General features: G+C 41.3%; 3 protein-coding genes and 1 pseudogene across 6 annotated transcripts in view; 3 read left to right on the top strand and 1 right to left on the bottom strand.

The window, feature by feature from the left end:
- Window positions 1-21,916: 21,916 nt before the first annotated feature.
- Window positions 21,917-34,105, top strand: LOC122564363 (RNA-binding protein 24). Its single transcript, XM_043719120.2, has 4 exons — window positions 21,917-22,339; window positions 22,494-22,617; window positions 22,878-22,932; window positions 32,002-34,105. The coding sequence occupies exons 1-4, from the start codon at window positions 22,172-22,174 to the stop codon at window positions 32,339-32,341; spliced, it is 687 nt and encodes a 228-aa protein (XP_043575055.1). The 5' UTR covers window positions 21,917-22,171; the 3' UTR covers window positions 32,342-34,105.
- A 2,967-nt stretch (window positions 34,106-37,072) lies between these two features.
- On the bottom strand, window positions 37,073-49,499 carry LOC148141148 (uncharacterized; annotated as a pseudogene).
- A 105,242-nt stretch (window positions 49,500-154,741) lies between these two features.
- On the top strand, window positions 154,742-397,984 carry cap2 (cyclase associated actin cytoskeleton regulatory protein 2). Of its 2 annotated transcripts, XM_087978631.1 has the most exons (14): window positions 154,752-154,882; window positions 171,814-172,070; window positions 198,570-198,703; window positions 211,614-211,720; window positions 275,822-275,899; window positions 330,093-330,236; window positions 332,852-332,937; window positions 341,380-341,485; window positions 366,621-366,786; window positions 370,802-370,977; window positions 379,707-379,830; window positions 380,159-380,241; window positions 389,745-389,885; window positions 396,676-397,984. In XM_087978631.1, the coding sequence occupies exons 3-14, from the start codon at window positions 198,580-198,582 to the stop codon at window positions 396,757-396,759; spliced, it is 1,419 nt and encodes a 472-aa protein (XP_087834757.1). In that variant the 5' UTR covers window positions 154,752-154,882; window positions 171,814-172,070; window positions 198,570-198,579; the 3' UTR covers window positions 396,760-397,984. The 2 variants fall into 2 exon arrangements, with proteins under 2 accessions (XP_043575057.2, XP_087834757.1); XM_043719122.2 differs by lacking the exon at window positions 171,814-172,070 and having other exon boundaries at window positions 154,742-154,882.
- A 13,493-nt stretch (window positions 397,985-411,477) lies between these two features.
- LOC122564366 (protein FAM8A1) overlaps window positions 411,478-418,657 on the top strand; it is a 35,490-nt gene continuing 28,310 nt past the window's right edge. The window contains exon 1 of one of the 3 annotated variants that reach the window (XM_043719125.2): window positions 411,478-412,193. In XM_043719125.2, coding sequence (XP_043575060.1) covers window positions 411,761-412,193 — 433 coding nt within the window. In that variant the 5' untranslated portion in view covers window positions 411,478-411,760. The remainder of the gene's footprint in view (window positions 412,194-418,657) is intronic. The other 2 variants (XM_087978630.1, XM_043719124.2) reach the window with 2 other exon arrangements.

Raw genomic sequence — 418,657 nt, 5'->3', positions numbered from 1 at the left:
GATGCAGTAAACCAGGTTGGAAGAGAGGCAGGTGAATCCTTGTCTCACCTGGAATAGCTGTTTGTGGCCCTGGATGGAGGGGAGGGGGCTGGTGTGTTGGCATGGTTGGTGTGCATCATTTCCAGTTGAAGGGAAGGAACCTGGGGTTTGGGGGGGGTGGTGGTTGGGAAGGGTTGGTGGCGCAAACCAAGGACTGTCAGAGATAACAGTCCTTGTGGAAGGCAGAGAGGGGTGGGGAGGGGAAGATGTTCTTGGTAGTGGGGTCTAGTTGGAGTTGGCGGATGATGTGTTAGAAGCAGAGATTGGTGGGGTGGTAGGTGAGGACAAGGGGGGTGTTTAGAGCAGTGGAACGGGGAATGAACATGGTCTATTGGAGGGCTATCTATATGACAGGGGGAGGAAAAGCACATTGTTTGAAAAGGAGCATTCACTTGTCTTCTCTTCTAGCAGTGCAAGTCTTCCCTTTTGGGATAATCATGTAATCTTCTTCAGAGTCAGTTGAATCTGACTCCATCCCTCTTCTCAGGTCTTGAACCTGCCTCCACCATACACTCAGCCGCTAGCTTTCCCCCGCAGAGTCATACAGGATGGAAACAGATCCTTCAGTTCAACTCTTCTATGACAACCAAGTTTCCCATACTGAAAGTCCTACTTGCCTGTATTTGGTCCATATCCCTCTAAACCTTTTCTAATCATGTACTTGTCCAAGTGTCTTTTAAATGTTCTCTCTGAACCTGCATCCACCACTTCCTCCGGCAGTTCAGTCCACATTCGAACAACCTCTGTGTGAAAAAGTTTTTCCTTTTAAATCTTTCTCCTCTCACCTTATAAATATATTCCCTAGTTTTGAACTCACCCACCCACCGTAGGGGAAAAGACCTTTGTTATTCGCCTTATCAATGTCCCTCATGATTGTATAAACTCTATTAGGTCTTCAGGTTTTCCATCAATGGGGACAGCTTCTCCCTATCTGCTCTGCCCTGACCCTTTATGATTTGGAATATTTATGTCAAATCCCCTTTCAGTCTTCAATCATCCAAACAAAACAGTTCCAACATCTCCAATCTTTTGATGTAATTGAAGTTCCTTATCCCTGGATCCATTCTTCTGAGTGGTTTCTGCACCTTCTGGAGTGTGTTTATACTTTTCTAAAAGTGTTTGCCCAGGATATTCCAGTTGAAGCCAGGTTTATGCAGGTTTAACATAAATTTCTTGCTTTTAATTCTGTATTCTTGTTGATAAAGCCAGGATGCCATCTGCTTTACTAATAGCTCTCTCAACCTTTCCTGCCACCTTCAATGATTTGTGCACATATACTTCCTGACCCAGTTAAATGCTTCCACTTGTGTTTTTGACAGCTGTGAAGCATCAGTGTTCTGTGTGTATACACATTGCTCAAGCCCACAGCCCCTCCCCACCTTTCACTCTTTAAGAGGCTGCTATTTAATTTCTGGTTGCACTTCAACTACATGCTTCTAATCTTTAGTACAGAGTGGGAGTGGGTAGTTCAGAGGACTTCCTCATGGATCCTCTCTGGCCCAGGTAGTTATCAACAGGCCTAGGCAGTGGGTGGTGGAGGGGAATGTTATACCTGACCACTTGCTCAAACATTGTTCCATCCACTCCCGGATGGAATTGGAATGGTAGCATTGGACGTCCACTGCCACATTTGAGGCATTCTGTGCAGTGAGCACTGAGGAGTCTGGAGTCCAACATCTTTGCCAAAATGATATTTTACCTTAAAATTAACTTTTCCTCAAATTTTTGATTTTTGTTATGGTGCCCCTTTAAGGAGTTGACAAATTTTAATTTGGTTTTTTAGATTAATTGGATATTTCAAAAGATTAAACTCCCTGGTCCCTCTGTTCCTGCATCATCTTTAGAATTGTGGTCTTTATTTTACATTGGCTGTTTGCACTCTTCATACCAAAAATTAATCACCTCTTACGTCTCTGCATCAAATTTCATCTACCACTTCTTCACCTTTTCTACAAGTCATTTGTGTCCCTTTGACATTCCATACTATAATCCTGACAGCTCACAATACTTTAAGTTTGATATCATCTGCAGATTTTGAAATTGTGCCCATCATACTGAGATGTCAGTCATTAATATATATCGAGAAAAGCATGGATCTTAACACCAATCTTAACACTGTAAATCTTTATCCAGTCTGGAAAACAACTGGTCTTTACTATTCTATTTCTATCACTCAGCAAATTTTATCCTAATGTCCCTTTAATTCAATAAATTCTAATCTTGATCATGTCAAACTGTATTAAATGCCATTTTGAAGTCCATGAGCACCACATTAACATCAATACCCTTATTAAAAGCAAGTTTGTTGACACAATTGTCCCTTAAGAAATTCATGCTGACTTTCCTTAATTAACCCATATTTGCCAAGTGATTATTAATTTTGCTCTGAATTGTCATTTCTAACATCTTACCCACTACCAAGTTTAAACTGATTGATCTGCATTTGTTGGTGTTATCTTTGCACTTTTTTGAACAAGTGTGTCTCCAATCCTCTGGCACCACCCTTGAGTCTCAGAAACATTGGAAAATGATGGCTCATGCTGTTATAGTTTCTTCTCTCACTTTTTTTCAGTATCATTGAATGTTGTCATCATACTGAAAGTATAAAGATGGCACTGTTGGTTTACAGTGGCTGCTGCACATGACTGTCTGATCAAGAAAAAACAATATTCTGCATGTCTACTTAAATGATCAGTGCTGTGTTAAATGCTGATAGAAATTTTAGAGGCTGTCTTTTCTCTTCTATAGGAAATAATAATATTAAAAGATATTTTCATTGATATTCCTCATCACCTATGTCAAAATCACTCCAAGATATCAAGACTAGTGATCTCCCATTTTGTTTTCTGCATCACTGACAGCCTTGCTTTTAGTCATGTGCCCAAGAGCTCCCACTTTGAACATTTCTCTATCCTGCAAGATGCGTCTGAAAGCTGACCACTTAGCCAAACATTGGTAATCTGCCCTAATGTTCTTTGGGTCAAAATTAATGCTGTTTTGAAACTCATTGTAATGTTGTACTTTGTTAAAGGTTCTGTATAAATTCAGGGTTTTTTTATATTTCGAAGAAGTAGATTTTGCCATTTGCGTGATTAAAGTACAAATAGCTTTTTTAGTTGAATGAGTACAAAAGGAAGAGCCCATTAAGAGAATTGTACCATTCTAAAGAGAATGTGACACTTAGATGGCAGTTATTATTTCAGAAGTGATTAAAGAAATGCAACATTCAAATCAGCAACCTCGATACATGAGCTCTGTAAACCGATCCGTGGTATTTTTAAGCTGGAGTGAAATATAGCACCTGCCCAATGTAACCTTTATCACTGCGAGGCCAATATTGCTTAATGCAGTAATCAAATAAACAAGACTGGCCTAAGAAAATGCTTTGTGCTATTTATCTAAATGGTAAATAAGGTGGAAGATGGCAGCGTTGCTGTGATTTTCATTTGCATTCAGCTCAAGAAAGATGCCAATGTTAGAAAATGTTACATCCATTCTGAAAGCAAAAGTTGTTGCTAGGAGATAAGCTTACAATCAGCCAACTGCAATAAGTTTGCCAATTAAAACCTATTTTCTTTTGAGTTTAAATCATTATATATCAATGAAGATTCCCAATAGTTGAAAAAAGTACATTCAGCAGGAACTTTTAGATTGCTACTGGATATGGTAATAAAGGAGTGTCTCACAGTTATTACCACAGATGGAAGACAAGTCCATGGTGTTTGTAAAACTAGTGGAAATTAATGTGTTACTATAAACTGCTGGTTTTTTTTGCCATCTGTAGACTTACAAAAATTTGGACTTTGGATTAACTCCAAATTAGTTGTGTATACCTGAATGGATTCTTGGAATCTGTCAATGATCTTCGCAAGCAAAATGGTCAAACTTGTAGGATATCTGTCCAGGTTACAGTTGTCTCTAAATGTAAGATGTAAGGGTGGTAGCTCAGTGGTTAGCAGTGCAGCCAGGGACCTGGTTTTGATTCCAGCCTCGGGCAACTGTCTGTGTGGAGTTTGCACATTCTCCCCGTGTCTGCGTGGGCTTCCTCCGGGTGCATCGGTTTCCTCCCACTGTCCAAAGATGTGTAGGTTAGGTGATTCGGCCATGCTAAATTGCTCATATCATTAGCTGCATTAGTCAGAAGAAATGTAGAGAAATAAGAGAATGGGTTACTCTTCGGACTTGGTGTGGATTTGCTGGGTTGAAGGGCTTGTTTCCACACTGTAGGGATTCCAAGTTCTATTATAGTTCAAAAAGAAAACTTTTAATCGCTCCAAAAATATACTTAGATTGAGATTATTCCTCAGTTGCATAACCACTATCCTTCATGAATCCACTGAGGATTTGTGAAATATGTGAGGAGGAGATATCATAATCCAATGGTTGGCACATTTTTGATTTAGAATTTTTTCTCCTTCGCCCACTGTATTTTAAATTAATGGCCTTCTATTACCAATTTCATCTTCAGCTATGATACATATTGCAAGCAGAGATATGCAGATGTATGTTAGTAAATAAATTACAGAGGCTGCTCCACATAATTAGAAAAAAGTACTCTGCATATGTACTTAACTGACCAGTACCGTGTTAAATAAAATGGAAATTTTAGAGACTGTTTTCTGTTTTACAGGAAATAATAAAAATATATTTTCATTGATATTTTTAATTCTGTGACTTTCTTACCCAGCCAAAAACTCTCCAAGATCAGGTACTTCCTGGATAGTAATTTTCTTCTTCTAGCCCTCTTGATTGGAGGTACTTTTGGGGTGTGGGGGTGCTATGGGGTGTGAGGGAGATAATAAGTGCAGCCAATATTTATTCACGGGAACAAGCATTCTTTGTTGTTGAGTCTTAATTAAATATTGCCGAAAATGACATATTTTGTCTAAGCTTTTCATCTCACATTCATCAGGACATTCACAAGAATACCAAAACAAAGAGATATTTTGAGAAGAAGTGCTGATTCTTTGGCAGGTAGACTCTGATTGTTGGAAGCATTGTTGCCAAAAATAAATTAGATGATGTCTGACAGCTTTGATTAAATTTAAATCAGGCAAATTGACTCTGATCGGTCCAAGCATCACTTGAGAAATGAACCAGAAAATGGCTCTTACCAATTTTGTTAAGTTGAAACAGGCAATGTGTGTGTATATGTTCTTTCTGTGTCTTCAAGCAAGAAGACTTTGTATAAGCTTCTAGTGTGTGCAAGGCCTTTGCACCATGAGCCTAACTGATATCATAAATTGCATGTCAGTGTAATTCTTGATGCATTTAGGATTATTTTGCATTGTATACCAAATCATGGAATCCCATTTAATGTTAGATACTGTCTTTTGTGTTTTGCAAGCAATGGCTGGTCGGACACAGGGACTTGTTACGACCAGCCAAATGAGTATGCTGTTTGATAGAATCCACCAATCTTTGGGATGTGCAACCTTTATATCTAGCATTACATCAGCATTGCACTTCATATGGAATATTATTTATTTGTTTAATAGGTAGAACATCTTTTTCACTTGACAGCAGCAATCTGACAGCAGCATATCTGTTGCTCAACTTTTTGTAATGCCTTGTCCTTCCAAGGTAATGTTATAGACAGGGCACTTTTCAGGACCACAAGTAGCAGGCTTAGGCCTGTTCTTAAGTTTACATAATATATAGTAAGAAAAGATTTAATTAGGGTAGTAATTACCTTGTAGGATGGCTCTTATGTGCCCTAATTCAACATCAAGCTTACACAGTAAGCAATTATTCAGACATTATTTGCAAGGTTGTGGATAACGCTAATCTTAATGTAAGGAGGAGGCAATGGCCTAGTTGAATTATCACTGGGTTGTTAATCTAGAGACCCAGATAATATTCTGGGATCCAGGTTTCAATCCTGCCATGGTAGAATTTGAATGCAATAAAAAAATCTGAAATTAAGAGTCTAATAATGACCATGATTCCATTGATTGTTGGATCTGGCTCACTAATGTCATTTAGGGAAGGAAACTGACATCCTTACCTGATCTGGCCTTCGTGTGACTCCAGACCCACAGCAATCTGGTTGACCCTTAATTGCCCAATAGGCAATAAATGCTGGTCTAGCCAGGCAAGGCACTCATCCCATGAATGAATTTTTAAAAATGGAACTGTGGCAATCTCAAGGTGTGGATTGATGGTGAAGATAAGCTTGCAGTAGAAATCATAAAGAATGCCTCTACCAGTCAGAGTCCACTTGTCAGACTGTGTCCCTTCTACATTGATATTCATGCATATGTCCTGATGAGTTCAAACAGCTTTGGTTGAATGTGTCTCCTTTAGCAGTACTTAAGTTTTGTACTATCAGGCATCTATCTTAATTATATACGGAATTAGATTTTACTATGGTCAAGGAATTTGCTCCTCAATGTCGTATCATTGAACAATGAGAGAAGCTAAGTATTGATTTGTTAGAAGATGAGTGTCGAGCTAATGTATTAAAAATCAACAAAAAATCATTGAGATATAACACAATGGCAATATCTGTAACTTAACAGTTGTAAGATTACAGTGAATCAATATGCATTACAAAAGCTGTTTGATTTGTCACAGTATTCTTCATATTTGTTTATACATATAATAGAGAAATAAACTCATTAACTTTTGATTTTGTGGCAAATTGTGTTAACCATTGGTCTTTATCTCAGAATCCTGTTTTCAAGTCCCGCCCAAACAGATATGATAAAAGTTTTTTCTGCCTCCAAGGTATCTAAAATACAGTTTACAAAATCCATGTGTCCAACAGCACAAAATAATCCTACAATATGTAGCTACTCAGCAGTTGGGAGTTCTGTTGGGATAGGAAGGATACACAATGGTAGAATAGAATCTGCATTAGCAGATCATCTGGACATGGGGCTTCACAATACTAATATTCCTCAATTTGATGAACACAAAATTCACAAAAATGTTAAAGGGAAAAGATTACCACCTTTCATAATGTTAGGTCTGTTTATACTACACAATTGTGACAAGAGATAGCTTTAGTGACACTTAATAATCTATAGCTGTTACAAGTATTTATTATGAGTGAATATGACTGAGAAAAGTCACAAATCACTAAACCACTCTTAGGTTATAACATTGGATCTCCCAAAAGCATGACATAACACCAACATTCATAATAATTTATACAATTAAAATGGTAGGTGTAATTTATTATATTTAAGAGAGTTGGTCTCTATTATATATAATCCTGTTGATTTCCATGGTATATCTTGAGTCAAAGAATACGTCGCTCTTCCTTTTCTCTGAAGACTGTCTTCTTGTTCATCTCGCCTCTTCTGCTTTTCTGTTTTCCTCTTCTTTGCTTCTCCCTTTCCACAAAAGCCTAGTTTTCAGTTTCCCTCTGCCACTTCTCTTTTTTCTTCTTTCCTCTCAATTGAGACATACTGTAGTATATGGCTTGGCATGAAAGGAACCACAGCATTGGAGTAGAACCTGCAAAAAAAAAATTGCCTCTCAGCAGCTCCCTTCCCATCCCTCCCTCAATTGCTCATGTATTCCCACATTCCTTTGTTCCAAATCCATCCCCTATCTTTGCAACTTGCCTGTGCCCATTCTCTTTCATTGCCACATAACCCTACTACATCCCAATTTAAGCAGATGTTGAACTTCCCTTTGCTCCATTCTCACTCAATTCACCGTTAATCCTCCATCCTCTTTCACTGCTCCCTGCCCCATCCCTATGAAGAAAGGTTAAGACCTGGCACTCTCAACTTTTCACTCCTCCCACTATGCTTATATAAGCTTTATTTGTTTATAAAATGCAATCTAGGGCAAAATAAGCTGTTTGCCTGCCTTTCTTCTGATGTTTTTCCCTCTCCCTCAGTCACATATTGTCAGTCTCAAGGGTGTAAATGTTTGTATTAAGATTTTCCAACTGCTAACAAGCCATTGGTGAGGTATTTTGTTAGTCTGAAGTTGAATCTTCTTTTGGAAAATTGAAATGAAGAATGACATTTGCTGTCTGATTTCCTCTCTCACCCATCTCCTCATGGATTAGTCTTGCTTAAATATACTTTCTAATGTTTCAGGAACCCAAGATAAAAAGAACAAGGGGCAGCAGACACATGTGAACAGCACTATCGGCAATCTTTCCTCAAAGCCACACACCATCCTGATTTGGAACTTTATTGCCTTTCCTTCACTGTTACTGGGTCAAAATCCAGAAATGTCCTCCCTAAGAGCATTGTGGGTGTACCTATTTCCCAAAGACAGCAGGCGTCCAAAATGGCAGCTCCAGACCTCCTTCTCAAGGACAGTTATGGCAAAAATTCTGGCCTAGCCAGCTAGCAACATCCACATCCTGGATAAAATAATTAAATAATTTCATTATTTGATATTCACGTATTACTGTCTCAATTTTAAAAGAATGTACAATATAAATTTTACCTCAAGTGAAGTGTCTCTATCCTGATCAGGTTGACGAGACTTTCTTGAGAAAGTGCAGCCCAAGAAAGATATTTGCCCAATATATTCGAACTGAGCCAGTTGTGAAGAACAGTACTGTAGAAAATCCTTAGGAGAAAGTGAGGACTGCAGATGCTGGAGATGAGTCGAGAGTGTAGTGCTGGAAAAGCACAGCAGGTCAGGCAGCATCCAAGGAGCAGGAGAATCTACATTTCAGGCATAAGCCCTTCATCAGGAATGAGGCTTGTAGGCCAGGGGGGCTGAGAGATAAATGGGAAGGGGGTGAGGCTGGGGGGAAGGTAGCTGGGAATGTGATAGGTAGATGAAGCTGTGGGTGGAAGTGGGGAGGGTGGTGCGGATGGGTTGGAAAGAAGGAAGATGGATGGATAGGACCGGTTAAGGGGACGGTGCTGAGTTGGAGGCTTGAGTCTGGGATCAGGTGGGGAGGGGGGGAAATGAAGAAACTTGTAAAATCCATATTGATCCTGTGTGGTTGCAGAGTCCCAAGGTGGAAGATGAGGCGTTTTTCCTTCAGGTGTCGGGTGGTAAGGGTTTGGCAATAGAGGAGGCCCATGACCTGCATGTCCTTTGTGGAGTGTGAGAGGGAGTTAAGATATTCAGCCACGTGGGGTTGGTTGGTGCAAATGTCCTAGAGATGTTATCTGAAACAATCCACAAGTTGGCGTCCTGCCTCCCCGATATAGAGGGGACCACATTGGGTGCAACAGATACAGTAGATACTGTGCAGGTAAATTTTTGTCGGATGTGGAAAGATCCTTTGGGGCCTTGGACAGAGGTGAAGGGGGATGTGTGGGCACAGGTTTTGCACTTCCTGCAGTTACAGGGGAAGGTACCGGCGTGGAGTGGGGTGGTGGGGTGGGGGGCTGGTGGGTGGCGTGGATCTGATGAGGGAGTTCACAGAGAGAATGGTCTCCCTGGAATGTTTATCCTTATCCAGTTGTAAGTTCACATGGGATATATGGCAGAGTATTTGGCAAACCAGAACATACTGATGTTTATAAGGGTTTCCAGCCTCGCATTATCAGTCTTATCTAAATATATTAGCATAACGCTTGGCATGACGTAACTGGGAAGAGTACAATGATAATTGAGCCCCACTGTTCCCCAAGTAGTTAAGAAATATCTAAAATTCCATCCAAACCGCCAAGATAATCAATTTTTCTGACTGACTGCTATTCAGTATAAAAGCAACTTACACCAGGTTTTAACATTACCAAAGAATAACTTTATTATAAACATATTTAATTTTAACCATTGACAGACATAAAAAAGGATTACCAATCTAACACTATAGAACTTAAACTATAGCCCTTTAAAACCCCAATTACATACATCTTCAATCATGAATGAAACAGACAAAGGTCAGATGGTTTGACACAAATATTATGGGTGGAAAATATAGACAGAGAAAACAAAATTCAGAAGATCAAATGTCCAAATCTCAAGGGTGGGTTACAATGTCTCTCAAAGTGTCTTTTGCTTTTAGCAATGTTGACTCACTGTTGTCTGTAAAGCAGTTGTTATTCTTCACTTTGATAATTGTTGTGTTTGAATTTCTTTCTTTAAGGTTTCTTGGTTTATCTGCCTTTTCACTCATATTGAAAGGTTGTAGAGAGAGGGATGTTTTGAGTTTGCTGGCTCTGGAGTCTCTGGCTGCTCTGCACTTACAAATCCATAACAAACTTCAGCTCAGAGATCAGAGTTAATGTTTCAGATCCACTGACCCTTCCTCAGACCTGCTGAGCTTTTCCAGCAATTTCCGTTTTTGCTTCTGATTTGCAGCATCCACAGTTCTTTCGGTTTTTCCAGACTGTAAGTAATCTAATCTAATCTAATCTAACTTCAGCTCGGCCAATCTGATAGCTGTTGTCAAGCAGATTTTCCTTATCCCAAAGACTCCTAGAGCCACTTGGTCTCAAAATAACGATTTCACTTCTTTGAAAAGCAATATTATTTAGACTTTTCCGAGTTGTAAAACTCCCTTGGTATTTCAGGTACATAGCTTTCTGATCTCCATTCCAGTTTATACATGTTTCTCCCTCACACGTCCTCTTGACTACTTCTGCACTATTAACTTCACTCATACCTTGTGCTGGTGAGTTCCACATTATCACCATTTTCTGTGGAAAGATGTTTCTTTTAAATTCTCTATTAGATTTTTGAACTATCTTATATAGATGGTCTCTAAATATGCTCTTCCAGGGAAATGAACACATTCACTTTCCATGCACTTATTAACAGGTTAAAATACAGTTTTCAAGACCTTCTATGAGTTCACCCCAAAGCCTGTTTTCAAGAGAAAAGAGACAGGGCTGTTCATTCTTTTCTTAGTCTAGATTAGAGTAGTGCTGGAAAAGCACAGCAGGTCAGGCAGCATCCGAGGAGCAGGAAAATCGATGTTTCGGGCAAAAGCCCTTCATCAGGAATAGAGGCAGGATGCCTGCAGAGTGGAGAGATAAATGAGAGGGGGGTGGGGGTGGGGAGAAAGTAGCATAGAGTACAATAGGTGAATGGGAGTGGGGATGGAGGTGATAGGTCAGAGAGGAGGGTGGGGAAAGGAAGCAAAGAGTACAATGGGTGAATGGAGGTGGGGATGAAGGTGATATGAAGATAGGCAGGTAGGACAGGTCATGAGGGCATTGCTGAGCTGGAAGGCTGGAGCTGGGGTGAGGTGGGGGAAGGGGAAATGAGGAAACTGGTGAAATCTACATTGATGCCATGGGGTTGAAGTGTTTCTTATGTCACATCACGACATGTGTGCCCTATTCAAAGGCATGACCTTGACTTAATGTCTTCTGATGCTTCATCCTCAGAAATTCCTGGAAGTTTTTCTAATTGGTGGTTTAACATTATCTTTACATTCTACCTTAGCTGAATCATACACATGCTTTTGGCTTTAATCTGAACCTCATGCTAACCGTTTAAGACAATCTGACCTCTCTGGTATACATTTCTGGTACTGACCTTGTGAATGTTCCCTGCACTATTTCCAATGCCTTTTTTTATATAATATGATGACTAAAATTGCATTTGGTACTTTAAATTGGTAATATTTCACTCTGTAAAAAATTGTTAGATCTCATTTAATCAAACTCATTCAACCACACTGAAGTTTTAATAATTGTCTCTTTATAGGGTTCAAGTGAAACCCCAATTATTGCCCATAATCTGTATATAATCAATATAGAAGTAACAAATATACCTTACTGAATAGCACTAATGCATCCTAAGAAATTAGGTTAATTGTACATGTTTAACGTGCTTATTTAGCTCACAGTTAAAAATCGTATTAGTTAGTCTATGTCCATGCTTTGAGGGAAAGCTGAAATTCTGAGATTAAAATTTTAATTAAGGCATTAAGAGATACAAAAAGAATTCAGTTGATAAATTAATTTTGCTACTGTCAAATATGCAAATATTTAACATATTAAAGTTTAGTTTATAATTTTTTTTCAACTTAAAAGTTCTAGTTGCTGGGAAAAGAACGACAGATAAACAACAACTTGCTCAAGATGCTTCATTTGGTGGCTAGAGTATAATGTTAGAAAAGTTGTGAAGTTGTCAACTTTGGTGGGAAACAAAGGAAAGTTGAGTACTATTTAATTGAGGTGCTGTTATAAGCAGCCAACATAGATTCGGCCAGTAATTGAGAAGGCAAATGCAATGTTGGCTTTTATTGCAGGAGGATAGAATATGGCAGTTTTAATCTTTCATGGGTTTTAGCAAGGTCAGGATTTGTTATCCATTCTTAACTGCCTTTGAACTGAGTAGCTGACTCGAACATTTCAGAGGTCAGATAAGAGTTAACCAGATTGCTATGGATCTGGACTCACAACCAAGTAGGCCAGGCCAATTGTAGGAGTAGGGGGAGCAGATTTCCATCCCTTAAGGGCATTAGTGAATGTCCTTTTAACAACAATCAATTATGATTTCATAATCACCATTCCTAAAACTAGCTTTGTACTTCAAATTTATTAATTGGTCCAAAGTTCCACTCACTGTCATAGTGGGACTTGAACTCCTAATTCCAAAGCAATAACCTGGGCCAACAGATTACTTGTCCAGTGATATAACACTACACTGCCATTTACCCAAAGTCTAACTGTAGCTGTACAGGAAGATGGCGAGACCACACCTAGAGAATCCCACACAGTTTAGGTTTGTCTGTCTAAAACAAGGATATATTTCTATACATCTCAGTTAAAAAAAAACCTTGATTGTCTCAAAATTCATGAGAAGAACTTTGGGCAGACTTTTCCAGGCCTAACTAATACTTTTAGAAGGGCAAACATGCATCTTATTTGGGGTGGTGGAGGGTAGACAAAAAGGTCAGTTTCCAACAGCGAATTCAACTTTTGCTATTAAGTGCTAAAGGTTTTCAGGTCACTTGGGTCCCCAATCTTCAATCAAGATGTGGTGCTGAAAAAGCACAGCAGGTCAGCAGCATCCAAGGAGCAGGAAAATCGACATCTCGGGCAAAAGCACTCATCAGCCCGAAATATCAATTTTCATGCTCCTCAGATGATGCCCGAACTGCTGTGCTTTTCCAGCACCACACTCTTGACCCTAATCTCCAGCATCTGCAGTATCCCCAATCTTCAGGTCAGTGCCTATTTTGCATTAATTGACATGTCATGAATACTCATTCATGCCTTAGTCTGCTGGAATTATGTTCAGGGCATAACTTTGTTAGTCAAAAATGGAAATTACATCTACTCAGAAAACCAACTATATATATGAGATGTGAACCTTATGGGAAAGACTTATCCCTCTAAGCTCTGGTGAGTAAGGTGCCTCATAGCATCAGGGACCTAGGTTTCATTTCAGCTTTGGGTGACTGTGTGGAGTTTGCATTTTTTTTCCCTTGGTCTGCATGGGTTTACACTGGATGTTCTGGTTTCTTTCCGTTGTCCAAAGGTGGGAAGGTCAGATGGACTGTATGTGTTAAGTTGGCCTGTGGTGTCCAAGGAAGTGCAGGCTAGGTGGTTTAGCCATGGGGAATTTGAGGAAAGGATGAGTCTGGGTGGGATGGTCTTCAGACTCTAAGGGCCAAATGTCCTCTTTCTGCACTAAAGGGGTTCTAAATATTTGTTACTTGGCTACTTCACAACCAAGGAGTTTCTTTTCTCAAAAGCTTAGAGTGTTAAGTGTGAATCCTCTCAAAGTTGATCAGCTCATGAAAATTCTCAGTCAAATGCAGTGGTACTACCTCTCACATGTCTGCCAGAGTTGAAACTTAATACATTAAAGGAACTGAAACATTTAGCAGCTTGTCATTGCTAAAAGCACTTACTGCTGGAAGTGAAGCCTGACTGAGCCAACAAGCCTGCCCAAGTGAGGCAGTTACTGGCTGACATCACTATGCCTGAACTCAAAAGGTCACATTTTGTGCTTGTGTCCTTGAAACGTGGTCAGGTTTGTACGTTCTCCAGTTTTGATGAAAGGTCATGATAGTATGTGAGCTGCTAAGTTTTTTTAAGCTTCTTTAATGTGTTAAGTGTGAACTTTGGCAGATGTGTGAAAGGTAGTGCACTGGGGTGCCAATACTACTAAATCTTTAGCTTACAGAGCTTACTCACATTCATAAGGACATAAACTATTAATTAGTCAGTGGTACATACCCTGGCTAACTGCAACAGATCATTCGGCCTCCTGCAGCACTGGAGCCAGGTTCTTTGGGGTTCCCATGAGTACTGACCTCCTCAGCTTCCTCTGTCCAGGTTGCCTTCATCAGTTGAAATGGTACCTTGCTGCTGTGATTAGGGAAAATATCGTCCCTTTTCTCCACGCTAACTTTCTGGAGAGCCTCTGGACAGGTGTTGCTAAAATGTGGTGTACTACGTTTTGCGTGGTTGCTGAACTCTCCAGCAGTTGAGTGATGATCCTGGGTTAGAGAGAATGAATTTCTGTCTGTGTTTTAAATGTTAATCCCCAAGGAAGGTCCCCATGGGCTTCTGAACTTCCTGACCTTAAAATGTGGTGTTTTATACATGCCTGTACATGTAATGAGCTGCGAAGAACATGATTGTGTGGAAAATCGTACCCTGTCCCCACTGAGAGTTCTGACTGGCTTACTGGGCCCACCATGCCACTTAGCCTCAGATAAGTCAATCCTGCCTATCACTTATAAACTTTATCCCATATTTTATAGTAGCTATGTGCAATGGGACCTGTTGAACTTAGTATCCTTCCACTTTACAATGAGCAATGGCACAGGTTATTTCTATTTGCATATGAACTGCTTATTTCTACAGAGGTCAGTTGGTAATATGTGTGTTGCCTTGAAGTGGTCCAAAATAAGTATTATAATGGTATGTTGTTAAGTTTCTCCTTTGTCCATGGAGCATGGTGCTACGTTGATGGAATAACCTCTATCACAGGACTGCTTTACATGTGTAAAATTATTGAGCTTATAAATACCTCTGCAACATTATTTACACCACGAATGTACTCACAAGTGTAATAATTTTTATGGTATTTATATAATTAAATGAAAGTGTATTTCTGAATGTCTCAGTCTGCTACTTATGCCATATCAACTGTAACTTAATAATTTGCCACGTGATATTGATTTACAGAGGCCACTAATATGATACTGTTTACCTATAATGGTTCATGCAGCATTACATAAAGTCTTTTAACAGGAAAATTATTTTGGATTTGATTTATGGACTGAGTACCTGAACTTACTGTATAATCATACCTATGTATGCTTAAACTGTAGTTAGACACAGATCTTTACGAAGGGAACAAGATTAAAATGGAGTAGGCTTAATTACTATGTTGTATTCTGATTTGTTTCTCTATGCTTTTTGATATTATTCTGTCAAATTTTGAAATAACATTGTAGAAAAAGTAGTTTTAAGACTGAACATATATGTTTAAAAGGTTTAATAGCAGTGGTCTAATTGTGCCCCAAGGGAATTCAGTAACAAAAAAGACATGTATGTCAAACTCACTAATCCAAAATTTATGGCTGTCAGTACACTCATGTGCTTATGATGATTAACCAGCCAATCTTGTTTCTAAATGGATTACATTCTTTGAGCCTGCAAATCAATGTCTCAGTACTTGGAATCAGCCTATCCTGGATGAGTATCAAGAAGTACCTTCAGAATGTTGCATGTTTATTTTCAGCGAGTTAAATTTCAGCAATAACCAAGTGCTTGGGGGTTCCTAACTCTTGGTTCTGCTGATTTAGAGCCCTGGGTTAGTGGGATATATTTCTACATTGGAGAGAGTGTTGGCTGCTTAATGAAACCATTACAGGAGATGCAAATTTCTTTCTTACTTGTTTTTGAGTTCTTAAGCAAGGGAATGAATGGGCTTTCACTTGTTAGATATCTGGCTGACCATAACAAATTAATTTAGTGTCAATAACTGTTCTAATTATTATTAACTACATGCTCTTTCAGCCATTGTGTTGCAGCAGTTCCACTGTTACTCTAGCAACAACATAATATTGCATTGCCTTATTTCTTCTTTTATGACAATACAGCTGTTTACACAAGATCAAAACACCATTAATCAAATTGTAAATTACCACATGGGTAATGGGCCAGTTTTCATCTTCATATTTTTTTTTCTATTCCCTTTCTGAAGGCATCAGTTGTTCATTTTGGCAGTCTCAACATGTTCAAGTGAGGACTACATCAAAGTCCTAACATATCCCCATCCGAAACTAATTCTGTATACCAGGTAGTGGATCATAATTTGAATTGTAAATCATGGCTGAACTTAGCAACAAAAACAGAAGTTACTGGAAAACCTCAGCAGGTCTGTCAGCATCTGTGAAGAGAAATTGGAGTTCATGTTTTGGGTCCTGTGACCCTGGTGATGACACCAAAATTGGAAGTGTAGTGGACAGTAAAGAAAGTTACCTCAGAGTACAACTGGATCTTGATCAGATGGACCAATAGGCTAAGGAATGCAGGTGGAGTTTAATTTAGATAAATGTGAGGTGCTACATTTTGGAAAGGCAAATCAGAGCAGGACTTATACACTTAATGGTAAAGTCCTGGGGAGTATTGCTGAAAAAAGAGATCTTGGGGTGCAGGTTCATAGCTCCTTGAAATTGGAGTCACAGGTAGATAGGATAGTGAAGAACGCATTTGGTATGCTTTCTTTTATTGGTCAGAGCATCGAGTATAGGAATTGGGAGGTCTTGTGGCGGCTGTACAGGCCATTGGTTAGGCCGATTTTGGAATATTGCTTCCAATTCTGGTCTCCTTCCTATCAGAAGGATGTTGAAACTTTAAAGGGTTCAGAAAAGATTTACAAGGTTGTTGCCACGGTTGGAGGATTTGAGCTACAGGGAGAGGCTGCATAGGCTGGGGCTGTTTTCCATGGAGCGTTGGAGGCTGAGGGGTAATCTTTTTGTGGTTTATAAAATCATGAGAGGCATGGATAGTGTAAATAGACAAAGTCTTTTCCATGGGGTGGGGAGTCCATAACTAGAGGGCATAGGTTTCGGGTGATAGGGGAAAAATTTTAAAGGGATCAAAGGGTCAACTTTTTCACGCAGAGGGTGGTACATGTATGGAATGTGCTGCCAGAGGAAGTGGTGGAGGCTAGTACAGTTTCAAACGGCATCTGGATGGGTATATGAATAGGAAGAGTTGACAGGGATATGGGCCAAGTGCTGAAAAATGGGACTAAATTAGGTTAGAATATCTGGTTGGCATGAACGAGTTGGACTGAAGGGTCTGTTTCTGTGCTGTACATCTTTACAACTGTATGGCTCTGTGACCTTTCCTCAGTTGACACTGATTTTCCTTCACAGGTCTGGTGCTTTTCCAGCAACTTATGTTTTTGTTTCTAATATGCAGCGTCTGCCGTTCTTTCCATTTTATTGCTGAACTTAGCAACCTTAACTTACAATTCTAGCCCCTCTCTCCACAGTTTAGTGGCTATTCCTGTTGAGCCACGGGGAATCATATGTCTGAGTCAAAAAAGTGGCGCTAGAAAATGACAGCCGGTCAAGTAGCATCTGAGGAGCAGGAGAGTTGATGTTTCGGTCATAAGCCCATCATCAAGAATGTGATGGGGGGAAGGGGATGAGAAATAAATAGAGGGATGGGGATGAGTCTGGGGGGAACATAGCTGGGAAGGCAGGTGGGGGGTAATTCTGATAGTTGGTGTGGAGGGTGGAGCAGATAGGTGGGAAGGAAGATAGACGGGTAGGACAGGTCAAGAGGGCGGTGCCAAGTTGGAGGGTTGATTCTAGGATGAGGCAAGGGAGAAGAGAGATGTGGCAATGAGTGAAGTCGATGTTGATGCTGTGTGGTTGAAGGGTCCCAAGGCAGAGGATGAGGTGTTCTTCCTCCAGTTGGTGGGTGGCTTTGATTTGGCAGTGTAGGATGCCCAGGACTTGCATGTCCTTGGGGAAGTAGGAGGGGGATTTGAATTGGTCAGCCAGAGAGCGATAGGGTTGTTTGGTGCATGTGTCCCAGGATGTTCCCTAAAACACTCCGCAAGTTGGCGTCCTGTCTCCTCGATATAGAGGAGACCATGTAAGAGCTTCGGATGCAGTAGATAAGTAGATGAGGTGGGTGGATATGCATGAAAATCTCTGCCAGATGTGAAAAGATCCTTTGAGTGGACAGAGATGACAGGGGAAGTGTGAGTGCAGGGCTTACACCTCATGTGGCAGCAAGGGAAGGTGCCGGGTGTGGAGGGTGAATTGGTGGGGGCCATGGGCCTAACAAGGGAGTCCCAGAGGGAATGGAGTGGGGATAGGAGTGGGGAGGGAGATATATTTTTGGTGGTGGGGTCTGACTTTAGTTGGTGGAAATAGCAGAGGATGATGCACTATATCCAGAGATTAATGGGGTTGTAGAAAGTGAGGACGAGGGGTGTTCTATCCTGGTTGCAGTTGGAGGGGTGGAGTTTGACAGCGGAGGTGCAGGAAGTAGTGGAGATGTGCTGGAGGGCATTGTTGATAAAATGGGAGGGGAATTTGTGGTCGCTGAAATAGGAGGATACCTGGGATGTCCTGGAATGGAATTGCACCTCCTGGCACCAGATACGGCAGAGGCAGAGGCAGAGGAATTGGGAGTAAGGGATCGTGCATTTTATAGGGGGGAGGGAAGGAGGTGTAGTCAAGGTAGCTGTGGGAGTCATTGGGTTTGAAATAGATGTCCATGGCTGTTTTGATCATTTCTATTTCTCTTGATCAAATTATTCATGCCGGGTCTTTTTTCTCAACGACTATACTTTGAATCAGGAATATCTTGAATGTATAAAGTGGAGGATGCTATATATTCTGCCCTCCCTCTCTAATTACTTTGTCGATCTCTGTTAAATAATACACTATAGGGTCTTAAATATGATACAAGCCTGTCAACAGGGAAGAATACTGGGGCTAGTTGTCTCCTTGGATGCAGAGAAGGCATTTGATCAGGTAGAATGATCATATCTTTTTTACACACTGGAAAGGTTTGGTGTCGGAGAGGTATTTTCTAAATGTGTCTCAATATTATACAATGACCCCAAAGCACTGTGATCACCAATGGTTTAGGTTCAGATAGCTTCAGTGTTGGTAGGGGCTGTCACCAGGGATGTCCTCTCTCACTGTTACTATTCACGCTAGTAATCAAACCACTAGCAGAAGCTTTACGAACGGACTCTAACATAGTGGCTCCGAGGGTTGGTTTGGGTAAACCTAAAATCACTCTTTATGAAGATGATGTCCTCCTTTTCTTAAGTTATCCTTTGATATCCGTGCCCTGCCTAATTCAAGTAATCAATCTATTTAGTATGTTCTCAGGCTATAAAATCAATTTTATAAAATCAGAGGCCATGCCGTTGGGTGGTCTCGCCAATATGTCCAATTTATCAGACAGATCTTGCTTTCCCTTTCAGTGGTCACTGGAGGGTTTTCTATACTTAGGTATTTTTGTCAACCCAGTATTTGGTCAGCTGTACAAAACCAATTTGTGCACCTACTAGAGAAAATAAGGCAGGGCCTTCAACGCTGGGGAGATCTCCCAATATCCTGGTTATGTGGAGTAGCTCTAGTTAAAATGAATATTCTGCCTCGTCCCCCATATCCTATGAGAATGCTCCCTCTGATGTTGCCGAGACTGGCATTGCGTAAACTACACGGCTGGCTTGGTTCCTTTATTTGGAATCATAGGCGGCCTCTTATCAAATTAGAGAAGCTGCAGCCACAAGCAAGTGGAGGGCTGGACTTTCCAAACTTTAGGAGGTATCAATTGAGCTCTTCATTATGCTATGTAGCTGATTGGGTCTCTTGTGACCCACAATCAATTTGGTTAGACATTGAGACCTCCCAAGCAAAGTGTCCCCTCATCAATCTATTATTTGAGATGAGATGAGAGCTATTATGGACTATTGCAAAAACCTTATTGTATTCAATACAATGAAAGCCTGGAGGATAATGCGGCAAGATGAGGGTAACCTACAAAAAAACTCTCCTTATACTCTTATAGTGGGAGCATTGGGTTTTCAGCCAGGGCTGAAGGCTGGAGGTCCAGAGGTATCTCCTGCTTGGGGGACCTGTTTAATGGGGAAGTTATGATGTCTTTTGAGCAGTTGAACCAGAAGTTTGGACTGCCTAATGGAGACATTTTTCGGTATTTCTAAATACGAGATTATATACAGAAGAAGACCACATTATGAGACAGTCCCTACAAATCGGATAGGGAGAGAACAGTGCTATGGCCAATGGGTCCACCCTCGATCAGTACTCTTTATCACTCATTATATAATGAGGTATCAAAAGACATGGAATGACAGTTTAAAACATGGAACCAAGAATTGAGGTTAGAATTCTCTTTAGAAATGTGGGAGGACATCTGGGCAAATGTCAGAAAGATCTCTATTTGTAATAGAACTCAAGCTATTCAATTAAAGATACTCCATAGGGCTCATATAGCACCTGAACAAATCGCAGTGTGTCCCAAATGCAAAATTGAAGTGGGCACTGTCTATGGACATGTCACAAGATCTGTAGGTACTGGGAAAGAGGCGCAAATGCTTTGACAGAGATCTTGGGAACGGAGATTAGATTGGATCCAGTGTCTCTTCTGGGTTTTTCAGATTTTCCCTCCCTGGATGTGCATGGGAGGAAACTATTTTCCATTCTCTCCTTTTGTGCAAGGAAAAATATCTTAGTGAATTGGATAGCTGAAGGCCCTCCAGGACTTTCGAATTAGCACAGGTTAATCATGGAATGTATTCCCCTTGACTTGCTTACAAGTATGGTGCACCAAAAAACTGAATTATTCTATAAAATATGGCAGCCCTTTCTGAACTATATCGACACAGATATTTCGGCCATACTGTCGAGGGCTTTTGTCTGGCTGTGGTAGTGGTTCTGGCTGGTCCGGGGGCCGTGGGAGGGGGAACCCCGTATAAATACGGGTTTTATTATGACTTGATGTTAATTCATTTTGAGTATGTACTTAATTATTTAATTATTCCGTTATTTTTTGCTAGTAATGTATGATATCCTATTTTATATATTGGTTGTAGGATAGATTAGTAGTTAGTTGGGTTTTTTTTCCCTTGTTTTGTGTTTTGGTTATTATTTATTTCTTTTTGATATATATTTAATTGTATATTAGTGTTTATATTTGTTTATATTACTTTGTAATTTTGTAAAAAAAGTTTAAAAATTTCCTTTTTATTCAATAAAAATACCTATACAAAATAATACACTATAAAACTTGACCACTACCTGATCTAAGTTTGAAGTCGTTTTCAGTTCTCACTTTTGACATTCAGTCCTGATTTGGAGGTGCCGCTGTTGGACTGGGTTGTGCAAAGTTAAAAATCACGCAACACCAGGTTATAGTCCAACTCCTTAGTGATGGAAACAGGCGATGTTTTCCTGCTCTGGTGTGCCGCTGCCCTAGTTAGTTACTGGGTGATAAATGTCCCGGGCTAACGTCGTTCATTCACAATTGTCAAGTGCAATGTCTCAGGGTTCCTCTCCCCGAGGAAACCCAGACCCTGCGCCAACTAATGCACTAGCCCATGAAACTCTTCAGTGGTATTTGGACTACAGCGGGGTTGGAGGTGGGGGAGAGAGGAAAGGGCTTGATGACCGATGCGGACAATTGGCTGTGACGGGTGTGGTCTTGATTGCAGCGGGCGGAACATGCAGACCATGAGAGGACAGAGGAGGGGGCGGGACTGGGGGGGGCGGGGACAGAGGAGGGGGCGGGGCCAGAGGGGGCGAGGCCGACGCAAGGGGAATGCATTGTTGTGGGCGGGGTCCTGGGACGGCACGTGAAAAGGGGGCAGGCGGAGGCGGGGCGACGAGGGTGGGGGGCGTGGCCTCGGGTTGTTGGGCGGGGTTTGTGATGGGTGGGCGTGGTCATGGGGAGGTGGGCGCTTTGTGCAGCCGGCGGGCCCACAGCGGCATTTAAAGAGCCCGGACAGCGGGCAGTGCTGGAAACAAGCGGGTTGTGAGCGTGGCTGGTGCGTGAGCGAGTTTGCTGCCCTCAGTATTTAGTTTAGTTTAAACTACCTCAGAGGAGCAGCTGACTTGTTGCTGTGTTAATGTATTAGAGGGGGTGGTGGTGGGGGAAGGTGATCAGTCAGCCCGGGGGCCCTGCAACAACCTGGTGTTTATTTTTGGTCAAGTGTTGTAGCAGACGGAGTGAGGGAGCTGCTGCAGCCTGAGCCCCCCCACCCCGGAGCCAAGATGCACACCACCCAGAAGGACACCACCTTCACCAAGATCTTCGTCGGCGGGCTGCCCTACCACACCACGGACGCGTCGCTCCGCAAGTACTTCGAGGTGTTCGGCGATATCGAGGAGGCGGTGGTGATCACGGACCGGCAAACCGGCAAATCCCGCGGATACGGCTTTGTAAGTACCCGAGGGGAGGGCACAGAGCCCGGTCACCTTAAACACGAATGGGTCCGGTCCGGTCCGGTCCGGTCCGCTGGCTGTTTTACTGATGCCGGGGTGTGCCCCGGGTTTTCTTCGCCGTCTTTTTCTGTATTTTCTCTTGTGTGTCCAGGTGACCATGGCTGACCGGGCGGCGGCGGAGAGGGCATGCAAAGATCCCAACCCCATCATCGACGGCAGGAAAGCCAATGTCAACCTGGCCTACCTCGGGGCGAAACCACGCATCATGCAGCCGGGTGAGTGTGGGAGCCTGACTCAGGGGACAACACAACCAAGCCCCAGCATCACACTGTACGCACCGCCTCCCTCAGAATTTAAAACATTCACAACCCATTCAACAGAAATCTCACAAGAAAGAGCGTTAGGATATGAATGTGGGCGCTGCGATGTATATTCCCAGTAGCTGGCCAAAGCATTTGACCTGTAGTGGGGGGCGATGTCTGCCTGTCATTTTCTATTTCTATTTGTAACGTTGTCTCTGGTTTGTCTTTGACAGGTTTCGCTTTCGGAGTACAGCAGATTCACCCCGCTTTCGTCCCCAGGCCCTATGGGTAAGTACTTTCGCTGTCCTGCCGCAATTCATAACCGGCTTCCGCTTCAATTAAAGGCAGCTATGTTTCGACTGTTAACGCCTTCCGACCTCATCGAACTGCACCTCAACAATATTCTGTAAAACAGCAGGAGCCTGAAAGCGAGTCTGTGTCTATTTAACTAACCACGAAAGGGCGAATTAGTTTTAACACCCATTGTCAATGACTAACAAACTTTTGGAGAATAAATATATCTTCTCTTATGCTGTGCAATCTCTCACTGAGTCAAGTTCTGAAAGCGATTCTGTTCATCCAACCCACCATCCGGATAAATACTTGTGGTGCCGTGTAATGGTGTTATTTATTTATTTTAACAAATCGACTTTGTGCCCCCTTTTGGCTTGACTCAATTCTATGTATTTCTTTCTGATCTGACAGGGGTCGTTTACAGTTAAGATAACATGATGATGAGAGAAGCATTTGATGATATGAGGTGGAATAGTTACCGAATGAGCAGATCTTAAACTGTAACCAGTAGACTCAAACACACAAACAAGCTAAAATGGTGATTAACTGTTGCATGTATGTTATTTCTTAGAGTGCAATAGAGCTGCGTGTGCTTTTTACTTTTAATGAAGTGGTGTTTAGAGCTAAACAAGCAAACTGCGTGCTTTGTAATGAAGAGAGCTATAGTGAGGACTTTTCTGGAATTTTCTTTGTTCAAGAATGTTAATTTGTTTTGCCACTTGGGAGCAAGGGGTCCCACTTTATTTTGCTTTGTTGCTGTAGCCTGATTTCCAGTTTAACAATTCAGTTTCTGGGTTGTAGTGAGTGCTAAATTCTGTGTGATTTTATTTTTTGATTACCAAATCAACCCATCGCGTGCATGTTGCGATGTTTATTTATTTTGGTTTGGTTGTTTATTTTTAAATTTTGTTAACACAAGTGCAATCTTCTACAAATTCACGGATACAGTCATTAAGTATCCAGAACATCATAATTCAAGGTGGTTTCGGAAGAACACATTTCCTTAAAGACGTTCCTTGTACTTAGTGACCATCTAGTTATAGACTGGCTACCAGATCGGAGTAGACGAGATTATCTAAACATCAGTACATTTAGCCACTTTATAAGCTTTGTGCTGTAGATGAGTTCATTTTCAAATTTACATTCTAAAATGATTCATTCAGAATCTTTAAACGCTATTGCAATTTTGCCTGTACATTGTTTTTTAGATGTGTAAAGTTAAAGCTGAAGGCAAGATATAGGGAGGAACAACACGTTATAATATCTTTCATAGAATCCCTGTAGCATGGAAGCAGGCTTTTGCCCATCGAGACCACACTGACTATAGGTATGCAGTTTCCCACCCTATCCCTACATATTTTTCCTTTCATAAATTTATGTTGACTCATCTCCTATCACATTAATGAATTCTACATAGTAGTTTAGAAATTGGAGAAAATGTAACGAAACAACAATTCCCAAAAGCAAAAGGGGTGCCAAAAGCGTAGCATAGGTTTGCACACAATTTCAATCTGCTAATCTGTTTTCTCCTATGAATAAATGATGATCCATAACAATAAACTTCATAAGTAATAAATGAGTCATGGAATATGCAGGTGGAAAAGACCAAGTCATTCTAAGCTTTGAAAAGCAACATCATTATTTCATTGTACTGGGTACTGAAGACCTCATCCAAATTTTATGACTGCTGACCTAGGTTAACAGTTATGCACTTTGTCAGCTTACCTTTTCACATCAATCCTATTTGCAACAATTACTTTACTAAAGCACATGACAAAGAATTATCTAGCATACTTTAAAAAAAAAACCTATTATTTCACCAAATTATGATTATATGCAGCATTTGAAGGGAATAAATCCAAAGGGATCATTTTCACTGATAGTAAATTGAGGCTATAAAATTTTAAACTATTGCATGAAGGTATAGATTACAAATCAGACACATTTTTAAAAAGCAGGATTCTTGTGGATTGCACAAGGAAAGTTGCTTGTTTTGCCTTATACAGACATTTCCTCTGTTTAATAGATCCCTTTTAGTAGAAGATTAAAAATAGAGTCGGGAGTCATACTACAGCCTGTCTTGTCACTCATCCGGTGTGAAATGGCACGGGCTGGGGAGTGTGCTAAGAGTTCCCATGAGTTTAAAAGAGAATGACCCTTGTGAGCTCAGTTTCACATTCCAGCACCTGTTCAGTTTTCTATGGATTACAACCAAAAGCCAAGCCCAGCACTCCCCCCAGCTCCATCTCCTCCACCCTCAAACACATGTTAGAGATTCTGATACAGGAGACATTTTATCAACCAGTATCAGAACACAGTAACAATCATTTTCAAAATTTCTATCCAACTTTAGTTTGTCTATAGGATATAAGTATGTGGAAAAAATCCAAAATAAAATTTACAAGGATGACATTCAATCAGAGAGGTTGTAAGTGTCAAGGAGGGCTGAACATGCAGGTGCAGCTGGTTATGTACACTAGGGAGAAAGGAATATGAGCATATATTAGCAGGGTGGGAGGAAATAAATGAGTGGGAGGAGGTTTGCGTGGAACATACAGTGGCTGGGTTGAATGGCCTGTTTCTGTGCTCTTAAGTCTCTGTCTACACACAAAAAGTAACATGTCCTAATCAATATGTCTTAACCTACCATAGGTGATGTGTAGATTTGGCATAATTTGAAGCAGTACACTTACATATTTCTCTCAAATTCTGAAATATAGATGTTATTAACTTTAATTATATAACTTTTCAAAATTTACTATAACTGCTGGATTCTAGGGCATTTCTGTATGTACAAGTCACAATAACAAAAAAGTTTGAAGTCAGTTTTGATAGAATTTTCTTCACATTTCACAAAAGTATGCTTCCTAACTTGTTTCAAAGCACTCACTGATATTTGTTTTGCAGTTTTTTCACATGGTATCTGATAGAATGTTTGCCAATGTGGTCAGTTGAAAATTTAGCTGGGTGATTACTTTCAATGAATCTTTTCCTTGAAGTGATGACAATAATATGGAGAAGACATGGGGGAAATTGAATTCTTTATCTCACAAGCAACACGCCTAATCTTAACATATTTAACTTGCCTACTTTTGTGGATTCTGAGAGGATGAATGAGCATCTGCTTCCCAGGAGAATGAACAATATGGATACATCAAACTGGGAAAGCTTCATACAAGTATATTGTGTGAAAATAATAGTAGCATGCCATTTGGCACAATCATGGTTTAAAATCAATGCAAGTCTCATGATTAAGATCAGAACATGAAGGCATGGGAGCAAGTGATATCATTATCACATAGCAAGCCGGCTACAGAACAGAATAGTAATTAACTGCAAGAGCAAAAACTACTGGAAAAATTCAGCAGGTCAAGCAGAGAAATCAGGTTGATGAGCTGTCATTAGTTTGGGAGATCAGAGCTAGCACCACCATTGTTCATCTTGATAGAAACAATTCAGATTTAGGAATCAGGAATTCATTTACAACATGTATGGATGCCACCAAGTTGAAGGACATAGCTAATGCAGAGGAAGACCGTACCGTAATAAAGAGGATATTAATAAACATGCCAAATGGATATTTATTTGGCAAATGAGCATCACTATTGATAAGTATGAAGTGGTGCATTGTAGGAGGAAAAGTAAGGAGAGCATATGCTGCTTGGAAAATTGTTTCTAAACAGGGTAGAGGAGGAGAGGACTCTAGGCTACAGGAAATGTAATCACTAAAAGTAATTAAGTCAGAAGTCACACGACACCAGGTTATCATCCAACAGGTTTATTTAAAATCACAAGCTTTCGAAGCGCTGCTCTTTCATCAGCTGAAGTGGAGGGAGATGCGCAGGCATAGAATATATAGGCGGGTAAAAGTAATTACATTGATGAAATGGTAAATAAAGCTGAAAGCTCTTGACTTCCTTTCTAGAAGAATAGAATCGTACAGCATATTGGTTAGACCATACTTTGGAGTACTATGAACAGTTTTGGTCATGTTACAGTAAAGCTATAGAAACATTGAAGAATATGCAAAAACAAATTTAGAATTATTCCAGATCAGGGAGGTTGTGTTTTGGAAAAGCTTGACGGGCTGGAGCATTTTTCCCATAAACTGAGTCTAAGGGGTAATATGATTGAGGTATTTAAGATTACTACATTTTTCGCTGTCATGTTTTTTCATAAAAGATGTTTCAACTTGCATGGGAGAAGAACATGAGGGGGGCTGGTCATAAATATAAGGTAGTCACTAATAAATCCAATAATGAATGTAGGAGGAGTTCCTTTGCTAAAAAAGTGGTTAGAATGTGGAATTTCTTTTACCACAAAGAGTATTTAAATAACATGGATGTATTTAAGGTGAAGCTGGATAAATAGGTGAAAGAGAAAATAATAGAAGAATATGTTGATAGGAAGATGGGTAGGATCAGGCTTGCTTGTAGCATCAACACTCATTGATTATTTGGGCCAATTACCCAGATTCTGTGCTGTAAATATTAAACACTTACTCATTAAAAAGTACTTGATTAAATTTTGAGCTGCTTGCTGGTGTTTCCATTGCAATGTTAGGTGTGACTCTGTGCTGGAAGGAAGATCCCAAACAGCTGGTTTCAAGGTCAGGGGAAAAAATACCCAAATGAACAACTTCAGATGAAATAGTTCAGTTCCATTGTTGCTGCTAGGATTGATGGGAATTTAGCAGTATGCAAAATAAGGTATCTTATTTCACTTCAATAAATTGTATATGGGCAGTATTTTTACTAAACATACAAGTTGCATTTACATAGCACTAACAAAAGGTACTTACCAGGAAAGAAAAGTGAGAAAGATGAGGCTCCGAGTCTCAGCAAGTGTTTAGGACACAGACAGCTGAAGACCAGCTTGGAGCAAAATAAATCTGGGATACACAAATGACCATACTCGAGAGCAGAGAGATTTGGAGGTTACAGAGTTATGGGGCTTGAGACCTGAAAGATGCAGAGATGAGACTTTTAAAATCAAAGGATCACAGCACTGAAAACAAATAGTGATGGTGGATAATGATTCTTGGCATGTTTTATGGGCAGTAGATTTTTTTTCAACAAGTTCAAGCCTACAGATGGAGTTTGTTTTTCTCTTCTACCATGCATACTCTAAATGTAACATCGTCATTTTATAAAATCCATGTACCTTGAGTGAAAGGTTTCCAGTGGTTTCCATTGTGTCAAGTAGAAGAAATTAACAATGTTGATGATTGAAATCGAACATCGCTTTTATTTTGACAATTTTTTTGGCATTAGTTTATTTCTCTTTTGACAGCATGAAATGTGAAGTCTGACTGGGAATGAAGGACTTTAAAAGGGGGAGATAACTTCTTAAGATTGATTCCATTGATGTCTGTAATATTGTGCATGAAGCAGGTTTCTTCCATCTTTTAGAAATGTAGATATGGTCATTCTAACTCAGAACGAATACAATGAGATTTGTAACTTGTTACTTGTTCCTATTAAGGACATTGGACTTGCCCTCGGGCAGGAGGAGGATGTCATTGGCAGGCAAATAAGAGTGAGTGCCTTAAAATGAAGGCACTTTCTCACCAACATATTTAAATTTAAATTAAAAATTGGCCTTTATATATTAAAAAATGCATCACTGGTTGCAGAGAGAGATGGCTATTAAACAGCTAGTCTGTCCCCTCTTGTCAACAGAGACCATGAGGCCACTGGGAAAACACCAATTGGCCTCCTTTGATATCATTAACAAACTTAAAACAACCAAATCCCAGGTGTCTAATTTCTAAACCCTCTAATCATACCTCAAGGAAAAATGGCCATGGACAGAATGGAGCCATCTATTTTTAGCACCATCCTCTTGTCATTCTGGGCATGGACGAGCCTAAAAATTAATCTCTAACTGTGCATCACATGATTCCATCTGTTCAAATGCACCTCTGAGCTGTGGGACTTGAACCTGGGTCTTCTGACCCAGAAGCAGTGTCATTACCACTGTGCCACTTACAACATGCAGCTTCTTATATATGGCTGCTAAATTGTATCTGGGTTATTAGATATTTTAATCAACCAATGACACACGTCTGGAGCAAATGGCACGAGCCTTCTGGCCCAGATGTAGGGACGAGCCTTTTCAGCCCTAAAAGAATAATGGTCGTCCTTTGTAATGCTAGGATATTATTTAAAGATGGGCAGATTAGTTTCTCTAACACCAACTATGGGAAAGGTCTTTTTGAATCCCAGACTTGACATTTTCATATTAATTAATGAGATGATGATATTGCTGACAGGGCTAGCATTTGTTGCCCATCCCTTTTTGCCATTGAGAAGGTGGTGGTGTGCTATCTTTTCTTGTAGCAACTGAGTGGCTTACTGGGCACTTTCAGAAGGCCGTTATCAGTCAAGCACATTGAGCTCAAACTGCCGTGAAACACAGAGCAGGCCAGACAAGAGCAGCATATTTCTTTTCTTTATTAGAGAACCAGATGGGTTTTTCTGATAGTTTGCAGTCACCATTACTAATACTTACTTTCTCATTTCATATTTTATCTAACAAATGGACTAACAAATGGAATTTCAACTGCTGTGGTTGGATTTGTGTCTCAATTAGTAATCCATGCCTTGGGATTACTTGGCATTGACATACAATGCAATGCTATATCCCCAATTTGAAAACTGCTGCTATCATTCAATATCAAGTAGATTCTGCATGATATCTGAAGAAGAGGGAAGTAAACATTTGCTCACAACCTGTCGCATATACCATTGACACAACTTGAGACAATCTTCAGTTCAGACTGTGTATTTCCTGCTTTTTTTTTTAAATCAATGTTTGTAAAAGGTGGCAGCGAACAGTTTTGAAAAGAATGTTGGTTTCCATCTAATACACACAGTTGTATTTAAAAGATTTTTTTTATTTACCTATACAGTGACTACCTTTTAAACACAGTTTTGTTATTCAAGCTGTGTTTTTCTTTATATTGAGCAGATTATAAGCCATATTTTAACAAGGTGGTATTCTGTGTGCTTATTTGTATACACTTCATATTAAGTGGAAAGTTCAAATGTCTGACTTAATGTCTGACTAGATGTTGGACACAGTTCATCAGACTTTGCTTCTAACTGTACCCGTGAACTATTTAGAACTTGTATTACAGCTGCTCAATTGTTCTAATTGTGAACAAGATCAAAGATCAATTAAAATTCAGGAAAATTTTGCTAAACTGGATTGAGGTTGTAGTACTTCAGAAGACAATGATAATATCATTGTTATCAGGAATTACTGTTACAGAATTAGTCAAAAATGGATTTTGTTTATAATTTTCAATACTCTTTATCCTTCCTGGCATAGTCGTGATATCTCTAAGTTGGAAATGGCATAATAAAACTTTGTCAAAAAATGATGTACTTTAAAAATTCCACAATACCTTTATTCACAAAGTTTTGGGTATTCATCTGTTCCTCCTGTAGCCAACGTTTTATACATTTTTTTTTTTCCCCTCGGCTTTTTGTTGTGTATGGAATGACTTTTTTTTTTAAGTCAAAGTTTCCTAAAATTTGTAAAACCAAATGCTGTTGTGCTTCTGACAAAAGTGGATAAGTGAAATTGGACTCGTCAGCCTAGAGATCTTTTTAGCATGTTCATGTTTAGAAAGAAGATGGAAGTGTCTTTCGAAAGTTAAACCTGACAGTTTGTTTCATTAACTCCTACCTCCTGCCAGACATTAGGACAAAACAGAATTATAATTAGTTGTAACATGCCATCTAGTATAAGATGGGTTTCCAGCAGTTTCCATCTAATTGCTTGGTGACCAAGCCTGCACGTCTTAATGCTTAATTCACAACAATAACTAATAAACTGAGAAAAGGAAATCCTAGTTACCACTGAACTAATGTGATCATCTTCTACTAACTGACCTAAAATTTATATAGTCACTATGTTGTACAAGAACATACAGAATCACTGGGCACTGATTTAAGAGTGAAATCCCATAGATTGAAGAACAACTCAAAATATTTTATTTAAAGCTGTATATGCCATTTTATCTTATTAAATATATATAATTTCTTCAGCCTCACCAGTCATCTTTATCCCCTCTCGCTGTGACATGTTTTTCTTTCATGCCATCTTTGTCTTTTAGTGTCTTTTTTTTCTTTTGCATGTCATTAGGCGGATCGTTGCAAGCCAGATGATGGGGTCAAGGTTTATGTTTTCATTTGCTCTAGGACTTCTTCCTATGACCTTTTCTTAGAATGTAATGCACATGTACTGGACTTCAGTGCTGTGATTTTAATAATGTCTGTTGGATCTCTATTGGAGTCTCATTGAGTGATGAATCGGAGCCTCACTAGATTTCACGTGTAGAGTGATCTTGCCGTGTGACCATTTGTTTATCACCATGTGGCCTTTGTTTGGTATTTTTAATTTTTTTTTCTTTTTGTTTTTTGCCTGTGTTTTACTTTAATTAGGTGATGGGGTTGTGGATCTGTGATATGATATTAATGAGTGCCGAGACTGCATAGCAACACATAGGGTTGCCATGATATGTTTGCAACGACTACCGGCCAAAATATCAATAGAAACTGCCCTGCAAAATGTCAGTGAAATACTGTCCAAAACAAATTTGTTTAAAGTTCTGAATTTTTAGAAACCAAGACTAAAAACCTGAAACCTAATGAGACCTGACAAATTGTTTTCAGTTTTCTATGTATTATCTCTTGGTTTTAACTGTGCTACAACCATATTGCTTTTCATTAACCACTTTATTTAGTTATAAATGTAAAATTTCAGGATGTCAGAACTTGTCTTTTTTTGATATCTATTGTTATTATTTAACACACACTAGTTTGCTCTCTCTAAATCTAGTCACACATCCTGTTGTACCTAGTTGGCCAAAATCTTTTGTAAAATTTATTGCACATATAAAGGCCCTTGGGCATTCCACTGGTTCTATAATGGATTCATTAAGACTTCCTGTATTGTGGCAACCCTATATGCACAATAACAACTAGAACTTTAAAAACAGATCAAGCCCAAAATTGTTTCTTTACTGCTATTTTATTCTTGCTTATTCCACAGGATCCCCACTCATTATGTCTACCCACAAGCCTTTATGCAACCTGGAGTCGTCATCCCGCATGTGCAACCTGCAGCTGCTGCGACCCCTTACATTGACTACACGGGGACTGCCTACGCGCAGTATTCCGCAGCCACAGCTGCTGCTGCCGCTGCCGCCTATGAGCAATATCCATTCGCCGCAAGCCCTGCTGCTGCAGCAGCAGCTGCTGGTTATGTCACTGCCGCCGGGTACAGCTACGCAGTGCAGCAGCCCATGCCCAATGCAGCTCCTGGGGCAACTGCTGCTGCAGCCTTCAGCCAGTACCAGCCACAGCAGCTGCAAACTGACCGCCTGCAATAACAGTGGTACTTTTTTTAAAAAACCTAAAAGTACACCATACTTTTAGAATCAGGAGAGCAACCATATATTCCAGCACTCCTCAACTATTACAACTACAGGACATAAATAAATGGACATGGGGTGGGAGACAAAAGTATACTACTTTCTGATTGCGAGGAAAAATATTTTTGCAGCTTTGATTACTACAAACAATTGTGCTCTATACTGTCATAGCACAAGAAGATGGGATAGCAGAATATGCTTTTTTGTTTACGATCAAGAAATCTTTTAAAATGCAAGTCCAAAGCCTTCAACCAGCCTGCAACATTCATGTATTAACAATGGGACATAATGTAGTATAACTGTGTTCCAACCATTTCATCAGGGAAAATGCTGCGATTCTTTCAGTGTGTAACAACTGCAGGAGCTGTATGCAATAATGTGCGATATGCAATAATAATTTAAATAATAAATGAGATGTGCTCGTCAAGGGGTCCGTGAGATACTGAAACAATTCTACATTATAGTAATGACTACCAATTCAATTTAAAAGCACTGAATGTCATTTTTTTTAAACTCTGACCTATGCAAAGTATTTGAGATATTTGAAGTGTCTCTTGGGCATCGAACAATCAAAGCACATGACCATGTGGCATGATGGACAGGCACCAACACTATTTATTTTTTAAAATATATTCTTCGCTTCTATGCACGAATAGAACTCTGAGCAAGTGATCTGGATTTAATGGACAGAACAGCTGTGCGGACAATTAATAAGGTAGACAGTTCTGGAAATACACATCACTTGTGCATGTTTGATGACTTGTCACATTTTAATCCCCCCTGTCCTGTTTCACTTTTCGGGAAACTTTAACTGCTGCTGTCAGCACTTTGGATTCTGAAATCAGATCAGTCCCTAACAATAACAGTCTCCTCTTTCTGTTTTACTGCATCTGTCCATGGTCATTGATTGAAAGCAAAAAGGAGAAAAAAAAAGTGAATTTTATTAATCATTGATTGAAACTGTGCCTTATAAAAATACTGTATTGTAATACTATTTTAAAATTATTTATTGTGAATGTTATTACAGTACGCACACCACAGGGGACATAAGTGCGAAACTGTATATGTATTCAGCTCATTGCAATAAATTATTAAATAGGTATTAGTTTATAATGTTAGAGCATAGCAATCTTCAAAATGTTGACTCCAGTTTATTTAAAATATTTCTATGACGCACTGTTCAGTGGTATTGTTATCTTGACATTTGTCAGTTTTAGGATATTAAATTAATATTTACTCAGTTTTTTTCATAATGTTTTAAACTGTACATAGAAAGGTTTCTGACTTTAGGATTTTAGAAATGTCAAACTTTTAGATTTATGTTGGAATAGTTAAAACAATTATTCTGCCTGGTAGAAAGCTGTAACTGCTGCTCCGTAGCCTGTTTCTAAATCTCAATTGCTTACTATCTTAAATGTTTTTATTATATGTACTTCAAACAGGTGAATATTCTAAATATAGATTTTTTTTTTATACTTGATGAAAAAATCTAAGATTTTCTTACAAGGGAAAGACCACCAAGCATTTTGAAAACCTTTTTCATGTTGCTGGACAAATTTAATTAATCAAGCAATGGTAGCTAGCATTCTACAAAATTTCATCTTTAATATAAAAGTACTGTTGCTATCATGTTTCTATAACTGTACAAACTTCTTTATAATATATCAACATTCACCTCTACTACATACATTCAAAATAAAAAAAATTAAAAAATAAATGTCATTGCTATTTGTTTTGCTGGTAGTTTTTATTTCACTGGAAAGTCAGTTCACTGGCTTTTGCATTTTAAAAAAAAAAGTAAGTCTTTCTATTATCAGTAAGCTGTGGACATTTTTAAAAAAAAAAGTCAAAACCAGTTCACAACATATAAAAGAGGACTAGAGGGATATATTTTTGATTTTGGATGATTGAGTAAAATAGTTCATATTGATTGAACCACTACCAGAAGTCAACAGAAATTTAAAAAGACTACATAAACAGGTACCTGAATTAAAATCATAAATCTTACACTATCAACTAAAGTCAAATTTCCACAAAGATATTTAAGGGGTTCTTTGGCCGAAGGCTCAAAAACCAGCATGGAATAGTTGCCATGGAAATAAGTCTAATCTGTTTTAAATGTTCAGATTTAAAAACATACAAGCAGGAGTAGGTCCTTCAGTCACTGAGCCTTCACTGTCATTAGTGATGTCGGCTGATCAGACTAGGACAGACTAGGTTTCTGTCCTAAATAAGAACTGTTCTTTATTATCCGTACGACTAACTACAGGTAAACAGATATAAACTATTGACATTTATTACTTCTAACTAAAACACTGATCCTATTTAAAAACATGCCTTAGACACACACAGAAGGGGAAAATACCAAGAGGGAAATAGATCAATGGCAGAGGTAGAACAAAAAACTGGAAAGTCAGTTCAGTGGCCTTTGCTTTCCAAGCCTGATGTTGAGATAATCCTTCTTTGGCTAACCAGGCCCTTGGTGTTTAGTTGTCCTTCTCTGAAAGTTTCCACTGATTCATTGTCTCTGATTTATCAGTTCAAAAGCTAGATCTTGCAGCAATTGCTGCAGGAAATGTAACTGGTTTTCTTCAAGTTTAAACTGAATTTTTCTTTTAACTGCAGAGAACATGCAGCTTCTGTTGGGGAAAACAACTACACTCATTTCGGAGTTCTTTTTCTCTCTGTGTGTCTATGTCTTCAGTTTGTTTCCAGTTCCAACCTGATCAGTCAGCTGAGAAACAATTAGCTTTATTTATAAACAAGCCCTTGGCTCCTGGTTGTCTGCATAGTGCTAGAATCCACAGCCACACAAAAAAAGTTCACAATTGATATAAAATTACTTGCTGTGAAATTATGCAATCATTCCAGTAAATCTGTTTTTAAAAATAGTTCTTTCTCATTGCAGCCCACACTTTTAAACACATGGTCCTTTCACTACACACACGTTCGGATGCAAACAAAAAGAAAAAGGGTATGTTGGTTAGAGACAAAGACTGGAAAGGCAATTCGATGCTCACTGTTCACAAGGTTGACTGAGCTGGTCTTTCTCTTTCACTTGCTTGTAGAAGGTACAGGGAGGCTGGTTCACACTCATAAGTTCACTGGCTAAGAGCCACAGCCTACAGCAACTATTGAGGGAGCATAAACTAAGTTTCTTCAGGCTTCAAGTGGTTTTTATTGCAGAGAAAATAGACAATTCTTGCCTTTGCAGAGATCTGATGGCTTCTCCCAAACATTCACAGCCCCAAGCTTTGAGCTACCTGGCAGCCAAACTCAATTATTGGAAGGCAGGAGTCACTTTTCATCAGTAGCTGGTCTGTAATCCATAGACCAGTCAACTACTTATTGACAGCTAAATCTTCATACGAAGCCACCACTCCAGCTCATCTGTAATGGGATTTTCACTACTGATTAAACAAGGGTATTTGCTTTTAAATTGCAGCAATCCTTCAATCCTTGGTTTTTAGTAGCTTTTCCCATTTCAATCCACAATGAAACAATATAGAAAACTAACAAAAAACATATAGTTCTTCCTACCAAAGTAGATAACATCACACTTATCCACATTATATTCTACTTGCTGAGATCTTGTCCACTTACCCAAACCATCTAAATCCCCTGAAGCCTCTGCACATCCTCCTGACAACTCATATTCAAACCAAACTTTGTATCATCTGCAAATGTAGAAATATTACAATTTGCTCCCTCATCTATAACGTTGATAAACATTATGAACAAAAGGGACACCATCACTGATCCTTGAATAACCTCAGCCTCACAAAATGCCAACTTGAGAATGGACCATTTATTTCTATTCACCTCTTTCTGTTAACCAATCCCCAATTCATGGCAATATGTTATACCACATCCTATGTGTTTTAATTTTGTTTACTAACCTGTGTGGGACCTTATGGAAAGCCTTCTGAAAATCCAATTATACCATATCCATTGGTATTCCCTTATCAATGCTGACAACCTAGAAAAAACACATTAAACATTCCTAATTCTGTGTTGGTTTTGCCTATTCAGATAGTTTTCTATTGCTCAATTATTGCATCCCTCAAAATAGATTCTAGTATTTGCTTTGTAAGGCTGCCATAAGGCTAACAGGTTTATAATTGCTCATTTTCTATTTTCCTCACTTCTGAAATTATGTTTGCAACCTTCCTGTCTGCAGGCACCAATCTAGTATCAGTAATAACCAACAATGCTTTGACTATCTTTATAGCCACCTGATAAGACCATAAGATAAGAGTAGAAATAGTCCATTCAACCTTTCACGTCTGTTCTGCTATTTAATGATATGGCTGATATGGTTCTCACCCTCATTTTACCTCCTTCTCCCTGTAGCCATTTCTTTCTATTACTATTCAAGAATCTATCATAGCAGATTTTAAGAAGATTTGTGGCTCAGGTTGAGGTTCTGGATGTAGGTTTACTCACTAAGCTGGAAGGTTCGTTTTCAGACATTTCATCACTATGCTAGGTAACATCAGTGAGCCTCCAGATGAAACACTAGTGGTATGGCCTGCTTTCTATTTATGTGTTTAGGTTTCCTTGGTTTGGTGATGCCATTTCCTGTGGTGATTTCATTTCTTGTTCTTTTTTTCAGGAGATGGTAAATGGGATCCAAGTCAATGTGTTTGTTGATAGAGTTCTGGTTAGAATGCAATACTTTTGGAATTCTCATGCGTGCCTCTGTTTGGCATGTCCTAGGATGGATGTGTTGTCCGAGTCATAGAGTCATAGAGATATATAGCATGGAAATAGACCCTTCAGTCCAACCCATCCATGCCGACCAGATATTCCAACCCAATCTAGTCCCACCTGCCAGCACCTGGCCCATATCCCTCCAAACCCTTCCTATTCATAAACCCATCGAAATGCCTCTTAAATGTTGCAATTGTACCAGCCTCCACCACTTCCTCTAGCAGCTCATTCCATACATGCACCACCCTCTGCGTGAAAAGGTTGCTCCGTAGGTCTCTTTAATACCTTTCCCCTCTCACCCGAAACCTATGCCCTCTAATTCTGGACACCCCGACCCCAGGGAATAGACTTTGCCTATTTACCCTATCCATGCCCCCTCATAATTTTGTAAACCTCTATAAGGTCATCCCTCAGCCTCCGATGCTCCATGGAAAACAGCCGCAGCCTGTTCAGCCTCTCCCAAAGCTCAAATCCTCCAACCCTAGCAACATCCTTGTAAATCTTTTCTGAATCCTTTCAAGTTTCACAACATCTTTCCGATAGGAAGGAGACCAGAATTGCATGCAATATTCCAACAGTGGCCTAAACAATGTCCTGTCCATCGCAACATGACGTCCCAATTCCTGTACTCAATACTCTGACAATAAAAGAAAGCATACCAAACTCCTTCTTCACTATCCTAGCTACCTGCAACTCTACTTTCAAGGAGTTATGAACCTGCACTCCAAGGTCTCTTTGTTCATCAACACTCTCTAGGAACTTACCATTAAGTGTATAAGTCCTGCTAAGATTTGCTTTCCCAAAATGCAGCACCTCGCAGTTATCTAAATTAAACTCCATCTGCCACTTCTCAATTCATTGGCCCACCTGGTCAAGATCCTGTTGTAATCGGAGGTAACCCTCTTCACTGAAAATGTGTTGCTGGAAAGGCGCAGCAGGTCAGGCAGTATCCAAGGAACAGGAGAATCGACGTTTCGGGCATGAGCCCTTCTTCAGGAAGTGCAGTCCTCACTTTCTCCTAACCCTCTTCACTGTCCACTACACCTCCAATTTTGGTGTCATCTGCATACTTACTAACTGTACCTCTTATGCTCGCATCCAAATCATTTATGTAAATGACAAAAAATAGGGGACCCAGCACCAATCCTTGTGGCATTCCACTGGTCACAGGCCTCCATTCTGAAAAACAACTCTCCACCACCACCCTCTGTCTTCTACCTTTGAGCCAGTTCTGCATCCAAATGGCTAGTTCTCCCCATATTCCATGAGATCTAATCTTGCTGATCAGTCTCCCATGGGGAACCTTGTCGAACGCCTTACTGAAGTCCATAAAGATCACATCTGCCCTCATCAATCCTCTTTGTTACTTCCTCAAAAAACTCAATCAAGTTTGTGAGACATGATTTCCCATGCACAAAGCCTTGTTGACTATCCCTAATCAGACCTTGCCTTTCCAAATATTTGTACATCCTGTCCCTCAGGATTCTCTCCAACAACTTGCCCACCACTGATGTCAGGCTCACTGGTCTATAGTTCCCTGGCTTGTCTTTATCACCCTTCTTAAACAGTGGCACCATGTTAACCAACCTCCAGTCTTCCGGCACCTCACATGTGACTATCAATGATACAAATATCTCAGCAAGAGGCCCAGCAATCACTTCTCTAGCTTCCCACAGAGTTCTCGGGTACACCTGATCAGGTCTGAGGATTTGTCCACCTTTACACGTTTCAAGACATCCATCACTTCATCCTCTGTAATATAGACATTTTTAAAGATGTCACCCTCCATATCCCTACAATCTTCCATATCCTTTTCCACAGTAAATACTGATGCAAAATACTTATTTAGTATCTCCCCCATTTTCTCCGCTCCACACAAAGGCCGCCTTGCTGATCTTTGAGGGGCCCTATTCTCTCCCTAGTTACCCTTTTGTCCTTAATGTATTTGTAAAAACTCTTTGGATTCTCCTTAATTCTATTTGCCAAAGCTATCTCATGTCCCCTTTTTGCCCTCCTGGTTTCTTTCTTAAGTATACTCCTACTTCCTTTTATACTCTTCTTGAGGATTCACTCGATCTATCCTGTCTATACCTTACAGATGCTTCCTTCTTTTTCCTAACCAAATGCTCAATTTCTTTAATCATCCAGCATTCTCTATACCTACCAGCCTTTCCTTTCACCCTAACAGGCATATACTTTCTCTGGATTCTCATTATCTCATTTCTGAAGGCTTCCCATTTTCCAGCCGTCCGTTAACCTGCAAACATCTGCCCCCAATCAAGTTTCGAAGGTTCTTGCCTAAAACCGTCAAAATTGGCCTCTCTCCAATTTAGAACTTCAACTTTTTGATCTGGTCTATCCTTTTCCATCATTATTTTAAATCTAATAGAATTATGGTTGCTGGCCCCAAAGTGCTCCCCCACTGACACCTCAGTCACCTGTCCTGCCTTGTTTCCCAAGAGTAGGTCAAGTTTTGCACCTTCTGTAGTAGGTACATCCACACCGAAGTGATGTCCTTCCTCATCTGTATGTAAAGATACTAGTGAGAGTGGGTCATGTCTTTTTGTGGCTTGTTGGTGTTCATGCATCATGGTGGCTAGTTTTCTGCCTGTTTGTCCAATGTAGTGTTTGTTACAGTTCTTGCAAGGTATTTTGTAAATGACATTAGTTTTGTTTGTTGTCTGTATAGGGTCTTTCAAGTTCATTAGCTGCTGTTTTAGTGTGTTGGTGGGTTTGTGGGCTACCATGACACCAAGAGATCTGAGTAGTCTGGCAGTCATTTCCGAGATGTATTTGATGTCGGGAAGTGTGGCGAGTGTGTCTGGATGTGTTTTGTCTACTTGTTTGGGTTTGTTGCTGAGAAATTGGTGGACTGTGTTCATTGGGTACCCGTTCTTTTTGAATACACTGTATAGGTGATTTTCCTTTGCTCTGCATAATTCCCCTATGCTGCAGTGTGTGGCGGCTGATTGAAATAATGTTCTAATGCAGCTTCATTTGTGGGTGTTGAGATGATTGCTTCTGTAGTTCAATATTTGGTCTGTATGTGTTATTTTCCTGTAGATGCTGGTTTGAAGTTCCCCGTTAGCTGTTTGCGCTACTGTGATATCTAGGAATGGCAGTTTGTTGTTGTTTTCCTCCTCTTTAGTGAATTGTATGCCAGTAAGGGTATTCTTGATGGTCTTGAAGGTTTCCTCTAGTTTGTTTTGTTTAGAGATGACAAAGGTGTTATTCATGCAGCGGACCCAAAGTTTGGGTTGGATGTTTGGCAGAGCTGTTTGTTCAAGTCTCTGCATTACTGCTTCTGCTAAGAACTCTGATATCGGAGATCCAATGGGTGTTTCGTTGGTTTGTCTATAAGTTTTGTTGTTGAAGGTGAAGTGGGTAGTAAGGCATAGGTCCACAAGCTTGATGATGTTGTCCTTGCTGATGAAGTTGGTGGTGTTTGGTGTATATGTCTTTGGCTCTTCTAATAGTGTAGTCATTGTTTCCTTGGCCAGGTTGATGTTGATGGATGTGAACAGGGCTGTTACATCAAAGGAGACCATTATTTCATCCTCTTCTATTTTGATGTCTTTGGTCTTCAGGAATTCTTAGGTGGAGTGGATGGAATGGCGTGAGTCTTCTGCAAAGTGTTTTAGTCTTTGATGTAGCTCCTCGGCCAATCTGTAAGTTGGTCTTCCAGGTAGTGAGACAATGGGTCTGGGGGGTGGGGGGGGGCCTCCTGGCTTGTGAATTTTGGGTAATCCGTAGAAGCATAGACACCAAATGGATCCATTTGGTATCATTCTTGGAAGTTGGTTTTATTTATTTCTCCAGATTTCTGAAGTTTTTTGAGCAGGGCTGTGATTTGGTTCTCGAGTTATGGGTGTAGATAGAAGTAGCTATCTCTCACTGTTTTAAATACACTCAATGACTTGGCCCCACACCTTTTGTGTAGCAAAATCCTTGCTACTTCAGTCTGCCAGTTGAAATAAACTTGAAAGTTATCATTATAATATTAGTGTTGATTAACTAATATCATAACATATCATTTACAGAGTGTTACCCATCAGTTCATGGTTTGATTGATGAGTCCAAGTGCATATTTGAACTCCCATGGGTCTTTATATCCCCAGGGCCAACTCAGGCCTCCTAACCCATCATCCTTTGCCCCTGCACCTTCCATGCCAATCACCCATTATCCGCCATGGGCAATCCTCATGCTCACCTTGACCTATGCTGAAATTAAATAAAGTTCTTGTGTAAATTGATGAAGTCACCATTTCAAAAAAAAACTCTCATTGTTAAAAACCCATTCACTAGATTTATCTTCTTTAAAATGCTTAATTCCTTATAAAATGAATATTTAGGAATTAGGGAAGTCATGGACAATTCCACAACCTAGATGAATACATGTTCAGGAGAAGTTACCAGCTGCAGAAAGTTGAGCTATGTATTTCAGAACTCAAGTAGTGGCTGGAATCACTGTGATGCATCCGTGAAGTTGAAGGCTACATGGATAGCATGTTTAAGGAGATGGCAACACTGCCAGTTAGGAGCATGCAGGCAAAAAGGGAATGCTGACTGGCAGACATATTAAGAGATTCTTCTTATTCATTTATGGGATTTGAGTGTCACTAGCTGGGTACCAGACAGGTAGTACAGTAAACTCCCAAGTCTATCTTGCTCACTAAACCAGTTCTCCATTTTGGTGAGAGCAACGATTCCTTAGAGAAATGCCAAATTCCCATGAATGGCTCAGTGGGGGAAGGTGGGAGTAGGGAAGAAGGGTGGAAGGGCAACAAAAGTAGGAGATTTGATCGTTAGTGCAACTGACAGGCATTTCTGCATCCATAGATGTGATTGCAGGATAATTTGTTGCCTTCATGGTACAAGGTTCAAGGACCTGCAGGACACTGCTTGAACATTGGTACCACAACCCCCTTGACTGATGGGTGCATCTATTGACTTCACTGCAGACTATTCCCCTAAGAATTTCAGACAAGTTGCACTGTTTCTTGCAGTAACCCATATGTTAACACTGAGGGCAAGTGGTACAGGTGCTTGAGTGATATGACACTCTGGCTCACAACAAGATGTACATGCCCTTGACTTAGGACTGCTGCAAAGCATTGGCACCTGCCTGGTTATCTGACTATGCCAGTTGCCAATGCAAGGCAAGGCCCAACAGGCCAGTGCAAGAAATGCATGCTGAGGGCAAGGAAGCAGTTCTGGTAGATGCCCTGATAAAATTGATATAATGGATTCTTTTCCCTGTGTGGTACCTGTATTCAATGCAGTGATACACTGCTCATTGCCAATGTTCCCTCCTAGACCAGTCTGTCCTTGCAGCGCACTGTACCAGTGTGGATACCAGGATAGTAGCAATGCCTCCTTGAAAGTGGAATGCTGGTGTCTGTAGTGGAAGGGTTCACATGACTGATCCTTGATTATGCCTTGCTCTGCAGTCTGTCCATGGCTAACAAGGGTTTCCTGGAACAAATGCTGAGTTAAACCCACCAAGAATATTCTCTGATTTCCAAGTCAAGTTATCCCGAAAGCTAGTTTGTCAGATGAGTTTGGTGAAATTGCAACCTGTGTTGGGCTGTTAACAAGCCGTTCAGCACGCAATGATGAACATCAATTGGGAAGTCACTACTGGTTCACAAGAATCAGCCCTCAAAACAGCAAAAATAAAACACAAAAACGCAGCCCTCTTGATTCATATCCAGAAGCATCCATTCCTTCCACCACTGAAGCTCAATAGCAGCAGTATGTCCAATCTACAAAATGCACTGCATCAATTCACCAAAATCCTTAGTCAGTAAATTCCAAATAGTTTTATGCTGGGTGCTTTGGTTTCCTTCCACAACCCCATAGTGTCCAGAAATGTGCATGTTAGGTGGATTAGCTGTGATAAAATGAAGGGTTAAAAGTATTGGGTGGGTGTCTGGGTCTGGATGGGATGTTCTGTAGGGATTTTATGATTCTATTGTACACCTCTCTGATAAGCCCAACTCTTCCCTGAGTCATTCTTTTGTTCTTAATATATAGAGAAAATACCATTTGATTTTCTCTAACTTTACCAGCCCACATTTCTCCATGTCATCTCTTTGCTTTTCTAATTTCCTTTCTCACTTCACATTTGTACTTTCTATCTCCCCCTAAACTTCGTAAATAATTAACTTTTTGGAGGTTGCCATAAGTTTTATTTTTTCTGCTTTATCTTGCCCTGTATGCTTCAGGATAACCAGAGAACTCCAGACTTGTTAGTATCACATGTCTTCTTTGTGGGAACATGTCCACATTATGCTTGTGGAGTCTTATTTTTGAATACCTCCTACTGATTTGTCAATGACTTTCCTTCAAGTTGTTGTAATCAGTCCACTGCAGCTGGATCATCTTTTTGCAAATTCTGAAATTTAAAACTCTTACTCCCACTCTATTTATGTCCTTTTCCATAATGATGCTAAATCTAGCTAATTATGATCGTTATTTTCAAAGTGGTCACCCATTGCGACTGCAATCACCTGCCCAGCTTAATTTCCTAAGACTAAATCTAGAAGCTTGGGGCAGCATGGTGGCTCAGTGATCAGCACTGCTGCCTCACAGCCCCAGGGTCAACTCCAGCCTTGGGTGATTGTCTGTGTGGAGTTTGCATATTCTCCCTGTGTCTGCGTGGGTTTCCTCGCACAATCCAAAGATGTGCAAGGCAGGTGAATTGGCCATGCTAAATTGCCCATAATGTTAGGTGCATTAGTCAGAGGGAAATGGGTCTATTTGAGTTACTCTTCGGAGGGTCAGTGTGGACTGGTTGGGCTGAAGGGCCTGTTTCTGCACTGTAGGGAATCTAGAATAGTGCCCTCTCTTGGGTTTTTTACATGCTGCATAAAAAAGTTCTTTTGAACGTAGTTTGTGTCCTCTGTGTACCTCACACTGTTTGTATCCCAAATTCGATTGATTGATTGATTGATTGTTGTCATGTTTACTGAGATACAGTGAAAAGTGTTGTTTTGCATGATATACAGGCAGATCGTATTGTACAAAGTACATCAGGGTCACAGAGTAGAGTGCAGAATACAGTGTTACAGCCACAGAGAAAGTAGTGAGACAGAGAGAGATCAGAATAAACATTTGAGAGTCTGTTCAAATTCTGATAACAGTGGGAAAGAAATAATTCACGAATATGTTCATACGTATGTTCAAACTTTGATATCTTCTAACCAACAAAAGAGGGTTGAAGAGAGTATAACTGGGGTGCGAGAGGTCTTTGATTAAGTTGGTTGTTTTTGTAAGGCAGTGGGAAGTATAGATGTAATCAATGGAAGGCTGCTTTGCGTGATGGACTGGGCTGTGTTCACGGCTCTCTGGAGTTTCTTGCAGTCTTGGGAAGATCAGTTGACATACCGTGCTGTGATGCATCCATTAGGATGCTTTTAATGGTGAATCTATAAAAACTGGTAAGGGTCCTTGTGGACAAGTGTAATTTCCTTAGCCTCCTGAGGAAGGAGAGACATTGGTGTGTTTTCTTGACCTCGCGTTCATGCGGTAGAGCAAGTCAGATTGTTAGTGATCGTCACTTCTAGGAGCTTGATGCTCTTGACCATCTGTACCTCAGCACCATTGATGCAGACAGGAGCGTGTCCTCCATTCCACATTCTGAAGTCAATGACCAGCTCTTTCATTCTGCTGCCATTGATGGAGAGATTGTTGTATTTACACCATGCCACTAAGCATTCAATCTCTTTCCTGTATTCTGTGTCATAGTTTGAGATCTGACCTATGATGGTTGTGTCATCAGCAAACTTGTAAATGGAATTGGGTGGAATTTGGCCATACAGTCATGAGTATACTAGGGTTTGAGTACGCAATCTTATGAGGCACCAGTGTTGAGGATTATGGTGGAAGGGGTGTTGTCATATATCCTTAATGATGGCTGTCTAGGAGTTAGGATGTTGAGGGTCCACTTACAGAAGGGGAAGCCAAGACTCAGGTCTCAGAGTATAGAGATAAGTTTGTTTGGAATTATGGGTATTGAAGGTGGAACTGTAGTCAATAAGTAGGAGCCTGATGTAGGTATCCTTGTTATACCGATATCTGATACTGGGATCGATGAACTCTCCAACTATTAATGCCTTATTGTATTGACACGCCCCAGAAATTAGCCTGCATATTTGCTCCTCTAACTCTTTCCCCGTATCTGGGAGTGTAGCTGTCTCTTTTTTTATTCTGACCTCAACTCATATGGCCTCATACAGTACTTACATACAATACCTAATTTAGTACCATCCTTCCTCACAACTGTGATTGAACTTTTAAAAAAGAATGTTACACCCCGACGTTCCTCATCTCCTTCTCTATCTTGCCTGAAAACTTCATATTCAGGTGCTACCCTTGTCCCTACAGCAATAACATCACGTTGCCATGTGTATATGTGTGACCTCAGCTCATCAATTTTATTCACTATAACTCCTCGTGTTTACACATATATTTTTAGTACTACCAGTTTTCTCTGCTATATGTGTTTTTAACCTCTGTTCCTTGGTGTTTCAGAATTCCTTGTTAAGTTTCTGCCTCCTGTTTCCTTCTGAATTTGCCTTTAGGTTCTCATCCTTCATCAATCTAGTTTCAATCCTACCCAAACAACATCAGTAAATCTGCCTACAAGGATATTTATCCCCATCTTGTTCAGGTGCACACCATCTAGCTTGTATAGGTCCCATCTTTCCCAGAACTAGTCTCAATCCACCAGAATTCTGATCCTGCGACACCAGCTTTCCAGCCATGTATTCAATCACTCAATTCTTCTAGTTACAGGTATATATTCTCTAGTAGGTGGGTCTGGCAGTAAATCCTAAGACTACTCTTTGGAGGTTCTTATTTCAATCTCCAACCTAGCTCCCTGAAATCTACTTTCCAGATGTTATTTCCATTTCTACCTACGTCATTGGTATAAATGTTGACCATAACCTCTGGTTAATTATCTTCCCTCAGAAGAATGTCCCGCAGCTGCCCCACAACATTATTTACCCTTACACCAGCGAGGTAAGACGGCATCCCAGAGTTATGTTAACTGCCCTGCTGCCTTCAGAGATTTGTGGACATCACTCCAAAGTCCCTCAGTTAATCTACACTCCGTATTCTTCCATTTATTGTATATTCCTTTGCCTGGTTTGCCCTCCCAATATATCACCAAATTTCTCCAAGCTGAATTCCATTTACCATTTGTATGCCTACTTGCCATTGATATCTTCCTGCAGTTAACAGTTTTCTACCTCACTATTAATCATGTGGCCAATTTTGATGAAATCTGCAAACTTCTACATATGCCCCCTACATTTACATCCAAATTAATAACATATAACAAAAACCAAAAGGATCTATGGTCGAGCTGGAAACAGCCTTCTCGTTGCAAAAACATCAGTCAGCCATTACTCTGAGTTTCCTGTCATTTAGCCAATTTTCCAAGCAGCTTGCTACATTCTCCTGAATCCCATGGGCTTTCATCTTGAACCAGTGAGCCATGTGGGATCTTTTCAAAATCTTTGTAGATCAGATTAACCATATTACCCTGATCAAGACTCCTTGTTACCGCCTCAAAATATTCATTCAAGTTAGACATAATCTTCCCAGAACAAATCCATACTGACTGCCCTTTATTACTCTGCGCCTTTCTGAGTTACATTCAGCCTGCCTGAATTATCTGAGCATACTAATGTTTGAATTAGCAGCAGAAATAAGCCATTCAGCGCTTGAAGTTTGCTCCACCATTCAATAGCACCATGACTGATCCTTTTGTGTTTTGAATTCCGAATTTCTCTCGTATTCCCAATAATCTGATTCTCTTGCTTAATAAGAATCTATTCAACAATCCTGCTTCCCTCACCTCCTGAGGCAGAGTTCAAAAATCATACAACCTTTAAGAGATAAAATTTCCCTTCATCTGACTTTGAAGGGCAAACCCTAATCAGAAAAAAGGTGTCCTCTAGTTCTGGACTCACCCAAAAGAATAAACATTCTTTCCATTTCCATCTTATCAAGACCATTTAGGATCTAATACAGTTAATGAATTCACCCTTATTTTCACTAGAATTCAGAAAAGTAACTTCAGCCTGTCCAATCTTTTCTCATAAGACAACCTGCTCATTCTAGATATCAATCTAGTAAACCTCCTCTGAATTGCCTCCAAAGCATTCACATCCTTCCTTGAAAATGGAGACCAAGACTGCACACAGCATTTAAGTTATGGTATCACCAATGCCCCATATAGCTGAAACATACCATCCTCGGCTTTTATGTTTAATTCCTCTCATAACACAGGCTAGCATCCTATTAGACTTCCTGATTATGTGTTGTACCTGCATGTTATTTTTTTGTGACTTATGCACTAGAACACCATACTTTTAGTTACTGTGCCTTCAATCCCCTCATCTATGTCATTGAATTAATTGAAAAAAGTGAGGGCCCATACCTGAAAATGAGCCATTTATGCAGACTGTCTGATTTCAATTAATTCTGACAATTTGCCTATTTCCAAGGATGCTATATCAATTAAAATTCCCCCCTCCCTATGCCTATCATATCCAGTATGTCACACCCTTCATCCTTAACTATAATGCCTGCATAAACACCCTCTTTTGTGAAGATAAATACAACTAAGAGCCTAACTCACGTCTTCCACTTTAACACATAGGTTATCTTTTTGGTCTTTCATGAACCCTATTCTTTTTACTCTAAATGCATTGATGAAACATCCTTGGGTTTAAGTTGATTTCACTTGCCAATTTTTTTTATGCCATCTCTTTAATTTTCTAATTGCCTTTTGAATTCACTCCTGCCCTTTCTGTATTCCTCTCAGCTTTCTGCTGCATGAGTATTTGGTGCCTCCTCACATAAGCTTTCCTTTTTAAAATAAGAACCAAAAGTGCTGGAGAAACTCAGCATGTCTGGCAGCATCTGTAGAGTGAAAACAGATTAAATGTTTCAAGTCTAGTATGACTCTTCTTTGAAATTGTGGGTAAAATGTCAGCAGAAAATTGACGGTGGCAAACCAGCACTCCAGCTGACACCAAAAAAACTATGAGCTCACACTCTGTTCTTGCCCCAAGATGGGGGTGATAATCCCTTAATATTTGATGGCGAAGAATATGAATCTTGGCTAGAAACCAAAATTATTGCAATGACTTCCATGATTTAGAGAATTATATTACAGAAACTGATTAGTAAGTATCTGATATTGGTTGCACATGGGCCAGCAAGGTTGCATTTATTACAGCGATTTTTCATAATATTAATGTATGTAGAAAATTTTCAGACTATAAATGGGATGTGCCTACAGACTGGTGAGGTGTGTGGCCTGGCACTTAAATGACAGTTAGTTAGGATGGGCTGTTGCACATCTGAGCCTCTGTGTTGTTGGAGATGCTAGTTTGTGGCTGCAATGCCACTACGTTGACTGTGAAGGGCAATTCCACACCACCAGTGGTTGTCTGGGTGCACAATGACCATTTAAATATTATTAAGAATGGCAGTCGGTCCCTGGAATTCTGAGCAGTGGAGAGTTCTTCTGAATACAGTGATTGGTAGAATCGGGTTTGCATTGGATGAGAGGTGTGTAGTCAGGCGAGCTTGGAATGAAAATGCAAGAGGACTTGCTAGGCCTCACAGAGACAACTCTCCATGAAACTCAACAAAAATGACACTTATCCAAAAGTAAAATTCAGCCCATTGTCCTAACCTTGATGCCTTGTGGATGGTGGACAGGAATTGGAGATTCAGGAGGTTAGTTCCCACAAAATTCCCAAATTGTGATCTCCTCTTAAATAAAAACCAAAAAGAACTGGAAATCAGAAGTGAAAACAGATACTGCTGGAAAAGCTCAGCAGTTTGGTAACATCTGTGGAAAAAAATCAGAGTTAACATTTCTGTTCTGAGGAAGGGAGTCACCTGACCTGAAACATTAACTCTGATTTCTCTCCACAGATGCTGCTAGACCTGCTGAGCTTTTCCAGCACTTTTTGTTTTTGTTCCTGATGTACTCTTGTTGTCATAGTATTTATGTAGCTAGTCTAGCTTATTTTCTGATGAATGGTAATCACCAAGAGATTACTGGGGTATTTCAGCAACAGTAATGCCAGTCAATGTCAGGGGAGATGGTTTGGCTCTTTGTTGCAGTCTCCACCTCCATTCCTAATGCCAGCTCTACACCAGGCCCAAGCCCTGCAGTTTTTACTATCCCCTCAGACCTCCCCCTCACTGAGGATGCATGATCAGTCCTCCGTAAAGTTCTCACCGTCAACGCACTACGCTCCCGGGTGGGTGTACTGGGGGGAGTGCAGTGGTAGTTTGGTGCGCTGACCTCGATATCACTGAAGCCAGGCACCAACTCACAGATACCTCCTCCAACCTTCCCCTCAATCATGACCTCACATCCCATCACCAAACTGTCATCTCATCACCTCAGGCGATCTCCCATCCACAGCCTCAAAGCTAATAGTTCCACAAACCCACATTACCCGCTTCTACTCTTACCCAAAATCCACAAATCTGACTGCCCCAGTCAACCTATTGTCTCTGCCTGCTCCTGCCCCCCTGAACTTATCTCCTCATATCTCGACACTGTCCTGTCCCCCTTGGTCCAGGACCTCCCCACGTATATTCGGGGCACACCTACACCTTCTAGCTCCTCCATGTCTTTTGTTTCCTTGGCTGCCCAATGCCTCATCTTCACCATGGATATCCAGTCTCTTTATACATTCATCTGCCATAGGAAGGCCTCCTGTTCTGCCAACGCAAATAGTACCCCTCCACTGACACACACATTTGATTGGCGGAACTGGTCCTGACTCTCAACTTCTCCTTTGAATCATCCCACTTCCTTCAGATGAAAGGTGTAACCTTGGGCTCCCATGCTCCAGCTATGCCTGCCTCTTCATAGAATACGTGGAACAGTCCATCTTCCACAGTTACACTGGAACTATCTTGCTCTGCCACATTGATGACCCACAAGGAGGTTGAACAGTTTATCAACTTCTCTAATACCTTCCATCTTGACCTTAAGTTCACCTGGACCATCTTGGACACCTCCCTCCCCTTCCTGGATCTCTCCAGCAACTGACTCAACATGGAGATCTCGTTCAAACCCACAGACTCCCACAGCTACGTGGACTACACCTCCACCCACTTCCCTCTCCCCAGCGTGCCCCCACTGTAGAAAAATGATCTCTTATTCTGAATTCCTTCGCCTCTGCCATATCTCGTCCCAGAGGGAACAGTTCCACTCCAAGACATCCCAGATGGACTCCTATTTCAACGACCCCAATTTCCTCTCCCACGTGATCAACAATACCCTCCAGCGCATCTCCTCCACTTCTCATACGTCTGCATTGAACCCCACTCCTCCAACCACAATAAGGATAGAATCTCTAGTCCTCACCTTCCACCCCACTAATCTCCGGATATAGCGCATTATCCTCCGCCATTTCCACCACCTACAATCAAACTCCACCACCAGAGACATATTTCCCTCCAAATCCCTATCTTCAATCCACAGACACCATTCCCTCCATGACTCCCTCGGTAGGTCCACACCCGTCATCAACACACCTCCACACCTAGCACCTTCCCTTGCCTTCGCAACAGGTGTAAAACCTGCACCCACACCTCCCTCCTCACCTCCATCCAAGATCCCAAAAGGATATTTTCACATCTAGCAGAGATTTTCCTGCACATTCGCTCACCTCATCTACCATGTCTGTTACTCTCGACATGGTCTCCTCTACGTCGGGGAGACAGGACACCAACTCGGTAGTATTTCAGAGAACATTTCTGGGATACATGTACCAAACAACCCCACTGCCCTGTGGCTGATCATCAACTCCCCCTCCCACTCCACCGAGGACATGCAAGTCCTGGGTCACCTCCACTGCCAAATCCAGCTACAGGATGACTGGAGGAAGAATGCCTCATCTTCCGCCTTGGGACCCTCCAACAACACAGCATCAACATCAACTTCATTAGTTTCTAAATTTCCCTCCCCCCTACCTCATTCCAGTTCCAACCCTCCAACTTGGCACCACCCTCTTGAACTGTCCTATCTGTCCATCTTCCTTCCCATCTATCCACTCCACCCTCCCCACCGCACTATCACAATCACCCCCACTTGCATTTACCTATCGCCTTCCCAGCCACCTTCCCCTAGCCCCATCCCCACCTTTATGTCTCGGCCCTCTTGCCTCCTCACATTCCTGATGAAGGGCTTATGTTGACTCTCCTGCTCCTCAAATGCTGACTGACCTGCTATACCTTTCCAGCACCACACTTTGATTCTGTTTGTCGCAGTTGCTCATTGCCTGACACTTTTTTGGTGCAAATGTTGCTTCCCTTTTATCAAAAAAAAAGCCTGAATGTGTGTGCTGGCATAGACTATATTGCCTGAATAGAACTGAATCCTGTACAAACATCAGTTAGCATTCCCACTTCTTATGATATTGTGGAAAAAAGCTAATTTAAGAGGCAGACGATGATTGGACCTAGGCTACTAACTAGAGAACATCCTGCAGTGATATCCTGGGAGTGTGATGTCTGGCCATCAACAATTGTTTTATATGGGCCTGAAAAGGCTGGAAAGGATTGATACTGAGGACTACCATAGTCAGCACCACTGTGATGGTGTTATGTGGACTTATGTGCAGACTAGCTAGAATCTCAGAGGAGTAAAATCAAACATCCAGGTCAAAGTTTCAGTAACAGTGTCTATCATGTCAACATAACATGTAACATGCAACAAGCTATACCTTGATTGGGTTGGGATATCTGGTCGGCATGGACGGGTTGGACCAAAGGGTCTGTTTCCATGCTGTACATCTCTATGACTCTATGACTATAAGTAATATCCCCACACAATTGACTGAACAGATTCTGTAGTTTCTGACATTTAAAGGGGATGGCAGAAGCAGGCTTCCTCAGGAGCAGTAGCTCATACAGTATAGTGAGCTGGTATGCCCATACTACATGCTAGGCACTGCAGATTTGATTTGAGTATGAATATAACAGATAGGGAGTAGTGGTGAGAGATCTTCAGACTCATTTTTATGTCAGCTGGGCATTCAACACAGTCAACAGCAGACAGAATGGGGGACCCTACAGAAGAAAGCTTTGTGGCAATCTTCAACAAGGAAGAATATCCAGTGAGTGATAAATGCATTTTGGATATGTTGTGAGACATGTACAACAGAGAATGAGACACCAAAACAGGTGCAAATTACATAATGATATCATGGTCTGTGGATGGGTCTTGGAACATAGTTCAAAGTTGGGCAAATAGACGTATTGGAGTATCTATAAGTAAAGCTTGAAATCTCTCTTAGGCCAGGGGGAATTCGTAAATGGTATAGTTTTGCAACTTGTATAAGTAAGAAGTTAAAAATTACTTATAGCTTGAATCGAGCATTACCTCCAAAGTGAGTGTACATAGCAAGACATGACTATGGAAATATAAGTAGAAGCAAAAGACTGTGAAAGGAGCAACATTCCTAAATTGCAGACCTGGGAAAAATAACTCAAGTAATAATATTGGGCAGATTAAAACCATAAGCATACCTGGTCTAAAGTGGACAGAACATCTGTGAGACTTCATTCAGGCTATGGATATGGAGGGAAATCCTTCTTAAGAGCTATGATAAAGATAGAAATAATTTATTTGAACAGCAAGGAGTGAGGATTATTCAGTAAAGTAGTGGTTAAGGCGAACCATTTATTAAAGCCATAAACATGGAGATTCATATTATGATCCCACGGGAAAAATAGGAATCCTCAAATTTATTTCAGAAAGACAGAAAACCTCTATTCTACTACATTTTAGGCCCAAAACATGGGAAAACCTTTCAGAAATAAAAGTGATAGGAGGACATATTTCAGTAATGGGTTGAAAGGAACACAGAATTAGAGGTCTTTAAGAACACAGTTTGAGGTACAAAATTGCTTCCAACCTAGACATTAAATCAGAAGCTGAACAGGTACAACTGTTGCGCAATTAGAAGTATAGCTGATAATGCTAACATATCATCATGGGATTTTAAAAAATAACAAATTTCTTGAAGATCTCTAAAATGCTTTTTACAATTACTTCAACCTCAGAACTAAGATTTTTTGAAAGAGCAAAATTTCACAGGTGAGTTCAGAATCCAAGGGAATCCATAGATAGTTTATTGAATGGTTTTTATAGATTAGTAGAGAAATGCATATATGATGACTTTGAGTCAGAATTCATACGAAAGAATTGTGATAAGAATTGCTGATGAGTCTTCATCAGATTTATTACAGCCCAAAGGAGACCTGACTCTAAAGAAAGCCACTCAGATGGAGTGAAACTGATATGTGGAAGTAACACAGTTCAATCTTAAGAAGTGAAAAGTAACCTATCAAAAGGAAATCAGCAGTGTCTATTAAGGTACAAATTGACAAACAATACACTTGATGAACCAATATTGCAAATAGGACTAGCATCATGCCCTAAAGCTCTTTGCCAGGGCACTAAAGCAAAGAAACCCCACAGGTGTGTATAGTGACTAGCAATGAAAAGTGAATGCTTTTTCTGTAACAAAGCAGCTCATTTTCAGAAAATGTGCAGAAGAAGAACACAGTTTCATAAAAGCAAGAAACAAAATAGCTATTGACACAAAAAAGTTAATTAGGTAGAACAGTCTACAACAGAAGGAAACCATAAGCTGTTCTTTGGGGAAATAGGTGATTTAGACCCGACATCTTTATTTGATATTTATTTCAATGGGCATACTAGTGAACATCATTATTTCTCAGACAGGAAGCCATGGTTAGGAATATACTATCTACAGCTAACAACTATGCAACTATAGTGTTCGAGACACACAATATTTAAGATTTAAGGTATGCGACCACCAAATCTCCAACATGGGGACATCAATTAATAGAAAATACGTACATACTTCACAACGTGGAATTCCCATTCTCGAATAAGAAGGTATGTCATGATCACAATCTTCTTCAAATAGTTGAAGGAGTTAAACTATACCAAGTTAAGGGATAGTTAGTCAAGGAACAGTAAGTCAAAGAATAGTGAGTTGAGGAGAATCCAATCAAAGGACAGCAGGTGGAATAGGGCTCCCTAGATTTGAGGTAGAACCTAAACAAAAACAAGCAATCCATTGAGATTAGGCATGTGATGGAAGATCTTTTTTTCTTCGTTCTGTCAATGAAATGGGAATCTGTGATCATACTGGACTAGCAGAAACGTTTTCCACTGCTATCAGTACTGATGAGTGCTCAGATTACAACAGTCAGAAAGGTTTGGGAGGAAAAACAAGTAGTGAGATAGCTGTGTCCATTTGAACATCAGACTGTAACACAGCTTGGTGAACAAATAAATATGACAAATTCAAGTCAAATGTTTAGTGCTGAGGTGACTTTGAAAGACAGAATATTTGAGTTTCTTATCTTGCCAGGAGGAATCCTCAGTAAAAGCCAAGCCAGAAGAAATTCATGTAATAATACTCTGGCTTTATGAGGTGTGTTTTGACCTGGTTTCTTTTAGAGAGACAGACTAGAGGACAAGTGCCCAGCAGTGTATCAAAAGATAAACAACTTGTGAAGTTTTGGGGTTTTTTAAAAAGTTGAAACAATATCAGCAGCGTGAAGAGGTGTGGTCGAACTCCCACAGAATCAGGATCTTTAGTTTAGCTTTCAGCAGAAGCTGCTGGGGTTGTGAAAAGCTGCCAAATCTCTTTGCATAGTTGAAAACTGGAGTCCTCTCTCTCACAATTGTCTTTTGATATTCTTTCTTCCTGAATTAGAGAACTACAAGTAAGACAATTTTATTTTCTGAATTTGCCTTTTTATAGATGTTGCCATATTAGAGCAGTTAATTATTAATAGTTACTGCATCTATTAGAGTCATAGAGTCATAGAGATGTACAGCATGGAAACAGACCCTTCGGTCCAACCTGTCCATGCCGACCAGATATCCCAACCCAATCGAGTCCCACCTGCCAGCATCTGGCCCATATCCCTCCAAACCCTTCCTATTCATATACTCATCCAAACGCCTCTTGAATGTTGCAATTGTACCAGCTTCCACCACTTCCTCCGGCAGCTCATTCCATACATATACCACCCTCTGCATGAAAAAGTTGCCCCTTAGGTCTCTTTTATATCTTTCCCCTCTCACCCTAAATCTATGCCCTATAGTTCTGGACTCCTCGACACCAGGGAAAAGACTTTGCCTAATTACCCTATCCATGCCCCCTCATAATTTTGTATACCTCTATAAGGTCACCCCTCAGCCTCCAACGCTCTAGGGAAAACAGCCCCAACCTGATCAGCCTCTCCCTATAGCTCAAATCCTCCAACCCAGCCAACATCTTTGTAAATCTTTTCGGAACCCTTTCAAGTTTCACAACATCTTTCCGACAGGAAGGAGACCAGAATTGCACACAATATTCCAACAGTGGCCTAACCAATGTCCTGTACAGCCGCAACATGACCTCCCAACTCCTGTACTCAATACTCTGATCAATAAAGGAAAGCATACCAAACGCCTTCTTTACTAGCCTATCTACCTGTGACTCCACTTTCAAGGAGCTATGAACCTGCACTCCAAGGTCTCTTTGTTCAGCAACACTCCCTAGGACCTTACCATTAAGTGTATAAGTCCTGCTAAGATTTGCTTTCCCAAAATGCAGCACCTCGCATTTATCTGAATTAAACTCCATTTGCCACTTCTCAGCCCATTGGCCCATCTGGTCAAGATCCTGTTGTAATCTGAGGTAACCCTCTTCGCTGTCCACTACACCTCCAATTTTGGTGTCATCTGCAAACTTATTAAGTGTACCTCTTATGCTCGAATCCAAATCATTTATGAAAATGACAAAAAGTAGAGGGCCCAGCACCGATCCTTCTGGCACTCTACTGGTCACAGACCTCCAGTCTGAAAAACAACCTCCACCACCACCCTCTGTCTTCAACCTTTGAGCCAGTTCTGTATCCAAATGGCTAGTTCTCCCTGTATTTCATGAGATCTAACCTTGCTAATCAGTCTCCCATAGGGAACCTTGTCGAACGCCATACTGAAGTCCATATAGATCAAATCTACTGCTCTAGCCTCATAAATTCTCTTTGTTACTTCTTCAAAAAAATTCAAATCAAGTTTGTGAGACATGATTTCCCATGCACAACACCATGTTGACTATCCCTAATCAGTCCTTGCCTTTCCAAATACACATCCTGTCCCTCTGGATTCCCTCCAACAACTTGCCCACCACCGAGGTCAGGCTCACTGGTCTATAGTTCCCTGGCTTGTCTTTACCGCCCTTCTTAAACAGTGGCATCGTGTTTGCCAACCTCCAGCCTTCTGGCACCTCACCTGTGACTATCGATGATACAAATATCTCAGCAAGAGGCCCAGCAATCACTTCTCTTGCTTCCCATAGAGTTCTCGGGTACACCTGATCAGGTCCTGGGGATTTGTCCACCTTTAACCATTTCAAGAGATCCAGCACTTCCTTCTCTGTAATCTGGACATTTTTCCAGATGTCACCATCTATTTCCCTACAGTATATATCTTCCATATCCTTTTCCACAGTAAATACTGATGCAAAATATTCATTTAGTATCTCCTCCATTTTCTGCGGTTCCACACAAAGGCCGGCTTGCTGATCTTTGAGGGGCCTATTCTCTCCCTAGTTACCCTTTTGTCCTTAATATATTTGTAAAAACCCTTTGGATTCTCCTTAATTCTATTTGCCAAAGCTATCCCATGTCCCCTTTTTGCCCTCCTCATTTCCCTCTTAGGTATACTCCTACTTCCTTTATACTCTAAGGATTCACTCGATCTATCCTGTCTATACCTTACATATGCTTCCTTCTTTTTCTTAACCAAACCCTCAATTTCTTTAGTCATCCAGCATTCCCTATACCTACCAGCCTTTCCTTTCACCCTGGCAGGAATATACTTTCTCTAGATTCTCGTTATCTCATTTCTGAAGGCTTCCCATTTTCCAGCCGTCCCTTTACCTGTGAACATCTGCCCCCCATCAGCTTTCAAAAGTTCTTGCCTAATACCATCAAAATTAGCCTTTCTCCAGTTTAGAACTTCAACTTTTAGATCTGGTCTATCTTTTTCCATCATTATTTTAAATTTAATAGAATTATGGTTGCTGGCCCCAAAGTGCTCCCCCACTGACACATCAGTCACCTGCCCTGCCTTATTTCCCAAGAGTAGGTCAAGTTTTGCACCTTCTCTAGGTAGGTACATCCACATACTGAATCAGAAAATTTTCTTGTACACACTTAACAAATTCCTCTCCATCTAAAACCTTAACACTATGGTAGTCCCGGTCTATGTTTGGAAAGTTAAAATCTCCTACCATAACTACCCTATTATTCTTACAGATAGCTGAGATCTCCTTACAAGTTTTTTTCTCAATTTCCCTCTGACTATTAGGGGGTCTATAATACGATCCCAATAAGGTTATCATCCCTTTCTTATTTCTCAGTTCCATCCAAATAACGTCCCTGGATATATTTCTGGGAATATTCTCCCTCAGCGCAGCTGTAATTCTATCCCTTATCAAAAATGCCACTCCCCCTCCTCTCTTGCCTCCCTTTCTATCCTTCTTTGTTCTGTTAAGTTTTCCAATAGAGTTAAATTATTCAAATTCCTTCTTTCTTTTGTTGTATTTTAACCACCGTGGATAAATAAAGTGTGTTTTGCTTTAAATCTGGTACTTTATCCAATTGAATTGCATCTGGAATGCAACACCTAACATTTACCTTTAAAATAAAAAAAAAGGTCTAGACTATCTTCTAAGTAGTTTGAGGGGGTTTTGTCTGGTCCATAACATTCACAAATAGCAGAACTGAGGAGTGAACACATTGGTTTCATCAATAATGTAATCACCGAGGGCGAATGAGAGATATAAAAATGTTCAATATTTTGAAGTACAAATTTGACATACTTCAGCACAAAACTGTGGGTGGAATTAGAATAAAAATCTACTGGCACAGATTGAAGATATGGTGTATACAACTCCATGAAGGCATCCCTGAGAATGGAAGACCGGTAATCAACATATCATAATGCTACAAGAATGAACGGGGAAAACCTAATCTGCAAAGGAAATGTAACATCCCTGTTTAAGAAGGGAGGGTGGCTGAAGACATGAAACTATAGGCCAGTTAACCTGACCTCTGCTGGTAAGATTTTACAGTCCATTATTAAAGAGATTGCAAGGTACTTGGAAGTGCATCGTAAAATAGAACTGAGTCAACATGGCTTTGTCAAGGGAGGTCTTACCTGAGAAATCTTTTGGAATTCTTTGAGGAGGTAAAGAGAATGTTAGACAAAGGAAAGCCAGTGGATGCGATCTATTTGGATTTCCAAAAGACATTTGACAAGGAGCTACATGGGAACCTGTGAAAAAAGACAACAGCCCATGATGTCAGAGGTGAGGTACAAACATGGAAAGAGGATTGTCTGACTGGCAAAGGCAGAGACTGGGGATAAAAGGGTCTTTTTCAGGATGGCAGATGGTGGCGAGTTCTGCAGGTGTCAGTGTTGGGATCACAACATTATACATTAACGATCCGGTTGTAGAAACTGAGGGCATGGTTGCTACGTTTGCAGATGACACAAAGATAGGTGGAAGGATAGGTGTTGAGGAAGTAGAGGCACTGCAGAATGATTTGGACAAGTAGGGAGAGTAGGCAAAGAGTGGCAGATGTAATACAATGTGGGAAACTGTGATGTTACATACAATGCTAGGAAAAATTGAGGCATAGTTTATTTTCTAAATGGGGAAAGGCTTCGGAAATCTGAAGCACAAAGGGACTGGGGGGGGGTCCTAGTTCAGGATTCTGTTATGGTTAATATGCAGGTTCAGTTGGCAGTTAGAAGGCAAATACAATTTTGGCAATATAGCAAGATGGCAGCAGAGTAGCAGCACACTATGCTGGGTCCTCAGCTATGGCGCCTAGGCTCAGCTATTCTGTCTGCTTTACCTTCTGTTATTTTTAGGCTTTTTTGCAAATGTTTCCATTTATTATGGTATCTTGCCTTCTTTTAACAACTCTGATAGAAGGAATAAATTGATATTCTATTTAACACTCATTTAAAAGGGGCTAGAATGCAAGGGCAGAGGCTATTTAAAGGTTGTAATCTGGAAGATTGTGAGCAGTTTAGGGCCCCATACTTAAGGAATGATGTGATGTCATTGGAGGGGGCCCAGAGGAGGTTTACAAGGATGACCGAGAGGATGAAGGGCTTGTCATATGTAAACTCTGGGTCTGTACTCAATGACATTTTGAAAGATAAGGAGGGGGACCTCATTGAAACTTACAGAATAAAGTGGAAATGGAGAAGATGTTTCCACTTGTAGGAAAACTAGGACACAAAGGAACAACCTCAGAATGAGGGGATGACCCTTTAGAACTGAGAAGTGGAGGAATCTCTTCAGCCAAAAGGTGGTGAATCTGTAGAATTCATTGCCAAAGAAAGCTATGGAGGTCGTCATTGAGTGTATTTAAGACAGAGATAGATAGGTTCTTGCTTAGCAAGGCGATCAAGGGTTAAGGGAATAAGGCAGGAGAATGGGGTTGAGAAACGTATCAGTTATAATCGAATGGTGGAGTAGACTTAGTGGGCAAAATGGGCTAATTCTGCTCCTATATCTTAGAACATAGAAAAGTACAGCAGCAGTACAGGCCTTTCAGCTCACGGTGTTGTGCTGAGCATTTTTCTTTATCTAAGATCAACCTAACCGACACACCCCTCGATTTACTACCATCCGTGTGCTTGTCCAGCAGTTGCTTACATGTCCCTAATGTCTCTGACTCTACTACCACCACTGGCAGTGCATTCCATGTCCCCACCACTCTCTGCGTAAAGAACCCACCTCTGACATCTCCTCTATACCTTCCTCGAATCACCTAAAATTATGGCACCTTGTGACAACCATTTCTGCCCTGGGGAAAAGTCTCTGGCTGTCTACTTGACTTATGCCTTTCATTACCTTGTACACCTCGATCAAGTCACCTCTCTTTCTTCTTCTCTCCAGTGTGAAAAGCCCTAACTCACTCAAACTCTTCATAAGACAAGCCCTCCAATCCCAGCAACATCCTGGTAAATCTCCTCTGTACCCTCTCTATAGCATCTACATCCTTGTTATAATGAGGTGACCAGAACTGGTCACAATATTCCAAATGTGTACTAACCAGGATTTTATAGAGCTGCAGCAAAACCTCACAGCTCTTAAACTCAGTCACGCTGTTAACGAAAGCCAAAACACCATACATCTTAAAAACCCTATTAACTTGGGTGGTGACTTCGAGAGATCTATGTACATGAACCCCAAGATCCTGCTGTTCCTCCACACTGCCAAGTATCCTATCTTTATACTTGTATTCAGCATTCAAATTCAACTTCCAAAATGAGTAATTTCGCATATATCGAGGTTGAACTCCATCTACCACTTCTCAGCCCAACTCTCCATCTTGTCAATGTCTTGTTGTAGCCTGCAACAGCCCTTGACACTATCTACAACATCACTGACCTTTGTGTCATCTGCAAACTTACTAACCCATCCTTTCACTTCTTCATCCAAGTCATTTATAAAACCTACAAAAAGCAGTGAGGCCCAAGAACAGATCCCCGCCGGACACCACTGGTCAGTGACCTCTAGACAGAATACTTTCCACCCACTACCACTCAGTTTCTTACCTTGGCCAGCCAATACTATATCCAGACAGCCAAATCCCCCTGTATCTAATACCTCCTAACTTTTTGAATGAGCCTACCATGGGGAACTTTATCAAAGGCCTTACTGAAATCCATATACACCACATCCACTGCTTGACTTCCTTCAACTTGTCTTGTCACATCCTCAAAGAACTCATAAGGCTTGTGAGGCCTGACCTGCTGTCTAAAATCCTATCTCTCAGAATCCTTTCCAGTACCTTGCTTAGCACAGATGTAAGACTGACTGGTCTGTAATTCCCAGGGATTTCCCCTTTCTTGAACAGAGGAACAATATTTGCCTCCCTCCAATCATCCAGTATAACTCCCATGGACAGTGAGGATGCAAACAACATCACCAGAGGCATGGCAAGGTCATTTTTCACTTCCCACAGTAACCTTGGATATATATGGTTCAGCCCAGGGGACTCATCTATCTTGATGCTTCCCAGAATTTCCAGCACCTCCACTTTCTTAATATCAATCTGTTCAAGCCTTTTAACCTGGTTCACTGTGTTCTCACTATCAACAAGGTCCCCTCTCTCTCGGGAACACTGAAACAAAAAAACTCATTTAGGGCCTCCCCTAACTCTTCAGACTCCAGGCACAAATTCCCTCCACTATCCATGATGGCTTAGTCCGCTTTCTGATCATTCTTGTTCTGCACGCAAGTGTAGAACACCTTTGGGTTTTCCCTAATTCTTACCATCTTGTGGTCTTAAATCCTAGAGTTTAATCATCTCTCGATTTAAAGGGACCTAAGATTGACAGGGAGAGAGTCAAGGATACCATGCACTGCCCCAGCAAACCTCTGACCTTCTAAGTCCAAAGCGAATGTAATCCAGAAGAATAATGAAAATTCCACATGTTTGTAAAGTCAGAGCTAGGTGGAGATGGGATAGTGGTAAGTGCTTTTATATTACTCCTGTGTTGCCAATTCATCAATTTCGCACCTGATTTTTAGTTATGCCCAGTGCCTCTCCTGCCATGCATTTGAGGCTTCTCATTGATCCAAGGGATGAATCCTGGTTTGACGGTCATCATATTGTGCCTGATGTGCAGAGCCAGGAAGTTACATATTGGATAGGAATTTCCAGCCCCTGAAGGAGGGAAGAAAACATAATGGGCACACGATATTTATCAGCAGAGAAAAACAAAATCAGATTTTCACCATTGGAATAAACTTTAGTGATGTCGTATTCCCTCCACAGGTCAATGTTCCAGACAACTGTGGCTGAGAAACTTACCTTCATGCATTAGCATTTCATTAAAACCCAAAACTCAAGAGTTAAGTTCACTTTCCCAATTAATGTACCCCTAATCAAGAAACTTGACATAACAGATACCAACCTATGTACAGTAGGCATGAACCTGGCAACTGGCACTTTTTCCCTGACTTCAGGTTAAGTACTTGCTGCTTTGCTCTTACAATAACATGGCATCTAAATGATCTTCTATTCAATTGTGCTCTAAGTACTCTCAGTGTAGTTGTTGGAGGAAACAGGCTGTTTCCCTGAGCTGTCTTAAAGCTCAACTTATTGCTGAAACAAAAGGTATTGTGCAGTGGCAAAATAGAGCAGCTAGTGGCTGAAGGGCATGAAAACAAATTGGCGGTCAACAGGGAGTGGCAGTGGCTTAAGGGCATGAAACAATGAAATCGATAGAGGGGAGGAAGGGTAATTGGGGAAAGGGTGTTCTACAGTTTGGGGGATTGGGTGATCCAGTCAGTTTAAATGGGCTTAATATCGTCCAGTCAGTCCCATGGGGAGGTGACCACTGTCAGTCTGGAGGTGGGGAGTGTTCTCAAGTCAGCCAGGGAGGAGTGCTCTAGTCAATCTGGGGCTTGGCCGAAATAAGACAAGTCTGTAAATTAAACATGCTACCTGAACTGCTGCTAACTTTCAGTGAGTGAAGGGTTATGCAAATGATTTTTAAATATGGCTTCAGAACCTTGAACCAGAACATCATGGCAAGGGTGAGAACTATCTGCCCACTCCATTTAATTTATGCAACAATTCACTTCCATGAAAAATAATCACACAGAAAACTTGCCTTTGGCCATGGTGAAATTGATAACCTCTAAAATACTAAACGCTACATTTTAATTCCAATTGGAAAATATGTTTAATTGTGTTGTAAGTTATGCTAGACAGTACTTAATAAACCCAATTGCTAGATCTGTTCTGAATCTATTACATTTAACACTTAGTGTCACACAACATAATGAAGCATTTCCTCACAGGAAAGGATTTTGTCACCTGCAGTGGTTACTTCCTTTAATATTGTGATCAACAAACACATCTGCAAAATGTAGACCGACAAGGACAAAGTCATATAGGTTTTCCCCTGTGCTACTTCCCTGCCACCTGCTGTTGCCCATCTGGCAGATATTTCTATCAGGAATTTGCTGGCACGATCAATAGTAGTGCTACTGAATTATCCTGTGATGGACATTGAAGTATTCAGTTGAGAGTAACCTTAAACATTCTGCCAAGTGGTGTTAAATATGGAGGAGTCAAGAGTGTGGTGCTGGAAAAGGACAGCAGTTCAGGCAGCATCCAAGAAGCAGGAGAATCGATGTTTCGGTCATAAGCCACTTCATGACTCTTGACTCTGATCTCTATCATCTGCAGTCCTCACTTTCTCCTCTTTAAATATGGAGGAGTACTCAGGGAAGTTGGTAGGTTCTATATCAGTATGAGGCTTCTTTGACTGGGTTTAATCTGATGTCATTATTCTTAATTTGGTCTGGAGTCAATGTTGAGAATTTTCTGGGATATTTCCTTCTGACTGGATACTACTGTATCTCTGTCTCTGCTTAGTCAGTTCTGTCAATGGATCAAGACATAGCCATTGATGGAGACAATGCCTTATGAAGGCACCCTAACCCTTTTTGATAACATCTTCAGCCCTAAGCTAATGCTCTAGATAGCTGGAGTGGAACTCTAGCTAGGGTGCAACTGGCACCCTTCAAACATCTTTCTGTCACCAGTACCAATGATTGGTACAGGTTACACAGTGCATACAAACTGGGTGCCAGTGCACAGTTCTGCATGCAGTCCAAGTGCTACCATGTATGGGTTCTCTTGAGGCTGGCCACTCTCTCAACTGTTACAACCAGCCCTGGGCAAGATTCCCCAACTTGTTCCAGTTCCAGACGGAATACCCACAAGCTGTAATCTCCCAAGTGAGGAGGGGTGAACTGGCTCCCTTCATTCACCTATGTCCTCAGGTGGTTATAACAAAGTTAATTATTAAAAGGATCCCTTCCCATGTGTAAAAGGATACCTTCCTTCCAGACTCAAATGAAATCATGTTTTAAAAGGAGTCAATTCAACCGGGCTTTCTTAAATTAACAAAAAAGAGAGTAAGTTTATTAATTACTACATACAAGGCAAAATGGTATCGCAACTCAAATATACATAGGTTAGAAATCAAAAAGATAAAAGTTTTAAAATATATATTGATCAGTCTGAGTGGTTTATGAAGAACAGATAGTTAAACATTTACAAGCATTGCAGTGAAGGTTACCAGCAGTGTAATGTTGGTAGTTGAACAGTCAATTTTATGATCCTTAGTTTTGCAGATCAGTTAGGATTCTGTAATGCTGACTACCTTTGACTGAATTCTAGCATTCAGGGTAAGACGCAGAGTTCTTTTGTTGGCTGTTAGCTAATTAACTTCTAGCACATAGTAAGAGAAGATCTTTATCTGCAACAGAGATAACTGGGGGATAGACCTTCAACAAAGACCTTCACCTAGTACACTCCAGTAGACTTACAATTGGCGTTTTACTCCTTCTCCTTGTTTATTCTTCAAAGGGAAAAACACAAAGTGTCAGTAGTTTGGGACACAAACTGCAGAGGGTAACTCACTCCTGAGCAACAGATTGTCACCCTTTTGTTATCGTTCATAAGAGATCAATATTCATTGTGTTTTGACTTGCCTCCTTCTCCCCTTTGAAGGACTATTATTTGACATTCCCTTCACATCTGCAGGTGTTTGCCTTTTCATGGATTGCTCTCTACATCTAGGATCATATTTGGCTGTATTTGCCTTCTATTAAAAACAGTTTGGAATTACAAGTTTAAAAAAATCTACAGTACTTCAAGCCTCTGACTCATGGTTGTGACATTATCCTGCATGACGATTGAAATGAGATTTGTTCTTATTTCATTACAAAGTGTGAAGAAGTATTTAATAAATGAAACATCAAACTCACTCATTCTTTCACTTAGCCTTGGTCGATGTCATTTTTACAGGTCCAAATGGCTCTTCCTAAGCTCTTGATGAAGCATTTATAATTGCAATGGATTTCCCAGCAGTGTGGGTAATTTTAAGGTGAAGTTTCCTGATAAAGAGCTTATGCTTGAAATTTCAACTCTCCTGCTCCTTAGATGCTGCCTGACTGGCTGTGCTTTTCCAGGATTACATTCTTTGACTCTGATCTCCAGCATCTGCAGTCTTCACTTTCTCTAGCTTTCAGGTGGTACAGTTGAAGTAATAAATATAAACACAATAAATTGGTATTCATGATCTTAAATTTTAAATAGTCTATAACTTTTTAAAAGCAATTTGACATTTCTCAATCTATGCTATCATACTATTTGTAATAGGTCTGTCTGTGGCACTAATTCAGTAATGAAGTTTGGGACAAACTTTCAGTAGACCTCAGACATTCCTAAGAACTTCATAATTTTTCTTTTTATTGTGGGAATGGGGCACTGTAGTATTGCTTCTAAATTTGCAGTCTTTGGCAGTTCTCATCTTTGACCCACTATTCATCCTACATAGTCATTTGGGTCTTACCAAACACGTCCTTTGTGATATTGACCACTAATATAGCTGGCTATATTTTCTGTAACAGGGCTTCCAGTTGCTCTAAATGCTCCAGGTGTCTCAGTTACACTAAAAGGGGTCTAGGTACATAGTGGCAAACTTATTTAATCATGCAATCTGCTGCATCAGGCTTTGAAAGGTTTCTGGGTCATTTCAGAGTCTGAATGGCATAACTGAACATTGAAATAACACATCTGGAGTCGTGAAGGTGGAGACTATCTTCATGCAGCTAGTCAAGGCAACATGCCAGTACCCCTTGCCAACTCCATCTATGTAGTCTTCTAGCTGAACTGTTGGGTAGAAGTCACTGCATTAGCTTTTCGGTAGTTAGTGCAAAGAGCCTTGTGGAACTATCCAGATTGTAGACAAGCACAACCAGGACACTCCAATTATTACTGTTAGGCTCTTTTTGTTGCTGGTCCAGTATGCAGTTAATCTTCTCCCAAACCTGATTCAGCATTTCTGGGCCTCATCAATGGGGACTCTCCCACTTCCGCATCTTGCAGAACTAGGGTGGTGCAGCCTGGCTTATCTCTGATATGCCACTGAATGCAATGACCAGCTTTGTTAAGTCTGCTCTACACTTAGGTAAGTGAATAAAGAATGTATGCTTACTTGTGTTTTGATAGTAGAATCCCTAGAATCATAAAATCCCTACAGCCCAACAAGTCACACCGACCCTCCAAAGAGTAACCCACCCAGGCCCATTCCCTATCCCACTATGCTATATTTACCCCTGACTAATGCACCTAAACTACACATCACTGAACACTATGGGCAATTTAGCACAGACAATTCATCTAACCAGCACATCTTTGGATTGTGGGAGGAAACTAGACCACCCGTAGGAAACCCACGCAGACATGGGGAGAATGTGCAAAGTCCACACAGACAGTCGCCCGAGGCTGGAATCGAACCCAGGTCCTTGATGTTGTGAAGCAGCAGTGCTAACCACCGTGCCACCTATTAGTTAGCTGGGTACCAAAGTAAGAGCCTGATTCACATCTTCTTCCAATTCATCACTACTGATATCCTCATCCTTCAAGTTGGTAGCAGTGGGATCGAGTGTTACCTGTTTGTTTGCTTCTTGGAGGTGTTTATTATTTCTTTATCATGTTGATGATACAGATTTTGCTTATTTTCCTGATCTGGGGTCTTAATCAGATAATTTTCCCGAGCTTTGTTACTACTCTATACGGGCCACTGAACCAAGCCTTTCACCATTGGAATGTTTGTATTTTTGGCTTCATCACTATCAGTGATATTGTGCACTTCACAGGCTCTCAGATTTTGCTCTCCAAACCCTGCTATGTGGAATAACGAGAGACTTCCTCCTTATGTTCTAAAAACATTCCCTTGATTGGTTTCAGAGGCCTTCACACTTGGTGTTTGTAAACTAATTCAAATGGAGCAAAACCAATGGACTCCTTGAATGAATCCCTGGTAGCAAACAGAAAATCTAGTATTTTATCCCAGTCACGGGGGTACAAATGGCAGTATTCCTGATCATTGTTTCTAGGGTATGGTGTTACCATTCTTGCACCCCGTGACTATGGGTGATATGCTGGATCACTCCCAACTTAACCATAACTTCTGAGAATAGTTTGGATCTGAACTTTGAGCTCTGATCCAACTGGGTCTTGAAAGACAAATCATACCAGCATAAGAACTGAGTCAATTCCCTCACCACTGTTTGGATGGATATTGCTCTTAAGAGGACAGCCTCTTGAAAAATTGGTAGACACATCCACAATGGCAAAGATATACTGATAGCCCTTATTGGGCACAATGGCTTTGAGTTATTCTGAGGGGCTCATCAGAATCCTTGCTTTCTGTTCTTCCATTTAAGATGCTCATGGGCCGGGTGCTGGCAGGTGGGGGTAGATTGGGTTGGGATATCTGGGTTGGCATGGACAGGTTGGACTGAATGGTCTGTTTCCATGCTGTACATTTCTATGACTCTATAACTTGGATCAGATAATTTTCTCACAGGCTGGTTATGAGAGCTATTTCAGGCATTTTGTCTTTGTGCCCATTAGGAAAACAAAATGAAGAGACAAAGCTTTGAAATGGAAAATTTTCCTTCTTCCCGTTGTTAGGAGGCATTCCAACTATTTAATTATAGAATGTATTTGTTTTAATGTTGAAGAATACATACTTGTTGAGTTTTGTCATTTTGCAGGAACTCATTTATTTGGTGTTTGTTGTATTAGTTGGCATGAAATTAAATGCAGATCAACTCAAACTCTGACTGTACCTCAAAGCTCCAATTGTCAAAATCAAGCTTCTTAAAACACATTGGATCACTATATTTGAGTTAAATATTACACTTTCTTGAAGATTTGACAACTGCAAAGTAATCAAATTTATCTTGCCCAACAACTTTACAAGACTGTCACTAGTCTCATGGGTTCTCATAAATCAGTCTGAATTACTAAGAGATGAGCTGGTGGGTTTCAGTGAATTATTGAGCTCTTCTCTCACATCAACAACAGAAACAATTTCTCAGAGACATTATTAAACAAAATTAGTCACATATTCTAACATAGAACCAAAAGCTTGGTCAAAAAATGTTTTAATGAACTCGAGATCTTAGAGTGCCAATATTTTTTCTTGTTAAAATAAACATTTGCATTGCATAACATCTTTTGCAATCACACAACATCACACAGTGCTGGAGAAACTCAACAGGTCTGGTAGCATCATATAAAGAAAAACAGTGTTAACTCAAGGAGTCCAATGATCCTTCTTCAGAACTGAAAGCAGCTGGGAAAAGGTGGTATTTCTGCTGATGATGTAGGGTGAGGGGGAGGGCAGAGAAGGAGTGAGTTGAATAGATGGTGATGGTGGCCAAAAAGAGAGAAAAAGCAAACTGGAGAAGCAAAGGGATTGTTGATAATAAACTGACAGAGATAAATATTGAATGGGTACTAGCAGGAAATATGAATGGTTGAAAATGGATTGGTGGTCCTGGAGCAAAGTGTACAGAACAGGCCCAAGTTGTGTGGATGTGGGTAATGAACATGGAGGAAGGTATTCACACTCTGAAATTATAAAACTCAATGTTGAATCCTGAGGGCTGTAATATTCCCAAGCAGAAGATGAAGTGTTGTTCCTCCAGCTTGCATGGAGCTTCGTTGGAGTACTGCAATAGGCCTAAAATGCTGGTGTGTTGAAGTGGCAGGGCACTGGAAGATTGGTATAATTTTTATAGACAGAGTGAAGTGTTCTGCAAAACAATCACCCAATTTGCATTTCATCTCACTAGTTCATAGGAAACCACTTTATGAGTAATGAATACATTAGACTAGATTGAATGGAGTGCAGGCAAATCATTATTTCACTTATAACTTGTATGTGGGGGTCTTTGATATCGAGGAGGAAGGATTTAAACAGGCAAGAATTGCCCTTTCTGCAATTGCTTGGAAAGGTGCTGTGGGGGTATGCAGAGGTGTTCGGTGTAGAGAAAGAGTGAACCAGGGTGTCCTGTAGGGAATGGTCCTCGCTGAATGCTGACAAAATGGTTGAAGGGGAATATATGGTTGGTGGTAGCATCCCACTAGAGATGGTGGAATTGCAGCTTTTGATCCTTTGGATGTAAAGGCTGGTAGGGTAGAAAGTGAGAGGACGGGGAAGGCCCTATTATTTTTGTGGGAGGGAAGAGTAAAAGTGAGGATCGAAGTGTGAGAAATGGGTCAGAAATGGCTGAGATTCCAGTCAATTCTAGTGGCAGGGAACTGTCAGCTGAGGAAAAGGGGGGACATTTTTGAGGTCTCCCCTCCCCCCTGAAGGTGGAATCATCAGAACAGATCCGATTGAGATAGAAACTGAGAGTGTGGAATACAGTCCTATAGAAAGCAAGGTGTGAGATGTTTAGTCAAGATAATGTGGGAGTTGGTGAGTTCGTAGTGGATATTGGTGGTTCCACGTCCCGACAAAAATGGAAAGAGAACATCAATGAAAGGAAGTTAGAAGTCAGTGCTATTGGCTCCCATCACAGCCAACCCATTTTCTACTATTCACATTTTTGTCAGCATCTATTCAGCATTAATAAAAACCTAAAGAACTGCAGATGCTGTAAATCAGAAACAAAAACAGATATTGCTGGAAAAGCTCAGCAGGTGTGTAGAGAGAAATCAGAGTTAACGTTCAAGGTTGAGTGATCCTTCCTCAGAACTAGAGAGGTTCTGAGGAAAGGCCACTCAATCCAAAATGTTAACTGATTTCTCTTGTTATGGACCAGGCCAGACACCCTCAAAATATTTTAAAAAGGTGGCCTAGACCTTAACCTTTTTCTATTTTGAAGGCAGATGTGAACTAGATATTCTAGGTGTGATGCAGCTGGTCAAACCACACGACTTTAAGCAAAACAGAATTTATTTGAACACTGTGACCAGTGGAGTGCCACAAGGATCGGTGCTGGGTTCCCTATTTTTCGTCATTTATATAAATAATTTGGATGTGAACATACGAGGTATCATTAGGAAGTTTGTAGATGACACCAAAATTGGAGGTGTAGTGGACAGCCAAGAAGATTACCTCAGATTACAACAGCTCTTGATCAGATGGGCTAATGGGCTGATGAGTGGCAGATGGAGTTTAGTTTAGATAAATGCAAGGTGCTGCATTTTGGGAAAGTAAATCTAAGCAGGACTTATACACTTAATGGTATGGTCCTAGGGATTGTTGCTGAACAAAAAGACCTTGGAGTGCAGGTTCATAACTCCTTGAAAGTAGAGTCGCATGTAGATAGGATACTGAAGGCGGTGTTTAGGATACTTTCTTTTATTGGTCAGAGTATTGAGTACAGGAGTTGGGAGGTCATGTTATGGCTGTAGAAGTCGTTGGTTAGGTCACTTTTGGAATATTGTGTGCAATTCTGGTCTCCTTCCTATCAGAAAGATGTTGTGAAACTTGAAAGCGTTCAGGAAAGATTTACAAGGATGTTGCCAGGGTTGGAGGATTTGGGCTATAGGGAGAGGCTGAATAGGCTGGGGCAGTTTTCCCTGGACCATCGGAGGTTGAGGGGTGAGCTTATAGAGATTTATAAAATCATGAGTGGCAAGGATAGGATAAATAGACAAAGTCTTTTCACTGGGGTGGGGATTCCATAACTAGAGTGCATAGGTTTAGAGTGAGAGGGAAAAGATATAGAAGGGACCCAAGGGGCAACTTGTTCACACAGAAGGTGGTGCGTGTGTGGAATGAATGAGCTGCCAGAGGAAGTGGAGGCTGGTACAATTGCAACATGTAAAAGGCATCTGGATGGGTATATGAATAGGAAGGGTTTAGAGGGATATGGGACAAGTGCTGGCAAATGGGACGAGATTAGGTTGTGATATCTAGTCGGCATGGACGAGTTTGACCAGTTTCCGTGCTGTACATCTCTATGACTCTACAGTTGAAGTACGAACAAAGGAAAACGGAATTTAGAATACTTAACTATTGGAAACTTAACTGTCCTAACACAGCAACTTAACTAAGGAGCTGTTCCAATTCCCATAACATCCCATAAACACACCTCTTGGCAAAAGGTAACTTCTTACAGGTAGGAGAGATTTCAGAGAGACAAGTCACTGAAGAAGCGTCTGCTGAAGCATGAAACGTTTTTGCATTACAGCAGCTTCTGCTACAGCTAAACCAGCAACTTCTCACTGTTACACCTAAACCAAACTAGAAAAAAAAACGGAGTCACATAACTGGCCACTCCCCTACCATTGTTAAAGCAGACATTTCGGCACCTCCTCCTTTATGACCTCTCATGAAACAAAACCAAGGACAAAATAACCTTGTTAAAGTGAAAGCATCACCACACATTCCACAGATGATGCTAGACCTGCTGAGCTTTTCCAGCAATTTCTATTTTTGCTTCCATTTAGCATTTATCTCTCTCTCTCCTGGCTTATCATCAGCAATCCCTTTTTCTGCTTCTCCTTTTTCTTTCTCTACCTGTCTCTTTGGGTTCCATCTCCATCTATTCAATTCACTCTTCTCACCCATCACCCCCAACCCCACCATCAGCTTAAATATCACCATTTCCCAGTTTCTTTTGTTCTGACAAAGGGGATTTGAAACATTAAGTCTGTTTTTCTCTTCACAGATGTTGCCAGAACTGCTGAGGCTCTCTAGCACTTTCTGCTTTTGTATTTTGAAGCACTTTGCAGTCAATGAAGTGCATTTTGAAGTGTCGTGATAGTTGTAACTAAACAAAAGTAGCTAATTTGCATGCAGCAAACTCACACAAAGAGCAGTGAGATAATTACCAGTTAATCAACTTTTTGTTTGAGGGTTATATACTAGCCAGAACACCAGGTTAACACTCCTGCCCCTCTTTGGAATAGTATTATGGGATCTTTTATTTTCAACTAAATAGGCCTTGGTCCATTGTTCCACCAAAGATAACCGAGAATCTGTGCAAATAATTTGTTTCAAATCCTCTATCTCTTCTGCATTGAATCCATCTGATCTAATACTGATTTACCAATGGGCAGCTCAGTGGCTACGTGGTTAGCACTGCTACCTCAGTGCCAGGGACCCAGGATCAATTCCACCCTCTGTGTGGAGATTTCACATTTTCCCTGTGTCTGCATGCGTTTCCTCTGGGTGCTCCAGTTTCCTCCCACAGTCCAAAGATATTAAGTGGATTGACCCTGCTAAATTGCCCATAATGTGCAGGCTAAGTGGATTAGCCATAGGAAATGCAGGGTTACAGGGAAAGGGTGGGGGTGTGGGACTGAGTGTCAGCTCCATGGGCCAAATGCCCTGCTTCCACACTTTAGTGATTCTATGATAAAATGTTCCTATCCACTTTTGCCAAGTTATATCTGAGCTCAATCAAATTGGCCTTTCCCTAATTTTAAACTTTTAATCTATCATTTTCCTTTTCCCTAACCAGGCTAAATCTGAATGAATTATGATCACTCTGGTGCTGTCTGGAATTGGCTGATTGGGCCAGGTTCAAACAGTCTGCAGGTACCTTGGATGAGTACACCACCGTCACAGACTTTAACAATTGTGTGGAGGACTGCATACCGAGGAAGTCAATCTAGCTGTTGCCCAACAGGAAACCTTGGATGAATCAGGATGTACAGAACCTGCTAAAAATCAGACATGAGGCTTAGAACATAGAACAATACAGCGCAGAACAGGCCCTTCGGCCCTCAATGTTGCGCCGACCTGTGAACTATTCTCAGCTCGTCTCCCTATACTGTCCCAAAATCATTCATGTGCTTATCTAGGGATTGTTTAAATCTCCCTAATGTGGCTGAGTTGACTACATTAGCAGCTAGGGCATTCCACGCCCTTACCACTCTCTGCATAAAGAACTTGCCTCTGACATCTGTCTTAAATATATCACTCCTCAATTTGTGATGATGCCCTCTCGTACAAGCTGACGTCATCATCCTAGGAAAAAGTCTTTCACTGTCTACCCTATCTAATCCTCTATCAAATCCCCCTTTAGCCTTCTTCTTGCCAATGAGAACAGACCAAAGTCTCTCAGCCTTTCATCATAAGACCTTCCCTCCAGACCAGGCAACATCCTGGTAAATCTCCTCTGCACCTTTTCCAATGCTTCCACCTCCTTTTTGAAATATGGGGACCAAAACGCTTCACAATATTCCAAGTGTGGCCGCACCAGTGTTTTGTATAGTTGCAGCATGATATTGTGGTTCCGGAACTCAATCCCTCTACCAATGAAACCTAACACACCGTATGCCTTCTTAACAGCACTATCCACCTGGGTGGCAACTTTCAGGAATTTATGCACATGGACTCCAAGATCCCTCTGCACATCCACACTACTAAGAATCTTTCCATTGACCCAGTACTTTACCTTCCTGTTATTCTTCCCAAAGTGTAGCACCTCACATTTAGCTGCATTGAACTCCATTTGCCACCTCTCAGCCCAATTCTGCAGTTTATCCAAGTCCCCCTGCAACCTGTAACATTCTTCCAAACTGTCTACTACTCCACCGACTTTAGTGTCATCTGCAAATTTACTAATCCATCCACTTATGCCTGCGTCTAAGTCATTTATCAAAATGACAAACAGCAGTGGTCCCAAAACAGATCCTTGTGGCACTAGTAACTGGATTCCAGACTGAATATTTTCCATTAACCACTCCTCGCTGCCTTCTTCCAGAAAGCCAGTTTCTAATCCAAACTGCTAAATCACCCTCAATTCCATGCCTCTGTATTTTCTCCTTCAGCCTATCATGTGGAACCTTATCAAAGGCTTTACTGAAATCCATGTATACCACATCAACTGCCCTACCCTCATCTACATGCTTGGTTACCTTTTCAAAAAACTCAATGAGGTTTGTGAGACACGACCTGCCCTTGATGAAACCATGTTGACTATCTGAAATCAAATTGTTGCTTGCTAGATGATTATAAATCTTATCTCTCATAATCCTTTCCAAAACCTTTCCTACAACAGACGTAAGGCTGAGTGGTCTATAATTACCTCGGTCATCTCTGCTGCCCTTCTTGAACAAGGGCACAACATTTGCAATCCTCCAGTCCTCAGGTACTAAACCTGTAGATAATGACGACTCAAATACCAAAGCCAAAGGCTCTGCTATCTCCTCCCCAGCTTGATAACACCTGTGCAAAACTAACCTCAATCCTTTCTCGTCTAGTATCTCGTACCTCATTCTTCTCCTCTACAATATTCTCCTTTTCCTGAGTGAACACCAATGAGAAATGTTCATTTAGCACCTCTCCGATCTCTATGGGTCCACACTCAACTTCCCACCTCTGTCTTTGACTGGCCCTATTCCTACCCTAATCATCCTTTTATTCCTCACATACCTATAGAAAACTTTAGGGTTCTCCTTTATTCTATTTGCTAAAGACGATCAGGAGACCCATTCAAGTATAAGGAATCCAAGTATGACCTTCGCAGAGCCATTAAGAGAGACAAGGACCGATACTGATCCAAACTAGAGAACCAAACAGAAACCTGGCAACCATAAGGATTGAATGACATCACAGTTTCTAAAAACAGACAATGCAAGATAGCAGACAATGACACATCCCTCCCAAATCGTCTCAAATTCACTTTCAGCAGAATTTCGGCAGAGAGGTAACACCTATTCTGAGAAGTCCTGACGGACCTATCCCAACAGTCACTGTGTTAGAGGTCAGATCAGTTTTCCTTCATGTGAATCCAAGGAAAGCAATGGGACCAGACAGAGTACCAGGCCGTGCACTCAGATCATGCGCAGATTAACTGGCAGAAGTCTTCTCAGACATCTTCAAACTCTCCCTACAACAGGCCACTGTCCCTGCCTGTTCAAGAGGGCCAACATCATCCCTGTGCCTAAGAAGGCTCATGCAGTATGTCTCAATGATTACTGCCGAGTGGCCCTAACTTCAGTGGTCATGAGTGCTTTGAAAGACTGGTCATGGCATTAATCAACTCCAGCCTCCCCACCCACTCGAATTTGCCTATAGGACCAAAAGATCCACATCAGATGCCAAATCACTTGCCCTTCACTCCTCCCTAGAGCATCTTGACACCAAGAACAGCTACATAAGAATTCTATTTATTGACCACAGTTCACCTTGAGATTGTTTACTAAACTTAGTGATTTAGGACTAAGCCCCTGCAATTGGATCCACAGTTTCCTGACCCACAGGCCACATTCAGTGAAGACTGGGGACAATGTTTCATCCTCACTAACACTCAACACTGGAGCCCCCCAGGGGTGCGTACTCAGCCTCCGACTGTACTCACTGTATACCCATGACTGCGTCACCAAATACTAGACTAATTCCATTTACAAGTTCGCTGATGACACCACCATAGTCGGTTGAATGTCAAATGGTGACGAAACAGACTTCAGACAGGAGGTGGAAGAACTGGAAAAATGTTGCACTAAGAACAACCTGCCTCACAGCGCCAGAGACCCGGGTTCAATTCCCGCCTCGGGCAACTGTGTGTGGAGTTTGCACATTCTCCCCATGTCTGCGTGGGTTTCCTCCTGGTACTCCGGTTTCCTCCCACAGTCCAAAGATGTGCAGGTTAGGTGAATTGGCCATGCTAAATTGCCCGTAGTGTTAGGTGAAGGGGTAAATGTAGGGGAATGGGTCTGGGTGGGTCGCTCTTTGGAGGGTTGGTGTGGACTTGTTGGGCCGACGGGCCTGTTTCCACACTAAGTAATCTAATCTAATCAATGCCAGCAAAATGAAAGAACTTATTATTGACTTTCAGCAGGATGTTACTCGTGCCCCCCTAACAGCACAGAGGTGGAACAAGTGGAGATGTCAAGCTCCTGGGAGTGGTCATCCACAACGAGTTTTCTTGGACTCTTCATGTGGGCTCACTGATTACAAAGGGACAAGTGGGTACTGCAGATGCTGGAGATTAGAGTGGTCTGGAAAAGCACAGCAGGTCAGGCAGCATCGGGCTTTTGCCCGAAACATCGATTTTCCTGCTCGTTGGATGCTGCCTGACCTGCTGTGTTTTTCCAGCATCACTGTAATCTTGGCACTGGTTACAAACGCCCAACAACGTCTCTTCTTCCTCAGGCAGCTGAGGAAATTTGGCATGACGGCAAATACCCTTGCCAACTTTTATAGGTGCACCACCAAGAGCATTCTGTCTGGATGTATCACTACCTGGTATCGGCAAAAGTGAAGACTGCAGATGTTGGAAACCAGAGTTTAGATCAGAGTGGTGCTGGAAAAAGCACAGCAGGTCAGGCAGCAACTGAGAAGCAGGAAAATCGACGTTTTGGGCAAAAGCCCTTCACTACCTTCGGGCGGTACGGTGGCACAGTGGTTAGCACTGCTGCCTCACAGTGCCAGAGACCTGGGTTCAATTCCCGCCTCAGGCGACTGACTGTGTGGAGTTTGCACGTTCTCCCCGTGTCTGCGTGGGTTTCCTCCGGGTGCTCCGGTTTCCTCCCACAGTCCAAAGATGTGCAGGTCAGGTGAATTGGCCATGCTAAATCGCCCGTAGTGTTAGGTAAGGGGTTAATGTAGGGGTATGGGTGGGTTGCGCTTCGGCGGATCAGTGTGGACTTGTTGGGCCGAAGGGCCTGTTTCCACACTGTAAAGTAATCTAATCTAATCTAATCTAATCTAAATCTAATCTAATCTAATCTACCTAGTATGGGAACTGTACCATTCAAGATTGGAGATGGTTACACAGAGTAGTGAACTTGGCCCGGACAATCACAATGGCCAACCTCCCATCTATAGAATCTATAGACACACTGTCAAGGAAAGGCCACCAGCATTTATTCTCAAAGATCCATCCCACCAGGGCAATGTTTTTCTATAACCTCCACTATCGGGGAGAAGGTACAGAAGCCTGAACACACGCACCAGCCGTGTGTTCAGGCTTCAAAACAGTTTCTACCCTCCTGTTGTTACAATACTGAGTGTACTCACAAACTCTTAACATTCGCCTATATCCATGTTTTTGTTTTTGCCGCTGTTTACCTATTATTTACTTATCTATGCTACTTAACTATGTGATCTGCCTGAATTGCTCGCAAGGCAAAGCTTTTCACAGTGTCTCGGTACATGTGACAATAAAAAAATTCAATTTAATTCAATTCACTAGCACCAAGGGATGTTATCCAAAGTAGATTGGAGAGAGTGAATACTTTAGTGGATGATACCCAGACCTAAAATACCACACACCTGTTCTCAGCAAAATTTTAAACCCAGTTTACGATTTGACCTATCCAGAACCCACTGGACGTAAAGAGGATTTGAAACAAATATGTTAGCACAGATTCTAGGTTCAAGTCCCATTCGAGGGTGTGAGCATAATGCTACATGCAGTTCTGAGGGTATGCTGCATTTTTGGAGATATTGTCTTTGATAGAGTTATTCTTTTTTTATTAATCTAATCAACATATCTATGTAGACATATGTTGCAAAAATTAAAGAATATATTATTAATATGATACGTACAAGTTGCACTTCACATTTGCCTGCACACTTCAGGCTTATGCCTTCAAATGTCTCCAATTAACAGAACAAGTCCGATCTGTTTTGCTGTTAAATATTTTCTCCTGAGAGGCTGTGTCACCTGTTGCAGTCCTCACCTTCCTGTTTTGTGCCACTTCTGTCTTTATCAAAAGCAGGATGATTACAGTGAAATGAATTGACAGTTTGAAATTCAAACATTTTCAATGCCAGTGAAAGTAAATACTTTAAAATCTCTCTTGATTCTGCATTTATACAAGATGTGTTAATGTGACTATGTGAAGGAACATGTTTGAAAAATATCAACATAATGGAGATGAGCTGAAAATATGTTGCTGAAAACACGCAGCAGGTCAGGCAGCAGGAGCATCGACGTTTCGGGCATGAGCCCTTCTTCAGGAATGATCCTGAATATCTCCGCTCCTTGGATGCTGCCTGACCTGCTGCGCTTTTCCAGCAACACATTTTCAGCTCTGATTTCCAGTATCTGCAGTCCTCACTTTCTCAATAATGGAGATGAGCAAACATAAGATAAAAATAAACTTACCATCACAGAATTTTTGAATTTTAATTGCTGCACATTTAAATGAACTTCCATAACCTATTTATTTTTGAAAAATCATTTAAGGATATACAATTGCAAATTTGACATCTGTTCTCTTACAACTTACCCACATGCTTAGCTATTCCGCCAAGGTTTTATAATGGTTTAATTGGAAAATTAGAGGCAATAGCAGTAGTGGTGTAATTGATTAATCAAAGTGAGGGAAGAACAGACAACGAATGAGAGCTATGGACCAATTGAGGACACTAAAAGCAGCAACAAAGGATAAGGAGTTGGGAATGAGGTAACAACACAAACTGAATCAGAGACACCAGCACTAGTGGCAGAGGATAAAAGTGAGGGGAAGCACTACAAAACTGAAAAACATGACATTGGCAGCAGATAGATGAATGATTAAGTTTTATTTCAAAGCTAGAGTGGTGGTTCCAACTAGAACCTGTAATCTATAAATTACTATATATAATTTAGACTCTAAATTGTTAAACTAATAATATTTTAATCATAATCAGTATAATACTAAGGTAATTATTGTTAATAGTTGTTCGGTAGTTTGGAACTTGGATATTGCTGAAAGAAACCCATTTTATTGAAGCTTTTTAGTTTTGAATCATCAGGACAATTCACAAGTATTTTAATAAAGGGGTAACCAAATTTTGTACTGTTTAAGAGGAGATAGTGACTGGTAAAGACCTTGAATGAAGAATGCAGCAGTTAATGATGAATGACTGTTAACTGCCAGTCTCGATTAGATTTTAAATAGGCAGGTTGTCTCTGTTTGGTTCAGGAAATGACTTGAGAAATTAACCAGTGAATGGCTGTCACAAATTTTGTTAACTTGAAACAGATGCAGTGTGTACACATGTTCTTTCATAGAATCCCTACAGTGTGGAAACACCCCCTTCAGCCCAAAAAGTCCACACCAACCCTCCGAAGAGTAACCCACCCAGACCCATTCCCCTACATTTACCCCTGACCTACAAATTACCTAACCTACATATCCCTGAACACTATGGGACAATTTAGCATCACCAATTTGTTTAACTTGCACATCTTTGGATTGTGGGAGGAAACCAGAGAACCCAGAGGAAACCCACACAGACACGGGGAGAATGTGCAAACTCCACACAATCGCCCGAGGCTGGAATTGAGCCCGGGTCCCTGGCGCTGTGAGGCAGCAATGCTAATCACTGAGCCATCATGTCACCCCTTTCTGTTTACAAAGAACAGAGCCTGTATATATTAACATGTGTAGCTTTCCACACAAGCAAGTGAGACACATTATGTGTCTGAATGATAATTCTAAACTGGTTGTCAGTGTAAATCTTCAAACACTCAGGATGCCCAATTGCAGGAACACAGCGAATGTTGGACAATGTATTGTATGATTTGCAAGCTCTGACTAATTGGTTACAGTCAGTAACTTGCTTGTTGCAAACAACCAAAGGGATATGTTATTTGATATGTTCTGTTAGTCTCTGGGGTAACAGCTTGCATTTCTAGCATTATACTGGCACTGAAACTCATTTGAGTATTAGGAGAATGTCTTTTTGGCTTGATTGCAGCAAACTCTTCGTGGCAAATAAACTTGTGTTGCTATTACATTACAGCAGAGTGAAACTGACAGTTTCACCTGTTGCTCAAAGCTTTGACCTATTGTTTCCTTCCAGGGTAATCAAAGATAGACAGGGCACTTTACAGGTCCAAGAGTTACTGCCTTGGGCTTTCCATGAGTATGCAGGATATATAGTGAAACAATAAATCGAGGTAGTCTTGATCTTGCAGGATAGCTTTGATGCATCAAGCTTGCATGTTGGACAAATCACTTGAAGCTTATTTACAAGGCTGCCAATAAGGCCAATAGTTTTGCAGGAGACAGGAATAGAGAACCATCTAGCTGATTAGGACTTTTAGGAATGGAGTTCAGTTGACTATTCCTTTTCAAATTTTAATTTGAGTGCAAATGGAGCCCATTAAGATATGTAAGGAAATTTTAACTTGCAGCTCCGAATTAAAGTTTCGCAAATGTGTCATCTCCAATTCGGAAATATACAAGGGGTAGGAAGTTAGGCACAATTCCATTGAAGACATATTTCTCATAGAATCCAACAGAGATGTTTGCAGGACCTGGGCCTGGGGGATCCCATGGCAACACTATTTATTTGGGCACACCTGGTGTCATATGAACATGATTGCATGAGTTGCTCAGTTCATAACTTTAATTAATCATGATTCTTGTGATGGGGTCTGGTCAATAGTGCTGTAATGTGATGCCTTCGAGCTTCTTTAAGTGATACAATGATGAATAGCAATGTTAAATGAACACATGAAAATCACATTGCTTGTCATTTCTCCTCATCTGAGTCCACAATCAGATACAAGATTTAATGTTCTTGGGCAAGAGATGCAAGGGGCACATAAGAAGAACTTACTTACACAATAAATACCAATGACCTGGAACTTGCTACTTTGAAGGGCTTGAACAATGAAGCTAATCAATGGTTCCAAAACAGAGCTGGATGGACAATAGTAGAAAATAAGCTTGCAGGGTTATGGATAGAATGGAAGAAAGCGGCTGAAGTCATAGAGTCATAGAGATGTACAGCACAGAATCAGACCAGTCGGGTCAACTTGTCCATGTTGACCAGATATCCAACCTAGTCCCGCCTACCGGCACCCGGCCCATATCCCGCCAAACCCTTCCTATTCATATACCCATCCAGATGCCTTTTAAATTATCATAATGAATGGTGGTGCAGGCTCAAAGGGCAGAATGGCCTACTCCTGCACCTATTGTCTATTAAATGTTGCAATTGTACCAGCCTCCACCACTTCCTCTGGCAGCTCATTCCATACACGTACCATCCTCGGTGTGAAAAAGTTGCCCCTTAGGTCTCTTTTATATCTTTCCCCTCTCACCAAAAACCTATGCCCTCTAGCTCTGGAATCCCCAACCCCAGGGAAAAGACTTTGTCTATTTATCCTATCCATGCCCCTCATGATTTTATAAACCTCTATAAGGTCACCCCACAGCCTCAGACGGTCCAGGGAAAACACTCCAGCCTATTCAACCTCTCCCTATAGCCCAAATCCTCCAATCCTGGTGACATGCTTGTAAATATTTTCTGAACCCTTTCAAGTTTCACAACATCCTTTCAATAGGAAGGAGACCAGAATTGCATTCAATATTCCAAAAGTGGCCTAACCAATGTCCTGTACAGCCTCAACATGACCTCCCAACTCCTGTACTTAATACTCTGACCAATAAAGGAAAGTATACCAAACGCCTTCTTCACTATCCTATCTACCTTTGATTCTACTTTTAAGGAGCTATGAACCTGTACTCCAAGGTCTCTTTGTTCAGTAACACTCCCTAGGACTGTACCATTAAGTGTATAAGTCCTGCTCTGATTTGCTTTCCCAAAATGATGTCATTGCTCAAAGAAATAAGTAAACTCAATAGCCAAATTGCCTCTTTCTACCTCATAATGACTTTATGATTCTATAACTCTATACATCTTTATATGTGGAATACTTCTTCTCACAACGTGCTCGTGGGATGTGGACTTCACAGTCTGGGCTGACATTTATTTCCTACCTGAAAATTTAGTGATGCGCTGCCTCTTGAATTCCTGCACTCTATGTATTGTTGGTACACCCACATTGCTGGTAAGGAAGGAGTCCAGGATTTTCACATAACAACCCATGAAGGAACAGTGATATCCTTGAATGCCTACAGTGTGGAAACAGGCCCTTAGGCCCAACAAGTCCACATGGACCCTCCAAAGAATAACACACCCAGACATCTTCCCCCTACCCTATATTTACCACTCACGAATGCACTTAACCTACACATCCCTGAACATCATTGTCAATTTAGCATGGCTAATTCATCTATCCTGCACATCTTTGGATTATGGGAGGAAACCGGAGCACCCGGAGGAAACCCACACAGACACAGGGAGAATGTGCAAACACCACACAGACAGTCACCCGAAGCTGGATTTGAACCCGTGTCCCTGGTGCTGTGAGGCAGCAGTGCTAACCACTGAGCCACTGTGCTGTCCGTGCTGATATATTTCAAAGGATGGTGTGTGGCTTGGAGGGGTCTTGCAAATAGTTGCATTCCTATACATCTGCTGTCTTTATCTTTCTGGATTATAGAATTGGAAGGTTCTGCAGTTGGTGATTAACAATTTGCTACCGTTTCATCTTATAGATGATCCACACAGTTGGCATATGCATTAATGGTAGAGGGAATGAACGTTTAGCATAGTGAATCAAATGCAAATCAATTGGGTTGCTTTACCCCGGATAGTTTTAAGCATCTGGAGTATTGTTCAATCTTTGGAAAGTGAAAAATATTCCATCACAACCATAACTTGTAAGCTTGATAATCATGGACACACTCTGGCTTGCTCCAGTAACCATAGCAATTATATGGCTGGTCCATTTCAGTTTCTGGTCAACGGTAACCTTTAGAATGCTGTGGGAGGACCAACAAAGTAACGGTCTTTGAATATCAGGAGATTAATTCAATTTTTTTGGTTTTGAAATAGGGATTGCTTCACATTTGCTTAACATGATTTTTATCATTCACTGATCAGCCTGAGCTTGAATCTTATCAACAGGTTGGATTTTGCTATCACCTGCTGGCTTTTTAGAAGGTGGGTGAGAATTTTAAAAATTCAGCACATGGCCTGGATTGGATTTGGATATTACCTGAGCCTGAAGGGAGCCACATAGGATTGAAAGTTACCACTTATATTTCTATTAATATTCGTTTTAGGTAGCCTGACAACTCCTTTGGGCAAGCTGCTGTCAGACAGTGGGAGAACAACCTCCTTCAGAGGAACCCCAAAATTCATACCGCCCCATTAACCCTTCCATTTTTAGGACTCAAAAATAACATGCCTATCAAGCCTCATCCCGTCCTGCTAAATAGGTCAGATATAGTGGTTTTAATAATATTCCCTTCTTCAATTACTGCGGTCCCAACAGTGGCCATCAGTTGAACCTAGTACTATTGGAACTACAGAGCTGCCAACAGCTTTTTATCATTTCATAAGTGAGGACAGTTTCTATTTCCTGTATGCAGAACCCTCGTGAATTTGAATGCATCTATCAAATCTCTTCTTAGTGTTCTCTTCTCCAAAGAAAACAGTCCTAACTTCTGTAATTTATCTTCATAACTAATGTGCTTTATTGCTGGAACCATGCTTGTCAATCTGTTCTGCAATTTCTCCAATGTCTTCACATCCTTCCCAAAGCATAGTTTCCAGCACTGGACATGATACTCCAGTTGAGGCTGTACTAGTGTTTTATACAAGTTCAACATAACCTTCTTGGTTTTGTGTTGTACTCACCTAATTAAGTCTAGGAAATTAGTTTTATTATTAATCTGTCCCATCACCTTCAATAAGTTATGTATATTTACAACTGTTCCTATCCCTCTTTAGAACTGTACCCTTTGTTTTACATAGTCTTTCCTGAATCTTCCAACAAAAATAAATCACTTCACATTTCTCTTCATTGGTTTTCATCTGATACTTGCTCGCTCATTCCTGTGAACTCACTTCACATTTCTCTTCATTGGTTTTCATCTGATCCTTGCTCGCTCATTCCTGTGAACTCACTTCCAAAATTTGGGTGTAACATTCATATTTGGACCAAGCTATAATGCAGTTTGTACCTGAACGTCCCTTGAAAAATAAAGACTGAGTAAAAGTGCTTGGCTATTACTTAGAAGGGTCTCAAAGTACTGTCAATGACACATTCCTTTGCTTTGTTGGTCATTAACAGGAAATTGATGAGGCAGTAATTTGTCAGATTGAGTTTGTCCTCTGTTTACACATCTGGATTTATTTTTTACATTTTCAGATAGATGTCAATTTTATAGTTGTGTCATATCTGTCCCGGATTGGCTTAGAGAGAGTCAGATATATCAGCAGCGTAAATCTACAATTACTATGGCTAGGACATTGTCTAACACAAAGCCCGTAATGTGTCCAATGCATTTAGTCATTTCTCAATCTTATGTGGAGTGAATTGAATGGAGTGAAGACTGACGCCTACCATGATGGTGACCTCAAAAGAAGGCCAAGATGGATCAGCCACTTTACACCAGTCTGAAGATGGTAAAAAGTACTTCAGCCTTGACTTTTGCACTGATGGACTGAACTTCCCATCATTGAGGATGGGGAAATTGTGGAACCTCCTCCTGCTAATTGTTTAATTGTCCACCACTACTGACAACTGGATGTAGCAGGATTGCAAAGTTTAGCTTTGATCCATTTATTATTGAAATGCTTAGCGCTGCCATTTGACAGACATTTAGTCCTGTTTTTAGCTTCACTAAAATTGATACATAATTCTCAGGGATGCCTGCTGCTGCTCTTGGCATACTCTCATAAACTCCTTATTGAATCACGGTTTGATGGTAATGGTACAGTGATGGATTTGTCATGCCATGAGGTTGCAGATTGTTTTTGAATACAGTTTTGCTGCTGCTGCTAATGGCCCACAGCAGCTCAAGGACGCCCAATATTGAGCTTCTAGATCTGTTCTTATCTATCATACTTAGCACAGTGGTAGTGCCACAGAACATCCTCAGCATGAAGATAGGACTTTAACTCCATGAGGGCTCATGGTCACTCCTATCAATACTGTCATGGACAGATGTATCTATGAAAGCTAGGTCACTGAGGGTGAGGTTTATCTCTCATTGTTAGCTTCCTCTTCATTGGTAGACTCAGTCTAACAGAATTTGGCCAGCTCAGTCAGCAGTGTTGCTTTGGAGCTACTCCTAGTGAAGCCCCTCAATCAGAATACATTCTATCGATTGCAATGTGTTCAACACAGTACAGATTCATCAGCTGACACAAGGCAGGGGTGCAATCAGTAGGGGGTTTCCTTGTCCTCATTTGGCTTGATGCTGTAAACTTCATACAATCTGGAATGAATGTTGAAAGCTTGCACAACCACTGCCTCATGTGAGATATTGCTGTTCCATCACCTTGGTGGATCTGACCTACCTGTTAGGTATGCTTTGGTGAGTATGACTCTGACAAGCTATTACTCGATTAATTTGACTAGTTTGGAGGATAGTTCTCCTAATTTTGGCATAAGATATAGTTGTTAGTCAGGATAGCTTTGCCTTTCCAGACCAAAGTTGATACTTGTTTAGGTGCTCTGTCTTGTTTCATTCTTACTGAACTTTTGGCTGTTTGATACGACTGAATAATTTTCTAAGCCATCTCAGCAGGCAGTTAAGAGACAAATACGTTATTGTGGGTTTGACTTTACATGTAGGCCAGACTAAGCCAGGACAACATAGTTTGTTCTGTAGTAGGGGAGTCTTAGACCCCCAGCTTCTGAACTCCAATTTTGGAGTGTGGTATTGCCAATTGTTACCGACAAGTTCTGATGGCTTATAAATTCCCCATAGTGAGCAATGGTTGAGGAGAGCACCTTACATTGTCTGTAGTGGGATGGTGGTTTGGTCATAGTGGAGTCAGAGACTATGAGGAGAATACTGGAGCTGCAGTAGAATGTGGAGCAAGAGAAATCAATCTGATGTCTAAATCAGGCCTGGCAATTTGGTGAAGGGAACTGGAGCAAGCAACCACCTGTGATAGTCCAAGGTGCAAAGTCAATACAGTGCAAAATATCTTCAGGAGCTGAAGATCGCGTTTTCGGCCTGGATGGTCAGGTAATCAGGCTCATGTGTTCAATCAGAGCCAGTGGAAGCATGACAACAAGTGCACCAGCCCTCGACTTTGTTCCTCTGCCGCACAGTTTACAAAATTTGGAAATGGGGATAAAGGAAAAATGTTTGGAATCACAACCCAGCATTCCTGCTGAACTCAAGACTAAATCACCCATTGCTGGAAGTGAGGTTTTCCCTGTCCAGCCATGGCCTTCTCAAATTTTGGCCTAACTTTTTATTTTATCATGTGGCTATTGCATAGGAACCCAGAAACCTTAAGAACAACATTAAGCCATATAACCTCTCAAGTATACCCATCATTGATTAGATCCTTTTTGATCTGTACCTCAACTCTATCGGCCCACTTTTGCTCCTTACCTATTCATTCCCTTACCTATCACTCAATCTGATATATAGATATTAATTGACTCCAAGACCCATTTCCTTCGGGGAAGAGAGTTTTAGATTACTTCTTCCATTTTTTATTCAAACTTCCTCATGTAACACAGTAAAAGCGTGCCCCAATTTTACAATATTCCACCTTCTTGATTATTCCACCCAAAGGAAATAGTTTTTGTGTATTTAAATTATTGAGTCCATTTATTGTTTTAACTCTAATTTTCTAAACGCAACACAAGTAATGTTTATGTTAACAGTCCAATGTATTTTATTTTGCAATTTTTCATTTATTTGTGACACGTTCCTACTTTATACTGAATATAAAGTCAGTTAGAACCACATCTAATGTTAGACACCACGTGAGTTTTGAGAGTGTGGGCTGGTTAGGTACAGGCAGTACCTTGCTAGTTGTTGAATTTCCATGCTGGTGTAATGTAGGCCACATATCCTAAAGACTGATGGCTCATTTTCAACAGCATATCCTTTCAGTTGTTCTCATCAAGCAAGGTTCAAAACTAGCAGCCAGTGCTTGCAAAACTGTATTCAACATTAGATGTGATCTGCAATTGGACAACATTTGCTTAATAATAGGTAGGAACAAATTACTGCAGATGCTGGAATCTGTACTGAAAACAACAAATGCTGGAGATCTCAACGTGTCAGGCAGCATTCATGGAGAGAGAAGGTAACATTGAGTCTAGATGACTCTTCAGACCTGAAGTGAAGTGTACAGGGACAGCATTTATGCTATAGTTTAGGAGGGGTGATGGTGGGGTGTTGTGGGTATAGGGTGCTGGTGAAGAAAAGATGTTAGTAGTTTACATTAAGTGTGGATTTCAACAGTTTCCTCATTCCTTCCCCCCCTCCTGCACATTATCCCAGTTCCAAGTCACCAACTCGGCACTGCCCTCCTGACCTGTCCATCACCTTTCCCACCTGTCCACCCCACCCTCCTCTGCGACCTATCACCTTCTCCCTCAGCTTCATCTACCTATCGCTTTCTCAACTATTCCCCCCCCAACCCCACACCCCCCTCCCATTATCTCTCAGCCCTCCCCTTGGCCCACAAGCCTCATTCCTGATGAAGGGCTTATGCTCTAAATGTTGATTCTCCTGCTCCTCAGATGCTGCCTAACCTGTTGTGCTTTTCCAGCACCACACTCTCAACTCTGATCTCCAGCATGTGCAGTCCTCACTTTCTCCCAGCATATTCAGATGAGCCAAACAGGTTTAAAAGAAACACAGAGAGCACCTGACAAAGGTGTTTGATTTTCATCTCACTGAGTGAAAAGTAACTAGGGAGAGAGTAGGGCCCCTAAGCAAGATGGCCTATGTATGGGACTGCAGGAAATGGAGGAGATACTAAACAAGTATTTTGCATCATTGTTTATTATGGAAACAGATATGGAAGATAGCGAACTTGGGGAAATAAATAGCAATATTTTGAAAAATATCCATATTACAGAGGAGGTAGTGCTGGATGGCTTAAAACTCATAAAGGTCGATAAATCCCTAGGACCTGATCAAGTATACCCTAGAACTGTGGGAAGCTAGGGAAGAGATTGCTGAGCCCCTTGCTGAGATATTTGTACTACCGGTAGTCACAGCTAAGGTGCTGGAAGTCTTGAAGTTGGCAAATGTGGTCTGACTAAGAAAGGTGGTATGGAAAAGCTAAGGCACTATAGACCAGTGAGTCTGACATCAGTAGTGGGCATGTTCTTGGCAAGGATCCTGAGGGACAGGATTTACATGTATTTGGAAAGGCAAGGACTGACTGGCTTTGTGCATGGGAAATAATGTCTCACAAACTTGATTGAGGGCTTTGAAGAAGCAACAAAGAGGATCGATCAAGGCAGAATGATGAATGTGATCTATATGAACTTCAGTAAGGCATTTAACAAGGTTCCACCAATAGACTGGTTAGTAAGGTTAGATCATATGAAATACAGGAAGAACTAGCAATTTGAATACAGAACTGGTTTGAAGGTAATAGACAGAGAGTGGTGGTGGAGGGTTGCTTTTGAGACTGGAGGCTTGTGGTGGTTTGCCACAAGGATCGGTACTGGATCCATTGCACCTGTCATTTATATAAATGATTTAGATGTTAACATAAGAGATATAGTTAGTAAGTTTGCAGATGACACCAAAATTGGATGTGTAGTAGACAGTGAAGAAGGTTACCTTAGAGTACAATGGGACCTTGATCAGGTGGGCTAAAGGGCCGAGGAGTGGCAGATGGAGGTTAATTTAGATAAATGTGAGATACTGCATTTTGGAAAGGCAAATCAGGGCAGAATGTATATACTTAATGATAAGGTCCTTGGGAATGTTGGTGAACAGAGAGACCTTGGAGTGCAGGTTCATTGTTCTTTGAAAGTGGAGTTGCAGGTAGAGAGAATAGTGAAGGAGGCATTTGGTATGCTTGCCTATATTGGTCAGTGCATTAACTATAGTATTTGGGAGGTCATGTTGTGGCTGTACAGGACATTGGTTAGCCCACTTTTGGAATACTGTGTTTAATTCTGGTCTCCCTGCTTTGGAAGAATGTTGTGAAATTTGCAAGGGTTCAAAAAAGATTTGCAAGAATGTTGCCTGGATCGGAAGGTTTGAACTATAGAGAAAGGTTGAATGTGCTGGGGCTCTTTTCCCTGGAGCATCAGAGGTTGAGAGATGACCTCATAGAGGTTTATAAAATCATGAGAGTGGATAGGCTGAATAGCCAGGGTCTTTTCCCTGGGGTGGGGGAGTCCAAAACTAGAGGGCATAGGTTTAAGGTGAGAGGGGAAAGATTTAAAATGGACCAAAGGGCCAGATTTATCAGGCAGAGGGTGGTACATGTATGGCATGAGCTGCCAGAGGAAGTGGTGGAGGCTGGTACTATTACATTTAAAAGGCATTTAGATGGGTATATGAATGGATAGGTTTAGAAGAATATGCGCCAAATGCTGGCAAATGTGACTACATTAAATTTAGGATAGTACAGCATGGATGAATTGGACTGAAGGGTCTATTTCCATGCTGTACAGCTCTATGTCTCTATGACTCTGTGATTATCAAGAACTGAAATAGAAATCTTATACAGGTAGTTCTTCTATAATGTGATGTTTGCTTTCTTGTGCAACCCTGCATTATAGAAAAATCGCACTTTAGAAACAGTGCTTAAAGTATTGATAATGTAATCAGGTTACAGACATCACATGTTTTAAAAGCTCACGCTTTTGAAACAGTGTTCACAATTCATCAGTCATATTACAGCAAATTCAAGTTAACAAAATGTACGTTATAGCAGTACGACCTGTATACAACATATTTAAATTACAAAATACATATAAGTACCAAGACATTTGTAATTGTGTTGTGTAGACTTGTGAACCCTTCATCTATTCTGCTTCCATTATACTAGTGTTTGCTGCATTGCCTGTTGAGATAACTGCACAGATGCCGGTATCCCGTCACCAAGTCACCCTTCATTTACTTGTGCACAGTACACTGATTGTGGCCAGCTGGCTCAGAATCAATTGCCTGAACTGAGGAGATTCTATTCTCCTAGTTTCTTTTCCTAATTTTATCAAACTGTACAAAACATAAACCGTCAACAGTGAACAATAAACAGCAATTTACAAGAAACAGCAATTTACAGGAGAAAGGGGCAGCAAGGTCAAACCCCAAACCCTAACGTTCAACCAGTTTTCAGGGAGATGAGGACAAACCTCAAATCCCACCTGCATTCATCACAAAGATAACAGTAACAGACACAGGCAAGACAGTAGAATCAAATCAGAAACAGTACATAGAACACAGACCCAATGTAGCTATAAGTAAGACACCTGATACCCGTCCGCACCACATACTGATCAGACCATCCTTTCCACACCACACACATGGATATTCAGTCTTCAGAGGCCTGGTCCATTCAAAGGATGGACCAGGCAATTGCTCACTTCCCAGCACACACACAGGTGTTCAGTCTTTACAGAGTTCTAGTCACCCACAAAGGGCCAGGCCTACCCATATTGGACCAGCTTGGCTGGAAAGATGTATTTTCTCACAAGGGCTCAGTTCATATGTCAAAAACTGTCCACAGTCCAATATTTTCAGCGGTGACTCGATGGTGTCCAAGAAGTTCAAAACCAAAGTGGACTTTTTCAGGGGAAGCACCACTGGTGGAGTACCTGCCAGTGGGAGGCGGCTCAAGGCATCTAGGATAGTCACTTGGGTTCCTGGACGGTGTTCTAACTTGTACGTGTACATGCTGAGAATAAGAGCCCAATGCTTAATTCTGCCAGAAGCCATGGGCAACAGCACCTTGTCTTCCTTTAGTAGCCCAAGCAGGGGTTTGTAATCCGTTACTATGACAAATTCCTACCCGTAAAAGTACTGGTGAAACTTCCTCACACTAAAGATGACCACCAAACCTTCCTTCTCTATCTGGGCATATTAGCGTTCGGCATCAGCCAAAGTCCAGGAAGCAATTGGGCACACATCTCCATTTGGCCACTGGTGAGCCAACACTATCCTAATACCACACGGGGAGGCATCGCATGTCAGCACTACCTCTCGCTTCGGATCACAATGGGCCAACAACTTCCTAAAGGTTACTTCTTGGCAACTATTTCTCAGGCTGATCCTTTTTCAATTGCAGGTGTAAGAGTGCCAAGATGGAGGCCAGATTATATATGAATTTTCCATAATAATTCACTAACCCAAGGAAAGACTTAAGCTCCGGTATAGACAAGGGAACTGGGACTCCATGATCACCCTCACTTTCTCCTCCAACGGGTGTAAACCAGTTTCATTGACTGTAACCTGATTAGGTCACTTGGGATGCCTGGAACAGACATTCTTCCCTTCTAAGGTATACGCCCACCTGGAAGAAATGTTTAAGCACTATATCCAAGTTCTCCAAGTGTTCTTTATTGGTCTTCCCCATTATTAATATGGCATCCAGATAAATGGCAACCTGGGGTAGCCCTTGTAAAATCTTCTCCAACGTCCACTGGAAAGGGCACAGGCTGATGATACCCCAAATGACAGTCTTGTATATTGATATAAACCCTTATGGGTATTAGTAATAGTAGTGTATGTCTGAGACTCCTCATCCAGTCGCAATTGCAGGTCCATATGGCTCACATCCAGCTTTGTAAAGGATAGCTCCCCTGCCCCACCTTGCCAACTTTGTGTACAAGTCCTCGACATGACGGATCAGGTATTTATCAGTAAGAAGTAGTTTATTGTTTACTTAAAATCCCCACAAAGGTGAACTGAACCGTTAGGCTTCACAATCTGTACAGTCGCTGCTGCCCATTCTGCAAATTGCACTGGTTTGATTATTCCTTCGCTTCCAGCCTCCTGATTTCTGCCTCTACTTCTGCCCGCAAGGCAAATGGCACTGGGCAGGTCTTGCAAAATCTCGGATTTGCTTCCTGGTCAATATGTAAAGTGGCTTTGTCCCTTTTGATAATCCCAAGCTCTTCCTGAAATACTCCTGGGTATTTCACTCGGACTTCACTGAGGCAGCCATTTTCTGATTGAAAAGTGTTGAGCCAATCCAGATGAATTTTTCTCAACCAATTCTGCCCCAATAGGCTTGGGCCCGAGCATTTTACTACCATCAATGGCAACTGCACCAACTGCTTCCAATAGAAGACCGGAGCTGTAGTTGCATACTTAATCTGCAAACGTAAGGATTCAAGTCCCAAGCAAATCTTGTTAAAGGCTGATTCTGCAACCACAGATACAGCTGTGCTGGTATCGACTTTCAGAGGAACTGGGTGACTACTTAACCAAACATTAAAATTTAATCAGTTTTGATGTGGATGTCACGAAGCAATTTAATTGTTCCACCCCACATGTAGGGTGACTTTCCAGGGTGTGCACTCTCCTAGGTACCAGCCTACGAGTGTTCTTACTCAAGTCAGGTCTTGTAGGACTTCTTTGCTTTCTCGAGTCCACATACTGACAGCAACTACAATGGCTTACTGGCTCAGAGCCTGAAGAACTGTTTAGTCACTTGGCTAAGGCTCAGCTTTGTTGTGGGGTTCTGCTGTGAGCTGGCCTAGGGTCCCTCTGCTCAGGTTGTGCCCAGGATGAGGCTCTGCAATTGTTTACACTCAAATGGTGTTCTCCAAGCTCAGTCGGAGAGGTGAGGGAATCGACTTGCATTAGAATGCCCTGTAGCTCCCATACTCCACTTGCCCCATTTTCTAATGACAAAGCTGTTTGAAGTGCAGTTGGGCTTCAGCTTGCAGGCACTTCTGCATAGTTACATCATTAATCCCACATATCAAATGGTCTCTCACCATCTCATTCAGTGTTAACCCAAAAACACATGCTTCTGCCAGTCGTCTCAACCTCATCAAAAATCCCGATATGGATTTCCCCAGTTTTCTAACTGCCGAATAGAACCAATAGCATTTCAGAATTAGAGGAACTTTGGGGTTGTACTATTCCTTAACCAACTTTGTCAACTCATGGAAGGTTTTAGTGTCTGGTGCTTCTGGGAAAATCAAGTGCCTTATAACCAAGAATGCTGTAGGTCCACAAGCAGTCAGAAGGGTTATTTGTTGCTTCTCATCTGCCCCAATGTCAGTTGTCCAGAAAAAATATCGCATTCTTTCCACGTACTGGGCCCAGTCTTCAACAGCAGGATCAAATCAGTCAAGCTTCCCAAATAAAGGCATGATGCCAGAAATGCTTGCCTCAATTCCAAGTTGACTGTCACAAGTGAATGTTCTTCAGGCACATCCTGTTTTCTCTCATCGCCACTGAAATACCTGCAGAGAGGCTGGGATCTCATCAACACATCACCCTATATTTACTTGTGCACAGTACACTGGCTTTGCCGGCCAGCTTGGAGTCGGTCATCTGAACTGAGGAGATTCTAATCTCTCGGGTTTTATTCCACAAAATCATAATTCTGTTTAAAAATACAAGGATTTATCATGTTATTGACAGTTGCGTCACTAATTGAATGGAGTTTGCTTTTATTTCCTATATAGGAACTTCAGCCCAGGGTCTACATGCAAAGCTTTTGACCTCCACATACAGACCCGGTCCACACACAAAAGCTCAGTTTGGAGCCTACACACAAAGTCTCAGCGCAGGGCCTACACACAAAAATAAGTGCACAAAGGCCAGGTACCATCACCAAGTCAACCTTTATTTATTCGTGCATCAGTACACTGGCTTTGGCCAGCCAGCTTGGAGCCAGTTTCCTGAACTGAGGAGATTCTAATCTCCTGGTTATATTGGTCAGACAGGGTTTTCCTGATTGGGCATTCAAGCACCACACTTCTCGACTTTTCCTGATTGCCCAGGTTAATAACCTAAGTAATGACCTTGTAGTGAATGAGGGCAACCTGGTTCCAATCGTTATACTCGTTTACAGCCAGTCATCAATAGATTCCTACCACTGGAACTGTTAACTCCTAATTCTTATGATGATAAATCTTTCTTGTTTCACTTAACTATATGAAACGCTTTCCTTCAAAATCAAAATCATGCAGCTGCTGCAAACTTGAGGAAACAGACCAGGCACTGTAAACTCAGACGCAGTGCTGAGTTCAACAGTTTAAGATCATAACCGCTATCCTCATAGCAGTGAGCAGTTTTTAATAATGCTATTGCCATAAACATTTACATTTCCTTTATACCCATCTTTTGGTTCCTTTTGTTTGATCTTCCCCCACCCTTATCCTTCCTGTCTCTGCTCTTGCTTTAAATCTCTTAAAAGTACCAGTTTGAATTGAATTGAATTTATTGTCACATGTACCGAGGCACAGTGAAAAGCTTTGTCTTGTGAGCAATACAGGCAGATCACATAGTTAAGTAGCATAGATAAGTAAATAACAGGTAAACAGCGGCAAAAACAAAAACACAGGTACAGTTGAATGTTAAAAGTTTGTGAGTCCATTCAGTATTCTAAAAACAGTAGGGTAGAAACGCTTACGAAACTGGCCGGTGCATGTGTTCAGGTTTCTGTACACTGTTATGTGTTTTGATAATAATTCATTGCTCAGAAATGTTTCTTGATGCTTCCCAACCTGCTGAGTGCTTCTAGCATTTTTGGCTTACCTTAAGGATCACTCAAACTAACTTTAATTCACATGTGGACTATGGTATCTAAAATGCAATCTCTAACGTTGTAGATGATTATAATTTCCAGACATGGGAAGATAGTCAATGCTGCTGAGAACGGCAAAAAAAATTCCTGGAGTACATTAATAAATGACATAATGGACAGATAATTGGCAAATGATGGTTTAAAGGTAAAAAAATGAGGTAGTAAATTTTATTTGAAGAGTAGAGATGTCACTTATTACATGAAAGTTGCCAGTCTGGCTGGGATAGAGGAATAAATGGATATTGTGTACAAATCTAAAAGTCACACCAAGTCAGTAGGGCTACAAAAAGTAAGGAAACCAGTACTGGAATTTACTTCTAGAGTCATATATTAATATAGCATGGATCATACTCTTCAGTCCGACTTGTCCATGCTGATCAGGTTTCCTAAACTGAACTAGTTTCATATGCCTGCATTTGGTCCATATCCATCTAAACCTTTCTAATCCGTGTACCTGTCCAAATGTCTTTTAAATGTTGTAATTGTACTCACCTCTACCAATTCCTCTGGCAGCTTGTTTCATATAGGCACCATCCTCTGTGTGAAAAAGTTGCCTCTCAGGTCCGTATTAAATCTTTCCCCTCTCACCTTAAACCTATGCCCTGTAGGTTTGGACTCCCCTATTCTGGGGAAAAGACCTTGGCTATTCAACCTATCCATGACCCTCATGATTTTATAAACCTCTATAAGGTTACCCCTCAACCTTTGATGCTCCAGGGAAAATAGTCCCAGCCTATTAGGCCTCTCCCTGCAGTTCAAATGCTCCAACCCTGGCAACATCCTTGTAAATCCTTTCTGGACCCTTTCAAAATTAACAACATCTTTCCGATACCGGGAGACTAGAACTGAATGCAGTATTCCAAAAGTAACCCAACCAATATCCCATACAGCTGTAACATGACATCCCAACTTCTCTTCTATACTCAATGCATTTACCAATAAAGTCAAAACACTTTTTCCACTCCCCTGTCTACCTGCGACTCCACCTTCAAGGAAGTATGAACCTGCACTCCAAGGTCTCTTCACTTAACAATACTCCCCAGGACCTTATCATTAAGTGTATAAGTCCTAACCTGATTTGCCTTACCAAATTGCAACACCTCACATTTATCTAAATTAAACTCCATCTGCTACTCCTCAGCCTGCCCATCTGGCCTAGGTCTCGTTGTACTCTGTGGTAACCTACTTCACTGGTCTCTACACCTTTAAAAAGTTGATTATTATTTTAATACAGTGGGTTATTCTTATATGGAATGAACTGCCTGAACAACTGGTGAAAATTGATTCAATTGTAACTTTCCAACGAGGATTGGATGTAAAGGTGAATAGCGAATATTTTCAGGGCTATAAGCGATGAGTGTGAAGCAGGACTAAATGGATGGCACATACACTGAGGTGCCAGTGGTGTGATGGTTGATTTGCCTCCTGTGTTGCAAGAATAAATTGAAATGTTGAATTACTGTCCAGATCAGGCTGAAGGAGAAATGACTGACTTTTATTAGATGGATAGAACTTTTGAAAACAGTTTTTTTAGTTAAGTGTCTATTCTGTTGAATTTCCCAGAGGGTTTCTCTCTGCAAAGCCCAACACGATTTCTTGCCAAGCACCAAATATGCTTCGTTAACTACCAAACCTGCCATATAGCACCTCTGTCATGGGATTCTCACCCCATCCTCACCATTCCTAACACAACTCGCCGCTATCAGGCTATTCTGGAATTGACTGATGACCCTAGTGCCCACACCAATTTTACAAAGCTGTTTTTGACCCAGACAAGCACTGCTAGCCTGGAACTGCCCTGCATTGTTCTTTACATTTATCTTGGACATGGCAAACAAAAGAAAAAAGTGCCTCATTTTTTAGACAGGGCACTGGATGCCCTGTAGATGAAGATGTCCTTCTCCCCCAAGACCATCACAACACCAGACCATGCCAGCCTGATCTGAAGTTGCCATCTTGGACAGTGCAATTTCACTCTCCTGGAGAAATGTCAATGACCTTCTCAAATTCACTAGAGTAGGTGCCACCATCATCTCTCTGACACCTTGCATGAACTCTATCTCTTCTACTGTACCCACTTCAAGGCTCATGCTCTGCCAAACTCAGTATTGCCAGTAACACCTTCCCTCACTCACAATCGTCAACCCCAATTCCTGAAACCACTAACCCTGCACGTCCACTGGTGCTCCCTATCCACTCAGAGCACCTCCCACCTGTACTAAAAGTAACACTCATTTCACCCACTTTCATCCCCCTCAATACCTGTCTTACTCCTGTTCCAGGAAAAATAGCCCATCAAGAGTAGAAGAGGTCAAGATGGTTGGGGTAGACAAGCATTGAGGCTGGAAGAACACATGCATGCCAGGCAGCATCAGGAGGTGGAAAAGAGAGTGTTTTCGGTGTAACCCTTCTCCAGGACTCTGAAATTCAGTTATTTTCCTCTTATGAGGGAAGGATCCTGGCTCTTAGTGCTCTGATAGGCTTCCTGATGGTCAGAAAGTAAATAGTATCAGAGGTCCACCTTTGATTTACTATGTCAGGACCCCTTGAGTAAAGACTATTTCCCTCCTTGACTTGACTGAGAACTGCTGACAATCATGATAAGCTTTCTGACTTTGTCTCTGCCCTAACTGGCATGACAAGATAGTCCTGTGAGCCTATTATCTCTGGCTGAGAGGCAAGGTGCAAAGATGCATGACAAGGTAGGGATGCTCTGACCATCCAAGTAGGTCAGAGAATGAGTGAGCACAAAATGAGTAAGCAAAGAGTGCAGGGATGCAGCCCTGTCTAGTCCATGAGCTGGGTACATGCCCTGACTGTACAGTGTCCTTTCTGCAGCATTATAAACTATTTCTGGTACAGCCTGAGGTGCAGCATTGAAATGCAGGAACGTCCTGTAAGTTTGGAGACATACCATGAGGGTTCATAGAGGCTTGCACATGTTGGGTACCAGTATCCATGGACATGGGATGTACGTGGCCAGTGGTCATTGAGCTCGCCCTGAGAGATTGGCACCCATTGTCCAACATGATGGTCCTTTGGAGCAAATGGAGAGTTGAAGTTTCCAGGCACATGTTCTGACTTCCATGTTGAGCATTCTCATCACATAGCTTGTTTGGAGTGCTATGTGAGATAGGAAACTGAATATTAAGGAGGCAAGTTGGCCTGTTAGTAAGGCATTTAATTTTAGTGAATTACACCAACTTTTGCATACACTTTCTTGCATCATATATAATTATTTTGATTGCTCTATGAACAATGTTCATTAATGCACTCGTTTCTTTTATTTTGTTCAGTCAGCACTCAGAATACATTGGCCCCCTGCAAAAGTCATTACAGTTAAAGTCTTGCTGGGAATATAATTAGAGAGAGCTGGAATAACCAAATACATAAACACAATGATTTATCTCCAGATAATACATCAGATGATGTTCACACCATGCATTCAAAACGATGTGTGAATCTGAAAGCAGTTCCACACTGTTAAAACTGTTAAGCATGCCTTTCCAATTCAAATAGATGCAAGTCAAGCAAACACTTGCTTTATTTAGCTTTGCTTTGTTAGTACAGAGATGACTGAGCATGATGCCCCAGAATGCCATGTATTGCATGTTTCTCATTGTCATTGGACCACATCACTGGGTGGATATTACCTGGGTAGGATGTTAACAATTGCAGTATGAACTCCAACCTGGTTCCAGTTTTAATGGAGGCAGGATGACATGGAGGAGTGATGTTGGGGTGGAGATGACTAAGTCAGAAGGCAGTTCACGCATTAAGATATTTTAGTGAGGCTGCATGCATTACATTTTAACACTAACTGACTGGCAGTGGGAAAAACAGTAACTTAAAGAGAAGGCAGGACAACCATTTGGAAGAGTTAAGTGCTTATCCAGTTCTATTAGTGAGCTAGGATTTCTTCTCTTGGTCTCTCAAGTAAGCATATTTTCTAATCCACATGATAAACCCTACTCCACATTAAATCAGATATCCCTCCTTCAATAGTCACCAAACAAGCAGTCATCTCTGCCTCTGCCTTTTTTCCTACCTCTATTATTATTCTTTGCCCTTCCAAATCACACTATAGCCACGCCACAATACAATCCTATCTTAAACAGTAGGAAACCCATCATCTCCTAGACTGCAGCCTCTTTTGGAGCCTTCCTTGATCCACAATTTGTCAATCAGGCTAACTTCCAGTCAGGAATTTTTGCATTTCCAAAATAAAATTCCTCCTCCTTTTGGAAATCACTGCCTAGCAAAAATCAGTTCCAAGTTATCAGCTCAGTGGCAATCTTATCTCTTAGTCTCTTAACTGAGACTTGCACCTTCTACTTGATTGAATGAAACAATCAGGATTGATCCAGGCCTCCAGCACTAAGCTGTTGAGGGAGAAATTTGTTTGCATGTTGCGTACAACTATACTGATTCACAAGCATAGGAATATCACTGACCTGTGTGCGTCATATCGCAATCTTCAATGATATGAGTGTAAAGGAATTGGATTGAAGCATGAAAGAAACATATTTTTAAAGCTACGATTAAATTGTAGGGAAATGAGATTAATTGGACCTGTTTTATTCTTTTACAAGTTATGGACATCTCTGGTATGGATAGCATTTGTTGTCCACCCCTAACTGTGATGAACTTACTTCTTAAACTGTGGTCACCCAGCTGGTGCAGATACATCCACAATGCTGTTAGGAAGGGAGTTCCAGGATTTGATCCCACAACAGTGAAGGAATCATTATGTAGTCCCAAGTCAGGATGGTGTGTGGCTTGGAGGGGAACTTGTTGATGATAGTGTTCTCATGTGTTTGTTGTTCTTGCCCAATTCATGGTGATCAAAGTTATGAGTATGGAAAATGCTGTCAAAGGAGGCTTGGGGAGTTGCTGTTGTGTATCTTATCGATAGTATACACTGCTGCCAATGTACGTTAGTCATGAAGGGAGTGAATGTTGAAAGTAATAAATGCAGAGACAATCAGGCAAGTTGTTTTGTCTTTACTCATGCCATGCATCTTGAATGTAGCTGCAGACAAGTAGAGAGTATTCCATCATACTCTTTACTTGTGTCTTGTAGATGGTGATCTGGCTTTAGGGAATGAGAAGGTGTATTATTCACCACAGAATTCCCTAACCTGATCTGCTCTTGTTGCCACAGGCTGGTCAATTTCAATTTCTGGTCAATAATAACCTCAGGATATTGTTATTCCACACTGGTAACACTACTGAATGTAGACAGATGGATAGATTGTCTCTTGTTGGTTATGATCATAACCTAGTACTTGTGCGGTTTGAATGCTACTTGGTAATTATCAGCCCAATCCTAGATGTTAGTTTTGCTGCATGTGTACATGGATCAATGATCTTGAATCAATATACAAGGAGTTGTGAATGGCCCTAAACATTGTACAATCATCAAAAATGTCAGCTGTAGCATAGAACCAACAAAAACACAACGGGCCAAATCATCTCCTTTTGTACTGTACAATTCTATGATGGTTGGTTGGCTCATTTGGCTAGTTTGCCATACAACACAACAACAGCGCAAGTTCAAATCTTGTGGCTGCAGTTACCATGAAGATCCCACCTTCTCAACCTTGGCATGGTGAGCCTCAGGTTGAACTCACCATTGATTGTCTCTATCTATCTATCTCTCTCTCTCTCTCTCTCTAATGAGAGAGTCAGACTATAGTTACTTTACCTTTACGATTCGAGGTAACTAGATAAACACAGTGTAAAGAAATGGGCAAGTTACAGGCAGTGTGTCAGCATGGCTTACTTGTTCTCTATCAGAGTTAGGCCCCTTTCAGGACCCTTGTTAAGACAGCAGTAGTCAAAATGTCAGTACAAGTGAGGTAGTAAGAGACCCTCTGTCATTTTTGCACCACTACCATCATATTTATCTGTGGCTGTGACAGTGGCAGCTAAAATCAATCATATATTTAATGCAATAAAATGGGTCAAGAAAGCCATTGATGTGTTTGAACACCAGTGGATGCTTAATGCACTTAATTCAAAACTGCTTGATTGTGCCTTTCACCATTACACTTTACCAGTAGTAAAGATTAGAGTACATACAGTGCTATATTTGTAATCAGATAGAGTAACAATTGACAGGTGGATTCTTTCTCGCTCTGGGATTAGTGAATGCAGAGATCAAAAATTTCAAAGTCAAGCAATCTCAGCAAGTCTAGACTGAAACCATATTCTTCCTCCTTGCACTTTTCTTATCATTAGTATGACTCAGAGTCATATATTTTGCATCACTATGGCTAGAGCTTAGGTGAACATTGCAGATAGAATAAAACAAAGAACTGCGAATGCTGAAGATCTGAAATAAAAACAGAAATTGCTGGAGAAACTCAGCATCTGTGGAGAGAAAGCACAGTCAACATTTTGAGACCAGTGACCCTGCTTCAAAGCTGAGCATTTCTGAAAAAGAGTCACTGGACCCGCACTATTAACACTGCTTCTTTCCACCGATGCTGTCAGACCTGCTGAGTTTCTCCAATAATTTCTTTTTTTATTGCAGAAAGGAATTCTATTATCAGAGTACAAGAATTTCTCAGGAGAACAATTTAAGGACAGCCTGTCTCCCTTTCATTCATTGCCTCTTCCAAATGGAAACCATGCAGTTGGACTGTTGCTCAAAGTTTCCAACATCATTATGGAATTGGCTGCCTATGTCAACGAAAGTTCAAGGCCTGTCCAATGTATAGTGAGAGCAGAGGCTCTGGGCCCTCTTTTCATTATTCCCCACATCGAGGTTTTCCATGTTCAGTATTCCAAGAGGTTGGTGTTCCTATTGCATTATTAGCCACTATATGATGTCTAGGACATTGAAGATGAAAGTCCAGGCTGCTGTGTCTGCTGTCTGTGTGATTCTGGATGTTCTTATGTGGGATTGAGTGAGAAATAGTAAGAAAAGGATGGGAATCAAGTTAGCAGGCAACATATGCTGCATGCTGTTCCTACCTAATGCATAATACTGTTGAATAGTCTGAGTTTGACTCATTCCTCAGTGCATGCTGTCTTTTTCCAATCGATTCCTGCAGGCTATGTTAAGCCTGGCTGCCACTTCCTGCATCATCAGAATGCTGCCATCCTCTGACCTTCCAGTTTCTTCTGCCCATGTTGCCCATTTCAGCGATACCATCTTCCTCCAAGAAATACCCAACAACTGATACTGAATCACCCCAACAATCTAACCCTAAATACTTCAAAAAAGGCTAACTTTTCAGTTTAATCATTCACAGTCTGCATGAAAGTCATGATTTGTCTTAATCAAAAGAATCTAATTACTTATTGCTATTTTGTTTGAGCCTGTTTTCAAATGTGATCGTTACACAGGAGTGAAAGTACATATGGATGAATGATGAATTTACATCTCCTATTCATAATCCTTTACCCACATCTACACTTTTTATGGAAATTAATGCAGAGAAGAGAATTTGATCATCAACAGTGTGAGGTCCCTGCAATGGGAAAATTAATTAGTAACTAATGAACCATTATGATAAACAATTAATAACCTTGCATGCACTGAGTTCTGTGAAATGAATAACCTGCTTTGCATTTCTTGTACATATTTTGGGATATTTCATAGAGATTAAATTTCTTGCCTCCTGTTGTAATATTGATGGTTTATTTCAGTCAATTTTATAAATGCACTTTGCTGGTAATGAAACTTCACTTGACCAAATCATTTCAGAAAGTTGAAGGAACATTCATAATGAATTTTAATGTACAATCAAAGCCAAACTGTGGACAGCAAAGCAGCTATTTCATGGCATGTATTCTGGAATGGAAAGGATAACAGTATGACAAAGGAGGAAAAGAAGCCAGGGTGATAGTGCCCATTAATGGTACCCCAATCTGCAGTAACCCATGCCATATGTGACCCTGTCACAATTACTTTCCCTCTGCATTCCAGCATACTGCCTCCAAACCCCATAATCAACTTCTCTAATGTGCCCACTTCAGCATTAGTTCCCTGGTAAGCCGTATTGACTTTCAGTGAACAGACTCCCAGGACGAAATACACCCACACCCCTGACTGTTTTGGAAGGACAGGCCAAAATGATGAGTGAACAGACCTCTGACTGATCTCAATGCAGTTGCCAGACTGACTTACCACTAATTCCCTGATTGGCTACACTGGACCTGCAGGACTGATTGTGCCTGACTTGCTGCACTGTAAGGATATAGAAACCTTGATCGTGAACCCCCCCCCCCCAGTGGCCGATTGGCTGTGACCAAGCCCTTGCACTGAGATTGCATACTGTCCATGACTTACAGCTGTGGGGCTCCCTTGACTGATGATAGTCCTCTTTCATTTGACCGAGGACTTTGACATGGTCATTCACTTATGGAATTTTCAATTTGCTTGTCACTAATTTATTGATTAGATTAGATTACTTACAGTGTGGAAACAGGCCCTTAGGCCCAACAAGTCCACACCGCCCCGCCGAAGCGCAACCCACCCATACGTTTACCCCTTACCTAACACTACAGGCAATTTTGCATGGCCAATTCACCTGACCTGTACATCTTTGGACTGTGAGAGGAAACCGGAGCACCCGGAGGAAACCCACGCAGACACGGGGAGAACGTGCAAACTCCACACAGTTAATCGCCTGAGGCGGGAATTGAACCCGGGTCTTTGGCGCTGTGAGGCAGCAGTGCTAACCACTGTGCCACCGTGCCACCCATAACGGCACATGCTGCAATTGTGAAATTGATGTAGCATGGTGCCACACAGTCTATAGAAGACCTTTCGATTTCCTTCTGTTTTAGCTGTTGTCTCTTTTATTCTCTCTCTTCTCATATTCTCTTTTCACTTCTCTTCGTTGCTTTTTCAATTTCTCTGAAATTTCTATTTTAAACCTGGGGGCTCTCAGTTGTATTGTCTATGCACCTGACATTTGTCATAAGCACAACTTTTTTCAACTTTGTTCAAATTGCTAATTCATTTGTCACTGGATTTGTTTTTACTACAATACCTCTTCATGATAACATACCTTAAATCTACCCGAAGCACAGTCACAGTTAGCCTGCCAATCTCTAGTGCCAGTTAATGTGCACCAGATCCATTCTTATCGTACTGAATTGGCTTTCCCCCACTTATTCTTCTTCTTATTGTTCCTTCACCTTTTCATAACCCAACCTAAACATTATGATACAATGGTAACTGAACTTAAATGTTCCCCTACTGAAACCTGACCCACTAGCCTGTCCTCATTTCCAAAAATCCAATCTAGCAATATTCTTTCAGGATGTAAGTTTTCTTGCTGAGCTGGAAGTTCATTTTCAGATGCTTTGTCACCATACTAGGTAAGATCATCAGTGAGCCTCCAGTGAAGCACTGGAGTTACTGACCCACTTTCTATTTATGCATTTAGGTTTCCTTCAATTGGCGATGTCATTTCCTGTGGTGATGTCAGTTCCTGTGATGTCAGTTCCTGTTCTTTTTCTTAAACACAAACTTCCATTTAACAGCCCACTAGCCAAAAGAATAGCAGAGCAAAACACACATGTACACACACTCTCATGCACATGCACTCACATACACACACTCTATCTCTCCTGTATGCACACACATATAAGTTTATGGGTTGAATCTGTATTTGCAGAATTAAATTTTAGTTTGCTCAAAAAATGCATAACCTACAGTCAATCATGTAAGATTCTGTAAATCCCACAGTAGAAATAAAACCAGCTTGACTCAAGATGGGGACAAAGACAAACTTTATATAGATATTTTTATTAGAAATTTAACATTTTTACAAGTTTACAAAAATAAACAAAACTCTCAGATATAAACATTGATATACAATTAGCTCAAATATACAATAGCCAAAATTTGACAAAAAAAAACAAAACAACAAAAAAAAAACCCGAAAAAAAAAACAACAAAAAAGAACAAACAGACAAAACTCAACTATCTACTAATCTAAACTACAACTAACCAGGGTGTATATTTAAGTCTCTTACATGCTCGGGATGTGTTAACATCAGATATGATAAAACCCGTATTCGTGCGGGATTCCTCCCCCGAGGGGCCGCGGACCAGCCAGGTCTGTAGTCTCAATTAAATAAAAGCCCTTGTTAGGATAGCCGAAATATCTGTATTTATGTAATTCAAAAAGGGCTGCCATATTTTATAAAATAATTCGGTCTTTCGGTGCACCATGTTTGTAAGGAAGTCAAGGGGAATACATTCCATAATTAGTCTGTGCCAATTCGAAAGTCCAGGGGGGCCCTCCGCCACCCAGTTCATCAAAATATTTTTCCTTGCACAGAAAGAAAGAATAGAAAATAGTCTCTTCCCGTACGTGTCCAGGGAGGGAAAGTTCGAAAAACCCAATAGGAGAGATACGGGGTCCACTTTTATTTCCGTTCCTAAAATTTCTGTCAGGGTACTTGCTACTTTAGTCCAATATCCACGGATCTTATGACAGGTCCATAAGCAATGTACAAGAGTGCCCACCTCTATTTTGCATTTAGGACACATTGGAGATGCTCCTGCCTTAAATTTTGCCAATCGAACCGGTGCTATATGGGCCCTATGAAGTATCTTCAGCTGGATAGCCTGGGTTCTGTTACAAATAGTAATTCTTCTAGCATTTTCCCAGATATCATTCCACGTTTCTGTGGAGATTTCTAGTCCCAGATCCTGATCCCATGTTTTAAGCAGATTATCCATATCTCCCGATACTTCATCATGTAGCAAATGATAAATATTATTGACGGAAGATACCCCCACTGGTCGTAGGACACTACATTCTCTATCGGATTTATAAAGACTATCTAATAACGTAGTCTTCTTCTGTATAAAATCTCGAATTTGGAAGTATCGAAAGAGGTCTCCATTGGGTAATCCGAATTTCTGACGCAGCTGTCCGAAAGACATCAGGACCCCATCTTTAAATAAATCCCCGAGACATGAGATACCCCTGGCTCTCCAGAGTTTAAAAGTGGCATCTGTTAACCCCGGTTGGAATCCCCATGCTCCCACTATCGGTGCATAGGGGGATGTTTTATGTGAATTACCCTCATTTTGCCGCATTATATTCCAAGCCTTGATTGTATTCAGTATTATAGGGTTTTTACAGTGATCTGTAATGATTTTCCTCTTGTCTGAGAATAAAAGGTTAATAAGTGGGTATTTTACTTGAGAAGCCTCGATGTCCAACCAGATTGATTGTGGATCAGACAAGACCCAATCAGCTATATAACTTAATAGGGAACTTAATTGATATTTCCTAAAATCTGGGAAGTCCAATCCACCCCTTGCCTGTGGAAGCTGTAGCTTCTTCAGCTTAATGAGGGGCCGCCTATGGTTCCAGATAAAGGAACTCAGCCAGCCGTATAATTTACATAAAGCTGTCCTCGGCAGCATCACCGGAAGCATTCTCATAGGATATAGGAGACGGGGCAGGATATTCATTTTGATTAATGCTATTCTACCCAGCCAGGAAATTGGCAGGTCTCCCCATCGCTGGAGGTCCTGCCTTATCCTTTCCAATAAATTCACAAAATTAGTCTTATACAACTGACCAAATACTGGAGTAATAAAAATGCCTAAATATAAGAAACCCTCCAGGGACCAGCGAAAGGGAAAAAGGGAACCGTCCGCTAAGCGGGGTATCACAGCAAGGCCACCCATTGGCATAGCCTCCGATTGTGAAAAATTAATTTTATAGCCTGAGAATGCACTAAATGTATTAATAACTTGAATTAAGCGGGGTATGGACATCAAAGGGTTACTGAGGAATAGAAGAACATCATCTGCATAAAGGGTAATTTTATGTTTACCTGTACCAATCCTTGGGGCCACTATATTAGGATCAGCTCGTATAGCTTCTGCTAGTGGTTCAATTATTAGCGTGAATAACAATGGTGAGAGGGGACATCCCTGACGGCAGCCCCTACCCACACTGAAGCTATCCGAGCCTAATCCATTGGTAACCACAACTGCTTTGGGATCACTATACAATGTTGAGATCCATTTGGTAAACACCTGTCCAACACCAAACCTCTCCAACGTGTAAAACAAATATGACCATTCGACCCTATCAAATGCCTTTTCCGCGTCTAATGAAACCACTACTCCTGGTATCTTTCCCTGATGACAAGCTTGAATCATATTCAGAGCCCTTCTAACATTATTGGATGATCTACGGCCCTTAATAAACCCCGTCTGATCCTCCTTTATAATATGTGGCAGTATCCTTTCTAATCTCAGTGCTAATGTTTTAGAGAGGATTTTAAAATCTACATTTAGCAAGGATATTGGTCTGTATGATGTACAATCTTCTGGGTCCTTTCCTTTTTTGAGGATAAGAGAGATATTTGCCTCTTTCAGCGAAGGCGGGAGACAGCCCTGACTATATGCATAGTTATACATGTCCATAAGTGGACCAACCAGTATTTCTGTAAATTCTTTATAGAATTCAGCTTGAAAGCCATCTGGGCCCGGCGTCTTACCATTTTGAAGGTGCCTAATTGCATCAACTATTTCTTGGGGTGTAAGAGGAGCATTTAGGACCGATACTTGTTCCGGAGTTAGGTCTGGAAAAGTCAAATTTTTAAAAAATGACTGCATCCTCTTCGCCCTATCTTCACAATCCTGTGATTTATATAACTCAGAATAGAATTTTCTAAAGGTCGCATTAATCTTTTTATGATCATGAGTCAAAATACCCGTACTTTCCTTGATAGACATAATAGTCTGAGGGGCCTTTTTTTTCTTTGCAAGAAATGCTAAGTATCTACCCGGTTTGTCGCCATATTCATATAATCTTTGCTTTGCAAATAATATTTCCCTCTTAGCCGTTTGAGTAAGTGTAGTATTTAGAGCTGTCCTAAGAGCTGTAATCCTTTGCAATTTAATAATAGAGGGTCTATCAATGTATGCTGTTTCAGCCGCTTTTAAGCGGGTTTCAAGCAAACGCTGTTGTTCTCCTTTTAATTTCTTCTGGGTCGCTGAGTAGGAGATGATCAAGCCTCGCGTGTAAGCTTTGATGGTCTCCCACATCATTGACGGGTTGCTAGCTGTACCTGAATTAATTTCTAAAAAAGTTTTAAATTCTTGAGAGAAGTACTTTACAAATTTACTATCTTTCATTAAGAAGGGGTCCATACGCCAATGCCGAGGGGATGTCCCACTGTTCTTCGCCTTAGTTTCCATATATACAGCAGCGTGGTCAGAAATTGCTATATTACCTATTTTACAGGATGATATGGAGTTTAAAAAAATTGAGGGGGCAAAAAACATATCAATTCTGGTATGACATTTATGTGGGTTAGAGTAGAAAGAAAAATCTCTACCCTGTGGATGAAGACATCTCCATACATCTACTAATCCTAATTCTTTGTTCAGATCCATCAATTGTCTAGATCTGGGAGATACTCCTGCAGTACTCTTGGGAATCCTGTCTATTTCCGGATCCATAATACAATTAAAGTCTCCCCCTATAATTATATGATGGGCATCAAAAGCCATCAATTTTGAGAAGGCTTCCGTTATAAATTTAAAGCGGTGTGCCGGGGGGCAGTACAAATTTAAAATCCCATATTCCTCTCCATTTATGAGAGCTTTAATCAAGATATATCGTCCAGATTCGTCTTTTATCTGCTTTAGGATTTTGAAAGGGAAATTCTTCCGAACAAGAATAACAACTCCCCTGCTTTTTGAGCTAAAAGAAGAAAAAAAGGCCTGATCAAATCCGCCCTGTCGTAATTTCAAGTGTTCTTTATCTGACAGATGCGTCTCCTGTAGGAGAGCTATATCAACTCTTTCCTTCTTAAGATTTGATAATATTTTCTTCCTTTTAAGTGGCGAATTACTCCCTTTGACATTCCAGGTGCACCACTTAACCGATTGATCAACCATAATCCTCTGGGCCAATCCGAGACCCCTCGGGAGGGGGAACCCCATCCAGAACATCCCGGGCATGGAACATGTAAGATTTACAAAAATAAACCCTCTTTAATACACCCACAACAATACAGTAAAAAACTATTTCTAAATAAAAAAAATATAAAACGTATCTAAGTGGAGACTTTCCCCCTTGTTCCCAGGGGGCATCACTTCCTCTCCAAAAATCCCTCATATCCTCTCCCAACCAATGCCCCACCCTTGACCCAGGCACTCCTCAATAAAGTGAGGAAAATTCAAATATAATACAAAGCTAGAGTTAACAGTGAGCACCCCACCCCCACCCCTACCAACACCTGGGTATATTTGGTAATGTTAATACCACATATAAACATATAACTATAAAATTACCAGTTCAACAAATAATAATTAAATATGATAATACAAATAACGAAGGGAAAAACAACCCCGCTCCTAAAGACAGAGGTAAAATCGAATAAGGTAACCACCTCCCCCCACCCACATTAACCAAATCCCCCAGCTTATATATACATATATATACATACACATACATATATATATATATATATATACATACACACACACACATATACATACACCCCTCATATATACATAAAATAATAACAGAAAACAACTCCAAGGGGGGGGGGAGAAAATCAAATCCCTCTCCCCACCCCCCATAATAATATTAAGCAATAAGGTAAGAAAAGAAAAAAAAGGGAGGGGATATAAACCAAAACGGGGGGGGAAGGCAGACCAACATCCATTATGTCCTACAGTTTATCTAAGAGAGTCCAAGAATTCCTTAGCCTTTTCTGGTGATCCAAAGTTATATATAGATCCTTCATGGTTAAAGCGTAACATCGCTGGGTAGCGTAAGGAGTACTGTACATTTAAGTCCCTTAAACGCTTCTTCGCCTCGTCGAATGCCTTCCTCTTTCGAACCAGAGCCGGGGAAAAGTCCTGAAATAGCATGATCTTGGATCCTTTGTAGATCATAGCTTGGGGGTCTTTTCCGAGATTTCTAGAGGCTTCTAGGAGTATCTGCCTCTCCCTGTAGCTCTGCAGCCGGAACAGGACCGGGCGTGGGCGCTGGTTCGAGCCGGGCCCGCGTATTGCTACCCGGTAGGCCCATTCCACCCTTACCTGGCCTGATCCAGCTTGCAGATTTAAAAGTTGTGGCAGCCACTGCTCCAGGAATGCTGTAAGCTGGCCTTCCTCTTCCTGCTCGGGAAGGCCCAGCAAACGAATATTTTTTCGACGACCTCGATTATCGAGGTCGTCAATATGATTTTCCAAGGTCCGGACTCGCTGCTCGAGAGTCCGGACCTGATCCACGGCCGATTGAGCGGTTGTCTCCGAGGTCGCGGCCTTTAGCTCCGCCCCTCCGACTCGGCGTTGAATTTCATCAATTTCACGGTCGTGCTTCTGCAGCGCGGCCGAGAGCGACTCCCAACGATTCCTGGATTCGACGATGAAGGCATCAATCTTCGAGTCAAGCTTGGAAAGCATTTCTGTAAGGCTTGCTACTGTAGGTAAGTCCCCCGGGGCGGCTGTGGACGCCTCTGCTGCAGCTGGAGAGTGTGGGGGAGGGGTTCCTGCTTGCTGAGAGCTGCGGGCTCCCTTCCCTTTAGTCATTTTAACTTAGGATAAAGTTGCTTAAATATAATATTACACCACTAATTCAGTTACTAAACTATTATAAATGATTTATAAATGATTTGGTGAGCTTGGTAGGGGGTAGGTGACCCACTGTGCCCAAGTCTTGGGAGGAGCACTATAGACTCAGTCTTACTGGGTCGCCGCCATCTTGGATCCCCCAAAGACAAACTTTAACCGCACACCTTCAATGCATTGTCTGAACTGAGATGATACATTTTGTTAGAAAACCTGAAGTTATCTTGAGAATGTGACTTACAAGGAGTTCTGAGTTTTACATATTAACAAACTGAAATTAGCAAAACCATTGTAAAAGATGAAAGACATAATCAAAGTTGTTTAATATATTTCAGCTGTAAAGGTGGTTCAATGGTGGTTCAATGCCAGGGACCCGGGTTTGATTCCACCCACAGGCGACTGTCTCTGTGCAGTTTGCACATTCTCCCTGTGTCTGTCAGGGTTTCCTCCAGGTGCTCCAGTTTCCTCCCACAATCCAAATATGTGGAGGTTAGTTGAATTGGCCATGCTAAATTGCATATTGGTTCAGGGATGCCTAGGTCAGGTGCATTAGTCAGGAGTAAATATAGGGGAATGGGTCTGGGTGGGTTACTCTTCAGAGGGTTGGTATGGACTTGTTGGGCTGAAGGGCCTGTTTCTGTACTGTAGGAATTCTATTTTAAAAATGACACTGTAACCTTTTGCTATAAATTCTGTGTCTTATGGTCCTGCTTCATAACCACCTGAAGAAGAAGCAGTGCATCAAAAGCTTACCTCCAAATAAACCTGTTGGACTATAACCCGTCATTGTGTGATTCTTAACTTTAATAATTTGTGAATTTATTAAATGCAGAAGACTTGATGAGAGAACATCTTGGTCAATGGCACCTTGAATTTTACCTCATGCAAAGTTATTACTGATCAGAGACAAGACCCTCCCTGCTGTGTACGTCAATTGCAAGCTTATCCCTGTATTGCTACCTTCATCAACTGGCAACATTTGAGATTCTTCAAGATCACTTTTCTGTTCCAAAGATGTGATTCTGGCAGGTTGTGCAATATATAGCTGGAAACAATAATACAGGATACCCAGATCTATCAAGGTATCTAAACATCATTTTCAAAAAGCTGTTTAATGGCAGCATATTTGTGTAACATTGTATGCGGCCTCTGCCTGTGTGTTGGGGTTGCAGAGAGATTGGAAATCTAGGCTTCAGCTGTTCCCCTTTGTCAACATGCCCAGCATCAAGGTTATAATTACTCAAAATCAGCTCTGTTGGCAGGATATGTTTTTTGTGTTCCTGACATCGGACTCCCAAAGCAATTGATCTACAAGTTCACAGTCATGGAAAGGAACTTTCAGCAGGCCATTGGAAATGCTTAAAGGATGTATCTCTAAGAGATCAAATATCCCTGCCACCTTGTGTGAGACCCTGGCTTAAGACTGACAAAAGTAGAGAAAGTTCATTCAAAAAGAGACCAAATATTTTGAAAGACCTCAGGTTCATGCAGAGATAAAGTTAATGTGTTGGAGAGAAGGCACAAACCTCTGAGCACCCTATCTGCTGACCTTTCAAATATCACCTATCCCCATGTGTCAGAGACTTCAGATCAAATGTTGAACTTAGCAGCTATTTCAGAATCCAGAATTCAGAACACTGGAATAGCTTCAATCATCCTTGATCCCAAGAGACTGGATGAGAAGACTATCTCTTGGTCCCATGGAGCTGAGGCAACTGCGACTGTCTATGGATAGAAAAGTTATGGCAGTTTCCAGGAAACCTCACCCGCTTATTCATTTAGGATGGTTGCAGAACATCCATGGAGTGAAACTCCTTCCTGTTCACAAAGGCACTTCGCATCAGATGGAGCTTTGATAGTACAGTCAATTACACTCTGTACCTGTGAAAATCCAATCGTGGTCCGTGACTGCCCTCTTGACCTACTGACCTGATCAATTATGAACTTACATGTTGAATAGATCACCAATACTTGGCATATGTTCCTTCCTTTCTGCATCAATAAGCCACTGACTGAGAAATGCCATAGAGATCTCCTGACAATACCCATGATGCTGGGGCAAAACAGTTGGGTACCAATGTCACCAATAAGGCTGCAGACACTGGGTGTGTGCCAATTTCCATTGGCATCAACTATTACTCCAGATTTCCTCTAGTCTTCATTGACATTGGTGCCCATATAGGCTCAGTTTCATGGAGCTATGTCAGGATATCCTGAACTGATTAGTGCCATCTGTGACCATGAGGCTGCCTTTTTAGTCCTATGAGCCTTTGCCATCTATATCTAATGACCTCCTCAGCTCACTGGAGCTCCCCAGTCACTGCACAGATACTCCACTGAAGAAACCAAACTCTGAAAGCATTGACTCTATAGCAAGATGATGCAAATACCCTCTTAAAACGTTTTCCCATCTCCAGCAGCTGCTGTGAGCACAGGAGGTATCTTTCCAGCACTTTAATTTGACCCCATCTTCTGCAGTGGTTCCAAATTTGATTGCATAATTTTTGAAGGCAGTCAACAATCAGTATATGTGTGATTTCCAGTTGACTTCACAATCCAGCTGCTGCTCTGGTCTCAGTTGAGGAGGTAAGAATCTAAACTTGCGTGCATCTGTTGAAACAAATTGCAAAATGTTGGAAAATACCTTACTTTTAATTCCCCTAATTCCCTGTCCATCACCAGAATGCATAAGACTGATCCATCCCATCTGCATCTGGTAAAATTGGTTGGCAGCAAGAGCACCTGAATTTAAGGAAGTCTGCCTATACCTCAGTTGCCATGATATTGCGTTTGAGGTCCAGGCCAGGGCTGCAAGTGATGCGCTCCAGAGATTAAAGATCACACAGTTGAATGCAGTGAAAATCTCTAGAGAAAGGAAATGATGCATCAGGATGATCAAACTGGTTAATTCCAACTTTGTTTTCAAAAGCTGTTGTGTTTTGGGTTTTTTTAACTGTGAGGTGACTGGTCTGTACTTAGCCAGCTTGGTATGGGCCCACACCTATTACTATGCCCCACTTCATCTAATCCTGCCACAGTGAACCAGTAAATTTCTACTGAAAGCATCTGTAAAAGTGATATAAAAAGAATGTGAGTGGGAAATTTAACAGATGGAATATGTGGTAACATGAAAGATTCTTCACTTTGATGGGAAAAATTGAAAAGCAGAATATTATTTAAATGATGAGAGTCATTTTTAAGTTAGTCATGGGATGTGGGCATTTTTGACTAGGTCAGCATTTATTGCCCATCCCTAATTGCCCAGAGGCAGTTAAGAGTAACCACACTGTTGTGGGTCTGAAGTCACATTTAGACCAGGCAGGTAAGGATGGCAGATTTCCTTCCATCAAGGACATTAGTGACCCAGATGGGTTTTTCCAACAATCAACAGTGATTACAAGGTTACCATTAGATTAGTTTATTTTCTTACAAATTTTTATTAAATTCAAATTTCACCAGCTACCATGATGGAAACTGAACTCAGGTCCCTAAAACATTAACCAAAAGAGAAAATGCTGGAAAATCTCAGCAGGTCTGGCAGCATCTGTAAGGAGAGAAAAGAGCCAACATTTCAACTCGAACTGACCCTTTTGGTTTCAGATTCCAGCATCCTCAGTAAGTTGCTTTTATCCCTAAAACATTAGTCCGGTGGAAGATAGCCTTGTGATATGGAAGGAGCAACAGGGACATCTCCAATTGTCAAGGTGTCTTTGCCACTGGAACTAGATCTACATTCTGTCAAGGACCTTGTGTTCTGCCAATGAGTGACAGCATTCCCCCATTAAAAGATGTTCCACACAAGGCATCCACTGAGAGGAATTCAGTACCGCCACACACAAAACATCATCTATTACTCCAGATTTCCTCTAGTCTCCATTGACATTGGTGCCCAGATAGCTCCACAAAGCTGAGCCTATTTCAGGATATCCTGAGCTAAGTAGTACCATCTGTGACCATGAGGCTGCCCTTTTACTCCTTTGAGCCTTTCCCATCTATGTTCAAATTTCCCAGATGGACAATCATACTCAGAATGAACATGTTGTTTTACAAGGAAAGGTTAGACACATTAGGCTTCTACCTACTGGAATTTGGAAGAATAAGAGCCAACTTGATTGAAACATACAAGATCTGGAGAGATCTTGATAGTGGAGATGTGGAGAGAATGTTTCCTCTTCAAAGAGAATCTTGAATTACGGGTCACTATTTAAAAATAAGGTAGCACTAATTAAAAGATAAAGTGTAACTTTTTCTCACACAGGGTCATGAGTCTTTGGAACTCACTTCCTGAAATAGCATTAGAAACAGAGGGCTAAATCTTACCAGAAATAGGCGGTGCCATTTTTGGTAAGTTTCAAGAGGGTGTTTCTCCACAAGGTCTTGCAAGTGTTCTCATGCTATCTTTGCAAAGTTGCCTCATTACCTATGCCTTATACTCTGATGGTATCCCACTCATCATATTCTCCCATTAGGCCACTTCTGGGATTTCCTATGATTCCTGGCACCATTTTTAAAGCCCAGCCATACTCCTGGTCAACTGCTGGCAGGCTGGAGCTGTCATGAAGAGTTATGTCAATTGTGCAAGATATGTCAGACAGAGGGCAATTGGCATTCTGTTTTGTCAGTAGGGACCAGGAGGCAATACTCCCTCTCATTTCTTTTTTAATCCAGATCTGGCAGTGCCTTCCAAAACCGAAAGTGAATGTGTAGGCAAGTCAATTATGTTGTGATTTGGAGACGCCGGTGTTGGACTGGGGTGTACAAAGTTAAAAATCAAACATCACAAGGTTATAGTCCAACAGATTTATTTGGAAGCACTAGCTTTCGGACACTGCTTCTTCATCAGGTGATTGTGGAGAATAAGATTGTAAGACACAGAATTTATAGCAAATGTTTACAGTGTGATGTATATAATTTCAGTTACATCACACTGTAAATTTTTGCTATAAATTCTGTGTCTTACAATCTTATTCTCCACAATCACCTGATGAAGGAACAACACTCTGAAAGCTAGTGCTTCCAAATAAATCTGTTAGACTATAACCTGGTGTTGTGTCATTTTTAAATCATTTATGTTGATCAGTGTGTGCCAAACTTTAAAGGAACCTTGAAGCAGCAATGGGGTCATGCAGCTTAGAAGAAACATTGATTTGAGGTCCTGGTGGATAGGAGTCCATGTAGTCACTGCCCATGGATCTTGAGCTATTGACGACTGATGGAAGACCAAAGGAGCAAGCAGCAAACTAGAGTCACTCTTTCATGTTGGGAATTGTTGCTGTCCAATTTCTATCCAGTGACTGGGAGAATGGAAAATTGCTTATCAATAATACAAGGTGATGCAACAATGAGAATATAAATGCATGCTAATGCAAGAAATTAGATCTCTCACTGCTCATTAGTGAGAACTGCGTCTCAAACTTCAACAGTTGGTTGGAGAGTCAGTCTTTTTACTCTCAACATCTAGAATCTCCTCACTGCTGACCTCACAGAATTCTGACATTTATCTCGCTAAAGCCCAGGTTATTCAGTGCCTGGGAGGATTCTGTTCAGAGTCTATGAAGATTTTTAAGGTAAAAGTGAAAAAAAAAAGATTAAACACAAAGATCCTTGTTAAGAAAGGGGATGAAATGTTATTGATGGCAAGTGGGAATGAGGATTTGTGGGAAAAACCAGATCAGCTGTGATCTTATTGAATGGTTGAGCAGGCTTGAGGGGCCAAATGGCCTATTCCTTGTCAATAAGTGTCCCTATAAAAGTAGGGAAGTTTTGCTTGAATTCTATAGCATATTGATGAGACCTTTAGTAAACTCGGTTATGTTATTTAAGGAAGGGTATATTTGCATTGGAAGGAATTCAGAAAAGTTTCAATAATTTTATTCTTGGAATTAAGGGATTATCTTGTTTCGTATCTCCTCATTGGAGTTTAGAAGAGTTTAGTTGAGAGCTGGTCTTAATGAACTATAAGATTCTGAGGAAACTTAATTGGGTAATTGCTATGAGGGCAATTCCTCATAGAGGAATTTTGAATGAGGGGGTATAGTTTAAAAATATTCGGGCTGAATCTTATGTTTTTTTCATCAATTGCAAGTTCCGTCAAATTTTTGAGGGTTTCTTTGCATGAGGCCCACAGGATTTCTTGCTAAACTCACCTCATCAACCTCCTATCCAGGCCCTAAGGTATCCCTAATGATTCTAACCCCATTCTACCATACGCCATTTCTGGAATAACTCGCTACTGCTTGGACATTCCAGAATTGACCAGCATCCCCAGTGCCATGCTATCTTTAAAAGGTCATTGTGAACCTGGATAAACACAGAGTCTGATGCTACTCTGTATAGATCCGGACATTTACCTTTATTCTGAAATTGCGCTGTGTCCTAGATATTCCCACAAAGGGAAACAACTTCTCTGCATTTAACCCTTACAGCCTCCTAAGAATCGTATATGTTTGAATAAAGTCACCCCTCATTCCTTTAAACTCCAATAAGTACAAATAAAAGCCCCACAACCTCTCATAAGTAAATCACTCTATACCCGGTATCATCCTAGTGAACCTTCTCTGGAGTATCTCCAATGCTGATATATGTGTCCGTAGATAAGGGTATCAAAACTGTCCTCAATATTCCAGGTAGGTCTGATTATTGTTCCTTGTATAGTTTTAGCAAGACATCCCTATTGTTTATACTTCATTCCCTTTGGAATTACAGCCAACAGTCCATTTATCTTCCCTATTACCCATTGAGTTTGTATGCTAGATTTTTTGGAATTCATGCATGAAAACCCAAAAATCGCTCTGTGCTGTAGTTTTCTGCAGTCTTTCTTCATTTAAATAGCATCCAGCTTTTGTATTTTTCCTGTCAAAGTCCATAGCCTTACAGTTTCCCACATTATTTTCCATTTGCCAAATTTTTGTCCACTCATGTAGCTTGTCTACATCACTCTGTTTACTCCTTGTGTCACTCTTCACTGCTTGCCTTCCCACCTACTTTTGCATCAATCACAATCTTGGCGACAGTATATTTACTATCTTCATCCAAAACATTAATCTAAATTGATCGCTGTGGCACCTAACTAATTACAGTTTGCCATCCTAAAAATGCCCCCTTTATCTCAACTTCTACTAGTCAGTCAATCCTCTATCCATGCTCATGTATTACCCACAAGACTGTGAGATTTTACCTTATTAAATAGCCCAATGTATGGTGCCTTATTGAATGTCTTTTGGAAATGCAAATATATAACATCTCTTTCTTTCCCTTTATCTATCATGCTTGCCACCTCCTCAAAGAAATGTCACAAATTTGACAGGCATGCTCACTCTACTTGATAATATTGCATATTTCTAAACATTGTACCATTTCATCCATTATAATAGACTAATATTTTCCCAACAATAGATGTTAAGCTAACTGGCTTACAACTATCCGGTTTTTGTTTATCTCCTTTCCTTTTTGAATAAGGGTGTTACATTGGCAGTCTCCAATACTTTGGGACTTTGAGAATCTAAGGATTCTTAAAAGATTGCTACCAGTGCTTCCATTATGTCTGTAGATACTTCTTTTAAAATCCTGGGATACTGCCCATTAGGTCCAGGGAGCTATATCAGCCTTTCATCTCATTTCCATAGTGGTTTTTCTCCAGTGGCAGCTGTTGCATTTATTTCATTACCCCTTTTATCGCCTTGATTATATTTTTGGCGTTTAAATTGTGTCATCTACCACAAAGACTGAAGTAAAACATTTATTCAACTCCTTTGCCATTTCCTGTTTCCTAAATATTACTTCCCCAGCCTAGTTCTCTAAGGAATCTATGTTCACTGTGATATCTCTTTTCCATTTGATATATTTAATGAAACTGTTACTGTCTGTTTTCATGTTACTCATAAGGTTGCTCTCATAATTTAGTTTCTCCCTTTTTTGGTCTTTGATTAGCCTTTAAAACTTTCCCAATCTGTTTTACCATTAATTGTTGACACACTATGCTTTCTCTTTTAATTTGTTACCATTCTCAAATTCCCTAGTTAACCATTTATCCACTTCCTAGAATCCTTCTTCCTCCTATTTATTGAACTGTATTCCTAAACATCGGCCATTGTTCCTAAAATGTATTTTCTGCTAAATTCCTTCCCCAGTCCATGTCAACCAACTCCCACCCCAGTCCTTTGTAATTACCTTTATTTAAGTTTAGCACAGTTGTTTCTAACCCAAGTTTCTCCCTCTCAAACTCAATGCCCCATCTTATGGCTACTGCTCCTTAAGGGACAACTTACCTGAGTTAATTTATTAAACTAGCCTCATTACACATCACCAGATCCAAAATAGGCTGATACCTGGTTGAGTCCACAAAATATTGTTCTAGATAATTGACTCCTACACATTCTATGAATTCTTCCTCGAGGCTACCTTAGCCAATTTGATTTTCCCAATATACATGAAAATTAAAGTCATTACATAATGTACTTTTTTTACATTCCCTCATACCTTCATTTATACAGATTTTACATAATCTGACCAAAGATCATTTCTTGAAAATGTACTCATCCCATCTCAAACAAAACTACCCCACCACCATCCTTCCCTTTCTGCCAAATCTTTTGAAATGTTATAAACCACTTAACATTTAGTTCAGAGGTTCAATCTCCTTGTAACCATATCTCTGTAATGACTAAGATTGTATCCATTAACCTTTAATTGTGCAGTTAATTCATTTATTTTGTTTTGAATACTATGTGCACTTAAGTACAGTTGTCAATATTGCCTTTTTAAACTTTTGTTTCTCCTTTGACCCTATTAGCTTTTTTAAAAATATATGTTTGTACGCCCTGTCCCTTCCTGTCCCACTTTGAGTATCATCACAAAAACAGTTGCCCTGCAATTCCACTATATCCTTTTGTTTTGCAAGCCTACATAAACCCCTTTTTGAACTCTTCCCACCCTCCCCCACTCCAGTTAGTTTAAAACTCTCTCTAAAGTCATAGCTGTTCAATGCATCAGGATATTGGTCCCAGCACTGTTCAAATGAATCTCATCAAGTGAGTCTGAAACAGTCAGACTCTGTGTACCCTTTTACACCAGTACTGGTGCCAATGCCTTATAAACTGAAACCCATTCCTCCAACACCATCTTTAGCTATGCATTTAACTCCTTGAATTTATTTACCCTATGCTAATTTTCCCATTGCTCAGGTAACAACCTTGAGATTATCACTGTGGAGGTTCTGATTTTTAATTTAGTTCCTGATTGCTCAAGAGCTTTCAGCATGGCCTCCTTTCTAGTTCTATCAATATTGTTAGTACCAACGAGAGGGACAGCAACTACATTTCTCCACTCCCAAGTTCCTCTCCAGCCTTGAGCAGATTTCTTAACCCTGACTCCAGACAGGCATCACAGCTTTCTGGGGCTGACACTCAAATTTTATCTATTACTCTAATTATACTACTACATTCCTATTTACTCCCTATACTAAGGTCCCATGGTCAGGTCATTCATCCTCCCTGCTGTCCCAAATCTCATCCTTACAGCTTGCAAGAACGTCATAACTGTTGGACAATTGCAGGGACAAAGGCTCCTTGACAGCTGCCCCTTGGATCCCTATACCTGTCTCATCTACAATCACACCCTAGTGTCCTTGATCACAGATCAAGTTGAGCTACCTAATCTAAGGGGTATTCCTCAAGTTAGTAAAAGAGAATATTCAAAGAGTATATTTACTTCAAGGGAACCAACATGCTATACGTATCATATATAAAAAAATGTGAAGAACATATGCACAATATTGGTCATCTTATTTCAGGAAGGATGTAAATGCATTAGAAGTATTTTGGAGATGTTTTATTAGACTAATATCTGGAATGGAGGAGTTGAGTTAAAGAGGAAAGATTGGAGAGGCTAAGCTGGAGTTTAAATATGGAGAGAATGTTTCCTCTTGTAGGAAAATGCAGAACTATGTGTCATTGTTTAAAAATCAGGAGTTGTTCATTTAAAACAGAGATGAGATTAAGTACTTTCTTTCTGAGGATCATGAGTCTTCAGAACTCTCTTCCTGAAAGAATGGTGGAAGCAGAGTCCTTGAATTTTGAAGGCAGAGTTGGATAGAGTATGTTTAAGGAAGCAGTAAATGATTATTGGGGGAGGGAGGAATACAGATTTGAGGTTGTAATCAGATCAGCCATGACCTTATTGAATGGCAGAGCAGGGTCATGGGACTAAATGGCCTATTCATGATCCTAATTCTCATGTTTCCATGAAGACTGAGTGTTGGAAATGGATTAACAGTACTATAACATTTCAACAATGGCAACACAGAAAATACTGTTCTGGGAGGTAAAGTTTATGATAAGCTGGTAGGGTCTCCCAAATTTGTTGATGGTGTGAATCAGAGTACAGGAAATTATTAGTGTTTTACATTTGAGGGTAAAGCACCCCCACTTTTGCATGGTAAATGAGACAAGTCAATTGTCAGCCTTCGAGATACAGGATTAGTATAGTCACTAATGTTGACAGGTGACATGCGTTTCTCTTCAGAATGTTATCTGAATAAAGAAATATTGATCCAGGGTATTAATGGTATTGCATACTCATTCCTTTATATAAGGTTAATTTTAAAATGTGACCTAGTCATCAGTCCTGTTTTTGTGGATGTCATTCCTAAGTTGTCCATTTAAAGATAAGTTTCATGTTAGCAAAGGACCTGGTCGGGGATAAGGTATTGTCACCTCCAATGGTTTTGGGGAAACTTGCTGAAAATTAAGTTTTCCAGCAAAAGCCAGGTGACTGGAAAGAACCAAGTAGCTTTGTAAATCTGCTGCTAAAATTGATGTTCCTACTTAAGATGTGCCAAAACTGGCAGACACTCAGTGTGTTTGTTTAAAATGGCTTTAGAACATCAGGCTATGGAGGAAGCGGTAATAGTAATTGAGAAATTTGATCTCCAACCAACATTGTACACCAGGTACATTTATAACATTTTCTTCCTCTGGACCCATGGCGAGGAGTCACTGATAAAACTACACAGTGACATCAACAAGTTTCATCCCACCATCAAACTCACCATGGACTACTCTCGACTGTCTGTCTCATTCTTGGACACGTGCGTCTCCATCAAGGACGGACACCTCAGCACCACACTCTACCGCAGACCCACAGACAACCTCACAATGCTACACTTCTCCAGCTTCCACCCAAAATATATTAAAACAGTCATTCCCTATGGACAAGCCCTACGCATACACCGGATCTGCTCAGATGAGGAGGAACGTGATGGATACCTGGAAGTACTCAAGAATGCCCTTACAAGAACAGGGTATGATGTTCAACTCATCGACCGCCAGTTCCGACGTGCAAGGAACCGTAATGACCTCCTCAGGAGACAGACACGTGCTGCAACTGACAGGGTACCCTTCGTTGTTCAGTACTTCCCAGGGGCTGAAAAATTACGCCATGTTCTTAATGACCTGCAACACATTATCAATGAGGATGAGCACCTCACCAAGACCTTCCCCACACCTCCACTACTTGCCTTTAAACAACTGCCAAGCCTCAAACAGATCATTGTTCGTAGCAAACTGCCCGGCTCTCAGGACAACTCCATACAATTCTGTCACGGTGGACGCTGCAAGATGTGTCAGATTGTGGACATAGATAGCACTATTACGCGTGGGAACACCTCCCACTTGTACATGGCAGGTACTCATGTGACTCAGCCAACGTTGTCTATCTTATACGTTGCAGGCAAGGATGCCCGGAGGCATGGTACATTAGGGAAACCGAGCAAAGGCTATGACAATGGATGAATGGGCACTGCACAACAATCAACAGACATGAGGGTTCCCTCCCAGTTGGGGAACACTTCAGTGGTCCAGGACATTCAGCCTCAGACCTTCGGGTGACCATCCTCCAAGGTGGACTTCGGGACAGGCAGCAGAGAAAAGTGGCTGAGCAGAGGCTGATAGCTAAGTTCGGTACCCACAGGGAGGGCCTCAACCGGGACCTCGGGTTCATGTCACATTACAGGTGATCACCATTGCACTACACACACACACAGATATTCTACACACACACACACTCTCACATACACATGGACACAGGTACACACAGACGCGCACACAGACACCCACACACACCCTTATAGACACACACACTCCCACACTCACACATGCACCTCCTCACAGACTTAAGACACTCTGCACTCACTACACACACACACACACTTTCTCACACTCACAACCCCCACCCCAGACAGACACACACACACAGACAGACAAAGACCCACATGCACACATATATTTTGTGGGGTGAATTTGTACTTGCAGAGTTACATTGCACTTTGCTCAAAAACTGCATACATTCATGTAGAACTCTGAGCTCAAAAACTGCATGAATTTATGTAAAACTCTGTTATCTCACTTTTTAGATTAGAATCAATCTAAACATCAGGTCATAGACAGAGAACACAGGGGGCTAACACCTTCAACATATTGTCTAGCTATCACCATTGTTAACAGCTAACCCAAGAATGCAACTTTTAAAAAAAAGGTTTTGTGATTTACACATGAAAGAAGTGAAACTATCACAGTATTCTAACAGATGAAAGGCTTAACAGACAATCAATTCTTCAATGTATAATTTCAGTTACATCACACTGCAAATTTTTGCTATAAATTCTGTGTTATGATCGACCCCTCCACTATCACCTGATGAAGGAGCGTCGCTCCGAAAGCTAGTGTGCTTCCAATTAAACCTGTTGGACTATAACCTGGTGTTGTGTGATTTTTAACTTTGAGAAATTTGAAAACAGCCTTCACTAAATCTACAGGAATAGCTAATGTGGCAAAGCAAAGGTCCCGCAAAACTAATGATGAAACAGGGTAAAGGTATGGTTTAAACATAGTAGGATAGAACTGAGTCCAGTGTTGATGGTACAGAGCCATAGGGAAGGATACATGTTATCGGATGTAAATTAAAACTTCAGAAGGAAGAAACGATAGCACTTGTCAAGAATAAAAAAGGATTATTAAATATTCTTCACTGCATATCATGGTAGTGTTTGGCGTCAAAGAAAAACTGTGGACAATATTGAATCCAAGGGGTAAGAAATTATATGACCTTTGATTTCAGTTCATAGCAGCCAGTACCCAGATGCCAGAGGGGTTGCCATTCAACTCCATTGCTGTTCTTGTTAGGACTAACCAGACCAAACGAATTGGAAAAATCCTTGGATCCCTCATCAATAATGTTCCAGCGCCCATACTTTACATCATCCTATCCCAATATTGAAAGACAATGTGAACAATACTGATGTGAAATACAACATTTTAATGAAGAAAATGAAAAACTATGAGAAATTAAAATGGTAACTTTTCAGGAGAATTAGAGAAAGTGAAACAATGAGAAGTAAAATGCACTCTTGTTGGCAAGGAATCTGACACTCCGAGAATTTGCGCAAGTTGAGTTCCAAATCTGACTCGTAACATTTGTTTAGTTTTGGTAAAAGTTAAGCCCTTATAATTTCTTACAAGTGATGGTGGTCTAATGTCAAATGTTACCTCTGTAGAATGTAATAAACAATTCGTTAAATACTTTATATGTTAAGAACTCATTGTGGTTTGAAAATGTAGAGAAACACTTACTATTAAGGTCTTCTTCACCACCACTCACCACCTTTCAAACACACCCCCAAGTGATAAGCCTGTTGTGATAGTGATAAAATTATATTTTACTAGCTGTTGCTGCACTGACTTCAGTTTAAAAATTTGCATTTTTGTTTAACAGACTCTAAATGGAACTAAATCAGAAACATCACTGAAAGGGAAACTATCTTTAGGTTTTAAAAAAAACTAAACCAGAAAAAGAAATGAAAATGGAAATTTGAGAAATCTATAAGATCAGTTTTCTTGTATCAGGTTTTAAAGGGTAATTTACAGTTTCTGAGGAGTGCCATTTATTTGTTAGTTCCTTTTCAATTTATATTGGTTTTGGTTTGATCATCACAGTAAAAGTTTTAAGATGTTACACTTTATCCATCATCTGTTGAGGTCAGTTGAGAAGATTAGTTCTTCCATAATAATGCTGTCCCTGAGTACCATAACATGGGATCCTTAGGCATACATGATGGATGGCTTTTATTGCATGTACATCAGTCTGAATGCTAGCTGATTCTGGATGCTCATGTTTGGAAGACAAAATCTTTTGACCATTCTACAGTTTCACCCAGGTCATCCACAAGAACAGAGAGCTGCAATTGCCAGGGTGCAGCCATCCATCTCAGGCAGTACAAAGTCACATCATTTTCCCACAGCCTCCACCAGAGCAGATTCTCACTGGATATGTATTTGTGCTTAGATTCAGGGTCACAACATGATCAGAAACCATAATTCACCTGACCAGCTGCTGGAAGCTGCAGCAACTGTGGCCACTGACAGTCAGCAGACAATTGTGGGTGGCCAGGCCGATACTAACCATTATGATGGCACGCCTTTCGAGTCAGCAAGTAAGGCAGTTAATGATGAGCCTGACATGAGGTTTATGAAGATCTGGTGGAGATTCCAGAAGATACATGTATTTGAGCTCCATACAAGCCATAAGTGCTGTAATTTTATTTCTTGTCTGCGAGCAAAGCGGTCTCCATTGAGGGATTGGCTACTCAATTTGTTTAACAATAACCAGCGCACCAGTGCTCAATTTGGGTTCTGCCAGTCACTCGGTTCCAGATACCAATATAACTTTGGTTGAAAAATGGGCAAAATAAATTCATTCCAGAGATAAGGGGAGTGTGACCAACCTCAAGATCAAGGCAGCATTTGAGCAACTATGCTCAAGAAACCTTACTAAAATTGAAGTCAATAGAAATTTGGGAAATTTCTCCAGGTGTTGAAGTTACACCTAGGACAAAGGAAGATCATTGTGGTTATTGGTGGTCAATCATCTCAGTTCCCATAACACCATTGCCTTAGTGTCCTAGGCCTAACCAGTTTCATCAATGACCTTCCCACTGTCAAAATATCAGAAGTGGATTGTTCACTGATTATTTTGCACTGTGTTTAGTTCCATTCACAATTTCTCAGATACTGGAGCAGTCCTTATCTGCATACAGCAAGACTTGGTCAACATATAGTCTTAGGCTGCTGAGTGGCAATAACATTTGTGCCAGGCATTTACAATCTCCAGCAAGACACAATCTAACCATCACCTCTTGAAATGCTCTGATGTTCTCTGCCTAATCCCCCATTATCCTATGATGTAAAATATATAACAAGGCATCATAAAATATGCAATTGCCTGAGGACCGATTGGGTCAACTCGCTCTCTATTCACTAGGATTTAGAAGAATGAGAAGAATTTCATCAAAAAGTATAAGATTCTGACAGATTAGATGAAGGGATGATGTTTCCCCTGTTTGAAGAGCATAACCAAGAGGCTATGGTCTCAGGACTTAGAGACATGGAGCACAGAAACAGACTCTTTGGTCCAACCAGTCCATGCTGACCATAATCCCAAACTAAAATAGTTCCTCCTGTCTGCACTTAGCCCATTTCCTATTCATGTATTTACCAAAATTCTTTTACCAAGTGTAACTGTACCTGCATCCATTACTTCCTGTGGAAGTTCATTCCATGCTTGAACTACTGTATTTAAAAAAAATGCCCCTTTTAAAATCTTTCTCTTCTCACCTTAAAAATATGCTCCTAGTTTTGAAATCCCCAAAAGGGAAAAGACACTTGTCATTCACCTTATCTACACTCCTCTTGATTTTATAAGCCTCTTTAAAGTCATCCCTCAACCTTCTACACTCCAGTGAAAAATGTCACAGCCTATCCAGTCTCTCCTAAACACTCTATTATGGGCAACATCCTGGTAAATCTCTTCTGAACCCTCTCCAGCTTAAAAATATCCTTCCAATAACAGGGAGACAGAACTGGTTACATTATTCCAGAAGAGGCCTCTCTAACGTCTTCTACAACTTCAACATAATGTCCCAACTCCTATTCTCAAAGGTCTGAGCAATGAAGGCAAGCGTGCCAAATACCTTCTTGAACACCCTATTTGTATGTGATGCAAACTTCAAAAAATTATGTACCTGAACCCCTAGATCTCTCTGTTCTACAACACCACCCAAGGTCTTATTTTTAATTGTATAAGTCCTATCATTGTTTGTTTTACATCGCATTTATCCAAATTAAACTCCATCTGCTATTGATTGCAACATTTAAAAGGCATCTGGATGGGTATATGAATAGGAAGGGTTTGAGGGGATATGGGCCAGGTGCTGGCAGGTGGGACTAGCTTGGGTTGGGATATCTGGTTGGCATGGACAAATTGGACCAAAGGGTCTGTTTCCACGCTGTACATCTCTATGACTCTATGATCCAAGTGATCAAGATCTCTTTGTAATCTTAGATGACCTTCTTCACTGTCCACTATACCACCAATCATGATATCACCTGCAAATCTGCTAACCATGTCTTCTACATTCTCATCAAAATCATTATATAAATGACAAATAGAAGTGGACCCAACATCAATCCCTGTGGAACACTATTGGTTACAGGCCCCCAGTCTAAAAAAAACCCTTCACCATCACACTGACTCCTGCCATTAAGCCAATTTTGGATCCAATTGGCAAGCTCACTCTGAATTCCATGTGATCTAACCTTAGTAATTCGTCTACCATATGGATCCTTGTCAACAGCTTTACTAAAGTCCAAATAAACAACGCCTACCACTATACCCTCTGTCTTCTTGGTCACTTCCTCAAAAACTCTATCAAGTTTGTCAGACATGATTTCCCTTGCACAATATCATGCTGACTATCATTCCTTGCCTCTCCAAATGCATATAAATCCTATCTTTCAGAATCACTTCCAACAACCTATGCACCACCAAAATCAGACTCACAGGTCTGTAGTTTCCAGGTTTCTCCTTATATCTCTTCTAAAGCAAAGGCATAAAACTAGCCACTCTCCAGTCATTCAACATCTCACCTGTATTTATAAATAATAACAATATTTCTGTAAAGGACAACTACTTAGGATGGAGATGAGGAGCAATTCCTTAACAGAGCTTTCAAAGGGTGGTGAACCAGTGGGAATCTTTACCATGTAAGGCGAGGGGGTTAAGTAATTGAATATATTTAAGGAAGAAATGGATAGATTTCAAACAAGTATGCTGTTTTAGAAAACGTAGTGGATGATGGATTCTCAGGGGAACATAGCATAAACAGCCAAGTTTCTGGTATTGAGACTGGCTCTATGGCTCTAATGCAATGAGGGGTACGTTGGGTTCCAAGAGATCGATTGTGTTCGGGGATCTCTAGTCCGAGGTACAGACAGACATTTCTGTGGCCAGTAGCAAAAAATCAGAATGGTGTGTTGCTTTCCTGGTGCCAGGATCAAGGATGTCTCAGAGAGGGTGCAGAATGTTCTCAAGAGGGAGAGGGGCCAGCAGTAGGTCATTGTACACATTGGAACCAACGACATAGGAAGGGAAAAGGTTGAAATTCTGAAAAGAAATTACAGAGAGTTAGGCAGGAATTTAAAAAGGAGGTCCTCGAGAGTAGTAATATCTGGATTACACCCGGTGCTTCGAGCTGGTGAGGGCAGGAATAGGGGAATCGAGCAGATGAATGCATGGCTGAGGAGCTGGTGTATGGGAGAAGGATTCACATTTTTGGATCATTGGAATCTCCTTTGGGGTAGAGGTGAACTGTACAAGAAGGACGGATTGCACCTAAATTGGAAGGGGACTAATATACTGGCAGGGATATTTGCTAGAGCTTCTCGGGAGGATTTAAACGAGTAAGGTGGGGGGTGGGACCCAGGGAGATAGTGAGGAAAGAGATCAATTTGAGACTGGTACAGTTCAGAACAGAAGGGAGTCACACAGTCAGGGCAAGCAAGGACAAAGCAGAGAATAAGGTAGGACCGATAAATTAAACTGCATTTATTTCAATGCAAGGGGCCTAACAGGGAAGGCAGATGAACTCAGGGCATGGTTAGGAACATGGGACTGGGATATCATAGCAATTACAGAAAAATGGTTCAGGGATGGACAGGACTGGCAGCTTAATGTTCCAGGACACAATTGCTTCATGAAGGACAGAGAGGGAGGCAAGAAAGAGGGGAAATGGTGTTTTTGATAAGGGATAGCATCACAGCTGTACTGAGGGAGGATATTCCCAGAAATACATCGAGGGACGTCATTTGGGTGGAACTGAGAAATAAGAAAGGAATAATCACCTTATTGGGATGGTATTATAGACCCCCAAATAGTCAGAGGAAAATTGAGAGACAAATTTTTAAGGAGATTTCAGTTATCTGTAAGAATAATAGGGGGTTATGGTAGGGGATTTTAACTTTCCAAACATAGACTGGGGCTGCCATAGTGTTAAAGGTTTAGATGGAGAGAAATTTGTTAGTGTCTACAGGAAAATTTTCTGATTCAGTATGTGGATGTACCTACTAGAGAAGGTGCAAAACTTGACATACTCTTGGGAAATAAGGCAGGGCAAATGACTGAGTTGTCAGTGGGGGTAAACTTTTGGGCCAGCAACCATAATTCTATTAGTTTTAAAATAGTGATGGAAAATCTTAGACTGTATCTAAAAGTTGAAGTTCTAACTTGGAGAAAGGCCAATTTTGACGGAATCAGGCAACTTTCAAAAGTGAATTGGGGGCAGATGTTCGCAGGTAAAGGGACGGCTGAAAATGGGAAGCCTTCAAAAATGAGGTAATGAGAGTTTAGAGAAAGTATATTCCACTTAGGGTGAAAGGAAAGGCTAAGACAATAGGGAATGCTGGATGACTAAAGAAATTGAGGGTTTGGTTAAGAAAAAGAAGGAAGCATATGTCAGGTATAGACAGGATAGATTGAATTAATGCTTAGAAGAGTATAAAGGCAGTAGGAGTGTACTTAAGAGGGAAATCAGGAGAGCAAAAAGGGGACATGAGATAGTTTTGGCAAATAGAGTGAAGGAGAATCCAAAGGTTTTTACAAATACATTAAGGACAAAAGGGTAATTAGGGAGAAAATAGGACACCTCAAAGATCAGCAAGGCAGCCTTTGTGTGGAGCCGCAGGAGAAGGGGGAGATACGAAATGAGTATTTTGCATAAGTATTTACTGTGGAAAAGGACATGGAACATATAGAATGTGGAGAAATAGATGGTGGCATCTTGAAAAATGTCCATATTACAGAGATGGTGGTGCTGGATGTCTTGAAACACATAAAAGTGGATAAATCCCCAGGACCTGATCAGGTGTACCCTAGAACTCTGTGGGAAGCTAGGGAAGTGATTGCTGAGCCTCTTGCTGAGATATTTTTATCATCGATAGTCACACGTGAGGTACCGGAAGACTGGAGGTTGGCTAATGTGATGCCACTGTTTAAGAAAGGTGGTAAGAATAAGCCAGGGAACTATAGACAGTGAGCCTGACCTCGGTGGTGGGCAAGTTGTTGGAGGGAATCCTGAGAGACAGGATGTACAAGTGTTTGGAAAGGCAAGGACTGATTAGTGATAGTCAACATGGCTTTGGAAATGTGCATAGTAAATCATGTCTCACAAACTTGATTGAGTTTTTTGAAGAAGTAACAAAGAGGATTGATGAGGGCAGAGCAATAGACATGATCTATATGGACTTTAGTAAGGCATTTGACAACGGTCCCCATGGGACACTAGTTAGCAAGGTTAGATCTCACAGAGTACAGAGAGAACTAGCCATTTGGATACAGAACTGGCTCAAAGGTAGAAGACAGAGGATGGCGGTGGGGGGTTGTTTTTCAGACTGGAGGCCTGTGCCCAGTGGAGTGCCACAAGGATCGGTGTTGGGTCCACTACTTTTCATCATTTATATAAATGATTTGGATGTGAGCATAAGAGATTTAATTAGTAAGTTTGCAGATGACACCAAAATTGGAGGTGTAGTGGACAGTGAAGAAGGTTACCTCAGATTACAATGGCACCTTGATCAGATAGGCTAATGGGCTGAGGAGTGGCAGATGGAGTTTAATTTTGATAAAAGCAAGGTGCTGCATTTTGGGAAAGCAAATCTTAGCAGGACTTATACACTTAATGGTAAGGTCCTAGGGAGTGTTGCTGAACAAAGAGACCTTGGAGTGCAGGTTCATTGCTCCTTGAAAGTAGAGTCACAGGTAGATAGGCTAGTGAAGAAGGCGTTTGGTATGCTTTCCTTTATTGGTCATTGTATTGAGTACAGGAGTTGGGAGGTCATGGTGCGGCTGTACAGGACATTGGTTTAGGCCACTTTTGGAATATTGCGTGCAATTCTGGTCTCCTTCCTATCGAAACGATGTTGTGAAACTTGAAAGGGTTCAGAATAGATTTACAAGGATGTTGCCAGGGTTGAAAGATTTGGGCTATAGAGAGAGGTTGAATAGATTGGGGCTGTTTTCCCTGGAGCATTGGAGACTGAGGGGTGACCTTATAGAGGTTTATAAAGTGATGAGGGGCATGAATAGGGTGGGGGAGTCCAGAACTAGAGGGCATAGGTTTACGGTGAGAGGGGAAAGATATAAAAGACACCTAAGGGGCAACTTTTTCACGGCGAGGATGGTACGTGTATGGAATGAGCTGCCAGAGGAAGTAGTGGAGGCTGGTACAATTTTGACATATAAAAGGCATCTAGATAGGTATATGAATAGGAAGGGTTTGGAAGGATATGGGCCGGGTGCGGCTAGGCAGGAATAGATTGGATATCTGGTCGGCATGGACAAGTTGGACTGAAGGGTCTGATTCCGTGCCGTACATCTCTATGACTCCACATGGGGATATAGAAGGAGTAGAGCTTCGAGAAAGAGGATTGGCCATCATTATACTGAATGGTGAAGCAGGCTTGGTGAGCCAGATTGCCTACCATATCAATTGTAACAGTTCAAGGAGGTATTTCACCTCTGCAAGAGTAGTTAGGAATAAACGTATGAAAGAAATACTGTCTACATCAGTATTGAAAATTATCAGCTTAATTTTCAGGTCTCAGCCAGGGCGACAAGTACCATCCTTAGCTAACAGACAGAAGGTCACGGGTTCAAGTCGCACTCCATTCTTGTTGAATTTATTTAAGATCGGGTTCAATGGATTTTGGTCTCATAGGGAATCAAGGACTTTGGGGAGTGGTAGGGAAAGTGGTGCTGAAGCTGGAGATCACCCATGATCAATGAACATTAAAACAGTTTCAAGGAGCCATGTGGTTTACTCCTGCCATTTCTTATGTGTCAGGATGTGAATGTAAGAATTTTGGCTCATGTTCTGCTGTGGAGAGTGCTGCACTGTTGAAAGTTCTATCATTCACATGAGATGTTAAATCAAGGCACTGTCTACCCTCTTAGGGTCATTCAAAATTTCTCATGGAATTAGTTCTGAAGAACAGCAGAGCTATCTCTGAACCATAACTACTTGAACAAAATATTTGAACACCTTCACCTTATTTCATGTGGGAGCATGCTTTGTGCAAATTGACTGCTGCATTTCCTATACAACAGTGCCTGCATTTTAGAAATACATCACTCAGGGTAAAATGCTCTGCCATATCCTGAGGACACAAAAGGCGTCAGATAACTTAAAGTCTTTTTTTTCAAGGAACTGGGACAGCAGATATAATGGAATGTTTGTACCTATAATCTCTCCTTCAAATCACCCACTATCCTGATTTGGAAAATATTGCTATTCTTTCTTCATCACTGGTTTAAATTCTAGAATTCCTACATAACAGCACTGGAGAGTTACCTTCACCACATGGACTGGTTTGGTGCAGGAGAGCAGCTTAGTACAAAATCATTGTAGGATTGGGCAAAGAATGCTGGCCTTGCCAGGAGTGCACACATGTTGACTTCTAGAACCAGCCTTTCTGGAGGAAAGAGTTCAGATTTTAGTTATCCATGGCGTGAACAAATATGTTCTTACTTTATTCATCGTTATGGCGTTAAAGGCATGTACTGTGCCTTTAAAAGAGTGTGAATGCTGTTCTGAACTGAGAGATTACATGCACCTGTGTATGTGACTAGATGGCAGTCCCAGAGTGTACTGGAAAATTGAAATTATGTAACTTTTGGCTGTGAAATGGATACCTGAGTTTTGGTTGCTGTTTTGACAACAATTCAATTCTGCCCCTGGATATTAAAGTCCAACCGAGTTTGAAGTTATTGTTTCACCAACATCGAACCAATGAGACAATTCAATGTTGGGGATATAAAAATGAGTAAATCTTTTTGAAAATTAGACAGAGAGCAACTGCCATCGAGATAGGTTGAAGAAATTAGGAAACACTCTCTATCAAAGGTACCTTTTCATATGAAACATACTCACAGTAAAAAAAAAGGACAACCCAGGGAATTCAGCAGCCAGAGTAGTTAAGTCACAGAAGTTGACAACAGCTGTGTGCTTTTGAAATTAAGTTGATATAATTTTAATAACTGTCTTATTGGAACAGCATATTGTTGTAGAGTTGGAGGGAGATAATAAGCAGTTAAGGGGGAGGGTGGCTTAGAGTTGTGAATAGTTGTTTAACATTCACTTTTAGAGTTAAAAAATAAATTGATGTTATTTTCTTTAAATAGGGGTATTTGGGAGTTCTCTGTCACTTATATTTTAACAGATTATGAGATGAGGTGAGGTATTCTGGGTGAAAGTGAGTACTGCAGATGCTGGAGTCAAGAATGTGGTGTTGTAAAAGTACAGCAGGTCAGGCAGCATCTGAGGAGCAGGAAAGTCGACAACGTCAGGCTGTTCTGTGTATATGGTTTAATTAACAGAGGGGTTCATCTTCGTGTTGTAACAGTTTGGAGGCTTGTCCAGGATTTGGACAGGTTTAGACAGATCCAATCTGAGATTTGGACAGATTTGAACAGATTTGGGGAACAAAAAATCCTAGCAGATTTAAACACTTGCCGATTAGTGTCCTAGACCTTTAAATAAAACTCGGTGAAAAAATTTGGTTACTTGTGATTGGTTAAATTAAAAGTGAGAGAAATGGCTCTTAAAATTCCTAAAGAGGTTCTGGGGTTTGAAGGTTTGCTAAGAAAGTTTACAAAGACTGGGGAATGGCATACTTTTAGAATTAGCAAATAGATTAGACAAAAGGAAAGGTGAAATTTTAATACACTTAGGTGTATCATAAAAACAGATAAGTGCAGCAGAGTTAGAAAAACTTAAACTGCAATTGAGGCAAATGGAGTTAGAAGATAGAGAGAGAGAGAGAGAGAGGAAAAAGAAAAGGAGAGAAGGTTCTTAGCTGAGCAAAGAGAGAGAGAGCAAAGAGAAAGAGAAAGAGAATTTGAACTTCAGAAGTTGCAAATTCTTTAGGAATGTTAACAGGATGGAGATGAAGAGAGAAGGTAGTTATGTATAAAAATACGTTAAAATATTGCCACATTTTGATGAGAAAGATGTCAAAGCCTTTTTTATTTCATTTGACAAATTAGCTAGGCTGACGGAGTGGTCAGAGAACTTGTGGGTAATGCTAGTTCAGACTATGCTGGTAGGCAGAGCTAGTGAGGTCTTTGCTGCACTGTCAGATGAGGGATCAAGAGATTATACAGATGTCAAAAAGAACACTTTGAGTGCATATGAATTGGTACCAGAACCATATAGACAGCAGTTCAGAAACATAAAGAAGGAACCAGCTAAGACTTATGTTGAGTTCGGAAGAATTAAATAGTCATTTTGATAGATGGTGTGGGCCTTAAAAATAGATAAGACCTATACGGCTCAAAGAGAGATTATTCTGCTGGAGGTGTTTAAAAACTCACTTCCAGAGATAAGAATTCATGTGGATGAACAAAAAGTTTAAGAAGTGAGAACAGTAGCAGAGATGGTGGATGAATGTGCATTGGTGCATAAGGCAAGATTTAGCTTCCGGCAGGAATTTCATCCTGTGAAGGGGAGATCCTACACTACGAGACAAAGAGTAGAGCACACTACAGGTGAAAAAGGAAGCCCAAGAGGGTGGACAGGAGGTGAAAGGCCTCAGTTGTTTTCACTGTAATGGAGTGGGACACAAAATTACAGTGCCGATGGTTTAAGGCGGCACTGGGAAAGGGTGTTTTCACTACCAGAAGCTGGGACACATACGATCACAGAGCTAGTTGTTGAAGAAAAGAATTGGGGGAAAATATGTGGTAAAAGAGGCTAAGCCAGTAGGATTAGTGAAAGTTGTAAAGGAAACCCCAAGAAAAGTTGAAGAGCTGCAGGAGAGTGCACAGCCAAGGCAGGGGCTGGGTATTGAGTTAGTGCCTGATCTCCAAAAAGACGTCACCTCTGTGAGTAAAGTTTACTCAGACAGAACAGGGAGAGAAGGGAAAAGAAGTTATAATTTTGAGAGAAACAGGATCTAATCAGTATCTAATACAGGTTCACAATCCTTTATCTGAAATCCTGAAATCTGAAAACCTCCAAAATCTGAAGACTTTTCGTGAATATTTTCTCCATAACAAGGCTTAGAGTTGTGAATAGTTGTTCAATGTTCACTTTTAGAGTTATAAAAAATTATGTTATTTTCTTTAAATAGTGGAATATGGGAGTTCTCTGTCACTCATATTTTAACAGATTATGTGGCGAGGTGAGCATTTCTGGACGTTTGGTTTAATTAACAGAGGGGTTCACCGCTGTATCATAACATCATGGAAGACCTGACATCAATTTAAAGATTATGCCCCTTTGGATCATCTACCCCTACCAGAGAGACAGTTCTTATATATCTCGTCAAAGTTCTTTTATAACTTTTAACACTCAATTAGGTTACCAAACAATTGTCTATACTTAATGGGAATACAAGTCATTATTATGTATTTTACCTGCATTATTTGCCTTTTTAAGTGCTAATATTATTCTGATATAAATGCTTCACACTGCTATCAAAATCAATATATCCTTTCTGAGGTGCAAAAACTGAGTGCAGTATTGCCAATACGGTCTGACCAAGTTTCTAAGCAACTGAGGCATAATAGTTCAAAAATGACATGCCCTTGCATATAATGAACAACTTGCCTTGAAAAATATTTCCATGCAAAATAATGCACATAATTTGCTAAAATGATAGCAGATTCACACTAAGTATGCTCACTGAACTTTTAAAAACATGTCAAGACTAGCTTAATCCCTTCACAGTTTTCATTCAGCATTTGTTTTTTTCTTTCAGCAATGATAATTTCCTATCTCCATTCTTCACTTGTTGCCTCATCTGGAATTTTGTATGTTTGCTGTGATGTGCAGAACCTAATGTATATTCATTTTCAGCCACAATTGAACCAATTGTATAGGATATTTTCATTCATTTTTTCTAAATTTCTAACATTTTTTGTTAAATCATATCAACAGTTTTAATTGGGCAGTAGGGCAATTGTGAAGCCTTGGACATTAGTCAATAGTATAAGATCAATTCTAATATATAAAATAATGATTGAGATTAAAGCCTGTTTAAAACAACAGGGGTAGGATGTGCAAATCAAGTAATGGCAATCCTTATCATACAAAAATGTAAAAAAAAAGCACAGAAGACTACGTCATCTGAAAAATAGCTATCCAGCCTGATCCAAATTTCCAGCTCTTGTTCCATAACCCCATATATATGTACTTGAAATGATATAGTTTAAGTTTGTTTTTAACGGAATGCAGGTTTCATCCATTACTACCTTCTCAGATACTGAAGTCCTGATCCTCACCACCCTTTGGATGAAAAATATACTCAACTCCCTTCACATCCATCTTTATATAAAATCTATGCCCCTAGTTATTGACTAATCTCCTAAGAAATGTGGGTCCTTCCTATCCACCTGAACTAGAGTCTTCATAATTTTGTATGTCTTGATTAAGATTCCAGTCAGCCTCCCTTCTTAAAAAAACTCCAGTTTGTCCAATCTGCCCTTATAGGTAAAATTCTCCATTCCTGGCAACATACTGATAATGTTCCTCTGTACTCCCTTTACGGTGAACATAGTTATCGGAAATATATTATTAAGCTAGAGGGTTCAGATGGGATTTTACCAGGATATTGCTGGGTATTATTACGAAGTTGAAAGCATGTATGGCCACTTTAAGATAAAAAGTGCTTTTCTGAATTTAAAGTACAGCAACAGTTGCCAGCTAAAGGGTGTGCTGTTCCGAGTGTAACATTTGGCTGTGAAATGGATATCTGAGTTTTGGTTGCTGTTCTGACAATAATTTGAATTTAACCGGTTTAAATTATGTTCAGGATACTAAATCCCAATCAAGTTTAAATAATTGTTTGACCAACATCAAACCAATGAAATGATCCAAGGTTTGTGGGTGGGGTGGGGGGGGGGGGGGGGGTGCTGTAAGAATGCAAACATTTTGAAAATTGGTCACAGCGCAACTGCAATAGAGAGAGAAACTGCCAGAGCGCTAACTGCCCATCTTAGATTGTGCTCTTAAAGAAACCAGAAAAAATCCCTCTCTAACAAAGATATCCTTTAACGTAAAGCCTATCTGCAGTGAAAAGAAAGAAGACAACCCCAGGGAGATCATCAGGAAAACTGAAGACAGTTGATATTAAGTTAATGAAATTTTAATAAGTGTCTTATTAGAACAGCATATTTTTATAGAATTAGGGTCACATAGTAAGTAGTTAAGAGAAAGGCAGGCTTGGATTTGTGAATAGTTTTGCTTTGTTTAATGTTCACTAATAGAGTTAGCAAAATAAATTGATATTTTTTCTTTAGTAATGGAATTTGGGAATCCTCTGTCACTCACATTTTAACAGATTACGAGGTAAGGCAAACTTTTCTGGGTGTTTGGTTTAATTAAGAGAGGGGTTCGACGCCCATAGTGTAATTGCATGGAAGGATTGAGTTGTAAAGAAATGCTGGATAGGTTGGGACCTTTTTCACTGCAGCCTAAGAGGTTGAGAGGTGATCTTACAGCGGTTCATAAAACCATGAGTGAGAGAGATAGGGTTAATGGTAAGTGTCTTTTCCCTAGGATGGGGAATTTCAAGACCGGGGACATATTTTTAAGGTGAGAGGAGAGAAATTTTAAAAAGATATGAGGGTCAAAGTTTTTACACAGAGGTTGCTTCGCATGTGGAATGAACTACCTGAAGATGTGGTGGATGCTGGCAAAGTTACAACATTTTTAAGACACTTGAGTAAGTACATGAATAGGAAAGCTTTGGAGGGATATGGGCCAGGAGCAGACAGGTATACTAGTTCAGTTTGGGTTTATGTTTGGCATGAACTGGTAGGATTGAAGGGTCTGTTTCCATACTGTATGACTGTATGACTCCACCACTCTTGTGATGCAATGATCAAAACTAGACAAGCACTCTAGCTAGTGTAACAGATGTTTTGTGCAGTTCCAGTATAACCTGCATATTCTATGCCCCAACCAATAAAGGAAACCATCTTGCATGCTTTTGTTCCTACATATTGTCTGATTTGCTACCTTCAGGGATCTATGGGTATGCACTCCAAGATCCCTCTGTCCCTCTACACATTTGATCATTTTCGGTGTATCTCCTTTCCTTGTTTGCCTCCTCCAAATGCATCACCTCTCACTTGTTAAATTGAATCCTATTTTCCACTTTTATGCCCACCTGAGCAGCTCATTGCTATCTTCCTGCAGTTTACAGCTTTCCTTCTCACTGTCAATAACATTATCTTAATCATGCACCCTTATATTTAAAGTTTAACTCATTGATATAAATCAGCATAGCTTTCAAGTCACAAAAACAATCATTGCACATTTCTCTTTGCTTTCTGCCACTAAATCAATTTTGGAACCTCAACTCAATCCATTCAGTTTCATTTGATATTTCTTCAAGTATATTATCCCTTCTCACAGCCGTGATTCTTTAATCAATCAGTGCTTTCTTTTATCCCTTTTTCTATCCCGCTTGAAAACCCTGTATCCGGGAAAATGGAGCTGTGATTTATATGCCTTTTTGCAAGCCACTTTTCAGTAACAGCTGTTACGTCATACTTTGTGTCTATCTGTGCCTTTAGCTGATCCACTTTACTCTCCTTGCATTGACTGTAAAATGTTAATTGCTGCAAACTTTTGTTCTCTTCCATTGACATTTATTCCTGAGATAAAATTGGCAAGCAATTTAATATCATTGTTCTCACATTAGTCCCAATACCTATTTTACCCCTTAACTGCTTATTTCACAGGATGTATTTCCAAAGACATGATTAGAAAGAATAACTTTGCATTGAAATAGCACCATATATTGTGGCTCAGTGGGAGCACTCTTGCCTCTGAGACAGAAGATTGTGGGTTCAAGGCCAATTCCAGAGAACTTCAGCTTATAACTTCAATATTGCACTGTCTTTCAAATGTGATGTAATTGAGTTTCCTGTCTGCTACCTCAGGTGTATTTAAAAGATGCAACTCAATTTAGGAAGTTATGATGATGTGAAATGTGCTATATAAATTCAAGTCTTCATTTTTATTGTCCTCAAAACATCACAAAGTACTTTATAGCTGATTTAGTACTTATGGTAACTGTTGCAATGAATGAAACTTGGCAGCCAATACGCATGTAGCAAATTCTCATAAACAGCAATGTCATAATGGCCAGATAGTCTGTTTGTGTGATGTCAGTGAAGAGTAAATGTTGCCCAGTACACCAGGATTAACTTTTGAGAGGGACTAGAACTTAGTCCTTTGTGACTAAAAGCAAGAGTGTTATCAACTGAGCCACAATAGACACTTTGGCCTGAATTTGCAGGGATAAAAAGGATCTCTGAATTAATTAAAATGACACTGGAGCTCTGACTCTAGAAGTCAAGCTCCCAAACCTGGCACCCACCGCTTTCACCAAAGTGGAGAATGAATGCATTTTGTAGTTTAACTGTGGTTCATGGAGGATGCTGCACATTTCAAAGTGTAGCTGTCTTCAAGTGGATATAATTATCATTAATAGCATGTTCAGAAAATGATTGGTGGGCTTCAGAAAGTTCTAAAGCTGTTAGAGTTATTTAGAAAGAATAACTCTAACAGCTTTAGAACTTTCTGAAAGAAGTGCCTTTTAGGTGATCTTAGATGCCCTTTGTAGACATGAAAGTGGGTAAAAATGCTTTTGGAATTATTAAGCTTTCAAAACATTTAAAACTACTGATCTTTAAATTTAAAATAAAACCTACAGTTTTAAAAAATGCAATGCCTTCAGTTTTACTCTGTTGACGTATGCTTGTAATCACTTCAGGATTCGGACTGCTTGACTGGTTTCATAAACCTAACAATATCATGGTTGGGTGCTTAGCCTATCAGTTCACAGTTTGATCAAAAGCCTTAAGAGATTAAAAAGTCTTTGTCTGGGGCTAAGGACACAAACGTACGTACAGAATTAAGTACTTGAATGAAATCGTTATGTAAGGCATTAAGTGGTTGATTGAATTTAAAATGTATCAGTTTTTTCAGCAAAGACTGGAAATAACACTTGAAGCTTTACTTGATTTCATCTCCATGAGACTCCTGAAAAATGACAATGATAGATAATGTGTGAGTTTCCACGGATTGTAAAGAGCAAAAAGTGGTGAATGGGGCATGGATTGGCATGAGTTGGAACTAAGCATACAGACGATTAAAAAAAAAACCACGGAGAGAAGTTGGGCAGGCATAAGTTGACAAGGGAGAATGAGAATCTATGGCCATGGGGGCACGAGGTGACATTAAGGTTATGAGGCACTGTGGGAGGAAGATGGGAAGCATGATGTGGCATAAATTGTCATGGATGGAGCATGGGGAGTGTGTGGGGGTGATGGCTAAAGATTAGAGAGCTGTTTCTTGTTTAATTCTTTTTTCAGGAAGTAGTGGAGCACCAAGACTGGCCTTTCAGACAGGTTGTGTGCACCCATTCCAGGGGCAGTGGGCCTGAGTCATGTTTACACTCACCTTCAGAATGAAAATTAGTGTATTCAGGACACTTGGTTCTTTCTGCCTTGGGCTTATGGAGTAGGGATTCTCCTTGTAAGAACTTTTACCTTGAGAGCCAAGGTCCAAGCCTCTATTAGTCTGAAACCTAATGATGAGTAATAATTCTGAAAACATAAATCTTTGTCAAAACTGTGCTGACGCCTGAGAAATAGGAGGAAATATTTAGCAATTCAATGATTGACAAATAAACGCTCCAATATCAAGTGACAAGCTCAATTTTCTATATTAATTGGTTCAACTGCAGCAATGCAAGTACCTTTACTCAGTGCCTCTCACATACAAAATGACAGAGGAAATTAACATTAATGACTCAAAACACAGTTCACCAAAGAGGTTATACAAGGAACAACTAACAACTAGGCAGAAAGATTAATTTTGAGAAATCTTCACAAAGAAAGGAGTTATAAGAAGAGAATATCAGAGAGAAGAATTAAGGTTGATTTATAAAAATGAAATATAAAAGCTTAGAAGACAAGCGAATATTAAATTAAGGAAGATGGAAAATTGCAAAATATGCAAATGCAACAGTTCAAATTTAATCTCTAGGTAAAGTTCAGTTATTGAGGCTGCTACTTATATTTATGCTCATTTGGTGAAACAATTCTCATGCACTCTCTTTGCTAATTATCTTAAAGCTGTGCCTTGGGTTCTGATTCTGTTGCCAATGGGAAAAAAATGTATCCTGTTTACTCTATCAAAACCCTTGATAATTTTGAGCATTTTTATTAAATGTTCCATGAACCTTTTCTACTTTAAGAATAATAGTCATAACATTTCTGCTCACTCTCCAAGAAATTAAAATTCTTCTTCCTTGATACAATTCTAGCGAATTTCCTCTATCCATCTCCAAGACATGCTTCCTAAAATATAGTGTCCAGTAATAAAACTCATGACTTCAAGACCTAATCAATGAATTTATCTTGAACCCTATACCTTTGTTTAATAATCCTATAAATATTTTCTAAAAAAACCTGTTCAGAGATGTTAATACACACCTCTGGAGCAGGTAGGACTTCTGGGTTGGAGGAAGGGACACTATGTGCTGTAAGAGCCCAAATTTCTGTGAGCCTTCTTTTAACGGTCTTCTCAAGTACTATTTTCATGTTGAAAGTCCTGGGGTATGTAAACATTTAGATTCTTTTTTTGCTGTTTTAAAATTGTATCATTTTGTTTACATAATTTCTCTCAATTCTTTCTGCCAAAATGCATCACCTTAAACCTTTTTGTGGTGAAATTATATTTGCTTGGTAATAGTTCATTTTCTAGTCTATTTATGTCCTCCTGTATTCTATTTTTATTCTCCCCATTGATTACCTCATTTCTGAGTTTGGTACAATTTCCAACACTAATCCTTGGGGAACCTTACTACATATTTTCCTACAATTCTGAAAACAGTTTATTGCTACTCCAAGGTTCTCGTTGCTCAACCAATTCTGCATCCACACAGCAATTGCTTCTTTAATCCAATAGCATTTAATCTTGCCAGCAAATACAAGTGGTACTTCATCAAATGAGTTTTGAAACTCAAGACACACAAGGTCAATTGAATGACTGCCATCACCCCTCAATTGAGCGTTCAAATGCAACTTCCTCTTAAAATTGTTGACTTTGGTTCAATAACTGCTATTTTTCTAAGTATCAAATGGGCTTAAATTCTGCTAACACAAATATTTTAATAAACAGCAGGAAATGTTTAACCAGAACAATGAGGAACATATTAATGGTCTTCACTGTAACTTATCTTGCTCCAAACCAAATTAAAACAACGGGCAGAATCTTCCCAGGTTCTGAATGACATAGACAATGGCGAGTCAGTTGGGAAGATATGGCTAGCCCATTAGGAGTGAGATCCATAATGTGAGAAAATAAAAGACCAGTTCTGCAACTAAAGTCTGTTCTGCTATAACATGGTAGTTGCGTTCTTATGCGAGCTTGTGTTATAGAAAATCATGCAATAGAAATAATGGGGCCTACGGGAAAAACAGGGTTGGGGTGAACCACCAAACATATCAGTAAAAATCGAAACAAAAATAATAGTTAGCCTAACACAAACAATAGCACAGTCTAAGCAAATGTTAAAATCATATATTTAATGAAACAACACAATAAAGTTTACACTTTAGGGGTTTATGAGTTTGCTAAGTTAGCTATGTTACAGTACTGTATTAAGATAGGGCTGAGAGTCATCATCAGCATCATCATTACTTTCAGGTGCAGTTCTGGGTGCAGGGTTACAACGAAAGAAAATATTTAGTCCAGAAGTGGATGGCTGTGATTTATTGTCTTCTGACTATTGCTTGGGGCTTGGCATAAATAAGGCATCTAATTTTTGCTGCTTGGCCATCTTTCTTCTTTCATGAAGAAGCTGTTCATAGGGTGCCACATAACACTTCATGCCCCAAGCTGCTATCCTGCTGCATCCCCGCTGCATTCTGCATTGTAGTCATTGTCTTCTAAGAGCTGCAACTGATTCTCAGCTTCCCTCTGGATAGAAGACAAAGGAGAAGTAGAGAGTTCTCGTGGAGACTTCATTGCCTTCATCTCAAGTTTTAATTTCCCCCACAGCAATAAGTTGTTTAAATCAGTTTCCACTTCTTCAAATCCAACTTGCTTTGCAAGAGCGACACAATGTTCTTTGATTGCTGGAAGCTTGCCTGATGGTTCAATGCCTTTAAAATCACAAAGAAAATCTGGAAGAAGCTTCCACCAAACTGCATGCAAGTAGTCTTTACTGATATTATCCCAAACCTCCATAATGATGTCAATGGCATTCTTAATGCTAAAACTCTTCTAAAATTGAAGACCACTGTCCTCATTATCCCCCTCAGTAGCTGCAATCAGCTTCCTAAATAATAAGCTTTAAAAGCTGCTATTGTACCCTGGTACATACGGTAACTCAAAAACCCCTCATAACACTTGATGTTTTCAGAAAGCTCACTAATGGTAGGAGGATGGCTTGGTGTATTGTCCAGAATGAGAAGAATCTTGAAATCTAAATCTTTTTTCCTGCAATAATTTCTAAAAACATACTCGTGATCCAACCTCTTTTGCTTGACCTGAAGTAAACACCTAGAGTGGACTGAAGGTAAACCGGATGGAGTCGTGTAATAGCCAACGGGAGTTCGGGTTTTCAAGAAACAGTTCCCGAATTCACGAATCACATTACAGCCAAATCGCATTTACAAACTGTGCGTTATAGGACCTGTATGTGTTGAATGGAGAAATAAGAGACACACCAGAGAGCAGACGGGCCCATTTAGGTGCACTAGGACACCATTCGTATCTAATCTAGTCTCATCTATGTGATATCCTATTTTTCCCTATGTAGCAGAGAAACCGGACAGCAACAATTCCAAAATGAAAATCAGAGTGGATACCTGGTGACTCCAGCTTGCCACTTTTTCCTCTTTCCCTCCATCCTGGATAACATCACCAACATCTCGGGGCACACTCTTTAGGAAGTGACTGCCTACACCCCTTGTCCGCAGAAATTGGCATTGAACATGTACCAAACACACCACCACATTTCTGACCAACTTACAATATAGCTCTGCACTTCGGAGCACCCACTTTGGATTCAACCAGGGATCATCTCAGGGCTTTTCACTTCTTTTTAGTGCTCACTCACCTGCACTTATTTGGATGCTTTCAGTATCTCTGCCTTGCCTTTTTTGCACTTTACCTCTTCACCTAGAGCCTAAAGGCTCACAGTACTTCTGTCTTGGCCTTGCCTTTGAGCCAGGTAAAAAAAAAACAGACAGATTGTCATGATTTTCAGTAACTATCATTCATGGAGGTGGACACATTGCTATATGGAACTGTGCTACATCAATATTGCACATGCACCATCTGCCAGCTGCAAACACAGCAAATGAAATGCATGTATTTCAACCAAATGGCATGTCTCTAAATCTAGGGGAGTTCTCTAAGGTAGACAGCCTTCTCTCAGGGATCCCTGGTACAATAAATCAAGAACATTGCCTGATATCAGTCCTGCTCATCCAGTGCAACCAGTCTGGGAATCACAGTAGCTAATCAGGGAGCTGCTTAAATATCAGATTGTTTATCATTCAGACTCTTGGAATCAGTAAGGGAGGTAGGTCATGGTCAGTCCTGGGAGTCTGTCTGCTGAAAGTCAATGAGAGTTATCAGGGGCCACTGATGTGGTAAGGAAGCTGGGTTACTCAATTGTACAGATTGGAAGAAGTACACTGGGATGCAAAGGGTATTGTAAGTGTGATGTGAGGCAGGGAGGAAACAACTCACCACTACCACTTGGATTTCAATGATGTGGGGTTTGGGGGTAAGTGGTTGGGAGCAGAGAGTGTACTAAGTGCTATGTCTGGCATGACCATGCAGTATACCTGGAGCTCAGGGTAAAGATGGTGGCACTTAGTTGACCTTTGCATTGATTTGGACAACGGACCCTGCAATTACTCAAATGACAACTTGGACCACGCTGGCAAGATCTGGTGGAGTAGTCTTTTCTAGTGGTCCTAAGGAAAGAGAACAGCACACCGCTGCATTACTTCATCCATGCAAAAGGCAGACATTTCAAACAAACTTAATTTCATTAACTGGCCAATTTTCTGATAATGATGGCTTTTCTCCACATAAAATCCTCAAAGAGAAAAGCTTCCACTGAATAGCCTCTGAGCACTATCAGGATAACAACTGAACTGAGAGAATTAATCACATCTTTCACTTTAAAAAAATCTTGCAACATTTATTACAATGTTAAAGTACTAGATGATTCAGGTTTTTCAGCCTGATGATACTAGACATCAGGAGTAACGTAGAAAGCCTTCTATTATAAACAGAGCATCTCTCTTCCAATTTCTGCTATATTTACTGATGTATACATTCACTTACGCATTGACAAGTGTTTTGTAACATAACATCAATATGGCTCGAACTCTCTTCCTGAAGCTCTCCTACCCCTATAGTCAGCAATCCAATTCAATTGAATGTCAATTTTCTGAAATCTGTCAGCATTCATTTAAAAAGTACCAATGGAAATGTGACAATGATCACAAAATTAATCAGAATTCCTGAAATAGTTTTTTTTCCCATCTATTCTAAATGTTTATGACATTTCTCCAACACTCCGTACAACCCTAAAAGTAAATGCTTAGATTTTCTACAGGATTCGCCTGAGCGATCATGAGAAAACTATTCTTAAAACTATCTCAACCAGCTGCATCAAAATTATACTCCAATAATACAAAATGATAAAGACAAAAATCCAATAATTGTGACATAATTATGATATAAATAACAAGACATATTCATAAAACCCATCATTTCAATTTTCAGAGAACTCTACTGCACACATGCATCCCCTCCTTTAGAAGTCATAAACATACCTTCTGTTCTATTCCTAGTTTCTGGGCTTGAGCTGTACCATGTATCAAGTTACTCCCTGTCCTTGCTTTATGGATAACCTGAAAGGTCAGTGCTTTTATATGGACAAGCCAGTTGACTGCTCAGTATGAGGTGCTACTCATAAAGAAGGTTGCTGGCACAATCATTTGAAGTGTAGGAAACTACAGGACCTACTCCATCTAATATGCAAGAGGAAAATCCACTTTCTGGTCTAACTAGACGAGGCTCTTGTATTTAACAAAAATTTGTTTAATCTATGTGGCAAAGAGTTGCAAGTTACATTGCTATGATGGGACATTATTACTGAGACTTTAGTGGAGACTGGATGTCCAGTCTCAATCTTTTGAGATCTTATGCTGTTCTGACCATAAGTCCCCATGACATTACAATTGTGGATGGTGCTTATGACACTCCTCATTCTTTCAGTCCCATATATAATGTGCAAATTTGGGGCTTGTTGTGGCACAATGGTACTGTCACTAGCTGAGTCAGAAGGCCTGAGTTCAATTTTCAATTGTTCCAAAGATCAAAACATGTTTGAACATGTGCACATCCATAAAGGGACCTAGAACCACACAACCATTCCCCACCATTTCTTATTCTCTCCTAATCTAACACCCTCCTTTGCCCAATCTCATCCAAGGTTGCATACCAGATGTGAGTTGTCCACTTCATCTCAATTCTGTCATGTTTTTTCTGCTCAAATACACCATTCTCTTCACCCTGTTGAGTCAGTACCAGATATGGGTTCACATTTTGAACACCAATACTAGGAGTACGATCTAAAGTCCAATTACATAATCACTTCCAGAATCAAATTCCCCCTAAAGCCTGGAACATTTCTCTTCCTTCAAATTCAGGCAGTCACAATGACCTTGCCTCAGACACTGGATTATTATACTCTTACAGAGCTGTTTAATACTCACTGGCAATTTCCCAAACTGCAGGCAACACGACAAACAATAAAAACAAAGTACTGAAGAAAGTCAGTAAGACTGGCAATTTTTTTGGAGAGAGAGCCAAAGTTAACATTGCAAGTCCAATATCACTCTTTTTCAGAGAAGCAGAGATTTGTGAGCAAAGCCATAGAAGTTAAGCTAAAACTTACAATGATTTTAAAGTTGTGTTAAAAGTAGAATATCCAAATTGGAAATAAGAAAATAAGTTTTTGGAGGAATGGGGTTGAATTCTGGCTTAATGATGAATAAATAAAGCCATGTTAATGGGCAACACCAGTGCTAGATGGAGCAACAACTGCACAAGTGCAGAAACATAGTGCTGAAATGCAGCATAGTTTGACAATCAATTTCATTCAGTCATAATTCAAACTAAAACTTCCTACAGAATAGCACACAATATATTAATCCTAAAACCAAGGACATAGCAACAGAAGTGGGCGGCACGGTCGCTCAGCGGTTAGCACTGTTGCCTCACAGCGCCAGAGATCCGGGTTCAATTCCCGCCTCATGCGATTGACTGTGTGGAGTTTGCACATTCTCCCCGTGTCTGCGTGGGTTTCCTCCGGGTGCTCCGGTTTCCTCCTACAGTCCAAAGGTGTGCAGGTTAGGTGAATTGACCGTGCTAAATTGCCCGTAGTGTTAGGTAAGGGATAAATGTAGGGGTATGGGTGGGTTGCGCTTCGGCGGGGCGGTGTGGACTTGTTGGGCCGAATGGCCTGTTTCCACACTGTAAGTAATCTAATCTAATCTAAAAGTGAGAATGACTACCAAATCTGTTCCGCCATGTCTAATCTGATAATCCTCAACTCCACTTTTCATGCCTTTTTCCCAGAACCCCTGATTCTCTTAAAAATCTATTTTAATCTGGAATATACTTAATGACCCAACCTCAACAGCCCTCTGCTCTAAAGAATCCCACAGATTCAATGCCCACTGAGAGAAGAAACTTCTCATCTCTGTAATAATGTGCAATTGCTTATTCTGATATTATGCTATCTGGTCCTAGACTCTCCCACAAGGGGAAACAATCTTTCTGTATCTAGACTGTCAAGTTTTCTGATAATCCTTATGTTTCAAAAAGATTGGCTGTTATTCTTCTATATTCCACAGCCTGACCTACTCGACATCTCAAAGATAGTTCCTTCATACTTGGTATCAGCATAATGAACCTTCTCTGGACTGCTTCCAATACCAGTCCATATTTTCTTAGACAAGGAATGCAAAACTGTTCTCAATATCCCAGCTGTGGTGTGTATACTGTCTTGTTCAGTTTTAGCAGAACCTCCCCACTATTATATTCCTAACCCTAACACCACTTATAATCTTCTTCCTCTTGATTGGGAGATTGTTTATTTCAGCAGTAAAACCAGGAGGAATTGTGTATTTGTGTATGTTCAAGTCATCATCTGTACATTTGCAGATGGATCATGCTGGCCATTTTTAAATAGTGGCACCCTATCACCTGAGTTGGATACACACTATGTTTCTACCTTCCTATACATTCTCCATATCTAAAACTTAATATCTAAGTAACGTGAGGTGATACAAACTGACATACAGGTATATGATTGCAAAATAAAGTATATACCATATGACACATTACAAGAAAGGTATGTGAAATTATTAAATACAGAAAGAGTCAGTGTAAAACAATTTAAAATAATAATTTATATGAAGTGACATTGATACTTCATTAAGCATGAGTGAAATTAGTTGAAAAGTGTGAATGTAATGCAAAGAATTCAGATGGTTTGAAGCTTTAAATCAGTGAGTTATGTAGAGAAGTTGTTGTCATTACATAGTATATTCACAATTGCATGATCCAAGTTTTAGAATAATGAAGGGTCTCACTGATGTTGATAAAGGTATCTGTGGAAAATCAAAGTGGCAAGTGCATAACTGGAAAGTAAATCTGAATTCAAATTAACAGCCATTTCACATTCAGAATTGTTAATCTGGGGAATGGTCTATAACAAAATCTAACATACGCCAACTTGATTGAATATTCAGGGGGCCAGGATAGACTCCTGTTTTAGTTTGAGAAGCAGAATAAAATTTTAGACTGAGGAACAATGAAAATGATTGGTTGGCCTAGATCTGAAATAGGCAACAGAGCAGTCTAAATTGGCTGAGTTATACCTTTTTGTCCATCTGTGTTCTTTAAGGTCCTTAATAGTTCCGGATTGAAAGGAAAATAAAATGAATTAACTCGGGTGTGGAATGGGTATCAATTTATCCAATAGTCTAACTTTCAAATAGGTATCTGGAATTTAAATAAAAATTGTTAAATGATAACAAAATGTCTTTGAATATAGTAGTTGAAAATCAGGTACATACTCAGACTTAAGACTGGAACAGGGTCAGATAATGTACTTATCATACAACCAGGGTACATGAACCCAACGTATAATTCACATGACAAAGACACAAATAGAGAATTTTTTTTTTAGATTAGATTCCCTACAGTGTGGAAACAGGCCCTTTGGCCCAAGAAGTCCACACCGACCCGCGGAAGAGCAACCCACCCAGACCCATTCCCCTATATTCACCCTGACTAATGCACCTAACACTACGGGCAATTTGGCATGGCCAATTCATCTAACCTGCACATCTTTGTGACTGTGGGAGGAAACTGGAGCACCCGGAGGAAACCCACGCAGACACTGGGAGAATATGCAAACTCCACACAGACAATTGCCCGAGGCGGGAATTGAACCGGCGCTGTGAGGCAACAGTGCTAACCACTGAGCCACCATGCCTCCCCTGAGTTATATGGGAAATGTATTGAAAGCATCAAGTACATTATTAGATCATAAAACCACAATACATGGGAGTAGAAATAGGCCATTCAATCTACCAAATCTATTCAATGACTCAACTCTATTTTCCAGTCTTTTCCCCATAACCCTCGATTTCTGCATTTTCCATTTGTATAGTATCATCAGCTGAGGCTTTGAGGTAGCTTGATAATATTTAATGCAGCAGTTTCCAAACAGTGTGTCACAATCTCCAAAGGGATCAGCAGAAAAAGCATGCAGAGTTGCAAGCTCATTCTCCTCTGACACAGCAAAAGTGAGTCTGGAGTGGAGAACTCTGAAAGGACAAACACTGGATACACAAGATTCAGCCCAAAGCACCCTTTAGAAAACACTCCTACATTGCAGGCCCCAGAAGTTTGTGATTTGGCAGGCAAGGCCACTCAGTTACTGAGTGCAGGAAAACTAGGAGGTCATACAGTTCAATCAGAAATATGGTGGCTTCAAACTATATTTCTATTCTTGTCTACCTGTTGTACAGATTTCTTATGCTGGGTTGGCGATTCTGCTTTGTAGGCACTCTGAACTGAAGCAAAAGAGGTCTGCAGCAGCAAAGTGGATGTTATAGTGTACTGAGGCTCGAAGAGTGCACTGTTGCTATAGCCCCACAATGCATGATCACAACATAAAATAAAAATATATTTTCCAGTTATCAAGATGTCAAATTAGATACCTTAGCTGGATCAGGTTTTAAATAAAACCATGTTTCTGAGTAAATTCAAATTATTGGTTTATTATTGAAACAAAACTTGTGTGATAAAGATTTAATAAATGGTCATCATACACAGTAATATAAAAGCATAAATGTTTATCTCTTCACATAACCGCAAAATACACACATAAACACAGACTTACAGACATGCTTCAGGAAAAAAGAGCTTAAAATGGATTTCTCTGCAGAATTAAACACTTTAGCCAAAGGGTTGAAGGCAAAAGGATAAAGTATAGTGTATTCCAAAGTTTGTCATTCTAATGTTCTAGTGTATAGGATTGGGTCACCAAACATGCATGGTTGTTTTTGGAACACCGCAAACACAGTTTGCTCAGGAAATACAATACTGCATTGTGAAGTTCCTTCAATCACTCTTCCAGCACAAAAAATATACTTCACTCTGAATTCAACAAAAAGATTTTCTTTTCAGAAATGGGAGAAATCAGTTTGACACCCCTTCCTTGCAAACTCCATGTTCTCAAACAGATTTCACATACCAGTCCAGTCAATGTTCAAAACAGCCCTCCAGCAGGAATCTATGGCAAAGCAATAGATGTCACCAATAAAATGATTTCTAAGAAGCCTTACTAAACAACATTTTCAATGTCCACAGTGACATTTTAATGATCTCTTTTAAAGAAACCATACTAAGTATTTCTAAAAATTTGAAAAATTAAAAAAAATATTTTTCCACAACATTCAGAACTTAAGAGCTCCAAGAAATATTAACCATGAAGCATTGGTAACACTGAAAATTAGGCTGAACACTACATGTCTACACTGGGTTCAAGGAAAGACAGGAGAGGAAAAGGCTGATTACTGCACGTGACTCTAAATGCACAATGTGGTTAACTCTCAACTGCTCTCTGGACAATCGATACTGGCCTGGCCAACAATACCCACGTCCTGTGAATGAATAATAATCATATATGTGTCTGGGGAAACGTGGCTAATTAATGAATATATTAAGAAAGAGGCTGCGTTTATGGAGGTGCTGATGTTGATTCACATGAGGTGGACTTTTGAAATTAACACAAGCTGGGCAAGCTGCTTAGACTAGCAACCACTGAAATCTTTGTACCAGCTTAATATTCTCAGTTTAAAATGCTGCATTGGGGCAAAAAGAAAATTGATACAACTTGCCCCCACATTTGCACCAGTCTACCAAGCCACAGCATAAAGGCTGGATTTCTACAAAGACTACTTCTTCTTACCCAGAGACAACAAATCAAATGGCACCGGCTGCAGGAAAGGATACTTGCCCCTTGGCATCTTGCCCACTTCCACAGGAAATCTGCAATTCTACCCAGCCCTCATTTCGGTTGGTTAACAGCCACCAGTACTGTTCACTGATTGGCTTCTATGCACACCTTCTGTGCACACCACAGGTATAGGCACGAACTTAAAGCCAATTCTACTTGATTTTGGGACATAGCTCTATTACACTTCAATTGAGAGAACATTATAAACCTGGAGTTTAGACCATTTTGATTGGAATAGATGGTCAGTACAGCGATATAATTCTCCTATTTTCACCTCTTTCATCCATGCTGACCAGATGTAATGGTCACAGTTGCAAAGCTAGGGTATCTAGGATTGTGTCCATTTAGAAAAACATTTTAAATTTAAGCTTCAGTCCCACAGTCCTGGCACAATGTTTGGTTCATTGGATTACCAAGGATACATGGATTAAAGGAGACATGTGAAACCCTGATGATCTACAAAGCACAAATCACGTTGCTTGCAGGTATGCTTGATCATTCAATGTAGCAGTGTGTGTCATTCCAAGACCATTGATTATGACATCTTAACTCCAGAGCCAACCGAAGAGATAAGGATAGAAAGGGCAAAGTACAGGCTGCTAAACTGTCCCATTTGGAATAGCTGTGTGGAACTGGAGAACACTGATAGTACTCTTGGTCTGAACAGCACCATGCAGGTGAATAGCGCGTTCGAGGTCACTAGTGCAACCAGGGTAGGTGCTCATGCCACTCATTTGGTTTGTTGAAGGTATTACAAAGTTGAGATTTTATTACTAACTACAGATAATAATCTGTGCAAAGAGCATTTGATGTACTATACTACATATCTCATCATGGTACGAAAAACATAGCCTTTAATTTCTCTTTTATTAGCAGGTGAACAAGACGGGCTGCACAGATAGCACTTGGCAGAAACAGTTGCAGAATCTGATGGATAGATTGAGTTAAAGAAGGAAGTCTTCTTGCAGAAGATGGAGACCTGAACTCTGATCTTCAGAAGGCCACAAGCATGAACCATCCATGATCCTTCAGTTCAGAATGCACTAGCTGCAGAATCTCTATTAGCACCTCCAGCAGCAACTCCAGAGCTCCATACAGTGTTTTTTATTGCATGAATCATTGATTGCTACTTTGATTTCTTGCTTCAGACCAGAATGCAGCATTTGGGTGGGAGGAGAATAAACGTTTTGTTTGTCTCCTGCTCAAGCACAACCTCCACAGTCCATATTCGACAACCACTGACCAATTTGGTGCAGACAGCCATGGACAATATGTCCCCAATGATTGGCACAAGCAGAGACTCCAACACCTGAGCCAGGACCCTTATAATCCAATTGGTGAGATGGTAATAATTCTCACTCACATTACACTAAGTATTGATTCATAAAGCATCTTTAGGATGAAATAGGTGAGCTAAGAATAGTATTCTCTCTGTGGTCGTTCAGCTCCAAAGCATATCATCTGTGTGCATGTGCTCTTTATGAACAAAGTCTGCATCAATTCCAGACTTCTGAACTGGAAAACTAATTTGCCTTTTTCCCTCAATAGGTGATCTGCAGAGTGACATGCAGATAGCAGAATGGTAAGGGGAGACTGCTTGGAGACAACTCAATATGTGCAAAGAACCTGGCTGCTGCTTTATGAGCTGCAAGATATTAAAGGACAAAAATCTTTCTCAATCAATATGTAGATGGCCCTACTAGGTAGACAGGTGGTGAAGAAGATATTTGGAAGGCTTGCCTTCATCAATCAGACTACTGAGTACAGGAGTTGGGACGTCATGTTAAGGCTGTATAAGACATTGGTAAAGCCACATTTGAAATGCTGCATACAATTCTGGTTGCGAATATTGTAGGACGGATGTTATTGAACTGTAGAGGACGCAAAAAAAGATTTATAAGCATGTTACTGGGACTGGAGGGTTTGAGTTATAAGGAGAGTTAACTTACTAAGAAACTGACCATGCACATTGATAAAATTAAGTAGTTCAATGGCCTAATGATTTAAATAAGGTAACTCACTGATGGTGATATTTGGTTATAAACCTGTTTTCAGGAAAATGATTAAAACTATTCTTAAATGTATTAAAACATATATTTTCATGAGGGTAAAGAAACGTAATTATCTTTTATTATGCTGCAGATTCCCAAACATGACTTAGTTGTTTTGCTTGCCACACCATTAGGATAGCAAAGCATGTTATGTGAATTTAAATAAACTGTATTTGTCAAGGGTACACAGCTATGTCATATCCCAATCCCCTCTGGAATGGAACTATTGAGTTTCACAATTATCTTAAATGATTCATTCAAACAGAAAACTTATTTTAGAACTCCATCTACATTGACGACGGTCTTCTAAAAGGGCGAATGTGAAATCTTTTACATCGCTTTCAAATCTCCAAATGACATCTCGCAACCCTCATTTGCAAGTTCTTTAAGTATTGTATCTTTTCCTTTGGCCCCACGTAAGACTTTTTTTTGTTTTACATGCCCTCTTTCCTTTCGCTCCACGAGTAGTGGCAAAATCTATCACTTCTCTTGTCATGGTTTGTAACTATTACCTTCAACCATCCCACTCCAGCACTCCTCTATCCTCTACGTTTTCGAAGCCTATCATTGCGAGCAAGGTTTTGGTTACCTTCCTTTTTTATTTAATCATATCTCCGTATAAATTTCTCTATCTATTTTACTTATTTCTCCTCCCCTCAGCAATGTTTCTTTGAACTCAAAAGGTGGGAAGGAATGGGAAGCGAGGATCATTGTTATTAATTAGCCCGGGCAAGGGTACTGAGTGAATGAGCTAAGATATGTGCCGAAAACGTTTGGGAATTAAGAATTTGAAAGTCAATATGCATTCTTACCTAACAGGGCAACTCCTCCGAGGTACGGATGGAGTGAGGTGACAAGTCATGTTTTTCGTTCTGGTTTCTGCCTTAATTGGCACTCCGGTTTTCAACTGCTTGCACTGGAGACCGCAACATTACAGCTTGGTGGTTGCCTGAGCTACTGTGGGTCGGAGGTTAAAGCATAATAACAATATTTAATCAAAAACAACACTGTTTTAATGACAAGTATTGGACAATGAATGGCCCTGGTGGAATATTCCAATACAAATGTTTATTTGAAATAACAAATATTTAATGCTTTCTCGGTTAATATGCATAATGCTTAAGCACATGGTGTAAAGGGATCATATTTACTGATGGGGGATTAATTTAGCAATCTGGCTAAAGCAAACCACAATTTAAGTCAGAGCCAAAAATTGTCGCCATGGTACAGGGATGACTCACGAGGAGTTTACAGCTCGCTCCCGAGCTCAATTCCGTTAAGTAAACCATGATATCCATTTCCCACGCCTCCTGCATTATAAATATCGGACTGTGGTTGAGGCAAATTCCATTTGCAACCATGAGCGGTGTGAGGGAGAAAAGGTGAAGAGAAATGCAATTAACGCAGTGCATGGCCTGGAATATGAAAGGAATTGAAGTGGTCCACTACACAGCAGCATCTTACCAGGCTCGACTAACTACCTTCCCCTTATTTAGACGCTACGCGCGCGTAACTCTAACCGGATGCTGCAGCGGGCGCGAGAGAGCGCGTGCCTTTATTTGGAATAAAGCGGGAGGACGAGTGGTGGTTCGCGCGCCCTCAAGCTGTCAATCGTTTGGACGGTTACGGAGCGCGAGGACGAGCAGGGCTGCGGCTGCTTGCGAGCCCACGACCTGGAGGAAGGCAGCGTGTGGGAAACATTCAACCCTACCCCCCCCCCCCCCCCCAATCCGTCTCCCCTCCTTTTTATTATAGCCAGATCACCACAAGACCACAGACAAAACACGGCAGGTAAATATGGAAGCGTTTTGTATTAAGTTTTGTTTTTGTTCCGAAAAGTGAACGGTAAACCCTCCCTCCACCTAAAATAAAAGATTTGATATGCGCGATCCGGGGACAATCAGAGCTTGCTTGTTGATGCAGCGTTCGGTTTTATCTTCCCATTCAACCATCTGCATTTTCCTTAATCTTTTTCCAAAATAAGGATTACCAAGAGGCAAGTGTGAGCGTTGACATTGTAATTTTCAAATGTGAAGGCCTTGTAACGGATTAAAACAATAGTTTGACACAACATTGTATTTTGAGATGGAGCTGTCACATGCTTTCAACAATTTTTAAAATCAAATTTCGGGTTCTTGTAATTAGGACGTAAGAAATCATGCACGCAGCACTAAGATGATTCTTAGCAGATAGCTAAAGGCTTTGTCTGTGGTGAACTGATAGTGTAAATTTGAAAAAATGCAAATCTGGTACCTTTAACAAACGTTGCATTTATTATTTTTCTTTCCGAGCTATTAAACTGTGCAGAAATACAAGAATGCTTTTAACATGATGAGATGGAATGGGAACGACCTTTTGAATTACAGCTCCTGAGTTGAGGGCTTGTAAGAGGTGGTCTCTGCTGTTTGGAAGCTTTTGAGAGTCTCAGGGATGACTACCTCGATATATTTCTTTATGACAGTTTGCACTTAAAGGGTGTATTCTCTTGGGAAGCTTAAGTGGGCCATTGCATGTTTCAGGAGACTAATTAGCCAGAAAGTGACAAGCTGTTTGCTTTTCATCTAACTGAATGCTGATGCCATTTGTCTGAAATCAATTTTCCAGTAATTTCCCAAGACTTTAAATATTCTTAGGAATACTGAATGCACTTTTGCCTTTGTGAAAAATTGTATCACATGCTTATTCCAGTTTTGAGGATATTGCAAAACCTAATTCTGCAGAATGAAGATGTCCACAGTTGCCAAATTCCTTCTGTTTGACAAATTTCATTTTTAAAATTTCAAACATATTCCACTTAGAATTGGTTGTTTTTTTTAAAGTTTACATTAAGTTGGGTTTGCAATATTTGATTTGATTTAAAGAGGTTTAATTTATATTTCTGGAATGTAACATAGATATTTTCAGTTTACAGGGAGACCATTTGCCTTATGATGTCTTTTTCACCCTTCCTGAACGAGCTACGCAAATAGCCCTATTCCTCTGCCAGTTTCCCATACCCTTTTGAATTTAAAGTTTTGAGATTTGTACTTGCCCCCCTCTAAAATGCTATACTGGATATTTTCTTCCATTAGTTTCAGGCAATACTTTTTAATGTTCTAACATACCCTCTTTCTTTGTTCTGTTGGCAGTGATACATTTACAGCTCGCTAACCAATGGAAATACTGTTTTCCCTCGTTCTGAACAGCACTTATAATATTGAACACCTATCAAATCACCTTTTAAATTTCAAAACTATGTAGGGAAATGCATTTCTCTGGGCCAACAGCAAAATGCTGTGGATACTGGTAATCTGAAATAAAATCAAAATGCTGGAAATACTCAGCAGCTTTGACAATGTCAGTGAACAGTTAGTACGCAGGTACAACAAATAAATAGAAGGCAAATGATCAAGTTGACTCTATGTATCGTGCCCCTGAAACATTAGCATGATTGCAAATGGCTCAAACATCATTCACAGTCAACATTTGAAATTTCTGGAGTGTAGCTAATAAAGCACCTAACAAATTGTACCATACCTATTTAAACCAAATCAGAAGTATAAAATTAAAGTGCTTTTTCTGACTGGTTTAGGTTTGAATTTTTAAAAATGAAATTGTCAAACTATAGTAGGAATTTGGCAACTGTGGACCTCTTGATTCCATAGAATTAGGTTTGTTCCTTGAAATATTCTCAAAGCTGGAATGTGATGCAATAAATAGCAACACTGAAAAATTGTAAGCAAAATGAAATATAAAGGTGAGGAAAGTTTACTGTAGTTGTACTGGGCCTTGTTGAAGCTGCATCTGGTGTACTCTAAGCAGTTTGGGCTCCTTATTTGAAGAAAATTTAATTGCATATGAACCAGTTTAGTTCACTTAACTTATTCCTGAAATGAAGGAATTATGCAGAAAGATTGAACATGTAGGGCATGGTCTCATTGGCATTTAGAAGAATGAAATGATACCCTATTGAAATGTAGTTAAGATCTTAAACAAACTTGAAAGGGTTGGTATTGGAAGGTGTTTCCTCTCCTGAGGGAGAATAAAAGTAGCTGTTTAAGAAGGAGGACTCTCACTTTTAAGACAAAGGAGAATAGAATTTTTCTGTCTGGATTGTTAGTCTATGGAATTCTCTTCCCCCCCAAGAAAGATTTTGAAGTTGGGCCTTTTGAATTTGTTTAAAAATGAGTTGTAAATATTCTTTAATAGACAAGGGAGTTAAAGGGAGCAGAAAGGACCATGGATTTGAAACTACTACCTGATCAATCCTGAACTTGTTGACTGGCAGAGCAGGCTTGAAAGGCCTATCAACTAACCAACAGCTTCTCCTCCTAAGTCCTATGGTCCTTTTTGAGAGAAATTGGGTGAACGTTATTTTTTTTTGTCAGAATTATTCAGCATTTACAATACTGTAGTTCCTACTTATAATTCTGTAGTCTTTCCATGGTTTTGACAAATTTCCTAATGTTGTAACCATGACAGCATTCACTCCAGTAAGTTCACTATTTTCTTGGGTGGTGAAGTGGTGCATGAGGAGTGATGAATAGGAGGTGGAGAGGCCAGATGAGTTGAATGGCAGTCCCCTTACTTTGAACATTAGAAATTGAAATTCCTAATTTTGCAATAAAGTTAGTAAACCTTTGGAAAGTACATACCAACTATTGTATTCCCATCCTCATGAAATTCTGGACGAACTGTAGTTTGTTGTGGATGATATATCCAAGTATATAGCCATTCGTAGTCTCGCCATGTTCCACTAGCCTCATGTGCAATATCCTTCGACTTAACCCAAGATCAGTATCTCCCCTGAATACTTGATAGTGAAGACTAATTTTTAAACTGTGGTGCACCTCTCACTGGCCATTCTCATTTTAGACAAAGAGATGCCTCTGCTTGAGCTTTAAGGGCTTTAATAAGATTTTTAAAATGTTTTTACGTAATCTCAAATACCCAGTAAATGGTGTAATTCAAAATGTGAAATCTTGTCACTACGTATTCTAGATGAGAGTCTCCAAGCCAATTTATTGTCTTTGTGGATCATCATAGGTGTATACAATGAAGTCTTAGGTCACTTGTAAAGATAAATCAATATATCCACATTAGTTTTCATGTACTTCAGGTAGTTGATGTTCATGTAGGTTTTATGGATTTTAGTTTGAGGTATTGTTTAAAGAATAGACTTTCACGAAATAAGCGCAAACAGGACCAAATTGCACATCCTTTCAGGATTTAAAGGTCATGTGACTAAAGGGTTGTAGTTTGCAAAACCCTAACCTATCCCCTTTTTTAAAGCCAATTAGAATGTGGTTTTGTAAACAAAGTGACTGCTGGAACGTTCAAAAAAGATGATTTATAATGAACATGTTACTCATTTTGGGTAGGTACAAGAAAATATTTGTGACCTATTTGTTTGAATTGACCATTCAAGCTTTGGACTGTATGCACCTTAGTTTTCCTTCATGATTCTCCATGTTAGGATGAAGGGTAATCTATATACCGTAAATAGCTACAGTAAATAAAATGTATAACAGATCATAGATTATGTATACTTTTCAAGTACTGCAGTTCCTTCTGTTTTTGGGTCACTTGGAGTGACAGATGTGGTGGTGAGCTTACTGCATCTAGGTGTACCACCATATGAGTCTGCTGTTGGCAGAAACACATGGCTGGAGACTGCTCATCCTTTTTGCATTTAAATTAATGACTCTGGTGAATTGTCACGAGCACAGATTTGCTTGATATTAACCTGTTTTAAGCAATGTATGATGAAAACACAATATTTTAACACAACAAATTAAGACCATTGTTTTAATTTTGAATATATTAATTTATTAGCTTGCTTTCTAGAAATATGTTGTACATATATTACTTTTTTGACTAATGTTGCCATTCAGGCAATAAATTCACATTCAATTTATCTGATGGCTCTGTACTCAAATGCTTCCTTCTAAATTAACAGTCTCAAACATATTAAATTTAATGTTTGATTTCTGGATTTGTAATGAAAGGAGTGCTGTAAATGGAGATGAAAATTGAGCAGTCAAATAACTGAATTGCCTTTTTAAGTAGTTAGTGCAGTCTGGTACTAAATTTGGGTCAGATGGGATGTCATGATTTCAAGTTGTGTAGGGGCACAATCAGTATCTGATGCAGTACCAGGCCAGTTGCCATGGGAATAGAATGAATGAGGAAAGAAAATCAGTGTACCTGGTGCATGTAGTCATAATTTTTACAGTATCTTGCCAATATATTGTGAACGTAGAATTGGCAAAGTTTCTTAAAGATAGAATGCTGCAAATATACTTTTTTATAAAACAGTTTGAAACAGATTGCAAATCTGGAGTTGTGTTTTTTGTGTTATGGCTCATCATTCATATGTCAGTAATCCTTTGAGACACATTCATGGGTTTATTACTTTCATAGTTATATCCTCAGGTCACATGCTATCTCATGTTCTAACTTATTTGAATCACTCAAAGCAAATCCCTCTGTCTAACCTAATGGTGTAATGTTTACTCAGGGACTTGTATGCCTGAGGATTGTCATGTTTAATTGTAATAAACGATTGTTGGATTCTTCTGTACCAAGATGTCCAGGGATGTGTAGGTTGTATGGATTGGCCATTGTAAATATGGGATTACAGGGATAGTTTGGGGGTCTGTGTGTCTGGAAGGGTTGTTGCAGACTTGAAGGGCTGAATGGTCTCTTTCTGCACTACAGAGATTCTGAAATTCTACAAGATATGCATAACTTCCTTGCGTTACAGAAAATACAGTAATACTTGTTAACAGGTAAAGCACCCTATTAGACACAAGCTTACACGATGCACTATTCTTTGAAGGAGTTACTGGGGGAAAATCTTAACTTATGTTTATGTAAAATGGGAGTCAGCCCTTTTTTGTAAATATTTTTGAGAAAAAAGATTACATTTTTTACAAAATTACAAAATCACTACAAATCAGTATAACAACCATATAATATAACAACAATAACAGTAAACAAACCACTATTTTACTCCATAAACAACTGAGGAGAGAGGAAAAAAAACCTACAAAAACTACAATTCAATAGATAACTAAAAAAAACTAAAACCAAGTTAAACCATGGTAAATTAAATTACATTCAATTATCACACTTAGTGCAATCCCACCAAAGCTCCTCACCATCCGAAGCATCAGTAGGCATATCCGTATTTGTTTGGGATTCTTCCTCCCAGGAGCCCCCGGACTGCCAGACTACACAAAGGCCCTGACCAATATCGTCCACATAATTCAGAAAGAACCGCCATGTTCTATTAACAGTTCCGTTTTCTGGTGCACCATACTCGTAAGGAAGTCCAGGGGGATGTGCTCCATAACTAATCCACACCACCCTGAGAGTCCCAGGGGATTCTCTGACACATTACAATGTTCTTCCTCACACAAAATGAAAGAATATTACAGTTTCTTCCCATGCGTGTCCAAAGAAGGGAGATTTGGCAAGCCCAAAAGGAGAGAAACCAGATCCACCTTAACCTCGGTTCCCAAGACCCCTTCCAAAACACTCGCTATGGCATCCCAATATCTACGAAGCTTGTGCCATGACCACAAGCAATGAGTAAGAGTGCCAACAGCTGTTTTACATTTGGAGCACAATGGGGACACTCCTGTCTTAGATTTTGCAAGCCGATCTGGTGCCAGATGAGCCTTGTGGAGTACCTTCAATTGCATAGCCTGCGTTCTGTTATGAATCAAAATCTTCTTTACGTTCTCCCAAATATCTACCCATGCCTCTGACGAGACTTCCACCCCCAATTCTTGAGTCCAGATTCCGCACAGCAGCTCAATGTCTTTTGAAACATTGCCTCCTAATAAGTGATGGAGGGTGCTGACCAAGAAAGTGCTCATAGACCGAAGCACTCTCCTCTCTATATCCGACTTAAAGGGACTAATCATCAATGTAGTCTTTTTCTGTATAAAGTCCCTAATGTGAAAATAACGAGAGGTCCCTCATAGATGGCTCATATTTCTGACTCAGCTGCTCGAAAAACATCATGACCTCCCCGTCAAATAAATTCTCAAACAGGAGACTCCTCTAGACTCAGAGTTTCAAGCCAGAGTCCATCAACCGTGGCTGGAATGCTAACATTCCTACTATGGGAGTGAAAGGGGAAGTTTTTTGTAAGTTGCCCTCACCTTGTCGCATCATTCTCTAGGCTTTAACCCTGTTCAGGACAATCTGATTTCTGCAATGGTCCGTAACAGTCCTTATCTTGTCCGTGAACAACAAATTGATGAGGGGACATTTTTCCTGGAAGGCCTCTATGTCTAACCAGATTAACCGCGGGTACTGGCAAGCCCAGTCAGCCACATAGGACAGTAAGGAACTCTATTGATATTTCTTAGAATCCGGGAAATCCAAACCTCCCATCCCCTGCGGAAGCTGCAATTTAGCAAGCTTAATAAGAGGCTGCTTATGATGCCAGATGAAAGGTCCAAGCCAACTGTAAAGCCTCTGTAGTGCCTGCCTAGGCAGCATCAAAGGGAGCATTCTCATGGGATATAATAAGTGAGGAAGAACATTCATTTTGACCAGAGCTATCGGCAGATCATCCCAGAGCCAAAGATCCTGTCTGATCTTCTCTAGCAACTGCGCAAAGTTAGCTTTATACGATTGATCGAAAACAGGAGTGATAAAAATGTCTAAATACAAGAAACCTTCCAGTGACCACCTGAAAGGGAAATGGGTTCCACCCCAAAGATCCATATTCTAGTAAGGCCCCCCACAGGCATAACTTCCGACTTCATAAAATTAATTTTATACCCCGAAAACGAGCTAAATAGATTAATCGCTTGTATCAAACGGGGCACAGATGTAATCGGATCAGTTAGAAAGAGAAGAATATCATCTGCGTGAAGAATGATCTTATGCCCACCTGATCCTACCTCCAGGGCAGTTATGTTGGAGTCCCTCCAGATAGCCTCTGCCAACGGCTCAATCACCAATGTAAGTAATAATGGATCAATGTAAGTAATAATGAGAGAGGGCACCCTTGTCGGCTGTCTCTGCTGATATTAAAATTGTCCGACCATATACCATTAGCATACGCTGCTTTCAGATCGCTATGTGTGATCCAGGTGGATCACACTGCCACCCACCTGGCAAAAACCCCTCCAAGGTCAAACCGTTCTAGTACATGTAAGTGATATGGTCACTCCACTCCATTCTCTGCATCCAGGCAGACTACCAAGTCCAGAATCGACCCTTGCTGGCATACCTGGACCATGTTTAATACTCTTCTAATGTTATTAGTAGACCTACAACCCTTAATAAAATTTGTTTGGTCCTCCTTTACAATGAAGGACAAAACTCTCTCCAACCTCAATGCCAGCATTTTCACCAATTTTAAAATCCACGTTCAGTAATGATATGGGCCTGTATGAAGTGCGATCCTCTGGGGCTTTCTCTTTCTTAACAATAAGATAAATATTTGCTTCTCTGAGAGGAATGGGAGACAGTCCAGACTGTACAAGTAGTTGTACATATCCAACAGTGGCCCAGCCAGCCTGTCTATAAACCCCTTGTAAAACTCACTGTGAAATCCGTCTGAGCCAGGCGCTTTATCTCTCTGGAACTGCTTCCTGTATTTCTGGGATTGTCAGAGGGGCATTCAGAAAAGACGTCTGCTCTGAAGTTACACCTGGAAGGTCCAGGGTCTTTAAAAATGACTCTATCTTCGCCAATCTGTCCTCACTGCCCTCCGACCGGTACAGGTCAAAGTAGAACTTCCTAAACGCTGCATTAATCTTTTTGGCATTGCAAGTAAGAGTACCCGCACTCTCTCCTAATGGATGTGATAGATTGGGGGACATTATTCTTTCTGGCTAGGTGTGCTATATATCTACCTGGTTTATCACCATACTGAAATAACCTCTGTTTCACAAAAGAGGTTTCCTTCTTTGCTGTCTGGGTGAGTGCAGTATTCAAGGTAGTCCTGAGGGCTGTAATCCACCGCAGTTTGGCTACAGGTAGTCTGTCAAAGTTTGCTGTCTCAGCTACCTTCAGGTGAGCCTCATGCAAACGCTGCTGCTCTCCCCTTTGCCGCTTCCAGGTTGCCGAGTAAGAAATAATCAAACCCTGTGCATAGGCCTTGGCAGTGTCCCAGAGCACTGGTTGATTATTGGCCGTAACCAAATTATTGTTCCGGAAGATTCCCATGAAAAATACTCTACAAACTTGCAATCCTTCAAGAGGAAATGATCCATGCACCAGTGCTGTGAGCCTGCCCCGTTACCACCGGCCTTGACCTCCATGTACATTGCTGCATGATCGGAGATGGCTATGTTCCCGATTTCAGTGCAAGACCGCACTGAATTCAAAAAGGTGGATGGGGCAAAAAAAAATGTCAATCGTAGTATAGCACTTATGTGGCTTAGAGAAAAAAGTGAAATCCCTACCTTCGAGGTGAAGACATCGCCACACATCCACCAACCCCAGCTCCCTGTTCAGGTCCACCAACTGCCTAGATTATGGGGACATATCCGCAAAGTCCTTAGGCATCCTGTCCACTTCGGGGTCAATAAGTCAATTAAAGTCTTCCCCTATAATTGTATGACATGCCCCAAGGGCCATCAACCTAGAAATCGCATCCGTTAAAAATTTGAGGGTATGTGCCAGGGGGCAATATACATTCAAACTCCCATACTCCTCTCCATGATTAAAGCAACCACTCTACACAGCCTTTGATCTGACCAAGGCTTTTGACTTAATTGAGAAGTGCTATGGAAGACCCAGTCAAAGGCCAGCTGGCCAGCAAATAATCTCCAAGTCCTCCAAACAAGATGTCAGCGACAGTCCTCTCTGATGATAATGTGATAGAAGGTGTGGACATGGTCTACAGGATGGACCAGAAAATATTTCAAGCTTAATCAATTTGAAATCCAAGAAGAAATCTACACTAACCTTGCTTGTGGAACTTCAGTATGCAGATGACAATGTCATCTCTGCTTCTTGGAAGAGAACCATCAAGCCTTGCTTAATGCCTTCACAGAAGCATACCAAAGAATTGGTCTCAGCCTCAACCTCAAGACTCAAATCCTTTAAAAACCTGTCCTGGGTCAGGTTCTGGATTAGTGGTGCTGGAAGAGCACAGCAGTTCAGGCAGCATCCAAGGAGCAGCGAAATCGACGTTTCAGGCAAAAGCCCTTCATCTTTTATTCCTGATGAAGGGCTTTTGCCCGAAACATAGATTTCGCTGCTCCTTGGATGCCCTCCTGAACTGCTGTGCTGTTCCAGCACCACTAATCCAGAATCTGGTTTCCAGCATCTGCAGTCATTGTTTTTACCTGGGTCGGGTTCTAGTCTATCCCCCCAAACACAGCTTCTCAAGAAAGAGAAATCTTCTTTCTCTCATCTAAGGCTGATATCGATACAGAAATTCAATATCACTTCTCTTCTTCAATGACTGACCGACTGTGATATCCAGGCTGATACCAAGATCCTTGTATGTGAGGCAGTCATCCTTCCGACTCTTCTAGATGGTTCTGCAACTTGGACTATGCCAAGAAACTCTTGAGGTACCATCAACATGGTTTGAAACAGATTCTGTGCAGGATCTAAATCGGTGTGTTTATTGATGGAGTTCTGGTTAGAATGCCATGCCTCTAAGAATTCTCATGTGTGTCTTTGTTTTGCCTGTACTAGGGTGTGAATTGTCCCAGTCAAAGCGGTGTCCTTTTTTGTCTGTACGTATGGAAACTGGTGATAGTGGATCGTGTATTTTGGTGGCTAGTTGGTGTTCGTGTATACTGGACGTGAAACAAAGACACACATGAGAATTCTTAGAGGCATGGCATTCTAACCAGAACGCCATCAATAAACAGACATCGATTTATATCCTATTTACCTTCCCTTGGGGGAAAAAAAAGAAAAGACATCACCCACCTTAGGAAACCAGGGCCGACTATAGAGAGGTGGGACATACCACCAGCAATTCACTGGAGACAGTCTCACTGATGTTATCTAGTATGGTGACGAAATGTCTGAAAACAAATCTTCCAGCTCAGTGAGCTAAATTCCATACTTATCAACCTCAGCTACAAATCTTCTCAAAAATCACTAACTCCCTGAAGAAATGTAACATAAATATCAATGCGTGACATATCTTCATTCAGAAGAAACTAACTTGGAGGTAACTTATGTATGAAGGAATGGCAAGTAGTGGTATGGGAAAGAACAAGAAAGGCATACAAATTATCTCAAGGTCAAGGACAACTTCCACCTTCCAGAAGAACCTGCCTAATGCTCAGTTGGAGAAGTGGTTCAAGGATCAGGGTCATCAGCCACACAAAGACTCTCAGAATCCATGACCAGTGATATGGAATTTTTTGGGTGGACAGTATTCTCATTAACAAGTGTTCACCAATGACATTTAACTGCACTAGCCATTTGTATGTTGGGGCAGAAGAGTAGGTCAAAGGCTGGGGATAAAAACAAAAGAAGGGGCAGGTTGGGCTGTATTTGTATCAGAATACACCTTTCAGTTCAACGACCATGAGTATGTCAATGCATGTTATGATGTGAAGGTGCTGGTGTTGGACTAGGGTAGACAAAGTTTAAAAAAATCAGGCAAAATACAAAACCAGGTTATAGTCCAACAGGTTTATTTGGAAGCATTAGCTTTCAGACCACTACTCCTTCATCAGGCTACCAAAAACTAGTGCTTCCAAATAAACCTTTTTGACTGTAAGCTGGTGTTGAGTAATTTTTAACTTAATGCATGTTAAGTGATTTTTCTTTAAGCCAGTGGAAAGGGAGACCAGAAGAACAATGCCTAAGGCCTGTGAGGCCAGGGAAGATTTAAATAGCAAAAGATTTCGTGATACAACAGCCATACAGAGTCTTAATGGATGTAGTGAAGAAACAAAGATTATGTTCAAATGAGGTGTGAAATTCCACAGAAAAAACAACTGAATGTATTGAAGGAGTAAGGAAAGACGTGAAAGGAAGGCCAGTCCAGCAAAACAAAAGTAAGGCTAAAAGAGGAAGGAAACAAACGCACAGAACAAGATGGAGGAGAATGATGTGATCTAAAGTTGTTGAATGATAATGAATCCAGAAATTGCAGAGTGTCAGATTGAAAGACAGGGTGTTGTCCTTGAACCTCCATTAAACTTCACTGGAATACTGGGAGGTCATAGATAGAAAAGTTGTCATAGGAGCAAGGTGGAGAATTCAAGTGATTGAAAGCCAGGATTATGTCTGCGAACAGAATGGGGATGTTCCACAAAGTAGTCACCATGTCAATGATTTGGAGATGCCGGTGTTGGACTGGGATGTACAAAGTTAAAAATCACACAACACCAGGTTATAGTCCAACAGGTTTAATTGGAAGCACAGTAGCTTTCGGAGCGTCGCTCCTTCATCAGATGGTAGTCACCTCATGAAGGAGCGACGCCCTGAAAGCTAGTGTGCTTCCAATTAAATCTGTTGGACAATAACCTGGTGTTGTGTGATTTTTTTTAACCATGTCAGTATGTAGTCTCCCAAGTGTAGAGGAGTCCATGAGCACCAAATATAGTATACTAAATGAAAAGAAGTACAGAAGAACCTCTATTGTCTGAATATCAATTATCTGAATTTCGAATTATCCGAAGAAGACCTCAAGGTGCTGCAAAAAAGTTACATCAAAGAGGTAAGTGTATTTGGATTACCTGTACTGAAGAACATGTGCAAACTCTGGCAAAAACAAAAACATAAGCACCTCAAGCAACAGCGACTGGATTTTTTTTAGGTAAGTGCTGGTTACACATACCCGATTCCTGAAGAAGTGCTTATGCCTGAAACGTCGATTCTCCTGCTCCTCAGCTGCTGCCTGGCCTGCTATGGTTTTCCAGCACCACATTTTTCAACTCTGGTACTCCAGCATCTGCAGTCCTCATTTTCTCCTTTTTTTTTAAGATGGGCAACTTAGAGAAATGGTAGTAAATTATTGTTTTAAGATTAAAGGCAAAATAGTTAAATACCACTTCTGAGAGAAGAACAATCATCCTGGAAAAACACCGGTTATATCCGGAGGCTGTGAAGGGTCATTTGTGGAATGTCTATGAGATGGCTTTCTGGAGCAGTTTGTAGTGAAGCCCATTAAGGAACAGGCAGCCTTGGATTTAGTATTGTGCAATGAGGCTTAAAGTTAATCAACCCTGAGGAGGCAGCGATCATAATATGATTGAATTTACTCTGCAATTTGAGAGGGAGAAGGTAGAATCAGAGGTAACAGTATTACAGTCAAATAAAGGCAACTGAAGGAGGAGCTGGGTACAATTGACTAGGAGAGGAGCCTAACAGGAAAGACTGTGGAACAGCAATAGCAGGAGTTTCTGGAGTAATTCAGGAGACACAGTATACAGATTCACCCTGAGGAAAAAGAAACATAGTACAGGGAGAATGAAGCAATCATGGCTGACTAGGGAAGTCAGATGTAGCATATAATGTCGCAAAGGGCAGTGGGAAACCAAAGAATTGGGAAGCTTACAAAGACCAACCGAGGGGAACAAAAGAAATAAGGAGGGAGAAGATTAAATATGAGGCTAAGCTAGTCAGTAATATAACAGAAGACTGTAAGAGTTTCTGTAGATATATACAAAGGGCAAAAGTAGATATTGGACTGCTGGAAAATGATGCTGGAGAGATAGTAGCAGGGAGCAAGGAAATGGCCGAGGAACTGAATAATTACTTCGCATCAGTCTTCACGGTAGAAGATACGAGTAATATCCCAAACATTCAAGCGATTGAGAGGGCATCGCTGAATATGGTGGCTATCACCAAAGCGAAGCCACTAGGAAAACTGAATGGCTTGAAAGTGGATAAATCACCTGGACCAGATGGGCTACACCCCAAAGTTCTATGGGAGATAGCAGAGGAGATAGTGGAGGTGTTAGTGGTGATCTTTCAGAAATCACTAGAATTGGGAAGGATCCCAGAGGACTGGAAAATTGCTAATGTGACACCCCTGTTTGAAAAGGCAGTAAGACAAAAGATGGAAAATTACAGCCCAATTAGCCTAACCTTGGGTCATGGGTAAGATCCTGAAATCCATTGTGAACGATGAGATTCCTGAATACTTGGAAATGTATTGTAAAATAGGACAAAGTAAGCATGGTTTAATCAAGGGGTGGTCATGCCTGACAAATCTGCTAGAATTCTTTTGAGGAAGTAACGAGCAGGTTAGATTAAGGAGAGCCAATGGATGTTATCTACCTGGACTTCAAGAGGGCCTTTAACAAGGTGCTGCAGAGGAGGATACTGTGTAAGATAAGGGCCCATGGTGTTAGAGGCCAGGTAGAAGCATGGATAGAAGCTTGGCTGTCTGGCAGAAAGCAGAGCGGGGATAAAAAGGTTCCTTCTCAGGATGGCAGTTGGTGACAAGTGGTGTTCCACAAAGCTTCATGTTGGGATCATAACCTCTCACGTTATACATTCAAGATCTAGGTGAAGGAACTGGGGGTGTTCTTGCTAAGTTTGCAGATGATACAAAGAGAAGTAGAGAGACAGGTAGCATTGAGGAGACTGGGAGGCTGCAGGAGGATTTGGACCGGTTAGGAGAGTTGTCAAAGAAGTGGCAGATGGAGTACAATGGGGAAAAGTGAGTGAGGTCTTGCACTTTGGTAGGAAGAATAGAGGCATGGACAACTTTGTAAATGGGGAGAAAGTTCAGAAGAGACTAGGGTGAAGTGCAAAGAGACTAGGGTGTTCTAGTCCAGGATCCTGTCAAGATAAACCTGCAGGTTGAATCAGCAGTTAGGAAGGCAAATGCAATTATGGCATTTTATTTTGAGAGAACTTGAGTATAAAATCAGGGATGTACTTCTGAGGCACTATACAGCTCTGGTCAGACCACATTTGGAGTGTTTTGTGCAGTTTTGGGCTCCATATCTCAGGAAGGATGTATTGGCCCTGAAGTGTGTTCAGAGGAGGTTCACTAGAATGGTCCCAGAATTGAAAGGCTTAACATATGAGAAACGTTTGAGGACTGAGTCTATACTCGATGGAGTTTAGAAGGATGAGGGTGCATCTAATTGAAACATAAAGAATACTGAATGGCCTGGACTGAGTGAATGTTGGGAAGATACTTCCATTGGTAGGAGAGACTAGGACTCAAGGGCCTGGTGTTAGAGTAAAGAGAAGACCTTTTAGAAGGGAGATATGAAGGAACTTCTTCAGCCAGAGCATGGTGAATCTATGGAATTCATTGCTACAGAAGGCTGTGGAGGTCAGATCATTGAATATATTTAAGACTGAGATAGTTAGGTTCTTGATTGATCAAGGGTTATGGGGCGAAAGTGGGAGAATGGGGTTGAGAAACTTATCAGCCATGATTGAATGGCAGAGCAGACTCGATGGGCTGAATGGCCTAATTTCTACTCCTATGCCTTATGGAAACAAGGTTAATGTTTCAGGCAGGGAATTCCACACTGACTCACCAAATGACTCCTCACTTTTCAAAGTTTACCAGCCATCATCATGCACAAGTAAGGAGTGTGATGAAATACTCTCCACTTGACTTGGTAATTGCAACTCCATCAATAAAGAATCTTCAACCAGTTGGCACAAAACAGTCTACTTGGACAGCACCCCAGATTAAACCTACCTCCGTAAATCATGCTGTTAGTGTTCTAAACCATGAGGTCTAAAACTTTGAGCAATTTCCAGCTTGAAGCTTTCGGGAGTGACATTGATCACTAATACAAATATTGTCTCTTTTGAAATAATTAAGAATGTGGCAAATGTGTTCCAATTTCTGAACTAGCATAAGATACTGTACCAAAGCAGAATTATGACTAGAACTGTGATATAGTGCAATAGTTGCTTGATGCTTGGATTTTTAAAATCCTGATATCTTCCTTCTGATTCATATCAAAAGTGTTGCGTGTCTCCTTGAGACAACACTATATACATAGATGATGAAGATAGTGAAGACACTTAGAGCTCTATAAAACCCAATTAATTTATTAAGTATTTAAGGAATAACACGCTTTTAACTACTAGAGATATCTCAATCACTGTCTTTCACTGCCTTGGCTCTGTAACTAACCCGGGAGAAAGTGAGGACTGCAGATGCTGGAGATCAGAGCTGAAAATGTGTTGCTGGAAAAGCGCAGCAGGTCAGGCAGCATCCAGGGAACAGGAGAATCGACGTTTCGGGCATAAGCCCTTCTTCAGGAGGGCTTATGCCCGAAACGTCGATTCTCCTGTTCCCTGGATGCTGCCTGACCTGCTGCGCTTTTCCAGCAACGCATTTTCAGCTCTGTAACTAACCCCAAATATTATTTCAAGAAAGTTTGTTGCTGGCCAGGCTGGAATTCTTTTTGATATCTTCACTACACATGATGCATCATACCTCTTCGCAGTGGTGGATCTCCAGAGTCCTGCTAAAGTCAGGGTTTTCCAGGCTGTTTTTCATATAGTCCAGACCTGCCAAGTTGACATTCTAATTTCTTACTTTTGGAATTGCATGTGAAACTTATCCAGTTCAAAATAGTTATATCATACATAGCTAGCAATTGTCAAATTTCCTTAGTTTCTACAGATCCTTCTCCCTGTGTGGTCTCAACTGTAACTTAGCCCCTGATTGGTTCTCATGGCAGCTGGAATATCATTCCATTCATTCTTCCGAGCTGCAGCTTGAACTTGGGTATGGTAACCTATTTACCTTACAGAACCTGTTTCTACAATGCCTTCTGTCCAGTGTGCAGTTAACTCATTCTAGTCCACTATAAATCTCATTGATTCCCATATTTTGGCCTTTTCCAACAAAGCTTCTTTGCAGCTGCTGAGCGACCTGTAGGGATTTACGGAAACAAAGTATAAACCATACTGCTTTTTGTAAAACTTTGTTCATTCTTCATTTGTCAAAGCAAACTTTGAAAATACGTATATGTATCCTTTTGGTTTTGGAGACCTATAAGTGAGTATTTTTTGGCCTTTTGAGTCTAATGATGCCATTTATGGCGTGATATCACAGAAAACAAAGCAACAAATAGAACCGAGACTATTTGCTTTTTAAACTCCTTTTCTCCTAGATATACACATTCCTGTACATCATTTAAAATACACTTTGACATGGTTTGTCTCTTTCATATAAGACCCTTCAAAGGAATACAGTTATGGTGTCTTTGCAAAAGGTGTATTTTTTTTAAAGGATTCACAGCTCTGAGGCATATTAATTTGCTAGAGATAAAATTTCATACCTCATTCGGATGGAACTTCTCAGAGATCTGCGGGCGAATTTGACTGGGTAGTAGCTCTGTAGTACCAGCACTGTCAATTGTAGCAATGGCCTGGATTGAGAGTACAATTAGTTGTCAGACACTTAAGTACTGGATTCCAAGAACAGGAGAAGGGACAGAAATCACAGGCCCCAGTACCACTCAATAGTTGGGCCCTTGATCCAAGTGCAACAGGCTTGCCCTTGACTGAACATAATGGACCTCTGAGAACCCTGGTGCACCCTCTGTCTGGACCCTGTCCATTGTTCTCGCAGATGGGATGGTAAGGCCCAAAGATTGCAGGGAGAAGAGGTTGAGGGTCTTGATGGAGAGAGTTAGGTGAGGTGTGGTACACCTGCAAGGGTAGACTTTGGAGTGGAGGGTGGCTGATGTGGATGTGGATGTGGAGCCATTGAGGAAGTTGTCCTTTTATGCCATCCTCCCATCACCATCCCCTTTTCCAGCCCAACGAAATTGACATGCTGGTGTCCTTTCCAGGAAGAAATCTGCTGTCCTTGCCTAGTTTGGCCTACGTGTAACTCCAGATTCGCAGCAACGTGGTTGACTGTTACCTGCCGTATGAAGTAGGAGGAAGTGAGGACTGCAGATGCTGGAGATCGGAGCTTAAAAATGTGTTGCTGGAATGCTGCCTGACCTGCTGCGCTTTTCCTCCTTTGATGCTGCCTGACCTGCCGTATGAACTGGAGGGACTGACCTGGTGGTATCATCACTAGACTATTAATCCAGAGATCCAGGTAATGTTCCATGTTTGAATCCCGCCACGGTGGAGAGTACAAATTTGAATTCAATAAGAATCTGGAATTGAGAGTCTAATAATAACTATGAAACCATTGTCAGTTGTCACTTTAAAAAAAAAAGTCTGGTTCTCTATGCCCTTTGGAGAAGGAAACTCTCATCCATACCTGATCTGGCCTGCATGTGACTCCAGACTCTCAGCAATGTGGTTGATTCCTAACTGCCTTCTGGGCAGTTGGGGATAGGATGCTCTCATTCAGTGAATGAATTTAAATAATGTGACCAAGTAGGCTGCTCATTTCATGGCAAGCTCACACATCATGAAAGAATAAAACAAAAGTTTGAATGTTGAGTAAGGAAAACTGAGCTAAGCTTTGATACCTCCATTTGGGATTAGAGATTAGATGCATGGTCATTTACTGAAGTAACAGCAATACTCTTCAAACCCAAACACAAAAAAAAAGTCATAAAATCATGCAGCAGGCTACTGAGCCCACTCTGTGTCAGCTCCTGTAAGAGCTAAGTAAGCAAGCTAAGAGCTTTGCCAGTCCTGGTCTTCCAGAAACTTGAAGAAACCAGAACAAGATTGATTCACTTCGTTTTAAGAATGGATTTTTATAATACTTAATGAGATTTACAGAGTTTAAAACTTTAACTAAAATCAGCAGTTTAGTTCCCTGTAAATACAGATATATCGTAATCCAGTAATTGAAAATATTAGATGCCATGCTGTTCTGTATTTAGGACTACTTTTTAATACTAAAATCTGCCAGTGGTATTTGTGTCAATTTGTTCTTGGGTTTCAACCAGTTCAATAATGGAGGAAAGAATGCTAGACTAAACTGAGAAACGTAGGAACCGTTATAGAACTCTGTATACGCTATAGAAGTTAAATGGAGTTTAAAATTTGTTTCTAGATGGTAACTGAAGAAGGTGTTAGGAGTTGAAGAGGAGTATACCAGGGTGTCCTGAAGAAAGACCCCGGAGAAACCTCAGAAAGGAGGGGGAGAGGAATATGTATTTGGTGGTAGCATTGTGCTGGAGGTGAACGAAATGAGTTGTATGATCCTTTGGATGTGAGGCTGGTGGGAAGAAAGTTAGGATCATTGCGTCCCTATCATTGTTGGGTGAGGACAGAAATGTGGGAAATGGGTTGGATACAGCTAAAGGCTCTGTTAATTGTGAGTAGAGAGTCCTCAGTTGAGGAAAAGGGTGGACATTCCTGAGGAGCCCCTGTAGAAGGTGACATCATCTGAAAAGATGTGAGGGAGATGATGAAACTGGGAGAATGGAATGGAGTCCTTACAGGAAGTATGGTGTTTGTTTATGGCGTTGTGGTTGGAGTGCCAGGCCTCTAGGAATTCTCTGGCATGTCTTTGTTTAGCCTGTCCCAGGATAGATGTGTTGACCCAGTCGAAATGGTGGTTTTTTTTCCTCCGTGTGTAGGGCTACGAGGGAGAGAGGGTCGTGTCTTTTTGTGGCTAGCTGGTGTTCGTGTATCCTGGTAGCTAACTTTCTTCCTGTTTGCCCTATATCCCATGGACAAAACCAACGTCTTCTACAAAATTCCATGCAAGGACTGCCAGAAACACTACGTAGGACAAACAGGAAGAAAGTTAGTCACCAGGATACACGAACATCAGCTAGCCACAAAAAGACATGACCCTCTCTCCCTCGTAGCCCTACACACTGAGGAATAAAACCACCATTTCGACTGGGACAAAACATCTATCCTGGGACAGGCTAAGCAAAGACATGCCAGAGAATTCCTAGAGGCCTGGCACTCCAACCACAACGCCATAAACAAACACAGATCTAGATACCATCTATCAACCTCTCAGAAAACGAACAGGAAATGACATCACCACAAACCCCAGGAACCCCATCCAGGACAAACATATAAATAGAAAGCAGGAGACAACAGCTTTGCTTCACTTGGAGGTCGCCACTGATGATGTTACCTCGCCAGGTAATGAAACGTCTGGATATCAAATCTACACTCAGCGAGCAAACCTACAGCCTAAACCTCAACCTGAGCTACAAACCTTCACAAACCTGGCTATAACTACTTTGGGACCTCTTTGGTGTGTTATATTATTTTGTTTTGTTAAGAGCCTTTGAACATAATGTATTTGAGATTTTTTTTAAGCCATGCAGTATTGTTTCATTTATGCCACATTAGTTTGCTTGCTTTGAGTGCTATTAAAATATTCTGTGAGGTGTAATTTGCATTTCAGTCTTGAAATCCCATTACTCAGTCATATTTTGTACCCCGTTTTTAATTGCTCAATTTTTATTACTGGCTTTTAAATATAATTCTCTGCTCATTTCACCCTTTGGGTTTTTGGAATAATTGGTAGCAGTATAAAATTGTATAATAAAATGTATACTGCACACAAGTCACTTATTTCCTACATCCTTATAATGACAGAATGAATTATGTTTTATTTATTTTTAGAAACCCAAACCTTCTCCACTGCTTCAGTATATGACCTGTTTTGTCGATCCTCAGTATGTTTTAGGCATCAAGCTGACAGAATGCAGCATATTTACATCTCATTTGTTTTTGTCTATTGTTAGCTTCCAACATTAACGTTCTTAAATAAAATCATGCAATGTTGGCATCATTGACAAGACCACCACCAATTGCCTTGGGGAAGTTGGGGTGTGTACTATAGTTACACTATATTGTTAGGAGCTCCAGGATTTTGATTCAGTAACAGTGAAGGAACAATAGTATTGTTCCATGTCTGGATGTTGCATGACTAGGAGGGGAATTTGCAGGGGGTGGTGTTCTCATGTGTCTGTTGTCATGTTTATTTTGGTTGTAGAGGTCGTGACTGTGGAATGTGCTGCAAAGGAGACTTGCAGAGATTGTCCTGTGTATATTGGTGACTGCGTACATCAGTCAGCCACTCTGGGTAGGTGGTGGAGGAAGTAAATGTTGAAGGTGTAATGGAGTGCCAATCAGGTGGCTGCTTTGTCCTGTTGTGTTGAGCTTTTGGAATGTTGTTGGAGTTGCACTCTGAGGCATGGAGTGTACTGTATTCCATCTGCACCTGACTTGTGCCTTTTGTAGATTTGGATAGGAATTTGGGAGTTTGCAGAATTGATGTATATTTGTGGATCACAAGAAGTTACTTCTTAATGTTACTACTATCTGATACAATTGCTTGTGATTCTTTTTTTTTCTTAAATTTATACGCACTATCTTCCATATTTAAACTTGGTATGAAAGCACCATAACTTTGTCTTCCCTTAGGTGAGCCATACATGGAAGTAATGTGCTTTGTAAGTTGCCTTGGTTGCTGTAGATTATTGTTATACTGTAGTTGACAACATGCCCAGAGCGCTTGACCTGTAAGGACCTGCATTGATGCTGGAACTGCCTTTTCATTTATTTGCGACAAGAGGGGTGATTGCAGATTTGATGGAGGTTTGGCTTGTGATGGTTAGACTACCCAGATATTCTCTGTGTTGCATATTCTTTATAACAACAATGTGCATTTATAATATGCCTTTAATGTAGTAAATGTTCTAATATCCTTCAGAGGAGCATTACCAAAGAAAACTTGGCACTGAGCTATCTGAAGAGACAGCAGGAAAGGTGACCAGAAGCTTGTCAAAACATTATATTTTAAATAAATCCCAAAGTACAGCAGAAAGTGGAGTATTTGTTTAGACAGAATACTGCATTAAGCAGTTGGAAAGATGGATGGAACATTACTTTGTATTTTACTCAAGAAAGAACACTGCTTTCCCCTCTCTTTTATCTCCCCAGCCCTCCTCCACTACTGTATGTGATCAGACAAACTCAAGAAATTCTTAAAACATGCTTGTTTTTTCAGAAATTTGGAATGAAAAGAGGAAGTACTGGAAAAGTCAACTAAGGTACTATAGTGAGGTTAAGCTTGCCTGTTCCCTTTCCTGTCTCTTCCCACTTCTCATACCAGGGGCTGAGCACAGAACTGAGGCTGACATGGCAGATAATGTGATGGTAGCCCATGTGCTTGTTTGGGTGAATGTAAAAGAAACTGTGATACTATTTTGTAGAAGAGCAGGAACTTTAACCCTGGTGTTCTAGTCAACCTTTATCCCTTAATCAATGTCAGAAAAATAGATTAATTGATCAATATCATCACACTGTTACCAGTAGGGAGTATTAGCTGCTGCTTTACCAGTGTTACAGCAGTGACAAAACTTTTGAAAGAATTTCTTAGCAGTAAAATGCAATAAGTTGAAGTTTTTCTTTCTACGCAAATGTTAGACTTTCCTGTTTTCCGCTTGAACGTTTCAGATCTGATTGGAAATATAAATATTCAGAATCTCTAGAAATGCAACTTCGAGCAATTTTCTGAATGAGGTCCAAGGAAGTTGACCTAATACATGTGCTTCCATGTGAGCCTGAAGCATTTAAGTGCACAAATTCCCACTGAACTGCTTACCACCCAACTTGCTATCCTGCTCCCACATGTTAAACTGATATTATTGACTATTCTATCTTTTCAGGTGCTTTGCTGTTTGCCTTTAAATCTACCAACATAGTTCTGCTCCACTAAGAAAACACTATGTAATCCCACTGTCCTTTTTAACTCACTATCCCGTCTCCAATCTCCCTTTCCTATCCAGGGTTCTTGAATGTGATGTTGCCTGCTGAATCATACCCATCTTTCCCAAAACTGTGTTTGAATCTCTCCACTCAAGTTTGTGTTGCTACCGTGGTATGACACAGCTCTTATCAAAGTCACAAATTATGTCCTATGTGACTATGACAAAGAGTAAAACTGTCCTTTCACAATCTTCTTGATCTGTTTGCAGTCTCTGACATGGTTGCCCACATTACTCTTTTGAGCCTCTTCAGTCACCAGATGGATGGTACCACTCATTTGGTTTCCATCTCATTTAAATTGTAGCCTGTGCATCAATTGCAATGACTTCTTTTTTCCACTCTTGCACAATTACCTCAGGTGTCCTCCAAGGATTTTGGCACCCTCTTATTTTTCATCTATGTGCTGCCCTGGCAGCATTACCTGACAACACAGCATTTTCATGTGTTTCATGTGAATGCTCATAGCACCCAGCTCTACCTCTCAATTCCCTCACTCAGCACCTCCATTGTTGCTAAATTGTCAGAATGTTATCCACTGGAGCATAAATTTCCTTCAATTAAATATTGGCAAGCCAACATTTTCCTTTCCCTTCCCAGCTACTGACTCCATTTATCTCCCTGACAACTGAGACTAACTCAATCTGTTCACAACCTTGATATCAAATTTAACCACGAGATGTGCTTCCAACAATATATTTACAGCGTCGAGACAGCTGCTTATTGTTATGAACAAACTTGGAGTGAGCTAGGTTTCTCTAAATCCAAATAATCAAGATTCATAACAGGAGGTTTTTCAGAAACCAGGGAGGTAAACTGGGAGATTCTTCCCTTTTGGCAAGGTGGTCACCGACTACTGCAAGCAATATCCAAAGCCTGAACTGTAACCTGACAGCCGTAAACACAGGCAGAACTCATTAGTAAATAAGCAGTTATCACAATACATGCCATGACTTATGGGATAGTGTGCTGGAAATCATTTGAGTATGGCTTTATGATTGGGAAGTCATGCCTGACAAATTTACTAGAATTCATTTGAGGCGATAACAAACAGGATGTATAAAGGCGAAATAGTGGATGTAATATATTTTGATTTTCAGGAGGCAATTGATAATGTACAACAGGTTAGGCTACTTAATAAGATAAGATCCCCTTATATTGGAGGTAGTATATTAGCATGGATTCGTTGCTATGCTGAGCTCTGCAATAATGGTACCATATTGTCTGGCCTCCATGTTCTCAAAAGTAACATTTTTTCATATGCATCCCTTAGCTTCACTTTTGTTTCAAAGCTGCAAACATCTTCTTACGTATTCTTCCCTTTTTAAAAGCAGAGTCCTTTTTTTCACATTTTCAGTCCATAGTCCAAAAAAAAGTGGTCTCTTAGTGTGGCTACCAAAATCTGTTCTACTGTCATTTCACTTCAGAAAAACATTGGTGATTTTTCAAACATAAGTCTACAAAAAATAAAAGCATGCAGCCATCATTACACTGTTTTTAACTTTTTTGAAATTGTGCATCCTCATCCCTGTCTGAGCTCACTTGATGTTAAAATTCTCATTCATACCTGTTTTAATCTCTAGATGTAACTAATCAAATTTACTTTAGTCTAACCTCTATTCCAACACTGGAAGGAAAAAGAGTAGGGGTGAAAAATAAACACTGCCAACATCAACTCTTACAAATTCTATTTATGTACAAACTATATTGATGTATAAAACTTGTGAGACCTTTAATCTAATATATTCCAAGGCTCTTCAGAGTTCCATTTATGATTTACTTGCCAATTCAAATAGCCAGGTGTTTATGATCTCTCAAGTTCATCAGTGTTATCTCTTCCTGCAGCTCATAGTGCTATCGTATTTCTTAATGCGAAACTTGATATTTATGTTTTTGTCCTTATAATAAGTGCACTGAACATACTGTTGATGCAGTGCTGCAGTATTTGGGTTTATTTTTTTCCCCACAGTCTTGGAAAGGTGGCTGCCTTTCTCTGCTTTTGGCTATTGAAGTAACTCCTTACATTCTTGCAATCTCCTTACTCAATCCAGCAGAAATATTAAACCCCCTCAATGGCACAAAAACTCTTTTATGTGAGAGATCATTGGCTCTGAATATTTATTGTTTCACTGTATACAGTATTAAAATATTTTGTTTTCAATAATGTAGCTTGTTGCTCAGTTTTTCACCTTGATCCTAAGATTGTCATACTAACTACTGTAAGTAATCTAATCTAATCTATGTCTGTGATTTCTTCCCTACACTACTTGTTTGTGTGCACAGGCTTCCATTGATTGATTGATTGTCTTTCATTTGTTTGCGTCACTGACTGAAGGTGACCCCAGATATTTTCTAATCAATCTGTTTTTAGATGTTCTTGCACACCTTTGGACTAGATAGGACTTGAACCTGGGCCACCTGGCTCAGAGGTAAGGACATTGCCACAAGAACTCTCGGTGACCCCACCTATTTTTCTCATCACCACATGTTCAGAGCAGGTGGGACTTGAACTAGGGTCTCTTGATCAAGAGATAGGGTCACTACCATTGGATCACAAGAGGGCCCAAATAAGTGTCAAAGTATGCAGGAGGTATTAATTGCTTCAGGTTTGTCTGTAGCCTAAAATTGAAGGTGATTGAAGTTTTAAAATGATGACATTGTACTGCAAGCTTGCTTTTTCTAAGCACTATCTTCAGTTTCTTCGGTGGACCATGCTATCTTGGGTGCATGTTTTGGTCATTTCAGATGAATGTGAAGTATCCCAGGACATATTTTAAAGAGCAATATGGAGTTCATCTGATATCCTGGACATTATAAATCCAGCTCTAATGGGAGAACAAAAACCGATTATATCTGGGTGTATATATGCACAAATATTTGAAGGGTTTAGTGAGGTTGAAATGGTGATGATAAATTGTGGTACAAAAATAAGGAAGTTATAATTAACCTTTACAAAACACTCAGCTTGACCATGTGTTAAATTCTGAGGACCGCATTTTAGGAAATAAGAAAGTTTTGGAGAGGGTGCAGAAAAGATTTTCAAATATGGCTGCAGGGATGGGCGACTTCAGTTACTGGATGAACTGGGTTGTTCTCCCTAGAGAAGATGAAAGGAGATTTGATAGAGTTCTTCAAAGTCAGCAGTTTGCACAAAGCTGTTGGGGAGAAACTATTTCTGTTGGAAAACCAAAGTTTTAAAGATTTATTTTGATTGCTAAAGGAATCAGCGATAACATCAGAATCATTTTATATATTAAACGGTTGAAATCTGGAACACACTGCCAGAAAGGATAGCAAAGGCATATTCATTTATAACTTTTAAAAGGGAATTGGACGTCCATTTGAAGGGAAAAGTAATTGCAGGATTGGGAAGAAAGATGAGGGATTGGAATTAGCCTAAATTGTTTTTGGAAGAGTTGAAATAGATTTGACTGACTGAACGAATGGCCTCTTTCCATCCTGGAATCATAAAATAGTTACATTTTCTGTAATACACCCTCAACCCACATTACCAATATAAATTAACTGAATAAAAACTGATGCTGGAAATTTGAAACAGAAACAGAAATTGGTGGAAAAGCTCAGTAAGTCTGACAGCATCTTTGGTGAGAAATCCAGTTTCTGAGTAAGGGTCACTGGTTCTGAAACATTAACTGATTTCTCCCCACAGATGCTGCTCGACTCCGAGCTGTTCCAGCTATAACTGATTAAATATCATTACACACAAACTAAAAATAAAATATGTGTAAATCGGGTGCTAAGTTTATTGTCATTTAATGAGTTATCTTTTGACGTTCTAGTAAGAATTACTCTGGAACATTGATAGATGCAATGAGGCATTAGGTAAATACAAGACCATGCTTTCTTTCTTTCCCCTGATTGTCAGAAAACTTGAAAGAAATTATAAATGCAATGCAGGGTAGCTACACCAAGTGTTTTCAAACAGATCCATTTAAAGATTTTGCAGAGAGGTTATAGAATCAGCACTCCAATGAAATTCTATTCTAAAACCCATGATCTGTAGTACTGAAAAGAGTCAGTCCTGAAGAAGTTCTACATGTTTTGCAATATTAACTGTTTGTCTCCTCAGAATATGCTAATCCTGCTGCACATTTTTAGCACTTGCTGTTTTTGTTACAGCTTTCCAGCATCCGCATTATTTAGTTTTTAGTCTAATCTAATGGTTCAATGCATCACATGCAGTTATGGAATTGAGTGTTGAGAAGCAGCTGGATTTTTATGCAAGGAGCATCTACTTAAATAAAGACTGTTCTGACTAAAACAAATTTGAGTAGAATGCCAGATTAGGCAGAATTTTCAGTAAAATCCATGAAGTAATGGAGAGTGGCATTAAGTGAATTGGACCTTCAGAAAGCCAACATAGATATGATGGGCCAAATGACTTCCATTTGTGCTGTGACCACTTGGTGATTCTGTAATTCTTAGGGGTACCAAGGCAAAAGTCATGAAAGTGATACATTTATGGGGTATTATCTTTTTATTAGTATCCAAATATTTGGGTGACACTAATATTGGTACTTGAGGAAAAATTATTTTGAAAACAGAAGAGCCAATTTGGATGATTATCTGTTGCCTGCTGCCTGCCTATCCTTCAGAGCTTAGGAGTCTGGAAAATTATTCTGTGTGTTGTGTGTTGTGTGTGTTGTGTGTTGTGTGTGTTGTGTGTTGTGTGTGTGTGTGTGTGTGTGTGTTTTGTGTGTGTGTTTCACGTTTTGTAGGTGCACACTTAAGCCATGAGCTAAGTGCATTCCTAAGGCATGTTAACAATAAATTAAACTCATTATTACCATTTTTAGCCAAGTGATATCCTTACCTTCATTTCCTTTTGGTATTTAATGTGTTGCATGTAACAATAATCTATTTTAATTCCGTAGTAAAGAATGAAGGAACTTGCATTAAATGCATTTCAATGTAAATACAGGTAATCCTCGCATAACATGATAGTTGCGTTCCCATACGACATGGTGATATAGAAAATTGTGCGATGGATGTAATGGAGCCTATGGGGTAAAACACGGTTAGGGACTCTAGTTTAGTGAAGCTAACAATTTCTGTTCAGTTATAAAGTTGTTACAAGTGAAATTTCCCAATAAATTGTTGTATTCCTGACTCCTTGTGGAGGGGAGTTTATCCAGAAACTGGCTCTCTGCCATTAAACTTTGTGAAACTCCTGGAAGTTTTTTTTGGTGGAAGTAAAAATTTTTTTTTGAGGCGGTTGCCTGAAGGGCTCGGATGCTCTGAATGGCTGAAGGTTTTGATTGGACCTGGATTTCAGAGAGAATGAGGGGCTGAGACTCTCCGATCCTCCTCAGATCCCCACCCCCCTCTTCAAATGGAGACTGGGTGGATTTGGACCAGGCATAACTTGGGATGGAGGGGGTGGGGAGCGATGAAGGTCGCCAGTGGTCCATCTTTACTTTTACAACTCCCCCTCGACAAACTTTTACCCTCTCTTGTAACGTTGCCATGCGTTGAAGCTTCAGATAGCCAGGAACTTAGCCTCTGTTTTAGAAAAGGTCCTGCTTACTTTCCAACACTCGCTAGAAATAGCTGTACTTGTATCGTCCTTTGCTGTGTGTGTGTCCCTCTCGCGCTCTCTCTCGTGCTTTCTCTCGCGCTCTGTCTGTGTCTCTGTGTGTGTCTCTCTCTTGCTCTCTCTCTCTGTCTCTTGCTCTCTCTGTCTCTAACTCACTCTCTGTCACGCTCTCTCTTTTTCTTCCCCCCCTCCCTCTGTGAGTGCGTGTCTGTCTGTGTACCTTGCTTTCACTCTCTCTCTGTCATGCTCTCTCTCTTTCTTCACCCCCTCCCCTGTGTATGCTTGTGTCTGTCTATCTCCCTCTCTCTCGTGCTGTCTCTCGCTCTCTCCGTGTCTCTCGCGCGCGCTCTCCCTGTGTGTCTGTCTCTCGCGTGCGCTCTCTGTCTTGCGTGCGCTCTCTGTCTGTGCCTCGTGTGCGCTCTCTCTCCCTCAGTCTCGCACGTGCGCTCTCTCTCCGTGTGTCTCACGCATGCGCGCTCTCTCCCTGTGTCTCGCGCGCGCTCTCCCTGTGTGTCTGTCTCTCTCTCGTGCGCTCCCTGTGTCTCGCGCGCGCTCTCTCCCTCTTTATCTCGCATGCGTGCGCGCTCTCCCTCTCTCGCGCGCGCTCTCTGTTGCGCGTGCTCTCTCTGTATTGCGCACGCATGAACTCTTCCTGTCTCGCACACTCACGGAGAGAGCGCGCTCTCGACAGAGAGGGAGAGAGCACGCCCTCGACAGAGAGGGAGAGCGTGCGGTGACAGAGTGGGAGAAAGCGCGTGAGACAGAGAGAGAGTGCAAGCGTGCGAGACAGAGAGCGAGAGTGCGAGCGAGACAGAGAGCGCGCACGCAAGAGAGACAGAGAGAGCGTGAACGAGACAGAGCGCGCTCTCTCTCTGTCTCGTGCGCGCGCTCTCTATCTCGTGCACGCGCTCTCTCTCTGTTGCGCGTGCTCTCTCCCTCAGTCTCGCACGATCACAGAGACAGTGCGTGCGAGAGAGAGAGAGAGAGAGAGAGCACGTGCGAGAGAGACAGAGAGAGCGGCACGAGACAGAGAAAGCGCGCCCGTGAGAGAGACAGAGAGAGCGCTCTCTCTGTGTATCTCGCGTGTGTGTGCTCTCTCTCTCTCTCTCGTGCGCGGGCATTCTCTCTCTCTGTCTCGCGCGTGCTATCTCTCTCTCTCTCTCTCTCCGTCTTGCGCGCACACTATCTCTCTGTCTCGCTTTTGTGCCCTCTCTGTCTCTCTCACGCGCATGCACGCGCTGTCTCCCTCTGTCACGCGCGCGCTATTCCTGAATCTCGTGCGCGTGCTCTCTCTCTGTCTTGCGCCCGCTCGCTCGCTCGCTCTCTCTCTCTCTCTTTCTCTGTCTCATGTGCACTGTCTCAGTGAGCATGCGAGAAAGGGAGAGATCATGCATGCGCGAGACAGAGAGAGCGTGAGCACGAGATAGAGAGAGCGCGCACGAGACAGAGAGAGTGCTCTCTGTCTCGCGCGCGCGCTCTCTGTCTTTCTCGCGTGCCTGCTCTCTCGGTCTTGCCCGCACTCTCCTCTCTCTGTCTCACGCACATGTGCTCTCTCTCTCTCTCTCTGTCTCGCACGCGCGCTCGCTTTCTCTCTCTGTCTTGCACGCGCTCGCTTTCTCTCTCTGTCTTGCACGCTCTCTCTGTCTCGTGCGTGCTCTCTCTGTCTCGTGCGTGCTCTCTCTGTCTCGTGCGTGCTCTCTCTGTCTCGTGCGTGCTCTCTCTCTGTCTCGTGCGTGCTCTCTCAGTCTCGTACGCGCTCTCTCTGTCTCGCGCGCGCCGCTCTCTGTCTTTCTCGCGTGCCTGCTCTCTCGGTCTTGCCCGCATTCTCCTCTCTCTGTCTCACGCACATGTGCTCTCTCTGTCTCGTGCGTGCTCTCTCAGTCTCGTACGCGCTCTTTCTATCTCGTGCGCGCACGTTCTCTCCCTCGTCTCGCACGCTAACAGAGACAGTGCGTGCGAGACAGAGAGAGGTAGAGCGCACGCCCTCGACAGAGAGGGAGAGCACGCGGGTGACAGAGAGAGAGAGTGCGCGCGCGTGACAGAGAGTGCGTGACACAAGAGAGAGAGCAAGCGATCGAGACAGAGAGAGACAGAGAGAGCGCATGCGAGAGAGACAGAGAGAGAGAGATAGCATGCGCGAGACACACATACTGAGTGTGCAAGAGACAGAGAGAGAGTGTGCACTCGAGACAGAGAGAGAGAGCGCACACGAGAGAGACAGACAGACCGAATGCGCGCAAGACAGAGAGAGCGCTCTCTCTCTGTCCTGTGCGCGCGCTCTCTCTCTGTCCTGTGCGCGCGCTCTCTCTCTGTCCTGCGCGCGCGCTCTCTCTCTGTCCTGCGCGCGCGCTCTCTCTCTGTCCTGCGCGCGCGCGCTCTCTCTCTGTCCTGCGCGCGCGCTCTTTCTCTGTCCTGCGCGCGCGCTCTCTCTCTGTCCTGCGCGCACGCTCTCTCTCTGTCCTGCGCGCGTGCTCTCTCTCTCTGTCCTGCGCGCGCCCTCTCTCTGTCCTGTGCGCGCTCTCTCTCTCTGTCCTGCGCGCGCTCTCTCTCTCTCTCCTGTGCGCGCTCTCTCTCTCTCTCCTGTGCGCGCTCTCTCTCTCTGTCCTGCGCGCGCTCTCTCTCTCTCTCCTGCGCGCGCTCTCTCTCTCTCTCCTGCGCGCGCTCTCTCTCTCTCTCCTGCGCGCGCTCTCTCTCTCTCTCCTGCGCGCGCTCTCTCTCTCTGTCCTGCGCGCGCTCTCTCTCTCTGTCCTGCGCGCGCTCTCTCTCTCTGTCCTGCGCGCGCTCTCTCTCTCTGTCCTGCGCGCTCTCTCTCTCTGTCCTGCGCGCTCTCTCTCTCTGTCCTGCGCGCTCTCTCTCTCTGTCCTGCGCGCTCTCTCTCTCTGTCCTGCGCGCTCTCTCTCTCTGTCCTGCGCGCTCTCTCTCTCTGTCCTGCGCGCGCTCTCTCTCTGTCCTGCGCGCACGCTCTCTCACTGTCCTGCGCGCGTGCTCTCTCTCTCTGTCCTGTGCGCGCCCTCTCTCTGTCCTGCGCGCGCTCTCTCTCTCTGTCCTGCGCGCGCTCTCTCTCTCTGTCCTGCGCGCGCTCTCTCTCTCTGTCCTGCGCGCGCTCTCTCTCTCTGTCCTGCGCGCGCTCTCTCTCTGTCCTGCGCGCGCTCTCTCTCTGTCCTGCGCGCGCGCTCTCTCTCTGTCCTGCGCGCGCGCTCTCTCTCTGTCCTGCGCGCGCGCTCTCTCTCTGTCCTGCGCGCACGCTCTCTCTCTGTCCTGCGCGCGTGCTCTCTCTCTCTGTCCTGCGCGCGCCCTCTCTCTGTCCTGCGCGCGCCCTCTCTCTCTGTCCTGCGCGCGCTCTCTCTCTCTCTCCTGCGCGCGCTCTCTCTCTCTGTCCTGCGCGCGCTCTCTCTCTCTGTCCTGCGCGCGCTCTCTCTCTCTGTCCTGCGCGCGCTCTCTCTCTCTGTCCTGCGCGCGCTCTCTCTCTCTGTCCTGCGCGCGCTCTCTCTCTCTGTCCTGCGCGCGCTCTCTCTCTATCCTGCGCGCGCGCTCTCTCTCTGTCCTGCGCGCGCGCTCTCTCTCTGTGTCTCTCGCGCGCGCTCTCTCTCTGTGTCTCTCTCGCGCGCGCTCTCTCTCTGTGTCTCTCGCGCGCGCTCTCTCTCTGTGTCTCTCGCGCGCGCTCTCTCTCTGTGTCTCTCGCGCGCGCTCTCTCTCTGTGTCTCTCGCGCGCGCTCTCTCTCTGTGTCTCTCGCGCGCGCTCTCTCTCTCGCCGTCTCGCGCGCACGTGCTCCCTCTCTCCGTCTCGCGCGCACGTGCTCCCTCTCTCCGTCTCGCACGTGCTCCCTCTCTCCGTCTCGCACGTGCTCCCTCTCTCCGTCTCGCACGTGCTCCCTCTCTCCGTCTCGCACGTGCTCCCTCTCTCCGTCTCGCACGTGCTCCCTCTCTGTCTCGCTCACGCGCATGCTGTCTCTCTCTGTCACGCCCGCGCTATCCCTGTCTCTTGCACGTGTGCTCTCTCTCTGTCTCGCACGTATGCACGCTATCTCTCACTGTCGTGCGCGCACTCTCTCTCTCAGTCTCGCACGCTCTCAGTCCCGCGCGCACACTCTCTCTGTCTGTCTCTTGCGTGTGCGCCCTCTGTCTCGCACGCGCACGCTCTCTCCCTCAGTCTCGCACGCGCACACTCTCACCCTCAATCTCGAGTGCGCGAGACTGAGAGAGAGCGCGCACGAGACTGTGAGACAGAGAGAGCGAGCGCGCGCAAGATAGAGAGAGCGTGCGCGCAAGACAGTGAGAAAGAGAGCGTGCACATGAGACAGTGAGAGACCGCGCGCACGCGAGACCGTGAGAGAGAGAAAGCGCGCACGCGAGGGAGACAGAGTGCGTGCGAGACAGAGAGAGCACTCTCTCTCTGTCTCATGCATGTGCTCTCTCTGTTGCGCGTGCTCTCTGCCTCTGTCTCGCGTGTGCACGATCTCTCCCTCAGTCTCGCACGCTCACAGAGACAGTGCGTGCGAGACAGAGGGAGAGCACGCACCCTCGACAGAGAGGGCAAGCGCACGGGTGATAGAGTGGGAGAAAGCGCGCGAGACAGAGAGAGAGAGAGTGCGCGGGCGCGAGACACCGAGAGTGCGTGTGCGTGACAGAGAGAGGGAGCGTGCGCTTGAGACAGAGAGCGCACGTGAGAGACAGTGCATGCGAGACAGAGACAGACTGTGTGCGTGCAAGACAGAGAGAGTGCTCTCTTTCTCTGTCTCGCGCGTGCGCTCTCTCTGTCCTGCACGCGCGCTCTCACTCTCTATTCTGCTCGCACGCTCTCACTCTCTGTTTGCGCGTGGTGTCTCACTGTCCTGCATGCGCGTGCTCTCTCTCTCTGTCTCTGACACGCATGCTCTCTCTCTCTCTGTTTCGCGCGTGCGCGGTTTCCCTCTCTGTCGCACGTGCGCTCTCCCTCTCTGCCTCGCGCGTGCTATCTCTCTCTCCGTCTTGCGCGCACACTATCTCTCTGTCTTGCTTTTGTGCTCTCTGTCTCTCTCGCGCGCGCTGTCTCCCTCTGTCACGTGCGCGCTATTCCTGAATCTTGTGCACGTGCTCACTCTGTCTTGCGCTCGCTCGCGCTCTCTCTCTCTCTCTCTGTCTCGCGCGCTTTCTCCCACTCTGTCACCCGCACGCTCTCCCTCTCTGTCGAGAGCGCTCTCTCTCTCTTCCTCTCTCTCACTTTCTCTCTTTCTCTGTCTCGTGCGCACTGTCTCCGTGGGCGTGCGAGAAAGGGAGAGATCGTACATGCGCGAGAAGAAGAGAGAGAGAGCGTGAGCACGAGATAGAGAGAGCGCGCGCGAGACAGAGAGAGAGTGCTTTCTGTCTCGCGCGCGCGCTCTCTGTCTTTCTCGCGTGCCTGCGCTCTCGGTCTCGCCCGCACTCTCCTCTCTCTGTCTCACGCACGTGTGCTCTCTCTCTCTCTCTCTCTCTCTGTCTCGCACGCGTGCTCGCTGTCTCTCTCAGTCTCGTGCGTGCTCTCTCAGTCTCGTGCGTACTCTCTCAGTCTCGTGCGTGCTCTCTCAGTCTCGTGCGTGCTCTCTCAGTCTCGTGCGTGCTCTCTCAGTCTCGTGCGTGCTCTCTCAGTCTCGTGCGTGCTCTCTCAGTCTCGTGCGTGCTCTCTCAGTCTCGTGCGTGCTCTCTCTCAGTCTCGTGCGCGCTCTCTCTCAGTCTCGTGCGCGCTCTCTCTGTCTCTGCGCATGTGAGACTGAGGGAGCGTGCGTGCGCGCTTGAGACAGACAGAGAGAGTGTGCGCGCGGGACTGAGAACGTGCGAGACTGAGAGAGAGCACGCACGCGCGAGACAGTGAGAGAGAGAGGTCGTGCACGAGACAGTGAGAGAGAGAGTGTCAGAGAGACAGAGAGAGCGCGCACGCGAGAGACAGAGAGTGCGTGCGAGACAGAGAGAGTGCTCTCTCTGTCTCGTGCACGCGCTCTCTCTGTTGCGCGTGCTCTCTGCCTCTGTCTCGCGTGCAAACGATCTCTCCCTCAGTCTCGTATGCTCACAGAGACAGTGCGTGCGAGACAGAGAGGGAGAGCACGCGGGTGCGAGACAGAGAGCGAGTGCGCGTGCGTGACAGAGAGAGGGAGCGTGTGCTCGAGAGAGACAGAGAGAGAGATAGTGCGCGCGAGACAGAGACAGACCAAGTGGGCGCAAGGCAGAGAGAGCGCTCTCTCTTTGTCTCACGTGTGCGCTCTCTCTGTCCTGCGTGCGCCGCTCTCACTCTCTGTTCTGCTTGCACGCTCTCTCTCTGTCGCACGCGTGGTGTCTCACTGTGTCCTGCACGCGCGTGCTCTCTCTCTCTCTCTGTCTCTCACGCGCGTGCTCTCTCTCTGTTTTGCGCGTGCGCGGTTTCCCTCTCTGTCGCACGTGCACTCTCCCTCTCTGTCTCGCACGCGCGTGCTCTCTCTCTCTGTCTCACACGTGCTCTCTCTCCCCGTCTCGCGCGCACACTATCTCTCTGTCTCGCACGTGTGCTCTCTCTGTCTCTCTCGCGCGCGCTGACTCTCTGTCATGTGCGCGCGCTGTCTCTCTGTCTCGCGCACTCTCTCTCTGTCTTGCGTGCTCTCTCTCGTGTGCTCTCTATCTGTCTCGCCCTCTCTTTCTCTCTCTGTCTCATGCGCTCTCTCTCTGTCTCACGCGCTCTCTCTCTGTCTCACACGCTCTCTCTCTGTCTCGTGCGCTGTCTTTCTCTGTGTCTCACACGCTCTCTCTGTCTCGTGCGTTGTCTCTCTGTCTCACACGCACTCTCTCTCTGTCTCGTGCGCTGTCTCTCTCTCTGTCTCACGCACTCTCTCTGTCTCGCGTACGCTCTCTGTCGTGTGCGCTGTCTCTATCTCTGTCTCGTGCGCTGTCTCTCTCTGTCTCACGCGTGCTCTCTCTGTTTCGCATGCACTCTCTGTCTCGTGCGCTGTCTCTCTCTGTCTCGCGCTCTGTCTGTCTCGCACTCTCTCTGTCTCGTGCGTTGTCTCTCTCTCTGTCTTGTGCTCTCTCTCTCTGTCTCGCGCGCGCTGTCTCTGTCTCGCACGTGCTCCCTCTGTCCTGCTTGCGTGCGCTCTATCTCTGTATTGCTTGTGCACGCGCACTCTCTGTGTCGCGCTGTCTGTCTTGCGCGCGCGCTGTCTCTCGCGCGCACTCTCTCTCTGTTTCTCTCTTGCGCGCGCTCTCTCTTTCTCGAGCACGCTCTCTCTCTTTCTCGCGCGCGCTCTGCCTCTGATTCTCTGTCTCGCGCGCTCTCTCTGTTTCTCTCTTGCGCGCGCTCTCTCTGTTTCTCGCGCGCACTCTCTCTGTCTTGCACGCTTGCGCGCTCTCTCTGTTTCTTCCTGCCACTCGGTGTCTCTCTATCTGTCTGTCTCTCTCTCTGTCTTTTCCCCCCTCCCCCGTTGTGCGTCTCTCTGTTTCTCCCCCCACCCCAGTGTGTGTGTCTCTGCCTCTCTCTCTTTCTGCCTGTGTGTGTGTGTGTCACTCTCTGGCTCTCTGTGTCTCTTCCAACACCTCGGCCTCCGCCCCCCATCCCCCAACTCTCTGCGTCATTTCAATAAGCACTCCCAATGTTCGTTTTCTCCTACACATACAGATGACAACTTGTTGTAATGGATGCGCTAGCAGAATAAATCACTGTTGGCTGTTGATGGAGGATGGAATTGCGTAACAGCAATTAGAAGATTGCTTTCTAAAAACAATTGTGCAATTCACAAATCACATTTACGAAAAGCGCGTTTATACAAGAACTACCTGTAGGTTAATGCTGTTAGGGCAGCTATGCACTGCCAGTCAAAATTAAACCCGCTTATAGCATGTGTTACATGGTGGGCCATTACTTATTTCGTCACACTACTGTGTGTATCAATAGGTTGCCTAGGTTATTCTGAGCATGAACAACTAGAATTATTTGTACAAATCTGTTCACATTTGAGTCCCTGAGAAGGGGGTGGTTGGTTGTGGTTCTGGGGATGTGTCTAGAGTGGAACTCTGATTCGTCTTTTGTCATGTAATGTTTGAACATCTGCTCCTCCAACCAAAGCTGGGGAACTTTTATTTCCTTTTTACTAGAGAATAACTGATGACTGTCTTATTGTGTGTGTTACTTCAATATTGTCCTCAATGAACGTTGCTACAAAGAGACATGAAGTTGAAACTTTTTCCTCTGGATTCATTAGGACTGAAATGCAAAATAGCCAACTCTAGAAAGGTAGAACAATTGGCATGGCATGCGAAAAGTGTGCTGATTGTTATGTGGATGTAGAAGTGATTGACTGTCTCCACAGTACTTTCCTTATTGGACATATTCTATTTGCCTTCATAGAAAAGGGCCATTTGTGTGAATAAATGTCTGTTTTAGCACATGAATTGCATGGAGAGCACAAATGATATTCAAGTCATGACAGTGCCCTTTGGTAATTTATTCTCAAGCGTTCCAGCTACGTCACTGTCTCAATATAGTATCTGTGTCTGCTTCACCAGCTTGGGTGGGCACCTAAATATATGGTATATTGCCCTAGTTTCTGATTTTCAGGAGCTCCCAAAGACCATTTGAGTGCAATTGGTTGCATTTCTTTGCATCACCCTGGTACAGCATCAGTCTCTTATTCATGGAGCATTGTAAGTAAGATTGTTGCTATACTTTGGACATACTTGCACCTATTCATTCCCATACTCAGTTCTCAGTTGCTTTGGCAATTCTTGCATATTAATGCATGTTCTGTGTTAATATAGACAGCTTGAGAACGTGTGCTGCTGAGGTAACTAATCTTATTCCTGCTGACATGATCTAGATAATGGACTGAAAGCTTGAGCTGGAATTGGTTTCCTGGAACAGGGTGATAACTTTTCTGTTTCTTTTTGATGATTTTAAGACCAAAGTTATCACGTACACTAAAGAACAGTTTCAAGCTACATTGCGTGACCAAATCTGAACCGGCAGATAGTGTACTGTTGTCAGCAAACAGGAAACTGTGAAACATATCTTTTGGAGGTCCTGGTTTTTACCTGGAGTCACTTCAGATTGAGCAACTTCCCACCCATGAAACATCTGTTTTTGATGCCATGATCTCCAAAATGGAAGGCATTAGAGAACACGGTAAAGAAAAAAACATGCTGAAGTGGGATATCACCAACTTGTTTAATCCCATGGGGAGCTGTTGGCCTAGTGGTATTATCACTGGACTGCTAATCCAAGACACAGGTTCTGGAGACCCAGATTTGAATCTTGCCATGGCAGACAGTGAAATTGGAATTTAATAAAAATCTGGAATTAAGAGTCTAATGAAATCATTGTCGATTGTTGGGGAAAACCCATCTGGTTCACAAATGTCCTTCAGGGAAGGAACCTGCCATCCTTACCTTGTCTGGCCTACATATGACTCCAGACTCTCAGCAATCGGGTTGATTCTTAATTGCCCTCTGGGCAATGGGGGATGGGCAAAAAAATGCTGGCTTAACCGATGTTCTTATCCCATCAGTGAATTAAAAATTAAAATTAAGTGACTGGAAATTCACCCAATATCTAGGACTTGTGTGAGCATGTAATCGTAGAATTGACAACTATTTATGGTGAATTTCTCAGGGTAGCCAAATCTATCAATTTCCCATCCAAAGGCCTACACAGATGACTGTGTTTCAAAACCGTTTGGCTGGTTAACAAATCAGGTGTCAAGACCCATGTTTTGTTCTTTGGCATTTATACTGGAGCTGTCTAACTGTGAACACCATGTTAGTAGCCCCTCAACTCCTCCGGACACTGCATTAATTTTTTTTTGGCAGCGGATCCTGGATGAGATGTTGTATCCATGTTCAAAAAGATTCAGCCGAAGATGCGGGGAGGTGGAGGAACTGAGAATAAGGGATGACCCTACCTCCTGTAACCTAGACTACACTTACTCCCATTCTACCTCTTGTAAAAACGCCACCCCTTATTCCCAATTCCTCCGCCTCCACCACATCTGTTCCCAGGATGACCAATTCCACCTCAAGAGTCCAAGGTGGCCTCCTTCTTCCATGATTGCAACTTCCCTTCCCATGTGGTTGACAATGCCCTCGAGTACATCTCCTCCACTTCACTCACCACTGCCCTTGAACCCCACCCCTCCCAACGCAACAAGGACAGATGCCCCAGTCCTCACCTTGCACACCAGCATACAACGCATCATCCTCCGTCACTTCTGCCACCTCCAAACAGACTCCACCACCAGAGATAAATTTCCCTCTCACCCTTATCAGCGTTCTGAAAAGACCATTCCCTCTACGAATCCCTCATCAGGTCCACACCCCACTCCTGGCACCATTCCCTGCCATTGCAGGAAGAGCAAAACCTGCGCCCACACCATTCCCCTCACTTCTGTTCAAAGCCCTAAGGTATCCTTCCAAATCTGTCAGAAATTTACCTGTACCTCTGCCAATGTCATCTGCATCCATTGCATCTGATATGGCCTCGTCTACATCGGGGAGACAGGGCGCCTTCTTGCGGATCGTTTCAGAGAACATATCTGGGACACCCACCAACCCCACCACCCCGTGGCTGAACAATTCAACTCCCCCTTCCACTCAGTCAAGGGCATGCAGGTCCTGGGCCGCCTCCACCGCCAAACCATTACCACCTGATGCCTGGAGGAGGAACGGCTCATATTCCACCTTGGAATCCTGCAACACGGGATAAATGTGGATTTCAATAGCTTCCTCATTTCCTCTTCCCCCGCATTATCCCAGTCCCAAGCCTCCAACTCGGCACTGCCCTCCAGATCCGTCCATCACTCCCCCTGACCTATCACCTTCTCCCTCACCTTCATCCACCTATTACTTCCCCCCAACCCCACCCCCCTCCCATTTATCTCTCAGTCCTGGCCCACAAGCCTTCTTCCTGATGAAGGACTTATGCTCGAAACGTCGATTCTCTTCCTTAGATGCTGCCTTACCCAAAGTTCAGCATGAGGACATCTTGGAGTGCATACTGAGATTCAGTAACATTCTTAAGCATCTATGGATAATTTTCTCAAGCCATAACCACACTCAATGACAAAAGTCTGCATACAACATTATACTTAGATTAATTCTGAAGCAGACAAGTGCTCATAATGACAAACCCACTTCAAAATTTTGTGTGTATTTAAAATCTGTCAATCCAAAAGTGAACTGACAGGCACACAGCTGTGTAGTGATGGTTGTGCAAGCATTGGCATTTTAAAAAACTGCAGACTGGTTCCTTTTAATATTTAAAGGACAGGAGATTTAAATGTGTTGAGAGTTTCTTTTGACAGTTTCAATGGACTTGACTGTTCCAATGTGTAGTACTTTTAACACATTCAGACCTAGATCTAAGGAGAATTGCTCTGGCTAATTCAAAAATTAAATTATTCATGAAGACCTCCTGATCAAACTTGGTTCACTTAAACTCTATCAGACATCTCAATTAACCACTGCTACCATAATGGTGTGTAATTCAGGATGGAGCCTTGGTTGGAATTCTGAGAAGTTGTCTTTGAGATTTTTCGAGAAGGTCTTTAGGGTTTGGAGCTGGAGATGAAGGTTGAGTGTCAGGACAGGAAGAGTCTGCTAAGACTTGAAATACACCTTTTAAATCAGAATCAAAAGGGCTATCTGAAAGCAGGGGTATTTCTGAGATGGAAGAACTAAGCATGAATGCAGCAAACCCTAAATTTGAACTGAAAGATCCACATGTGCTTAGGAAATGTTAGAGGATTGAAGTCAAGTGCTCATAAGTTTCGTGTTGTGTAGATTGGCTGAGATAATGCAGGGAAAATGAAATGTATTCTTGAGAGTTTTGACACTTTAGTTTGATCCCAGGAAGAGAAGGAACCTTGAATAACCTGAAAAATCCCGAAGACGTTCTGAGGAGGGAGGTTATAAGGAAAAAGGGACTGTTCAATTGTATATTTTAGTACAAAACATATGTGTTTATGTTTTATTAAATTATTAATGTAAAATTTTCACCGAAGACTTTGAGATGTGTTTGTATTTGCATGTTCGTTGTACTTTAACATTCATTTGTTTTAAACAATTTCAAATCTCTCCTTAAACATTAATGGTGACTATTGGGATTATAATAGCCACTTTTCTGAATTGTATTTGCTTTAGACAAGTGAGTCAAAAGTTCACCAGACGGACTGACTCATGGGAAGAGAGAAGAGGGCATTTTTGTCAGAGAGATTGACTTTAAAGGTTATATTTATCAGAAGTTACAAGAATGAGAGCTGCAATTGAAAATTGTTAAAGGTCTCATAAGCATAGATATTGGGAGCATATTCTGACAAGCAAGTATAGAGCCAAGAGTCAGTTTTTTGCCATTTTGAACTGTAATGAGAAATTTATGCAAACAAAACAATGAATGTTTGGAATTTTCTTTGGAAGACCTGTAGTTGCTGTTTTGACTATATTCAAGGGTGTCTACAAATTCTGAATAATGACAGATATGGGATAGTGGTTCTGAAGTGAGGTGGAGTTGAGGCAGAAAATCAGCAATTATTTAACAATGCAGCACTGAATGGCTAACTCTGGCTTCTATTTCTTATGTTCTTACAAATTATTTGCAGTTCTATTGTTACCTGCAATCCTTATTGTTTAAAATCCAGTTGATCTTAACAAAAATGTATTGGCATTTTCTCCACCTTCCTTCCAAAACAGTTGAATTGAAGCTTCCATTCATAAAGCTCCAGTTACCTCTCAAATTCTGCACAACCCAGCTTGCACATTTTCTGGCAATTGCAATGTCCTTATCAGTTGATAGAAAAGGGCTCACCAAGTGAGAGAGGACACCATTGGGTGAGGTGGGCATTATACATCTTCGCGTGACCTAATGGATGTTTAAGAACAGTTTTTCTTGAGGTCAAATTCTGAAAACATGACTCCACTACACTCGAAAGAACCCTTGGGCCTGAAGTTTTGCTTCTGAGCAAGAGAGCAAAGTTGAGAAAATTCCTGGCTTTGCAAATCTGACTCAGGAGAAAATGCTCCAGATTGATGTATTTTCATTCTGAGGGAAAGAGCTTAGCCTGCTGCCCCAAGAAAATGTTCAGATGCAGCCAAGGGGGTTGCCCAGTGTGGAGGAAGGCTGTGGGAAAGGCCTAAAAGCAAATTACTGCAGAGGCTGGAATCTGAAACCAAAAGAGAAAATGCTGGAAAAACTCAGCAGGTCTGGCAGCATCTGTCGCGCGCGCGCTCTCTCTCTCTCTCTCTCTCTCTGTCACGCATGTGCGACAGATGCTGCCAGACCTGCTGAGATTTTCCAGCATTTTCTCTTTTGGTGTGGGAAAGGCCTGCCTCAGTGATCTAAGACTTCATTGCTGCTGAAAAGCAAAACAAGAATTCCTCTCTTCCTACACTCCATCCCCCAACATGTGTCCCATCTCTGCCACCCCATGCCACTTCAAGACCCTGATGACCCTACAAACTCCACATGCCAACTTGTGCATCTGTGTCAACATCCTTAGCCCTTGGTGCCAATCTATGCCCATCTATCCACTCCCCCTTTCCCTTTGCAGCCCTTATACCAACTTAGTGCCAGTCTAAGCTGAAAGCCCACCCTGACACCTTAGAGTCATAGAGATGTACAGCATGGAAACAGACCCTTCGGTCCAACCCATCTCCATGCCAACTCAGCAATTATCCACAATGGGAAGATCTCCATACCCATGCTGAGATGAAATAAGATGGACATTTAAGAGGTTTAATGATTAATTTGCTATTTTTGAAAGCATCTAATTGATTTTAAAATTTCCTTCAGCTCTTTAATCCTTTTTTTAAAACAAGCACTTCTTACTTCTAGCCCTACTTCAAAGACTTTATAAGCATTTTGTGCTGTCAATCAAACTGAACTAACAGGGACCACACTATGATAGGTTGTGAAATCAGTTGTACAGCACAACTCCTAAAATGACAACTCAAGCTTTTGGCAACAGATAATGAAATAGTAAGCAGTGGTTTTAAAAAAAACACAAGAAAATAGTTTCTTTCAAGCGTTAAAGACCTTGACAGCTAGACAATACCCTTGACAGTCTCCTCAACAGCTAGGCCATTCCAATGAGTTTATGCATTTATGTTTACTTATAACAAACCTATGGACATTTGACCACTCCCGCAAAACACTTTATGCCTCCTAAAGATGTTCCTGCATATTCCCAAAAGAATACCTTGCTTCTTGAGAAAGCTCCAAAAGCTTTAGTCTTTTTCCTCAGAAGTATGAAGTCCACAAGTCCTAATTTGGATATCCCACTAGAGAAATTGGGAGGCTGTTCGAAGGCAGCTGGCATTTTAAGATCTGCAGTTGCTTCTGTGAATCACATAAAGTATAATATACCCACCTTTCCCTCCTGGTGAAAGTAGTGGATATCATTTTGGGGCAGGTAGCCCAGGATTGGGGATCAGACACCATTTTGTTGTAGAGTCATACAGATGTACAGCATGGAAACAGACTCTTTGGTCCAACCTGTCCATGCCAACCAATCCAATCTAGCCCTTGGTCCATATCCCTCCAAACCCTTCCTATTCATATACCCATCCAAATGCCTCTTAAATGTTGCAATTGTACCAGCCTCCACCACATCCTCTGGCAGCTCATTCCATAATCGTACCACCCTCTGCGTGAAAAAGTTGTCCCTTAGGTCTCTTTTATATCTTTCCCCTCTCACCCTAAACTTATGCCCTCTAATTCTGGACTCCCCGACCCCAGGGAAAAGACTTTGTCTATTTATCCTATCCATGCTCCTCATAATTTTGTAATTCTCTATAAGGTCACCCCTCAGCCTCTGACGCTCCAGGGAAAACAGCCCCAGCTTGTTCAACCTCTCCCTATAGCTCAAATCCTCCAACCCTGGCAACATCCTTGTAAATCTTTTCTGAACCCTTTCAAGTTTCACAACATCTTTCTGATAGGAAGGAGACCTGAATTGCACGCAATATTCCAACAGTGGCCTGACCAATGTCCTGTACAGCCGCAACATAACCTCCCAACTCCTGTACTCAGTACTCTGACCAATAAAGGAAAGTATACCAAATGCCGCCTTCACTATCCTATCTACCTGCGACTCCACTTTCAAGGAGCTATGAACCTGCACCTCCAAGGTCTCTTTGTTCAGCAACACTCCCTAGGACCTTACCATTAAGTGTATAAGTCCTGCTAAGATTTGCTTTCCCAAAATGCAGCACCTCACATTTATCTGAATTAAACTCCATCTGCCACTTTCAGTCCATTGGCCCATCTGGTCCAGATCATGTTGTAATCTGAGATAACCCTCTTCGCTGTCTATTACACCTCCAATTTTGGTGTCATCTGCAAACTTACTAACTGTACCTCTTATGCTCGTATCCAAATCATTTATGTAAATGACAAATAGTAGAGGACTCATCTAGAGACTATTTCTGTCTTTATAAAAGTTCAGACCTTGATGTTGTCTGGGGAAAGGACGTTGCTGATAGATTCTGTTGCAGTTTGACTAAGACTGACTGGAAAGATTGTAACATTTCAAGTACATTATGCCTAAGAATTATTCTGGTAGCAAAATTTCAATATGTTCATTTATCATTTTACCTTGTTTTTTGGTTGCAGTATTGAATTTACCTTTTTAAACATGAACATGATTCTGAGCACCAGAATACTCTGAAGCAAAGATGGCTAGATTGTTGTTTAATCATGACAAATTTCATTAATGTCCATTAATAGCTGAGCAATTACTCTGCTTTTGAAAACTGTAACATACATTGATTATTGCACTTCAACTACTTACAGTTTGTGCGCAACACCACTTAAAGATGCTTGGAAAATTTCTTTCAGGAGTGGAATTTTTCATTGGCATTAAAATTACTGCAGAGAATGCTAGCTGTTGTTATTTTTCTGTCCATGGTTCAAAGAGCTCACAAAGAGGAGGACTGATTTGTTTGTTTGTGTTTGTGGCATAAATTGCTTAAGAATTGGAAATTTTGATTCATGATGTATTTTGGGGAAAGATTTAAAAGGGACCTAAGGGGCAACTTCTTCACACAAGGGGGTATGTATGGAATTAGCTGCCAGAGGAAGAAGTATAGACTGGTACAATTACAACACTTGAAAGGCATCTGAATGGGTACATGAATAAGAAAGGTTTAGAGGGATGTGAGCCAAATGGCACTAGGTTAATTTACCATATCTGGTTGGTGTGCATTGAATTGGACCAAAGGGTTTGTTTTTGTGTTGTATAAGTCTATGACTCAATGTTGTTTGAACTCTTGTAAATAATATTATTTTACTACTAACTCACACTTTATATTTTTTGGTCAAGATTAACTCTTCAAGATGTCTATTTAATTCACTTTGGATTATTTTCTTTACAGTATATCCGTGATGGCGGAGTTGCAAGATTTAGTGGAACGTTTGGAGAAGTCTGTCAAACGACTGGAGTTGGCATCTTTGAAGATACCAGGTGTTATGTCCCCAGTTTCTGATGCAGTGAATGGGGACAATGGAGGTAGTGCACTTGATTTATTATGTTGGCGCTTTTACGAATGTTGTGAACCAAAAGAAAAGTTTAAGGTAATTAGCAAAAAAGCCAAAAAGCAGTGCAGATATTTTTTGTAATAATTTTTAATGAAAAGATGGTGTCAGCAGATGCAATAAACGCTTTAAAAAGTTAATTACATAAATATACAAAGAACAGGCTAGGGCTGTTTTTCTTGGAGCGTCGGAGGTTGAAGGGTGACCTTAGAGGCTTACAAAATCATGAGGGGCATGGATAGGATAAATAGACACCAGAACTAGAGGGCATAGGTTTAGGGTGAGAGGGGAAAGATATAAAAGGGACCCAAGGGGCAACGTTTTCACACAGAGGGTGGTATGTGTATGGAATGAGCTGCCAGAGGAAGTGGTGGAGGCTGGTACATTTGCAACATTTAAAAGGCATTTGGATGGTATATGAATAGCAAGGATTTGGAGGGATATGGGCTGGGTGCTGGCAGGTGGGACTAGATTGGGTTGGGATATCTGGTCGGCATGGACAGGTTGGACCGAAGAGTCTGTTTCGATGTTGTACATCTCTATGACTCTATAATAAATATTTGCAGGCAAAGTGTAGCACTAATTAGATAGCATTTTAATGAGCTGAAACAACATTTTTATGGACCATTTTGCCACCACCATAGAATTAATGATTCAATGGCATATCTAAATATTGTAATAAGTGCACAAGAGGTCTTTCACTACGCCTCTCATTCCATTTCTGTTGCAACACCCTCGTCCAAACTTCAGGTTCTGCAGCTTAAAAATCATTTGATAATTGCTTATTATACAAGCTTAGAACATGATGGTTGGAGTTATAAAGAAGATTGGCAACCAATAACCATAAGAATCAGCTCAGTCCCAAGGCTGAAGAGGAGGTTGTGGTGTAGTGAAACTCAGTAATTCTGGCAGCATATGTGGAGAGAGCAGAGTTAACATTTTGAGTCCAGTTTTGGATCCCTGGACTCGAAACATTACCTCTCTTTCTGTCCACAGAAGTTGCCAGATCTGCTGAGTTTCTCCAGCGATTTCTGTTTTTGTTTGTTTCAGATCTGCAGCATTGCAGTCTTTTGTTTTATTTAAATGTTATGCAGGCATAGTTTGAATCCTATGATAGCAGATGGTGAAATTTTAATTCACTAAACAGAGTGTATGAGTGTATTGAAGGATGAATAATGGGGTGGGGGGATTCATGAGGTGACATGCATTAGCTCTGAGGAGTTTCTGGGGGGTTGAGGGTAAGGGCTGGGTACTACGTTTTGCTTTCTTTCTCATTACTAATGCATCTATAACCAGCAATCTGTACACTGATTTCTTTGAAGCCAATTGGTTCAGATATAATGCAATAGTTCTGTTCCTGTGCAATCCTGCATTATAAGGAAATCACGTAATAGCAGTGCAATTTAAACAAATGGGACTGGCATCACGTTATAACCGACACTGGTAAAGAAAGTTTATATTCAACAAATAATGGTCTAAATTCTCCAATTGCGTTAAAACCCATTCATGTTGAAGAAACGCTTCTTGTAGAGAACCGACTAAGATTTAGAAAGACTTATTTGAAAATAATCTTGTGTATTCTGATGACCTGTGCTTTGGGGAAGCCAACAAGTGGTAAGCTCAGCTGCCTTTAATTACTTAGTGCCTACGAGAGTATTTGGCAAAATATAGTTCTGGGGATTTCCTCAAAAGAAAGGCTCTTGGACCCACTATCTCATCAAGTTGCATATTAGATGTCCACTGGACCATGCTAATTATAGCCATGTGTAATGCAGAATTCAGTGGTCATATTTTAATTTCTTTGAATTGTGTTCCCATTTCAAACGTGGCAACATTTTCAATAAAGATCAATGTAAGAAAGTACTTCTATCTTGAATTCACTTTTCATCATTTACCAGAGTGGGTTCCAAACCTTGTGCCCAGAATACTAGATTGGGGTTCTGGATCACTAGTCCACATTACCTATTCCATAATAAGATCAAATATTTGATGAAATTCCTATTGAAATGAAATACATTTTTGCAATTACCAGCTGTTTCTGTTGGACATTCTTTTAAAGAAGAAGTTTCCTGTATGTTGTCACCTTTAAGATTAATTTATTGTGAAATGAGTTGGGAAAGAAATTAGTGTTTTAACTGCAAATACAAGTACAGATCTTTCTCCTAAAATGCACGTTTCGTCAATGCAGTTTGGCTGTAATGCGATTGGTGAATTGGGGAACCATTTTTTTAAGACGTGAACTCCCGTTGGCTATTGTGTAATTCCATCCCGGTTACCTTAAGTCCACTCTGAGTGTATACTTCAGGTCGAGCAAAAGAGGTTGGATGATGGGGCAAATTTTTTGGACTTTGTTGATATTTTCGAGGCTGTTTTTAGAAACATGAAGAATGCTATTGACATCATTGTGAAGGCCTGGGGTGATTGCAGTATGGACTGCTAGCATGCAGTTTGGCAGAAGTTTCTCCCAGATTTTCTTTGTGATTTAAAGGCATTGAACTGTCAGGGGAGCTTCCAGCAATTAAAGAACATTGTGTCGCTCTTGCAAAGCAAGTTGGATTTGAAGAAGTGGAGACTGATCTAAAACAACTTGTGGCTGTAGGGCAAATTGAAGTTGGCGATGAAGACTAAGTCCAGATGCAACACCATGGAAACTCTCCACTTCTCTTTTGTTTTCTATCCTGAGGGAAGTTGGGAATCAGTTGCAGCTCTTAGAAGACAATAATGACAATGAAGAATACAGTGGGATGCAGCAGAATAGCAGTTTGTTGCATAAAGTATTATGTGGCATCCTATGAACAATTTCTTCATGAAAGAAGAAAGATGGCAAAGCAGCAAAAACTAGATGCCTTTTTTAAGCTAATCCCCAAGAAATAGTCAGAGGGCAATGAACCACAGCCATCCACTTGTGGACTGAATATTTTGTCGTAACCCTGCACCCAGAACGGCACCTGAAAGTAATGACGCTGATGATGAACCTAAGCCCCTGTCTTAATATAGTACTGTAACTCAGCAAACTCAAACCCCTAAAAGTATTAAATTTATTGTATTATTTCATTAAAATATCTGATTTTAACATTTCTTAGACTGTGCTATCGTTTGTGTTAGGTTAACTGCAATTTTTGTTTCGTTTTTTTTACTGATATTTTTGGTGGTTCACCCCAACCCTCTCTTTCCCATAGGCCCCATTATTTTTATTGCACAATTTTCTATTACACGAGGTTGCACAAGATTGCAACTACCACATTAAAGCAGAACACACTGTATTTAAAAATGAGGCAATACAGTTTTGAGTAGAATTTTGAAAGAATATGGATAGTAAGACTTTTTTGCTAGAGATGAATAAGGTTTTGATAAGGCTCCCATAGTAAGCTCATTCATAAAGTCAGGAAGTATGGGACGCAGGGAGATTTGGCTATCTGGATTCAGAATTGGTTGGCTGACAAAAGGCAGAGAGTGTTTGTAGTTGGAAAGTATTCTGCCTGCAGGTCAATGTTGAGTGGGGTCCCATAGGGCTCTGTTCTTGGGCCTCTGCTCTTTGTAGTTTTAATAAATGACTTGGATGAGGAGGTTGAGGGGTAAGTTAGTAAATTTGCAGATGACACAAAGGTTGGAGGTGCTGTCGATGGTATCGAGGGCTATTGCCGGCTGCAGCGCAACATTGACAGGATGCAGAGCTGGCCTGAGAAATGGCAGATGGAGTTCAACCTGGATAAGTGCAAAGTGATGCAGTTTGGAAGAGCGAACTCAAATGCTGAATATAGGATTAAAGACAGGATTCTTGGCAGTGTGGAGGAACAGAGGGATCTTGGTGTGCAAGTACATAGGTCCCTCAAAGTTGCCACCCAAGTGGATAGTGTTGTTAAGGAGTCATATGATGTTTTGGCTTTCATTAACAGGGGGATCGAGTTTAAGAGCCAGGAGGTTTTGCTGCAGCTGTACAAGTCCCTGGTGATACCACACTTGGAAAATTCTGTCCAGTTCTGGTCCCCTACTATAGGAAAGATACAGCGGCTTTGGAGAGGGTGTGAAGAAGGTTTACCAGGATGCTGCCTGGACTGGAGGGCTTGCCTTACAAAGACAGGTTGATGAAGCTCAGACTTTTCTGTCTGGAGAGAAGGAGGAAGAGAGGTGACCTGATCGAGATATACAAGATAATGAGAGGAATGGATAGAGTTAATAGCCAGAGACTTTTCCCCAGGGCAGGATTGACTGGTATGAGGGGTCATAGTTTTAAGATATTAGGAGAAAGTAGAGGGGACATCCGAGAAAGGTTCTTTACGCAGAGAGTTGTGAATGCATGGAATGTGTTGCCGGTGGTGGTGGAAGCAGAGTCATTAGAGACATTTAAGCAACTGCTGGACATGCACGTGGATAGCAGTGAGTTGAGGGGTCCATAGGTTAAGTTATTTTAGCTTACATTAGAATTAACCCTCGGCACAACTTCATGGGCCCAAGGGCTGATTCTGTGCTGTACTTTTCTATGTTCTATGTTCTGTGAATATATTTTGATTAATCAATCGAACTATTGGAGAAAAAAAGTGCATCATTTATTGAATAAAATGGTAGCACTCGTGATTTTTGAATCAATAGTGATGAGCCGTGAACCTGGAACAGAGTAATGGATCAAAGTATTACGAGACTTTTTTTAGTTAATTTTAAAAACAAGGATACTGGTGAAGGAAAGGAAATAGAAGAATAATTGAAGTAATAAACAAAACAAAACTCCGTCGAACCTTAGGTGCTTTTACTTTAAGTGTGGTTACTACACTTTTGGAATGTCCTATGGATATGAAAAGCACCTGATAAATGCAAGTTGTTTCTCTCTTAGTGGCTCTCTCTTTTATTTCTTTCTCTTGTGCACTCTCTTTCTTGTGCACTGTCTGTCACCTACACTTGTGCATGTTCTTGCTTACACACTGGAAGAAAGTGAGGACTGCAGATGCTGGAGATCAGAGTCTAGAGTGTAGTGCTGGAAAAGCACAGCAGGTCAGGCAGCATCCTAGGAGGAGGAGAATCGACGTTTCGGCATAAGCCCTTCATTAGGAATGAGGAGGCATACTTGCTCACATACTGTTACATGTATGAGTTCTTTTGCCCCCCTCTCACTCACTTGCACACTCACTCTGTTCCATGGAGACAACAGCAGCATACAGAGGTGGGTGTAATGGACATCACTAAGGAGAAGGTGCTGGGAAAGCTGAAACATCTGAAGATGGAAAAAGATCACTCAGATCGGATGGACTATACCCGAGAATTCTGAAGGAGATATTTGCAAATGTAGAGACATTGGGTGTGATCTTTCAAAAATCACTGTAGACAGGGAGGGTTCTGAGGACTGGAACACCCTTGTTTTAGAAAGGAAGGAGGCAGAAGACCGGAAACTATAATCCTGTTAGCCTGATCTCAGTCATTGGTAGGATCTTAAGGAGGAGATTGCAGAGTGCTTGGTACTACAGGGTAAAATAGAGCTGAATCAGCAAGACCTTGTCAAGGGGAGATCACGCCAGACAAAAACGTTTGAATTCTTTTGAGGAGGTAATGAGCAAGTTGGACAAAGGAGAGCCAGTGGATTTGATCTATTTGGCTTTGTGGAAGGCTTTTGACAAGAAGGCTGCAAAACAAGGTAGGAGATTATGGTGTTAGGGGAAATGTACTAGCATGGATAGATAATTGGTTGACTGGCAGAAGGTGGATAAAGGGGCCTCTTGCACAGGGGTCGGTATTGGAACTACAGTATTCATGTTTAAAATAAATTATTTGGATGAAGGAACTGAAAGCTAAGCTTGCAGATGATACAAAGATAGGTAGATGGACAGATAATGTTGAGGAGGCAGGGAGGCTGCATAAGGATTTGGACTAGTTAAGAGAATGAGCAAACAAGTAGCAGAATGGAAAATGTGAGGTTATGAACTTTGCTAGGAATAATAGAAACATGCACTATTTTGTAAAGGGGAAAAGGCTTTAGAAATCTGAAACACAAGGGGATTTGGGAGTCCTCGTTCAGGATTATCTCAAGGTTAACATACAGGTTCAGTTGGCAGTTAGGAAGGCAAATACAGTCTTAGCATTCATTTCAAGAGGGTTCGAATACAAGAGTCCAGAGTGGGATGCTGGAAAAGCTCAGCAGGTCAGGCAGCGGTTCTAGTCAGGCCCCATTTGGAATATTATGAGCAGTTTTGGGAAGGATGTGCTGGCTTTCGAGGGGGTCCAGAGGAGGTTTACAAGAATGATCCTGGGGATAAAAAGACTATCATACAAGGACCGGTTGAGAACTCTGGGTCTGTATCCCAAGATGTTGTGGGAACTTAGGGGCCTTGCAATTTCTTCCCTAGCAGAGATATTTCTTTCATCTGTAACGACAGGTGAGATGCTGTAGGACTGGAGAGTGGCTAATATGCTTTTATTTAAGAGAGGCTCTAAGGAGAAGTCTGGGAATTATAGACCTGAGTTTGGCAAGTTGGACTTGATTCTGGAAGATATGAGTTACATGCATTTGGAGAGGCAAGGACTGCTTAAGGATGGTCAGCACATTTTGTGAGATGGAAATTACATTTTACAACCTTGATTGAGTTTTTTGAGGAGGTAACCAAAAGGTTTGATTGAGGGCAGTGTGGTAGACATGAGTCACATGGACTTTAGTAAAGCCTTTGTCAAGATTCCACATGGTAGACTATCCAGAAAATTTAGGTCCCATTGGATTCAGGGATAGCTTGCCAATTGGATACAAAATTGGCTTAACGGTAGGAGTCTAGGGTGGTGGTGGAGGGTTGTTTTACGGACTCGAGGCCTGCGATCAGCAGTGTTCCATAGGGATGGGTACTGGGTTCACTTTTGTTTGTCATTTATATGAACGATTTAGATGAACATTTAGGAGATACAGTTAGTAACTTTGCAATTGACACCAAAATTGATGGTGTAGTGGACAGTGAAGAAGGTTATCTAAGATTACAAAGAGATCGTGATCGATTGGGTCAGTGGGCTGAGGAATGGAAGATGAAGTTTCATTTGCATAAAGTGAGATATTGCATTTTGGTAAAACAAACAAGGACAGGACTTGTACAATTAAAGATATGTAAAAACAAGGGCTGCAGATGCTGGAAACCAGATTCTAGACTAGAGTGGTGCTGGAAAAGCACAGCAGTTCAGGCAAGCATCTGAGGAGCAGGTCCTGGGTAGAGTTGTAAAGGGACCTAGGGATTCATATTTCTTTGAAATTTGCATCACATGTAGACAGGTTAAAAAGGTGTTTACTATGCTTGTCTTCGTTGCTCAGACCTATGAGTATAGGAGTTGGGATGTCCTGTTGAGGCTGTTCAGGATTTTAGTGAGGTCTCTGCTGGAGTACTATGTCCAGTTCTGGTCTCCCTGTATTATCAAGCTGGAGAAGGTTCAGAAAACGTTTACCAGGATTTGCTGGGAATAAAGATGGTCTGGGATTTTTTTCACTGGAACATAGGTTGAGGGTAGGCCTTATAGAGATTTATCAAATTATGAAGGGCATAGATAAGGTGATTAGCAAGGGTCTTTTCCCTAGGATGGGGGAGTTTAAAACTAGGGAGCATATAATTAAGGTGAGAGGAGAACTCTTTTTAAAAAGGACACGAGGGCCAACTTTTATACACCGGATACTTTGTGTGTGCAATGAATTGCCAGAGGAAGTAGTGGATGCAGGTACAGTTACAACATTTAAATGACATTTTGATAAGTACATGAATAGGAAAGGTTTGGAGAGAGATGGGCCAAATGCAGGCAAGGGGGCCTGGTTTGCTTTGAGTTGACGTGGACTAGTTGAACCAAAGGCTCTGTTTCCATGTTGTATGATCAAAAGACTCTCCTCAATGGAATGTTGGCCAGGGCTGGAAATGGTTAAAGCTTGAATGGTGAGACTGCAAGTTGCTCAAGCTGAACGAGTGGATGTGCTAATAGTCACCTACATGATGGTGGCTACTCTGACCAATCAAGGAGAAGGGAAGCAGTTCTAGTACCTGTTTGGAAGGATCAGCGCTTTACAACACAGTGTGGATGTCTCTGATTAGATGGAAGCCAATATGAGATCAGGGATAAAACCCAGTATTACCTAAGCCCTCCAGTGTAACTCTAGACAGAAACAGCACATGAGTAACCCTTTGCCAGGAGATGACATGAAACAGAAAAAAGGAGTTGTGTAGCCTGGCCAGCTAATCATTTCTGGGTAATGCAATTTGATTTAAGTGCAGTATTGAGTTAGTGGAAGGATGACTAATGTGATTTCTTTACCTGTTTATAATTTGTATTTGGGAATATTTTGAAATTTGGATATTTTTGATACTTAAATACTTGATGTTGAAATTTGACACTTTTGAGACTCTTGAGAACAAGAGTGAGTTGATTAAGTTAAAGAGTACTCTGTGCCTTCAGCTTACTTTCACTGAGGTTAACTGTTGTCTCAGACAGATACAACCAATAGGAGTTTAGAAGGATGAGAGGGGATCTGATTGAAACTTGTAGAATACTGAGAGGCATGGATAGAATGAACATGGAGAAGATGTTTGCATTAATAGGAGAGACTAGGACCAGAGGGCACAATCTCAGGGTGAAGGGACAATCCTTCTTCAGATCTGAGTTGAGGAGGAATTTCTTCAGCTGGAGGGTAGTAATCTATGGAACTTATTCTCTCTAGAGACCAAGTTATTATGTGTAGTTAAGACAAGATCGGTCTTGATTCGGAAAGGGATCAATGGTTACGGAGAGAAGGCAGAAGAATGGGGTTGAGAAATTCGTCAGCCATGATCGCATGGAGGAGCATACTTGATGGGCCCAATGGCCTAATTCTGTGCCTATATGTTATGGTGGCACTTTTAACCCTCTCTGGACACTTTTTCTCTCATTTGGTGCTCTCCTGTTTGGCTTATCCTTTCTTGCATTTTAAAGTGCTCTCTCCTGGTGGTGTTCAGCTCAAACTACCTCTTGGTGTTGTTCAGTGCACACACTCTCTTACTGTTGTTTGGTGTGTACTTTTTGTTTGCTGCTGTTCAGTGTGCACTGTCGCTTGGTCTTGTTCAGCAGTGCTCTCTCGTCATTTGGCAACCTCTTTCTCGTCTTCAGTCTGCTCTCGGTGTGATTCAGCATGTTTGCACTTCTTGGTTTGGTGTGTGCTTTCTCTCGCTCTGTCTTGGCATGTGCTTTTTCTTTTTGTCATCATTCAGCCTTCACTTTTACTGCATCTCTTGTTTGGTGCTCACTCTTATTCTTATTTACCAGCCATTCTGGCTCATGCCCACTCTTTCACTCGCACATGTTGTATCGCTTTCTAGCTTGTAGCACTGTCTCTTTCTCTTGTGAATTATCTCACTCACTTGCATGTGTGTACTGTCTCTCAGGCTCTGAAAGTCAGAAGTCACACAACACCAGGTTATAGTCTATCAAGTTTATTTGAAATCACAAGCTTTCAGAGTGTAGCCCCTTCGTCAGGTGAAGTTGAGGCTATGCTCCAAAAGCTTGTGATTTCAAATAAACCTGTTGGAGTAAAACTAGTGTCATGTGACTTCTGACTTTGTCCACCCCAGTCTTAACACCGGCACCTCCACCTCTTAATCTTTTGTGCAACCTCTGATTCTGTCTTACGCATAACGTGTATGCACACATGAGACTCTTTTTCACATTCCCTTTCTCTCAATAATATCTTCTTATTTAGTTTAATATCTCCTTATTTTAAGTATATTTCTGATTTTTCTTTTTTCCTGGGGACTGTAACATTAAAACTCTCTTGCTTCTCTCTCCATTGCATAAATTAACAACTTCTTGATAATTTTCCCATCAAGGTATTCCTCATAGTGTTAGTGCTTTAACTTCAGGGCAGGGCTAGAATAGGAGAGGTTTGGAGTGATATGGGCCAGGTGAAGGCAGGTGGGGCTAGTGTAGTTTGGGAACATGATCGGCATAAACTGGTTGGACTGGATGGTCTGTGTGCATGCTGTACTACTCTGAATGTATGACTAGAACTGGTGTCTTGGGGAAAATATTTGTTAGTGCAGTTGGGGAGGGTTTAAACTAAAATAGCAGGAGGATAGGAACCTATATAGGGAGACAGAAGAGAGGGAAACAAAGGTTAAAAACAAAAGATGATAAGAAATAAGAAAAGTGATAGGCTGAGAATTCAAGGGCAAGAAACATACAGGACGACCATGCAAAATAATGCTAATGGGACTGAATGTTAAAAACGCAAGCCTTAGAGCCTTGTCTTAATGCACAGAGCATTCTCAATAAAGTGGGATGAATCAGTTGTGTAAGTAGATTCAAACAGGTGATATAGTTAGGAATACGGAGATGTGACCAGGGATGAAAACTGAATACCTGGGGTACTGAACTCTTAGGAAGGATGGACAAAAAGGACAAGAGAGTCAGGTAGCATGGCTGGTTAAAGAGGAAATTAATGTAATAGTGATGAAGGATATTAGCTCTGGTTAAATAGAATCAGTATGGGTAGAGCTAGAAATAAAAAAGAATGGAAAATTTATAGTGGACGTTCCATATAGACCTCTAAATGTATTGGTAACGTTAGGGAAGGCATTAAACAGGAAGTTAGGGATGCAAGCAATAACGAGCTGTAATTATGGGCAATTTTAATCTGCATATTGATTAGGAAATCAAATCTGTAGCAATATCATAGAAGATGAATTCCTGGAATGTGTAGGGGATGGTTTTCTGAATCAACACATTCAGGATCCAACTAAAGAACAGGCCATCCTCGACTGGGTATTTAGAAACCAGATAAAGGAATAATTAGTGATCTTGCCATGCTTAGGGAAGAGTGACCATAATGTAGGATTCTTCATTAAATGAAATTGTAGATTCTGATATGACCATCGTGAATCTAAATACAGGATACTATAATGGTATGAGGCACAAGCTGGGGCTATGATATATTGGGGAATGTTACTGAAAGGGATGATGATAGATAGGCAATGGCATTTAAAGAGCACATGGACGAACTGCAACAGTGTTATTTTCTTATTTCAGAATGAACAAAAAGACTGCAGATGCTGGAAATGAGAAGCTAAAATAGAAATTACTGGAAAAAAAACTAAACCGGTCGGGCAGCATCTGTGGAGAGAATGCAGAGTTAATGTTTTGGGTCTAGTGATCCTTCTTCAGAACTTGGCTTTGGAATGGTCACTGGACCTGAAATATTAACTTTGCTTTTTCTCCACAGTTGCTGCCAGACCTGATGAGATTTTCCAGCAGTTCCTATTTTGCAATTGTTCATTCCTGTTTGGCGCAAAGCTAAAATTAGAAAAGTGGTTTGACCATGGCTAACAAGGAAAATTAGTATTTATTACAAGGAAGAGGCATACAAATTGGCCAAAAAGCAGCAGATGTAACTAGTGGTAGCAGTTTAGATTTCAGCAAAGGAGGACAAAGGGATTGAGTAAAAAGGGGGGGAAATCAAGGGGGGGAAGCTTGTAGGGAATGTACAAACTGTAAAAGTTTCTATAGAAATGTGAAGAGAAGAGTTACTGAAGACAAATGTAGGTCCTGTACAATCAGAAACAGGACAATTTATAATGAGGAATATAGAGATTAAATACCAACTAAAATACATTCTTTGCCGCTGTCTCACAAAGGAGGACACAAGTCCCAAAAAATGTTGGCGAATTCAGGGTATGGTGACAGGGAGGAATTGAAGGAATTCAGTACGAGAAGGGAAATAGTTTTGAGGAAATTGATGGGATTAAAGATCAGTAAATCCCCAGTCCCTGATAACTACACTCCAGAGCACTCGAGGAAATGGCCCTAAAAATAGTGGGTGTGTTGGTGGTCATCTTCCAAGTATGGATTGAAGGGTAGCTAATGTAACCCCACTATCAAAGAAAGGAGGTAGAGAGAACATGCAGAATTATAGACCATTTAGCTGTACACTTTTGGAAGGGGAGGGGTATAATGTTAGAGTCCGTTAGCAAAGATTTAATAGCAGACTACTTGGAAAACTATGATAATTGGGGAGAGTCAACATGGATTTACAAAAGGGAAATCATGCTTGATAACTCTACTTAGATGACATTTTTGAGGATGTAATTAAAAGCTGTAGAGTTGTTGAGAGGGATCCAGTTGATGTGGTTTACTTGGACTTTTTAAAAAGGCTTTTGATAAGGTACCACATAAGAGAATAGCATGTAAAATTAAAGTGCATGGGATTGGAGGTAATGTGCTGACATGGATAGACAACTGGTTGACTGAAAGAAAACAGTAGGAATAAATAAGTCTTTTTTCAAGAGGCAGGTAGTGACTAATGGGGTGCCACGGGATTCAGTGTGAGGGCACTGGCCTTTGACAATTTTTGTTAATTATTTAAATGAGGAAACTTAATGTAATAGTTCCATGTTTGCAGATGACACAAAATTGGGAGGGAGAATTGAGGTGACTGCGGAGAAGCTTCAGATTGATTTGGACAAGTTGAGTGAGTGGGTAGTGCATATCAGATGCAGTATAATGTAGATGAATGTGAGGTTATCCACTTTGGTAGCAAAAATGGGAAGGCAGATGATTATATGAATGATGATAGATTGGAAAGGAGGATTTGCAGCAAGATCTGAATGTCCATGTATACTAATTTGCTATAAGTAAGCATGTAGGTGCAAGATGTCAAATGGTATGCTGGCCTTCACTTAGGATTTGAGCACAGGAACAGGGATGCCTTGCTGCTTGGGCCTTCATAAGACCATACCTGGAGTATTGCGTGCAGTTTTGATTCCTTCCTTGAGGAAGGATGCTCTGGCTACTGAGGGCATGTAATGAGATCAACGAGCCAAAGCCCCCCAACCCAATTTGTATATTTAAGCAGTTTAATATTTCTTTAAAGGAAGCAATTATGGTTGAATATAACTTCTGTTTTCTCCTTTTCATAGTTCAAGATCTGGCACCATATGTGGAAGCTTTCGATGTTGTGTTGGCAGGTCCTGTTGCAGATTTTATGAAGCACAGTAAGATCCTTGGGGAAGATGTGGAGAAACATGTAAGTAGTTAAATCTGTGCTATTCTAGAAAGCTGACCTTGAATTGACTATGCATAAATAGATCACATTCTTTTCATCTGTATTGATCTTCAGTAATATAAGTTTTACCATATTTTGTACAATCCAAGGTCACTTGCAGGGTTCTGTGGTTTGCCATTGCTTCATTACACTATTTTTTCCTGTTTTTGGATAGGTATTATCCTGTATTCCATAAGTTCTATTTATGTACCTGCTTTTGTTCTTCACGGGCCCCAATTAAAGGTCAAAGGAACTGATGTAAGCCCAGGAACCTTTTTAAAATGTTTATATTACATGGAATCCACTGGATAATGACCTTTTTGGCTCACCTGGTGTAAATTGGTGTTTATTGTCAACATGGGATCTCCCATGCTAATTACCTCCTCCCACTTGACCCAGTGTTGCTGTTTCTATTTTAGCTACTCCTGCCAGAAGATCTTTTGTCATGACATGTCATGCTTGTCTGTCTTGTCCGACACTTATACATCCATTTTACCTCATATCCATTGTACTCTTGAGATGTCCATTGTCGATCTGTGTTTGGATCAAATCCTCTTTCTGCTGCCTTCCACTTTGCCCTCGAAAATAGATCTATAACTTTTCAGTGTTAGTAAAAAGGCTGAAGTATTGACACATTTGTTTTTGGATTTTAATGTTTTTAGTTCTTTTGCTTTTGCAATTTCAAAGAGCTCTTCATTTGTTTTATTGGCTGTGTATAGAATTTTTAAAATCTCAGCACCTACATTTTAAAGGTCTCTAATTTCATCCACAGATTTGTATTTATTGTCCAGGTGTTAGGCCTACAGGAAAGTTGATAGAATGTAGCATCCTATGAGCTTTTTCCTTATTAGAAATTTGAATTTTCTTGTTGTTAACATCTCCTTCACCTTCTCAAAATTAACTGTGTCAATCTCTAGTCTTGTGACTTCTGCATCATACCTGTTATCCTCTGTAATCATTTGTCCTAAATAACTTACCCCCCTGTTCCAGTATGACACTATTTAGTTAAGATTTCATTGTAATTTTTTATTAATTCCTTCTAAGTGACATTGTTTTTTACTTTTTAATATTCTTCCTCAATCCATATTTGAAACTTTTAGACTTGACTTGATGTGCAATATTTTATGAAGCGTTTCTAAATTGGCAAGTAGAGCTGTGCCATCGGTGAGTCACAATTTTATGCTCGTCTCCAATTTCTACCCCTGCAAGTGCAACATCATCTTCTCTAAATACCTGTTCTACGTACAGATTTAATAATTTTGGTGACAGTTTCAAGGCTTGCCATACTGTTCACTTGAGACATTTCAAATTGTCTCTCTTCTAGTCTGATATTTGCTGTTGGTCCCAGTATAGTTCAGACAATTCTCATGTCTTTACAACTAATGATGTTGACCTAATATCATTTTGTTAAAGTAACAAGATGAATATATTGCATAAGCATATTGTGTTCAAAGTAAAAATTAGCAGTGAAAAAACCCAGTAATATCTAGGCTAGTGTTATGCTTCATGAAAAAGGTGAATCTGTGAACTGTGAATTGTATTAGTCTGATTGTTCATTAATGTGCACATGGATTTCAAAGAGAGAATTTGTGTGGCATTTTGGAGAATAGGTGAAACCTGCGCACTGAAAAGTAGATGATTTGTAGCTGGGAAACATTCAAGTTACAAGACAGACAATGAAGCAGAAGGGTAGATGGCATTTGTGAATTTAGAAACAGGCTTGATATCCCAAATGAATTTAGTTATAGGTGAACTTAGAGATAGAATGCATAGTTTAAAGTGGACACTTTGGAGATTGATCAGAACAGGAAACTACGATATGCTGTCTTATGGTGACATCACAACATGTAATGCTGTAGTACAGGGGCAGTAGTAGTCTATCAGCGTGTGTGGATCTATCTTTCATAAGACCCAAGAGATAACAAATGTGTCAATACTAAAATCAAAAATTCCAGACTGCAACATCAAGTCTAATCAACATTATTATCCTCTGAAGCTTACCACAGTGGAAGCAGTTGCATCCCAGAAAGGCGTCAGAGTACATCTGTTATAGGAAGATAAGTCTATTGCATTTGGTTCTAAAGTTTACAACAGCTCAGGCAAACAAATCCAGCATAGAAGAGGAAAGCCATCCTTTAGTTTTTTATAATACAATGGTTTCAAATGTCTCTATTCAGGAAGCATTTTATGATTCATAGCAATCACAAACTGGAAATGATCTGTTGAAAACCTCTCTCAAATGCACCTCCACGGCTACAGCATCTAATTGTGATGGTCATGTTGTGAGGTACGATACAAACCAGGCTCACAAGGCTGTTCCGGATGCTCTTTGCAAACTTTCAGATCCAACTGAGAACAAGGAAGTCTCCATGTCAATCGCATTCGGTGTCATTCATATTAGTCCTAGCTAAGCAGAACAGATTCTGGAAGCTATTTTTGATGTCTAGCTGTGCCAACTCAGGGTGCATCATCAGAGGATAACCTGAACACACTCAACAAATCCCTGAGTGAACATCTTTTCTGAACATTCAGAAATCATGAGGATTATCTTGCAGAATGTAACCTTCAAAGGCAAACAAATGATTAATCCACAAACTCTACATTGTGATATGCTTTACTGTATGCACATGGGTCACATGTTCACAGAAAAATCAAGATGTTATCATGTAAAAATATCTATTGGCCTGACATCGATAAATTGATCAAGTTGTATGAAACATGTCAACCTCAACAAATGGGAGAATAACCTTATCCACACTACATTCTTTCTGAGGCATGGCACAAGATTGAATCTGATATTTTCTCTACATCCTCGTGATTATTTTACCAATTTATTTTAAGAGACAAATTAAAAATACCGCATGCATTGTACATTAACTGCCATATTAATTATGTTTAATGTTTCTTCAAGCTTTCTGATTATGGTATGCAGTACAAATTCAATACACCATGAGGTATTTTAGGTGTTGGAGGTGATCTCCTCAAATTCCAGGAGCAGCAGTTACTATTTTACGGGCTGTTGCATTGCTTTGGAACTTTGGGGGGAGAAAAGTACAAAACAACAGCACTTAAAAACAGCTGGAAGACAGACAAAGGCAGTGACTACATGGTCAGAGAAAGAAACATAATACTGATGTCTGACACGGTAGTGAATCTGCACAGTTATTACATTTGCCGTTTGAGTCCAAGTATCTCTGGACATCTGGGAAAGTTAACAACAACGAAATTCATACCTGACCTTGGATGAACCTGTGTGTGAGAGAGCTCACAGCCCAGGATCAGATAAGCGCATAGCTTTTGAATGTAAACTTGCTGTAAATCTACAATAGTGAGTAGAGTGGTTTCGTTCTTGGTGAGATCTGTCACTTGATTAAAATTTAAAAATATAAACCATAAGTGCAAGATTTGTGTAGGTTTGTAGCTCAGGTTGAGGTTTAGGGTGTAGGTTTGCTCGCTGAGCTGTAGGTTTGATGTCCAGCCTTCACTTGGAGGTCGCCACTGATGATGTTACCTCGCCAGGTAATGAAACGTCTGGATATCAAACCTACAGCTCAGCGAGCAAACCTACACCTCATAAACCATAAGTACTGGGTTAGTCTGAAGCAATGTTTTCTTTTTAGAACAATGAAATGGTGCTATTTTCTGGGCTGTAGATTGTAAAGGAACAAAGATGGCCTTTAGTAGAGTGATGCGCTCTTCCTTTCAGATGCAGGAATTTGGGGAGAGTTTCCATGTTACTAATGATTGTGTGCGCAGAAAGTGTTCTTGGTTGCGAATCCTATCAGATAGCATGGTTCGGTTAGAGTGCCAGGTTAGAGGCAATAAGGAATTTACAGGAGCTTGGGGTGTGATGGATGGCAGTTACAGGAAGAGAGAAAAACTGCCATTACAGTCAGGTAGATGGGTTAACTTCAGGAAAGGTAGGAGGAGGAGGCAGGTGGTGCAGGAGTCTCCTGTGGCTATCCCCATCTCAAGCGAGTATGCTGTTTTGGAAAGTGTAGGGGGTGATGGACTCTCAGGAGAATGTAGCACATCAAGCCAAGTTTCTGGTATTGAGAACAGTTCTAATGTTATGTGGGGTACATCGGGTTCCAAGTGATCAATTGTGATAGGGGACTGTAAAGTCAGAGGCACAGGCAGACATTTCTGCAGCCAGCAGCAAAAAAAATCAGAATAGCGTGTTGCCTCCCTGGTGCCAGGATTAAGGATATCCCAGAGGGTGCAGATAGTACCGTCCAAACCCCCAGTCACTTTCATCGAGAAGGACAGGGTAACAGATACTTGGGAACATCACAACATACAATTCACCATCCTTTCTTGGAAATATATTGCTATTCCTTCAATGTCACTGGCTCAAAATCCTGAAATTCCCTCCCTCACAGCATTGTTCATCTACCTATAGCACATGGAGTACAGCGGTTCAAGAAGGCAAATCTCTAGCATGTTCTCAAGGCAACTGGGGATGGCAATGAATGCTGGCCCAGCCTGCAATGCCTACATCCCACAAATGAATGAATAAAAAAAGGTTGAATAGAAAATATCTATTAAGTTTCACTAAAATTTCAGATATAAGTTACATTTTACATGATGTCCTGTTGGAGAGAGTTCTTATTGCATACTGGTAGTGTCCCTATCTCTGAGCCAGGAAACTATTTTCTGAATAGTTTTAAAAAGAAATGATGCCCTACCTGAGTGTACTTCCTAATTTTGCAGCAGTACACTGATGCAGTTGCAAGCATTAAATCCAGGTGTAATTTATTCAGACCTTGTCTTGTCATGGAGATATAGTCATGTGCGCATGCTGGGAATTGCTATCCGTTAGCTTGAAATAAAGCTTTTCAGCAGAAAATCTGTTAGATTCAAGCTTGAAACCTCTTGGAGAGAAAAAACCCTCTCATAGAAAATATTACTTAAAGATGTATATTTATATGTATATCTTTAAAAATTGCTACTGTATAGCTTTACCTTAATTCTCTCTCACTTTTAATCTGTAATTGACATCCACAACATAGCAAGTTCATATCAGTGCTTCCATTGACCTATCTTCTTTCATTTCCTAATAGATTTAAATTTCACATTTCCTTACTATCGCCTTATTAGAATAGTCAAGTCAACTTTCCTTATTTTGATCTTATTGGTATATTTTCATTTCAGATTTGATATATTTTGCATTTGAAAAGTTAAAAGACATAGGTGCGTGCAAACTGTGATGCTGAAGGAGAGCTTGAGGACCTCCCCTGAAAGCAGCATTAACACATTTGGCATAAACTGTGATTTTCAACAGATGGTAATTAAATCATCAGCAACAGTCAAAGGCATAGCATTGGTTTTCACATGTAACTCAACCTCCTCACCACCTCTCCCAATTCTTCCACTGCTGCTAATTATCAGAATGCCCATTCAATGTTGAGTTGAGGATCCAGCCCATCCCCTGTGGTATACTACTCATGACATCCTTTTGGCTTGGAAAAGACCTATTTATTCCTACTCTCTGCTTCCTTTATGTAGTCAATATCCTATTAATGCTAATATGTAACCCCCAACACCATGAAATTTTATTTTTCATAATAAACCTTTTGATGTGGCATCTTATCAATATCTTCTGGAAATCTAAGGACTTTGGTTCTCCTTTCTCTACAGCACAAGTTACTACTTCAAAGAAATGCAATAAATTAGTTAAACATGATTTCCCTTTGACAAACCATGTTGGTGCTGCCTCATTACCTTGAGTATATCCAAGTGACCTGTTATAATGCCTTTAATGTTAGGACCATTAGTTTTTCTTTATTTTCATTATTTTGGTTCAGAGCTGTGAGCTGACAAATTTTTACGACACAGTAAAATTAAAATATTCAATGACCCTCAACATTGACCCCCATGATTCCTAACTGGACTTACTGAATAATCAGTACCAGACTTTGTGAATAACGGACACCAGGCACTGGGTTTATAGCTTAATCAAAAGAATTATTAATACAATAGCTTTAGCTGGGCTAAGTTAAGCAACAAAATAAGCTAATTAATGGCTATGATTTAACCCCAACCATCTTTGATTCTAGCCCCAACTCTCACACAGTTAAGGGATAAATCCAAAGAAAAATAAATGAGATGTAACTGGTCAGTTCATTTAAGCAGTGCCCACAATCTAAACTATTACAGACACAGATTTGTATCTCATTTGTTTCTGTAGCTTGGACTGTGAATACTCTATAGATGGTCTGACTCCAAAGAAGTGTTACGTTCAAACAGATGGTGGATGTTTGACTATTAACAGGGGTGTCACAGGGCGACCAGTGTCAACTAGTCTAAGAAAAAGAATCCAAAGTTTAAAGCTACTTGAAAGTGTGTTTTTATTAAGATTGTGGGTATCAAGAATGCAGAAAGGAGATCTGATTGCTGTCTGGTTATCCTCCAGTGATCAGTTTATTGAAATTTCAGCGAATAGAACCACAGTTATAAGTACTAAATCAATATTCATCAGAGCCTGCTGGAAACTGTTTGCATTAACTGGCGACTACAGAAACAAATGAGATACAAATCTGTGTCTGTAATAGTTTAGATTGTGGACACTGCTTAAATGAACTGACCAGTTACATCTCATTTATTTTTCTTTGGATTTATCCCTTAACTGTGTCTTTTTTTTGACTGTGTGAGAGTTGGGGCTAGAATCAAAGATGGTTGGGGTTAAATCATAGCCATTAATTAGCTTATTTTGTTGCTTAACTTAGCCCAGCTAAAGCTATTGTATTAATAATTCTTTTGATTAAGCTATAAACCCAGTGCCTGGTGTCCGTTATTCACAAAGTCTGGTACTGATTATTCAGTAAGTCCAGTTAGGAATCATGGGGGTCAATGTTGAGGGTCATTGAATATTTTAATTTTACTGTGTCGTAAATATAGGAAGACTGATTTGGCAGTCTGTCTTCATGTCATAATAGCTTCTAATATCATCCAAAAGAACAGGGTGTGCTGCTGACATCTATCTCTACCTCACCACCCCTCTAAACACCTTCCATGGTTCCTAATTGTCAGAAATCTAATGTAGAAATTTCCTTAACTAAATTTTTTAAAATAAATTTCCGCCTATTGCAAATTCCATTCCTTAGTGGCCAGTTCTAGAGATCTGCAGCACAGAAAAAGGCCTTTTGGCCCATTGCCCACACGTGGGTCAATACAATTCTATTCTTCCAGATGTATTGCTGCTTTAATGATTGCAACCTGTTTGATGCCAAACTAAGCTTTGAATCATCACTTGCATCTGCATCGTCATCAGTAAGACCACCTATTTCCCTACTGTAACATTGTCTGAATCCATGCTGGTGAAACACATGTCTGTGCCTTTTCTGGTACAACAGTACTTCACTGCATTCTTAGCTGGCAAATCATATTGTCGTACTAAAGTCTGATTGTCTCAACTCAAGCTAGGTCCTTTTCATCTATCACTCCTGTGTTCGCTTACCTATTGATTCCTCCAACTGTGACTTTGTCGTTCCCTAAACAACAACATAAGTTTATATAGCCCCTTCTATGAAACATTCCAAGACACATCACAAGAGAATTATAAACCAAATCATAACTTCAAGACACATAAGGACTGGATTTTAAGATACTCTTGTGGGCAGACAAAGCAGCAAATGGGCTAGCAAAGTAGCACACCATCTCACCTGCCCACCATTCCACAACTTTATAAGTTAGAGACAAAAAAACACTGCGGATGCTGGAATTCAACATAGACAAGCAGGAGGCTGGAAGAATGCAGCAAGCTAGGCAGCATCAGGAGGTGGAGAAGAAGTTTTGAGTGTAACCTGTTTTCAGGAATGGGGGTGGGTGTAAAGGGAGCTGCAGATAAAGGGGGTGGTGGGGGCAGCGTGGTGAAGTGGGGATAGGTGAAGACAGGCAGAGGGTACGATCTGATTACTCCTGGGAAGAATGCATCTGGTAGGTGGCTGAGAGGAGTGGAAGAGGGTGCTGGGAAGGGAGGTCATTTGAAATTGGAGAACTCAATGTTGAGTCTTCCTTCCAGGCTGTAAGCTGTGGGGGTGGAAGATGAGATGTTGTTCCTCCAATTTGCAGTTTGGTTCGTTGTGGCAATGGAGGAGGCTAAGGATTGTCATGTTGGAAAGGGAGTGGGAAGGGGAATGAAAATGGGCAGTGACTAGGAGGTTCGGTTGGCCCCTGTGGGTTCTGCTGAAATGCTCGGCGAGCCATTCCCAAAGTTTACGTTTGGTCTCCCTGATATAGAGAAGACCATATCGGGAGCACCTGATGCAGTAAACTACGTTAGAAGTGAACCTCTGTCTCACCTGGAAGGACTATTTAGGGCCCTACTTGGAGGTGAGGGGGGGATGGGGGTTGTGTGTCAGCAGGTTTTGTATCATTTCCAGTTGCAGGGGAAGGTACCTGGGGGTTCAGGGGGATTGGTGGTGCCAACCAAGGACTGGAGAAGGTAACGGTCCTTGCAGAAGCCAGAGAGGAGTGAGGAGGGGGAAGATGTTCGTGGTGGTGGGGTCTAATTGGAATTGGCAGAAGTGTTTAAGGATGATGTGTTGGATGCGGAGACTGTTGGGGTGGTTGGCGAGGACAAGGAGGGAAGTCTGTCTTCATTGCATTTGGATTGGGGATGGGTTTAAGGCAGTGGAATGGGAAATGGAAGTGGTGCGATGGAGGGCTGTCTGGATGACGGGGGTGAGACAGCCCTCCACCAAACCACCTCCATTCCCAGTTCCATTGCCCTAACCCCCCCCTTCAAACGCAATAAAGACAGAGTCCCCCTTGTCCTCACCTACCACTCCAACAGTCTCCGCATCCAACACATCATCCTTAAACACTTCTGCCAACTCCAATTAAACTCCATCACCAAGAACGTCTTCCCCTCCTCACCCCTCTCTGCCACCCACAAGGACCGTTCCCTATGCCAGTCCTTGGTTTGCACCACACTACCCAACAACCCCCGAACCCCCTGGTACCTTCCCTTGCAACCGGAAAAAATGCAAAACTTGCCAGTTCACCCCCTCCCCCACTTCCATTCAGGGCCCCAATCAGTCCTTCCAGGTGAGATGGGGATTCACCTGCCTCTCTTCCACCCTAGTTTATTGCATCAGGTCCTCCCAATGTGGTCTTGTCTACATTAGGGAGACCAAACATTAAACTCAGGGAATTGTTTGCTGAACTTCTCAGCTGGGCCTGCAGGGGCCAACCAGACCTCGCAGTTGCTGCCCATTTCCAATTTCAGATAACCTTCCTTCCCATTCCCCAACTCCCTTCCCAGCCCTTTCCCCTCCCTTCCACTCTTCCCAGCTACCTACCGGATTCATTCCGCCCATTGACCAACCAGGTCATACCCCGTACCTGCCTTCATCTATTCCGATTTCACCACTCTGCCCCCACCCCTGCAGCTTTCCTTACACCCACCTCCAGTCCTGAAGAAGGGTTAAGTCTGAAACGACGACTCCTCCGCAATTTTACAAGTGGCAGTGGAGTTCTTTGGCTGTTTGCCCTCAGTCAGCTAAGGCCCTTAAGTGAGAAATTAATGCACACTTAAAGGCTTCATGTTGCCAGCACTCAATTAATGAATGGCAGGAAAAGTGTGCACCTATATTGCAGGGTGCACTTTTGATTTTGTGGGCTGCTGGTCAGTAAATCAGGTTGTACATGGTTTGTACCTTTTTTGGGTCCCCAGTGCAAATTAGCTCCCTATCCCCCACCTGCTTTCCTTCATTTCTCCCTCTTGTATGGAACATGTTGACCCCAGTGATATCCCAGGCTTGCTGGGGTTCCAGAACATCTGTGGTTGCTCTTCCTACAGAGCCTCCTACAATATCAGCAGTGGCCACTGCTTAACAGCACTGTTGGTACTGCAGAGCTGGTGATGCCTACTTGGCCAGCAGCTCTGACTTAGCACTTGCCCCTGGTTGGGAAGAAGGTCTCACCTCATAATAGTTCAGGCTAGTCAGAATTAAAATTAAAAAGTGGGCAGGCCAATTGGATATGGTCTTGCCCCAACACTTAAGCTGATAAGCCAGGAGCCCACCCTCAGTGTTTCATCTAGTCCAGGGAGTTATTTGTTCAGGTGACCAAAGGTTTCCTCACAGAAGTTGGTTTTAAGGAGTATTTGTAAGGAAGATAGTGTTATGAAGATGTGGGTATACCATATCTTTTCAAGAAAGTTGAAAGCTCGCAGAAATACTTGACAGCACCAAGTGTTTGAACAAAATATAATGTAACCTTTTCGTCCAGCAGCTAGTGTAGCTGGTTGCCTGGAGATAAAAACAAATTTGAATTATGCCAATCAATTTAAATTATACCCTAAAAAAAAACAAACTCCAATCAAGTTTGAATTTAGTATATTGACAATATTAAAAGCCAATGACTCAATCCAATACTGTAGGGGTACAAGACCAGGAAAGATTGAACAGTTTAGGGAGAACAGCTAAGCATCCACATCTGCAGACTGCCCGTACAATTAGCTCTCAATGGTACCGTTATTGATCAGAATATGAAACAGAAACAGGAACAGTGGGTTCTTGATAAGTATGTGCCAGTCAGGCAGGGAGGAAGTTGTCGAGCACAGGAGCCGTGGTTCACTAAGGATGTTGAATCTCTTGTCAACAGGAAGGAGAAGGCTTATGTTAGGATGAGATGTGATGGCTCAGTTAGGGCACTTGAGAGTTACAAATTAGCCAGGAAGATTCGACAGCTGGCTGGTTTTGAAATTTGAATTTTTGGTAAATCTTAATCGGGGTTTTATCGGACTAGTATTGTAGAAAGGGAAGGTAAAAGGTAGGTTAGAGAAAAGAGTTGTAAATAGTTGTTAATTATTCTCGGTTATACTTTAAGAAATAAAGGTGTTAATTTTTACTTTAAGTAGTAACCTTTTGGATAGTTCTTCGCCTCTTGAATTTTCACAGATTACCGCACAGGGTAAATCTTTTCTGTGTTGCTGATTTAAAATACCCCATGTCGAAATAACAGAAAGTCAGAAAGTTATAGGGAAGACATTTCAGAGTTTGGGATCTGGGCAACTGAACTTCCAGCGATAATTATTGGAGTGAGTAAATAGAGGATCCTCAAAAGGCAAGAATTGGAGGAGTACAGATATTTCAGAGGGTTGTGCGACGAGAAGAGGTTAAAGGTAGGGAGGGATTTGAAACCTCTTTTAATAACTGCTTTAAAACCTATTTCTGACTAAATTTATTTATTGGTCATCTGTGGTGTAAAATTTTAATTGATCTAACTCTTGTGAAGCACTTTAGGAAATTTTACAACATTGAAAGTATTATGTCAATACAATGGTCAGTATCATAGTCAGTATCTACCAAGTAAGTGTAGTATTTTGTTCCATCTATCAGTTTGTACCCTTGACACCTTTTTAGATGCAGGTAACGTATACCAGATGACGTTAAGGAGCTACGTGTCAATGGTGATTAGAAAGTCAGAACTACTTCTCTCCATTCAGAACTGAATTTTGCCAATCTAATAGAATTACAGTGGGGGGGGGGGAATATAGGAAGGAATTTGAGGTGATAATGATCACAGGTATTTAATGAGGTGCAAAATTCACAAATGTTTCTATGGTTGTGGTAATAAAAACAGAAAATGCTGAAGAAACTCTAGTCCTAACAGCATCTGTGAAGAGAATCACTGAGCATTAAGCACTGTTTAGATAACATAAATTGATATGCTACAGTTCTGAATTAAATATTCTTAAGAATATTTGTGCAGTTTGTCCTGGAAAACGCTTTCTCAACAAGGTCTTTAACATCAAGAGCCTGATGCTTGATTTGAAATATGTAGGCTGCAGTTTGAATTACTGTGTGGAACACTGTTGTTTCACCATATGTCTTTGTTATTTTTATTTGGATGTAGTCCATGCCAACCCACTCCTTTCATATGGCTACATTTTACTAAAGTTCTGACAGCTTTTTTCATGTTATCTTAATAGCTCCTATTCCTTTTTGTCCTCTTACTATCATTCTTTATCCTCTATTAATGGACCAACTGCACCTGTCTGCAATTTAACAGTCTTTGCCTCTCTTGAGCTCTTCTGCTAGCCCAATCAACATTTAGCAACCACAGCTGGAAAGTGACAACTGAGAGAAAATCAACAGTTGGGGTAGCATTAAAAGTTGTTTAGATGTCATTGGAGGTGAGGCTGTAAAAGATTCTATAGTGATTGTGCAGACTGTCAGTAAATTACTCTTGTGTTTAGAGTCATAGAGTCAGACAGCACAGAAAAAGACTTTTCAGTCCAACTTGTCCATGCTGACCAGGTTTCCCAAACTGAAGTAGCCCCATTTGCCTGCATTTGACCCATATCCCTCTAAACCTTTCCTGTTTACGTACCTATCCAAATGTCTTTTAAATGTTGTAATTGTACTCATCATGACCACTTCCTCTGGCAGCTCACTCCATCTCTGCACCACCCTCTGTGTGAAAAAGTTGCTCCTCAGGTCCCTTTTAAATTCTTTCTCCTCTCACCTTAAACCTCTAGTTTTGGACTCGCAGACCCTGGGGAAAGACCTTGGCTATTCTTATTACCTGCTTCTCATGATTTTACAAATCTCTGTAAAGTCATCCCTCAGCTTAATTCACTTCATGGAAAGAAGTTGCAGCCTATTCTACCTGTCCTTATAACTCATCCTCCAGTCTGGCAACATCCTTGTAAATCTTTATTGCACAGTCTCCAGTTTAATAACATTCTTCCTCCGCCTAAGTGTTTCCTAATTCAACTGCATAATGCTTGCCATGTTGCTTAGCCTGAATGGTTTCTTTCGCATTTGTTGATTGCTCACAACCAAACCTGTTTGTCCATTGGTACATCTGAGTGCTTCCCAGCGTGGCATCACAGGTGTGGTACTGGGCCTGAAAGCTTGTTTAAATGCTTGTGATATGTCTGAGCCATGAAAGAATATAAGTAAGAGGAAAACAAATCATAAATTAAGGAAAAGAAACAAGTAGAGTATTTTACATGTCTATATGATAAGATTTGGGAAGTTCGTTAATTGGATAGCTTCTTCAGTGGGCTGACATAGGTATACGGCCTAATAAATGACTTCCTTTTGTCCTACAAGGCAGTGTGATGAGAGTGACTGATTGATTGATTCCCATTTCTTCCAACTATGTTTCCTCCTTTATAAATGGTGGACAGGCTTTGATGAGACAGGATGTGAGTTATCCAGTGCAACATTCCAAGACTCTGATCTGTGCTTATAGTCAATTAGTATTTTGCCGGTCCAGCTAGGCTTTTAGGTGAAAGTGAGGACTGTAGATGCTGGAGATCAGAGTCTAGATTAGAGTGGTGCTGGAAAAGCACAGCGGCTCAGGCAGCATCCGAGGATCAGGGAAATCGACATTTCGGGCAAAAGCCCTAGGTTTTTAATCATTGCTGAATGCCCCTCAAGGTTGCCAATGGTAATTTCATTAAATGTCAAGGGAAGATGGCAAGATTCTCTCTGGCTAGAAATAGTTTTTGACCAGTACTTTTGGGGCATGACAATTACTTGTCACTGGTTAACTTATGAAAGTGCGGATTAATTGGAAAAACCAGCGTGAATTGTTGAAGATAAATCGTACTTATTTAGCTTAGTCTTTTGTGAGGTAATAGAGGGTTGTTGAATGGAATGTATTGCAGTTAATGTAGTGTACAAGGACTTCCAAATGGTGTTGGATCAAGTTCCATATAATCATGTCAATAGAGAATCTGGAATGGCTAGCCTGAGAGAAGCTTTTAATAAAGGTTTACAAATTGATGAGACCCTAAATATAAACAATTGCTGTTGACAAAAGGTTCAAGAACTAAAGTGCACCAATATAAAGTAAACGGCAAAAGAATGAATGGCAGTGTGAGGAAAATCTTATCTGCAAAAAACATTGATGTGGAATGCAATTCTTGAGATAGAGGTAGATTCAATTATGGATTTCAAAAAGGATTGGACACCTGAAATAAAAGTTTCAGTTAAAGGGAAAGAATAGGGAAGTGGGATTTGTTAAGCTTGCCCTGCAGAACTGACATGAATGTATCATGCTAAATTCTGTACTGTAAACCATTCTATTATACCAGTTTTAAAATTTTCTTTTACAATTTTGACTGTCTTTTCTATTGCCCGACCTTCATGCCTTCATTTAAAAGAATAGCTAAATTGATTTTTCTACGTTGTTAAAGCTCCTCATAACTTATACCTAACTCTCAACTTTTGACACTAGGGGTCAGCCTTGCAACTGCTCCCTGCACCATCTCCAATGCATATGTCTTCCTTTTGGCTCATTGGTATCACTCTTGTCTCTGAATCGTAAGTTTATGCATTCGAGTCTCATAAAAGTATCTTTAAGTTGAAGATGAATGAAAATTAAGTAAAACTAAGATGAAGGGAAGTGAAATTTGATTCGGTGTGGCTTCCATGAGCCCAGTAAAACTGGAGCCAGTCAGTATCAAAAACAAACCCTTCCTTGGGTTGGAGATGCATGTGACAAAGAAAGATGATTGTCCGAGGCCAATTATTTCAGACCTAGGATGTCACTGCATTAGGCAAACATAATCAGCTAAGTACCTTTTATGATTTTACCCCTTTTACTGCAATTAGGATTGAATTGCCACAGTGCTGACCTCTATTCTTTAGTGATACTATATAAGTGCCAGGAAATTATCATTTTGAAAAGAGAAACCTGCACATCTAACTCTTGGCCTTCCACTATACTACAGTTGCTAGTAACCCCATTATCCACGTCGTGGCAGTAGGGTAGCTTTGTAATAGGTAAAAACAATGACTGCAGATGCTGGAAACCAGATTCTGGATCAGTGGTGCTGGAAGAGCACAGCAATTCAGGCAGCATCCGAGGACAGGCAAAATCGACGTTTTGGGCAAAAGCCCTTCATCAGGAATAAAGGCAGAGAGCCTGAAGCGTGGAGAGATAAGATAGAGGAGGGTGGGGGTGGGGAGAGAGTGGCATAGAGTACAATAGCTCAGTGGGGAAGGAGATGAAGGTGATAGGTCAGGGAGGAGAGGGTGGAGTGGATAGGTGGAAAAGAAGCTGGGCAGGTCGGACAAGTCCGGACAGGTCAAGGGGACAGTGCGGAGCTGCAAGTTTGAAACTAGGATGAGGTGGGGGAAGGGGAAATGAGGAAACTGTTGAAGTCCACATTGATGCCCTGGGGTTGAAGTGTTCCGAGGCGGAAGATGAGGCGTTCTTCCTCCAGGCGTCTGGTGGTGAGGGAGCGGCGGTGGAGGAGGCCCAGCACCTCCATATCCTCAGCAGAGTGGGAGGGGGAGTTGAAATGTTGAGCCACTGGGCGATTTGGTTGATTGGTGCTGGTGTCTCGGAGATGTTCCCTAAAGCGCTCTGCTAGGAGGCGCCCAGTCTCCCCAATGTAGAGGAGACCGCATCGGGAGCAACGGATACAATAGATGATATTAGTGGATGTGCAGGTAAAACTTTGATGGATGTGGAAAGCTCCTTTGGGGCCTTGGATAGAGGTGAGGGAGGAGGTGTGGGCGCAGGTTTTACAGTTCCTGCGGTGGCAGGGGAAAGTGCCAGGATGGGAGGGTGGGTCGTAGGGGGGCGTGGACCTGACCAGGTAGTCACGGAGGGAACGGTCTTTGCGGAAGGTGGAGAGGGGTGGGGAGGGAAATATATCCCTGGTGGTGGGGTCTGTTTGGAGGTGGCGGAAATGTCGGCGGATGATTTGGTTTATGCGAAGGTTGGTAGGATGGAAGGTGAGCACCAGGTGAGCACTATTAGCTTTGTAATAGATTGGGCTAGCAACTTTGATAATGACCACAATTCGGTTATGTTTACTTTAGTGATGGAAAGGGATAGATATACACTGCAGGGCAGAAATTATAGCTGGGGGAAAGGCAATTATGATGTAATTAGGCAAGATTTAGGATGGGGAAGGAAACTGCAGGGATGGGCACAATTGAAATGTGGAGCTTATTCAAGGAACAGCTACTGCGGGTCCTTGATAAGTATGTGCCAGTCAAGCAGGGAGGAAGTTGTCGAGCACAGGAGCCGTGGTTTACTAAGAATGTTGAATCTCTTGTCAACAGGAAGGAGAAGGCTTATGTTAGGATGAGATGTGATGGCTCAGTTAGGGCACTTGAGAGTTACAAATTAGCCAGGAAGGACCTAAAGGGAGAGCTAAGAAGAGCCAGGAGGGACCATGATAAGTCATTGACAGTTAGGATCAAGGAAAACCCTAAGGCTTTCTATAGGTATATCAGGAATAAAAGAATGACTAGAGTAAGATTTAGGGCCAATCAAGCATAGTAGTGGGAAGTTGTGCATGGAGTCAGAGGAGATAGGGGAAGTGCTAAATGAATACTTTTCGTCAGTATTCACACTAGAAAAAGACAATGTGGTTGAGGAGAATGCTGAGATACAGGCTACTAGACTGGATAGGATTGAGGTGCATAAGGAGGAGTTGTTAGCAATTCTGGAAATAGATTAGTCCCCTGGGCTGGATGGGATTTATCCTGGGATTCTCCGGGAAAGCAGAGAGGAGATTTCCGAGCCTTTGGCTTTGATCTTTATGTCATCATTGTCTACAGGAATAGTACCAGAAGACTGGAGGATAGCAATCTGCTTCCCTTGTTCAAGAAGAGGCGTAGAGACAACCCTGGAAATTATAGACCTGTGAGCCTTACTTTGGTTGAGGGTAAAGTGTTGGAAAAGGATTTATAATCATCTAGAAAGGATGTAGTTGATTAGGGATAGTCAACATGGTTTTCTGAAAGTTAGGTCATGCCTCTCAAATCTTATTGAGCTCTTTGAGAAGTGACCAAACAGATGGATGAGGGTAAAGAAGTTGATGTGGTGTATATGGATTTCAGTAAGGCGTTTGATAAGGTTCCCCAAGGTAGACTATTTCACAAAATACAGAGGCACGAATTGAAGGTGATTTAATGGTTTGGATCAGAAATTGGCTAGCTCAAAGAAGACAGAGGGTGGTAGTTCACGGGGAATATTCATCCTGGAGTTCAATTACTAGTGGGGTACTGCAAGGATCTGTTTTGGGTCCACTGTTGTTTGTCATTTTTAGGAATGACCTGGATGAGGGCATAGAAGGATGGGTTAGTAAATTTGCGGATAACACTAAGGTCGGTAGAGTTGTGGATAATGACGAAGGATGTTGGAGGTTACAGAGAGACATAGGTAAGCTGCAGAGCAGGGTTGAGAGGTGGCAAATGGAGTTTAATGCGGAAAAATGTGAGATGGTTCACTTTGGAAGGAGTAAGAAGAATGTAGAGTACTGGGCTAATGATAAGATTCTTAGTAGTGTAGATAAGCAGAGAGATTTCGGTGTCCGTGTACATAGATCCTTGAAAGTTGCCAGCCAAGTTGATAGAGTCGTTAAGAAGGCATATAGTGTGTTAGTACTTATTGGTAGAGGGATTGAGTTTTGGAACCATGAGATCATGCTGCAATTGTACAAAACTCTGGTATGGCCACATTTGGAGTATTGCGTATAGTTCTGGTCACCACGTTCTTGGAAGGATGTGGAAGCTTTGGAAAGGGTTTAGAGGAGATTTACTAGGATGTTGCTTGGTATGGAGGGAAGGTCTTACCAGGAAAGGCTGAGGGACTTGAGGCTGTTTTCGTTAGAGTTGAGAGGTGACTTAATTGAGACATATAAGATAATCAGAGGGTTAGAGGGTTGGACAGTAAGAGCCTTTTTCCTTGGGTGGCGATGGCTAGCACCAGGGGACATAGCTTTAATTTGAGGGGTGATAGATATAGGAGGATATCGGAGGTAGTAGGGGCGTGGAACACAGTGCCTGCAACAGTAGTAGACTCATCAACTTTAAGGGCATTTAAATGATCATTGGATAGGCATATGGACGAGAATGGAATAGTATAGGTTAGATGGATTTCAGATTGGTTTCACAGGTCAACGCAACATTGAGGGCCAAAGGGCTTGTACTGTGCTGTAATGTTCAATGTCCTATGTTTAAAGGGCCCAAGTTCAAATGGACCAAAGTAAATTGTGAAGTTGAATTCAGTAACTGTAGTGATTTTACATGCTTGCAACAGGGAAGAAAAACATGAAAATCTGGCCTAAAAGTAACTTAAATCCATCACTGAGGCAAATTTGTGATGTTCTCTTGGCAGTTAAGAATGGATAGTGAATAGCACCTTTCTACTATCCTCCAAATACCAGGAACATATGAACAAAACATTTTTCTTTTGGCTGTTTGAGAAAACAGTTTTTTTAATCAGTCACTAGATATCGACATTGCAAGCTGGCCAGTATTCTTGCCCTTGAGAAGTTGGTGATGAGCTGCCGCCTTGAACTGCTGCAGTCCAAGACTTATTTCTCTGTCAAAATGACATGACATGGTATGGTTAATAGTGGAAGGAGTCAAGTTTACAGATATATGGAGCAAGAAAATAGACCCTTTAATCCCAAGGGCAGGGAAAGTGGACAATGTGGGGTTCCTCTCTACTCCAGCAGAATTCAATAATTTCAGTTTGTGTATCCAAGAGCCAATCAGTTCAGATTAAACTGGACTGAATCTGACCTCTTCAGTTTAATTGATCTAAAGGGAAATGGAGCTAAATAAACTCAAAAACAATAAAAGAGAAGCCTTGAGGTACCACAGAAAACTCTAGACCAGTAGGGATGATATCACAAAGCTGGTCAGGCAGAAAGCAGTTAAAGCAAAATACAATACAGACTGGAAGGAATTCTTTAAAGCAGGAGACAATCCTCCCTCAATATCAACATATCAATATCAATCTCACCCAGTGTTGTAGTGAGGAACAGCCCAAGCTTCAAACAAGAGTTGAGGATTCTCGTTAAATGTAATATGCTGCCATATTCTGAGCCCACTGTCAAAGAGGACAATGTCGTTTTCAAGGGTGGCCCTTAGTTGGTCAACAATCTGCTGTCCCCAGTGTCAGGTCAGCAGCTTTGATCAGATGATTAGTTTCAAATAAATTGAGCTGGGCCTTAACCAGCAGTTTATATTCTGTGTGCAGAGGTGACACATTCCCACTCAGAAACTCAAACTGGAGCCAGAGTGAGGTCCAATAACATGGACTTCTTGGGGCTCAGAGGTGGTTTTCACCCCACTCCATGCAAAACCTTTGGCCTAGAAACTGTTGCCACAGATTTGTGCAACAAACTGCTCCAACTAACACCAGCACTGAGAACAGACCCCTTGCTATAAAAGATATCATGCCATAGAATTTGTAAAAAATTTAATGGAATATAAAGATACAGTCAGTTCTGATATAAAGCGATTGTCTCGTTCTCATACAATCTCGGATTATAAGAAAGTGACACAATAGGCATGCCATTTAAACTAATGGAGCTGGAATCGCGTTATAGCCAATACAGGTAAGGAAAGTTCATGTACAAATAACGATCTAAATTCTTCAATTTCATTAAAACCAATTTGCATTGTAACACCGACTGTGCAAAAGTATATGTGGACCCTTTTAATAAAGTACGGGCTCAGAATGAATGGGATTATTTTCTGTTCTTAATAAATTCTGCAAGTGTTTAACTCTTCATAGGATTTCCATTCAACAACTATGTAAAAAAGCTTAAAGCCTTCCTTGTTTCCCTTTTTATTCTTTCATCCTTTATGTTCTACACCCTTTCTGATTTACCTGGTTCCTTTCCACTGGTTTTGGCAAGGGCCAGAGTGTTTTAGTGTCATCGGAGGGAAGCTGTGTCTGTCTTCCTGAAGGTCTTCAGTTAGAACCATGCATAATATTGAAAGAAGATTGCTGGCAATTCAGATTACTTTCAGTTCAAAACTTCCATCTGGAAATCTGTTTTTATCCCTCTCTTGCACCCTGGCCCCACCACAATTTGCTCCTTGGGATCAGAGATGCGGAGTTGGGGGAATAGGTATGGATGGATAATGTTGACCACCCAGCTCAGGGTGATACTTTGGGACTGAACAAATTCAATTTTACTGATTGACAACTTGGACAAAACTAGAAAGTCATTTGAATCTTTGCACTTCTGCATGTGTTCATCAAAGACCAGACTCATTTTGTTCGACTTTTAAAACAATGATTCCCACTCGTTATTACCCTCTCTCGTCTTGTATTTTAAACTGTTTTTGAGTCTTTTCTGCTCTACATACTTGCAGGGTTCTTCTGCTTCTCTGCCAGTCCTCTTGCTGTTCTGTGAACGACCCACACAATCTGACTGGTCGAATACTAGAGTGTTAGGCTGGAATCCTATAGGTCACTGATTCAGTTTTAAGTTTGAATAGCTTTCATGTTGTGTGAATGCACTTACATTGAAAATGTAGCTGATGTGTTTTCAGAAGAATCAACACTGAACAATAACACTGCAGCCAGTGTGCAGGGGGATTAAATCAGTAATTTGATGTTGTTAACGCTGTGTGTTCTAATCAGCTGAACCAAATAATTGCACAGACATTAGCACTTTTGAAAAATCATAATTTAATTAAGCAGAGTCAGCATGGCTTCATGAAAGGGAAACCATGTCTGACCAAAGTTGATAAAGGGGAACCAATAAATGTATAGTATCTGACTTCCAGATGATGTTCAACAAGGCACCTCTGAAAAGATTAAATCATAACATAACAGCCTAACTAGAGTCCAGGAGGATCCCAGAAGACTGAAAAAATGGCTAATATACATCTGTTTAAGAGGAGAGGGAGGTAGAAGATGGAAAATTTTCGGCAGATATGGGTCATTTGTGAAGTTTTCAAGTCCATTATTATGCATGAGATTACCATGCCACTGAAGTGCATGGTAAAATAGGGCTTAGTCAGCACAGCTTTGCCAAGGGGAGGTCATGCCTAACGAATCTTTAGAATCCTTTGATGACCATAAGACATAGTAGTGGAAGCAAGGCCATTCGGCCCATCAAGGAGAAAGTGAGGTCTGCAGATGCTGGAGATCAAAGTTGAAACTTTATTGCTGGAACAGCACAGCAGGTCAGGCAGCATCCAGGGAACAGGAGATTCGACGTTTCGGGCACAGGCCCTTCTTCTTCATTCGGCCCATCAAGTCCACTTCGCCATTTAGTCATGGCTGATGGGTGTTTCAATTCCACTTACCTGCACTCTCCCCGTAGCCTTTAATTCCTTGCAAGATCAAGAATTTGTCAATCTCTGCCTTGAAGACACCCAACGTCCCGGCCTCCATTGCACTCCGTGGCAATGAATTCCAAGGCCCACCATTCTCTGGCTGAAGAAATGTCTCCTCATTTCTGTTCTAAATTGACCCCCTCTAATTTTAAGGCTATGCCCACAGGTCCTAGTCTCCCCGCATAATGGAAACAGCTTCCCAGCGTCCACCCTTTCTAAGCCATGCATTACTTTGTACGTTTCTATTAGATCTCCCCTGAAAGTTTAATGAATACAATCCTAGGATCCTCAGCCGATCATCGTATATTAGGCCTACCATTCCAAGGAATCATCTGTGTGAATCTCTGCTGGTCACGCTCCAGTGCCAGTATATCCTTCCTGAGGTGTGGGGCCCAAAATTGGACACAGTATTCTAAATGGGGCCTAACTAGAGCTTTATAAAGTCTCAAAAGCACGTCATTGCTTTTATATTCCAACCCTCTTGAGATAAATAACAACATTACATTTGCTTTCTTAATCACAGGCTCAACCAGCAAATCAACCTTTAGACAATCCTGCAGCAGCACTCCCAGATCCCTTTGTACTTTGGCTTTATGAATTTTCTCATAGTTTAAAAAATAGTCCATGCCTGTATTCTTTTTTCCAAAGTGCAAGATCTTGTACTTGCTCACATTGAATTTCATAAGCCATTTCCTGGACCAATCTCCTAAGCTGTCTAAATCTTTCTGCAGCTTCCCTGCCTGCTCAGTATATCCGCCTGTTCATCTAACTTCGTATCATTGGCGAACTTCGCCAGAATGCCCCCAGTCCCTTTATACAGATCATTAATATACAAAGTGAACAGCTGCGGCCCCAACACTGAACCCTGCGGGGCCCCACTTGTCACCAGCTGCCATTCCAAAAAGAACCTTTTATCCCAACTCTCTGCCCTCTGTCAGACAGCCAATCACCAATCCATGCCAGTACCTCACCTCGAACATCATGGGCTTTCATCTTACTCAGCAGCCTCCTGTGAGGCACCTTATCAAAAATCTTTTAGAAGTCTAGATAGATGACATCCACTGGGTTTCCCTGATCTAACCTACTTGTTACCTCTTCCAAGAATTCTAACAGGTTTGTCAGGCACGACATCCCCTTACTAAATTCATGCCGACTTGTTCTAATCCGACTCTTCACTTCCAAGAATTTAGAAATTTCATCCTTAACGATGGATTCTAGAATTTCACCTACAACTGAGGTTGGGCTAATCCGCCTTTAATCGTCCATCTTTGGTCTTGATCCTTCCTTGAACAAGGGGTTACATCAGCAATTTTCCAATCATCTAGGATTTTCCCTGACTCCAGTGATTTTTGAAAGATCACAGTCAGCGCCTCCAGTATTTCCTCAGTCACCTCTCTTAGAACTCTAGGATGTAGTCCATCGGGGTCAGGAGATTAATTGATCTTTAGACATTTTAGCTTTTCTAGCACTTTCGCTTTTGTAATGGCTACCATACTCAACTCTGCCCCCGACTCTCCTTAATTGTTGGGAAATTACTCATGTCTTCCACTGTGAAGACTGACACAAAGTACTTATTAAGATCTTCAGCTGAATCCTTCTCTCCCAGCACTAGCCTTCTAGCATCAATTTGGAGCGGCCCAATTTCTACTTTTGCCTCTCGTTTGTTTCTTATGTATTGAAAGATACTTTTACTACCATTTCTAATATTACTGGCGAGTATACCTTCATATTTGATCCTTTCCTTCCTTATTTCTTTCTTTGTTATCCTCTGTCTGTTTTTGTGGTCTTCCCAATCTTCTAATTGCCCAGTGTTCTTGGCCACTTTATAAGCTCTCTCTTTTTCTTTGATACATTTCCTGACTTCCTTTGTCAGCTATGGCTGTCTAACCCTTCCCCGGATAGTGTTTCTTTTCTTTGGGATGAACCTCTGTACTGTGTCCTCAAATACACCCCAGAAACTTTTGCCATTGTTGCTCTACTGTCTTCCCCGCTAGGCTCTGCTTCCAGTCGATGTTTGTCAGTTCCTCTCTCATGCCCCTGTAATTACCTTTGTTTAACTGTAACACCATTACATCCGATTTTGCCTTTTGTCTTTCAAACTGCAGACTGAACTCTACCATATTATGATCGCTGCCTCCTAAATGTTCCCTTACTTTAAGATCTTTTATAAAGTCTGGCTCATTACATAAAACTAAATCCAGAATACCCTGCTCCCTTCTGGGCTCAATCACAAGCTGTTCCAAAAAGCCATCCTGTAAGCATTCCATGAATTCCCTTCCTTTGGATCCACCGGCAACATTGTTCTCCTAGTCCACCTGCATATTGAAGTCCCCCATGATCACCGTGACCATGCCTTTCTGACATACCCTATCCATTTCCTGGTACATCTTGCGTCCCTGGTCTTGAACACTGCTGGGCAGTCTGTACACAACTCCCATTTTGTTTTTTTTTTGTCTTTGTGGTTCCTCAACTCCACCCACACAGACTCCACATCATCTGACCCTATGTCATTCAGTGCCATAGATTTAATCTCCTTCTTAACTAACAAGGCAACCCCACCCCGTTTGCCCATCTCCCTGTTTCTTCGACAAGTTGTAAATCCTTGAATGTTTAACTGCCAGTCTTGAACCCCCTGCAACCATGTCTCTGTGATGCCTATGACATGATAATCATTCACGATGATTTGTGCTGTTAATTCATCTGCTTTGTTACCAATACTACGAGCATTTAGATAAAGCGCCTTAATGCTAATTTTCGTATCCTCATGATTTCCAGCATCTCTAGTAATATGTCCTAAGTTATCATTCCTTTTTGCTTCATTCCTAGCCTGCCTTGAACTTAAACCCTGCACACACGCTAACCTTTTGCTTATCTTTCTACTTGACTCCATACTCCCTGTTCCTTTTCCCTTCTTACGACTCACAAGAGGCAATGAGCAAGTTCGACAAAGCAGAGCTGGTGGACGTGATATGTTTAAAATTTCATAGTTACAATTCTTATGTGATTGGTTAGATTGTGCACCAGTATAAATGAAAAGCATTCCCATACATTGCAGTTTGCAAAATCATGTGACCTCATTTTGTAACTTATAGTGAAATACAGGTTTTCTCTGCCTTTTTGTAATGAAGAAAATGTAGTCTGGAGAAATTGAAAGTGGGAGGAGTTACTGAATTGAAATCAAATCTGTCAAGATGCTTATTAATTCAGGCTAATTCTATTCCTGGCTGAAATGGCACAATCATTAAACTTTCAGATTTACTTATCTCTCCCATGCCAGTTCCCCTCATATAATCAAGTCTTTGCTATTTTACTAAACTTTATTCACAGCTATTCAATAGATAAGAACAGATACTGACATCTATCCAATACTTTTACACACATCTCTGCCTATATGGGGAGGAGTGATCTACCTCTTCAGACTCCCCTTTAGAAGTGCCTATGTAGTACTGCATATATTCTATATCTTCTTAGTGTTTGCACGGCAATTGGAGTTTAGGTGTACAGTACAGATTTATCTTTTATACTGGTAGTATTCAGTTTGTGAAACATTTCTGCTTTGAGTTTTGAGGTTGACCTGTTATGCAATGTTTAGGAGGAAATATTGGAAAAAGTTCAGGCATTTGTGGTGAGCAAGAGCTGAGAGAGGGCTGATCCTACCTGTTCCTTGCTACTGATTAGACTGTCATTTAGGGGAGACCTAAACGTAAACTGCTGATTGTCAACTTGTCCTCTTGATATGTAGTCTGATGTTGGAAACCATAAAGGAGATAGAAGAGCAGAGTTTTAAAAAGAACTTTTTGAATGGTAAACAAAGAACTTTCTCATGCTGAACATTTGATACAAAGCTACCACCGAAGCGATACCACACGTTACTTTTTCTTAGGTGGGAGAGGCTTGTGGGTGACTTCTGGCACAGAATACCCTACCAGTGTCACTTGTTGTCATGGGGCTGTGTGATTATTGGCCCAGATATTCTGTTGGTCAGAATGTCTTTGGAGCATTACAGAATGGAGTTGCTTATCAGAACTGTGTGGCTTCCTGATGCAGCAGGTTTCATGGAAATTGCCTGAGAAATGGAAACTTTCATTTGGTAAATTCCTTGATGCCCCCTCCCAGGAAAAAAATACCCTCAAAGTTTGAATTGCTGGTGGGTTCTGGCTCAGTTAAGTTTAAACAGTTACCCAGGAAAAGTTAGAAGGTTTAAAAACTTACTCTAACTCTTTGATAATCATTAAATAGACCATCAAAGCATCACTGAAGAACCCACCACCTCAACCATACCATTCCCAAACCTTACACCCACTAAATCTCTGATAATCAAGCCCTCCCTCTTTGCCCCCACAAGTCTGATCCCTGGCCCTTCATCAGACTCCACTGATCCCCACATTCCCACTCCTCTTGCCAGCCTTACCCACCTGCAGCAAGCATTATTTCCTACCTGTCTAACCAACACCCACTCCAACACTTGCTCTCTCCCTCTCCCCTCCTGTACCCACCTCTCAGTTAGGCTCGTGCTCTGTCACTCTCTCTCACTATTGTGTATAACCTCTTCCCCACTTACCTATCCTGACACTAGTAAGCCTGTATGCCCGCAGCACTACCTACTCACTCAGATGGGACACTTACCCCACCTGCACAAACTTAATAGTCCTGCTATCTGCTTTCATCTCCCATAGTACCTGCCTGTATCTTATTGGAAAAGGAAAGCACACCACAATATAGGCAAAGGATTCAAGATGATTTTGGGCTGCTTGACATTTGGCTCCTCACCCCTTATGAGGAGAGGATCTTGTCTCTGTTTCCAGCAGAGTCTAGATTGGTATTCGATGACTGCCCTTGACTTACTGTGATGTGAATTACTATGTGAAGACTATTCCCTTGACTTGATTCTGCTCTGCTGACAGCCATGAGAAGCTTCCTTCCACTGTGTCTGCGCTGAATGGCATGGTGATAAAGTAGTAGAATGAGCCTGGTATCTCCAAAGTGCGAACAGGCAAGGCAGGGCAGGAATGCTGTAAGGTAGGGACAAAGTAAGTGAAGGTAATGACAGTGAACTCAGCTCAGTGTTGCAGCTTGGTGCAATCCATTAGCTGGTGTGACTCCCTGACAGTGACATTGCAACAGCTTTACAATGGTAGTTGCCATTGCACCCTGAGATGCAGCATTAGCATGCAGAACAGTCCTTTAAGTGTATCAGTAATGTGTGTTATGATAGTTTTTAGAGCTTAGCACATGTGAAGCCAATTGATCTGTGGCCATGAGAACTTATGGCCAGTGCACACGAAGTGTGTCATGGGATGTTGGCGCCCAGTTTCCAACATAAAGATTGTTTGGAGAAACAGGCAAGCTGTTTTCCTGTCGAGTTTTCCTGAAATCTAGCTTATTTGTTGAGTTTAGTAAGGTGGTACTCTTAGTAAAGGTGAGACGAGTTGCGGCATTAATAAGGTGTTTAGCAAGCATAATGGCCATCTCACCACTGTCAAGTGAGAGGATTGCCACACTGTTTGTGAAAAACCTAAAAGGAAGAGTGTGATAATCTTGGCATTGAGATGATCCTTGCTGCCAGTGTGCCCTCTAACCTTCCTTCCAGCTGTGCAGGCCTCCTGAGGTCTATGCGCGATGGCAGTTTCCCAAATCAGAAGTCAGTGCTGTGATTGTGCTGATGCCAGTTGTCATGCATGGAACCTTGTCCACATGCTCTGATGCACAGCTTAGAGAATGTTGCTTGCTACACTTGTCACCTGATTTCTGACACACCTCTTGCCAGAGCCCATATTGCTCAGACCCCTGTAATATTCCATGCTTTGTTTCCTTTGCTATTTCTCTCTCTCTGCTCCTATTTCTTTTCATTTCGTAATGTGTTCATTCTAAGCTTGAGTTTTTCCGTTCTTGCATTTGCTTCCTTTTCTGTCTAAAACAGATTCATTTATTATTTTGACACCGTTTTACCATTTTTGAGTGAGACTTTAAACTAAGATACAGTTTTCTGTCTGTCAAGGTGAATATCAAAAATCCCACAAGCATATGTGAAGGCAAGTATGGGAGTTCTGGTGACCTGATCAATTGCATTTATTTCGACTGAAAACAGAAAGTACTGGACATCACAACAGATTAGACAGCATCCATGGAGCGGAAGCAAGCTCACCTTTCTAGTCTAGATGACTCTTCAGAGGTGAAGTGAAGTGGGGTGAGGGGAGTTGGATTGCTGGAGAACAAGGGGTGATGATAGTTAAGAATAAGTGATTTAGAATGGTTTGTATAACTGCCAGACTGGAAAGAACAGTGCAGGGAAGGGCAGGGGGAATGAGACCCCGCCTAATCTGAAGATGTGATGTTGCTCCTCCAGTTTTCACCTTGATTCATTGGAACACTGCAGCATGCTAAGGACAGACAAGTGGGCATGATTTTATATAAATCTTTTTTCAACGTAATGAAATGTCCCAAGGAGTTTCAGTGACATTATCAAATATAATTAAGCACTCGCCAATTTTTGAAAAAAAGGATAAACTGCTTGTTTGTATGCATGGGACCTTGCTTTTATACAGATTGAATTGTATGCAGATTCAACTAATTGCCAGATGGCCAAACATCTTTCCCCAGTCGTTCTTGTTATGAATTCTTGACTGAGCTCCAAGACTCATCAGCGCATTAGCTCAGCAGGAGGTCCATTTAGATATGCTGAAGTGAAGTATTTGCTTTTACTGACATCTCACTGAAGTTATATTGAATTATTCATTCCTTGAACTGTTTCTTTCAATGGCTGTATGTCTATTTAAACACTTCTGTTATTTATACTAATGGTGGCTTTGTCTGATGGACACTTTTTAATACGTTTAGGAGCACATTTCTCAGTGCAGATTTTTGAATTTTTTGATAAATGGGGTTTCTGTGGTTTTATTGTCCATACAAAGTGATGGGCAAAGAGGATGCATGGAGGCTATGGAAGAAGTCTAGGAGTGACATGGCGTGAGGGCCACATGTTCTAATTGCTTTTTGATACATTTGGGAATTTAAGGAAGCTTGTAGCCAGCTTGGTCTAAACATTTATCCATCCCTGTGGCCCCATCTGAACTGTTTTTGAGGTTGGTGGAACTGACTTGATCCTGCCCTGATTGAAAACTGTGTGTGGAGGGGGCTATTTATGTGGAGATGAGTCTGCCAAATCATGAAATTTTCTGATTTGACTTCTCACTACAGTACCAAACATCCGGCTCAATGTTTCCATTTGTGAAGGAGAGCAAAGCTATTGGTCATTCACGTAAAATAATCAAGGATAAATCTATTGGAGAATTCGGGAGAAGCTTCTTTGCCAAGCAGTAGTTAGAATGTGGCGCCCACTAACACATGGACTGATTTATTAGAATTGCATAGATGTTTTTAAATGAAAGCTTATAAACACATGAAGGAGAATCGAGTAGAAACACAAGATTTGGGTCAAGAGATTTTCCAGGATGTTCATGTGAGCATAAGCAGTGGCATGAATTGGTTGGACTGTATTGTCTGTTTTTGTGGTGTACAGAAAATTCCCAGGTTATGAACAGGTTCCATTCCTGAGTCTGTTTGCAAGTTGATTTATATGCAAATCGGAACACATTGCATATCGAAATAAAGCAGCCTTTAAGTACAGGAAATGTTTCAATATTGGATATTTAAAATTACATCCCAGCATGGGCTTGTGTTCATAAGTTCAAGTGTTTGTAAGTCAGATGTTCGTAAATCGGGCACCTCTACATTTCATGAAATTTTATGTAAGGGTAGAGATGAGAGAGAATTAGAAGTACCTTGGCTTACTGTCTGTAGTCATTCTATTTTTCAAAAGGAAGATATGCTTGTTTCTTAACCCCTAAGTGTACTGTCAAGTTGAATAATCAACAGTGAGTGTTTTTTTTGTGGGTCTAAACTGAAATATTTCTTCACATGTCCACTGCAAAAATCTAATGCTGTAATAATTCATTCACCGCGCGTATATGTTCGAAGAAAAATGCAGTTAAAGAGAGTAACCAGTTAGAAATAAAGGAATAGCTTGTAAATCACACGATTCAGCTTGTCTTGTGGAGAAAGCATGTGTTGCAGGCTTGATGAAGAGAGGGGTTTTCATTTCTGATAGGTTGTCTAGGCAATTTCAGTTCACTTGACGAAATGGATCTTCAGATCACCAAATTTACTTGCTTGTAGTCTTGTTATCAGAAGGTTAGTTGTATGTACTTGAAAGGAACAAGCATGAAGAATTTCGAATGTTGTAAGGAATAAGTGTTGCTGGTATTGTTGCCTTTGCCGCAGTTGTTGTCCCTTGGTGTGTTGTTTGCGGACTGACTCATTTTATCTATGGTTTTTTTAGATATTAATCTGTGATCAGTTTTGGCAAGGTGACCACCTGATCAATATTTCTGTTGTCTACTCAGAATGTTTTGAAGTTTGAAGTAATTGCTACATAAGGGATGGTTAGTAGACATTTGACTGGTTTCTTTACAGCTCTCTAGCTCTTGAGCACAGAGACCGTGAGTACGGATCCACAGAGCTTTTGTTAACTCCACAATTAATAGTAGGTGTGAATTCTATCAATAGTTATGTCTTGGTGTGTCTGTTTGAAGGACACTCTCTCAATTATCATTCAATAAGGACTTATCTAGAGATTTGGAATATTTCTGAGTCGGTGCAGAAATCACAAGTCACCTGGCTCTTGGTAGCAATTTTAGCAGCTACTTTATGTCAATTCTTAAAGGCATTTTCATTAAAATTCTAAACTGAATATAGTCCATATTTAACGTTATGAATATGATAGGATGTTACTGGCTGACAAAGGGGCTTAGTAAAGACAGAGCCCAAGTTTTGGAGGGAAGCTATCAGTATTAGAGAGGAGCCAAACATAATAAGGTTTATAGTTAACGTAACTTATTTCCAGAAGTATTTCAGTAAATATGCAGGAGGTAACTTTGCACCTACCCCAGAATTAACTTGTTCAATGTATTACATTTTTAAAAAAAAGAAATAAGGCTATACAGTATATTGGGTTAGGAGGGGAAAAGATATGACTGGCTCAAAACCTGAATTATTTTCAGTGACTTAATTGGTTGCTTTTATGGTGGTTGCTGGTTGTTCTTTGGCTGTGTTTTTTATGTAGAGTAAATAAGGAACTAGATAGACTTTGTGAAATGGCAGATCTGATCTATGGATACATCATATTTTCCCTTGTGTGTGCCAGATCCAAAACATTGTCATATATAGTCAGAGCAGAAACTTTATCAGCTGATTAATGATGTCACAATATCCAGGATGGTAACTTTGCCACATGAGATGCCAATACTAGAAAATGAGTTGGAGAGTCATCCTTGCCTGGGGGAGTAGTCATTTGATACCACAAAGTCCAAAGCATGTGCTTTATTTATCCATTTAACATTTGATGTTTTGTCACATTCTCTGATGAGCAACTGCAGTCATTTAGGTTGGAGAATAGCTTGGACTTTTTGGAAAAACAAGCAGTTAATTCGTGCAATCAGCAGAAATGCAAACAATGAGGTCAGAAGCTGACTATTCAGTTCAGTTATCACGCATGCAGTTTTAACTAATCAGCTGTATTGGTGATAGAGGCAACTGCTTTCAAAACAGTGAATAAGACTGACATTTAAATCAGATAGAAGGACCAGTTAATCCCAGTTCAGTTTTTCTTACAGCACTGGAAACACATTTTAGCTCCAAGTTGCAAATTACATGACTTGGTGCTACACAGTGTAATACTGGTCTCTCATTTCTAATCTGTGTTGTGGTTAGCTTTTCATTTTTAATTTCAAGAAAATACTACTTTTAATTTGTTCTGTTACTGATGGATGAAATTGAAATACAGCTCTGGATATCTCATATAGTCAGTAATAAACTTGCCTGAAAGCCTGACTCTTATTGGGTGTAAAACTTGGGCCTGATTTAATAGCAGTTAGGCCATGAAATTGGCTGAGGTCAAGACTTCTGCCCAGATGAGAGGAAGTTCCACTTCTGAGAACTCCTAACCAATCAAATGTCCAGCTGTCAAGTCCTAGCAGTGCCACTAGAAACAGTGGCCAGTCGTAAGACTGGAGGCAGTCCCCAGCAACAATCCTCGCTGGTGCTGGATGAAAAGTTGAGTGGAGGCATTTTGTCTGGATGAGTGAGGCAATTGCCAGTAAGGGATGGCTGGGGTAAATGTGTGGATGGAAAATGTTTAACGAGTGGAGATTCATTCATTGGGCACAGGGTACATGAGTGATCGCCTCCCACTTTGTAGCCATGTTTCACCTGATTGTGTGGATAACCCCTTTCTCACCAACAACAAAGTGACAGTAATAGTGGGAGAAATCTTTATATGGCCATTAATTAGCTAATTAAGACCCAATTCCCATCATGCCGTATGATCATAAACTACTCCTTCCTAGCCATTGACTAATTCCCAACAGAGGTGTAAAGTTCTGTCTATATTCTGATTTTCTTTTTACTCTGGACATAGAAACCACCAAACTTGTATTTCATTGAAAGAAAACCACTTTGCTTTGGTGCAAAGTAGCTGGGAACCACTCCCATTATTCACTTATTCTTACTGGTGTGTTCAACAGATTACAAGGTTGCTTTGTTAATTCTTTCAGGCTCCTTTTTTCTTTCCATCCAGTAAGTTATTTTATGAAGTTCTGTAAGAGATTGAAGTTTCTCTGTTTCAAAAAGTCACAATGAGCTATCGTTTAAGCTTTACATCAAAGGCATTGAACATTATGTATTGCTTGTGTTCTGATGGTTCTAATTTCTGAACAGATACTACAGTTTTACAAATTGGTTGCTAACTCTTCTGTAAATACCATTTTATTGCCATCAACCTCTTTTTGAAGCAGTAAAAGTGAAAGCATTTGCAGAATGTTATAGCTATGTACCAACACCAGGAATTAGGGGATAAGGGACAAGAAATATGTTGACCTTTATGCTTCACATGAATTGTCTTCACCTCATTTCATTAAATGCTCTCAGTATAACCCATCAGTTTTCTTTCTCATGTACTTAGTTTCTCTTAAATATCTCTGTGCTAATTGCTTTAAGCGCATCAATTAGTAGTGAATATAGAATATATTCTATATAGAATATAATTTAGTGGTGCATTCACTTTGTCACCACTTGAGGAATTTCTTGTGAATTTCTTCCTCGATTTATTGTGACTTTTCTGTTTTTATGATTAGAAGTTCTCGACATGTGAACTGTCAAAATTCTTAAAATCTGATTTACAATTGAGTTCAGTAATTAAATGAGATGTGCTTTCTCTGTAGTTCGGTGGTGGGAGGTGGGGATGGTTGCGACACTGAGTTCTCACTCAGCGCAACCTATTCATTTTTCTGAAATTGGAAATCTTGACTTGATTCCTTTCCTCCCTAATTGCAATTCATCGTTATTTGTATTGAATATTTATCATTGAGTATTTAATTATCTAATTGTGCACTGACCTACTACTGGTGTTCTGCAATAACGTACATTTCAATGGTGTGAATTGGCTATAACATAACTTATGAATTGTGGACATTGTTTGGGTAATGCAAAATTTCTACTGAACGGGTATAGTGATTTTCTATTAGCGATTTTCTACAGTGTGATTTTCTATAGTGCGAGGTTGCAGAGAAACACAACTGTAGCATTATAGCAGAATGACCTGTACTTGTCAAGGATAAATAGAAATTTCTACTTGTTTCATTTGTATTAATGGAAAAGATGTGGTTTTTTTTTCAATGAACCACTGCACTGAGATTAATTGTTGGGGCAGTATGTGTTCATTTGTTTGAATTACACCTGAGTAGATACTTTAATTATAAAATCATGTTTTCATTTGTACTATGTTGCCTCAGTTTACCTTTGCTATCTCATCCAGGCTTATAACCCCTTATTAAATGTCCTATTCTTCTGACATTGGAATCCTTTTCTCCCATTGCCATTTCCACAGTCAGTAACAGACCCTTCAATTGTTTTGATATATTTCCACCTGTCCTTGTGAGACTTTGTTGCCTTTATAACTTCATAAATCTTTTCAAAACTGATGACCGCTCAGCTTTCAATCCCTGGAAAGCTCTTAAATACGCACAAGGTGGTGGTGGAGTAGGCTCATTCATTCTATCCAGTTTTCTTTTTTTCCTTTATTCTTTTGTCATTTTTATTTTTATTTAGTTTTTTAGTTCCTTTTCTTACCTTCTGGAGAGAGCTCGGAGATGGAAGCAGCATGAGACCGCATTAGGGCTTTTTTGGTCTGGACCATTGCTGCAACTGAGGACCTGAATTGGCGTTTTGACAGTCTGAGATCAAACTGAATACGTGAAGAATAAGCCCAACGTGACGGTGCAGGAGGTCCATGGCATCTGTTGCAGTGGTGAGAGCAGGCAGCCTGAGGTCTCCCAGAGAGTGAGTGAAAGTGGAGGAGCTCAAGCCCTTGTAGGGCATGTGAGCCCAACATGGCTAAACAATTAAGACAGACTGTTGAAATTGTGTTTTTTTAATTAAATTTTTCTACTTAATACTAAGAGCGACTGTAATGCTTAATTTGTAACTTTATTTTTTCTTTTTTCTCCTTCGTCCCTAAGATTTTGTGCCTAGGTACCTAAGATGGTGCCGGGAATGGTGACATTGCACATTCTTCATTGTTCCTCATGATGAGGACTTGAATATAAGTGACAATAAAATCGAACTCTACTTCACCACCACCTCTTTCTGCATTATTATTGCTAAATTATTAGATTTCTGTCTGACTTCCAGTGCTGAATGAGCAGAAATTTTCTCCAGTCAACTATTGGGAAAGTTCAAGGTGTTGCTTTCAGTCTCCACCTCAGACTACATTTCCTGAGGAAGGGTCATTAGATCTGAAAAGTTAACTGATTTTTCTTCACAGCTGCTGCCAAATTTGTTGAGCTTTTCCAGCAGTTTCTGGTTTGCTTCCATTTTCTCGCTCACCTTGGCAAATATCTGAAATCAATTCAGACAATTTGAGCTAATGACCCATATGTTTATGTAATTAATATGCTGTCAAATTTTGATTTATGATGCTCCTATGAAGAAATTTTACTGGGTTAACAGTAAATAGTACCAAGTAAATGTATGCTGTTGATGTTATTGAAAGCCCATTGCTTCCATCAAGGTTTTGATAATCCCTCTTAATCTCCCTCTGGCTCAACATATCACCCATCTATATTACACGTAAATTGTGCAAATATTGTCTTTGTTGCAGTATCATTCTGGGACAGGATTTTTGGAAAGCTTCATGTACATTATTTAGATCAATTACATTCATCCATACAGCAACTAGGTCTGTTGTACAAGCTTATTGTTTCTGCACACTGTCTTAGAAAAGTGTGTGCCCTCAAAAAAAAAACAACCAGTTACTTCTGTCCTGAACTTTATATTATGTTATGTGGCTAGACAAGCTTACAGAAGTGTGGAGAGCGGAGGCTATGGAAAAATTTAAAATAGTAGGATAATTTTAACATTCAGATGTTGCCAGCCACTCCAACATAAGGATAATGGATGAAGGGGACTCAGTGCAAGTTAAGATGCAGTGGCATAGTTTTGTATGAGCTGCAAATAGTGCCTTTTCTAGACCCTGTTGAGATCTGCTAACTTGGGATAGTCTAGACTTTGTACTTCTGATCCCATCAGAATATGCAGCCTCTTTTCTTACTGGATAAAATACTGGTCCACTTGGGAGAATTATTTTACAGCTTTAATTTCAATCACGTTAACCTTGAAAGAAAGATAGATGTCCCCAGGTCAAAGTACGGTTTCACGAACGTTCCCTTGCAATACCCAAATTTAAAAATTAATTTGTTTTTCTTCAAAATACTTTGAAATACAGTTTTAATAAAGGTTACAGTTTAGACTGTGCCTATAACCTATGACCCCAGTAGGATGTCCTTCAATATTTATACTAATGTGTTAAATTCTTATAATATTACATGTGTATTTCAGTGAAATGAAATGCTTGTGTTTGTTACTTTGAAAAAATAAATTCCAAGGGGCACTTTGTTTTCAGTTTATAACCAGTTTAAGAGCTAACTTGATCAAGATGGCTATCATAAAGAAAGATGTGCATTTAACTCTCTCTCATTTCTTGATGTCAGGATGTCCCAAGGTGCTTCACAGTTAAGTTGGTGAATGTTTCTAGAATTCTCTTTTTTTTGCAAATATATTTATTGGCAAATTTTTTTTAACTTTGCAAACATATAAAATTATTGTAAAAATACAATCAATAACAAATAGTATAATGAAAAGAAAAAAAACACAAATTACAATGCAACTACTGTCTACTAACTATTAACTGACCCTATAATACAAAACAAACCCAAAGCTACACCCAACAAAAAGAAAAGCAAAAAAACCCCACAAAATACAGAACAGCTATGCTCGCCGCAAAGCTCCCAAACAAAGGAACCGGGAGCATTGTATATATATCTGTATTAACTCAGGAGACCCCCTCCAGGGTCCAGGCCTTGACAAACCTAATCATCCTGGTTAAACAAATGCCCTAGTTAAGATAACTGACAAATCTATATCCAAATAACTCAAGTAAGGCTGCCATGTCTTACAAAAATGGTCTGTTGTGTGGTGCACCATGTTTGTTTAAAAAAAAAGTCCAAGGGAATGTGCTTCATAATTAATTTCTGCCATCCCAGCAAGCCCAGTGGGTTCTCAGACACCAATTCATCAGAATATTCTTCCTTGCACAGTATGCAAGAATATTAAATGGTTTCTTCCAATGCCCGTCTAAAGATGGTAAATTCGGTAGACCTAAGAGGAGAGATATCGGGTCTACTTTGATTTCAGTCCTCAATATCCTCCCTATCTCTCCCGCCACAGCACTCCAATAAACACGGAGCCTGTGGCATGTCCAGAAGCAATGGGTAAGAGTATCTACACTTATTTTACATTTTGGGGCACACTGAAGATGCCCCTTTTTTAAACTTCGCCAGATGGTCTGGTGCCAGATGAGCCCTGTGCAGAACTTTCAGCTGTGTAGCGCATGTCCTATTACAGATTTGAGATCTTTTGAATATTATCCCATATGTTCTCCCATGTTTCAGAAGAGATCTCCACGCCTAGCTCTTGCTCCCAGACCTCACATAATGGGTTAATATCCTGCCAGGCCCTGCCACTCAGCAGGTGATTGAGGGCACTAACCGAAAGGGTGCTTGTGGAACGTAGCAACCTCTCTGTATCCGGCTTATAGGGCTTGGTGAGAAGCGTAGTCTTCTTCTGGATGAAATCCCTAACCTGAAAAAAACGGAAAAGATCTGCTGGGTAACCTGTATTTGCGGCTCAGTTGCTCAAAAGACATCATAACCTCCCCCTCAAACAAGTCTCCCAAACTAGAAACTCCTCTCGCTGCTCATAGTTTGAACCCTGAGTCCATCATCCCTGGTCGGAACCCTGGCATGCCAACTATAGGTGTAAGTGGCGAAGTCTTGGACAAACAACCCTCACTCTGACGCATCGCCCTCCATGCCTTGACTGTACTAATGACAATGGGGTTCCGGCAGTGGTCCATAACTGTCCTCGCCTTATCCATGAACAACAGGTTAATAAGAGGACACTTTGCTTGGGAGGCCTCAATATCCAGCCATATTGAGTTTGGATCGTTACCTACCCAATCGCAGACACAGGACAACAGGGAACTCAATTGATACTTTCTGGTGTCTGGGAAATCAACTCCTCCCCCTCCTTGAGGCAACTGCAATTTAGTAAGTTTGATGAGGGGCTGCCCATGATACTAGACAAGGGAACCAAACCACCCCATAAGCTTCTGCAGCATTGACCTGGGAAACATTATAGGGAGCATACACATGGGATAAAGCAAACGAGGAAGAACATTCATCTTAATGAGAGATATTCGGCCCAGCCATGAAATTGGAAGAGCCTCCCAACTCTGGAGATCTCGCCTAATATTGTCTAGCAAGTGAGCAAAATTAGTCCGACATAACAGATCAAACTTGGGGGTAATAAAAATGCCTAGGTATCGGAACCCTGCCCATGACCACTTAAAAGGGAACTTCGGGCCACCTTCAACTTCTGGCACATCCTTAAGGTTCCTTAAAGGCATAGCCTCCGATTTTGCAAAGTTAGTCTTATATCCTGAAATAGCCCCAAATGAATTGATACATTGTATTAGATGGGGTACGGAGGCTATCAGGTTTGAGAAAAACAGAAGGACATCATCCGCATACAGTGTAATCTTGTGTGCCCTTGATCCCACTTCCGGAGCGGTTATGTGGACGTTCTGATAAAAGAGCCGCTGGCAGAGGCCAATCACCAACGTAAACAACAACAGTGAGAGGGGGCAGTCTTGCCGACTACCCCTACCAATCCTAAAATTCCCAGACATCACCCCATTGGTGATAACCGCGGCCATAGGGTGGTGATATAAAACCTCCACCCACCTAGCAAAGACTCCACCCAACGCAAACTGTTCTAAGACATAAAAAAGATATGGCCATTTCACCCAGTCAAATGCTTTCTCTGCATCGAAGGAAATCACCAACCCCTGAATCGATCGTTGCTGGCAAACTTGGACCATATTCAGCAACCTTCTGATATTATTAGAGGACCTACGGCCCCTTATAAAGCCTGTGTGATCCTCTTTAATAATATGGGGCAACACCCTTTCCAATCTCAGCACCAGGATGTTGGGCAGAATCTTGAAATCTGAATTTAATAGAGAAATGGGCCTATATGAGGCACAATCCTCAGAAACCCTCCCCTTGTTAAGAATTAAGGAAATATTAGCTTCTCTCAAAGATGGTAGTAGACATTCATGCATATAGGAGTGATTGTACATTTCCAACATCAGCCCTGACAAAATCCCTATAAACTCCGTATAAAACTCACCCGGGAGACCATCAGGGCCAGGCACTTTCCCACTCTGAAGTTGCCTAGCTGCCTCCTGTATTTCCTGAACTGTCAAGGGGTCATTAAGGAGAGTGACCTGTTCCAAGGTTACCCCTGGGAGGTCCAGGTTCTTAAAAAAGGTCCTCATGTCTTCGCAACCTTCAGACCGATACAATTCAGAGTAAAAGCTCTGAAAAGCCTCATTAATCTTTTTAGCATCGAATGTAAGGACCCCGGCGCTGTCTCTGATTGCAGTAATGGATTTGAGAGCATGCTTTTTCCTAGTCAGGTACGCTAAATATTTCCCTGGCCTATCCCCATATTCAAACAGCCTTTGACTAGCAAAAGCAAGTTCTTTCTTTGCGTTTTTTGTCAGTATTGAATTCAAGGCAGCCCAGAGGGCCGTGATCCGCTGTAGCTTAGTCACCGAAGGCTGTGCAAAATGTGCCGCCTCAGCAGCGTTCAACCGCGTTTCATGTAGGCGCTGCTGTTCCTCCTTCTCTTGTTTCCAGCTAGCCGAATAGGAAATAGCTAATCTCCTAGCAAAGGCCTTTGCAGTCTCCCATAGCATAGACGGACTACTAGCCATGCCTGAGTTGATAGTCAAGAATTCCTGAAACTCCTTCAAAATGTATTCCACAAATTTGGAATCCTTAAGGAGAAAAGGGTCCAAACGCCAATGCCGCAAACCTAGCCCTTCACTCTTGGCCTTCACCTCCAAATAAACTGCCGCATGATCAGAGATAGCTATATTCCCAATTTTACAGCCCATAATCGAATCCAGAAAGGCCAAGGGAGCCAGAAGGAGGTCAATCCTCGTGTGACATTTATGTGGGTTTGAAAAAAAAGGTGAAGCCCTTGCCAGTAGTGTGAAGACATTTCCAAATATCCACGAGCCCCAACTCCTCCATAAGTCAACCACCTGCTTGGCCTGCAAAGAAATAGTTGGCCCAACTCCTCCATAAGTCAACCACCTGCTTGGGCTGCGAAGAAATAGTTGGGGGCCCACAAGGCATCCTGTCCACTGTCTGATCCAAAAGACAATTAAAATCTCCCCTATAATAATGTGCTGTGTTCCGAAAGCACTAATCAAAAATTTGAGGGGATGCGCCGGAGGACAGTAGATGTTTAAAATGCCATATTCCTCCCCATGTATCAGGGCTTTAAGTATCACAAATCGTCCCTGCTCATCTTTCACCTGATCTAATAATGTGAACGGATTATTAGATCCACCACTCTGCTACTTTTAGTAGTAAAGGATGAAAAGAATACCCGGTCATAAGCCCCTTGTTGTAATTTCAGGTGTTCCCCATCATCAAGATGGGTTTCCTGCAGCAAAGTGATATCAACCCTTTCCCTCTTGAGGCTAGATTAGATTAAATTACTTACAGTGTGGAAACAGGCCCTTCGGCCCATCAAGTCCACACCGCCCCGCCGAAGCGCAACCCACCCATACCCCTACATTTACCCCTTACCTAACACTACGGGCAATTTAGTATGGCCAATTCACCTAACCTGCACATCTTTGGACTGTGGGAGGAAACCGGAGCACCCGGAGGAAACCCACGCAGACACGGGGAGAACGTGCAAACTCCACACAGTCAGTCGCCTGAGGCGGGCATTGAATCCGGGTCTCTGGCGCTGTGAGGCAGCAGTGCTAACCACTGTGCCACCGTGCCGCCCACGAAGCAAGCACCTTTTTCCTTTTTAACAGGTGAATGACTTCCCTTAATGTTCCAGGTGCACCATTTAATAAGACACTTAGCCATATCCCCTTTCAGAGACCCTTGAACTCCTCGGAGGGAGAACCTGCTTACAAAGCGCCGAGCATAATTAAATAAAAACTCATAGAATCGAAAAACTATATATACAAAAACTACTCTATCATAACTACAAACAACTATTACTACCAAAAAACTACGAAGAAACCCAACTATAAAACCTTGAAGACTCTTCCACCTGCCCATAGGGGCACTCACCTTACCCATCCTCTCCTTCAAACCCAGACTGTGCCCCAGCCTTAGGCCAGAAAAAAAAAGATGATCCTTAAATCAACAGAAAAAAAGACAAAGTCAGGATGGACACTCCACCCATCCCTGGCTTCATGTCACCCTTACTTGTGACTAAAAGAGAAACGGAACAATTAAATAAAAAAGGGGGAGAGACAACAAAGAAAATCCACAAAATTTCCTATCAGAAAATCCAGTTATTAAAAAAAAAAGGAACAACTTATTCCAAGGTCTTTTCCCCCCTTTTCAAAAAGGAAATTATTAGGGAGAAAGAAAGGAATTTAAAAAAAGGAAGAGAAAACATGGGGAAAGATAGAAAAGAGAACAAACATTAACCATATTCTTCAGGCCAATCCCTCTATTTTAAAGTGGCCACAAAGTTTTTAGCTATATCCGCTGAGTCAAATGTATAAACTGAGTCCTCATGACTGATACGATGTACTACGAGTATCTCATGGAGTACTGGATGCCCAGGTTCCTCAGCCTTTTTTTAACTTCATCGAAGGACTTCCTCTTTCGAATTACAGCTGCAGAGAAATCCTAGCAAAACATGATTTTTGACCCCTTGTAAAGCAGTGCCTGTGGATCTTTTCCCAGGGATCTGGAAGCTTCTATGACTTTTTGCGTGTCCTTATGTGAATGGAAATGCACTGAGACCCAGCGAGGGCGCTGCACTGGGCCTGACCTGTGCAACCCGATAAGCCCGTTCAATCTGCAACCTGCTGGACTCTATTTGAAGGCCCAAAATCTTCGGTAGCCAGCTTTCAAAGAAGCTAACTGGCTGCTCACCTTCCTTACCTTCAGGGAGCCCGACAATTCGGAGATTTATCCTCCGACCTCGATTTTCAAGGTCGTCGATATGGTTTCACAAGGCCCGCACCCCTCACTCCAGCACCTGGATTCGACTGGATGAGGACTCCATCGTAGCTTCCGAGGCCTCCACCTCCACCAGCTGCTCCCCAAGGCCTTGGATCTCCTGCTCATGCTTCTGCAGCATGGATGCGGTAGGTTGGACCTGGGCACGAATCTCCCCACTGATCTCCTCAATCGCAGCTGCAACTTTCAAGGTAAGTCTCCCCATCACCGCAGCCAATTGCTGTGAGTCTGTCAGGTCCCCGGGGGGTTCAGGAGAGACTGCTGCTGCTGAACCTCTGGAGTGGGAGGTGCTGCAGGGGAGTGTCCTCCCTGCTGCTGTTTGCTGGCTCCTTTTCCCTTTGGCATCCTCCCCACTCCCAAATATTAACAATATGTGTTCTGTAAGGTTTTAAACTAATAATTCCACCACGTAAGTTGGCCAGGGATGGCAAAAAAATGCCAGTCTGCCTTGGCTGTTAGGCAGAGCTGTCCACAGCAGTTCTACGGAATTGCTGCCATCTTGCCGAGTCCCTCAAATTCTTTTTTTTTAAAGAGTCCATTCCCTCCAAACCCTTCCAATTCATGTATCCATCCAGATTTCTTTTAAATGTTGTAATTATACCAGCGTCCACCACTTCATCTGGCAGCTCATTTCATACATGCACCACCCTCTATATGAAAAGGTTGTCCTATAGATCCCTTTTAAACCTTCCCCTCTTACCTTAAATCTGTGCCCTCTAGTTTAAGACTCCTTACTCTGTGGAAAGACCTTGGCTATTCACCTTATCTATGCCTCTCATGATTTTATAAACCTCTGTAAGGTCACCCCTCAGCCTTAAACGCTCCAGGGAAAGACGTCCTAGCCTATCCTTATAACTCAAACTCCTCCAGTCCCGGCAACATCCTTGTAACTCGTGTCTGAACCCTTTCAAGTTTCACAACATTCTTCCTATAGCAGGGAGACCAGAATTGAATGTAGTATTCCAATAGTAGTCTCACCAATGTCCTGTACAGCTGCAAGATGACTTCTTAACTCCTATATTCAATGCACTGACCAGTAAAGGGAAGCATGCCAAACACCACCTTTACTATCCTGTCTACCTGGGTCTCCACTTTGAAGGAACTGTGAAGCTGAACTCGAAGGTCTCTTTGTTCAGTAACACTCCCCAGCACTGTACCATTAAGTGTATAAATCCTGTTCTGATTTGCCTTTGCAAAATGCAGCACCTCGCATTTATCTAAATTGAACTCCATCTGCCGCTCCTTGGGCCCATTGGCCTATCTGATCAAGGTCCTTGTAATATCATTTACTACTCTCCTGTTCCTGAATTTTAATTGTGCTTTCTCATGCTTCTAGTTTGATATGTAGTCAAAACTGTGGCAGTTTTTGAGAAAAGTCTTTTTCTTGTTTGTGTACTTTCCCTACTTTCTTTTTTGCCTATTTTTTGTTTTTCCGAAATCTTATTATTTAGGCTACCTGCTCTCGACTTAGTCAACCATTCAATGATGAGAATATCATAACCTAGTCTGAACCTATATCACCCTGTGTCTTAAATTCCCAGAAAAGCCCCACCCCTGGTTGGCTGCTCCCATATGTCAATGCTTCCCTTCATTTGAAGCCTGAGAGTTGGCCACTCAGGCATTTGAAATGGAGTCTTAATTAATTCAGCCATCTGAGCTCAGGTATTATGGACTGAGCATGTTTCCTAGGATCCTATTGGTCTGTGCATCTCAGATCACTAGCAGAAGTCATCCCAGATGGGTTTTTACAACTATCTTTTTAAGCTAATGCATAATATTCATGGGAAATACTTGTTGCAGTTTGATTTTGTGGTCTAGTGTTGAAAATTCTCATCAAAAGAAACAGTGGGGAAAATAAACCAGAGTAAAGTCTTGGAGTATTTTTATGCTTCTTTCAAGGGTTTCAATTACCTAACAGCTTGAGGTGGCATCTGTGGCTCAGAGCATATCAGTTTTGGAAGGTTGTGCATTTAAATTCACTGACACTCCCCACTGGAAAGAAAAGTATCTTGTGCATAAAATTTAAGCTGGTCCTTCAGACCAAGGGAGGACTACACTTCTAGGTGTCTCCTCTTACTGAGGAGATGGTAAACCAAAGTCCCCAGCTGCCCTCTTGAATGCTTATAAAAGATCTCAAGGCATAATTCCGCAAAAGAGCAGAGGAAATATCCTGTTTAATTTATTCACAGGACGAGGGGTGATACTGGCTAGGCTAGTATTTACTGCCCATTCCTCAGAGGGCACTTAAGAGTCAACCACATTGCTATGGTGCTGGAGTCACACATAGTCCAGACCAGATAAGGATGGCAGTATCTTCCCCAAAGGATACTCGTGAACCAGATGGGTTTTTCCGACAATTGATTCAAGTTCATCATTAGACTCTCAATTCCAGATTTTTATTGAATTCAAATGCTACCTTTGGCTAGGTTCGAACCATGATCCCTAGAACATTAATAATCCAGCGATAATGCCATTAGGTCATTGCCTCCCCAATTTGTTGACTTATTCAGTATTTTATTCCTTAATTATCTTCAACAGTCATTATCTGGTCATATTCACTTGTAACCTTTTTTAATTGTACATAAGTTGTCTGTGTTCTTAGATTAAAGAGTGACTGCACTTCAGAGGTACCTCATTAGCTGTAAAGTTCTTTGGAATGTTTTAAGGTAGTAAGAAGAGACTTGAAAATGCAAGTCTGTCTTTGAAATATCCCAAGGCACTTCAATTATCAGAACTGAAAATGTGTTGCTGGAAAAGCGTGGCAGGTCGGGCAGCATCCAAGGAACAGGAGAATCGACGTTTCGGGCATAAGCCCTTCTTCAGGAAGGAGGAAAGTGTGTCCAGTAGGCTAAGATAAAAGGTAGGGAGGAGGGACTTGGGGAAGGGGCGTTGGAAATGCGATAGGTGGAAGGAGGTCAAGGTGAGGGTGATAGGCCGGAGTGGGGTAGGGGCAGAGAGGTCAGGAAGAAGATTGCAGGTTAGGAAGGCGGTGCTGAGTTCGAGGGATTTGACTGAGACAAGGTGGGGGGGAGGGGAAATGAGGAAACTGGAGAAATCTGAGTTCATCCCTTGTAGTTGGAGGGTTCCTAGGCAGAAGATGAGGCACTCTTCCTCCAACCGTCGTGTTGCTATGGTCTGGCGATGGAGGAGTCCTTGATGCATGTCCTTGGTGAAGTGGGAGGGGGAGTTGAAGTGTTGAGCCACGGGGTGGTTGGGTTGGTTGGTCTGGGTGTCCCAGAGGTGTTCTCTGAAACGTTCCGCAAGTAGGCGGCCTGTCTCCCCAATATAGAGGAGGCCACGTTGGGTGGAGCGGATGCAATAAATGATGTGTGTGGAGGTGCAGGTGAATTTGTGGCGGATATGCAAGTATCCCTTGGGGCCTTGGAGGGAAGTAAGGGGGCGGTGTGAGCGCAAGTTTTGCATTTCTTGCGGTTGCAGGAGAAGGTGCCGGGAGTGGAGGTTGGGTCGGTGGGGGGTGTGGACCTGATGAGGGAGTCACGGAGGGAATGGTCTTTTCGGAACGCTGATAGGGGAGGAGAGAGAAATATATCCCTGGTGGTGGGGTCCGTTTGGAGGTGGCGGAAATGACGGTGGACGATACGCTGTATATGGAGGTTGGTGGGGTGGTAGGTGAGGACTCACTCCAATTATCAGACAACATTTTGACGTTGGCCATGTAAGCTTTTCAGTTTGAACGCATTTATTGTAGCCACTTTCAAACATTTTATATTCTTTCTGTTTCTGATTGCAAAGGAACTAGTTTGCATCATGGATAAATGGAAAATTAGTGCAGATATGTTCATAAAGAATGGTTTAGTGAGTGCTATTATCAGTTAAGGCTTATTCATCAGGCCTAAGTATAAAATCTGCTATTCCTTGGACATGTACTTCAGAGGAGAAACACTAAAGGATCGGGTCCTGGGCAACAGTATGGGAGCAGAACAAGATGAAGACAATGGCAGCAATACAACAAGTAATTAAGAAGCAGAGCAGGTATTATCAAGATGGAGAATCATGATCATCAATGTTGTAAAATATGGTACCTGATGAAGTGTAGGAATTAGCCCAATTAAATTTGGCAGACTTAAGTAGTTCGAGAGCTTTTCTCAATATTGTCTTTCTAATGGAATTGCCTTTTACTAACTTAAATCAGTAAAACTCGACATTACTGTGTATTAGCTTGTAGTTATAATTATACCCCTGGATTTGGTCAGTAGTTACCTCTTTAAAATAAAAACAAAAGCAAACATATTGCAGATGACATGTTTTCAACACTTCCTGATTCACCCTGGGAGGAGTTCCTCAGTCAAAATGATTTATGTATATGTCTATCAATTTAGCAAGGAGGAGGATAAGTGAGGACTGCAGATGCTGGAGATCAGAGTCGAGAGTGTGCTGCTGGAAAAGCACTGCAGGTCAGGCAGCACCCAAGGAGCAGGAGAATCGACGTTTCAAGCATAAGATCTTCATCTGGAACCAGGAATTGTTGCTTTCAGTGTTGAGTCTGGAAGGCTGTAGGAGAGAGATTTCAAAAATACATGATTCCTGATGAAGGGCTTATGCCCAAACGTCAATTCTTCTGCTCCTCGGATGCTGCCTGACCTGCTGTGCTTTTCCAGCACCATGCTCTCAACGACTATCATTTATCATACTGTTTTCACAATGACTTTTATGGTGTAGTGGTAATGCCCTACTTCTGTACCAGGAGGTCTGAGTTCAAGTTCCATCTGCCAAGTGTCATATGTCTGAGTGGGTTAGTTAAAAATAATGTTTTACTACTCACAGTGGTCTTATGTATGTTGGGGAAGCCAAATATCAAATGGATGCCTACATTTTACCTCTGTTGACTCCAAGCATGACCTCAAGTTTCCAGTCTCCTGTCATTTAATTCTCCAGTAAAAACAAAATACTGCAGAAGCTGAAAATCTGAAATAAAAACGGGAAGTGCTGGAGAAACTCAGCAGGTATGACAGTATTTGTGCAGAGAAAAACAAGAGTTAATATTTTGAGTCCAAGATGATACTTCAGGATATCTTCAGTTCTTTAATTCTCCAACCTGCTGCCACACTGGACTCTACCTACTCACTCTCCTACAATTTTCTAATTAAGCTCAAGGAACACACCACATAGAGTCAGAGTCATACAGAATGGAAACAGACCTTCTGTCCAACCAGTCCATGCCCAACTATAATACCAAACTTAACTAATCCCACTTGCCTGCCCCTAGCCCATATCCCTTCAAAACTTTCCTATCCATGTACTTATTCAAATACCTTGTAAACGTAATTGTACACACATCTACCACTTCCTCTGGAAATTCAATCCACACATAAACCACCTATGTAAAAAAAAATTGCCTCTCATGTATTTTTGAAATCTCTCTCCTGTCACTTTAAAATGTGCTTTACAGCCTTCCAGACTCAACATTAAAAGCAACAATTTTGTACCACAATCTCTGCCTCCATTTTATTTCCTTATTGTCTTCAGATTTCAAATCACTTTTCTCTTGTTTTATTTTCAGAGCACAGTTGTTTATCCTTCTACCATTCACTCCTGCTCTAGACTCAGCTGTTTATCTCTAATTATCTCATCACAACTCCCTTTGGCCTTTAACCCCAACCTATTTGTTCTTTTATCTCTCCTGTCTTCCATCTTATCACAGACATTTTCTTTTCCTCCCTCTGTTTTTTTTCTTAAATTTTGCCATCCTGATGAAAGGTCATCAACCTGAATTATTAAGTTTTACTCCCTTGCTAATGCCACCTGACTGAGTAAGAAATTTTCTGATTTCATGTCTTAAAAATACTGTGCTAAGTCGAGGCACTCCACCTGTATTTCCACCTCCTGCAGTCTCAGCATGTTTCCATAGCAGAGCAAGCATATAACACAAAGATTTTCACTCACATGTTGGAGTATGCTGATCCAAGGAAGTCGCAATACCTGTTGAGTGGTTGTATTGAAATAATACAACTGGATTGTTTTATGTTCTTCTAGGATGCCTAATTTAGAGGACAGACTTTAATAGCGTAGCACTGTTCTTACTGTGCTGGAGTGTCAACCTGACTTTAGTTCCCAACTTTCTGCAGCAGGTCTTCAACCTAAACCTTCCAGTTCTAAGCTGTAAGTGCTACCATCTTAGCTACAAAAGTGTATGAACATACTAAATAGGAGCAGAAGGAAACAGACCATTCAGCCTGTTCCGCTATTCAGTAAGATCATGACTGATCTGCGTATTTTGAATTTCACATTCCCATCTACCCTTGAACACTATTTATTCCCTTGCTGAACAAGGATCTATCCACCTGTGTGTTTAAAAATATTCAATTTCCCTGTCTCCATCCTTTTCTGAGGCACAGTGTTCCAAAATCTCTCAACTCTCAGAAAACATTTCTCTTCATTCCTAGCCAGAAAGAGTAACCTCCAAATTGGCCCCTACTTTGGAACCACAAAAGGAAACATCCTTTACATATCCATTTTGTCAAGACTGTTCAGGATCTTATACACTTGAATCAAGTCACCCTTCACTCTTCTCAATCCAATGGAAATGAGCCAAGCCAGCCCACCCTACCCTCATAAGACAACCCAATCATTCAAGGTATCATTCTAGTAAATCTGCAATACATTTATATCCTTCCATAAATAAGGAGACCAAAAGTGTGCACAGTGTTTGACATGAGGACTCACCAATGTCATCTTGCAATAAATGATAGCGACCTATTAGTCGTCTTGATTACATGCTGTACCTATCCCTATGACTTTTTGTGCCTCATGCATCTGAACACTTAATTCCCTCTGTACCTGAGAATTCTTCATATATTCTCTATTTAAGTTAGACTGTACTTTTTCATTCTCCCTGCCAGACCGGACAACTTTATTTTTCCTACATGGTGGGTGGCATGGTGGTTTAGTGGTTAGTATTGTTGCCTCACAGTGCCAGGGACCTGGGTTTGATTCCAGCCTCGGGTGACTTTCTATGTGGAGTTTGCACATTCTCCCCATGTCTGCGTGGATGTCCTCCAGTGTTCTGGTTTCCTCCCACAGTCCAGAAATGTGCAGGTCAGGTAAATTGGTCATGCTAAATTGTCCATAGTGTTAGGTGCACTAGTTAAAGGGAAATGGGTCTGGGTGGGTTACTCTTCAGAGGGTCGGTGTGGACTTGTTGGGCTGAAGGGCCTGTTTCCACACTGTAGGGAATCTAGTCATACACCATCTGCCAGACTTTTGTCCACTCACGTCAATCTGTGTCTTTCTGCTGTGTGTTTTAAGTTTTCTTCTTAACATAATTACCTACCATCTTAGCATTTGTAAATTTAGCAACAATGCCTTCATTCCCTTCATCTAAGTCAGTCATGTCAATTATTATTAAAAATTGAGGCTTCAGCAAAGGCCCCATTGGGACTCCACTTGTCACGTCCTGCCAATTAGACAATGTTTATCAGCCAGCCAATCGTCTAACAATGCTATTAAGTTAACCTCGACACCATGACCTTTTATTTTGTTGGTAATCTCTGTGGCATCTTATCAAGTGTCTTCTGGAAATCCAGGTAAAGGACATCCGCAGGCTTCCTTTGATCCACACACAGGTCATTCCTTCAAAGAACTCCAATAAATAGGTTAAACATTCTTCTTGCTACTTTTCAGTTTGATCAAATCTCTCTGAATCTATGAAATGTTTGATAAGTAACAAGCAAGCTTCTACCACATCAATAGTAATCTCTTAAGACAGCGTGTTTTGAAAAGATTTGTAGCTCAGGTTGAGGTTTTGGATGTAGGTTTGATCGGTGAGCTGGAAGATTCATGTTCAGATGTTTCGTTACCATACTGGGTAACATCTTCAGTGAGCCTCCGGATGAAGCATTTCTGATGATTCCTGCTTTCTATTTATTAAATCTGTCTAATAAATAGAAAACAGGAATCATTAGCAATGTTTCGTCCGGTGGCTCTCTGAAGATGTTACCTAATATGGTGACAACGTCCAAATATGAACCTTCTAGCTCAGGTTTTAGACACTAGGATGGAGTCTATCTATAAGTTTATCAACCTGTGGTGAGTGGAACTCAAACCTGAACTTTCTGGCCCAGAGGTAGGGACACTGCCACTGCACCGCTTATTCTTTAAATTGCCAAGAAAGCAACTTTGAAAATCTCAATTAGATCGTTTAACCTGTTCCAATGCAATTCCTCCTTTCTGCTGTTTCTCTCTTTTTTAAACTGTTCCACTTCATTGAGTCAAATGCAGTTCTTTTAATGGAATAGACAATGTTGCATGCAGTGTTCTAATACCAGTCTAACGTATATTTTAAATATGATGTACACCTAAATGCTGCACGTCTTCTCCATCTTCTTTTATAGATATTTTTATTGAAAATTTAACATGTTTTTACACGTTTACAAAAGAAAACTAAAAAAACCCAAGTATAAACATTTAATATACAATTAAATCTTAAATAAATAATAACCAAAATCTATCAAACAGAAAAAAAGACAAAACTCAACTAACTACTCATCTAGGAGAAAGTGAGGACTGCAAATGCTGGAGATGCTGCATAATCCCCATTCCTGAAGAAGGGCTTATGCCCGAAACGTCGATTCTTCTGCTCCTTGGATGCTGCCTGACCTGCTGCGCTTTTCCAACAACACATTTTTCAGCTAACTACTCATCTAACCTACAACTAACCAGAGTGTATGATTAAATCTCTTACGTTATTCAAGAGAAAAAAAAAAGATGGATAACACAGAAATTGAGTAGTGATATACATGCTCGGAATGTGTTAACATCAGATCATAACAAAACCCGTATTCATGTGGGATTCCTCTCCCAAGGGGCCTCGAACCAGCCAGGTTCACCCTCTCAATTAAATAAAAGCCCTTGTTAGGATGACCGAAATATCTGTTTGTGTAATTCAAGAAGGGCTGCCATATTTTATGGATAAATTCAGTTTTTTTGGTGCACCATATTTGTAAGGAAGTCAGGGGGAATATATTCCATAATTATTCTGTGCCAATTCGAAAGTCCATGAGGGCCCTCAGCCACCCAGTTTACCAAAATATTTTTCCTTGCACAGAAAGAGAGAATGGAAAATAATCTCTTCCTTGTTGTAATTTCAGGTGTTCTTTATCCAATAAGTGTGTCTCCTATAGGAGAGCTATATTAACCCTTTCTTCCTTGAGGTTTGACAATATTTTCTTCCTTTTGATTGGTGAATTACTCCCCGTGACATACCAAGTGTACCATTTAATCGACTGAACCATAATCGAACCATAATCACTGGGCAAGTCTGAGACCCCTCGGGAGAAGAAACCCTATCCAAAACATTCCGAGCATAGAGCATATAAAATTCACAAAAATAAAGGCTCTTTAATACACTCAGATCAATATAATAAAAACTATTTCTAAATAAAAAAATATAAAACGTATTTAAATGAAGATTTTCCCCCTTGTTCCCATTGGGCATCACTTTCTTTCCAAAAGCCCACCAAAACCTCTCCCAACCAGTGCCCCACCCTTGACCCCACCCAGGCACCCCACGATAGGATAAAGAGAATTCAAATATACTATTGAGCTATAATTAACAATGAGAACCCTACCCCCACGCCCCCCACCCACACCAATACCTCGATATATTTGGTAATGTTAATACCATGTGTGAACATATATTACTATAAAATTACAGTCTCAACAAATAATTAAATATAGTAATACAAAATAACAGGGGAAAACAAACTCGCTCCTAAGGACAGAGATAAAATAGGATAAGGTAACCACCTCCTCCCTACCTACATTAACTAGACCCCCTGGCCTATATATATATTAAAAAAAAGAGGAGAAAATCGCTGAGTGAAGAATACATAAATAAACTCCTCTCCCACCCCCCGGAGATAATATTAAACAGTAAGGTAATGAAAGGAAATAAAAGGGGGTAAACCGGTGTGGGAGGAGGGTAAAACAACATCAGTCATCTAAGAGAGTCCAAAAATTCCTTGGCCTTCTCCGGTGATCCGAAGTTATACACGGACCCTTCATGGCTGAAGCGTAGCGTAGCTGGGTAACGCAATGAGTACTGAATGTTTAAGTCCCTTAAACGCTTCTTCGCTTCATCAAACGCCTTCCTCTTTCAGACCAAAGCTGGGGAAAAGTCCTGAAATAACATAATCTTGGATCCTTTATAAATCATGGTTTGGGGATCTTTCCCAAGATTTCTGGAAACTTCCAAGAGCATCTGCCTCTCCTTGTAGCTCTGCAGCCGGAACAGGACCGGGCGGGGGAGCTGGTTCGAGCCGGGCCTGTGCACTGCAACCCGTAGGCCCATTCCACCCTTATCTGGCCTGATCCAGCCTCCAGATTTAACAGCTGTGGAAGCCACTGCTCGAGGAACACTGTAAGCTGGCCTTCTTCTTCCCGTTCGGGAAGGCCCAGCAAATAAATATTTTTTCGATGACCTCGATTCTCGAGGTCGTCAATGTGATTCTCTAAGGTCCGGACTTACTGTTTGAGAGTGCAGACCCGATCCACGTCCGATTCTGCTATAGTCTCGGAGGACGCGGCCTTTAGCTCCGTCCCTCCGACTCGGTGCTCGATTTCCTCGATGTCTCGGTCGTGCTTTTGTAGCGCAGCCAAGAGTGAATTCCATCTGCTCCGGGACTCTTCGATGAAGGCGTCGATCTTTGCATCGAGTTTAGAGATTATTTCCACGAGACTCGCCACCGTAGGTAAGTCTCCCGGGGTATCAGCTGGGGAGGGTGGGGGAGGGGCTCCTGTCTGCTGAGAACTGCGGGCTCCTTTCCCCCAGTAATTTTTACAGGAGACTAGACTGTTTAAATTTAGTACTGAGCAACTAATTACATTAAGTAAAAACTATTTTAAATGATTTGGTAAGTATGGTAGAGGCAGGAGGCCCACTTTGCCCAGGTCTTGGGAGGAGCACTATAGACTCAGACTTGCTGAGTCGACGCCATCTTGGATCTCCTTCTCCATCTTTAAGCATAAAATGTCAGGCTATTCTACAGTTATATAACAAAGAGAACAGGAGAAAGTGAATTACTCAAATTACCCTAATTATGCTGAATTTATAAATTACAGCTGTACATTAAGATTGTTCAACAGCTTAACCACTAAACAGTATAGGATTCTTTTGGGGTTCAGTTACAGTGCATAGAGATGTACAGCATGGAAACAGAACCTTCGGTCCAATCTTTCCATGCCAACCAGATATCCCAACCCAATCTAGTCCCACCTGCCAGCACCCGGCCCATATCCCTCCAAACGTTTCCTATTCATATGCCCATCCAAATGCCTTTTAAGTGTTGCAATTGCACCACCTCCACCACTTCCTCTGGCAGCTCATTCCATACACGTACCAACCTCTGTGTGAAAAAGTTGCCCCTTAGGTCTCTTTTATATCTTTCCCCTCTCACCCTAAACCCTGTAGTTCTGGACTTCCCCTCTCCAGGAAAAAATACTTTGTCTATTTATCCTATCCATGCGCCTTATAATTTTATAAAATCTAAAGGTCACCCCTCAGCCTCCGACGCTCCAGGGAAAACAGCCCCAACCAGTTCAGCCTCTCCCTATAACTCAAACCCTCCAACCCTGGCAACAACCTTGTAAATCTTTTCTGAACCCTTTCAAGTTTCACAACATCTTTCCGAAAGGAAGGAGACCAGAATTGCATGCAATATTCCAACAATGGCCTAACCAATGTCCTGTACAACCGCAACATGACCTCCCAACTCCTGTACTCAATACTCTGACCAATAAAGGAAAGCATACCATACACCACCTTCACTATCTATCTACCTGTGACTCCACTTTCAAGGAATTATGAACCTGCACTCCAAGGTCTCTTCGTTCAGCAACACTCCCTAGGACCTTACCATTAAGTGTATAAATCCTGCTAAGATTTGCTTTCCCAAAATGCAGCACCTCACATTTATGTGAATTAAACTCCATCTGCCACTTCTCAGCCCATTGGCCTATCTAATCAAGATCCTGTTGTAATCTGAGGTAACCCTCTTCGCTGTCCACTACACGTGGGATGGTTGGATTGCACTTTATGGTTAGATTTAATCCACTTCCTAGAACCGTAGAATGCTACAATGCCGATGAAAGCCTGTGTGCTTATCATACTTGTCCCAGATCTTCGGCAGAGATAGCCCTTTAAATATGTCCTTGTAATTACGTACCCAAATAGTTTGAATTACTGTTGAACCTTCTTCCACCACTCTTTCAGGTTTCCCATCCCAAATCACAACTTGCTCTTTGAAGATTTTTTTTCTCATTCATTTTTAAATCCAAATGTTATGGTTTCCAATCCCTCTCCCACTGGGAGCAGTTTTTTTTATATATAGAAACTGTCAAAAATACTGAACTTGCCCTGATTTTTGTTTAGGGGAGGGTGTTAGAATTCATTTGTGGAAGTGACTGGGAATTATAAATTTGGGGAGCTGGGAAACTGAAGTGGTTTTGTCATTAGTGGTCTTGGATAATCCTGTAAAATCCAGTGGTCAAAGTGTTTAATTTCTATGTCAATATCTGATTCCTGGTAGGAAATAGAACTCTTTTGTGAAGAACTTACCTGATAATTTTGCACAAACCTCTCAATCAGATACTGATAGAGAAATTAACTATTTTTTTCCCTGGTGAGAATTGAAACCCCACCTCATAAGTGTATTAACATGAAAAATTATGATTTCGACTAGTGAAAACAAAGTAGCTTGTTGACTGTAGCCAAACTGGCACAATCTCCATAGAAATAAGCAACTAGGTAAACATACAAGATAGTAACATTTTAATAGAATACAATCTCTTTCAATATAAGAGTGAATGAGAGGATTTGCCTATGAGGAGAGACCAGGGAATCTAGGGTTGTTTTTGTCATTAGAATAGAAACAGTTAAGATTGGTGCTAATGGAAATGTTGAAAATTATGAAGGATTTAGATCTGTTAATTAGGACAGTTGTTCCCAAACTTTGCAGTATCAAGACATACTTTATACATCAATACAATAATTTCCATACCTCTCCCTCCCACACCTAATCTACTCGTGACATATAATGATAAAAGTGCAGCATATCTTTTTTTTTATATAATCCTTTTAGAAAAGCTGTTGTTTACTTGCAGGTATCCGTGATGTGGTCATGCATATTTCTCACTGCAGAATCTGTCCATTGTGTTTCCTAATCCAACCTGTTCAGAAATGTTATTACATATATCTGGAGCAGGTGGGACTTGAACTTTGTTGTGGCACATTGGTTGAAAACCAGTGGATTAGGGTGATGTGCCTTCAATGGTGGCTTAGAGATCAGGAAACACACTTTTTTCAGCTGGATTGATTACTCATAAATGTCATATTTACTTGCATTAACTATGGTTATGGCCTTACAAGAGGTTTACAACATAGTGCATACAAGCTAAAAAGGATCATATGTTTCAAATCCATTGGCAAAATTACACTATCTTTAATTGCGAGCACAGACATGTTTTCAAAATCTGCTCAACTCAACTATTTCTAATTATCCACGAACAATGGATTGAGCAAAATGCAAAGTAGAGTAAATTGCAAGTTACCAGTTAGTGGGAAATATGAGCCTTCCAATTTGTACAGAGTCTTTTGATCCAGGGAAGATTTGATTAGAGGGCCACCTGCAAATATTACTCTGACACATGCCCCCTCCCGTTTTTTTTATGTATGTCATTGTTGAAAATGCTAACTTGCAGGATATGTTGTCATAAGTGGCAAGTGTCTTGGCAGGTAGGTCAGATCAATAGCTGTTTCAACTGCACCTCTTCCCTCAGTTCCTTCAGTTACTTTGCATTTTAGAAATAAGATAAGCCATTATTATGTTTGCTCATACAGAATGTTTGTTTGGTCCTGAACATGTGCAAGCAGACTACATAACTGAGTAGATTTACCTTCTCCTGCACATACACAGTGCCAAATGTAATACATGCATGATTCCAAATCACCATGCATGAATGGTATCAGAGGTCTGCATATGCACAACTCTGAAAGCTTGTTCATATGAAGTTGTTTAATTTGCCTGGTGTCAGCAGATACTGCCTTCAATAATATGTACCAAGGCTCCAGAGGAGATTGGAAGCACAGGAGCAACATCAGTGCTCAAATAAAGTGGGTCTGCTTCCCAAAAACTTCAAGTTGCACTTCTCACTTTGTTTGTGGCACACTGGTTGAAAACCACTGGATTAGGGAAATATGCCTTTGTTGTTACTAGGAGTGGCATAACTTTAAGATCTTTGAAGGAATCAACTAATTTTGTTTTTAATATGCTGTGTTGTTACTTATGTGAAACTAGAATTTAAAATGGAAATGGATAAATATTTGGAAAAGACTGGTATGAGGAAGGGACATGAAATTGACTTAAATTATATGAAAGCTACAAACAGCCATGAAAATATTTCCTTATGAGCTGTAAAACAGGGTAGGCCACAAATTTACAGATGGAGAACATCTAAGGTACTTAGTTAAGAGTAAATGAGTGAAAATGCTTCTGCTGTCCCAGTTCACCCGTGTTTAGTTTCCAGGCTCCTCTTCTTCCCCATGCTCCTGTCCCCTCTGGGCTCTTGGCAAGAATATACAGATTCTGCAAGGTGTTCTTGTAGCATTGTGGTTGTGTTCCTACCTCGGAGCTGGGAGGCCTGAGTTTAAGTTCATTGTAATAACATCTCTGAGCAGGTTAGTTGGAAACATAATAGAGAGACTCTGCAGTTAGAAACATACATGACCACCTTACCAATGCCTGTCAGTAAATAACAGCTTTCCCAAAAGTATTATTTTAAGAAAATTATATGTTGCACTTTCAACATTGCATGTCATGTGTAGTTTGGGGTGTGTAGGGACAGGTGGTCAATAATTGTTAAATGATTTGTAACGGAGGCCTTTAACAAAAAAATTCAGAACTACTGCTGTTAACTTCTGTACTTACACAAGACCGTATTGATGCTTGACCAGCTGCATGCCTTTAATGGTCCCAGAAGAATTGAAGCCAAAAGTAAGTGATCATCTTTCTGTACATTCTTGTAACCTTAAAGTCTCTTCTTAACTAGACATTCATTCCAGCTCTCCTTTTTTAATATAGGAAGTCATATAGCCTTAACTATCAATGGCAGTTGAGTCTTCATTCTCCAAATGCTTTCCGATACATCAGTATGCCATTGAATGTGGAACAAATGATACATAGTATACTAAATGTGGCCTCGACAAGGCTAAAATAGCAGGTTTTGATTCCTCAGCAAATACTTGAATGTCTCGCTACTTGGTCAGCTTTGCCCACAGGACTCTTTAGCTATTTTTCATGGTTAGCTGTTAATACGTAATTTAATTGTCTGTTACATGGGCATTTTTTGTATCACCACTGATAATTTTTACAGAAGTAAAGTGAGCAGATCCATGCATCTTAAAAGCATTTACCTCATTACCTTGCCATGTAACTTTCTATTCTACAATGTTCAGGAAGCATCTTTTTCTGTAATGCATTGATTAGCTCGGTGTCCAATGTTGCAAAAAAATTGAGAGGATGAATCTGCCTGAAAGTTTGATGCTTTTGAAAGTCAGTATGGTCACATCTAAGTAAAATACTTGTCTTTTGGATGAGATGTTAAACCAAGGCTGTGGTCAGAACTTTCCTATTTTTAGGCAGGCTAAGTGTTACTTTTGGGGGTTTCATGGCAGGTACCCTGTTATGGCTCTCAGTGACTTTTCTTGAGTATTTTCCAATCTTACACCATTAATTATGGATTTTACAGCCCCCATCTCGTGCAATCATGCAGCAATAGTGGCGAAGTGTTTGCCACTTCTAGGATCTTCTGGGGTTCATGCTGCTGGCACTATATTTACACCTCAGCTGTGTACCACTTAAAATGCTGCAAACCAGGATCTGGCTTAACTGTTATTGTGTTGAAAATGTCCCAGAAAGGGAGGCTGGAAACTTCTTTCACAAATAGAGCCTTGGAGATGCCACTGGACTGGTGGAGAGGTTGACCATCTTCTTTCTGATGAACTGGCAAAGAAAGCCACTCCACCAGACACATCTAGCCTGGACTAAGTTAGCAGCCCAGGTCAGTGCAGTTTCTTAATCTGAATGAAAGACCAACTGTACAAGAAGGTGGTCAGTGATCTTCTGGAGTCCCGAGGTAGATGCCTGAAGTCTTCTCTCTGTCTCCTCACACTCACTCTAATTCTGTCACTGCACAGCAACCTCATCAACAAATGGTTTACAGCTCTCAATACTACATGCAATGTCTCCAGTCTCTTATCCTTCTAAAGTAGTATTCATTCCTGCATTCTGTGCTTCTTGTTTACTTGCTGGGGACATCTCGCCACTTCTCCTAATTTTGCACCACCACTAACAGTTCTTCCTTCCACTTTCATCTCACTCAATCCCTCCTTTTGTCTCATTGAAGGAGAAAATGACTCCAAACTGGCCAGAGAGGGTTGTAAGAAGACTCTGGAGATGGCTGAAGAGTATCAAGACCAACCATCTAGGGCACAGAGACCCTCATGTCATGGCAACTATCAAAGCTGTCCCAGTGCTTATCAGCGTTAACATATTCTTATATGTCTACCTTGTTGCACAACTAATGGCTTCTCTTATGCAGACACCAACAGCATCCATTCAGCCTCAATCCCAAAGAGGCCAGCCCGTCACCCTATCAACTCATCCTCTACCTTTGAGGAAGCAGCCGCAGGTAAGGATGCACTGAAGGTCTTAATTCTGTATCTTCTACCAGCTCAGACAATTCCCCCAATATGAACTCAATAGATTAGTTCGAGAGCACAAAACTGGTATGCCTCTCACTTGATTGTCGGTGACCTGGGAGCTTTTCCCTCTTATTCTGAGGACTGCTGGAGACCAGGCTCAGGCCCAGACAGAAGAAGATGCCACAGTCTCAGCAATTAATAATTTTATCCAAATGATTTGGAGATGCCATTGTTGGACTGGGGTGTACAAAGTTAAAAATCAGGGTTACATTGTACTTTGCTCAAAAACGGCATGAATTCATGTAAAACTCCGTTATGTCACTTTTTAGATTAGAATCAATGTAAACATCATGGCATAGACAGAGAATACAGGGGACCAACACCTTCAACATATTGTCTGGCTATCACCATTGTTAACAGCTAACCCGAGAATGCAACTTTTTAAAAAAAGGTTTTATGATTTACACATGAAAGAAGTGAAACTATCACGGTATTCTAACAGATGAAAGGCTTAACAGACAATCAGTTTTTCAATGTATAATTTCAGTGACATCACACTGTAAATTTTTGCTATAAATTCTGTATGTTAGGATTGAGCCCTCCACTACCACCTGATGAAGGAGCGACGCTCCGAAAGCTAGTGTGCTTCCAATTAAACCTGTTGGACTATAACCTGGTGTTGTGTGATTTTTAACTTTATCCAAATGCACAGACACAGGAACAGCAGGCAGATTTGTCAGATACATGAGAAATTAGATAAAAGATTAAGAAGCCCACAACTATGAACAGTACGATGCTGGCCTTGGCACAAATACATCTGTATGTCTTAGTAGACAGGTTCATGGCTATCATGGAAAGCCAGGTCCAGCAGAACACTGACTGCCAGAAATGCACAACCACCTGCACCCTTCCCTTAGTCATTTGTGCTCAGCATCAACAGAAAGGCAACAGGTGATTGAAAAACCTAGACCTCACTTTAAATGTCCTTTCAAGGGTGCAAGATGGCGACTTTAGAATCCAGATGAAGGAACTGCACCCATCCAGGCAAGTGGGGAATATTCTTTCACAATCTTGACCTGTGCCTCATTTAATTGTGGACAGGCTTTGGGAGGTCAGGAGATGAGTCACCTGCTGCAGGATTCCTACCCTCTGATCTGCTTTTGTAGCCATTGGTAAAATTTGGTAAATCCAGTTGAGTTTCAGGTTAACTGTAACCCCCAGGATGTTGATAGTGAGATTTCAGTGATGGTAACGTCATTGACTGTCAAGGGGCGATGGATCAATTGACCATTTTCAATAACAGACATTGTCTGGAATTTTTGTGCTGCAAATGTTACTTGCCTCTTGTTAGCCCAAGCCTAGGTATTGACCAGATATTGTTGCATTTGGAAATGGGCTGCTTCAGTATCTGAGGAGTCAAGAATGGTGCTGACCATTGTGCATTCATCAGCAAACATGCCCATTTCTCACCTTATGATGGGGTTAAGGTAATTAATGAAGCTACTGAAGATGAGTTTACATCTGAAACCATCCTAAGGGTCTCCTGCAGAGATGTCCTGGAACTGAAATGACTGACTTTCAACAATTACAACTATCTTCCAACATGTCAGGTATGACTCAAATCAGAGATCACACAACACCAGGTTACAGTCTATCAGATTTATTTGAAATTACAAGCTTTCGGAGCACTGCTCCTTCATCAGATGAAGTGGGACTTCTCATTCCTGAAGAAGGGCCTGTGCCCGAAACGTCGAATCTCCTGTTCCCTGGATGCTGCCTGACCTGCTGTGCTGTTCCAGCAATAAAGTTTCAACTTTGATCTCCAGCATCTGCAGACCTCACTTTCTCCTCGAAGATTTCAACCTACTGCGTCATTCCTGAAGAAGGGCCTGTGCCCGAAACGTCGAATCTCCTGTTCCCTGGATGCTGCCTGACCTGCTGTGCTGTTCCAGCAATAAAGTTTCAACTTTGATCTCCAGCATCTGCAGACCTCACTTTCTCCTCGAAGATTTCAACCTACTGCGTCATTCCTGAAGAAGGGCCTGTGCCCGAAACGTCGAATCTCCTGTTCCCTGGATGCTGCCTGACCTGCTGTGCTGTTCCAGCAATAAAGTTTCAACAACGGACTTCTGACTTTGTCTACCGGAGTCCAACATTGGCACTGCTATATCATGTCTCTAATCAGTGGAGAGTTTGCCCCAACACCCATTAATTCCAGTTTTGCTAGGGCTCCTTGATGTCACATTCAATCAAATGTGGCCTTCATCAGTGCTGCTACTCTCACCTCACATCTGAAGTTCAGCACTTTTGTCCATGTTTGAACCAAGGCTGTAATGAGGTGAGGAGCTGCGTGGTCCTGGTGGGATCCAAACTGTGCGTACTTAAGCAGATTATTGCCTAGCAGGTGCTACTTTGTAGCACTGTTGATGACACCTTCCATCGTTTTACTGATAATCAAGACTACACAGATGGGGTGGTAATTGGCTGGGTTGGATTTGTCCTGCTTTTTGTGTACGGACATACCTGGGCAATTTTCCACACTGTTGGATAGAAATTAGTGTTGTAACTATACATGAACAGAGTGGTTGGGGGAGTGGCAAGTTCTGGAGCACTAGTTTTAGTACTATTGCCAGAATGTTGTCAGCGCCCATAGACTTTCCAGTATCCAGTGCCTCTAACCATTTCTTAATATTATGAGGTGTGAATCAATTTGGTTGAAGACTGGTATCTGTTATAGCTGGAGTCCACTGGAGGAGGCTCACTTCTGGCTGAAGATTGCTGTGGTTTCTTCAGCCTTATGTTTTGCACTGATGTATTGAGCTCTTCCATCATTGAGGATGGGGGTATGTGGGTATGAGTTGTCCAGTTGTCTATTACCATTCACGACTGGATGTGGAAGGACTGCAGAGCTTGGATCTGATCCATTGGTTATGATATGACTTATCTTGGTCTATTTGGTAGCTTCACAAGGTTCACAGGTGTGCCTGGTGCTGCTTCTGGCATGCTCTTCTGCACTCTACTGTGCCAAGGTTGATCCCTTGGCTTGATTGTAGTGGTTGAGTCTGGGATATGTTGATCCATGAGGTTGTCGATTGTGTTGAAGTACAGTTCTGCTGCTGTTAATAGCCACAACTCCTCATGGATGCCCAGTCTTGATTTGCTAGGACTGTTTGAAGTCTTTCCCATTTAGCATGATAACATGATGGAGGGTATTCTCAATGCGAAGGCAGGACTTTGTCTCTACAAGGACTCTTCTGTGGACTCTTACTGACACTGTCTTGGATCGATGCATTTGCAGATGGCAGAGTGGTGAGGATGTAGTCAAGTATATTTTTCCCTCTTGTTGCTTCCCTCACCACCTGATGCGTACACAGTATAGCACTATGGTGAACATTTAAATCCCCCAATCAGACTATGCTTTGCATTCTTGTGACCCTTGGTGCTTCCTCCAATCGTTGTTCAACATGGAGTACTGATTCATTAGCCAAGGGGAGGATGGTAAATGGTAATCAGCAGGAGGTTTCCTTATTTATGTTTAAACAGGAACCATGAAACATCAATTAGTCAATGTTGAGGACTTCCAGGGCAACTTCTTTCTGACTGAATACCACTGGGCCACCACCTGTGCTAAGTCTGTCTTGTCAGTGGTACATTGGTATCTGAGACATTACTGTAAGGTATGATTCCGTAAGTATGACTGTGTCAGGCTGATATGTGATAGAACTTTCCCAATTTCAGCATGAGGCCCCAGATTTAGCCAGGAGGACTTTGCAGTGTCAACAGGGCTGTTTTGCCATTGTTGCTTTTGGTACTGAGATCAATGCTAGGTGGTCTGTTCAGTTTCATTTCTTTGTTGAGACATGTTTGATACAATTCAATGGCTTACTAGCTCATTTTGGAGAGCAGTTGAGAGTCAACATTGCTGCTGCTCTGGAGCTACATGTAGGCCAAACCAGGTAAGGATAATAATTTCCTTCCCTGAAGGACACTAATGAGCCACATGGATTCATCTGACGATTGGCGATGGTTTCATGGTCTTCACGAGATTCTTAATTCCAGATAATCTTTATTGAATTCAAATTCCATGATCTGCTGTGGCTGGAATTGAAATCTGATCCACAGAACATGAACTGCTTTTCTGGATTAATAGTGTGGTGATACAACCACTCAGCTATTGTTCTCTTATCCACCACCCCCGCTTCCCCTCCATTGTTCTGCTTTCAGAGATCATTTGAAAAGCTTCCCAATGTCCCTGTATTCCTCTAAACTTGCTAGTATCCTGCCATTCATTGAGTAGGATTAAATTCCATCTGCCTTTGAACTGCCCGTCTGATCAACCTGTCCATTTCCTCCTGTAACCGAAGAACTTCTTCCTCACTATTAAGGACTTGGTCAAGTTTTGCATCATCTGCAAACTTGCTGAACATCTCCCCCACCCGCAACGTTCTGTGTGTCTGTGTGTGCGTGCGTGTGTTTATGTGTGTGTGTGTGTGTGTGTGTGTGTATGTGTATGCATGCATCACGAACAGTAAGGGAACCAGTACTGATTCTGTGTACTCCTTTGGTCACACAAACAGCCTTCTCTCTCCACTCTCTATTTCTTACCACAAAGCCAATTTTGGATTAATCTTGTCAAGTTTCCATAGATCTCATGTGCATTTATCTTCTTTATCATGCTTTGCTGAAATCCATCGCTTGATCACCGTCTTGAAAAGCTTAATCAATTTTGATAGGCATGACCCTCTGTCAAAGCCAGCTGACTATACTTTGCCTCTGCAAATGGAGATTATTTCTCTTGTTTAGAATCTTCTCTAATAGTTTTGTAACCATTGATGTGAGACTCACTGGCCTGTAATTCCCTGGATTATCCCTGTACTCTTCCGATTTCTTTTTTGAGCACCACCCACTGTTCTGCTGTAGAGTTTCCCACAAGTAACTGTTTCCAGTCTGTTGGAACCCAAACGAAGTGTCACTCCGTCAGGGCCCCTCAGCCCCTAACCTCATTATAGCCCAGGATTTCTGTCTCCTTGTAATGTCCGTCCCAGTGAACGGTAGCAGAAGGCAGTTCGCCACTAGAAATTGGGTACAGGTACTTTGCTCAGGATGTAGGTCATTGCTGGAAAAATGGAAGCTTGCATCAGCTATGAATATTTGTTGATGAAATATTAAGATAAAGAGCAGAATATGGAAGTGTCTTATTTTATGGGTTTGGCTGCTGTACTTCCTTGACTTCTGATGTTGATTACCTGCACAATCTGCACAATGCAGTCTTCATGGAAATACCAGAAGCATTGCGCGGAGACAGGAACTGTCACCGTGGTCAGCTTGACCAAATTATTCCAGCAAATTATTACTCCAGCAAAAGCAATTCCAGCCAGTAATGAACAGTTCAAATCATGGCAAAGGACAAGCAAGATATAACTTGATAGAGAGCAGGGGCCAGGATTGGACGGGTAGGAAATATGTGCGTTATCAGTGTGAGTTGGAAGGAGGTCTGAAAAAAACGAGCAAATTCTGGCATGGCTCATGAAGCTCAGGTCTGAGGGGTGAGCAAAGACTTACCTATTGCATTTAGTGATGAGTCAATCACTCTGAAGTCAGTGTACTGCTCCCAACTGTTGGATGTCAACTATGAAGCTGCACTGGGAGGTGGGATCTGATAAATTCATCAGAATTCCAAGATTGAATGTAAGAAAGCGTGCAAAGTTTCATATTGAATAGTGAAAGGAATTTAAGTAAACACGTACAAGGAGAACATTTATCTGTGTTGTGTAAGATGTAACCAACTATAACATCTGTTCATAGTCCACAACGTCTCTTGGACAACACTATACTAAGTTTCTAAATTTCCTTAGCAGGAATAACAAACTTTAAAAGGACAGCTTTGCCTGACCTCCTTGTTTTCACTTTTTTTGAGAGTTTATAAAGTGATGATCAGTAAGGATTTTAATCATTGCAATTTTAGTCATGTTATCATTCTTGTATTAAGTAGGAAGTGTAGGAAGTTTGTTTGCAAAATTTGCAGGGTAACCACACTGCAAGTTATGAATGTTGTGCAAATTGTTTCAATTGATCTGTGAAAATCTGTTAACAACCCTGCCAAGTGCTGTTGTGCAAACAAAGTCTCTGCACGGTTCCTCAAAATTGAACACTGTAATTCACTAGTTAAAGGCAAATGATTGTAAGCCTTGAACCTGAATGAAAGTGGTTTATTCTTTCAGAGTATTGCTGCTGATAGCTTTAAGTAGGGAAGATGAGCTTTCACATTCCCAGCTGTTCATGCAGGTTCTTAAATCTCACTGCAATATGTGGTGTCTTGTATATTTGTGTCCATCTGTGTCTCATCAAGATTAACATATAAGGGACAGATGTGCAATGACTTTGTTTTATAATTCTGAAATGAACTTGTGGAGCATTTGATTGCTTTATATAAATTGCTTAAAGAACCTGGTTCTTGTTGTTTTTCTTTTCATTGCCCGCTAGCTTTATGCTTTATTGTTTTCTTTGTTTGACTTGTGCTTTTACTTTCTTTTTCCCCAAACAGGCAGAAATATTTAGTTCAGCCTTTGAAGCCCAGAGAGATTTCCTGGCGATGGCCTGTAAACGGCAGCATCCTTTGGAGGTGAGTAACTGTATGTGTAAGATGAAAGTTCAAAGTCTTTTACAGGATATTCTTTCAAGCTCAATTAACTAATCTCTGCACATATCTACAATTAAACATGTTGAATGTTTCACTTTAATAATAAGAATTCTGTGCAATAATAGACTGTTGAAAAGTCCAGCAGTTGGGGCAACGAAGTAGGAAAAGTGGTTGCTCTAGACATTCCAAAAGGGAGACACCTGAAGCTTTCTAATTGGTTGCCATCTCCTCCTAGATATTCAGAAAAAGAACTTGCATCTGTTTCAACCTTTAATAACTTGCAGACCTGGCAAAGTGCTTTGTATCCAATTAAGTATATTCAAGTCAGTAATGTAATGTCGGAAACTTTGCAGCCAGTTTTTGTTCAGCAGCATCCCAGAAACAGTAATGAGGTAGTAACCAGGCAATGTTTTAGTGTTCTTATATAAATATTTGGAGATTAACTTAGATTCCCTACACTGTGGAAACAGGCCCTTCTGCCCAACAAGTCCATACCGACCCTCCGAAGAGTAACCCTCTGACTAATGCACCTAACACTATGGGCAATTTAGCATGGCGAATTCACCTTACCTGCACATCTTTGGACTGTGGGAGGGAACCGGAGTACCGGCGGAAACCCACGCAGACACTGGGAGAATGTGCAAACTCCACACAGACAGTTGCCCAAGGCCGGATTTGAACCTGGGTCCCTGGTGCTATGAGGTAGCAGTGCTAATCACTGATCCACCGTGCCATCCCAAATGAGATGCTGGTGTTGGACTGGGTGTACATAGTTAAAAATCACACAACATCAGGTTATAGTCCATCAGGTTTAATTGGAAGCACTAGCTTTTGGAGCACCGCTCCTTCATCTATATAAATATTGACTAGGCAAAGAATCCCCCACGTCCCTAAAAAAAAAAGTTATTTTAAATAGTGCCTTGCATTCCAGGTATGCAGACTAAAACTCATGCACAGCAGTGACAATGTAGTAAAGCCTCCTGCTGTTTTAACACCTGTATTGCGATGCTTGGAGGATCATTGGGGCAGCTTAGACTGGAATTGACTCTATGGGATGTAACTTTTTCTCAGAGGGCAATTCCCCTGTGTTTACAACCCTCTGAAAGAGTCCATTTAAGGCAAAGGATTCAGAGTGTCAACTCACTTAAGCTTAATAGTTACTTATGAATTACAGTAGCTACTGGTACCCTCTTCCCAATTATATCCTCAATACCCGATTGCTAGAATCAGCACCAGCCTTACACCCTGACCCTACACCTCACATAACCACCCCCAGCCTGACCTGGTCCTGCTTGAACCGAGACCCGTTCCAGCATCATAGTCCTGTTGAAACTAAATTTACTGCCGTTGCTGTAAAAGTGCCTTTGTGTCCTTTAACTCCTGAAACAAAGGGGTCATTGAGATGTACAGCATGTAAGCAGACTCTTCAGTCCAAGTCGTCCATGCCGACCAGATATTTCCAACCTAATCTAGTCCTATTTGCCAGAACCCATATCCCTCTAAATCCTTTCTATTCAAATACCCATCCAGATGCCTTTTAAATGTTGCAATTATACCAGCCTACAACACTTCCTCTGGCAGCTCATTTCGCACATGCACTACCTACTGCATGAAAAAGTTGCTCCTTGCTCCCTTTTATATCTTTCCCCTCACACCCTAAACCTGGGTCCTCTAGTTCTGGACTCCCCCTCCCCAGGAAAAAAGACTCATGCCCCTCATGATTTTATAAATCTCTAAGGTCACCTCAGCTTTCGACGCTCCAGGGAAAACAGCCCCAGCCTATTCAGCACCTCCAAATAGCTCAAATCGTCCAATCCTGGTAACATCCTTGTAAGTCTATTCTGAGCCCTTTCAAGTTTCACAATATCCTTCCAATCAGAATTGCACACAATATCCCAAAAGTGGCCTAACCAATATCCTGTACAGCCGCAACATGACCTCCCAACTCCTATATTCAATGCTCTGACCAATAAAGGAAAGCATACCATACACCACCTTCACTATCCTATCTATCTGCGACTCCACTTTCAAGGAGCTATGAACCTGCACTCCAAGTTCTCTTTGTTCAGCAACACTCCCTAGGACCTTACTATTAAGTGTATAAGTCCTGCTAAGATTTGCTTTCCCAAAATGCAGCACCTCACATTTATCTGAATTAAACTCCATCTGCCACTTCTCAGCCCATTGGCCCATCTGGTCCAGATCCTATTGTAATCTGAGGTAACCCTCTTCGCTGTCCACTACACCTCCAATTTTGGTGTCATCTGCAACTTTCTTATGCTTGCACCCAAATCATTTATGTAAATGACAAAAAGTAGAGGACCCAGCACCGATCCTTGTGGCACTCCACTGGTCACAGGCCTCCATTCTGAAAAGCAACCCTCCACCACCACCCTCTGTCTTCTACCTTTGAGCCAGTTCTGTATCCAAATGGCTAGTTCTCCCTGTATTCCATGAGATCTAACCTTGCTAACCAGTCTCCCATGAGGAACCTTGTTGTGAACGCCTTACTGAAGTCCATATAGATCACGTCCACCTCTCTGCCCTCATCAATCCTCTTTGTTACTTTTTCAAAAAGCTCAATCAAGTTCGTGAAACATGATTTCCCACGCACAAAGCCATATTGACTATCCCTAAGCAGTCCTTGCCTTTCCAAATTGTGTAAATCCTGTGTATCAGGATTCTCTCCAAAAACTTGCCCACCACTGACATCAGGCTCACTGGTCTATATTTCCTGGCTTATCCTTATCACCTTTCTTAAATAAAGATACCATGTTAACCAACCTCCAATTTTCTGGCACCTCTCACCTGTGAATATCGATGATACAAATATCGCAGCAAGAGACCCAAGAATCATTTCCCTAGTTTTCCAGAGTTCTAGGATACACCTGATCAATCCTGGGGATTTATCCACCTTTATGTGTTTCAAGGCATCCAGCACTTCTTCTTCTGTAATATGGACATTTTTCAAAATGTCACCATCTATTTCCCCACGTTTTATATCTTCTATGTACTTCTCCACAGTAAACACTGATGCAAAATACTTGTTTAGTGTCTCCCCCATCTCCTGCAGCTCCACACGAAGGCCACCTTGCTGATCTTTGAGGGACCGTATTTGCTCCCTCGTTACCCTTTTCACCCTTTGGATTCTCTTTAACCCTATTTGCCAAAGCTATTTCATGTCTCCTTTATCCCCCCCCTTTTCCCTTTTCAGTATACTCCTATTGCCGTTATACTCTTCTCATGATTCTCTTGATCTTTCCTGTATATACCTGATGTATGCTTCCTTCTTTTTCTTAACTAAACCCCAATTTCTCTAGTAATCCAGCATTTCCTACACTTACCAGCCTTTCTTTTTACCTTAGCAAGAATATACTGTCTCTGGACTCTTGTTATCTAATTTCTGAAGGCTCCCCATTTTCCTGTCATCCCTTACCTGCGAACATCTGCCCTCAAACAGCTTTTGAATGTTCTTGCCTAATACCATCAAAATTAACCTTCCTCCAATTTAGAACTTCAACTGTTAGATCTGGTCTATCCTTTTCCGTCACTATTCTAAAACTAATGGAATTATGGTCGCTGGCCCCAAAGTGCTCCCCCACTGACACTTCAGTCACCTGCCCTGCCTTATTTCCCAAGAGTAGATCAGGTTTTGCACCTCCTCTAGTAGGTACATTCACATACTGAATCAGAAAATTGTCTTGTACAGTCTTAACAAATTCCTCTCCATCTAAACCCTTAACATAGACTTGGGACCGCCATAGTGTTTGGAAAGCTAAAATCCTCTACTATAATCACCCTATTATTCTTGCAGATAACTGAAGTCTCCTTACAAATCTGTTTCTCAATTTCCCGCTGAGTATTAGGGGATCTATAATACAATCTCAATAAGGTGACCATCTCTTTCTTATTTCTCAGTTCAACCCAAATAACTTCCCTGGATGTATTTCTGGGAATATCCTCCCTAAGTACAGCTGTAATGCTATCTCCCTTATCAAAAACGCCACTCCCCCTCCTATCTTGCCTCCCTTTCTATCCTTTCTATAGCATTTGTATCCTGGAACATTAAGCTGCCAGTCCTGTCCTTCCCCGAGGACTTGTAACACTTAGAAAAATGGTGGTACCCCTGTGCTGAGTGGATTTCTCCCTGGTTGTCTCCAATAGATGCATTTCATAGACAGGCCAAACTTAGAATCTTGACCAGAAAAATTGCTGAGGGATAAATAGATAATTTTAAACAAGGTTACTTTAGTTGCACCTATTCCGATGCTAATCATAATATGAGCCAATATGTCCTACAGCTTTCTTTAAAAAAAACTTCATTAGCTGCAATAAACATAAACAATTCCCTCCCTAATGGCATTGTGGGTCAACTACTACATGTGGACTGCGGCAGTTCAAAAAGGCAGCTCACCATAAGGTGGTCATGATTTGGAGATGCCGGTGTTGGACTGGGGTGTACAAAGTTAAAAATCACACAACACCAGGTTATAGTCCAACAGGTTTAATTGGAAGCACACTAGCTTTCGGAGCGACGCACCTTCATCAGGTGATAGTGGAGGACTCTATCGTAACACAGAATTTATAGCAAAAATTTGCAGTGTGACGTAACTGAAATTATACATTGAAAAATTGATTGTCTGTTAAGCCTTTCATCTGTTAGAATACAGTGATAGTTTCACTGTATTCTAACAAATGAAAGGCTTAACAGACAATCAATTTTTCAATGTATAATTTCAGTTACATCACACTGCAAATTTTTGCTATAAATTCTGTATTACGATCGAGCCCTCCACTATCACCTGATGAAGGAGCGTCGCTCCGAAAGCTAGTGTGCTTCCAATTAAACCTGTTGGACTATAACCTGGTGTTGTGTGATTTTTAATTTTGTACACCACAAGGTGAAGTCACTTGGCACAGGAAATAAATGCTGGCCCAGCCAGAGATGCCCACATTCCACAAATAAACAAAAAAACGTCCATCTGAGAGGAAAGATGGCACTTCAATTTAACATCTCATCCAAAAGGAAACGTTCTGCTAATACTTCACTGGATTGTCAATCTCTACTCTAGGTTATGTCCTCAAGTCTCTGGAGTGGGACGTGAACTTGCAGTCTTCTGACACAGAGCCACAGCTGGCACTTAAGATATGTGAAGTACTAAATTGTAACTCTTACAGGTTATGTAACATTTAAAGTGTTACTGAAATACTTGTATTTCTCTACTTTTTTAAATTTGGTGAACTTGCAGCTCCTAAACAGCAAAGGCACTGCTGGCTTTGACCTTCTGAATTCTATCTGCTTGCACCTGCTAAAGCATATGATGAGCGGCAGCAAATGACTTTGAGATCAGATAGCACTGAATAGATCTGTCTTGGGCAGCTGAGGTTGCATACAGGGTGGTGCCATTTCAGTTGTGGTTTTTGTTGAGAGTTCATGTGTCAGGACATAATGCTCAAGATACTTCGAGAAACGTTATGTAATATTTTGTTGATCAGTGAGATAAAGGGAAATTATGTTTACTGTTTGTGGTGTCCAAGATACTTGATTCTTGCATTCTTGGATGGGAGATAAAAAAACTGTGGAATAGCATTGATATAGTACTGAGTGTAAAACTCACTTCTTTTACATTATAAAAATGCTTCCTTGGCTGTATTACACTTCAAGGCACCCTGAGGAAAGGAAGTACATGAATGCATGTTTTCAATTTATCCTAAATTGTATTGTGCAACTATGGTGCAGTCACCGTGTAACTCATATACGTTTACTTTGTGCACTGACAGATTGTTTTCAGTAATTTAATATCACTATATATGATCCTGCTTGGCTAATCCAAAACTGCTACATCACCCAAAATAAGTGGCTAGTATTTTTGTTTAGTTTTGGGGACAAAATCAAAAAAGGACAAATGGGGATGGACAAGTTGAGGGGGGTGGTGATTTAATGAATGTTGGTTTGTGTATTTTTTCTCTTTTACCAGATGTGTCCACTTTATTTATCACATCCTATAACTGATATAATAACTGCTTTTGTGCCTATGCTTTATTTTTCCTGAGGAAGCATCCTTCCTTTCCGCCTAAGCACGTCTCATGGAATGCTTTGCATTTGAGCAAGTGTCCTACATTCTGTTGTACAAGCCTTGGGTTGTTTATGCCGTGTGGCACCATGATTATTTCAACGGTTAAACCCTTGAAAAATATTGGTGAATGATGTCTTAAATAATTATGGGCTGGTTTGATGTTATTTCAGTGGTGGCATATGCACTTTTAGCATTATTGCATTATTGCAAGTCGAGTCAGAACTATAGCGAGGATGTGAATAACTGCATATGTGCAGTATGGATTTAAAATTCTGTTTCTAGCTTCTACAAGAATTGAACGACTCAATAAAAAACAATTTTACATATTGCGTTTCATTTTTGGTCTGTTTATAGAGTGAAATCAAGAGCGCCAGAAGGCCAAAATGTTTGGACTGCAAGACTTTTCATCATTTATATAAATGGTTTGGATGTGAGCATAAGAGGTATAGTTAGTAAGTTTGCAGATGACACCAAAATTGGAGGTGTAGTGGACAGTGAAGAGGGTTACCTCAGATTACAACAGGATCTTGATTAGATGGGCCAGTGGGCTGAGAAGTGGCAGATGGAGTTTAATTCAGATAAATGCGAGGTGCTGCATTTTGGGAAAGCAAATCTTAGCAGGACTTGTACATTTAAAGATAACGTCCTAGGGAGTGTTGCTGAACAAAGGGACCTTGAAGTGCAGGTTCATAGCTCCTTGAAAGTAGAGTCGCAAGTGGATAGGATTGTGAAGGAGGTGTTTGGTAAACTTTCCTTTATTGGTCAGAGTATTGAGTATTTGAGTTGGGAGGTCATGTTGCGGCTGTACAGGACATTGGTTAGGCCACTGTTGGAATATTGCGTGCAATTCAGGTCTCCTTCTTATCAAAAAAATGTTGTGAAACTTGAAAGGGTTCAGAAAAGATTTACAAGGACGTTGCCAGGGTTGAGCTTTAAGGAGAGGCTGAACAGGCTGGGGCTGTTTTCCCTGGAGCGTCAGAGGCTGAGGGGTGACTTTATAGAAGTTTACAAAATTATGAGGGGCATGGATAGGATAAATAGACAAAGTCTTTTCCTTGGGGTGGGGGGATTCCAAAACAAGAGGGCATACGTTTAGGGTGAGAGGGGAAAGATATAAAAGAGACCTAAGGGACAACTTTTTCACACAGAGGCTGGTACGTGTATAGAATGAGCTGCCAGAGGAAGTGGTGGAGGCTAGTACAATTTGCAACATTTAAAAGGCATTTGGATGGATATATGAATAGGAAGGCTTTGGAGGGATATGGGCCATGTGCTGGTAGGTGGGACTAGATTGGGTTGGGATATCTGGTCGGCATGGACGGGTTGGACCGAAGGGTCTGTTTTTGTGCTGTACATCTCTGTGACTCTTTGACTTAGCGGGAATTTTGAATACGTATCTCTGATAACCAGTTAAAAAGTATAGAGCAAATTCCTAACAAACCATAATAAAGTGGAGATTGTTTGCTTTCTCACTATTATTACTGTGACAAGTGATAATCACTTTAATCAAAATGATAATCATTGTGCAGTGACATGTCTTTTGAAACTGCAGGAGCTAGCTGGTTGACTAAAGAGATCGAAACGGCTTAAACGGAAAGAGACAGCCCCTTAATAAATAAGCAGCTGAACTATGTACTAGAAAATGATGTGTTTCACATTTAAAAACATGCTACTTTTGCAACTCTTGGAAAATCTTGTGCAATAAGTTTCATTCCTTGGGTATAAAACTACAAACACTTGATCTTTTGTATTAAGTCCCTCATTTTAAGAGTGGTGATCCCTTTCGAATTGCATAAACATCCTCTGTTCAAATAGTGGTTAAACAAATATATATAAACATTTTAAGCTTCAGAGTGTTGATACTAACTAGCTAAGTTTCTAGTAAAGAAAAACGTAGAATGATAGAAAAGCATGAAAGGATGCCATTCAGACAATCTTGTCAGACTTTTTAATAGACTGAATTTAAACTTGTACCATTTCTCACTATTTTCCCATAATTCTACATATGAGTAAAAGTTATGTATTTATCCAGTTCCCTTCTGAGAGGTGCAATTGAACCTATTTCTGTCACTGTTTTGGGAAGTGCTTCCCAGCACACATCTTGCCCTATTTAAAAATCAAATTACATATATCACCTCCTGTCTCTTTTGCCAAATCAGTTAAATTTGTGTCATGTGCTAATGAAAATATCTTCTTGTTTAGACTATAAAAACATTTATAATTTTGAAAGTTTTCTTTTAATCCATACTGTTATCTCTCCATATAATCCATGTCCCTGGTACTATTCTGGTAAATCTCTCCTGCTGTTCTGGGATTCAGACATCCTTTCTAAAGTTTTCTGCTCATTATTGAACCTAATATTTCAACTGAGGTCTAATTAATGTATCATGAAGCTTTAGCATTAATTCCTTGCCTCTGTGCCATTATTGATAAAGAAAAAGATCCCTAATGCTTTTGAACACTGAGTCACAGAGGTCTATGGCACAGCAAAATGCCTTTCAGCTGATGGAAAACAAGTATCTAATTAATCTCTCCCATTTTCCAGCAATTGGCCCATGGCCTTGTATTCATTAACATTGCAATTGTACATCTAATGCTACTTAAATTTTATGACTGTTTCTGCCTCTTTCACCCTTACAAGCAGTGAGCTCTAGATTCCTCTGAGTGAAAACTTCTTTCCTCCCATCCCCTCTAAACCTCCTGACCTTCATTTAAAACTGTGCATTCTGATCATTGATCCCTTTACCAAGAGGAATATTCTTTCCTGTCTATCTATCCAGGAGAAAGTGAGGACTGCAGCTGCTGGATATCAGAGTCTGAGTGTGGTGCTGGAAAAGCACAGCCAGTCAGGCAGCATCCAAGGAGCAGGTGAATCGACACTTCCGGTGGAAGCCCTTCATCAGGAATCCACTTCATAGTTTATACATCTCAATCATATCAGTCTCCTTAACCTCAATCTATCCAATCTCTTTTCATAACTTAAACACTGAAAACATCCTGGTAAATCTCCCTACATTATTTCCAGTCCAATTACATCCTTCCTAAAGGATTTGAGAACTGCACACAATACTGTATCAGTGTCCAAAGCAATGTTTTATACAGTTCCAGTAGAACCTCTCTGTTGTTAACCTCTATGCTTTGGCTAATCAAGGCAAGTATCCTATGCCTTCTTAACCAATTTATCCATCTGTCTTATTACCTTAATGGATTGGTGGACATGCATGCCAAGGACCCTTGATCCTCAGTGAGTCCCTGAAGACCTACCATTCACCATGAATTCTTTTGCCTTGTTTGTCCTGCCCCAGTGTGTTAACTCATATTTAATCCAGATTGAATTCAGTTTGGCACTGATCGGTCCATTTGACCAGCTGGTCTATATGCTCCTGTAATCTGAGGTGTGCCCTCACTATTTCCCATCCAACTAATTCTCGTAGCATCCGTGAACGTACTGATCAATCCTCTTATGTTAAAGTCTAAATATATTATATATACACCAAAAACAGCAAGAGCCCTGCAGAATCACACTGGACACAGGCTTCCAATCATAATAATACCCTTCAACCAACATCCACTACTTCCTGCCACTTAGCCAATTTTGGATCCAATTAGCCAAATCTTCTTGGATCCCATGGGTTCCTAACTTTGCTGTCAGTCTCCCATGTGGGGCTATATCAAAAACATTGCTGTAGACTATGCCAAATGCATTCCCCTCATCTACACTCCTGATCACCTCTTCAAAAAATGTAATCAAGTTGGTCAGACATGACCTTCACATAACAAAACTATGCTGACTGTTCACGATAAATCCTTACCTTTCCAGGTGGAGTTTAATTTTGTCCCTCAGAATTGCTTCAATTAGTTTCCACACCACTAAGTTTATACTAACTTGTCTGTAGTTTCCTGGTTTATCCTTTCCTGTCTTCTTGAATGATGGTACCAAACTAGATGTCTTCAACTCTCTGATACCTCTGTTGTGGCACGAGAGGAATTGAAAATTATTCCCAGCGCCCTGCTATTTCCTCCCTTTCCTCAATCAACAGCCTGGGACACATCATCAGGTCCTGGAGATTTATCTATTCTTAAGCCTGCCAGACCACTCAGATCCTCCTTTCTTTTTATACTAATTTCATTAAGTACATCTTAGTCCTCCATGGTTTCTACACTCACATTGTACCTCTCACTAGTGAATTCTGGCACAAATTATTAATTTAGACCCCTACTGACATCCTCAGGTTCCATGCACAAGTTAGCAATGTGGTCCTTAATGGGCTGTACTCTTTCCTTAGTTATTCTTTTATCCTAAATGTACTTGTAAAAGAACTTAGGGTTTTTCTTAATTTTACGTGTCAAATCCATTTATGCCTCCATTTTGCTCTCCTAATTTCCGTTTTAAAATCCCCTTTGCATATTCTCTATTTCTCTAGGGTTTTTTCTCTAGTATCTGCCTCTTTTTCTTCCCTTTATCCAATTCTGTATATTATCTATCCATGATTTGATGGATTTGTTGGTCTCACCCTCTATTTATATTAGAACATGTTGGCCCTGTGGTCTCCTCGTTTCCTTCTTGAATCCGTCCAACTGCTTTGACACAGATTTATTGAATTGTATCTGCTTCTATTCACTGTGGCCAAATTATAAGTGAGCTTATTAAAATTGGCCCCAGTTTAGAACTTTGCTTTCAGGCCCATCCATGTTTGTTTCCATAACAATCTTGAATCTAATGAATATTGATAATATCTGCAAAATACTCCCCCATTGATGCTTTAACCACTTGCCTGACTTCATTACTAAAACTAAGCCTCTTTCTTGTCAGGCTTTCTATGTACTGGCTTAAAAAGCTCTCCTGGATGCATTTTAAGAATGACATGACAATGACATCAAAACCCATGTTTTAATTTGTGGCAACTCATCTGCCTTTTTGCCAGACTCCTTGCAATCAAATAAATCTTTGTAATAAAATAAGTACCATCCAAATTTGCCAAACACCCTTGTCCTTTAACTGGCCTATAATTTGTATGCCTTCCTTTCCATGCTACTTACCATCTCTTCTAATTTTACTGTGCTCCTCACCCTGCTGAATCTTCTCTCAGGATCTCACCTCCCAGAAAACCTCCCCACAAGGTTTCTGTTCCCAGTTCAGGTACTGCCTGTATGCCTTCTCCTTTTAACTTGACCTGTCACCTTCAAAGATTTGTCTGCACACACTCCCAGGTCTCTCTTTGTTCTTTTAAAATTGTACAATTTTGTTTATATTGCCTCTCTTCATTCTTTTGACAAAAATGTGTCTCTTTGCATTTCTCCAAGTTAAATCTGCCATGTGTTTTTCATCCTTTCGTTCCATTATTAGCCTCATTGTTGCATGTATTTCAAAATTTCATCTTATTTGAAAACTTGCACATTATGTTCTGTACACCCAAATCCAGCTTGATCCAACACCAGCATGTGGGGGCATAACTGTAACTCTTACTCCATCTGGAAAAAAACTGTCTCTCTTAGTTTCATAGCCACAGTGAAAATGTCACTGCAATCCCAAGTTGTTTTATTTCCAATACCCAATCTGTGATGCTGGACTATGGTATGTGTTTAAGTTCCTGAAAATCCATATTTACATCAAATACACTATCCTATTGACCACCTCTGTTAAACAGAACACAGACCATATCGAATATAGAACTGTACAGCGCGGTGTTGTGCCGAACATGATGCCAAATTAAACTGATCCCTTCCTTCTGCCCATGGTCTATATCCCTCCAATCCTTGCATATTTGTGTGCTTATCTAAAGGTCTCTCATATGCCCCTATTATATCTGCCTCTACCACACCCCTGGCTGCATGTTCTGTGTATATTAAAAAAAAACTTGTCACGCTCATCTCCTTTAAACTTTCCCCAGCTCACCTTAAATGCATGCCCACTAGTATTAGACATTAGATATAGGAAAATGATTCTGACAGTCACACCCTATCTATGCATCTCAATCTTCCATCAAGTCTCCCTTCCGCCTCTGCCACTCCAGAGAAACCAACCCAAGCTTTTCTAGCTCTCCTCGTTGAAAGCAGGCTTTCAGCTAATCTGCCTTACCTATAATACTACTTGCGTTGAAATAAATACACTTCAGCCCATTAGTATCAACATGTTCATTTACCTGTCTCTGCCTGTTCTTTCTTTCTGATTTACTGGTCCTAACATCTACCTTCCCCTCAAACCCTCCACTTGCAGATCTTGTGGTCTGGTTCCCAGCCTCCTGCCACTCTCTAATTTAAACCCTCCTGAATAGCATCAGCGAACCTCTCTGTGAAGATATTCATTCCACTCTAGTGAAAACGCAAGGCATCCCTCTTCTACAAGTCACCCCTGCCCCAGAAAAGGTTCCAATGATCCAAGAACCTGAAACCCTGCCCCTCCACCAGTTCCTTAGCCACGCATTCATCTCTCCTATCTTTGTATTCCTTGCCTCACTTGCACGTGGCACTGGTAGCAACCCAGAGATTACTACTTTGAGATCCTGTTTTTCGGCCTCTTTCCTAACTTCATGTACTCACTCCACAGGACCTTATGTCACTCTACCTATGTTGTTAGTACAAATATGCACTCTGACCTTTGGCTGCTCACCTTCCCCCTTAAGTATTTTGTGAAACCGCTTAGAGACGTCCTTGAACCTGGCAGCAGAGAGGCAACACACCATCCTGGAGACTTGAGGTGGCCACAGAAATGCCTGTCTGTGCTCCTAACTAGTGAGACTCCTACCACTATTGCTTGCTTGGATCTTGCCTGACACTGCTCTACATCAGAGCCAGTTGTGGTGCCACGTGCCAGGCTGCTGCTTTTATACTCCCCTGAGAGGCTCCTATCTCAAGGCCCCAATAGTAACCTTAATGGGGTACCTGTTAGAGAGGGGAATAACCACAGGAGACTCCTACACTATCTACCTGCTTCTTTTGGCAGTCACTCATCATCCAGTTAATTGAAGAACAAAAATTATTGAAACATGCTTTAGCTTTAACTGCATTGATTCTAAAAGTTTCCCCACCATTATTGTAAAGTTAACTGGCTTGTAAACCTTTGGGTTTATTCCTTATTTTAAACAAAAGTAGCTTTGAAAGATTAGAAGGCTGTGGCTAGAGCCTCTACAATTTCAATCTTAATTTGCCCAAGACCTAGGATGCAAGCTATTCTGACTTTGTGGCTTCTCTGTTTTGAGGATTGCCAACCTTTAAATGAATCTTTATTTTAATTCTCTCAATATTGTCATGACAACCATGCTACAATGACAATACCTTTTTCTCTTGTGAAGATGGACACATGCTGTACCCAATATTAATTGAGGCAGAGATACAAGCAGATAAAATGGAGTCCTTTACAGAGCATTGATCATTCAACATCGGAGAGCAGAAGATCAGATGCTAGTGAATACAAGAGATATGATAGGGTCAAAGAGCAGGGGAGGGATGAGGAACCCAGAGGAGGCTTTGAACTCAAAAGTTGTTGGAGCTTGTGTAACTTAATACCTGAAAGGAAAATAAAATGTTTCTTGTTAAGCCTGTGATGAGATGAAGAATTAAATTAAACTAGAGACCAAGAAAGCTTTTGAGATCATGTGAATTGGTGTTGATGGTGAGAGAGGCAAGTATGCACCTCTATTGGCTCATGGCACTAAGGGTAGATCTCTAGATGCAGCAAGAACAACAGTCCAAGGAACATTGTACTTTATGGAGGTATCTGTAATTCTGGGTAAAACTTCCGAACTTGCTTCCGAGGATTCACTATACTTTATCCACAGGTCCCTGCTGCTCTATTTGAACTGCTTGTCTGAAAAGACTGGGAGTACATGTTCAATGAGGCTGGGAAATTCAATAGCTGGAGCTTCAGTTGGAAATTACATAGCATAAGTTGGAGCGAGAAAGTCATTGAGGAAGGAGATGTGACCGTGAAAGTGAGATTTGGTAAACATCTTCTCAAACACCAGGAGGGAAATGGAAAGTAATGAGGGTGCATAAGATGCAACAAACAAAATCGAAATCTTATCGAAAAGAAAACCAAACCTTTTCAAGCTAGGTGTTCTTTGAAGAGAAGTGGTAGTGAATTACAAACTAACATGAAAGTGAACTACTCAAGTGCTCAAGTTATGAAATATAAACAAGTACTGGAGAAACTCAGCAGGTCTGGCAGTATCTGTGGAGTGAGAAACAGTTGACTTTTCAAGTCCAATATAATTTCTTCAGAACTGAATGAAGGTTGAAATTACAATGGATTTTAAGCTGTTGAAAAGGGAGGAAGACCAAATGGAACATAACAAAGGTCCAAGATAGATTGGACAGTAAGAGAGATTTACGATCCAAGATATTATAGAAAAAGAAAAGGGACTGATATTAGGTAGAAAAAAGAAACAAAGAATTGTTCCAGAGTAGGTGTTAATTGCAGAATAAAAGCCGCATCTCACTGAAAGGAAAAAAACATGACAACAACATTAAGCAATAAGTAGAAAACGTATCAAAGTGGAAGGACAGAGTTAATTGAAATTGTTGAACTCAATGTTGAGTATAGAAGGTTGTAAAACACCTAAATGGAAAACTAGTTGTTGCTTCTGCAGCTTGCGCCGGGCTTCACTATATCAAGCCTAGGACAGAAATGAAGCAGGAAGGCATACTTAAATAGCAAGTGACTGGAATTGCGGGGTCATACTTGCAGACTGATGGAAGTGTCTCACAAAGTCATCACTCAGCTTGGCCTCCCTACTGTAGAAGAAACTGCATAGTGAGTAACAAATAAGTATACTAAAGGTAAGGTCACCTTGGTCCTACCAGTCCACTCTGGTACTCTCTCATGAGAGACACAGTGGTGGTGGTTTAACCTGAAGTCACCATACCTCAGGTGAGGGGAGAAGTTGAGAAGGAGAATACTTTATGGTAATTTCAGCTGGTGTGGGATTTGAACACACACCAAGTGATCTAACTGACTCCAATAATTATACTGCTACACCTTTTATTACTTTAAATCCCAGCATACACACTACCTTGAGTTTGCTTTACTGAATAATTAACGGCGAATTTGACTAATTATTTTATGTATTCTGGACTGATTTTTCTACTATTGGGAAACTAACATTCTCTCATTCTTTTTGCAGAACTCCACAGTTTCAACAGCCATCAATTGTACTTACGTAATGTCTTTAATTTACCAAAAGTCCTAAAAGTGCTTTTTAAGTCTAAATCAAAATCAAACAAAAATTGATACCAAGGATTGAATTTTTGCTCCTGACACGGGTATGCAGGATTGGGAAATTTCATAATATATTATAAACCTACCTCGGAATAAAGTGACCTACTTATGTTCTGGTTGGTTAGATGGAAACTGAAGTTGGACTGCCCACAGTGAATGCAGAGTGAGTCACAAGGGTTGCTGAATGCAGAGGCCTTCTGTTTAAACAATAGAAAGCAGCCCTCTACACCTCACTCTACAAACACATATCCGACCTAAGTCCCATCCATGCCATGTCATAGCCTCACCTCTCTCCACAGCTCTCATATCCTCCAAAACCAACCTATGCCTTTGTCTGTAGCCACTATATATGGCCCCTCAACCTTCCATACTAGTTAAATGTAAATTATTTCTTTTTTATTACTTAGTCGTGGGATGTGACTGGCCAGGCCTGTTTGTCCTTGACAAGGTGTTGGTGCGCTGCCTTCTTGAAGCACTGCAGTTCATGTACTGTAGGTAGACCCACATTACTGTTGGGGAGGCAATTCCAGAAGTTTGGCTCAATGATACTGAAGGAATGGCAATGGAATGGAATGTCACGTCCGAGGCACAGTGAAAAGCTTTGTCTTGCGAGCAATACAGGCAGATCACATAGTTAAGTTGCATAGATCATAAATAATAGGTAAACCGTGGCAAAAACAAAAATACAGGTACAGGTGAATGTTAAGAGTTTGTGAGTCCATTCAGTATTCTAACAACAGTAGGGTAGAAACTATTTCAAAACTAGCTGGTGTATGTGTTCAGGCTTCTGTACCTTCTCCCCAATGGTAGAGGATGTAGAAAAACATTGCTGGGGTGGGATGGATCTTTGAGAATGCTGGCAGCCTTTTCCTTGACAGCAGCCTGGGAGATGGATTCTATAGATGGGAGGTTAGCCTTTGTGATTGTCTGGGCCGAGTTTACCACTCTGTGTAACCGTCTCCGATCTTGAATGGTACATTTGCCATACCCAGTAGTGATATATCCAGGCAGAATGCTCTCAATGGCACACCTATAAAAGTTGGCAAGGGTATTCGCCATCATGCCAAATTTCCTCAGCTGCCTGAGGAAGAGGAGAGGTTGTTGGGCTTTTGTAACCAGTGCATCCACATTGAGAGTTCAAGAAAGCTTGTTGTGAATGACCACGCCCAGGAGCTTGACACTCTCCACTCATTCCACCTCTGTGCTGTTAGTGTGCAGGGGGAGTAACATCCCGCCAAAAGTCAATAATGAGTTCCTTGGTTTTGCCAGCATTGAGAGCTAGGTTGTTCTCAGTGCACCATTTTTCTAGATCTTCCACTTCCCATCTGTAGTTTGGTTTGTTGCCACCTGAGATTCCACCGACTATGGTGGTGTCATCAGCAAACTTGTAAATGGCATTAGTCTGGTATTTGGCGATGCAGTCATGGATATACAGTGAGTACAGTAGGGGGCTGAGCATGAACCCCTGGGGGGCTCCAGTGTTGAGTGTTAGTGAGGATGAAGTATTGTCCCCAGTCTTCACTGATTGTGGCCTGTGGGTCAGGAAACTGAAGATCTAGTTGCACAAAGTGTCCGAGATCACTAAGTTTAGTAATCAGTCTCGAGGGCATAATAGTGTTGAAGGCTGAACTGTAGTTAAAGAGTAGGATTCTTATGTAGCTGATCTTGGTGTCAAGATGTTCTAGAGAGGAGTAAAGGGTAAGTGATATGGCATCTGACATGGATCTCTTGGTCCGATAGACAAATTTGGAGTGGGTCAAGAGTAGTGGGGAGTTCAAAGTTTGTGAGAAGATTTGTAGCTCGGGTGCTCGTTGCTGTGGTTCTGTTCGCCGAGTTGGAAGTTTTTGTTGCAAACGTTTCGTCCCCTGTCTAGGTGACATCCTCAGTGCTTGGGAGCTTCCTGTGAAGCGCTTCTGGCCAAGGGACTCAACTACAACCACAGGGACGCCAAGACAGCAGACTTCCTAGCAGCACTAGAATGCACACTCAGGAACAATGGACTGACAGAAGAGACGCAACAAACAGTGAGACAAAGTATCGTACCCCTGATAACAAGGAAAAGACAAACACATAACCTCAACACCAAGGAGAGGGAAGCACTAGAATCACTAAGAAACGATAAGAACATAATCATACTACCAGCAGACAAAGGCAGAATGACGGTCATCCTGGACAAAGCAGAGTACATCCAAAAAGCACAACAACTACTTGCAGATACCAACACCTACCAAAAGAGGGAGTTTGACCCCACCCCACAGCTCACCAATAGGATAAACAACACACTGAGGAACCTACAAAAAAACGGACAGATAACCAGGTTTGACCTACAAAGAATGAAACCTGAAAGCAACAACACCCCCAGATTCTATGGACTACCTAAAGTGCACAAACCAGACATCCCACTCAGACCCATAGTATCACTACCAGGGACACCATCACACAAACTGGCAAAAGAACTACAGCAGAAACTGAAACACTTGATCAGCGGATCCAGACACTCTATACAATCAACACAGGAATTCTTGGACATCATCAGAAATATACACATAGACAAGGAAGAAACCATGGTCTCATTCGACGTAACGGCACTGTTCACGTCTATTGACAAAGCCCTAGCCAGAGAAACAATAGCCAACTTGCTGAACAGACATAACAGACAACAGGACGTTGAACTCATCAACAAAGACGGCATACTTAAACTACTGGACTTGTGCCTCACAACACACTTCACATTCAACAACCAGATATACGAACAAATCAACGGAACACCCATGGGCTCACCGATCTCGGGACTCATAGCAGAAGCAGTAATGCAAAGGTTAGAACAAACAGTCTTACCACAAATTCAACCCAAACTCTGGGTCAGATACGTTGATAACACCTTTGTTATCATTAAAAACACGGAAATAGAGAATACACACCGGATCATCAACTCCACACTCACAGGAATCCGATTCACGAGAGAGGAAGAAAAGGACAACCAACTCCCATTCCTAGACGTGAGGGTACAGAGAACACCAAACGGAGAATTCACCACTAAGGTACACAGGAAAGCCACACACACAGACCAAGTCCTGAACTATGAAAGCAACCACCCCAATACACACAAATGAAGTTGCATCAAGACACTGTTCAAAAGGGCCACAACACACTGCAGCACACCAGAACTGCAAAAAGAGGAAGAGGAACACCTATACAAGGTATTCTCAAAAAACGGATATCCTCGCAATTTCATCAACAGATGCCTAAGGGAAAGACAACAGAACGAGGACATGCTACAACCCAAAGGACTAGCCACACTACCATACATCAAGAACATCTCTGAAATGACAGCCAGACTACTGCGACCACTAGGACTTATAACAGCACACAAACCAACAGCCACTCTCAGACAACAACTCACCAAAACGAAGGACCTGATACCCAGCATGAGCAAAACTAATGTAGTGTACAAAATCCCATGCAAGGACTGCACAAAACACTATATAGGACAAACAGGAAGACAGCTAACGATCCGCATCCACGAACATCAACTAGCCACGAAACGACACAACCAGCTATCCCTAGTAGCCACACACGCAGACGACAAGCAACATGAATTTGACTGGGACAACACTACCATTATAGGGCAAGCGAAACAAAGAACAGCCAGGGAATTCCTAGAAGCATGGCACTCATCCACAAATTCCATCAACAAACACATAGACCTGGACCCAATATACCGGCCACTACAGCGGACAGCTGAAACTGACAACCGGAAGCGGCAGGGACAGGCCACTATAAATGCCGGGGGAAACACCACAGAAGTGCTTCACAGGAGGCTCCCAAGCACTGAGAATGTCACCTAGACAGGGGACGAAACGTTTGCAACAAAAACTTCCAGCTCGGCGAACAGAACCACAGCAGTAGTGGGGAGGCTGGAGTTGATTAATGCTATAACCAGTGTTGAAACTTTATTGCTGGAACAGCACAGCAGGTCAGGCAGCATCCAGGGAACAGGAGATTCGACGTTTCGGGCACAGGCCCTTCTTCAGGAATGAGCAGAGAGTGTTCAGCAGGAGAAGATAAAAGGTAGGGAGGAGGGACTTGGAGGAGGGGCGTTGGAAATGTGATAGGTGGAAAGAGGTCAAGCTGAGGGTGATAGGTCGGAGTAGGATGGAGGCGGAGAGGTCAAGAAGAAGACTGCAGGTCAGGAAGGCGGTGCCGGGCTGGAGGGATTCGGCTGAGACAAGTTGGGGGGAGGGGGGATGAAGAAACTGGTGAAGTCCAAGTTCATCCCCTGTGGTTGGAGGGTTCCCAGTCGGAAGATAAGACGCTCCTCCTCCGACCGTCGCGTTGTTGTGGTTTGGCGGTGGATGAGTCCAATGACCTGCATATCCTTGGTGGAGTGGGAGGGGGAGTTGAAATGCTGTGCTACAGGGTGGTTGGGTTGGTTCGTCCGGGTGGCCCAGAGGTGCTCTCTGAATCGCTCCGCAAGTAGGCGGCCTGTCTCCCCAATATAGAGGAGGCCACACCGGCTGCAGCGGATGCAGTAGATGATGTGGGTGGAGGTGCAGGTGAATCTGTGGCGGATATGGAAGTTTCCTTTGGGGCCTTGGAGAGAAGTGAGGGGGGAGGTGTGGGCGCAGGTGTTGCACCTCCTGCGGTTGCAAGGGAAGGTGCCGGGAGTGGAGGTTGGGTCGGTGGGGGGTGTGGATCTGACAAGGGAGTCGCGGAGGGAGTGGTCTCCTCCTTAATGCTATAACCAGCCTTTCAAAGCACTAATGACCACCAAAGTTAGAGCCACTGGGCAGTAATCATTGAGACATGCTGCATGAGCCTTTGGCACAACGATGATGTTGGCCTTCTTGAAACAGGCAGGGACAGTGGCCAGTTGCAGGGAGAGGTTGAAGATATCCGAGAAGACGTCTGCCAGTTGATCTGCACATGCTCTGAGTGCACGGCCTGGTAATTAATGAAGCACCTGGTCCCATCACTTTCCTTGGATTCTCACGAAGGAAAACTAATCTGACTTCTGATGCAGTGACTGTTGGGATAGGTTCATCAGGACTTGTTGGAATACGTGTTACTTCTCTGCCGAAATTCTGCTCAAAGCGAGCATAGAAAGCGTTGAGATGGTCTGGGAGGGATATGTCATTGTCTGCTATCTTGCACTGTTTCTTTTTAGAACTTGTGATGTCATTCAGTCCTTGCCATTGTCGCCGGGTGTCTATTTGGGTCGCTAGTTTGGATCGGTATTGGTCCTTGGCTGTCTTAATGGCTCTGTGAAGGTCATACTTGTTAGGATAGTCAGTGGCAGGGAGGAGATTTTGCAGGTGGTAGTATTCCCATATGACTGTGACCCTTGTCCTTCCAGATGGAAGTGATTGTCTGTTTGCAATGTGCTCCCTAAGGAACCTTGGTGAATTTCTGCACTGCATCTTGTAGATGGTACACACTACTGCCACTGAGTGTAGTTAGTGGAGGGACTGGATGTTTGTGGATATGTGGCCAGCCAAGCAGGCTGTTTTGTTCTAGAAGATGTCAAGTTTCTTGATTGTTGTTGGAACTGCACTGTTCCAGGCAAGTAGGGAGCTCGCCATCACATTCCTGACTTGTGCCTTGTAGATAAGCTTTGGAGAATCAGGAATTGAGTTACTTTCTGCAGGATTCCTACTCTCTGGTTCATGTAACCACTATTTATCTGGCAAATCCAATTCAGTTGATGGTAACCTTCTGGGTATGCAGAATGCAGAATCAGTGATGGTATTGCCATTGCCATTGAATATCGAGGGACAAGATTAGCTTCTCTCATAGATAGTCATTGCCTGCCGTTTTTGTGACATGAATGTTACTTGCTACTTTTCAGCCCAAGCATGGGTATTATCCAGACTTTGTTGCATTTGGACATGGACTGCTTCGATATCTGAGAGTCAGAAATGACGCTGAACATGGTGCAATCATCGGCTAAAGTCCACACTTCTGACCTTATGATAGAGAGGAGGTAATTAATGAAGCACCTAAAGATGGTTGGGCCAATGTCCCTTTCCTGAAGAACTTCTACAAAGGTATTTTGGAACTGAGACAATTTAATTCCAACCATTACAACTATCTTCCTTTGTGCCAAATATGATTCTAACTAGTGGAGAGTTTACCCCTTTACTCCCATTGACTCCATTCTGCTAGGTCTCCTTGATGCTACACTCTGTCAAATGTGGCCTTGATGTCAAAGGCAATCACTCTCACCTCATCTCTGGAATTCATCTCTTTTGTTCATGCTTGAACTGTGGCTGCAATAAGGTCAGAAGTTGAGTAGCCCTAGTGGAACCCTGACTCGGCATCGCTGAACAGGATATTGCTGAGCAGGTGCTGCTTCATAATGCTAATGACGCCTTCCATCAGTTTACTGATGATTAAGAGCAGACTACTAGGGCAGTAATTAACTAGGTTGGATTCATCCTGCTTTTTTTGTACAGGATATAAATACTGAGGCAATTTTCCACCTTGTCAGGTAGATGCCAGTGCTGTAGCTGTAACAGTTTGTTCAAGTCAACCCATGTCTCTCCCCCCCCCTCATCCCTATTCTCCTTCCATTGGCAATGACAACTCATGCCATCAATAACTCCTCACACATCTCTACAGACCCAGTCTTTCTTAGTGCCAACTCAAGCCAACCCATGACTACCATACATTCTCATAGCCCATTTATAGCTACTATGACAATTTAATTCCAACCCATGGTCTCCACCCATCATCCTCTGCCTTCTCACTCTCTATGCAAATCGTCTGGTGTCCACCATTGAGAGACTTCAGGAGCTATGCTGAGATAAACTAAAGTTGAACTCCAATATCTATTTGACATCACTATATTTTAAAAATCATTGATAATCCCATTCAATATGTTTAAAATTTCTTTTAAATACTTAATCCTTTACAGGACCACATGATTCCTTCATGTAATTAATCCCTTACAAAGCCAAGCATTTGTAGTCATAGCCCTACATCAAAGACAGATATGGAAATGTGTTGCTGGAAAAGCGCAGCAGGTCAGGCAGCATCTAGGGAACAGGAGAATCGACGTTTCGGGCATTAGCCCTTCTTCAGGAATGAGCCCTTCTCCTCATTCCTGAAGAAGGGCTAATGCCCGAAACGTCGATTCTCCTGTTCCCTAGATGCTGCCTGACCTGCTGCGCTTTTCCAGCAACACATTTTCATCTCTGATCTCCAGCATCTGCAGACCTCACTTTTTCCCATCAAAGACAGATAATTCATTTATTACAATGTGAAGCTGCTAATAAAATCATGAACTTTCACAGGCCCCCCACTATAAAAAAAAAGTTTGTGGAAGCAGTCCAGCAGCACTAATCCTTTAACCCTATTGTTTATATTAGAAAACCTCTATTGAAATTACAACCACATTTTCTTTCAATTTAAATTTCTTTCATTTTCTTTCTTTCCTCAAAATTTAGAGGGGAGGGGATTTAAATTGCTTGACAGTTCCAAGTTCATGACAGATTTTCATGCACATTAATATCAACTTTTAACAATTCCAAAGGAGTACCTGATTTGGCTAAAGAACTCTGGTTTTGACATTTTCTTGATATTTTTTGAATCCAGTTTTAGAATTTAGATGTTGAAAATTGCTTTTGAGTCAAGGCAGCTGTACTTTTATACGCATGCTGCCTTCGTGAATTGCAGATGTGCAGAATACCTCTTGCCCTGTTCTCATCATACCCCATAGTGAATATGGTTGGTGTGATATTTGGGGTGGGTTTTCTTAAATCAGGATATGATACCAACTTGGTGAAGATGTCGAGGTATTCTGACTTGGCTAAAATCTGGTCTTAGGTTACACCATAGAAATACTAAAATAGTTGATGAAAGTTAAATCCAAGGGGTGGGTTTTAAGGAGCACATAAAGGTTTTGGGGAGAGGGGGATTTCTAAAGTTTCAGGTCGAGCCTGGCCATTGGTAGAGCAAAGAAAATTTGGGCTGGAGTAACTTAGCAGAATAGAGACCGGTTTAAAATAAACCCCAAAGCAACCTTAATGTTGTTTAATTGAGCAAAAAGAACATATGTTTAATTGTATAACTAATATTTATAGAGAAGAATACATGTAGACAATGGAATTTTTAGTTCACAAAAGGTGTCAAAAGCAAAAAGATATTAGGAACCCCTGCATACTGTTTTAGCACCATATATTTGTGTTAGATAGCACTTTATATAACCTTAGGGCATCCAAATTGGTGATAACCTAATTTAGTCACATTTGTAATGTAGAAAATATGGCAGATCTTAAAAACAATACTGGAAGAGATAAACAAAATTTTTGATTATCTTAGTTGATTCACACATCAAGTAAATTCTGCTGTCCTTATTTTGCACTTTTCTGTATTGATGATAGCTGGCATAGCCATTATTGTAGCAGTTAGAAGCTCCCAAATGTCTGGAGTGTAGAAATGCAGAAGTTGCAGTGGGACATCCATTGCACTAGAGGCTTAACTATTTTATTCAGTGACCTCAAGATTAAAAGGAAAGAAATGGACCTGTGGGGAAGTTGGGCTGACTGTCCAATAATATTCAGTAATTTTACGACAACATTTTTGACCTGGTTTTTCCAGGCAGAAACTATCTCCGGAGTCATTTCACGAATAACTTAAAACCATCTGGACAATGAGGACATCAGCATTTGAAAGCATTTCAGTTTCCAAACCAAATGTAGGAATTTGGCTTCACAAATTATAACTTAAAGATATCTTAACAATATCCTGATACTGAGATTAGAGTGGTGCTGGAAAAGCACAGCAGTTCAGGCAGCATCTGAGGAGAAGGAAAATCGACGTTTCGAACAGGAACCCTTCATCAGGAATGAGGCTGAAAACCTTGGGGGTGGAGAGATAAATGGGAAGGGGTGGGGCGAGGGAGAAGGTAGTTGGGAGTGTAATAGGTAGATGGAGGTGGGGGTAAAGGTGATAGGTCGGAGTGGAGATTGGAATGGATAGCTAGGAAGGAAGATTGACAGATGGAACAGGTCATGAGGATGGTGCTGAGCTGGAAGTTTAGAACTGGGTTAAGGTGGAAAGAGGGGAAATGAGGAAACTGGTGAAGTCCACATTGATGCCATGGGGTTGAAGGGTCCTGAGGCGGAAAATGAGGCATTCTTCCTCCAGGCTTCGGGTGGTGAGGGAGCAGTGGTGGAGGAGGCCCAGGACCTGCATGTCCTTGGCAAAGTGGGAGGGGGAGTTGAAATGTTTGGCCACGGGGCGGTGGGGTTGATTGGTGCGCGTGTCCTGGAGATGTTCCCTGAAGCGGTCTGCGAGAAGGCATCCAGTCTCCCAAATGTAAAGGAGACTTGCATTCATTGCTCCCAATGTATAAATGACATTTGTGGAAGTGCAGGTGAAACATTGATGGATGTAGAAGGCTCCTTTGGGGCCTTGGATGGAGGTGAGGGTGGAGATGTGGGCACAGGTTTTGTAATTCCCGCGGTGGCAGGGGAAGGTGCCAGGAGGGGTGGGTAGGTTGTTGGGTGGAGTGAAGCTGACCAGGTCGTCATGGAGGGAATGGTTTTTCCGGAAAGCAGATAAGGGTGGGGAGGGAAATATATCCCTGGTCATGGGGTCCATTTGTAGGTGGTGGAAATGTAGGCGGATGATGCAGTTTATGCGGAGTTTGGTGGGGTGGAAGGTGAGGACCGGTGGGGGAGGGGGGGGGGGGGTTCTGTCCTTGTTTCGGTTGGAGGGGTGGGGTTTGAGGGCAGAGGTGTGGGATGTGGATGAGATGCATTGGAGGGCATCTTCTACCATGTGGGAGGGGAAATTAGGAAGTTCCCTCCTTGACTACCTGGTCAAGTCCACGCCCCCCAACAACCCACCCTCTCCTCCAGGCACCTTCCCCTTTCACCCTCACCACCCGACGCCTGGAGGAAGAACGCCTCATCTCCTGCCTCAGAACCCTTCAACCCAATGACATCAATGTGGACTTCACCAGTTTCCTCATTTCCCCTCCCACCACCTTGCCCCAGTTCCAAACTTCCAGCTCAGCACCATCCTCATGACTTGTCCCACCTGTCAACCTTCCTTCCCACCTATTCACTCCATCCTCTTCTCCAACCTATCATCTTTACCCCCACCTTCATCCATCTATTGCACTCTCAACTGCCTTCTCCCCATCCCCACCTCCTCCCATTTATCTCTTCACCCCCGAGGCTTCCAGCCTCATTCCTGATTAAGGACTCCGGCCCGAAACATTAATTTTCCTGGGCCTCGGATGCTGTCCGACCTGTGCTTTTCCAGCACCACTCTAATCTTGACTCTGATCTCCAGCATCTGCAGTCCTCACTTTCGCCTAATATCCTGATACTGTTCATCTGACTTTTAAAAAAAAATCATTTCTGACTTTTTAAAAAGTGTATAAATTAGTTTTTAAAAGCATTCTGCTCATTTACGTTTCTTAGCAATATCCAAGTCAGAACCAATCCAAATTACTGTCTGGTTAAATGGTCACCCGATTCAAATGGAGGTTGATATCTATGTAGCTGTATCAGTGATTGCAGAACCAGTCTTTAACAAGATTTGCTCTGGACTCCAAATCTTAGATTTTCACAAGACATCAGCCAGACTGTGAATGAGCCATTACAGATCAAGGATACAACTTCAGTTCTGGAGTCCTGTGAGAAGCAATTGGTGCAGTTATCATTGATTGTAGTAAAAGGATCAGACCCAAGCTTGATGTGGCGAAATTAGTTGAGAAAGATTCAGCTAGATTGGCTAAACATTTTTCGATTAGAAAATGGTTGCCTGAGTGAAGTCTGAATGAAATACCTGGAATTTTCTCAGGAAGGCCTAAGGGCTGTCAAAAAGGAGCCAAAAACCACCTTGCATGTTGACCAGGAAGCAATTCTGCATGCCTGCCCAGTGCCTTTTGTCTTATGCAAAAGTCGAGGTAGAAATCAGTAGGCTGGAAGGCAAAAGAATTGTCAAACCAGTGCAGTTTGCAGAATGGGCATACCAATTGTGAAGTCTGAAAGTTCGCCTTTGTGGGGTTTTTAAGCAAATGGTAAACTGCTTTTCACAGCTGGATAAACACCCACACCCTTGCAGAATGGACTTGTTTGCAGTATTAGCATGAGGAGCTGCCCTTCAGGAAGCTGTCCATAAGCCATGTGAGCTTGCAATTGCAACTAGGAGTCACAGAGGTATGCCACAATTAATACCCATAATGGTTCATACCAAAATACATGATTGCTATTTGCATTTATGACCCTTCTCAAAAGGTAAAGCTTGCTACTCTGCTGCCACCTTGGCTATAGAAGCTCGAGAGGAGTATAAAATGTACATGAGGCAGCTGAGAAAGGAAATTCCCAGAACAAAAAGGGATATGGAAAGATACTGGGAGGGAAGATAAAGGACGATCCTATGTTATTTATAAAGGACCACAGTGATAATTCGTGCACGCAGCCAGAGACTGAATGTGGGGTTTTAAATTAAACTTTGTGTCGGTGTTCACCATTGAGAGGGACAGGTATAGTTGGGTTTGGAAATCAAGGAGAACCACTGTGATATAAGTAGATAAATTAGCATTGACAGAGAGAAGGTTCTGAATTGTCTGGCAAGCTTAAACATAGATACACTTCTAGGGCCAGATGAAATGTATCCCAGACTGTTGAGTGTGGCAAGCAAAAAAATAGCAGAGGCACTGACAATAGTTTTCAATTCCTCTCTGGCCGCAAGAGAGATACTAGAGGATTGCAGAGGTACCATTATTCAAGAAGGAAGGGATAAACCAGGAAAGTACAAGCCATTCAGGCTAACATGTACATGTATTTGGAAAGGCAAGTACTGATTAGGGATAGTCAACATGGCTTTGTGCGTGGGAAATCATGTCTCACAAACTGGATTGAGATTTTTGAAGATGTTAAAAAAAGGATTGCTGAGGGCAGAGTGGTAGATGTGATCTATATGGACTTTAGTAAGGCGTTGGACAAGGTTCAACCTTGATTAGCAAGGTTAGATCTCATGGAATACAGGGAGAACTAGCCATTTGGATACAGAACTGGCTCAAAGGTAGAAGTCAGAGGGTGGTGGTGGAGGGTTGTTTTTTCAGACTGGAGGCCTGTGACCAGTAGAGTGCCACAAGGATTGATGCTGGGTCCTCTACTTTTTGTCATTTACATAAATGATTTGGATGTGAGCATAAGAGGTACAGCTAGTAAGTTTGCAGACGACACCAAAATTGGAGGTGTAGTGGACAGTGAAGAGGGTTACCTCAAATTACAACAGGATCTTGACCAGATGGGCAATGGGCTGAGAAGTGGCAGATGGAGTTTAATTCAGATAAATGTGAGGTGCTGCATTTTGGGAAAGCAAATCTTAGCAGGACTTATACACTTAATGGTAAGGTCCTAGGGATTGTTGTTGAACAAAGAGACCTTAAAATGCAGGTTCATAGCTCCTTGGAAGTGGAGTCGCAGGTAGATAGGATAGTGAAGAAGGCGGTTGGTATACTTTCTTTTATTGTCAGAGTATTGAGTACAGGAGTTGGGATGTCATGTTGCGGCTGTACAGGACATTGGTTAGGCCACTGTTGGAATATTGTGTGCATTTCTGGTCTCCTTCCTATCGGAAAGATGTTGTGAACCTTGAAAGGGTTCAGAAAGGATTTACAAGAGTGTTGCCAGGGTTGGAGAATTTGAACTATAGGGAGAGGCTGAACAGACTGGAGCTGTTTTCCCTGGAGCTTCGGAGGCTGAGGGATGACCTTATAGAGGTTTACAAAATTGTGAGAGGCATGGATAGGGTAAATAGACAAAGTCTTTTCCCTGGGTTCAGGGATTTCAGAACTAGAGGGCATAGGTTTAGGGTGAGAGAGGAAAGATATAAAAGAGACCTAAGTAGAAACTTTTTCACACAGAGGGTGGTACAGGTATGGAATGAGTTGCCAGAGGAAGTGGTGGAGGCAGGTACAATTGGAACATTTAAGAGGCATTTTGATGGGTATATGAATGGGAAGGGTTTGGAGGGATATGGGCCGGGTGCTGGCAGGTGGGACTAAATTGGGTTGGGATATCTGGTCAGCATGGACGGGTTGGACCAAAGGGTCTGTTTCCATGCTGTACATCTCTCTATGACTCTATTTTTATGACTTAATATGTTTTGTTCCATTGACATTTTAACATGAATCTAATATAACTACTTCAATTCATGGCAACGCATGATCTTTTCTATTTGCCTGTGTTTAGAAGATGTTGCAGAGTCTGACTTGTGACCCATGCTGTAAGGAGATTTTCATTCCTTGCATGTGATATTCTTGCCACCACCATGCTGTTGCAAATGTTTGCACTTTACTTTGAGGTCAACAGTGAACACTGATACTTTACCACAAAAACTAAGCCATTGCCATGTGATCTTTGACATATGCCTGATGGGCAGAGGGGATCTTAGATTAACATCTCATTTGTAAGTTTGCACCTCTGACAGTAAAATATTCCTGTAGTACAATACTAAAGTGAAGGTAGGGAAGACACTCAAATCTCTGAAATAGGACTCTTCTGACTCAAAGGCAAGAATGCCACTCACTGAGACAGGCCATAAAAATATGGAAAAATTGGTTTATATGCTCATGGCACAATGTTGATTTTATTATAATGCAATATCATGTTGCGTTAGCATGATTATGGCTCATCTCTCTCTCTCTCTCTTTTGTTCTCTCTTTTTCTCTCTCTCTGTCAGTCTGTCACTCTGTCACTCCTTAACTGAAACTATGTTGTGAAAATTCACACAACACTAGGTTTTAGTCCAACAGGTTTATTTGGAAGTACAAGGTTTTGGAGCGCTGCTCCTTTATCAGGTAGCTAGTGGGGCAGTATCATAGGACACCATTTATAGTGGAAGATCAAAGTGTTCTACAACTGATGCAATTTATTGAACAAACTTAGATTGGTGTAAAGTCTTTAATCATTTAGAATGGGGTTAGAGGTTTTGATTCATTAATATGTAAGTCCCAGAACTACTTTCAAGTCCACATCGAAACTACGTTGTCATTCCTTTTGTTTCTGAGGGAGATGTTGGGATAAGTTTTGTAGTGATGACAATGCGATGTGCTGTATGTTAAGCTAATTCAGTCTATGTTTACTGTTTGCATTCATTTAATGTTTTTGCATGGGTTGAAATATATTTGACACTTAATTTCTGCCACCACTCTGTCTGAAAAATGGATCTCAATTGGTGACAGAGCAGCAAGGCTTGCCTTCCTGCCATGAAACTAATCAGGGTGGAGGTGGAAAGGTGGTGTCACCTTTCTGTCATACTAACTGACCCCCTACCACCAAGCTAACAATGGGGGAGGCAATCAAATTCCACCCTATGTGTGAGCTCCAGACCAGATATTCCAGGCAACAAGGCAATATTGCAAATGCATTCATACTTCTACCGCCTTCTGTTTCTACTACTTCTTTGTTTTCTTGTCACTCACTTTCTCTCCCTCTGTCCCTCTTGTTTTAATCCAGGAACAATTGTAGAGATTTTCATTTCATACTTAAGTTATAATTTTACAAACCACTTCCCTTTCTACAGTTGAGCCATGTGAGCTTAAAGTTTTACAGTTTTAAAAAATCTTCATACATGGTTGGTGAGCATCTCTGCAAACAGCAATTTTTGTTGCGGTACCCTAACAACCTTTGAAAGGTGGGGTGATCCACTGCTGTGAATATGTGGGCTTTTTGCAACATCAAGTTACTCATACTGGTACCAGCTTTTTATTTCCAGATTTTGATTAGACTGAATTCATATTTTCAGACTGCTATGGTGGGATTTGATTTGACATTCTCTGGTTTGGATTATTAGTCCAAGCCAATGGTTTGCTTGTTCAGTAACATTACCATGCACTCTTTAAACAGGAAAGAAATTATTACTAGCGGATTGTCATAATCCGTACTTCGGGAGAGAAAACAACATGAAAGTGTCAGATGCTGTACAAGTGAATGAGGAAAGAGTGTGGTGCTCTCTTCTAACAGCCCAGACTGTTTGCTTTGCTCATACAATGTTAGAAATGAATAGGTTTGTGACTATTAACACAAGAATGGCTTTGCAGACATTCAGAAAAGGCATTCTGGAGTCTGATAGGATTTGGAAATTTCCTGCTACATTGTGATAGCAATAACTAAGATAATGTCCACTTCCCTTGTCATAATACTAAAGGCAAAGAGCAGATGTTTGTGGCTTTTTATGCATCTTTTTGCAAAAGCTTTTGTTTCTATTTTGTTGGTGGGTGCCAGATTTGAAACTCCACATGATGCAGAATCTAAATGGCCTGTGACGTGGAAATTGTTTAGCCTGGCAGGTTTAATTTGGGTTATCGTAGTGTGAAAGAGGTGCTCGTCAGTCACAAAATATTTAATGGCTTTGAGGAACCTGGGCAGATGAACAACTGGAGCAGTTTTAGTAAAATTGTTCAGTGTCTTCCTTTTGTGCCTATGTTTTAATTTTTTTTTAATGAGAGCTGCCAAAGAACAATCAAAACTGAACTTCATTTTCATCAGGCTGAGTATCTGCCACATCTTCTGCTGTTCCAATATGGAATATCCACTTGTTTTTATTCCCCCAACCCCATGACTGACCCTGCTTAGCTTAGTCTAAAAAGAACCTGGTGTGGGTTAGAGCCAAGGCTTAAGAGGTCCTGATTGTGAGATTTATCTGCAGGACTAATGTTGTTTAGGGAGATTCTCTAATCTATTTGAATCCACAACTGGATGAGTCATGCATGTGAACTGTTTCCACATAAAGTAGCTCTGAATTGTATCACCACATGTGCCAGTTAGGACTTGCTGCATTTACTTGTCAGTCTGATTGAATTTACATTTAGGTTTTACAACAGTTTCAAATTTTCTATAATGCATTGATAGAATAATAACCTGTTCTCACCTAAACTCCAGATGTTTGTTATTTAATGTAGTGGGAAGCTGGAAGTCTTACTACCCTGTACCATTTGATACATGGAATGTGATACAAAGCAACATTGGATTATCTTCTGAAGTTCAGTTTCCAAGAAAAAAAATTCTGTTTCTGTCTTCACTGATGCTGCCAGTATTTTCTATTTTCTTTTCCGATTTTTAGCATCCGCAGTGTTTTGATTTTCTTAGTTCAGCTATCTTTGCTGGTTGGTCTGAAAGCCTCTTGAATAATTGAATGGCACTTGTGATTTCTCAGTGATGTAAAGTGAGCAGGTTAGAGATCTGCATATCTGGCATTTTAGTAAGCTCCGTCCTCTAAATGATCTACACTCAAAAGAAGCTAGTGTACATCAGCACTAACTACTCTTTCACTTAGCTCAAAACATTGTATAGCTTTTCATTATTATCTGTTCACTGAAAATCCAATGTCATATCAACCAATATTCAGAAACAATGTACTTTATTGGGCTGATTATTACAAATTTTACTCCCAGCACAGAGCTACATAGAATTGGAGCTTATTGCTTATAATTGTGCCTGTAGATTTGTGCCATTGGGAGGATTTTCTATCCGTTTAAAAATCCAATGATTTTTTAACTGTTAAGTACAAATTTCAAAATTTCAGTCACGTATAATACTTGAAGCACCAAGAACAAATGCAGGCAAATGTAGCTAAACGTACCAGCTTCATCTGTCACAGGGGATAGACAAGTGACACTCATTCTATGCTTTTCCTTCACAGTCGTTTATCTAATTGGTAATACTGGAGCAAGAGAACAAAATAGTTCTGGAAAAAAAGATTCCCATCATCAAAATTCAGTGCAAGTCATCAGTTTAAAATTGTAGCATCTATAGTTTAGGCACAAGAAATTTCATTATTGCTCTATGGGTAAAGCAACATCTCCATAGCTGTCTCTGAGTCACTTGTAGCAGAAAGCTTGAGAATAGATTAATTCTTTTTTAAAAAAGTTCTAAATTAATGAGAAATTGTCATCTCTGCTGGGCAAATTTGGTGATTGGCCACAAACCTGAATATCATGTGACAGAACCTTTATCCAGGTTGCTTTGCCATCCTGACATACCAAGAAATGCTGAGTCATAAATGTAATATACTGTAAAAAAAAAGTATCAATTTGGACGGTTTTGTGGATTACGAGAAACAATACTTTATTTTAAAAATAGGCAATGAGTTTTTGGTGGACTTGTGGTTCAGTTGCTAACATGGATGTTCCTGTTTCTGTTCAAGAGAAATGTGGATAACCAATGTCAATGATGCAAATTGCTTACAACTTGATCTGCAACTCAGACAGCTTGGTGTGCAATTTAAAATTAATTAGAACAAAGAACAAAGAAAATTTACAGCCCAGGCACAGGCCCTTCGTCCCTTGAAGCCTGAGCTGATCCAAATCCATTGTCTAAACCTATCGCCCAATTCCTAAGCATCTGTATCCCTCTGTTCCCTACCTGTGGGGAGACATAGAGTCATAGAGATGTACAACATGGAAACAGACCTTTTGGTCCAACCCGTCCATGCCAACCAGATATCCCAACCCAATCTAGTCCCACCTGCCAGCACCCGGCCCATATCCCTCCAAACCCTTCCTATTCATAGACCCATCCAAATGCCTCTTAAATGTTGGAATTGTTCCAGCCTCCACCACTTCCTCTGGCAGCTCATTCCATACACGTACCACCCTCTGTGTGAAAAAGTTGCCACTTAGGTCTCTTTTATATCTTTCTCCTCTCACCCTAAACTTATGCCCTCTAGTTCTGGACTCCCCGACCCCAGGAAAAAGACTTTGTCTATCTATCCTATCCATGCCCCTCATAATTTTGTAAACCTCTATAAGGTCACCCCTCAGCCTCCAACGTTCCAGGGAAAACAGCCCCAGCTTGTTCAACCTCTCCCTGTAGCTCAGATCCTCCAACCATGGCAGCATCCTTGTAAATCTTTTCTGAACCCTTTCAAGTTTCACAACATCTTTCTGATAGGAAGGAGACCTGAATTGCACGCAATATTCCAACAGTGGCCTGACCAATGTCCTGTACAGCCGCAACATAACCTCCCAACTCCTGTACTCAATACTCTGACAATAAAAGAAAGCATACCAACCGCCTTCTTCACTATCCTATCTATCTGTGACTCCACTTTCAAGGAGCTATGAACCTGCACTCTAAGGTCTCTTTGTTCAGCAACATTCCCTAGGACCTTACCATTAAGTGTATAAGTCCTGCTAAGATTTGCTTTCCCAAAATGCAGCACCTCGAATATATCTGAATTAAACACCATCTGCCTCCTTTCAGCCCATTGGCCCATCTGGTCCAGATCCTGTTGTAATCTGAGGTAACCCTCTTTGCTGTCCACTACACCTCCAATTTTGGTGTCATCTGCAAACTTACTAGCTGTACCTCTTATGCTCACATCCAAATTATTTATGTAAATGACAAAAAGTAGAGGACCCAGCACCGATCCTTGTGGCACCCCACTGGTCATAGGCTTCCAGTCTGAAAAACAACCCTCCACCACCACCCTCTGACTTCTACCTTTGAGCCAATTCTGTATCCAAATGGCTAGTTCTCCCTGTATTCCATGAGATCATCAGTCTCCCATGGGGAACCTTGTCGAATGCCTTACTGAAATCCATATAGATCACATCTACTGCTCTGCCCTCATCAATCTTCTTTGTTACTTCTTCAAAAAACTCAATCAAGTTTGTGAGACATGATTTCCCACGCACAAAGCCATGTTGACTACCCTGAATCAGTCCTTGCCTTTCCAAATACATGTAAATCCTGTCCCTCAGGATTCCCTCCAACAACTTGCCCACCACTGAGGTCAGGCTCACTGGTCTATAGTTCCCTGGCTTGTCTTTACCGCCCTTCTGAAACAGTGGCACCACGTTTGCCAACCTCCAGTCTTCCGGCACCTCACATGTGACTACCAATGATACAAATATCTCAGCAAGAGGCTCAGCAATCACTTCTCTAACTTCCCACAGGGTTCTTGGGTACACCTGATCAGGTCCTGAGGATTTATCCACTTTTAACCGTTTCAAGGCATCCAGCACTTCCTCCTCTGTAATCTAGTTTTGCAAGATGTCACCGTCTATTTCCCTACAGTCTATACCTTCCATACCCTTTTTCGCAGTAAATACTGATGCAAAATACTCATTTAGTATCTCTGCCATTTTCTGTGGCTCCACACAAAGGCCAACTTGCTGATCTTTGAAGGGCCCTATTCTCTCCCTGGTTACCCTTTTGTCTTTAATATATTTGTAAAACCCCTTTGGATTCTCCTTAATTCTATTTGCCAAAGCTATCTCATGTCCCCGTTTTGCCCCCCTGATTTCCCTCTTAAGTATACTCCTACTTTCTTATACTCTTCTAAGGATTCACTCGATCTATCCCGTCTATACCTGACATATGCTTCCTTCTTTTTCTTAACCAAACCTTCAATTTGTTTCGTCATCCAGCATTCCTTATTCCTACCAGCCTTCCCTTTCACCCTGACAGGAGTATACTTTCTCTGGATTCTTGTTATCTAATTTCTGAAGGCTTCCCATTTTCCAGCCATCCCTTTACCTGTGAACATCTGCCTCCAATCAGCTTTTGAAAGTTCTTTCCTAATACTGTCAAAATTGGCCTTTCTTCAATTTAGGAACTTCTACTTTTAGATCTGGTCTATCCTTTTCCCCATCGCTATTTTAAAATGAATAGAATTATAGTTGCTGGCCCCAAAGTGCTCCCCCACTGATACCTCAGTCATCTGCTCTGCCTTATTTCCCAAGAGTAGATCAAGTTTTGCACCTTCTCTAGTAGGTACATCTACATACTGAATCATGCATCTGTCCAGACGTGCCTTAAATGAATCTACTGTGCCTGCCTCTGCAACCTCTGCTGGTAACGTGTTCCAGGCACCTGCCACCCTTTGTGTAACGTACTTGCCGTGTATATCCCCCTTAAACTTTTCTCCTCTCACCTTGAAAGCATGACCTCTCGTTATTGAATCCCTCACCCTGGAAAAAAGCTTATCTCTATCTACCCTTTCTATACCCTTCATGATTTTGTAGACCTCAATCAGGTCCTCCCTCAATCTCCTTTTTTCTAATGAAACCAATCCTAACCTACTCAACTTCTCTTAATACTAGTACCTGCCATACCAGGCAACATCCTTGTAAACCTCCTCTGCACCGTCTCCAAAGCGTCCACATCATTTTGGTAATGTGGCGACCAGAACCGTACACAGTTTTCTAAATGCGGCTGAACCAAAGTCTTGTACAATTTTAACATAACCTGCCGGCTCTTATACTCAATACCCCGTTCGATGAAGGCAAGCATACCATATACCTACTTGACCACCCTATCCACCTGTGTAGCCACCTTCAGAGTACAATGGACCTGAACTGCCAGATCTCTCTGCTCATCAACTTTTCCCTAGGCTCTTGCGTTTACAGTATAGTTCGCTCTAGAATTAGACTTTCCAAAATGCATCCCTTTACTTTTGCCTGGATTGAACTCCATCTGCCACTTCTCCACCCAACTCTCCAGTCTATCTATATTCTCCTGTATTCTTTGACAGTTCCCTATGCTTTCTGCTACTGCACCAATCATCGTGTCATCTGCAAATGTATTGATCAGACCAACAATGTCCTCTTTTGGATCATTTATATATATTACAAACAACAGTGGCCCCAGCACTGATCCTTGTGGAACACCACTGGTCACTTTTCTCCATTTTGAGAAACTCCCTTCAACTACTACTCTCTGTCTCCTGTTGTTCAACCAGTTCTTTATCCACCTAGCTAGAACACCATGCACACCATGCGACTTCAATTTCTCCGTTAGTTTACCATGGAGAACCTTATCAAATGCCTGACTAAAGTCCATGTAAATGACATCTACAGCCCTTCCTTCATCTATCAACTTGGTCACTTTTTCAAAGAGCTCTCTAAAGTTGTAAGGCATGATCTTTCCCACGCAAAACCATGTCGCTTATCACTGATAAGCCCATTCTTTTCCAAATATAAACAGATTTTATCCCTCAGTATCTTCTCCAGCAACTTACGCACCACTGACGTCAGGCTGATTGGTGTTTAGTTACCTGGAATATCCCTACTACCCTTCTTGTACAGGGGGATGTAATTGTTGTAATGTTCTTATCTCAGTGCCTACATTGAATTGCATGGCCCTGTCACCCACCAACTTACCCCACTTTTACCCTCTGATTCATGATTCATTCCTTCCCCAGCTTGGAATAAAAAATATAACATAATAAGAATAATTTATAATAATACAGTAATTAGTATTACAATGTAGTACAGTAAAAATAAGACTTTCCAATCATACTTATGGTTACTTGTGAATAATGCCACAAGATCAGCTATTATGCTGGAGGGAGAAAGGTTGGTAAAACTGAAACAACATCATAATCACAGCACACTTCATCAAAAGATCAGTAAATAGTAGTTCAAATGGAGGAAGGTGTCAAACAGATGATTTGCAGATAAACAGTTTTGAGGAGAATTTTGCAAAGGAAAAATGAGATGGGAATTTCAAAGTTGGCTACTGATAATATAATGTAGAATTTAAAAAGTACTATTGTTGTGATATGAGTTTTACAGGCAATGGCTCATTAATTGCTATTCTTGGTGACTTTGAGCAGGTCATTTAGGGCTGCCTTCTTAAACTACTATAGTCTACCCTATGAAGGTTTTTTTTAGTATTTAGCGAGTTCCTATATCAGTATGGGTACCTGTTGAGAACAAATGAGAATGTCAATTGGTTAAAGTTGGACAAATTAAACCTTAGGATAAAGATTCTGGTGATATTATTGGGTTGGAGTAATGGCAGTGGAAGTATCTGAAATTAGTTTTGTATCTTACTTTAATTTTTATTTATTTATCTCATCAGGGGGTAAATCAGAATGTTAGTTTTTATTATATACCTTAGCAAACATCTGTGGATTGGAGAAGAAGTCAAAGCCACTGTAACAGTACCACTGCACTAACAAAGGTAACTGTTCACAAACAATTTTGCACCTTCATGCAATTTACTCCGTATTGATGAACTTTGGACTAATCTTTAAAATATGCAAATGAGATGTATTTAAATATAAGGATGGATGGCATTGGGTTGGTCTCCAATCTGAGACAAATGCTACAGAAAATATGGTAAAAAGAGATCAGAGAAGCTGAGCTGACAGACATTGACTCGTGGTGTGCCACAGTGATCTGTGCTTGGACGCAGCAATTCACAACATATATTAAGAGGGAAATGTCAACAAACTTAAATGAAAGATTTCAAAACGGGAACTAAATGTAATACCTCCAGGCTTGCAGACAACACGAAAATGGGTGGGAGAGTGAGCTGTGTAGAGGATACAGAGATGCTTAATTGATATGGAGAAGCTTAGTGGGCAAATGCATGGCAGTTGAATCATAGTGTGGATAAATGTGAGGTTATCTACTTTGGTAACAAATGCAGGAAGGTAGATTCTTATCTGAATGGGGATAGATTGGAAAAGGGAAGGTGCAACAACACCTGTGTGACCCTGTATGCCTGTACACCAATTGGAGCCAGTGGTGAAGAAAGCAAATGATATGATTATTTGATTTGATTTATTATCACATGTACATAGGTGCAGTGAAAAGTTTTGTTTTGCTTGCAGTACAGGCAAATCATGCTAGACATAGTGCATAAGGCTAATAGAGCTGAAAATGTGTTGCTGGAAAAGAACACAGGTCAGGCAGCATCCAAGGAATAGGAGAATCGACGTTTCGGGCATGAGCCCTTCTTCAGGAATGAGGAAAGTGTGTCCAGCAGGCTAAGATAAAAGGTCGGGAGGAGGGACTTGGGAGAGGGGCGTTGGAAATGTGATAGGAGGTCAAGGTGAGGGTGATAGGCAGGATTGGGGGTGGGGGCGGAGAGATCAGGAAGAAGATTGCAGGTTAGGAAGGCGGTGCTGAGTTCGAGGGATTTGACTGAGGAAACTAGAGAAATCTAAGTTCATCCCTTGTGGTTGGAGGGTTCCTAGGTGGAAGATGAGGCACTCTTCCTCCAGCCGTCGTGTTGCTATGGTCTGGCAATGGAGGAGTCCAAGGACCTGCATGTCCTTGGTGGAGTGGGAGGGGGAGTTGAAGTGTTGAGCCACGGGGTGGTTGGGTTGGTTGGTCCGGGTGTCCCAGAGGTGTTCTCTAAAATGTTCCGCAAGTAGGCGGCCTGTCTCCCCAATATAGAGGAGGCCACATCGGGTGTAGCGGATGCAATAAATGATGTGTGTGGAGGTGCGGGTGGATTTGTGGCGGATATGGAAGGATCCTTTGGGGCCTTGGAGGGAAGTAAGGGGGGTGGTGTGGGCGCAAGTTTTGCATTTCTTGCGGTTGCAGGGGAAGGTGCCGGGAGTGGAGGTTGGGTTGGTGGGGGGTGTGGACCTGACAAGGGAGTCATGGAGGGAGTGTTCTTTTCGGAACGCTGATAGGGGAGGGGAGGGAAATATATCCTTGGTGGTGGGGTCCGTTTGGAGGTGGCGGAAATGACGACGGATGATATGATGTATATGGAGGTTGGTGGGGTGGTAGGTGAGGACCAGTGGGGTTCTGTCCTGGTGGCGATTGGAGGGGTGGGACTCAAGGGCGGAGGAGCGGGAAGTGGAGGAGATGCGGTGGAGGGCATCGTCGATCACGTCTGGGGGGAAATTGCGGTCTTTGAAGAAGGAGGCCATCTGGGTTGTACGGTATTGGAACTGGTCCTCCTGGGAGCAGAAGCGGCGGAGACGAAGGAATTGGGAATATGGGATGGCATTTTTACAGGGGGCAAGGTTGGAGGAAGTGTAGTCTAGGTAGCTGTGGGAGTCGGTCGGTTTATAGTAAATGTCTGTGTTGCTGTGGGAGTCGCCTCATAAGGCTAATAGAACAGAGTGTGGAATACTATGTTACAGCTGCAGTGAACGTGCACAAAGAGCAAGATCAACATTAAACTTGAGAGGTCCATTCAGAAGTCTAACAACAGCGGGGAATAGTTGTTCTTGAATCTGTTGATACTTGTGTTTTAAGCTTTTGTTTCTTCTGCTTGACAGAAGAGGTTCAAAGAGATTATAACCGGAGTGGGAGAGGTCTTTGATTATGTTGGCTGCCTTTCCGAGCAGCAAGGAGTATAGATAGAGTCAATGAATGGAAGGTTGACTTGCGTGATGGACTAGGCTGTGTTCACAACTCTCTGGTTCCTTACTGTCCTGGACAGAGCAGTTGCCATACTTAGCCATGATGCATCTGGATAGAATGCTTTCTATGGCGCATCTGTAAAAATTGGTAATAGTCTTTATGGGCACATTGAATTCCCTTTGCCCCCTGAAGAAATAGAGACATGGTGTGCTTTCATGACCATTACATCAATGTAGGTGTACCTGTAGTAGAGTGCTGCTGATCATCATGTCTAGGAGCTTGACACTCTCAACCATCTCCACCTCAGCTTTGTTGATGTAGGTAGGGGCATACCCTTCACCTTTCTTCCTGAAATCAATGACCAGCTCTTTCGTTTTGTTGATGTTGAGGGAGAGATTGTTATCTTTACACCAAGCACACTCTTTCTTTCCTGTATTGTTTCATCATTGTTTGAGATCTGGCCTACAGCAGTGATGTTGTCAGCAAATGTATAGATGGAGTTCTGATGAAATTTGGCTACACTGTCATGGGTATACAGGGAGTATAGTAAGGTGCTGAGCATGCAGTCTTGCGGGCCACCAGTGTTGAGGATTGACGTGGAGGAGGTGCTGTTGCCTGTTCTCACTGATAGCAGTCTGTGGGTCAGGAAGTCGAAGATCTAGTTGCAAGGTGCAGAGCAGAGACCTAGGTCTCAGAGTTTGGAGATTAGTTTGGTTGGAATTAGTGTTGAAGGCACAGCTACAGTCGATAAGTGGGAGACTGAAGTAGGTATCCTTATTATCCAGACATTCCTGGGAGATGGGCCAGGGAGATGGCATCTGCTGTGGACCTGTTGTGGCGGTAAGCAAATTGCAAGGGATCAAGGCAGACTGGGAGGCTAGAGTTGATATGAGCCATGACTATCCCCTCAAACCACTTCATAATTGTGGAGATCAGAGTCACTGGGCAGTAGTCATTGAGGCGTGGTACATGAGTTTTCTTTGGTGCCAGTGATGATGGCCTTCTTGAAGCAAGTGGGAACTTAGATCGTGATAAGGAGGTTAAAGATGTCAGTGAATACTCCCACCAGCTGATACATGTGGGATCTGAGTGCATGCCGGGGATTCCATCTGGACCAGTCATTTTCCAGGGATTCACTGTCATAAAGGCCAATCTGACGTCTGCAGCAATGACTGAGGGAACAGGTGCACCCAAGGCTGTCGGGGCAGATCTTCATGATGGCCTTCATTGTGAGAGGATTTGAGTACAGGAGCAGAGATGTCTTCCTACAGGGCTTTGGTGAGACCCACCTGAGATATTGTGTGCAATTTAGGTCATCTTATCTGAGGAAAGACATTTTAGTTATGGAGGGAATACAACAAAGACTGATTTTTAGGATGGTAGGATTGACATATGAATAGAGACTGGTAGGTTAGGGCCTTTTTCAGTAGACTTCATGAGAATGAGGGGGAATCTCATAGAAACTTATCAAGTTCTAGCAGGACTAGACAAGGTAAATGCAGGAAGAATGTTCTTGATGATAGACTGGGGAGTCTGTTGCAACGGTAGGCAAATTGCAGGGGATTGAGGCAGGCTGGGAGGCTGGAGTTGATATAAGCCGTGACTAATCTTTTGAATACTTGTGGAGGTCAGAGCTCGCAGACAGTAGTCACTGAGGCATGCTGTATGAAAATATAACATAAGTGAATACATGATGAAAGCAGGACCCTGGGAATTTCCGAGTATCATAATGACCTTGGTCTGCATGTCCACCAGTCAGTAGTGGGAGGAGATAAAGAGTTAATAAGGCATTTGGGATACCTGCCTTCATTAGCTGAGGCATAGAATTTAAGAGCAGGGAGGTTATACTGGAATAAAGCATTGCTTTGGCCACAGCTGGATTATTGGTCCCAGTTCTGCGATCCACATTATGGGCGGAATGTGATTGCACTGGAGAAGGGGCAGAGGAGATTTAACAGGATGTTGTCTGAGTTGCAGAGTTTTATTTATGAATAGAGGTTGGATAGACTGGGATTGTTTTATTTGGAACAGATGTGACTGAAGGGTGACGTGATTGAAATGTATAAAATTATGAGGGATAAATAGATGAGAAGAGACTTTTCCCCTTTGTGGAGGCATTATTGACCAATGAGGTAGATTTAAGGAAAGGAAAGGAGTAGAATTTTTTTGAGGTGGTGTGAGGAAAATTGTTTTTTCACCCAAAGGATGGGGGGGATTCTGAACTCACTGCCGAAAGGGTGGTAGAGGCAGCATCAGTCATAACATTGAAGATGTATTTAGATGTGCGGCTTGTGTTGCTATGGGCCAAGTGCTTGAAAATCAGGTTAGAATAGTTAAGTGGTTGTTTTTTGATCAACGAAGGGCATTTTTCTGTGCTGTCGGCCTGTTTGGTTCTATGACGCTATGCTAAGCTCACTAATGAAATGCTGCCTATGTCATCATCTGTCCTCATCCAATTTGCAACTGTGCCTTTGAGGTGAAAAATAGCTGTCACCATACCTGGAAGACCATGGTATGTCACCTGAAGGAGGCGGTCCACTTTTGTAGATGTGAGGCACTTTGAGGGATATAAGTATAAAACAAACACACTCTCATAATATAATTTAAGGATATCTGTAATCACATAATTCTGTACATGCATCGACTATCTCAACAAAAAATCCTGGCAACAAGCAATCTTCACATATAATTCAAATTACAATTTCATCCTACTCCTGACTGAAGCACAAGTAATCTCAGGCCAGCTGTGAAGATTTACTTTATTTTCAAAAGTCACAATCACTTTGCAAGGTTTCATAGCTTACAGAAAATGCAGTAGCTGCTCACTTCACATCTTGGCTCTAAAATGCCCAAACTGTTACCCTGTATGCGATGATGCTTTTGTTTTGTAATGTTTGTTAATGTTATAATTCTTGCTACCACACTTAATGTCCTCCTGAATATGTGCCAAACATCTTGAATTAGGTCAAAGATGTGCAAGGTCCATGTAGAGGCACCCCAGTGGCCTCCATGTTCCAATGTATTGAGGATGCTGTTTATCTGTTACTGTATGTGCACTGCAACTGCTGAAGAACTGCTTTGTTTCTGATATTGCCTGTATTAGCTCATTGGAATGTCTCCAATGGATGCAAACACTGAAGCTGTTATGGCCTCTGTGGCCACTGCATTAAGATCTTTTTTACAAGAATGGATGAGGAACACATGCCCAGAATCAACATTAACCTCCAGTGGATGTAGAGCATCCTCCTAATACAGTTTTCAGCAAAGATGCTCCAAAGATACAGGAGACCTGCAGTCACTTGTCTTCCATAGAATGTAGCCATGCAAATCAGAGATGGGCAGCAACATGATATATGTTTAGAGGTAATGATCAGAACACCATGTCATGATACCCAGTCTATCTGCAATTCAACACTTTCCACTATGCCCAATAAAAGTCATTAGATACCCTTGAACATGACATTTGCTTACAGGTCAGGTCTAGGGATTGGCTGCAGAACAGTACAGACAGAAGATGCCACTTAATCCTTGGATGCTTTGCACTGGACAACTGGAGAGCACAAACAAGTTATGTATTAGACAATGAGGATTCATGAGAGTTTCAGCATTGTACCAATATAGGAAAATTAATGCATTCTTTGGAAGAAATAAAGAAACAACACCTTCAGCATCCTATAATGTAGCAGTTTCAGCCAAAGCAATAAAAACAGAACTGCTTTGTGAACCTTGTTTAGTGGAACTGAGTTGTGTGAAGTTACCTTACATTGACTGTAAATGTTTTGATACTGCTGAATCCAGCATCCCTTATTTAATCCCAATTGCAAATTCAGCTTACCAATTTGATCCTTTTTATGCTTTTCCTGGTTACATTTCATTTCCTGATGAAATCCTTCACAATATCCAATGCTCCCTCATGTAATTATGAAATACTTTATTGTTAGTATGAAAAGGACGGCTGTTATTCAGACAGGTTAGAACATTGTGCAGCACTAAAGATGGCTAGTACATCTGTTTTCTTTCATCTAGCTGCAGCTAAAATGACAAGTCATTCACAACGATGATAAAAACAACTTCTTTTGTATTTACAGACCAGTTTTGTGCGCGCACAATAGGTTTTTTTTAATTTTTGCCTCCCAATACATGTAGGTGTAGTCCTCGGGTCTGCAGCTGGAGTGGAGGCAGCTTGCTCTGTTGTAGTTAGTATTTTGAAGTTTTGGACAGATGTCCCTAGCCTAGAGCGTCCAGACATGCTGAGCGTGTCCTCATCAGGTGCATATTCACCCTCCTCGGCTTGAGCTCCTGCAGCGTTGTTAACTGCAGGCAGGATGGAGGTGGCACCTTTGGAACATCCTGAGAAGAGACTTCTTGGGAGCCTGTACCTGGTTCCTCTTTCAACCTGTCTCTTTGTGAGGAAGGGGCACCTGGAGTGTGAGGTCAAGCACCATATTCTCCTATTGTTTTGCATCTTGGTGATTACCATTAAAGGCTAGAATGATGGAGTGCAGATCTGGGCATATATCTGACAGACACTGAGTTGACTGGACCTATGATTGCCACCCACCTGTCCACTGAGACAGTGAGAAGCATGAATGCAAGACCCAGCCTGGTGCGTATAGAGTTGGTGAACTCACCTAACCTTCAATTTAGTTTCTTGAATGTCTCTTAACAAAATTATCTGCTGTTCCTGTGTCTGTTTGAACTTATGGCTGACACCATGGGGTCTTTTCCTGTCCTGGGCTGAACAGGTGCTTGTCCTCTGGCAGTCCTCCAAGTGCCTAAAGACATTTCTTCCATAGCAGCTAGAGAGGCATGCCAGCGATGTGATCATCCAAATGTGCTTCAAACTGTAATCCAGCTGAAGAATCCATCCAGGTGTCAGTATCTGAATTGATGGAGAGTGCAGGAGAATGCTTCTTTTGAGTGACCTTTCTTTAGAGATGGTGGGGGAGATAATGAACTGAGGGACTGAGCACATTAGAGCAGAGACTGAGCAGATACTGCTCATATCTGCAGGAGACAAGTGAGGGAATGAGTTGTAAAACAGGAATAGATGTTTTGGCGTATCATAAATATGAGAGAGCAGCACAGTACTTCACAGTGAATCTTACTTGGTTGCCAGTGTATGAAGTTTTTGGCATCGCTATATGAATGACTTCTATCTTCTCCTGCAAAGGCAATAATTTAGTCCTTGTTGGGGGTGAGGAGATGAATGTTGGGCAACCCACATCCATCTTGGCTCACTCTGAATACTTGTGGGATGTTTTATCCTTGAATAAGACAGAATGAGGGATTGAATGAGATGAAAGTGCTGTTACAACTATTAGTATTGCTGTAGTTGGGGAAAAGGTGGTGACATGTTCTGAGTAGGCAGTGGGAGGCCATGCAGGTTTAGTGGTGTGAGAGGTTGGGGTGGGTGAGTGCAACTGAGGGAAGATGTTACATACAAGATGAGAATGGTAGACTAGAAGTCTTGGGAGGTTAGTGCAGTGGCAGAATTAGATTAAATGTGAGGTGGCAGAGAGAAGATGGTATTACTTACCCTTGGGATGTGCAGAAGATCAATACTCATCTTCCCGTATTGCTGAGCATTCCTCCGGTCTAGATATTTGCACTTACCTGGGTGGCAATTTCAGATCAGACTGTCCTTGTTGGTCAATGGAGTGCCAATTACCCTTTGAGTCATGTCCTTTGGAATTGTGCAGCAACATACTGTGAATGGCAGTTCCTGGCTTGAGCCATTTGATCTGGTGGACAGCAATGCAAGCAGTGACATCCTGGTAGTGGCAAGTATGTCCGCCTCTGGTGAGCACAAGATAATGCAAGCATGGCATCATAAATGTGTCAGTGTATTGCATACATTATGAGGGGAGCAGTGCAGAATTGTTTGAGAAAACTTTTAAAAGTTCACGGAGAGAAACCCTCCATGTGACTCCCCAAAAATTTGATATGTAGCTGATTTTTGCTAGACCCCAACCCTTAGTTACAGCAGCTGTTGCCAAAATGTTATTCCAAAGTTAAATTCTGCTGATTGCAAAATCTATTCCCTGTATAAGAATTTTAAATGGCTTGAGTGTAAAGATAACTGAAGGTGGCAAACCTCAGGATTTAGCAAAAATAAATTCTCCCTTATTCCTCAGCATTGTGCATATTTTCTCATACGTGAGAGGGCTGACACTCTTCAAAATATCCTGACTTCTGTTGGAGCATTTTAAAAACTTGTCTATTTCAAATTAGAGTTTTTGGATTTGGCTCAGAATAACTCGCTCCTGACTCCCCAAAGCTGTCCACCATCTACATGACACAAGTCAACAGCTTCAACAGAATTCAAGAAGTTTGATACCCTCCAGGACAAAACAGCTCTTTGGCACCACATCCATAAGCATCCACCACTGAAGCTCAGTAGCAGCAGTGTTTAATATCTACAAGATTTGCTACACAAATTTGCCAATATCCTTAGGTAGCACTTTCCAAACCCATGACCGCATTCATCTAGAAGGATAATGGTGGCAAATTCATTGGAACAGTGCCACTTGCAAGCTCCACACAAAGCCACTTGCCATCTTGACTTGAAAATATATTGCTGCTCTATCACTGTCACTGGATCAAAATCCTGGGATTCCCTCCATGAGGGCAATGTGAGTCTACCACAGTACATGGACTGTAGTGGTTCAAGAAAGCAGCTCTCACCTTCTCAAGGGCATCTAGGAATGGGCAGCAAATGCTGGCTAGCAAGCAGTGCTCACGTTATAGAAGTGAATTTATAAAAAATTGTTGAATTTACGATCGGACGAACCATGACTTCAAAAATCAAAAAAGCCAAACAGACATTTGCCAATGATAGATTTGAGGAACCCATATTGTGAAAAATTTCCATTTGAGGTCGATTTTAAAGGCCAATGTATGAGTCATAAACATGCCTCACTAATTATTTGTTGTTGTTTAACAAAAAGGAAAGTGTAATGCAAATTCCCTTTTGTCACTGACTCTATGTAAAAGATTTTCTGTAATAGTTTGTTTATCTGCATAATCCAGCTGCTGTTTTACATACCGGCAGCAACAGCAAGTTGTATTGGTCATGTGATTTCTTCTTCCACCTTCAACTATCTAGAATTTATATATAGAACATTTCCATAAAAAGCAACAGATGATGCTGCTGGCTGTGGAAAGCTGTAATTCACTGCAGTTACGAAAGGACTGACTGAGAGCTGAGAATAACTACTTATGCCATTTCTATCCCTGTTGATTGCACATTCTGTGCTGCATTCTGTTTACAGTCATTTCTTGTAATGTTACCTCAAACGCCACTGAAATGTACCTACAAGAGAATCAAGTAACATAGCCTCAAATCTTTTGCAATTTGAACTGCTTTTTGCATGAAATTTCAGGCTTGTGACATGAGTGCTGCGTATTTCTCTCTTGCGATCAATCATAAAAGGCATAAGTTCACCAACTAAAAGTATTTTAATTTTTTTGTACACTATCCATTTGTACAGAATTGTTCTGTGTCTACATTTCAAAGAATTTCACTTGAAATTAATTTTATTTTTGTTGGTTGTTTATTTGCAGCTTGAGTTGTTTTTGTGACATGCCATGTGCATACTTCAGCATTCCCTAGTACATAGTATGGCAGGACGTTGTGAGCAGTCATGGGGACTAGACCTCTTTAGTGATATTAATGTTTGTGCCCTGTTGTGGCAACCTACTATTTCAACCAAAGGAGATTATTGGAATTCCTCCATTTCTGAAGCTTTCTGTCATTGAGTGAGAGACTCTTGTCTGGTGTAACATGCATAATAACAATGAAAAACAATAGATCCTATAATATTTAATACAAGACTTTCACAACCAGTGTGGTTAATGGTATAACTGCTTTCTGTTAACTCTCCAGGATCACAGGAAAAGAAAAAGGAAGTGGCAGGTGGTGAACCAAACAGCAGAATGTTATTCAGCCATCCCATGACAGATGCAATCTACCACTTACAGCTACATTTAACAACCTTTTTACTGAAATCAGATGCTTCAGTTATAAGACTCATGACTGAATATTTCTCACCTCACACTAATTGTCAGAAAGCTAAAGAATGCTGTTCTACTCTTTTGATTCAGTTAGTTCCGTTGCAGAAGTTAGTTCAGTTAGTTCCATTTCCTGCTCTTTCCCATTGACCAGCAAACTTTTTCCCCTTCATGTATTTACCCAATTCCCTTTCAAATGTGATAAAGCCTGTTTCCACCACCCTTTCTGGTAGTGCTTTCAGATCCTGACAATCTACTTTGTGATTTATTTTTTTCTTCTTGTCTCTCATCCTTTTGCCAATTACTTTAAAATTGTGTACTCTTATAATGGATCTTTCTACTAGAAACTATTGTCCCTTTTTACTCCAATCCTTCATGATTTTGAATACCTTTATCAATCATCTCTGCTTTAAAGAGAACCATCCCAATTTCTTAACACTGCTGAAGTCTCTCACTCCTTGTACCATATTGAAGTGCATTGAGGCTTTAACACTACTGTCTATTGTGTTGATTTCATGCCTGGAATTCTCGTGTCTGGAATACATGCTGTGTGTTATTGATGTGTTATGTAGCAGTTGGTCAAAGACCAAGACTGGAGACCAAATTTTGAATAATTTCTTCATTGCTTTAACAGTAACACTGTAAGTCAGAATATTAAACATTTAAGAGCATTTTATTTTCCTTTTAAGAAGGATGGAAAGCCTAATTCTTTGACTATCTTGTCTTGTGTAGTCCAGTTCAGGCTTCCCATCTTGAGTCCAAACTTGATTCAGCCCTTAGAGATGCCGCCTAGTTTGGTATGGAGGTGTACAATGCATTGGTTTAACAGAGTAGCCTTATACTCCTAGAAATTTATTTTCAGAAATGTGGAACTCCACCCTTGCATACAGTAGAAGGGCCAGATTATCAATCTTCCATTTTATTCACTTGTGGGACATTGGTGTAGAAGGCTGGCCAGAACTTATTGCCTGTCTCAAGTTGTCTATGAGAAGATGTTGGTGAGCTGCATTTTTGAACCAGTGCAGTCAATGTTCTGTAGGTAGACCCACTATTTGGGAGAAAATTCCAGCATTTTTACCTAATGGCAGTGAAGCAATGGCATACCAATTATGGGCATAAGTGGCAAAGTCTTGGATAAGCAATCCTCACTCTGATGCATCACCCTCCATGCCTTGACCGTACTAATAACAATAGGGTTCCAGCAGTGGTCCATAACTGTCCTCATCTTATCCATGAACAACAGGTTAATAAGAGGTTACTTTGCCTGGGAGCCTCGATATCCAGCCATATTGAGCCCGGATCATTACCTGCCCAATCGCACACAAAGGACAGCAGGGAACTCAATTGATACCTCCTGATGTCTGCGAAATCAACTCCTCCCCATTCTTGAGGCAACTGCAGTTTTAGTAAGCTTGATGAGGGGCCGCCCACTATGCCAGACAAAGAAACTAAACCAACCGATAAGTTTTTGTAGCATTGACCTGGGAAACATTATAGGGAGCATACGCGTGGGATAAAGCAAATGAGGAAGGACATTTATTTTAATGAGGGCTATTCGGCCCAACCATGAATGTTGCCAGGACTGGAGGGTTTGAGTTATAAGGAGAGGGTGGAGCACAGGTGGTTTAGGGGTTACCTCATTGAGATTTATAAAATCATGAGTGGAGGTAAGGATTATAGCAAAGGGCTGTTCCTCCCATCTCTGGAGATCCTGCCTAATATTGTCGAGCAAGTGAACAAAATTAGTCCAAAAAAAACAATCAAACTTGGGGGTAATAAAAATACCTAGGTATTGGAACCTCGCTTGTGACCACCTAAAAGGGAACATAGGGCCACCTTCAACCTCTGGCACTTCTCCGAGGTTTCCCAAAGGCATAGCCTCCGATTTTGCAAAGTTGATCTTGTATCCTGAAATAGCCCCAAATGAATTGATACATTGTATCAGATGGGGTACGGATGTCATCGGGTTTGATAAAAACAAAAGGACTTCATCCGCATACAGTGTAATCTTGTGTACCCTCAATCCCACTTCCATTAACGTATGTAGATGTTCTGATGAATGGCTTCTACCAGTGGTTCTATCACCAACATAAACAACAACGGTGAAAGAGGGCAGCCTTGATGACTATCCTTACCAATCCTAAAGTTCCCAGACTTGATCCCGTTGGTGATGACTGCAGCCAGAGGGTGGCAATATAAAACCTACACCTACCTAGCAAAAACCCCACCCAACCCAAATCTCTCTAAGACATAAAAGAGATACGACCATTCCACCCGGTCAAATGCTTTCTCTGCATCTAAGGAAATCACCAACCCCTGAATCGATCGTTGCTGCCATGCTTGGACCATACTCAGCAAGCTTCTAATATTATTAGAAGATCTACGGCCCTTATAAAATCTGTCTGGTCCTCTTTGACAATATGGGCAACACCTTCTCCAATCTCAGCACCAAGATCTTAGAATCTTGAAATCTGAATTTAATAGAGAGATAGGCCTGTATGAGGCACAATCCTCAAGAATGTTCCCCTTCTTAGCCTGTGAGAAAAATCTGTATTGCTAAATTTGCCTTTTCCAAGGGTGTTTAATGGGATGCTGTTACGTTGGAACAGTTTATGATTGGTAGTGAAATAATATTTTGTTAAACATTTTGATTGTTTTTTTGTTTGTATTTTAACTGTGTTGTGAGAATAAACTGTTTTGCTTAAAGCATCTGGAACACAGCACTTTACACTTGCTTTTAAATAAAAGTTGGGGTCTAGGCTATCTCCTCGATATATTTTGTGGGGTTTTGTTCTGGTCCATAACATTAAGAGCTTTAAACTGCATATTATTTCATGTTCCTTTTTTGTACAAACTGCTCTCCCCTTCTTTAGCTTTGTTGGTTGTTTCACGATGCGTTTTTACCATGTAAAAATAAATTAATTGTGAATAAAGACAACGATGGATTGGAAATAAAGGTTCTGACTTTGAGGAAGGCTGATTTTAATAAGACAGGATCTGGCAAAAGTGGGCTGGTTCCGGCTACTTGCAGGAAAATCCACATTAGAGCAGTAGGAAACAGCAAAAAGATAACACTGAGAGTTCAGAGCTAACATGTTTCCATAGAAGTGAAGGGTGGGACTAACAAGTCTAAAGAATCAAGGGATGTATTGGATTGGATGTGGGAAAAGAAGGAAGCTTATCACAAACACTGAAGACCCAATACATGGATGCTGTGGAAGAGTAAAATAAGTGCCTGGAAAAAAAATTTGTAGACCAAAGAGGGGACATGAAGTAACACTGGTAGGTAGCCTTAATGAAAACCCAGCACTGCTTTATAAGTATATTAGGGGTAAGAGAATAACCAGGGGAAAAAGTAGGACCCATTAGGGACCACAGTGGAAACCTGTGTGAAGTCAGAAGACATAGTTGAGATTTTAAGTGAGTACTTTCTATCTGAATTCAAAATTGAGAAGGATGATGTAGGACCAGTAATCAGGGAAAGGGCTGTGATATACTTGAATAAATTAGCATTGAGGGGGAGGTGGTATTGGCAATTTTAGTAAGTTTGAAAGGGGATAAATATCCATGGTTCAGATGAGATGTATTCCTGGCTACTTTGAGCGGCAAGGGAGAAGATTGCAAGATTGCTCTGACATTAATTTCTCTGGTAACAGACGACTGGAGGATAGCTAATTCGCTACAATTATTCAAGACAGATGGTTGGGATAAACCAGAAAATCATAGGCCAGTGAGCTTAATGTCTATGGTAGAGAAACCATTGGAAAAAGATCTGAGGGATAAAATGACTCGCCACTTGGAGAGGCAAGGATTAATCAAGAATGGTCAGCATGGCTTTGTATGGGGAAAGATCATGTTTCTCAAGTATGTTTCAATTTTTCAAGGAGTTAATTGGATGTGTAGACTAGGGTAATGCAGTTGATGTAGTCTGTGGTTTCAGTAAAATTTTTGATAATGCCTCGCATGGCAGATTAGTTAAGAAGCTTTAGAGCCCTGGGCACACAGGGCAAATTGGATCCAAAGGAGCAAGAAGAATAGGATGATGGTTGAAGGATTTTTTTTGATTGAAAGTCTGTCCAGTGGTGTAACACACGGTTCAGTATTGGGATCCCTGCTGTTTGTTGTGTATGTTGATGATCTAGCCATATGATATGATCATATGATTAGATATGATCAGTGAGTTTGCAGATGATGTGAAAATTGGTGGTGTGGTCAATAGCAAGGGAGAAATCATAAACTATAGGATGGTATAGACTAGCTGAACAGTAGCAAATGGAATTTAATCCTGAAAAGTCTGAGGTGATGCATTTTGGTAGGACTAATCATCCAAGGGAGTATATGTTGAAGGTAGGACCCTAGGAAGTACAGAAGATCCTACGGACCTTGGTGTGCATCCATAGATGCTTGAAGGCAACAGGGCAGGTAGATCAGGTGAATAAGAAAGTATATGGGATACTTATCTTTATTAGTCAAAGCATTGAATTCATGAGAAAGGCGGTTTTGATGGAGTTGCATATAATGTTAGTTAGCAGTTGTGTACAGTCTGGTCGCCACACTATAGGAAGGATGTGATTGCACTAAAGACGTTGCAGAGGACATTTACCAGGTTGCTACCTTGGCTGGAGCGATTCAGCTCTGAAGAGAGACTAGATAGGCTAAGGTTGTTTTCCTTCAAGGAGATAGGACTGGGGGAGATCTGATTGAGCTGTACAGAGGTGTATGCGGGATTCACTGGATAGGTGGGGAGAAATATTTCCACTTAGTAGAGGAGTCAATAACCTCAATCTTTTGAGGAAAAGATTTGCTGATTGCACTATTAATTTGTTGTGCAAGAAATTCAAAATATCACTACATCAACTATTTACAGAAAATATTAAGTACTTGTTAAAACTGACTTGAGTGTCGGGCTGTGCCAACGGTTTCCCACCCACTCAATCACTTTTGTATCATGTTCTAGGGCAAGAAATTCATTACTTCAATAGCAGTGATTGCCTCCTAATGGAGAAATGTGAAATCTGACAATAGATTGAAATATCTGAAGGGCTTATCCCTACCAGTGAGGGATTACTAAACTGATTAAAACATCCATCCATCTCCTTTTATAAAACTGGCAAAAATGTTAAGTATTGATTTCTTAAAATCCTTACAGAAAACGAGTCATAGAGTTGTGCAGCACAGAAATAGACTCTTCGGTCCATCTTGTCTGAGTTAATCAGACATCCCAAATTGACCTAGTCCCATTTGCCAGCATTTGGTCTATATCCATCTAAACCCTTCCTATTCAAGTACCCATCCAGATGCTATTTAAATTTTTAAAATTATACTCTCCTCCACCACTTCCTCTAGCAGCTCATTCCATACATGTACCTTCTGTGTGAAAAACTTGCCCCTCAGGTCCTTCTTAAATCTTTCCCTTCTCACCTTAAACCTATGCCCTTTAGTTTTGGACGCCCTCACCTTAGGAAAAAGATGTTGGCTATTCACCCTATCCATGACCCTCATGATTTTATAGACCTCAGTAAGGTCACCCCTCAGTCTTCATGTTCCAGGGAAAATCTCCACAGCTTATTCAACCTCTCCTTATAACTTAAACCCTCAGGTCCTGAAAGATGCTTGTAAATCTTTTCTGCACCCTCTCAAGTTTAGCAACATCCTTCCTAGAGAAAGGCAATTAGAATTCTACGCAGTTTTTAAAAATATCCTGTACAGCTGCAACATGACTTCCCAACTTCTATGCTCAGTGTTCTGACCAGTGAAGGCAAGCGTGCCAAATGCTGTCTTTACCTTGTTTACCTGCGACTCCACTTTTGAGGAACAATACATCTGCATCTCTAGGTCTCTTTGTTTGGCAACATTGTCCAGGGCCTTACCATTAATTGTGCAAGTCCTGCTCTGGTTTATCAAAGTGCAACACCTCACATTTATCTAAATTAAACTTCATTTGCCACTACTTGGCCTTTCGCCCTCTATCTTTAAGGTCCCTTTGTACTGTGAGATAATCATCTTCACTATCCACTACATCACTTATTTCATCTACAAACTTTCAAACCATGCCTCCTATGTTCATATTCAAATTATTTATATAAATGATGAAACGCAGTACCGATCCTGGTCACAGGCTTCCAGTCCAAAAAGCAACTCTGTGCTACCAGTCTTTGTCTTCAAGCCAATTTTGTACCCTGTTAGCCAGCTCACCTTGACTTTTCTATATATTATTAATTATGTGTCCAGCATTTTTGTTTTGCACGTTCCTAGATTGTAAACAAGCAGAATGTATTTTAAGTGAAAAAGAATAAGAGCTAACAATTCTAGATATTTTACTGTATTAGTTTTCTAAAAAATAGACTATTCCCACTCAATTCAAAGTTGCTTTGTTTGAATTGTTAATTTAACCACAGCAAATGTAATTGTTCTGTAAGTTTTTGAATTTGAATTGGTAACTTTTTTTGCATAAATTAAGATTAATTTGTTAGAATTTACATTCATAGAATTTTTTTAAACTGAGCCTTCTCACTGCCCTTCATCCCAGTGCACTGGGAATTGTAACAATTTCAGCTTCTGCATTCTAAAGCTTTTTTTCTCCAAAATGGTCAAAACTTAAACTGTCTGAACATGAACAGGAAATTCTTTATTAATCTGTATTGAATATATCTGTACAAAGATTTATAAAAGACACAGTCAGTGATAAAATGCGGGTCAGACAAATATTAAATCAGCCTCATTGTAGCTTATATTTTGTTGACATTTTCCCTGAACATTTTACCTTGTTTACTCTCCCAGAATGAGATGAATACAATTCTAAAGCCCATATCGGACAGAATTCAGGAGGTCCAGAACTTTCGAGAGAAGAATCGTGGCAGTAAGATGTTCAACCATCTGTCAGCTGTTAGCGAGAGCATCGCAGCACTGGGGTGGGTTGCAGTGGTAAGTGGGAAGATTTTTTAATAAATTAATTCAGCACATTGAGGGAGTGTTTTTTTCAGAGAATCATGACTCCAGCGTTGCAGATAGGAAAAAAAGTTACTGTTTGTTAGTAACTATTACCCTCCTTAATCGATCTGCATTTGATCAGTGCATGATAAGCCTGTGCTCAATTTTGCATGGCTTTTTTTTCAAAGAAAATAAATGCATTCAATAACCCCTATGAGTGTTTTAAAGTAGGAGAATTAAATCTCCAGCACTTTCTGCACCACATTGACAAATCTCAAGTTGTCCACAACTTCCCTCAACCCAGAGATCAGATTGCAAATTTAACACTAGTGCATGGGAACTGATTATACTGCAAACATAGACCAAACATCTGTTCTGGAAATATAAGAAAACGTGTAGGCCATTCAGTTCCTCAAATCTGTTTTAACATTCAGTTAGATTATGGATAATCTGTATTACATCTCCCATCACAGAATTATTACGGCACAGAAGGAGACCATTTGGCTTATCAGGCCTGCACTGACTACTTGAATGATCATTTTGAATCAGTGTCATTCTTCTGTCTTTCCCCATAACTTTGAATTCAGTATATTGTTTCAAATAAAATTTTCCAACTTCTTTTCCACATGCCTTAATGAATCTGAATAACAAAAACCTATCAATAAGTTTTGAAATTTCACTTTGGTTTTGGGGGAAAAAGTTCCATATTTTTACTACTCTTGCCACATGTTCCAGTTTTATAAACTAACCATTAAGGTCCATTCAGCTTGATTTTATTTTCATTCAGAATTCTTACTTACTGGTTTGGCTGATTTGAACATTGTTGGCCTGATATTTGGAATGGGTTGTTTTTACCGTTAATCCCCATGATAAAGGGAAGTGCCCTCCACATTGAAGCACCCTCCCTCTTAAGCACTCATTCCCAATTGGAGCACCCTTCATCTTATGTTACCTCTTTTTTTTTCTGCTGCTGCACTTATCTGTCTTGCCTCTCCGTCACCATCCCAGGTGCTCCCTCCCTCCCTGGCCTTTTGCAAATCTACCTTCACCACTCACTTATAGCCCACTTCAACCCTCACCTCCCAGCCCTTGTGCCATATCTTCTTCTGGTCCTTGTGGATAGATCCCCCAGAGCATCCTCAGCTCCCATCACCTTAATCTGTGGGACTTGACCAGCACCCCTCTGAGGCAGGTCTTGCACCACAAAATATGGATGTTTGTCTAAATCGCTTAATTTTCCAATGAGCATTAAATGGTTAAAGGGAGTTGTCAAGGCATATGTTTTCTCCCAGCTGTTCAAAAGATTGTCCAATATTTCTCAAACTCACTTTGTGAAGCGTCCTTACACTCATGAAGCAGAAAACGTTATCATTCTGTCACTCCAGATTGAAATGGAACTCCTATTTTAGTGATGGAAAGAAATGTGTCCACCTCTTTATGTCCACCTATGGCATTACATACACAGTGTAGAAACAGAAGAAGGTCTACTTTTGAGTTAACCTCTTTTGGAATGGTGAACAGATCCACTTGGGATGGGGAGCATAGATAATTGGCATTAGGAAGCTATCAAAGAAAACAGTTGTCTTTAATATGAACCTGATGTGAATGGCAACAATAAAATTTAAGGAATATGGAATTGACAGAGAATAGGACACCGTACTGTCTCATTAAAAAATGTCATAATCAAAGATTGAACAATCAATTGTAACCAATATTACTAATGTGAATTTTAAAACATGGAGCTACAGCATTGTTTATCAGAATTGGTATATGTCTTGTGAGGCAGAGGATAGCAATTGATAATTAATCAATTTGTAAATCCCTCCAATGTGCCAGGGCAAGTGCTAAGAATGGACCGATCTCTAGTTCAGCCATATATGATATCGAGTGTCGCCCTCAAGCGGCCACCTCTGGTAACAAGCTGGTGACCTATTCCAGGAGAAACTAGCCCTGGAAACATATGAGCACGTTCTTTGTCTGCCTTGCATCACTAGGCACGGAAAAGAAATAAATATAAATGAAATTTCGAAATAGAAATCTTTAGGGGTCTGTTTAGACTTCATGATGGTATTAACATATGATAGATTTATGTGCGAGAATAGAGATTTCCACTATGTTCACTTTGCCTGGTGTTCAGATATGTAAGGCTGTATCTAACCGTTTACTGTAGTAGTGACACTCAAGAGTTTGGCTATTCTATTTTGAATATATCATAATAATGTTTTAAGATTGACTGTTAAGCTATTACCTATTAGTTAAATTAACTATTAAATTAACCTTTTGAAGATTTTAAGTGATCTCTATTTTGGTAGTTACATTTCTACTGAAGTAGCTCACTGCTCATTTATTTAAACAAAACTTGATTGGATGAAATATTGATGGAAGAGTGGAGTGGGGTAAGTTGAATAACTTGCAAAAAATTATCACAGGCATGATGGACCATATAGTCCATCCATTCTTTGAATATATCAAGACATTAGAGGCATCAGCCTTACTGGTTGGTTAACAAATTAATAAACAGTTTTCTGTTGAATCTTATGTGTCCTTTGTTTTTCCAAATTTCTATCTTCTATGTATCCTTCTCCTAATTTTTTTTATTGTAAATTTAGGCCCCTAAGCCAGGTCCTTATGTCAAGGAGATGTATGATGCTGCCACCTTCTATACTAACAGGGTGTTAAAGGAGTACAAGGAGATGTAAGTTTGCCTTTCTTGTTCTCTAAGCTATATGATATATTTAGTTTAAATTTGTTGCCTGCAGATACTATGGAGTACAAAAAAAAGGCAAAAAATTTCGAAGATACTTGAAAACAAATTAAAGGATTTTAGTAATAACTTATTCAATGTTATATCTTAGCAAGGTAAGATTCAGTTAGAAAACTGTAAACATAAGGGATTTATTTAGAGATTAATATGTTGGCTTCTTGTAGTTCCATCGAACTTCCCAATTCACAGCCATCCACACAAATATCTGCAGGCCCAAGGAATTTCCACTTCATCTCCACCGAAAGCAAGAATCACCATTTAAAGAAAAAGTAAAATATCAAAGCTATGTGTTGCTAGTTAGGATTTCCATGAGGATACAAATGTCTTGTCAGATGGTCATAGAGTCATAGAGATGTACAGCATGGAAACAGACCCTTTGGTCCAACCAGTCCATGTTGACCAGATATCCCAAACCAATCTAGTCCCACCTGCCAGCACTGGCCCATATCCCTCCAAACCCTTCTTGTTCATATACACATCCAAATGCCTTTTAAATGTTGTAATTGTATCGTCCTCCACCACATCCTCTGGCAGCTCATTCCATACACGTACCACTGTCTGCGTGAAAAGGTTGCCCCTCAGGTTCCTTTTATATCTTTCCCCTCTCACACTAAACCTATGCCCTCTAGTTCTGGACTCCCCCACCCCAGGGAAAAGACTTTGTCTATTTATCCTATCCATACCCCTCATAATTTTGTAAACCTCTATAAGATCACCCCTCAGCCTCCGACACTCCAGGGATACAGCCCCAGCCTGTTTATCATCTCCCCATAGTTCAAATTCTCCAACCCTGGCAACATCCTTGTAAATCTTTTCTGAACGCTTTCAAGTTTCACAACATCTTTCCAATAGGAGGGAGACCAGAATTGCACTCAATATTCCAACAGTGGCCTAACTAATGTCCTGTACAGCCGCAACATAATGTCCCAACTCCTGTACTCAATACTCTGACCAATAAAAGAAAGCATACCAAATGCCACCTTCACTATCTTATCTACCTGTGACTTCACTTTCAATGAGCTATGAACCTGCACTCCAAGGCCTCTTTGTTCAGCAACACTCTCTAGGACCTTACCATTAAGTGTATAAGTCCTGCTAAGATTTGCTTTCCCAAAATGCAGCACCCCGCATTTATCTGAATTAAACTCCATCTGCCACTTCTCAGCCCATTGGCCCATCTGGTCAAGATCCTTTTGTAATCTGAGGTAACCCTCTTCGCTGTCCATTACACCTCTGATTTTGGTGTCATCTGCAAACTTACTAACTGTACCTCTTGTGCTCGCATCCAAATCATTTATATAAATGACAAAAAGTAGAGGACCCAGCACCAAACCTTGTGGCACTCCACCGGTCACAGGCCTCCAGTCTGAAAAACAACCCTCCACCACCACTCTCTGTCTTCTACCTTTGAGCCAGTTCTGTATCCAAATGGTTAGTTCTCCCTGTATTCCTTGAGATTTAACCTTGCTAACCAGTCTCCCATGGGGAACCTTGTCGAACGCCTTACTGAAGTCCATATAGATCACATCTTCCGCTCCACCCTCATCAATTGTCTTTGTTACTTCTTCAACAAACTCAGTCAAGTTTGTGAGACATGATCTCTCACACACAATGTCATGTTGACTATCCCTAATCAATCCTTGCCTTTCCAAGATGTACATCTTGTCCCTCCGGATTCCCTCCAACAACTATAGTTCCCTGGCTTGTCCTTACCACCCTTCTTAAACAATGGCATCACATTAGCCAACCTCCAGTCTTCCGGCACCTCACCTGTGACTATCGATGATACAAATATCTCAGCAAGAGGCCCAGCAATCACTTTTCTAGCTGCCCAGTTCTTGGGTACACCTGATCAGGTCCTGGGGATTTATCCAGGTTTATGCGTTTCAAGACATCCAGAACTTCCTCCTCTGTAATATGGACATATTGCAAGGTGTCACCATCTATTTCGCTACTTTCTATATCTTCCATATCCTTTTCTGCAGTAAATACTGATGCAAAATACTCGTTTAGTATCTCTCCCATTTTCTGCGGTTTCACACAAAGGGTGCCTTGCTAATCTTTGTGGGGCCCTATTCTCTCCCCAGTTTCCTTTTGTGCTTAGTGTATTTGTAAAAACCCTTTGGATTCTCCTTAACTCTGTTTGCCAAAGCTATCTCACGTCCCCTTTTTGCCCTCCTGATTTCCTTCTTAAGTATACTTCTACTTCCTTTATACTCTTAGGGTGGCACGTGGCTCAGTGGTTAGCACTGCTGCCTCACAGCACCAGAGACCCGGGTTCAATTCCCGCCTCAGGTGACTGACTGTGTGGAGTTTGCACGTTCTCCCCGTGTCTGCGTGGGTTTCCTCCGGGTGCTGCGGTTTCCTCCCACAGTCCAAAAATGTGCAGGTCAGGTGAATTGGCCATGCTAAATTGCCCATAATGTTAGGTAAGGGGTAAAATGTAGGGGTATGGGTGGGTTGCGCTTCGGCGGGGTGGTGTGGACTTGTTGGGCCGAAGGGCCTGTTTCCACACTGTGAGTAATCTAATCTAAAAAAAACTCTTCGAAGGATTCACTCGATCTATCCTGTCTATACCTTACATATGCTTCCTTCTTTTTCTTAACCAAACCCTCAATTGCTTTAGTCATCCAGCATTCCCTATACCTATCAGCCTTTCCTTTCACCCTAACAGGAATATACTTTCTCTGAATTCTCGTTATCTCATTTCTGAAGGCTTCCCATTTTCCAGCCATCCCTTTATTGCGAATATCTGCCCCCAATCAGCTTTTGAACATTCTTGCCTAATACCGTCAAAATTGGCCTTTCTCCAATTTAGAACTTCAGCTTTTAGATCTGGTCTATCCTTTTCCATGATTATTTTAAATCGAATAGAATTATGGTCGCTGGCCCCAAAGCTGTCCCCCACTGACACCTCAGTCACCTGCCCTGCCTTGTTTCCCAAGAGTAGATCAAGTTTTGCACCTTCACTAGTAGGTACATCCACATACTGAATCAGAAAATTTTCTTGTACACACGAAACAAATTCCTCTCCATCTAAAACCTTAACACTATGGCAGTCCCTGTCTATGTTTGGAAAGTTAAAATCCCCTACCATAACTTCCCTATTATCTTTACAGGTATCGCAGATCTCCTTACAAGTTTGTTTCTCAATTTCCCTCTGACTATTAGGGGGTCTATAATACAATTCCAAGAAGGTGATCATCCCTTTCTTATTTCTCAGTTCCACCCAAATAACTTCCCTGGATGTTTTTTCCAGGAGTATCCTCCCTCAGCACAGCTGTAATTCTATCCCTTATCAAAAATGCCACTCCCCCTCCTCTCTTGCCTCCCTTTCTATCCTTCCTGTAGCATTTGTATCCTGGAACATGAAGCTGCCAATCCTGCCCATCCTTGAGCCATGTTTCTGTAATTGCTATGATATCCCAGTCCCATGTTCCTAATCATGCCCTGAGTTCATCTGCCTTCCCTGTTAGGCCCCTTGCATTAAAATAAATGCAGTTTAATTTATTAGTCCTACCTTGTCGCTGCCTGCCCTGACTGTTTGACTCGTTTCTGTTCTCAACTGTACCAGTATCAGATTGATCTCTTTCCTCACTATCTCCCTGGGTCCCACCCCCCAACCTTACTAGTTTAAATCCTCCCCAGCAGCTCTAGCAAATCGCCCTGCCAGTATATTAGTCCCCTTCCAATTTAGGTGCAAATCGTCCTTCTTGTACAGGTCACTTCTACCCCAAAAGAGATTCCAATGATCCAAAAATGTGAATCCTTCCCCCATACACCAGCTCCTCAGCCATGCATTCATCTGCTCTATCCTTCTATTCCTGCCCTCACTAGCTCTTGGCACTGGGAGTAATCCAAATATTACTGCTCTCGAGGTCCTTTTAAAATTCCTGCCTAACTCTCTATAATCTCCCTTCAGAATCTCAACCTTTTCCCTTCCTATGTCATTGGTGCCATAGCTGGCCTTTCCCTTTTTAGTGCAGTTGCTATTCAAGTGAGCCTAAATTAAAATTCTATGCCTGCTGCTGGTTTGAAATAAAAACAGAAAATGTTGGAAACACTCAGCAAGTCTGGCATCATCAGTAACGAGAGAAAATACAATGATCTTTCATCATAGATGGTCATCAGCCCGAGATGTTAACTATGCTGTCCTGCCTTTGTGGATTCCACCTAACCATTGGAATGTTCCCTGATTTATTTTGTTCTTATTACAAATGATGTTTATGCAGCTTTATTCCTGGTTAGGTTATTAATGTCTCCCTGGAACCACAGTAGCAGTTTGTTGGCAAGTGTCTTTTTAATATTCCTTGATAAGTTTCAGATTCCACAAGCTGTTAAATTGGCTGATGAATTCATAATTCTGCTTATAGCCAAATGTCGTTCATTACAGACCAAAGCTCTTGAGACAAAAGAGCCTTTTGTTTTGAATTTTCTATGCATGCAGCCGCGAGTGTGGCTTACAGTTTTCATTTGTACTTCTGACAAAGGAAATGCTGTACATTGTGCTGCACTGTGTGCCATATGACATGCATTTAAGGATTCGGCTGTCTGAAACTTTCTGAACAAGTCCCTTCAGAGCATGATCCACCACCCCCTCATGCACTCTCCACACAACAGGTGCAGTTGGCTAAGCAATGACAGCCATCCAATAGAAACTGTCTTGGTTCCTAATTGCAGTAATTTGAGAAAAACTTTTTATTCTTTACCCACTTTCTTCATTTGCAGTCAGCTGTGTTGGTGTGTGTTTTGTAGCCTGTGCAAATCAAAGGCTTCCTTGACCATTCAATACATTAGTACACCAGATGGTGCAGTACTGAGCTACGTCATTCTAGAAAGTATCAGATTTGAAGCTGGATTTTCAGAAAGTCTGGGAGATCCTGCAGACTATTAAAAAAAATAGTTCACAGGATCTACCTCCAAGATTCCTGATGCCCCCATTTCTTTCTAGTATGGAAGAAAGAAGCCTGTGTTTCCAGTGTCACTGGGTACATTGTTGGGAGTCAGCAACTACAACTACAATCCTTCCTCCTCCTCACCCTTTGCCCCTCACTCCTCATTGCGAAATTGTCCAAGGACTTGTTATTTGTTGCCCCTCGGAGGCTGTGAACCATAGTCGGGATGTGGAAACCTTTTAACAATAACTTTTAAAGGTCTTACCCTTGTGACTCTTGCTGCACCCCACCACATTCTCAAATACTGCTCATATCCTCCATTCTAACTCCTAGAATTTTTGTACTCATTTACTGTATATGCACTCTGCATACAGATGAATTAACACAATAGTAACAATGGCATGTGTGGAAAATTTAAGGAAATACCATTGTAGCTTCTTTAGAAATCTACTGTGATTACAACACTATTAAAGTGTGAATAGCTGAGATTAGGATCACTCAACATCACTGTATCTTGCGTAAATTAACATGTTCAGCAGCCTCCTAACGGTCAGGTACTCAGGGACCTGCTAACAAGATATGGGGGGGAGGCTGTTAAGAGATCTAGCTTGTATCCATCTCCCTATCCTTAAAGCCAACAGTCCCTTCCATTTGACCCCAAATTTGCCTTCACTTACCTGTGGTCTGAGTTGTTTGACAATTCTAAGCCTCTGTTGAGTGTTTTGCTCGCAGCCGCTGATGATATTTTCTGCAGTGTAGGACTACCTACCTCTGTTCATCTGGTGGTCCTCAGGTGTGGGATGTCTTGATACGGGGGAATATCTGCCACTGACTACTTAAGTGCCTAATCAATAACTAATATAGCAGGCCTTCCCCCAGAGAAGATAATATGAGAGTCTCACTTGCTCTAGAGCTGGCAGATAAGACCCCCTTTGTTTGGGTTAAATTGTGACCTTGGTGTCTCGTCTTCATATTTATGGACTTGGCATGGGAGCATGGAGGTAGGATGAAGTTTCAAGTGTGCATGTAGCCTTGTATATGTGTGGATGTTGAATTTAGTCAAGATTGGAGTCTGACTTGCCAGTAGTTCCTGAACAAAAGCAGAATTGCAGCCACATCAAGTACGAAATAAAGTCAGCAAAGCAGAAGAATTAAAACATGGGAATACAAGGAGAAATTTCTATGCAAATTTCAAATGGCTAGCTTGAGAGGCTGGTCACAATACAGTCTGTAGATTGTTTTAAGTAGCAGTGCTTGGAAGCTCTTGGGTTTTTTCATCATTTTTCTTCCAGTAGAGAGTCTTCAACGGAAAGTCATCCAAACATCGGGCTTGTCTGGTATCATCTTATTCTTGTCTCACATTGAAGATTCCAATGACACAAAGAAAAAATGAAATTTATAGAAAGTCAAATCATGGCTGGCTATTAAGTGGGGTGTTTATTTCCATAAATTTCAGTATGCCCTGATGCATCAGGTGAATGTAGGTACAGAGTTTCATATATAACCTCCCTCCCCGACCCGCATCTAGTAACAGTTTGAGCTTCAGAAGCTAGGCTGAACTTTTTCAAGCTTTGCTAACTTTGATCCTTCCTACTATGGGCAAGGGAAAAGCAACATTCATCCTGCGCATGGATTGAAATGCATGAACTTCACCCTGTGATTCCATAATATGCATAAGGTTCCAAACCAGTAACATACATTAGTACATCATTTCTGAGTCCCAGTAATAAAAGATAATAATTCTTAGTTTCAATAAGACTAGAAGACAGAGGAGTAGAAGCAGACCATTCAGCCATCGAGTGCGCTCTACCAAACAAAAACAGAAGTTGCTAGAAAAGTTCAGCAGGTCTGGCAGCATCTGTGAAGAGAAATCAAAGTTAACGTTTTGGATCCAGTGACCCTTTCTCAGAACTTTCAGTGAGATCATGGCTGATCTGATCATTCTCAGCTCCATTTTTCTACCTTTTCCTCGTAACTCTTTATTCCCTTACTGATTAAAAATCTATATATCTCAGCTTTGGATACATTTAACGACCCAACCTCTGCAGCCTTCTCTTTAAAGGATTCTAGACAGGGACTACCCTCGAAGGGAAGATATTCCTTCTCTATCTTAAAAAAAACCCTTATTCTGAGGTTATGCCCTTGATAATCTCAGTGAGATTTTGGACAATCCCCTCCAAATTTGAATTCATCCAGAAAGTTAGAAATTGTAATTTTGATTCAAAATTTAAATAGTTTGTATAAATTGTGAACAGCAGTGCCAAACTGCAAAATAATTTCCTAGACAATGTTAGGTGAAATTATTTTGTTATTCCCAAAAATTCAGAATATTTTCGCTTCTCGTGACAAAAAATTGGAACAACTTACTCAAAATTCAAAATAACAGCTCAGAAGATGATTCATATTATGATCAGTTGACTACATTGGTTGTCCTTAATCCACTGATTCAAATGATAACATTAATAGTTCACTTTCAATTAGACCTCACTGTACAGCTTTCCCACCAAACGTTCATCCATTTCACAAATTATCCAAGGTTCTTTCTGTGGTTTTGGGCCAATGACAGTTTCATCATAGAACATCAAAAAAAGATTTCTGATTAGAATAGCTTCTCAGAGCCAGATCCCAGAATGACCAAAGGATACTTCCTACCAAAGGAAGATTTTTTTTAGTTTCCCAGAAGTATCTGCTATCCTTTTCTGTTTTCGATACAATCTCAATAAAAAGGCAAGAGTCATTGAGTCAATAACTACATATAATTATAACAATTACTATGTGATCCATTTAACCAGCCTCTTCCAGGCCTCTGAGCATATTGATGGGCCAACTCTTATATTTTGCCTCTTTGCTCTTCTTACTTATTTATTTTGTTTTAATTTACCTTTTTGCCTCTTCTGACCACTGCCATCCTTCCATTGGGAGGGAATGCCATTTTTATGGACAAATTGTTTTGCTGTTGAGAATGGAGATGTTTCAACACCTCCACTCGTACCACCATCACCCTTTTTCATTTGGCAGTTGTCTCGTGTAGAAAGCTTATAATCTCATTATATAGATGCCTAGGATACCATGATCTGGTAGAAAAAACTCCATCCCTTACAAATGCCACAATCGTGCATACATAAGCACCAATATATCCAGGTTATCTTGCCAACTTTTTATCCCTTGTTGATTTTTCTCTGCCAAATTTCTCCTGTCCCTCATGGAAGTATCAGTATTGTATTTGAGAATAATTACTCAAGAATCAAGGACTTACTGAAGAAATATAGCAAATTTTTCCCTTAATACAGTTAACACCTAACATAATTATTTGTTAAAATATATTCTAATGACATAAGTTTGAATGTTAGTCTCTTTATCTGGATGGTTTCAATAATTTGTGTGGAAACTTGAAAGTAACTGCTGCAATCTCATAGTAAATAGCATTGCACAAGTTAATCTCAACATTGATGTTAATTAACTCTTTATTCAACCGCAGTGACAAGAGACATGTGGAATGGGTCAAATCATTTCTCAGTATCTGGACAGAGCTCCAGGCCTACATCAAAGAGTACCACACTACTGGACTCTTGTGGAATGAGGTTGTAAGTATCTTCTGTGAGCTTCACATAGCTTTAACCATAGCATAAATTACAACCATTATGTTAATACCTTTCTCCACATGACAGATAACTAACTTGATGTTTCTGCTAACTTGGAACATTTTTAACATGGCTATTTATTATTAAACAGCAACCTAAATCCCTTTCAAATCTTCATTTTTTCAATGGCTTTTCATGGCAAAGAATTCCATGTCTTACATTCCCTGTGTATATTTTGATATTGGAATACAGAAGAAAAAAGGACCAGCTTTTGTAGCCTTGGCACTTTAGACCACCATAGAACATCCAAAAGTGCTTCATGGTCTGGTGAAGTATTTTTGAATTGCAATCATGGCAAAAATTTTTGCACACAGCATGATCCTACATACCGTAATTTGATAATTACCAGATGTTATGTTTTAGTAATGGTTGTGAGATAAACATATGACTACGACATCAGAGGATTTCCCTGCTCCTCTTTGTAATAGTCCTGTAGAATCTGTGTAATGCACCTAAGAGTGCCTTGCTTTCAGAATTCATCCAAACAACTTAACTTTCAAGAGTGGAGAATGGGTACTGCACTAGAATTCCAGCCAAGAGTTTTGTGCTTAGTTTTCTTGAATGGGAATTCAAATCTCAACCCTTTGACTCTGAGATGAGATGACTCATTTGAAGTGATGATTTGGAGATGCTGATGATGCCACCTGATGAAGGAGCGGCGCTCCGATAGCTAGTGTGCTTCCAGTTAAACCTGTTGGACTATAACCTGGTGTTGTGTGATTTTTAACATTTGAAGTGATGTTACCTTTGTAGATCAGACAAAGAATTGGTAAATTCCAATATTCAACGTTCTATCAACACTCAAAGTCTAATGAATCAGTCAACAGTTCGCTCTTTGAAACATGACTTAATTTAATTAACAGGTTATGATCTGGAGAATCAAAGGCATACAAGAGGATTTTGATCTTAACTTAAATGGCAGATCAATGTAGATCTATACTGGATGGAATAGAACCAGGCAATCATTTAACTCCTGTTTGAAAGATGAGTGTTCATACCATGGAAATCATTTTTAAAACATGGAGTGTGCTCCCTCATAATGTGTAAGAATGAAACATAAGCATCATTGCAAGAAAAAAGTTTAGAATATAAATTTATTTTTCACCATAATGAAGTCACTGAAGTACTATGCATTGAAATCTAAATATTTCACTTCTCCTGGCTCCTCCTTCCAAAGAAAAAGAGCTGCCATTTTAATTTGCCAGCAGTTGATAGCATAGGATGAAATGCAATATAATATCATTATGTGCAGTAATTAGATGCTAAAGGAAGCTAAAGAGGCACTGTTGATAGACTGCTTCATAGACTAATGTTTTGTAGTTTAGTGTCGGGGAAAAACAAATTGACTTTATTTAGCACCTTTCACAACCTCAGGATGTCTCAAATTGTCTTATAGTAAATTAAATACTTCTGAAATTGTAAAAAACAGGAAATGTGGCAGCCAATTTATGTACAGCAAAGTCAAGGGTCAGATATTAGCCTGGGCATTAGATAGAACTTTCTAGTTGTTCTTTTGCTGTTCTGAGATGGTGCCATATGATATCTTATATGTACCAGAGAAGGTTTAATATTTCATCCGTAAATACAGCATCTTTGACAGTATAGCACATCCTTAATATTGTCGTGGAATTTCAACTTGAATTATTTGCTTGTGTTTCAGTGGTGAGGTTTGGTCCTACAACTTTTGTGTATGTGTTGCTTGCTCCTCTCACCTTAAAAATGTCCTTCCTAGTCTTGAAATTCCCCATCCCACGGAAAAGGCAACTACAATTAACTCTATTTGTACCTCTCATTATTTTATGCACTTGTATATGGTCGCTTCTCAACCTCCTATGTTCCAGTGAAAGAAGTCCCGACTTATCTAACCTTTCTTTATAACTCCTACCTTCCATATCTGGCAACATCCTGGTAAATCTCTTCTGAACCCTCTCCAGCTTAATAATATCCTTCCCATAACTGAGCCACCAGAACTGGACATCATATTCCAGAAAAGGTCTTACCAGTGTCCTGTACAACTTTAACATGACTTCCTAACTCCTATTCTCAAATGACTGAGCAATGAAGGCAAGTATGTCAAACTCCCTTTTAACCAGCCTGTCTATATGTGATACAAGCTTCAAAGAATTATGTATCTGTACCTCTGGGTCCCTCTGTTCTACAACACTATCCAAAACTCATTAATTGTATAACCACTACCCATGTTTGTTGTACCAAAATGCTTTTTTACAGTTGCAGAAACTTATTTGATCATTGATCACGATACTGTTTACAAAAGGAAAATTGAAGCTGGAGATTTGAATTTCCAAACCCCTCAATTTCAAATTTTTGTGCGCCACAGTGCTGGTTTCTTAGTCTAGTTCTAGGCCTATTAATTAGACAGAGCACTGTACAGTTTGTGGCTAGTTGATTTAATCACTATCAGAGATGCTATTCTGCTAGTCTGTACCTAGGAAGAATTATGGAAATTACCCATGATTCTGGCTGAAGAGGAAAGTGGAGGATCAGGGAGAAAGGAAGAGTTAAGTCAATCAGTTGATACTACATATAGTAGAGTCCTTTGAGAATTGGCGTTCTCGACTTGCTGAGTGTTATAACAGAGCACTTCATCTTCTAATTAAGCCTTTACAGCTTTCCGAACTCAATATTGAATTCAAAAATTTCAGACTGTGAATTCTGCCCTTTTACTTTGGTTCGTTTTGTTGCCATGTCTGAATCTTTCCTTGTGTATTTTTGCTTTTGGACAGAGCTGTTGTTCGGCCGGTCACACTCATTCTGGACAAGTGATTTGCTACATTACTATGACCATTATCACACCCTTTGCCCTTTGTTCTAAGATCTGCCTTTGTCATGTCATCTCTCTTCCCACACCTTCCCTACAACCAAACCTTTTCTTATCTTCTTCCCCCTCTCTGCCATTCTCCCCATTCAATAGAATAAAACATTTTACATTTCAACTTTCCTTCGCTTTTGAAGAAGAATTATGTTCAACTCAAAATTACCACTATTTCTCTCTCCATACATGCCACCAGATCTGCTGAGCCTTTCCAGCACTTTGTTTTTATTTCTGATTTCCAGTATTCACAATATTTTGTTTTTACTTACTTTTGAGAATCTATTGGGCTTGTTCAGAATTAACTATTATAACGTTTGCACTATCCGTGCTCAACTCATTCCCTGTCAGGATCCACTTAGCAGAAAGATTTTTCTTTAATTTATGTGGAATAAAAAATAAGAGTATGTGGCTAGTCTTTCACTCTTTACCAAAGTACTTATTTGTGTGATTTTCAAAATTGGGCTGGAAAAGAGATGGGGTGTTTACACCCATGAAGCTAAGCGTTTTAAGTTCCAGTTTGATATGCCACATCCTTGCTAAATCTCAACCTTAACAGCATGAGTTCTCCCTGATCATTTTCAAAATGGAGACCTGTTTACTGGGAACATGATCCATGACTGAGAAATGCTGTGAAATTGTACTTATGCTGTGATTAAAAAGTATCAGCATGTTAGTAGCAAGCTGAGCCATTTACCTTTGTTTGTATTGGAAAAGCACTGTGAGCAAGCATTAAAATGTAAAAACATATCGATTCTAGTGCTTGTATTCAGAAGGTTACATTTTGTTGCTGTGGTACATTGTGACTTTTCTTCCACTGGCATTCGGTGTTCGCAGCATTTCGAAACAGCAGGGCAATATGATCATCAACCATGGATCTAATGAGTTCTACTCAAGACTGGAGCCAGGTTGGCACTTCAGTGTGATGCAGAGAGGATGCTACATGCGCATAGGCACTGTCCTTCAAAAGAGATGTTAATTTCACAGTCCTGTCAGTGTTGTAGAGCTCTTGTGATAAAGTGTTAGTGTCTCTACTTGTGGACCACAAGGTCTGGGTTTAAGTCCCACTGGCTCCACAGGTGTGTCATGACACGTCTGATACCTTGATTAAAAATATCTAAAAGATCCTGTGACATTATTTTCAAGAAGAGCACACAAATTTTCCCTTGTATCTTGGCCAATAATTATTCCACAATCAAGATAACAAAATCCTTATCTAGTCATAGACCCATACAGAATGGAAACAGACTCTTTGGTCCAACTCATCTGCACTGACCAGGGATTCCGATGTGTCCCATTTGCCTGTATATGGCCCATATCCCTCTAAACCCTTCCTATTCAAATACCCATCTACATGCCTTTTAAGGCAGCTCATTCTATACACACACCACAGTCTGTGTGAAAGGTTACTCAGGTTCTTTTAAATCTTTCCCCCTCACCTTAAACCTATGCCCTCTAGTTTTGAACACTTCCACCCTACATAAAAGACTCTCCCTATCTATGCCCCTCATGACCTTATCAACCTCTCTAAGTCACCCCTCGGCATTCGACACTCCAGGGGAAAATAACCCCAGCCGATTCAGCCTCTCCCTGGAAGTTAAATCTTTTGGTCATGGCAATATCCTGGTAAATCTTTTCTGCACCTTCTTAGGTTTAACAAATTATAGATGGGCGACCAGAATTGTACATAGTATTTTAAACATGGCCTCACCAAGTCCTGTACAGCAGCAACATGACGTTCCAACTCCTATACTCAGCGTTCTAATCAATGAAGGCAAGCTTGCCAAACGCTGCCTTCACCACTCTGTCTATCTGCGACTCCACTTCCAAGGAACAATGCTCCTGCACTCCAGCTCTCTTTTTGTGTATCAATATTCCCTAGGGCACTATCATTATTGTGTAAGTCCTGCCCTGGTTTGACTTATCAAAATGCAACACCTCACATTTATCTAAATTAAACTCCATCTGCCACTCGACCCATCTGATCAAGATTCCATTGTACTCTTAAGATAATTGGCTTCACTATCCACTACACCACCTATTTTGGTGTCATCTGCAAACTTACTAACCATGCTTCCAATGATTCCAAATCATTGATATAAAATGATGGAAAACAGTGGACCCAGCACCAATCCTTGCTCATTGTTCACATTGCTGTATGTCGGATGCATTCAAGGGGTTAGTGTAGCTCAGTTGACTAGACATTTAGTTTGTAATTCCAAGTGATGCCAACAGTTTGGGTTCAGTTCCCACAATAACTGAGATTACTATGAGGTACTCACCTTTTCAACTCTCCTCTTGCCTGAGTTGTGGTGACCCTCATTAAACCACCACCAGTTATCTCTCTCAAATGAGAGAGCAGCAATCTGGTAAGACTATAGCGACTTTACATTCACCATGTTTCCAACAACAGTGACTGGACTTCAAAAGTATTTCATCGGTTTAAAGCTGTGTAAGACATTCTGAATTTATGGAAGACACAGTATAAATGAACCTTACTTTTGATTTTGCCTCTTAAATAACCATGTGAGTCAGCCCAGTCTGATACTAGAGGAATGTTGGTTATGTATTTTGTTTTGAAGGGAAGAGGGAGGTGTTGAGGAGGAAGTAGGTATATTCTCATTCTATCAGAGATATTGTATTTTGGATGAGATAAAAACATAGTAATATCATCAAAATGGGCAGCAGAGTAGGACTTCGGAGCCAAGGCTTGTACGCTCTGATTACTTTTCTTTCCTATTTTTTCTTTCTTTTTACTTAACTATCTCTTGTCCTGAGTTCAGGCAGCAGCATGAACTCAAGTGGACCCAGCGCAGACCTCATGGAGGTGGCAAGTGAGCCCAGAACAGACTCGAGTGAGCACTTATTTTCCGAGGGTGACACTCGACCTGGTATCAGAATCTGTTTCTGCTACATCAGTGGAGGTAACGTTGGCAAGGTAGGCCCAGCGGTGAAAGTTGGTGCCTGAGGATCGGTGACTTTGTTGGTTAAGTCCAGCACTGGTGGTGAGGCAGTGGGGGACGAGAATTGGCCCAGAGGTGAAAGATGGCACCTGAAGCATAGTGACTTCAGTGTTGGTTGGATCTCGTGTAGATGGCAGCGAGGCAGTGGAAGAGGGATGGTGGCATAGACTTGATTGATGGTGAGTTGGCTCAGGACTGATGGACTGTCTTTAAGCTATATCTTCCTTTTTTTTTCTTATTCTTAAAACAATTAAAAATGACACCGGATCATGGTGACAATGATAAGAGCTTTTTACTGTATTTTACTGTTTTTTTTCAATGTAAAATACACATGACAATAAAATTATTTGTTCGAAAATCATAAGGCAGTCTACTGACTCAGATGGACATGATGCAAAAGAACTTCATCGATTGTAAAGTGTTTTGGAATGTTATGAGGTTCTGAAAGTTGCTTTTTACGTTCTTTTCACATATTCATTTCAGGCAAAATACAACCTATCAACCTTAATTTGTACACAAAATGGGGGAGAATGGATTTGTTTCGGTAACCTCCAGGTTTCTTTGTCTGTCACTCCATCAGCTGCCATTCCCAGGAGTGCAAAGAATAGGATTGGGGTAAATGGAGAAAGAAAAAGAAAAATATATGTTGATAATTACTTTGTATAACCTCTTCTTAACAGCCAGCCTATTTTCAAACACTAATGTTTTGTCTAGTCTTATAAGGCACTTAGTTTGTAAAACTGGTTAATTGTTTTAGCTCATTCTTTCAGCTGCTTGAATTTCATTTTCTTTTTGAAATGGAGAGATTCTAAATGTATATCATAATAACCTGTAAACAGCTGTATCAGCATTTGATTTTGCTGTTCTTTCAACATACGTGAAGCACCCTGAGTTTTTTAATGATCTCATTGCACTTTGCTTTGTTTAATTATGATCTTTAAAGCTAATTAGAAATAAAATCATCAGTTTTAGTTTTAATATTGTACTAACCCAGTACGCTAAGGAATCCACAGCTTGGGAAAAGGGAGGGGATAAACTGTACTATTAATAGAAGATTGGATAATATCCACAATACCAACTTCAGATAAATGTAGTGAATTGTAAGCTTTTGTGAATTTTTTAAACTTAATCATTTGTAGTTATGCCATCTCAGCACATCACAAACCTTGTTTGTATTTTTGTCATTTCCCATGATAGTTGTGTATTTTGGGAAAACTTTTTACTCCCTCAAATTAGAACTGGCAATCCAGTGATGGACAGTTTACATGATACACATTCCCTTTCATTTTGGATGAATGGGTTGCATTACATTGACGTTGTTATGCAGATTGGATTCAAGGTGACCAAAATCAGCATACTCTGATTCTTTGTGAATCCATCGTCCAAACCATTCCAGAAACCTGACTGCAGAATTATCTACAGCTCTACTTACAGATGAGGTCTGTCACTACCCCTGTGATCTGGACACCAGGAGTCTGAGGCAAGTGTTTAATAAATGCAGGTGACAAGCCTGCAATCTTATGTGAATGGGTATAGATTATATCCTACTTGAAACTCTTCTATACTAAGAAATAACCAGCCTTTTTGAACACAGTACAAGGATAGTTTTAATTTTAGATGACAATGTAAAACAGTTAATGTCTAGTTAGCTACCTGCTATGCATTTCCCTCTCATCAGTTTCAGCCAAATTAACTGTGATGTCAAATCCAATGAATGAATTTTTAAAAATTAATTTGAGTGATAGCATTCACCTGAATCACATCTCCCAGTTCCGAAACAGTCCCACAACTCACCTTTCTCCTTTAATTAGCCATCACTTTGTCCTCCTTCCTACATTGTAAGACCCACATGTAAGAATAATACACATTCCAATCCAAATTTAAAACTTAAATTGACATCATACATTAGAGATGTGACAAATATACCTCTTCCACAAACCTTTGCATACCTGTGCGCTTCTACAAGATAGTTAGCCAGTGGCTGCAGTCTGGCTGGTGGAAAGTTGCTGCCCTTCACTTGAGAAGACTGCAAATGGCCTTGGAGGTGCACCTTAAACAACAGTGGATCTGGAAGGGCTGGATTTAAGGTTGCACCACTTCAACTTGAGTTCAACACTCTGAACGAGTTGATCAACAAGTGCAAGGACCCTGGAGAAGTGGCAGGTGTAAGTGCATAAATGTTGTCACTATGAGTGAGGAAAATAGGTTCAAGCGTGGAGCCACTGCCACTTTCTTGGTGAGGGGCGGGCCATTTCAGCAATACTAGTAACCTATGGAATGCCATTGTGAACCCAGACATCTGCAGCCTGACATGATGGCAGCAAGTTGACCTTGCATAACAACAGTCTGAGCTTTGCAACTTTTAGACAGTTCTTCTACAGCAACATAAACTGAGATATGGACCATTAGACGTTGTATCATTATTAGTTCCACAAATGCTGGAGATGACTGGCCATTCCACAATGGGAATAATGGATCCTCTGTGGGATAAGTATTCTTAAATCGATGTTCATAAATTGGGGACCACTGCTAATTTCAGGACCTGAACCAAACAGTTCAGTGCAGTGCAGAAGCAGTGCTGCAGTGTTGGTGCTTTCAGATGTTACATAAAGGTCCATCTGCTCATAAGTGAGTATAAAAGATCCCATGGCATTATTTTGAAGAAGAGTAAGTTATCCCTTCTGTTGTGGTCAATATTTATCTCTCAATCAATATCAGAAAAACAATTATCCCATCATTGTCACATAGCTCACTGCACATTTTCTACATTAAATTAGTGACAGCATTTCAACGCATTCATTGCAAGGAGCTTTCAGACATCCTGAGATTGTGAAAGACACAATCTTCCTTTCTTCACCTTTGAAATTACTCCCAGCTTCTATTCCAACTTCAACGAATTTTCCTTGCAAACTGGTTTTACCTGTTTGCTAAGGATTGCTAAGCATTTGCACGTCACTTGTAGTCAGGTAACTGCACACAGAATTCTACTGCATGTTCTAATTTTTTTAAAATAGCAGAGTGCCAAATTTGATAAACAGCCTAAAATGCTGTGAAAGGATACTAGTTATTTGTACAGTGATCCTTGTGCTAAATTTCTTAACCCCCACACCTGATTAATTTGTTTTTTTTAATTTAACTTAGTGTCATTCTATTTTTACGTGGGTATTGCACTAAGTGCAGTATTGCACTTTATCCTCCAAAATTGTAGAATTCCAAATAAATATTTGAACGATTCAGTAACCCCAAGGATCTGAATTTATGGATTTTATGTGGATTTTATATTAAAAAAATAAATTAACTACTTGTATATGAAAAAGCTAGTATTTGAACCAAGGTTTTGTCCTTGCAAGTTCTTACTCAGTTGGCTCGCAAAAGATATCCTGTAATTACAGAAAGAAGTATATGTTGCAATTTCCGAACTTCTGGAAAAGTCCCGTGCATAATGATACAATTTTATGTTTCTGTGTGCACTTGTAATTGATTCTTGATAATTGATTATGTTAGACTGACCTGATTTGAACCACTCTGAATTGTTCTTGTCCTTCATTCTATGAGACTAAAGATAGCTCTTTGTCTTGGCAGACAATGCAAACGGGTGTCAGAAAGGCTGTTCCCTGAGGGTAATGCACAGGGTTTTATCATTTGGAATTTCCTGAATTGCCTCTGTAAAACAAACAGTTGATACAATTCATTGAAAATCCCATCAACAATAGAACTGGAAAAATAAGCATATCAATATAACTTGACTCAGTTTTATTTGCAGATACAAAGTGTACAACAGTTTGTCAACAGAAAGTAATGAGGAATAACTGTCTTTGATTGGGATCCTCAAAACAACTGGTGTAATGAGAAAAAAATGCAAAATTTGTAAAAAGCAAATATGTTGTGTGTTGTCCAGCAGCTGATCTACTCTTTAAATGTTTTGTTTTATTAGTTACGTCCTACCTAATCGAAATTGACAAGAAAAGCAATGAGTAGATCGTACAAAGGAGCTTTTAATTTTTTGGCACTTTACTACCTTGTTATCTTGAGTCAGGAAATAGCACTTTCATTCCTGAGTCAGAAGGTGGTAGGTTCATACCTGAGCGCAGCATTTGTGACATTCTATATTACACTTTAGTGTGAAACTGAGAGAGCAATATACTGTTACAAATGTCATCATTTAGATCAGGTATAAAGCTTATCTGTTCTGGTTGCATTTCTTCAAAAAATGGCATGAAAATCTCATGGTGGCCTGGCCAATATCTATCCCCAACACATGCCATGAAAACAGATCGACTTACCTTTCATCTCTTTGCTGTTTATAAGATCTGGTTATTAACAAAATTGGTTGTCAAATATTTCTTTCAGAAAATATTTCAGAAAATGTTCCAGACAAAGAGCTATGGGGCATCCAAGAACTTGAAAGTGCTACATCCCCACCGACCTATCACAATTACCCCCCCCCCCCCAGCTGCATCCACCTATAGCCTTCACCCCCCCCCCCCCCCCAGCTTCACCCCCACCCCATATTTATCTCTCATCTCCCTTCCCCCTCCACATTCCTGATGAAGGGCTTACGCCTGAAACATCGACTCTCCTCCTTCTTCTTGGATGCAGCCTGACGTGCTGGGCTTTTCCAGTGTGGCCCTTTTTGACATTGAGTTTAACATTGCTGAGCAGGCTATTTAATTTTAAACTAACCACCTCCTTTCTTTGAGATCTAGTACATGGAGGTGTAACAACTGATCTATTAATTTTACCATCTTTGAAACATCTTCAGTAGGACACCGCAAAATACCCATTCCTATGTTATAATACACCTTCATATGTAACATCTACAAAGTGATTTCCAGTGTAGAGAAAGCATAGTTACACTTAAGGGGTTGTCGTTAAACATGAGAAGTAGTAACATATAAATTCAAATCTTCATTAATTACCCTTTTCTTTGTGCCCTCACCTTCCATTCTCTCATTTAAAAAAAAACACTTTTTTTCAGTATTTCCTAGTATTGCATTTCCTGATTCTAGCATATTTTAGTGAACATTCATCCTTGTTAATTGTCTACAGTTAATGTAGTGGTTATGGGCACTGGGGAACCTGACAATACACAACAGACGCTGATGAAATGTTTATGTTCTTAATAAATAATTCCTTCTGAGCAATTCTTTGTTCACTCTCCAAAGACCATTTATAGCCTCCAAAAAGCAGTCGGTTGCTGTTCAGCTGTTAACTTGCAAGGGTTGAATGTCACTGGCTGCTGTGCTCAATTGAAACAGGTGGTCTTATAATGTGACAGGGAGTGAGTACTTCATTTTGTTTTCAGTGAGGAAATGCCTTAACAAAAGGCCTATGATTAATGTTGTTCTACACCTGCTCAGTAAATCTGTTGAGTAAAGAGCCTAGTCCCTACTTGTCCTAAAGAACCATATTTTTCAAAATGGTCAAGGAATCAGTGTAAAAGCTTCATGTACAAAGGCCATTTAGATCATTCCCAAAGGGCAATCATTAATAAGCTAGCATTTACTACTAGTTGTGTTGCATAGATGATATTAAACCTGTGATTCCCTATTGGACATCACCTTATTAGAGAATGGTAGTTCTCATTGACACTCTACTTTCAGGAAATAACTACGATGTTTAATCATTTTAGTTGTTATCACGTTTTCCCATTATTTTTATATGTTCTGAAATTATTTCTGTAAAATTTCAATACCAAGTGTTTAAGTCGTAATTGTACAAGGGTATCAGCCTTGACAGCATGGTAATAGCACTTTTATCTCTACTTCAGAAGGTCATGAGTTCAAATACCACGACAGAGATCTGAACGTGCTAGGCAAGTCAGTGCTCCATTGTAATGCTGAGGGCATGTTGCACTGTTGAAGATACTTGCACTTGCATCAGACATTAAATCTAAGTCCCATTTGCTCTCTTAAATCAAGATCCCATGACACACTTTCAAAGAATAGCAGCAAGTTCTTTCCAGTGTGGTGGCCATATATATATATATATATATATATATATATATCTCAACTCTGCTGTGTATATCAGCATGTTTCCTATATTCCAACAATTGCTACACTTCAGAAGTACTTCATTGACATTCTTTGGTACATTCTGAGATTGTTATAAGTGATATTATTTTATGTATTGTATATATACTTGATTTTTAAATTTCCTATGGTCTTATTGTGTTTGTGCTGATGCACACTGCCTCAAGTAGCCCTCATCAACCACTCCTCCCATATGTCCATATGGCCCTCTTTAATGCTGAGCCTGGACAGAGAATGACAATCGATAAGAACTATACAGTTGAGCTTAGATTCAGCCATGCTACGGAAATTAGGAGCTCCATATTGAATATTAATCTGAATCGAATTGCCCTTGCCCAGTTTGGGTTACAGAATGCAGTTGTAGTTCACTTGGCTTGACATGATCAATTCACTTGGATCTGGTGGCTCTTATACTAATAGATGTGCATGCTCATTATGTCAGGAGAGGCATTGGTGCAGAGTTCAGGGACATGGGAGAAACCTAGCCATTCACCTTGCTCAGTCCGCAGATGGGAGAGGCAGGTGAATGGGCCTTTCCAGATTGGGCACCATGAACAGAGCTTGTGGGAATTGTTACATTCTGACTGTTGAGGGCACCCAATACTTTGGAATGGAATTTTGGATTTAACTAATATCCTGGAATGGAGTACTGGTTGTGCCAAGTATATATGAAGATGGGAAGCTGCAAGTATATGGGAGAGATCTTATAAATTTCAGTGCCACATCTCATGGGGTTGAAGTTTGGCTCTCCCAGCTCAAGTGCCTCAATGATCAATGCAATAGCTTCCAAATCGACTAGTTCTCTCTTTGTCTAGTCTCTCCTGTTATAATTAGGATTGGAATAAGAAGCGGAGGAGAGGGACATGGTTTTTGTTTGTCTCTCCCTGAAGTGAAGATATAAATTAGACCTTTCCAAATCATCCATGAGAGGAGGGAAAGCATCATAAGAATCAGGAGCATAATTAGGCGATTTGGCCCATCGAGTCAGCTCCACCTTTTGATCATGGCTGAAATGTTTTTCAACTCCACAGCCTTCTGCAGCAATGTGTTCCACAGATTCACCACTCTCTGGCTGAAGAAATTTTCTCCTCATTTCAGTTCTAGAGGATTGTGACTTCACTCTATGCTCTTGCGTCCTCGTCTCTCCCACCCGTGGAAACATCTTTTCCCCATCCACTTTATGCTGGCCTTGCAGTATTCTGCAAGTTTCAATGAGACCATCTGCTAATCCTTCTAAACTCCATCAAATACAGACCCATGTATCTTCGGCTGCTCCTCATATGGTAAGCCCTTTATCCCTAGGATCATTCTTAGGTAGGAGACCCAAAGCTGAACACAGTCTTCCAAAGTCTGGCCAGAGCTTTCCAATAGTTTCAGGACTACATCTGTCTTGTATGTCAGGCACTCTTGAAATAAATGCTAATATTGTATTGGCTTTCCTAACTGCCAGCTGAACTTTGAGAACTTTTAAAGTTAACTTTCTGTTAACTTTAAGAGAATCCTGAACTAGGATGCTTAATCCCGCTGAGCGTCAGATTTCCAAAGCCTTTCCTTGTTCAGAAAATAATCTATGCCTCTATTCTTACAAACAAAGTCCATAACCTCACACTTTCCCACACTGTATTTCATCTGTCACTCTTTGCCCACTCTCCTAACCTGACCAAATCCTTTTGCAGAGAAATTAAAGGCACATGAGGAAGATATTGTAAATATCTGAAAATAAATAACAATTCAGTGTATATGCTTGGAAACCTAATACGGAATGAAATAATTCAGTTACAAATTATATTTTTGGCATAATTTCAATGAATAATTCTGAAGAAATAGCTTTCATTGACTCAATGTATCAAATGTGATGCTATTCTTGACTATAGTATCCTAGGAAGAGGACATCAGGTCCTGTCTTCCCCTCTGTGGGCCTCCTAAAACTCTTACGAATAACAAATTAAATGACAGCTACTGTGAGCTCAGAGATCAGTCTGATGAACTATGGGTAGCAGCTGCTGCAGACACAAACAGCTGAGGTAATCCTGTAAAGCTATGGTTTTTGCAGATGACGGTACACGGTCGCCTGATAAGCCCTAACTATTCTTTCTATCAGGGTCTGCCCCAGGCACAAAGCTCTGATTTCTATGCATCAGGACCTTTTAATGAGTCATAGGAGACATGCTTGATGCAGGCTGCTGCCTAAATGGTAACACCCAGCAGGTTCCTGACTGGATGCTTACAGCTGACTAATGAAGGTTACTTCATCTGACACCCAGCACATGCTGCTTTAACTTAATTTTCTCGTTGTATGAAAACTAAAACTTTTGCTCGAAGGTGAAGGGATTCAGGAGACTAAAGAGTTGCCATATAACAATGGACAGACTAAAGATTCTAGGAGTCTTCAGCATCAAGAACATTCATGAGCTCTTTCTAGACCCTCTACACGTACAATGCCCCCACCCATTACAGGACAAACATCTTTGGTTAAAAAGTGTGAAGATGGGCTTGTGGAATGTTTAGGTGCTGTCTCAATAATAATAATAATACAGATGTATTAACTTCTTAAATATAACTGCAGGGGTCTTCTTTTGACTAAGTCCTCCATCCACAAGGCCACTAGGCCTCTGCGTGATATCGACCTGCATATTGTTTAATTACAAACCAAAGTAACAAGCTTCCATTTATGTAGTGCCTTTGACGTCATTAATAATATGCTTAGGTGCTTCATAGGAATGTAAGTGAACAAATGTTTGACAATAAGTTGCATAAAACAATATTAAAATATGTAATTGTGACCTTGATCAAAGAGACAGGTTTTAAGGAGCATTTTAAAACAGGGGAGAAAGATAGAGAATTGTCAGAGGGAGTCCAGAGCTGGGGGCATAAATAGTTGAAGGTACTGCTGTCAATAATATGATAGCTAGGGATGCAGTAGAGGCTAGAATTGGAGGAGTGCAGATAAGGAGTGAGGAGTGAGGATTGTGGGGCTGGAGGACATTACAGAAATAGGGCTAAGGCTGAGGGGATTAGAATTTTTAATTCAAGGTATTGCTTAACTAGGTGAATAGAATTTCATACAAATTAGGATGTGAGCAGCATACTTTTGGATGAACTCAAGTTTAAATGTTGAAATTGTCAAGTTTAAACATAACAAAGGCATGTAGCTGTAGCAGATGTGCTGAGAGGAGTGAAGACAAGCTTTCAGAAATTGTTGGCTATCTTAGAATTTTTGTGTTTATAGTGTCCTGTCTTACTCAGATACTTAAAATTCCATCCATTAAGGGTACTTTTGTTTTAATTGTATTGACAGATCATTATCTTTAGTTTATGCATGGACTTACTTGACGTATTAGATATAGGTTTTAGTCTACATAAGAATTCAACTTGAGCTATTTCATTGTGAGCCTTGGGAAACTACAAAATAAATTTAAGCAGGGATCTCCGGACATCAGGTATTAGACCATTCATATTAACTTAATAATTATCCTTCTAAGATGGATCCTATGCTGAACCAAAACCAAGGTACCATTCTACAACCCAATGCTCCTTCAGTACTAACTAATTTGATATCAGTTCTTAACATGTAACAAAATATACTTTTATAACTGCAATGAAGAATATTGAACCCAAATTGTATACAACAATTACATTGCAGCAACTTGCCAAGAGTTCTTGATCATGTCTGTTAAACCTATGATTTGGAGATGCCGGTGTTGGACTAGGGTGTACAAAGTTAAAAATCACACAACACCAGGTTATAGTCCAACAGGTTTAATTGGAAGCACACTAGCTTTCGGAGCGACGTTCCTTCATCAGGAGGAACTGATATCAAATTAGTTAGTACTGAAGGAGCATTAGGTTGTAGAATGGTACCTTGTTTTGGTTCAGCATAGGATCCATCTTAGAAGGATAATTATTAAGTTAAAATGTATGGTCTAATACCAGATGTCTGGAGATCCCTGCTTCATCAAGTTTCTACAGGAATGCAGGCCAGCAGTAAAGATCCTGAAAGGCTTACGGATCACGAACCCACTTAGGTTGACCTACAACACAGACTACGCAGCGGGACTTTGCCACCGCACCTCTTGTAAACTTCTCAATCATCTCGTGCACCAACTCTACAGCAGGCGCCACAACCTTGAAATTCAGATGGAGTCCACACTCACAGCCTGCACACAGGATACATCAGTACAATTACGTGACATTGCCAAACAGACAGGGCGACAAAACCAACACCATGTACATGCACGCCAAGAACAAAAAACTGGAGAAGCTTGGCATAATAAAAGACCTGATGAAGGAGCGTCGCTCCGAAAGCTAGTGTGCTTCCAATTAAACCTGTTGGACTATAACCTGGTGTTGTGTGATTTTTAATTTTGTTAAACCTATGACATTCATGGCCTGGAAGGACAATGACAGGAAATATATTGAAACCGAGTCACCTCCCAGGTTCCCCTCCAAGTTGCAAACCATTCCAGATTGGACACATTTTGCCATTCCCTCATCCTTGGTTAATGATCCTGTGATTGTACCTATATTATATGAAGTGCAGTAGTTCAAGAAGAAGGCTACCATCATCTTAAGGCTACTATTATGCTGGCTGTAGCAGTGACACATAGCTTATGAATCAAAACATTTAAAGAAATTGAGAAACAAACTTGTAAAGAGATCTCGGCTATCTGTAAGAATAATAGAGTGGTTATGGTAGGGGATTTTAACTTTCCAAACATAGACTGGGACTGCCATAGTGTTAAGGTTTAGATGGAGAGGAATTTGTTAAATGCGTACAAAACAATTTTCTGATTCAGTATGTGGATGTACGTACTAGAGAAGGTACAAAACTTGACCTACTCTTGGGAAGTAAGGCAGGGCAGTGACTGAGGTGTCAGTGGGGGAGCTGACCTAATCTTGGGAAATAAGGCAGGGCAGGTGACTGAGGTGTCAGTAGGGGAGCACTTTGGGGCCAGCAACCATATTTCTATTAGATTTAAAATAGTGTTGGAAAAGGATAGACCAGATCTAAAAGTTGAAGTTCTAAATTGGAGAAAGGCCAATTTTGATGGTATTAGGCAAGAACTTTCAAAAGGTGATTGAAGGCAGATGTTCGCAGGTAAAGGGACGGCTAGAAAATGGGAAGCCTTCAGAAATGAGATAACGAGAATCTAGAGAAAGTATATTCCTGTTAGGGTGAAAGGAAAGACTGGTAAATATAGGGAATACTGGATGACTAAAAAAATTGAGGGTTTGTTTAAGAAAACGAAGGAAGCATATGTAAGGTATAGACAGGATAGATCGAGTGAATCCTTAGAAGAGTATAAAGGAAGTAGAAGTATACTTAAGAGAGAAATCAGGAGGGCAAAAAGGGGACGTGAGATAGCTTTGGCGAATAGAATTAAGGAGAATCCAAAGGGTTTTTACAAATACACTAAGGACAAAAGGGTAACTAGGGAGAGAATAGGGCCCCTCAAAGATCGGCAAGGCGGCCTTTGTGTAGAGCTGCAGAAAATGGGGAAGATACTAAATGAGTATTTTGCATCAGTATTTACTGTGGAAAAGGAAATGGAAAATATAGACTGTAGGGAAATAGATGCTGACATCTTGCAAAATGTCCATATTACAGAGGAGGAAGTGCTGGATGTTTTGAAATGGATAAAGGTGGATAAATCCCCAAGACCTGATCAGGTGTACCCGAGAACTCTGTGGGAAGCTAGAGAAGTGATTGCTGGGCCTCTTGCTGAGATATTGTATCATCGATAGTCACAGGTGAGGTGCCGGAAGACTGGAGTTTGGCTAATGTGGTGCCATTGTTTAAGAAGGGTGGTAAGGACAAGCCAGGGAACTATAGACCAGTGAGCCTGATGTCGGTGGTGGGCAAGTTGTTGGAGCGAATCCTGAGGGACAGGATGTACATGTATTTGGAAAGGCAAGGACTGATCAGGGATAGTCAGCATGGCTTTGTGTGTGGGAAATCATGTCTCACAAATTTGATTGAGTTTTTTGAGGAAGTAACAAAGAGGATTGATGAGAGCAGAGCGATAGATGTGATCTATATGGACTTCAGTAAGGCATTCAACAAAGTTCCCCATGGGAGACTGGTTAGCAAGGGTAGATCTCATGGAATATAGGGAGCACTTGCCATTTGGATACAGAACTGGCTCAATGGTAGAAGACAGAGGGTAGTGGTGGAGGGTTGTTTTTCAGATTGGAGGCCTGTGACCAGTGGAGTGCCACAAGGATCGGTGCTGGGTCCTCTACTTTTTGTCATTTACATAAATGATTTGGATGTGAGCATAAGTTAGTAAGTTTGTAGATGACACCAAAATTGGAGATGTAGTGGACAGCAAAGAGGGTTACCTCAGATTACAACAGGATCTTAACCAGATGGGCCAGTGGGCTGAGAAGTGGGCAATGGAGTTTAATTCAGATAAATGCGAGGTGCTGCATTTTGGGAAAGCAAATCTTAGCAGAATTTATACACTTGATGGTAAGGTCCTAGGGAGTGTTGCTGAACAAAGAGACTTTGGAGTGCAGGTTCAGAACTCCTTGAAAGTGGAGTCGCAGGTAAATAGGATAGTGAAGGTGATGTATGATATGCTTTCCTTTATTGGTCAGAGTATTGAGTACAGGAGTTGGGAGGTCATGTTGCACTTGTACAGGACATTGGTTAGGCCACTGTTGGAATATTGTGTGCAATTCAGGTTTCCTTCCTATCGGAAAGCTGTTGTGATACTTGAAAGGGTTCAGAAAAGATTTACAAGGATGGTGCCAGGGTAGGAGGATTTGAGCTATAGGGAGAGGCTGAACAGGCTGGGGCTATTTTCCTAGAGTGTTGGAGGCTGAGGGGTGACCTTATAGAAGTTTACAAAATTATGAGGGGCATGGATAGGGTAAATTGGGGTTTGGGGAGTCCAGAACTAGAGGGCATAGGTTTAAGTGAGAGGAGAAAGATATAAAAGAGACCTACAGGGCAACTTTTTCACACAGCGGGTGGTACGGGTATGGAATAAGTTGCCAGAGGAAGTGGTGGAGGCTGGTACAATTCCAACATTTAAGAGGCATTTGGATGGATATGTGAATAGAAAGGGTCTGGAGGGATATGGGCTGGGTACTGGCAGGTGGGACAAGATCGGTTTTGGATATTTGGTTGGCATGGACTGGTTGGACCGAAGTGTGTGTTTCCATGCTGTACATCTCTATGACTCTATAAAACAAATCCTGCGAGAGGAACACTGCTTAGTCTTGGGTTGCTAGGCACTTCCTGTGTATCTTTGAGGTATAGTGAGGCATCAGCAGCAGCAGAATCGTGCTCCAATGCAGTCTGCAGTGTTAAGGCCTGGTATAACGAAGTGCTGCAAGAAAGTCCCGCCTCAGGCGACTGACTGTGTGGAGTTTGCACGTTCTCCCCGTGTCTGCGTGGGTTTCCTCCGGGTGCTCCGGTTTCCTCCCACAGTCCAAAGATGTGCAGGGCCAGGTGAATTGGCCATACTAAATTGACCGTAGTGTTAGGTAAGGGGTAAATGTAGGGGTATGGGTGGGTTTCGCTTCGGCGGGTCGGTGTGGACTTGTTGGGCCGAAGGGCCTGTTTCCACACTGTAATGTAATCTAATTAATCTAAAAAAAAAAGCTGAATTCCAGAGGTGAGGTGGGAATGACAGCACCTGACATCGAGGTTCATTTGACCGAATGTGGTATCAAGGAGCCCTACCAAAACTGGGAGTTGAGGGAAAATTCTCTGCTGGTTGGATCATACCTGACACAGAGGAAGATGATTGTGGCTGCTGGAGACCAGTTGTCTCAGCTTCAGGATATCTCTGTAGGTATTCCTCAGAGTATTGATCTTTGGCAACTTCATGAATGACACTTGCTCCTGTGTAAGGTCAGAAAAGGGAATGTTTGCTGATGATTGCACAATGCCCCATCCTTGGCAGCTACTCAAATACAAGAGTCATAGATTCATGCAGCATAGAAACAGGCCCATTAGCCCACCATGTCTTTGATGATCAACAAACCGCAAACTACACTAATCTTATTTAACTGCACCTGGTCCATAGCCTACCATGCCCTGGCATCTTATGTGCTTGTCCAGATTCTTTTTAAATGTTGAGAGAATCTGCCTCCACTACCCTCTTAGGCAGCATGTTTCATTTATCTACCATCCTCTGGGGGAAAAACTGTTTCCTCAGATCTCCTCTGAATTGTTTGTTCCTCACCTTAAACTTAAGCTCTCTCATAGACCGGTCTGTCAGGGGCAAGAGATTCTCATTCTATGCCTCTCATAATTTTGTACACCTCAAATAGATTCCCCTCACCCTGCCTCCCCAGCCTCCAGTGCTCCAAGGAAAGCAAAGCCAGCCTATTTAGTCTGTACTCATACTGAGACTTCTCATTCCAGGCTGCAGCCTGGTAAATCTCCTCTGGACCATCTCAAGTGCAGTCACATCCTTCTGATAGTGTGGCTACTAGAACTACATGCAGCATTCCATCTGTGGCCTAACCAAGGTTTTTCAAGTTGTAACAAGAACTCCTTGCTTCTATATTCTATGTCTAGGCTAATGAAGATAAGCAACAAAAACAGAAGTTGCTGGAAAAGTGCAGCAGGTCTGACAGCATCTGTGAAGAGAAATCAGCGTTCTGCAGAAAGGTCGCCACATCCAAAATGTTAGTATCTGTGAAGAGAAATCAGAGTTACCAGACTCACTGAGCTTTTCCAGAAACTTTAGAGTACTGTAACTGTATTTGTCGTTTCGACCATATAAAAGCTGGTACAATAAAAACGAGACAGTTTTCCTCCAGGACCAAGGTGTTATATGAACACAAAGACTACACAAGAATACAGTCATACCAGGGCAGCATAAATTGCATAGAAAAGTGCAAAACATGCAAGACCGCACAGTAATTCCTGACAAGACAAGACAAGACAATAGGCACAGTGATGGACAAATTACAACGTAAGAATGCATGATCATTAATAAAACATTGTTTTGGTAGCAATTCAAAACGTCGTCCAACAATTGCAAATGGAATAGAGTGTGATCAGACAGTGTTAAGGAGTCTGATGGCATGGGGGAAGAAACTATTGCACAGTCTGGCCGTGAGAGACCGAATGCTCTGGTATCGTCTGCCAGATGGCAGGAGGGAAAAGAATTTGAATGATGGATGTGTGGGTTGTCCACCATGCTGTTAGCCTTGTGGATGCAGCGTGTGGTGTAAAGGTCTGTAATGGAGGGAAGAGAGACCCCAGTGATCTTCTCAGCTGTCCTCACTATCCGTTGCATGGTCTTACGATCCGAGATGGTGCAATTCCCGAACTGGGCAGTGATGCAACTGCTTGGGGTGCTCTCAATGTGGTGAGGATGGAAGATGGGCTTTCCTCAACCTATGCAGAAAGTAGAGATGCTGCTGGGCTTTCTTGGCTGTGGAGCTGGTGTTTAGCTTCTGTTTTAGTTTATAATTTACAGTATCCTCAGTTCTTTCGGTTTTAACAAAGATAGTCATTATATGCCTTCTTCTCCACCCTGACACCTTCAGAGATCTGTGGACTTGTACACCAAAATCCCTTTGCTCCTCAGTGTACATCGTTCCTTTTCTCGGCTTCCCAAGATGCATCAGCTCATATTTATTGGAATTAAATTCCATCTGCCGTTGCTCTGCCCAGTTTACCAGCTAATCAATATCAGACTGTAACCTGAGACCATCCTCCTCACATTGACAACATACCAATTTGATAATGTACATAACAAACAACAAGGGTTTCAGCACCAAACCCTGTGGTACACCACTAGTCAGTCTTCCAATTACAAACAACCCTCCACCATTGCCCTTTGCCTCCTATTTGTAAGCCAGTTTTGGATCCAGTTTGCTAACTTACCCTAGATCCCATGGGCTGTTACCTTTTGGACCATCCTTCCATGTGCAACCTTGTCAAAGATCTTACTGAAATCCATGTAAACCATGTTAAGTACACTACCCCCTTCAATATACAGAACAACCTCAGTTATCTGAATGTCAATTATTGGAATTTCGGATTATCCAAATAAAATCTCAAGGTCCTGTAAAAACATTATCTGTTATCCGAACAAAATACTCCCCCACTGATCTTGTTCGGATAACCGAGGTTGTTCAGTATTTCATCACTGTTTCAAAACATTCAACTAGTCAAACAGAATCTCCTTCTAATATATCCATCCTGACTATTCCTGATCAGTTCCTGCCTTTCAAAGTATTAACTAATTCTGTCTGTTAGAATTTTTTCCAATAATTTCCCTACCACTGACGTTAACTAACTAGTCTGTAATTATCTGGCATGTACCTGCTGCTCTTCTTGAATAAAGGAACCACAATAGCTATCCTCAAGTCACTGGGCACTTTGCCTGTGGCCAGCGAAGTATGAAATTTATGTGTTAGGGCCCCAGCAATCTCCAGCCTTGGTTCCCAATATAGCTTAGGGGACACCTCATCAGGTGCTGGAGATTTATGCACCTGGATGCCCACTAAAACATCTGATATCTCATCCTTATTGATCTGAAAGTGTTCTAAAACCTCACCATCTCAGCTGGTATCCCTAGCTACAATGTCTTTCTGCTCTGTGAATACAGAGAACAAAGATTAATTTAAACTCCCCCCACAACCCCCAACACCTTCTGGCTTGATGCACAGCTTGCCCCTTTGGTCTGTAATAGTCCTGCTGTTTCTCTGGTAATCCTTTTATTCTTAATATTCTTAATATACTTATCAAAGGCCTCGGGGGTGTGTGTGTTTCCTTGATCCTATCTGCCAAAGATATTTTATAGCTGATTTTTAGTCTCCTAATTTTCTTTTTAAGCAACCTCCTACACTTTTTTTTTTATATATACTTTTGAAGGGCCTCCTTGTTTTAATGCACTGTACCTGACATATGCTTCCTTCTACGTCTTTATCAAACTCTCGCTATGCCCCTTTACAGTATTCCCTGGACTTGCTGTCCTTGCCCATCATTCTTAGAGAAACATGCTGGCCCTGAACTCTCACTATACTACTTTTAAAATACTCCACTTTCCAAATGTAGACTTACCCTCAAGTAGCTACTCCTAGTCCATGTTTGTCAGATCTTGTCTATTGGTACTGAAATCAACCTTCTCAGAATTCAGACACGTAAGTTCTGCACTATCTTTAAACCTGTCCATAAAGACTTTGAAACTAAGACTTATGGTCACTATTCCCAAAATGCTTGCCCACTGACACTCGAACAACTTCATTCCCCAGGATTAGGTGGAACTGCTTCCTTAGTTGAGAGAGTGATGCTGGAAATGCACAGCAGATCAGTTAGCATCCGAGGAGCAGGAGAATCGACATTCCAGGCCTAAGCCCTTCATCAAGAATGAGGCTTGTGGGCTGGGTTGGGGCGGGGTGCTGAGAGATAAATGGGAGGGAGTTGGGGTTGTGGAGAAGGTAGCTGAGAATGCAATAGGTAGATGATGGTTGGGGAGAAGATGATAGGTTGGAGGGGAGGGTGGAGCAGATAGATGGGAAAGACGATGGACAGGTCAAGAGGGCGGTGCCATGTTGGAGGCATAAGATGGGGGGAGGGGAAATGAGGAAACTGGTGAAATCCACATTAATCCCATGTGGTTGTAGGGTCCCAAGGCAGAAGATGAGGCATGCTTCCTCAAGGCATTGGGGGGTTAGGGTTTGGCAGTGGAGGAGGCCCAGGGCCTGCATGTCCTTGGTGGACTGGGAGGGGAAGTTAAAGTGATCAACTATAGGGCAATGGGGTTGGTTGGTGTGGGTGACCCAGAGCTGTTCTCTGGAATGATCCACAAGTTGAAGTCCTGTCTCCCCAATGTAGAGAAGACCACATTGGGTGCAACGGATACAGTAGATGACATTATGGAGGTACAGGTAAATTTCTGTTGCATGTGGAAGGATCCTTTGGGGCCTTGGACGTGAGGGGGGAGAAGCGGATGCAGGTTTTGCACTTCCTGCGGTGGCAGGGGAAGGTGCCGGGAGTGGGGTGAGGGCTGGTGGGGGGCTTGGATCTGGCAAATCCTCATGGACCCTGGAAGTCCTCACTTTCTCCTAACTAGTCCCTTAGGACTAACTGTACTGACACAAAAAGCTCTCCTAATACACTTTAAAAGTTCGATCCCATCTAATCCTTTCACACCAAGTCAATCCCAGTTAATGTTAGCAAAATTGAAGCCACTGACAACTGTGATTTACCTATATGTCTACTCCGTTATCTTGGTAATGGGAACCTTGTAGTATAATCTCAGCAAGGTAATCACACCTTTTATATTTCTAAGTTCAACCCAGATGGTCTCATTTGATGACCCTTCTGGGACACTGGGACCTCCTCCTTCATTACTGCAGTGATGGTTTCCTTCATCAATAATGAAATGCCCCTAACTCTCTTTCAATCCCATCTACTTCCCCATTGCACTTGAAACTTCTGTACTCTGGAATGTTGAACTGCCAGTCTCGTCCTTCCTTCAACTGTGTTTCAGTGATTGCGTTCCCATATGCTGATCAATGCTTACCAGTCAAACTCATTGCATTAAAATAGATAATGCTTTAGATGTTCATTGTCTAACCTGAGTTATCACCTCTTGTACATTGATAAAACATTTAATTATCTAGGGACAAAGACTAGAAAGGAATCTGGATTTTGCATTTTAATCAGCCGTCTACCTCCTAACTAATTAAAGGATTCAACAACTGCAGCTAGTTTTAAAGTTGTTAATTTTTTGGTTATAAATAGGCGTGGTATGGCAGAGGTCTTATACCTCTGCCATACCACGCCTGAGGAAGGAGCTGACCTCCGAATGCTTGCAATTTCAAATAAACCTGTTGGACTATAATCTGGTGTCATTTGATTTTTGAAATTTAAAAGGAATCTGGATGTGTATATGAATAGGATGGGTTTAACAGGATATAGGCCAAATTCTGGCAAATGGGACTAGATTAATTTATGATATTTGGTCGGCATGGACGAGTTAGACCGAAGGATCTGTTCCTATGCTGTACATCTTGATGACTCTAAGCAATTACAAATCCATATCACTAATTCAGTAATAACTAAGCATTCCTTGATTTGAGCAAATTTATTAAATTTAATTTTCATCTGTGGTGTGTAGAGAATACATTCTTTTGTAGAACAGGAGGTTTCTGAATATTTAAGTGACAATGTAGTGCATTCATTTTATGATGGTGAAAGAACAGCAGAATGCCTAGCGCAATGGTAAGCATTGCCTCAGTAGCAGCTAAAGTTTGACTTTTCTGTTTTTCAGGGCCTTGCAAAGTCTCCACCTTCTTGTGGCCCTTGTCCCCTGCCTCCCCCTCCTCCTCCTCCTGGGCCCCCTCCAACCTTGTGGCCAGAAACATCAAAGGATGAGGCGTCTGTGGCACGTTCCCAGCTCTTTGCACAGCTTAATCAAGGAGAAGGAATAACCAAAGGTGAGAATATCAATATGACTACTTATTCTAGCCAGCATTTGATAATGGGGAGCAGAGTAAAATATTGTGTTTGTTTCAGCAATATGCAAATTTGACTACTGCATATTTTCAAATAAACATTTCAGTACATTCTGGTTTAAAAAGAGAAAATCTAGCTACATTACTCCACCCTGTTGATCTAAATAATTGTTTGCAGATTTACCAACTACCCTATCTGACAAAATATTGTAACTGTCCACAGTATGGTCAGCTCTTACCATCCATTGTTTTGAATCCTTTCACCTATAAAATAGAGTTTCTCTTATGTATGTCAGCATAGTCAGCCAAACCAACAGCCACAGTGAAGAAATTATGATCTACTTCCAAGTCAGAATGTTGCATGTGTTTCCATGCATTTGCTGCCAGGAATCATGAATTCGGCATGTGCTGTGGAAAGAGCACTGATGAGTTGGGGCAGTGCATCCTGTCTACAGTAAGTACTGCTGCCATTGTGAGTCAGTGGTGGAGAGAGTGAATGTCTAAAGTAGTGAATAGGGCTCCAGCTAAGGAGACTGCTTTGTTGGTTCTGATCTAATGTGATAATTCCATTTTTGTGCGATCTGTTTTAAGAAAATCGCATAATAACTCTACCATTTAAACTATGGGGCCAGAATCACGTTATAGCCAATACAGGTAAGTAAAGTTCATATTCTGCAAATAAGAGTCTAAATTCTTCAATTGTGTTAAAGCCAATTTGTGTTGAAGAAACACTCATTATAGCAGAACCGACTGTATAGTGTTGAGTTCCGTAAGTGTTGTTGGAGTTGCAGATGTCTAGGCAGGTTGAGAATATTCTAGCATACTTGTGCCTTAGTGATGGCTAGTGTACCAGTGAACTAAGAAATGGCTAGTCTAACTTTTTTAAATATACTACATTTTAAGTTAGGTTACTCACAGGTAGAGGCATAGACGCCTCTGCTAACGTGCTAACTTCTGCTCATAACCTCATATTCAGCTTCAATAATGGAACTGCAGCTTGCTTTGCTTCGGATATGTCAAGAAGCACCCTTTAATGAAAAAAATGTTAGATTATGCTGGTCTGTGGAAGATTTTAAATTTGTGGTTATGCAACTTAAAACCTGCACTATTTTGGAAGCTGGACCTGGATATACTTTAAAAATATGCAATGGGACCTCTCAGAAATCCCAATGCACCCTCTGAAAAAGTTCCCAAATTTTGAGTTAGAGTCAGAAACTTTGGAGAGTTCTGACTTACTTGAATTGTGTCATCAAGATGGCAGCAAAGTAAGACACCTGAGCTAGGGCTTGTCTGTTCCGACTGCTTTTTTTCCTTTTTACTTACCTCTTGTTCTGAGCTTGAATAGCAATGCTGAGGACCTCAGCATGGACTTCAGTGGATCCAGCACAGACTTGATTGAGCCTTTATTTACTTTCCTGGCTTTGGAATCAGCGGCTGCTACATCAGCAGAGGCAGCATTGGTGAGATAGGATATGTGGCAAAAGATGGCGCCAGAGGACTGGTGACTTTATAGTAGATTAGGTCTGGCGCTGGTAGTGTCGAAGAGGTGGCAGAAGGGCATCATGACATGATGAGGGAGGTCCAGTGGCAAGATGTGTGACTCTGTTGGTTGGGCTGGCCCAGGCAGCAATGGGGCAGTGGTGGAGGAGAATCTGTTTAGCAGCGAAAGGTGTCGCCTGAACAGTGGCAACTTCAACCTTGGTTGGGTCTGCAGTTGACAGTAGCGAGGAGATGGAGATATCGCAGTGCAGCATCATTGAGCTGGCTCAGGACTGGTGGACTCTCTTTAAGCTATACTTTTCTATTTTCTTTCTTAAAACAATTCAAAATGGCGACAGCTCATGGGGACAGTGAAAAAGCTGAGATTGTAATAAGGTCAGGTAGGTCAATGTCATAGAGTGAGAGTCCCTGACTGGGGCAGTTAATCTGGTCCAATCAACGAGCACTGGCTGACAGATAAAAGCAGGAACGTCAGAGGTTCTGTTTACTCTCAGAGCTGGTTCTGTGGGAGCTGGAAGGAATTTTTTATTTGTAAATAAAGGGTGACTTCATGACTGGATTCTGGCCTCTGTGTAGTTATTTCACAGACCACTTACATTTTCATTTATATATATTACAAATAAGAGATCCAAGCACTGATCCCTGTGGAACACAACTGGTAACATACTCCACCCTCCTCAATTATCCTCTATTTACTATGACCAAATCTAACTTACCAACTCACCATGTATCTGATGTGACTTAATCTTCTGGAATAGTGGACTATGATACATGTTCATTAGTAAAGTCCACAAAGACAACATCCACTGCCCGACCTGTATCAATAATCTTTATCACGTCCTCAAAAAACTCAAATCTGTGAGACAAGACCTCCCCTGCACAAAGCCATGCTGACTAGCCCTAATAAGAATTATTATTTTCCAAATGTAAATAAACCCTGTCTCTAACAATTTTATCCAATAATTTCCCTACCAGTGATGTAAGGCTCACCCTCCTACAATTTCCTGGATTATCCCTTCTTAGAGAGGATACCTTGAAAGAGAGGATACTTTGCGATGCAGGTGACCCTGAAGTCCTCTTGTAAATAGTGAGGTCAGAGGTGCTTCTTGTTGTCATGGGCCTCCACTAAAAGGTTGGCAGCTGCAGCTGTGACTATGGTGGACGTGTAGGGGTCAGAGTTGGTGGTGTTCTGCTCATATCTATTCTGGGCCTGAGTTTATTATGTTAGCCAAATGACAGCACCTCTGAGATAGTGCAGGACTCCTTCAGTGTGACAGGAAGCATCACCCTAAATTGAGTGTTCAAGCTCTTGAGTGGACTTCAATGCATGATCTTTTCATTTAAAAACAGAAGTGCTATCAGTAAGTCAAAACAAATAAAAACTGATAATTATAAAAATTGTGTGCGCAATGATTTAATCTTGTAGCCATTATAAACAGATTACCATTTCAAACAATAAATCAGCTGTAGTTAATTGCATTGTTATTTGTTTCAAGCATGTTCACTTATTAGTTTGATGTCATTTACTGCAGTGACTTTTTAATACATGCACCAAATCTTACTGAATTTATATCTCATTTACCAGAATTATACTGGTAGTAATGGACAATATATGGAGACTTGTGAAGATGGGATTGGTCTCCTTTGTAGAGAGAAGATTAAGGGAACATTAAGTAGAGGTGCTCATAGTTATGTGGGGATGTCCACAAAGATAGGTAATACTGTTCCATTAGTATATGGGTTGGTAATGAGTGGACATTGATTTAAGATAATTGATAAATGAAGAGGTGGTGAGATGAGGATCTCTTCACAGTGTGTTATAATTTGTTAAGTACCAACTAAAAGGTTGTGGAAGTGGATTGAATGGTAAATTTCAAAAGGAAATCGGATAAATAGTTGAACAGTTTAAAAAAAAACAGGTAGACCATGAGAAAGGAATAGGAAAGTGGGACAAACTGGATAATTCTTACAAAACTCTGTACTGGTATGGTGCGTTGAATGTCTATATTATGTTCTAATTTTTAAGCTATTGAGACCTTTCTAGAATACTCCCAAGTTGTCCCTGCTGGACTCTTTGGTAATTATGTATTTTAATATTGAACTGCAAACTCCTTAAATTAGTGACATGAATAAAGATGTCTGATACTTAATAACTTCAGTTTAATAGAATCCACAGAATCCCTACAGTGTGGAAACAGGCCCTTTGGTCAAACAAATGCACACTGACCACCCAAAGAATAACCCACCCGGACTTGTTCCCCATCTCTATTATCCTATATTGACCCCTGACTCATGCACCTAACCTACACATCTCTGAACACTATGGGCAATTCAGCATGGCCAATTCACCTAACCTGCACATCTTTGGATTGTGGGAGGAAACCCATGCAGGTATGGGGACAATGTGCAAATTCCACACGGACAGTTTAGTTTCTGATTTAAAAGATCAAAAATATTTAACAGTTTTCTATCGTGCTGATGTTTTTAATCTCTCCAGGTCTTCGCCACGTTCCTGATGACCAGAAGACCCACAAGAATCCAAGTCTTCGTCCACGGACTGCAGTGATTAATTCCCCATCGAAGAGTCACTCATCCAGTCCTACATCACCCATGTCCTCTCCACAGCAGCCAAGGATGCCTGTGCTGGAGCTAGAAGGAAAGAAGTGGAAAGTGGTAAATATAACTAAAGGCTGGATCTTATGTTCCCCAAATGGTGTGTTTTCAATGGTAGTGGTCATGGTGTGGAGAGAGGGAGAACACTAAATAAGTGGCTGGACTATTAACTGCCCACCCATCTCTCATCTCATTCCTGTAATACACCAGGTAGGCAGCACTGCACATGCGAGCTGAATGCCATATTTAACTGAAGATAAATTAGAGATGTTAATATCCAATTTATCCAAATAATGCACTATCCATGCCATAATTTGACTAGTTTGGGCAGGTTACTTTTATAGGCCTGCAAAAACAAAGGCGGGAAAGGAGGGAGGCACTTTATTTAAGTGAAGCCCCACACACCTCAAGTGCACTCGCCAATCCTCCATATCACCCCTGTCCTTCTGTGCCACCTGCCTGACAGAACTCACACAGCTCCTCCCTCTTCCTGTGCCTCCAGCATGTCTCCCCATCATACAATCACAAAACTTACCTCTCAAGACAGTTGTGACCTTCCTTTGGTATCTTCCGACAATGTTCTTTCCAGCAGAACTCACTACTGAGCTGTGGCATTGTAAAGAGTGATGGAGCTACCAGCTAATCAAATTGGCCAGCAGCTTCCAAAGCAGGGACTTATTCCTGGATGAGCAGTAAAAAATTCCATTATTGGCTATCCTATCTTGCCCAAAGTTCATTATGGTTATAGGATGGGCTTGGAAGGAGCAAGACCCTGTCGTCCCTGTAAAACCTGGCCCCAAGTTATTGCTTGGTTACTGATGGAGGTAGGATCAAAAGTCAGTGTTCAAGATACGATGGCCAATAATCAATTGCTGATAGTCAGTATCAAAATAAAGAACTTGCATTTATGCTTCCTATCAAGAGATTTAAGTACATCCTAGATTTACTTTCAAATAGGGCAGCATTGAAAAGAATGCTCCTGCCTTTACACAGGACCTCAAGATATACCAGTGTTTTAAAAGCTGTCACTGATACAACATTGGAAACACAGCAGCCAGTTGGCAAACAGAATGTGATGTTAACCAACTATTCTGATTTTGGTTGAGAGGTAAATATTAGCCAGGATAGCAGTAACAATGCCAGGGGATTTTAAATGCCCACCTGGGAAGGCATACAGAGTGTGGTATTTCTTTAATGATGTATTTAAGTCTCTTAGGTCTCTTTGTGGGCGGCACGGTGGCACAGTGGTTAGCACTGCTGCCTCACAGCGCCAGAGACCCGGGTTCAATTCCTGCCTCAGGCGACTGACTGTGTGGAGTTTGCACGTTCTCCCCGTGTCTGTGTGGGTTTTCTCCGGGTGCTCCGGTTTCCTCCCACAGTCCAAAGATGTGCAGGTCAGGTACTGTAATTGCCCGTAGTGTTAGGTAAGGGGTAAATGTAGGGGCATGGGTGGGTTGCGGGTCGGTGTGGACTTGTTGGGCCGAAGGTAAAAAGGTTCTTCCTCCAGGCGTCTGGTGGTGAGGGAGCGGCGGTGGAGGAGGAAGGGCTTTTGCCCGAAACGTCGATTTTGCCTGTCCTCGGATGCTGCCTGAATTGCTGTGCTCTTCCAGCACCACTAATCCAGATTGTTGGGCCGAAGGGCCTGTTTCCACACTGTAATGTAATCTAATCTAATCTTGCCAAATGCAGTGGTTTTTGAATCTTTAATCTCAGCGGTGTTTGCAGATAAATATTACTGAGATGTCAGTTTTTTCATGGAAAATCTGTATCCTTAAATTTCATAGAGTCATAGAGATGCACAGCACGGATACAGACCCTTCAGTCCAACTCGTCTGTGCCGGCCAGATATCCCAACCCAATCTAGTCCCAGCTGCCAGCACCCAGCCCATATTCCTCCAAACCCTTCCTATCATATACCCGTTCAGATGAAATTGTACTAGCCTCCACCACTTCCTCTGGCAGCCCATCCCACACATGCACCACCCTCTCCATGAAATAATTGCCTCTTGGGACTCTTTTATATCTTTCCCCTTTCACCTTAAACCTATGCCCTCTAGTTCTGGACCCCCCCCAACCTCCAGGGAAAGTACCTTGTGTATTTACCCTATCCATGCCCCTCATGATTTTATAAACCTCTATAAGGTCACACGTGAGTCTTCGACGCTCCAGGGAAAACAGCCCCAGCCTATTCAGCCTCTCTCTATAGCTCAGATCCTCCAACCCTGGCAACATCCTTGTAAATCTTTGCTGAACCCTTTCAAGCTTCACAACATCCTTCCAATAGGAAGGAGACCAGAATTGCATAGGATATTTCAAAAGTGGCCTGACCAATGTCTTGTACAGCCACAACATGACCTCCCAACCTTTGTACTCAATACTCTGACCAATAAAGAATGCATACCAAACGGCTTCTTCACTATCCTACTTTCAAGGAACTATGAATCTGCACTACAAGGTCTTTTTGTTCAACAACACTCCCTGTGACCTTACCATTAAGTGTATAAGTCCTGCTAAGATTTGCTTTCCCAAAATGAAGCACCTCGCATTTATCTGAATTAAACTCCATCTGCTACTCCTCAGCCCATTGGCCCAACTGATTAAGATCCTGCTGTAATTCGAGGTAACCTTCTTCGCTGTCCACTACACCTCCAATTTTTCTGTCATCTGCAAACTTACTAACTATATATCTTTTGCTCACATCCAAATCATTTATATAAATAATGAAAAGTAGTGAACCCAGCACCAAACCTTGTGGCACACCACTGGTCACAGGCTTCCAGTCTGAAAAACAACACTCCACCACTACCCTCTATCTTTGAGCCAAGTCTGTATCCAAATGGCTAGTTCTCCTGTATTCCATGAGATCTAACCTTACTAACCAGTCTCCTATGGGGAAACTTGTTGAATGCCTTACTGAAGTCCATATAGATCACATCTCTGGCTCTGCCCTCATCAATCCTCTTTGTTACTTCTTCAAAAAACTCAATCAAGGTTGTGAGACATAATTTCCCATGCACAAAGCCATGTTGAATATCCCTAATCTATCCTTGCCTTTCCAAAACATGCACATCTTGTCCCTCAGGATTCTCACCAACAACTTGCCCACCACCGACATCAGGCTCACCGGTTTACAGTTCCCTGGCTTGTTCTTAACACCTTTTTAAAATAGTGGCACCACATTAGCCAATCTCCAGTCTTCCGGCACCTCACCTGTGACTATCGATGATACAAATATCTCAGCAAGATTCCCATCAATCACTTCCCTAGCCTTCCACAGACTCCTAGGGTACACCTGATCAATTTAGGTTACACAAATTTATTTAAGGCCAATCTTTGTCCTGAGACGGGAGAAGAATAATTGATTTGAATTATTGATTCCTTTACAGTAATATATATCCCCACTGAGCTGGTGTTCAATTTTCTAGTAGACAAATATGTATGTTTGCAGTAATGAAGTGGATAGTAGTTTCATGTGTATAAAGTCCAATTAAAACTAGCACAGCTTATTCTAAGTTACCACTTGGTGTGAAGCTAGTTAAATAAATTGAATACAATGTTATGAAATTTCTTTGCTTTCCATCTGAACACTTAGATTCTATTTTGTGAGCTCAGTTTCTGAAGAGACTGCAGTAGTGAATCATTAATTCTATTACAAGTTTTAAAAGAAGGGCAGTCAGTGTCCATTACTTGTTCCACTTTATCTGATAATTAGAATTTCTTCCATTAATCATCTTCATGAAATAAAATAAATTATTAACTCTTTCTTGACAGTGTGAAAATAATCATTAAGGAACATTGTATAAAAAAGGTGATGATGGATTTAAATATGTTTTTAATTACTTAATTAATCACTAGAATAGTGCACATTTAAATGCTCCAGATTTTTTTATTTCTTTATTTAGTCAGAATCTTCACAATTTTTTTAAACAAAGAAGTATTTTACTCAGTCCAACTTATTTTGTCTAATTTTATATGAAAATGGAAGCATCTGTTCCCTGACATTTACCAGTAACCTTTTAAAGTGACAAAACACAATAGTGACATCTAGTGTTAAAGAGTCATCTCTGCAATACATTCAATTAAATTAAATGTTGCTTTGTTGACCCATTTCAACAGCTTGTTGTTTGTCTTTGAAAGACATTTTAGAAGTTTTTAGGGCAGCATTTCCCCTTTTCCCCACTATGACTTCATTTCCAGGCTGGAATATTGAAGAGCTCCGTCAAAGTTCTACTTGGTGATCATTGCTGCCTCAGAGCTCCAAACCCCAAAGTTTCAGCTCATGACCCCATGAAGTCTTGACCCTCAGTTTGAGAAGCCAATTTTAGACTATACAGGATTTTCTAAATTCTATAGCTGAGTGTGGCTTAAATGGGAATTGTATTATAATTTAGTGTTAGTTTTGCACCATTTCCCTTTGCTGTAGTCTTGGCAGAACCAATTTCTCCCAGATAAAACTGTCAAAATATCACCGTCCTGTTCTGAAGTATGTGCGAGGCATATAAATTTGTGAATATTGTTATTTGGCTTCACTCAAGTGACTTGTGATGAGCGCTACCAAACTACATAACTAAAGCATTCTGGTTTCTATTTGATTACAACTGTTGCATTCTCCCAATTTAAAAAAATTTTTAAGACTCATTCAGGTCAAAAGAGGCCCTTTGGTCTATCAAATCTGCAGCAACCTATCTACACTAATCCTACTTACCAGCAATTTGCTATAGCCTTTAAAATTATGACATTTCAAGTGCTCATTCAGGTTCTTTTTTAAATATTGAGGATTTGTGTCTCTACTGCCCTCCCAGGCAGTGCATTCCAGATTGCCAACAACCTCCGGGTGAAAAGAAAATCCTCAAATCCCCTCTAAACTTCCTGTCTTTCATTTTAAAATTATGCCCCCTCATTACTGACCGTTCAGTTAGGGGAAACAGCTGCTTTCTATCCACCCTGTCCATGCCCCTCATAATCTTAAACACCTCTGTCAGGTCCCCTCTTAGCCTTCACTGCTCTAAAGAAAACAAGGGAGAAATTGAGGACTGCAAATGCTGGAGATCAGAGTCAAAACATGTGGTGCTGGAAAAGCATAGCTGGTCAGGCAGTATCCGAGGGGCAGGGGAGTTGACGTTTCGAGCATAAGCTCTTCTTCATCCTCACTCCTGATGAAGAGTTGATGCTCGAAATGTCAACTCTCCTGCTCCCCGGATGCTGCCTCACCGGCTGTGCTTTTCCAGCACCACACTTATTGACTCTAAAGAAAACAAGCCAAGTCTACCTGGCCTCTCTTTCTAGCTAAAATGTCAACCCAGGCAAATCTTTGGTGAATCTCCTCTGCACCCCCTCCAGTGCATTCACACCCTTCTTGTAGTGCGGTGACGAGAACTACACACAGTAATCCAACTGTGCCTAACCAAACTTTTGTATAGTTCCAACATAACCTCCCTGTTCTTATAATCTATGCCACAGCTGATAGAGGCAATGCATTCTTAACCACCGTACTAACATATCGTGCTGCCTTCAAGGATCAGTGGACAAGCACCCCAAGATCCCTCTGTTGCTTTAAGCTTCCTAGTGTCCTGTAATTTACTATATAGTCCCTTCATTTGTTATTTCTTTCAAAGTGCATCACCTCATACTTTTCACAGTTATAGAGTCATAGAGCTGTACAGCATGAAAATCCATGCCGATCAAATATCCTAAATTAATCTAGTCCCATTTGGCCCATTTCTGGATGCCTTTCAAATGTTGCAATTGCATCAGCCAGCACCACTTCCTCTCGCAGTTCATTTCATACACGCACCACCCTATCTGTGAAAACTTTGCCCCTTGGGTCTCTTTTACATCTTTCCTCTCTCACTTTAAACCTATGTCCTCTGGTTTTGGACTCCGCTACCCTGAGGAACAGACTTTGTCTATTTGCCCTACCTAATTCCCTAATGATTTTCTAAACGTCTTTAGGGTCACCTTTCAGCCTCCGATGCTTTAGGAAAAATAGCCACAGTCTATTCAGCCTCTCCCTTTAGTTGAAACCCTCCAACCGTGGCAACATTCTTGTAAATCTTTTCTGAACCTTTTCAAATTTCACAACATCTTTCCTATAGCAGGGAGACTAAAATTGAATGCAGTATTTCAAAAGTGACCAAACCAATGTCCTGTACAGCTGAAACATGACCTCCCATTGTTCACACTCAATGCAAAGGAAAGTGTACCAAATGTCTTTTTCACTATTCTGTCTACCTGCAACTCTACTTTCAAGGAACTATGAACCTGCACTCCAAGGTCTCTTTGTTCAGCAACACTCCCCAGGACCTTATCATTAAGTGTATAAGTCTTGTCCTGATTTGCCTTTCCAAAATGCAGTATCTCACATTTATCTAAAATTTTATCTGCAACTGGTCTGCCCATCTGACGAACTTGATCATATCTTCCTATAACTGAGAACTGGAATTACATTTTTTGAAATAGAATTAGATTTTATTGTCATGTACTCAAATACAAGTACAAGTACAGGGATACAGGAGTATAGTGAGTATACAATGTCACCATTCCCAGCACCATCCCAATCCATAGATGTGCAGGTTAGATGGATTGGCAATGTTAAATTTCCCATAGCGACTGGGGTTGTTTAGGTTAGGTGGATTTGCCTGAGAAATGCAGGGTTATGGGGATTGAGTAGGGGGGTGGATCTGGGTGGGTTGCTCTTCGGAGAATTGGTGTGTACTTGGTGGGCAAAATCATGGGCCTCCACACTGTAGGATTCTATGATCTTAGGTACAAAGGTACCTAGGTACAAAATCTTTGGTAGAAACTAGAAAAATAGGGAAATAAAGTTAAAAATTAAACATTAAAATTCTTCCTAGTATAAAGTAGAGAAAAGAAAGACCTTCTTCCTCACTGTTAACCACATCTTTGTGTCATTCGCAAACTTTTCATCTCTCCTACACGCTCATTCAGCCTGGATGAGTGCAGCTCCAACAACACTCAAGAAGCTTGACACCATCCCAGACAGAGCAGCCCACTTGATTGGCACTACATCCATTCCTTTCACCACCGACACTCAGTAGCAACAGTGTGTACTAACTCGAGATGCACTGCAGAAATTCACCAAATATCTCAGACAGCACCTTAGAAACTCATAACCACTTTTATTTAGAAGGACAAAGGCAGCAGATACATGTGAACACCATTACCTTCTAGTTCCCCTCCTGGCCACCGACTATCCTGACTTGGAAATATGTCACAGTTCCTTCACTGTCACGGTGTCAAAATCCTGGAATTCCCTCCCCCTACTGCCCATTATGGGTCAACCCACAGCAGGTGGACTGCAACAGTTAAAGAAGGTGGCTCAACAGCACTTTCTCAAGAGCAACAAGGGATAGGCAATCAATGACGCCCACATCCTACAAATGAATAAAAAAAAGTCACACAAACAGCCTTCTATCACTACCTGTGTTATCACTAAGCCAATTTTAGATCCATCTTGCCAAGTTACCCTGGATCCCATGTTTTTTTACCTTTATCAGTTTCCCATGGGATCTTGTCAAAAGCTTTGCTGAAATCCATATAAACCACATCAATTCCACTACCTTCATCTGCACACTTGATCATCTCAAAAAAATTCTCTTAAGTTTGTTAGGCATCATGTCCCTCTGGCAAAGCCATGCTGACTATCCCTGATCAAACCTAGCTTCTCCAAGTGGAGATTAATTAACTGTCATCCAGTCCTCTGCCACCTCCCCGTGGTCAGGAAGGAATTAAAAACTTGGGTCAAAATCATTATGTTGACTTACAGAAGAAAACAATGATTTGTTAAATCCAACATCACACACAAACATTTTACTTTTATGCACTGTATTCTTTACTTAAGATATCTAAGAAAGAGTGTTTGTAACTAAATTCATACCAACAAATTCTAGATTTTAGTTTTGAAAGTCAGTGGATTGCATGGTGATGGAGGATTGTGGGGTGTAAAATGCTGTACACTTTTGAGGTCCTGGGAAAGAATGGTTTAGCTGTGAACAGATTCAACAAGACTTTGTTCCTCCCATTCCTCCTTTGGTGAAATAATGTGTGGATTGGTGATTTTGAACATAGAATGAGCTAGAATATATGAGATAAAATTGGTTCCCTACGTGCTGAATTCTTAGACTGAAAATACATCTAAAATTTTAAGTTGCATCACCCCACATTGCAATTGCACAGTGAGAGCTTCTTCACAGGTAAAGACAGTTATTCATATGGCCACATAAAACAGGTGTTCTTCTCCTTATGTTTTTAAATGGGGTGCCAGTAATTCTGGCTGTTTTGCAGATATTGGTTTTGATCGATCAGCGCAGGAGCCTAGCCATCTTTGCTTGGAAGCCTTGAACAGTTGATGCAGCCCTCCCCAGCGAATGTTCCCAAAAGACAAGCATTAGTTTCAGTCTTTAAAATGTTCAAAATGTTAATGTTCTTCTGGAATCGGTTAAGGAAGAGTTTTTCCCTTTGACACTTGCAGTGCCCTTAATCTCATTTTATGTTCAAGAAGCAATAGAAAGCTATTGCTTCTTGAACATCCCCAATCCAGGAAATTTTAGGCAACTACCAGCAAGATAAGTAACACTGAGCTCTGCATAGTAAAATGCTGGATTTTTATGTGGAGTATAACAAATAGAATGCAAATTAGTTTGGGACATGTGCAGTGGCTGTATCACTAGTTGTGAACCAAAAAATAGATCATAACCAATTTTCACCTGTTTCTCTGTGGCGTTTATTTATATTTGATTTCCAGCTAATGTTTTTTACTTTTATCCTAGGAATACCAGGAGAATAATGACAATATTGTCATTTCTGAGGCTGAACTGAAGCATGTTGTCTATGTCTATAAATGCAGTAACTCCACACTGAAAATCCAAGGCAAAGTCAATTCCATTACAATTGGTAAGTACATAGGTCAGTACCAAAGTGTTAAGAAGCTGATAGAAATGATTCACATTACACAATAGCTGTCATATACGCACAATCTTTTATAAATCAAGATTTCAATAGTGACCTGCTTTTCCAAATAAGTTGCCAATCGATATCATTTTTTGAAAATAGTTTCAAGTTTGTAATCGTGGCCTGCTTTTTAAAGCTGAACTCTGATAAATTACTTCAAATGTTTAAGCTTTACGGGCTACTACCCTATTTTTATAATGATGCAACTCTATTGCATTTTGTTTACACGTGTGTCTTGTCTCTAAATATATATATATTTTTTCCATTTCAGATTCTTGTAAGAAGCTTGGGCTTGTGTTTGACAATGTGGTGGGAATAGTTGAAATCATCAATTCCAGAGATGTGCAAGTTCAGGTAATAAGTAATTTTTTAAAATATCAGCAATAACCATTATCTAAGAGTGCTAAATTATCAAAATTACAGAAATTCTACAAATCTGTTTCAATTTTATAATCATTTTCAGCAAAGTAAATGAGTAATTCATATCAATACTAATTGAAGATTTGAGTTGGTGTGTTCAATTTGTCCATTATTGGAATGAAACATAATGGTTTATCATGATTATTGAGCTGTAATACTGTGGTTATTTCTCTCTGGTTAATCCAATCTGTTGGGATCAATAAAGTAGCTAGCAGAAACTCCCTGATGGTTCCTTCCTCTTTTACTTGTAATCACAGTTCAAATCTGTTAATGGATTGACATTGTGATTGTGATCTGCTTCTCAAAATTATCTGCCATAAATATTCCTTGAAAATAGTTTTAAATTTGCAATTGAGGCCCACTTTTTGAAGCTTATTGTTGATGAATTGTTTCAAATATTTGGGTGTTGGTGGCCGCTTTCCCATTTTAATGATGATGCAAATCTGCCAATAATATTCAGTCAGATATTTTCTCCTTCATACATTGAGTCGTCTTGCAATTAGTTCTGATTTTTGTTTTTGTCATTGGTGACAGGAAGAATCTGCTGAAATATAACCTAAGCAATAGGCTCACATATTGTTCATTAATTGTAAATTGGATTATATTTATTGGGACTAGTGGAAGTTAAATTGTCAAATTGAAAGCATATACAATGTGGCAAAGATTAGTGGTAAGCAAGAGGACTGTCAAAAACTAACAAAAGATGATCAAAAATGTAATAAAGTTGGATAAAATATAATTTGCGGCAAAACTAACAAGTAATATTTAAAAAGCATAGTACAAGCCTTTGAGATATATACAAAAGGAAGAGAGACTCAAATGAACATAGGCTCATTAGAAAATTAGGGTGGAGAAATAATAATGAGTAACTAAGAAATGGCAGAGGGGTTGAATATTTTTTTTCAGGCTTCATGACAGAAGAATCTAATATTATTCCAAAAATACTAAATAATCAAGGGCAAAACCAGGGCCAGGAAGTAAACACAATAATTATCATTTGAGAAAAAGTACTAAGGAAACAAATGAGGCGAATAAGTCCCTTGGGTTGCATCCTAGGATATAATAGTGAAAGCATTTCCATTCCTCATATTCTAGAGGAACAAATATGCAGGGATATTACAGGGAGATGCCAACATTACAGAGTAGTTGTAAGTTTCAATTACTTAAAAATAAACTGGGATGCTTACAGTGTATGGGACAGCAAAGGTCAGGTTTTCCTGGTTTGCATGCAGTGGAGCTTCCGACAGCAGTATACCTCCAGTCCAATAAGAAACCTGTTGGACCTGGTTCTTGGAAATTTAAGTGGGCCAAGTAGATCAAGTGCCAGTTGGGGAACATTTAGGAGACAATGATTGTATCGTAAGGTTTAGCTGACAGTGAGAATAACAATCCAGAGTAGAAAAAAATCAATTGGCAGAGCACGAACTTCATTATGTCAAGAACAGAGCTGGGTGTGATTGACTAGAATGAGAGGTTGGCAGAAAAAATATTAAGGAGAAAGTGAGGTCTGCAGATGCTGGAGATCAAAGTTGAAACTTTATTGCTGGAACAGCACAGCAGGTCAGGCAGCATCCAGGGAACAGGAGATTCGACGTTTCGGGCACAGGCCCTTCTTCAGGAATGAGCAGAGAGTGTTCAGCAGGAGAAGATAAAAGGTAGGGAGGAGGGACTTGGAGGAGGGGCGATGGAAATGTGATAGGTGGAAAGAGGTCAAGGTGAGGGTGATAGGTCGGAGTAGGGTGGAGGCGGAGAGGTCAAGAAGAAGACTGCAGGTCAGGAAGGCGGTGCCGGGCTGGAGGGATTCGGCTGAGACAAGGTCGGGGGAGGGGGGATGAAGAAACTGGTGAAGTCCAAGTTCATCCCCTGTGGTTGGAGGGTTCCCAGTCGGAAGATAAGACGCTCCTCCTCCGACCGTCGCGTTGTTGTGGTTTGGCGGTGGATGAGTCCAATGACCTGCATATCCTCGGTGGAGTGGGAGGGGGAGTTGAAATGCTGTGCTACAGGGTGGTTTTTCTCGTTCAAGAAAAAATATTAAAGAGAGGTGGGGGAAGCAAAGAGGAATTGGTGGGAAATGACTGGCAGCCAATATAAAGAATTGTCCAAAGGTCTTCCATGGACAGACAAATTATAAAAGGGTGGTAAAAGGAAGAGATGGCCAACTAGGGACCAAAAAGGGGATTTATACTTGGAAGCAGGGGGTATAGCTAACATGTTAAATGAATACTTTGCATCTGTCTTTACCAAAGAGAAAGATTCTACTTAGATCATGGTGACAGAGCAAGGAACTGAATCAGTAGAAGGGTTGAAAATTGGCAGAGTAGAAGTGTTGCATGGACTGTTGGTACTTAATTGACAAGGCATGATGCATCCAAGGTTCAGATGTATCTATAGATTTTTAAGTTTGTGAGAGTGGAGATTACAGGGGCACCGGTCACAATCTTTCAGTCTTCCCTAGACTTGGGGGAGGTGTCAGTAGACTGAAAAATTGCCAATTTCTCGTTCAAGAAAAATTGTAAGGATAAGCACAGAATACAGAATTAAAATTACAGAAGTCAGTTTAACTTGACTGGATAGAATGCATGAAAAAAAAATGGTTAGGAAGAGTCAGCGTGGATTTGTAAAGGCATCATCATGTTTAACTAATTTATTTGTGCAAGCTGGACTGGTTGCACCTTGAACTGGAATGGGTCCAATTTCCATCCTGGGAGATTTGCTCATACTGTTGGGGAGATTTTAAACTAGTTTGGCAGGAGGTTGGGGCAGACTAGATGTAAAGTTGGTAGCAAGATCCAAACAGATAAGGAAGGAATGCTATGGTAGTCCTGTAGGCTGGAAAAACATGGGCAGGGTAAGGTAAATGGGAGGTCTAGAAAGCTAAATTGTATCACTTAATGAACTTAGACCATTAATCAGCATATGGGCATATGATATTGTTGCAATCACTAAGACACGGTTGAATGAAGGATAGGATTAACAGCTCAAAATTCCAGGCTGTAGAAGTTTCAGATGCGATGCATGGGGAAGTAAGATAGTTGGACACGTTGCATTATTGATAAAGGAAACCATCAGTGCAGTAATGAGGAAGAATATCTTAGAAGGGTCTTTAAATGAGGCCATCTGGGTAGAGTTTAGAAATAAACAAGGGGTGAGAACGAGGGCACAGATTTACTTAAAGAAATCTGCAAAAGAAGCAAAGGTGAAATGAGGAAGAACTTTCTTATTCAGCAAGTAATTAAGGTATGGAATGCACTGGCCTGGAAGTGTGCTGGAGGCAGGTTCAACTGAAGCATTCAAGAGAGGATTGGATGATTGTTTAAATAACATTATTTAAATAAAAACATTGGGAAATTAGGTATAGAGAAAAAGCAGGAGGTTGATACTTAGTAATGGCATTCATTTAGCAAGCTGATACAGGAATAATAGGCTAAATGGACACCTCCTGTGCTGAGGTATCTCTTCTGTGACAATGTAACAACCTGATTCAAAAAGGTAGAGAGAGTGGAAAAACAGACAACTATGGGTCAGTTAGCTTAGTATCTATAATTGGAAAATGTTAGAGTCTATTATGAAGAATGTAATAGCAGAGTAATACGTAATCAGGCAGAGTCATTGTGACTTGATGAATGGAAATCATGCCTGACAAAGTTATTAAAATTCTCTTGAGGAGGTTTAAGAAGTAGGATAGATAAAGTGGAACCAGTAGGTGGTGTTGTATGGTGGCTCAGTGGTTATCGCTGCTGCCTCTCAGTGTAAGGAATTTAGATTCAATTCCAGCCTTGGATGACTGCTTGTGTGGAATTTTCATATTCTCCCATATCTGCATGGGTCTCCTCCCTCACACCAAAGATGTGCAGATTAGATGAATTGGCCATACTGAAATTGTCCATAATGTTCAGGCATATGTAGGCTAGGTGGGTTAACCATGGTAAATGTGGGGTTACAGACTATGGTAAGGTGCTGAGTCTGGGTAGGATGCTCTTTGGAGGGTCATTGTGGATTTGATGGGCCGAATGGCCACCTTCCACACTGCAGTAGTTCCACTTTCAATAAGATACCCCACGTAAGGCTACTTAAGATAAGAACTCATAACATTGGGGGAAGTTTATTCGCATGGATAGAGGATTGGTTAACTAATGGAAGTCAGAGAATTGGGATGGGGGTGCATTTTCACTTAGAAACCTGTAACTAGTGGAGTGCCACAGGGATTTATGCTCGGGCTACAATTATTTACCATACATATTAATATCTTGGAAGTGAATGTACTGCTCCCAAGACTGCACATAACACAAAAATAGGTGAGTACGCAAGTGGTACGTGGCACACCAAGTCTGCAGAGGGAGCAGATTAAGTTGAATTGTTAAAAATTTGGCAGATTAAATATGGAAAAATGTGAGTTTATGAACTTTGGCAAGAAAGATAGAGGAGCTGAATATTATTTAAATGGATAACGACTGCAGGAAGAATGGGGGAGTCCTTGTGCAAAATGCAAAAAGCTAGCATAGTTGTCTTCAGGTAATTAGGAAGGCGAATGGACTGGTGGAATCAGTTGATTCTGATATAATGAAATGGTTCCAATCTTGTGCGATCTTGCGTTATAAGAAAATCGCGCAATAGCAGTGCCATTTAAATTGTTGAGGCCGAAATCATGTTATAGCCAATCCAGGCAAGGAAAATTTGCGTTCTACAAATAACAGTCTAAATTCTTCAATCACATCAACACCATTTCACATTGAAGAAACACGTGTTATAGAAGAACCGACTGTATTTCAAAGGGCTTGGAGTATAAAAATAAGGAAGTCTTACTAAACAAGGCACTAATTAGACCATGCCTAGGATACTGTGAACAGTTCTGGCACTCTTCTCTAAGCAAAGGTATACTGGGCAGTCAGTAAAGATTCACCGGGTTTACCCTGGTCATGGAAGGATTTTCTTATGAGGGGACATTGGGCCTATACTGAATGAAGTTTAGAAGAATAAAAGATAATTTTATTGAAACATTTAAGATTCTTGGGAAGTTTTACAGGTTAGTTTCCCTCATGGGAGAATCTAGGACTAGAGGGCATAATCTCAGAGGTAAAAACAAGGACTGCAGATGCTGGAATCTAGATTAGAGTGATACTGGAAAAGGAGAAAGTGAGGTCTGCAGATGCTGGAGATCAAAGTTGAAACTTTATTGCTGGAACAGCACAGCAGGTCAGGCAGCATCCAGGGAACAGGAGATTCGACGTTTCGGGCACAGGCCCTTCTTCAGGAATGAGCAGAGAGTGTTCAGCAGGAGAAGATAAAAGGTAGGGAGGAGGGACTTGGAGGAGGGGAGTTGGAAATGTGATAGGTGGAAAGAGGTCAAGGTGAGGGTGATAGGTCGGAGTAGGGTGGAGGCGGAGAGGTCAAGAAGAAGACTGCAGGTCAGGAAGGCGGTGCCGGGCTGGAAGGATCCGGCTGAGACAAGGTGGGGGGAGGGGGGATGAAGAAGCTGGTGAAGTCCAAGTTCATCCCCTGCGGTTGGAGGGTTCCCAGTCGGAAGATAAGACGCTCCTCCTCCGACCGTCGGGTTGTTGTGGTTTGGCGGTGGATGAGTCCAATGACCTGCATATCCTCGGTGGAGTGGGAGGGGGAGTTGAAATGCTGTGCCACAGGTTGGTTGGGTTGGTTCGTCCGGGTGGCCCAGAGGTGCTCCCTGAATCGCTCCGCAAGTAGGCGGCCTGTCTCCCCAATATAGAGGAGGCCACACCGGCTGCAGCGGATGCAGTAGATGATGTGGGTGGACGGTGCCCTCCACCGCATCTCCTCCACTTCCCGCTCCTCCGCCCTTGAGCCCCGCCCCTCCAACCGCCACCAGGACAGAACCCCACTGGTCCTCACCTACCACCCCACCAATCTCCATGTACAGCGCATCATCCGCCGTCACTTCCGCCACCTCCAAACAGACCCCAGCACCAAGGATATATTTCCCTCCCCTCCCCTATCAGCTTTCCGTAGAGACCACTCCCTCCGCGACTCCCTTGTCAGATCCACACCCCCCACCGACCCAACCACCACTCCCGGCACCTTCCCTTGCAACCGCAGGAGGTGCAACACTTGCGCCCACACCTCCCCCCTCACTTCTCTCCAAGGCCCCAAGGGAAACTTCCATATCCGCCACAGATTCACCTGCACCTCCACCCACATCATCTACTGCATCCGCTGCAGCCGGTGTGGCCTCCTCTATATTGGGGAGACAGGCCGCCTACTTGCGGAGCGATTCAGGGAGCACCTCTGGGCCACCCGGACGAACCAACCCAACCAACCTGTGGCACAGCATTTCAACTCCCCCTCCCACTCCACCGAGGATATGCAGGTCATTGGACTCATCCACCGCCAAACCACAACAACCCGACGGTCGGAGGAGGAGCGTCTTATCTTCCGACTGGGAACCCTCCAACCGCAGGGGATGAACTTGGACTTCACCAGCTTCTTCATCCCCCCTCCCCCCACCTTGTCTCAGCCGGATCCTTCCAGCCCGGCACCGCCTTCCTGACCTGCAGTCTTCTTCTTGACCTCTCCGCCTCCACCCTACTCCGACCTATCACCCTCACCTTGACCTCTTTCCACCTATCACATTTCCAACTCCCCTCCTCCAAGTCCCTCCTCCCTACCTTTTATCTTCTCCTGCTGAACACTCTCTGCTCATTCCTGAAGAAGGGCCTGTGCCCGAAACGTCGAATCTCCTGTTCCCTGGATGCTGCCTGACCTGCTGTGCTGTTCCAGCAATAAAGTTTCAACTTTGATACTGGAAAAGCACAGCAGGTCAGGCAGCATCCGAGGAGCAGGAAAATCGACGTTTTGGGCAAAAGCCCTTCATCAGGAATAGAGGGCATAATCTCAGAGTAAGGTGCTGCCCATTTAAGAGAGAGGTGGCGAGCAGTTTCTTCTGATGGTAGTGACTATGAATTCTTTACCACAGAAGGCTGTAAGAGGTTGGGTCATTGCATGTTCAAGGTTGAGAGAGACAGATTTTCAATCAGTAAGGGAATCAAGAATTATGAAGAAAAGGCAGGAAAATGCAGTTGAGGATTCTCATTAAATCACAGAACGGACTTGATGGGCCAAACGGTCTACTTCTATCCTATGTCTTATGGTCTATTGAGCATTTCCCGCCCCTCCAAGTGTAACTGTTTGAGGGGCAGGAACTGTCCTAAGGAATTACTCAATAGATTCTTTCAAAAAGAATTGGAAAAGATCCAAAATGCTTAAGTCAATATAATTAAAATTAAAACATTAAGATGAAACAGTCTATTTACCTGGACATAGCAATTACTTTGTGATATACAAAAGAAATCTGTGACAGGCATGTTCCCTTAATATTGGGATTTCACAGAACAGGGATTGTAGCTACCATTTCTACTGCAAGGTTGATGTGAGTGTTTTAATTGTTACATACATCTCACATACTGAATTTAACATGTACATATACATTTTAAAAATGTTAATTTTGAGATCTTTAATCGAAGATGTGCTTTGACCTCATGCTGTCAATATGTAGAACACAACTGAGTTAACAGCAAGCAGGTTTGAAAGGGATAATAATACATGTTTGTGTTGCTGGCAAAGAACATTGTCCAACAGAAGTGCCAATCAGAAATTTGAGCGTGCAAAGTTCTGAAAGAAGATTTCCAGTCCTCAGAATCAAGTTCATTCACTCTGCTACAACATCTTACTCAAATGCACCCCAAAGTTAGACAGGAGATATGCTCTTATCTCTACTAAAAAACCTAATTTTCTCTATTTGAAAAATATTGAATTTGTTTCCATGCACAGAATTATGGAATTGTTACACACGCTTCAAATGAGCAAAGTGCTTAATGCTATTCTCCTGCCTTCTCTGCAATACACTGTGCAATCATCCTTTTTAGATAGTCCAAACCCCTTTTGAATGCATCAATTGATCTTACTTACACTATACTGACAGGAAATGAATTTCAGGCCCTAACCATTCACTAGTTTTACTGATTTACTAATTTTAGTTTTACTAATTTCTTTGTTCACAATTCTTTCATGAGTACTCTGTCTACATTCTTCCTGAATTTGAGTGCCTCGAAACTCTTCTCAGCTTTCTTTTCTTCAAGGCAAAGAGTCCTAGCTTCTCCATTCTATCTTCACTTTGTGAATTCTTTCTTCATCCTCCCCAATGCCTAAACATGCCTCCTAAAATGTGGCACCTATAAGTGGAGACATTACTCCAGCTGAGCTTAATCCAGTACATTATATAAGTTCAATATACCTTCTTGCTCTTGTACTCTATACCGCTATTAATTGGTCCATAGTACTGTATGCTTTATATGTAGAAATTTATTAAAAATGGCTACAGGGCTGTGAGACTGAGAGCTAAACAAACTCAACAAAGGTTCAACAAAACTTGTTCCGACAAAATAATCTGCCTTTATTAACAAGGAAGCTGTATGCAGAGCGGCTGAACTTGGAAAAGAGAGAGAGTTGATTACAGCTGAGTCTCTCTCACCAGTTCGCTCTTAGAGAGAAAAGCAGGAATCTTTATATTTAAAACTTATCAATAGTTATCAATACCTATCACTAGAGGTTACTCATCCATTAGACCGGTGCACTGAATTATGATCTGTATTATTACTTCCGTGGTTTATCATCTTCACTTCCCAAAACCTTGCGCCACAAATGTCATCTCATAATCTCGTCCTTGTTGCGGGCTCAGAGGATTTTGTGGAATGTCTTTACTTGGGCTTAGTCAGTATCCCAGGATTTATATGGAGCCTGTCAAGTCAAGCTCTGCCAAAGTTAGAGAATTTAGATGGACTTAGCCTACTTCAAGTCCTGCTGAGGTCAGCAACACTTGAACCTTTGTTATGGTCTTGTGTTGTGTCAGGCAGCTCTGAGGTCATACAAAGGACAGTCAAAATGTATGTTACAAACGGGTTGGCCAGTTTTCCCATCATACAACTATCTATTTCACACAATTCCACATAAATCTCTCAACCTGTCATGCCACCTTCAATGTCTTATGCAAATAAACACCCAGGTCTATTTGCTCCTGCATTCCTTTTAGAATTATTTTATATTGTCCTCCTATGTTCTTCCTAACAAAACACAGTTCTGCACTGGACTTCATCTACCTGTCTGCCAATTCTGTCAATTTAACAATATCTTTTTGAAATTTTACACTGTCCTCACTACAGTTCACATTGCTTCCAAGTTTCTTATCTTATGCAAACTTTGTGCCATGTGCACCAAAGTCTAGGTCATTAATATATAGCAGGAAACAGAAGAGTCTAAACACTGACCTCTAGGAAACACCACTGCAAACTTTCCTCCATGCTGAAAAACTTCCATTAACTATTAACCTTCTGCCACTCTTGTTAACATCTCATGATTTTTAAAGCTGGTAACTTATAGTTGGAATACAAACAATTTTCTTAACTGTTTTTCAGGTCATGGGCAAAGTACCTACTATATCTATAAATAAGACAGAGGGATGTCACATATACCTCAGCGAAGAGTCTTTAGGATGTGAGATTATCAGTGCCAAGTCTTCGGAAATGAATATTCTAATTCCTCAGGACGATGATTATGTAAGTTATAAACATTTACTGTTTTGTGTTTCTTTATACCTTTATTTTCAGATTCTAACATTACAAAGTGTTCCAGATTAGATTCTTTGAGAGTGTTTTTTTGGCTGCTATCCTCCTGGTTGCAGGGTGTCATTAAAAGTATGTAGCTGAGTTCTCAAGATGCAAAGTTATGCACATAAAGTACTGACTTAAATGTTTGTTCATTCCTTTTCCCAAAAGATTGTGTTTATTTGTCAGACTTGTTACACACGTTCGTTTAAAGTATCAGAGTGTATACTGTCTGCATTAAAACCCTTGAATAAAACTAGTAATAAAGTTCAATTTACACATTTTGAGGTCCTTGCAGCTCTTAGTCAATTGTAAGTTCTTGAACATAGGGTAGTTATCTTTACAACTGTTCCTGATGTAAGGCATATTCTGGCAATTCAGATATATAGTCAGGATATTTCAGTAAATGAGATTCCTAACTCACAGTGAACACAGAGACTGTTGAAATGGTTTAATTTGAGGCATTTTAATTTAAAAACAATAGAACAGTATCTTTAATTAATCATTTTAGAAAAGTATAATTATCCAATGTAGAACTTAAAACATGAACAGGGCCTGTGGGTATCTATCAACTGGGCCACCCAGGCTCTGTAGGAAATCCCTGCACAAAACTTGAATGTACTGGGGTAAAATCAATGCATGCTCCCAAGGCAAGTTTAGAGGTGGAGGCATTTAATCAGGCCTTGGTTAAGTCAGGACGGCCTTTCCATCAGTTGTCCTGCCTGACACCAATTGATGACCATTTAAGGGCCTCTTCCTGTACCACTGGTATTCAATCAGTAGTTGGTGGGGCAGTCATCTTGAGAAACAGATATTTGAGTACTTGTGCCTGTTGATACAGTTCACAGATGGCCTCATAATGAATATTTGTTTGAGCCCAAAGTTTGATGAATGAATTTTTTTAGAGAAGCTGTTCTCGCAGGTGGAAGTGGAGTGTTTGATTGCCACTTATATGAAGTTATAATATATTCTTTCTCAGAAGTGTTTCTTTCACTATATATTTAGTTGGTTGAGGCTGAGATGTGTAGTGCTTTAAAGCTTTTGTTACCGACACTTTAATGTCTCTGAGTGATTTACACATTTATAGGATTTCAAGGGAAGCTTTTCTCAATTTAGTTTTGAATGAGTCCCTTTTATTTAAGTGCCTTTCATGACTTGTTATTGTTCTTACATGACTTACCAGGCTCTGAAAGACGCGAGCTATGCATGATGCATGTTAGAATTAGGCAAGATTTTCAACAAAGTCCATCTCAACATTGAGTCATCTCGCCACATCTGGTATCCTTTTCTCAAGTGGTGTGATGTGATTCTAATTAGTCAGTGTCAAGTTCCCAATTGACACTTGTCATTACATATTAAATGCTTGACCATGTATGCAATCTAACCAAATCGCCTTACAAACTAACTATCAGGAAAATTAAACAGGGAAACCAGAACAAGTTCTTGGTGCGTTCAACTCACTGCCTCTTCCAGATGACCTCCATGTTGCCCACAGACAGAGTGCAGAGCAGGGAACAATCCATAGTGGAACCTGTTGATCCTGGAGGCTTTATCAGGTGATCGGGGTGGGGGGTGCATTTGGTTCTAGTCAGGCCAGATATGCCAGAGGGAAGTTGACTCATTTCAGCTGGAACTTCCAACAGTTGTGAGGGAGGGGGGGTGGGCAGACACATGGAGTTAGTGAGCCTAGCCAATTCTGAATGGAAACTGTTGAATGGCTCCTCATGCGGGTCTCCTGGCTCCACCCTGCCTCCATCTAGGGATGGGGCACCTGGATGAGTCTCAAGATACCTAATCTCACCTTTGTCCTGCCTTTGGTCCTGAGGACGAATGGGTGGGGTGATGGAAATCAGGTGTTAGCAACTCACCAGTAGCCCCAGAGCATTCTGGACCTGTCTCTCAACAGCTGCCAACCTGTCTACGGAGGCAGACAGTTGGTCATTGGGCTGGCTGCACTGCTGCAGCAGGAGCAATGACATGCAGTGCATCGACGAACTAACTGCATTGCTACATCTCCTCCATTGAGAGGGCCAGTGCTTCCTGTACGCGTGCCTGCCATTTCTGCTTCTCCCACGTATCTGAATGAAGTCCTTCATTACCGAGACCACAGAGTCATCTCCCACTAGGGGCTAAACATGTACTTGATCTCTGGTAGTGTTCTGACTGCCAATGGCTTGGAAGTTTCTTCCTCACTCATCTTTGGAACTGTTGGTGTGTGGAACTCTGTGCGTGCTGATGAAGCCCACTGAGATGTCATTGCGCATGCTGCTGGTGCATCCAAGATGTAGTCTTGATGATTATCCCTCCAATCCCTTGGCAAATTACAATATTTACAAGACGTTTAGACAGGTACATGGATAGGAAAGGTTTTGAGGATATGGTCCAAATGCAGGCAAATGGGAATAATTCAATTTAGGAAACCTGGTCAGCATGGACAAGTTGGGCCAAAGGCTCTGTTTCTGTGCTGTATGTCATAGTGAGTATTGAGAAGATTTGTAGCTCTGGTTGAGGTTCTGGATGTAGGTTTGCTCGTTTCCAGCTCAGTGAGCAAACCTACATCCAGTGCTGGATGTCTTTATGATCTCACCTGGGGAGATCTAGGAACTTTTCTCTATGCGATGGCTGATCCTTAGGACAATGGGTGCACTTGTAAAACACAAGAGGCAGAATATGTTGCAGTCACTGGTTAGTAGTAATGTTTGACTCCTGTAAATGTGACCTTTGCAGTGAAATGACAAAGTAATATTTATTTGGATGCCAGGATATTTGTGTCCCTGCATTTCTGCAGGAGCAGTCCTTGTCTTCTTCTGGTCCCTATCAAGTATATTTTCCTCAGATGGGGTTGAGGATATGGATGTCCGGCAACCTCCAACCTGTAGGTATTGCTCTGAGCAGTTATAGGATGTCTTCTCATTTTAATGACAAAAAGGGCAAAAGAATACAATGCAAGAGGGTAGCATGACTGTTAGGGCTGGTGTATGTGGGGGAAGAGATATTGAGGTGTTCTGAGGGAATGAGAAAGCAACACGCAGGGTCAGTGGTGTATGAGTATGGGAGATAATGAGAGCGAATGTTTCATGCAACAGAAGGGGTGTCAGAATATAAGCTTTGGTGGGAGATGTGTACAACTGATAAGTGTGAGGGAGCAACGGGTACAGTATTGCACTTACCCTGACAGAGCACAGAAGGTCATTCACTTTCTTCCAGCATAGTCCTTCTCACCCTGGAGATGACTCTGACCAGGCTAGTATGTTTTGGTGATTTGGTCTTCTATGCCAGTCTTTTGGCAAGATAATTCCTCTCCTCTCCCCTCCCCTCCCCTCCCCTATCTGTCCACAGGATTAGATTAGATTCCCTACAGTGTGGAAACAGGCCCTTTGGCCCAATCAGTCCACACCGACCCTCCCAAGAGTAACCCACACAGACTCATTTCCCTCTGACTAATGTACCGAACACTATGGGCAATTTAGCATGGCCAATTCACCTGACCTGCACATCTTTGGGCTATGGGAGGAAACCGGAGCACCTGGAGGAAACCTGCACAGTCACAGGGAGAATGTGCAAACTCCACACAGACGGTTGCCCGAGGCTGGAATCGAACCTAGGACCCTGGTGCTGTGAGGTAGCAGTGCTAACCACTGAGCCACTATGCCACCTCGATCTACAGGTCCTTCTTAGAGAAACGCTATATCAACCTCCCCTTCTCCAACAACTCTCCTGACTCCTTCCACAGCTGAGCAGGGCAGCTTCTAGATACCAGCACTCTAGCAGTTGTGCACTGGGTCTGGAAAATTACACATCAACAAGGGATGTTGGTCTCAGAGAGGAGCTCCGCTGAGCACAGAGTTGCTTCAAGGATGGCACATTATAAGACAGTTCTGAAATTGCATTTGGTTCTTGTCACATGGCCTGAAATGCCAACTAATGCAGTACATTTAGTTAAGATAGGGCGAAAAAAACTTTCATGTCCTCACCATGAGAATAACTCCACAAAACCCAATGTAATTTGCGCTTTGCCAAAAACCTGAAAGATTCAGTCCTACATTTCCATATTGCATAGAGAATGCAGGCAAGCTATGGAGAGAACATGGATAAGATTTTTTGAACATCCTTAACTTAATGAATCCACTTAGGGTTCATGAATCACATTTATTCAAGCACCTTGCCCAACTCTAGCAAAATTGTAGGGAGGCTATGAGATGCCTAACCCCCACATTGGAGCTGACCAGATCAGGAGTGCAGCTTCTGAGCTTACTATCGAACCCCTTATTCCATGCTGGTCAAAATTTGCCAACATTAGAAATAGAGGTTGGAATTCTGGAATTGTATCCCGCCCACTTTATTTAAAGACTATAGTCGGATGAATGCAACAAAATCCAGTTTACAATCCAGTAGGCCACTTGAGTGAAATTAGGAAGAGATTCTTATTCAAAGAATAAGGACATTCTCTTTCTAAAAGGAATTAGGTATTAACTCCAGGTTGAGATTTGCAAATCTGGTTAGGTAAGATTATGAAGAGATACAGAATTAGGACTGGTAAAAATAGTTAAGAAATAGGTGAGACATGACTTATTTGAATGGGAAATTGTTGAGTTTTTTTAAATGATGCTTAAATTTGGAAGTTTAATGTAAAAGTATTCATCAGCGGATTATTCATAATTCAACCCAGACCTTCCAAGATTAACATTTGAGGGGTAAATGTTGGAATAACATTTTACTTATTGTTAAAATACTTAGGGAAGTAAACGTAGGGTTTAGATTTTACAAGTCATCACTTGTTCATGACAAAGATGTACAAAATTTGAGTACAGAATTTTGTTTCACCCCATCAGATTTTGTGCCTATTAAAATCTCTTGAATATAAAATCCATGCTGACCAAAAGTTTCAAATTTCTCATGTACATTCTGGATCACAAAGTTGTAAGGACCGATATTGAAATGGTAAAATTTACCCCTTCGGTGTGCCAAATTCAAACTGCTTTTCATCTAGAAACCTGATTGTTTTACTTTATATTTATGTGTTTAGGCATCTAATACTATGTAACAGCAAACAAAATCACAGTAGTTTGTGTTCACAATTCAAAGTTGCCAGCTTGAATATGGCAGTTTCTCTATTTTAAAAATATTTTCGCAGATCTTCACTACTACATTGAGTTGTTCAGAAGAATTTATGTTGAGGGGAGCTCAGTTACTGACCATGAAATGAAAATAGATAAAAACTTTAGACTTAAGCTTCTGCTGTTTAAAGTTTGTGTGAAATTACAGTTTATTCATTGCTGTGCTATTGCCTTGGTTCTGAACATTGGCACTGCAGAGTAAAGAAATGCAAAACCAGAAAGGGGTCAATAGTCCAATCAGTCAGGCCTACTGAACATAACATTGTGTGCACATTCTTTAAGTCCTCCATTGCCTCTGGATAATGAAAAGTGACTGATGGGCCTTTTTTCTTTAGTTTCTTCATTTTATTTACTTTTGGTTTGGATTAGGATTACCGTTGGTTTTTCTTGAGAAGCTCTTACATGGTTCGCCGCTTTCCTATTTTAATGTGGATGTCATTCTATTTAAAATTAACAAATAGTGCTGTCACCTAAACAGCATAGAATGAAGTCTGATAGAAATGCTTTAAGCATTGATAAGATCACTTCAGAGTAATCTTTACCCTGTGCAACAAGTGTCCAAATACTGACCATGGTAATCCTAGGCATCTTAGCCCTGTTTTCACTTAATTTTGAACTTCATTTTGTGAAGTTGTTAGACTTTCAGGGCAAGAAAATAAAGGGTTATTGGCACAGTTGAGAGTAAGTTAGGAAGCGCACTTTTGGAGTTCAGGACCAGACCTGTTTGCAATTTGTGATCCTGAAGATTTTGCAAGGTATTTCATACTTTAGTATTAACATCACAAATTAAAAGATACAAGACCAATTTCTGCAATATAATTTAATGTTTTTAATCAACCAGTGCATACATGCTGTGAGGAGAAAGTGAGGTCTGCAGATGCTGGAGATCAAAGTTGAAACTTTATTGCTGGAACAGCACAGCAGGTCAGGCAGCATCCAGGGAACAGGAGATTCGACGTTTCGGGCACAGGCCCTTCTTCAGGAAGAAGAAGGGCCTGAAGAAGGGCCTGTGCCCGAAACGTCGAATCTCCTGTTCCCTGGATGCTGCCTGACCTGCTGTGCTGTTCCAGCAATAAAGTTTCAACATACATGCTGTGACACTTTTCTGTGGCAGATGGCACCTGAAGCCAAACCTTATGATCCAGAGGAAGGGACTGTCAGTGTACCAAATGCCCCCTTCTAGACACTGAACTCTATAAAATTATTTTTAATCAATCTGTTGGGACATGCTATGAAACACCATGGGTGTGACTTAATTCTGGACCATGATACTATGACAAGCTGCTTATGGAGGCGTCATAGTATATAAGAATACAAATTTAAGTAAAGAATATGCTGCAACAAAGTCTTGCCAAGGCAAAAAGCTGGGTTGCAATTGAATGTTTGAAAGGGAGATATTTACAAGCCTTCAGGTGAAGAGCAGGGGAGTGGGATTAATTGGATAGGTCTTTCAAAGAGCTTACACAGAAGCAAAGGGGCCAAATAGACTTTTTTTTGCTGTGTGATTATACCCCCTGCAATTTGCTTCTGAGAATTATTAGTGATCTGTTATTTAAATGTTAGCTGGCAGAATTATTTCAAATGTGAAGTTGAATTTACTAACAGGCATTTTGTTCCCTTTGTAGAAAGAGTATCCTGTGCCGGAACAGTTCAAGACTATATGGAATGGTTCAAAGTTATTTACTGAAGCAGCAGAAAATGTTGGCTAACTGCCAAAGTTACAACCTGCTCTGTAATTCATGTGTTGTATTCTAGAGTTATCGTTCACCATGATGCAAATTTACACTTTGTGTAGCCATAGCATATAATACCACAGTAGTCAGACACCTTGCGGTAGCTGCATTACAAGTAGAAGTGCAATGATCGATGGTCTTATTGGCAGTCTGTTTTTAGCAACTGTGGGTTACGATGCGTGATTATATTTTGAGTGTAATCAACATCTTTGTATGACAAAATCTCATCCAGTTCTTTAATCAGTTTAGATATCCTTGGATTTAAGATATTCAAAATTAATCATTGCACCTGTTGGTTTAAACTCAACTTTGTTATTGTGCATCACACCAGAATTCTCTTAAAGGGGCAAAAATGTCATTCTTGCCTCTCTTTTATAATCTCCATTGAAGGTTAGCCCAAGGACAACAATCTTTCACAAATAGTTGCTGTGAAACTATTTCAGTTAACGTTCCATACCTTTTCTTTACGTTGCCCATAAATTGCCCAACAAGATTTTCTTGGTCGGGGTGAATGTTGCCCGTTCAGGGGTATTGCCTTGACTACAAATTACAGTTTTAACAACTAATATTTTTAAATGTCTTCGTTAATACATTGCTGATTTTCTCAATATTGTTTTGTACACTAAAGTTAGCTGTTAATGTTAAATCTAAATATGTAGTTTATAAAGTAAGATAACATCTATCTTTTCATAAGATGTTGACATAATGTGATAGTAGGTAATAGCATAGATGCAAGCCACTTCTGTAAAATAGGTTTTAATTTGCCCCCCTGCAGACTTTTACCTTGAATGGCCAAGCCATTTCAAAGTAAATGACAGAATAGATCAAAGACGTAGATCTGCTCATCTGTATTGATCAGTGTTATGCATATGTAGTAGTCAGGTCCTGGCAGAGGCATTACAACGTAATGGCTTCTATAAACCTCATGTTATGCAGGTACCAAGATGTCCTCATCCACAGTATTGGCAAGATCAACGTAGACTTCTACTGTTCTAAGTTTCAAAGTTAATCCTTGACAATATTTTAGTGTAGAAAATAGCTACAGTTTGTTGCAATGTAGTATTGCAGTTGTTCCTGTTAATAAGCTTATTTTTGAGGAATTAGTTACTGTAATTTGTAATATCACTAGATAATTTGAAGACTATTGTCGTGTCAAAAGGAAGGTGTTCTGCAAATAAAAAAAACTTGCAAGTTCTAATTATCAATGTGGACCTTATTATTCCAGGTTTGGAGATTGTGGCAAATGTTGCCAATTAATCAAACTTGTCTCACTTGTGTTTTTAGGCTGTACAAGATTCACTCTTGAGATTTTGAATCTTAAATGAAAAAGAAAGTGATGCAAAATACATTGTAGGTCACAGTCTTTTTAGAGAAAAAAACAAGTTGGCACCAGGCTGGAACATTCGACAGAACCAGATGAAATTGATATTTTCAGTTTATGAATCTTAATAGTGTAGTTTGAGTTTTTTCTAAAAACCCCAATAGTGCATTGCTTCCTGTGGTTCTTAACCTCAACAAGCTTGATCTCAGGATTTCACAAAACAGTTTCCAGCTACTGAAATACTTCAGAAGTGTAATCAATGTTGTCACATAAAAACATGAGAGCATAATTTGCTGGAAACAACGTAGCTCCTCTGTTGCATAACATCATTAGCATTCATAACAGCCCACTTATTTTTGGAACCCGTGCCATGAACTCAATTGCATAGTTCATTACATGATAATGACAAGTTGAATCCCCTGCTGATCACTGCGCTCTTGACTAAATTCATCAGGGGGTCTTAAAACCATCAATGGTACAATTGTTTTGCTTTTAAGGGCATCAATTATGGTATTTACATGGCTTGCAATGGAAGTAGGTATTATATTAGCTTTGTTTACCATATAATGATTAGAGCCCTGTTGGTTCAAATGGTCTAGAATTGCAGGCATCTGACAGGAAATGGTTGTGAAAAGGTAACAGTATTACTGGCACCTAAAATATGCCATGAAGATGAATCATGTTTAATATTTCTTGAAGGACTTAAGTTAAAGGATTGTGATAATTTATTTCCTGTTTTGTGGAAATACCTGGAATATTTCTTTACATTGTAGACATTAGAAATTCTTTGAACAAGGCTTGCTAGAAATCATACAACTGGTGTTAACTAGGAGGAAGTGAGGACTGCAAATGCTGGAGATCAGAGTCAAAAAGTGTGGCGTTGGAAAAGCACAGCTGGTCAGGCAGCATCCGAGGAGCAGGAGAGTTGATGTTTCGAGCATAAGTTCTTCATCAGGAATGTAGGGGAGACCGAAGGGGACTGACAGATAAATGGGAGGGAAGTGGGACTGGGGATAAGGTAGCTGGGAATGCGATAGATAGATCAAGGTGGTAGGTGATGGTGATAGGTTGGAATGGAGGGTGGAGCGGATGAGTGTGAAAGATGAAGGACAGGTAGGACAGGTCAAGAGGGCGGTGCTGAAGAGCTTCAGGGCAGAGGAGACGAACTTGGGCCCCCTTGGACATCCCCCACCTTCCTGGTGAGCCCATGCTCGAAATGTCGACTCTCCTGCTCCACGGATGCTGCCTGACCAGCTGTGCCTTTCCAGCACCATGCTTTTTGCAACTGGTGTTAATTGTTCGACTGTAGACCCTGCTGTGATTGGATGGAGCCTGCATTATTATCGAGAATTACTGGGGTAACTAGCACCTCCACTGTCAATTGGAACAATCTTGTAGCAATATGTAGCAATAGCAATTCAAAACTGAACATCCATGAGGCACTGTGTCCTATCAGCAGTGACGGAATTGTATTCAACCACAATTTGTGATTCATGGCCTCGCTTGCTCCCCAGTACCATCAAGCCAGCAGGTCAACTGTGGCTCAGCGGAATGTAAGACGACATCTAGTTTGTAAAATAGGAATTTAAGAAAATAAATTTGCCAAGCTAGTGTAAAAACAGCGCTAAATGCATAAGAACATTTTGGGGTTAAAAGGATTTGTAATAGGACCGCCAAGTGCACTTAAAATGAGATATCAACTAGATGAAACTACAACACAGGACTAGCATGCCAAACAGAAAGGCAGCATGCAACACAAACCTACAGTAACTATTCAGACCTAAAGCTCTGCAGTCCTGCCACTTTGAATCATGAATTGTGGTAGATAATTAAGCAACTAACAGGAAGTGCAACATCCACAAATATCCCTGCCCTTAATGATGGGGACCCTGTCAGTGGAATAAAATACAAAACTAAAGCATTTTCAACCTTCTTCAGCCAGAAATACCAAGTGATGATCCATTTTGGCCTCTTCCTGAGGACTCAGCATCACAGATACCTGTCTTCAAGAAATTCAAATCACTTCATTTGATATCAAGAAAAAGCTAAAGGCACTGGATATTGCAAAGGCTATAGGTTTTAACAGCATTTTGTAACAGTACTGAAGACTCGTATTCAAGAACTAGATTTACCCCTAGCTAAACTCTCATGCAGCTGCAATTCTAACACTTACCCAACAACATGCAACATTTCTCAAGCATATCCTGCACATAAAAACAGGGTAGTAATTGACTAGGCTAGATTTATTCGATCAGTCTTTTTTAATCATCAGTTACTGAAAGAGTAGACAAGTCCAGCCTGGTCAATTGCTACCCAATAGTCTTGTGATTATCAGCAAAGTGATGAAAAGAATCATAGATGATGCTATCAAGCAGCATTTGCAAAGGAAACAAACTGCTCACTGATGCTCAGTTTGGGTTCTGACAAGCCACTCACATCCTGACTTAATTATGGCATTGATCCAAATGCATGGAAGTGTGGAACTTGAGAGGTGAGGTGAGAATGATCGTGCTTGGCACCAAGGCAGCATATGACAGAGAATGGCATCAAGGAGCCCTTTAAAAAAAAGTCATAGTCATAGAGTCATAGAGATGTACAGCATGGAAACAGACCCTTCGGTCTAACCCGTCCACGCCGACCAGATATCCCAACCCAATCTAGTCCCACCTGCCAGCACCCGGCCCATATCCCTCCAAACCCTTCCTATTCATATACCCATCCAAATGCCTCTTAAATGTTGCAATTGTTCCAGCCTCCACCACTTCCTCTGGCAGCTCATTCCATACATGTACCACCCTCTGTGTGAAAAGGTAGCCCCTTAGGTCTCTTTTATATCTTTCCCCTCTCAGCCTAAACCTATGCCCTCTAGTTCTGGACTCCCCAACCCCAGGGAAAAGACTTTACCTATTTACCCTATCCATGCCCCCTCATAATTTTGTAAACCTCTATAAGGTCACCCCTCAGCCTCCGACGCTCCAGGGAAAACATCCCCAGCCTGTTCAGCCTCTTCCTATAGCTCAAATCCTCCAACCCTGGCAACATCCTTGTAAATCTTTTCTGAACCCTTTCAAGTTTCACAACATCTTTCCGATAGGAAGGAGACCAGAAATGCACACAATATTCCAACATTGGCCTAAACAATGTCCTGTACAGCCGCAACATGACCTCCCAACTCCTGTACTCAATACTCAATAAAGGAAAGCATACCAAATGCCTCTTCACTATCCGGTCTACCTGTGACTCCACTTTCAAGGAGCTATGAAACTACACTCGAAGGTCTCTTTGTTCAGCAACACTCTCTAGGACCTTACCATTAAGTGTATAAGTCCTGCTAAGATTTGCTTTCCCAAAATGCAGCACCTCACATTTATCTGAATTAAACTCCATCTGCCACTTCTCAGCCCATTGGCCCATCTGGTCCAGATCCTGTTGTAATCTGAGGTAACCCTCTTTGCTGTCCACTACACCTCCAATTTTGGTGTCATCTGCAAACTTACTAACTGTACCTCTTATGCTTGCATCCAAATTACTTATGTAAATGACAAAAAGTAGAGGACCCAGCGCTGATCCTTGTGGCACTCAACTGGTCACAGGCCTCCAGTCTGAAAAACAACCCTCCACCACCACCTTTGAGTCGGTTCTGTATCCAAATGGCTAGTTCTCTCTGTATTCCTTGAGACCTAATCTTGCTAATCAGTCTCCCGTGGAGAACCTTGTCGAACGCCTTACTGAAGTCCATATAGATCACATCTACCACTCTGCCCTCATCATTCCTCTTTGTTACTTCCTCAAAAAACTCAATCAAGTTTGTGAGACATCATTTTCCACGCACAAAGCCATGTTGACTATCCCTAATCAGTCCTTGCCTTTCCAAATACATGTACATCCTGTTCCTCAGGATTCCCTCCAACAACTTGTCCACCACTGACATCAGGCTCACTGGTCTATAGTTCCCTGGCTTGTCCTTACCACCCTTCTTAAACAGTGGCACTACGTTAGCCAACCTCCAGTCTTCCGGCACCTCATCTGTGACTATCGATGATACAAATATCTCAGCAAGAGGCCCAGCAATCACTTCTCTAGCTTCCCACAGAGTTCTCGGGTACACCTGATCAGGTCTTGGGGATTTATCCACCTTTATCCATTTCAAAACATCCAGCACTTCCTCCTCTGTAATATGGACATTTCGCAAGATGTCACCATCTATTTCCCTACAGTCTATATCTTCCATATCCTTTTCCACAGTAAATACTGATGCAAAAATCTCATTTAGTATCTCCCCCATTTTCTGCGGCTCCACACAAAGGCCGCCTTGCTGATCTTTGAGGGGCCCTATTCTCTCCCTAGTTGCCCTTTTGTCCTTAATATATTTGTAAAAACTCTTTGGATTCTCCAAAGCTATCTCATGTCCCCTTTTTGCCCTCCTGATTTCCCTCTTAAGTATACTCCTACTTCCATTAAACTCTTCTAAGGATTCACTCGATCTATCCTGTCTTTCCCTTACACATGCTTCCTTCTTTTTCTTAAATAAACCCTCAATTGCTTTAGTCATCCAGCATTCCCTATACCTACCAGCCTTTCCTTTCACCCTAACAGGAATATACTTTCTCTGGATTCTCTGAAGGCTTCCCATTTTCCAGCCATCCCTTTACCTGCTAACATCTGCCCCTAATCAGCTTTCGAAAGTTCTTGCCTAATCTGATCAAAATTGGCCTTTCTCCAATTTAGAACGTCAACTTTTAGATCTGGTCTATCCTTTGCTGAGAATGGAGAAAATTCTTCATTGTCCCTTGATGCTCAGTAGCATTCCCATCGCTGAAGCCCCCACTATCAATAGCTTGGAGGTTCCCATTGACTAGAAACTGAACTAGACCAGTCATATAAATACTGTAGCCGCAACAGCAGGTCCGAGGTTAGGAATTTTGCAGCAACTAACACCTATCTCCCCAAAGCCTGTCCACCATCTATAAGACACAAGTTGGGAGTGTGATGGAATACTCTCCTGTTGCCTGGATGGATACAGCTCTAACAATAGTCAAGATACTAATGCTGTTCAGAGCAAGTTAGCTCCCTGGCACTTCAACTATAATATTTATCATTCACTCCCTTCACTGCAGTACCATCAGTGTGTATCATCTGAAGATACACTACAGTAACTCACCAAGCCTCCTTGAATCGCACCTTCCAATCCCACAACCTTTACCAACTAGTGAATAAGGGCTGCAGAAGCATGGAAGTGCCACAAACTTGGAGATTTCCTCCAAGCCACATACCATCCTGGCTTGGAACTATATAGTCATTCCTTTATTGTTGCTGGTCAAAATCCTTCTAACAGGATTCTAACAACAATTTTTCTAACAACAAAATCTTTATAACAATACTGAGTATCCTTACATTCCATGCAGGTTTATAGTGGCAACTCATTACCGATTTTTTATCAAGGCAATTAGGATTGGCATTAAATGCTGACCCAGACTGATTCCCATATACCATGAATTAAGAATAATAAAAAAAGACTGAGAGAAGTGGCTGCCCAGCTGACCCCTCCTATTTCTGAAAAGAACCTTCCTATTGAGTTAAGGATGAAACATTTTTGTTCTTCTGGAAGTGTGATTACAGGGACTTCTCAACATTGTATTTCCTGAGCAAGTGGTGTCTGCCAGGACTCCAAAGACAATATGATTAGTGACTTGACCACATGTCAGAAGACTAAAATGACAGATTTCGAAACATATGCTTTATCCTTTATGTCTTCCAGATGAAACCTAATGGTCAGAAATGTTTATTTTAAAAGGGAACATTTGGGGAGATTTTTCTTCTGATTTTTCCAGATGTGTCTGTGTGTATCTGCGCATGTCATGGTTTATTCAGAGCGATAAACATTACATTTCCTTGTCATCAACCTGTGTATGTTAACCGGTAATTGCATCTCCATTGGTTACATTTTGTTTTGATAATAAACCAATAATTTGATTTACTAAAGAAATCAGCTTGATTGATCATTTTATTTAAAACCTGATTTAGATAAGCTATTCAACTGATATTTAGGTAATTGGGAAGACTACTTTTTATTTTATGTAGCAACTCACAGAGTAGTGAGTGGGACTAAACCAACAGTGCATTCTTCCAGCCTCAGTCGTAACAATAAAATGTTGATGAGTTGAAGATTCTGTATGAGATTAACAATAGGATACAAAATATCTAAATTTACAATTTTCTGCACAGACATGAGAGCATAGTAGATGTTTGCTGCATACATTCCTGAGTTCTGGTGATGTAGACTTGATTTAAACTGAGGTAAAAACAATGACTGCAGATGCTGGAAACCAGATTCTGGATCAATGGTGCTGGAAGAGCACAGCAGTTCAGGCAGCATCCGAGGAGCTTCAGCAAAATCGACGTTTCGGGCAAAAGCCCTTCATCAGGAAACGGGCTTTTGCCCGAAACGTCGATTTTGATTTAAACTGACTCTAATGCAAAACATGAAGGACCTGTGAATTAATGATGTGAACATATTAAGCCTTTTTGTAGCAATGTACAATTAGAAAGTATAAATGTTTTCATCTGTATTTTTCATAATTTATATAATTGAGTACACGTAGAATTTTGTCTAACATTGTTCAGAATTTTTATTCATTCATGAAACAATAAGAATGGTATTTAGATGAACATTTAGACTACATTTATGATGGCTTGTGGGATAATGGGCTTGTTTACCAGTCAAGAGTGTGGTGCTGGAAAAGTGCAGCAGGTCTGGCAGCATCCGAGGAACAGGAAAGTCGGCATTTTGGACAAAAGCCTTTCATCAGGAAAAACAACCCTCTTTCACTTACTGTCATGCCAATTTTGTATCCGATTAGCTGCCTTCCCCTGGATAACGTGATCCAGGTGGCACAGTGGCACAGTGGTTAGTACTGCTGCCTCACAGCGCCAGAGACCCGGGTTCAATTCCCACCTGTGTGGTGTTTGCACATTCTCCCCGTGTCTGCGTGGGTTTCCTCCAGTTAGGTGAGGTGAATTGGCCATGCTAAATTGCCCGTAGTGTTAGGTGAAGGGGTAAATGTAGGGGAATGGGTCTGGGTGGGTTGCGCTTTGGCGGGTCGATGTGGACATGTTGGGCTGAAGGGCCTGTTTCCACACTGTAAGTAATCTAATCTAATCTAAAGTAATCTAGTTGAAGGCCTTGCTAAAGTCCATGTGGACAATGTTACCACTTTGCCTTCACCTGATCTTCTTGGTCACCTCTTCAAAAAATCAAGTTTGTGAGACATGATTTCCCATACAATTAGCCATGCTGACTATCCCTATCAGACCTTGTCTTTGCAAATGCATGTTGATCCTATCTCTCGGAATCCCCTCCAACAACTTATCCATCACTGACATCAAACTCACCGACTGCAGTTGCCTGGATTTTCCTTGCAGCATTTCTTAAATAACATTAACCACCCTCCAGTCTTCCAGCATCTCACCTGTGGCAGCTGATGATAAAATATCTCTGATAGGGATGCTGCAATTTCTCTCCTAGCTCCCTACATTGTTCTGGGATACACTTGATCAAGTCCTGTGAATTTATATGCCTTTATGGTTTTTTAAGACCTCCAGCATCTCTTCTATAATGTTCAAGACAGTGTTTCTTTCCCCAAGTTCCTTAGCTTCCATGTCTTTCTCCACAATAAGTATTGATGCAGAAATATTCATTGAGGATCTCACCCTTTTCCTCTGGTTCTACACACAGATGGCCTTGTTGATCTTTAAGGGGTCCTATTCTCTCCCTAGTTACGCTTTTGCCCTTAATAATACTTGTAGAAGCTCTTTGGATTCTCCTTTATATTATCTGCCAAAACTCTCTCATGTCCGATTTTTGCCTTCCTAATTTCCCTCTGAAGTGCACTCCTCCAACCCCTATGCTCCTCAAGGACTTTACTTGATCCAAACTGTCTATGTTGGACTTAGGTCTCTTTCCCTTTCTTGACAAAAACCTCAATAACTATAGTCATCCAGTGTTCCCTACTCCCACCAGCTTCGCCCTTTCACACTGACAGGAACATGCTGAATTATCATTATCTCACTAATGAAAGCCTCCCCCTTGCCAAACATCCCTTTACCTGTGAGCAGCTTCCCTCAATCATGTTGTGGAAGTTCCTGTCTAGTACCATCAAAACTGTCTTTGCCATTTGTGGACCAGACCTATCTTTTTCCATAACTATTTAAAAACTAATAAAATGATGGTCACCAGTGCCAAAGTGCTTGCCCACTAACATCTCAATCACTTGCCTTGCCTTACCTTGTTTCCCAATATGAGGTCGGGTTTTGCCTCTTCTGAGGGGGCGGGGGCGGGGGGTTGGTGGTGGGGAGTTGGGGGAAGCATCTACATATTGGTGAGGGCGCTGTGGGAGATGGGTTGGACTCGATTGACAGCCCTGTCAACAATGGTGCTGGGGAATCTTTGGTTGAGGAAGAAGGTTGGCATACGATACAATCAATATATTAGAGAAAAAGTTGTGGTGGGGGCCAGAGTAGGCCTTCTTTCTGAAGCAAAGGTCCGAACCCAGCATTACCCTCCTCAGTTTGGCCAAACCCATCCTCACCTTGAACAACTTCTCTTTTAACTTTCCTCATTTTCTTCAGGTCAGAGGGGTAGCCATGGGTACTCGCATGGGCTTCAGCTATACCTGTCTCTTCATGGGCACATGAAAGATTCCTTGTTCCAGCTCTATTACGGCCCCCACCCACAACGCTTTCTCCGCTATATCATTCCCTCTCTCATTCAGAATTAGAAAAGTTCATCAATTTCGCTTCCAATTTCCACCCCACCCTCACTTTCACCTGGTTCATCTCTAACTCATCCTTTCCCTTTGTTGACGTCTGTTTCATTTCTAATATCCACTATAAACCCATCGACTCCCATAGCTACCTGGACTATACATCCTCGCACCCTGCTTCCCATAAACATTCCATTCTATTCTCGCAGTTCCTCTGTCTTTGTTGCATATGTTCTGATGAGGTCAGCTTCAACAAGGGAGCCTCCAAAATGTCCAACTTCTTCCTCAACCGAAGATTCCCCCGCACCTTTGTTGACAGGGGTCTAAATTGGGTCCAACCCGTCTCCCGCACTTACATCCTCACCCCCTATATTCCCTCCGCACCAGTGATAGGGTTCCTCTTTCCTTACCTACCATCCTACCAGAATCCAAATCCAGAAAATCATCAGTTGCCATTTCCGCCACCTCCAGCAAGATCCCACCACTAGACAGATATTTCCCTCTCCTCCCTTATCCACCTTCCACAGAGACCATTCCTTCTGGGACACACTGGTCCACTGTTCCTTCACTCCTAACACCCCTCCACAGCCCCTTCCCCTACAACTGCCAAAGGTGTAACACCTGCCTATTTACCTCCTCTCTCCTCAGTGTCCAAGGCCCCAAACATATCTCCCAGGAGAAGCAGCACTTTACCTGAATTTCACGCAATCTAGTCTACTGCATTCGCTGCTCACAATGTGGTCTCCTCTACATTGAGGAAATGAAATGTAGGTTGGGTGACTGCTTTGCAGGACACCTACTGCAAAATGATCTTGAGCTTCCAGTTGCCTGCCACTTTAACACACCATCCAATTCCTGGGCCAACATCTCTGTCTCAGGCTTGCTGCGGTGCTCCAGTGAAGCTCAGTGCAAACTAGAAGAACAACACCTCATTTTCTGCTTGAGGACCCTGCAGCTGTCTGGACTCAATATGGATTTCAATAATTTTAGGGCCTGAGCTCTCCCATATCCTAGCCTCAAACCCCACACACCAGGCTTGTTGTCACATAGTCAGCCATTTCACACTACCTATTGTTAGCCACTAACAATCCCCATTAACAGCTATTCACTCAACTAGCTGGATCATCATCTATCTCCCTTATCTGTCCAACCATTCTTATCCTCTCCACCCACCCACCCTATCTGTGTATAAACCAACATTTTCCTGACCACCATCAGTTCTGAGGAAGAGTAAACCAACCCAAAATGTTAACTCTGATATCTCTTTACAGATGCTGCTGACCATCTGAGTTTTTCCAGCAACTTCTGGTTTTGATTCTGATTTACAGCATCCACTGTTCTTTTGGTTTTGTTTAGTCAATTGTGCTTTTAGTCTGTAACAGTAAAAATGTTAAAATATGATGTCTTCTTGTAGTTGGAATTTTTTTTCAAAAGTTAATGTTCACTTATTATGATATAAACTAAATACTGATTGTGTATATTTTAAGTGATTAAAGGGTTTTTATTTATAAAGGTATTTAATTATTAGAAATTGTTAATAGCTTATAGACTTGTACCATAGAAAGGAAAACATAAAATGGTAATTTTGCCCCTTCACAGAACAGTTTGAGGTATATGGATTACATTCAGCAAAAGAAAATACTTGTAAACATAGGGAGATCTGCTTTTTAGCAAGGATTGTTGAAATAAAAGGTCAACAGTGTTTCAGGTAGAGCAGTAGCTAGTATCACAAACATACCAAACAATGAATCATAGATCTGTTACAAAACTGAAAGTCAACTCCAGTCACATTGCAAAGTTACAAAATAGGACTGGAGCCCTATAAAAATCTTATGTTTTCCTTCAGAATTTCTAGTGAAGAGAATAAATTAATCAAGCATTCAATCATCCCTACCCAGAACAAAAGCAGTTTTTCTTAACTCTATGACTTTGCTTAAAGCATTGAATGTCCAGATACAGTTGAACTCAATAAAAATTATTTGCACAGAAAATTGTGTCAGATAAAGAATCGTACAAAAATTTGTGTGAGAATACAAGTTAGACACTGAACACTTTCTCAAAACTAGTAAATAATAAATCTTATAGGAGTCTAAGCTACATGAGCTATGGTGGAAACAACAAATGGTGGAGATCACGGTTCTAGACTCGAAATGTTAGCTTGCTGTCTCTCCATGGATGCTGTATGACCGGCTGTGATCTCCAGCCTTTGTTGTTTCCAGTATAGATTCCAGCATCTGGGGTAATTTGTTCCTACATGAGCTATGATGGGATCTGTGGCAGAATCAGACAAGTCAGTCGAAGCCAATCTTGATGTTATGAGCATCTCGCTGCATCTTTTTTAAAGTTTTTCACAAGCTGCATGTGTGTTGCTTGCTAGGAGTGATGAATGGGCAATTGAGGAGAATTACTACTTGTTAAATGACTTGTTGACAGCCCAACTAGTCTCCTTAATATTATAGCGTCCTATCTTATCAACTCACCAAACAAGCTAAACCTCAAAAGAAACTCAACTAAAACTAGACAGGTAACTAGCAAATTTGCCTCGCTGGTTGATCTCCATGTTGGATACTGAGCACCAATATCTCAGACATACTCTAGGAGTATAAGCCACATTCACACCATTTCCTGGCATACTGGCATCTAGATTAGCTTACCTACAGTGTGGAAACAGGCCCCCCCCAGCCCAACAAGTCCACACTGACCTGCCGAAGCGCAACCCACCCAGACCCATCACCCTACATTTACCCCTTCACCTAACACTACGGGCAATTTAGCATGGCCAATTCACCTAACCTGCACATCTTTGAATTGTGGGAGGAAACCGGAGCACCCGGAGGAAACCCACGCAGACACGGGGAAAATGTGCAAACTCCACACAGAGAGTCACCTGATGCGGGAATTGAACCCGGTTCTCTGGCGCTGTGAGGCAACAGTGCTATCCACTGTGCCGTCTCAACGCACATGTCCAGTCTACTTACAGTATGCTTCTGCACTTCAATGCTGCACCTTGGACTGAACTGGCAACTATTATTGTAATGCTGTAGCAAGGAACTTTGCACTCAAGGATATGCACCCAACTCAATGACCAGGCTGCATCTCCACGCGCTTCACCCCCTGTTAGAGGATATACGCACTTTGAGACCACAGCATCCTTCCCTTGCATTAACTTGCCTTTATGAGTTTTGCTCCCTCAGCCAAAGACACCAAGCTCATATTGTTACTGACTTGCTTTGTTATTTGGCGCAGACACAAAAGTAGTAGCTGTTATGGTTTTCAGCAGGCTTCAGTCAAGGATAGCTTTTGCTCTGGAGGTTCCAGCACATTAAAAGTCAAAGGCAGCCTCTGATATAAACCCAGAGTAGCTAGAGTCAGAATGATCTCTACATAAGGGGTGATGAGTTGAATGTTGGATAGCCCACCACCCAGCTTGAGCCATTCTGCATTCCGTGGCTTTCATTCCAACAGGAAAGTAGAGAGAGTCAGGTAGTAAGGGAGGTGAAACTGGGTGGTTCAACTGTTACTTTTGATGGCAGTAGAGAAGTGTCCCATACAAGTGACCAAGGGCATGCACAGTTACTGCTGTCAGGGTTGTGGTGAGTGAGAGAGTGTGAGGGAAGATGTTGCAGGCAACAGGAATTTGTAGAGCATGAACCTTGGTGAAAGATGGGTTCTGTAATAAGTACAAGGTATTGGAAAGGAGATGATGGCACTTAAGTTTGCAGAATGTACAAGGTAATTTCTCCCTACATTGCTGTACATTCCTCCAGACAGCACAGACTGCTTTATCCTGGCTGGCACACCTAATATCCCCCACTTTGAGTGGTCAAACCTCATAAGTTAAATATTTATAATCTTGTTATATTTTTCAATACAGTAGACATTATAGTGATGTTCACTGGAACCATCTGAGAAGACTTGGGGAGATTCACTGCCAATCTTTCTGATTTGATATCAGTAATTTGGACTGACACCAGTGGGGAAGGATGCTGAAGTGAGGGTCAATCTTGATAAGCGCAGCATCATCCAGCAACACATTTTTCAGCTCTGATCTCCAGCATCTGCAGTCCTCACCTTCTCCTAGGCAATCTTGATAAACAAAGCAAGTTTACTATGTAGTACTTAATGACTATTACATCTAAGTTACACTAGAGTCCTTTGTAAGACCTCAGGTGAAAGTACACATTATTGTTAATTAATTTTCGGTTATATGTCAACTTAACACAAGACTGATACACTGAAGCACCATTTAGTTCCTCCCATTATGGCCATAAGAATAGAGCTTATCTCATGATGTCAGTAACCCTTTTACATAAGCTTAGTATTATAAGTAATCTATGTTGATCCACCTCATTCTCAATCAATAAAGCTGACTTTTTTCACATTATGCACCTACCTAATTTTTGCCACTGAAATGTCGTTCTTAATATTTCATTAGCTCTACAAAATATCACACCAGATCTATGCAGAGAAATGTTAATTTGGCTGTTGTGAGGTCGGAATATTAAAATAAATAAACATGTTCAGCTGGTCTGACTCCTGACTCCACCGTCGCTCTGTGCCCGCCCACATCCTCGGGGCAGCTGCTGTTGATTGACAGCAGGAGCTCGCGCTCCGCCCAACCGCCAGTTGATCCTCTACCAATCTCGTCCATTCTGGGCTCGCAGGGGTGATCTGATCATTTGTACCATTTTGTTTCAGTTTTCCTCAAGTATGGAGATCCCACGATGTCTGAATAGTATTATATATGCCGATCTTCTTGATTACAAAAATGGCTGCGGCCTGATTTTGCTTGGTTATTTCAAACAGTACACCGTAGACTAGCCTGTCCACCCCCTCGCCTTGCTCCCCCTGTGGTGTGGCCGCTGTGAGAGGTTCTTCACGGCTTTCAGTGACAATGGCGGAGTGCAGCGGCCCAGACAGGCATAGGGATAGGGGCGGATCCTGCTCCTTCACCAACAACCCGGCTGGGAAAAGCCAGGGAGCCCCCGGGACTACGGTCGGCGCTGGGGAATATTGCAGGAAAGTGCAGGAGTGGCTGTGGCAGTATTACAGCTACGTGCAATGGCAGAGCTGGCTCATGATGATGGCCCCTCTCCCTCCCTATTACCCCTTCGTCAGCGGCGGGGCCAGGCAGAGCGAGGGGGAGGCAGCCGCTGCTCCCACTCCCGGAGTTAACAATCCCTTCCCCCTCTACCTCGGCGTTCCCACTGTGTCGCCAACCCCGGGTGAACAACCGCAGCAGCGGGAGGTGGCAACTGCTTCGGCGAGCGGCGTCAGGCTGCCAGCCACTAATGCGCAGCAACAGGCAGCGAATGTGCACCCGAGAGGTAAGGCACCACGGAAGATGTGTCAGCCGTTATGTGGGAGATTTGCAGTAGAAGAGGAACTGCATGTTGTAATTACAAACGTCTTGAATCTGCATTGCCGGGACGAGCTTCGGAAACAGCACCTAAACAAGATGAGAGAGTGACTGCAATTAGCTGTTGGAAAAGTGACACGCAATGCTATTTGCACGCAGTTGTTTTTCCATGAAATCACTTGGCTGTTAAATGCTTATCAGTAGACTGCAGACGTTTATCTGATCCTAACTGCACTTTTTGATTATGCTAAATGGCTAGTGGGTCCCATGCATTGCAACCCTAAACTATCCTTGAATCTTGTTCACAGAAACAACCTCAACGTATATGATTCGGAGATACCGGTGTTGGACTGGAGTGTACAAAGTTTAAAAATCACACAACACCAGGTTATAGTCCAACAGGTTTAATTGGAAGCACTAGCTTTCGGAGCGACTATCACCTGATGAAGGAGCGTCGCTCCGAAAGCTAGTGTGCTTCCAATTAAACCTGTTGGACTATAACCTGGTGTTGTGATTTTTATCAACGTATATGGTTAGAGACAAAAAAACTGCTGATGCTTATGGACATCTGTACATGTCTGCAGTATGGAGGAAATAAGTTATTCCTAGTAATTCAGATTTAAAAGAATCAAGCAAACTATTGTAGCATTGAGGACAGTGAAATCTTAAGTACCACTGGTTGTCAATGAATAAGAACATGAAAGCAGGACTGGGCCCTCCAGCCTGTTGCACTATTCCATAAAACCAGCTACCTGATTGTGCCCTCAGCTAGACCTCTTGCTTGCCTTCACATTACCTTGGGCTTCCTTGTAAATGTGTCTAATTCAGCCTATATATGTTACTATATATGTTACTTTAATGCCACATTATCCCACACTCTCCCTATTTGTGATGTGCTTTCTAGAAATCTGTCGATCTCCATCTTGAACCTGCTCTATGATGGAGATTCCACAGACTTCTGGGGGTAGAGAATTCCAAGAATTCACCATGTTCTAAATGAATAAAGCACCTTCATCTCTGTCTTAAATGGCCTATGCCTTATCCTGAGATTATGCACGTGGTTTTAGACTCACCAGCTAGGGGAAACTTCCCTATCCACCTTGTTGTTCCTTGTAAGAATTTGTAGGTTTCAATGAGGTCATCTCTCATTCTTCAAAACTCTAGGCAATACAGATCCAGTCTCCTCAAACTCCTGTCATAAAACAATGCTGGCATACCAGGTTCACCTCAATGTCACACTCATTCTCTCACTCCCTCAATCTGGTGAACTTATTTGCACTCCTTTGACAAGTATATCCTTCCTTAGATTAATAGAATCAAAGCTGTACATAGACTTGGTGAGATGTCACCTGGAGTACTTGGTACAACTGTAGTAAAACAATCTTATATTTAAATTCCCTAGTGATGAAGACCAACTTCCTGTTTTTTTTTCCCTTCTAGATTGCTTACTGCACCTGCATGTTAATTTTGTGACTCATGAATCAGGGCCTCAACTTGCCAAATGCTCACTATTTAAGAAATACTCAGTTTCTGTTTTTTTCTACTGAAGTGAATACTTTCCCCCTTATTCACATTGTATATCACATGCCATGATCTAACCCACTCACATTCTCTTCCTTGCATCTTCTCAAATTACCTTGTGATACTCTACATCGTGCAATCTTGAGAATGATCTGTTATTTCTTACTCTCTGCTTTTTGTCTTATGTCCATCAAACATGAGTTCTCTTTCATTGATTTTTGCTGACTCTGCCCAATTTTGCCATTCTTTTCTAAGTATTCAGTTATCACATCCTTTATATTACATTTGCGATTTTCCAGTCAGCAGAAACCTTTTCAGAATCTATTAACTTTTGAAAGATAACCACCAAAGCATTCATTTTCTTTCTTAGATGAAGCTCATCTGGTCAAGTATATTAATTGAACTTCAGGTCAGTTAATGATGAGTATCATTTCTTTTGCTGTTCATTTCTTTTAGTTCCTCTGTTTCATAAGTCCTTTGGTTGCCTTGTATTTCCAGAGATGTTCTGTATCTTCTTTGAAGACAGGTGTGAAGTAACTTTAGTTTTTCTGCCATTCTCTTGTTCTCCACAATAAATATTGGCTCTATTAAAGCACAAAGTTAAATCAAAATAACTTAAAACTAGACAACTTAGTGAATATAGAGCAAAGCCATCCATATGCAGTAAAACTAATTAATACAGATTACTTCAGCTATGTTTTCAGAATATATTATGATCCCGCAACTCCCTGATCAGTTTTTCACTTGCATTTCACTGACCACAGCCCGAAGTAGAGTACAAAACTCTCTCCTATCAAAGCCACACACCATCCTGACCTGGAACCGTATCACTCTTCCATCACTGTCTATGGATCAAAATCCTGGACCTCACTTCCTAACAAAACGGAATGCACACTCACCATATGGACTGCAATGATTTAAGATGGCAGTTCATCACTACTTTCTCAAGGGGCAATAATGCTGACCTAGCCACCATGTTCCACATTTTACAAATGAAGAAATAACACCTGGACAAAAGTAACTATGTATCTGGCACTGAATTTGGCAGTTTTGAGCCAGTGATGGGAGTAGAATTAGACCACTCGGCCTATCGAATCTGCTTTGCCATTTGATCACATCTGATATTTTTTTCCAACCCTGTTCCCCTGCTTTTTCCCGATTAACCTCTGATCTCTTTACCAATCAAGAATCTATCTCTATCTTAAATACACTTGGTAACTTGGCCTCCATAGCCCTCTGTGGCAGTGAGTTCCACAGATTAACCACTATCTGCCTGAAGAAATTCCTCCTCATCTCAGTTCTAAAGATGCATCCTTTCATTTTGAGGCTGTGCCCTCAGTTCCTAGTATCTCCTAGTGGAAACATTTTCCATGGCCACTTTATCCAGGCCTCTCGGTGTTCTGTAGGTTTTAATAAGATCCCCCTCAGCCTTCTAAAGTTCAAGTACCGACTCAGAGTTCTCAACTGCTCCTCATATGACGCGCCCTTCATCCCTTGGATTATTTTTGTAAACCTCCTCTGGTTTAATGTTGCTCCCTTGGAGGCAAAGGTAATTTTAATGTTTTGTGAGGATACAATTAGGTGCCTCTGGGTAGTTCAGGATGCAGGATGGGAAAAAATTGTGGCTGTAAGAGCTGCTGCTTTTGAGGTATTTTAGGTGTTGGACCTATTAGATCGCGCAGATCAGTTGTAGTGGCAGTTAGAGGCAATAAGGAATTTACAAGAGCTGGGGGTGTGATGGATGGCAGTTAAAGGAAGGGAGAAAAACTGCAGATATAGTCGGGTAGAAGGGTTATGGCCAGGAGTGATAGGAGAGGGAGGAAGATAAGGATAGCCACAGGTGACTCCTGCACTATTCTCAAACAAATATGCTGTTTTGCAAGATGTAGGAGGTGATGGACTCTCAGGGGAACTTGCAGGAGCAGCCAAGTTTCTGGTACCGAGACTGGATCTAATGCAATGAGGGGTATGTCAGGTTCCAAGGGATCAATTGTGTTAGGAGACTGTCTAGTCAGAGGCACAGACAGACATTTCTCCGGCCAACAGCAAGAAATCAGAATGTTATGTTGCCTGCCTGGTGCCAGGATCAAGGATATCTTGGAGAGAGTACAGAATATTCACAAAGGGGAGAGAGACCAGTAGGAGGTCATTGTATACATTGGAACCAACAACATGGGAAGGGAAAATGATGAGATTCTGAAGGAGAAATTAGGAAGTTGGGCAGGAATTTAACAAGGGTAGTAATATCTGGAATACTCTGGTGCTATGAGGTAGTCAGGGTAAGAATAGAAGGATAGAGCAGATGAATGCGTGAGGGGAGAAGGGTTCACATTTTTGGATCACTGGAATCTCTTCTGGGGTAGAAGTGACCTGTATACGAAGGACAGATTGCACCTGAATTGGAAGGAGACTAATATATTGGCAGGGAGATTTACTCAAGGTGTTTGGGAGGTTTTAAACTGGTATGGTTGAGGGGTGGGACCCAGCAAGATAATGAGGAAGGAGATCATTCTGAGCCTAGTACAGCTGGGAAAGGGAGCAAGAAAAACAGTCAGGGCAGTCAGGAACAAAGCAAAGAAGGAGGTAAATTAAACAATTTATTTCAATGCAAGAAGCCTAACAAGGAAGGCAAATGAATTCGGGGCATGATTAAGAACATGGGACTTGGATATTCTAAAAGTTACAGAGATGAGAAAGTCTATAGCCTTAAAGCTTGTACTTAAACATTTAAACTAAAATGTAATGTTGAATTATTGAATACATTTGCTGCACACTAGAAAATGGACAAGCAGGGAGAGTCTGGCCACGAAAAAGGGGGAACCCAAGTTATGCGGAAGATAAAAACATCTGTTCTCATCAAGTGATAACAGGATGCTTTAAGGCAATTAAGAATGTTTGCCTTAACATCAGTGAATCTGTGTAAACAGGACACAGAGTAACAACAATCACGGCTGTTCCCTTGTGAAATTAATGACAGTGTTTGATTCTGACCTCGAAACGTAACTCTGTACTATCAAAAGCCTTGTAATTGACAGTCAGGTCGTATCAATTATAGTGGATTCATATTACCCCTTGCAAGCTAGGCAGACACAGAGGAAAACATCTTTTCTTTTGCAAGTCCCTGACTTGAGAATTCAGAAGGACGTGAGAGAGAGAGAGAGAGAGAAAGAGAGACCATTTTAGTACTGGGACTGCTGAAGCCAGTAGCAAATTAAACTTTGTGCTTACTTGCTATGGATTGAACTTAATTGCATTTTTGAGACTTTATGATGATTTTGAGTAGCCCTTACTGGTTATGAAATGCAAGCTGTGAAAGGTAATATTGATGAAGCTTTAATTTATCTGCTGTTCTTGCAGACCATGACTACCCCACTGTCAATTCAAACTAGTCAGATCTTATGTCTTATTTGAATTTGAATCACAATCCTGAAAAGAAAGCCTGTTTAATTCGAGACTAATGAATCAGTTTACCGTAACATTTCAGCTTCAGGTACAGAATGATTGTGTTTAAGATAAAAGCAGGAGTCTGCTCCTAGCTTAAAAATTATTCTAAAACTAATATTGAAGAGAATCTGACACAATCTGTCAGGAAGCCATTTTATGGTCAAAATTTTACCCTTCTTGATAAGAAGCCATTTTGTAAAACAGTTGTATCTGAAATGTGAGCTGTGTAAGGTTACCTTCTGAACTCTTCAATTAGCTCAGAGTGGTACCTCTTTTTCATTGGAGCTTATCTCGCCAGCAGATGCCTAACTCGGCTGGATTTGTTTTTCCCACCTGATGAATGGCTTAGGGCCTGTAGGAGTGATTAGTCAAGCGCACACAGACCTGTCAATTAACCACTGTTATCTGTCTAATTAAGAACAGACAGTGTTTTGTAAACTTTTTGTATAAAGGAAGCCTGTTTGTGAGAGTAAAGCAGAGTAGTCTGCCATCCTGCTCTCCAGGAGCCCAGTTAGTTTAGCTTATAGGTGTCAGTGTTATGTTGTAACAGTGATCCTATTGGTAAATAAAAGGGATGACTAAAATTAAACTAAACTGTGTCTGTAAGAGGTTTTTTTTATTCCAGACTTCCAAACAGTACGATTTCCAGGACGAAACAAGAGAGGCTTACAGGTTGATCCCACAAGGGATTCCCTGGGCCGGCTGAAATCTATATTTTAACAGAGATGTAGCTCTGGGATGGACAGGACTGGCAGATCATTGTTTCAGGATGCAAATGCTATAGGAATGTTAGAAAGGTGGAGGGGTGGGAAAAGAAGAGAGGTGTGGCTTTTTTTGATAAATTATTTGGGTGGAACTGACAAATAAAAAAGAAATGATTGTCTTATTGGCATTGTACTATAGATCCCAGTAATAGTCAGCAGGAAACTGAGAAACAAATTTGTAAGGAGATCTCAGTTATCTGCAAGAATAATAGGGTGGTGATGGTAAGAAATTTTAACTTTACAAACATAGACTGGGACTACCATGATGTTAAGGATTTAGATGGAGAGGAATTTAAGTGTGGTACAAGAAAATTGTCTGATTCAATATGTGGATGTACCTACTAGAGAACGTGCAAAACCTGATCTCCTCTTGAGAAATAAGGCAGGGCAAGAGACTGAGGTGTCAATGAGGGAGCACTTTGGGACCAGTGACTATAATTCTATTAGTTTTAAAATAGAGATGAAAAAGGATAGACAGGACCTAAAAGTTGAAGTTCTAAATTGGAAGAAGGCCAATTTTGACAGTGTTAGGTAAGAACTTTGAAAAGTTGATTGGGAGCAGATGTTTGCAGGTAAAGGGACGGCAGAAAAATGGGAAGCCTTCAAAAATGAGACAACGAGGGTCCAGAGACGGCATGTTCATGTTAGGGTGAAAGGAATGGCTGGTAGGTGTAGGAAATACTGGATGACTAAAGAAATTGTG

This window comes from Chiloscyllium plagiosum, unplaced genomic scaffold (genome assembly GCF_037043375.1).
Source record: "Chiloscyllium plagiosum isolate Xiang-an unplaced genomic scaffold, Cpla_swu_hap1 HiC_scaffold_34, whole genome shotgun sequence".
In the NCBI taxonomy this organism is placed as follows: domain Eukaryota; kingdom Metazoa; phylum Chordata; class Chondrichthyes; order Orectolobiformes; family Hemiscylliidae; genus Chiloscyllium; species Chiloscyllium plagiosum.
Note: the sequence above shows the minus strand (reverse complement) of the source record. Positions and strands in the feature narration are given on the sequence as shown.

Bases quoted from the DNA above. Each gene is read 5' to 3' on its own strand.
- LOC122564363 (XM_043719120.2), top strand. From the start codon at position 22,172: ATGCACACCACCCAGAAGGACACCACCTTCACCAAGATCTTCGTCGGC. The intron at 22,340-22,493 runs GTAAGTACCCGA...TTGTGTGTCCAG, and splicing joins AATCCCGCGGATACGGCTTT to GTGACCATGGCTGACCGGGC. The intron at 22,933-32,001 runs GTAAGTACTTTC...CTTATTCCACAG, and splicing joins TTCGTCCCCAGGCCCTATGG to GATCCCCACTCATTATGTCT.
- cap2 (XM_043719122.2), top strand. From the start codon at position 198,580: ATGGCGGAGTTGCAAGATTTAGTGGAACGTTTGGAGAAGTCTGTCAAA. The intron at 366,787-370,801 runs GTGAGAATATCA...TAATCTCTCCAG, and splicing joins AGGAGAAGGAATAACCAAAG to GTCTTCGCCACGTTCCTGAT. The intron at 370,978-379,706 runs GTAAATATAACT...CTTTTATCCTAG, and splicing joins AAGGAAAGAAGTGGAAAGTG to GAATACCAGGAGAATAATGA.